At 46.4% G+C, this 576,716-nt stretch overlaps 7 protein-coding genes across 22 annotated transcripts; 4 read left to right on the forward strand and 3 right to left on the reverse strand.

The window, feature by feature from the left end:
- The first annotated feature begins 22,074 nt into the window (after positions 1-22,074).
- On the forward strand, positions 22,075-66,778 carry ADSL (adenylosuccinate lyase). 3 transcript variants are annotated; one of them, XM_030546915.1, is made up of 13 exons: positions 22,077-22,293; positions 38,844-39,047; positions 40,395-40,439; positions 41,226-41,305; positions 58,376-58,547; positions 58,880-58,926; positions 59,786-59,876; positions 60,850-60,919; positions 62,104-62,251; positions 62,880-62,970; positions 63,537-63,626; positions 66,083-66,259; positions 66,635-66,778. In XM_030546915.1, exons 1-13 carry the CDS (start codon positions 22,138-22,140, stop codon positions 66,719-66,721), a joined length of 1,458 nt encoding a protein of 485 aa, XP_030402775.1. In that variant the 5' UTR covers positions 22,077-22,137; the 3' UTR covers positions 66,722-66,778. The 3 variants fall into 3 exon arrangements, with proteins under 3 accessions (XP_030402785.1, XP_030402775.1, XP_030402792.1); XM_030546932.1 differs by lacking the exon at positions 22,077-22,293 and adding an exon at positions 22,340-22,396; XM_030546925.1 differs by lacking the exon at positions 63,537-63,626 and having other exon boundaries at positions 22,075-22,293.
- A 4,172-nt stretch (positions 66,779-70,950) lies between these two features.
- On the forward strand, positions 70,951-142,361 carry SGSM3 (small G protein signaling modulator 3). 4 transcript variants are annotated; one of them, XR_003998280.1, is made up of 23 exons: positions 70,951-71,020; positions 102,048-102,137; positions 111,384-111,469; positions 113,424-113,490; positions 115,511-115,719; positions 115,864-115,971; positions 117,857-118,000; positions 118,508-118,703; positions 119,650-119,795; positions 120,697-120,924; positions 121,649-121,703; positions 128,111-128,238; positions 128,549-128,704; positions 129,934-129,988; positions 130,658-130,707; positions 131,738-131,890; positions 132,119-132,189; positions 132,640-132,688; positions 133,095-133,180; positions 133,945-134,067; positions 136,916-136,977; positions 137,664-142,096; positions 142,178-142,361. XR_003998280.1 is itself a non-coding variant. In XM_030546889.1 (23 exons), exons 3-23 carry the CDS (start codon positions 102,131-102,133, stop codon positions 137,744-137,746), a joined length of 2,262 nt encoding a protein of 753 aa, XP_030402749.1. In that variant the 5' UTR covers positions 90,234-90,252; positions 93,099-93,262; positions 102,048-102,130; the 3' UTR covers positions 137,747-138,843. The 4 variants fall into 4 exon arrangements, 3 of the variants coding, with proteins under 3 accessions (XP_030402764.1, XP_030402755.1, XP_030402749.1); XM_030546889.1 differs by lacking the exons at positions 70,951-71,020; positions 142,178-142,361 and adding exons at positions 90,234-90,252; positions 93,099-93,262 and having other exon boundaries at positions 137,664-138,843; XM_030546904.1 differs by lacking the exon at positions 142,178-142,361 and having other exon boundaries at positions 136,916-136,976; positions 137,666-138,843.
- On the reverse strand, positions 142,310-311,379 carry MRTFA (myocardin related transcription factor A). 6 transcript variants are annotated; one of them, XM_030546863.1, is made up of 18 exons: positions 311,242-311,379; positions 299,645-299,706; positions 296,585-296,653; positions 289,803-290,064; positions 193,902-193,967; positions 163,056-163,111; positions 159,817-159,892; positions 158,825-158,986; positions 156,792-156,967; positions 155,773-155,928; positions 154,888-155,141; positions 154,187-154,358; positions 152,791-153,891; positions 151,296-151,403; positions 149,614-149,778; positions 148,498-148,680; positions 147,695-147,755; positions 142,310-147,155 (listed from the first exon to the last, which is right to left on the reverse strand). In XM_030546863.1, exons 3-18 carry the CDS (start codon positions 296,606-296,608, stop codon positions 146,641-146,643), a joined length of 3,537 nt encoding a protein of 1,178 aa, XP_030402723.1. In that variant the 5' UTR covers positions 296,609-296,653; positions 299,645-299,706; positions 311,242-311,379; the 3' UTR covers positions 142,310-146,640. The 6 variants fall into 6 exon arrangements, with proteins under 6 accessions (XP_030402723.1, XP_030402719.1, XP_030402728.1 ...); XM_030546859.1 differs by having other exon boundaries at positions 289,803-290,067; XM_030546868.1 differs by lacking the exon at positions 151,296-151,403 and having other exon boundaries at positions 289,803-290,067.
- Positions 311,380-376,652: 65,273 nt separating this feature from the next.
- On the reverse strand, positions 376,653-429,904 carry SLC25A17 (solute carrier family 25 member 17). Of its 5 annotated transcripts, none has more exons than XM_030546959.1 (10): positions 429,735-429,811; positions 407,998-408,166; positions 406,852-406,912; positions 404,125-404,191; positions 395,184-395,335; positions 393,918-394,034; positions 392,411-392,556; positions 380,919-381,014; positions 378,032-378,114; positions 376,653-377,285 (listed from the first exon to the last, which is right to left on the reverse strand). In XM_030546959.1, the coding sequence occupies exons 3-10, from the start codon at positions 406,895-406,897 to the stop codon at positions 377,138-377,140; spliced, it is 855 nt and encodes a 284-aa protein (XP_030402819.1). In that variant the 5' UTR covers positions 406,898-406,912; positions 407,998-408,166; positions 429,735-429,811; the 3' UTR covers positions 376,653-377,137. The 5 variants fall into 5 exon arrangements, with proteins under 5 accessions (XP_030402819.1, XP_030402829.1, XP_030402804.1 ...); XM_030546969.1 differs by lacking the exon at positions 429,735-429,811 and adding an exon at positions 420,989-421,012; XM_030546944.1 differs by lacking the exon at positions 407,998-408,166 and having other exon boundaries at positions 429,735-429,904.
- Positions 429,905-445,881: 15,977 nt separating this feature from the next.
- Positions 445,882-489,306, reverse strand: ST13 (ST13 Hsp70 interacting protein). Its single transcript, XM_030547004.1, has 12 exons — positions 489,133-489,306; positions 478,365-478,419; positions 476,915-476,984; positions 476,711-476,781; positions 476,023-476,089; positions 474,572-474,656; positions 469,956-470,066; positions 467,395-467,497; positions 461,614-461,730; positions 460,520-460,571; positions 459,815-459,903; positions 445,882-447,741 (listed from the first exon to the last, which is right to left on the reverse strand). The coding sequence occupies exons 1-12, from the start codon at positions 489,240-489,242 to the stop codon at positions 447,613-447,615; spliced, it is 1,059 nt and encodes a 352-aa protein (XP_030402864.1). The 5' UTR covers positions 489,243-489,306; the 3' UTR covers positions 445,882-447,612.
- Positions 489,307-489,736: 430 nt separating this feature from the next.
- XPNPEP3 (X-prolyl aminopeptidase 3) lies at positions 489,737-513,649 on the forward strand. 2 transcript variants are annotated; one of them, XM_030546996.1, is made up of 10 exons: positions 489,737-489,963; positions 493,205-493,321; positions 495,856-496,263; positions 499,378-499,580; positions 500,148-500,210; positions 503,024-503,137; positions 508,097-508,182; positions 508,918-509,101; positions 510,345-510,465; positions 511,140-513,649. In XM_030546996.1, the coding sequence occupies exons 1-10, from the start codon at positions 489,903-489,905 to the stop codon at positions 511,304-511,306; spliced, it is 1,524 nt and encodes a 507-aa protein (XP_030402856.1). In that variant the 5' UTR covers positions 489,737-489,902; the 3' UTR covers positions 511,307-513,649. The 2 variants fall into 2 exon arrangements, with proteins under 2 accessions (XP_030402856.1, XP_030402850.1); XM_030546990.1 differs by lacking the exon at positions 503,024-503,137 and having other exon boundaries at positions 489,802-489,963.
- A 25,236-nt stretch (positions 513,650-538,885) lies between these two features.
- Positions 538,886-550,517, forward strand: RBX1 (ring-box 1). The gene is made up of 5 exons (XM_030547015.1): positions 538,886-539,083; positions 541,666-541,744; positions 547,104-547,174; positions 548,849-548,934; positions 550,335-550,517. The coding sequence occupies exons 1-5, from the start codon at positions 539,006-539,008 to the stop codon at positions 550,345-550,347; spliced, it is 327 nt and encodes a 108-aa protein (XP_030402875.1). The 5' UTR covers positions 538,886-539,005; the 3' UTR covers positions 550,348-550,517.
- Positions 550,518-576,716: the final 26,199 nt, after the last annotated feature.

Raw genomic sequence — 576,716 nt, forward strand, 5'->3', positions numbered from 1 at the left:
AGTATTGTGACAGCGAGCAATGTACAAAGGTACACTGAGTTACTCCTGGGGGGCTTCTGTGCCAACAAATTTAAAATTATTGGGACAATATTTTAAAATTCTGTATATTTTATTTGTCAAAATAACACTATGTAATCACACCAGTTTCAATTATGTTGGTAATTTATTACAAAATATCTGTAAGCAACTATGTAACAAGAAGATAAGGAAACAGATCAACAGAGCCAGAAGCCTCCTACTACAAGACAAACCCAAGAAAGAAACCAACAGGACTCCACTGGCCATCACATACAGTCCCCAGCTAAAACTCCTCCAACACATCACCAGGGATCTACAACCCATCCTGGACAATGATCCCACATTTTCACAGGCCTTGGGTGGCAGGCCAGTCCTCGCCCACAGACAACCTGAAACATATTCTCACCAGTAACTGCACACCACACCATAATAACTCTAGCTCAGGAACCAATCCATGCAACAAACCTCAATGCCAACTCTGCCCACATATCTACACCAGCGACACCATCACAGGACCTAACCAGATCAGCCACACCATCACCGGTTCATTCACCTGCACCTCCACCAATGTAATATACGCCATCATATGCCAGCAATGCCCCTCTGCTATGTACATCAGCCAAACTGGACAGTCTCTACGGAAAAGGATAAATGGACACAAATCAGATATTAGGAATGGCAATATACAAAAACCTGTAGGAGAACACTTAACCTCCCTGGCCACACTATAGCAGATCTTAAGGTGGCCATCCTGCAGCAAAAAAACTTCAGTACCAGACTTCACAGAGAAACTGCTGAGCTTCAGTTCATCTGTAAATTTGACACCATCAGCTCAGGATTAAACAAAGACTGTGAATGGCTTGCCAACTACAAAACCAGTTTCTCCTCCCTTGGTTTTCACACTTCAACTGCTAGAACAGGGCCTCATCCTTCCTGATTGAACTAACCTCATTATCTCTAGCTTGCTTGCATATATATACCTGCCTCTGGACATTTCCACTACATGCATCTGACGAAGCTCATGCTCCAAAACGTCTGTTAGTCTATAAGGTGCCACAGGATTCTTTGCTGCTTTTATGTAACAATACAGACACAACATTTTCCACCAGGAGTAGAGTTAAAGAAACCACTAAAGCAACCCAGTTCCTGTTTCTCTGCCTCATCCCCTTCCCAGAGCCCAGCTGGGGCAGATAACCACACCTCCTCACCCCAGAGCCCAGCCATGGGGCACCCCCCCCCCCAACCCAGACACTCGCATCCCTTCCCCCACAGACCCCAGCTGCAGGACAGCCCCTGACCCCAGAACCCAGCTGCGGGGGCCCCTTACACCCCCTCCCTGTCCCAGAGCACAGCTCCAGCCCTCCCAGCCCTGACACTCACACCCTTACCCCCAGAGTCAGTCACAGAGCACCCAGCCCAGACACTTGCACTCCCCCACCAGAGCCCAGGGATCCAGAGGGAAAAACAGCCTGATGCTGGCTCCCAGGCTTGTGTGGAGTTTCTTGCACACCACCTCCTTCCCTCAGGACATGCCAGGAACTGCAGCTGCCCAGAACCCTCCAGCTTTGATTCCCCTTCCCACAGTATTTCCTATTTGCTAGCTGGGCTTTTCCTGGTCTTCTGCAGCCCATTTCTGTGGGGGGAACAATTCTGCGCAGAACGTTAATTTCTGCATAAATTCTGCATTGCACAATGGCACAGAATTCCCCCAGGAGTCATTCAGTGGAGGAGAGTATGTTGCCAGCATTTTAAAAGGAACAGGGAAAAGTGGGTAGAAGTATATGCACATTGACACCAAGCTGCTATGGTATCCATTCTTTAGATTTGAGAACAAGGAGGCTGCCAGTCCTATTATGTGGTCTGTTGGAAAGAGTAGAACTAATTTGTTTTTAAATCAGGGCATCAGATATGCTGCCCCTCTACTCAGTCTGATCCTGTCAAGCATTGGTTGGTATTAAAGGGACATCAATTTAAAAGTGACAGCTTTATATACAAATTTGTAGTTTGAGGCTATTTAGCACTGCAGTAGCGAACCCCCCCTCACTTCCTTCTGTGCTGCCTTTGGCCTCTGATTGAAGGAGCAGTCAGCAGTCGTCCCTTCCTTATCTGTGTTATTAGCATAAGCAGTGTTTGTTTTGTTACCGTTGTTATCCTTAAAAGTGGCTAGGTTGGTGTTCCTTTATTTTATTCCTTTGGGGTTAAAAAAGAGAGAGGAAAAGGAAAAGAACTTCAGTCTTCTGCCCTGTCTGGGGGCATTCCTCCCCCTCCCCCCAGCATCTAGTGGACGCATAACTTTTTTTTTTCCCAGTAAAAAAAAAATAAAAGTAAAGATGAGGTTCTTCTGCATTACCCCCAGCTAGTGGATGACAACCCTCTGCCCAGGGGCTGGCCGGGCGCGCTCTGCTCCAAGCAGTGCCTCTCCTGCCAGGAGTCAGTTCCTGTAATGGGCAGACACTTTCTCTGTGCCTGTGCCTGGGGGAGCCTCGCAGAAGTGCTTTACCTGCCACACCTAAAACGGCAGCCTCACAGGAGCTGAAGTTAAAATTCCTCCCTCTGGAGAAAATGCTTCAGTCTGCAGGGGACTCTGGTGGGTGCTGACCCTGTATCACCCCCGAGCCTTCACTTCCAAAGGGGTCGAGGAGTGAAGGGGGGAGAGAAGAAAAAGTGTAAAAAAAAAAAAAAAAAAGTCACCGGCAGACTCCCCCCAGAAAGGCTCCTAAGAAGAGCTTCTCCGAGTAGCTGGCCAGCCAGCGGGGTGCCCCAGAGCGGCCACCCCAATAGGTCCATAGGAACAGAAGGAGGGAGCTCCTGTTTTGAGCTCTGCTGGCAGGCACCGGTCTCTGAGGCAAGTGTACTGTCCCCTAAGGAGAGGGGACAATTACCGTAAAAGAGCGGCACAGAGAAACCCTTTGGTACCAGGTGCAACAAAACTCCAGTCTAGGAAGTGTTCTACACCTTCCCAACCCTTGATACTGACAGCATTCTACAGACACTCCCGAGCCCATGGTAACACAGGTGCTTTGATACTCTGGAGACCTCTGGCCTCAGGGAGAGACAATTACTGCTCCATCTCTAAAATAGTGGCACCAACAAACTTTCTGTACTGGGCACAACAGAACTCTCATTTAGGGAGTGCTCTGCCCAACTATCAGTACTGACCATGTACCACGAACACTCCTCTGTGGTACCAAATAAACCCATGGTGCTGCATGAGCTCTGGTACCTTGGAGACCTGATGATTGGGGAAGAAGCACAATCCCCATTATTTGGTACCCGGCACCCAGAATCGCTCTTGGCACCGGGCTGTATACTGCCAATACCCCAATCAAGGGCATCCTTACCCACTGATGAATCTGCACTGGCCAGGAGGAGATCATTCCCTGGCCCCTCATCCTGGCCCCCCCATCACACTGCAAGGGTCCTCCCCAATTCCATCATGCCAACCTACAATCATGGTACAGGCTCCCTGAGGAAAGGCCACCGTCCGGGCCCGCCTTCCTCCGTCTCCCCCCCAAGACACACATGTCACGGCCATCCCTGGTGTCTCTCAGGGAGAGTCTACCAAGATGCTTTGCTGCAGCCTGGCTGTCCAGAGCACCTGAACCAGGGCAGGAGAATGTTTTTTCAGAACAGGGAAAAAAAGACGACGAGGAAGCTACCTTTCCAGCACACTTCTCTCCATCTCTCACAGATGAGGCTGTGCTACCCACCCCTCATCAGTAGGTGAAGATTTTAAGAACTTTCTGGATCTTACCAAGAGGATGGCAGATGAGCTAGAGATTCCCCTACAGGAGGTGGCAGATACACATCACAAGTTGGTGGAAATTCTGCACACCATCCTCATCTCATCTAGAATTGTCCTCCCAATTAATTAGGTTATTCTAGACTGGCAAACACCAGCTTCCATCGCACCAACCTCCAACAGAGTGTAAACAGAAACAACCCTACATCTCTACACGAAGATGCAGACTTTGTTTTCAACATCTGCAACCCAGCTCCATCACAGTGCATGTGGTTAATGCATGAAATAAGCAACATAATGCCAAGTCAACTTCATACGATCAGGCTTGGCAAGATGGGGTACTCATTGACAACATTACTCTTTAGAGTCATAAATTACCAAACTGTCATTGCCAAACAGGGCTGTCATAAACAGATAGCTAAGGGTTAATGTCTCTTTCACCTGAAACACCTGACCAGAAAACCAATCAGGAAACCGGATTTTTTCAACTTTGGGTGGAGGGAAGTGGGTGTCTGAGTCTTTTGTCTGTCTGCCTGTTTCCTCTGAGCTTTGGAGAAGTAGTTCTATTTTCTAGTCTTCTGTTTCTAAGTGTAAGGACAAAGAGATCAGATAGTAAGTTCTATGGTTTCTTTTCTTTGGTATTTGCATGAATATCAGTGCTGGAGTGCTTTGATTTGTATTCTTTTTGAATAAGGCTGTTTATTCAATATTCTTTTAAGCAATTGACCCTGTGTTGTATCATCTAATACAGAGAGCGCATTTGTTTGTATTTTTCTTTCTTTTTTATATAAAGCTTTCTTTTAAGACCTGTTGGAGTTTTTCTTTACTTCAGGGAAATTGAGTCTGTACTCACCAGGGAATTGGTGGGAGGAAGAAATCAGGGGAGTTCTGTGTGTTGGATTGCTAGCCTGATTTTGCATTCCCTCTGGGGGAATAGGAAAGTACTTTTGTTCCAGGATTGGGAACGGAGAGGGGGAATCACTCTGCGTAGTTTCACAGAGCTTGTGTCTGTGTATCTCTCCAGGAGCATCTGGAGGGGGGAAGGGAAAAAGGATTATTTCCCTTTGTTGTGAGACTCAAGGGATTTGGGTCTTGGGGTCCCCAGGGAAGGTTTTTCAGTGGGACCAGAGTGCCCCAAAACACTCTAATTTTTTGGGTGGTGGCAGCAGTACCAGGTCCAAGCTGGTAACTAAGCTTGGAGGTTTTCATGCTAACCCCCATATTTTGGACGCTAAGGTCCAAAATCTGGGACTAAGGTTATGTCATGGTGTAGCAGCGGTGGGATCTAGACAGAATCCAGAAGCCAGTAGGAATATTATATTTTTCTTTTCTCTGCTAAGGGCTTTTTAGCAGAGAGAAACAGTTTGGTTTTAAAAGGGAACCAGAGAGAATTTTTTTTCTGCTCTCTCTAGCAGTTTGTGGTTTGCATGTTAAGCGAGAAGACTGTTGAGGGTCTTTTGTCATGCAATAGCCCTCCCATTAGGTGGCAAGTACCAGCACTTATATGCATGCAAATAAAGTGGTTTTTCTGGTTTCCCTTAATTGAACATTAGCTAGAGAGAGAAAGGGAAAAAAAACACTGTTGCTAGGCAGACTTCAGGAGGCAACAGAGCCTGCAGTTCAAAAGAGAAACACCGGAGGGCACCCCAACACAAGAAAACAGGAACCATGTCTACCAGGACAAAAATGGAGGCCGAAGACCAATTCAAAGAAGCTGAACACAGGCGAGAGATGGAAAAACACAAACAGGAACTAGAAATAAAACAAAAAGAGATGGAGATAAAAGAAAAGGAAGAAAACATGAAACTGGCAGCCTTCCAAAGAGAACAGGCAGCCCAAGAGGCAGCACACAAAAGAAAACTAGAAGAAGAAGAGGTGGCCTACCGAAGGAAACAAGCAGAAGATGAGGCGGCCCACCGCCGAGACATGGAAAAACAACAAAAACAAATGGAAAAAGAAAATGAAGAGAAGGAAAAACAGAGGAAACATGAACTGGAGTTGGCAAAAGCTGGGCTGCATGTGCCAGCCACCCCTAACAACCCGGCGCCAATTATTGCTCCACAGCACAGAAAATTTCCCACCTACAAGGCAGGTGATGACACCGAGGCCTTCTTGGAAAATTTTGAAAGAGCCTGTCTTGGGTACAGCATCCCCGAAGACCAGTACATGGTAGAATTAAGGCCACACCTCAGTGGACCTTTAGCAGAGGTGGCAGCTGAAATGCCCAAGCCGCAAATGAATGACTATAAACTTTTTCAAACCAAGGCCAGATACAGGATGGGGATAACCCCAGATCATGCCCGTCGGCGCTTCAGAACCCAAAAGTGGAAACCAGAGGTGTCATTTCCCAAACACGCCTACTACATTGCAAAAAACTATGAGGCCTGGTTAACAGGAAACAACATTCAAACCTTGGAAGAAGTGAACCTCCTCATACAAATGGAGCAGTTCTTGGATGGTGTTCCTGAAGACATCACACGGTACATACAAGATAGAAATCCCAAAACTATCGCTGAGGCGGGGGAGATTGGAGCCAAATGGATGGAACTGGCAGAAAGCAAAAAAGCTACTGTCAAGGGGAACGATTACCCCAGGGGGCACACAGACCATAAACCCTACAACCGAGGACAGCCAAAGACCCTACATACCACCCAAGTAAAGCCACAGATACCCTACTCTTCAACCTCACCAGTCTCCAGTAACTCACCTCGGCCCAGTGACCCATCAGATGGAAGATGCTTTAAGTGTAATGAACTGGGACATATCAAGGCCAACTGTCCCAAGAACACCATGCGAGTGCAATTCATTACACCTCCATCACACCAAAGATCCCCAGGCCCAGATGCCTCTCAAATACCCTTAGAGCGAAGGGAAAATTTGAGAGTGGGCGGAAAGAAGGTTACTGCGTGGAGAGACACGGGGGCACAAGTGTCAGCTATCCACCAATCCTTCGTTGACCCCAAATTCATCAACCCAAAGGCCAAAGTTACAATTTACCCCTTCATGTCACAAGCTGTAGACTTGCCTACAGCTCAACTGCCTGTCCAGTACAAAGGCTGGTCAGGAATGTGGACTTTGCAGTCTATGACAATTATCCTATCCCCATGCTACTGGGGGAAGACTTGGCCAACCAGGTGAGGCGGGCCAAGAAAGTGGGAATGGTTACCCGTAGCCAAACCAGGCAAGCTTCCAGACCCATTCCTGTTCCTGAGCCGTCCACAGAAGCCCCGTCTGTGTTACCAGAGACCCAGACAGAGGCAGTGGACCCGGATTCCATGCCTACCACTGAAACAGCCACAGCATCTCCAGTCCCAGGCCCGGAACTGGAACCGCAACCAGCACCAGCAAGTGCAACCACATCTTCAAACTCAACGCCAGAGGGCGCCAGCAAGCCAGAACTGGCAGAAGCAAAAGACAGCCATACCCAAAAGGCTCAGCCAGAGCCTGAAATACCCTCAGGTGCACCAGCGGAGAGCGGTTCACCAGCAACGGAAACAACCCCATCACCTACATCGCTTCCAGAGGGACCAAGCCCGAGTCCCCAGTCTGAGAAAGAACTGGTGACCCCAGCCTCAAGGGAACAGTTCCAGGCTGAGCAGGAAGCAGATGACAGCCTTCAGAAAGCGTGGGCGGCGGCACGGAGCACCCCACCGCCTCTCAGCTCTTCTAATCGATCCCGGTTTGTTATAGACCAAGGACTTTTATACAAGGAAATTCTTTCTGGTGGACACCGGGAAGAATGGCAGCCGCAAAAACAGTTGGTGGTTCCCACTAAGTACCGGGAGAAGCTCTTAAGCTTAGCCCATGATCATCCCAGTGGCCATGCTGGGGTGAACAGAACCAAGGACCGGTTGGGGAAGTCCTTCCACTGGGAGGGGATGGGCAAGGACGTTGCCAAGTATGTCCGGTCTTGTGAGGTATGCCAAAAAGTGGGAAAGCCTCAAGACCAGGTCAAGGCCCCTCTCCAGCCACTCCCCATAATTGAGGTCCCATTTCAGCGAGTAGCTGTGGATATTCTGGGCCCTTTCCCAAAAAAGACGCCCAGAGGAAAGCAGTACGTACTGACTTTAGTGGACTTTGCTACCCGATGGCCAGAAGCAGTAGCTCTAGGCAACACCAGGGCTAACACTGTGTGCCTGGCCCTAACAGACATCTTTGCCAGGGTAGGTTGGCCCTCTGACATCCTTACAGATTCAGGGTCTAATTCCTGGCAGGGACCATGGAAAAACTGTGGGAAACTCATGGGGTGAATCACTTGGTTGCCACCCCGTACCACCATCAAACCAATGGCCTGGTGGAAAGGTTCAATGGAACTTTGGGGGCCATGATAAGAAAATTCATCAACGAATTCTCCAATAATTGGGACCTAGTGTTGCAGCAGTTGCTGTTTGCCTACAGGGCTGTACCACATCCCAGTTTAGGGTTTTCACCATTTGAACTTGTGTATGGTCACGAGGTTAAGGGGCCATTACAGTTGGTGAAGCAGCAATGGGAGGGGTTTACGCCTTCTCCAGGAACTAACATTCTGGACTTTGTAAGCAACCTACAAAGCACCCTCCGACACTCTTTAGCCCTTGCTAGAGAGAACCTAAAGGATGCTCAAGAAGAGCAAAAGGCCTGGTATGACAGACATGCCAGAGAACGTTCCTTCAAGGTAGGAGACCAGGTTATGGTCTTGAAGGCGCAACAGGCCCATAAGATGGAAGCATCATGGGAAGGGCCATTCACGGTCCAAGAGCGCCTGGGAGCTGTGAACTACCTCATAGCATTTCCCAATTCCTCACTAAAGCCTAAAGTGTACCATGTTAATTCTCTCAAGCCTTTCTATTCCAGAGACTTACAGGTTTGTCAGTTTACAGTCCAGGGAGATGAGGCTGAGTGGCCTGACGGTGTCTACTACGACGGAAAAAAAGACGGTGGCGTGGAAGAGGTGAACCTCTCAACCACCCTGGAACGTCTGCAGCGGCAACAAATCAAGGAGCTGTGCACTAGCTTCGCCCCATTGTTCTCAGCCACCCCAGGACGGACTGAACGGGCATACCACTCCATTGATACAGGTAATGCTCACCCAATCAGAACCCCACCCTACCGGGTGTCTCCTCATGCCCAAGCTGCTATACAACGGGAGATCCAGAACATGCTACAGATGGGTATAATCCGCCCATCTACCAGTGCATGGGCATCTCCAGTGGTTCTGGTACCCAAACCAGATGGGGAAATACGCTTTTGCGTGGACTACCGTAAGCTAAATGCTGTAACTCGTCCGGACAACTATCCAATGCCACGTACTGATGAGCTATTGGAAAAGTTGGGACGTGCCCAGTTCATCTCTACCATAGACTTAACCAAGGGGTACTGGCAAGTACCGCTAGATGAACCTGCCAAGGAGAGGTCAGCATTCGTCACCCATACGGGGGTGTATGAATTCAATGTCCTTCCTTTCGGCCTTCGAAATGCACCCGCCACCTTCCAGAGGCTGGTAGACGGTCTACTAGCTGGACTGGGAGAATTTGCAGTTGCCTACCTCGATGATGTGGCCATTTTTTTCAGACTCCTGGCCCGAACACCTACTCCACCTGGAAAAGGTCTTTGAGCGCATCAGGCAGGCAGGACTAACTGTTAAGGCCAAAAAGTGTCAAATAGGCCAAAACAGAGTGACTTACCTGGGGCACCAGGTGGGTCGAGGAACCATAAACCCCCTACAGGCCAAGGTGGATGCTATCCAAAAGTGGCCTGTCCCAAGGTCAAAGAAACAGGTCCAATCCTTCTTAGGCTTGGCCGGATACTACAGGCGATTTGTACCACACTACAGCCAAATCGCTGCCCCATTGACCGACCTAACCAAAAAGACCCAGCCAAATGCCGTTAAGTGGACTAATGAGTGTCAAAAAGCCTTTACCCAGCTTAAGGCAACGCTCATGTCTGACCCTGTACTCAGGGCCCCGGATTTTGACAAACCATTCCTAGTAACCACAGATGCATCTGAGCGTGGTATAGGAGCAGTGCTCATGCAGGAAGCAACAGATCACAACTTCCATCCTGTCGTGTTTCTCAGCAAGAAACTGTCTGAGAGGGAAAGTCACTGGTCAGTCAGTGAAAAGGAATGCTATGCCATTGTGTACGCCCTGGAAAAGCTACGCCCATATGTTTGGGGACGGCGGTTCCAACTACAAACTGACCATGCTGCACTAAAGTGGCTTCATACTGCCAAGGGGAACAACAAGAAACTTCTTCGGTGGAGTTTAGCTCTCCAAGATTTTGATTTTGAAATTCAACACATCACAGGAGCTTCTAACAAAGTTGCTGATGCACTCTCCCGTGAGAGTTTCCCAGAATCCAGTAGTTAAAAAGTGTTCTTAAAATGTAAAAGTCTGTTAGTTATATACTTAGTAGTATATGTAAAGGTGCATGTGTTGTATTAATCTGTTTATTTTCAAGTTCTAGAAGGAAATTGCCGCCAGTGAGCTTCCCCACTGTCTGCAATTTGGGGGGCGTGTCATAAACAGATAGCTAAGGGTTAATGTCTCTTTCACCTGAAACACCTGACCAGAAAACCAATCAGGAAACCGGATTTTTTCAACTTTGGGTGGAGGGAAGTGGGTGTCTGAGTCTTTTGTCTGTCTGCCTGTTTCCTCTGAGCTTTGGAGAAGTAGTTCTATTTTCTAGTCTTCTGTTTCTAAGTGTAAGGACAAAGAGATCAGATAGTAAGTTCTATGGTTTCTTTTCTTTGGTATTTGCATGAATATCAGTGCTGGAGTGCTTTGATTTGTATTCTTTTGAATAAGGCTGTTTATTCAATATTCTTTTAAGCAATTGACCCTGTGTTGTATCATCTAATACAGAGAGCGCATTTGTTTGTATTTTTCTTTCTTTTTTATATAAAGCTTTCTTTTAAGACCTGTTGGAGTTTTTCTTTACTTCAGGGAAATTGAGTCTGTACTCACCAGGGAATTGGTGGGAGGAAGAAATCAGGGGAGTTCTGTGTGTTGGATTGCTAGCCTGATTTTGCATTCCCTCTGGGGGAATAGGAAAGTACTTTTGTTCCAGGATTGGGAACAGAGAGGGGGAATCACTCTGCGTAGTTTCACAGAGCTTGTGTCTGTGTATCTCTCCAGGAGCATCTGGAGGGGGGAAGGGAAAAAGGATTATTTCCCTTTGTTGTGAGACTCAAGGGATTTGGGTCTTGGGGTCCCCAGGGAAGGTTTTTCAGTGGGACCAGAGTGCCCCAAATTACCAAACTGTCATTGCCAAACAGGGCTTTGGAGTGGAGCTCAAAGTTGGAGTGTGGAGCCAGAGCACATCTCCAAAGCCCTGTGGCCAAATATAATTTTATTAACCATGGGAAACCCAGTATGTTTCTGGAACATTACTGGAAACACAAAAACAACAGATTCAGACCATTCTTAGAGATGGTCAGTTAATAGCCAGACTGGTCCTAGAGACACCACTGGATGTAGCTGTTACAGCTGCCTGCCCAGTCTCCATGACAGTAGTACTGAGGCGGATTGTGGGTTTGTTTGGTTTTTTTGGCTTCACCTCTCTAGATTGACCAAAGAGCTACAGACTTCCAGTTTGAAAGGCCAAACTCTTTGCTGAGAAGACAGATTTGCTGTTCACATCCTGAAGGATTCTTGGACCATGTTACACTCCTTAGGAATCTACACTGTGGGACAGAAGAGAAGATATACCTCTCAGCCACACCACAGGTCACAATCTTCTCAATGCCCACCATCTCAGTGCTGCTATGAGCCACAGTGTAAGAGGCCCAGGGCTCAAAAGTGGGAACGTCTGCACCCCAGTCTGTGACCTCTCAAACTGCCTTTTATAAGCACTTTTGATGAGCTGGTCGAGGGCCTGAACAATTATACCTTACAGCATCAGCTGCCATCTATACATCTGTCACGCCGCTCAGAAGTCACCTTACCCTACTTCACAGCAGTTAGGACCAGCTCTAGAGCAAAGAGATTTATTTCTAGCTCTGAATCAAAAGGGTGCCTACTCCCATATCTCAATACAACCACCGTACAGGAGATTTCCTACTGCTTACTTTTGGGGCAGGATCATTATCAGTACAGACTGCTCCACACAGGGTATTCTCCAAGATTCTCTTCATTGTAGTGGCATACTAACCCCGGTATAGTGACTGGACTTTATCAGCACCAACATGATGCAGTATGAGCAAGAGCGCTCCTCTGACTACTCACATTCACTACCCTGGGACACATGTCTCCCTAATATGCTGGGGAGCTCACCTACACAACAAGGTTCAGGACAAATGGCCTTCCACAAAAATGACCTTCCATTTCACTCTTTTGGGGATAAGGGCTGCTAGAAGTGCTGTGCACATACTCTGCCTTTCATCAAAAACAACACACAAAGGTCAGGATGGACTTAACGTGACCTATATGTTTTGTATAAACTGCCAAGGAGCTGCCAGATCTCCCTCTCTCTACAAAACAGCACTCAAACTTTGGAATTGATGCACCCATCACAATGCGCTCATCTCAGCTGTCTATCTACCAGGGATACAGAACGTGACAACCAACAGTCTCAGTTGGAATTTTCTCACGACATTGAGTGTGTACTGAATTCAGAGGTGTTTCAAGATATCCACCCTTTGAGGAACTCTACCTATGTAGCTCTGCTATTTAACGGAACAAGAAAGGTCCTTGTTACTGCTCCAGGGCTGGTAAGGGGAAACATTCACTGGCAGTTGTCCTCATCTTCCCATGGGACAGGTCCCACTTCCATGTCTTTTCCCAGTTTCCCACTCCATCCAAGGTTTTGTTGAAAATTCAACAAGACAGATAATTATTCTGATTTCCCCTCTTCACCACAAGTCTGGCTCCCTTACCTGACATAGATATGCCCTCCTGTTTCTCTTCACCCCATCTTCACCCGCTCTATCAAAACAATGGTCTGACCCTTCACCCCAACCCGTGGGTCCTCCGCCTCCAGGCTTGGCTCCTTCTTAGTTCCAAGGCTTAGCGGCAGAATGCTCTGACAAGCTGAAAGACGTGTAACACAACCACGAGGTGACCAATCGACATACTTGTCTACAAAATGGAAGTGACTCCAAGTTTGTCATTCCAAACACACGGACCCAACCTCATCTTTCCTCCCTCTGATTGCACTACATTTTAAACTCTCACTCAGCTCCCTTAAGGTACATCTTGTGGTGAAAACGGGTGTTTGCTCACTCACTAATGCGCAGATTCTTTAAGGGCATTGGGAATCTCTTTCCCAGTGTGACACCACCTGCTCCAGCCTGGGACTTTAACCTAGTTCTCAGGGCTTTGACTAGACCTCCCTCTGAGTCCAGGGCAATTTGTTCTCTCTTACACCTGTCCATGAAGACACCATTTCTAATTGCCATCACCTCAGCTAGGCACATAGGAGATGTAGCAGCCTTGATGGCACATCCATCATGTGACAGGTTGGATCACAGAAACCCTCTTGGGAGCTGCCACCTGATGTGCCAAGACTACTACTACCCCAGTCTCCCCTGCCAACTCGGGACCTCAGCATCTTGTCTTGCTGAGCCAGACACTCCCGTTCCTGCTCCAACAAAGACCCAGGGTCTGAATTACTTGCCCCAAAGCTGCAGGTTTACCTGAAAGCAGCTAACAGAAGTGTTCCTGTCTTTAACACTCAGATGCCCAATTCCCAGTGGAGTCTAAACCCAAATAAATCAGTTTTACCGTGTATAAAGCTTATGCAGGGTAAACTCATAAATTGTTTGCACTCTATAACACTGATAGCAAAAAAACTTCAGGACCAGACTTCAAAGAGAAACTGCTGAGCTTCAGTTCATCTGCAAATTTGACACCATCAGCTCAGGATTGAACAAAGACTGTGAATGGCTTGCCAATTACAGAACCAGTTTCTCCTCTCTTGGTTTTCACACCTCAACTGCTAGAACAGGGCCTCATCCTCCCTGATTGAACTGACCTCGTTATCTCTAGCTTGCTTGCTAGCACACATATATATACCTGCCCCTGGATATTTCCATTACATGCATCTGAGGAAGTGGGTATTCACCCACGAAAGCTCATGCTCCAAAACATCTGTTAGTCTATAAGGTGCCACAGGATTCTTTGCTGCTTTTAGTGATAGAGAGAGATGCACAGTTGCTCCCCCATGTATTAATACATACTCTGAGTTAATTAATAAGTAAAAAGTGATTTTATTAAATACAGAAAGTAGGATTTAAGTGGTTCCAAGTAGTAAACGACAGAAAAAAGTAAGTCACCAAGCAAAATAAAATAAAATGCCCATATCTATGTCTAATCAAACTGAATACAAAGAACATCCTCCCCAGTTCCAGAAGCTCCCTTTTACAGGCTAATCTTCTTTTAGCCTGGGCCCAGCAATCACTCACATCCCTTGCAGTTAGTGTCCTTTGTTCCAGTTTCTTTCAAGTATCCTGCGGGGTGGAAAGGTTCCTTCTTTAGCCAGCTGAAGACAAAATGGAGGGGTCTCCCAGAGGTTTAAATAGACTTTCTTTTGTGGGTGAAGACTCACTCCTATACAAAGTCCAGCTCTAAGATGGAGTTTAGGAGTCAACTGGGCAAGTCACATGTCCATGCATGACAAAGGCCTTGGCTACACTGGCACTTTACAGCGCTGCACCTTTTGCACTCGGGTGTGAAAAAACACCCCCCTGAGCGCTGCAAGATACAGCGCTGTAAAGCCTCAGTCCAATCAGTGCTGCAGCGCTGGGAGCTACACCTGTAAGGGATGTGGTTTATGTGCAGCGCTGGGAGAACTCTCTCCCAGCGCTGGTGCTCCGACCACACACACACTTCAAAGCACTGCCGCAGCAGCGCTTTGAAATTTCAAGTGTAGCCATACCCTCAGTTTTTACAGGTGGCATCCTGTCCTCAAATAGACTTCTTATGTGGATTGGAGTATTCCAAGATCCATTGTCCTTTAAGTGTTTCTTGATTAGGTACTTAATTTCAACATTCCTTTCTCCAGGAACTGACCAATGCTCTACTAATGTTATTTAGAAGTCAAGCCAGTACACAGCCAACATTCATAACACTGAATACAAAAATTATACATGTATGCAAATAGGATTAATACATTCAGTAGATCATAACCTTTATGGAGATATGTTACATGGCATATGTAGCACACTCTAACAAGAGTGATCAGTTAAGGTGAGCTATTACCAGCAGGAGAGAGAAAAACCAAAAAAAATTTAGTGGTTATCAAAATGGCCCATTTCCAGCAGTTGACAAGAAGGTGTGAGGAACAGTGTGTGTGTGTGTGGGGGGGCGGAATAAACATGGGGAAATAGTTTTACTTTGTGTAATATATAGAATATGCCCCTACTGTTCCTCATATATATATATATATATATATATATATATATATATATATTATATATATATATATATATATATATATATATGTGATCATGTCCCTCTGCCATGTACATTGGCCAAACAGGACAGTCTCTACGTAAAAGAATAAATGGACACAAATCAAAGGTCAAGAATTACAACATTAAAAAACCAGTCAGAGAACACTTCAACCTCCCTGATCACTCGATTACACACCTAAAAGTCATAATATTACCTCCCAAAAAATCAAAACCAGACTGAGAGACTGCTGAATTGGAATTAATTTGCAAAATGGACACCATTAAATTAGGCTTGAATAAAGACTGGGAGTGGATGAATCATTACACAAAGTAAAACTATTTCCCCATGTTTATTCTCCCCCACTGTTTCTCACACCTTCTTGTCAACTGCTGGAAATGGGACATTTTGATTACCTGTACCAAATGTTTTTTTTCCCCCCTCTCCTGGTAATAGCTCACCTTAACTGGTCCTCTCTTTACAGTATGGTAACACCCATTGTTTCATGTTCTCTGTGTGTGTGTATATACATATATCTTCCTACTGTATTTCCCACTGCATGAATCCAGTGGAGTGGGTTTTAGCCACGAAATCTTATGCTGAAATAAAGTTGTTAGTCTCTAAGGTGCCACAAGTACTCCTGTTCTTTTTGCCGATACAGACTAACACGGCTGCTGCTCTGAAACCTGTGGTAGAGAAGGATGTGAGGGGGGTTCACCTTTGCAGTGGTAAATAGCCTCCTGGGAGACCAGGAGGGAGGGAGAGCACATGCCTGGGCTCAACAGGGCACTGCTACCAAAAATCTCCAATTAGAGGTGCAGGGGCACACAGACACGTAAAGTGAAGCACCCATAGGGACACACATCTTGAAGAACCATTGTTACTGCACAAGGTGAGTAACTTCCTCTTGTCGTTACTAACAACACCCAAGAGTAATATAACAGAGATCAGAAAGGAAGGAGGAGATTTTCCCTCATTTTTATGGGTTGCACAGCATCTCTTGTGTAATCAGTTCACTGTTTCCCCTGGCTTTTGTGTGTGTGTGTGGGGGGGGTGTGCTTGGGCTAGATCAGTTACATATCAGTGGGGAGTTAAAAGCATTTCAGGAGATTTGTAATATCACAAACATTAGGAAGCTGCTTTTTAACTCAGTTTTTCAAAGAATTGATTGGATGTCTTGTGTCCCCCAGTGGGAACCTACCTGTTTAAAGTCTTAGTAAAACTGAGGGTATGGCTACATTTGGAATTTCAAAGCGGGCAGCGCTTCGAAGTGTGAGTGTAGTCAGAGCGGCAGCGCTGGGAGGGAGCTCTCCCAGTGCTGCATGTAAACCACATCCCTTACGGGTGTAGCGTGCAGCGCTGGGAGCTGTGCTCCCCGCGCTGCTGCCCTGATTACACTGACGCTTTACAGCGCTGTATCTTGCAGCGCTCAGGGGGGTGTTTTTTCACACCCCAGTTGCAGCGCTGTAAAGTGTGAGTGTAGCCAAGCCCTTAGTTTCTGGGAGGCAGATTTTTTCCATGAGCCTGTCGGCCAGGCTTCAGCACACTTCCTTTAGCTGTTGTGGTAGGATTTTTTAAACAATTCCTGCCCTTAGGAGCAATCTCATAATTTGCATGTAGACAGTGCCTAGTACAATGAGACCCAAATCTCAGTTAAGGCTTCAGGGTTGCTATCACAATACAAATATTTACATAACATGGGTATGTCTGTTGTACTTAAAGTACTGCACAGAATCTTTTCAGGGGGGATAAGGCAAAGCACCACAACAACACTGTATCATATGTATATGATATATATTACACTCATGCACTCACACACACTATGTCACAATCCGTCTTTTTGTTGTTACCAGCTAGTTGCTCCCCTTAACTTCACTGGCCAGGTGAGTTAGATGGGGGAGGGGTGAACCCAGGCTTCTGTCAATCCGTATTGATGCTCTGATGTTGACAAGATGAGACCGGGGTCCTCTGCAAGACACCTCACATTTATAGCAGCTTCCCTCTCATGCCAATCTCCATCAGATTCTGGGTCAGTTGGTCATCTGTGGCACTTCCTTCTGGGTGTTCTCTTAATGTTGCCATGTTTATTTTCAAAGAGGGTGTTTTCAAAAGAAGGTGCTCACTTCTAACTCTCAAGGCCGTCAATATGTCTGATCTTCAATGAGCCCACTTGACAAGTTTTATTGTTTTTAGGTCTGGCTTCCATCCCCTCTCCAACTGTTGTAGCTGTCTGGAGGTGCTTGCCTTTCAGGCTTGACTCATTAATTCAACAGGGCAATTGATTAAAAGGGGGGAGATCTTGTTCTGCTCCTAGGGAAAAGACATTTTTCTTCTACTTTAACTATCCTTAGGGGCTATAATATTATACCAAGGCTCAATACAAAGTTTCTGTATAAGGATTTGATACAAAGTTCCCATATCAAAGGACTTGACACAAAGTTGCATGAAAACAGCAGTCACACGGATAGACCCAATACAAGGTTATATGAAGAGGCATAATACAAAGTCCTATGAAAGTTATGTGAAGATGCTTAAGGCAGAGATTTATCTACATGTGTCTCATCTCGGCAACACACTGAGGGGCTTACACAAAGCACCTCACTGGCTGATCAGCTTCTTGGTATTGCAGCCCCACACCGTACCCTGGAGATTTGCCATTGCTCCATGGACTCTTCTTGCTCCAGTGTCATGGCCACATCTGTTTCTAATAAAGAGCTGCTGCCCAAGATCCTACAAACCCCAGCTGAGTCCTCAGGTTATGCTCTCTAGGACTGCAGTAAGCCAGCAGGTCAGCCCCCGCGTTTGCTGCTTCACATCAGTGTGATACTGTGCTCCAGCACAGTGTGTTTGTCCTTACTCTGTAGGTTTCTAGATCCTCTGAGCTGAATTGCCAGTCCCTCCCACTGGCATTTGGGGAGGTGGAAGTTACATTTATAGAGGTGGGAAGCCTAACTGCATTTGTCCCCACCTTGAATTCCCTTTTCCCACTGTGATAAATCTTCAAAATGTGTATTAACCAAATGTGCTATAACAGCTGAAGACTGGTAGAGAAATTACTGTGCTTATCTGAATGTCAGGATTAACTCTCACGATAAGTGATTTAATTTCCTGGATGCCATTTTGGAAAGGCTTGAGACTCAAATTCAAGCTGACTTGGGTTGTAATTGCTCTCCTTGTCTGCAAGGGCCTTCCCAACTTTACATAATCCATCTATGACAACAGAAATTAGAAATGGAAAAAAAAAATCTCAATTGATCCAGTCACTGCCCTGACTAGTACAGTGCCTCTTCAGTCTAATTTGTTTCCTGAAGTTCTGTACTCCTCCTCTTCTGCTAATTGAGGCTCTCTCTCCTGCTGGAGGAGATCCATCTTAACTATGCCTCTTACTCTAGCACTCAAGGGAATCTCTCCATCCTGCTTAGAAACATAGCTCACACTCTGCCTCTGTGCCCATTGCTTCCTCTAACTAGTAAGTCAGTGGACAGGTCCCTACAATGTGTACTGCTGTTGATTTTTCACACTTGTTTGCACATCCTCTCCCCCTGTAAGAATCCCATTGCTGTAACTGCTCTTGTATTGTGGAAAATTGTATGAACATGTAACATTACATTGTGGTTTTATTCCATGGTGAGATTTAAAGTATTCTTCTCCATTTCTCACTTACTGCTTTTATACTGTCTGACTCCAAGAGCAAAATAATTATTGCCAAGCAGCCATACAGAGTAGTATATCATACACATTATTTTTTGCATAGAAGATAGGAGCTTTGCCTAAACTAGGGAATCTTACCAAAATTTCTAGTTTAGTTCTACCAGTGTTAACGTTGCTAGGAACGAGAAGCTGCTGTCAACTTTTTATAGTTTTATCTATAACTAAGCTTGGTAGGATTCAACTTACATGTTTATCAATGATTAACAATTTATCACTTCACACACATCAATAGCAGTCTGTGAACGCCTGCTTCCTCATTTATTCTAACCATGAAAAGTCAATAGATAAACAAAGAAAGCTCAAAACCCATAATTTCATGTAACTGATTAAAAAAAAAGTCACACTTAAAAAAGAAATTGCTAAGGGTACATCTACACTACGGGATAATTCTGATTTTACATAAACCGGTTTTATAAAACAGATTGTATAAAGTCGAGTGCACGCGGCCACACTAAGCACATTAATTCAGCGGTGTGCGTCCATGGTCCGAGGCTAGCGTCGAATTCCGGAGCGTTGCACTGTGGATAGCTATTCCATCACTATCCCATAGTTCCTGTAGTCTCCCCCGCCCCTTAGAATTCTGGGTTGAGAGCCCAGTGGCTGATGAGGCAAAAATCATTGTTGCGGGTGGTTCTGGGTAAATGTCATCAGTCATTCCTTCCTCTGGGAAAGCAACGGCAGACAATAATTTCGTGCCCTTTTTCCCTGGATTGTCCTGGCAGACGCCGTAGCATGGCAAACACGGAGCCCGTTCAGCCTTTTTTTTTTTTACAATCACTGTATGTGTACTGGATGCCGCGGACAGAGGCAATACTCCAGCGCTACACAGCAGCATTCATTTGCTTTTACATACTAACAGAGATGGTTGCCAGTCATTCTGTACCATCTACTGCCAAGGTAATTTGGCAATGAGATGATGGTTATCTGTCCTTCTGTGTTGTCTGCTGCTATCATGGGTGCCCCTGGCTGAGGTTGGCCGGGGGCGCAAAAGCAAAACTGGGAATGACTCCCTGAGTCAATCCCTCCTTTATGGTTTCTAAAAATAGAGTCAGTCCTGCCTAGAATTTGGGGCAAGTGTACTAGAGAAGCAGTGTACCAGAGAGTACAGCTGCTCCGTGTCAGATCCCGCAGAAATGATGAGCTACATGCCATTCACAGGAGGTGTCCCTGCAACAACCCTACCCGTTGCTTCCCTCCTCCCCCAACCTTCCTGGGCTACCATGACCATTTGTGTCATGAAGTTATAAAGAATGCAGGAATAAGAAACAGTGACTTGTTAGTGAGATAAAATGAAGGGGAGGCAGCCTCCCGGTGCTATGACAGTCCAGGCAGGACATTAAGCAGTGCAGAGCGGAGGAGCCCAGCATCCCACTGCTATGATAGTCCAGGCAGTACAGAATCTTTTCTTTACACAGGAAAGGGAGGAGACTGATGGAGCTCAGCCCCCAGTTGCTATGATGAGGATGGTTACCAGCCGTTCTGTCCCATCTACTGGGAATGACCAGGAATCATTCCTATTTTTACCCAGGCGCCCCCAGTCGACCTCACCTGAGGCAAGCCAGGAGCACTCACGGGCTGATGGTGACAACGGATATCAGTCATATTGTACCGTCTGCCACCAGGGAGGGGAGAGGAGCAGATACTGCTCTTCACTGCTGCAGCATTGCGTCTACCAGCAGCATTCAGTAGACATAGGGTGACACTGAAAAAAGTCAAGAAACGACTTCTTTCCCTTTTCTTTCACGGGGGGGGGGAGGGAGGGAGTAAACTGATGAGCTATTCCCTGAACCACACTGGACAATGTGTTTGACCCTACAGGCATTGGGAGCTCAGCCAAGAATGCAAATACTTTTCGGAGACTGCTGGGGACTGTGGGATAGCTGGAGTCCTCAGTACCCCCTTCCTCCCTGAGCATCTGTTTGAGTCTCTGGCTTCCCGTTACGCTTGTCACGCAGCACTGTGTAGCCTGTAGATTTTTTTTTCAAACGCTTTGGCATTTCGTCTTCTGTAATAGAGCTCTGATAGAACAGATTTGTTTCCCCATACAGCGATCAGATTCAGTATCTCCCGTACGGTCCATGCTGGAGCTCTTTTTGGATTTGGGACTGCATTGCCACCCGTGCTGATCAGAGCTCCACGCTGGGCAAACAGGAAATGAAAATCAAAATTTCGCTGGGCTTTTCCTGTTTACCTGACCACTACATCCGAGCTGAGATTGCTGTCCATAGTGCTCACAGTGCTGCACTGTGGGATACCGTCCGGAGGCCAATACCATCGATTTGCGGCCACACTAACCCTAATCCGATATGGTAATACCAATTTTAGCACTACTCCTCTCGGGGAGGAGTACAGAAACCGATATAAAGAGCCTCGTAGTGTGGATGGGTATAGCGTTAAATCAGTTTAACGCTGCTAAAATTGGTTTAAACGCATAGTGTAGACCAGACCTAAGTGTGTCTGTAACCTGGTTCTGAGCAGCTCTCACTGACGCTATAGGCAGCTCAATACCAATGAATGCACTAAAGCTGAGTTATAAGAGCAGAATCTTTCAACTGCTGGTGTTGGAGGGATGAATGGAATTCAATGTTAAGATATGATTGTTCAGGGCTGTCCATGTTAGTGGCACTGGGCATAATGCGCCAGCTGTGGAAAGGGAGAACTGGTTCGCTAGCAAGTTGTTTTCTTCCAGGCCTTGGGCCATTTAGCTCAAGATGCATAGGCTGCAGCCACCCAGTCTGCAGTGCCTGGGTAAAGTGGAGATGGGGAGGAATGGGCAGATCTAGCTCAGGAATTAGGGGGTGCCCAGAAGCCCTCGGTGCTGACTAGAGCAGCCAGGAGGCGGATGTGAGCGAGCAGTAATAAGGGGAGACGAAGTGAGAGGCTCTGGAAATCGGATTTAACACCACGTCCCGTGTAGACAGGCCGTTGCGGGGCGGGACCCCTCGCTGGCAGCTGTTACCGGGCAGGGAGAGGAGCCGCTGCTGGGGGCGGGCAAAGCCCAGCAGGAGCCTCCAGGGAAAGCTGTAGGGAGCAGAGGCAGCGGGGCCTCGCTCCCGTCTCTGGCCGCGCACCGGGACTCTCCCTCGAGGACGGGGCACTGCGCCGTCCCCTGCCGCACTCACCTCCTGCCGTATTTCACGCTCGGAGGAGGACGAGGCTGTTTTACGACAGTCAGCGCGGCCACACTCTGCCCTTTCGACCTCCTGCCGAATTCCACACGGGGCGGGGGCCTCTCGCGCTCTTTCACGAGCCTGAGGTGCAGCCGGCGCATGCGGTTCCCGCGCTGTTAGCTGGGCCATGGCGGCGCTCGGCGCTGAGGAGGACGCGTTCGGCCGCTACCGCTCGCCGCTGGTGTCGCGCTACGCCAGCCCCGAGATGGGCTTCAACTTCAGCGAGAGGCGGAAGTTCGGCACGTGGCGGCGGCTCTGGCTCTACCTGGCCCAGGCGGAGAAGGTACCGGTGGGACCGAGCCCGGCCCCGGGACCTCTGCCCCGCGCGCTGTGGGGGGATCCCACGGGCCCAGCCCCACGGCCGGGGGTGCAGAAGCAGCTGCCAGGTCCGCCCCCGGGGGAGGGATGCGCGTTTGACAGAGGGGAAACTGAGGCACGCGGCGGTCCGGGGGCCCCGTGGCGGAGCCGGCGCTGCTGGCTGCTCGCCCGTGGCGCTGATCGCCGGACCCTGCTGCCGGGGGCGATGCGGCACGTGGAGGGGTTTTTTGGCCGCCCTTTAGCAACAGCGCGGTTGGAGTTCCCTGACTGGGGGGGCGAGGAAGGGGGAAAGCCCAGCCACGCTCCTGACCCGGGTGGGGGGGGGTGTCCGCTTGCCCCAGACTTTGGAGTCGGGTTAGAGGCCGAGAGCAGAATCTCCTAATCTCGCGGGATGGGATTAAGAGGAAACCAGCCTGTGGACTGGGAGGCGGGGTTGCTAACGCTGTAGCTGATTTTGGCAAGAGGGGGAAGTGGGATCCCAACCTGAGGAAAAGAGAAGGTGCCACAAAGGAGACCTTGGCTGACTGGGAAGGTGCAAGGAGAGAGAAGACAGATTCTGGTTTCCAGAGGTGGCTTTCTTCACCTTCACGCAACTTTGCAGCTAGGTCTGATTGTATACAAAACTCATGCAGGGAGCTAGTGGCTGAAGTTCAAATCCTTCTTTGTCATAATAAACTACAGAGGTATTGGCAAATGTAGTACATCATATGTGTCACAGTTAAAGTACATTGCCCACCCAGATTAAAACCCAAGATTGATCCTTACATTTCTCCGTTCTTTTGCTCTTCACTGTACAATCTGCTGCTAAGGTGATCTGCAAAGTGAGAAGGGGGAGAAATGGATTTATGCCCCGTTTTGCGTCTGTGTGCTGTATAAAGAAGGCCTGAATATTTTTTTTATGCTGATATTTTTAATTAGAAATCTAGGCAGGGAGAGTCTTTGATAACTGAAGAGCTAGTGAACAATGACTTGGCAAGGGAGAAGAAATTTTTATTTGGACTGTTTAACATATTTTTAACGTTATTTAATTTTGATGACTAGCATTTTAGTTTAAAGGAAGCCTTTATCAAAGATGCAGCACCTTCACCGTATCAGTTATTATGTTAGAGCTCACAATAAACATCCTTGCTGCCTCTCCTGGGTTCTCCAGCAAAAGCAGGAAGTCTTGATTATTCTTGACGTTTTTAAGCTAAGCAGAGAAAAACATAAACAAAAAACTCCTCTTTCAGGCCACCTGTGTACATCATTTAAAAAAAAAAGCAAAAAACGGCACAAGCCTAACTTCATATGTAGTTCTGTCCAGGTCATCCTCTGTAATGCAGCATGGTACCTTTCAGAAAAGAGGTTATTGACCAGACTACAAAGCTGTAACTTTTTGTTTTACCTACACTCCCCCTGAACTCTCCATTCCTCAGTGAAGTGAGTTTCATAAAGCTACTGTAAACAGTCCTTATGGAAGGAAAGAAGGGTTTTATCTTTTGAGCCCTTCTTCCATTAGTGATCTGCTTGCCTGCGAGGAGACTTGGAATATTCTAATGTTTAAAGTGTCCTCACCTTGGTGTAAATCTGTTCCATATGCAATCATTAAAGCAGTGGTCCCCAACATGGTGCCCGCGGGCGCCGTGGCGCCTGCCAGGGCATTTATGTGTGCCTGCCTAGTGCCCAGCAGGGGAGAGAAGCTGCAGCACCATGCCTGCTGGGGACAAAGAACTCAGGGGCTGCAGGCTGCGGGCACCCTCTGTCCTCCCAGCTTCTCTCCAGCTTCTCTCTGCACTGCCCAGAACTGGCGCAGAAAACCCGCAAAACAAAACAAAAAAAAATGCTCTGATTCTGCAGAATGGACAGAATGATGCCCCGTAGCATGTGCTGCCCCAGGCACGTGCTTGCTCCGCTGGTGCCTGGAGCCGACCCTGTAGGTGAGTAATTGTTGGCACCCGCCAAACTCTTCTGAAAACATGAATGTGCTAGTGGCCCAAAAAGTTTGGGGACCACTGCATTAAAGTGATCCTCAACCAATGGCTCTCATGGAGCCCATATTTCTGGGATTAGATGAGTCTTGGGCAGAGTGAACAGAATGCTTATCCCAGGAGCGCTTGCTACATTGCCCGATACAGACACGGAAGTACAGTGAAATTGAAAGAACAAAATGTTGATGCTAGGACCTGATCTTATCAGTTCAGGCATTTAGAACGTGGAAATTGAAGGAAGAGGAGACTTACTTCAGGCTTTTTGCTAGTAACCGTGAGGGGGAGTGGTTGGAAAAGACAGACTGTGCTGAATGGATTTGCAGAGAGCCAAGACATTAAATAATCATAAAAATGTAGGACCGAAAGGGACTTTAGTAGGTCACCTATTCCAGTTCTCTGCACTGAGGCAGGACTAAGTATTATCTGGACCAGCGGTTCTCAAACTTCATTGCATTATGCCCCCCTTCTGACAAAAATTACTACATGATTCCAGGATGGGGGACTGGAACCCAAGCCCACCCTATCCCTGCCACCCTGGGTGGGAGAGGGGACAAAGCTGAAGCCCAAGAGCATCTGTCCTGGACAGGGGGCATGTAACCTTAGCCCCCCTCCCAGGGTGGTGGAGCTCGGGCTTTGGCTTCGGCCCTAGGCCCCAGCAAATCTAACACCAGCCTTGGCAACCCCATTTAAATGGGGTTCCGACTCCAGTTTGGGGTCCTGACCCACAGTTTAAGAACCCCTGATCTAGACCATCCCTGACAGATACTTGTTTAAGCAGTTCTTAAAAACTTTAAATGACTGAGATTCTACAGTTTCCCTACATAATTTGTTCCAGTGCTTAACTACCCTTACAATTAGGAAGTGTTTCCTAATGTCTAACCTAAATCTCCCTTGCCTCAGTTTAAGCCCATTGCTTCTTGACTTGTCCTCAGTGGTTGAGGAGAACAATTTATCTCCTTCCTCTCTATAACAGCCTTTTATGTACTTTAAGACTGTTTTCATGCCCCCTCTGCCCCCAGTCTTCTCTTCTTTAGACTACACAAACCCAATTTTTTCAGTCTCCTCACAGGTAATGTTTTCTAGACTTTTAACCATTTTTGTCGCTCTCCTCTGGACTTTCTCCAGTTTATTCATATCTTTCCTGAAGTGTGGCGCCCAGAACTGGACACAGTGCTCCAGCGGAAGCCTTATCTATGCTGAGTAGAGTGGAAGAATTACTTCTCTTGTCTTGCTTGCAACAATCCTGCTAATACATCCCAAAATGATGTTTTTGGTTTTTTTGCAACATTATTTCATTGTTGGCTCATATTTAGTTTGTGATCCACTATAACCCCCAGATCTCTTTCTGCAGTACTCCCTCCTAGACAGTCATTGTCTGTTAGTCTATAAGGTGCCACAGGATTCTTTGCTGCCCTCCTACACAGTCATTTCCCAATTTGTATTTGTGCAATTGATTATTTCTGCCTAAGTGTAGTAACTTTGAATTTGTCCTTATTGAATTTCATCCTATTTAATTCAGACCATTTCTCCAGTTTTTCAAGATAATTTTGAATTCTAATCCTGTCCTCCAAACTGCTTGCAACTCCTCCCAGCTTGGTATAATCTGCAGACTTTATAAGAGTACTTTCTATACCATTATCCAAATCCTTTATGAAGGTATTAAATAGAACTGGACCCAGGACAGATCCCTGTGGAACTCTACTCGATATGCCCTTCCAACTTGATTGTGAACCTTTGATAACTATTCTCTGAGTACAGTTTTCCAGTCATTTTTGCACTTACCATATAGTAGGTTCACCCACCTTTTACCATCATGACCTAGCAAGCATATTTGTATTGATACATGACAAACACACTGGAACACAAAATTTGCAGTGGAGTTTTAGGTCAACACTCAAATCCTGTGGCTGTCTGTTGTTTTGTTCACTGTTATGGTGGCTCTCTAGTTTTGCAGGGCAGAGGATCGTTGCTCTAGAGCGGGGTAGTACATTATTTTTTTGTCAAGGTTCGAATTTCTTGGCCAAGGTATATCCAAGGTCCAGACTCCAGGGAGAGATTTTTCACACTCAATAACAATAATGACAATAATAACTAAATAAAAAAGATTTCATGGGCCATTCAAAAGTATCTGATGGTTTGGATTTGGCCTGCAGTCCACCTATTCACTACCCCTGTACTAGAGTGTGAACAGGCAATACACAGTCTCATTATCGTGGCCGCTTCTGCTCCTGGGACCGTGGCACTGCTTTATTGCCTCATCACCCCTTGAGGAGAGGGTGCCTACATCAAAATACATATGCATTAAAGGGGCACCTGAAGTGTCAGGTACTGGACATTGTCAAAGGTGAGATCCTAACGTCGACTGAATGAGCCAGTGGCTAGGGCCCTGTGAAATCCACGTTAATGAGAACACAGATGGAATCATGGAATCAAAACAATAGCACAGACTCCAGCGCTATATAAAAAATAGATGTTTGGCAGTAGAAAATGAAATAGGATATATGGAAGCTACCTACACAAATTTTATACAGTGTGAGAAGTTTCAAAGGCTCACATGTACACACACAATGAGAATGCTTTTTCGCCCTTCCCCACCACTGTAGATTAACTGACTTCCTTCAACACATGGTCTGCTGCTACTAGTGCGGTTTCTACTCCCCCTCCTTCCTGTGGTTCAGTACACGATTTAGCATGTCTAAAAGGCATTCTACAACTGGAAAACGCTCATCCAAAAAGCTAAGTAACAACATGCTGACACTAAAGGGAAGAGCTAGTCAGTCCCCTAATGACATCTATGAATCGGGCAGTATGATGTTCTGAAAATGCTGTCAACATACAATAGACTGGACCCAAAAAGATACCTGCAATGATCATCTAATTTCAAAGAAAATCTGAAGAATTGTTCCACATATGACTAGAATCATTGAGGTTCTCACTCTCTACAGAGAACAATTGCAGATTACGAAATTTGCAGATGCCAGATGGGAGTTCGTTGAAGTTTTTGTTGTGGTCTGTGCTGAGGCTGATATCCCGTTGGAAGAAATGATGACGCTTCAGTGTTTCCTCTTAAAATACTGCCGGAGGGATAGGGGAGAGGGAATTGCCTGAAAATGAGGTGGCACATTTGCAGATTAACCTGCTGTGTGTTTATCAGGAGCACATGATGGCATTGCTGGCCAAATCCATGGGGGAAAGATTTCTGTGGTGATCAACGAGACAACAAATATCCGAGAATGCAATGTGCTAAATATAGTCATAAGTTTTGTTTTTTTTTTTAAAGTATAATGACAGATCCTTTAAGTAGATGCTTTTTTATAATGTGTGTATTGACCTTTAGGAGAATGTATGTTATATTTTGAAAAGATTAACCACTTCTGTGATTTAAAGTACAGATAATTTAAGAAAAAACATTTAGGTTGCTATCACCCCTTAAAATTGTCCTAAAGAAAAGAAGTATCACATTAGAATTTCAGAGCTATTCTATAAAAATACTTATTTAATAATTTTATCAAGTACTTCATATTTATATGCATTTGGAAATTAAATTCTGTATTGCAGTGCACCTGTAATATTATGCCTATATAATATAATTAAAAAAACCCACCTTTTTAACATTAAATGATACTATAGTGGTTTTGAAGCTGGATTTTTTTCCATTACTGAATTTTAAGTTTAATGAAATCCTCCAGTAACAAACAAGTAGAAAAACAGAATACATCTTTTTTTCAGGTATTGAAGATCAGTACTATTTGATTGATGTTATAGTCGTGGAGAGCTGCAAGCATTCCACATTCTCGCAGGCTGTCCTGGTGTCAGTGAATAAGATCAGTTCACCCGCACTGATGTTTGGGCAGTTGTAACTGACAATGCAGTGTACTACATCAAAGCATACAGAGAAGCACTGACATGCATCATGCCCAACAGTGTACATGTGACACATCTGTGTCAGATAATCAATCTGATAAGTGAGACATGGTGCATTGTCACTTCTTTAGCAATGTGGCATCTTTCATTACTTGGATGAAATTTGCCTTCTTCAAAGAGTCAGCCAGAAAGTGAAGATGGGTTGCTTTTCTTAAGTCCAAAGATGATGTGCACACCATGAAGGTCCCCCCCGAAGCAGTACATATAAGATGGAATAGCTGGTTTCAGGCAGTAAAATATCATGCAGATCACATTGATCTCTACAAGAACTTTTGAAAAAAGAGATGTCACAGCGCAGGCTGATACAAACCTTTTGGCATTACTTAGCAGTCAGGAGAAATCAGACTTGCTGAAACTTAAGATGGCTTTCATATCTGAAGCTTTCCCCAAACTGATAACAGCCCTCACCGTCTTTGATAGTACCCACTTCCCACAGCTTTCAATGTTATGGAAGACATGGAGGTCTTACTTGTTTTCTGGAACTGAAAGACTCTTGGATGACTTCTCCATAAGAGAGAAGAGAAATAGCTTGGACAACTGGCATGAAACTTATCAGCTTGCTTTAACCAAATTCCAAACACTGGGATGTCCATCCAGCAAAAGATGTGTATCAACAGGCAGATTCCAGCCATGCAACAAAACACTGATCAGTACAGTAAGCTACCACCTTTTGCCCACTCCTCACCAGAACCATGTGAACCAATGGCTAGTGTTTCTGTGCAACACTCAGAATGAGCCCATCCCAGATCCACTGGATCTTTGTGCTCACTGGAAGGGTATGAAGGGACAAGTGCCTGGAGTAGCAGAGGTTGCCCTGCCTTACATCTTCCTCCCTGTCAGCTCTCTAGACGCAGCAAGAAGCTATAGTAAATGTAAAAATCTACTTACAGACAAGAGGGAATCGCTTTCTGAGGAAAACACTAAAAAGATAACAATAATGTACCACAGTGGAGATGTCTGCCGGAGATGGCAAAAATGTTATTTAAGTTTGTCCATTTATAATGCTACTCAGCGATAAACAGTTGATTGTGAAATTATCTAATCCAATTTGGAATTAATTTAAGCATTCTTTCAGACTATAGGAAGCTTGAAAGTAGCGAGTTTAATTTAGAATGGCAGCAGTGACTGCTGCAAGGATAGATTGTTTAGTGCATTATTTTTATTTTTTAATCAAATGTGATTTTAGTTAAATTGACACTGTTAAAGGCTCTTCTGTTGACTTCTTGTGTTACTGTACAGCAATGTCAGTTTGGTCATATGATCGAGTGCTACTTTTAAAAAGTGATTTAAAATGTTATTTTTACTGTGTAGTGTATATCTGCAGGATGTTTTGTTTAAATTGGAGGACTCCCAAACCTTGTACTTATGGGTTTCCCGGTCTTCCTTTCTCTCTGCCAGCTCTCCCTTTTTCTTCTGCCCTCTCAAAATAGAATTTTGTTTCCAGTGAGTAGGAGTTGTGTCCTGTGATATCTTGAGTACTCTGGCCCCACTGGGAGGAGGGAGACTGTTATTTTTATCCATGTGTTCACATTCCTGAGGAGTTACAGCCTTATGATGTCAGTCCTGGACTGGAAATGGAGTGGGAGTCAGCCACACTCAGCACTTGTTAGCTTGGTCATTGGTCAGTCGCAGACTGTTAGACACAATCACAAGCAATTTCCTCTGCACTTCATCGTGGGAGATGTATAGTATTTCTAGTTAGGTGCCTATAACAGAAGACACCTGATGGGGAAATGAAATGTGGGAAACGCAGATCTTTAAGAACACAGGACTGTTCAGAAAGCTCCAAGCAAGGACTTTCCCCACCAGCAGACTACTGTTGGGAATGTTAAAATGCCAATAATGATCCCAGGGACCCAGCCTGCCCTTTGTTAACATGGCTCATGAAACCGTACACCAGCCACCTCAACAGCACCTAGGAGTGCTTCAGCTTCAGGCTCAGGCTCAGTAGCTGCAGAAGACAGTTGAATGTGCCTTTAGTCGTTTGAAGGGTCGCAGGCATTATCTGCTTACAAGATTAGACTTCAGTGGAAAAAAATATCCCAATGGTTATAGCTTCCAGCTATGTGCTGCATGATATCAGTGAAGCAAAGGGGGAAAAGTTTACCCCAGGGTGGAGGGCAGAGATGGAGTGAATGGCTGTCTGCTGAATATGAACGGCCAGATACAAGGGCTATAAGAAGAGCTCAGCACGGTGCTGTATGGCTCAGGGAGGCTTTGAAAGACCATTTTAAGGGGGGCCAGAGTAGTGTGCGTTGCTCTACCTGGCCTTGCTCTTTTGCAGCCTGGTATGAATCTTGTAGTGAGTGCTGTGTGTGCAGTAATACAACACTGCCAGTGTACCTATTAATATTGTCTGAGAATGATGATGTAGGTTCTGTGACAAAATGAAGTAAAGGAAATTGGTGGGTGTCAGACATGCTCAGCAAAAGCCAGCATATGTTGTGAACTAATAAAGTTGATTTATGTTCCAGAAAACAGAATTTTATTCTACAGCACGAATCAGGGAAAAAAAAGTAGAACTTTATAGAACTTAATAAATTAAGGTAGTACAACTTATGAAGGGGAAAGAACAGTCAGGTACACATACACCAGCCATGTCTTTCACAATTGGTAGTGCTGTGTCCCTGATGCCATGTGGAATCTTGAGGGATGGTGTAAGGTGGTCTCAACATTGAGTTGTGTATGGGTTGCAGATGGTGGCGAGCCTGGGATTCTTGGACCTGCAGGTCTGCCAGAGTCTGCAGCATCTCTCTTTGTTGTCTGAGAAGCCCCATTATGTCCCGATGCATCTCCTTCTCCTTGTCCTGCTTGGGCTCCTGGGCCTTCCTCCTCTCCACTCTTTCCTTCTCCATGCTGTCATCCTTCAGGCCCTGGTCTCATTCTCTGATGCAGCACAGGCTTGCAGCAACTTCTGGAACATGTCATCCTGACTCGTTGTCTTTTTCCTCCTTATCTGGCCTAGATGTTTTACGGGTATGGAGGCTTTGTCTACACTACTTCACTTTTAGCGACACGGTTGTGCCACTGCAGCCATGCTTCTAAAAGGCGCGCAGTGCAGCTGCTGTTTGTCGGCAGGAGAAAGCTCTCATGCCAACAAAAAAGTCTGTCCCCCACGAGCAGCAGCAGCTTTGTCGCTCTCCTGCCAACAAAGCGCTGTTCACAGCGGCACCTTCCATCGGTAAAACTTTTGTCGTTCGGGAGGGTGTTGTTTTTTAACACCCTAAACAACAAAAGTTTTGTCGATGAAGTTCCAATGTAGACAAAGCCTCTGAAGGCTACAATACTAGCAGCTGCAGACACAACACACAGGGGTACCATTGTCAGTGTATTCACAACAGAAATCAAACCTTAGGATACTGAACTCACTCCCTTTGATCCACACAAGTTGTAAGTACTGCATTCTCACTTTTCCAGTCACAGCACCAGCCATTTTGAGTATGGTCTTCAGGAGGGAGGGGGTGGGGTTGTATAGGGCAATGGAACTGAATACTGACGCCATTTTCCACCAGCGGGGTGATTTTAGCTGATATCTCATTCCTGAAGATAACAGAGGCAGAGAGAGCAACAGCTGCTGCTGGAGTCTCAGTGCCCCCTGGGCCTATATGATGGTAACCTGTGTACTTCAGTGGTGCCTGCTGAAGTAATCACTGAGTGGGTGGAAAAGAGTCCTACCTCAGTGGAAGAAATAAGTTGTCCCTCCCCGGAAACCTTCAGTATTGGATTGTAGAGTACTTCCATGAAAGTTTCATCGAGATACCTACATAGGATTCATGGAACATCCCAGGGCACATAAAAAATCTGCTCTGTGTGCCCCCTCTTCCCTCAACTCTCGAGGGGAATGAAAAGCAGATGATAACACAACTCTCTTGGTTGTTTCACTAACTGTTCTACCACAAGTGAAAAAGTAAATCAACAGTTGTGTCCTGCTGTTTTGCGGGTTCCATCCCTGTAATTTCAAAGCAAATTGCATACTTAGCAGAGGCTCCTTCCCCTGCATCAATGTTGCCCATGCTCAACTGTTGGGACTAGCTGGAATCGAAACATGTCCTGGCTTGCTGGGCAGTTGGGACCTCCAGTTGCTTGTCCCCCAGACTCCTCCTCTTCTTCGACCACGTCCTCCTCCTCCTCTCTGTTCATAGCTGGGGCGCCTCTGATGTAGGCTCCTCCAGAGTATCCATGGAGCTCTTGGTGTTATACCAATTATATTAGACCAGTAAAAACCAGCAGGATCTTATTAAAGGCTACAAGACAAAGATGCCACATTTATTATGATAATTTGATTTATGACTAATAACTAATATCTTAATTCTTATATATATACACACACACACACACACATTCATCAGGTGTTCTGCAGCTGCTGCATAGTTACCAGTCCTGAAGATAGCTTAAGTTCATGGCTTGATTTTGCAGCTTGGGTTCGTAGTTTGTGGCGGCTAACTGGCCAGGAAAGCCGGGCACAAGGCCGAGCTGGATCTCTGTTAGGCAGGCACCGATGTTCTTCCATGTTGGCAGCAGAATGTTACCCAGGGCTTGTCTACATCAGAAAGTTGCAGCGCTGGTGAGGGAGTTACAGCGCTGCAACTTTGAAGGTGTACACATCTGCAGGGCATCACCAGCGCTGCAACTCCCTGTTTGCAGCGCTGGCCGTACTCCCGTTTTGTCTGGGGTGTAGAGGATCCAGCGCTGGTGATCCAGCGCTGGTAATCCAATGTAGACACTTACCAGCGCTTTTCTTGACCTCCGTGGAACGAGGAAGCCTCTGGTAATCAAGCTGGTCTCCTTTCCCGGTTTGCTCTCTCGTTCCCGGAACCCCGAGCAAGCAGGTCTCCTTCCCTGCGGTTTGCAGGGTGGCTCCGGGAACGCGAGAGCAAACCGCGGCGAAGCTGGTCTCCTTTCCCGGTTTGCTCTCTCGTTCCCCGAAGCGCCGAGCAAGCGGTTCTCCTTCCCTGCGGTTTGCAGGGTGGCTCCGGGAACGCGAGAGCAAACCGCGGCGAAGCTGGTCTCCTTTCCCGGTTTGCTCTCTCGTTCCCGGAGCTACCCTGCAAACCGCAGGGAAGGAGAACCGCTTGCTCGGCGGTTCGGGGAACGAGAGAGCAAACCGGGAAAGGAGACCAGCTTCGCCGCGGTTTGCTCTCTCGTTCCCGGAGCCACCCTGCAAACCGCAGGGAAGGAGAACCGCTTGCTCGGCGGTTCGGGGAACGAGAGTGCAAACCGGGAAAGGAGACCAGCTTCGCCGCGGTTTGCTCTCGCGTTCCCGGAGCCACCCTGCAAACCGCAAACCGCGGCTAAGCTGGTCTCCTTCCCCGGCTTGCTCTCTCGTTCCCGGAACCCCGAGCAAGCAGGTCTCCTTCCCTGCGGTTTGCAGGGTGGCTCCGGGAACGCGAGAGCAAGCCGCGGCGAAGCTGGTCTCCTTCCCCGGCTTGCTCTCTCGTTCCCGGAACCCCGAGCAAGCAGGTCTCCTTCCCTGCGGTTTGCAGGGTGGCTCCGGGAACGCGAGAGCAAGCCGCGGCGAAGCTGGTCTCCTTCCCCGGCTTGCTCTCTCGTTCCCGGAACCCCGAGCAAGCAGGTCTCCTTCCCTGCGGTTTGCAGGGTGGCTCCGGGAACGCGAGAGCAAACCGCGGCGAAGCTGGTCTCCTTCCCCGGTTTGCTCTCGCGTTCCCGGAGCCCCCCTTGAAGCCGCCCAACAGCGCTGCAGTGTGGCCACATCTAACACCACTTGCAGCGCTGGTTGCTGTAAGTGTGGCCACTCTGCAGCGCTGGCCCTATACAGCTGTACTAATACAGCTGTAACAACCAGCGCTGCAAAATTTTAGATGTAGACATGGCCCCAGAGTCTCTCATCTCACCCTTCTTTTTTATAGGCTTTTAGTCTGGATTCAAAGTCTATAGGTCTTGCTGTGTCACGCTGCCTCTGGGTTTAGATTGATCACCCATCAGTTGCAGGCGTGACTTTCAGCCTTGAACCTGGCTTTGATCTTCCTTCTGTTGTTCTGTTGTCCTTTTCTTTTTAGGGTGGATGCTTCTTACTTTGTTTAGGGCTGTTGTCTAGGTCTTCAGCCGTTGGTATTTGAACTTTATCTCATCAGGACAGGCTGGGGCTGGAGGTTGATTCCGTCATTCATACATACCTCATTCACACATCTAAACTAAACTAATAAGATTACAGCAGGGTTTGCAAAAATGAAGGTTGGAGGAAGCTTTTACAGAATGGCGTGAGTGTTTTAAAATGGCGTTTGAATTACAATATGGAACAGAAGTTACAGTGTAGGCAGGTGTAGTGAATGGTGAACAGAAGTTACATTAATAAAGTAAACAATTAAAAACAATTTCATTTATCAGTTCTACATTGGGGTCTCCTCCGAGGAAGGCGTGCAGCTCTTTGTAGAAGAGTCAGCTCTGTGACTCTGCACCTGATCAATTGTTAGCCTTCTTTGTCTTCTGGTATGCCTGCTGTAGCTCCTTGGCTTTCATGCAGCACTACTGGTGGTCCCTCTTGTAGGCTTTCTCCATGCCTTGAGCAATCTGCTTGTAGATGTCGACATTTCTACAGCTAGATCAGAGCTGTGTTTGCACAGCCTCTTCTCCCCACAGACCCAGGAGATCCAATACCACCTGTGTACTCCAGCCAGGAGCGCATCTGCAGCATATAGCCAGCATGTGTGGTTGCACACAACAATGGAGAGCTGCTTGGTGTGCTCACCAAGCCAGGCAACCAGTAAAAGGAATTTCAAAAATTGGCAGGGCTTTAAACGTCATGGGTGGCTTCCTGTCCATTGAGCCCCTGGGCAGCGGAGTTCACAACAGTGACCAGAGCAGTCATTGTGGGGCAGCTCCGGGAGGCAAGTAACAGTTGCTGTAAGTAATACAGTGTCTACATTGACACTGCATTGACTGAACTACATTGATCTTGACTCTACACTGGTTGGAGAGGTGGTGTTAAGTTGGCATAGCAGAGCAGTTAAGCTAGTGGGAACAAAATTTAAGTATATAGACATGCACAGCTAGGTTGATGTAAGCTGCCATGTGTCCACCTCCCCATGACACCATCTGTACTGCTGCAGAGCCATGGAGGAGAAGTATCATGATGTTTGTGGTTGTGCAACAGCAGTGTTTGACATGGCACTGCCCTTATCTTGAGTGCTTTTTTGTAGCAATTGTAACTGTTTCCTGAGGTTTGGTTCTCTCCTCTCTGTGGGGCTGTCTCTGCTCTCATACCATGACTGGCTTTTCCACATGGGTCAGATATTTAAGAGCACAAGAATCTGTTGGATGGATCTTTCCTATAACTATTTCTGGAGATGGGACTTGAATAGCAGTGTTCCCTAGTAGAGTAAAATATACCAGTGATATTAGCTTATTATTGCATCATATTGCTTACAGAATTATCTCTGTGCTATGGTGCAGAGTTATGGCCATGTAGCCATATGTCTTGGTGACAGCACTGTGGGGCCAAGTGCCTTTCTTGTTGGGTCTGGATACTCAAGATTCTATTGCCCTTCCTGAAGCATATTGTTTTTAGTTTCATTTTGGTAGTAATTAGCTAATGGGTTCTCCAGGAAATCCCTCTGTCTCTCCAGCTCTCCTGTCTGAGTGCAATAATACTAGATCCCCATATCTCAAAACGCTTCAGCCAATTGGTTTCCTTCTCCTGGAAAGAAAAACGCTTTTAAAATGCTGTCGTCTTGTATGATATTCTGGTCCTTCTCCGTATTGGCAATTCCTTCAAACTTTGTGTCATCTGCAAATTTTATTAGCACACTTCCATTTTTTGTGCCAATGTTATTAATAAAAATGTTAAATAAGATTGTTCCCAAGAGTGATCCCTGAAGAGCTCCACTCCAGCCTGACAGTTCACCTTTCATATGACTTGTTGTAGTTCCCTATTTAGCTAGTTCCTTATCCACCTTTCAATTCTCATATTAATCCCCATCTTCTCCAGTTTAACTAATAATTTCCCAGGAAAAAATTTACTGAAATCCAGATAGATTAGAACTATTGCATTTCCTTTGTTGAAAAAAAATAATCAGTTATCTTCTTAGAAATCAGATTGGGCTGGCATGATCTACCTTTTGTAAAACCATGTTGTATTTTATCCCAACTGCCATTTACCTCTATGTCCTTAGCTACTTTGTCTTTCAAAATTTGTTCCAAAACCTTGCATACAATTGAGGCCAAACTAACAGGCCAGTAGTTTCCTTGTCATATTTTCCCCCTTTCTTAAAAATGGGTACTTTTTATTAGGAGTTCTCCAGTCACAGGGTACAACTCCTGAGTTTATAGATTCGTTAAAAAATCTTGCTATTGGGTTTAATTTTGTGTGCCAGTTCCTTAAATATTCTTGGATGGAGATTATCTGGGCCCCCGAGTTTAGTCCCATTAAATTGTTTGAATTTGACTTCCACCTCAGATGTGTCAATTTCTACTTCCATGTCCTCATTTTCATTAGTCACCCAGCTACTATTCCTAAGATCCTCATTACCCTTATTAAAAACTGAGGCAAAGTATTGTGTTGGGCCATGCCTAGATTATCTTTAATCTCCACCCCATCCTCAGTGTTTAGCAGTCCCACTTCTTTGTTTTCTTTTTATTTATATGGCTATAGAACCTCTTACTGTAGGTTGAATTTCCTTTACAAGGTCCAACTCTGCTTGTCTTTGGTAGTTCTCACTTTTTCTCTGTACTTTCTGACCTCCAGCAGGTATCTTTCCCTGCTGATCCATCCCATCTTTCATTCTTGTAGGCTTCTGCTTTCTCCTAATCTGTTTGAGATCCTTGCTCATCCATCTTGGTTTGCATCCCTTCCTTACGAATTTTGTTCCTTTTTTGGGATGCAGGCTTCAGTTTCCGCAACTTTGACTTAAAGTAATTCCAAGTTATTTCCTTCCTTCCCTCCCTGCTGCTGCCCTGCCACAGATCCATTTCTGTCCTGTCCCAGCTCTCCCACTGCAGTCCTTTCCTTCCTCTCAGTCCTTCACCAGGAGCAGAGCTTGATGCATCCTCAGGCAGAGCATCATCCACTATCAGCAGCTCCTCCTAACACTTCAAACTTCTCTGTTTAGTGCCTCCATGCAAACCAGTTGTGAGTTCTTGTTGTGACTCCAGGTCCACAATCTTTTGCTGCCCCAAAGTGTTGTGGGATTTGGATGAGTCCCAATCTGTGGATGGATTTTGGGTCCCAGATGGGAAAGGTTGAAAACCATTGAACTCAAAATACAGTGTCTGAGCAGTGAGGCTGAGTTATTGTTGGTCTCAAATCCTTATCTTTTGATTATCCTGAGATGTGTTTAATCCAGCACTGGCATTGAGAATTTAGTGTATTTTGTTGCATTAATTCTCTCACCAAAAGGAGAGAGCTGCAGGACAGTGCCAGCAGGTGCCATTTTGCATAAAAATGGAAGTACTGTTAAATTAGGAGAAACTATCTTCTTGACCTTGATAACTTGCACAATTCCATGTTTATGAGATTTGTACAAAAGCATAATTGTGTAGACCAGACAATAAGGAATATAGCAAAATACTGTCTGCCAGCTCAGACTGTGGGAATTGCACTTTTGCACAATTGAAACACACTGTTATTTGTGCACATGTGCAAACACCTAGCTTTAAACCTTTAACTTTAAAGGAATGGTATCCCATTGCCAATTAGTCAGTTTTGTGGATTCCTGCTAACTCTTGTGGTTTATTACATTTTCCCATTTTAATTTTCGCCTGTTGCTGTATGGAAGATGCTCACAAACAGAATGGGAATCTAACTGCCTAATTGTACCTCTTTAAATTATAATAATCTAAGGTATTACTTGTAAAACATAGTAGGTAAAATAACTTTTCAAACAAGTGTAATTTTTTTCAGTAGCTGTCCCTCTAAAATGACTTCCATATTTTTTTTAAGCACAGCCTAGTGGCTGTTCCACATGGAATACTAACTGTTTGCGTCTTAAATCTGCTACTCCAGTTTTATATAAATTAAATGTGGGGGGAGGAAAGTGTAGCAATATTTTTTTTCAAGTGGCAAATGTGTGCTGTTTACCTCACTTGTCTAAGTCAAGTGACTGAATTGATTTACCCCAACTTCTGCGACATTTTAATTTTGAGCTAAGATGAGGTCTATGAAGGAAAAAAATTCAGAAAGTTACAAGCAACAGAAAATAGAGGGCTTGGTACTTACATAAAGCAAAGGTTCCCAAACTGTGGACAACTGATGATCTGCAGAGTTTTGCTGGCAGGTTCACATGGTAGTGCTTCTCCTTTCCAGCCACTAAACTGCGTCAGGAGAAGCTCTAATACATTACTTTCCTGAAAGTGCTTTTCCATGGACACAATTTCTGCTGTTGTCACAAGGATGTTAGTGTAATTGTAGCTCAGAGGGGAATGATGATCAAGAGACGCTAATATATAGGCTACCCTATTGAAAAAGTTAGTTCAGGGGTTCTCAAAATCATTTGCTACTACAGTCCCATCACCTGGCCTTTCACGCACAGGAATCTCTAATTGGCAGTAATCCAAGAGGAGTTATATGGGGCTAAAGTGTGTGTTGCTTCTGTCTCCACCTGTCTGGGCTCTTTCTGTCAGAAGGAGATAGCTTTTTTGTGTTCGTGGTTTTTTTTTTTTTTCCCTTCAGTCACTGGGACTGCCTATCACAGATGAGCAAATCCAAGAGATGGAAGCAAACCTGGATAACATAGACTTCAAGATGGCAGCTGAGGAGGAGAAGAGGTTGCGTCATGATGTGATGGCTCACGTGCATACCTTTGCCCACTGTTGTCCAAAAGCTGCTGCTATCATTCATCTTGGAGCCACTTCCTGCTATGTGGGCGATAACACGGTAAAATAATACCGCGTTTGTTCTCTAGAGAGCTGCACCGAACTCACCAAATGCTGCTCTCTTGATAGTTTAAAATAAACTTACTTTTACAAATAAAATCTCCAAATAGAATTTTTTTAAAGTTTATTTAATTTTACTTCTGAAGTTAATTCCCCCTGTCCCAGTCTCGCTACAGACTATTTTAGTCAGTGCTGGCTGGAGTTCTAGTTCTCCTAAACACACTGACAGCTGCAGAGCAATGCTGCACTCTTTTTGGCATGAAGCAAGATCCATCCTCAAACAGCAGCACTTACTAAGCCCTGCTTGTGTGTCATCTGTTGCTTTAAACTAGGGAAACTCACAATCATGTGAGTTGCGCAAAGAAAAAAAGTGCGTGACCTGTTGGTCATGCCAGTTGGTCACCAGTTCACTGATTTGAGAAATCAAGGCCACTTTTAACATATGCAGATCATGAGCTTTCAATTGTTGTATGGAAAATCTGGATTGTTTCAGTAGGAGAAAAGCTATTCAGGGTCAATAGAATGGATAAGAATCTTGTATAACCCCCCCCACCCCCCACACAAACACACAATGTCCTGCTCTTCAGTATTTGCTTCTGTCAAGGGTTGGGGAATGGCCTGTACAAAACTAATACAAAATAGTGTTATTCCCCAGCATGTTGCTGTCTTCCCCAACCCCTCCCAAACTCATCATGCCCACTGTTGTTCCTTTTGTTCGACGAAACCTGGTAGTGTACTTTTGCTCTTCTCCTATGGCAGTCCTGCATTTTGCCAGGACTTGAGCAGGTTGGCCGCTGCTTTTCCCATGCCATTTGGACTCAGCTATATTTGATTGGACCAGAAAGGGGTAAAGGAAAGCTCTGCCAGGCCTGCCAGTCTTTTTGAAGTGAAGTCTTGAAACAGCCCTATAGATCTGTGGCAAACAGTGCCTGCACTTCCATGTGGGGCCATTAGGATTTAGTCCCATCCCCTTGGCGCACTGGGAACTCTACAGAAGCATGATTCCCACCCAAGAGGATTTGAACAGGTTTCATGTTGCTCTTCAGGACCCCTTCTGGCTGATATAGAATCAATGACATTGATGGGCCCTGACAAATATCCAGTCCTTCTTGGCTTAAAGAAGGTCCCCCTGTTACAGCATTTTGATTCAGGAAAGAGAGAGTTTTAGGATGAGAAATGGAGAGGCTCTTTCTTAGAGATTCCTTGGGAGGGAAGAGCAGTTTAATTATCCATGGCAGCTGTGTGTTCAGAGAAGCTAGAACCTCTCCCTCCCACAAATGAGAAAGAGGAGTGAGCAGATGGCTCTCAAGCAGAGTTGAACTGAGATTTCTTTACTCATTCCTTCCAGGACCTGATTGTTCTCCGTGATGGTTTTAACCTGCTGCTACCCAAGGTGAGAGAGAGGTTGTGTGTGCAGCATCTTGCAGGTGGACACAGCTGATGGCCTCTGGGTGAATGATGTTTATCTTAGTTGGTCTCTGGGTAGATGCTGGTAGGGTGACCAGACAGCAAGTGTGAAAAATCTGGACAGGGAGTTGGGGGTAATAGGAGCCTAGATAAGAAGAAGACCCAAAAATTGGGACTGTCCCTGTAAAATCAGGACATCTGGTCACCCTAGATGCTGGTGAGGTGGAGTTCCTCTGGGACCTGGATACCCAGGATAAAGTGGCTGACTACTGTGGAGCGGGTGAGCAGTCCTTAACTCCACGTGATGTCTTGCCTCTCCCCAGCTTACCCCAAGGCCTCTTGCTTCCTGAGGGGCTGTATGGAAGTGGGAGGGTCTGTTGTGCCAGAAGTGGCTTTGTTTTACTTGTCCCAGTCCTGAAAGGAGAGAACTAAATGATTAACTGCTCACCCAGCAGGTGCTAGTGGAGGTGGTAAACAGACTAGACTGGCTAGTGATCCGATCTGGTGTGACCATTCCTGCATGTCTAAGTTTTATAGGGAGCAAAACTTGTGCATACAACCTCAAGTGACAAATAAACATGAAGCCTCCTAGTGGCTGTAGAAATTGATGCAGTTAAGGTGTTACGTGCTTTTAAATCCATTTTCCACAGCTATCATGCTTAAGCATGTGTCAGCACTATACCAAGACAGTTCAAGGTTAGCTTGTAACTTCTGTCTACACTGCAATTCCTTTTCTGACTGCCTGTTTTCTCCCATCCCCCACTCTCATCAGCTCGCCACGGTGATTAGCCGGTTGGCTGATTTTGCTGAGCAGTACGCTGACTTACCTACCCTGGGTTTCACTCACTACCAGTAAGTAGCCCAAGAGCTTTTCCTTTAATTTCAGAGTCTACTTATCAGATGGAGGGTGCTGCTGCTGGCAGCTCTATCTCACATTTTCTCCCCTTCTGATCAGTTGAGCTCAGTATCCTGTCTCAAGATCCAGCAGCAGTGAGTTTGAAAAAAAGGATAAATGCTGAAGTCTCCTTTTACACGAGGCAACTGAACCGCATCTGTCAGCGATTGCTCCCTTTGAACCTGTGCTAAAAACAATGTAATTGCTAACGTAAATGGTACAAAACCACTGTTACCAAAAGCATGGTTGGGACTTATACCAAACTTGTGCTTGAATGCCAAGTTCCTGTGACCTTTTCTGTCTATACTGTTACTTAATCTGTTTTCAACAGCAGTTCAGAAAAACCTATTGCTGGCAGCTGTTCAATTCCTTAATGTAGAGAGGACTTCATATGAACGAGGCTTTCTTCTGCAGTTATAACTACAAGACCTGTCAGTTCTCATGTTTCAAGGCAGGGTGGATAAAAATCAATTTTTTAAAAATGTTTTTTAAATTTAAATAGTAATTTTTTATTTTTGTTTACATTATTTTTAATATAAAAGATTTAATATGCTGAATCCATGAGCTTCTATCAAAAACTTTTGAGTTAAAGACTGCTTCTCTGTATAAGGAAAGAATCGGGAGGGAGATATAACTTTTGAGGTTTTAATAATTATGGCAAAGTAGGTCATGTATTGTACATGTACTGTATTAAGGGCTTGATCCTGTGGGTGATCTGGGGGCTGTGCTACTGGCTCCAGGAGGCACCATCATGTATCTCATTAGGCTCATCCACTGAACCCATCTGGGTGGTTTCAAGCTCCTACTTTATAGCTTCTCCCGACTTGAACTCTGGCTCATTTCTCAGACTATGAATATTTATACTCCAACCACCAGCTCATGGAGAAACACTGATCTGCCCAATAACTACCAACCTTGCTTCTGAATGGTTTTGGGCACTTCAGATAAATGGCCTTGCTCTCTCTTCGTACATGTGCACATGGACAGATACAAACAGAAATCCATTAACTTCTCAACTGCCTCCCTCTCTCTCTCTCTCTAAACGAAATACTGCAGTACAACAGGCACATGTGTTATGTTACCGGAAGTCTTGGATTGTTGTTAGTTCTTTTGTTTTTTCTGGGGTAGGAGTGGGGTAGGGGAGATATGTAACAAGAGAGAAAGAGCATAGTATGCAGCCAGAAAGGTGCAACACTTGTCAAATCAGGACACTGGGAAGAAGGAGCAACATTCTTTAGAATGTAGCTTCTAGTGTTGATTTCAACACCTAGGAACTGGAGGGGAAAAAGCTGCCATGGCTGCAAGTTGTGAAAAAGAACCTGTTTGGGAATATATTCAAGAAATTCCTGTACTTCTGGGTTACTTTTTAACATGGCAACTGTGAATGGTGAAACAGAGATGCAAGGCCTGGGTTGCCAGAATGACACAACATTATGAAAATTGTTTCTCAGAAGACAGTGATTTGAAGATGATGTGCCTGAACAATCTGGATCAGCTGGTTAGTAAACTTATTTTTGCACCATTTTTATGGGCTGCCTTCCATGTCTCACTATGCTAATAATGATAACTTAGATTATTGTCATAAATTTGTGGTTTTGGTGGATTACTTATGAATTTCAAAATGTTTGTTCAAAATGTAATTGATTTGTTAGTTTGTTGTGGGAGTGTTTGTCAATTACATTTTTACTATTACTACTGGACTTTCGAATGATTTTTATTGCTCCGTATAATCAAATATCATAGGTGAAGATTTCCTCTTTAAAAGTAAAGTTTTATTAGGCATTTATGAATTTTAACATTTAAAAAGGTTTTTTCCCCAAGTTGTTTGTTATGTTGCTACAGATAAGGGTTTAAATAGATTAGGATTATCCTTATAATTTACTAATTGTTTGCCCTATAAAACTGAGTTTAGAAATAAATACCATTTAAACGGTGGTACAGTCAGCTGCAACAGGAGAAAATCTTTCATTTACAATCTTTTTAAAGCAGTGCCCTGAGTAATAACCAGTGACTGAGGGGGACTTTTTTTTACCTTTTGTTGCAGGGTGCCTGCTTAGACATAAGGAGTTGTGAATGTCCATCATCTGCAATGTCCACAACGTCAGAGTCATCTGCTAATACCACCAGCAGTACTGCAACTAAACATAGTTCAGACAGTAAATTAACTGCATCAAAACAAGCTTTCTTCATCATAATCCAATTAAGAAAGGCATGAATTGCAATCAGGACCAGCAAATTCCAGGAAAACTCCATAAATTTCAGAACAAATATTTCACTGACGTGGTTCAATCATTATAAATATGGAGCACTCCATCTGTAGAGCAGACATTGCTGAAACATTGTTGTGAGAAGGAAATTGAACAGTGTGCAAAGCACATTGATGGGGAAATTCATTAATCTGAGTCCTGACGTGTGGAACAGAATTCACAGTGCTCCAATAATATGTGCTTGTGTGATAACAGAGATGAGGTTGTCTCTTAGAGAAACAATTGATACAACAGGAAATGCCCATGCAGCAGAATACTTAAAAGAACTGGCAGTAGAAGGTATAACAAACTTTAAACAAAAATTCAACTGTCAGGTATGTAGCTTTGTCACAGGCAGTGAGGCAAATGTAGCAAAGATGAGAAGAAATCTAGAAGATAGTGATTGGAATCTGAAACTTATAACATATGGGTGTACAGTGCTCTTTTGATGCATCTTTTAGCTAAAGAGTTGAGTACAACTGAAGGAATAAAGGAAAAAGTAGTTAAAGTTGCAAAATGCTTCCATAACAACCAGTTTCCTCCAGCTTCACTGAAGAGAATAGAAGCATTTAAACTAATTCTCCCTCAAGAGGTGTGATGGAAATCAATGGTTGACTGTTTTGAGCTGTTTATTTAGAACTAGCTATTCTGAAGATAATTTGTGAAGAAAATTGAGACAAAATAAATGGAACTCTCACAGCCAGAGTATTCAACATCGGACTAAAAGGAAATGTAGAAGATATGGTAAATATACTGAAACCTATTTTCATAGCCTTGGACAAACTACAGAAAGATTGCTGCTGAATTGCTAATGCTGTTAAAATTAGAAAGAACTTTGAGATGCTGAAAAAAGAAATACCCAGCACCAAAATTAAATTTTAGGCAGTAAATAATTGGATGAATCAAGCATTTACTCTACCTCATTTTCTTGCCAGTATTCTCACCAAAAGGACCAGGTAGATGCCAAGCTGCTGAAGAAGATGCTGCTGCTATGACATGAGCATTGAATAATCACCCATCAATCTTGCCAACCATAATAAATTTCAGGGCTGGAAGTGAACCATTCAAGCAGTACACGTTTGATGATGTTTTAAAGACAGTCACACAACTGAACTGGTGGGAGGCACTAGCTAAGCACCTGGAACCAGAGTTTGCTGAAGTGCTAAACCAGCTTTTGACACCAGTAGCCTCTTTTGCAGGCACAGACAGAATATGTTCTTCATTTGGACTGATTCTTTCAAAGTTGAAATTGATTGGGAGTTGAAAAAGCAGAAAAAAATGGTCTTTCTCTTCCTGTCTAGGAATAAAAATGAGGAGGAAGGGCATAAAATTTACTAGTTTTAAAAAAAAGCTTGAAGGACTTAGCAGATTCTCATTTTCAAGAGACTTTGGTCGACTTATCTTTGTAGTGTAGACATAGCCTATGTTAGGTTGACATACAGCCACCGCATTAATTATTGTGATGGCTGATGTCCACACTACCCTTCTTGGATCGGTGATGCGCGTCTTCACAGGTGCACTTCCACCAATGTAAGAGGGCCAGTGTGGGGATCTGAGAGCCTGGTCTCTCATCTCCACTAGCAGCTCCGTGCAGGGAGCCTGGCTACACCACAGGCTCCAGACAGGCTGCCGCCTCCCCGTTCCTCACCAGGAATGGAAGGGAAGTTGCTGGAAACTTCTCACCTCCCCATTCCCCACTGGGAGTAAGGGGAAAGCCGCCTGGGACTCCACAGTGAAATTGACAAGAAAGATCAGCTGTTAGCTGTCAAAGGAATGCAAACACTGCATCACCTTAACTGCACAGACTTAACTACATCTACATAACCCTCTAGTTGAGGTGGTTTTATGATGTCAGCATAGCAGGGGAGTTACACTGGTGGGAGGAGCATTTTGGTGTGTACACATCCACTGTTTTGTCAACAAAAGCTGACTTTTCTCAACAAAACTGTGTAGTGTAGACAAGGCCTAAGGTGAGAATTAATTTAAGCTCCAGTCACTTATACTTCAGTATATTTGAAAACTTTCCCAGGCTGACTTGAAATACTTGTCTTAATTCACTGGCTACAGTTAATCCCTCTATTCCTTTAATACCTCATTTGGTTGTAATAAGAGATAAGAGAAGTTTATGTATTCAAAATGTTTAAAGTTTTATTTATTTAAATTTTGTATGCTGTTTGTTTAATTAAACCAGTTACCATCCTAATGCAGCTTGACACAAATCATGAGCAAAAAGTTAAACATTAGTAAATAAGCAATATATCATTTACTATTTTCTAACATACTAAAAATGTATAATAAGAATCTGAAAATGTTTGTTTTGCTTAAATAAACATATATAGTTATAGTGTACACTTCTAGGTAGCAAAAAGACATACTGAACATAGTGTAAAGGCTCTATTTAGTTGTAAATCAACATGTTTTAATAGTTATACCAACCAGTGAGAATGCACCTTTCTTTAGAAAATAACAGAAGTACAAACGAAAAAGTTGATTAAAGTTGATAATTTAAATTAAGGCTTTCTACTTGGTGACTTAAACTGCTGATTTAAATCAGTGCACCCTGTTTTAGGGTGTAAAGAGATCACTAGCAGGAATCAGGAAATATTTCTCCCGTGATATAAGTTTGCACAACATTCTGTATCCTGGAAGGCTTATCCCTTTTCTGTGGTTCATCTGTCATTGGCTACGGTCAGGAGACTGGATTGTTCTATAGTGGCAGTATCTCTCTGTTGCTCTTGAGAATATGGTTCATTGAAAAGGAATCAAGACCTGGACAAGAATGTTTCTGGAGATGTGAGTTAATCTGCTGCTGCCAGGGATGGCAGTTGTTAACTCTCAGGACTTTACACTATGGACCTTGATTTAAATCTTATTTTTCCACTAGTGAAAGTGGTGTGGGACAGCTGAGACTGGGAAGGTTATGACACTTTGTACTCAGATCTAATATCTTTGTTGCATAGGAAATCACTCCGTAAGAAGAGTGAAGAAAGCATCTATCCAAGTGTGACCCTAAGAGCCCCTTTATGCTAACTGACAAAGGACACACTCAACACACTGTGGTCAGAATATTTAGCCACAGTGTCTTTTAAGGTATCATGTAAAAACTGGTGACACCCTGGTCATGAATATAATTGTGCAACGTACGTACGGTTTGTGCATAGAGAGTTATGTATGTATGCTGGAAATAAGTTATTGAAATATGTTTTGGAAGCAGTAAATAAACAAACCTGCCTTAGACAAAAGAATGTGGTTCTGCCTGGCTTGATTACAGGCAGATGACAAAGCAGGTACATTTACATATAAGGTAAACAAAGCAATCAAGCTAACAAGTGATGGAGGACACAGTGTGGTGAGCACATCAAGGGACACATGAATCTGAACCCCTTGGAAGGTTTCTTGGCTCTTCAGGCAACAACCATAGACTTTGGGAAATATAAGAAGAGCAAAAAGACATTTATCCATCAATAGGGAACAAAGGGGATAATAGTCTCTGATTCTGTTAACTTTGCTTCCTCCTGTCTAAAGGGCTGGAGATGCTGGTAGCTTGATGTAAGTGAGAAAGCTGTTTAGACAAAGATTATAGCTTGCTAAAATTGAGTCTTGGGAACTGAAAAGCATGTTTTGTTTTGTTTGTAACCATTTCCTTGTTTTCTCGGCTTAGCATCACTTAAATCTCTTCTATTTTTTAATAAACTTAGTTTATAGTAAAACTAAGAATATCTCAGTGCTGTCATATTAAGGTAAAGAGTGTGTGTTTAGTGAGTGCTAGTGTGTAAGCTATCTCTTTGAAGAAGGCAAACTAAATCATTTCTGTGAGTGACTAGTGAGAATGGACTGGACACTGAAGAGACAGATCTCTGGGGAACTGAGGTTTACTGAATGTTACTGCGAAGAGATTAAGACTGGCAGAGTCTCCTGGAGTCTGCTGGTAAGGGGGCAGAGTAGTGTGGCCGGGAGCTGACACAGTTTAAACTGCCATTGTGTTATTTCTCTGCCTCAGTAAGGGAGAGGTTTAGGATGCCCTGAGGAGAACCTCTCACACCAAGTCTTAATCAGGGTATATAGGTGGAAATAAACAAGCCAGTGAGGCCAGTCAGCAGAATTTATTTAACTAAAATCCTAGTGCCGCCTCTTTCTGCCTTGCGTATTGTCAGAGGAGCATGAAAAGCTGTGTATTCTTTACTGCTGCAGAGGAAATGGGTGACTGAATATATGTCTCAGATGCTGCAATAGGAAATCTGATCTTTTCAGACTGAGTTCTGTTTTTGTTCTTGATTATGACAGATCTAAAACTTTGATTATTTTTTTCCCCCAAGCTGTTGTGAAAGAGCTGTTGCCTGGAAAAAATGTGACTGAAGGATGCATATACTTAGCTTATTTCATGGGAATCTTAATGTTAGCGCTAGTTAACAAGAGATGTGGATTACTTAAATATTGTATATGTGCTCAGAGATTGAGTGTGTTTTTATATACACATTAAACAAGTATTTAATCATGGTAATCCATTCCAACCCAAATTTTGTGTGTACCCTGACCCTTCTTCATTAAAAGAAGCTAATCATCTAATTGCTCTGTTTGGAAGATCACTGAGCTCTGCAGTAGCCTGTATGTCATCGCTGTCCTTGAACATCAGAACTAGGAAAGTGCCAGTGTGACTTCATCCCCCTCTCCTATCAACTCCCGGTCTCTTGGTTTTGCTCAGCTTAAGTTGTGTTTGTGATGTTGATAGTCCTGGGAATAGTTGCTGAACCATTGCCACAGATCCAGCAGGGGGAGCGATCAATTTATTTATTTATTTATTTTTTAAATCTTCTGGAAATTGTCACAAGAAATGGAGAATTCACTGGATAGAAGTATATATCACCATCAGTACAACAGTATTTAAAAGTAGATCAAATTTCTGTGTTCAAATAACTTATTGTGAATGGAAGACAGAATCATGGAACTGAGAAGATTCCTGGGAGGGCTAGGAAGGAAACCTATTAAGTTACATCTTGTCTTCCCTCTTCCTCAGCTAATGCAAGATTACTCCATACAGTTTATTCTCCATACCACTACCTTGGCTAGTTTTAAATGTCACAAGCAGTGGAGTTTCAGTAATTTCCAAAGAGTGATCTAATAGGCCTTGCAGTTAGGAAATGTCTCCTCATAGCCATCCTGAATTTCCTCTTGGGTCAGTTGAATTCAATTAATCCAATTCATGCCCTCTTCTGCTGCAGTGAACCATTCTTCTTCCTTGCTGTCTGCTCCCTTCAAATTCCTGTTGGCAGTGATCATATTCTTAGTTGTCACTTAGTCAAGATGTACATTTTAAGTTGTTTTCTATTAACTGTTTGTTAAATTTTAAAAATATCCACACACAGAAAAACATACTATAAAAATAACTTGTCATAATATATTAACCATTTGCTACCTAATCTTAACTATTACCTGAAATATTTAATTGTATATAATCCGAACAATTAAATTATTAATAATTTGTATTACACAATTTACAAAAACAACTTTGTTTATAAAAATCCAACTAGTTAAAGTAAAATTATTAAAATAAGGTGAAGAATAGAATCAAAATTCAGAAGAAGGGGATAGAGATGGTGAGGAGGGGGCCCATGTAGTTAATAGGATCATTCAGATACAGGAAAGCATCCCATATCTGAGAATTTTTTCTTGGGTATTTCTGTTACAGTATACAATTTTTTTCGGGGTCGCCAAGCATGTTATTTCTGTGCTCTAGTCTTTAATTATTGGATGCTTTTTGGATTTCCATTTTTGTAGTGCTACATGTTTCGTTTGTAACACAATTGTATTTAATAGGAAAAAATTTAGCTCTGCAGTTCAGTTCTCCCAAACCATACAGGGATAGGAGCATTCCCAGAGTATATGGGTGAAGTTAGTATCTGATGAATTACAGTGCCAACATTTGTCTGATTTAGCAGCACCTGTTTTGAACAGTGAGAGAGAGGTCCAATGCTGCCACCATTTTCTGCTGGATTAATTTTATATGGCAGTTCAAAGAGCAGTTGAGAGCACTGGCTAAAGTTTGTTTCCATTAGCAGAGACTAATTGGTATAGTTCCTCCTTCCATTTCTTTTGTAGGGAATCCATGTTTAGTTCAAATTTACTAGCCAAGTGTATATATAGTGTTGCCATAGGTCTTGGCAATCTGGATAATATTTGGAGAAATTAAAGCAGTTCAGGTGGGTCAGGGTAGCTCAGGCATTGGGGCCAAACAGGTGGGAGATGGCATTTTTGAATTGGCTACATTGCCACGTCTTAATCTCTAGACCGAACTTCCTTTTTAATATTGTAAAATGGAGGAAAGTTATCATTTTCAATAAATTGAATGATGATCAAAATCCCTTTCCTAATCCTATCTGGCCAAATTTATGGAATTGCTTTTCTATACAGAGTTTCAAGTTACTTCAGCTAGAGGCCTTGGTATATAGAAGGCGGGGGGGGGGTGTGTCTTTAAATTTTGAAATAGCATGCCAAGTATTTCTGGCTGCCACAACAGTTGGTAATTGCTCTTTAGGGAATCTGTACTAATCCAAGTGCACCGCATTGGAAGGAGGTAAAGGAACAACCAATTCTGCCTCCAGCTGGAGCTAGTCTGGGGCTGTACAGTGCGAAGAACGAGCCACTGTGCTGCTTGGCTAAAAATTACTGCCTTATCATAAAGTGTGAAGTTGGGAAATCTAAACCAACCTGTACTGACAGGGGGTTGTAATCTTTGTAAGAATATTCTGGGCTTGTTACCAGCACCTACAAGAAAGACTTGCACATGTTGTTGATTTCAGTAAAATAAAAAGAATATGGAGGGAGCGGGGAATTCAGAATAAAAAGTATCCTGGGAAAGGCATTCATTCTCCCCTCCCCCCACACACACACACTCACCACCCACCCAAAGGGAGAGGGATAGTGCCTTCCATTTGTTTAAATCATTTGCTGACTGCATGATTAATGGGCTAGGTTAACCTTGACTATGTTTTTAATTTCCTTAGGGAACAAGATGCCAAGCTATCTGAGGTTTGTCTGATGCCATCTAAATGTCCCTATAGGAGAGCTACTTCCAGCTAGATCTAATGAGATCTTCATTGCTTCTGACTTACCCAATTAATCCTGTAGCCAGAGAATTTACCACAGTTATCTATTGTTTGTAATACACCTCTGCCCCAATATAATGTGACCCGATATAACATGAATTTGGATATAATGCGGTAAAGCAGCACTCCGGGGGGGCGGGGCTGTGCACTCTGGCGGATCAAAGCAAGTTTGATATAATGCAGTTTCACCTATAATGCAGTAAGATTTTTTTTGGCTCCCGAGGACAGCATTATATCGGGGTAGAGGTGTATTTGGAATAGATTGACCTGGGTTTTTAATAAGTAGGAGGATGTCGTCTGCATACAAACAGATTTTTGTCATCAGAGTTCCTGATTTGATCCCTTGAATATCTTGTTATTCCCTAATTAGTACTGCAAGTGGTTCTAATGCTAGATTGAATGGGAGTGGGGAAAGAGGGCATCTCTGTCTACTTCCCTGAAAGAGATCAAAGGTGGGAAATATTACACTGTTCGTTAGGGTACGAGAGTTGGGATTGAAACATAACAGCTATATCCATGAAATAAAGGATTTTCCCAAGCCAAATTTATCCTGGGTAAGAAACAGATATTGCTAGTTCATTCTGTCAAAGGCTTTCTCTGCATTGAGTGGAATGATTGCATGGGAATTTCTAGTGTGTTGATGGAATGCCATAATATAAATCACTGATGTGTTATCTGAACCATGCCTTTTTTAATAAATCACACCTGATTTGGGGTGAACCTTATCACTTGTTACTTTTTCAAGCCTCTTGGGCAATATTTTTGAAAGTATTTTTATATATCAGTATTGACTAAAGAGATGAGCTTTTGCGCATCCTTACCTGGTTTAATTAGTACAGTATTTAGTGCTTCCCTCATAATAGAAGGTAATGTACATTTCTTTAAGGCATCTTTGTAAATGTAGAACAGCTTAGGGACCAGAATTTCTTTGAGACTTTGATCGAATTCTGTCAGTAGACAATCAGGGCTCAGAGTCTTGCCGAGATCCATTTCTTTCTTGGCCTTGATTTATTTCCTCTGATTGCAAGGGAGAGGCCAGCCTGGCCTGCTGCTCTTCTGAGATTTGTGGGATGTTAAGAGTTCGAACAAAATTATTCAGTTCTTCTGGGTCAGGTGGTAAATCATTATTGTAAAGAGCCTGGTGAAATTTCAAAAATTGATCATTGATCTCTTTGTGATTAGCAATAACCCGTCTTTCTCTGATTTGATTGATACTATTTGGGACTTTGACCTCTCACTTTTAATCTCTATGTAAGAATTTTCCCTGCTCTCTCCCCCCAATTCTTGGTATGCTTGAGTCTAAAAAGAGCAAATTTGGCCTGTGCTGAAGTCATTCTATTTACTTTATGCTAGGGCTGCCAAGTGATTAAAAAAAAATTGTGATGAATTGCACTGTTTAATAATAGAATATAATTTATTTAAATATTTTTTGATGTTTTCTACATTTTCAACTATATTTGATTTCAATTACAACACAGAATACCAAGTGTATAGAGTTCATAGATTCATAGACTCTAGGACTGGAAGGGACCTCGAGAGGTCATCGAGTCCAGGGCCTGCCCTCATGGCAGGACCAAATACTGTCTAGACCATCCCTGATAGACATTTATCTAACCTACTCTTAAATATCTCCAGAGATGGAGATTCCACAACCTCCCTAGGCAATTTATTCCAGTGTTTAACTACCCTGACAGTTAGGAACTTTTTCCTAATGTCCAACCGAAACCTCTCTTGCTGCAGTTTAAGCCCATTGCTTCTTGTTCTATCATTAGAGGCTAAGGTGAACAAGTTTTCTCCCTCCTCCTGATGACACCCTTTTAGATACCTGAAAACTGCTATCATGTCCCCTCTCAGTCTTCTCTTTTCCAAACTCAATAAACCCAATTCCTTCAGCCTTCCTTCATAGGTCATGTTCTCAAGACCTTTAATCATTCTTGTTGCTCTTCTCTGGACCCTCTCCAATTTCTCCACATCTTTCTTGAAATGCGGTGCCCAGAACTGGACACAATACTCCAGTTGAGGCCTAACCAGCGCAGAGTAGAGCGGAAGAATGACTTCTCGTGTCTTGTTTACAACACACCTGTTAATGCATCCCAGAATCACGTTTGCTTTTTTTGCAACAGTATCACACTGTTGACTCATATTTAGCTTGTGGTCCACTATGACCCCTAGATCTCTTTCTGCCATACTCCTTCCTAGACAATCTCTTCCCATTCTGTATGTGTGAAACTGATTGTTCCTTCCTAAGTGGAGCACTTTGCATTTGTCTTTATTGAGCTTCATCCGGTTTACCTCAGACCATTTCTCCAATTTGTCCAGATCATTTTGAATTTTGACCCTGTCCTCCAAAGCAGTTGCAATCCCTCCCAGTTTGGTATCGTCTGCAAACTTAATAATTTATTTTTATTTATATTTATTTTTTACAAATATTTGCACTGTAAAAAAACAAAAGAAATAGTATTTTTCAATTCACCTAATACAAGTACTGTAGTGCAGTCACTTTATCATGAAAATTGAACTTTCAAAAGTAGAATTATTTAACCAAAAAAACCTGCATTCAAAAATAAAACAATGTCAAACTTTAGCGCCTATAAGTCCACTTAGTCCTATTGCTTGTTCAGCCAATCGCTCATACAAACAAGTTTGTTTACATTTGCAGGAGATAATGCTGCCTGCTTCTTGTTCTCACTTTCAGGTGAATTGTGAACAGGTGTTCGCATGGCATTATTGCAGCCAGTGTCACAAGATATTTACATGCCAGATGCACTAAAGATTCACATGTCCGTTCATGCTTTATCCACCGTTCCAGAGGACATGTGTCCATGCTAATTATAACAACCCAAAGCAGTGCGGACCGACACATGTTCATTTTCATCATCTGAGTCCGATACCACTAGCAGAAGGTTGATTTTCTTTTTTGGTGGTTTGGGTTCTGTAGTTTCTGCATCGGAGTATTACACCTTTAAGACTTCTGAAAGTATGCTCCACACCTCATCCCTCTCAGATTTTGGAAGGCACTTCAGATTCTTAAACCTTGGGTCAAGTGCTGTAAAGCTGTCCTTAAAAATCTCACATTGGTACCTTCTTTGAGTTTTGTCAAATTTGCGAAAGTGTTCTTAAAATGTGGTGGGTCATCATCCTAGACTAGCATAACACAAAATATATGACAGAATGCGGATAAAACGGAGCCAGAGACTTACGATTCGCCCCCAAGGAGTTCAGTCATAAATTTAATTAATGCATTATTTGTTTAACCAGCGTCATCAGTATGGAAGCCTGTCCTCTGGAATGGTGGCTGAAGCATGAAGAGGCATATGAATGTTTAGCACATCTGGAACATAAATACCTTGCAGTGCTGGTTACAAAAGTGCCATGCAAACGCCCATTCTCACTTTCTGGTGATGTAAATAAGAAGTGGGCAGCATTGTCTCCGGTAAATGTAAACAAACTTATTTGTCTAGTGACTGGCTGAACAAGAAGTAGGACTGAATGAACTTACAGACTCTGAAGTTTTGCATTGTTTTGTTTTTCGAGTGCAATTTTATGTAAAAAAAAAAATAAAAAAAAATCTACATTTGTAAGTTGCATTTTCATGATAAAGATGTTGCACTACTGTACTTGAATGAAGTGAATTGAAAAATACTATTTTTTATCATTTTTACAGTGCAAATATTTGTAATAAAAAGTAATAGAAAGTGAGCAGGGGTACACTTTGTATTCTGTGTTGTAAATGAAATCAGTATATTTGAAAATGTAGAAAAACTACGAACTGAAATTTATTAAATATTTTTGGATTTCTGTTGTTTAACAGTACAATTAAAACTGCAGTTAATTGTGATTAATTTTTTTGAGCTAATCGCTTGAGTTAACCGTGATTTATTGGCAGCCCTACTTGGCTCCTTTTTAAGAAAATTTTGTCTGTCTTATTTAAAATGAACTGCAGTCACCCCTCTCAGGCAGAGGCCTTCTTTTTAGAAAATTTTTCCTTATCTTATTAATTATTTTTTGAACCAGACTTCCTCCCTACTCCTCTCTGGCCTTACCACTCAGTACTTTCAGGGCCTCTCTTTTACTTGCTAGTTATTTCTTTAACCAAACTTAAGCCAACTTTAAGTCTCTAATTTTATATTTGTTCTACAGAGGAATAGTTTGCGCATTCTAATTCCATAGCTGTAAATCATTCAGTTAATTCAAGGGGCTAAGCCTGGCTAGCTGTCTTCCTACCTGCTGAGTAGGAAATGATCCTGCCCCTAATGAAAACTTAGCCTATCCCTTAGGGTGGATCATTTGTTTTGAAGAATAAAAATTTTTCAGTGACACAGTTTTGAAAATGTTTATCTTTCAAAAGAAAAAAGCACAGTCTCCATCTTCTACAAGTCCCGTTTGTGTTGGGAGGGGAAGATTGTAGTAACCCTGGTGGCATGATCAGAGATCATGATAGACTTGATTTTGTTATTAAGCAGTGAGTATACCAGAATCATAGACATTATTAAGAAATCTGTGTGTGAATATGTGGAATGTGGGGAGGGAAAATAAGCAAAATCCGTCATTTTGGCGTTCTGCAACCAACATACATTTTTTAACCCCAGTTCTTCCATATAATCTTCTGTAATGTTTCTAGCATGTGATTGTATATGCTGGGGCGGGCCTCCCTTATCTAAAAAATGTCCAACAGCTCATTAAAATCTCCTGCTATGATGATTGAGTCTAGTGGGATATTAATTAATTTTGGAAAAAACTTATTTAAAAACATTTGGATCATCTTTATTTGGTCCATATAAATAATCATACAATAATTAGGATATATACAGAGAGTCAGAGATCATAGTCTTCACCACCAAAAATCTACCTCCCTCATCTTTATTTACATCTAGAATTTGTAAATTGAGTCTTTTGTGAAACACTATTGTTAGACCTTTGACTGTGGAGAAGAAATTGTTAAACATCCATTCTCTCCTAAATTTCTCTGCCCCCAAGTCATTCGGGTGGGTTTTCTATAGGAAGATAATATCTGCTTTCATTGTTTTTGGATGAATGATCATTCTTTTTCTTTTTTTGACCCTTTTGATGTTCCAAGAAACACAATCTATAACATTGGCCACAAAGAATGCTTTTAGGTCAAATATCTCTCTATCAGGGGCCCGAATAGTGTCAGTGCTTGAGCTATTGTTAATTCCAGATCTAGGAAAGTTATATCTGAGTTCCCCCTCACTGTACCAGGGACGTGAAAGGGAATGGAAAAGGGACAGGGTAAGACAGATCAGGAAAGCTAAAAGATAGAAAAACTGAGAAAAAGAAATGAAGTGATCAGCGTTTTCCAAGTTTCACTTAAAAAATACGTAATGTGGGTCCTGTTTCAGTTTGAATAAATCCAGGACATTTACAAGGGGTGGCCTTGTCACTCACTTAACCTCCCTTCCCCCAACAAAAAAACAACAACAAAACACTCAGGATATAACTGGATTCTCTCTAACTCTTTAAAGAAGAAATATTTCATCTCAAGGGAAGGCATGGTTTCTGGGGGAAGAAGGTTAGCATCTAAACCTATCAAATCTATAGTAGATATATAAGAAAGTTATACAAATTGTTTAAATAATCATATTCTGACATATCTGGATTATCTGCAAATGAGTTCATTAGCAGGACAGTTCTGCTTAAACTTTTCCTGCTAGAACTTTGTCCACGTTGGATTATAGTGTGAATTCCATTGCCCAATAGTTTATTACATCAGCAAGGTAAATCAGCATAACATATATTTCAACTCATTTTCCAAAAATAAAAACTAAAGAAAAGAACCTGAACTAATATTACTGAAAAAATTGGCACTCATACTAACACATCAAATATTTGGTAAATCATACCTAGCAATAATAACTATTCTTGGATAGCATTTTAGAAGATCACATTTCTTTACAGTTGGGGAATTGATAAGATTCATCATTAAACTGAAATCTTCATTACATTGTTTGTTTAGATCTGGAATCTCTCACAAGTGTAGGTTTAGGGGAAATGGTTTGAATATTTCCAGATTTACTATAAACCTGAAATACAGAAAATTAGATGGGGATGAAAGAAAGTAAAATTGTTGAGGGAAGTGGGGGTTGGAAAAGGTGCCTCTAATAGAAAGTGGAAAGTGCCTCTAATAGAAAACAAAAAGGGTATGGCTACACTTGAAATTTCAAAGCGCTGCCGCGGCTGCGCTTTGAAGTGTGAGTGTGGTCGAAGCGCCAGCGCTGGGAGAGAGCTCTCCCAGCGCTGCACGTACTCCACATCCTCTACGGTGTAGCTTGCAGCGCTGGGAGCTGAGCTCCCAGCGCTGCAGCACTGATTACACTGAGGCTTTACAGCGCTGTATCTTGCAGCACTCAGGGGGGTGTTTTTTCACACCCCTGAGCGCAAAAGTTGCTGCGCTGTAAAGTGCCAGTGTAGCCAAGGCCAAAATCACATGTCTCTGTTGAGCCTTGCCAATCCACGAGTATAAAGAGTTCCTGCATCTGGATGAAGTTGTTTACTTGTAGTCAGGGTCTCAAAGGTGGGTGTACCCCAGTGCACTGGAGTCATGAGGGACAGGGGGTAGGGTAGATGCAGGCAAAACAGGTGTGTCCCTATTGTAGCACTCCAACTTCCCAAGAGCAGCAGCTGGAACCCACCTGCTTCCTTAATCCAGCTGGAGGGCCAGCAGGGGCATAATTCAGTCAAAGGATGAGATCCTTGTTCCCACTATCTTGCTCCCCAGCTGTTTCCCTGTGAAACCAGGGAACTTCAAAGAAGTGACACCAGGGAAGGAGGAGATAATTAACCTGACATGCAGTGTGTTAATAGTTTTTTCCTGTTGCTTTGGGTTATAGTGGTAATATAGACTGTGTCTTCTAGCAAGGAGATTCTAGCTTCCTCTAGTCTTAATTCCAAGCTTTGCAAATTAGCTTGACGTGTGCTAGTAATATATTTGATCTCGCTTATACACCTCTACCTTGATATAATGCTGTCCTCAGGAGACAAAAAATCTTACCACATCATAGGTGAAACTGCATTATATAGAACTTAATTTAATCCGCCGGAGTGCCCCCCCAAGTGCTGCTTTACCACGTTATATCTGAATTTGTGTTATATCAGGTGGCGTTATATCGGGGTAGAGGTGTATCTTCAGATAGGTTTCTTAAAATAGTCTGTTCACTCGATTTGTTTTAGCTAGTCCATAATTTAATCTTGTCTTAGAGGGGTTGCCTCTCCCTGGTCAGCCATTTTGGCTGCAAGAGGACTGTCTGCTGCTGCTTTTTAGGATGTTACAGGAAGTCTGGAGATGGACCAGCATCCATAATGGTATTAAATTTAAAGAGTTTTGGAATAAGATCTGATGAATATTAGATTTAAAGAAGGTATTCGCTTACTGATGGTTGTGTATTTCAGGAGGTGGAGGATAGTGTGGCATAGCTTTGCAGCTCCTTTCCCCTAGTGGCTCCCAGATGTCCGTATATTTAGCTTTTAAATATCTTCTCCATAAACTGGGCCTTTCAGCTCCTTAATTACTATTTCTTCTCTCGGACCCTTCAGATTCGAAAGGAAAGAGTCGTGATGGTTCTCGTTACAGTGGTATCTGAGTGCCTGCCTTCCTAGCGAGGCTGTGCAAAGTCTGTGTGCAAGTGGTGACACAATGACAGTCTGCCTTGTTTACTTTCAGGCCTGCACAGCTAACCACAGTAGGGAAGCGCTGCTGCCTGTGGATCCAGGACCTGTGCATGGACCTGCAGAACCTAGAGCGGGCTCGAAATGACTTGCGATTTCGTGGTGTGAAAGGCACCACTGGCACCCAGGCCAGCTTCTTGCAGCTGTTTGAGGGAGATCATGATAAAGTGAGTACTGAATCCAGTGATCAAAATTCCCAGTAAGCGGGTTTAGAAGATGACTTGTGAGGGAGGAGAGGGTCTAGGGTCAAATAAGCATGGACACTGGGGGTCACTATGAAGGTTCTTTGGCAGAGCTCTGGGAGAGCAGAATTGTAATAGTGGGGGTGCTTCAGGACAGGGTTGAGGTGTGCTGGCAGAGCTCTTAGTGTGTTCAGAAGGGAGGGCGAGTTGAAGCCTTTACATTTTTGTCCTCTGTCAGTATCCCTTAGCCCTGCATGTTTGACACTTCAGTCACTATGTTCTGAGGTTCCTCTCTGTGTGTCTGTTTTTCTCCTGAGGTGGAGGAGCTGGACAGGCTGGTGACTGTGAAGGCAGGATTTAAGCGGTATGTAAAAAGCTTGCTTACCTTGAACTCTAAAATATGCTGAGGAGAATTAATAGCCTGACACCTCCTGGTGTCCACAACAGCACAGGTTCTTCTATCCAACTAACTAATTTCCCCTCTGTTGGGCTCACATTTAGAGAGCACTTTCACCTGGTTCTGTTCCTTTCCAACCCACATTCCACAATGTAGCTCTGTGAAGGAAACTCCACCTCCCGGCTAGGTCTCTGTTTCTACTTCTCTCCCTTACTCTTTTTTCACCCTGTCAAAGTGTGGGCTACTGTTCTTCCTCCCCTGTCTTTACACGCCTGCATGAACCAAGTGTCCCACTAGTGTAAATGAGAAACCAGGAAGTCAAGTGAAGTATTGCAGGTCAAGTCACCTGTGACACGTTCTCTGTCATGCCCCTCTTGCAGAGCAGCTTTCAGTTATGTAGCACCTGTGGCTTTGTTTACACATGCACAGTTCTCCCACCACCAATGGGAGCTATATACAAGGCTTACAGGGTTAGTTCCCTCTTTTCCTGCAGTCAGCCCACAGCTAGGAGTCTGACCTTTCCCTGGCTGGCTTTTCTTCAGGCTCCCAGCTCTTGTAACTGCTGACTTGTCAGACCCGCAGGTGGAGCTAGTCCCCAGGCCAGGCATCAGATCTGTTTCGCCAGGCATCAGATCTGTTTCCCTTAATTGGAACTGGCTGAGGAGGGGTAATTAACGTGCTTTTGCACCAGCACCCTGCTGCACCACCCATTGGTGTTAGCCAGGCAGAGCTCTGCAGCATGGTGCCCCTGCAGAGCGCATACTCACTCAGTCCTATTTTAATGGTGCTTGTGTCTGGAGAGCTTTATCTTTCTTTTTATTTCCAGAGCTTATCTCGTCACAGGGCAGACCTACAGCCGCAAAGTGGATGTTGAAGTTCTATCTGTGCTAGCCAGTCTAGGGGCTTCCATACACAAGGTGAGGTCCCTGTCTCCAAACTCAGTATGGAAGGGGAAGGGAAATGTCAATCTGAGAGGGTTGGGGAGGGAGATCCTGGTGCAGAACACTTTCCGCAGGAAACATGAGTTGGAGTTGAGTGCTTAACTGTTCTCTGCTCTACCAGACTAATTCTTCACTGGATGTTTTGTCTCAGATATCAGAGCACCAGGAGAGATCCCATACCTGATTTCTTACTTGAGGGTGGTGCAAAGGGCAATTAAAATGAATTCACTTAGAAAGACTCTATGGAGGGAGATCCCAAGCAAGATGGCCATCAAATTTGTGTTAAAGCTAATTCAGTTAGAATAAATGCCCTCCCTAATGGAACATGTTTTAAAATCTCACCATTTCCTCTCCCAGTACATTCCTCATGGAGATAAGTCCTTGTGGGATTTTTCCTCTCTTTGATTATCCCACACCCTCCCTTGCCTGCACTTCTGACCTGTGGTGGTTTATCCTCTTATTTAGACTGTATGTTCTCTGGTCAGTGAACATTTCAGTGTTTAAGCACAACGTAGACTTTAAATGGTGTATCAATGTTTACTAATTTATCTTCTCTCCCTTGACTGTTCATAGAGTCCCGTCCCTTCCCTCTTCCCCATTCTTTTGGCTTGAGCTCTTTAAGTATAAATTAGAAGGTTTCAGGAAAAATTGCAACCCCTGTGGAAACTGGCCTCTATCTTCTCTGAGGTGCTACCCTGTCAGGAAACCTGATTGCAGCTTTCTGGTTGTGTAATGTGGATACAGATGTGATTCATTTGTAATATAGATTGAACCTTAATTTTTTCATAAGAAGACTAAAGCCTTAATTTTGGAATTGCTCACTTTTTGAAGGGAATTATTCTCTCTCCCCCAAGCTGCTCCATGGACATAGATACAGAGTGTCCCCAGACACACTACCTAGTACCTGTGAGAACAGCTTCGTTCATTTGCTCTTGTTGCTTTTTCTTAGATCTGTACTGACATCCGCCTCCTGGCCAACCTCAAGGAGATAGAGGAGCCTTTTGAGACAGACCAGATTGGTGAGGGTGACAGACATTGGTTTGTGATTCGTGTTCCAGTTATCTTATCTTTTCCTTCGCCGTGGTGATCTCCTCACCAGCACCTTCTTCCCAGCAACAATAGTGATGTCACTGGCATAAATTGCTTTTAATTAAAAAGTTTATTTTTTTAATCTGTCTGTGCCTGCAGCTTTAGATCTAAATTTTTTAACAGACAAAATCCAATTTTGTGCCCAAATAAGTCAAAGTGCAGAAATAATAATGCCATTGCTCCCCACCCCAGCACAGAGGAGGGCTTGATTCTGAGAGCAGCTGAGCACTCTCCACTCCCATTAAAGTTAGTTGGCTGAGTATTGCTATCATTTGTATATTAACAAACTTGGAAAAGTAAAACCAGGCTGGAGCCTGCTACTGAAAATGGTTCCTGATGTAGCTGTGATGTATATAGAGAAGAGGAGAGAATTCCAGAGCTGTGAAACTGGAACTGAAAAGGCCCAGCCACCTAAGTTGGTGTTGTAGAGTGAGTCAGCATTTTTGACCTCACCCACGTCAGTTACCTCAGCCATACTAGAGTGACAGACTTATAAAATATTGATAGGTCACTTTTTAAATATTGAACCCTCAGACTTTCAGTCACTGTCGCTGCAGGTTGCTGACTTTCATGGGTAGGCCATTGAGCAGAAGTGCGAAATATAGCACACTAAAGTAGCTCAGAATCATTTCTTTCTTTTATATTGATAAAGTAATCTTGCACAGTTAGGAGTTAAGGCCCCCACATTCTCCCCTGCAAGTACAGATACAGTTCTGGTTCGGTGGGCGGGGCAGGGGAAGGTGGTTTAAAAAAGACCTGCATAGTATGATGCAGTGTTAGTCCCAGAATATTAGAGACACAAGGTGGGTGAGTCAATATCTTCTATTGGACCAACTTCTGTTGGTGAGAGAAACAAGTTTTGGAGCTTGAAGAGCTCAATATAAGCTTGAAAGCTTCTCTTTCACCACAGAAGTTGGTCCAATAAAAGATATTACCTCTCCCACCTTGTGTCTCTGCATAGTATGAATCAGACTTAAAAGTGAACGATGGATTTTTTTTCTCTTGAGAAGGCCAGTGCCTTTGATCTCTCCTCTCCTGTGTGTTTCATCTCCTGCCCTCTTATTATCATCCTCTCTTTCACCAACCCCTCTCCTCATATTTTTCTGGCCTGCAGGTTCCAGCGCCATGCCTTACAAGAGGAATCCAATGCGTTCAGAGCGCTGCTGCAGCCTGGCTCGCCACCTGATGACTCTGGTCCTGAATCCACTACATACAGCCTCCGTGCAGTGGTTTGAGCGCACCTTGGATGACAGCGCAAACAGGTCCATCCACGTGCTCCACGGCTGGCTGGGGGAGGGTAGTGAGCAGAAAAACCCTAGTTATTGATGAAATAAAGGAAGAGGCTGGCTTTAGAGGGTTAAACTGGTTTGGGGTCAATGTTCTCCTCTCACTCAATGCACTGCTTAGAAAGTGCTTGTAGGGAACAGCACACTGACATGTTTAAAATATGGTGTTTTCAATCTACACCCCTCAATTCTGAATCTCATGCTGGCAGACACCACTTTATGAAAAGCAACATCATTAGAGGACATTGGGAGCCCAGCAACAGAGGCTGTAAACTGGCTTCTCTCTTTGAGTGAGGTAATAATGTTTTACACAGTAAAGATCTTCTGAAAAGGAGAACAGGAGTACCAGGGAATGGTGCAGTAGCCGAGGGTAAGGGTAACACACTGCTCTTTTTGTCCTGGCCTGTCCCAGCAGCGGGTGCTGTAGGTTGCTCCTAGCTTCCCCAGTTCTGGCCTATCCCAGCAGAAAGTGCCTATAAGGAATAGTTCTGGCTGTTGGAAGGGGGAGTTGCCATCTAGAGAGACGTGCAGGTACTAGGGGTTGAGTTAGGCTGCCTCATCCTTTTTTGCTAACCCAGACACCCTGGTTACATGTGTTTCACAGGCGTGTGTGTCTGGCTGAGGCTTTCCTCACAGCTGACATCATACTGAGCACGCTGCAGAATATCTCCGAAGGATTAGTGGTGTACCCCAAGGTAAAGTAACTTACATGCAGAACTTACATGCAGTCCTGAAGCTCCGTTAGCACTGCGGGCCTGCAGAAGAAGCCATCCCACTCAGAGCACTGAATGCTTACCTGCTGGCTCAGTGAATATTCCTAAGGGCTGCCCAGTCAAGCTGTCCAGTTTCTCACCATGGCACTTTTCTGTGCAATACAATAATCAGAGGACACTTGAAGAAATTAAAATGCAAAAAACTTAAAACATCATAGAAAATACTGTTTTCTGAGGTATACGACTAACTTGTGGACCTTGCTGCCACAGGATATGGTTGAACGAGCCCTTACTAAGATTCAAGAAAGTGTGGGCAATTACATGAATGTGACTCTCACCTGCGGTAATATTAGCTAGGATAAAATTTCAACATTTCAGTCTTACTATCTTTATTTCTAGACTGGGTCTGGAAAAGGTGGCTTTTGTTTTGTTTTTCCCTGTTGTACAATTTGGGGCATCATGGGGCAGGGGTACAGCAGGAAATACCTGATCAGATCTACTGATAGTCGACTCCAGTGTGATAGTGCCTGTTTCTTTGGGTTTTTTAGGTGATTGAGAGGCGGATACAACAGGAGCTGCCCTTCATGGCCACAGAAAATATCATCATGGCCATGGTGAAAGCAGGGGGTAATCGCCAGGTATATACCCAGTTAGGAGGGTCTGATGCTCACTGCCACGCATCATACTCTTGAGGAATGGGGGTATATAAAAGTTTGGAATTATTTTCCCTCTCTCCCTTGGTGACACCTTGGTCTACCAGAGCTGTTAATCTTAGGATTATGCTGCAGGGCCAGTCTTCTTCCAGTCATTTGGGAAGGGAGCAGCTTGGGGGAATTCTTATTCGTTGTTAGAAGCTCTGTGGGGGGGGATCTCTATCAACTTACGATGTAACGAGTTGTCTGTTATTTATTACATTAGATTATGAGAGCAGATTGTAATTCTTAATTGTTTGTTGAAAAGGCACCTAGTGCAGGATGGGTAGCTACCTGCCCCACAAAATCAATATAGTGCTTTTTTCATTACTCTTTATGATCCTTCAGCCAGTTTTTAATCTGGGAGACAGGCTTCATAGCAGACCCATTTGATTTGAGTCTCTGTCTTACAGCAAATGTTACTGAATATTCTAATACAATCTAAACACCAGGACTGTATGTTCCCATCATCACTAGCTTTGTAGTTCAGTCTAAATCAGGTAATCAGCTTGCTTGGCAGGATTCATTCTTAATAAATTCATGCTGCTTATACTTCCACTTGCCTCTATACAGTAATTTCCCCCTAAATATTAGTTTCATCATTTTATTATTGACAGAAATTAGACTTGCAGGTTGGTAACAGTGGGCGGGATTTTCAGATTGTTTGAGTTAGGAGCTTTCAGTGGGACTTGTGTTCCTAACTCATTTAGACACTCCTGAACACTCCTCCCCTCCAGTAGCTTAGGCCAGTGTACTTGCTTTTTGTAACTTAAGTTTGGTAACTTAATTCCCTTAAGGGTCTGTCTAATTGCAGTGTAGACATCTGGGCTCTGGCTGGAACCCAGGCTCTGGGACTCTCCCTCCCAGCAGGGTCCTAGAACCCAGGTTCCAGGTGAAGTCTAAACATCTACGCTGCAATTAGACAACCCCACAAGGCCGAGTCAGCTGACATGGGCCAGCCCTGAGTTTTTAATTGCAGTGTAGACATACCCTTGGAGTTAACTTCAATTCTTATTTATTAGTGAGCCTACCTTCTCTCTAATACTATTTAGTTAGATACAGTTATTATAAAATCTCCTGTTGTTCCCATTAACACCTTTGACTAACTTTTTTACTTGTTCTGCTTTTGCACTATGTTTAATCCAAAGAGTCTCCCACAGATCCTACCGGGGTGATCTCTTTCCAAGATAGGAGCTGGGGACTCATTTGTTTACATGTTGCTGGCACCATCACCCTCACGTCTGGACCCCGTAGAGTGTGCTCTATAGATCTGCATTGGGGAACTGAGCAGTCCACTGGAGGAGCGAGTGAGCCATTGGCAGCATGGGGGTGGGAAGGGCATTAATAAAAAATAATGCATCTTAGGGTTCTGGGAAAGCACAGCCGGTGGAGTCTCTGTTGACATGGCTCCATGGAGCTACATGGATGGGAATCAGGGCCAGTGTGGAGGCACAGGGTCTTTGTGCAGACACCTCTGCCTGCCATTGGTTTCCCTAGGTTTGGAGACTGACTGGCACAGCCTTTTCCATTCAGGGGCATCTCTTTAAGGGAATCCTTATGGATGTTACATCCCCCAATGCCCCATCCTGTATGATTTTCCTTGGGAGGGGATATTTTTTTTCCCCAAATAAACCTTAACTCACCTCAGGTAACTACGTTCTTCTTGCTTGCTAAGTGGGACGGTTTTCTTCTCTTCCTTTCCAAACTTGTGAATGTTTTGTGCTATTAAACTCCTGCAATGTACCCTGCACCTCAGGGGCAATTAGTGGTGGATAAGGAATTCCTGCATACCCAGTTTATAGAATGCTTTGGGAACAGTCATGATGATTTTCCAGCAACAGACCATAGATGGGCTAGAATTACTAAAAGTATCTCACAGTGTGTCCACAAGGAAGGGCTTGAGGAAGTGGAAAGAATTCCACCATCTTATTTTGTGGGTGTAGTGCAGTAGCTCTCAAATTTTTTTTATTGGCGACCCCTTTCACATTGCAAGCCTCTGAGTGCAACCCCCCTAATAAATTAAACACATTATTTAATATATTTAACGCCATTATAAATGCTGGAGGCAAATGGGGTTGGGGTGGAGGTTGACAGCCTGCAAACCCCCCCGCCCCCCACGTAATGACCTTGTGACCGCTTGAGGGTCCCGAACACTTGTTGTGGTGTAATTAAACAAGGACTATATTTATAATACAGACCCTTAACCTCAGGGGAAACAATGTAAAGGATGCAGCAGTGATATGGTGATTGGTCTCAAATAGCTATGATACAAACTTTTTCTCTTTCATTCCTATGCTATGCAATACAACAGCCTTTGACCCACCTCTACCCTCCATGCACCAGTGAGTCAGCTGGCTTGAAGTGTGCTGTCAGTAACGTGATGATGGCTCTCTTCCCCCTAGGATTGCCATGAGAAGATACGCATTCTTTCCCAGCAGGCAGCTGCTGTTGTGAAACAGGAAGGGGGAGATAATGACCTCATTGCTCGGATCCGTGCTGATCCCTACTTCAGCCCCATCCATGGACAACTGGAAAGCCTCTTGGAGTCCACCTCCTTCACTGGACGTGCTTCCCAGCAGGTGAGGTTATGGGAAGCAGCTTAAGATGTTATGGGGCATCATGCCATAAATTATCCAAACCACGTCCCTTTATGTGTCTGAGACATTCCGCTTTCTATATCTCTGCCCCTTCCATTACAGGATTGGCTCTCTTCCCATTCTTCTAAAGGAAGGAAGGGTTACCATATTCTTAGCTACATAAGGGCATTCCTTCCCTTTTCTGTCCATCTCAGTTGCCTTCTATCTCCCCCATAGTCTTTGATTCTTGATGTGCTGGGTGACTAGGTGCATCTGTGAGACTGAGACCCTGGGACCACAAACTGGAGCTGAATGAAGCACAGAGAGGAACTCTTTTTTTCTTTTTCTAACCTTCTCTTCCTCTTTCCCTTTGAGCAGGTGGCGAGATTCCTGAAGGAGGAAGCTCGCCCAATGCTGACCCCGTACCAAAGCAAGATGGGTGTGAAAATGGAGCTGGCACTTTAGGCTGGGCTTGTGGATGTATAGGGATCTGGGTGATATTAAAAGCCTTAATAAACCAAATGTATTTACTGTGTCTATACTTGTGTACCCTGGGAGTGACAGCCATCCCAGGGCTCACACTCACGCTCCCCAGATGTGTGGTGGTACTGCTTGTTCTGGGTCTGCCGTATAGCCAGCCAGCCTCCCTCTCCTTTGTGTTGGGATTGTTGGGAGGAGGTTGGCATAATGCCCACATTTGTTCTGGTTTTGCAATGACCAAACTAAAGTGACAACTCTATCACACACACTTTCCTCTCCTCGTATGGTATGTTCAAGCGGATTAAGTAGGCAGCACTAGGGACTTGATTGCATCTACAAATTGACCATCAGTTGAAGGGCATGGGCAAAGGGAAACCAGTTTTGTCGCCTCATTTGTCTGCTATTAAACTATTGTCCACAGCGGTGCCAAAGAGTTGGTGGGGGTTGTTTCCTTGAAAGTGGCTGTGGGAGGACTATGATTATGATTTAATCACACTTAACCCCTGCTTTGGCCAGATGAGTAGGAGTAGTAAAGGGAGAAAGCTTGAGCCTGATTGCTTTTCATCATAGTAGTGGTCCTCGACAATACCTGTGACACAACCCAGTCATAACATGTCTGTGCTGTACCAGAATCTCTGGCTGTAGTGCACGATAATCATACATGAAAGATGTGGAGTGGGACCAACCAAGGTGACTCTTACTTCCAGGCCCAGTGGCTATTGGCTTAAGGATGAGCAGCGCTGCTCAGAATCACTGGTTATAGGTAGAAGTTGTTGTTGAAATGTAGCCAAGGGAACATACAAGGGTACAAAAATCATTTTGTCTACCAAGAATGTGTTCCCTTATGGTGAGGAAAGAGAGGGTAGGGACTCTCATAGAGTTCATAGATGCAAAAGAATTTCAGGGGTTTGTTGGTTTTTTCCTAAGTCTGTATGTTTTCCTGTTTATAACATGTTTTTTATAGACTAAATTCTCCTTGATTTCAGAAAAGCTGTCTGACCCTCCACCAATTCCTGAAAGATCATTGTGCAGCCCTCTCCTTTCTCTGCCACTTCATTCCTAGGCTTATCTTTCAGCACAGAGAAAGCCTCCCCTTTTTCTCTAATATATGCAGTCCCACAGAAGATGTGATCAGGAGAACTCAGGGTTTTTTTGTTTTTATTTGGGAATCTGATTGTGTCCTGACAGTCTCATGTGAGAGGTGGAGGCATGGCTATTTTAAGAAACTACCTGTTCTCCTGGAGGTCATTGTGATTTGAAGGACTTTCTAGGCTTCCCAACCTAAGATTTGGTGTTTAATGGGATACTACTATATTATGTATTCCGGGAAATTGGAAATCTCAGGCCATGACCCCATCACTCCTGCAATTACTTTGCCGCTGGGCTAAGAAATGCAGAATCTCTCTCAAACAGTTGTGATTTTGTGGTGATATATATTTTTCCCGCTCCTTCTATATTAAACTTTAATTGACCATCTGTTTAGAAAAAGTTTAATTTGAACATCAGTAACCTTCAGACTATTTATTCAAAAAGATGCCTAAGAGCACATGTAGATTAGATTTGGCGTTTTTAAATGTATTTCCTCCAGAGATGAGGGGGAGCGTGTTAGTGGAAAGAATCCCTCTGAGGGAAAGGGAAGAGACGGTGCACAGATTTGTTGTTATCTAGAAACTAGCTTTGATGCCAGTTGGGGGAACCCAGCTGTGGGATGTTTGAATGGGTCTCAGATTAAATCTGATTGTATTTTTTCTGGAAAACAAATACAACACAAGGAACAAAGCCACCCTATTGGCAGCTTTGTGTGATACACACAAATCTTTTTCTGGCTCTCATCTGGGGCTTCTACTTGAGTCTATTACAGAGTTTAGAAGAACTTGGTTCATGTTTTTTACCTAAGTAAATTAACAGAGTCCTCTGCATTATGTGGCTCTGCTATACGTGTCAGGGAATTATACCCCTTGCCCATTATAGCAGTAGGTCCAATACAGTGCTGCAGAAGCAGCTCTTCCAACAGGTCATAAAATGAATTATATTTTGGAGGATTTATCCTGTTACATCTTGATAATCTACATTCTGCAGATATCCCAAGCTAAGCAGCGATGGGTCTGATCACTATATGTAACAGAAATAATCACAGAAACAAAAGGTAGAAAAGACTTATTAGCTCAACTGATGTTACTGTAGTAATGTGTGTAAATGCACATTGCTACAATAAGGAAAATCTGTTGGAGCTTTGCTCTTTCAAACAAAAAATAGAAATTATAGAAATGCAAAACTTAACACACCCTTAATTCTGCCTTCCTATCCTTGCCAATTTACCTTTCAAAATTAAGCCACTTTATGCCTATGCACCATGGACTTGGCAGGGGAGAGGGGCATGAGGCTTATAGAGTGAATACCAGATTGTCCAATCCAGTACTAGAAATGTACCACTTATCCATTGTGTAGTTGACTTTGACATAACTACAGGCTGTCCTTCAATTCACATCTGCTTGCTTGAACCCCCCCATCTTACACTTTATAAACACATGCAAGACTAGTCGACACACAGCCAGCTCTCCAGTATAGTTCTTTTGTCAGATATTGGATACTGTTATCTTTTAGTGATTTTCAGTAGTCAGACTCCTTGCAGCTGTATACCTTGAAAATACTGTATACTGTTGTGTTTCATCTAGATAGACTGTTTAAATGATGGACCTAAATGTAAGATGGCCAGTTACAGTCATCTGAAGTCTGTATGTGAATGGACAAAATATACCATGTTTTAAGAGGTCTCAGTTCCATAGTCCAAGCAATAGGGGGTGAAAGTCAATATATTTGAGGTTTAAGATAACTCCGTGATACTTAACAAAATCATGTATCTTCAGATGATGCATAAAGCCAGGGGCCTGACATCTTTTAGAGAGACAATGCTGTGCATGTAGGACTGGTACCAGGAAATCATGTGTTTTAATCCTGGTTCTGCCACGTTCTGTGTGACCCTGTCCAGGTCTTGTTAACTATGTTCCTCAGTTTACTCACCTGTAAAAACTGGGTTAATATGTACCTTACAAGTGCTATGAGACTTTAGTATTTCTGCAGTGCTTGGAAGATTAAAGTGCTAAGTTGTGTTATGGGGGCCATTAAAGGAGTCATGGTACTTTTCACAATAGCTCAGGGTAGGAATGGAGAGGACATATTAGCCTCAATTTCCAATGTGGGTAAATTACATGCTGCAAACCTAAAACGGGCTAGTGTTCAGTTTCACATTGTTTGGTACTATTGTGTAGAGGAGGTGAAGGCTGCATTTCGGTAGTGGGTAAAGCGACTGTTGTGTGTCAAACACAAGATTAAAAGGATTTTCAGATGGAAGGTGCTGTATAAATGTAAAATGTTCGTTCTCAGTGCATCCTGTTCACTATTCTCTCTCCATATGATCTTCATAGTAGAGAGCGATTTATCTCTCATCACCATGCTCTGGAGCACTGACCTCATGCAAATGACCACCATTGACTCCTGAAAAGGAGTGTGTGTTCCTGCAACTTTGCTGCTCTCTGGCTCCTCTCTATATTCTTGTTCTTCACTTGATTATCATTCAATCTCTATGTCTGGGTCCCCCCCCCCTTTGTAAGGCTGTCTTTGCATATGTATAATTTGTTGACAGTAGCTATACCAGGATGGACAACATTTTTTCCAAGATCTACCTCTTAGCTATGCAAAGAAACAGAACTAGTACAATGTGCCTAATTACTGTCAAGCAGAGGGGAGAGGGAACCACCTGTCTCCCAAAACATCTGTTTACCAGTGGGTGAAGATTCAGTAGGGGGGTTTACATTCACATGCCCGAGTGACCCAGGTCGGTAGGGGGCGAATCGGGCCCTAGTTTCCAGTCATGTGGGGTACCCTGCGTTTGGGGGCTGGGGATAGGGGGTACAGGCACGTATGCTAAGGGGGGGTTCCGGTGCCACCCTCAGGAAGCTCAGCAGCAAAGTGCGCTGCAGGGACAGGTTCTGCAGTATCGCGCGTGCCAGCCGTGGGGCTGTGGCGGGCGCGAGGCAGGCCTAGGGAGCCATGATACGCACCGTGGGGAGAGCTGTGCCGCGCCGCGCCACCGTCAAAGACTACATTCCCCATAATGCTCCATGGCGCCGCCCGGATGCTGCGCATGCGCAGAGGCGGGGAGACGGCGCTGCTGACGGCGATTGAAGCGGTCGGTCTCCGGCGGCTGCAGCAGGGAGGGGGCTGAGGCGGCTGCGGACTCGGGGGCGCCCCCCTCCCGGCCGGGGGGAGCGGCGCGCGCAGCAGGTGAGCCGAAGGGGGGGCAGATGGACAGACCGACCGAGACAGACGTGTCCGGGGGGCAGCAGGCGAGGGACCGGCCGCGGGGCAGGGCGGGCTGGAGCCCGAGAACAGCCCAGCCAGGGGCGGGGGCAGCGCATGAGGGACTGAGACCAGCCGCGGGCCCGGTGGGGCTGCCTGGCTGAGGGCGGCCAGACGCACGGAAAGCGGGTCTCTCTGGAGTGGGCCGGGGGACGCAGCCTCCATAAGGAGCCCTCTGGGCACGCGGCACGTAGCCTCCCCTCCAGGCCCCCTGCTGCTGCTCCGCAGCGTGTCCACTACTGCCTGTAACCCTGAGGGCTGGACAGGGGCAGAGACACCCCCTTATCTGGGACCCCGCCGCAGAGGTGGCTCATTCACAGAGAGAGACCTGTGTGTCTGTTGGCTCAGATGGGCACCCTTCATCTACATGGGTGTTTTCCCTTTGTACACACCCACGTTCCACTTTGGTAGGCTTCCTCCGGATTTCAGCTGTGGCTTGCAGTTAAGAGACTTGGGCCCGGAAGGTACGATTCCTGCCAAACGTGAAACCAGATGGGTCTGTTCGGATACAGCCACCTTGCCAGGAGCTGAAATGTTAACGAAAAAGCTCCCTTCCTGTGTTTCTGGATGACCAAAACCATACTTATAATTGCCAGCAGCAAGGGGAGGGCTGGACCCTGGTCTGCTGGTAGGGTAAGCTCCTGTCCCGCCTCTGTATTCATATCCCTTCCCTCGCCACTGAGGTGACTTCAGGGTGGTCCCTTCTCTACAGCTCCTAGGAAGGTTCCATTTCACCTGATCTGGTGACTCAGGGGCTGCACTGCAACTTTCTGACTCATTTTATACAATGATTCATGACTGGATTTAATTAGATTTAATGGGGCATCTTCTCCTGCCTTGTCTCTGTCCATCTTTTCTTTTGGTCCATTCTTGCTCCATCTCTCTCTCTGCCCTTGTCCCTCCTCTATTTGACTTTATTCAGACTTGCCATGGGGCTGCTCATTAATTACAGGCTTGGTTGTCGCGAATTCCCATTGGCCAATTTCGTGACCTTTTTGCCACTAGTCAGAGCTTGCCTGCCTTATATTTCTGCTTGTTCTCAGTTTCTGTTCAGATATCCTGAGAGGAGAGACTGACTCCTGTTTGGTCTGGTGTAAAGCTGGGGGGGTGAGGGAAGAGGAACATCTGTAAGATGACCAACAACATGGCAATAGCCTCCAGGTTTTGGGCATGAATGGGTGTAATGCAAACCCTCTAACGTTGTGTGTCTGCTCATTCTAAATGGAAACACAACAGTTGATGTTGCTAATGAAGCAGTCTGGCTATTTAGAGAGTAGGATTTGCTAACAATGCCCCATAGGAAAGGTGAAAATAGACTTGACTTCTGAGACTTGTGAACAAAGGAGATACCGTGAGTATAACTGGTCTGGTTCGGTTCATCACTTCCTATGACAGCACTACTGGGTCAGTCAGTCCCAAGTCTTCTCCTTGACAGCGTCTAGTTTCTGATGCTTGAAAAATGAGTGGAGAAAACAATGAAAATGTAGCAGGCCAAATGTACAAAGTTATAGTAGGGAAAAAGAAATCCTTCCTCATTCCCACAGGCATGAAATAAGAATGATGTAAGAGTGATCATATCTCAAACCACAGTAGCTGTTAATAGTCCTAATATAGTCTCAAAGGAGCTGGACTATGCACATAAAGTTACTAGTGTATAATAAGTTGCAGGTTCTGGGCCTAAGTAGTTTAACATATGGCATGTATTATAAAGGAGCATTTCTAGCAGATCCTGGACAGTGGTCTGGGTGGGAGTAACCTTATAGTGAGGGATGTCATGTTTTTAGATTTTAGGCGTTGGCTACACTGGCACTTTACAGCGCTGCAACTTTCTCGCTCAGGGGTGTGAAAAAAACACCCCCCTGAGCGCTGCAAGATACAGCGCTGTAAAGCGCCAGTGTAAACAGTGCCACAGCGCTGGGAGCGCAGCAGGCTAAACCACATCAGGATATGGAGTACATGCAGTGCTGGGAGAGCTCTCTCCCAGCGCTGGCGCTGTGACCGCACTCGCACCTCAAAGCGCTGCCGCGGCAGCACTTTGAAGTTTCAAGTGTAGCCATACCCTTAGAGAAGCAGAGTTCTGAAAGGAGTTGTCTGACTGTGGCCCTGAATACATCTCTTAAATTGCAGCTCCGCTCAGCAGAGTGATGTTCAGCAGATCTGCTGCCTGGGTTTATTCAGAGTCACATCTGCTGAATCTAGTGCTGCCATTTGCTCTTGTTAGCCCCGCAGAGCCAACAAAGCTATGAGAGAGTGAACTGGAATCTCTTCTTCCTTGTGCATTGTCAACAGATTTACAGGTCCAGTCAGTTAAATCTGTGCAAACCCGTCGGAGGCCTTGGAAGGTACAAGTATCACTAAGGTCGTAATTTGACTTACAGGGCTTTTTATTACTGGTGATGTTGGGTGAGCAAAATAAAACACAGCTTGACCCTGGTGTCTCAGGGTGAGTTTGTAGGGCTGGCAGAAAAAAAAATCATGTAGTCTACAAATCTCTGGCCTGAGGTTTCCCTTCACAGACCTGTCATTGTGATGTATGGGTGGGCTTTGCAATCTCCAGGTTTAGGGTGTGATAAATGATTTAGGCAGATGCTAGAGCCTCTCATGATTCTACCTGGCTAACATATCTCTCCTGCACAGAGTCATTTGTCTACTTTGGAGCCTGGTAGATAAAATATCACTCCTTTTTTTGTGTTTTAAAATGAATGTTAAAGTGCAGTTCTGCTCTGTGTTGGCATCTTGGACTTCCACGTTCATTGTATCTCAATCATAATCAGATGTGCACAGTATATATATTTTTTTTTTTTCTGTGCCAGCCCTACCATGTCAAACTGTGATCTGAAAGTCAAGCTTGGTTCTTCCTGGCTTATTCATTATCACCAGGCAACAAGATTCTGTCCTCTCATACATTATCTTCAAAGTGAATCGGAAGTTTGAATGTGGCCTTGCAATTGGAAATTTAATTATTCTGTTGCTCTTGCATGAGCCAGGATGGGCTGAGTGATGAGCCTGCAGGGCTCATAAAACCTTTTTTTTTTTTCTCACTGTTAATGATGAGACAACTGCTGCACATAGGGAGCAGATCTGTTGCATAAGAAGATGGTTTTTTAAATTAATTACATTTCTGACCACAGTTACACTTTCAAAGCGGTGCAAAGAAGTCTCTTGCAAACTTCTATAGTAGACTCGAGCTGGGAGGAGACGGAGTTCCAGTTTGCTTTTCTTTGGTTATTAATTCTAGATCTTGATTCATTTTACCAGCTATAGAGCTCTGGATTTTTGTGATAGGAGGCAAAGGAGAGAGATCTTGTCTTCTCTCCACTTTCCTCCTGCTGCAAACATACAATCAGTCTCCTTAATTCACAGTGATTTAAGTTATTGGGGACCATTTAAGTACTGAGTGTTCTCCCTACATTCTAGATCCTGGCAAACATCATCCTGCTGTGTCCACTCACCCCCATAGCTCTGCCATGAAACCCCAATTTTGATGTGGCACACCTCCTGCTATTCCAGTCCAAGGATCCCTTTGGAGCAGTGACTACCCAATCATCAGTAGACTTTTGTGAGGTCTGATGTGATGCGTAGGGGGAACAAGGATGAAGCCATTTAAACTCCTTTAACTGTTGCTCTAAATCACGTGGTCACTTTAGAGATGAAGTCAGAGGGTTAATCCATTGTTATTGCATCATTCCTGTCCTTATACTGTATTTACAGGAACCCAAAACGCTGTTAGACTAGTAGGTTATAAACCTTGCAGAGTTTCCTGGAATGAATCAGATCTACAAGTATAATAGAAACTGTTTAGTCTGGATGTGTTAAGGGACGAGATCCACGTGGAATTGTGCTTAGGTGTAAAAACTTAACTGGGTGTCACACTGCGAGGGTAAGGCAGCACTTTTCGTTGTCTTTTACAGGCCCTTATGGACCTTGTGTTTCCTTTCTCCCAGGTGATTGTTCCGCCTTCAATTGCTAGCTTAATTATGGTTGGGAGCTAAACTCCGGTTCCACAGGCACTCACAGCAAATATTGACTTGAGGAGCAAATGACACTTGTAGATTCAGGATATGCTACCACCTGACCTGAGTGGGAAGGGGAAATGCAAGGGTGAGGATGGGAGTTGCTGTAGTGGATTTGATTTGGGAAATCCTGATTCAAATTCTAAAACAAAAACTTTTTGTGAGGGCTGAGGAGATGGACTGGAACAAATACAGATTTTTTTCATCTCTCATTCCTGTGACTGGGAGGTTCAGTCTGGATGTTTGAAGTTCACACTCTCAACATGCAGTTTTACAATACGTACTGAGAGTACGTCTACACTACGGGATTATTCTGATTTTACATAAACCGGTTTTATAAAACAGATTGTATAAAGTCGAGTGCACGCGGCCACACTAAGCACATTAATTCGGCGGTGTGCGTCCATGGTCCGAGGCTAGCGTCGATTTCCAGAGCGTTGCACTGTGGGTAGCTATTCCATAGCTATCCCATAGTTCCCACAGTCTCCCCCACCCCTTAGAATTCTGGGTTGAGAGCCCAGTGGCTGATGAGGCAAAAACCATTGTCCCTGGTGGTTCCGGGTAAATGTCGTCAGTCATTCCTTCCTCCGGGAAAGCAACGGCAGACAATCATTTCGCGCACTTTTTCCCTGTATTGCCCTGGCAGACACCATAGCACGGCAACCATGGAGCCCGTTCAGCTTTTTTTTTTTACAGTCACCGTATATGTACTGGATGCCGCGGACAGCGGCGATACTCCAGCGCTCACAGCAGCATACATTTGCTTTTGCATGATAGCAGAGATGGTTACCAGTTGTTCTGTACTGTCTGCTGCCAGTGTAATTTGGCAATGAGATGACGGTTATCTGTCCTTCTGTGCTGTCGTCGGCTATCATGGGTGCCCCTGGCTAAGATCAGCCAGGGGCGCAGAAGCAAAACTGGGAATGACTCCCCGAGTCAATCCCTCCTTTATGGTTTCTAAAAATAGAGTCAGTCCTGCCTAGAATATGGGGCAAATGTATTAGAGAAGCGTATCAGAGAGTACAGCTGCTCTGTGTCAGATCCCGCAGAAATGATGAGCTACATGCCATTCATGGGGGGTGCCCCTGCAACAACCCCAGCCCTTGCTTCCCTCCTCCCCCAACCTTCCTGGGCTACCGTGGCAGTGTCCCCCCCATTTGTGTCATGAAGTAATAAAGAATGCAGGAAAAAGAAACACTGAGTTTTTAGTGACATAAAATGAGGGGGAGGCAGCCTCCTGGTGCTATGATAATCCAGGCAGGACATTAAGCAGTGTGGGGGAGAGGAGCCCAGCATCCCACTGCTATGATAGTCCGGGCTGTACAGCATCTTTTCTTTTCACATGAAAGGGAGGGGGCTGATTGAAGCTCAGCCCCCAGTTGCTATGATGAAGACTGTTACCAGCCGTTCTGTACCATCTACTGAGAATGACTGGGAGTCATTCCTATTTGCACCCAGGCGCCCCCGGCCAGCCTCACCTGAAGCCAGCCAGGAGCACTCACGGGTTGATAAAAAGGACAGTTCTTCTTCGAGTGATTGCTCATATCCATTCCAGTTAGGTGTACGCGCCGCGCGTGCACATTCGTCGGAAAACTTTTACCCTAGCAACTCAGTGGGCCGGCAGGTCGCCCCCTAGAGTGGCGCCACCATGGCGCTCCATATATACTCCTGCCGGCCCACCCGCTCCTCAGTTCCTTCTTACCGCCCGTGTCGGTCGTTGGAACAGTGGAGCGCGGCTTAGCTGACCTCCACTTCCCTAGCTACTCGTTTTCTCGTATATAATTATGCAGTTATAACACTTTTATATATATATTTGTATGGTTATACGTGTTTCTTTGCTAACATGGTTAGTTTAGTTAGCGGGGTTCAGGAAGTAGCCCCTTCCATGAGCCCAGTGCCGGAGCCATGCATGGCTCACCGGGTTTTAAAAGGGGCCCGGCTTGCCAGAAGCCGCGGCCGAAGAGAGATCTACATGACTCCTGTTTGAAGTCACACTTGACAGATAAGTGCCCCATTTGCAAGGCTTTTAAGCCGAGAACAAAAAGGTGCGGGACTTTCACTTACCCCTCCACCTTGGGCGCCGAGCGATGTTCAAGCGGCGGGCAGAAGCGCCTCCTCGGCACCGGACCCCGCCGGTACCACCAAGGCCTTTCGGCACCGACCGTCGCCGGCACCGATGTCGACTCGGCACCGCTCCCTTCTTCCGAGGTCGAGAGAGTCCACGATTCCTGCTGGTGCCTGGCGGCTCCCCGGCACGCGCCGTGGTTGAGCCCCCTGCTCCCGCTACTTCCGTGCCACCTGCACCGCAGCCAGAGAGCTCGCCTAAGTTGCGTTATCCGGCACCGTCACCTGCAGAGGCACCGATGACTTCGGCTCCGTCGATTCCAGTCCCCCAGGACCATGGAATCCGGTGCCTGGCAGCTCCCCGGCTCGCGCCGTGGTAGAGCTTACTGCTCCTGCTGCTTCTGTGCCAGCTGCACCACAGCTAGACAGCTCGTCTAAGATGGCTCGCCCGGCACCGACGACGTCGGCACCGTCGATCCCGGTCCCACGAGGGCCGTAGAATCCGGTGCCTGACGGCTCCCCGGCGCGCGCCGTGGTTGAGCTACTGCTCCTGCTGCTTCCGTGCCAGCGGCACCGCAGCCAGAGAGCTCGTCTAAGTCGGATCGCCCGGCGCCGACACCTGCTACGGCACCGATGACGTCGTCACCGTCGATCCCGGTCCCACAAGGGCCGTAGAATCCGGTGCCTGACGGCTCCCCGGCACGCGCCGTGGTTGAGCGTATTGCTCCTGCTGCTTCCGTGCCAGCGGCACCGCAGCCAGAGAGCTCGTCTAAGTCGGATCGCCCGGCGCCGACACCTGCTACGGCACCGATGACGTCGTCACCGTCGATCCCGGTCCCACAAGGGCCGTAGAATCCGGTGCCTGACGGCTCCCCGGCACGCGCCGTGGTTGAGCGTATTGCTCCTGCTGCTTCCGTGCCAGCGGCACCGCAGCCAGAGGGCTCGTCTAAGTCGGATCGCCCAGCACCGGCACCTGCTGCGGCACCAATGACGTCGGCTCCGTCGATTCCGGTCCCACAAGGGCCGTAGAATCCGGTGCCTGACGGCTCCCCGGCGCGCGCCGTGGTTGAGCTACTGCTCCTGCTGCTTCCGTGCCAACGGCACCGCAGCCAGAGAGCTCGTCTACGTCGGATCGCCCGGCACCGACACCTGTTGCGGCACCGATGACGTCGGCACCGTCGATCCCCGGTCCCGCAAGGGCCGTAGGATCCGGTGCCTGGCGGCTCCCCGGCACGCGCCGTGGTCGAGCTAAGGCTCCGGCTGCTTCCGTGCCAACGGCACCGCAGCCAGAGGGCTAGTCTAAGTCGGAGCGCCCGGCACCGACACCTGCTGCGGCACCGATGACGTCGGCACCGTCGATCCCGGTCCCGCGAGGGCCGTAGAATCCGGTGCCTGACGGCTCCCCGGCGCGCGCCGTGGTTGAGCTCCTGCTCCGGCTGCTTCCATGCCAACGGCACCGCAGCCAGAGGGCTAGTCTATGTCGGATTGCCCGGCACCGAAGCCTCTGAGGCACCGACAACATCGGCACCGTCGATTCCAGTCCCACGAGGGCTATCGAATCCGGTGCCCGACGGCTCCCCGGCACGCGCCGTGGTTGAGCGTATTACTCCCGCTGCTTCAGTGCTGACGGCACCGCAGCCAGACAGCTTATCTAACTCGGTTCGCCCGGCACCGGCACCTACCGAAGCTCTGATGACCTCGGTACCGTGGATCCCGGTCCCACGAGGGCCGTCGAATCCGGTGCCTGACAGCTCCCCAGTACGCACTGTGGTTGAGCCTGCTGTTCCCTTCACGCCGGAGATGTTACCAACGGCGAGGGCTCTCAGTGCCATGACAGAGTCAGTGCTGCCTGACCCGGGCACCGCCGGTACGGGTAATACAGTCTCTTCAGGGGACTGTCCCCTGTCAGTACAGCAGAGCGGCACCGTTCATGATCACGGTCCCGCAGGCACTCCAAGTCCTGTCGGCACGCCGGACACCACTGGCAGTCCCGGTGCTGTTTTCCCTCGGTACTGGTCACGCTCGCTGCACCGGTCGGTATCCCGTTCGCCGACCCGCTATCGGCACCGTTCCGACATCTGGCACCGGGGCAGGTACCTTGACTCCTGTAGCTCTTCTCCGAGCCTCGAGACCTCGGTCGACCTCCCGACACCGTTCTGGTTGCGGGTCTGGATCTCGTTCCAGGTACCGATACGCCTCCCGATGCCGGTCCCCGGTGCTGAGTTGGGCAAGGTCCGAGTGAGTCAGAGACTCGGCCCGTGCCTTCTTTTAGTACCTCCATGGCCGTCCGGACACGCATCCGTGTCATCCCATATGCGCAGATTTTATGCTCAGGACCACGATCCTGATATGATGGCCAGTGGGCGCCAGCCCCGAAGCAGAAAGAGCCTTGGCGAATGCAAGGTGTACTCTGCAGGGGCCCCTGCAGCTCTGGGTAGCAAAGCAACAAGCCTTGCTTAGCTGCGATAATTATAGCACCTGGGTGAAGGAGTTTCTCCCTCAAAACTCCCACCTGGAGTTCGCTGCCGTCTTGGAGGACGGGGGAAAGAATTTACCCTTTGTTGGTAAAGGCATCTTCGCGGCAGAGACAGCCCCAGACTGCGAAGCCTGCTGGACAATAGGGTCCTAATGCGTCTCAGCATGTATATGCCAGCGACCAAACGCAGGCCTTTATGGCCCCAGCCGCCATACTCTGTGCCTAGCCAGAGGCAGAACTCTGGAAAACGGCAAGGCCAAGGTGGTCGCAGACAAACGTCAGGCCCCCTAAAAAGCCAAAGTCAAGGTCCCTCGCAATTACCACTGGGACCAAAGACGGACCTTCCAAGGTTCGCCGGAGGGCGGTGTACCAGTCGCAGGACGGGATCCCGATCCGCTTTCTCCTGGCATGGCCCCAGTTACTTTTAGATCGCTGGGTCCTGCGCACGATGGAGCATAGGTACCACCTTTAAATTGCTCCAGCCCTGTCCCCCTTCAGCGGACGAAAGGGGCAAAGGGTTTTACTCCCGTTATGCCCTAGTCCCCCACTCGACCACAGGTCTCAGACCTTCCTGGTCCTGCATGGACTCAACCGGTTTGGGATAAGGTTGAAGTTCTGCATGGTATCCCTGGGAACCATTATTCCATCCTTGCCTCCTGGGGGCTACTATGCCGCCCTGGATATGAAGGACGCGTACTTTCGCAATGCCATCTTCCCTCCGCACGGGAGATGCCTCCGCTTTATAGCCAGCGGTGAATACTCCTGGTTTACGGCCATAGTCGCCGCCTACCGTCGCTGATGTCGGATATGCGTTTTTCCGTATTTGGACGATTCGCTTATCCGAGGAGACTCTGAGACACAAACCACTCAGCCCGTGGGCATCGTCACGGTCTTATTCACAGATCAAGGCCTGATGATTACTATAGAGCAATCCACTCTGGTTCCCACGCAGAGGTTGGGCTTCCTAGGGGCTATCCTGGTCTCCTACCTAGCCGGAGCCTGCTTATCGCAACTGCGGTTTTAGGCGATGGCAACAATCATCTGAGGTCTGAAGGCTTTCCCAACGACCTCAGCTCGTTCTTGTCTCAGTCTCCTGGGTCCATGGTTGCCCGCAAGTTTGTAACCAAACACGCCAAGCTCCGCCTCCGTCCTTTCCAAGTCCGGCCCACCTCGGCGTACCGCTTGGACAGGGAGCCAATGGTCATGGTAGTCACCGTTCCCTCGAACGCCTTAGGCTCCCTAGAGTGGTGGCTAACTCCCTCCTTGGTGTGGACAGGGATGCGGTTTCATCCGCCCCAGCCCTCACTGCCCCTGACGGCGGACGCATCATCTCTCTGCTCGAGTGCTCGTGGTCACCTCCGAGCTTAAGGCCTTCGGTCTTCTAGGGAGCTGGCATTCCTCATTAATGCCCCAAAAATGAGAGTAGTCCGCCTGGCATGCCAGGGGTTCCAGCGGCAGCTGCGAGGCCGTTGTATCTCGGTGTTTACAGCCAACACAATGGCCAGGTGCTTCATAAGTATTCAGGGGGGACATAGTCCTCCCCCCTTTTTTGTCAGGAGGCCATCCATTTCCGGGTCTTTTGCATGGCCCACTCGATGGAGCTGGCGACGTCCTTTCTCCCAGGCGTTCGGAACGTCTTAACTCTTTGTCTCAGCAGGTCTTTCCTGTCTTACGAGTGATCACTCTGCCCCATGTGAGGCGTCCCGCTTTCCGGAAGTGGAGATGGTTCCTCACACAGACCTGTTCGCTCTCCGCGAGAGCAGGAAATGCCAGGTGTTCTGCTCCTTCCAAGGTCTCTCCTCGGAATCGATCTTGGACGCATTCCTGATGCCGTGGAACGGCCAACTGCATTATGCCTTCCCACTGTTCCCACTGGTTCGTTAGGTCCTGCTCAAACTCCGCAGGGGCAGAGCGCGCATCATCATGATCACTCCAGAGTGGTCCAGGCAGCATTGACATGCCACGTTGCTCGGCCTGTCAGCCCAGACCTCATCACTCAGGGCAATGACAGGCTTCGTCACTCGGACCTGCAGCCTCTTCGCCTCACGGTGGCTCCTGCGTACCTGAGTCGGGGTGTCAGGCAGCCTTCCACCTGGTCAACGTACCGGGCCAGGTGGAAGCGTTTCCTTTACAGCTGCAGTACGCTCGATCTTGCTCCTGCTGAGGTCTCAATCCCCTCTATTTGGCCTGCCTCTGGCCTTCAGCGGCAGGATCTGGCGGTATCATCGCTGAGGATACTCTCAGCAGCCATCCCTACCTTCCAGCAGGCTAAGATGGACGTTCAGTGTCCCACGCTCTATGGGTTCGAGGTCCCTCAAGGGCTTGGAGCGCTTGCACCCTCGGGTGCGCCGCCCAGCCCCGCCCTGGGTCCTCAACCTAGTCTTGGCCAGACGGGTCTCTGAGATCAGAGCTCTTACGAAGGTTCCACAAAGACAAGGTGCAGTTATGACCGCACCCGGCTTTCCTCCCTAAGGTGTTTTGGCCTTTCATGTTACCCACAGCTCAACGCAATGGGCATAACCGTTGCACTCCTTGGACATCTGTGGAGTGCTCGCATTATATTGTGCTGACAGAATCATTTCCTAAGGTGCCCCAGCTCTGCCCCGGTAGCGGGCCAAAGGGAGGGCTTGCTTGTTTTCCTCTCAGAGGATCTCATCTTGGGTGATGGCGGACATCCCCACTTGTTATGATTTGGCTCATATTTTCCCCAAGCCACATCACCGTGCATTCTACCAGGGCTCAGGCTTCATCTGCCGCCTTGCTGACTCGTGTTTCTACCCACGAGATCTGTCGCGAAGCTCCATTGGTCCTCGGTCCTTACCTTTGCTTCGCAGTATGCCCTGGTTCAGCAGTCAAGAGAGGCTGTAGCCTCTGGCTCAGCAGTTTTATTCTGCCACATTTCACTCCGACCCCACCGCCTTTGTAAGGCTTGGGATTCACCTAACTGGAATGGATATGAGCAATCACTCGAAGAAGAAAAGACGGTTACTCACCTTTGTAACTGTTGTTCTTCGAGATGTGTTGCTCATATCCATTCCGCACCCGCCCTCCTTCCCCACTGTCGGAGTAGCCGGCAAGAAGGAACTGAGGAGCGGGTGGGCCGGCAGGAGTATATATGGAGCGCCATGGTGGCGCCACTCTAGGGGGCGACCTGCCGGCCCACTGAGTTGCTAGGGTAAAAGTTTTCCGACGAATGTGCACGCGCGGCGCGTACACCTAACTGGAATGGATATGAGCAACACATCTCGAAGAACAACAGTTACAAAGGTGAGTAACCGTCTTTTACCAGTCCTACTGCACCATCTGCCACTGGGGAGGGGAGAGGAGCGGATACTGCTCTTCACTGCTGCAGCATCGCGTCTACCAGCAGCATTCAGTAGACATAGGGTGACATTGAAAAAGTCAAGAAACGATTTCTTTCCCTTTTCTTTCACGTGGGGGGGAGGGAGTAAATTGACGAGCTATTCGCTGAACCACACTGGACAATGTGTTTGAACCTACAGGCACTGGGAGCTCAGCCAAGAATGCAAATACTTTTCGGAGACTGCTGGGCACTGTGGAATAGCTGGAGTCCTCAGTACCCCGTCCCTCCCTCCATGAGCGTCCGTTTGAGTCTCTGGCTTCCCGTTATGCTTGTCACGCAGCACTGTGTAGCCTGTAGATTTTTTTTTCAAACGCTTTGGCATTTCGTCTTCTGTAATGGAGCTCTGATAGAACAGATTTGTTTCCCCATACAGCGATCAGATTCACTATCTCCCATACGGTCCATGCTGGAGCTCTTTTTGGATTTGGGACTGCATTGCCACCCGTGCTGATTAGAGCTCCACGCTGGGCAAACAGGAAATGAAAATCAAAATTTCGCGGGGCTTTTCCTGTTTACCTGGCCACTACATCCGAGCTGAAATTGCTGTCCAGAGTGGTCACAGTGCTGCACTGTGGGATACTGCCCGGAGGCCAATACCGTTGATTTGCGGCTACACTAACCCTAATCCGATATGGTAATACCGATTTTCGCACTACTCCTCTCGTTGGGGAGGAGTACAGAAACCGATTTAAAGAGCCCTTTATATCGATATAAAGGGCCTCGTAGTATGGACGGGTACAGCGTTAAATCGGTTTAACGCTGCTAAAATTGGTTTAAACTCATAGTGTAGACCAGACCTGAGAGAGCTTTCTGGTGCCACATCTGTCTCAGCGTCCCCAGGCTAATGTTTGTGTCTTTACAGTCACACTTTCCTCTTTCCTAAAATGTTTCTCTCTGTCCTGTTGCTGTATGAAAGACTCACAAAGAACAGGAGAAACAATGGAACTAACTATATGCAAAGTGCTGTCAAATGCACAAATTAAGTGGGGAGGGGTGGGGGGGACATTTTTCCCTTTCTAACTTCTTTCAGCGATAGTGATAGTAGATATTACTCTTGACAAAAGCAGGTAAAAATTAATTCCAGTGAGAGATGTAACTTCTCAGCTGATCGTGTCGCTTTAACGATTTCCATTGATTGCTCTCTTTATATTGTTACTGAAAACCTAGGTTTATTGGCTTTTGTCTTGCGGAAGACTTGTTGGGAAACTTGCTAGATGGGATGCTGGTTTGTTAGTCCTTTCTAAATGGATTCTTATTGTTCTTCTTGTTTCATATATATATATATATATATATATATATATATATATATATATATAAATATAAAATATAAAATCAATTGAGGAAGGGCACTCCTGGGTGGAAGTTTCCCTTCTTGTGCTAAAGACCCTGGGCAGCCAGTGCTGGAAAGGAGCACGTATCTGACTCTAGACCACCAGTCTGCTTCACATCCAACACTGAGCTGCTGTCATGTGAGAGTTAATTGGAGATCATATGGCAAAGGGGGTGACCAGGTAAAACAAATACACAATAGGAGACTTATCTGGGTGTTTGCATAAAACCAGATAATTGAAAGCTATTTCCTATTGCAACTGTGAGAGAGAGCAGGAATATTAACAGCTGGCTCAGCAACATGAAGCGGAAGTTCAAGTGAATTTGCAGCTGTCTTTTCCACACCTCCATTTTTAAAGGAAAACTGCACTATTAAATAATAAAAAATATTAACTGTATATCTAGTAAAAGCTGTGTTATCCGGCACTTTACCAACCAGAAAGCCCTAGAAACCGGCATTTCTGATCTCTCCCAATAGAAATCTTCAGTCTAGTAACCGGAACCAATGCCAAAGCTATTCGGGACCCAAGTATTTCCGAGAGCAGTCGGATTACATTCGAGTTAGCTAAGAAGAGCTGAATGCTGTTCTTTCTGTTTGTATCTGCCATTGTGATCGGTCGGTTTGTTACTCTGTGTATTGTCCAGTGTTTATCGTAAAATATCAATGCCACCCTACCATCATGGCATCCAAAATACCAGCGAAAAGCAAAGGAAAGACGCGTAAGAGAGTTGTGTTGACGTTAAAACAGAAAATAGATATTTGTACACGTCTTGAAAAGGGTGAGAATAGGAATGTTTTGATGCAAGAGTACAATGTTGGCTCGTCCACAATATATGACATCAAGGCTCAGAAAGGACAATTGCTCAAATTTTTTGCTAGTTGTGAGTCAAGTAAAGCTGTTGAACAACGCCATACTCTGCATATGCCTAAATTAGAGCAGCTAGACAGTGTTTTATATGAATGGTTTTCATTTAAACGATCGGAGGGTGCCTCTATATCTGGCCCAATGCTCATTGAAAAGGCAAAAAATGTTTATAAGCAAATGCAATTGACTGAGCCATGTGCATTTTCTGATGGATGGCTTTCATGTTTTAAACTTCGTCACGGCATTAGAAAGCTAGATGTATCCAGCGAACAAAAATCAGCTGACCGTGAAGCTGCAGAAAAATATTGTGAATTTTTTAGAAATTTAATTGCTGAACATGATCTATCCCCTGAACAAATTTATAATGCTGATGAAACGTGCCTATTTTGGCGATGCTTGCCAAATTCTACCCTAGCAGGTGCAAGTGAATCTAGAGCTACTGGTTTTAAGCAGAACAAAGACAGACTAACTGTTCTTACATGTGCTAATGCTGCAGGCTCACATAAAATAAAACTTTTGGTGATTGGGAAATACAATCATCCTAGAGCTTTCAAAGGTGTTGCACATTTACCTGTTGTTTACAAAGCACAAGATAATTCATGGATGAACAAAGAAATTTTTTATGATTGGTTTCATCATGTTTTTGTACCTGCAGTGAAAGAACATTTTAGAAAAATAAGCTTACCTGAAGATAGCAAAGCTATTCTATTGCTAGACAATTGTAGAGCTCACCCTCATGAAACAGAATTAGTGTCTGTTAATATTTTTGCCATCTTCCTGCCTGCTAGTGTTACTTCATTGATTCAACCTATGGACCAGGGCATCATCCAGAATATGAAATATTATTACAGAAGAGATTTCCTGAGAAAGTTGGTCAATCATGAAGGCACTGTACAGGACTTTCAATCTCGTTATAATATAAAAGATGCAATTTTTAATGTTGCTTGTGCCTGGAATTCTGTTAAAAGTGAAACATTAAGGAGAGCTTGGATAAAATTGTGGCCTAGTGTTATGTTTGCAGAAGTGTCTGCTGATGAAGATGAATGTGAAGGCTTTAAAGTTAAGAGTTAGAAAAAATACATTAGCACAAATTCTTGAAATGGTGAAGGATACTCCTTCACACCCCATCAACAAACTTCATGAAAGTGAGCTAGAAGAGTGGGTTGAAGCTGACAAGGAGGTTGAAATGACACATACTTGTTATTGATACAGAAATAATAGAGAATGTTTTGAATACTGAAAAGTCAAAGGACACTGATAAAGACAGTGAAGAAGATGATTTTAGTGAAGAGGACATAATAACTTGGGGAAAGGCTGCTTCAGCTTTTGATACAATAATTACATTTGCAGAAAGGCAGCCATGTTCTACTGCCCAGGAGGTTATGCAATTGCACATTCTGCACTCTACTTTTATGCAAAAGAGCCAGAAGACAAGTAAGCAAGCTGATATAAGGGATTTAGTCAAAAAAACAGCTTCCAGGGTGTGTCATGGGGCCAGTACAGATTCAGCCCAATCTCCTACACCTTCTACATCTTCAATGATAATTGATGTTGATAATGATGACCCTGAGGCACTGCAAGATCCTGAAGTACCTTCTGAATCGTCAAAGAAAGAATAATTTTTATTCACTATAGTTTTAGTTTGTGGTGTTTTTTGTTATCTGGGTGTACGTCATGTGCTGCCCATAGTGATATGTAGTGTCATAAGATAACCTACTGTATAGAAAACTTCACCTGTATACACCTAAGTGCTTCAAAAAACCAACCACTCTGCAGTGCAGTACTACTACTGGATTGGTGAGTACCTGTATACTATTTTATACTTCATTAATTTTATTGTATTCTAATTCTTTGAAAATTGGTATTCCATTGGTAAGTATAACTCTTAGGGTATGTCTATACTACCCGCTGGACTGGCAGGCAGTGATCGATCCAGCAGGGGTTGATTTATCAAGATGCGATAAATCAACCCCCAAGCGCTCTCCCGTTGACTACTGTAATCCACCACCGCGAGAGGCACAGGCAGAGTCAACGAGGGAGCGGCAGCAGTCAACTCACCGCAATGAAGACACCGCGGTGAATAGACCTAAGTACCTTGACTTCAGCTACATGAATAATGTAGCTGAAGTTGCATAACTTAGATCATTCCTCGCCCCCAGGGTAGACCAGGCCTTAATTAACCGGAATTTTTGACTAACTGGCATCCCCATTCCCCCAACATGTCTGATAACAAAGCTTTTACTGTATGTCGTTGTATAGTGAATAGTTACACACCTGACAAAGGTACTGTAGTTGGAACTCTGCTGTCAGCTGTAGCTGAGGAGGTTTGTTTCCAGTTACAACTTTATTTGTCAAACATATATATGTCCATACTTTCACTTGACAAGTTGAAATTTTCTCTACACAGAGATGACTTTTTGTGTGTGTATGTGGAAGTTTGAACAGAATGGGTTCAACTGTTTTCAAGTGGCTGGGGTCTGTTAGGGTCTGGACACCCCCAGAGGAGAATAGGGGGTGAAATCTCCCAAAATAATCAGTTGAATAAACAGATTATATACAATGTCATTGTGCTGTAAACTGTAAACTATGTTGAGTAAGATCTTTTGTGAAAGCTTGTAATGTTCTGAATATGGACGTCATTATGATACACAGACAGACAGACTGTGGCTATGAATGTATTTGTGTGTATATAAAACTGTTTTCATAATTTGTGTTGCAACATTCAGCTCCATCTCACAGTGGGACAGTCAGGCAGAGAAGGGGCTGCCTCCCCAACCAGACGAGACTAGCTCCAAGCACCTAGAATTGTACAACCCAGGAAAAGACAAATGATGGACCATTAAAGTTAATGGGAAAACGTTGAAACAACCTGAAACTGAAAAGAAAACGCCAGTCTTGGAAAACTACGGGCTAGTCACACAGCCAACGGTAAAGCGTTGTCACAGCGGTGCTTTAATGTGGCTGTGTAGTTGCACTTTACAGCTCTGAAACTTGCATCGCTCAGGGGGATGTTCTTTCACATCCCTGAGCGACGAAAGGTTCAGCGCTGTAAGTGGCAGTGTAGACAAGGCCTAAGAAACGAGGGAGTTTTTCTCACTTCGAATAACTATAGTGACTAAAGAAGAAAAGAAACCTGAAAACTTCACTTTTAAAGAAGGGGTTTGAAGTGAGGGACAGTCACTTGGCAGGTATTGTCCATGAAATCTTGATCCTCTGGGACGGGGTATGCTGGGAAACAGTTGAGGCAATAGGTAACTTGTATTAGAAAAGGAATTTTTATCTAATTCAAAAGTATAAAGCCTGAAGTGGCACCTTTGTTTGTTTTCAGTGTAATTTGTGTATGTTTGGTCTCCCGCACTAGTTCCATTTCTTGAATGTGATATTTCTATTAAATACACCTTTTGTTTGTTTTTTGCCTCAAGCATGTCTCTGATGTGCAAACTGTGTGGAGAGTATATGCCAAAGCAAGCTGCCAGCTGGGGATTAGTCACACCTCCGAGGGTGATGAACCAGAGAGTAAAAAGTCCCAAATGTCTGGTAGTTAAGACCTAGGATGGCTGGATTTGGGGAGACACAGGACTGGAAGTGCTATTGGCATCACCCTGCAAGGTGTAAGTAGGCTGGTGGAAGCCAGGGTGAGAATTTGAGTCCGTCTCCGCTGCAAAATATTCCCGCATCAGTGAGTCTCAGAGCCCAGGTCAACTGATTTATGCTCTCGCTGTGGGACTCACAATAGTAGTGTAGGTGTTCCCACTGGGCTGTGAGAACCACCCATCTCACCAGGTTTCAGAGCCCAGGCTCCAACCCAAGAACTGTGAGCCCTGCAAGTCAGTTGACCTGGGCACTGAGACTTGCTGCTACAGGTGTGGGGGTATTGGGGTTTTTTTTGTAATGTAGATGTACCTTTTTTGCATGTGGGCAGGCTACTGGTGTCAGGGCTCTGAACCAAACCTGGACAGCATAAAGGCACTCAAGGTTGCAGGGCAGGTTGTGACAGAACACTACTGGTGTGGATGTTCCCCAAAACATCACAGGGGACTTCCATATTATTTAACTATATCTGCTGATATTTTTGCCATACATTGTGGTTTTTTGTGTTTGACTTTTGGTGATGATAGCTGTAGCACCAGAATGTCTAGACACTGGAAGTTGACATTTGGGATAGAAATTGTTCCCTAATGGGACAGTGAGTGTTAGGTAAAAACAGGGTTTTATTTCATCGAATATCATTGTTGGAAGATACCTCTGGAGGTCATCTAGTCCAACCCCTGCTCAAAGCAGAACCAATCCCCAGACAGATTTTTTTCCCCAGATCCTTAAGTGGCCACCTCAAGGACTGAACTCTCAACCCTTGGTTTAGAGGACCAATGCTCAGACCACTGAGCTATCCCTACCTGTATGCTTAGATTGTGTCTATTTGGTGAATAAACAGTTCTGAGCCACCCATGAAGGCAGCGCATTCAGAGTCTTGCATGATCTATGAAGAAGTTGCTGGCTGCTGTGATTTGAAAGAGTTCTGAGGGTTTGAAAGCTTGCACTTCCACGGATATAATTTCTTAGTGCTCCTTGCCGTGTTGTGGCTGTGGGAAGAGTGCATTGTGCTAATTGCGTGGCTAACTTATGTGTGTATCTTGAACAAGTGCTGCAAGAGCTCTTGCTTTGTTCACTACCTGTTGTGTATAGAAATTATTTTGTGGGCCTGGTATACAGAGCAGTGGTGTCACTACAAGAGGAAACGTGTGTTTGGAGTAATAGAAAAAATTATATGGGACAGATTTTCAGACGTGTTAATCACCTACCGTTCCCACTGGCTGCAGTTAGAATTGTGGGTGTTCAGTACTACTGACAGTCAAGCCTACATGAGAAATAGTGTGCAGTCATGTAAGGACTATCATAACGCAGACTCTTAGGGGGCAGAGTTAAGGTTATACAGACAATACCCTGACTTTGGGATGCTGACCTTGCAGCCATAACATTTTCCCTTTTTTTTTTTTTTTTTTTAAGGTAATTCATCACAGCACTTTTCCTGTGACTGGAATTTTCCAGTAAGACCCTCTGTATTTTCAGTATCCCATTATTTCTCTCTAAAATGCAGGGGGCTACACAGTGCTCAAATTGCATAATGCTCTTGCTCTTGGAAACGAGGACCCTCATCGTGTGTTATCTTAACTGGCTTATTAACAGTCTGTCTCACGACTCATCCACTGTCATTCTAACGGGTTCATCCTGTCCCCTTCCTTGGCTTTCTGTCCATCTCTGAAATCCATGTAAAATTGCACCTCCTGGTTTTGTATCAGCTGGAAGTTCCCTGGGGGCGGGGAGTACAGACTGTCTCCTCGGAAGAGGTGAGGGCTGCTTTGGCCCGACATCGGTCGGTCAAGGGAGTGCAGTTGTGGTATGGGGCCACAGGGAATGTGTAGAGCACATTGACCTTGACCTTTCTCCTCCAGCATGTACCCACTCAGCCCTTGATGTGCCCCAGAATCCTTTGCCCCAGTTCCCTGTGACATTTTACTGGATCTGGGGCAGGGAATGAACTGAATTCATGTTTTAATCTCTAAAGCAGCTTCATGCTATGAATTTTTTTTTTATAATAATACTATTGCTAGGGTTCATCAAGATCAGGCAAATAGTTTAAGGGTGCCCCTAGCAGCTACTTGAGATGGATCAGCTGAGCAGCTGTACTTAGGGAGTGGAGTTGTCCTCCCAAGACAATTGCTGGATGCCCCCTTTGAGATCCACTGGTGTGGAGAAATCTTTGCCCCACCGAGGTGGGGAGTCAGAGGGCTATTGTGGTATGACTTTGGCACTGTCACAGTGAGCCGCTTGGATCCTTGGACAGGTTCCAATTCATTGTCTCCCTGTGCAGCAGCTCATGGCACCTTCCTGCTTTCCTGGCATGATTCATCCACCTCCACTCTGGCCTCTCACGCCCCTGGCAATGACAGGCCAGCAGCAGGGCTGTCTCTCTCTCTCTCACGCAGGTTCCAGATGACTGCTTTCGGGAAGATTTCCATAGCAACTGAAGTCAGGAAAAACCTGCCCACCAAGTTCAGTGCCTTACTGTCCGGCCCATGTTAAGGGAGGGGTGCAGGCACCATGAGCGGGTGTGGTGATCAAGCAATTGGCTTGGGGAGGGGACACTGTTAGAAGGGGCGGTTGTGACCAAGTGGGCAAGGAAAGGTACTGTGTTCCTGTGTGGTGGCTGCACTGTAATGAGGAAGGAACCCACAGCAGCAGGCCTCTCCCTCCTCCCTTCATTCCCTAGCAGGCTGGATAATTAACTTGGCTTCAGTTCACTTTCTCCTCCACAGCTGTGCCCAACCCACTGGGCTTGCCCCTTGTTAACATGCAGCTGAGGGGCTGTGTGCACTGGTTGGGCTGTGCAGAGTCTGGGACAGAGAACAGCAGCATAGTAAAATGCTCCCCACTCAGGTGCTTGAGGAACTGGTCAGTGATTCAGAGTGAATGTAACATAAACCACAATGTAATACCAGGGAGCCTAAAGGGGCTCAGAAAAACAAGTAGGGCAAGGAGCCAAATTCCACCATGACCTAACGCCCCGCAACTCTAACTGGCTTCAGTGAAGCTGCCTGGGCCAAGGGTAAGGTGACCATATGTCCCGTTTTGGCTGGGATAGGTCCCTTTAAAAAAAAAAAAAAAAAGCTCTGTCCTGGCCGTCCCAGTTTTTTTACCCCCAAAAGTGGGCATTTCTCCCGTTTGCTCTTGCTGACTTGATCAGTTGGCAAGACTAAACAGAACAAGTGCCCACTTTTTGGGGAAAAATAAGTATGGGATGCAGTGCAGAGTGGGTGAGTGCAGAGATGCCAGGCCCTGCAGGGGGAGGTGGGACTGGGGGAGGGGGCAGTGTTCCAGCATGTGGACCCCCACAGACTTCCAGCGATCAGGCAATAGCCTTTCATGGGGGGAGAGGGAGAAGTGCAGGGTTCCAGCGATGGGAACAGCATGGGGCAGGGGCCCCTCGGGCGAGCAGCTGGAGGTGTCCCGTTTTCTCTTTGGGAAATATGGTCACCTTAGCAAAGGGTAGGATGTGTCCCAAGCACTCTACACTCGGGACCCAATTACTTAAGTCACGGTGGTAGCAACCTTTAAAAGGCAGTGTCAAAATGTGGCATGAGAGGGGAAGAAGTAACCCCTATGGAAAGCTCCTAACCAAACCTATCTGCCAGGTTTCGATGCTGCTAAAGCTAATGAGTAAAATGAGTTTGGAGGTTCCAAGCTCAGTTTTTGGTGGTGGCTTATTCACATTGCATAGTTACTTCATAGTTTTCCTTTTAGCTGCTAAGGAAAGACCCAGCACTGAAAGGGGAAGAGGGATGCAAGGCAGAATTCAGGGGGATTAACAACTACATGTGGGAAGCAGTTGAGGACAGCATGGACAAGTGCTGTGCATAGGTTCAAAACAAGTTCTGCTCCTGAGGGAGAAGTTTATAGGTTTTTCTCACTACAGGTGGTGGAAATAGGTATAGGTAGGGTTCAGTAGGTGAAGTTTTGCAGCTACATTTGATTCTGAGCTACTCACTGGTTATGCCATCTGATCCTATTTAGACAGATGTTCAGATAAGGAGGGAAGGAACATTGTCATATATGTTCTCAAACAGCTGTTTTCCACTCTGTATCAATGACCTACATGCTGCCCGGCTAGGGATCCTGCACCACTATCGTTCCAGTGACTTGCCGTTGGAGTTCAGCAGGTGCTGAAGACATGAGTCTTAATGGACCAAGTCTGTGTTTGGGAGTCTGGTATAACCTGGGATGCTTTTAAACAATGTAAAGTTCCCAAATCTAGATTTTAGTGGCTTTTATACAAAGAAGTTTTATAGAACCTGACAACTAATGGCATGACTTTTTTTTTTTTTTTTAAATTCAGTGTAACAAGTCTGTTTCTGGATTGAAATCTTTCCTGCAGTCCTCGTAAACCCTCTACAAACCTGCACGTGCTAGAGAGCTGAGAAATGAAGCCAAATAGTCTGGTTTCACTGTCTGAGCTGATAGAAGAGACCATCTTCCAGCCAATCAGGATTGTTCACTATGGTGTGTTCTCCTGTGCAGGGCCCAGTTCAGCTTAGGCCATGGCTACGCTATAAAGTTTTGCTGACCCAAGTTATATTGGCTTACAGCCGCTGCAGTCAGTATATCACTTGTGCACATGAATGCTTGGCTGCATGCATCAGTGCTGATTGTATGCACCAGGAGAGGTTGTGTCCAAGCACAGTGCAGTGCACCAGAGATAGGGATCCCAGTATGCATCCTGCCACCATTCAGCACGCTGTCTTTTGGGTAGTTTTGGCAACACATGGTGGGGCGGAAATAAGTTGCGCAGGGGTGACTGGGAGCAAAGGGTCAATTTCCCATAATGTGGTGATCTCCATTCCATAAGAGCTCTATCCTGTAGTGTTTGCAGCTATTTTAAATTTCCCATGAACCTGCGCAGAACTTGTCACTGTCCACCATCTCTGACAGAAGCATGGAGCCTGCACAGTTCTGCGCTATTGTCATGAGCATTGCAAGCACAAGACACGCAATCCTCTGGTATTTGCAGAGCAAGAAAACTGTGGGAAACATTATGATTTCCTCATGGTCAGTTTGCTGTGGGACATAGTGAGAACCAGTTTGGTGGCATTCATGGAGCAGCTGCTTCTGAACCTAAGAAACACGCCATGCCTGGTGGGATTCATAGACTCAAGGTCAGAAGGGACCATTATGGTCATCTAGTCTGACCTCTTGCACAACGCAGGCCACAGAATCTCACCTACCCACTCTTATAACAAACCCCTAACCTATGTCTGAGTTACTGAAGTCCTCAAATCGTGGTTTAAAGACCTCAAGGTGCAGAGAATCCTCCAGCAAGTGACCCATGCCCTATCCTGCAGAGGAAGGCGAAAAACCTTCAGGGCCTCTGCCAATCTTCCCTGGAGGAAAATTCCTTCCCGAGCCCAAATATGGTGATCAGTTAAACCCTGAGCATGTGGGCAAGACTCACCAGTCAAAGGGATTGCTTTGTAATGCAGGTTTGGGCTGATGAGCAGTGCCTGCAGAACTTTTGGATGCACAAGACCACTTTTCTGGATCTATATGCCGAGCCACTCCAGCCATCCAACACAGGAATACCAAACTGAGAGCTGTACTGACAGTGAAGAGGCAAGTGGCGGTCATGCTATAGAAACTTGCAATGCTAGATTACTACGAGTCAGTGGGAAGTAATTTTGGTGTGGGAAAATCCACTGTGGGGGCTTTTGTCATGCAAGTGTGTAGGGCTATTAATCGTCTCCTGCTACACAGGGCTGTAACTCTTGGTAATGTGCAGGACATAGTGGATGGCTTTGCAGCTATGGGGTTCCTGAACTGCGGTGGAGCAATAGATGGCATGGACATCCCTATTTTGATCCCAGAGCACCTTGCTGCAGAGTACATTGATAGAAAGGGCTGTGTTTCCATGGTTATGCAAGCGCTGGTGGATTACTGAGGATGCTTCACTGACATCAGTGTTGGCAGCTCTGGATAGGTGCATGATGCTTGCATCTTTAAGAACACAAGACTGTTCTGAAAGCTACAAGCAGGACCCTTCTTTTCCGACTGACAGATTACCATTGGTGACATTGAAATGCCAATAGTGATCCTGTGGGTTCCAGCCTACACATTATTCAGAAGTCAGAAGCCGTACACTGGCCACCTCGACAACACCAAGGAAACATTCAGCTACTGGCTCAGCAGGTGGAGAATGATAGTTGAATGTGCTTTTGGTAGATTGAAAGGGCGCTGGCACTGTTTACTTATCAGATTGGCTTTTAGTGCAAAAAGTATCCTAATGATTATAGCTACCTTTTGTGTCTTTATGAAGCCAAGTGGGAAAAGTAGCCACGGGGTGGAGTGGCTGTCTGCCAAGTTTGAACAGTCACACACAAGGGCTAGCCGAAAAACTCAAGGAGGAGCTGTGTGGGATGGGGAGGCTTTGAAAGAGCACTTAAACAGTGAGCCACAATAATGTGCTGTGATGTATTTTGTTCAATGTGACATTGCAGTTTGGGGGCCTTTTCAGGATTGTTTGATTACTGCTGGGGGAGTCCTGCGCCTAAAAATTCTGTGCACCATATTTTAAAATTCCGCATATTTTATTTGTCAAAATAACACAATATAATCATTCCAGTTTCAATTATTTTGGTAATTTATTTCAAAACACCTGTCAGCAAGTATGTCAACAATACAGACAACAGCAAAAAAGATTCCCCCAGGAGTAGAGTTAAAGAAACCTTATAACAACCCAGTTCCAGTTGGAGGGTGCTTAAGGGGGCTGAGTGGGGCTGCCAAAACCCTGACACCTGCACTCCCATCCTCACAGAGCCCAGCTGTGGGGCACTCCCTGGCCCAGACATTAGCACCTCCTGCCCCACAGAGCCCAGGTGCGGGGCACCCCCCAGCCCAGACATCAGCACCCACAGAGCCTTTATTCCCCCCCCAGCCAACTTATTTACTTTCCTGCTGGGGGATATGGTGAGCTGTGGCCCTGCCCTTCATCATCCTTTGCCAGAGCTGGCTGGGTCTCCTAGGCCCTCTCCTGTCCCCAGGAGAATGAGGATCAAAGAGCATGCAGCCTCCAGCCCCACCAGGCTGGTTGCTCCACTCACTGAGAGTGGCAGCCGGAAATTCCTGCACCTTTCTCCTGTTTACTCTTTCCTTCTCCATGCATCTGCCATATTCACCCTGCAGGCTGTCTGTTCAAGGTCTGATGCAGCACTGGCTTTCAGGATCTCGCAGAACATGTCTTCCCACATCATGTCTTTTCTCTCTTCCTTATTTGGGTCAGTCCTTCCGCTGCTGTGGAGGGGGTACCCCTCAAGGGCGCAATGGCTGCACCGACAGATAAAACACGCTGGTACCATTCTCGGTATTGTAGGTACGGAAAGTGAAACTTAAGATTCAGAACTTCCCCCTTTCCTTTCTCCCCTAAAATGTTAAATAAGACATACTTATTGACACTTCTGCTTTGGAGTGCTTGTGCCTGGTGCCCCTCTCAGCTCAATCTGTAATGAGTCTGACCTGCTGGGGTGAGGGAAACAATGAGGGAATTGCTTGCTTGCATGAAAGTGAGTATAGGGTGCTGGCATTGTGGTGGTGGTATTAATTGATGTCTCACTCATGAAGGTAACAAAAGCAGAGAGAGCACAGCTGCTGCTGGCATCCTGAAGTTGCCCTGGCCTGTATGCTGTTAACTAGTGCACTGCAGTGGTGCCTGCTGAGGTTATCATGGACAGGTGTGGAAAAGTGTCCTAACATGGAGAAGAAATAAAGTTGCCATCCCTAGAAACCTTCAGGAGAGGATTTGCAATGTATGTGCATGGAAGCTTCACTGCAATCTCTCAGAGGATTCGAGGGACATCCCAATGTACATAAACAAACTGCTCCGCATGGTCCACCACCTCCTAACTCTAGAGGGGAATGAAAAGCAGATAGCAACACTACTGCTCTTTGTTGCTACTTTGTGTAGTGTGAGTACATTAATGAAAAGTCAATGGCCATGTCCTGCTAAGTTGAGGTTGCCATCACTGCAATGGGACATTTATTTACACACTTACTCAAGGCTCCCTCCCCTGCATCGAGCTCGCCTGTGCTCGAGTGGAGGGACTAACTGTACTGCGATGGAGTCAAAAACAGATCCTGGACTCTTGGTCGTCTGTCCCTCATACTCTTCCTCCTCTTACTTGCCCATCTCCTCCTCCTTGCTGTTCACATTAGGGGCTTGTTACTCAGGCACTTCAGAGGCATCCACTGTGGTGTGGTGGGTCTCTGCTAAGTATGGCATGCAGCTCTTTGTAAAAGCAGCGGGTCTGGGGCTTAGCACCAGATTGACTGTTGGCGTCCCTGGCTTTCTGATATGTCTGCTGGTCCCTGTCGTACCCCTTCTGCATCTCCTGAGCAAACTGCTTGTAGATGTGAATGTTTCTTCATCTGGATCGGAGCTGTGCCTGCACAGCCTCTTCTCCCCACTGGCTCAGGAAATCCAGTATTCCCTGTCTACTCAGGCAGGAGCACATCTGGAGCGTGTAGTTGACATAGGCAGTTGCACTCAACAGTGGAGAGCTGCTGAGTGTGCTCATCAAGCTAGGCAATCAGGAAAAGGCTTTTCCAAAATTCTCTGGGTTTTAAGTGGGGGTGAGGGACCTTCCAGTCAATGTAACCTCTGGGCAGTGGAGTTAACAATTGTGACCAGAGCGGTCAGCATTGGGCATTGTGGACAGCTGCAAGAGGACTGTTAGGGCTTGGCTACACTGGAGAGTTGCAGTGCTGGTGGTGGCTTTACAGCGCTGGAACTCGCTCACAGTCCACACTTGCAAGGCACATACAGTGCTGTATCTCCCTGGCTACAGCACTGGCTGTACTCCACCTCGGCCTGGGGAATAACGACTGCAGCGCTGATGATGCAGCGCTGCTCCGCCAGTGTGGCCACCAAAAGCGCTGTTGTTGGCCTCCAGAGATATTTGGAGGTATCCCAGAATGCCTGTTCAGCCACTCTGCTCATCAGTTCGAACTCTACTGCCCTGGCCTCAGGTGACCCGCCCTTTAAATGCCCCAGGAATTTTTAAAATCTCCTTCCTGTTTGCTCAGCCAGGTGTGGAGTGCAATCAGTGAATCTTTCCAGGTGACCATGGCTCCACGCGCCAAACCAGCCCCAGCATGGAGCAATGGCGAGTTGCTGGACCTCATCAGTGTTTGTGGGGGAGGAAGCTATGCAGTCCCAGCTGCGCTCCAGCCGTAGGAATTACGATACCTTTGGGCAGATATCGAGGGCCATGCTGAAAAGGGGCCATGACTGGGATGTGCTGCAGTGCAGGGTTAAAGTGAAGGAGCTGCGGAGTGCCTATTGCAAAGCCCACGAGGGAAACGGCCGCTTCAGCGCTGCTCCCACGGCCTGCTGTTTTTACAAGGAGCTAGACGTGATACTTGGTGGTGACCTCACCACCAATCCGAGGACCACGATGGACACTTCAGAGCGGGGGGGGGGGGGAGGAGGAAACCGAGAGTGAGGATACTGGGGTGGGGGGAGACACCCTGGAGTCCCAGGAAGCATGCAGCCAGAAGCTCTTCTCAAGCCAGGAGGAAGGTAGCCAGTCGCAGCAGCCGGTACTTGGTGGAGGACAAACAGAGGAGTGGGTTCCCGGTAAGCGGCTTTTATTTTCAGGATGGAAATTTTTCTGGAGAGGAGGGAGGGTTCTGCATGCATGCATGCCTAGATGTGGAATAGTGAGAGGTGGGGGGACCATTGCTGCACACAGGCAAGCTGCATAGGGGCCAGGGCGGAATCTGCATTGCTGTAGAAGACCCTCCTGCTCTTCCCAGGTGACCCGCAGAAGCGAGATATCTTCCAGGATAAACTCCTGTGGAGAATATTGGGAGAGTGTTCAGTGTAGGTGCCCCCTGAAGCTGTTTGCTTTCCCCAATGCACAGAAACCCCAAGGACAGTACGGTCCTGAAGCAATCAGTCCCCCTTACTCACCATTTCGGGGCTCCTGGGGTTATGTGCGCTGTCTTTGGTATGGGAAAATTATGCTGTTGTAAAGAATGTTACTCCTTCACTGTGTAGGAATAACTGTCTGTCTGAGATATAAACAATGCTGCCTCTGCTAAGTGTTGCCTTTTTTGCCTTTCCACATGCAACCTTCAGTTCTCAGCTGCCCATGTTATCAACAGTCCAAAGACTCCAAAACATCCGGAAGAAGCCGCGAAAAAGCAAAGAAGACCTGCTGCATGCAGTTATGGATCACTCTGCCACAGAGAATCAAAAAGTGCAGGACTGGAGGGAAAGGGAAAGCAAGATCCACCAGAAAAACGGAGCGGCCAGGAAGAAAAGCGCAAAGCAGCTGATAAGCATCCTGGCACGCCAAGCGGACTCTATCCAGGTGCTCGTAGCCATGCAGGCAGAGCACTACTGCACCGGTCCCCCCCAAAAGCTCTTTCCGTTGTGCCCCAATGTCAGCTCAAAACCCCCTTCCCCAGCATCCAGGTTCTTACCACCACCAGCTGCCTCCAACACATGTACGTTCACCAACCAGCCCTGAGAACTATGACCCTTACCCTCTGCACTCAACCCCCATCACCATGCAGTATAGCCATCCTGAAGTGCAGCAGTCATTGCACAGCACTCCAGACAAGACATATTCAAACCTGTGACTGTACAGTTCCCCACCTCACCCCCCTGCCCTTTTAGGTTCCCAAAATGTTGTGTCTCTGTCAAGAAAGTTATTTTCTTTTCAATAAATGAATTCTTGGCTTTGAAAACAGTCTTTATTATTGCAGAAAGTCAAAGATACCTTAGCCCAGGAAAGAAACAAGCACTGCAAATCAGCTTAGGAAAAACAGATACCTACTAACATTGTAACCACTGCACTTCACTCCCGTGTAAGGCACCAAACATTACTGTTGGTTTTCAGCCTCAAATTCCTCCCTCAAGGCATCCCTAATCCTTGAAGCCCTGTGCTGGGCCTCTCTAGTAGCCCTGCTCTCTGGCTGTGCAAATTCAGCCTCCAGGCGTTGAACCTCGGAGGTCCATTCCTGACTGAATGTTTCACCCTTCCCTTCACAAATATTATGGAGGGTACAGCATGCGGATATAACTGCAGGGATGCTGCTTTCCTCCAAGTCTAGCTTCCCATACAGAGATCTCCAGCGCCCCTTTAAACGGCCAAAAGCACACTCCATAGTCATTTGGCACCAGCTCAGCCTGTAGTTGAACCAGTCCTTGCTCCTGTCAGGCTTCCCTGTATACGGTTTCATGAGCCAAGGCATTAACGGGTAAGCGGGGTTTCTAAGGATCATAATGGGCATTTCAACGTCCCCTACTGTGATCTTCCGGTCTGGGAAAAAAGTCCCTGCAGCTTCCTGAACAGGCCAGTGTTCCGAAAGATGCGTGCATCATGCACCTTTCCAGGCCAACCTGTCTTAATGTCAATGAAATGCCCATGATGATCCACAAGCATCTGGAGAACCATAGAGAAATACCCCTTCCGATGAATGTACTCAGATGCTAGGTGCAGTGGTTCCAGAATAGGAATATGTGTCCCATCTATCGCCCCTCTACAGTTAGGGAAACCCATTTTTGCAAAGCCATCCAGAATGTCCTGCATGTTCCCCAGAGTCACAGTTCTTCTTAGCAAGATGTGATTAATGGCCGTGCAAACTTGCATCAACACGATTCCAGCGGTTGACTTTTCCACTCCAAACTGGTTCGTGACCGATCGGTAGCTGTCTGGAGTTGCCAGCTTCTAGATTGCAATAGCCACCCGCTTCTCCACTGGCAGGGCAGCACTCAATCTTGTGTCCTTGCACTGCAGGGTGAGAGCGAGCTCAGCACACAGTTCCATGAAAGTGGCTTTTCTCATCCAAAAGTTCTGCAGCCACAGCTCGTCATCCCAGACTTCCATGATGATATGATCCCACCACTCAGTGCTTGTTTCCCAAGCCCAGAAGCGGCGTTCCACGGTGCTGAGCATTTCCGTGAATGCCAGAAGCGATTGTGTTGTACGCGTCAGGCGACTCACTATCATCGTCAGACTCCTCATCACTTTGTATCTTAAGGAATAGCTCAACTGCCAAGCGTGATGTGCTGGCGAGACTTGTCAGCGTACTCCTCTGCAGTTCAGGCTCCATCTCCCACAGAAATCGCGCTGCACAGAAACCGTTGAGAGAGTCAAGATGACGCCAAACGTGGATGGAAAAACAGGGATTGCTGGGATGTGAAGTGATGCATCACGGGGCATTGGGACAAGAAGCAGAATGACCCGCACCCTCCGCACCCTTCCCACAGTCCACGGCGCCAAAATGGGACGAGGTGCTCCGTGGGATAGCTGCCCATAATGCACCACTCCCAAAACCGCTGCAAATGTGGCCACACTGCAGTGCTGGTAGCTGTCAGTGTGGCCACACTCCAGCGCTTTCCCTACACAGCTGTATGAAGACAGCTGTAACTCCCAGCGCTGCACACCTGAAAGTGTAGCCAAACTCTTAGGGTCAACATAGGTAATGTGGTGTCTACATTAGTGCTGCATTGACCTCAACTCTGAGAGCTGGTGTTACTGTGTTGGCATAACAGAGCATTTAGATAGGTGGGAGACAGATTTTAAGTGTAGAAACATGCATGATTAGGTCAACAGAAGGCAGCTCACATCAACCTAACTTTGTGATGTAGACCAGGCCTCAGACTATGCTGAGTGGTGAGACTCCCACTTCATCCCTTGGGAGACTATTCCACAGCTTAATAGACGTCACTCTTATGAAATGTTTCTCTCTCTCTCTCTCTTATTACTCCTAGTTATATCTCCTTGTACCACTCAGAACAATTCCTCTACAGCCTCTGTATTGTGCAGATATTCTAAAGCTTTCCCTGTAATTCCTGGTATACTGTTAGTGGTGTTCCCTCCAGTCTTGAGTCATGCTCTGAATTCCTTCCAGGTCATGTTTTCCTATTGCTCCCCATTAAATGCAGGATCGTGAGTGTGTTGTAAAATTAAACACACAGCTTCTGTGGTGAGAGGCAACTTGATTTTTGATGTTCTTTTCCCTTTAAATCTGACATGATTTTAGTATCACAAGGATGGTGTAAAGAGATCCATTTTACCCTTGGTTTTGTCCCTTTGTCACTCAGATCAGAAAGGAATTTCCCCCAGGCCATGTGGATAGGTCTTGGGTTGAGGGGATTACATGTTCCTGTGGAAAATTGGTGGGGGGTTGTTCATTAGGAGCAGCTGGGACACAGTTGACCCCAGATGTTGAATGAATACTCTCATGATCACTTCTGTTTTATCTACCTTATTTTTTGTTCTTGTAGCAGAGCAGTGACCTAAGACTTTTTGGAGGGCAGCACGCCTAGAGATACACGCCGCCCTCCATCACGCACACTCCTCCAGCACCATGTCAGGTAAGCAGAGGATGCCAGGCCTTGGGACATATTTTCCTGACTATGTCTGAGGGCAGGGCCAGCAACAATAAAGCTCTATTGAAAGAGCCTGTTTATTCTTTTCACATGAACTGCTGCTGGTAAGTTACTCTCTCAAGGAACCATTTCTCCTTTGACTGATGGTCCCTATTGTATTCCACTGTGGGTTTATGCATGCGCCTGGAGTCAGAGAATCTGAAAGTAGTGTCCGTTGGTGCGTGCGTGCACCCTGGCTAACCTCATGCCTCCAACCAATGGGATAAAGAGTGTGGCAGACCAACCACGCCTCCTGTTCCTTCTCGCCGCCACATGGTCTGGATCAGAACCTCCCTGTGTTCATAGCTTTGGCATCAGCCTACAAAATAAGATTAAGATCTAGCATTGTTAATAGTTTTTAGCAGCTTATACAGTTTTATAATTTAGTGTTTTTATAGATGTTGGTGTTAGACTCTTTTTGAGGGGGAAATGTCCATCTCCCTGTAGCCCATATGGGTGGTAAAGTGTGCCCAAGACTCTGGGCTTCAAACTCTGCGCTTCCCGCCTGTGATCCTTCTCAGTCAGCAGTGCCCACCAGCACTGCCTGTACTGCCTTGGGGAAGCTCACGTTGCACTGAGTTGGAGTGTCTGCTGGTCATTCCTCAGTCATATCTGAGAAAGGTGGGAACTTTGTCTTTGGAAACACCTCATGGAGAAGACCATGCGTCCTCAATCAAAATGAGGGTAAGGAACCTTCCCATACATCAGCCTTATTCAGCAAGGAGTATGCCTCCTGCTACAAAGTCCAAATCTGGTAGAAGCTTGTCAGGAATCAAAGAAACACTCTCATAAGCATGAGAGTAAGTATTCTAAATCCACTTCAAAGATATCGAATTTGGCTCGGTGTAAGCCCATCAGCTTAGCCTAAGGGAACTTAGCTTGTCCTAAGATCCAGATGCACAACAAGAAAGCCCACAAACAGTGGGCTACATCAGTAGTGGACCGCGATCAGTCAGTACCATCATCCTGGGCATCTTCCAAGCCCTAGGTTCTGCTGGCACTGACGAAGACTGATCATCACCAGCTTTGCCTGTCCATGGCACCATCTTCCTCAACGGTAAAAACAATCTCCTCTGGCTCCAGCAGCTTGGACAGATAGAACCCCTTTTACACTAGGAAGAATGGAGTCCCTTGCTGCTCCACAGAATGTTTTTGTTCTCCCAAATCCAGAATCTCTTACTCCAATGGGTCCCTCTATCTCCAGAGAGATACCACAAGGAGAGTTGACCAGTGGATGGAGTTTGTTGCCCACTCCATACTTGGTTTACAACTCCCCTCCAGCAGCACTGACAGTACCCCACTGGAAACAGAATTGGACTCCTATTCATCAGGAGACTCCAAACAACCTGATGAACCTTTGTTCCTCCATCCTACATATCCTCTGCTGCCCAAAAGACTTGCACCAGTTTGGGACCAATCTCCACCTTATCTCACTCAGAGCTGCTAATACTCTATGCCATGAGGGCATCCATGACCCCCATCAACACCTTCTATGGGCCATATTAGGGGTCTTTGGACCAGTAACCCCTGCAGAGTTGGTCCAATCTGCTAAGGGAGTCACCCCTTGCCTCCCCTCAAAGGGGACACTCAGATCTGCCCCTGGATCCTACAGAGGAGGAGGATCAATACATGCCAGACCTGGTCGTTCAGCTGGAACCAGTAAGACTGTCATATTCATCTCCGGACGAAGTCGTGAATACTGTCTCCTTCTCCCCATAGTGACTTCAAACAGTTCCAGGACCTTCTTTACAGAGTTGCTACAGAACTACAGATTTCTCTTGAAGTCCAGGACTCCCACCACAAACTCCTAGACGTCCTCCAGTCATCCAGATCCAACAGAACAGCACGACCTATTAATGAAGCCATGCTGGAGCCAGCTAAGATGGTTTGGCACATACCTGTCACGTGTGCTCCCATCCCAAACAGGTCAGAGAAGTGTTTTTTACGTGCCAGCCAAAGGGACAGAATTTTTGTTTTCTCATCCCACTGCCAACTCACTGGTTGTCAGGCCGCTTCTGAAAGGGCTAAATCGCAATGCAGCTAGTCTGGACCTGTTGAGGAGAAAGTTATTTTCTTTTCATCATTTAGTCTCCAGTTCAGGCTAGCCAATTACCAGGCACTAATGGTGAAGTACGACTTCCTGAACTACTCCAGATTTGCAGAGTTTACTCACAGTCTTCCACAACAGGACAGAGCTCGTTGCAGGCTCTGATAGACGAAGGCAAATTGATAGCCAAGACCACTCTCTAATCCGCAGTTGATACAGCTGACATCTCTGCTAGAGCTATGGGCTACTGCCATTGTTATGTGTAGAGAGTCATGGATCTGTGCATCAGGATTCCTTAGGGTGGTCCAGAATAATGTCAAGGACCTTTGATGAATCGCAGCTCGTCTGATGCAAGACAGACAAGTCCCTCCATACCTTGAAGAACTTTAGCATTACTCTTCACTCCATGGGGATATACATGCTTACCCCTAACAGGAAGTTTCACTGCCAGTCATCTAGACCTAGGCCTGCAGCTCAACAATTTTTCCACCAGAGGGCCCTATGAACCACCACACAAGAGACAGAGAATTCAAAAGACCTGCTTTCCCCCACCCTCTGCACCTTATCTTAGCCTACAGCTAAACATTATTTTTGATGGAAGGTGTTGGGCTTAGTGGTTCGCAGCTCTTGAGCTTCCAGCCACGTCCTCCCCACTATTTGGGGGTTATCTAGCACTCTTTCAACACCTGGAGTGCAATAACTGACAAGTGGGTGCTGAACATCACTCACTTAGGCTATACAATAGAGTTTACATCGCTGCCTCTCCAAAGCACCCCCATCCCCACCCTCCTTCAGGGGCCACACTCATGAGAGTACTCTCAAACAGGATGTAGACTCCCTATTGGAGCAAGGAGTGATAGAACATGTCCCTCCTCAAAACCAAGTGAGCAGGTTTTACTCGACTTCCTGGTACCTAAAAAGAAGGGCAACTGGAGACCACTCCTCAATATCCACTGTCTCAACCACTTAATTCACAAATTCAGGTTTTGCATGGTCATGTTGGCATCTATAATCCCATCTTTAGAAAAGGACATTGTTTATGGCTCTCAGCATGGAGGACAGCTACTTTCATGTAGACAGTCACCCTGCTCACAGATGCTTCAGATTCATAGGGGCTCTGACCATTTTCAATAGAGTGCTCCCTTTCTGCATAGCGACTGCCCCCAGAGTCTTTACCAAAGTATTTGCAGCAGTGGCAGCTCATGTCAGATGTCTCAGTCTCATTGTCTTCCCCCATCTCAATGGGTGGCTCCTTGTTGCTAAATCAGGCCAGGAGGCGTTTGTTCATCAACTTCTATGATGCTGCACCCCTTCTCCTCGCTGGGGGTCAGCATAAATGCCAAAAAATGTGTTCTTACCCCTATACAATTTCTGTACTTCCCTGGGGCCACCTTGAATTCTATCACTGCAGAGTGTACTTGCCCAAGGGCAGGTTCTAGACCATGAACAATATTATAGCCCAGGTACCAGTCAAGACATGTCTGCCTCTTAGGTCATATGGCCTCATGCACTTATGTCACCCCGTTTGCAGGATTCCACTTTCATTGCCTTCAAACATGGCTGTAGTCGGTATATTTGCCAAACCGCCTTCCCATGAACTTAATGGTAACCCTTCCCGCCAAGGTGCTATCTTCCCTTCTGTGGTGGACAAATCCTCATCAGGTATGCATGCATGTCCCCTTTCTGCCTGCCTCCCTGGACAGGACCATTATTACAGATGCATCCTTATTAGGTTGGGGAGTCTACATGAGTACGCCCAACACAAGGTACCTGGACATTTCGCAAGTTCAGAATGCACATCAATATCCTGGAATTGCAAGCAGTCCTTTCTTCCATTCATCCACACTCTTCCTGTCCTCATTATGTCAGACAACATTATGACTCTTCTACATCATGAAGCAGGGAGGAGCGAGATCCATCCCCCTGTGTGCAGAAGTGGTCAGCTATGGAACTGACGTGTCAGCAATCAAATCATCCTATCAGCAGCCCACCTTCTAGAGAAACCAGATGTGCTTAGACTCCCTTAGCAGACATTTTGCAGTCGACCACAAGTGGGAGCTCCATGACTTGGTACCACATAATATATTCGCTCTATAGGTAACCCTAACCAGGGATCCATTTGCCTCTCAAACAAACAGGAAATGCATCACATATTGCTCCAGAAGAGGCCTAGGTCACCACTCCCAATGTGATGCTCTACTTCTTTCTTGATCGGACCAATTGAACTATGCCTTCCCTCTGCTACTGCTCCTGCCATGAGTCCTACGCAAAGTCCAGCAAGACAGGGCACAGATTATCCTGGTCACTCCCTACTGGCCCAGACGGTTTTAGTTTCCCAACCTCCTATGCAAGTCATACCAAGTACCAGTCATCCTCCCAGTGTTTCCATAGCCCCTGACCCAGTAAGATCAAGCACCCTGACCAGTGTCCACTTCACCTGAGCACTTGATATTTGGATGTGCATCGTCCTTGGAACGTTCATGTTCCACAGCTGTACAAGATATGCTTCTAACAGTAGGAAGGACTCTACTAGAAGATGTTACTTAGCTGCATGGAGGCATTTTTCTTCTTGGGCCCACCAGAAGTGCAGAAATCTGCAGAAACTGTAGATATTCCTCTCATCTTAGTCTATATCCTTTCTCTAAAGATATCAGGCCTGTCCATTAGCTCCTTGTGGGTCCATTTGGCAGGGACCAGTGAATTTCATCCATCTTCTCAGGGCTACTTGGTCTTCGCATACCTACTGACCACCAGATTCTGGAAAGGCCTAATCAAAACATTCCTACCTATTCAGAAGCCTACTCTTCACTGGGACCTGAAACTTATTCTCTCAGCTCTTACAGGGCCGCCCTTTGAACCTTTACCTTCTTGCTGCATGTCTCTCCTTTCCATGAAGGTTGCATTCCTTGTCACCATCACCTCAGTCAGAAGCGTTGGCTAGCTTGGAGCAATGATGATGGATACTCCTTACACTGTATTCCATAAAGATAAGGTTTCTTTGCATTTATACCCGAATTTCTCCTCCAAAAGTAATTTCAAAATTTCATCTAAACCAGTGGATTCATTTAACTGTGTTCTTTCCAAAACTGCATGCTTCCTGAGAAGAACGGAGACTCCACTCCCTCAACACTCGTCAAGGCTTTGAAGTTAACCTGAAAAGAACAAAAGCAATCAGGAAGTCCCTGAGGCTGTTGGTTGCTATAGCAGAAAGCATGAGGGGAGACTGCGTCACCACCGAGAGAATTTCTGAATGGATCTCTGGCTGCATTCTACTCTATTGTCTATCTAACTTTCCTCTCCTGTCAGGGTAAGAACTCATTCCACAAGAGCACAAGCAACGGCTATGGCATCACTTCAGGAGGTATCCCTCCTTGGCATCTGTAAGAGGCGACTTGGGGCTCTGTTCACACATTTGTGAGACGTTACACCCTGGGTACAGGACTCCTTTGCTGATGCTTCCTTTGGGACAGTGATCCTTTGCTCAGCCCTACTGTCTACCTCCTTACACCAGTCACCCACAATGGAAAACAATAGGGACCATCACTCAAAGAAGAAGGGGAGGTTACTTACCAGTAACTGGAGGTTCTTTGAGGTGTGTGGTCCCTATCTGTATTCCACAGCCTGTCATCCTTCTCCTCTGCTTCGGATCTTCTCTGATTTGCGCTAGAGAAGAAACTGGACAGATGCTGCCCCACGCTTTAGTCCCTTGGTCGGAGGCACAAGGTGAGCCATGGTGCATGCATGGACCAATGGACACTGCTTTCAAGTTCTCTGGCTCCGAGCGCATGATGTGCATGTGTAAACCCACAGTGGAATACAAATAGGGACCGCTCATCTCGAAGAACCTCCAGTTAGAGGTCAGTAACCAGAGACATTAGTTTATTTTAATGTGCTGCTTTGGTTGGGAGACCAACTGTAAAAATGTCGCTTCCTTCTGCCCAAATGATCCTGCCCATGTTCAGTTGGTATTAATCCAGTTCTCCCCACCACGCGACACGGAGCCCTACAGAAGCTGCCCCAGCCATGGGACATAGAGGGAGAGAGGCTGAGATCTGTTCTGCTTCATGAATCATCATCACCACTTTGCTCAGCTATGCTTCCATCCAGGATCTTTCCCTCATGGTGGATTTGATGTTGTATGAAGCCAAAAAGAGGAAAAAGCTTTGTTCGGATATGTGTACTGGAAGTTCTTTCCTGCTTTGCTCCAGCTACCAGCTGATCAGCCTGGGGTGGGAAGGAGGCTGAGAGGTGGTGAAGCCTTGGTCGTCCGAGCCTTTCAGTCCAAGCCTTAATAAACTATGACCATGTCTACACTACAGTCATAACAATGGCACACCCACACTGCTATAGTGTAAACTCTTTCCACACCGACTGAAGGGTTTTTTTTGTTGCAGTAAGTAATCATAGAAGATTAGGGTTGGAAGAGACCTTAGGAGGTCATCTAGTCTAACCCCCTGCTCAAGGCAGGACCAACACAACTAAATCATCTCAGCCAGGGCTTTGTCAAGCTGAGCCTTAAAAACCTCTAAGGATGGACATTCCACCACCTCCCTAGGTAACCCATTCCTGTGCTTCACCACTCTCCTAGTGAAATAGTTTTTCCTAATATCCAACCTAGACCTTCCCCACTGCGACTTGAGACCACTGCTCCTTGTTCTGTCATCTGCCACCCCTGAGAACAGCTGATCTCCATCTTCTTTGGAACCCCCCCCTTCAAGTGGTTGAAGGCTGCTATCAAATCCCCCCCTCTTCTCTTCTGCAGACTAAATAAGCCCAGTTCCCTCAGCCTCTCCTCATAAGTCATGTGCCCTAGCCCCCTAATCATTTTTGTTGCCCTCTGCTGGACTCTCTCCAATTTGTCCTCATCGTTTCTCATAGACTCGTAGACTTTATGATCAGAAGTGACCATTATGATCATCTAGTCTGACCTCCTGCACAATGCAGGCCACAGAATCTCACCCATCTTCTCCTGTTACAAACCCCTAACCTATGTCTGAGTTATTGAAGTCCTCAAATCATGGTTTAAAGACCTCAAGGTGCAGAGACTCCTCCAGCAAGTGACCCTTGCCCCACGCTGCAGAAGAAGGTGAAAAACCTCCAGGGCCTCTGCCAATCTTCCCTGGAGGAAAATTCCTTCCCGACCCCAAATGTGGTGATCAGCTAAACCCTGAGCATGTGGGCAAGACTCACCAGCCAACACCTAGGAAAGAATTCTTTGTAGTAACTCAGATCCCACCCCATCTAACATCCCATCACAGACCATTGGGCATATTTACCTGCTAATAATCAAAGATCAATTAATTGCCAAAATCCCCTTCATAAACTTATCAAGCTTAATCTTGAAGCCAGATATGGCTTTTGCCCCCACTACGCACCTTGGAAGGCTGTTCCAGAACTTCACTCCTCTCTCCGATGGTTAGAAACATTCGTCTAATTTCAAGCGTAAACTTACTAATGTCCAGTTTATATCCATTTGTTCTTGTGTCCACATTGGTACTGAGCTTAAAAAATTCTTCTCCCTTCCTGATATTTATCCCTGTGATATATTTATAAAGAGTAATCATATTTCCTCTCAGCCTTTTTTTGGTTAGGCTAAACAAGCCAAGCTCTTTGAGTCTCCTTTCTGTAGGGGGGTCCCCAAAAGTGGACACAATACTCCTGGTGTGACCTCACCAGTGCTGAATAGAGGGGAAATTATCATTTCCCTCAATCTACTAATGTAGCCCAATATGCCATTAACCTTCTTGGCAACAAGGGCACACTGTTGACTCATATGTAGCTTCTTGTCCACTGTAATCTTCTTGTCCTTTTCTGCAGAACTGCCGCTTAGCCGGTTGATCCCCAGCCTGTAGCAGTGCATGGGAGTCTTCCATCCTCAGTGCTGGACTCTGCACTTGTCCTTGTTGAACCTCATCCGATTTCTTTTGGTGCAGTCCTCCAATTTGGTCACTCTGGACCCTATCCCTACCCTCCAGCGTATCTACCTCTCCCCCCAGCTTAGTGCCATCCGTGAAAATCCACCTCTCCGAGCAGAAGTAGCTAGATCAACAGAAGAATTCTTCCATGGACCTAGCTGTGTCAGCACAGAGACAGCACTCAGGGGTGTGCATTCTGAGCACCATAGCTATGTTGACCTAACTTTTAGGGTAGACCAGGCCTGTATCCAGCAGGGACAGTCTTAGATTCTCTCACCCCACATTCACAGCCCTTCCCCATCTCACTTTTACTCTCTTCACAACAGTTCCTTTGGTGCCATCCATCCATGGTGGAGGTGCTACTGGACGACTGCAGCAGTGCAAACCACTTTCCCAGAGCTGTGATGGTCCCGACTGAACAGAGCAGGGGGTTGAGTCTGATTAGTAAACTTGGCTCCTTTTTCTTTTAAATGAGGAGCTGTGGAATGGGACTAAATCTGAGTTCAGGCTTTTTGTTTTTACCGTAACCACAGTTTCAGCCACCGCTGTTTGAAATTTCACTACAAACTCTGACAGGAGGGTAGATTTATCCCAACCCCTCAGTTCTACTGGAGCTGCCGCCTCTTGGAGGAGACAGATTTGGGGGCTGTGTAGATGCCATCAGCTCACAAGTTAAACTGGGTCTGGATGGCAAAGCTCCGGGAAACCCCAGTTGCAGTGGGAATTGGGACTGGTGACTCAGCAGGTGATAGTCGTTGCTCCATGAAGATTGAATGAATGCTCCGATGTGGCACATCGGGATGCTGTTTTGTTATGTTTCAGATGAGCCCTAAAATCACAATGAGACGTGATCATTTGACTTCCTGAATACTCTCCATTATCCCTAGAGAACCTGATTTTGCCCTTGTGTGCCTTTACTTGTTCATTACAGTTTCTGAAATGCTGGTATAAAAAGTTTGCTTCAAGTTCCATTCTAGTGGGAATGACACTTACTACTTTGAGTTCCCGAGGCATGAAAGATGTTGCAGAAACATAAGCTGATCCTGTTTGCTTCCTTGGGCATGGTAGCACAGTTACTAAGATGATGAGAGCTGTATAAATACCTAGATGCCATTGTAGCCACCTGACATCTCACTGAATTTGTTAGCTGTCAGTATTAAGTGTTAGTTTATATCTGCTAAGCTGCTCCTTGTTCTTAATTATTGTGTGTGTTGATCCCTTTGTATTTAGGAAACTACACCCCCTCTTCTGGGGGCCCCTTCTCGGCTCTCACCCCCAGCATCTGGCCACAGGAGATCCTGGCAAAGTATACCCAGGTACAGTGGGGAGAGGGGACAGAACACAGCTTGTGTCTGCTTTTTTTCTCTTAATTGGTAGAGTAATAAATGTGAAGTGCTGCTGCTGGTTTACTAGACTCAGTGGTGCAGGGAAGGTGCAAACTTTCTCTTTCCCCCCAAAAATGTTCTAAGCAATGAGCTGACATTTAAATTCTGTGCATTTGCAGCTGCAAACAGCTGGGACTTGCTGGTTAAACTAAGTTTTGGGTAATGAGTGCAGCCTCCGCTGAACAGAGCTAAGGGGACACCCAGAGCCTGAAGAAACTTCTGTGGATCCTTTCCTTGCTCTTTTGTACTCTCGCACAATTGCAAACGTGGCGGCATTTTACAATGCAGAGAAGGGTCTTCTAACTATCCTCCAGTCAGTCATGGGTTCCACAGCCCTGTGTGGACTAATGCATTGTAGGAGAAGCTAACTCCTCTCTCTTCCCCCCCCCCCACCCCCACGACATGCTCTGGTTTAAGGGATGAGTGTAGAGCTTTGTAAACTGCCAGTAATGTTTGTTAAAGGCAAGTGAATCCCAGAGCCTAGTGGGATGGGCCTCTGAGCCTGTTTCTCAGAGACTCGTGCAGTGAAAGAGCATGTATATATGTGGGGCTACCTGTGTGCCTTGGGGAGAACATACATGGGGAGTTTTGTTAGGGGTGCACTGACTGACTGATGCCAGTTTGTGCTGTGGGAGGATGCAGGAGTGGCAGTGTTATGAGTGTACATGTGGACAGTTGTTAGGAGTCGGTTGGGTTTGGCTTTGTCTACACATAGGATTAGCCCTGATTTCAGCCACCAGCATAACTGCACCTGTGCTGACCCCTGGAGCAAGGGTTTCCAAACGGTGGTACGCATACCCTTGGTGGTACACGCAACATCTCTGGGGGTACGTGGGAGAAATTGTGTAATGGTGGATTTTATTTATTGCATTTTCAAAATAGGATACTCAGATGAAGCTTTAAAACTCTATGTGAATTTGTTCTATAAAATACGATAGTTAATTTACTTCAAGATCTACCCATAAGAACACAGATACAGAGATGCTGATGTACAGAGCCCTCACCTCCAATAACCATACAGCGTGGGCTCACTTGCCCAGCAAGTGTCCAGTCTAACTGAGCTCAGAACTTAGGGGGTGGGGGGGGTTTGTTGTATATGTCGCACTGTAGCTATATCTGTATGTAACAGTGAAATATGGACAAATGGCTAAGGATGGGTAGTGTTAAGAAGAACTCTCAAAGTATCAGGGATGAGAAGGGTAGAGGCGCATGGGCAGCTGGTAGATCTGGAAGCGGACACGCAATAAGAAAAGTTTGGGAACTTCTGCTCCAGAATAAGCAAGGAAAGCTGGTGTTTGTGCTATGGAGCTGAAAGAACCTCTGACTGAAACCAGAGCAGGCTCCACCAGCTTAGCCTGCCTACCCCAACTGTTTGCACTGGTGGCTGGAATGTGGACAGGGTCTTGGAGGAGCAGTGCTCGTGGTGCACACACAGGGTAATGAAAGACTAGCTATGTCTTAGAGGACCACCCATGTGGGGGCTGTGTTAGGGTGCATTCCCAGGAGTTCCCATACCTGTGGGGATTGTCTGAGTAGTGATTCAGATCCACTGCCTCTCCCAAGCAGATGGTATGCCTCCTTTCAATAATGAGAAGCCAGGGGAGAGCGACATGGGTGGGGAATCAAGGCAGAATCTATTGAAGAGAAGCCAAAGCCCTTTCCTCACTGTGTAGTGGGGCTAGACTGGCGTATTTTGCCTGTTGAACAGAGCAGTGTTCAGGAGGGGGATGAAGGTCTGAGTGTGCATCCCAGGAGCTGGGAGTGCTCCTCCCTTACTGGGGCCTAGGCAGAGTGACACAGCTTGGCAGTCTAAGCAAGTGCCCCACTTAGTGGCCAAATGATGGAAATCAATGCTACCTCTACTTTCTACTTCTCACACCCCCAGAAAGAAGAGTTGGTGGAGCAGCCGGAATTCCGGTATGATGAATTTGGCTTCCGAGTGGATAAGGAAGGTAAGGCTGCCCCCACCCTCTTTCTGGGACCATTCTGTCCCTATGGTACCTCATGTGATAGGGTCTCCCTTCCGCTCTTTGTGATGTTTTCAGTTCCCAGCACTATCCTGACTCCAGTTTTTTTAGGGGTGTGCTTTAAAAGTGCTGGCCCTCTTGGAAAGTGAGATCTAAAATGCTGGAGCACTGGCCCAGTGCAGTCTGTGACCCCATTGTAACTTTGCCATCATGAGGTGGAGAAGGCGTGTTTCACTGGTGCATTGTTGCTGCAGGAGGGGGAGGTACAGCTGTTATGATTCACTGAGCAATTGTGCTGCGGTAAATAGCACTGTAGCTTTTCAGCAGTGTACCTACAGCAGATGCAATGAAACCCAGTGACCTTTCAAACCTTCTATCAAGGCACCTCTGGTTCTCATCCCAAAGTGGGAAACTGCAGTAGGTTATTCTGCCTGTCCAAGTGAGGGGAAATCCCCCAGCAGCTTGGCCAACGGTGCCTGAGTAGGGGCAGAACCAACAGCCCACTTCAGCTGCACACCTTGCAGGAAGGGAGGACCAAACAGAAAGGGGTTAAAATGGCTGGAGAACCCATGCAGCTAGCTGGGCATTAATTATGGGGCCAACTGCCGTGGCTAAAGAGGAGGAAAAGAAAAGGAGTGTCTGGCAATGTGAAGATTCCTGGTTGCGATCTGAGGAGTCGTCACATTGCATTGCTGTACCCTGAAAAGGGGAAAATTGATTTGGACAAGTTTAGCCCTCTGGAAAAGAGGCAGTGTTCTCTACGTCAGTGGTTCTCAACCTTTCTAGACTACTGTGCCCCTTTCAGGAGTCAGGTTTGTCTTGTGTACCCCAAGTTTCACCTCACTTAAAAATTACTTGCTTACGAAATCAGACATAAAAATATGAAAGTGTCACAGCCATACTAGTACTGACAATTGCTGACTTTCATTTTTACCACGTAATTATAAAATAAATCAACTGGAATACAAATCTTGTACTTACATTTCAGTGTATAGCATATAGAGCAGTATAAACAAGTTGTATGAAATTTTTTGTTTGTACTGACTTCACTGGTGCCTTTTATGTAGCCTGTTGTAAAACTAGGCAAATATCTAGATGAGTTGATGTACCCCCTGGAAGACCTCTGCGTACTCCCAGGGGTATACGTGTCCCTGCTTTATGTGCGTGTGTGTGTGTGCACACTCTTGCGCTGAGTGCCACACTGAGCACTGTGGGAGGCACCCCAGGGACAGTGACACGAGTATAGGGTGTAGCAAAGGGAGTGCCTGTTCCTCCAGAGCATATTATAGATACATGGATATTAATGCCAGAGGGACCATTCTGATCATCTAGTCTAACCTCCTGCATAACACAGGCCACTGACCCTCACCCCTGCAATTCCTCCATCAAGTTCAGTCCTGTGGCTGAGCCAGAAGATATATTTTAGAAAGCCAGTCTTGAGTGAAGAATGCCAAGAACAGTGAATCCTCCACTTCCCTTATTAAGTTTCTTCAATGGTTAATTTACCTCGTTGTTAAAATTTTGCACCTTATTTCTAGCCTGAACTTGTCTAGCTTCAGCTTCCAGCCATTGGCTCTCGCTGTGCCTTTGTCTATTAGATTAAAGAGCCTTATTAAATACATAGTTACAAAATCCAGTAGGGGAGCTGCTGCCAGGCTCTCATTTAACTTCGATGACCTGCTGTTTGGCTGGCTCACATTTTGAATAGGCACACGAGTCCCAGCCTCCTATATCTTGGGGTTCTAGTGTTGTTTGCTTGTGACCACACAAGCGGTGCTGGGTGGCGAGCACAGTTTGAACCCAGGCTGTCATTGCTGTGATGCAGGGTGCATGCAGCTGACTCCCCAGCGCTGCCACCAGTGCAGAGGCTCAGATATTTTTGTCTGGCTTTTTCAGATACAGAAGACAGATCTCTCCATTTCTCTTTGTCACTGGTCCCCGCCCTAGTCCCTTTCTTACTTGTCTGTTTCTTTCCCGCCTCTGCCGTCCCCATCTCCTGATGCAGATGGCGCTGAGCCGAACTCCAGCAAGCTGCTTGGGATTCCACTGACGGAGGAGCCACAGCAGAGGCTGAAGTGGCAGGCCCACCTGGAATTCACGCACAACCACGATGTGGGGGACCTCACCTGGGACAAAATCGAAGTCACACTGCCAGGTTCGGACAAGCTGCGCTCACTGGTGCTGGCTGGCATCCCACACAGCATGAGGCCTCAGGTGAGGCCCTGGGGCGCAGTCATGAGGAAGGGAAGCAGGGAGTATGAAATGAGAGACCAGTTTCTGTTGGTTTCACTTCTCGATTTGTTGTGGTTGTGTTTTGACCATTCTTCACCCTTTCTTTTCATGTCCCCGATTCTCCAGCTGTGGATGCGTCTCTCTGGGGCCTTGCAGAAGAAGAGGAATTCAGAGATGTCCTATCGAGATATTGTGAAAAACAGCTCCAATGACGAAACTGTCTCTGCCAAACAGGTCGGGAGCCTGCCTGATGCCCACGCTCCAGTGCCTGGGGTGGAAACATGGGTGATCTGTTGCACTGTGGGGATGAAGAATTTGCTTAATGCCTGCAGGGACAGATGAGGGGGAGGGGAGAGGTTAATTTTTCTCATCCTTTATTTATTATTATTCTCATCCTTTATTGGTTTGAGGGGCTCACTTCACTTTCCCAAGAGAGGAGGGGAAAAGATTTAATCCGTACCCACATTGTCCGCAGGCTGTGGTGGTTTCTGTGTACGTGGGGCAGACAGCTCTGCTCTGAATATATGTATATGAATCATGCCTCGGTACAAACACTGACCAAGATACTAAGGAGTAGGTCCCTACTACTACAAATTCCTGGCTATGAAAAATGCATCAGCGACCGTGAAGTCTGGTCTTTTGTGTGCTTTTACCCTATACTATACAGATTTCACAGGGGAGACCAGCGTTTCTCAAATTGGGGGTCCTGACCCAAAAGAGTTGTAGGGGGGTCATGGTATTGCCACCCTTACTACTTCGCTGCCTACAGAGCTGGGCAGCCGGAGAGCGGCAGCTGTAGGCTGGGTGTCCAGCTCTGAAGGCAGCGCCCTGCCAGCAGTAGTGCAGATGTAAGGGTGGCAATACCATACCATGCCACCCTTCCTTCTGCGCTGCTGCCTTGAGAGTGGCAGCTGCTGACTGAGGGCCCAGCCCTGTAGGCAGCAGTACAGAAGGAAGGGTGGCAATACCATACCAGGCCATTCTTAATTCTGTGCTACTGCTGGCAGTAGCTCTGCCTTCAGAACTGGGCTCCTGGCCAGCAGCCTCCAGTCTCCAGCTGACCAGCTCTGAAGGCAGCACTGCCATCAGCAGCAGCGCAGGATTAATGGTAGCAATACCGCAATCCCCCTACAATAACTTTGAGACCGCCACCCCCAACTGCTTTTTGGGTCAGGATCCCTATAATTACAACACCATGAAATCTCAGATTTAAATAGCTGAAATCATGAAATTTACTGTTTTTAAAATCCTATGACTGTGAAATTTACCATAATGGACCATGAAGTTGGTAGGGCCCTACTGATGGGGAAAGGGAACTGATATACCACCAGCAGGTGAATGCCCTATTCAAGGGGCAGCAGCTATCTCCTAGGGTTTTGTCTTTCCTCCTGAATCCTGAGGGCTCAAGGTGCCAGCAAGGCTGGGACAGGGAATTTCTCCCTCCCTCCCCTCCCCCTCCTCTCTTTTCTGTAACGCCGTCATGGCCAAACTCTGTCTCTGACCCAAACTCACCAAGCTCCTGGGGTAACAAACCAAAATCAATTGATGGAGGGAGGGACTGAACTGTTCAGGGGATTTGGCCTGTGGTATGGAGCCTTTATGCTCACAGTCACAAACTGCAGTCAAGCCCAGGCCCTTGCCATCTGATCGTGGTTTGGTGGCCTGCCTGAAATGGACGGGGTGGGGTGGCCTCACTCCAGATCCCGGTGGATAAATGTTCACTTTGCAAACCCCAGAAGCACAGACTGTACTAATTGGCCACCTTGCTGCCATTCTCAGGAGTGACACCAAGGACTGAATGGGTCAAGAAGTATGAAATCTCCTCTCATCCCTCAGGGCAGTTCCCTGAGGCAGAGTTTAGGTACCTTGGCGAGTTTAGGTACCTGAGAAGTTGCTCTGTCCCTGGCTGTGCTGTCCTGAGGGTAAACGGGCCTTCGGGCTCCAGATGGTGCCAGTCCAGTACCTTGCACTGGCACCAAATGTACTTTAAAAGGGTGCGGGGAAGGTAAGGGAGTGTTTGGCCAGGGTCGGGCATCAGGGAGGCCAAGGGAGCAGGAGGCTGTTAAGCAGATTACAGTATCTGAGTCTGAAGCAATTGTTTGTGACGGGTGCTTGCCAGATCGAGAAGGACCTGCTCCGCACCATGCCCAGCAACGCCTGCTTTTCCAACATGAACAGCATCGGGGTGCCACGACTGCGCAGGATACTCCGGGGACTAGCCTGGCTTTACCCAGAGATCGGATACTGCCAAGGCACCGGCATGGTAATTCCGCTTGCCCCTGCTTTGTGTTACTTCATTAGGAATTGTTCTTTCTGCAGTAGGTGAGTCAGCACAGCTGATTTCAGGCAGCTGCAGTGCAGCTGGGCACCATGCGAACCAAATTAGGTCAGAGGAACAGACAAAATGGAGCCATTTTGCGCGGCAGGAGAAATGGAAGGAATAATTCTGCACGTGGACTAAACTAATCTGTTTGTGGCAGGAGAGGGATATTGTTTATTTGATTGACATGGCTGATGTCACGAGACTTGGCTGATGTGACTGAAATAGCAAAGAATCTCTTCAGGTGGAGTGTGAAAGAAATTCCACCAATAGGAGAAAGCAAAGCAGAGCTCCTGGGTGTGGAAGTGAGGGCTGTTTCCATCTCCTAAACTCTGGACTTTGTCCATCTCCTACACAGACCAATGGAAATGTTCCACTCCACCTAAGCACAGTGAATGTCCCATTTAGTGCAGGCTTGGAATGAACATCTCTTCTTCCCCTTCTCACTAGGTGGCGGCTTCCCTGTTGCTCTTCTTGGAGGAGGAAGACGCCTTCTGGATGATGTGTGCCATCATCGAGGACCTGGTACCTGCCTCCTACTTCAGCACCACGCTGATGGGAGTGCAGACCGACCAGCGCGTCCTACGCCACCTCATCGTGCAGTACCTGCCACGGTTGGACAAGCTCCTGCAAGAGCATGACATTGGTAATGGGACCTCTAAGGCCATTGAATCTTCCCATCCAGGGTGCTGCTTTCAGCCTGCAGGCATGACCCAGGCTCATTCATATGTACATGCGAGTGTGTGTATAGATAAGGGAGGCCTATGTACTGCACAGCACCTTAAACTGAAATGGTGTGGTAGGAACCCACAATTGTGAGGCTGCTCCCACAGTACCCTGCTCCCTCTCCAGCCAAATACTCTCAGTAAAGTGTCTCTTGGTTCACGTGGCAGCGATGAATTCAGTGTATTCCTGTTGCTCCATACTCTGTTTGATATACTGTAGGGCTTGACGATGCAGAGCTGCAGCATTGTGGTTGTGTTTTGGGGAGAAGCTGTAGGTTTTAGGGTTGGACTGCACTTTCTTGGGGGATTTTCTCACCCAGGAATACCTGGCAGTCTTGTGTTTGGGGTTTTTTGACAACCCAGGAGGTCATGGAGGCTTTGGCACTGGGACGGGGAGATGCAACGTGTCTCCCCCTCTCCTGTTTGGGAGCCACAGGGAGTGGGGAGTGACGTTAAACTTTTAAGGAGGGGAAGGTTTGAATTCCTGGTGTATGGCTGTGGCTGTACGTATGCGAGTGCAATGTCACATGTGGTTTTGGACATTCTGATTGAGTCTTGTTTAAATGGGGCACTGTCATACCTTAGATCCCAAGAAAATGGCCGTATTCTATGACTGTTTTATTTTACTAAACGCAACGCATGTGAGCCTCTCCCTGCCCCCTCACCTCTCCTGGAGCTGTTCATGCGCTGACTGATGTCATCAGAGTTGTCCTCCTTCATAGTTATAGTGGCCGGAGAATTCCCTGGGACTGAGGAGTAGTTGAGGGTGTCTCTTTCAGGCTGAGAGGGTGGTTCTGTGCGGGCTCTCTTTCTCTCTGGTCACCTGATCACCTGTGTCACATTCCCTTTCTGTCTCTTCATACACAGAGCTGTCCCTGATCACCCTGCACTGGTTCCTCACGTGCTTCGCTAGCGTTGTGCATATCAAACTGCTGCTGCGCATATGGGACTTCTTCTTCTACCAGGGTTCGCTGGTGCTCTTCCAGGTCACACTGGGCATGCTCAGTATGAAGGTAACAACCACTTCCTGTGACCTGATTTCTAGCACCCTGCCTTTCTCTTCAGAAAGGAGGAGGAGTCTAGGGGTGGGGCCCTCCTGTACCCCCTGGTTGTATCTGGTTCAGGTGTTAACTTTGGGGAGAGCGAGAGCTGCCATCTTGGTTTCCACAGAGTCTGAGGGATGTGAAGGGCATCCTGGCAGAAGGCCAGTCAGCAATCCATTGTTTGAGATTTGGGAGACTCAGTCAAGAAGATGGCTTCCCTTTCCTGCTCTTTTTCCCCTCACCTCCACTCCCCATGTCTCACCATCACCCTCCCTCATTTGCAACACCCCTCTGATCCTGAGCCCAGAGTAACACAGACTGGAGACTTGTCCTGCCATCCCTGGCTCTGGAGAATTCTTGTTTTTTTACTATCTTTGTATGGAGACGTAAAACCAAGTTGCTGACCATTTGGGGATGTTAAAAGATCCTTTGGTTCTGTTCATATAAGCCCCAGGGTGTTTGCCCTGTTGTCCTGGCCATATTTAATTTGGGTGTTTACCCTAAACTTTCTCCCATTCAGAATTCAGGGGAAGTTATTCTGTGACTGTCTTGTGTAGCATTGCTGGTGCAGGATGGCGATAGTGTAGCACCTTGAGGTGGCTGCATTTCTGTGGTGGATTAAGTGATTTCTGTATAATGGATCCTTTGGTATGAAAGTGCTAGAGCAGTGTCAGATGCTGCTGATATCTCCTGACCAAACAGATTGGACTTTTTCTTATTGAAACTTTTAAGAAATAATCTAGTTGCTCCTGCGTTAAATTTCATGCCTAACCTGCATTCTGAGGTGTAAGCAGGGCTTTTAGTTGTCCTAGTGAGTGTCACTGACATCCTCAGCGTATTGTGTGTGCGTGGTTTCTCCCCATTCCCACAGGAAGATGAGCTAATCCAGTCGGAGAATTCTGCCTCCATCTTCAACACTCTCTCGGACATCCCGTCTCAGATCGAGGATGCGGAGGTGCTGCTGCGGGAGGCCATGCGCGTCGCTGGCTCACTGACAGACATGGCAGTGGAGACCCAGCGCCGCAAGCACCTGGCTTACCTCATTGCTGACCAAGGGCAACTGCTCAACCCCAGCGCTGCTGTCAATAATCTATCCAAGGTGGGTGCATGGAGCCCTGCAAATCTGGGCTGTTAGGGGCTGTGGATTCCCTTCATGACACTGCCTTATGGGCTAGCTGGCCATCCACTCATATTACACTCTGTTAGCATGAGGCCACCCTGCGTTAGCAGGCTTCAGCTCCATGTTAAACTTCCCTTCTCTCATCTCCCCAGGGAAGGGGGAGTGAGTGCTAGGACTGTGATGGGAATGTGACCACATGTACAGTTCTCACTGCCAGGAGGCCATGCTACCAGACCTCCCACACCTGCCACAGCCAGCCCACGCAAGAGGAATCTCAGCAGCTGGCTAAGCACTAAACACTGCCTTTCACTCTTTCCATGGAATGAATGAATTTTGTGTTGCAATAGATCCATGGTCATCTCCTGTTCTCCCCCTCACTAGCCAGTGCTTGGCTGTTTTTGTGCTTTGTTCAATCCTGTTCTGAGTGTTCCTGATGGTGACCATCCACCCTTAGGTTAATCCACAGCCTGATAGATTCCACTGCTGGTCCTCTTGCTCAGAGTGGTTTGGTTACTGCCCATTCTGTCTGGGGCCACTCCGAACAGTTCCCCTCTCTCCTTGCGGTGTACACCCCTCAGAAACTTGCTGATGGTCTCTGCATCTCCTTTCCCTACTCTAGCCCCTATATGCCAATCTATACATGTTTAGTTCTTCTAATGTCTCCTTATGAGTCCGCTTTGTCTCACTCTCACCCCCCCTTCAGATTGTGCGGCGCAGGACCCAGCGCAGGAAATCTGGCATCACCTCATTGCTTTTCGGTGAGGACAAGTGTGTTCCTTGCATGTTGTGATGGTGCTATCAGGGTGGAGGGTGAAAGAAGAGTCTGGAGGCAGAGGAGTGGTTGGGCATGGGGAAATGGAGTGTGTGCACGTTCCTTCAGCAACAAGAGAAGGTAAAGCAAGGGAAGAGATTAATGAGGAGGAGAGAAGGGAGTTTGAACTTGCTGAGTCTGCACTCCCCAAAACTGAGGGAAGAAGCAGACTTTTCGTGATAGCCCAGGAAGTAGCGTGCTTTGGTCTTTAGCCTTTAACCTTCTTGCTGCAGGTCCTGCCACCCCGAAAATATGAAGCCATTTAGGACAGGAATATTCAAAGTCCCTTTTTTTTACTCTTGGGGGAATTCTGTGCCACTGCGCATGTGCAGAATTTGTCCCCTGCAGATTTCTTTGCTTCCCTACAGAAAAATGACTTTCTGATGGGGAAGCAAAAGGAAGCCACAAGAGTGGTCGTACAACCTTCCGCAGCTTTATGCTTCAGGTGCCCAGGGTAGCCAGCAGAGAGGTAAATCATTGTGGGGCAGGAGGCAGGACTGGGGAAGACTTGGCTGGGCTGGGGAGGATGGGACTTCCCCTTCCCCTGCGTGGCATCTGGGGCTGTCGGACCCCCCCAGATTTCTCCCCCAGCTGTAGGAAGCTCTGCAAACTGCCCCCCTCCTCCCCCATGCATGCTTTCTGCACCCATCGCTCCTGAGCTGCAGGGGGAGGGATCATTACAAGGAGCTGCTCCCCCATCTGCCCAACCCCCATGCATCCAGACCCTCCCACCAAGCCTCACTCCCCCCACAGCCAGAACCCCACCTGAGAAGCCCCACTCCCCCTGCACCTGGACCACCCCGACAAGCCACCCTACCAAGTCCCAACCAGCTGCACCTGGATCCCTGCCCCACTCCCCCAGTATCTAGACCCCTCCACTGAGCTCTAACCTCCCCTACGGAGCCCCAGCCCCCCTCACTCCCATGTAGAGTCCCATTAATGTTGCACCCAGAACCCTCCCACAAGACCCTGTGCATCCAGATCCCCCCCACACCCAGGTCCCCCATGGAGCGGCCTGCACCCAGATTGCCCCACACAGAACCCTCTCAACTCACACCTGGATCCCCCCCACGCTAAGCCCTCCACACTTGGATCCTGCTTTGCTGAGTCTGCCTGTCCACACCTGGTGCACCTGGCATGGAGGGGCAGGGCGTTGGGGTGTTTCTCGGACAGGCCTGGTCTTGCACTGTGTCAGGGCTAGGTGCAGCCTCACCACTGAGTCTGGCGGAAGGAGTGGGGGGAGCTGCACAGTGATCTCCCACCTCTGTGCAGCCAGTGGCCTGTGCTCCCCAATGCCATGCTGGAGCCTCCACATTTATTTGACAAATAAAATTTGCAGAATTTTAAAATACTGTGCACAGAATTTTTAATTTTTTGGCACAGAATGCCGTTAGGAGTATCCTTTGGAGACTTACAGTGCAACCCATGACTGTCCATACCCCCATCCACATCTGTGATCTCTACTCTGGACACTTTCACGTTTTCATTTTCATTGCGGGTGAGCTCACCCAATCTGTAACATTGAGGAAACTATTGGCACAAATAGAGGGTAGCATTATGCATGCATTTCAAAATACATACCGTATGGGGGAGCAGAAGCTGACTTCCCTCATAAGAAATAGATCCTCCAGAAAGTACAATATCTTATCCCAGGGCAGATTTTTAGGTGGGACGAAGATTGAAAAAAAATTAGGAATGATGTTTTTAGGGCCAAAACGTTTCCCCCTGTCATTAATTTAGTGAAAGTTTTCCTGACTTTTCTCCTGGCTCATCATGTCTCCAGAATGGCCTGGCTGTGAAACTCTGAACTCATGTTGTGTTGGCCTTGCTGAGGAAAGTGCCTTTAGTATTTTGTCAGGTTAATGGGGAACTACAAGCTTGTACAGTCTTACATTTAAAAAAAAAATACAGTGAAGGCTGTTAAGTTTGCGAAGACAAGCACTTACTGGTTAGGAAATGGCAGAATGAATGTTACCTGTGCAACTTAAATCTGGGCCCCTTGTGCATATGCATTATGATACAGTTTTGAATTATAGGTTCATGTACAATCATCACAGGACCCTGCCTTATTCAGTGCACAGAAGGGATGGTGCTCACTTTGATTGAGGGGATACTCAATATTTTGTTTTCTCCTCATTGGTGTGTGTGTGGTCCTGGGTTTTATTTACTGCACACTGTTCAAACCCTGCTCTGAAGATAGACTATTAATTTCCTTACAGGCTTTTCTCTGGTGTTGATCGCTTTAGCATCTGAGTATTTCACAAGCTCTAACGAACTTATCTCCACAGCACCCTTGTGAGAGCAGCAGGTGTTATCCTCATGTTACAGATGGAGAACTCAGGCACAAAGACATTAATGTCAAAAGTATCCACTAATTGGGTGCCCAGTTTGAGATGTCTGTGGCCTAATCCTTCAGAGTGATTAGCATAATAGTGCTTTATATGTTCAAAGCACAACTCCCATTGACTTCAGTGGCAGCTGGGGAGTGCTCAGCACTTTTCAATTCAGAATACACTTGCAAGTTAGAACGCATTAAAGCAGCCCCAGGCGCCCTAACTCCTAGATGTCCACACTGGCAAGGCACTTAGAGCACCTGGACTCTGCAGCTGGAGCATGCCTGGTAATCCATCTCCATGAGAAACATAAAGCTTGCTGCACCCTGGCTGAAACGTCCAGGTGTTACATTACTGCGCTGTGATTGGCCTCCAGAAAAGTCCCATAATCCCCTGAAGTCAAGTGGCCACTCTTCTCATTGTTTTGGAATTGGCTGTAGGATTGCGGATATCCCCTTTCAAAGCTCCGTTTCTGACAGCCGGCTGCTTATCTGCTCTGGGACAAAGCAAACCATTACTGTGAAATGCTGCTCTTGTGAGTTTGTGTGGGTGTGGCAGGGGAAGGGGGGATCTGCTGCTGTCTGAACTTACAAGACAACATGCTGACATGCTCTCAGCCGCCCAAAACACACTATCTCTCCCCCCACATGCATGCAACACACTCCCTGTCACACTCTCCCCCAATCCCCCATTTGAAAAGTACATAGCCACTTGCACACTGGGATAGCTACCACAATGCACTGCTCTTTGTGGCGTTGCAAGAGCTGCTAATGTGGCCACGCCAGTGTGCATTCAGCTGACAGTGTAAACACACTGCAACGTTTTCCCTGCTGCAGTCTCTGAAGGCTGGTTTAACTCCCGGCTCTCTACATCTGCAAGTGTAGCCAAGCCCCAAGAGTCTCAGGTCAAGCACCCAGAAAAGGAGGAACACACAGTTAGTGAAAAGTTATTGTTTTTAAGGTGAGATTCACAAAGGAACCTAGGTCCCAGTTCATGTTCTGCTGCAATTCACAAAACTCCTACCCAACTCAGGCAGTGTTTACATTTTCAGAGTAAAAGTTTCCTTGGTGCCTATGTTCCTTTCTCTGGGCGTGTGTGCTGCTGCCTCCCGCTAGGCGTCTGGATGCATATCTTGTAGTTCAGCCCCAGAACGATTCACAAACTAGGGGAGATAGGTATTCAGCCACCTAAGTTGTGTGCCGGGCCTGATCCAGTAGGCATGCTCAGAGGCCACCTACCAGATCAGGTCCCATTCGAAATAAAAGAGGAGCCTGATGATGCTGGTGCCAGTGCCCACCTTATAACTTACAGTGCAGTGGTTAGACCACTTGCCTAGGAGGTAGGAGACCCAAGTCCAATTTCCCCCCCTTCGCCAGAGGGGGAGAGAGGATTTGAACAGGTGCCTCCTACTTCTCAGAAGAGCCCTTTAACAACTGAGCTAAGGGGCATTCTGATGTGGGCTCCCTCCATCTCTCCTGCAGAAGCTCTTTCAGTTTGGAAAATTAATGAAAGAGAGGCTGGAGCAGGGAGCCTGGCCCCTCAGTCTCCCATTTCCCAGGTGGGTGCCCTGACCACTGGACTAAAAAGCCGTTCTCTCTCTCTCTCTCTCTCTCTCTCTCTCTCTCTCTCTCGCCTATGACTGTTTACGTATTTATGCATCACTACATTGGCAGGGGCAGGGTTTAGTACACACCTTTCTTGTTGGCATCTCCCATTGCCTAGCTTTGGTGGCTTCCCACCGAGTGTGCTGGTTTGTGTGGATCACATTCTTCGGTGCCTATCTATCTCCATTCATGGTATAGACAGCCCTGGCTTGGCTTGATGGGTCGCAATGCTGTTCTTGTGATTTTCCAGCACCTGAAAGGTAGGCATCGTGAAGCTTAGCATCTCAATGCCTACGGCCCTTCATGGATCCCATCCTAAGTGACTTGCCCAGCATCACATAGGAACTCTGCGGTAGAGGCAAGGAGAGAATCCAGTTCCCCAGATCAGCATTTAAACTGCCTAAATCACAGGTCTTTTGCTGCAGTTCCCCACCTCATTCACTACTCACCTTTCAACAACCTCAAAAAATGAGGCAGAGAACCTACAGATAATAGCCTCCTTTCACTACACAACCCTGATTAATTTCCTGAGCACTGTGTCCATTCAGTGCATTGAATGGAGCAGAGGTCTGTGGAAATAAGAGTAATGATCATGAGATTAAAGACTGAATCATGGTGCATATGCACAATGGGGCCAAATTAAGGTTGCACAAGAATCCTTAATTCTGGCATTTCCTATCTTGAGTGCTTGATTTTGCAAACTTATCTTTCTTTTAATGTAATTTTTTGTATGTAATTTCATATGCTTTTTTAAAAAAGCAAACTGAAAAACCAGAAATTTTATCTTGTGAAACCACATTGGCACCCACATGGTTCTTCAGCCGTGTTAGAGTCTTTTGATCCACCAGACAGACCTGTCACTTGAGCTAACAGTACCTTATAGCAGTAGTATGCTGTTATCCTGGGTGGGGCAGCACTGCAGGTGGATGAGGTGCATATTTTGCCAGTGGGTTTCACAGCTGTTTTCTGACAACAGAGAAATGTTGAGACTCAGGATTCCTGGATTTTATTCTGGGTTCTGAGGTAAGTGTAATCTAGTGTTTACAGACACTCCTGTCCCAGTCACAGTTCCTCCCCCCAAGTTCCTAGTACCAGTCCCATCACCCACAAGTCCAGAACCTCTGTCCTTTGCATTCCTGTCAGACTGCATCCTAGATCCCACCAGGGGGAGCACTGAGAGCACAGGACAGAGGCTCCCTGCTTTTGGTTCCTGTGCTCAGTGCCAGGTTGGTCCCCAGCAGTTGGAGTCCTGCTCAGCCCTGGTATCCCAGTGATAGGAGCATGCTCAGTGCAGAGAGAGTCTTTGGAGAATTTAGCTACCAAATTCTAACACGTCTCAGCTGCGCATGTGTGAACTGAGACTTTCAGAGGCCAAATTTGAGAAGATTTTCATGGGGATGGCAAGAGGCACATTCCTGGCACCAGGGCAACCCCCAGCCAAATTTCAAATCCCTGCTCCAGAGCAGGGAGGTGCCTCAGCTTCTCAACAAAATAGTGGTATGGGTTTGGGTTTTTTAACATGGACAAAAATGTGTTTTCCCATGTCTTGTTCTCAAAATGGCTAAACCAATTTTGCTGAAATTTTCCAAAAAAATTCAACACGAGGCAGACCCTCAGCATGTGGAAAATTTCAGCCTGATTGAACGGTTAAAGTTTAGCAAAGTTATAACCAACTCAGAACAAGGCTGTGTGACACTCCCATTATAAGACCCTACTATAGGCTCTGCTACCTGTGCTGCCTATAATATAGGGCCTTCGGTGGGGTGTGTACATGCCCCACATTAAGGCAGGCAGGGAAATGGTTGATGAAGGCTCATTTAGGGCCTGGTCCTGCTCCCTCAGAGTCAGTGGGATATTAACAGTGACTTGGATGGGAGCAGGGCCAAACCTTTCGTGCAGGGGGATAGAGAGGAGGCAGTGGAAGGGCCCTGAGGGGCAAAGGAAGTGCACACAGTCCCTGTCTTTTCCCTGCCCAGGAAGCGCATAGACAGCGAGAGGAAGGTGAGCAACTGGCCCTCTTCAGATGGGGTCAGACAGCTTACAAGCATCTGTCTCAGCTAAGAACGGTCTGTTTTCTCCTGTCTCCTACTGTCTTCCCCTTTGTTGGCAGGGGGAAAAGGAGGCTGAATCCAGCCCCCATCCTGGTCCTCTGTGTGCTTGGTGTAGAGGTGCCTGGGCTTAGGGTGACAGGATGCAGTATTTTGTTTCTCTCCCTCCCCTCATACTGTCCCCTTTCCTGTTAGCCATGAGTGGGGCCCAGATGTTCAGGTGGGGTCAGAGCAACGGTTACAATTTTGACCAGAGGGAGCTGTTGTAATTGTCTCTGTTCAGGCTGAGGGAGGAGACAGCAGCCTTTTTTCCCAGCATGGGATTGGGCGTTTCCTTTCTCTTCACCCCCGTGTGTCCCGCATTCCCAGGTGAGGATGATTTAGAGGCACTGAAGGCCAAGAACATCAAGCAGACAGAGCTGGTGGCTGATCTTCGTGAGGCGATCCTGCAGGTGGCACGGCACTTCCAGTGCGTGGATCCAAAGAACTGCAGCATTGTGAGTGGGGACGCACTGCACAAGGCTAAACCTGGGTCCCTCATGCTGCATGGCCAAGGCTGGGTCCCCCTACTCCTAGCCCTGGAGGAGCTGCTGGATTTCAGGGAGATCCCCCATGGTCAGGATCTGTTTGTTGCACATTGCCTGTCCCAGGTGGAGGGAAGGGAGCCATGCTTGATTCTGGAGCTAGCAGAGCTAATCTGTCCACTGGGTGAGGGAGCAGAGAGTGGTACTGAACATGGGGGAGCATCCCAGCACATCTAGTCACCTTCTTACTGCTCCTCTGTGCTTCTCTTCTGCACAAACTCAGGACCTGACTCCGGATTACACCATGGAGAGCCACCAGCGGGACCATGAAAACTATGTGGCATGTTCCCAGAACCGCCGGCGCCGAGCCAAGGCACTGCTGGATTTCGAGCGCCATGACGACGATGAGCTGGGCTTCCGCAAGAACGACATCATCACAGTATGAGGGCTGCGAGGGGGAGGAGAATCCCACGGTGTGATACACCCTCTCTGCCCCTTTTCAGAGAGGGCATGTTACAGGCGCCCACTTCGAGCCACCACGTGGGGCGAGTGTTTCATCCCCCTTAGAGCCCTCTCCCTGGGGAGTCGGGCTGGGGTGTCCATCCCAGAGCCCTGTGCTGGGTTGCTGGTTATGCAGTCTGTGGCTGGGGTTCTGGCTAATCCAGGCAGGACACAGAATTCCTTTGGGAACGCTTGCTGCCTCCTGCTGTAACTGGTTAGTGGGTCACCTTGGCTGTCAGAAAGCCCCCACTCCCCCAGAGTGAAAGGCAGATAAGATTTGAACTCTGAGTTAGCTCAGTGCTCTGTGCCATCAGGGTGCTGGGCCAGCCCAGCGATCATCTCAGGGCACCCAATAGCATGGAAACCTGGCACCACCTCCTTACACCCCAGGGTGGGTGAGGGAAGAAGGAAAGGGAAACCCGCTGCCCATCAAAGCACGAGAAGCTGCTGCTCTGAATAGCTGTCAGATGTGGGGTGTGTTGTGTTGGCAGCATCATCCTGCGCCTGCATGGTGGGTAGAACTAGGCTTTCACCCCCATGTATTGTGGGGCCAACAGAACCACCACTGGGGAAGAAAAAGGGAGGAGGGGTTGGCACAGTGGCTGATCATCATTTAACTCCTCTTCTCCCACCCTCAGGATCTCCTGCCTCTTGCCCAGGGTCCCTGCGTAACCCATAGCAGCCCTAGAGCCCCATCTAGTGGCTGAACCACATAAAGAGACTGCTACAGCCGCTGAGCTCATGGGCTTGGTCCTGTAGCTCAGATGGGAGAGGCTTACGCTTTTAGATTCAGGGTTCCAGGTTCAGTCCTCACAAAGAACCCAGCTACGGGTGTTGTTACTCCTGTCTCTAGTGTCTGGGCAGCACGTGCCTGTAATGAAAGTTGGTTGGTGACTTGAATTTCAGTCAGTCAGTCCCCCTGTCGACCTCTGATGGTTGATAAAAAAAGTGATTCCTTGCCCCACGTGCACATACTCACTCTCTCTGAGGTGACACTGTTTCCATGGCAATACATCCCAGCTGTCCTGGGTGGGATATGAGGAGAGGGAAAGCCTGACACTGCACCGGTTCCAGCCCCGTTTTGCCTCCTTGCTCCCGTTCCATGGCCCTTGTGAGTTAGGGTTTGTGTCTCTCTCCAATCGCTTGCTCTCCTCTTCGTTCTTTCAGATCATATCCCAAAAGGATGAGCACTGTTGGGTGGGGGAGCTGAATGGACTGAGAGGTGAGAACGGACAAGGCTGGTGGGTGAGGGTGGGCTGTGGGAAAAGTGGGGGGAGGGGCTCCAGAGACAGGGGGAGGAGAGTTGAATTGCTAATGTTCCACAGATGCTGCTGCCCTCAGCGATGGCTCTGGCATCTCTGCCCTCCCTGTCTCGGAGCTGTGTGGGTTTGCCTTTCATTTGAGTTCCTGCCCATATAGCCAAAGGCTCTGCTGAGCCCCATTGGGGAGCTGCCTGGGAATGCACATCTCACACTGTGCATGGCTAGCAGGAGAGAGGGGTGTGGAGGTGGGGTGGGGGCTCAGCTCCTTGCTAGGTTTGCTCATTATTCCCAGCAGATGCAGTAACTAAAGTGCACTTTCACAGTCAGGGTGAGGATGGGTAGGGGGCTGCTCTGAAGCATGGGAGCTGGTGCTGTCTGTGGTGCTTGTAGGGAGAATGCCCCTCAATGACATCAGGCTTGCAGCTGTTTGGATTTCCTGACATACACTGAGAGGCTCCAGTGCTGCTTGTCGTCTTCTTCAGGTTGGGCCCACAGGCCCCTCCAGGGCACAGAGGAACCCGCCTCTTTTCTCCTCCTCCCCCAGGACTTGCAGCCAGTCTGGGTTTTCATTCATGTCCATGTGAGGGTTTCCTGGTGTCTCAGGCTCACGCTTTGTCTCTTCTTTCTAGGTTGGTTTCCTGCAAAATTTGTGGAGGTCTTGGATGAACGGAGTAAAGAGGTAAAAATTCCTGTATTTTGTAGGTCACCTTGCAAACCCCACTGACCTTCTTACCAACACCCATGCGTGTCTTCCCTGCTGCCATCACTCCTCCTGGCTATCCATGTTTATATGCCACTTTTCCTCTGCCCCACTGGCAGGATGTAGCGTAATAGTGTGGTCAGATGGTGGTAGTTTCCTTGGGCATTTGCTGAATGTTTACCCACAAGATGGTGGGGAGATAGAGATCCACAGGGTGGGATGGGAGGTAGTCTTGTGCAGTGACTGAGGTCCCTACAGCCACAGTCTGGCTCAAGGAGAGCCCAAGAGGTGACATCCTGCAAATGTTGCAAAATATGAATCTTTCTGTAGCCCATCCCACCCCAGAGTCTGTGTTTCAAAGCCCTGAGGGAATGAGACACACACACCCTGTGAGATAGAGAAGTCTCTTCTCCTTCCCCATTACAGATAGGAGTCTGAGGCACAGAGTGATGGATTGACTTGTCAAAGGTCACACAGGCAGTCTGTGCAGAGCCAGAAATAAGTCCCACATCTTCTGACCCAAAGTCAATGGTGTTAACCCCATGAGTATCCTTTCAGGGGCCCTGCGGATGTCTGGCTTCCCACAGTTTAAAGTCCCTGCCTGGAGAGAGATGTATGGGCTGCATTGGGCCCTGAGTGTGGCCGGGGTAGGAATTAGCTCTGTGAGTGTGAGAGAGCCCTCAGCTGTGGTCACTGAGAGCATGGGGAGGGGGCCCTGCCAAGAGCTAAGTCTTGATGGAACCAGCCTCGCTCCCCACAGACCTGCTAGCCTGGAGGTCGGTACAACCCAGCAAACCAAGTTCTGCGCTCAGGCACCAACTTTCAGTCCCTGAGGCTGTGGGGTAGGGGAGTATCTAGATTGGGTGATGAAAGGAGATAGAGGAGGCTGGGTGGGAGGTCTGTCTGGAGAAGAGGTATGGCTCTGTGTTCCCACCCCACAGCTCTCTGCTCTGGGGGGGGGCTGTCTCCCTTTCTAAGAGGCTAAGAGCTAATTCCTTTCATTCCTCAGTACTCTGTTGCTGGTGACGACTCGGTCACAGAGGGGGTGACAGACTTGGTCCGAGGGACGCTCTGTCCAGCACTGAAGTCTATATTTGAGCATGGGTTAAAGAAGCCGTCCCTGCTGGGGGGGCCCTGCCACCCCTGGCTGTTTATCGAAGAGGTGAGAATGGCACTCGGGGACAGGGGAACAACGGGGAGGGGATGTAGGGATAGCGGGGCTGTGGTCCAGCAGGACTACAGGAACACAGCCTTCTCTCAGCTTTCTTCCCTGCTGGGCATCTTGGAGTCTGTCCTGCTTCTGCTGCAGGGAGGAGAGGGGGTGCTGCTGCTGGAGGGCGGGGGGTGCTATCAATGGCCTGTAGCTCTGACTGCATCCTCTTCCCCTCAGGCTGCTGGACGGGAGGTGGAACGAGACTTCGACTCGGTGTACTCCCGCCTCGTGCTCTGTAAGACTTACAGGTGAGGCTGCTCTAGTCGTACTGACAGGTTTGCATCCTCCTGCCCAAGTCCTCCTTGTCAAACCTGCGCTCCTCTCTCCTGCCTGGAAAGGTCGTTCTTTCCGTCTGAGTCATGACACGTTCCCTCTTCTGAATGGGCAGGGCCCTGCACTGCCCTGCCTGAGACTGCTAGTGAAGCCATGCTGACATAGACCGCACATTGGACTGACAGGTGGTTCTTGTCCCTGAAAACCCCCGTTCCTGTGTGGTATAGCTGTGGCTGTATCTCAGCCCCTAGCAGTAGCCAGCATCGGGACCCCCAGCCCCAGTCCCCTGGTGGCAGTAGCTGAGCTGGGTGTTTCTCCGAGCAGCGTGGGTCCCATCTCTGGGGTGCGCTTCTGCCTGGCAGTGTCTTGCCCCAGTCAGCAGATAGCTCTGTGGGGTAAGCTGGGTTTCTGCTTTGGTTTTCTAGGCTGGATGAAGATGGAAAAGTTCTAACTCCAGAGGAACTGCTTTACCGGGTGAGCACCTTGCCCTGCCCACACAGGGGCTAGATTAGGGTTGCCAGTTTTGGTTGGATGTATTCTTGGAGATTTCATCACATGACATAATCTTTAATTCCTGGAGTCTCCAGGCCAGATCTGCCAGACCCACCTCTACACCTTTGTCTGGTCTGTGCAGCCCGTTCAACTGCAATCAGCCTCTCCCAGCAAGAGCCCAGAGCTGCTCCCAGCAGGTGGCGCTGTAGGGAAGGCTACTGGAGCTGTGGCCCAGGTGACCCCTGCAGGGAGTGGTAAAGAGAGCTCTGAGATGGCACTGAGCAAAGGGGAACTGCAGGGAGAGCGTGCACTAGGCTGTGTAGCTGTAGTGACTGTCCATGTGGGAGGCCCCTGTGGAACGTAGTAACAGCCTCCTCCCGCCCAGCAGGCAGTGCAGTCCGTGAACATGACGCATGACGCTGCGCACGCTCAGATGGACGTGAAGCTTCGCTCCCTCATCTGCATTGGACTCAAGTGAGTCATTCAGCTCGTTTCCTTGAGTGTTGCTTCGGTGATGAACTTGTGGTGGGATGGGAGTGAGTAGGAGGCGGGACGGTGAAGGGCTGGGGCCAGGTTGAGTGGGCGGGGGGATCTGGGGAGGCGGGCGGGGGGATCTGGGGAGGCAGCCAGGGGGCTGCAGGGTGCTTGGAGCCAGCTGGGTCAAGCTGGGAAGCAGTAGTTATTTTAGTATCCTCCCCGACACAGCTTGAGTCAGCAAGCTCTGTCCTCCCCCAGGGGGCTACTAGGGATATAAATATTGGTTAAAAACGTTAACCAGTTAAACAATTAAAATTATATTGTTTAACCGGTTAACTGTTAACTGTTGTTCCAGCAGCGGGGCAGCAGGGGCTGGGGCCCAGCATGGCCGGGGCTGCTCCAGCCCACCCAGCACGGCTGGGGGCAGTGTCCTGCCGGCACAGCGTGGCCGGGGCCAGCCATGGGGGTTAATGGTTAAGTTCTGGTTAACAGTCAGCCTAATGCTTACAGGTTAACTGTTTAACCTTTTACATCCCTAGTGGCCACCACCAGGAGCCAGTGTTTTATTTTCAGGTACACTTGACCCAAACTCTCCCCTGAGGGAACAATTCCCTGGTGTCCTCCCTGTTGCTGTAGAGGAAGAGACTGATGGGTTGTGGTCAGGAACTGGATGGGAATCACTTTGTCCCAGAGGGAGAGGCCACCCAGCCCTCTGATAACGGCCCTGGCTCCTAGTGACTCTTCCTCCTCCCTTCGTGCAGTGAGCAGGTCCTGCACCTGTGGCTGGAGGTGCTGTGCTCGAGCCTGCAGACAGTGGAGAAATGGTTCCATCCCTGGTCCTTCCTGCGCAGTCCTGGATGGGTGCAGATCAAGTGTGAGCTCAGGTGAGTACGGCCCCCCTCGCGTACTCAACCACGTGCTGCAGTGCCCTCCTGGCCTTTGCAGACCCCTCGCTATTGAGCATTCGGCTGGTTGTCGTGCTGCAGCAGCCAGGTGGGCTGCCGTTTGTGTAACCTGCCACAATAACCATTCGTGTCACACCCACCTCCTCACACACTCGTGGGGATTTCCTCCTAAACGCCCCACAGCAGCAGCTGCTGTTTACAGTGTTTGACATAAATGGGACTCTCTCTCTCACTTTCTGATCAAGAACAGGGCCTGGTGAGGGTATGTGTGGGAAGCAGCATCTACACACAGGGCTGCTGCTCTCAGGCCTCTAGCTGCTTTGTACTGAGCCTGCTGTAATAGAGCAACTCCCAAAGCCCTTCCCTGCTCTGAGGACCCACACTCCCCAGAGTCTAGCACAGGGGTGGGCAAACTACAGCCCGCAGGCCTTATCTGGCCCATCAGACCATATAATCTGGCCCTCAGCTCCAACCAGGGAGTGGGGTCGGGGGCTTGCCCCACTCCACGCAGCTCCCAGGAAGCAACTGGCATGACCCCCCATCAGCTCCTATGTAGTACATGGAGGTATGGCCAGGCAGTTCTGTGCACTGTCCCGTCGGCAGGCACCGCCCTATAGCTCCCATTGGCTGCAGTTCCCAGCCAATAGGAGCTGCAGGGGTGGTGCCTGCAGATGGGGCAGCGTGCAGAGCCGCCTGGCCATGCCTCAGAACTGGAGAGGGGGGACATGCTTCCAGGAGCTGCTTGCGGTAAGTGCCATGTGGAGCCTGCACCCCTGACATCCCCCCTCCAACCCTCTGAACCCATTGCTCCCAGTCTGGAGCCCCCTCCCACATCCCAAACCCCTCATTCTCAGTCCCACCCCAGAGCCCTCTCTTGCACTCCGAACTCATTTCTGGCTCCACCCCAGAGCCCGCAACCCCAGGCAGAGCCCTCAACCCCTCCTGCACCCTTACCCCAATTCTATGAGCATTCATGGCCCACCATACAATTTCCATACCCCAATGTGGCCCACGCTTGGTCTAGCACCCCGTGGGGCTGGGCAATGTGAATCCAGCAGGGAGGAGAAGCTGCTGACAGTGCCTGTACTGGGATCTGGTAGTGATATGATTCGTTCCCCAAAGGCTCAGCCAGGAGGGGTTACCGGCCGCAGGCTCAGCGACTGGAGGCCTAGATGAGGGTCAACCATCAAGCCAGCCAGAGGACCAAGACCCAGTTTAAATGGCGAGATGGTGGGGGAACTTGGCTTCAGTCTAGTGGCAGAGCTGAAGCAAACTGAATAGCTTCTCTCCTTCCCCATCCACACCTGCCCTGCTGGGGGAGCAGCAGGTGGGTTTGGACTTCCCCACCCACAGCACTCCTGTTCCCTCCAACACTGCATGGGAGGAGGGGAAATGAACCAGTTCCTGGGTGCTCTGCTGCTGGCTCAGGGACCAGCTCCAGGCCAAGCCTGGGTCAGGGACACACCTTCCATCACTGCCTCTACCACTGCTGCCACCTCCCATCTTCCTGCTGGAAATGGCTTTTGCCCTTCACCGACCTGTTCCATCCCCCTTCACCCAGGCTGGACTGCAACAGGATCCCATCCTAGGAGCTGGCAGCCGGCCTGGAGCAGCTGTGGTGTTACTATGGCTGCAGCTCAGGGTCCCACATTCTCCTTGGGAAGTTCTTGAAGCAGGGGGAGTGGATTCCCTTGTAGAAGCAGCAGTTGTCTGCATGTAGCTGCTGCTTTGCCCCTAATACCACCCCCCTGCATCCCACCCTGCTCACTGTCAGGACGTGAGAGCAGGTTCCATTGTAAACTCCAACCGTGCAACAGAACGGCCCAGCTGATGGGACACTTTTTGAGGAGAACTTTCCAGCCCTGACTGGGGCTCAGCTGGCCAAGTGCCGAGAGGCCCTGTGTGAACAAGGAGAGTCCTCACCGGGTGAGGCTGAGCCTGCTGGGGCACCGGTGGGATGCACTGTGGGGAGCTGTTGCCCTGTAATGAAGGATTTGTCATGAACACCTTTACCGGCCCCCTGGGTTTGGTACAGACTGGGTGGGGAGGGGGCAAAGCAAGCTCAGGGAGAGGGCCCTGAGGAGCAATGAGTGAGCACCTGCAAAACTCTAGTCCCAGCGCTGCTGCACCTTGGCCACCTCACTGACGCTCAGTTTCTCCATCGGGACCGGGGGGTGGGGGAGAAGGCTCAGTGCTCTCCAGCCTCCCCTCGCTTGCCCCCAGCTGCCTGCAGAAGGGTTTGAGGATCAGCTCCCAGGCTTCTGTTTGACACTAGGGTGAGCTCAGCTGCCTCTGTTTCTCTCAAGGTCTGTGTGTGGTGAGAATCCCGGCCCTGGGGGGTAAGGGCAGGGCCCAATGAAGGTATTCCGGTGCTTGAGAGTTCCCCCTTGCTCTGGGCGCACTCACCATCTAGAGTGGCAATGGTGAGCGGGGGTCCCCACTTCCTGTCCCAGAGAGGTGGAGGGAAGCAGTCATAGAAGCCCACAGTGTATATTATGTTGGTCTGGGCCTGCTACACCCTCCTCCTCCTGTCACATGTAGTCCTCTGCTGGGTGGTAGGGGCAGGGCCCCAGAGCAGTGGATGTTGTTAACTTCCCATTGAGATGCATGGGGCAGCTCACACCTCTCTGAACTGTTGTTTCAGGCTGCCTGCGGACTCAGGCAGACATCTCTGCATCAGTTGCAATTAGGTCGTGTTTTCAAGCTTTTTTCCACAGTCTGAGGGCTAGAAATGTCTCTTTTTTTCTAATAAAAGCTGCAAGTCTGCTACAGTCACATGGCAGGGATGATTTTGTAAGGGCATAACCATTGCCTTGTTGTATTGCAGGGTCCTCTCCAGATTTGCATTCAGTCTCTCTCAGGACTGGGAACTTCCTATTAAGAGAGAGGTGAGTGACCAGGCTGAGAGTGGGCCTGGACCCCCCCTTGCCCCAAGAGTAGCATGCCCTCCCCATTTCCTGGCACGTTGAACAGCCCTCATGCTGCAGACAGCACTTTATTCAAGGCGCCTTGATGCAAATTGACATTGAACTTGATGCCTGGTTGTCTCCCTGCCCTGTGAGCCAAGGAACACTCCCTTCCCAGTGGAGCAGCCTCCGCCTGGGTCTGAGTCTAGCAGAGTCAGGGCGAGGCCCCTCAGCTGCGTGGAGTCCTGCAGTGTGGTGGGTTGCCGCTCTCCTGAGAATCGCCAAATCAACCTCTGCCCTCCTGGTGGGATTAGTGGCGGTGGAGTAAACTGCAGGCTCTTCCCACACCAGTTCTTATTCATACCCCAAAGGGCATGGCTTCTCAGCCAAGAGAGGAGGAAGCAAGCAAAGAGAGTGAGCACTGGACCCCTGGAGAACAAGGTTCTGACTCATTCAGCTGCACCAGCAGTGAAGGGCTAGGGGCAGGTGGTCTCCATACCTCCAGACTGCAGCATTGAGATGTTGGGCCTGGTAGGGGAGAGAGCAAGTGGTAGGGGACAGCAGCTGCCTACAGAAGTCACTTCCCTTCTCCCCCACCTGCAGTGGTAGAATCTGATGGCACCTGCATATGGCTACTTAGTGACTCTTGGCCCTTTCCTGTCCTCCTGCAGGAGGAGAAGAAACCGCTGAAGGAAGGAGTGCAGGACATGCTGGTGAAGCACCATCTCTTCAGCTGGGACATAGATGGCTGACCCCGCCGACTGCGGGCCTTCTAGACTGCCACACTCAACACACACTCTCCTCCCCCTGCCCCTCCCCCCTCCGACCCATGGCTGCTCTCAGCCCAGCTGAAGCGACAGCCTCTCCAGCTCAGCTGGGCACTTTCCCCTAGGCACTGGGTGGCTGGAGGGCTGTGTGTGTGGTCTTGCAGGCAGAAATCCTTCGCCTAGCCTGTGCAGCACACCCTGCACCAGCTGCCCAGCTCTCAGTCCCATGTGTTCCCTTGTCCCCAACTGTAAGCCCTGCTCAGAGGGGGAGGCGGGGACTCTACCGGCCAGATCTCTAGCTTCCTTTTTGGCCCACCCTGCTGCTCCTCTGGGAGAGGATTTTAACCTGCCTCATAGCCACTCTCCCTACTGTCCTAGGGATAGTGAGCAGATCTGTGTGTCTGTTCAACGTCTCCAAGTGCCGCTGGAGCCCAGAATGTGAGGGCAGCAGGTGAAGAGACAGCCTCCCTCTTCAATGGACCCTGCAGTTATCAAGCACCCAGGGGGAGCTGAGGAATGCACAGAACCATTGGCTGACCTGAGCTTCCCTGACTCTTGTGCTTTAGAAGCCTCCCTCGGTGAAAGATTTTTTTGTCTTGTTGCTCTAGCAGTGTAAGGGATGGATGGGGGTGCTGACAAGATGTGCCTAAGGGAGCAGCCAGTTACCAACTATAACTGCCTTTGGGGATGGGGCTTTTTCTCAAGTGTGGAGGCAAGCCCCAGTTCTCCCTTAGCTGGCGGGAGTATCATACTGTTGTTTTAGCCTCTAACCGTGTTACTTTAAATTAACCAAAAAGATCTCTAGACATATCTGTATATTTTGGCATCATCTTAGCTCAGGAAGTGGGTTCAGGCCTGAGCTGGCTCAGGGAGACTAACTCAGCCCCTGCCCTGTGGGAAGAGGCTGAGGCCTGTAAGCTAGGAGTGGAGCATCACTACTGCTGTAGGGTAGCTTTGCTCCATGGCATCTGTGACTTTAGCAATGAAAGCACTTGTTTGTGAGCACAAACTACTCATGAAATAACACTAGATTCTTACTTTCCTTTAGTCTTTGGGTTGTAAATAAAGTGCATCTTGGGAGAGCTTTGGTGGTTTTCTCCAGTAGGGTTGGGGATGGTGGGTGAACCTTCCTTTGCTTTGCTGTTACAGGTCTCTGTGGGGTTTAAGATGGATGCCTGCTCTCTGAGCACCTGGAGGGAAAGAGGAATCCTTTACAGGAGCAGAGAATTGGTCTTTATCTCACTCAGTGACTCTAAAATCACCTCACCTCTTGTCCCTGTTTCCAGCTGAAATGGGTCTTAATCCTTATGGCTTGGTTTGGAATTTAGCTAATAGAAGAAGGCTGCACTGTGCAGTGGGATTTAGAGGCAACCAGAATTGCATCCCCACCCCTGCAGGGAAGGGTGCCCCTGTGTTGCAGAACAGAATATTCAATTGTGGCATTAGTGCCAATTCTACAGTGCAACAGTAGGGCTAGGAAAGACTAGGTCAAGCCTGGCTTCCTGACTAAGGCAGCTGTCAGAGACAGCAGCACACTGCCCCAGTGAGAGCATGGTGGGATAGAATATTCAGGACACTTCTAATGGTGACACAAGTCAACAACAGCGTTTTAAACTGTACAACTAAAAATCACATCCCGGACTTATCAGTGTAAAAAGACACAGCAGGAAGAGCCATTCTGCACTTTTTTGTCTTGTCATGCAGTTAAAAAAAAAGGTTCTTCGCAAGGCAACCACGTGCCTCACTGTAGGGGAGGGGGGAAGAGCTGTCTCAAAACAGAGTTCAGGACTGAACACAGTTAAGAGGTAAGGTGCCCTTTATACTTCCATGACGGAAGCAAAGAAAACAGGAGAGCCTTGCTTGATAGCTCTTTAGGAATTGTGCTGTCCTAAACCCAACCGGTGGCAAACTTGAGAAGGCTGGAGACAAATTGGAGCAGGTATGGGTGAGCACAGGGCCTGCAGGCCTGTTTCTATTCAAGTGCTACTCTAACAGGAATGGCTCCATTTGCAGGATACCTGCTCTTTGGGGAAGTTCCAGTGGAGGAGGTGCATGCACCAGAGACTGTAAACAGTGTTGCAGTGCCACACCTGGAGCTCGAGGTGAGGGCACACAGGGAGGTGTAGACCCACTGCTGCTCCAGTTCCTTCTCAACTAAGAAACCTGGCAGACTCTTTCCCTGAGGGGAAGAAGAGCAGGAGATAAAACATCCTGTGACACAAAACATCTTGAAGAACTCTCATTACTGTACAGCTAGGTAGCCTCTCTATGACCGGAGGGGTGCTCCAGTGTAGGAGCTTCCCAAGGAGTAGGTCAACATGGAGGTGGGTGGTGAATTGAAGAGCTGTCACTAATGTCATGTCAGCTCTGGATGCAGGTCTGATGGTGTAATGTTTGACAAATGTGTGAAACAAGGAGCAGGTTGCAGCCCTGCAGCTTTCTGAGATGGCAATGGCTATAGCAGTGGACTGAACCTTCACTTGCTGAGGGGTATATTTCACAGCAAATCAATCAAACCCTCTTGGACAGGCTTAGGAGAAATCAGCTGACCTCTTATCCTTTTTGCCAAGGATACAAATAGCCTTAATGCTGGCAGGGTAAATGGCAAGGGCCCTACTTACAGCTAATGTTTGGAGACAAGCTTCCTCCCTCAAGGTGCGGGCTTAGCCATTTGCTGGTATTTTATCTTATCTATCTGGGTTGGTGTGACATTCCAACAAGTCTTTAGGGAGGAATCAAGGATTGGGGGGATGCAGGGGGGGGCGCAGCATGACCTTGTCACGCTAGCACATAGTGGATCTGCCATGAACCCTGAGTTCTCGCATTCTGATGTCTATCAGAAGTAAGTCTTGAGGATGAAACAGCAGGGAGTTTGCAACTGCTGGTAAACCACTGTAGTATCTCTGTGAGGGGAGATGTACCAGTACCACAGTCATGCTGCACAGTTTACATAATACATACATAGTTGTGCAGTTGTCCAGCATTACTCTGCCAGAGGGACCCTTTCGGTCATAAAGTGAGTGCTGACATGGGTAGTGGCCTTTCCTTAGTTCCAGGATGTTGATTTGGAGTGATGGCTCGTGTGAGGACCATTTTCCCTGTGCTGTGGCACCTCACCCAAAAAAGGCATCCAGTGTGAAGATTTTTTTGAGGGTGGCAGACTGGGATTGCCACACCAACCTTCAGAGGCTCTTTCCACCTAAGAGGCTAGTACTCAGGGAGCCAGAGGCATACATAATCCTTAGCAAGGCCTGACCAATGCAGCCTTGCATCTGGCACAATGAATGTGGAGGCCGACGTGGCCTGGGAGTTGTATGGTGGTAAGTCCTTGCAGTTGGTTGGGGGCTGTCTAAGTGGTCTCTGTGGCTTTCAGTGCCCTTGAGATGGTCATCTTGGTCTTAGATGCATCTGCTAGAGGTGTCAAATAGTACCAAGCAAGGTACTTCTTGAGAAGGTGGTGGTAGACTATGCCAGAGTCTCTGGCAGAAGAAAGTGGCTTTCTTCTTTCAGAGGCCTTCAGCATGAACCTGCGTCTGGAGGGCACTGGTATGGCCTGAGAGGTTGAGGCCGATGTTAAGGGGAGTGTTCCTTGAGGAGGCGCTTCAGTCGTGCCTCTCTATCCTTGTGAGACCCACCATTAAGCCCCTGTGCAGACTTTACACTTGGATGGGACATGAGATTTTCTGAGGCACCACAGACACCTATAGGTGCTATCACTATAAGGAAAAGACCTGTGGCAGCTCTGTTAGGACTGGAACCTTGGGGTTTTAAGCATAATCTGGGTAAGTGCCATAGACCACAAAGGCTGAAGGGGCAAGAATCTCAGAGTGCTCCCCCCCCCCCCAGTTGTGCAGCAACTAAGAGGAAAAACCCAAAATTAATAGGCTAGGAAGCAGCTGTCAATGCAGTTGCTCCAGCTTGAGCTGCAGCAGTTAAGTGGAGTGGTGATGGGTCATCTGGGAGTACAAGACCCTGCACTTCAAGAGCACTCACCCACCAACTCTGTTACAATCGCTGGTCAAGAGTGCAGAGCCCCCATAAGGGCACATACTAAATAACTGGATCTCCAACTCCCATCCAGAGGGCAGCACCCTTCCCTCTACATTGGTAAAATGTCTTCCCCTTGGTTCAGTCTTGGAGAAATGGAGGTGGGTTAAAATCTGTCCTGTCTGGGCAGAGAGAAACTTGCTGTTTGTGGGCACGTGGCTAGTCCTCCCTCTCTGTATGGAAATATCCCAGCAGCGCCACTCATCATGTTTACCCACTTACCAAGAACAAAATGCTACAGCATTTGAAAGCAAGACAGAGCATGCTGGGAAGGGGACACTGCTGTAGGTGCAAAGAACGCACCCAGAACAAAATGCTACAGCATTTGAAAGCAAGACAGAGCATGCTGGGAAGGGGACACTGCTGTAGGTGCAAAGAACGCACCAGGAGAGTTAGGATTCTTCCTCCTCACTGCCTGTGCCTCCATGTCAAAGACAAAAGGTGAAAGGCTCTCAGTGCGAGGGCCAGGATGTCCTTGTATCACTGCCTACAAGACAGACCTTTTGATCATGTTTTTTCTTTATTTTTTTAATAAAATGTTTCTTTCCAAGTATTTATAACTGAAAAAATAATTCAATGTAAGGATTCATTCTCTCTCCCGTTAACTCTTCACTCTTGTCCTTTTCCAGTTGAGTGTTCATGCTGGAGCCCATTGCCTCAGACTGTGCTGATCACCCCTTGTTGGTGCTGCATAGTGGAAGGGAGAGTGCATGCTACTCAAATACATTATCAACAAGTAGTGGTTACAGCAGAAAGATTCAGGGTTACATTCAAGGTAGAGGCAGAACATCGGGCTTTTGTTTTTCCCTGTGAGATGCAACAGGGTCTCTCAGGAAAATCTCCAGGAGTACAGAGAAGTGGATGATCCTGCTTCTCAGCAAGGACCTAGGAGTTCTACCAGGTCACCTCCCCACCGAGAAGCACCGCCAGCAATGGGAACCTAGCTCTAGTATTGTTTCAGTACCAGCTACCGCACCGTAGAAGCCTCACTTTACTGAGGGGCTTAGGCCTTTTCCTATGCAGCAATAGCCCTCTGTGGATTTTACAGTCCCCTAGTTGGGGGGGCAGGGGGCAGTGACCTGGTTTACCCACCCTTTCCCCCACCCCACTTTCCTGCACTATTTCATTGCACTTTGATAATTTGTTTTCTGCTTGATCTTAACTCTTTTGTATTTAGGTTCTTATTTGTACAAAATCCAAAAAAAAGTAGCCCATCCTCTGCTCCAGTGGGGCCGGGGAGCACTGTGGTACAAGTAAAAGCAGCCTCCAAAGCCATATTGACAGCCTGGTTTTCACACAATACTGGAGCAGTTTAGGTCAGGATGGAAGCCCCTCTAGCCCAGGTCCCAAGGGTTACAGGACATGGGTTTGTTCTGCCTCAGGCACAATTTCTTTAACCCCAGGAGCACTGAGTAAGTGATTTGCATGGGTGCAGGTACACAGACACCTCGCTCAGACTCCCGAAGGTGACGTGATATGTAGAGTTCTGGGCAGAACATATGCAGCAGCCATGGTGGTGTGAGCCCCCTATGAAAAAACTGATTATTTTGTATCAGAGCAGGAGAAATAGGCAGCCCAGCTAGTGCAGAAAGCTAGGGCTAGGGCTAGGCCAGGCCATAAGAGAGAAGCCCGGTTCCAGCCTCTGATTCAGCAGTCCAGTCCTGCCTGGAGGGGGAGGAAGGGAACAAGGAAAGTTATAGCTGAGGACACCTGGCTTCTCCAGCACACCACTGGAGTAGGGAAGGATGCACAGCTTTGCACCATGGGAGACGGGCACAGCTTCAGCTCTGACTTGTGTGCACAACAGCTAAACACAGAATAGAAAAAAGCAATCTCCTTCGAAGGGCACGTGCAATAAGATGAGAACAGCTAAGCCATGGCCTGAATCCATCACCTCCCCACAGAATTAAAATACCAGCGCTGCTCCCAGAACAAGCAGAAGGGGCTCCGACACTCCCCCACTGTGATTCGGGTACACCATACCCAGCTGCCACTTATGCCTTGACATAGGGTAGGAAGGTGGACGCATCTCTGCCCCCCTTTCCCTCCAAGAACAGCTAGAGAGGTATATACACGTACAGAGCTTCTTCATTAGCTACTAATGAATGGCAGGTACCAAGAAAGCAGCATGATCCCCACCCAGCCACCCACCGAGGCATGGCTCTTCCCAGGTATGACAGGGACAGACTCCAGACAGGGTGATACACTGACATTATATTCAGCTAATGGGGCAGCATATGCAAAGGGAATTGAAATCTCTTACCCCAGCCCATGTCTGTCCTACTATCACACAAGCTGAAGGAGAGGAATTCACTTTTTCCTATTAAATTTTGTTTCAAAGCCAGTACCTCCAGCCTTGTGCCTCTGAAGGCAGCACCACCAGCCAGCTTCTCCACAGGAGTCCTGTTGGCTATGCTGCCTTCTGCCCACAGCCATGCACAGCAGACCCTCCCCGCTTCGAACAGGACCAGCACCTGTCCAGGGCAGAAGAGGGGAGGATCCAAACAGCATGGCTGGTTCACTTTTCACACAAGGTGGTAAATAACCATCACTGACCAGAGACAGAACAAGCTTAGAAGGGGACTAGGACAAGTAAGAAGTGTGAAGGCTTTAAAGCAGCCACCTCCAAACTCAGCCATAATTACCAAAGCCACTTGGCTGCCATTTCTAGGTCACATAAACTAAGCTAAAATCCCCACCCTGCTGAAGCATAGGGAGCTCACTGGAGTAGGTCAAAAACGGGGTGGGAGGGAGACTGGTGGTTAAATTTCTAGTAAGAAAATTGATTCAATTCCCCGCCCCCCTTTTACTCCTCTGGGACTGGGGAGAACATGGCACAGCCCAGCAGAGAACGTCCTGCCATCGCATCTGCTTTAGAGCTACCTGAGAATAGCTTCCACCCCTCTCCCGCCTCCCAGAGAGGGGCCTGTGCCAGAGCACTGCCATGCAAGGAAACATCTGCCACTGCTGCACAGCAACATGAGCATGAGGCTTGCCCACTCCCTTTCATTTCTGTGAAGCTCTGCGTCAGCTCTTTCTCCACCCCTTCCCCTGGGCAGCAGGAAAGTCTCCCTGTCCCTGCAGGGGCTCATGGCACAGGCGAGAAGTGAAAAGTTGTTCAGCTGAAGCCAGGAAACAAATCTCTCACCTGAAAATAGTGTCACCCTATGTTGCTTTTCTCTAATAGGCCACAGCACAGAAGGCTGCTTCACACACTGAGGAGACATCAATAGCTGCCTCACCCCTGGCTCCAGCCACCCAACAGCTCTTCTCCAGCACCCAGCCTCTTCTGGCCCTCAGCAGCCATTAGACCCAGACAGCCCAGCTGTGCCTAGTGAGCCACAGGTGTAGCAGGGCTTGAGCAGGCTGGTGCTAATGACCTGCCAAGAGAGAGCTTGGGCTGCAGGCTGAGTAGGAACCCCAGGGGGGCAGAATGAGCAAAGGGCCTGATGCAGCCTGAGTGCTGGGATTCTTGGCCCACCCCAGCTCTGCGAGAGCCTGGGGCCCCACTAGAAAGAGCAGAATTTTAGCACCGTAATGCAGTTTGGGACAGTCTCCTTTTGTGCAATATGAACCCAGGAGCAGGCTTACCCTTTCCTGTGCTGCAGCCATGACGATTATACCTGCTGCAGGGAACACACCTACCCCTCCTCCCACCCAAAACCCCATCCAGGATCAGCAGCTTGCAAAAGTCACACAAAGCTGAAGCCCGACTCTGCGGGATTCTAGGCAGGTACCTGCTCTATTGAGACTAACAGCACCTCCGAGCTGGGAAATGGAGGCCATGTAGTCTCCATCCAGCTGAGTGGCAGGAAGTCCATAAGCCCCTTTGACTGGCTCTCAGCATAGCCTGAGTTTTGCACTGCAGTGCCCTGCGCACTCCAGTAGCAATAATTACTCCACTTCGCTCATGGCCTTGGCCCAGAGCAGGATGGGAGGGCTGGGTTTCCAGTCATGATCCCCTTCTCCCTGTTCTGGTTTCTCATCCTGGGTTGTGTGAAGGGTTAATACAGGGCCCCTAACAAGCAACCACCTGACCTGCCTGAGGGAGGGTATTTCTTTGGGCACTAGCATCCGTGGCTATGGAGCTCCCCAGAGTGAAGGGTGCGCTGCCTGGTCATTCCTCATTTACCTCTCCCCCTCCAGCCACACGACAGATCCTAACCTATCGCATCCCTTCTACTGCCGCTGGTGGAAGGTGGCTTATTGCGTGAGCATCCCTTTGGCCTGAAGCCTCTCCTATAACTGAGACCGGCGTGACAGCTCTGGTCTGCAGGAGGAGCGGGGCCATGGCTAACTCAGTGCTCCCCCTTCCTTAAACAGCTGCTGGGAGGAATAGCTGAGCTGCTGCCTAACACAAGGAGTCCCCATCAATGACCGTTCACCCTTCAGCCCCCCCAAAACAGCATGAACCCCTTTGGTTCCCAACTGCTTTTACATTGCCCCATACCCCTTCCCTCTCCTGGCTCCCAGGTGAGCTGTTCCCAGTTGAGCCAAAGGAGCAGAGGAGGCCCCCCTGCCCTGCAGTGGTGTTATTTCAGCTTTAGAGCAGGGGTATAGGCAGGGAACCAGCCAGATTCAAAAGCCTGCAGCCCCTGTCCCCTGACAGCTATGGTTACTGCTCTGGTCTGACCTGCTGATTGTAGCCCCCATGAGTACAATGACCGACCAACAGCTATGCCAGTCCTTGCCAATGGTACAAGTTTCACTACAGGAGGTCACGACTGGGGGAAGAGTTTACACGCAAGGGGCTCATTTTTGGTTGATTGGCCTCCTCTCGCCCCATGCCTGTGCCCTCCCCCCCCCATTCCCTTCAGTCTCCATTCAGAGAGCTACAAGCAAGAATCCCACTGCAGCTGCAGATCATGTCCATCAAGGAAGTCTGTGGAGAAGAGGCTGGGGACTGCAGTGCTTAGGGGAGCAAGGCTCATGACAGGGCCCCCCGAAAGCTCCAGCCAATCCATGCTGTCCAAGTTACCCTCAGCTAGGTCCAGGACTAGTCCCCCAGTAGGCTCATGGGCAAAGTGCAATTCTGAGGTGTCCATGGGTGAAGGCGGGTGGTCCAGAATGGCTGAGCTGCTCAGCATCTCGCTATGGAGGTCATCTATCAGGGACAAGGGCTCAGGCCCATCGTGGCCTGCTGGCAGAAGTGGGAGGCCAGTGCTGCTCTCCAGGAAGTCCTCCAGCCGGCCTGCTATGACAGGATTAATGCAGCTAGTGTGGCCAAGGGACACGTGCAGGGGAAGCTCAGAGGAATGGTGGCTGTTGGACGGTGAGGCGCATGCTGGAGACACTGATGTCTCCTTCCCAGCTGGAGATGGCTGCTCCTTGAAATCAGCTGAAATCTCTGTAAAGAAAGAACACAGAATCCCAGGGTGATGAAAGGCTCCAGTTAGTGGAGGTCAGACCCCTCAGATCCCTGAGCTAGACCATCATCAATCCTGACACCATGAGCCATACGCTGATCACCAACAGAGGTCAAGAAACCTCTGCCAGCTACACAGTAGGCTGGCTTAGGGGAGTTTTAAACCTGTCTTATCGGGAACCATCATGGGCCAGGGCCATGTGAGGGAGGCCAACCCAGAGCAACCACAGGTCTGATGCAACACAGCAGCTACAGGAGTTTTATGATACGTTATACCAGTGCCTGACAAGTCTGTTTCATAGCGCCACACCATACCCTGCTTATGTTAAGGGCAGCATCAAATGAAGAATAAGCAAGGGCCAGGGTATACGTACACTAGTGGCAAGACCGAGCTCACTAACGCTGCTCCCTGTTGGGGAGCCAAAGGGTGGGAGTCACACTAGCACATGAGCTCAGTGCTACACAAACCATAGACAAACCCAGAGGTGACCAGCCAGCAACCTCACTGATTTTCTCCTCACCTCCACTCTCTATGAGGATGTCAAACAGGTCATCCATCTGTTGGCTTGAACAGCCATTCTCCTGGGAAGAGAGAGTGATGAATTAGACCCACACTTACAAGACACACAGTAACCACCAATCTGCTGGTCTAGTCCTTCTCCTTCTCCTTCCCGCACTGATCTGGTAGGATGGTGCCTATAGCAGGATGGAACCAATGACCTCTGTCACCCCAAGGTGTTACTGGAAGAAGAGTGTTTATAGCAGTGTGGGGTCCTACAGCCCCACCATGTCCCTGTATTATGGGTATGTCTACACTGCAGCTGGGATGGGTAATTCCCAGTTTGGGCAGACATGCTCCTTACTAGCTGTGATCAAGTTAGTGTGCTAAAAGTATCGGTGGGGCCACAATTGCATGGGCGGCAGGATCTTGGATGGGATTGTCCTCGGCAGTTAACCAAATCCCTTGCAGCCACACTAGCATGTGTACCTCTACCCAAGCTCAGAAATACACCTCCATCCGCAGTGTAGACAAACTCTAAGAAGGAGGTAATCTTATCTCAATCTCAGCGGGCATATGGACCAAAGAGTGAAATGGAAGGTGACTCCATTTCCACTGAAACTCCACAAAGGTAATTCACCTTGACTCCTTGTGTGCAGCTCAAGGTCAGTTAGAAAAGGCCCCTTGTGTTGCAGTCTCTGCATTTCCTAAGCACCTGCCCCTGAATTCAGGGAGCAACATGGGTCTTGGATTTGCAGAGGGCAGCCAACCCACACGCTCCCCAAGACGTTCCTCGTGGAAGCACAAGGAAGTGGCTGCTCTTACCTCATGGTGTTTTGGCTGTTGCTTCATGGCCTCTTCATAGCCTGGTGGTTCTTTCATCAGCACCGAGGAGCCAGAGAGAGGAGGTGAAGGGGTCCCAAAAAGGGATGGGTGCTGCTTTTGCTGCTGCTCAAGGTCCATCTGGGATGGTGAAGTGGCAGCAGGAGAACCTGGCTGTGAGGACGACTGTTTAGAATGAAGGAGAATGGAGTGAGTAGGTAGAAAGCCCATTTCATCTCCCACATCATGGCTGCTCCCACATATCCTGGAGAGATCATTCCTTCTGTCTCCGCCAACGCTGGCAGAAACCACACTGTTTCTGCTCTTCTCTCAGTATCTCTGCTCCTTCTTGTACTGTGTGTGTAGGACGTCCCCCGTCCAGATCACAAATGAAAAGCCTCTGCTGGAGCACGCCCATGCCACGCACCACCACAGGGCTGCACCAGGGTGAGGAGCAGCTCATCTGTTTGGGTGGGTGGATTCCCCCAGCACTTCACAGAGACACAGGAGGACTATCCCCACAATATCAATGTAATCTGTGTGCGACTGCCTAGAACCGTTATTTTACCCTTTCCTCTCCATAATGAGTCTGCTTTGGAAACACAAAACTATTCACAAAACACGGGCTGTGGAGAAGTCCGCAGGCTCAGATAGTGTCAGATCTCACAAACTTAGCAGAGGGGGTGGGGACAGACCTCAGAAGAGAGCTCTCCAAAGGAAACCCAAGGTATTACAGGAAGTGGTGGTGGTGACTCAGCACTGAAGCAGTGCTCCAGAGATGTGCTAAAAATACTGTGTTAAGGCCTTAGACTTTACTATGATCATTAAAGAGCCATTCCACAGTTTATGTTAAAGTAGGAATAATGGTCCAAGTACCCTGGAGGAACTCTGGCTCAGATAGTTATACATGCTGCCTCTCTAAACCTCTCTGGGAGTTTCATCTGGGAAGGTATTTTTCACTTTCCTTCACGGTAACACTGTGGGCAGCAATGCTAGTGCACAGAAGTGATCCCTGTATATCCAGCCTCCAAAGTCCCTTACAAATCTGGTCTATCAAAGTGAAAGGGCCTGAAACCTGGCACGGTGACCTGGACTCCATGGGATATGCAGGGAAGCTACCTTTTTCAGCACACTGGGTTGGCTGGCTTTACTAGGAGCACCAGTTTTCAGAGATCCTTTGTGGAAGCCGTTGAGGAAAAAGGGCTGCAGGTTTGGAGGCGCTGAGAAAGACAAAATTGTGTGGGGCAGCTGCCCAGTGACCACCTGCAGACCTGGCTTCTGAGCCTGCATGGAGACAGAAAGATTAAGAGAGCTACAAACCCCTGCATGGCATGTGAGTGAAGATCAATCACAGATTCTGGCTGGCCTAAGGAATTTAGCTTTTCAATGGAGAAAGGTGCCTTTGGTTAAAAAACATTCACCTCTGTATTAAAGGTCCTATCAAATCCACGCACTGACCCTCTTCAAAGATGGTCCCACAGCACATGGGTAAGAGCAACAGAACAAAGAAGTTTGATCACATCACTCAGACAAGGCCACTGCCTCCCCATTCATTTCAGGATCCAGTTCAAAAGTTACCCTCCTAATCCTTAAATCCCTTCACAGACTTGCTCTAACCTAACTGATGCACTAGGGAACACACTGAATTATCCCCTGATCTAGAAGGGAGAAGATGCAGATCAGGAACTCCTGAGAGGTCACTGAGAAGGGTTATAACCTCCTCAGACCTTGTTTCTTTACAGCATTACATCTTTGACAGCCAGACGCAATCCGTAACCAAAGGAAGTTTGGGGGGGGGGGCGAGGAGGGCATCTCAACACAGATAATCAGGACCCAAGTTTTAACATGACACCTACTACTCTGGAAGGAGATTTCTCAGAGTGCATACCCCACCCTAGGGTGCAGAGAAGCCCTGCCAACCCCAGTGCAGTAATTGCCTTTTGATTTCAGTGGGACTCCTCAAAGGGTAAGGAACTACAACATGAACAAGGAGGACACACTCCTGCCCTTTATTTGTTTACAATCACTTTGTAAGGACACTTTCACACAGTACTAGGTTGTTCAACTGCTTTGTGATTAAGGGTACATCTACACAGCAAAGAAAAATCTGCAGCTGGCCCTAGGGTGACCAGACAACAAGTGTGAAAAATTGGGGGGAGGAGGGGAGAGTCTATATAAGAAAAAGCCCAAATATCGCAGCTGTCTCTATAAAATCGGGATCTCTGGTCACCCTAGCTGGCCTGCAACTCGAGCCCTGCAAGCCTGAGTTGGCTGGCACAGGCCAGCCCAGGTTTTTCTTTGCTGTGTAGACATATCCGAAGGGCCAGAGCTAATACATTGTTAGGGATTCTCATCTATTCTTCATGCCATAAATCCCATGTTCAACGTCCTCAGAGGCATCCCAGGATCCTTTGCCCCAGTGCCTACAGCTCTTCTGTGGGAGTCACCATGGGAAATTGGCTCAAAGCTGTATGGCATGTCTGACACTCCGAGGAGGCCTGGTTATAAGAGGCTGAGCAAAGCTGCTTCAGCAGAAGGCTGGAGATATGAAATGGGAGCATTGTGCAATCTCCATTCATTCCCCCCCATGCTGCTGGCAGCTCCCAGGCCAAGAACCGATGCACTATGCAATTGCAACCTGTGATGGGGAAGGAAAGTGCAGTGCAGTGCAGTGTGGGGTCTCCCTCTGTAGTGATGGTCTCAGAACTGATTCGTCCATGTGCTCCCTTTCCCCTCTGCGACTCAGCCAACCACCAGGCAAAGGCAAAACAAGGAAGGAATGCAAGCATGTGGTCAGCTACCTTCCTGATGGGCTGGTTCAGTAGCCTGGGAGGCTGCTGCTGCGAGTTGCTTGCAGGTAGCTGACACTGTGGTTGGTTGGATATTTTAGTGGGTGACGACTGCACTCTCTGAGAAGAAAAAGATGAATGAGAACAAAGCTATTCACTGTACTATTTGAGGGGGTTGTAGAGGCTGAAGAGAGAAACAGGGTTTAGTTTTCCTGAAGCTAAAATGAAGTTAAATGTATTTCCCAACCCTTACATCTTTAGAAAATTCACTTGTTAGTTTCTCCCACCAACAAAATTGGAACACTGCCTACTATTAGGTACACAGGAATTGCCAGGCCGAATCAGGACCCTGTCTCTGAGAGTGACCATTACTAACAGCTTCTGAGGAAGTGCAAGAAATGCTGCAGTAATCAGTTATGGGAAGAACTACTCCTATTTCTTCCTAACCCCAAATAGTTAGAGGTTGGCTTATACTCTGAAGCTTGAGGGTTTCTGTCCCTGACTAGACTTCTGGAGTCGATGTTCAAGATACTTTTGTTAAATGCTGAATTATCTCCCACCAAAATCAAAGGGAAAAATTATTTGGGCTGGGCTCGTCTCTATCCTCATCATTGAAAGGCTTTGCTTTCTGTCAGCCCCACTACAGAGTGGCACATGGAAGAACAAAACAAAAGATCATTTAACAAGACACACACTCCTGTTCCCAGGGCTCTGATTTCAGCATTCAAACCTCAATTAGACAAGGTCATCTACTGGAAAACTCGAGCTACAATCTCTTTTCTCTCCACAGTGATGAGTGGTGGAATTCCCACTGCCTTTTACTATAGCGTAGTAAAAACCTGTATGCAGTGTTGTAGCTGCACTGGTCCCAGGATATTAGAAAAACAAGGTGGGTGAGGTAATATCTTTTATTGGACCAACTTCTGTTGGTGAGAGACACAAGCTTTTGAGCTTACACAGAATTCTTCTCCTGGGGACCTGAATAGGACCTCCGTGTAAGCTTGAAAGCTCCTCTTTCTAACCAATAGAAGTTGGTCCAATAAAAGATATTACCTCACCCACCTTGTCTCTATAGTAAAGACTTGTTCCTTCACACTTTTTTGGACCAGGAATCAGTGTGCCGCATCAGATCATTGGTCTGCCTAGCCCAGTGTCCTACCTGTAACTGTAACCAGAACCTGATGATTTGGGGAAGGCTAAGAAACCTCTAATGTACCTAGTTAATTATGCAACACTGTACATGAGGTTTGTGTGCCTGGAATTCCGTCCCATCCCCTGGCACTGATCTGTTTTTGCCCTGAAGCAGAGGACTGGATTATGCTCATCTTGGTTTCCATAGCTACAAATTTTACAGCCAGTCATAATATCATCCAGCCATTTTAATTTGTAAAATTAATTTCCAAATTCTGATGTCACTCTGTGGTAAAATGAGCCCCCCATAATAATGACCAGGGACTTGCAGAGCAGGACTAGACTGCCTAGTATGGGAGGGACAGTGCAAGCCTACCTGCAGTGGTGTGCAGCTATTCCCCTGTGGTGAGAGGCCCCGCCTCTCAGCATTCTGATTGGTCACTGTAAGGACAATGTGGGTCCCTGTGGAATCTGTGATGAGGGTAGGGGGAGGGGCCCCCTTGATAAGGTCACTCAGGGGACCCCCTTGTTGACCAAGGATGAGCTGCGGGGTGTGGGACTGGCATGGTGGCTCTGTTTCTGCTGTCGGCACCTCCTGCTTCACCATCACTGCTTTCTTTGGCACTGAGCTTGGATCTGAAGTGTCCATTTGGCTAGCGGTGGACACAGGGTTGAACTGATCCGTTTGGCCATCAGGCGGCCCTGCAGACTGGCAACTTGGGAAACCGTTTTCACTCTTAATCTGGGTGCCAAAAGCCACTGGACTAGAGGCAGGGACTACTCCTCCCACTCCGGTTTCCATGGCTAGTAGTGGCTGCTGAGACCGTTTCTCCTGTTCTAGTTGCAGCCTCAGCATCTCCACCAGCTGCTGCTTCTGTTTCAGCATTCGGGTGAGTTCCTCAATCTGCCTGTCCTTCTCCTGCAACATCTGATCTTTATCCTGGACCTCCATATCCTTGCTGCTGCTGATGCTGCACCGCTCCAACCTGGGTGCTGGATTTAGGCTGCAGGAGGTAGCCTTAGAGCTCTCTTCCTTCATCAGGAACTGCACTGGAGATGCCTGCAGGGTGAGCTGGGTCAGAGGCGAAGTCACCGTCTCTCCAAAGGCATCTCCAGTGGCAGAGTTCTCATCCCCAGTACTCATCTGTGAACGCTCTGAGGGGGTGGGCGAAACAGGTGGTGTTGAGCCTGTGCTCCCAAACTTCATCATGCCATTGCTGGTGACAGTGGCCACAACTACCTCTGCTGGTGCAATGCCAGCAGTGACCAGGGCCGGCCCAGTGCTCAGCCTAGCAGCTGGGAAGGCTACCACCACCTCAGCAGCTTTTGGGAGGATGGCTGTTGCACTGGGCTTGGGAATGCTGGCTGTTTGGCTGCCATTCTGCTCCTGGTAAGCTCTGAGTCGCTCAATCAGGTCCGTCTTGGTGCCTGAGACAGGCAGCGCCCTCATCTTCAATTCTTGCTTCAGCTCTGCCACCTAGGAAGGAGAAAACTGTGTTACAACTAAAAGAAAACCCACCGCAACCGGACCTGCATTTAACACATATGAGAGTCATGAGACAAGGGACTGAACTGACAGCCCAGCAGACTCGGGGTCCTTTATTCCCATACCCCAGGTACAGCAGCAATGCCAGCTGCCACTACATACTGCCCTCCCAGTGTGCCTCAGCCCAGCTCCGGAGCGGCCATCTCATTCAGTCCTTGCCTTCTCAGCTGGCAATGCCAATAAAGGACCAATTAGTTTTCGTGCTGATGGCGGCATGAACATTTACCTTCATTTCATCTAGGTTGGTGGGGAGAGATCCCAGTTTGCCCACTGTGGCATTACTGTTTTGTCGCATCAGCCCACTAGAACTGGAGGACACAGAAGATGCGCTGCTGACGGTAGTAGAGACACTACGCATGGCAGGGGCACTGGTGCCACTCTGCTGCTCTCCTGGAGGCCTGCAGGAAGAAAAAGTGTAGATATCAGAATCAAGGTGGAAGGGATCCTCATAGCTCACCAGCTGTGCTGAGAAGCCCAACAAGGACATTTGCAGCACTGTGTGCCTGTGGAAGCATCTAGGGCATCAGCACCCCCAGTGTTAAAGCATGCCAATAAATACCTTCTGCCTGTACCAAGATACTCCACTCTGGCCACTGAAAAACCAACTAACTTCAGCTGCTCTTGCCTGACAGATTTACCCAACACAGACCACTTCTTGAGGGTGACAGTAACTTGACAGGATTTACAACTCCTATGCCTCACACCTTCAGAGCTCAATGTGCTTGGAATCTGATGAACTTACTAAGGGAGCAAGTCCCTCACGAGCGATGGGGAGAGGCAGGAGAGGATCGTGGGCAGTGCAGTAAGTCCCATCCTTTGGCAGGGCAGATAGGATGGTCTGGTAGCTAGTGCAGCTCATGGAGACCATGATTAGGGATGGGAGGGCAGGGGCTTCCATATGGATGAGTAGTGTTGTGGGACCCGTACTTTGGTGGGGCTGGCAGGATGGTCTGATAGTTGTAGTGCTGCTGCTGCTGCTGGTTGAGGATCTGGAGCTGCAAGAAGAGCTGTTGCTGCTGCAGTATTTTGGCATAGGATGAGTCCATAGGGGGAGCCCCTTTGTCCTGCTTTTGGTCCGGGGGTATGTACTGGTGGTATTTAAGCTTCTTGACTTTCGGCTTCAATTCCTTGGCTTTTTTACTGCGCTGAGACTTCTCGCTGGCAGACTTGGGCTGGCTTTGCTATTCAATGAGAGAGGGAGGGGAGGAAGAAAATAAAAATAGATGTAGCAGATGCACTGGGATAGCGTTAACATCTAACTGAAACCTGCAGGCAAACCAGGCTTTTTACTTCAAAACTCTCTCCAGATTTGACTCCAGGGCCTTTCCACACTCTTAATGCAGAGATAGTAGTACACACTCAGCAGTTTGGCTAGCTCCAGGACCTTACACAGCACCAGAACAAGGGTACAGAGACAAGAACACAAGAAGGATTACCACAGGCAACAGACCATTGAACAATTAGCCCAGACTCCTTCTCCCTGACCATGGTCAATGTTAGGTGCTTCAGAGGAAAATTTTTATATATAGGACCCTTGGCAACTGCACTATAATATGTTTGGAAGGGGAGGCGACACCTTTCTGACCTAATCCCTGTCTCAACGTCCTCCTGTAACTGATGAAGATATAGACATTGATCCATCTCAAGCCCGGGAAGGTCCTTTAAGTAGAAACCAGGGGGAGACAGTGAATGATGCCAGATGTTCTTCCAGCACCTCAGCATCTCTTAATCTAGTACTCCCACTCTCTACCATCCCCAGAGCAGCCACATTAACGTCTATAAAAATGGAGTGACATCTGCCACTCCCCATACCTTAATGAGCGTTGGTGGGGGCTTGGCAGCAGGAACAGTGGTTCTGTTGGCGAAGCTAGGAGGCAGCAGAGGTGGCGGTGGAAGAGGAGGGAGTGGCTGTTCAGGTAGGAAAGGTGTTTCATTGGAGTCTGCATTGATTTGTAACTGGGACACAACCTGCAAGGGAAGAAAGAGCACCACTCAGACACAGACACACAGCTAAAAGTTTTCTCTCCACTGTTACAATGTTGCCCTCATTTCAGAGAGCAGGGGGCTGTAGGAACATTCCACTAAAGTTGCTATGCACAGGTTACCAACCATTAAATGGCCACCTGGTTTCTTAATTCACTCACTGAGATCCTCTTGTCCAGCATGGGAGAAGTACGCTTCAGTGGGATCAAAGCATCCTAGAACAAGGAAGGAATCAAAGCCCACTTCTAACTCTATGCCCCTCCTACTTTTGTCTCCCAGGAACAGTCACATACACTTAATACACATGGCATTATCAAACAACTATTCCCACTACCAATCCCCAACAGGACACAACTAGGTGCCCTCTCCTATCGCTTCTAGGGAATCACTGGAGGCCCATTCTCACTGCAGCTACCCACAGAGGCACCAGACACATGGTTTTGCTGGTACACCTCTACCTTGATATAACGCGGTCCTTGGGAGACAAAAAAAATCTTACCCTGTTATAGGTGAAACCGCGTTATACTGAACTTGCTTTGATCCACCAGAGTGCGCAGCCCCACGGCCCCGGAGCACTGCTTTACTGTGTTATATCCAAATTTGTGTTATATCGGGTGGCGTTATATCGAGGTAGCTGTGTACCACTTAGAACCTAGACATCTCATGTGATTTCAGTGATATCTCACTGATGTATTACTGAGGAACAAATCAGTTTCTTGGCAGTGACACCTTGTAGATGTCTCTATGGCTCATCCCTCATTCAGGGATCCAGGCATTTGCACTGCCCCAATCTAATAAGGGTTCTGAGGTCCCAGTGAGCAGCAAGAGTTAATACTCAGCATTGTTACCTGAGCTGTTGATGACACAGTGGTGCTGGGAAGCGGCTCACCAATCCGCGCATCCATTGGTGACGGTACAGATCCCTGGGATTCATGGCTGGCTGGCTGCTCTGGGGACAGGGCATCACTGCTATCCTCGTCAAAAGAGGAATTGTCTGCAACCTTTGGGTAGTTCACCTGCCCAACTGAAAACAAAAGGTAATTTCAAACACTGAATGTATAACAGTCACCATTGGCCAGCGGGGGGTGAGCTGGGCTGTCCACGTTAGCTTAAATCCCAAACCCAAGAGATAAGAGAATAAAGCACAGACCTGAGCCTTTCCAGGGTGCTTCCATTCTCTCTGCAGAGTCAATACTATTGGTCAACAGTATCAAGTGTAACAGAGTAGTCCGCAGGAGTATGGAAACACTTCCCTTACCTATGGATTGGGTCATCCACTAGAACAACTGTTGCTGCTTCTACTATACCCTGAGGCCTAAAGGCTGACTGAGAAGGATCCGGGCAATGGCACCTGACAAGGGGCACTGAGGACTTGGTTTGGTGGCTTCTCAATTAGGAAGGTTAGGTGTTAGTTTGCATTGTCTAGTCTCAAGTAATGATTTCTTTAGTGTTGGCCAGCTGCATGCTATAGGATAGGATGGGGCGGGCAAACTTTTTGACCTGAGGGCTGCATCGGGTTTCGTAAATTGTATGGAGGGCCGGTTAGGGAGGGAGTCGTGGCTCGTCCCCCACCTATCTGCCCCCACCCCCGGGACTCCTGCCCATCCAACTCCCCTGTTCCCTGACGGCCCCTCTGGGACCCCTGCCCCATCCAACCACCCCTTCTCCCTGTCCCCTGACTGCCCCCAGAACCCCTTCCCCTGACTGCCCCCTGCCACCCCATCCAACCTTCTCCCTCCTTCCTGACTGCCCCCTGGGACCCCTGCCCCCATTCAACCCCGTTTCCCCCCCGCAACCACCATCCACACCCCTGCCCCCGACCAACCACCCCTGGGAAAGGAAGAAGGATCTTCCTCCTCAAAGGAGGTGTTGACAGTTTCTGTTAGTTGGGATCCCAGATGTTCTCTACTCTCTTTTTCTAGACACAAAAGGGTCAATCACAAGAGGTGGCCCTAACTGTTCCTTGGACCTCTATCTGTACATATACGGCCCCCTCCAACAATAGTATCTGTCTGTCCCACAAACATTAATTTATCCCCAAGACACCCCGTGAAGCAGGGGAGTAAGATCACTCCCATTTTAAAGATGACCAGATGAGGCAGAGAGAAAATAAGTGATGTGTCCAAAGAACCAGGAACCGAGCCCAGATCTCTCAAGCCCCAGCTCAGTTTCTTAACCACAAGATAATTCTTCCTCTCTTCCTTGATAGTGAAGCCAGGCTTGCTCCTACCACAGCCCTGCACCTCTCAGTGAAACATATGCATCCTTGCTCACGAGCATGCCTCCACTGGCCTCTGAAGGAGGTAGCAATTCCTGCAGCGACTGCCCAGGCTTCAGAAGGGTACGGCTATGTTTCATACAGCCTGCCCAATAAGAAGTGGGGTGATATTCCTCAGCATTCCTTTTCTCCCCTGCCATGGCACTGGAATGATTTACATCTGTTCCTATTTATTTTCAAAGGAGTTGAATCCTCTGAAGATTTTAAACCAACAGAAAGCTTTTGTTTTCACACACCTGCTCACTCATGTGCCCTGTCTCCCCTCCCTGATCTGACTCAGTCATTGGGTTCTCTCTGATGAAGGGTTAAAGACATTTGTTATACAGATAGAGGGAATGCACAAGTTAGGAAACACAATAGCACAACAATTCTTCAGTCCTGGGGTTTGGGGATCAATCTCATTTTATTCTGGGAGCCCAGCATTCCTTATAATCTAGAGTCTCTCCACTGCTATCCAGGCTGGGAAGGGAGCTTTGCATTCCAGAATCCCGCGACTGGAGAGGCTGAAGTTTTGGCATGGGAATGAAATCTCCTGGTATTTTTCCCATAGGGCAAAAGGACCTGAGAGCCTCCCCAGAAATACACATCCCCTACCACACTCACCAATGATGGCTTCTTTCAGGCTGGACTCCACAGGAAGGATGTTCTTCTCCACCAGCTCCATGGGACCTGGCCTCTGGGCTATCTTCTCGTTGAGGTCGTCTGCCAGTCTGGCTCTCTTCAGCTTCAGCTGCTTGGCCTGCAGGGAGGGCTCAGCTGAGGTCTCTGGACAGAAAAGAAGTAAATAAGATGGGATCAATCCTGGGATGCCCAGTGTGAGCATGCTGGCATTACTATGCTTCCATTCAGGAAGAAAAGAGCCTTGCTCTCTGACACTGGATGGGAGATGCTCCCTCCACTCAAATTGGTGTCATTCAATTCACATTCATCTTTTCTTACTTGCCTTGTACCCTTCATATATGGAGTACGCTATTCCCTCCCTGACCCTGAAATTGGCCCCCCACTCGCTAGCTGAACCTTCCATTGCCCCCAATCCTTTGAGCATTTTAAATAAATTTTTCTCTGGTCAGCAGAACAGTCAGCACTCAACCCATTTCTCCATCCTTCAGCCCCAACTAATGGTTGTGAACAGTTGGGGTTCACATGGCATCCCTCTCTGTAGACTAAATAAGCCATGTGAGAAGCAGATGAGTCCTTCCTAAACAGCCATAGAACTAAGGCAGCTTTAAACATAGCAGACCTGATTAGATACTTTTCTGGACTCATTACTGGGGAGTCCTAGACAGGTTACCTGCAGCTCAGCCTCTGGACTGACACAAAAAGCACGCTTGAGAAGCTGGCTACAATAGAGGTTCCCCATTCTGGAAGATGGTTGCCAATTCTCACATCCCTGATCTCATATGCCTCCCTCCCCCAATGCATTCACCCACTCCAGAACTACGCAACTGGCATGATCATCTGCCCACTCCCAGCTGAATAAGAGTTTGGGTGGGGGAAGACAGTAACTGTCTCAAGCTAATAACTCTCTGGAGGAAGTCAGTGCTTGTTGTAGATCATGTCACATTTGGAGTTTGTTCCTTCAACATGTGCCATACCTTCCAGAATGTGCATTCTGACCAGCTCCGATCTCTCTGGCCGGGACCGGATCTTCCGTTTCAGATAGTCCTCTGTCTGCAGCAAAGACAGACAAGAATGCAGTGATATCAAGTGATCAGATATAGCCTAGGACAGGCCTGCGAAGCACTGGGTATTTGGCTTTTTAAAATTAATCTTTTGTTGTTACTGAGATGTGAATGAACTGCACATAGAAGGGGATATATTCCTATCAAGATCTTCCAGTATTTAGAGCCTCAAACACAGGATCAGTTTATCTAAGGGACTGCCTGCTGCTCTTCATCCCCAAAAGTAAGAAGAGCAAGGATGCAGCTGCTGCCAGTCCCTCAACAGAATGGCAGGAAGCAGGAACTTCAAAGACCTAAACCCCTTTCTTTCCACACACAGCAATGCCAGATCAAGTCAGTGTCAGCCTTCAAGGTGAGAGACTCAAGACAACGGGTTTCTGTTTATAATGCTGATCACTGGGTCAATTGTTTGCAGAGTAATGCACACAAAAGTAATGTTGGGATTTCCACAGTCAACTTGTGGTACTCCTTACCTGAGGAAGTTGTGAAGACTAGGATTATAACAGCATTTAAAAGAGAACTGGATAAATTCATGGAGGTTAAGTCCATTAATGGCTATTAGCCATGATGGGTAAGGAATGGTGTTCCTAGACTCTGTTCGTCAGAGGATGGAGATGGATGGCAGGAGAGAGATCACTTGATCATTGCCTGTTAGGTTCACTCCCTCTGGGGCAACTGGCATTGGTCACTGTCGGTAGACAGAATACTGGGCTAAATGAACCTTTGGTCTGACTCAGTACGGCCGTTCTTATGAAGCTGGGTCATGATTCGGGCACACAGCTGAACCGACAACAAATGGAGCAGTTAAACTGAAGACGCTGTCTAGTTCTCTGACCAGCTGGACCTAACTTCTGTGGCAAACTCCACTACAAGCTCTGCATGCTTCCTACAGAGCACTCCCAGACAGCCCAGGGAAAGGGAGACTAGGGTCAGTGGGTAGCAGAACGATAAGTGCTGACCACAGGAATGGACCCATTGGCAGCCTTATAACAAATTTTTTTTCAAATATAAAAATGCACTCACCCACTACCAAGACCCAAAAAGTAATTTAACAATTAATTTTTAGAAGAAATAGGAGGCAGAATCTACAGCCAGGAGGATGCTGCTCTCCAAGCAAAACAAATCTAAGATAGTGGCACTTGTTTCAGTTTTGTCAGAAAGTCTGCAGTGGTGGTGTTGTCTGGGATGTTCCATCAGAGATGTCATTTCTCTAATTTTGCATTGCTTTCACTTTTGAAATAAAACTCAACCTAACTGTCAGAGTAGGCGCCATTCCCCTGTGGGCTGCTCTGAAGAACACTCCCCAGAGGCCTTTTGGGGAACTGAAATCATCAAGAAATCCCACTCTATCAGCAGCTACAACATGAAGTATGGTGCCTGTTTCTCACTCTTGGCTTCCTCTTTCTCAAGAGCCACAGGTTTGTGATTTTTAGTCTCTAACCAAGACTATTTGGGATCTCCTCCATCAAGCTGCTGGTTTTAAAGGGAAGATCACCCAGGGTTTGGAAGCACTCCAGACTAACAAAAATGCATACATTGCACAGAAGTAACATCCTTTGGCTCAAAGGAAGCAAAACATACTTAGGCTATTGCCATCCAAGGGTAGAAAATATGTCACAAAAATAGCTGCATCAGGAGTGCATGGGGTTATGAATACTGGTGATCTCCAGAAAGAAGAGTGTGGGGAAACCTGAAGCATTGTCCTCAACTGGCATTTACTCCTGAGGGAATTCTGCATCACTGCATATGTGCACAATTCATGTCCCCCCAGATTTCTGTGCTTCCCTGTCAGAAAGTCATTTTTCTGTGGGGAAGCAGACCTTCTGATGGGGAAGCAAAGGGAAGCTGCAAAAGTGGTCACGCATCCCTGCCCAGCAGCACAAGCATGTCATTTTTCTATGATTCTAGGCAGCTGGTGGAGAGCTAAATCACTGAGGAGGGGACGGAGGATAGGGCACAGTTGGGACGGCCCAGCTGGTGGCTCCTACCCTGCGCTGGGCTCAGCTACTAGTCCCAGCTGGGCTGGGCTGGGCTGGGCAGAAATGGGACTTGCCCTTCCACTGCAAGATGGGGCTGGGGCAGACCCACACCCAGAAACCTCCCCTGGACAGAGGAAGCTCCACGCCTCCCATCTCTGTTTTCTGCCCCCATTGCTCCTCAGCTGCAGGGGGCGGGGTCACTGTGTGGGCAGGTGCTCCCCCGTCCACCCAACCCCTGTGCATCTGGACTCCCCCACCAAGCCTCACCCTCCTGCATCCAGAACCCCCCACACTGAGCCCCCCCCACCTGAAAACCCCCTCCTCCACACCTCACCCCTTGCATCTGGAGCCCTCTGCACCTAGACCCCCTGCCAAGCCCCACCACCTAACACCTGGATCCCCACCCCTTCACCCACACCACCCCTTGCTGAGTCCCCTGCACTTGACCCCCCACCTCAATGAGCATCACCTCCTGCACCAGGACCACCCTGATGAGCCCCCCACACCTGGACTTCCACCCCACTGAACCCCAACCAGTTGCCCCCTGCCAAGCCCCAAGGACCTTCACCTGGAACTCCCTGCAGAGTTCCATTACCACTGCACCCAGAACCCCCCAATGAACCCCTGTGCATCCAGATCCCCCTGCACCCGGTCCCCCACTGAGCCGCCTGCTGCCAAGTTGCCCCACACAGAATCCTCTCATCTCACACCTGGATCCACCCACACTTAGATCCTGCAAAGCAGAGCCAGGGGAGGCCTGGTTCTTGCGCTGTGTCAGGATTGGGTGAAGACACACTGCCAAGTCCATGTTCTGGAGTGGGAGGAGCACCTGCAGAGTGATCTCCCACCTTCACACAGCCTGTGTTCCCCCCTGCCATGCCAGAGCCTCCACATTTATTTATTGACAAATTAAGTTTGTAGAATTTTAAAATATTGTGTGCAGATTTTTTTATTTTTTGGTGCAGAATCTAGTCAGGATCAGGCAGAATGGGGGAGAAGTCAGCACCTCATACAAAAATGCATAGATGTGGGTGCATGTGCGATAGAGTGCTTCCAGAATGTGGCTGTATCCTTTGCGGTCTCATTTAGAGACATGGGGTTTCCAGAGTAATAAACAGAAAATACCTTCCCACTCCCAATTTCCCTTAAACTTGAAAGAGTAAACTCTCTTACCCTGGCACGCTCCAAGCTCCTTCTCTGTTCATGAAATGCAGCTGGACTTTTCAGAGCTGTGGGAGGACAACATTTAAAGAATGAATTTAAATGGTGGAGCCCCCACCCTCTCAACTCCCATGCCACTTAGGGCTAGCAAACTAAAGTTACAAGAAATGCTCACACCAGCTGCCTTATGCCTATATTCAACACACTGGACAAAATTCTCACAGGTATAAATCAATGCAGCTCTACTGACCTCAAAGGGCATTATGTCAGTTTATACCAGCTGAAGATTTGATCCTTTTTGATTTTGCTCAAATTCATAGTGTGGGTTAGATGTTCATTTGGATTTACCTCTGAACTACCACATGTAAACTTCATCTGTTCATCTGCTGGGCCATAGGAATGAGGGTCAAAAATCAGATATGGGGTTACAAAATAGCCTCAGCCTGCTCTCCCATGGCAGTAAAATACTCCAGTGGTAGGCATCAGCATACCTGAAGAGGCATGTGAGAATGGAATGATGGGGAGGAGTCTCATGAATTGTAAAACCTCTCCATTGCCATTCAACACTACAGAAAGTCAGTTTCACCATCCATAAAATGAGGATGGTACTGACCTCCTCTGTAAAGCGCTCTGGGATCAAGAGGAAAAGCACTATATATGAGCTACGTACTACCATTAGAAGTACGTAGCTCATAAACTTCAAAGATGAATAACTCCAAAATGTTGTATCCAAGCCATACCCATGCACTAGATTTCATTCAAGAATACGAATAAGACTAATTTTAATGTTTATAGGTTAGGTTGTTTGGGAGATATGGTTTAATAATGAAACATTAGAAGATTGTTCAAAATATGAAAATCTTTGCTTAAATTGAATGTACAAAGGAGTTACTCTCAATGTGTGTGGTGCACTAAGCTTTTGCCCAGGGGAAGGAGGAGTGGATGAGGTCTGGTGAGTAAAGATCAGAAGCTGAGGACGCTTTGTCTGTTGTGGAATGTGATGGAGTTACTTCAGATTTACATCAGTGTAAGTCCATATACTGGGAACCTGAGGGGCAGTAGCCAATAACAGAAGAGATTTATACTGTAGTAGCCAGAGTAGAACAATTTGTACAATAACTGCAGTTATTGAGAAATAACCACAGTGAGTATAAAAATACCTGCACTCTGATGGGCTAATAATGGCTCTGGGCCAGGCTAATGGGATTTTCAAGCTATCCGGTTATTGAGAAATAACCAAAAGGCATTGTGCAAGCTGGCAAGGGGAGTGCATGGAATGTGTATAGAATTGTGGCCCAATAACTGTACAAAATCTCTACATTCTGATTGGCTGAGACAATTAAATTTCAGGGTAATTTATGACAGTCATTGACGAACAGCAAGAGACCAAGGTTGTTGGGAAAAGTTATTTTCAAGCCACAGAGAGGTGTTTGTGAACCCACATCCATCCCCCTTAACAAACACTAACCTTAACTTCTATTTTGTGCATGGCACATATGAATAAATAAGAGGGATAGCTCAGTGGTTTGAACATTGGCTTGCTAAACCCAGGGTTGTGAGTTCAATCCTTGAGGGGGGCCACTTAGGGATCTGGGGTAAAAATCTGTCTGGGGATTGGTCCTGCTTTGAGCAGGGGGTTGGACTATATGACCTCCTGAGGTCCCTTCCAACCCTGATAGTCTGTGATTCTATCTTAACATAGGTTTGTGTGTCTTCCCCAACATATAATGATACTGTGCATCAGGCAACCAACTGAGGAGCCATTTGGGAGAGGACGCCAAAGCAGGACTTATCCTGAGTTTTCAGTAGCACTCTATGATTAATACTTATGTTCTGTAGTAGCTCTGCCAACTTTCCTTTCTGCATAGTTCTGCCATCATACTGGAGGCAGCACATCTCTGTGCATGTTGTGGGAGTTAAATGTAATTTTCTTGACACAGTTACAACCATCTTTATGATGCAACCTATCTCAGATTGTAGTTCAGGGAGCATTCTGAATATAGACAAACCAAACAAGAGGGAAGAGACTTTCCTCATAAAACAAAACAAAACAAAACAAAAGTATGGCAGGATGGCTAAACAGTTACCCTAAAGGACAAGTTTAATCTCTCGTGGGTATTCCTTTGGAAACAAACACTGGTTCGTAGTTTGCTCTATCCTGGCAGCGAGACAGACAACTTCATATTTGACCTCTGAAAATGTCAAGTGGGCACACATCCTTCCCTGCTTTCCTCACTGCTCTATCAGGGGGCTCGCATATCAGAAAAGGGTGATTGTTGTATAATCTTACTCCATCCAAAATTAACCAAACCCTGTACATTTTTCTTGGTCTTAAAACAACTGCATAACAAACAGCCTGGATCTGTGCAACAATTCTGCTAACTAGCCAGTGAGACGGCAAATGACCAAAGAGGAAGATGTTTTCCAGGTTAGCGCTATGAGATGCAGGCTAGCTGTTCAGGGATCCGGTTTATAGACATCAGTAAAACACTTATTTATTGGAACTGTTATCCTTCGAGCTGTGAGGAAGAGGTGTATTCCAGGTAGGTGTGTGCACGTCCAACGCACTCTGAGCCAGAGAACTTCGCCAAGCAGTACATATAGGGGCACTCTCTGCATCTCATGGCCTTAGCCCCTCCCCTGACATATAAGGGGGGCACTGCCCTGATCCCCGTCAGTTCCTTCACGCCGAATGTCAGAAGCAAAGACTGATGCAGAGGTGATGGAGGGCGGGTTGTGAAATAAACATCTGTATCACATCTCAAAGAATAACAGTTACAGTAAGTAACTGTTTTCTTCTTCTCATAGATGCAGTCATGTATTCCATGCAGGTGACTCACAAGCACTAACCGCTGGAGGTAGGGCTCGGAGTCTATTTAAACAAGGACTGCAGGACTGCCTTCCCAAAGTCTGCATCTGAGCAGAATGCAGTTGTAATGGCATAGTGGTTCGTAAATGTATGTACAGAGGACCAAGTGGCAGCCCTGCAAATGTCCAGAATGGGAACGTCACTTAGAAATGCAATCAATGTTGCTTGGGCTCTCATAAAATGAGCTCGCACCCTCGGGAGGTCGGAGGGAGGAGGCATAGTCTAAGCTACTTCGTATGCAGGAAGTTATCCACCTGGAGATCATCTGGAAAGACTGCTCAACCCTTCATTCAGTTTGTACATGACACAAACAGATGATGTGAGGAATGAAAGGGCTTAGTTCTATGTGAGTAGAAAGTTAGATGTCACCTGACATCCAACATGTGAAAATTCTGCTTCTTGGGGGTTAAATGCAGTGTAGGGGAAAACACTGGTAGATATATGACTTGGTTCAAGTGAAATGTAGGTAAAAACTTAGGGTGCTGCTGCAGGGTCACTTTGTCTTTGGAAAACTTTGTGTAAGGAGGTTCTGCCATCAAGGCCTGCAATTTACATACTTCACTTGCAGATGATATCACAGAAGGGAGAGAGAGGCTCAAACAGGGGCTCAAGACAGACCTAAGTGAAGCACAGTGTACTGACAGTGCTGGTCTGTCACAACTGGAGAAAAACCTCCTGCGACTCAGGAGAATTGCTATATGAAAATAAGCATCCTGAAGGTCCAGGGCAGCAAACCAGTCACTGGGTTTTAAGGCAGGGAAGATAGTTGCTAGAGTGACCATCTGGAATCTCAAATATCTGACTGTTGACGTCACAGAGATCGAGAATAGGTCTCACCGTCCCTTGGGTTTGGAAACAGGAAATACCGAGAGTAGAATCCATGACCCTGACAAAGTAGGAGAATCTCCTAAAACTAGTAAGGACTGAACCTACTTGAGAATCAGAATCTCATAAGACCGGTCCCTGAAGAGGGATGTGGTAGGGGGTTGGAGAGGAGGGATGGAGAGGGACTGTATAGCATAACCCGATCTGACGGTGTGTAGGACCCAGTTGTCCATGGTAGTTGAGTCCCAAACACTTCATAAACAAGTAAGCCTGTCCCTAAACAGGGTGGATGGGGATGGAAAGGGCCCCATCGATACAGAGAAGTCAAAATGGGTCCTTGCCAGATGCGGGGGGTGGGGTATAGGGGATTAGGCTGACTGGGTGAACCCTGAATCAGAGGATCTCCTCTTATGGTATCTAAGACTCTTCCTTGAGTAATCCCACTGCATCACAGAAAAGGACAACTGGGCAAAAAAGCCCTGCAAGTGGTATTGCTGCTGCTGCTGCCTGTTATAGTGGTGTGTCTATACTGCTGGAGCACAAACTCCCAAGGAGTGCAAAGTGGTCAGGAAATCCCTGTTGGAGTCTTGCCTGAGAACAAAACCTGACCATCAAAAGTTAGGTCCTCAGTGATCTGCTGCACACTGGACACAATGCTCGATTTCTGCAGCCTCATAATTACAGCACAAGCCATAATTCTGGCCAAGGCATCCAGCACATCCAGAGCTGACTGCAGTGAAGTCTTGGTTATCAGTCTTCTGTAACAAACGCCCTGAACTCCTCTCTGGAGGCTTCTGGTAACTTCACCACAAATTTAGACATGGCAGCTCAATTTACAAAATCATCTTAGACAGTAGCACCTGTTGGTTTGCAATGGACATCCACCTATGGGAGGTGAGAAGGAACTGACATAGGTCGGGCTGATGCTACTCTTAGATGGCCAGGGGAGAGGTTAAGGCCACAAGACACAAATGCTGTACCTCTGGGTACTGTTAGGCAAAGTTTTCTGGCTCCAATGTACTGGGTGCGCACACACCTATCTGGAATACACAGCTGCATCTACTCAAAGAAGAACCTATGCTCCACTTTAATAGGTGCATGAGAGAATCTCATCCACCTAAGGTTGTACTATATCTTCAGACCACACAGGTACATTTTATGTGAATATCTCCTTCCTTAAAAGGGAGGGAAACACCCAACTCCTAACATTAATAAAAGAACATGTACAAAAAGGTAGCTGCCAAAGGCCCTGAAAACAATATGTAATAAGATTTCATGCTTCTACCAGGCCTTTCATATAAGATCTCTCAGTGGTTACAGATATTCATTAATTAAGCTTCAAACCTCTGTAAAGTATTAGGCTCATTTTACAGACCGCAAAATTGAGGCACAGAGATTAAGTGACATTTGCTCAGCATCAATCATACAGACAGAGTCCATGGTACACTTAATAATAGAACCCAAAAGTTCCAACTGTCTTCTACACCACATTGCAGTTATGCTCTTGTCAGTTGGTTGGTGACTGAAACACTTCTCTGACTATCCCAACTTGTATGGAGTTGGGACACATGACTGCAAGGAGCCAATTAGGAGCTTCAGGAAAGACCTAATGATTGAGTCTCTCTCTAGCCATTAGGACTCTCTTTACAAGTTTTACATTAGAAAAGTGAACTGCTACTGGCAGCCCCGTTCCACAATTTGCCCTCTGGACCCATGTCCTTTCTGGCTGGTGAAGGCCAAGAGGGAAGACTTGATGTCACTGCTGGAAATGGTCAGTGCCATCTTTAAGGAGAGCAGCTTATCAAACTCTCTTAAGGAAGCTGTTGTATAGCATTTGCTCAAGGAATCATCTCTTGAGGCTGACAACCTATTATCAAGAATCTAACCTTTTTGATTAAGCTTAAGAAGGTTGTGGTGAGAACTCTAGGTGGACCAGATGCTTCTGATTTCCTTGTCCCATGTCAATCTGGGTTCAGACTTTGGTACAGCACACTAACTGCACTGATGATGTTAATTTGTCTTCTCTGGTGGCAGAAAAAGATTAGGTATTCACAGTTAAAGTGTTAGATCTATCAGTTGTCTTTGATACTATTGATCATGAGGAGATGATGACTTGCCTATAGACTGTAACAGATGTGCATGAGACTTCTTTTGGGCAGCTCTGTCCCTTCCGTACTGAGCATAGAGGGAGGTAGTGGATAGTTCTTGGTCATCCCCAAGGGTTCTTCTGTGTAGTGTCCTATAGGTTCCATTGTACCTCCCCACCTACTTAATGTATATATGAGGCCAGTGAAAGAGGTAATGAGGAGACCTGGGCGGCAGTGTTTTCTTTATGCTGAAGACAACCAGCTTTCTATTTCACCTGAGCCTACAAGTTATGTCAATTGCTTTACCCAGTGTTCGGTTAAGACTGGGGCATAGAAGTGAGTTATCTTACTGAAGCTCCAACTGGAAAACATTAATGTTGGTGGGTAGGAGTAAGTAACTAGGAGATATGGCTGAAATTGTCCCCCCCATATTGAGAAGATGTGTCTACCATTCATCAATACAGTTTGCAATCCAGGTGGTGTTACTGGATCCCCAACTGCTGGTAAAGGATCATACAGAAGTAGTTTCTAGGATGGTCTTTCTCCCCAGTCTTCATCTGAACAAGAGAATAGTTTTTTTTTCTACCCCCATCCATGTCTAAGATTAAAAAGTGTAATGCTCCCTACATGGAGCTACACCTTAAATCAAACCAGAAACTGAAGCTAGTGCAGAATATGGCAGCCTACTTAATAAGAAATGTATCTTGCTAAGAGTAAATGATTTGTTCTCTACAATCTGCACTGGCTGTCTGAGAGTGTACAAGTGAAGTTTAAGGTATTGATTTTGACCTTTAAAGCCCTAAACTGGCTAGCGTATTGGTTACTTGAGAGACTGCCTCTCTGTCCATATATTACTGTCACAGTTGCAATCAGTAATGGTACTCAAGTTGGCACTCTCCTCCTATAAAGAGAGGGAGTTGTTGGCAGAGCATACACTAGCAGATGATCTCCACTGTGTCCCTTTGCTCTGAAACAGCCCAAATCATCTGACCATCAGGACATGCCTCAGGCTCTATTTCTTCACCTAGGGTTTTGGAGACAGAGGCCTGATCTACACTGCCGCTTAAATTGATGTAAGGTGTGAAAAAAATCACCTCCCTGAGCAACATAGCTTACATCGACCTAACACAGTGTCTACACCGCACTATGTTGGCAGGAGACTCTACCCCGCTGACTTACCTTCCGCCTCTCAAGGAGGTGGAGTACTGAAGTTGATGGGAGAGCGCTCTCCCATTGACTCATCGTGTCTTCACCAGACCCACCAAATTGACGACGCTGCATCAGTCGCAGAAGTGCCAATTTAGCGTGCAGTATAGACAAGCCCAGAGAGTCATGATAAGGGCTGGTACTTATAAGGGAGGTATTATTTCTTGGATTTTATTTCATCTATGGTTCATTATTTTCTGAGTTTGGGGTAAGGAACCACTGCTTATCCAATCCTTTTATATGACTATAATTTAAGTTTTTATGGCAACAGTCTCTAGAACCTGGGATAACTGCAATTTTAATGAATTATACATCAAAATAAATAATTGTGATGATTCGTGAATGTCTATGTACAGCTTATGTTGCCTGCAGTATTGGTATAGTTGTGCTGGTCCCAGGATATTAGAGAAACAAGGTGGGTGAGGTAAAAATCTTTTACTAGACAAACTTCTGTTGGTGAAATACAAGTTTTGAGCTACACAGAGCTCTGCTACACAGACACCTGAAGAAGAGTTCTATTTAGCTTGAAAGCTTGTTTCTTTCTCCGACAGAAGGTGGTCCAATAAAAGATATTACCTCACCCACCTTGTCTCTCTATGTACATCTTTTGAACTCCAATCTGATTTTGTTAACTGTCTATATCCTTATGTTTTTGGCTGTCTCTTAGTATATTCTTACATCAAAGCCCTTTTGCTGAGGAGGAAGGAAGGAATGCTGGTGAGTCTGACTTTGAACAGAACAATCATTAAAGGTTATCAGCACCTGAATAGATCACTCCTAACAAAACAAGGGATAGCTAGAGCCTGGATGGAGCTCTGCCCAGCTTGTCTAGACAGTGCTAGGATTCTGAGAACTCAGATGTAGATACTAGGGAACTCAGAGGGACTCAGAGCCATAGGAAGCTTAGGCAGGACAGCACTGACTGCAAAGGTCAGAGAGAGACTGACTAGGATTCAAAGGAGAAGCCATATGCTGAAGCGGGGATTCTGGACTCCTCATAGGTCTCTGACCTAAGCCAAATAACATTCCAGAGGCATGAGGAAACTGAGGCAGGTTAATGCAAGTATGCATTTGTTATTTTGTGTAGATCTGTGTATTTCTTGTGCTAGCTAAAGCAATGAGTGATTGTTTTTTGGAATCCTTACAAAGCCTGCATGTCCACTTGCTTTCATTATCATCTGTCCCTGCACAGATGAAATGCAAACGCAGAGCACCCATGATGTTGGAGCTCTGAGAAAGGGAGTGCATAGCTATTGGGGAGTCAGAGTGTGAGGGGTGGCTATACTGGTGTATGTGGGGGGAGGGCACCTGGGCTGCAAGGTCCCATTTCTACAAATGTGTGAGAGAACCTGTGCCCAGGAAGCAGGCCGATGTTGCCAAGGAAAGAGACAGTGCTGCAGCCTACTCAGAGCAAGGGAAGTTTAATGCCACATAGATCTAGCATGTTGGGACCCAAACACAACAGCTTGGTGAGCTACAACAGGGTTGTGTGACAACAATACACACCAGAACCTTGTCATGGAGAGTCAAACCCATTCTATTACCTCCACTAAGAACATTCTTTTTGGTTCTGAAGTTTTCTGGTGCAGTGTTGCTCTAGATGAGGGAGAAGTTCATGGTAAGCCAAAAAACACAAGTTGTCTCTCTCATCCTGGACTTGCTCAACCTAGAGTGTTTGCTTCCTTTTGGAGCCCAATAAAAAATAAGCTACAAAAGCTACAAAATTTCAGTGCCCTATCCCAACATGGAGTAGGTATACAGAGCTGGTCTGTGTAATCATGTTTTCTATTCATCCTTCCTCCCATGTTCCTTCCGTTTGTTAAACTCACTCACTACATCTTGTCTTATGTTAGATTGAGAGCCATTCGATGAAAGGGATGTCTATTACTGGGTCTCCGCGGTGCCCAGCACAAGTCTTGATTCCGGGCTGTGAAAAAATTAAAAGCATAAGGCATCACTGTTTGTGAAGAAGCAGTGGAAAGCTCAGCAAATGAGAGGTAGGAGAGGAGTAACTCATGCTGCAAGTCCCCAAGAACCAGCAGAACCAAGATTTTTCCAAAGGGTACAGTACATAAATGTAAAAGAGATGTCCCCCCAAAGGAGTCTCACTACCTGTACACTCAGTGGAACTATCCTATCAGGAAGAGATATGAACTCCCAAGTCCTTTCTTCATGGCACCCAATAGCCCTTAGGATCTGAAACTCAGTGGCTGCAGATTGCCACATTTACACTCTAACCTCATTAGGAAAATGCCCTGATGTTACCAATGATTGTCAGTAATGGGTCCCATTGAACTGGTATTAAATGTGGTTTAACTGGTGGAATAGAGGAGATAAATCACTGTCAACACTGTTATAGAAAACATGTTAGACAGCACATTCCACCAGGTTCCACTTTCTGCAACAGAGTTGTAAATAGTTTTGTCCTGTTCCCTCTAGTAAGTAACCTTTTTTAATATCTGTTGAGGGGAGTCACGACAAATCCTTTGCTGACTACCACTAACAACAAGTCATTTTCCTGCTATATACTAACTGGTGAGGACCTCAAGAAATCCTATACACAGACTTAGAGGTTTTCTTTCGCCTTTCAGTAGATGGGAGGGATGTTGGTTGTGGACAATTCTGATGCTTCCTTACCAATTCCTAGAGTTGAGATTTTAATTAAAAGCATTAGCCTCTCCATTCTTATACCATTAGCTCGCAGGGGAAATCCATTCAGGAGATACAGAAGCGCTCCAAGCCTTATTGCTTTCCAATCCCTCCCTCCTTCTTCCACCCTTGAGGCTATGCATCGCAGCTACTATCCTGACAGACTGACCTTCAAAAGTCCTCAGTCCTGCTCCTCAATTATCTGTAGTAATGCACAGATCTCCCCTCCCTGCAACCTAGAGAAGAAAATCCATTTAGCCCTCACTGTCTATCATGTGTGACAGTCTGTACCATTATGTTCACCACTTTTACAAGACTATGATAAATTTTGTACAAAGTATGCCTTGTGAGGTATCATTTGAAAATCCATAATCTGCTGATTAAATGGTAAAATGTGTGTGGAGACATTTTATGTAAAGTCATAGAATTCTACTGTATGATGTTTCTAAGATACTGCTGTATCTAAATAGGTGTGTGTTTGGATTGAAGTCTTTGGGATAACAGGATTTGTGCATATATTTTCTATTAATGAAATAATGGACTTGATATGAGCATGTGCTGTCCAGAAAAGGGCTGGGAGTACAAGATGCACATTTCTGGGTACAAGTCTGGGACTGGGAATTTGCTGGTGTCACTCTGCAATATAATAAATCAGGAGTGACTGGCTAGAGCACTAATCACTCAGCTGGAAGTAATTTACATGCTAGATGCTGTGTGAGAGCAGGCCAGGAGTGGTTGCTCTCACAGCAAAGCAGTGTAAAGGGTACCCCCAGTTGGAGAACTGAGGTGACACAGTTGTTCAACAGCCCAGTCTGTACCCTGGGTAATGTCACATCGTGTTCCTATGGCATCATACTAGGCTACTATAGCACTCCTGACCTAGGGGATCAGGAATCAAATCTTTGTCTCCCATACAGCAGAGCAGACAGTGAAAGTCATGCATATCAGCTCAGACTCCATTTTCATTTGTGTCTTACTCTGCAGCACCTGAAAGTAAAATTCGGACTTGAAGAGGGGTCAAGGCCATGAAACTGAAAGTCATAAAAAAATAGCCAAGTTCCCGTTACCTACTGTGAGAAATAAGTAGAACTGTGAACCAAGTTCATTCTAAGAATGAAACAGTGGGGGAAGGAGTAGACCTGATCTAAGAAATGGAAGTCAAAAGTAATAGACAAAACATTTCTGTACACATCCTGTGTTTGCATCTGGGGCTCACAGAGAGGCACCAAAAGCCAATGCAGGCAAACAGAGAATAACGAAGGGTGTCAAGGTCTTGGATGGTACTCTGCACCCCGCCTGTCCAAGGAAATAGATATCCTGCAGCACCCCTCCACGCCTCACATTGATGTGAGTGAAAACAACAGATGAAAGCCACAACTGGTTTCTAGTCATGCAGCTCTGCAGCAGTGGAGAGGCACTGAATGCACATGCCCATAATCCCAAAATCATGCTTGGGAGGGTGGGGGGCATCAGGGGGTATGTAGTAAGATCTGAATCCAAAATCAGCTGCCAGACAACTGCAGAGTAAGAAGGAATTAAATACTACAACTCGACTAAAAAATCTTGAAGTGGGAGTTTGAAATTCCGTTTTGCTGTCAAATCAATATGCGGGGGAGGGAAAGATTCAATCTCCCTTTGCTCTGACAAACAAGGCTCCCCACTAACCATTTCCTAACACACGTATCTTGCTCGTGTCACACCCAAAACCAAACCTCAGACTTGCTGACTTAATTCAAAGCTTTCGGAGGACTAGTAAAGAGCGGCCAGCTGTTTACTTATCTCCTCCTCTAGGTATGTCTTGAATTTTTCTCTTCTGTTTATTACCCTCTTGTAAAAAAAATGAGATAAGAGCCACAAACATGTTTGATGGTTTCCTTTGTTAGCTCAGGGTGGGGTTCTCCAAGTGCCATTTGATCAGAAACAGAAATCTCAAACCGACGCTTGGGCAGCTGGCTCCTTCTCCTCAACCTCCATCCCACAAGGCATCTTACGTCAACCTAACTATGTAAGAGTATGTCTACACTGCACAGTTGTCTCCAAAACTTTTGTCTATCCTGGTACTTCAAAAAATGCCCCCACGAAAAACAAAGTTTTGCTGATGCGAGTGGCAGTATGAACGCAGCTTTGTCGACAAGAGCACGCTCCTGCCGATAAAGCTTATGCTACTCGTGGGACTAGAAGTTTGTCAGAAAAAGTGCCAATGAAATACCACAAAAGGCATTCACACAGCCTTGTGGCTAAAAGCTGCATAGTGTAGACAGGCCCTAGAGTGTCTGCACTAAAATTTTGCTCCCATCAATGTAACTGTCCTGCTGTGCTGACTTAACTTCACCTCCCCAAGAGCTGTAGAGTCAATGTAGTTATGTTGACTCAGTGTAAACACTGCATTGCTTTCTACTGTTACTGGCTTTCAGAAGCTGCCCTACAATGTCTCACACTGATGGAACAGTCGGTACAAGCAAATCCTGGTGAGGACACGTACCACTGACACAAGGACCACAGTGTGGACAAGCAAGCGATTTAATTACTGCAGCAGCTGTATGCCGACATAGCTTAGGTCAACATAATTTTGGAGTGTAGACATGCCCTTACAAACACTTTTTCTCACATTGCGGGAGCTTCAGCACATTAAGGACAGTGATCACAAAGTAACTCCCAAATCATCTTCACGGCTCATTTCCAAATACAAAGTTAGAAAAAGACACTGGATAGCAACATGCATTAAAAACACCAAGACAGTGGGGGAAAAACCAGGAGAGCTGGAAATGACAGAGAGGTCTACCATCAGTATCCTATTTCATCCCATTCCTGTCCCCTACACAACTGCAGGGATATCACATAGACAGGACACATACAGTTGATCTTAATGGATAATTCCCACTCAGGACCTGATCTAAGGGCCACTGAAGTCAATGGAAAAAACAATGAGGAGTCCCTGTGGCACATCAGAGTCTTGATGAAATGGGGTTTAGCCCACGAAAGCTTATGCCCAAATAAATTTGTTAGACTCTAAGGTGTCACAAGAACTCCTTGTTGTTTTTGCTGATACAGACTAACACGGCTACCCCTCTGAAACCTGAAGTCAATGGGAATCTTTGGATCACTGCTCTAGAAGAAGCTGAAACCTCCTGGGCCCACAGTGTATGTGGCAGGGGTGGGGAGAAGAGGGATCTCTTCACAACCAAGGATATAAGCAACTAATAAATCTATACATATTATACACAAAAACTGTTAAAATGAAGTTAAGGTTGAGAATATGTATCAGTATTTTAAGGGTAAAAACGATTTACAGGGATGTTGCTATTATTCCAAAACCAAGCATTATAAACTCAGGAAATTCAGAGTTATGGTTATACTTAAAAGAAATCCAAACATGTTAAGGTGAGAAACACACAATTAAGGCACCCAAACAGCCTTAACACTGCCCTTTAGAGTTGCCATTCAATAATCCTATGATTATTATTAGTGCATAACAGTATTTGTAGCCTCTGATTAAATTTAAAGAGTTGTTCTTCCCAGCACATTTTTCCTTTGGTGGCATCACTACAGGACCAAGTTAACATTACAGTAGAACCTGAGTTACAAACACCTTGGGAATGGAGGTTGTTTATAACTGAAATGTTTGTAACTCTGAACAAAACATTATGTTTGTTCTTTTCAAAGTTTACAACTGAACACTGGCTTAATACAGCTTTGAAACTTTACTATGCAAAAGAAAAACGCTGCTTTTAACCATCTTAATTTAAATGAAACAAACACAGAAGTAGTTTCCTTACCTTTTCAGAAAATTTTCCTTTTTTTTTTTTATAGTAGTTTATGTTTAACCCAGTACTGTCCTGTATTTGTTCCCCCCCCAACCCCCCCCCCCCCCGTCTCTGCTGCTGCCTGACTAAGTACTTCTGGTTCCAAATGATGTGTGTGGTTGACCGATCAGTTTATAACTAGTTTTCATAACTCTGAAGTCCTACTGTATTTGGATACCTTAACTGTGCATTTCTTAGCTTAACATGTTTGGATACCTTAAGTGTAGCCTCAACTATGCATTTTCTGGGTTTATAATAATTGGCTTTGGAATAACTCCGACATCTCCATAATACTTTTTTATCTTTAAGTTACTGATATGTACTCTCAAATTTAACTCCATCTTATCAGTTTTTTGTCTGGGAATGTACTTAGTTTTTTTTTAAATGTCACACATAAACGCTAACTGATAAACGCAAAGAAAACATTACCATGAAATATTTTCAAAGATTTGAAGATGTGCAGTACAAACTTTAAATCTTTACTTTTAATGTTAGGAGCAGATTCATCAACACACCAAAGCAGCACAAACCAGTCAGAGAGCACCAACCAGTTAAGCTGGGTTTATAGCTGCTCTGCATTACCTGAGCAGCACGAAGCAGGTAAAGCATATGAGTGAATCTGGCCCTTAATTAGCAACTATTTTACTGGTTCAGAGGGCTGGGTTAGTGAGACAGGCATTACATGAAGGGAAGACGAGGGCTTGGGGGGAATCCACTGCAGAAGTCTCAATGTCTGTGTGCTTTAGGTGTTCCCCCTTCATTTCTCAGTTCCCCCAGCAATGCTGCCTCAATGTATAGTGAAGCCAAGCCAAGACAAGTGGCATCAGGAGCCAGGGCTGCCCAGAGGGGTGGGCAAGTGGGGCAATTTGCCCCAGGCCCCACAAGGGCCCTGCAAGCCCTGGCCCAACAGTGGTCTGGGCTTTCAGTGGAATTTTGGCAGCGGGGAGCCCTTCATTCGCTCCAGGTCTTTGGCAGCATTTCAGCAGCGGGGAGCCCTTCAGTGCTGCCGAAGATGCGGAGCGACTGCAGGGCCCTCTGTCGCCAAAATGCCAGTGAAGACCTGGACCGCCACTGGGTGAGTACAAGCACCGCAGCTCCCCCTCTTTGTCCCAGACCCCCTGAATCCTCTGGGCAGCCCCGTCAGAAGCTGCTCCAGCACTAATATCCAAAGCTAGAATGTAGCCACGGAATCTTTAGACAGCAGTGACACTTGGGCCCAGTATTCTACTAATGAGAACTCGACACATTGTGTCTAGCTTCCCTTTATACCATACTATATCTACACTGAAAGCACTACAGGCAGGGGCGGCTCTAGGCACCAACGCTCCAAGCATGTGCTTGGGGTGACAAGCAGCGGGGGGCCCTCTGCCGGTCGCCGCGAGGGCAGCAGGCAGGATGCTTTCGGTGGCTTGCCTGCGAAGGGTCCGCTGGTCCCACGGCTTCAGCAGACCCTTCGTGCTTGGGGCAGCAAAATGTCTAGAGCCGCCCCTAACTACAGCAGCAGATAATCTGCTGTAGGGTGGACACTTGCTACAACGATGGAAGAGTTTTTTCTGTCACTGTAGTTAATCCAGCCCCTTAAGAGGCAGTGCCAAGGTCAGTGAAGGAATTGACCTATGCAGGGGTTAGGTTGGCTTAACTATATATCTCAGTCATATACGTAGGTCAACCTAAATGTCAGGTGTAGGCCAGGCCCAAGTAATTTCAACCAACAGAACTGTAACATGCAAGTTAGCTGTAGAGGAACGGTGGTACAGTAACTCCTTGCTTAACGTTGTAGTTATGTTCCTGAAAAATGTGACTTTAAGCGAAACGATGTTAAGCTAATCCAATTTCCCCATAGGAATTAATGTAAATGGGGGGATTAGGTTCCAGGGAAATTTTTTTCATCAGACAAAAACTATATATTATATAGATATACACACAGTATACATTTTAAACAAACAATTTAATACTGTTCACAGCCATGATGACTGTGAAACTTGCTGAGGTGGTGAAGTTAGACGGTGGAAGAGGGAGGGATATTTCCCAAGGAATGCCTTGCTGCTAAATGATGAACTAGCACTCGGCTGAGCCCTCAAGGGTTAACACATTGTTGTTAATGTAGCCTCTCACACACAAGGGAGCAGAAACATGAGAGAGGGGAGAAAGCATAGCAGACAGAGACGAACACACACCTTGTGCGTGGGAGAGAGCGAGAGATGCACACTGTCCCTTTAAATAAGGTTTCAGAATAGCAGCCGTATTAGTCTGTATCCACAAAAAGAACAGGAGTACTTATGGCACATTAGAGACTAACAAATTTATCTGGGCATAAGCTTTCGTGGGCTACAGCCCACTTCATCAGGTGCATAGAATGGAACATATAGTAAGAACTATATATACATACAGAGAACATGAAAAGGTGGAGGCAGCCATACCAACTATATGGCTGGAAAGATTAACAATATTATTGGGTGGGTTAAGTATAGCTGGAAAGATTAACAAATGACCCACTCTTAAGTGCACTGTCTTTTTAAGTGGATCAGGAAGTTGAGACAGCAGCTGTTGCCTCAAGCTCTCTCCGTCCGTGTCCCCTCCCTGCTCTATATGGAGAAGGGGTAAGCGGGGTGCAGGAGCAGGGGGAGGGGGACACCTTGACGTTACCCCCCCCTTTTCCCCTCTGCACAGCAAGCAGGAGTTTCTGGGAGCAGCTCCAAGGCAGAGGGTAGGGGCAGCAAATGGCAATGGGGAGGAGGGAGGCAACTGATAGCCTGCTGGGTGACTGCAGTACAGGGAACTTAGGGGAGCAGGGAGCTGATAGGAGGGCTACTGGTCCACCCTGGTTCCAAGCTCCCACCAGCTAGCTGCAACGGGCTGCTCTTCCTGCAAGCAGTGCAAAAGCAGGCGGCTGCCAAACAACCTTAGAAGGGAGCATTGCACAACTTTAAATAAGCATGCTCCCTAATTATCAGCAACGGAACAACGAAACAACGTTAATTGGGACAACTTTAAGTGAGGAGTTACTGTAGATGGCTGAGATAAGTCTGATATCAATTACTTTAGTTGTTGATCTGAACCAGTCTTCAGCATACACAACAGCAAATAGGTAAAATAATAATTAAAAGCTTAATTACAACTTAGTTGCTTTAAAAGATAGCCTACACAGATTTCAATTCATTTCAACTATATGAAAAGTTTGATGTGTGTATGTTATTCCACTGTTAACCTGATTAGGAACAATGAAAAACCTGACACGGTGCTAAGTTTCTTAAAAAACCTCAGCTTTTAGTTAATTTGAACACAAATCAATTAACAAATCTATTCGTCAGTTCCCAGAAAATTCACTCTGTACTTTAAGAGTGCTGTAATTTGTTAAGAATATGCTGTATTTTTCCATTCAAAACAAAGAGGTTGAATCCATATTTAAGTGCAAAACAGAAAACATTACCTATGACCACAACCAGATCCTCTAAAATGAGTAAGCATCACTTTAAACATTTCATTTCATTTCCAGAAGAGATACAGATTTGTAAATAAATGTCTGCTTCCATTAACTATTGGTATGCAGCGTGTATTACCAAAAACCCTCAGAGTTTAAAAAATTAAGAAAGGGTCAGGAAGGACACCTATAGCTTTTCAATCTCCAAAGGAGGAGAGAAGTTTGAGGAGGACCTCTGACAGGAATTCTTTGATTCATCCATTCTTGGACCAGACTTCATGTCTGTCTCTTTGATGAATAATCTCTCCTCTGCCTAAGCAAATTTCTGCCAACTTGGCAAAATGCCTGGGCCAAAAAATTAAAAAGACCATCCCCAGCCTCTGTCACAAAAAGCAAAGATCTGAACAAGCAACAAGAAAAAGTTTTGCTTACAAAAGGACTGTTCAGGGGAGGAGAGGGCTGCATTACCCTGGGACGGGGACCCCAGAGAATTCTGTCCAGTCCCTCGCAAAGATAATTGCCATATATGATTTCATTGCCCTGGACTACGCCTCTTTGGAAAGCAGCCTGTATTTGTACGTTTATTGCTTTGTTACAGGAACATCTAAGAGACAAATGCCGCCTATGGAATCCTTGAATTCATCCTCCCCTTCCTACAACTCCAGAGAGGGGAAAGCTGAGGAAGTTGCAGGTTTCACTGGCAGCAAACTAAATCAGCAAGCATGTTTTATTAATCAAGGAAGATACAAACACAACCAAACATTAGAGTTGTATGCATTTGTTTAAAATGGAAATGAACAGGCACACCAGATACAGCCCTTAGGCTCCTGGCAGGTTGTCAATGTAGCTCTCAATGAATGTACAGATTCCCCCCACATACCCAAGGTCAGACTCAGAGGCAGGATGCAGCATGTTTTAAGAGATGTGATCAGAGTCAGAGATACGGCAAAACTCCCCACCCTGCTCCTCAAGAAGCAGACAAGCTGAAAGTGAACCACAGCACAAAAATTAAAAATGAGTTAATTCCAAATTTCTCTGCTATATGCTGCTAACATGGTGAGGGAAGGGGGATTTCGGAATAAATCTGAACTAGCCATTAAAAAAATCTTTTATTGGGTCTAGTACTTCTTGATTCTTGCAGCACTCTCAAAATATGACATCACAAATACCAGCAATATCACTGCAACCTCTAGTATTTGTAATTCTGAGATACAATAAGTGAACCAGGAAGTGCCAAGAGGATTTCATAGAGTAAATAAAGCATTTTGAAAGGTTAAAACGTACATACCATAGGTTCCCCACAGCCTGGTTACTAACAACATTCAGTGGATAAATCTGGGATTAACTCAGTTTTCATTTTTTGCTTTATACTAGAAAAGAAAGTATAAAGGAAAAGAAAGATACCAGCTTGCAGATCTTTACATCTCACCTATTTAGTGAGGAATGAAAGAAAAACTAGGTGCAACACTTAGACGACTGATAAATTTTCAGTGTGGCTCCCAGTGTAACATACAGATTCCCGCCACAGTCTTTTTGATCAGGAGAGTCATAAATGGGGCAATATGGTAGATACTTGTTTATTATCAAAATGCGTTTGATTTATATCTAATGTACTGGGTGTGATCAGAGCATACTGGTTAGCATATGTTTCTAACACAGGGATAAACCACTTTCAGGGGATTAAAGCAGTTAATAATTCCTTTGGAATTTAAACTATAGAATCTTAGACTACAATCCTGCAATGAGAGATACAGTGCCCTCATTGCAAAATCTCCTGTCTCTGAGAATCTGGAATGGAGCTTGAGAACACCCATGGATCCATCCCCATATTCCAGAATGTAGATGGAAACTGGAAACAACACCACCAAAGCCCCATCAACGTTAACCTGTAAACTAGATCAGAGTGGTGATGTTATAAATTACATATAGAGAGCCAAGGTGCAGAAGTGTAATAAAGTGAGTGGAGTGACCCAGAACACACACTCCTTTCCATTCCGGATAAAAGAAACCCAACACTCAGTTTAGGGACTAGTGGGGACAGGGCTCCATTCTCAGTCAGTTTCCATAATCTGTGCAGACAGTTTGAGGAGAACAGAAGGTGAGCCAGTACGCATCAGGATTAAGCCTGGTGGATGGAGAGGAAACTGATGTCAGACAAACTCCTGCATAAACTGTCAGAGAAGAGCAAGAGCTGGTAAATCCCATGAATCTCTATCCACTCACCCAGTTGCCAGCAGTAGCTAGAGGGGGCATTAAACAGACACGGACGGATTATTTCCTTTGGGCTGGCCTGTCCTTACAGCCTTTCTATCCACTTAGACATTTAAAACACACCAGTACACTAGTGGAACAGCCAGACTCTGGTGTCAAAGTTCGATGAAATAAGACCCCTATTAAGGAGAAGGGAAAAAGAAAACTCCCCCCTCAGGCTCTGCATTGCAGCTGTCAACCAGGGTCATGCCCTCTCTGATACTAGGATATGTCTACACTGGCAGAGTTACAGTGCCGGCAGTTACAGTGCCTCTCAGAGAGCGCTGAAGGGAAACCACGGTTGTGTGTTCACAGTCAGCTGCCTGTGCAATAGCATCTCCACACTTGCAGTGCTATTCAGAGTGGTGCACTCTGGACAGCTATCCCATAGAGCACCTCTTTCTCTTCTGCCGCTAAGAGTTGTGGGAATGTGGAGGGGGTTGCAGGGCATCCTGAGTCCTGTCCCAATACCCTGTGATGTATTGCTTCACATCCCGGCAATCCCTGTGCTTCCATCCACATTTGGCGCCATTTTTCAGTGGTTTGTGTACTGTACGTTCAGCCCACTTCGGTCTGCAGAAACGGTTCCTGAACTGCTGACCAGTATGCTGCTCGCTCTGACTAACACGTCATAAGCGGCAGTGGAGTTATTCCTTAAACTACAAAGGCAAGAGGAGTGTGACATTGATCTCACCACACGTACTAGCTACAACATGAGACTGCTTGCAGCATTCACAGAGGTGCTCATCACAGTGTAACGCCGCTTTTGGGCTTGGGAAACAAGCACTGAGTCGTGGGATCACATCGTCATGCACGTCTGGGATGACGAGCAGTAGCTGCAGAACTTTTGGATGAGGAAAGCCACATTCATGGGACTGTGACGAGCTAGCCCCAACCCTGCAACGCAAGGACACGAGAATGAGAGCTCCCCTGTCACTAGAGAAGCAGGTGGCAATTGCACTGTGGAAGCTGGCTATTCCAGACTGCTATTGATAGGTCGCTAACCTGGTCTGAGTGGGCAAGTCGACTATTGGATTCGTGTTGTTGGAAGTGTGCAGGGCCATTAATCACATCCTACTCCAAAAAAAGTGACTCTGGGCAACATGTGTGACATTGTGTATGGCTTTGCACAAATGGGCTTCCCTAACTGCGGAGGGGAGACAGATGGCACGAATATTCCAATTCTGGCACCAGACCATCTAGCATATTAATTACAAGGGGTATTTCTCTATGGATCTCCAGGCACTTGTGGATCACCTGACATTAACACAGGCTGGTCCAGAAAGGTGCACGACGCATGCATCTTTCGGAACACTGGCCTGCTCAGGAAGATGCAAGCAGGGACTTTCTTCCCAGATGAGAAGATCACCATAGGGGAATTCAAAAAGCCTATTGTGATCCTAGGAAACCCCGCCTACCCCTTAATGCTGTGGCTCATGAAGCCATACATGGGGCACCTTGACAGCAGCAAGGAGCGGTTCAACAACAGGCTGAGCAAGTGCAGAACGACTGTTAAGTGTGCTTTTCGCCATTTAAAGGCTCGCTGGTGCTGCCTATATGGGAAGCTGGACCTGGCCAATAATAATACTCCTATGCTTATAGCCACGTGCTGTACACTAAATAATATTTGTGAAGGGAAGGGTGAAAGCTTCACCCAGGGCTGGATTGCTGAGGCTCAGCACCTAGAGGCTGAATTTGAACAGCCAGAGACCAGGGCTATTAGAGGGGCGCAGCGCGGGTCCATAAGGATCAGGGATGCCTTGAGGCAGCAATCTGAAGCTGAAAGCCACTAGTATTTGTTGCTATGCTCGGGAGTGCAGTCCTTGTAATGCTAGGAGATGATTACGATTGGTGCAGACGATGCAATATGAAGGTTTAAGATAACTGACTGCTGCTTTGCAGGGTTCTGTTTGCTTTCAATTTATAATAAGAATAAAGCAAGAATAAAGATTGCTTTCAAACCAACACAATTCTTCTATTAAAAACCAACAACTGGAGGAGAGAGAACAAAAAACACATCAGCACTGAGTGGGATGGGGAAGTCCCAGAAGGAGGAGGGGTCCCAAGAAGGTTAAAGATTTGTTTAGGTCCAGGGATCATATCCAACCTTCTCCTTTGGAGTACATTGCAGTGGGTAGTGTACTTCAACAGGGGTCAAACTGCAGAGGGATGGATGTTGAGTGCAGTGGGTACTGGGAGTCCGCAGGGCTGAACTGTGACAGGGCAGGAGTGGAATGCCACGGGTACAGACTGGAGCCAGGAGGTTGATAAGAGAGTGTGCTGGCAGCATCCAGGGCGCACATGGGAAAGAGTTTTGCGACAGCGACTGCAGGGAAGGGCAGGCATGTAGCTGCTCGGTTTGCAGTGCTAGTATTGCCTGGAGCGTGTCTGCTTGGTGCTCCATAACTTTAGAGAGCCGCTCTGTGACATCATTCTGGCATGTCATGTTCTCCTTTTGGTCCCTCTTTTTGCTGTCCTGCCACTCCCTCAATTCCTGTTTTTCGGCCGCAGAGTGCATCATAACCTCACACAGAAAGTCCTCCTTAGTTCTTCATGGCTGCTTTCTAATTCTGCGCAGCCGTTCAGCCGGCGATAACAAAGAGGGAGGCTGGGCTAGGCTTCCAAGGTCATCTCCGTGAAGCCAAAACTCAACATTTTACAGAAGCAGTATTGTTTGCAACACAGAGAACACTGATTCAGTGATTCAAAACACAGTCAGTACTCACACATCTGTCACTAACTGGCTGACCCCAAGCAAACACACGAGCCACAAAACCCCCAAAATGGTGAGTAGCAGCAGCGGCAGGGTAAATCAGTGTTCCTGGTCCCTACAGTACACTGGGCACGTAGCTCTTGGGGAGAGTCAGCACTGCAGTGGGGCCTGATAATCATTCCTGTCCCCATATTTTCCACCTGCTGTGTTCATTATGGAAGATATCTCGCTGCTGAGGGTGAACAGGGAATCAAGGGAGGGTCTTCTCCAAGACTGCAGCTTCCGCCCTGGCCCTTATGCAGCTCGCCTATGTGCAGCAATGGTGTTTCTTCCCCTGACCCCTCCCAACAACGGCAGACTGGCATGGGAAAGTTACCATTAGACAGGCAAGAAACAAAGCAGCTCTGCCAAAGAACCTGTGGCAGCGGATTGCACAATATCTCCATGAGAGTTTCCTGGAGATCTCTGAGGCAGATTCCCGTGAAGTGAGGGAGTCAAACAACAACCTGTTCTGCCGGTCAGACTAGGCACGTGGTGGTACACACATCATACAGACACAAGCCTGCTTTTTGCAACTCTCCTGCCCCCAACAACTCGCTTCAGCGATTCCCAAAATCATATCCACTTACCGGGGCCTCTTCTCCTGTTTGTGCTTTGCCAAGATCCGACTGTTGTGACTGGCTAGCCTCCTCCAGGGAAGAAAAGAGCGCTGGGCTGCATGCATCTCTGACCTCCAGTCATCCTCAGCCTCTGGGTCTGTCCACTTTCGGCTGGCATACGAGCCACTGACATATCCACAGTGGCCTTTGCAGTGGAGGTGGAGTCACCACCGAGTATCATGTCCAGCTCTTTGTAGAACCGGCAACTCTTGGGCACAGCACCGGAGCAGCGGTTTGCCTCCCACACCTTGTGGTAGGTGTTAAGCGGCTCCTTCACTTTGACCCTGCACTGCAGTGTGTCCAGGTCATGCCCCCTTTCTGCATGCATCATGAAAACTGTCTGTAGGTATCATAATTCCTATGGCTGGACTGCAGCTGGGACTGGACAGCCTCCTCTCCCCAAATGCTGATGAGGTCCAGCAGCTCGGCATTGCTCCAAGCGGAGGATCACCTGGTGCATGGAGCAGGCATGGCCACCTGGAAAAATGTGCTGAGACCATTGTCTTCACCACCAAGCAAACAGGAAGGGAACTTTCAAAATTACAAAGAATTGTACGGGGTGGGGATGATGGTTGGTCACCTGAGGGCAGGGCGGTTGACTTCAAACCACTGACGAGAGAGGCAACAACAGGCATTGTGGGACACCTCCTGGAGGCCAACTGCAGCGCTGTAATCGACCAGGGTGTCTACACTGGCACTGTACCCCAAGCGCAGAAAGCTGTACACCTCTCATTGGGATGGGTTTTTTTACAGCGCTGCAACTGCACAGTTTCTGTGGCTTGGCATGTGCACACTTCAGGAGTTACAACGCAGAAAGCTGCTTTACTGCGCAGAAACTTACCAGTGTGGACAAGGCCTCAGTCACAGAGGGGCTACAGAGAAGCATGAAACACTCGCCCAGAGAAGGTGGTCTTCCTCTGCAGCATTGCTGGCTCTTTAATGCCTGTCCTTAGAGAGGACAACAAACTGGTTTTCTTGAAGGATTGTGCAAGGCACTAACCACAAGGCAACTGGTCCTGCTCTGGCTATAGTTTACAACTGGTTTGTACATGTTACTAGGAGCCAGAGATCAAAATCCACACTAATATAAATCCATGGTACGCCCACATCTTGAATACTGCATACAGATGTGGTCTCATCTCAAAAAAGATATACTGGCATTAGAAAAGGTTCAGAGAAGGGCAACTGAAATGATTAGAGGTTTGGAACAAGTCCCATATGAGAAGAGATTAAAGAGGCTAGGACTTTTCAGCTTGGAAAAGGGGAGACTAAGGGGGGATATGATAGGAGTATATAAAATCATGAGTGATGTGGAGAAAGTGAATAAGGAAAAGTTATTTACTTGTTCCCATAATATAAGAACTAGGGGCCACCAACTGAAATTAATGGGCAGCAGGTTTAAAACAAATGAAGTTCCTCTTCACACAGTGCACAGTCCACCTGTGGAACTATTTGCCCGAGGAGGTTGTGAAGGCTAGGACTATAACAGGGTTTAAAAGAGAACTAGATAAATTCATGGAGGTAAAGTCCATTAATGGCTATTAGCCAGGATGGGTAAGGAACAGTGTCCCTGGCCTCTGTTTATCAGAGGGTGGAGATGGATGGCAGGAGAGAGATCACTGCCGACAAAAAATTTCCATCCCCCATGAGTGGCAGCGGCTTTGTCAGCAGGAGAGCGCTCCTGCCAACAAAGCGGTAAGTTCACACCAGTGCTTTTCGTTGGTAACACTTTTGTCATTCGGTGGGGTGGGTTTTCTAACACCCCTGAACGACAAAAGTTTTGCCGACGAAGTGCCAGTGTAGACAAACCCTGAGACAGAGAAGTCTAGTCTATAAAGAGAAATACCTGGAAATCTAAGCTCAGAAACGCTGCATCCTGCCTAAAGTTAACATTTAGGATGAGAAATTATGTTTTGTAACCTATTTCTTTAGTGAGTCAGGCTTAGTCTGCGTGTTTTATTTTATTTATTTAGTAATCTGATTTGTTCTGTTTGCTATCTCTTACAATCACTTAAAATTTACCTTTCATAGCTAATAAACTTATTTCTTTTTATAACATAACCCGGTTTGTGCAATTTATAACGGGGGAGGAAGCGGGGTGAGAGAAAGAAGTTGTGCTTATCTTTCTTAATATTGAGGGAGAGGGTGAATTTTTATGAGACTGCGCTGTGCAGATCATTCTATACAGCAGAAGACATCATCATCTTGGGTGTACTTTCCAGAGGGAAGCTGCACTTGAGTGCTGGGCAATTTCCTAGCTGAATCATCTCAGAGAGCTGTTTACAGACTCTGTGATTCTACAGCTGGTGCTCCCTACCTGTGTGTGTGCTGCCAGAGGCCAAAGAGCCTGATTCAGCAAAACAGGAAGAGGGAGCTCAGGCTAGTGGAGCAGGCGGGCTCCGTGAAATCCCAGTACATCAGGAGGCATCCCAGAAGGGGGTGGTGGGGCGTCTAACCCATCACCCCAGAAGTGGCTGCACAGCTGTGGCGCAAGTGGTCATTTCAGGATGGAGGGAGACAGACAGCTATCTTATAATGTGTTTAATATTCCAATGCCATGAAAAAATAAGTCATCTACACTAAGAATACGTCTTTGAACTCCAGAATTGTTAATTGGCAACATCTTCCTATTCCTTTTACAGTACACCAGCTTAGAAAAAGGGCTGAATAGGGAGCTATTTTGTGTTCAATTTATATGTCAAGGGGAAAGGCTGATTCATCCTGTTCACACAATAATAATTTTTTTTTAAAATGCAAGTACCCAAAAACTTGACTCTGGCACTAAGTAATCTCCAATAACAGCAAGGCCAAGAACAGAACAGACCATGAACACTGAATTCCCCTCATTGCTAGCAGAGATCCCACTTGGTCAAGGCTCAGGTATACAAACTGCAGCCACAGTGTACTACTCATTCCCCCTGCTATACATGCTCTGGGGGCAACAGAAGATTTTGATCTCCAACTCTGACCTTGCACCAGTGGTAACTAAGTGAAAACAAAACTGAAAAAAACAAAGAAACAAGAAGGAATTTGAGCCTCTGGTGCCAAAAGAATTAATGAAGGCACACCACCCAGTTATTTTAAATCCTCTCTTCATGTACTAAAAGCTTTAGCTCTAACCGTGAGACATTTACATCACATAGTAAAACGCATCCCTCCAACAGTAGGTAGGCAACCTTGAGAGGGCATTCAAGTGAGTTTGAGTGTACTTCATAACAAATGTTAAAATATGCCACTTTACTCTCCCTCACTCCCCAAACAAAATTCCAGTTGGGAACAAGATGCTCTACTCCCAACTCTGTTCTTCTGAGAACTTCATCTCACAAATGCACACCCACGGAACAACATGACACATGCTAGCACTTTAACTTGAGTAGTAGCACCTTGACCTCCTCCAGGACATGGAGCCTAAGCAGTCTTTAGATAGAGGAAGCATGGGGTGTGGAATATGTAATCCTATGTCTGGAGCTCTCTGCACAGTCGAGGCTTTTAGTTAAATGGTGTTAGATCTGAGACTCATGTTTCAGACAATGGAATGAAGGGTACCGGAATATGAGCCTGCACTACAGGCACTAAACAGCTGCTTCTATGCCCGGCACAAACAGCTTCTCCAATTCACATCACTGTTCAGCTGGAGGAACCAGGAACTGGAAAGTATTTCAGTTACCACATTTCTTTCATGCACTGCCAAGGCCCTCCAGATGGCAAACAGGGGCTAGAAGCAAATCAGAGTCTCAAGCAGCGAGAAGACACGAGATCACCTAATCCAGCTCCAAGCCTCCTTCTGGCTTCTGTGACTAAAAAGCATAATCTAGGATGTCTGATGCCTGTCTGTCTCCTGGCTAAAGGCTTTAGGTGGGAGACATGATTGAGAGTATGGGCTTCTGCAGTAGCAGGAGGTAGGGAATAAGACTGAGTACCTGAGCATCTTCAGAAAAGGTGCATGGGGGAGAGGTATAGAGAACCTGGACATTCCCAGCGTTAAGGCAGAGATTTCGGTACTACAGAGCTGAAAGTAGACAAACGGAGCTGCCCTAAGTGTGAGCTCCCTATAGGAGCAGTGGCTGGCTATATGGCATGTTCCATTTCCAGAGCTAAAAAGGGAATTTTGTTCTGAACATCTTGGCTTCTCATTTCACATTTGAACTTCTCATTATCATGCAACCCAGCCTAGAAACACTTTAAACACTACTTTAAAACAGTTGTGCCTGATTCACAGAGGACAGACAAACCATGTTGGCACTATGATAAGAAGAAACTGGTTTTAAATCATATTTAAGAACAGTTCTGCTCTGATGGTTTCTCTTCAGTAGACAGGACGTTTCAGCATCCTGCCAATATTTTAACAAGGGGCCTCTAGAAGAGAGTTCTTTTAGTTCGTGATAAAAGCCGTCAAGTGTGGGTGCTGCAAAGAGAACACGTTTCTGCAAAATTCTCTTGTTTTACCATTTAGAAAACACAGTCAAGATTTCAAAACTGACTATAGAGGTGGTAATCATTGTACATTATCTGGCGCTCTCAGTATATTTGTCAGGTTCAAAGCACATACCTATTAGAAGTTTGTTTGTCCCATAGAGTTGCATCTTTCCTTGTCTGCAGTTGTGAGACAGCATTAAGTCTACATTTTCAAAAGTGACTAGTGATTTGGGGTGATCTGGAGACACCTCCCCCAAAGGGACATGATTTTCAAAGAGTTGAGTACCCATCCTCTGCACATCAGGTCTCTTAAGGTATCTCAAAAGTTGGACACCCAAAATCTGAAGAACCCTAAATCACTAGTCACTTTTGAAAATGTAGACTCAGTGCTGTCTCACAACTGCAGACAAGGAAATATGCAACCACATGGGGAAAACAAACTTCTGATAGGTATGTGCTTTGAACCTGACAAATATACTGAGAATACTGATAGCACCAGACAGCATTCATGTACACAGCTGAACTGGTGAGGTGAAGGCCCTGTATGGAGTATGGGAATGTTTTCTCCTGCGAAAAACTGTTGAAAATATCTGACTATTGGGACAATCTGGCTCCTCCTAAAGGCAACCAACTTGCTCTGTAGAATTATTCGTACGTGCCACATGGATAAAAATAGGTCTGTCAAGTGATTAAAAAAAATTGTGATTAATTGCATGATTAAAAAATTAATCGTGATAAATCGCACTGTTAATAGAATACCATTTATTTAAATATTTTGGATGTCTTCTACATTTTCAAATATATTGATTTCAGTAACAACACAGAATATAAAGTGTACAGTGTTCACTTTATTACTGTACAAATATTTGTAATCAAAAACAAATTGTATATTTCAATTCACCTAATACAAGTACCATAGTGCAATCTCTTTATCATGAAAGTTGACCTTACAAATGTACAATTATGTACAAAAAAAGCTTGCATTCAAAAATAAAACAATGTAAAACTTAGAGCCTACCAGTCCAATCAGTCCTACTTCTTGTTCAGCCAATTACTCAGACAAACAAGTTTGTTTACATTTGCAGGAGATAATGCTGCCTGCTTCTTGTTTACAATATCACCTGAAAGTGAGAACAGGTGTTTGCTTGCATTGCAGTTGTAGCTAGTGTAGCAAGATATTTACATGCCAGATGCACTAAAGATTCTAATGTCCCTTCATGCTTCAATCACCATTCCAGGGGACATGCGTCCATGCTGATGACAGGTTCTGCTTGAAATCATCCAAAGCAGTGTAGACCAACACATGTTCATTTTCATCATTATGAGTCAGATGCCCCTAGCAGAGAGTTGATTTTTGTTTTTGGTGGTTCAGGTTCTATAGTTTCCGCATCAGAGTTTTGCTCTTTTAAGACTTCTGAAAGCATGCTCCACACATCACCTCTCTCAGATTTTGGAAAGCACTTCAGATTCTTAAATCTTGGGTCAAGTCCTGTAGCCATCTTTAGAAATTTCACATTCATATGTTCTATGCATTTTGTCAAATTTGCACTGAAAGTGTTCTTAAAACGAACAACACGTGTTGGGTCATCATTCAAGACTGCTACAACATGAAATATATGGCAGAATGCAGGTAAAAGAGAGCAGGAGACATACTATTCTCCCCCAAGAAGTTCAGTCAAAATTTAATTAATTCATTTTTTTTTTTAATAAGCATCATCAGCATGGAAGCATGTCCTCTGTATTAGTAGCCGAAGCATGAAGGGGCATATCAATGTTTAGCATATCTGGCACATAAATACATTGCAATGCCAGCTTCAAAAGTGCCATGTGAACGCCTGTTCTCAATTTCAAATGACATTGTAAATAAGAGGGCAGCATTATCTCCCGTAAATGTAAACAAACTTGTTTGTCTGAGCGATTGGCTGACTAAGAAGTAGGACTGAGTAGACTTGTAGGCTCTAACACTTCACATTGTTTTGTTTTTGAGTGCAGTTATGTAACAAAAAAAATCTACATTTGTAGGCTGCACTTTCATGATAAAGAGATTGTATTATGTTACTTGGATGAGGTGAATTGAAAAATACTGTTTATTTTATCATTTTTACAGTGCAAATATTCGTAATAAAAATAGTATAAAGTGAGCACTGTACACTATGTATTTTGTGTTGTAACTGAAATAGATATATTTGAAAATGTAGAAAAACATCCAAAATATTTAACAAATTTCAGTTAGTATTCTATTGTTTAACAGTGCGATTAATCACGATTGATTCTTTTAATCGTGATTAATTTGTTTGAGTTAACTGCGATTAATAGACAGACCTAGATAAAAGTAATCACAGGTAGGCATGAGTTACTATTATCCAAGAAAAGAGCAAAATCCATCAAATCAACCCAATCTTCCCTTTAAAATTTGGTGGTGGAATTTTAAAAAGGAGGTTTTAAAAAGGGGGTCTTTCAAGCTGCCAGGAGCAGATCACTGCCTTATACTGAAGTACTCCAGCTGACAAAGTGATATTGACAGGTTTTCATTACAGAAAGTTAGAGCTGACAAACTGCCTTATTATTTTAGAAGGGGAAGGCACTATCATTTCAGTGTACACCCCAGGAAAACTCCTTCCCTACCTCCCCTGTCCAAAGAGATACTGTAGCTCCTTTTGGTTTTAGCTGACATTAAAGAGGTGTGTGCGCTAGGGGAGGTTTCTTAAAGAAGGAAACATAGTTTGACTGACCCTAAGGCATCCGGGGAAATGCAGAGAACACCAAAAATAACTCACATCTACTCTTTGGTGCTCCCTTGTTTGCTTGCTGCTCATGCACACGGAAAATGTTACCCAGTTCAGAGATTTTAACCAAATTTTTCAGCCCCATTTTCTACCAGGCATCTTTCAGTATGTTCAAAAAGCTGTTTTCCATTACTGGTAAGGAGAAAGTAAATAAAGAAGTGTTCTTTACTCCTCCTCCTAACACAAGAACTAGGAGTCACCAAATGAAATTAATGGGCAGCAGGTTTAAAACAAACAAAAGGAAGTATTTCTTCCTAGAATGCAGTCAACCTGTGGAACTCTTTGACAGAAGATGTTGCGAAGGCCAAGACTACAACAGGGTTTAAAGAAGAACTAGAAATGTCCATCAATGGCTATTAGCCAGGATGGTGTCTCTAGTCTGTTTGCCGGAAGCTGGGAATGGGCAACAGGGGATGGATCACTTGATGATTACATGTTCTGTTTATTCCCTCTGAAGCACCTGGTTGGCCACTGTTGGAAGACAGGATACTGGGCTAGATGGACCTTTGGTCTGACCCAGTATGGCCGTTCTTATGTTCTCCAAATCTGATTTAGTCATGCACACATTAAGTTCAGTGTTGCAGTATACTTACCCCACCCATTAATATTATCATGTTACAGTGTCTGCAGATCTTTTCTCCCTGCAACAGAATCTGCTGTTCCCCACAGATTCCTACTAAATGTGTTTCAAACAATCCAGCAAAGGTAGGAACAGAGCTGCCTTGCCGTCCTGACATCTTGTATGCATGACTAGAAATCTTACCACGTGTGTGGATATGGACAGACTAATTCACAACAGCCAAACAAAAGTTATGGGGAGCTGACAGACAAGAATGGAAGCTCTGAAGGCAGGAAGCCTGCTAAGAGTGATTACCAGCATGTGCCGAGTATGTAAAGCACTTCTAATAGGGGACACACTCTCCAAGCAATATAGCCATTGTATTTTGAGTACACTTAAAGAAACTTGTTGCCAACACTGCTTCTCGGTATTACAGGTAGCCCTAATACTTTAGAAGGCGGTCTGGTGAATGGGGTGGGGCTCTCATATCTAGCGTTTTTTTATGCAGCAACAGAGGATCAGGTGTTTCAACCCACACATAAACCACCTCCCCTCATTCACAAGCAGGTGACAGACATGCCCAGAGAGAAGAAAAAAAGTTTAAATGGTACTTACGCGGCATGATCCCCTGGCTCACCAGTTCCTCCCGTGTCCGTCGCTGCTGGAGCTTCAACTGCAGCACTGCAGGATGGCAGAGAGAGAGGAGAGAGGGAAACAGGTCAGTTGGAGACACCACAACATGGGGCACATTTTCAAATATGACACTGTATTTTCCTCTTCTGACTCCAAAATAAGTGAGAACAGAAGAGAAAGCCCCTTCCTCCCACCTCACTCGTCTGCACTCCTGCAATTGCAGAAGTGGCCTTAAGCAGCAAGGTTTCCGTATTCGCTGTGGGTGACGAGGAGAGGAAGTTGCACAGGGTCTTGGCAGGACGATAAAAATCCGCAAAGCAGAAAAGTCAGGCCTGTTTCTCAAGAAGCTGTAGAGCACCAAGTTCTCTCTCCAAACCATGAACATTTAAAAACAAACAAAATATGGACTGACTGTGCTCCAGTAGGAAAGATCCAACATTAAAATCCCAAACAGCTCCTAAAATTCTTATTGCCCATGTGCCTGTTATTTGTATACAATATCTTGGTCACTGAAGTGTATTTGAAGTGCAAGATATATGCCTGATTCTCCCCTCCACCTGCAAATTCTGTAGCATCCTCACATCATGTCCTCAAGGTGACATCTAAGGAATATCTAGAGACGTTCCTACCCCAGATTCACCATTACTAGGATTTTATTTTATTTTTTGGTGACACATTAAAATGTTTAATACAAATAAAACTGCTTCAGTGTTTCAAACACAAACCTTCAACATATTTATTACAACTGCAGCATGTAGGATACAGAGGGTGTGGTTCGTCCATTAAAACTATTCATTCAGGAGACAAGTTGTGAAGGTGTCCATCTCACATCAAAGTACGGCTCCAACAGTAAGATGGCCCTTGGAAACCAGAGCTAATACTAGTAAGTAATGGGTCCCACCCCTCTTCAAATTCATGCCTTTGTCAGGGTACTTGTATCATCTACATCCTTACAGTAGACAAACTCTTCCCATTTAAGAAAAGAGCTTTTGCAATTGTTCAAAATAGTTGATACACAGTGTCACATGCTGAATGCCGCAGCTCTTTGCTTGGACCCAGAGAAATTGGAAGGCAAAGAAACTGACTTTTTCAGCATTGTCTGTGAGAAGACAGATGATAAAACCCCAAAACAAATACAGTGCAACCACTAGCATATGTATATGGCTTACAGACTCATTCATTATTTTATCATAGCCCTTATCCTTCCTCTTTCAATTGCCTCTTTTTTGTCCATCTATCTGAATTTAACCTGTGTAATCTTCAAAGCAAGGATTCATGGATTTTAAGGCCAGAAGAGACCATTAGATCACCTAATCGGACCTCCTGTATATTAAAGATCATGGAATTTCACCCAGTTACCCCAGTATTAAACCCAATAACTTGTGTTTGGCTAAAGCACATCTTCCAGAAAGGCATCCAGTCTTGATCTAAAGACTTCAAGAGATGAAGAATCTACCAGTTTCATTAGGCTAACTGATAAAAATCTGTGCTCTGTTTCTATTTCAGTTTGTCTGGCTTCAGCTTCCAGCCACTGGTTCTTGTTACACCTTCCTTCATTCGTTTAAAGAGCCCTTTAGTATCCAGTATTTTCTCCCTGCAAAGATATTTATACACAAAACAGGTAACCTTTTAATTTTTTTTGATAGGCTAAACAGATTGAGCTCTTTACGTTTCTCAGTGTAAGGCATCTTCTCCAACCCATTAATCATTTTTGTAGCTGTTTTCTCCATGCCCTCCAATCTTTCACCATCCTATTTAAAAGGTTGACACCAAAACAGTATGCAGTATTCCAGTACTGTCTCATCAATTATATATGCAGAGGTAAAAATCACCTCCCTATTCCTACTCATTGCTCCTGTTTATACATCCAATGATTGGCATAGCCCTATTAGCCACAGCATCACAATGGGAGCTCATGTTGAGATGCTGGTCCACTATGACCATAGATCCTTTTCAGGATATAATCCTCTTTACATTCAATTGTATTACACATTGTGTAGTACACATTTGTTTTGAATGGGCCCAACTTAACAAGTGATCCAGATCACTCTGTAGCACTAGCCTATCAAAATTTACCCCTCTACTAATCTTGGTATCATTCCCACATTTTATTTTAAATCAGCAGTGATTTTATATTTACTTCCAGATAACTGAAGAAATATTGACTAGCATTGGGCCGATTCCTACAGAACTCCACTAGAATAACCCAGATCGATATCTGTCAGAGAACCGGTTAATCCATTTAGCATGTGCTTTATTGATATTATATACTTTTTTTTTTAAATTCAGAATATCATGAGGTATTAAATCAAATGCCTTACACATGTCTAAGTACATCTATGCAGTTATCTTTGCCAACCAAACTGGTAATCCCAAGGAATGAAATAAGGGTTTTTTTGACAAGACCTATTTTTCATAAAACTATGCTGACTGGCATTAATTATACTCCTATCCTTTATTCTTGAATGGTGGAATTCTGTATCAGCTTTTCCATTATTTTGCCCAGGAATTATGCCAGGTTAACCAGCCTACAGTTAACCAGATCATCCCACTTGCACTTTTTGAATATTGGCACATTAGCCCTCTTCTAGTCTTCTGGAATTTCCAGAGTACTCCAAGATTTATTAAAAATTAACATCAGTGGAACAGAGATCTCCTCAGCCAACTCTTTTAGGCCTCTTAGGTGCAAGTTATTGGGGCCTGCTGATTTAAAAGTGTGTATATCTAGTAGATACTGTTTAACATCCTCCTTAGTTATTAATGGATTGCAAAGTACTTCATCATGCTCATATGATGAGAGTACACAATCCTGCTTCCTGCCAAATCTGCAACTAAAATATTTATTTTACACTTCAGCCTTCTCTGCATTATCACCCTCACCAAGTAATGGGCCTATACAATTTCTATGATTTCTTTTGTTCCTAATATACTTAAAAAAAAAACTTCCTTATTGTCCTTAGTTCTGCTAGCCAGGAATTTTTCCCTGACATCTGACGCCTCCCCTATCAATTTTCTACACTTCATAAATTCTAATTTATATCGATTGCTATTTCCCCTTTTCTCCATTAGTTATATATTGATTTTTAATCTCTAATTGCTGCCTTTATTTTGCCACTGAACCCAGATGGACTTTTAGTCACAGTCATCCTGTTCCTTGGGCATGGAATTGTGACTTTTTGTCCATCTAATAATCTCTTCTTAAAGAGGATCCAATCTTCATTCCTATTGGTCTATGTTTTTCCCCCCAATCAATTTTGCTTATACTTTTCTTTATTTTGGGGGAAATTAGCCCTTTTGAAGAAGTGAATGTGGGTGTGAGAGAGTAACTGTATTGGTTACATCTAGTCCATCTTTCTTCCATCTCCATGCTCTAGTCAATGCAGAATATTCCCAACAGTATGCCTTCCAGTGCCTTATCCCACTCTGTTTTAAAATATTCAAGTGATAAAACTTTTAACAATATCTTTGGGACACTACTCCACAGTTCAACAATGGCTCTCACTAACAAGAAATATTTTCAGATATTCATTCTAAATTTTCCTTTGCTCAAATCTCATTCCATTATTCCTATTAACAAAACCTTGGATTCAACTGAAGAATTCTTCTCTCTCATTTGTTTACTGTATTCAAAAGGCATCATTTTACAGTAAGAAAATGAATATGCCAATATGGTTGAATAGAAGGAAGAGAGAAGGAACAAAGGGCCAGATTTTTAAAGGTACTTTGGCACTTAACTCCCAATAATTCCATTGTGACATAAGTCCTGAGATATCTTTTAAAATCCAGGCCAAATTCATTTACAAAGGAAAAAATATCCTAAGAGGTACATCCCTTATCAAGTGATATCAACAGGACAGAATACTTTGTGCATGCACACAAAAGATTTCAAGGGTAAAACACTGCCAGCATAGAATGCACTTTTTCAAGAGTTGTTCCACAGTTCATTATTTGAGGGGGGATCGCAGAGGGAAGGACCCCATCCCCAGACTCCTTGGGCTTAAATAAGTATTCTGGATTCTACGTGTTATTGAATTCCATATATTTAGGAGATCACCTCATATATATATATATATATATATATATATATATATATATATATATATATATATATAGGGTAACAGATGTCTCTAGAGCCAATTCAAGGCTGCCATTCACAGAGGTCTGTCAAGAACGAGAAGAGTTTTATAAAAGCAATTTATGGCCATGGACTAGTTCACTCAGTTTTCTTTAATATTCAGAAAACGGCACTTCCCTCTCTCCCCCACATATTTAAAATCAAACATAACAGGGACTAATCTTATTCTCTGTTAAAGAAGAAAGTACATCTAGTGGTTAGAACAGGGGTTTAGGAATCAAAGCTCCAGTGTTCTATTCCTAGCTGTGCCAAAGACTGTACAACACTGAGCATGTCACTTAGCCTGTATGTCTCATTGTCCCTTTCTGTAAATTGGGAATAATGTTGCTTCCTTATCTCACAAGGAGATGAAGTGAGGCTTAATTAAAGTTTGTAAAGGTGTCTGAAAGTCTCTGATGAACCAAGTACAAAGTATTATTAAAAAGCTCCAGAGAGAGGGTGGGAGATGGCACACTACTCTAGTGGAAGCAATAGGTATGAGTGTGTCTATACTAACAAAACTCAGAGACAATTACAGTACAGCTACTACCTGTGGCACTACACTGATGGTAAAACACAGCACTTATGTTTTTACTACTATTAATCTAACTGTAGAACTGCACCAGTGGAGAATTATACAAACACACCCTATTAGGCCAGAGCTCAGTAACTCACCTACCAATGGTTGGTAGGACCTAGGACCTTAACTCACTGGGCGGCGTCTATTTAGGGAACTCTCCTATTGTTATTCTAGCATTAATGCAGAGCTGCATCAGCACTTACAATGGTGGGAACACTAGCAAAGGCTGAGCTCAGTTGCTTTTAGCACCATGTCATCTAACCTGGCTGTAGTGTTTTTCAAATGTGCACATGTGAGTGCAAACTGTCCATTTGTAAACTATATTTAGTCTTTAAAAGTGTGACCAGAATGAGAAAGACAGTACGTCCCCCAGTGTTCCACAAGGTGAAACCACCAAAAAAAAGATGCTTTCGTCACAGGAGATGTTAGACACAATGTCAAAAGTTTAAAAAAAAAAAAAACTCGGCTCTGAATTATATTTTTCATTACAAGAACCAAAGAAATATGTAAATTAAAAGTGAGAGACATTTAGTGGAGAGGTGCCGAGATACCTTGGATATAGGATTTATTGCTGAAATGATCACATTTCTATACTGCCTTGCATTCTGAAGGATCCCAAAACTATAAAAATGTCACTCATCAAGCACTGCAATGAAACTTAAGCCACCTGTAAAGTGAATCAAAAATGAAGGTTACGTACCTTACCTTATATTAACTGGAGTTCAAGAAGTATGGTCCCTAAGGGTATTCACTGTGGTTGCATATGTATTTCACCTGAGGCTGGAAGACTCTTCAATAGCAGCATCCATTGGTCTGCACCTGCATCCTATACGTCCTCATGCGCTGAATCAAGAGTATAAGGGGTGGTGCAGACCATCTGGCTCTCCAGTTCCTACTCTACCGTGAATCAAACAAAGATCTGAGCAGAGGGGAAGGAGGGCTGGTCGTGGACTATCCATAGGGATCAAACATCTTGAAGAAGTCCATTTACTATAAGGTAAGTAAACCTTTTCTTCGTTGAGTACTGGTCCCTAGGTGTATTAGTTATGCTCACCAAGGAGGCGAGTGTGAGGAAGTGTTCTGCATCACAGGTCTTAGGATTGCTGATCCAAAGGAAGCATCCTCAGCAGACACTTGAACCAGGGCATAATGCCTCCTAGTAAAGTTGTGAATGGAGACTCAAGTCACTGCTCTACAGATCTCAGGTCCAGTGAGTCCCTGCTCGGAGCATAGACCATCTTTAACAATGCCTGGAGGTACCATAGGTGAAGCCTTGTGAAGGGGATCGTGCAGGTGCATGAAGCCATATGGTCTAGAATTACCAGGCAGGATCAGACTGTTATCTGAGGTCTGAGTCAAAGTTGGGTGATGAGGTCTTTTAACAAGAGGACTCTGTCCTGAGGTAAGCAAGCACTGGCCACAGTTGAGTTCAGACTTATTCCAATAAATTCTATAACCTGTATGGGGGTTAAAGTAGCATATCTGGCATGTAAATACTTTGCAATGCCAGCTACAAAAGTGCCAGGTTCTCAATTTCAAATGACATTGTAAATAAGAGGGCAGCATTATCTCCCGTAAATGTAAACAAACTTGTTTGTCTGAGCAATTGGCTGAATAAGGAGGAGGACTGAGTGGACTTGTAGGCTCTAAAGTTTTATATTGTTTTGTTTTTGAGTGGTTATGTAACCAAAAAAATCTACATTTGTAAGTTGCACTTTCACAATAAAGAGATTGCATTACAGTACTTGTATGAGGTAAACTGAAAAATACTATTTTTTTGTTGATCATTTTTACAGTGGAAATATGTGTAATAAAAATAATAATATAAAGTGAGCACTGCACACTTTGCATTCTATGTTGTAATTGAAATAAATATATTTGAAAATATAAAAAACATCCAAAAAAGTTATTAAATTTAAACTGGTATTCTATTGTTTAACAGTGCGATTAGAACTGCAATTAATCACAATTAATTTTTTTAATCGTGATTACTTTTTTTGACTTCGTCTGCGATTAATCAACAGACCTACTAATTATCTAAAATAAGCTATTAATAATTCTATTTATAAAGCTGAAGTTCAATCGGGAGTACTGGAAAGGCTATGGATACAGACAGGTTCCATCCTAGACCATGAGCAGTAGAAAAGAACTGGTCTGTGCCACCCCTTATATACTCAGCGCAGAGCACATGGAGGTGTTGGAAACAAACAGATTCTGCTACTGAAGAGTCTGCTAGTCTGAGGCACACAGAGTGAATGCCCAGAGGGACCAGTAATAAGATGAAGTTATTTAAATAGCACAAACAACAGTTTAGAACAGGAAGTGAAGAAAAGTATTGTAGCCAATTGAAACTACACGGAGAAACAGGGTAAGCAGAAGGCAATCACCCAAACTGGAATTTGGTCAGGATATCGACATTAAAGGCACACTGTCACATAATTTAGACAAAGAATTGTGCAAGCGCATGATGGGTTGGGGGATGAGTGTGTGTTGCATGTTAAATTTCCAGAACCTAATGTAAATAGAAATGATTTCATGATTTTGTAATATTTCAATCAAAACGGTTTGGATTTAAAAACTTGCCCTTGCAAGGGTATATTGGGAAAGATAGCCAGAAAGAGACATTAGCATGAAACAACAAAAAGTGAAATTAAAGTCTATTTTTACTGTCCAAGCTGAGAAGAGTGCAAAGAAAAGTATAAAAAGTGAAAAGGAACTTAGATGTTTAACAGTCCGTTTTAATTACTTACAATGCTAAGTCTTCTTTTAACTACCTTACTCTTGAAAAAAGTAACCAGGGACCTTTAGTGACTACAGGTGCTCAATACCTCTGACATCAGATCTGCAAGTCAGGAACTTCAGCAGCACAGCATCCTCTACGACAGGCCTGTACAACATGCGGCCGGGGGCCACATGCAGCCCGCATAGATTCACTATGCGGCCCGCGGGGGGTAAGTAGGCAAGCGGCGGGTGAGGGAAGGGGGATGAAGAGGCGGGTGGGTGAGCAGTGGCAGGGGTGAGGAGGCGAGCGGGCGGGCAGTGGTGGGGGGCGAGTAGGCGAGCCAGGGAGGTGTGGGGCTGAGGAGGCGAGCCAGGAGTCAGTGGCTGTCCTGTTCTACTGATCTGGTCTGGCTCCCGTCTCCTCTCCAAGGGTTGCAGCTGTCTGGAGGTGCCTGCCTTCCCCGGCTTCCTCATTCACACCTCATTCATTCAACAGGGCAATTGATTACAAAGTGGGGGGAAGATCTTATTCTACTTCTAGCAAAAAAAAGACATTTTTCTTTTACCTTAATTACACTATCTTAGGGGCCTGCTATAACATATTAACAAGGTTCAATACTGCTGTTTTGGTGTGACAGCGCTGGGGAAGAAGTGTTTGTTTCTGCGGGGCGAGCAGTGCTGGGGGGTAGGAAGGAGTATTTCGGGGGGATGGGCGGCGCTGGGGGGGTGTTGTGTTTCGGGGGGGCTTGGCAGAACTGGGGGGGTGGGTTGGTGGGGCCAGGGGGTTTGGCCCTCAGCTGTTTTCTTTGGAGTAATATGGCCCTCGTCGCTTTATGAGTTGTGCAGGCCTGCTCTACGATTATGATACCATGTTAACGCAGCATGGACTCAGTCAGAAAGCATCACCTAACTCAGCACCTCATTTCACGTAAGAATTGTAAGTTTTTCCTGGAAATGTGATATGATCAAAGCAGTGACCTGATCTGATTCTGATTAATTTGAGAGTTTCTTTAAAATCACAGTCTAAGGTGATCTGGCATCAGGGCACATTGCAGCAGTGTGTGTTTTGCTAACACATTTTATAAAAATGAAAAAAGCAGTACCCTCTACATACAGCCATCAGACTACTCCAAGGACATGTATATGACCAAGTTCATTGTATAACGCATGAACACAGTCTCTAACAGCATAAACAATTTTATTTAACTACATTTGTTACTGTTTTTATACTTAGGCCTATCACTCTAATTAACTGAAACTACTGAAGCTAGCAACTGACTGATAAAAATCTGAGTGCTATGTAAACAATGATCTGAAAGGTGATGTCAACTGCATGCTCTTACCACTCACTTGCCTGGAATAATTCTAATATTAAGATGACAATATGCTTTTGAATTTCGTATGTATTATACAGTAAGTCAGTCTAGTTAACGCACTCAATGCCAAAGATAGCCTTAGTTGCATCCATTTATTCACATTCACTCCAGTGGATGTTGGTTGCACCCTCTTAATATAGGGCTGAATTTATTCTTTAAAATGCAGATGTAGTCTAATAAGTTTCCTGCTTACTCCAGACATCTGCTCCTTGTGGATCTTTAAGTTATACCTGTTTATAAAAGCTAATTTCGACTCCTATTAGCCCTGGAGTGCCAAAACTGCTTTAGCAGAGGGAGACTGTGATACAACAGGGCCAGGGAGCAGTGGAAGAGTCATCTTATTGGGTGCTGGGACCTGCACAGGCATAAGCCCTATGCTAATTAAGGTGTGGTTCCCTGTAAACTAGGGAAAGTTACTACAGGTTAATTGGACTGCCTGTAGCCAATTAAGGCCCTGTCAGGAACCTAATTAAAAAAAACTTCAGGCAGACAGGTGAAGCGAGGAGGGAGAGAGGATTGGAGTTTGGAGGTGTGTGGCTGAGAAAAGACGGTTACTCACCGTTGTAACTGTTGTTCTTCGAGATGTGTTGCTCATATCCATTCCAGGTAGGTGTGCGCGCCGTGCGTGCACGTTTGCCGGAAACTTTTTACCCTAGCAACTCCAGTGGGCCAGCAGGTCGCCCCCTAGAGTGGCGCCACTATGGCACTAGATATATACCCCTGCCGCCCGCCCGCTCCTCAGTTCCTTCTTGCTGGCTACTCCGACAGTGGGGAAGGAGGGTGGGTGTGGAATGGATATGAGCAACACATCTCGAAGAACAACAGTTACAACGGTGAGTAACCGTCTTTTCTTCGAGTGATTGCTCATATCCATTCCAGGTAGGTGAATCCCAAGCCTTACCTAGGCGGTGGGGTCGGAGTGAGAAGTTGCGGCCTGGAGCACTGCAGAGCCAAAGGCCGCATCATCTCTGGACTGCTGAACCAGGGCGTAATGGGAAGCGAATGTGTGGACCGATGACCAGGTCGCCGCCCTACAGATCTCTTGGATTGGCACACGGGCAAGGAAAGCCAGCGATGATGCCTGTGCTCTGGTGGAGTGAGCAGTCACACGGCGCGTCGGAATGTGGGCCAGGTCGTAGCAGGTCCTGATGCAGGAGGTAACCCAGGAAGATATCCTCTGCAAGGAAATCGGTAGCCCCTTGACCCGGTCCGCTACCGCCACGAATAACTGGGGGGACTGGCGGAACAGTTTGGTCCTGTCCACATAAAATGCTAGCGCTCGACGGACATCTAGCGAGTGGAGCTGTTGCTCCCTGCGGGACGAATGGGGCTTTGGGAAAAAGACGGGGAGGAAGATCTCCTGGTTAATGTGGAAAGCTGAGACCACCTTGGGAAGAAAGGCAGGGTGTGGTCTCAGCTGCACCTTGTCTTTATGGAAGACCGTATATGGGGGATCTACTGTGAGGGCCCGTAGTTCTGACACCCGTCTAGCTGAGGTGATGGCCACTAGGAAGGCGGTCTTCCACGAGAGATAGAGCAGGGAGCAAGTGGCTAATGGCTCGAATGGAGGACCCATGAGCCGAGTTAGGACCAGGTTGAGGTCCCGTGAAGGGGCAGGAGGGCGGATCTGTGGATAGAGACGCTCCAGTCCCTTCAGGAATCTCGCCACCATAGGGTGGGAGAAGACGGAACACCCGACCACTCCAGGATGAAATGCGGAGATGGCCGCTAGGTGGACCCAGAGGGACGACAACGCCAGACCCTGGGCCTTGACGGACCAGATGTAGTCTAGAATAGTGGTGATGGGAGTCTCCATAGGGAGAAGACCTTTCTCCGAACACCAACAGGAAAAACGCTTCCACTTAGCCGAGTAAGTAGCCCTGGTGGAAGGCTTTCTACTGCCCATGAGAACCTCGCGAACCGGGGTGGAACATCGCAACTCGGAGTCTGTCAACCACACAGGAGCCATGCTGTAAGGTGTAGAGACGGAAGGTCCTGGTGACAGAGCCTGCGTGGTCCTGAGTGATCAGGTCCCGATGAAGGGGCAGGGTAACTGGGTTGGCTACTGAGAGGTCCAGCAACATGGGGTACCAGTGCTGTCTGGCCCATGCTGGAGCTATGAGAATCACCCGGGCTCTGTCTCTGCGCACCTTGATGAGAACTCTGTGAATCAGCGGAATGGGCGGGAAAGCATAAAACAGGTGGGCTGTCCATGGGATCAGGAATGCATCCGCTAGAGACCCTGGCTCCCGACCCTGGAAGGAGCAGAATGTTCGACACTTCCTGTTCACTCTGGACGCGAAGAGGTCCATCCGGACGACCCCACCTCTGGAAGAGTGAGAGGGCGACGTCCGGACGGAGGGACCACTCGTGCGAGCTGAAGGATCTGCTCAGTCGATCTGCTAGAGTGTTCCACACTCCCGGGAGATAGGGGGCGGAAAGGTGAACGGCATGGGCTATGCAAAACTCCCAGAGACGCATCGCCTCGAGACATAGGGGAGAGGACCTGGTGCCGCCCTGCTTGTTGATGTAAAACATGGTCGTTGTGTTGTCGGTGAACACCGCGACACAACGACCTTGGAGGAGATGGACAAACGCTTGACAAGCAAGACGGACCGCCCTCAACTCTCGTATGTTGATGTGGAGATCCATCTCCTGAGAGGTCCACAAGCCCTGAGTTCTCTGGGCACTGCAGTGCGCCCCCCAGCCCAGATCTGAGGCGTCCGTAGTCAGGGATGCCGAGGGCTGGGGCGGATGAAATGGGAGCCCCGCACAGACTACGGACTGGTCCAACCACCACCGAAGGGAGTCCAGTACCCTCTGAGGAACGGTGAGGACTGTGTCCAATGAATGTCTGGCCAGCCGATACTGCGCAATGAGCCAAGATTGAAGAGGCCTCATGCGGAGTCAGGCATACGCCGTTACGAACGTACAGGCTGCCATATGGCCCAGGAGGGCCAGATATGTTCGTAGAGAGGTCAGCGGGGCCGCCTGCAAGCACAGAATGATGGCCGACAGCGACTGGAACCTGGGCAAGGGGAGCAAGGCCCTGGCCAGGGTAGAGTCCAGAACGGTCCCGATGAACTCTATCCGCTGCGTGGGGAGCAGAGTGGGGAGAGACTTGTCCACGTTGATCACGAGGCCCAAGGCAGCAAAGAGGCTGCTGATCCTGCGGACGTGGTCGCAGACCTGCAGCTCCGATGTGCCCGGATCAGCCAGTCGTCGAGATATGGAAACACGTGAATGCAGCAACGCCGAAGGTATGCGACGACAACTGCCATGCATTTCGTGAACACCCTCGGGGCCGTGGAGAGGCCAAATGGGAGGACCGCAAATTGATAATGTCGGCGGTCGACCACAAAGCGGAGGAAACGCCTGTGCTGGGGGGATATGGAGATATGGAAGTAAGCGTCCTGCATGTCGAGGGCGGCGTACCAGTCTCCGGGATCCAGGGATGGGATGATGGTTCCAAGGGATACCATACGGAACTTCAACTTCACCATATACTTGTTGAGTTCCCGCAGGTCGAGGATGGGCCTGAGGCCGCCCTTGGACTTGGGGATTAGAAAGTAGCGGGAATAAAACCCCTTGCCCTTCTCGCACTCTGGAACCTCCTCTATGGCTCCCTTGACGAGGAGCGTGTGCACCTCCTGACGGAGGAATTGCTCGTGAGAGGGGTCCCTGAAGAGGGATGAGGGTGGGGGGGGGGGTGAAGAAAACTGCAGGCGATAACCGGCCTGCACCGTACGCAAGAGCCAACGGTCCGATGTTATTTGGGTCCACGCCGGCAGGAAAAAAGAAAGACGGTTGGAAAACTGCGGGGAAGGATCCGGAGGGGAAACTGGTACTGCGCCCTCGGGCGCACCTTCAAAATGAAGGCTTCGGTCCAGGAGGGGCCTTTGCGGAGCCTTGGTTCTGCCCCGTTTGGCCACCTGACTGTCTGCGTCGGTTGTTCCTACCGCGGCGCCTAGTGAGGTCCTGCCGCGGACGGAACTGAGGATACGGCCGACTCTGCTGCTGTTGGTTCTGCTGCCGGAATGGCCTGCGCTGTGTCGCAGGCGTATGCATCCCCAGCGACCGTATTATGACCCTATTATCCTTAAGGTCCTTTAGTCTGGGGTCTGTTTTAGTGGAAAACAGGCCCTGGCCTTCGAAGGGGAGGTCCTGGATAGTATGTTGGGAGCTCCGGTGGAAGGCCAGAGACCTGCAGCCAGGAAATTCGGCGCATCGTGAGCCCCGAGGCCAGGGTCCGAGCGGCCGAGTCCGCAGCACCTAAAGAGGCTTGTAGCGATGTCCTCGCTACTTTCTTGCCCTCATCCAGGATGGTGGTAAACTCCTGGCGGGCATCCTGTGGTAAGAGCTCTGCGAATTTCCCCGCCGCTACCCACGAGTTGAAGGAGTAGCGGCTAAGGAGGGCCTGCTGATTCGAGACCCTAAGCTGTAGCGCCCCCGCCAAATAGACCTTGCGGCCCAGGAGGTCCATTCGTCTCGTCTCCTTCGACTTGGGCGCTGGGGCCTCTTGACCGTGGCGCTCCCTGTCGTTCACCGACTGGACCACCAACGAGCAGGGTGTCAGGTGAACGTACAGGTATTCATAGCCCTTCGAGGGGGCCATGTACTTCCTTTCCACCCCTCGAGCAGTCGGAGGGATGGAGGCCGGTGACTGCCAGATATTAGCTGCGTTGGCCTGGATTGTTTTGATAAAGGGCAGGGCCACTCTGGTGGGCGCATCGGCGGAGAGGATGCTCACCACTGGGTCCTCGATTTCAGAGACCTCCTCTGCCTGCAAGTCCAGGTTCTGTGCCACACGTCGGAGGAAGTCCTGGTGTGCCCTAAGATCTAGCGGGGGGGAGGGCTGGAGGATGAGGTACCCGCCACTGCCTCATCTGGTGAAGACGACGAGGAAACCCCCGGCAACAGAGTGTCCACAGGGTGTTCTATCTGGGGCTGCAGCTCCGTCACTGGAGGGAGCTCTGGGTCCTGGTGGCTGGACCTGCCGTCTGCTTCTGGGGAGGGAGGAGGTCTAGACACCGTCGCCTCCGGTGGCCTGTGTTCCGCCGCAGGGCGGGGGGCAACGTGTTGTGGACCCTGGGCTTGGGAATACGCCCATGGGGTCCAAAACCCCCACTGTTGAAGCCCTCGTTCCTGTGGTGAAGGGTCCTGGAACAGGGCCGAGTGTCTGTCCTGGCCCAAGGCATAGGCGCTGTCCGCCTGAGAGGACACAGATGGTTCCCTGGAAGGCCACGGAGGCGCTGAGCCTGTTTGATAGGCGCCTCTGTACGCCGACTCCGACGCTCCCCTCGGTGCCGAGGGTCGGTGCCGCGACCCATATCGGTGCCGGGATTGGGACCGGGAACGGCGTGGTAGCCGGTGCTGGGATCCGGAGCGGGATCTGCATCGAGGTCGGTGCCGGGAGCGGGACCGCGACCTTCGATCAGCGCGGTGCTGGGATGGCAGTGGGGACCGGGACCTGCCACCGACGCGGTGCCGGGAGGTCGACCGGGATCAGGACCTACCACCGGCTCGGTGCCGGGAGGTCGACCGAGGAGCCGAATGTCGAGGTGAACGGCTCCTTGAGTCTCGGTGCCGGCGGTGAGAGGAGACAGACCGGGACCGTGCCGATACTGATAGGTGCCGCGAGTACGACCGGTACTGCCTGGGAGAACGGTGCCGGGACTGCGAGAGGCGCCCCAAGCATGAGTGTTCACGTCTCCGGGGTGATCGGTGCCGGGACTCTGGAGACAGCGCTCTTAGCATCGGTTTGCCTCTGGAGGTTACCCGTCCCGGGGGTGCCGTCTGAGGCTGCGATGGCTCTGTTAGCGCGATCAAGTCCCGTGCCGAGGCAAAGGTCTCCAGCGTCGATGGTACTAACAGCTCGACCCCTGATCTCAAGGGGGAGCTACGAGGGGCTGGACTCGACGGACCTTCCGGACCCGGAGTCGACAGCAGCCCTGCAGGCGGTGCTGCAGCCAAGGTAGGTGCCGGACGCTCCACTCAGGCCTGCCTCGATGGTGTTGCAGACGCCAAGGGTTGTGGATCTGCTCCCGGTGCCGGGGACGGTCGGTGCCGGGGAGTCTTGCCGGTGCCAGCGCGGTCCGGTGCCGGAGTAGACGTGGCCGACTGCGCCGCCGGTGCCGGAGTCAGTGCCACTTCCATGAGGAGAGCGCGGAGTCTTTGATCCCTCTCTTTCTTTGTGCGAGGCTTAAAGGCCTTGCATATACGGCACTTTTCACTTACGTGCGATTCCCCCAGGCACTTGAGGCACGCGTCGTGGGGATCACTAGTAGGCATTGGCTTCTTGCATGCCAAGCACTGCTTGATGCCCAGCGAGCCAGGCATGAGCCCGGTGCCGGGTGCCGGGGAGGGCAACGGCCCACCTGCGAGCAAGTTAAACAACTATATATAATACACAACTAACTAATATACTATCAAACTATCTATGAACTATCTATGAACTATTTACAACTATGACTACGAACAGAGTACAGGAGAGCTAGGTACGTGGAGGTCAGCAAGCCGCACTCCAGAGTTCCAGCAACCGACACGGCGGTAAGAAGGAACTGAGGAGCGGGCAGGCCGGCAGGGGTATATATCTAGTGCCATAGTGGCGCCACTCTAGGGGGCGACCTGCCGGCCCACTGGAGTTGCTAGGGTAAAAAGTTTCCGGCAAACGTGAACGCGCAGCGCGCACACCTACCTGGAATGGATATGAGCAATCACACGAAGAAGACCTGAAAGACCAGAGAACCAGAGGAAGGAAGGGAGACCCTGCCCCAACAGAGCAGGGAGACTCCCTCCCCCAGCGTCAAGGACTGAGGGTAACCCTACCCAAGGGGGAAGAGGGTAAGAAACCCACTGGGGTTGAGAGGGGCTGGGGCTCAGAGGAGCAAACCCAGACCCCTTCCCTGATTCCCTCCTGTACCACCTTCCCAGGCCAGTAGCAGGGCCCTCGGTGCCCCAAGAGCAGGGGCAAGGGGTGGCATCGTAGCCCCCTCCCTCCCACGAAGAAAAGCATGGGACCCACCATATCAACATCTGCTATTTAGTCACAGAGACAAATATGATTCTGGCTCATGCATCAGCCTGGTCTGGTAAGTTCCAACTACAGAATCTTTATGGATGGTGAAGACATCAGGGGCAGAGAGTTCAACCTGATCCAAAGGTTTTGTTTACATTAAAAAAAAAATTGCTAAGAAACCATTTTTTAAAAATGCTCACAGCTAGCAGGTGTTGCTCCAATATGAGTAGGCAAAATGGTTTTGAAAACAATGTTCGGTTACTGCCTAATGCTGAAGTCATCCATTTAAATTATTTTTTCCAGCACAAACTTTTCTTGTAGAGTAGACAGGGCCTCAGATCCCAGGTGGAGTTTCCCGCAGCAGTGGTTAGGGGAAAAACATAATTTGCCTTAAACTGAGCAGTGTCACTTTTTCAAAGTGACTTTTCTGAGCATAACATCACTTTAATCCACTGATACTGATGCAGGATGCACATTGGCTATGCACCTCAGCGGATTGTGCAGTTAATTGAAAAGCATTTAAGTGAAGCAAACTGTAAATGACAACTGAACAGCAGGGATTACATGGCTGAGTTTTCTATCTGGGAAATAGAACCTCCGATAACTCATATTTCCATGTGGGGACAACAGGAAGCAGACTGATCACGCTGTCAATGCTCAGCATTTGTGGCTTTCCATTTCTACTGTTGTGAACAGTGTCCACATACTAACTCTACATAAACTTGTAAACTGAAAAAGAGTGGCCTGTAATGAGCCTGAGCAAATAACCGGTAACACAGGAGCTCACCTCTTTTTACAATTTGAGACAATCATACATTCCACTACCGCTTTTTTCAGTGTGGCAGCAACGGCTTCTGTTAAAATGCAAGTGGTTTCCTCATCTCTTCCTTAGCAACCACACTAAGAAGATATGGGGAATTTGCTGTGTTAGTCTGTAAAATCATTAGGAGGAGGAACCTTTCACACCAGAGGCAAGTCACCCTTATTTATATTCATGCCATGGGCTCTTCTCATTGCAGAAGCGTTGGGGGAAATTGGCTTGTGAGCAGCTTCCCTTTGTCCACAGAAAAGGCCTACAAAGCAAGAACCCATCAAGAAACAGAACTTGGATCACCAGTGGTTCCTTGTGAATGATAAAAGTTAATTTCTTGCCAGCCAGCACTGTGGAAATCGGCACGTTCAGCCCCAGTGCAAGGGAGAGGACAGGCACTCCTCCCATTACTCCTACGCCATTTCCTACAGCTCTGCTCATCCAACACACATGGAAGATCACTGACACACATGACCAAACAGGAGAGAGACCTAGGGAATCCACAGCCAGGGGAAGCCCCAATAGCACAGCAGCACTGGAGCAATGCCACCTGGGAGGAGACATCAGGGTCTTTATGCAGAGAGTCCTTGCCTCCAAGGGATCAACAGAGCTTGGGATCCGAATCACAACCTCATTCCAAACCCTTTCCACCCTCAACCTTGAATGCTCTGGGGAAAATTCCACAAGCTGGTCCTCAGAGTTCCTTTCCTGGGCTCCTTTACTTGGTTTTTCCATGCCAGGGGACAAACTAAGGCCAGGTTAGAAACCACAAGGCAGTGGTTTTTCAAAGGGAAGGGAAAAAAAAGTTTTTCACGTTTCTGATTTATAAAAATGTATTTGAGATCCCCTTCTACCTTTCCCTCTCCTATAAAAAGGAAGGCAGCTTTTAGCAAAGAGAGTGGTTTGGCAGAAGATACATCCTATAGTCATGTCTACACTACAAACTTTGGTTGACGCAAGTTACATTGGTATACAGCCACCTAAGTTAGTATATCATGTGCGTGTGTATATACCTGGCTGCTTGGGTCAGCGCTGCACACACCAGAAGCATTTGTGTCAATGAAAAATGCAGTGCATCATGGATAGGTATCCCGGTGTGCCACACGCTGCCATCTGGCGCAACACCTTTTGGGAAATTTTCACAGTGTGTTGCAGGGTAGAATTGAGTCATGCAGGGATCTTTGAGAGCTAGGGATCAAGTTCCCAGCATTCAACTTTCTTCATCCACAGTGCCAACCTAGGTCCCATAATTTGTGTCTCTTATTTAAGATCGTACAAACCCCCAGAGAACCTTTCACTGTCTGACATCAGAAGGATGGAGCCTGCAGAGCTGTGCACTGTCCTCATGAATGTTGCAAATACAGGACATACGATCCTACTGGATATGCAGACCTGCAAGAACTACCGCAACATGACAATTTCTTCTAGGACAGGGTGCTGAGGAATATAGTGAAAAACAACTGAAGGTAGTTGGTGGTGCTACTAGAGCAGCCTGGGATGCTGGAGTGCTACCTCTGGGCCCAAGAAACAAGTGCTGCCTGGTGGGATAATGTCATAATGTGGGTTTAGGATGATGAGCAGTGGCTGCAGAACTTTCGGATGCAAAAAGCCAAATTCCTGGATGTGTGCACCTAGCTCATTATAGGCCTTCAGCATGGGGACATCCCAATAAGAGCTGTGTTTACAGTGGAGAAGTGACTAGCGATTGCACTCTGAAAGCTTGCACTGCCAGATTGCTACCAGTCAGTGCCAAGTCATTTTGGAGTGGGAAAATCCACAGTGGGGGGCACTGTCATGCAAGTGTGTAGGGCCATTAATCATCTCCAGCTACGCAGGACTTTGATTCTCGAAAATGTGCAGGACATAGTTGAATTTGCAGCAGTAGGTTCCCAAATTGTGGTGGGATAATAGACAGCATTTTGGCAGCAGGTCACTTTGCCACAGAATGCATCAACAGAAAGGGCTACTGTTCCATGGTTATGCAGGCAATGGTGGATCACCAGGGGATGCTTCAACAACATCAATATAGGCTGGTCAGAGAAGGTGAATGTCATTCACATCTTTAAGAACACGGAGACGACATTTCCTGTCCAGCAGGTTATCACTGTCAATATGGAAATGACAACAGTGATTCTGGGGGACCCTCTCTCAGGAAGCTGTACACTGACAGCACCAAGGAAAGATTCAGCTACCAGCTCAGCAGATGCAGAATGACAATTAAATGTCCTTTTGGTTGACTGAAGGGATGCTAGCACTGTTTACTTACTTTATTTGATCTCAGTGACAGAAACATCCCAATAATTATAAGCGACATGTTGTATACAGCATAATCTGTGAGACCTGGAGGGGCGGGGGGATGCTGCAAGGGAGGAGGTGGAGTGGCTGTCTGCCGAGTTTGAGCAGCCGGACACAAAGGCCCTCAGAAGAGCTCAACACAGAGCTATTGGGTTAGGGGAGGCTTTGAAAGAGCACTTCAGTGATCAGCCACAGTAGTGTTCTTTGCAGGACTGTTCTCTGTCCTTGAAGCTTTGGGTGCTGTTAGGAATTATGCATGCTTGCTATTATTTATAATTATGACTGTGTTTTACTGAAGCTATGAATTATGTGGTGCTTGCTGTATATTTATAAATACTGTCTTTTACTGAAGCTATAAGTTCTGTAGTGCTGTTCATTTACGAATACTGGGTGCTTTGAGTACTACAATGCATTCTGCAATGTGTTGTTTTCAAAAATCAGAAATTGAGTGGCAAAAGCAGTGAAGAGAAACAATGCGCAAAAAATAGTCAATGCAATATAAACCTTTAACGTAATTGAACAGAACGGAACTTGAAAATTGGAAAGATAATTAACATTTCTGTTCATTGCAGTGCACATATGTAGTCTATTTTGGCTACACATACACCAAGCAGGGCTCTCACAGCTCAGTGGTATGTGAAGCTGTGGTCTTCCTTGCTGTCTGTCCCCAGGCATGGAATGGTAGGGTAAGGATGCGGCCTATGGTGCCATGTGGTGTGCTGGGTGGTGTAGAGCTTACACCATGGAATTCTCCAAGGACTTACGTCCAGGATTTTTGGACCCATAGATCAGCCAGGATCTGCAACATTTGGGTTTGCTGCTTGAGAAGATCCATTATGTCCTGATGCATCTCTCTCTCCTTTTCCTGGGTCTTTCTCCTATCTGCTCTTTCTCCAGGCTGTCTGCCATGTCAGCTCCCTAGACTTTTGTTTGCAATCTGTTGCAGCCCTGGCTTGCAGACTCTTGCTGAACATGGCCTCCCTTGTTCTATTCTTTATCCTCATCAGGGTCAGATATTCTGCCGGTATTTGAGATACCCCTCAAGGTCAAAACAGCAGCAGCTGCTGATAAAAACAGACAAACGTACCGCTGGATTTACAATCACAGCAGAAAGGGAAAGTTCCAAAACTCCCTTCCCTTATTCACATAAAAAAATTTAATACGCTTAGTGACAATTTGGCTTTGGAGTGCCTTTTCCTAGCACTGCTCTCCAGCCCCAGTTCTGGTGAATATGGTCCACCAAGAACAGGAGGGGAAGAAGTGGTGTTAGATGCATGAAACAATAAAATTTTGGTCCCTATTCCATGGGCCTGAGTATAGGGCAATGATACTGAATACTGGCACTGTTTTCCACAGGCAGTGGTGATTTTAGCCAACATCTCACTCCCACAGGTAACAAAGGCACAGAGCTCAGCTACTACTGGAGTGCAAAAGTCATGTGAGCCCATAAGCTACTAGCCTGTTAATTGCAATAGTGTCAACCAAACTCATCATGCAATGACGTGGAAAAGTGTCCTGCTGCGGAGGAAGAAATAAGGCTGCTTGCCTCGAAGCCTTCAGGAGAGCATTGTGGTTTCATTGAGATCTCAGGAGGATTCAAGTGACATCCCCATGTATATAAACAAACTGCTCCATAAGGGCTTTTCTTCTTTTTTCCTACCTAACCCCACAAAGGAATGAAAAGTAGATACCAACTCTACCTCCATTTCTTTTCTTCTGCTACCTCTTCTCTTACAAGTAAAGCAATGAAAAGTCAATACTTGTGTCTTGTTAACTTGGGGCTGGGCTCGGCCCCACCTTTTAATTTACACTTGTAAGGGAAAATGCATGTACACCGTTTACCCAAGGAGGTCCCTTCCTATTAGTCAAGCTACACTGTGATAGAGTCTCGAGCAGAACCTGGATCAGCACATAGCTGTTCACAGCATGGATCTCTGGCACACTGGCTTCTCCGAAGTACCCACAGCGGTTGGTGGGATGTTGGATGGGTCTCCACCAAGTACAGCACCAGATCATTGTAAAAGTGGCAAGTCCACATCTCAGCATGAGATTACACCAGGCATACCAATCAGTTCCTTCTCTTTCACGCAGTACTTATGATGATCGCTGTTGTAACTCTTTGCCTGTATTCCCCACGTAATTTTTTGTAGACATCTGTGTTTGTATGGCTGGTCTGTAGCTGTAAGTGCACAGCCTCTTTTCCCCACAGGCCCAGGAGATCCAATAACCTCCTGTCTACTGCAGGCAGGAGCGTATGTAGTCCCTGGAGCTGGCTTGAGCAGCCAGGCCATTGAACACAACAAGAGAAAGCTACTAGGTGTGCTCACTGAGCTGGGCAATCAGGAAGAGGCATTTCAAAATTACACAGTGTTTTAAGGGGAGAGGGAAGTAGCTTCTTGTCTCTGACATCCCCAGTGGAGTTCACAATAACCAGCATGGTTACTGTCACCGGGCATGGGGCATTGTGGGACAGCTGCTGGAGGACTGTTAGGGCCAACACAAATCCTGTATTGTCTACATTTACACTACCTCGACAGCAACAGGTCGACCATGGCTCACTGCCATTAGGGGATGTGGTTTTACTACACCACCATAACTGGGCACTTATGTCAGCCAGAGACAGATTTAAATAGATTGATGCAGTGACACTTACATCGACCCAACTTTGTAATGTAAACCAGGCCTATGAAATACAAGGTAACCAGAGCATTTATTAGCACCTATTAGCTCAGATCCTCATCCTCAGAGCAGCAGGTCCCAAACTGTGGTTCATGGTACACGTTGCTGTTGATCCACGGAAGCCTGGATGACCACATGGTAATAGCTCTCCTCTTTTCCAGCTGTTTCTACAAGCCTCCAGGCTCTCCAACAGTAGAAACCTGCAAAGCAGTTGGAAACCAAGGAGCTACCAGTCTAGCTACTTCGGCAGTATTTGTCATTTCAAGTATGGAGGAGGAGGAGGAGGAGGAAGGGAGAAAACAGGAGCTGCCAGCCATTATCGGGAGAGAAACATCTAAGGACTGGTCTATCCTACAGGGGAAGATAGATATAAGTATGTCAAGTTCAGCTACATTATTCATGTAGCTGAAGTTGCGAAACTTAGCTCGGCCTCCCCCCACTTACCACAGTGTCTTCACTGTGATGTGTTGACGGGAGATGATCTCCCGTCAATTCCCCTTGCACTTCTCATTGAGGTGGAGTACCGGAGTCAAAGCTAGAGCAATCAGTGGTTGATTTATCACATCTATACTAGACACAGTATATCAACCCCGGGTGGATCAATCACTGCCTGTCAATCCAGACGGTAGTGTAGACATGCCCTTAGATAGCAGGAGAGAAGAGGACCAGGTGTCTGGCAACATATAGGGGTGGGAAGGGCAATAAGGAGAGAAAATCTGCGTATGGAAGTGCAGACAAAATGAAGAGCAAAAGTAGACAGCATAAGTAACTGTTTTCAGAGGACAAAGCAATTATTATAGACAGCTAAATACACACACACACACACACTTCCCCAATGCTACTTTTCCACACAAGCAATTGCTGCGCTTGCTGCAGGGATGCAAATAGAAATGGGAGGGGAGGTGGTCCTTATGATCACAAATATGAGCTGGTACATCAGACAACCTCTATTAACATGGGATCTACACCATGACAAGGTTTGGGGATTCTTCCCTAAAGTATCAGAAATATAGCAGAGCCTATTTTGTTATTCAGGTGAAGCTGCTTGTTTCTTGATAAAATACCCCTCCTCAAAGTTGCTACAGTTGTGGCTCTCAAAATATAATGCTTGGAGGTCATTCAAGGTCACTGATGTCTTGTGACAGAGCTGTATGAGCACGCAAGAGTCATGAAGTTGTGATCTTAAAACACACCTGACATTTTATGTAGATGATTTTGTTCTAAAGAACTGGCTCACTTTTGAGATTGGAAGAGTTCCATAATTTTTGTTCAGTTGATCCAGAAAGGACCAGTCAATCAACACCTGGCACAGAAAAGGCCCATCCTTAAAGTAAAATTTAAGACTGATGGATGTGTGCACTATAGTGAAAGTGAGGTACAGATACTGGGCAATTACACTAAGTGCTGTACATACACACACAAAGAAGGCGCAATCTGTCTGAAAAGCTTACAACTAAGTTCCCAATTCTGAAAATAGTTGTGTGTGTCTAATTTTGCATACATGAGTAGTCCCATTGATGTCAGGGGAACCACTCACATGCATAAAGCTAAGCATGTATGCAACTGCTCATGGACTGAGACCTATAACAGCAAAACCCAACTGTTACCCTTGACTAATTTTTTTTATCTTTTTTTAAATGTCTAATTTCTGTATTTTTCCCCCTATTTAATCACAGTTCTGGATGTGTTTTTTTAAACCCTTGCCTTTTTTAGATATACTTCAAATTAATTTACATTTTTGCTATTTTTGTTATATAGTTAACATTTTCAATTTTTAAAAAAAAAAATGTTCACATTTGCCATTTTCATTTCTATTCCTAGCCTTTGCCCTTTAAGATTAAGTCTTGCCTTTTACTCTTGTGTACCAAAAGGATCTTCCTATTGATCCCATTGTAATCTACTCTATGTGTTCCAGTTTTGGTATGGGTAACAATCAACTTTTTAATACTCACTGGGACTGTAATCAGCATTCCCAGATGCAATCCCATAAATGTAATTTCATACACTTTGCAGCATATCAGACATGGAAACATCTGCAAAAATCCTGTCAATTGAAATACAACTGAACATAAGAACATACGAACTGCTGTACTGGGTCAGACCAAAGGTTATCTAGCCCAGTATCCTGTCTACTGACAGTGGCCAATGCCAGGTGCCCCAGAGGGAGTGAACCTAACAGGTAATGATCAAGTGACCTCTCTCCTGCCATCCATCTTCACTCTCTGACAAACAGAAGCTAGGGACACCATTCCTTACCCATCATGGCTAATAGCCATTAACGGACTTAACCTCCATGAATTTATCTAGTTCTCTTTTAAACCCTGTTATAGTCCTAGCCTTCACAACCTCCTCAGGCAAGGAGTTCCACAAGTTGACTGTGCACTGTGTGAAGAAGAACTTCCTTTTATTTGTTTTAAGCCTGCTGCCTATTAATTTCATTTGGTGACCCCTAGTTCTTGTATTATGGGAATAAGTAAATAACTTTTCCTTATCTATTTTCTCCACATCACCTATAATTTTATATACCTCTACCATATGCCCCCTTAGTCTTCTCTTTTCCAAGATGAAAAGTCCTAGCCTCTTTAATCTCTCCTCATATGGGACCCTCTCCAAACCCCTAATCATTTTAGTTGCCCTTCTCTGAACCTTTTCTAGTGCCAGTATGTCTTTTTTGAGATGAGGCAATCACATCTGTACACAGAATTCAAGATGTGGACGTATCATGGATTCATATAATGGCAATAATATATTCTCTGTCTTATTCCCTGTCCCCTTTTAAATTATTCCTAACATCCTGTTTGCTTTTTTGACCGCCTCTACACACTGCGTGGACATATTTAGAGAACTATCCACGATGACTCAAAGATCTTTTTCCTGATTTGTTGTAGCTAAATTAGCCCACATCATATTGTATGTATAGTTGGGGTTACTTTTTCCAATGTGCATTACTTTACATTTATCCACATTATATTTCATTTGCCATTTTATTGCCCAATCACTTAGTTTTCTGAGATCTTTTTGAAGTTCTTCACAGTCTGCTTTGGTCTTAACTATCTTGAGCAGTTTAATATCATCTGCAAACTTTGACACCTCACTTTTTACTCCTTTCTCCAAATCATTTATGAATAAGTTGAATAGGATTGGTCCTAGGATTGACCCTTGGGGAACAGCACTAGTTACCTCTCTCCATTCTGAGAATTTGCCATTAATTCCTACCCTTTGTTCCCTGTCTTTTAACCAGTTCTCAGACCATGAAAGGACCTTCACTTTTATCCCATGACAACTTAATTTATGTAAGAGCCTTTGTGAGGGACCTTGTCAAAGTCTTTTTGGAAATCTAAGTACACTATGTCCACTGGATCCCCCTTGTCCACATGTTTGTTGACCCCTTCAAAGAACTCTAATAGATTAGTAAGACACAATTTCCCTTTAGATAAACCATTTTGACTTTTGCCCAACAATTTATGTTCTTGTGTGTGTCTGACAATTTTATTGTTTCAACTAATTTGCCCAGTACTGACATTAGACTTTCTGGTCTGTAATTGCCGGTGTCACCTCTAGAGCCCTTTTAAAATATTGGTGTTACATCAACGACTGGAAGATAGCTATGTACAGAAGCCGATTTGAAGGACAGGTTACAAACCCTAGTTAATAGTTCCGCAATTTCACATTTGAGTTCTTTCAGAACTCTTGGGTGAATGCCATCTGGTCCTGGTGACTTGTTAAGTTTATCAATTAATTCCAACTGCTTTCAATCACTGTAACTGATTTGGATTAGAATCCCTATGGCGCATGAAATCATTTATAGTCTCAAAATAGAGGTTAGATGAAAAGTATGGCTATAAATAACTATGTATGAACTCTATCTGTGGAACCTTGCTGATGTTCACAGTCCACTAAGGTGACATGTAAAAAGTTATCTAGAAACAAGGCCTAAGAAAAATGACACAGCAAGGTCACAAGACTACAAACAACCTACTCCTTGATGTCTATATTTCTGTTGCCACAAAATTCTTTGAACACAAGTTTTTATCCTCCTTCAGCTAAAGAAATTGACCTCACACAGAAGAAGTCAACTTCATAGACTCACAGACTCTAGGACTGGAATGGACCTCGAGAGGTCATCGAGTCCAGTCCCCTGTCCTCATGGCAGGACCAAATATTGTCTAGACCATCCCTGATAGACATTTATCTAACTTACTCTTAAATATCTCCAGAGATGGAGATTCCACAACTTCCCTAGGCAATCTATTCCAGTGTTTAACTACCCTGACAGTTAGGAACTTGTTCCTAATGTCCAACCTAAATCTCCCTTGCTGCAGTTTAAGCCCATTGCCTCTTGTTCTATCATTGGAGGCTAAGGTGAACAAGTTTTCTCCCTCCTCCTGATGACACCCTTTCAGATACCTGAAAACTGCTATCATGTCCCCTCTCAGTCTTCTCTTTTCCAAACTAAACAAACCCAATTCCTTCAGCCTTCCTTCATAGGTATGTTCTCAAGACCTTTAATCATTCTTGTTGCTCTTCTCTGGACCCTCTCCAATTTCTCCACATCTTTCTTGAAATGCGGTGCCCAGAACTGGACACAATACTCCAGTTGAGGCCTAACCAGCACAGAGTAAAGCGGAAGAATGACTTCTTGTGTCTTGTTTACAACACACCTGTTAATGCATCCCAGAATCACGTTTGCTTTTTTTGCAACAGTATCACACTGTTGACTCATATTAAGCTTGTGGCCCACTATGACCCCTAGATCTCTTTCTGTCATACTCCTTCCTAGACAGTCTCTTCCCATTCTGTATGTGTGAAACTGATTGTTCCTTCCTAAGTGGAGCACTTTGCATTTGTCTTTATTGAACTTCATCCTGTTTACCTCAGACCATTTCTCCAATTTGTCCAGATCATTTTGAATTTTGACCCTGTCCTCCAAAGCAGTTGCAATCCCTCCCAGTTTGGTATCGTCCGCAAACTTAATAAGCGTACTTTCTATGCCAACATCTAAATCGTTGATGAAGATATTGAACAGAGCCGGTCCCAAAACAGACCCCTATGGAACCCATCTTGTTATACCTTTCCAGTAGAATTGGGAGCCATTAATAACTACTCTCTGAGTACGGTTATCCAGCCAGTTATGCACCCACCTTATAGTAGCCCCATCTAAATTGTACTTTCCTAGTTTATCTATAAGAATATCATGCGAGACCGTATCAAATGCCTTACTAAAGTCTAGGTATATCACATCCACCACTTCTCCCTTATCCACAAGGCTCGTTATCCTATCAAAGAATGCTATCAGATTAGTTTGACATGATTTGTTCTTTACAAATCCATGCTGGCTATTCCCTATCACCTTACCACCTTCCAAGTGTTTGCAGATGATTTCTTTAAATTACTTGCTCCATTATCTTCCCTGGCACAGAAGTTAAACTAACTGGTCTATAGTTTCCTGGGTTGTTTTTATTTCCCTTTTTATAGATGGGCACTATATTTGCCCTTTTCCAGTCTTCTGGAATCTCCCCCGTCTCCCATGATTTCCCAAAAATAATAGCTAGAGGCTCAGATACCTCCTCTATTAACTCCTTGAGTATTCTAGAATGCATTTCCACTGATAGGCTCCCTGCAGCAGCTTGTGTTACAGTCTGCATTAAGCGATGAGTATCTATATGCCTCTATGAAGAGCCACACAGGGAAGGACTAATGTTACCTTGTACAACCTTAGAAAGAAGAACTGCCAAGAAGTTCACCAAGACAAGCTATGTCAGACGAATGTGTAAGATGGTGAGTTGGAATCATGTACGACTTAGAAGAAATTTGTTGTAGCAGGTAGTAGAAAAGCTGTAACTGAGTGCTTCTAAGTACAGTAGAACCTCAGAGTTATGAACACATGGGAAATGGAGGCTTTTCATAACTCTGAACAAAACATTGTGGCTGTTCTTTCAAAAGTTTACAACTGAACATTGACTTAATACAGCTTTGAAACTTTTCTATGCAGAAGAAAAATGCTTTCCCTTTATTTCTTCTTGTATCTGCTGCTGCCTGATTGCATACTTCCGGTTCCAAATGAGGTGTGTGGTTAACTGGTCAGTTCATAACTCTGGTGTTTGTAACTGAGGTTCTACTGTATGTGGATATAAGCATAAAATGACAGTGTTTAGGGATGAAGAAATCAGCTTTTAGAAATCACATCACAGCACCTTTAAACTAGCTGGCTATAGGCTTTCATTTCTAGGTAATGTCTGTTAGATTAGTTGCACTGGCTGTTGTTCCATAGGATCTCTGACATAGGCAGTTTTGACCTCCTCTAAACATCCACATTACAGGAAAATAAATGACACAGGGCTTCCTTATCTCATTGGCACTTCTGCCACTGGCTGCCATCCTATATCCTAGTTCTCTCAAAGAAGGAAGACTTCAGGCTGCATGAAGGGAATCACTCTGCACTCTTCATCCTGGCAGTGAGCTAACTTTCCTTATTGCATTTCTGGAGGTTGCAGAGCGCACAGCCTGCAGCCATCACTTCAGAAGTTTAAAGGTCACTGTTGTTGTGCTGCAGCAGAACATCTTCCTTACAGTCTCCCAAAAGCAAATTCCACCACCATTCAGGCCCTGCTCAGGAAAAAGTTCTAAGTTTCTAAACCATGCTCATGACCGTGTGATGTGATCTGAAGCATGCATCTCTATCCCAGGATTAATGAGGCTTCCACACACAGAGCAACAGTAGACAGGATGGATCCCCCAAATTCACATATACACAACAAGCATATCAACTTCCCTGATGTGTGATGGGGGAAAAGTATTCTATTCTTCACATCATGTTCAGCCTGGAATTCTTGAAAATGTATACTAACACATCTGTTTCTACTATTACCATGTGCTTGAGTACACACATTCTATATCCTAGGATGAGAGCTCTCTGTGGCAGCGACTGTTTTGTTTGTTTGTACAGTGCCGAGTACAACGGGGCATTGATCCATACATTTAAAAAACAACAATCAGTGATGAAAGAATTGTATTAACATCAGCAAACCAAACTCAGCAATTAAGGATAGCCTGCATGACCACAGATCAAGTTAAGACAAGGTCCCTGCTCTAAAAAGTTTACAATCTACATAACACAAAAGTGAGGGTCAACAAAAGACATCAGCAACAATACACTCACATGGTTACTCGGAGAGCCAAAAGAGTTCCATTCACTTGGAGTTTTGTTTTGTTTTTCAGTCCCCTACTGCCCTAAGGCAAGATGGCAAAAGTAGGTTTAAGAGGGATTTGGATGAGGTGAGGGAGATGGCTTGGCAAATGGGTTTTGGAAGGATGTTGGTGCACAGGAACAGCACAGAAGGATGCATGGAGGCTTTCAAGTGAGAGAAATGAAGAAAGAAGCATGAACCTTGGTATCATTTGTGAAACAGGGGGACACAGGGGATGCAGAGTTAAAAAGAGACAAGATCAGAGATAGAGATGGGGCTGGATAGTGTAGAGCCTTGAATGCTGTTTGTAATGGTGATCAAATGATACAGTGGAAGTGTGTATTTCTAAGCACCCTTCCGGCATCTACTGCGGGCTTTCCACTGACAAACAGCCAAGGAACAATACTCCATTTGTAGCCAGACTTTACAAAATTATACTAATTATTTTGTCCAGAGAGATATTAGCCCTATGCAAACATCATATTGTCATTGTAAAGTTAGGGCAAACTCAACACAGAGAGAGCTGAAAGTGGGTCTCCTCCGCTGAAAGGTGGTCAGCCAATCAGCATCATTCACTTCCCACACAACAGCATGGTTGTGTAACATAAGAAGTTAGGCCATCAACAGCTGCTGAATAAATGTGTTAATGCAGGGGTCAGCAACCTTTCAGAAGTGGTGTGCCGAGTCTTCATTTATTCACTCTAATTTAAGGTTTTGCGTGCCAGTCACACATTTTAACATTTTTAGAAGGTCTCTTTCTCTAGGTCTATAATATATAACTAAACTATTGTTGTATGTAAAGTAAATAAGATTTTTAAAATGTTTAAGCAGCTTCATTTAAAATTACATTAAAATGCAGAGTCCCACGGACCGGTGGCCAGGACCCGGGCAGTGAGTGCCACTGAAAATCAGCTTGCATGCTGCCTTCAGCGCAGATGCCATAGTTTGCCTACCCCTGTGTTAATGGATAGTAGATGTATCATTGTCAGGTGAGCACATCAGAACTAGTTCATTAATATGTCCATATATGGAATGTGGATAACCCTTCGACTGTGAATAATCTGAGTTCTAATAGTTTGACTAGCCAATAGAGATGCAAACCATAGGGTGAGATCTTCAGACTCACAGACTATAAGGTCAGAAGGGACCATCATGATCATCTAGTCTGACCTCCTGCACATCGCAGGCCACAGAACCTCACCCCACCCACTCCTATAATAGACTGACCCTTAACCTCTGGCTGAGTTACTGAAGTCCTCAAATCATGATTTAAAAAGACTTCAAGTTATCAAGAATCCATTATTTACACTATCTTAAACCTGTAAGTGATTCCTGCCCTATGCTGCAGAGGAAGGTAAAAAAAAACCCAGGGTCTTTGTCAATCTGACCTGGGGGAAATTCCTTCCCAAGCTCAAATACTGTGATCAGTTAGACCCTGAGCATGTGGGCAACACCCACCAACCAGACATCTGGGCAAGAATTCTCTGTAGTAACTCGGAGCCTTCCGCATACAGTGTCCCATCACCAACCACTGGAGACATTTGCTGCTAGCGGTCACAGATTGGCTACATGCCATTGTATGTAGGCTACATACCATTCCCTCCATAAACTTAACAAGCTCATTCTTGATGCCTGTTAGGTTTTTTGCCCCCACTGCTCCCCTCAGATGCCTGTTCCAGAACATCACTCCTCTGATGGTTAAAAACCTTAATATAATTTCAAGCCTAAACTTGGTGATGGCCACTTTATATCTATTTGTCCTTGTGTCAACATTGGCGCTTAACTTAAAAAACTCTCTCTCCCTGGTATTTATCCCTCTGATGTATTCAGAGAGACCAATCATATCTCCCTTCAGTCTTCCTTTGGTTAGGCTAAATAAGCCAAGCTGAGTCTCCTCTCATAAGGCAGGTTCTCCATTCCTTGGATCATCCTGTTAGTCCTTCTCTGCATCTGTTCCAGTTTGAATTAATCTTAAACATAGCAGACCAGAACTGTATACAGTATTCCAGATGAGGTCTCACTAGTGCCTTGTATAATGGTACTAACACTTCCCAGTCTGTACTGGAAATACCTCACCTGATGCATCCTAGGACTGCATTATCTTTTTTTAAGGCTGCATCACACTGGTGATTGAATATGAAGTGAGTTCTAGCCCACGAACGCTTATATCCAAATAAATTTGTTAGTCTCTCAGGTGCCACAAGGACTCCTTGCTGTTTTTGCTAATACAGACTAACACGGATACCACTCTGAAATTGGTTGCTCAGTCATCCTGTGATCAGTCAATACACCCAGGTCTTCCTCCTCCTTTGTCAATTCTAACTGATAAGTCCCCAGCTTATACCAAAAATTCTTGTTGTTAGTCTCTAAATACATGGCTTTATCCTTTGTACTATTAAATTTCATCTCAATTTCTATTACTCCAGTTTATAAGGTCATCCAGATCTTCTTGTATGATATTCCAGTCCTCCACTATATTGGCAATACCACCCAACTTTGTGTCATCCACAAATTTTATTAGCACGCTCCCTTTTTGTGCCAAGGTCATTAATAAAAATGTTTTAAAAGATTGATCCCAAGTCCAATCCCTGAGGAACTCCACTGGTAAGCTCCCACCAGCTTTACAGTTCACCTTTCAGTAAGCATTTTGTCTCTGTCCACTCAATGCAAGAATCCACTCTGGCCACTTCAGTTTAAACTCTTCCACAAACCCTAACTCCTGAGGAACACCATCCCTTTGAGTTATTAAACTTGAAGGATTTTATTAAAAAGAGGTTTGAAGGGATAAATGAAAGACTATCCAGAAAGCTATAATGCCACCAGTTTTCACCTCACCCTTGGAGGAAAGCTATGCCCCAAGAGGACTCCGTCTCCTCCTGTTATTAACACTGTCCTCCCTACACCTGCAAGTCAGTTGACTTGTGTTAAGTGTTTGGTCCCATTTTAGACTTCAAAACGGCAGATCAGGGAGCTCACCAGTATATTTATTCGCTTGTAAAGGCACTTATTGCATTATATGGACAATAAAACCGTGGTTAAGCATGAGTGTTAAATTTTGTTCTATGATGTGTGCGATAGGATTGTAGGTTTATAACAGTTTGATTAGCATAATTTTTATCAGTAAAAAATCCCTGCCCATAAGAGTCAGGGAAAATGTTATTGTCTTTGCTAGCAACCATCACATTTAAACACATTTGTAACTAGCAGTTCTGTTCTTGGTGTGAACAGAGCTATTTTCTACTACAGTTGGGCTAAAGATACTCCCACACAGGGAATGAATATTGTCTCTCTCATTCTCCATTGGTCTTAGTGAAGAAAGAGGAAACTGGAAGTCTGGTTCACAGTACCCTAACAAGTTAACATGGCATCCACCCACAATCCCTATCAGAGATAGGGCATCAGGAACAGAGTCTTCATCCCACAGATTAGTAATGCCACCTCATTCTTTACTACAGGTTGGCAGAGAGATTGCTCTTGCCAAGAGAAGTACTGCTTTGACATTCTGAACTGAAATTTATCGATGTAGCAGGTGACAGGATCAGTAATTCAATGCTCAGGGAAGGCTGGATAGATGGAGTTTTCTGAGCAGGTCTCTTATTTTTGGCATGTATTTAACATTGATCAATGACTTAAAACATATGAGAATGCTGAAGAACTTGAGGTGAGGGAAATGACAGACATCTTACATTACAGTATAAATACAGAGATTAGATTTATGCAAACAGTCTGTGAGCTGGCTTTGAAGACATTGTGAGCGGAGACTATTGACCATCTTTGGCACCTAGCTATGCTGGATAGGGGAACTATGATAGAATCTTCTAGCAAGAACTGTGCTGAAGCATGTTTCACCAGAAAAGTAGTTCCTCTATGAAGTGCAGGCAGAGCCTCAGAGTTCAAGTATTAAAATGTGTTATATATGAAGAGCTCCTGCTTTTTCAGCACTTACCAGGCCATCTGAAGCATCAGGCAGTTAGTTATCTGCCATTTGAAGTGTATACATATACTGAATATATTTTTAGACAGTAAATAAATGCAGAGCCACACAAATGGTTTGCCAGGCAATACTCACAGGGGTCTCTGATTCATAAATAGATCACTTTCCCAGCCTCTTCAACCCTGGTGAATTTGCTTGATTAAACTGTGAAGGAGATTCAGTTGATAGGTGGGGGTGTTTCTACTGTAAATTTTACATGGTATCATTACTAGTACAAAGGTTGTTTTGGATATACACTATTGATGCCTGCACAGAGTGCACCACACCCATTCTATTCTGTCACTTTATATATGTATCTGCTTCCCCTGCCTCTCTCTCTCTTACATGTGGGAGCCCTACCATGCTTTCATTTTAGTGTTACTTCCTGCTAAGAGGGTTTCACACTAGACTTTGAGAGCTCAACTAGATCAGTTTGGTAAACAAGCCTTCCCTCCCTCTCCTCCTCCATTCCTAGCATGAAAATAGCTAGGGCTAAAGCAACAGCTGGGAATCATTATACTGACAGGAATAGTTCACTAGACTCCAATGAGAGAAAGAATGTCACATTAAAAAAACATTAGGGCAACAGGACAGAAAAAGAAGAGAGCCCAGCTTTAAATGTCTATGGCCTGCTCTACACTACAATTTTAAGTCGACATAAGACTCCTTTCATCGACCTACTTGTGTATGTGTCTACATTTAAATTTGTCTCCCACCTATGTAAGGACCCTATTATGCCAGTATAGCAACACCAGCTCCCTGACAGCACAGAGCCATGGTCAATGCAGCGTAGACGCTGTTACTTATGTTGACCCTAACAGTCCTCCATCAGCTGTCCTACAGTGCCCAAAAATGATCACTCTGACCAAAACCGTTAACTCCACTGCCCAGGGTTCACACATACCAAAAGTTCCCCCCTCCCTTTAAAAACATACACAAATTTTTGAAATGCCCTCCTCTGGTTGTCCAGCTTGGTGAGCAAATCACTATCTGCTCTTCATGGTTGTTGTCATAAACAGATAGTTAAGGGTTAATGTCTCTTTTACCTGTAAAGGGTTAAGAAGCTCATTGAACCTGGCTGACACCTGACCAGAGTACCAATGGGGGGACAAGATACTTTCAAATCTTGATGGAGGGAAGTCTTTGTGTTGTTTGTTTTGTTCGCTGTTCGCTCTTAGGACAAAGAGGGACCAGAGGTACAACCAGGCTCTCCAAATCTTTCTGAATCAGTCTTTCATGTTTCAAAATTGTAAGTATAGCCAGGTAAGGCGGATTAGTCTTATGTTTGTTTTCTTTCAACTTGTGAATGCATTTCCCTTTGCTGGAAGGATTTTTACCTCTGTTTGCTGTAACTTTGAATCTAAGGCTGGGGCGGGGAGGTCCCTCTAGTCTATATGAATCTGAATACACTGTAAAGCATTTTCCATCCTGATTTTACGGAGATAATTTTTACTTTTTCTTTCTTTAATTAAAAGCTTTCTTTTTTAAGAACCTGATTGATTTTTTCCTTGTTTTAAGACCCAAGGGGATTGGGTCTGAACTCACCAGGGATTGGTGGAGGGGGAAGAAGGGGGAAGGTTAATCCCTCTTTGTTTTAAGATCCAAGCAGTTTGGATCTGTGTGAAGCCTCTCAAGGCAACCCAGGGAGGGGAAGATCTGGGAGGAAAGTAGGGGGGATAGTAAATTTCTCCTTGTTATAAGATCCAAGGGGTTCGGATTTGTGTTCCCCCAAGGAAGGTTATGGGGGAACAGGAAGTGTGCCAAACACTATATTTTTGGCTGGTGGCAGCGTTACCAGATCTAAGCTAAGAATTAAGCTTAGAAGGGTCCATGCAGGTCCCCACTTTTTGGACGCTAAAGTTCAAAGTGGGGGAAAAAACCTTGACAGTTGCATGCAACTGCGCAGCTGACCACGGTTGATTCATGTTCCAGACCTGTTCCTGCCTGGAGCAGACAAAAGATATTGGATTTCCTAAGCCTGCGAGAAGAGGCTGTGCAGGCACAGCTTTGAACCAGCTGTAGAAACACTGACACCTATGAGCAGATTGCTCAGGGGATTCAGGAGAAGGGGTACAACAGGGACCAGCAGCAGTGCCATGTGAAAGCCAAGGAACTGCAGCTGGCATACCAGAAAGCCAGGGAGATCAAAAATCTATCTGGTGCCAAGCCGCAGATGGCCACTTTTACAAAGAGATGCATTCCATACTTGAAGGCAAGCCCACCACCACAGCACACACCACAGTCAATACCTCTGGGGAGCCCAGGTAACAGGCCCCTGCTGTAAACAGAGAGAACGAGGGGGTGCATGAGGAAGAGGAATATGGGGGACAGGCGACCAGAGCCGTGCTGTAAGCCAGGACATATTTTTGACTCCACCACAGCCTGTCTCTGCAGTCAAGCATGGGTGAATACCAATGCAGGGAGAAGGAATCTTGAGTAAGTGTGGAACTAAATTTCCCGTTACACTGATGGTACCTTCAACTTGGCAGGACTCAGCCGTTGACTCTTCATTAATTTATTTGTACTAAAATAGGTAGTGGTATAACACAGAGGTTGAGTTGCTAGAGGCTTTTCATTCCCCTCTGAGTTAGGTGGGCAGAGGGGAATGTGGAGTAGTTTGTTTATGTAAACTAGAATGTCCCTTGAAGCCTTCTGAGAGATTTTGATGAAAGGTACTCTGTAATCCTCTCCCAACAGTTTCTAGGGATTGCAGCCTTAACTTCTTCTTTTGCAATAGGACACTTTCCCACACCAGTCATTGATAACTTCAACAGGAACCACTGCTGTAAACTGGCTAACGGCATACAGGAAAAGGCAACTTTGGGACACCAGCAGCAGCTGTGCTCTTTCTGTATCAGCTAACACCACCATCACATGTAGAAAATGGTGCCAGTATTCAGGATGAGTGCCCTATACTCACTTTCATGAAAGCTAGCAATTCCCTCATTGTTTCTCTCACCCCTGGCAGGTCATACTCATCCTGGCTTGAGCTGAGAGGGGCACCAGACACAAGCACTCCAAAGCAGAAGTGTCAATAAGTATGTCTTGTTTAACATTTTAGGAGAGCAAGGAAAGGGGGAAGTTCTGAATCTCAAGTTTTGCTTTCTGTTCCTACTAGATTGAGAATGGTACCGGTATATTTTTATCTGTTGCTGCAGTCATTGCACCTTTAAGAGGTACCCCCTCCACTGCAGCGGAACAACTGACCCAAAAAAGGGAGAGAAAAAAAAGATTATGTAGGAGGACATCTTCTGCAACATCCTGCAAGCCAGTGCTCCATCAGCCCTTGAGCAGCGGGCCTGGAGGGTGAATATGTCAGACTGCATGGAGAAGGAAAGAACACACAGGAGAAAGGGGAAGGCAGATGCATCAGGACAGAATGAGCTTCTCCATCAGCAAACTCAGATGCTGCAGACTGTTGTGGACCTCCAGGTTCAACAATCCTGAGCTTGATTCCCATTGCAGTCTGTAGAAAACTGCAGCACAGCATCTCCCTACACCTCACTCAGCATTCCACATGGCTCAGGGCCTGCACACCTACCCCACCACTCCACACTGGGGAAAGGCATGGATAACCACAGCTTCATATACATGACCTGTGAGAGCCACAATTGATATATGTGTAGCTACAATGGACATGAATGTTCGTTCCTATTTGTTTATTGAGGTTCCTAAAAAAAAATAAGTTAAAATGTGTTTAAAGTTCTTCAGATTTTTTTTAGCTGTTTTTGTAAAAGAAAAACTTTTGTTTTGAAAGTTATTCATCTTTATTGGTTTAAAACACATGGTGCATAATTCCTGCTGGCTGTGAGTAGTGGTCTTGTACACTCATAATCAGTCCTAAACAGTGTAATCATTAAATGTACAGCAAGCACCCCCACATTAATGGGTGCACAGCTGTGCAGCAGCACCTCACAATTTCTAATAGGTCCCTGAACTACAACCTAGGCTGAGCAAAGTACAGCACAGCACATTAACAGCAAGTCACAGTAAAGTGTTCTTTCAAAGCCTCTCTAAGCCATATAGCTCCTCACTGAGTTTATCTGATAGCTCTTGTGTCTGGCTGTTCAAACTCAGCAGACAGCCATTCCTCCTCTGCCCTGACCACAACCTTTCTCCTTTTGCTTCACAAATATTATGCAAGACACAACAGGCAACTATACCCAGTCGGATATTTTTCACACTGAGATCCAATTTAGCGAGTAAACAATGCTAGAAACCTTTCAAAAGCATGTTCAACTGACATCTTACTCCTGGGGGAATTCTGCACCACTGGGCACATGCAGAGTGGCACTGCAGTTACACCTTTCACCCACCAGGGGCTGTTGTGGTGCCAGAAATGAGGCCAGCCAGCTCACAGGCTTAGCCGTCAGCAGCTGATAGGGAGGAGGAGAGGCTGCACTCCTCACAGAGCCCTGCCCCTGGGGCCAGGTGAGGAGGCATGGGATGGGGCAGGAGCTGAATGGAAGTGGGAGAGCAGACACATAGGGGGTGGGGGTGCCAGGGCACATAGGGACAGGAGCAGATGTGCCTGACTGAACGGAAGAGACTAGGGTCAGCCAGAGTCTGCACAGGGGAGGCTCCCTAACAATCCTTCCCTCCCCCCCCAAAAAAAGTTCACAGACACGTAGATTGCAACACAGCTCTGCCAAACCCTGCATTGTCTGGCCTGCTGCATGATGGCAGAGTGGGCTGTGAACATGTGTATCAACGACCAGCTTTACAGATGTCCTGGATCGGAACATGTTCCAGGAATGTGCTCTGGTCAAGCGGGCTCTGACGATCGGCAGCAGAGGGACTCCTGCTGACTTGTAGCAGGTCCGAATGCAAGAGGTGATCCAATTAGAAATCCTTTGTGTGGATACTAGCAGGCCCTTTATCCTGTTAGCTGTAGAGATGAAAAGTTGAGTTGACTCACAAAGTTTTTGTCTGATTTAGGTAGAAAGTCAGAGCCCTTCTTATGTTCAAAGCATGAAGGCGCCTCTCTTCACTAGTCTCATGGGGCTTACGGCAGAAAATCGGAAGAAAGATGTCCTGGCTCATGATGTGGAAAGCGGACATCACCTTAGGAAGGAAGGCCGGATGGAGCCAGGACTGGACCTTGTCCTTACAGAAGACTGTGTATGGCGGTTCTGAGGTCAGGGCTTGCAGTTCGGAGACTTGCCTTGCGAACCTCACCGCCACCAGGAAAGCTACCTTCCATGATAAGTGAAAGGGAGCATGAGGCCAAAGGCTCAAAGGGTGGACACATGAACTTGGACAGAACCAAGCTGAGATCGCACTGAGGGGCCGGGGACCAAACTTGAGGAAAGAGCCTCTCGAGGCCTCTAAGGAACCTGACAGTCATGTCATGGGAGAACACCATCTGCCCCTGGATTGGCAGATGAAAGGCCGAAATGGTTGCTAGGTGCCCCCTGATAGAGGAGTGCACCAGGCCCTGGTTCCTTAAATGAAGCAGGTAGCCCAAGATCGACTGCACCAAAGAATGCAAAGGGGAGATATCCTGTTCAGCCGCGCAACAGGGGAACCTCGTCCACTTTGCCAGGTAGGCCTGCCTAGTTGAGGGTTTTCTAGTCACGAGGATGACATTCTGGACCCCATCTGAACAGGCCCGTTCATCCGGGTACAGCCATGCAACGTCCACACTGTGAGGTGGAGGGATGCGAGGTTGCAGTGCAAGAGTTGGCCATGATCCTGTGACAGCAGGTCCAGTCAGTTTGGCAGTGGCCAGGGAGGGATCACTGACAAGCTTGATAGCGTCCCGAAGCAGTGCTGGTGAGGCCTTGCCAGGGCGATCATGATAACCCGCACCTTGTCGCTCTTGATTTTCGCTAGGACCTTGCTGATGAGTGGAATTGGAGGGAACACATACATCAGGCTTCCTTCCCACAGCAGGAGGAAGGCATCAGAGAGGGAACCCTTGCCGAGACCCTTCTGGAGCAAAACCTGTGGTACCTCCTGCTCTGCCTGGTGGCAAACAAATCCACTTGGGAAGTTCCCCACCTCTGGAAGATCATGCCAGATACTTCTGGGTGGAGCACCTACTCATGGTGAGAGGAGAAGTCCTTGTTTAGGTGATCTGCTAGGGTGTTCCTTGCCTCCAGGTGACATGCTTCTAGATGGATTCCGTGGTCAATGCAGAAGTCCCAGAGACTGAGTGCCTCCACCTTGCCTGTTGATGTAGAACATAGAGGTTGTGTTGTCCGTGAGGACTCTGACCACTCAGCCCCAGACATGAGGTAGGATGAATGCACATGCTCTGGGCACCACCCTGAACTCTTTGATGTTTATATGTAGCATTGACTCCACAGGGGACCACATACCTTGGGTCTGGAGGGTGCAGAGGTGTGCCCCACCCCCAACCAAGGCATCCAAAACCAACTCAACTGAATGAGGAGTGCTGACGAAGGGAAATCCTTCCAGGATTTTACCAGGGTCAGTCCACCATCACAGCGAGGTAAATACTGTCATGGGGATGGTGACAACCTTCTCCAAATAGTCCCTGGACTAAGAGTAGACCATCGTTAGCCATTGTTGCAGGGGTCACATCTGGAGTCTAGAGTGGCACACCACATATGTACATGCTACCATTAGACCTAGTATGTGTAGGCAAATCCTGGCCATGGTCAGGGGAAAGGCAGAGACTTCCGCTATGAGGTCCATCGGTATCCTAAATCTCTCAAGAGGCAGGAACACACTGCTGCAGGTTGAGTTGAGCACCACCCTGATGAAATCCATCCTCTGTACTGGAACTAACGTGGATTTTGTGTCATTCACCAACAGGCCGAGGGGACTGCACGCAGCTAGCAGCACCACGACGTCCCCTTGGACCTGGAGTTGCCCTTGACAAGCCAGTCATCGAGGTACGGGTAGATCTGGATACCCTGACCTTTGAGGTAAGCCACCACCACTGATATGCACTTGGTAAATACCCAGGGTGCAGTCGCTAGTCCAAATGGGAGGACCACAAACAGATACTGGTCAGGACCTACCATGAACTGCAGGAATCGTCTGTGTTCCTTGAAGATGGTGATGTGGAAGTACACATCCTTCAGATCGAGGGTGGCGTGCCAGTCTCCTGGATCCAGGGAGGGGATGCTGGAAGCCAGGGAGACCATACGCAACTTTAGTTTCGCTAAGCAGCGGTTCAAGCCCCGCAGGTCAGTATGGGCTGCAGACCGCCCTTGGCTTTGGGGATTAAAAAGTATTGGGAATAGAACCCCTTGTTCCTGTATTCCACAGGAACTACCTCCACCGCACCCAGCTGTAGTAGACCCTCTACCTCTTGTACAAGAAGATTCTCATGAAAGGAGTCCCTGAAGAGGGATGGGGAGGAGGGGTGGGAAGGGAGGGTAGAAAGTAACTGAAGGATATAACCCTGCACCACCATATTGAGGATCCATTGGCCCGATGTTATAGATGCCCACGCAAGGGGGAAGGAAGAAAGACAGTTGGCAAACAGAGGGGAGGAAGGATCCAGGGAACAGTCCAGTAGGTTGCCCTCGGGCGTACCCTCAAAATCGGCGCTTGCCCGTCTGCTTACTGAAGGTTGAACCCACCTGGAATGTAGATGGGGGCTGGTGGCCAGGGCACTTCCTGTAGCCCCTGGATCTTTTGTGGGGAGGCTCCTGGTGAGGGTGGCTCCACTGGCTCTGAGGCTGCTGTGGCTTTAACTGCTTGCAGGCAGGGCTGGGGACATACAGGCCCAGTGTTTTTAGGATTGTATGGGAATCTTTCAGGCCATGGAGCTTAATGTCTGTCTGTTCTGCAAATAAGACATGCCCATCGAAAGGGAGGTCTTGTATTGACTGCTGAGCCTTCGAAGACAGACCAGAGAGGGGCAGCCACGAAGCCCTGAGCAACGAGATTGACGATGCCAGGGTACTGGTGGTGTGTCCACCCTGTCCAGTGCCACATGGAGGGCTGCTCAGACTGCAGTTGAGCTCATCCAGGATCACCCGGAATGCCTTCCTAGAAGCCTCAGGAAGGGCACTCTCAAACTTGGTCATGACCTGCCACATATTAAAATCATAGTGGCCTAGTAAGGCCTGATGGTTGGCCACCTGCAACTGTAAACTGGAGGTCGAATAAACTTTACACTCAAAAAAGTCCAGTCTCCTTGAGTCTTTATTCTTAGGGGTAGCCCCCATTTGATCTTGTTTCTCCCTGTGGTTGACCACCTCTACCACCAGGGAATTGGGAACAGGGTGGATATAAAGGTACTTGTTGCCCTTATATGACACAAAGTACTTGCACTCCACCTTTTTGGAGATCGAAGGCAAGGAGGAGGGGGTCTGCCAGAGGGCATTTGTAATTTTAGTGACCTTGTCATGCAGGGGCAAAGCTACCCTAGTTAAAGTCATGGGGCAGAGAACATTCAAGAGAGAGTGTGCAGGTTCCTCTAACTCCTCCACCTGGAAGCCCAGGTTGGCGGCAACCCTCTTCAACAGCTCCTGATGCATCTTAGCATCATCCTAGGGCATTGGTAGAGGGAGCCCTATTATGGCCTTGTCCGGCGACTATGAGGAAGAAGCTGGTACCAAGGGGTCCTCTGCAACCATAGGTGGTCTGGTGGCTTGCTCGCCCACTTCCTACTTCCCACGGAGTCTGGCAGCATTGCCACAGACGTAGTCTGCACCATAGGTGCCAGAGCCTGTCCTGCCACTAGGGAACCTTGCTCAGAACTTGATCAGTTACTCTCCTGCAACTGAGACGAGGCTGATTGGTGGATCTGAACCAAATCAGTACCGGTCACCCCTCCCGGAGCTGGATTTGGCTGACTTCAATGAGCGTCTGGATTGGGGCCTCGGCAACTAGCGGCGCTCGGCAGATCCGCAATGGTCCCGGGCTGGCAATCTGCACCTCACACTTAATGAGCAGTACCAGGATGTGGAGCGCGAATGGGTACTACAATAGGCTAGGCGTTGTGACGATGTAGCCGGACGCAGTGATGCCGCCCTGGGGGATCGGCGATGGTCTGAGGAACGGTACTGTCGATCCCTCGACCTGTCCCTGGAGTGGTACTGGTGCTGTGGAGATTCTGGGCACCAACTCAAACTCCTGCTGGGGGGGGGGGGCAGGAGGGGCATGTGCCTACAGAGGTCTACACCTGGTTATGGGTGAGCCACACCTTGAGCCTCTCTGCGCTTGTCCTGGGTCCAGAGACTGAATGGTGCTATGAAGCGTCTGCCTATCATGGTCAGAAGCATGTCGGCTGTGAGAAGGAGACCGCTGGTCGATGTCCCCTGTGACAGGGAGCGCTGCCGGGAAAGTGGAGACTGTGGTGGTCCCAACACAGGTTTACCCTAGGACTGGGACCCTGCAAGGGTTGGAGAGGGCAGCACCAAGAAGGACAATATCTAGCACCACTTGGAGGGCCTCCAGCGTGGACACCCGGAGCTGACAAGGACTTCTGCCGCTATCTGGGGTAGCCAGTGGGGAGTGGGCTGGGCTATACCGCTCAACCTGAGCTGAGGCCTGGGATCCCCAAGGGGGTAAAGAGGCACCCAAGACAAAGGCTTGGTCCACCCCAGACTTGTCCTTTCCCTTGTGGGAAGCTGGAGACCTTCCTTCCCCGTCTTCCTGGGCTTCTTGGCTGGAGCTCATAGATGGTACCGGCAGGGCGCTGCACACTGAGATCATGGTGCTCAGCGCTGGATCGGAGCGCTGCTCTGGCATAGGGGTAAGGGCAGACTCCATCAGCAACACCTTCAAGCGAATGTCACACTCCTCCTTTGGCCTGGCCTTGAAGGACTTGCAGATTTTGCACTCATCACTAATGTGACCTTCACTCAAGCACCACAAACAACTATAATATGGATAGTTAATGGGCACAGAGATTGCAGAGATTGCAGTGTTTAAAGCCTGGGGCCCAGGACATGCCCCACCCTGATGCGAAGTCCCTTTCGGGACCTACTACATCTCTAACTTAACAAATAGGTTGAACTAAACTAGAGGGAAACTATACACAGTAATATTTGCAAGAGGCAAAAGAGTTCGAACGAATGAAAAGCAACAGCTCTAGCTGAAGCAGCACCAGTTTCATGCACCGTCACTGGTAGCAAGAAGGAACTGAGGGTGGATGGAGCTGGCAGTGCCCTATATGCCCCGGCAAATGCGTGCCACTCCAGGGGGCGCCAGAACCGGTCTCCTATGGATACTGGTGAGGGAAAAACTTCCAGCACCAGTGCATGTGGTGAGCACACACACCTAAGTTGAATGGACATGTGCAATCACTCGAAGAAGAACTTGCAAACTATAGAAAAGTAGCCACTTCTGTTGACGTACTCTGTGGCAAGGTGCTCTGGGGCCAAAATAGCAATGTGCATGCCATCTGTTCCTCCACTGCAGTTCAGGAACCCCATTGCTTCAAAGCCATCCACTAAGTTCCAAACATTACCAAGAATCACATTCCTGAATAGCAGGAGACTATAAATAATCCTGCACACCCATATGACATAGGCCCCCACAGTGGATTTTCCCACTCCAAAATGACTTTGCACTGCCTGGTAGCAATCCAACATTACAAGTTTAAATAGTGTGACCACCACTAGCTTCTCCATTGTCAGTGTAGCTTAATCTGGTGTCCCTGTATTGGAGGGCTTGGGCGAGCTTGGCACACAAATCCAGGAATGTGGTCTTGCACATCTGAAAGTTCTGCAGCCATTTCTTGTCATCTCAGGCCTGCATTACAAAGTGATTTCATCAGTCAGTGCTCATTTCTTGAGCCCAGACAAAGTGCTCCATCTGAAGCTCCTTAATGAACACCAACAGCTACCTCAAATTGTTTCTCACTATATTCCACAGCAAACTGACCACTAGGAAATCATCATGTTCCTCACAGTTCTTCTGGCTTTGCAAATACTCTAGAGGCCAGTGCTTCCTGTGCTTGCAATGCTCATGACTGTGGTGCAGAGCTGTGCAGGCTTCATGTTTCTGTCAGAGATGGCAGGCAGCAACATGCACAGGTTTGTGGGAAACTGAAAACAGGGATGAAAACTATGAGATAGATATGGTATTATGGGATGAAGAACATTGCATTATGGGAGGTTGACGCCTTGCTCCTAGTCTGTATGACTCATTTTTGCCCCACTATGAGTTGCCAAAACTACCTATAAGACAGTGTGCTGAATGGTGACGCGTGGCACACTGGGATACCTACCCATGGTGAACCACACTGTGCATCAACACTCACTCCTGGTGAGTATGTGCAGTACCGACGCAAGGAACCAAGCATGCACACACGCAAGTGATAGCATACAGTTGCTGTTCTAAGTGTGACAACTTGCATTGGCAAAATTTGTTGGGTAGACATGGCCTTGGGTACGACTTTCCTACTTGACATATGAAAACCTCTCACACAGCTGCCCTTCTCACACAACTTCCAGTCCAACATCTTCATGTCCACCAGTTACCAGCCTCCTTTGCAACTTCTCCAATCTGTATGGCCAAGGATGGCATGCTGAGGATTAAGAGAAAAAGCCTAAACTGCCAGTTTGCCTTTGAGCCACCTCACACTAGCACATGATTATCACAGTTTGTTCACTGGATAAGGTGGAAGCTGTGTCCACTGTACACCCCACCCCTTTGGAGTAGTCTAATCAGTCATTCTGTCAGCAATATTCTTCAGAAGTGTTTACTAGTATTGTAGTTACAAAGATTCCAGCTGCCTACATTGGATGTGCATTGTGATCTGCCACAAGAGGCTCCAGCCTATTTGCTCCTGGTGTAAAAGATACTCCAAACAGCAGCCACTTCAAGATCGAGAAGCACTAACTCCAACGAGCAGTTCATTCAATATAGTGGTAATATCAGGTCATATTTCAGACACATACCTGTTACATCTTGTAAACTCAAGACAATAATACTGCCTAATTTCTCATATTATCTATCCATGCATTTATATCACCCATCATAGTGATATCCTTCACAGCCTCCTCAGGTCCATTTGTAGTCCATTCTGAACTCGACGACACATACAATAGTTACAGAAAACATTCAACTCCAAGGCTGTGCTGTCAGACAAATCAAGGAACAAATATCCAGAAACAAACTTCTTGTTAGAAATCTGTACATTTTGCTTAGACCTTCCAATATTGTTAACATACCATATTTGTGTTGTATGTGCTCTTCTGCTCTCTACTGGATATTAAAAATGTTAAGACTACCAGTTTGTAATACTTTTGCCCTCTGGTGGCTGGAGGTGTTATGACAACAAATGGAGACTTTCTTTACCTCATGAGTTGACCTGTGCATTAATAAACACACGTTTGCAGATTTTTACCTCTTCAAAGGACTGTACAGATTATTAACTGTTAATCTCCCTACCTCTGTGAGGTTCTTCCTATTTTTATAAATAGGGAAAGAGATTAAATTATTAGGTCACAAAATGGATCATTGACAGAGTCTGTAAAAAAGGTCAAGAGTTCTTATTTACAGTCCCATGGTTAATCCCCCACATAATGTTAGCCCTCTCAATTATGGAAAGACTGTCTGCATAATAAAGGTTGTAACAAGGTTTCTATGATAAGGCACATTTTCACAAGCACTAACACTCCTCAAAAAGAGTCCCAAACACATCAACTTTTCGTACATGGTTTGTGACCAGGGAAGTTACGACAAAAACGGAGGTAAACTGCTTGTACAGTTTGAGATACAGGTCTTAGAAAAGAGATATAATTCACTATTGGAAGAGACTAAACCATTTTTGGAAAGTCTTCTCTCAAAAATTAGTCCAAACAAAGTTTGTTTCATTCAAGAGCTCTTGGTAAGAGCTGTTGCACAGTTTTGGAGAACTTGAGAAGTTTGTTTTTGGAGCTGTTCTCCTCAGAAATAGGATCTCATGAATATTATCAGCCATTGACTGGCTTCATGAAGTTTGTCAAAGCTAATAATGTTCTCCTCCCACACTATGTAAGGGCTTGGCCCGCTTTGCAGTGCTCAGAGGTCAAGGAGAACTTCTGCAGATGTTACAAGATGAATAGACATTCCTATAATACTCTGAAGCCCCACTCATTCCCAAGGAATCTTGAATGGAAAACATTGCTTGTAGACTTTTGAAATTTGCAAAGCTTTCAGCCCCAACACCCACATCTCTTACAAAATATGAATATGCCATCACCCTTCACCAGGTTTATAAGCAGGGCTGCCTCAAGTAGGTCTGGGATACTTTGGCTGCCAAGTCTGAAGTTCACTGAGGGACCTCCTCCACCATACCTGTCCCAAACTCTTATCTTCTCCCATATGAGAGCAGAGATTCAGACCTACAGAGTCAGGAAGAGGGAATGTGTCCAGAACAGTGTTCTTGTGGAGAATGTGAGTGACAGTAAAGGGGGATATGTAAAATACTCAAATTTACTACTGACATGGAGTACATCATTGGTCCAGCAGAATTCTGAAAGTTAATGGAAAAGGTCCTAATGCAAGGACTGAGTATCAGGAGTCTGATGTGAGTGGAAATAAACTTTCAAGCACTGCTAAACATTGCTGATTTAGTTTCTCCTCCTCCCCCACTTACTTTATCTTTAGGTCACTGTTTTCGCCTGTCCCTCTGTTTAAAACACCTACTTGTCCCTGCTTCACTTTCCTGCCTCAAACTCAAAAGTTTATTGGTTCACACACTGCCTTCACATCAACTTAAGAAATGAACTGACGAAGTTCTGGCTGTCATACTACCAGTGGTTCTGGGGAAGGAAAGGGTATGAGGTCTACCCCAGAGGCAGCTGCTTCTGAGCAGGGGTGAGGGGCTTTCAAAGAAGGATGGCATGAATATTTACTAGATATGAACACTTCTTATTTTCAGGAATTTGCACCCACAGATTTCAATACAGCCTAGCTTGGTGTGGGGGGAGACACTGACACCAACTCTCCCACTGCAGATGCAGTGGAAGCAAGGAACAGAAATACCATAGTTTCCTGCTTTTGGTGGTAGCAGAATGCTGTAGATCACATTCCAGCAGGAGCTAGTACAATGTAGTCCACATGGTATTGCAACTCCATTCTACATCCCTAAGCTTCAGAATTTCCATTAAGAGCTTGCCTACACTTGAAATGCTGCAACTGTGCCGCTGTAACACTTCAGCGTAAGACACTACCTACGCCAACGAGAGGGGTTCACCCTTGGTGTAGGTAATCCACCTCCCCCTCGAGAGGCGATGGCTGTGTCAACAGAAAAATTCTTCCATCCATCCAGGGCTGTCTACACTGGAGGTTAGGTCAGTTTAACTACACTGCTTAGGGATGTAGATTTTTCACATCCCTGAGCAACGTAGCTGGGTAAACCCAATTTTTTAGTGTAGACTAGTCTTAAACTTTATTGCCTAGAGTGCAGTGTGCCTCCCCAGAACTCATGACATTTGGCTCCGCAAATACAAAAATACAGTGCATGCTGGGGCATAAATAAAGCTGGCATCCTGAGAACGCAGGAGAATGAATGGAGTAGCACTTAGGTTACTGGGTCATGCCCCACTTTTGCTATGGTAACAGCAATTTCTTTCCTTTCCTTGACAGGAAGAAAGGAGTAAGCAGCATCCATTTCTCCTTCTTCCTGCCCCTACTAGAGGGTAGTTAGTTAAAACAATCTCTTCCCATTGCATATGGTATTTGTATCCAATAGTCATTGATTACTGAGAAGTGGTCAGCTAAACTATTGCTATCATCCTATACCTACACAATCTGTATATACAGTCCGCAACACAATTTAAAGAATTAGAATTGCCCAGGAATTCGGCATTCTTAATTCACTCCACTACAGATACATCTCTCAGTTGGGACAGTACCAGACTGAGCAAGAGATTACAGAATTCCACCTTCACTCCATCTGAGCAATGATCACCAAGAGATCTATAACAGGACAGAATACACAACTGTTGTCTGGCTGTCTCCTAACAGAAATTCAAGATGTTCACCCAAGCCTCTCAGATTCCCTGAGGAATCCCCTCATAGAAACTAATGCCTTGGGAACAAAGAGAAAACTATGAGTCTTTTTGTAGATTAAACACCTTTTGTTAACTGGAAATGGAGGAAGAGGAAAGGGAATTAGTCACAGATTAGTTGAAATTAAAATCTCTGATCAGTGAGTGATTGAAACTAGAGTGGCGGCATGTCACAGTTATCTCCTCTGCCTCAGAGTGCCCAACACATCTGCATTGCAGAAAAGTTTTACACTTGCTTTTTTTACACTTAATATAGGGGTTTGGGTAGGTGCTTTATTCACTTTGTGCTGGCAGCCTCTGCAGTCCTGAAGCTGGGGGGCGGGGAAGGAGGTGGAAGGGTGAAGGAAATCTAAATCCAGCTGCTAAAATCTTTTTCTATGCACTGGCCATCTCTCTCTCCTTAATTACTGTAACCTTCTCCCATCTGGCTCCTTGCCTCTCAACTCTTCCTCACCTCATCTGTCCAAAATGTCACTGCTAAACTCATCCTCCTCTCCTCTCACTCAGATCATATCACTCCCCTTTTTGAATCCATCCACTGGCTTCCCACTCAGCATGTTATATTAAAGATCCTGGTCTTCATCAACAAGGCTCTATTATAATCTTGCTCCTACCTAAGTGTTCCCACTACTCATTCTGATCAACGTAATCCGTGTTTTCTTCATCCCGTGTCCCAACTTTTGTTTGTTGCCTTCTATCATACTGCGTATTATGCCTGGAAAACTCTTCTTGCCCTCATCCATCAATCATCTTCCTCCCACGCCTTCAAACCCACACCTTCAAGCAATCCCCCCCAGCACCACTCCTCTTCATCCATAGTCTCCCTGCATACTTTTTCTCTTCTGAATGTTGTTCTGTGCCTTGTGTTTAGGTTGTAAGCTCTTTGGCATAGAGAATGTGGCTAATCTGTTTGTTAAAGTATCAAGTACATTTATAGTACAATAAAAATGTTTAAAATAAAATTGTATTAGATATTTACAGAAAAGCTCCGTCTCAGACCTCCTTCAAATGTTAAGTTACCTTGTGCCTAAATCATTTCCTGTGAAAGAGAGGGGGTCTCCCCTACTCCCGAAGGTGTGGCACACCTTCCCACTCCAAGGCCAAGGGGCTTCCATGAAAGCCAAGCCTTTACATTCCTCACTAAAAAGTCCCATCTCCTGATTACAAGAGCCCTCCACGCACATACAGTAATGAATTAGAACCTTAAAAGAAGACTGAAGCCATCCCCAGCAACTAAGCACTGGTAAAACACGCTATACTAGGGGTTCTCAACTGGGGGTCGTGAGATTATTACATGGGGAGTCACAAGCGGTCAGTCTCCACCCCCAAACCCTGTTTCGGCTCCAGCATTTATAATAGTGTTAAATATAAAAAAGTGTTTTTAATTTATAAGGGGGGGGGGTCCACACTCAGAGGCTTGCTGTGTGAAAGGGGTCACCAATACAGAAGTCTGAGAACCACTGCGCTATACATGTACCAATACAGCTCTGTAAGCATGGCTTTAGGTCTTCTTGGGTGGCAGAGCACAGGAGCCATCAGGAAACACCTGAGTCCGGATGACTGCCGAGAAATGTGAAGGGAAGACCAGAGAGATTCAATATACAAACAAAAAAGGCAAACAGGGCAGAGACCGCTAACCTTCCCGCAAGCTGTGGTATGAATCCTGACAAGTGTTTAAACAGCTCTTCCCCTGCTTCGACACAGTCTCTGCGAGTGGCACAATCCCGACATAGGCAGGTTGGAGAGTCTTGGCTTTATCCAACATGTTTGAGGACGTCCCAGGATTAGAAGGCAGACGCAGTAACAAAGATGATGTCCCTTAGGCCAGAGGAAGGGCTGTTTAATCCTCAGAGAAGGCCCCAAACACAATCTATCAATGCACTGAGAAGGCTGCTTAATGATAGACTAAGAAGCTGAGCCTGCACAGGGACAGATAGACAATGGAGGCAGTGACAAATCCCGATTAGAATCAACGAGTCCCAGCAAAAAAAAAAAAAAATTTCCTTCCCGTCAACACCAAGCTCAGAGATAAAAATCTCCCTGCTTCAATAGGCAGAATGTGCATGCAGCGGGATGGATCTCAATTTGCAGTCTGCATAACAGAGGGGTGGGCTTCTTCATGAAACCACTTGCAGTGACATCCAACCTCATTCACCCAAAATAGTACACAGTTGGTTTCTCTACTCAGAACCCTAACACTTGCCAGACAAGCACCATCACGTGACCTTGTCCCATTCCTCTCCTCTCTCTTCTCTCTCCCCTCCCCCATCCCATCCCCACTATAAGCACAAAACTAGGAGACAAGGCTCTGGGAAAGTATCCTCTATTTAGGCACAGAAAATGTGAATTCAGACAGTGATAATGCAGGCTTCCAAACACACACTGCCCCCATTAATATACCTGCACTCTGACCTGGAAGAACCACCTCTCAGCAGATGGTGATTAGCCGACTTCAGTCTATGGCTCCTCTACTGGGAGTGAAAGAGAGGCTTGGAATAAGTGCCAATTTGGTGGTGGGGTTTGTAATATGGACATTTGTGACACAAATCATCAAATGGCTGTCTGATGGTTAATGACCTTTGGTCACTACATACCAGTGCATGGCGAAATGGCAACATGCAGAGGAAGACCCCGGATGGCTTAGGTGACTGGGATATGCAATGCCCACCCTCAATGTTTTTTACCGTTGGCAGAGAATGCCTGTCAAGACAGATGGGACTGAGGGTGGGGAGGGCAAAGACACTCCAATGACTAAAATGGGTTGATTGAGACACACACACCAACTACAAGGACACTCCAATATCTTTCCAAATAGAAATATGTCACTAGAAATAGCTGTTATCCTAAAGGGCTGAGGCACTGTATCGACAGCCATATAGTGCTGCCCAAAAAAAAAAAAAAAGTGAATAACCACTTGTAATCACCTGAAGGATAATTAAATGCAAGGCTGGAACAGTTCAGTCTAAGCTTTCCATTTCCCAAAACCAAAACAAGAATTTCTCACCTCCAGGTAGTCTGGGGGTCATCGTATCACTGTGCTGAGCAAATGGAGTAAAAACCATAAGGAAAAAATCCATGTAATATTAAAACTAAATTCACTTAACAGCATGAGAAGCACTAAAGAAAAAAAATTAAGGTATGCCTGCATTAATGACCAAGGAACTTGACTTTTTTTTTTTTTTAAATTGGTCACAATTCTCACTGATTTCAACTTGACTTTCAGACACATTCAAGCAAATGATGCTCTGTGCTGGCAGAAATAGTTTTGCACAAAAGCAGAATCACAACAAAATTGACAGGAAGAATAGAGGATTCTCTTACTGATTTGGATTAGGTCATTGCATTTGCTACCATTAGATTGTTGTGTAATTTAAATTAGGCTGCTGCAATTGTATCTTCCTGCACATGCTGTGGGGCTCATGCAATTCAAGAAGGTAACAAAAAAATTAGTACAGTGCATGTAATATCACTTATTTTTAAGCCTAATTTTAATTACTATAAGTCAGTTTCTTCCTATGCATTTCTAATGCTTCGATCTGCATGATGTCTAGACAGGTAGATCATAAAGACCATGAACTGGAAGGTAAAAAGATAGTAAAACATAAAAACAAAGATATAGAAAAAAAAACTCAAACTCTACATCTACCTCTATCCCCCTAAAAAATTCTGCACTTCTAATTTAGATAAAATAGGTCCTCATTTAACTCTTCATTAATTGGAGAACTTTATGATGCCACATGAGGGTATAACCTTAGTTGCAGCTCTCCCCATTCCAAAACTCAACTGAAAGGTGATATTATCAGCTTTTCATTCCCCAGCAGAGAGGTGAGCCGGGGAGGCAGGGGCCATGCAGAGCAGTTTATGAACACAGGCATGCCCCTGAATCCACTTGAGAGATCTCGATGAAATTTTCATAGAGGCATTCTGCAATCCTCTCCCCTAAGTTTCTAGGGACGGCAGCCTTATTTCTTCCTCCATGGTAGGATATTTTCTCAGGACAGTCCGTGATAATTTCAGCAGGTACCACTGCAGTACCCAGGCTAGCAGCATACGGGCCCAGGAGGCTTCGGGACACCTACAACAGCAGTGCTCTCTCTGTTACCCTAAGGCGTGAGATATCAACTACAACCACTACCACCTCTGGAAAATGGTGTCAGTATTCAGTGTCAGTGCTCTATACTCAGTTTCATGCAACACAGAATTCCCTCCTCATTTTCCTCACCCCTGACAGGTCATACTCACCACGGATGGTGTTGTGAGTGGCACCATACACAAGCAAAAGCAGAATAAGAAGAAGCATGTCTTCTTTAAAACATCAGGGGAGTGAGGAAAGGGTGTTTTGAATCTTAACTTTTGCTTTCCATTGTGACTATATTGACTATGAAACCTGTGTGCGTTATCTGCAGCTGCTGTGGTTGCTGCCTTGAGGGGTTCCCCCTTCACACCCAAACCAGACGGGGAGGAGAAAGGAGAGGATTTGACTCACATGTTCAGTGCAATCCTGCAACCCAGTGCTGCATCTGACCATGAGCAAACGGCCTGGAGGGTGAACACTAAAGACAGCCTGGAGAAGGAAAGGGCATACACGAAAATGGTCCAGAAGTCCAAGCAGGAAAAGAAGAAGAAGCTGCACCAGAACATAATGGGGCTTCTCTGACAACAAATAGATGCTGCAGACTTTTCTGAATCTACAGGTTCAAGAATTACAGGCTTGCCTCCCTTTCCAGTCAATGAACTTCATTACAACATCTACCTGCGCCAGACATGCCAAACCCATGGTGGGGGAAGCACAGAAATTGGGCTTGTTTTTGGTTTAATTGGCTTGTAGCTTGTTGCTTTTTTTTTTTGATGGGCTCGTGGCAAGCAGGGGTGGGGGGGACAAAAGGGGAAGAGAGTCAAGGGTGCACAGCGGGCCCACCACAGTCCCAGACTGCACGCCAGGGGGATCTAGTCACAGAGTCTTGGGGTTCTCAGGGATTGGCTTGTTTTGAAATAAGATTAGTTTGATTTTTGACTTATTGTGAAAGTCGGGGTGCTTATTTACCATGTGAAAGTTGGCAACTGTGCTCTGCGCCCGCCCTTAATATTCCATGTGGCATCAGGGGCCGCATCCCTCCCTGTATCACTCCACCTTGGGGGACATTAAGGACAAGCACAGCTTCAGCTACACTGACCTGTGAAAACCATGGTTGCTGTATGTGTAGCTAAAATGGACAAGCATGTTCTTTTCCCTTGTTAAGTTTTGTTCCATTCATTTAATTTTTGTATGTATCTGCTTTTAAGTTGCATGGATTTTTCTTTGCACTGAATTTGCTACTGAATAAAATTCTATTATTTGGAAAATAATTCATCTTTATCAGTTCACAATACAGGCTGCAAAGTTCCTGGCATCCATATACTTGTTACTGTACAGTGTGACAACTCACAGGATCAGTGACAGTGTAATAATCATAAATGTATAGTAAGCACCCCAACGTTAATAGGTGCACTGACAGTGTTCTATTCACATATGTACTCCAAGCACCACACAATTATTAACAGGCACCAAAGCAGCAAGGTCAGGCACAGCATAGTACATCACAATGCATTACTGCAACTCACTGTTACAGTGCTCTTTCAAAGCCTCTGAGCCATACTGCTCTGCATTGAGCTCTTCTAATAGTCCCTTGTGTCTGTTTGTCCAACTCAGCAGAAAGCTACTCCACCTCCGCCCCAGCGGCAACTCTTCCGCCTTTGCTTCACAGATATTCTGCATGACACAGCAGGCACCTATAACTATTGGGGTTTTTCTTCACTGGGATGCAATCTTGTGAGTAAACACAGTCAGCATCCCTTCAAGCCACGAAAGATATTCAACCGTCATCTGACCTGCTCAGCTGGGTAGCTGAATCTTTCCTTGGTGCTGTCACGGTGACTGGCATACAGCTTCATGATCCAGGGGACGAACAGGTAGGTTGGATCCCCCAGGATCACTATTGGCATTTCAATATTGCCAATGGTATATTTCTGTATAAAAATCTCCTTAAACAAAAGCTCATTATTCTAATGACAATTGGTTTGTTTCTAATATTTACATGACAAGGATTTGTAAACCTGTTAATACTTCCTAAATAAATAGTGGGAAAAACTCCCATCCTGGTGGTTTGTGATCCTTACGTCCTTTTAACTGATAAGGATTGCATTACATAAATCACAGTTAACTGTGGATGTTCCCAGGATTCTATCTTCCACTAATAAAGACCTTCAGAGAGAATTAAAGAGACTAAGTCGGGAACACTGTCAAAAGCTTGCCTCTTTAGTTCTCAGGAGAAGCCTGCAGTTCATATACACTAAACCTTTCAATCATCTAGTCACAGCTGCTACTGCCAGCTCAGAATACTCCTATCCATGAGAGACAGGTGGCCAAAGGTAAAGCACAGTTGTGAATTCTCTGTAAGAGCAGGCAGGCCTGGGAATCTGGATCCCTGCCCAGTTGCAGAACTGCTCTGCAGCCCCTCAAGTCCACCCTGGGATATACCACCAACCCCACTTTTGGCAAGTTGGCTTTCACTGCCTGACAAACTGAGTTCTAAATGTTGTGAGCTAGAGATGTAAAAATAGCTGCTGAGCAGGCTGGAAAACCTATTAGATGATGTCAAAGTACACTGAGCCCTTCCCACTCCCCACCACTTCCTCTCTATGTCATTTTCTCATTACATCACTGTCTCCAACTCTGAGTGCTGCCCTCCGCCTCTTTCAGCTGCTAAAGTATATTTTACAAAACAGCAAAAGTTAAACAACCCTCACCATATACACAAACTCTCTCACCTTTGGAACACATCCAAGGTTTGCAAGTTTGCCTTTCCTTGCAAACAAGCACAACAAATCCACAAGCCTGTTCTGTGAAATATACATGCAGGGGACAGCAATCCAGTCCAAGGAATGGATGTCTAACTCCACTTTGATTTGAGTTTGATTAACTCTCCAGGTCATGCCAAAGCAGAAGTATTCTGCAACAGAGTTTTCTAGGCACTGCTAGGATGAAATACTACATCAGTTCAGCACATGCTGAGGAGTCTATGCAGTTCAAGAATTTAATGTAAACTTAAAAAAAAAAAAAAAAACCAAGCCAACTAAACATTTACATTATTTAAAATAAAACTCCAGAAACTTTTTTTTTAAATCCAGTCCAAGACAGTTTTAATAGGTGGCCCAAGCAGGCTGTACATCCAAAGGGATCACTCCAGGTGCTGGTTGGGCAGAGGATGGTGGCCACAATAGAGAACTGAGTCGAATTAACTTACTCTGCTTTTTCTTAAAGGAAAAAGATATACTCTGGCTATGTCCCTTAATGCCTTTCCTGAGCTGGCTCATTCAGAAATAACTCCCGGTGTATGCTATTTCAACAGTGCTCCCTCTCCCCTTCCCACTCCACAGCCTACATTCTTAACTGCATGAACCAAACTGAACATTCATTTTTCTTTGAGCTATTCAAGGCGATGCTGGAAAGTGGGACTTTAATCCAAATGTGAAGCTTTGCCCCTCCCACTATATACTCCATTCATATCTTTCACCAGTATGATCATAAGCCTTCCAGCCAACAAGCCTGAGCATAGCATTTTCCCCAGGTAACCTGAAATGACCAAAAAGCATATACAATATGTATCCCTCTCACTGAAAAATTCAACGTTTTCCAACTAAACATGGAAAACCATTCATTTTATGGAAAAAGCACACAAAATAAAGCTCAAGCGAGAGATGTTGGGAAATCACGCACAGGCGGAGTCAAAAACGGTTACTCGCCTTCTCATAACTGTTGTTCTTCAAGATGTGTTCTTATATCCATTCCAAGTAGGTGTGTGTGCACCACATGCACAGTCGTTGGAAAGTTTTTCCCCTAGCAGCACCCGTCGGGTCGGCTGTGGAGCTCCCTAGAGTGGCGCCTTCATGGCACTCAATATATGACTCTGCTGACACGGCTCCTCCTCAGTTCCTCCTTGGCGGCTACTCCGACAGAGAGGAAGGCGGGTGGGTTTGGAATGTGTATGAGCAACACATCTCGAAGAACACCACTTACAAGAAGGTGAGTAACTGTTTTTTCTTCTTTGAGTGCTTGCTTATATCAATTCCAATTAGGTGACTCCCACCTAGGCAGTGGGATCGGAGTTATGGAATCGCTGATTGGAGCACCGCTCTTCCGAAAGCTGCATCATCTCTGGCCTGCTGGATGATAGTGTAATGAGATGTGAACGTATGTACTAAGGACCAAGTTGCCCGGCAGATTTCTTGAATTGGGACCTGGTCCAGGAACGCCGCTGATGAGGCCTGAGCCCTCATGGAGTGTGCCGTAAGAGCTGGGGTTGGTATTTTGGCCAGCTCATAGCATGTGCGGATGCATGACACGATCCAGGAAGATAATCTCTGAGATGAAAGCGGGAGTTCTTTCATCCAGTCTGCCACCGCTATGAACTGGTTCGACTTTCTGAACGGCTTAGTGCACTCAGCGTAAAAGGCCAATGCTTGCCCAACATCCAGAGAGTGAAGCCTCTGCTCATGGCTAATGGCATGAGGCTTAGGATAAAAAACAGACAGGACAATGTCCTCACTAGTGTGGAAGTGTGACACACCCTTAGGGAAAAAAGGCCAGGTTAGGTCTGAGTTGCACCTTATCCCTGTGGAACACCATATAAGGTAGGTCTGAAGTAAGGGCCTCTAACTCAGACATCCTCCTTGCTGACGTAATGGCAACTACAAAGGCTACCTTCCACTACATATAGAGAAGGGAGCAAGTCACTAGCGGTTCAAATGGGGGCCCCCATTAGCCTGGAGAGGACCAGGTTAAAGTCCCATGCAGGGACAGGCTGTCTGATCTGGGGATGCAGCCGTTCCAGACCCTTGAGGAAGCGACCAACCATAGGATTGGCGAAGACTGAGCAACCAGATGCTCCCAGGTGAAAAGCCAAGAAAGTAGGAGAAAGTTACTCACCTTGCAGTAACTGAAGTTCTTCGAGATGTGTATCCCTGTGGGTGCTCCACTCTAGGTGACAGTGCGTCCCGGCGCTATTGATCGGAGATTTTCGGTAGCAGTGCCTGGTTGGGGCGCACACACCCAGATGGTATCTCCCGTCTAGTTGGAATCTTCCTGAGTGCGTGCGCCCCACCCCCTCCTCAGTTCCTTCTCTACTGTGGAGCATCATACTAGTACTCCAAAGTAGAGGGGAGGAGGGTGGAGAGTGGAGCACCCACAGGGACACACATCTCTAAGAACTTCAGTTACTGCAAGGTGAGTAACTTTCTCTTCTTCTTCGAGTGCTGTCCCTGTGGGTGCTCCACTCTAGGTGAATGTGTAGCAGTACCCACTAAGGTTGGTGGGACTTTGGAGATGCAGCAGGGAGTACTGAAGACAGTACTGTATGGCCTACTATTGCGTCTGCCGTGGTGTTTTGCATGAGAGCATAGTGTTTTGCAAACGTGTGTTCAGATGACCATGTAGCTGCCTTGCGGATGTCAGGAATGGGAACATTGTGTAAGAAGGCAATGGATGCCGACATGGCTCTAGTGGAATGAGTTCTAATGTTATTGGGCGGCTGAAGATTCTTCGCACGGTAACAGGATCGGATGCAGTCAGAGATCCACTTGGACAGACGTTGTTTAGAGATAGCCGTGCCCCTTGATCTTTCGGCAATGGAAACGAAGAGTCGTGGAGACTTGCGAAATGGTTTAGTCCGTTCTAAATAAAAGGCAATTGCTCTCCTCACGTCGAGAGTATGCAGGGTTGCTTCCTGCGGAGTTTTGTGAGGTTTGGGATAGAAAGTAGGTAAGTATATAGGTTGGTTGAGGTGGAAGGTTGACACCACCTTAGGAAGAAATTTAGGATGTGGTCTCAAAGTGACTTTATCTTTGGAGAAGATTGTATAGGGAGGGTGGGCCATGAGGGCACTCATTTCACCAACTCTCCTCGCTGATGTTATGGCGACTAGGAAAGCCACCTTCATGGACATATGGAGGTGAGAGGAGGTAGCTAACGGCTCAAATGGAGGTTTCATGAGGGCATGAAGTATGAGGTGAAGATTCCATGTAGCCACAGTTGGGTGAATCTCAGGGTAAAGATTTTACAGGCCAGCGAGAAAGCGTTTAATGGTGGGGTGTGTAAAGAGTGAGTACCCATCCAATAGGTCATGGAAGGTGGTAAGCGCCGCCAGGTGCACCTTGATAGAGCTGATCGAGAGTCCGTCTTGTTTTAGTTTCAGGAGGTAGTCTAGAATGTTAGGGAGGGTCACATTATTGGGTGCTAAATGGTTATGTGAGCACCAAAGAGCGAAACGTCTCCACTTCTGAAGGTAGGTTTTACGAGTTGAATCTCTCCTACTGTGCAAGAGGACATGTTGGACCTGCTCGGAACAGGCTAGTTCATGGGTTTGGAACCATGAAGGAACCAGGCTGTGAGGTGGAGCTTTTGGAGCTGGGGGTGAAGGACTTGTCTGTTGTCCTGGTAAAGGAGGTCTGGTCTGTTGGGGAGCGCCCATGGGTGACGGGATGACATGCGGAGAAGGTAGGGGTACCACGTCTGTCTTGGCCAAGCCAGGGCAATAAGGATGACCTGGGCCTTGTCGTCCGTGATCTTCCGAAGAACCCTGTGTAGTAGAGGGATAGGTGGGAAGGCGTACAGGAGGCAGTTGTTCCATGGGATGAGGAATGCATTCCCTAAGGATGCAATCCCGAGTCCCGCCCTGGAGCAAAACAGAGGGCATTTCCGGTTTCGAGTCGTGGCGAAGAGATCTATGGATGGCGTGCCCCAGTGGGAGAAGAGCTGTTGGAGTACTGCGGGGTGCAGTTCCCATTTGTGTTCCATCGAGAAGTGTCTGCTGAGTGCGTCGGCAGTCGTGTTGTGACAGCCTGGTAGATAGGAAGCGATGATCTGCATTTGATGTCGTATGCACCAATTCCATAGTCGAATGGCTTCCATGCAGAGGGAATGTGATCATGCTCCCCCTTGTCTGTTTATGTAATACATACATGCTATGTTGTCTGTTAAGACTCGCAGGTATTTGTTCTTTATGAGGGGAAGAAAGTGAAGGCATGCTCTCCTCACTGCTCTGAGCTCTAAGAGATTTATGTGTAGATGTGTCTATGATGCAGACCACCGGCCTTGTGCCCTGTGTTCCCCTAGATTCGCTCCCAAACCAATCAGGGAAGCGTCCGCAGTGAGCATGAGCGTTGGGGATCGTTGCTGGAAGCAAACCCCTGTGCAAAGGTTTTCTGGACTTGTTCACCATTGTAGGGAAGCTATAACATGAGGTGGAGGAGTTAGCAGCATCCCTAAGGGATGTCTGCTGGGTTTGAAACTGGAGTTGAGCCAGCCCTGGAGGCATCGCATATGTAGCCTGGCGTGTTGAACCATGAAGGTGGTAGCTGCCATGTGACCAAGGAGCTGTAGGCAGATTCTTGCTTGCGTCCTGGGACGAATAGAGAGTGTACGTATGAGCCGTGTGATATTGAGGAATCTGTTGTATGGGAGCGAGGCCCTGCTCTGGGTTGAGTCGAGATGAGCTCCAATTAATTCGATCTGTTGCGTAGGTATCAAGGTAGATTTTTGAATGTTTATTTGGAGGCCTAGGTTGTGAAAAATGGAGATGGCGAAGCACGTGGCTTGAATTGTCTCGCCAAAGGAGTCGCCTCTGATGAGGCAATCGTCCAGGTAGGGGAAAAGTGTGACCCCGTGTTTGCGGAGGTGAGCCACAACCACGGCTAGGGTCTTGGAAAAAACTCTTGGAGCTGTGGAGAGTCCGAAAGGGAGAACTCTGTATTGGAAGTGATCCTGACCGATTGTGAATCGTAGGAAGCATCTGTGAGCTGGATGTATTGATATATGGAAGTAAGCATCTTGTAGGTCGAGGGCTGTGAACCAGTCCCCTTGATCCAATGCAGATATTATTGTGCCCAATGTGACCATCTTGAATCTTTGTATCCTCACAAATTTGTTCAGTCGGCGTAGGTCTAGTATAGGCCTCCATCCCCCGGTTTTCTTCTGCGTTAGAAAGTAATGGGAGTAGAACCCTGTCCCTTGATGTTGCGGCGGTACGGGTTCCAGTGCGCCTAGTTGCAGAAGGTGTGCCACTTCTGTGCGAAGTAACTGTTTGTGAGAGGGGTCCCTGAAGATGGACGGGGAAGGGGAAAGGGTAGGAGGGTAGGATATGAATGGGATGGAGTAACCGGTCTGAACTATTTCGAGGACCCAACGGTCCTGTGTAATCCGCTGCCAAGCATGTTGGAAATACTGGAGGCGGTGGCCAAATGGACAGGTAAGTGGTGGAATCAAGGGGTGGTCATGCAGACCCTCGACCAAAGCTTCAAAACTGTTTATTGCCTGGTGGACAGAAGGTGGTAGCTTGATTTTGATTTTGTGTGCGTTTGGGAGGTCTAGTACGATTCCTAGTTGCATCATATGGTCTGGATTGGGAGCGATAGTACTGATGTGTGCGTGGTCTTTGGTATGGTTGGTATCGTTGTCTCCTGGGAAGTGATGGGTGAATGCCCAGGGTGCGCAGTGTCGCTCTCGAATCTTTCATGGTGTGGAGGAGTTCATCAGTTTTTTTCAAAAAGAGTTTGTCCTTATCAAAGGAGAGGTCCTCCACTTTGGTCTGGAGCTCTTTAGGAATGCCTGACGCAGAGAGCCATGAGAATCTATGCATAACCACAGCAGTTGCAGTGGTACGGGCTGCTGTATCCGCTGTGTCTAAGGATGCTTGTAGGGCCATTCTGGAGATCAGTTGTCCCTCAGACAGGATCGATTTGAAGTCTGCTCTTCTGTCCTCTGGGATGTATGAGGCAAATTCGAGAAGCTTATTATAATTATCAAAATCATAGCTGGGGAGGAGAGCAGAATGGTTTGCAACCCTGAACTGTAGAGTAGAGGATGTATAAACCTTGCGGCCCAGGACATCAAGGCATCTAAGGTCCTTGTCTTGTGGGGTTGGTCGATATTGTGACTGTTTAGTTCGCTGTGTAACTGCATCAATGACAAGAGAGTTCGGTGGAGGATGAGAAAATAGGAAGTCTGCGTCCTTTGCAGGAACGTAGTATTTACGTTCAATCTTCTTACAAGTTGGTACTAGAGAAGCTGGGGTTTGCCAGAGGGTGTCAGCTGGCTCCATAAGTGCTTCATTTATAGGGAGCGCGATTTTTGAGGGCGCAGACGGTTGAAGAATTTTGAGGAGTTTGTGCTGATTCTCCTGAACCTCTTCTAAGGGGATATCCTGACTGATTGCAACTCTCTTGAAAAGATCTTGAAATTGTTTGCAGTTGTCCACGGACTGTGGAGGTGGAGGGAGGATGGCTTCATCTGAGGCTAATGGAGAGTTAGGGTTAGGCGAGTCAGTATATGGTGCATAGCTCCCAGACTCTGGAGAGGGCTCAGGCAACCTGGAAGTGGATGGAGCAGGAGACTGAAGCACCAAAGGAAGATGATTGGTAGGAGGATTCTGCCACGGGTACCACTGAGCCCAAGGCATGGGGTAGGAGAACCCAGGCATCGCCCATGGGGGGGCGACGTAGGGAAACTGAGGCTGCTGGGCTTGAGCCGTGACCTGAGGTGGTAAAGGTGCCTGTGGAGGAGAAGCAGGAGGGGAGAACTCCACTTGCTGCTGTAGCTCAAGGTCACTGTCGGTGAAAGCCAGTTCAGGTGGAGAAAGTGGCAGGTCAAGAAAGGAGTCCTCTGCGTCTAGGAGAGGAGAGTGAGGCTCAGGTGGCACTAGAAGGTCACTTTGAGTGAGAAGCTGTTGCTCCTGCTCTCTAGGCCGATCTAAGCCTGCTCTCTGCTCTGGTTCCTTAGTAGGAGAGACTGGCAGAGAGTGTCCTGCTGTGTTGAGCCTAGAGGTGCCCTGCAGGGGGTCTGTTGCTGGTGCGCAGGCAGAAGAGTGGCTGGGTGCCGAACCTCTTCGCAGTGCCGAGATTGATTGCGCTGTCGGCACCGCAGCTATTTTCGTCGCTGAGGCAGAGCGCGCGGGAGGCACCGCGGCCGCTTTTAGCGCTGAAATTGACCAGGCTGTAAGTGCCACAGCCGTTCTGGGTGTCGGAGCTGAACGCGCTGCCGGCACCGCGGCCGGTGCCGGTGCCAGTGCCGAGGAGGAACGTGGTGCCGGTGCTGTAGCCTTCCTCGGTGCCGAAGAGGAGTGAGGTGTCGGTGCCACAGTCGTTTGCGGCGCTGAGGGGACCGAGTCAGTAGGTGCCTTCCCCGCGTGGGAGGTCTGGTCCCTGCCTCTAAGCTCTGTCAGAGCGGTTCCTGAGGCATTAGGAGAGGCTGAAACAGCTGTCGTTCGGGCTGTCAGCACAGGGGGTAGGGATCTCGCCGGAGACCGCCTACCCTTGTTAGCGTCTCGCTTGTGAGACTGATGAGCTTCTTGCCTCCGCTCCAGGGAGGGTGAAGCAACACTCCCCACCGGTTCCGATCTGGCTGGGGAGCATGTGGGAGCGGGTTCTACCTTTCCCGTCTCCGACAGCGGCTGCAGGGATTTTTCCATCATGATGATCTTGAGGTGCAGATCCCTGTCACAACAAGCTCTCGACTTGAGGCTCGCACAATGGAGGCACTTTGCGGGGATGTGGGTATCCCCGAGGCACTTCACACAACGAGAGTGGCCATCTGAGCGTGGCATGGAGTCCTGACAGGAGATGCATCTTTTGAAACCTGAAGGTCCTGGCATTATGAGTTAGAGAAGAGAGTCTCAATGGGAGACAAGACTGAGGTTTTTTTTTAAACAAAATAACTAACTATGTAACTATACTAAAGGAAGGGAAACAACTGGGAAGTAATTAATAATTATTTCTATGTTCTTTGTTACTGTTTCCTATAGAGATCAGGGAAGAGAAGGTAGCACTGCCCCAAGTCCCGTCTTCAGCCAAGGACGGTTGAGAAGGAACTGGAAGGTGTGGGGCGCACGCACTCAGGAAGATTCCAACTAGACGGGAGATACAGGGGGTCTATGACACTGGTCACACCAACAAGTAAATGTTTTCCACTTTGCCGGAAATGTGGCTCTAGCGGAGGGCTTCCTGCTGCCGAGTAGGACCTCCCTTACCTGTTCTGAGCACAGAAGCGGCATGGGGTTCAGACAACAAGCTTCCAAGCTGTGAGGTGGAGGGACTGCAGTTTGGAGTGATGAAGACGACTGTGGTCCTGAATGATCAGGTCAGGAAGGAGAGGAAACGTGACCAGGGCGTCCACTGACAGTTCTAGTAGTGTGGTGTACCAATTTTGTCGAGGCCATGCTGGGGCTACCAGAATTATCTCTGCCCCGTCCCTGCAGACCTTGAGTAGGACCTTGTGCACGAGTGGGAACAGGGAAAAGGCATAAAGCAGGCGGCCTCCCCAGGATAGCAGGAATGTGTCCAAGACTGAGCCTGGGCTGTGTCTCTGGAAGGAGCAGAACATTGGGCAGATGAAGTGTATGACATCCAGCCAGATGGACCACTTGTGATTGCAGAAGGATCTGCTGAGGTGGTCCGCCAGTGCGTTCTGAACTCCTGGTAGAAGGATGCTTCCAGGTGAATGGAGCAGGCTATGCAGAACTCCTACAGCCAGAGGGCTTCCTGAAATAGGGGAGAGGACCAGGCTCCACCCTGCTTGTTAATGTAAAACATGGCAGTTTTTCCATTAGGGACAAGGAGGGCTGAGATCTGTTGAAGGAAACTCCTTCGCACACTGTCCAAGGGTCAAGCCACCACTGAAGGGACTTTAGCACCTGCCCCGGCACCGTGATCACTGAATTCAAGTTGTCACATCCCTGGTGACTGGCCGAAGCAAGCCATGCCTGTAGAGGCCTGAATCTCAGTATAGCATGCCAGGTCACATATGTGCAGGCCATGTGGCTGAGGAGACTCAGGCATCCCCTTGCTGTAGTGGTCGGGTATTGCGTGAGGCCTTGAACAATGTCTATGATGGCTTGGAATTGGGACTCTGGCAAAAATGCTCTTGCCTGAACCGAGTCCAACAACAACCCGATGAATTCTATTATTTGGGTCGGTAACAAGGTTGACTTGTTCAAGTTGAGGAGGAAACCCAGTCTCTCAAATGTGGATCTGACCAGTCGGATTTAAGACTCCACCTGCCCCCTGGTGCAGCCCCTGAGGAGCCAGTCGTTGAGGTAGGGGTATACCTGCACCTGCCTCCAACAGAGGAAAGCGGCCACGAAGACATGCAATTGGTGAATACCCAGGGAGATGTTGAGAGGCTGAATGGCAGGACCATAAATTGATCATGTCTGTGGTCAACCACCAACCGTAGGAATCACCTGTGTGCAAGCCGAATAGCTTTATGGAAGTACACGTCTTTCATGTCAGATCCAGAGAAGAGATAATTGTACTCAGGGAGACCGTGCTGAACTTCAACTTTACCCCAGCCCCCTCCATTTCTAATCAAAGATTCTTGCCACTGCTTGGACAGGGTAACTATAAGATGAGATTGTGGATAACATCTTAGAAAAAGTCTCATGGACCATGCTTTGAAGCTGCCTGGCCTATCTCCTCACACATTCACAGTTGCATAACATTGTTGGGACAAATGCCCCAAATGCTAACATGAAAAAGTAGTATTAGGAAATTCTTTGTATTTGTAGTCTTCTTTAATGAGGCATGTAGTCTCTCTTTTTAAAAAACTGTCTACTAGATAGCTCTCCATTTCATATTTCCCTTCTCTCTATTCCTCTTTCTCCCTGCACATAAATAGAATCATAGAAACGGAGAACTGGAAAAGACCTCAAAAGGTCATCAAGTACAGCTCTGTGTGCTAAGGGAGGACCAAATAAACCTAGACCATTTGTGACTGGTGTTTGTCCAACCTGTTCTTAAATGTTGGGGATTTCACAACCTCCCTTGAAAGCCCATTCCAGAATTTAACTACCTTTATAGTTGGAAAGTTTTTCCTAATATCTAAGCTAAATTTCCCTTGTTGCAGATTAAGCCCATTGCTTCTGGTCCTCCCTACAGTGGACATGGAGAACAATTGATCACAGTCCTCTTTATAAACAGCCTTTAACATATTTGAAAGACTTCTCGGATCTATACTTGGCCTTCTTTTCTGAAGAAACATGCTCAGCTTATGTAACCTTTTTTCAGACCTCAAGTTCTTTCATCATTTGTGCTGCTCTCTTCTGAAGTCTCCTCAATTTTTCCACATTTCCTACAAAAAAAACTGGGTGTAGTACTCCACCTGAGGCCTAACCAGTGCCAAAGAGAACAAGACAATTACCTCCCAGAGGCATCTTACATATGACACTTATTAATACACCCTAGAATTATAATAGCCTTTTTCACAACTGCATCATATTGTTGACTCATTCAATTTGTGGTCCACTATAACTGCCAGATCCTTTTCAGCAGTACTAACACACACCCAGTTATTCTCCTTTTGTAATCAGGAAGGAAAAATTCAAATGCACAAGTGTAGTACTTTACACTTGTATTTATTCAGTTTCATTTTGTTCATTTCTGACCAATTCTCCGATATGCCAACGTCATTTTGAATCCTAATGCTGTCCTCCAAAGTGCCTGCAACCCCTCCCAACTTGGTGTCATCCTCAAACTTTCTAAGCATACTCTCCACTCCATTATCTAAGTCATTAATGAAAATATTGACTAGTACTGAACCCAGGACTGATCCCTGTGAAACCCAACTACATATACCCTCTCAGTTTCACTCTGAGCGACTGAGAACTACTCTGAATAGTCTTTCATCCATAGAGCACCCACCCTACAGTAATTTCATTCAGACCACATTTCCCTAGTTTGCTTAGGAGAATGTCATATGGGACTGTGCCAAAAAACCTTAATAAAAAAATCAAGGTATACCATGTCTACTGCTTTCCCCTTCATTCATACTTCTCTGATTTCTTCTCCTCTCCTTCTGAGCACAGTTCCCTGATCTGCTGAACATACTGCCCAGCCACTTGGTCCTGTGGACAATTGTCCAGTACATACTGCCCAGACACTAGTGGGAGACATGTCAAGTCCCTGAAGGTGGTTTCTATCCTTTCAAATAGCATCAGTGTCTAGTAGAGGCAGTTAGACTGTCTCCTTCTCATTTCTAGATATTTTCACAGGCCTCCAGACTCTTCTTTACCAGGTACAGTTTGGATATCTATAGTCACAGCTGGAAAAAAAGGAGAAGAGCTAGCGCACGATGAACCACTAGCTTTCCACAAACCACCAGTGCCCCCAGGACCATAGTCTAGGAACTTCAGCTCTAAAATGGTCTGACAGGCTGTGCTGTATTGCATTGCATCGTGAAACCATTAACATTGAACTCCATTAATAATATTATACACAGCCAGCCCCTTACACAAAATCAAAGGAGGAAAGCTTTAGGAAGTTATTGTGTGTTTAAAACAAAAGCAACAATGCTAGAGTCTGCTCTTGAGTAAGCCACCCTCTTCCCTGAAAAAAACCATCCCTAGCTGTTGTTCATCTAGCACTGAACAGCCACTATTCTCCACAAAAAAATTGTGGCTGCTCGAACCACAAACCAAACTTTTCTCTCACTGGAATCTCCTTCCTAATCAAATCAAGGGAGAGGGCAGGCTGGATAAGGAATGTTTTCAGACTCTAGTTCAAGCTTCTAGTTCTTGTTAGCAAAGTTTCCAGCCTCACTTCAAGGCCAGAAGGTTAAACATTTCTCAATGACGCAGGCTCCCTTTGCAAGGGAGCGATTCCCAGACACTAAATCAAAAACTGAAGCAAACACAAGTCACTGCCTCTCTCTGTGGAAGAGTGGGAGGAGTACAGCACTATACCACTCACCCTGCCAATGTAAGACAGACCCAGAATGAAAGACAAAAGGAGAGAGGGATGAGAAGTGCAGTGCAGGAAGCTTAGCTTGATGTGGAATTTAAGTGTCTCAAACAAATATAAGCTGCTGGAAAATGCTGCAGCTAATTTTTAAGCAGTGTTTCTCAGTGCTCCATGATCTGTGCTGGCTGCCTATTTTGTTTCCAGGTGAAGTTTGAGTTAGTGGCTTCAACTGCTAAAGCCCTAAATGGCTTGACATTTTCCTAGTTCAGAGACCACCTTTCTCTACATGTCAGACTGCTACAGATGCAGTTAGCGGAGGCAAACTGGAGGCCTTTAGATTTAAGAGCAGTGGCTGGCAGGAGAGCTTTCTCTGAGTATTTGGAATCTGCTCCCCCTTGATTTGAAATAGCTTGCGGCCCAGTCCGTTAACTTTCAAGACAAGCTGAAAAATGTATCTATTTGCTTGGGGGTTTGGAGAGGTAGGGGCTGAGGCTAGAGAGAGTTCTGTTGTAGGTCAAGCTTTAAGAGCGTTGTTAACGGGATTTGTAATTTATGTTCAAAGGCACTTACTTTGTGCATACTTTTATAAACAAAATTATAATCAGAATTTAAAGGGTAAAATTTACCAGGGATGACACAGGTGAAAGTAAAATCCAAATCTAAAATATTGAGCAAGAGTTGAAATGATAGATCTAAAAGTGGGGAACCTGTAACAGAAATGGAAGCAATCAGCATCAGTCCTTTCCCCAATCTCTGGGTGTTCAATGACTTTTCATTACGGACTGGAAACAAAAGCTTGTACCATCTGTTTCAGAATGGACAACAGCTTCTTCAAAGATGATGAATGTGCCAAGAACACATTTTAATCCAGCCCTCGAGCTCCCACTGGGAAGCAGGGTCCGGGGCTTGTCCTGCTCCAGCATTACAGTCAGGGAGTGGGGTCTGGGGCTTGCACCGCTCTGCGCAGCTTCTGAAAGCAGTGGCATGTTCCCTCTCCGGCTCCTACATGCAAGGGCAGTCAAGGGACTCCTCATGCTGCCCCCGCCCGAAGTGCCGCCCCCGCAGCTCCCACTAGCCGGGAACCACAGCCAGTGGGAGCTGTTGGGGGGGCCCCTTCAGACAGGGCAGCGTGCAGAGCTGCCTGGCCGCACCTCTGTGTAGGAGTTGGAAAAGGGACATGCCGCTGCTTCTGGGAGCTGCTTGAGGTAAGCACCACCTGGAGCCTGCATCCCGACCCCCCTCCCACGCCCCAACTCCCTGCCCCAGCCCTGATCCCCCTCCTGCCATCCGAACCCCTTGGTCCCAGCCCGGAGCACTCTCCTGCACCCCCCAACCTTTATCTCCAGCCCCACCTCAGACGCTGCACCTCCAGCCAGAACTTTCACTGCCCCCCACACTCCCTTCTGGATCCACCACAGAGCTCGCACCACCAGCTGGAGCCCTCACCCCCACCTGCACTCCAACTCCCAATTTCATGAGCATTCATAGCCTGCCATACAATTTCCATACCCAGATGTGGCGCTCGGGCCAAAAAGTTTGCCCACCCCTGCTGTGATGGAACTCTCGAAAACTAAAAAGGTACCATTTATACTGCATAGGAAGTCTTATTTGCAGTTATTTAAAACAAACTTCATGCCAAAAAGATCTAACAAGTGTCCCCCAGACAATAGGAGACTGCACACAAATTTAGGGCTCACCTACATAAGAAATTTGTTAAATTGGTGCAAGCCCCTTGTGTGAACACTTACTCTGGTTTAAGAATGCCTCATGTTCATTCAACTTCATTCCTTGCCAATTAAATCTAGATCAATGAGCCATGCTTAAATCGAAATAAGATTGTTCACAGAAGGGGGCTATTCCAATTTAATTAAATCAGTTTCTGAACCAATTTAGTTAAATAAGATGTGGGAAGTCTGAATGGAAGCAGGAAACAATTTTAGCTTCACCTCCAAGGATTTAGGTTTAAATCTAGCATGGTCACACATGAAGAAAGTGTTAGGCTTATCTCACAACGACCAGCTGAGATTTGTCCAGATAAAAACAACATAATTCGGCATGACTGGCAGTCTGCCTGAGAGCACCAAAACTGGAACAGCAGAGGGTTCTGGGAACTGATGAGGTTCATCAGCAATGCAACACGGGGGCGTGGGGGTGTCAGAGTGCTGTAGATTATGACTGAGGTACATGAAAAAAATTTCTGAGGAGCTTAAGACTGGAATAAGCAGAGAGTGCTAACGGTCAAGATTAAGATCTATGCTGGCGCTTTTACTGCAACAACCATGGTAGCTGAAACAACAACAGAGCTGTAAGACCCTCACACAGTTCCTGACTCCACTATAACTGGCTTCTGACAAGTACTAATAGTCACCTGTGATCACCAAGACCTTGCATATACTAGGCAAATTTATATTTTTATGTATCTCTGCCTGTGGCAGCAATGGTAAATTTGGCGTATACAGGGCACAGACATTTTTACTGTATAATTTAAAAAATAAAAGCTTCCATTGTAACTATCATGGGTGTAGCTACACGTGCCTACTTGACCTGAAAAATGAAGGGGATTTCTAACCAAACACTGGGCAGAGACAAGTTGCTAGGTATCCAGGGAGGGAAAATGTAAAATGTCAAACAGCCTTTTCAGAAAGGAGTTATTTATCCAGACACAGACATTCAACATAATGTACGTTCATATTGCGATCCACAGCCAAAAGCTAGAAGCATACCTCAAAAAGGTGACAGTTTCAGTATAATCCCAAATCCTCCAGTTTGGCTAACACCAAAGTACAGAATTTTCTGACTACTCAAGGGTTACTCACAAGGATAAAGACACCAAAAGATTATTTTCAGTTCTCTCATTAATGGAATGACTTAGTACCTTTGTGGTTCATGGGTGGCTTCCCCCGACTCCATTTCCTACAAGAGCCAAAACATACCCTCATTCAGCAAATGGCTCTGGCATAAAGATTTTCGTATCTAAAGATTTCCTTCTAGAAAGTCCAATTTTCTGCTTCATCACTGCATATTGATGATGATGATGCTCACATGGCTTGGTTCATTCTTCTGATCTCATTCAGAATACTGGTTATAGGCCCAGGGAAGGGGCTATGGTCTCATTTTACCACAACTCAAAAACACAGATCCATCCACACACACAGCCCTCAGGAAAGTCCATTGCCATCCTGTAAATTCTTATCCATTCCCACAAGCTTGCTATCAGGTGCAAAAGCATTGCCTTATGGAGGGCGCTGGCACCAAGCCCAAAACATAGATTCTGTTTTAAGAGGGGGCAGCTATTGGACCTGTACCAGCCAGCAATGTTTTCAGAATATTTTTACATTCAAATGAAATCAGGGAGTTTTTAGATTTAAGGGTCCCTGGCACCATTGCAACCCAAACACTCAATTAGAATCATGAGACCCAGAAAGTGAAACCAATCAATCTAGTTTCACTGCTGATAACAAGTGAGATGCAAAAAACAAACAAAATCCACTAGCAAGAAGTTGTATAACTTTAAAAAAAATCCATGTATTAGTACCATAGGTAAAGAAACACTTTTCCTATCTAGAATTATGATTTCTAATTTGACTGTGTCTTTCATTTTGGTGCAAGCAGAAGTGGTTATTTTTATAAAAAAATAAAACCACCATTTATTTACAAGGGGAGAAGAAAACGGCATTTCTAAGCATAGAAACCACAGTACTGAGGTTGTCGCCTAAGAGGAAAGTGGGGGAAGACGGGACTTTCCTTCTTTGAGTACTCAGTCCCAGATGACACACTGTTCCCTTTTCACAGGGCATGAAGAACATTTAGCAGCATCGGACACTCCACAGAGCAGCTTTATTTTACTTGTTTTATAATGAGAGAAGGTTTTTATTTTGTTTGGTTTGTTTTTTGGGACGGGGAGAGGAGGAGCAAGAGAATTGGATCAGCATCTTTCACTAGTATGACAGATTGGTATTTAATATATGCCCCTTTAGGCCAAAAACAGTCTTCCATGGCAGTGTAATAAACTGTTATGCTCAGTTCAAGATGTCAGCATCAAGTAGTTCTTCAGTGAACATTCCACTCCTTCCTCCTGAGATGCTCAGACAGAGGATTAAACAAGGGAATTAACTTTTTTTTAAATATAGTTTAAAAATATATATATTTACTCTACACTGAGTTTAAAACACTCTTCCATAGCCATTTTATCCTCCAACTATATGGGCAAATGCTACCTCTGTTTACCTAAATCAGTGGTTCTGAAACTTTTGTACTGGTGACCCCTTTCACATAGCAAACCTCTTAATGTGACGCCTCCCCTTATAAATTAAAAACTTTTTTATATATATTTATAAATGCTGAGGCATAGCAGGATCTGGGGTGGGGGCTGACAGCTTGCAACCCCCCCATGTAATAACCTCGTGATCCCCTGAGGGGTCCCGACCCCAAGTTTGAAAACCCCTGTGCTAAATTATATTTATAACAAAGTTTAGAATAATCCATTTCTGGTCTGTGCAACAGCCTCAATAACAGTAGCATATCTCAGGGTAAGTAGAGAGGGAAGGGCCAAGTAGAGAAGTATAACAGTCTCTATTTCCTAAACACCTTTTTAGGTGGTTTTCCTTAAATATCTCAGCAAATGAACAGGGAAAAGTATTAAAATCCAAAGGACATTGTTCATTTGGTTCAGGGGTAGGCAACCTGAGGCACGCAAGCGGATTTTCAGTGGCACTCACACTACCTGGGTCCTGGCCACCAGTCCGGGGGGACTCTGCATTTTAATTTAATTTTAAATGAAGCTTCTTAAACATTTTAAAAACTTTCCTTACTTTACATACAACAATAGTTTAGTTATATATTATAGACTTATAGAAAGAGACCTTCTAAAAACGTTAAAATGTATTACTGACATGCAAGACCTTAAATTAGAGTGAATAAATTAAGACTCAGCACACCACTTCTGTAAGGTTGCCAACCCCTGATTTGGTTATTCTGTGATAAAGTTAACTTTTATTTATTTAGCACTTTTCTTCTTAAAGATTAAAAAGATTAGAATTTGTTTAGAGGGATCACTCACTCTCACTAACAAATAGTCAGCTCTGGTGTGAAGCTAGCCACTTAGCGGACAGGAACAATATAAAACAGCTTAGGAGACAAACTGAAGAATACTACACTAACTCCTCACTTAACATTGTAGTTATGTTCCTGAAAAATGCTACTTTAAGCGAAACAATGTTAAGCTAAGCTAATTTCCCCATAAGAATTAATGTAAATGAGGGGGTTAAGTTCCAGGGAAATTTTTTCACCAGACAAAAGACTATATATTATAGACATACACATATACATACACACAATAAGTTTTAAACAAACAATTTAATACTGTTACACAGTGATGATGATTGTGAAGCTTGGTTGAGGTGGAGGAGTCAGAGGGTGGGATATTTCCCTTACTGCTAAATGGTGAACTAGCAATTGGCTGAGCCCTCAAGGGTTAACTCTCTCTCTACACAAGGCACTAGGAATGGAGGGAGATATGCGCATTTCCCTTAAGTACACTGCCTTGTTAATTAGATCAGCTTGCTGAGACACAGCTCCCTCTGTCCTGAGTCCTGGTCTGTCCCCCTTGCTCTATGGAAGATGGGGTAAATGGGGTGCAGGAGAAGGGGGGAAGGGGAACACCCTGACATTAGCCCCCCTCTTCCTTCCTTCCCCCCCACACAGCAAGCAGAAGTCTTGGGGAGCAGCTCCAAGGCAGAGGGCAGGAGCAGCACATGGCAGTGGGGGGAGGGACACAGCTGAACTGCAAGCAGCTGCTGCACAGGGAATTTAGGGGAGCGGGGAGCTGATATGGGGCTGCTGGTCCACCCTGATTCCAAGCCCCCACCAGCTAGCTGCAACGGGCTGCTCTTCCTGCAAGCAGTAGACAAAGCAGGTGGTTGCCAAAAGACGTTAGAAGAAAGCATTATACAACTTTAAATAAGCATGTTCCCTAATTGATCAGCAATGAAACAACGTTAACTGGGACGACTAAGTGAGGCGTTACTGTATATCCAACTGCAAGCACAGAAGAAAATGTAGGGAAGCAAAGTGTAATAACCAGAGTTGGACTTGGCCAAGACATTAGCACTAATGTCTATTCATTCTTGCAAATAATGCTATGAGGATCTCTAAGTTACCATGCGTCATCATATCTTACATCTCTAGTTCTGAAGAAAAAAGTCTGCAAACGTGGATCAATTTGGGCCTGTACTACTAGTCTGAATGTATCTTTAAACACTACTCCCCCTACTATCCCAACAGATGGCTAGAAATAACTTTATAGAAATAAGCTTTTTTGAACTTTTTTTGAACTTTTTAAAAATAATTTCACTTTCATTTGTTAAACAGCTTGTGTCCATCTTATAAAAAGTTCCCAGAGATTGAGTCAATTAAGACAGAATTTGCATGCGTTAAAAGATCTCAATCTTCGAAGAATGCAGAACAACAAAAACACTGAAGATAAAGTTTAATACATCTTCCAGAAAATAAATGTGAAAGGCATTTAAATAAATCAGGCTGTTCTCAGGGAGTATTATTACATGGCTAAGCACCTCCTCCTTTTTAAACATTCTTAAGGAAAGTAAGATTTGAAGAACCCTGAAGTAAAGAAAACCTCCCTGACTCCCAATCAACAGAAATAATATACCAGGAGCTGCTACAATAGCCGGGAGTGCTCTTAAATAGGGAGGATGTCATAAGTACATTCAAATATCCAAAAATGTTCGATTTTACCCATCTTCCCTGTCTCAATTGCTGGACATAACTGTTATCTCACAGGAGTCATTTCACTATTGAGCAGGAGAAACTGCCAAAAGTAACCTGTAGAAGGCAACACAAGACTTATTGCCCAGCCACATTTGCTGGGCACAGTCACATTTTTATGGAATTGTCTGGATTTGCAAGCCAGACTGACAGGGCATACAATGGGTATGTCTACACTGCAATTAGAAACTTGCGGCTAGCCCATGTCAGCTGACTCAGTCTTGGGCTAATGGGCTGTTTAACTGCAGTGTAGAAATTCAGGCTCAGGCTGCAGCCCAGGCACAAGGACCCTGCAAGATTATGTCCCAGAGATTGGGCAGCCCAAGCCCAAATGAATTAAACAGCCCCTTAGGCCAAACTCTCCAGCCTGAGTCAGCTGGCATAGGCCAGCTATGAGTGTCCAGCTGCAGTGTAGACATACCCTATGTGAGTGCCAGGAGACTGTGAATTATGAATCCACTGGGTATTTAAATTTTAACAAGTTTACGGGGAGGATAGAAATGAGCTAAGATGGCAGTGGTAACCCTAACATCACTGACAGACAAAACTGAATTGCCTAATAAGTCACCAGGACCAGATGGCATTCATCCAAGAGTTCTGAAGGAACTCAAATATGAAATTGCAGAATTACTAAATGGTATATAACTTATCATTTAATATCCGTTTCTGTATCAGATGACTGGAGTGTAGCTAATGTGATACCAGTTTTAAAAGTCTCCAGAGGCAATCCAGACAATTACAAGCCGGTGAGCCTAACTTCAGTACCAGAAAAATTGGCTAAAATTATAGCAAAGAACAGAATTATCAGACACACAGATGAACACAATTTGTTGGGGAAGAGTCAATGCGGCTTTTATAAAGGGAAATCATGCCTCACCAATCTATTAAAATTCTTTGATGGGGTGAACAAACGTGGACAAGGGTAATCCAGTGAATATAATGTACTTGGACTTTCAGAAAGCCTAAACAAGGTTCCTTATAAAAGGCTCTTAAGCAAAGTAAGTAGTCATGGGATAAGATGGAAAGTCCTCTCATGGATCAGCAACTGGTTAAAAGACAAAAAGAGAGTAGGAATAAATGGTCAGTTTTCAAAATGGAGAAAGGTAAATAGTGGTGTTCCCCAAGGACTGTGTTCCATCTAAGCTGCATGGCCACCCAGGAGTGATTCAAGTGTGGTGCACTGATTCGCAGAGCCACACAGCATGTGTTCACGTGCCCCTCCTCCTGCTGCTTTGCAGCCACGTTGCTCCTGCTCTCTGCCTTGGAGCCCCTGGCCAGTTGCTCCTGGTACTCTTCTGCTGGCTGTGCAGAGTGAGGGAGTGGGAGCGTGTGACAGGTTGAATCACAGAAACCCCCTTGGGAACTGCCAACTGATGTACCGAGACTACTCCTGCCCCTGCTTTCCCTGCCAGCTCGGGACACCAGCACTCTGTCTTGCTGAGCCAGACATGCCTATCTGCTCCAACACAGACCCAAAGTCTGCATTACTTGCCCCAAAGCTGCAGACTTAACTGAAAGCAGCTTACAGAAGTGTTCTTGTCTTTAACACATAGATGCCCAACTCCCAATGGAGTCTAAACCCAAATAAATCCGTTTTACCCTATATAAAATTCGCCCTGTATAACACTGATAGAGCCATCTGCACAGCTGTTTGTCCCCCGCAGGTATTAACACAGAATGTTAGGAACCATTAGAAAAGGGACAGATAACAAAACAGAAAATATCGTAATGCCTCTATAAGTCTATGATATGCTCATCTTGAACACTTTGTGCAGATTTGGTTGCCCCATCTCAAAAAAAGGATATACTGGAATTGGAAAGGGTACAAGAAAGGAGGCAAAAATTATTCGGGGTATCTAACTGCTTTTGTGGGGGAGAGATTAAAAAGACTGGGACTTTTCAGCTTGAAAGACAGACTACTATGGGGGGATATGATAGAGGTCTATAAAATCATGAATGGTGTGGGGAAATGTGAAGGAGTAAATAACACTAACACAAGAACCAGGAGTTACCCAATGAAATTAATAGGCAGCAGGTTTCAAACAAACAAAAGGAAGTATTTCTTCACACAGTGCACAAGTCAAACTGTACAACTCATTGCTGGGGCTGTTGTGAAGGCCAAAACAATAACAGGGTTCAAATATGAACTACTGTAGATAAGTTCATGCAAGAAAGGTCCTTTAAGGGCGATTAGCCTAAATAGTCAGGATACAACCCCACGGCTCTGTTTGCCACAAGTTGGGAATTGGCAACAGGCGATGGATCACTCAATGCTTGCCTGTTCTGTTCATTCCCTCTGAAACAACTGGGACTGGCCACTGTCAGAAGACAGCATACTGTGCTAGATGGACCACTGGTCTGAGCCAGTATGGCCATTCTTATGTTCTTTGGTAATTGTTTTCTTTTCTCTTGCAAATTTGCAGGCATTCTTCAGAAGACAATTTTCATAACACAAAAACAGATATTAATACATGTATAGTTGTAGAGTGCACTGAAGTCTAGTGACTAGAAACCCCCTCCCCCTTTACCAGAGAGGGGCAGAAAACAAAAGGAGACAGGATCGTTGTGTCATGAATATTCACAGTGAACTAAACTGAGACTGTCAAAAGAACAGCCATACCAAATCAGACCATCCAGTTCGTACCCTGTCTCAGAGAGTGGCCACTAGCAGAGGAAGATGCTAGACCTACTAAAATGGAGAGTTATGCATTAATATGCCCATGTTGATGAGGAATGGGAAAAGGGCCAATAGGGAGACAGAGACAGGACCAGACAGTGAGAGGGAGGCAGGGAGACTTTGAGGTCAGCAAGTAGATATAAGGAACTGGAGACTTAAGAGAAAATGTGAGGGAGTGAGAAACTGGGAGGCAGAAGAATTATCATGGGTGGTGAGAAGGTAAGTAAGAAGCCCTGCTCACAGGAACTAGCAGGTATGCCTGCATTTCCAACTGAATTTTCAACCTGCAATGATCACATGTAAATTAGCAGCAGGAGCCTCTTACAAGACTCTCAAAAAATCAGAAGGCAGATCAAAAACAATTTTATTTTATTTAACATCATGATTTTGTATCTGGACTAATTATTTTTACATGACTGGGGTTGACAATGCTGTATCTCTCTCCAATTGGCCTGTAAGAAAAGACCAGTACAAAACTAATTTACCTTCTCTTCCTGTATACTTCTGTATTTACCTACCACTTCTGTCACAGGCTGCTGATATACACTATACTTATGTCTTTGGCTAATTGCTCTTCAAACTTTTTAACCTCTTTATATTTCATCTCACATTTTACCTGCCTGAATTTACGTTCCTTTCCACAGCCAACACTTGAGATGGATTTCCACTCTGTGAAGGAAACTTTTTTGGTTTGAACAAGCTCTCGTAACTTACCCTTTAATCCTTAACGTTTTTGCTTCTCTTACTGCTTCCTTTTCTGTTTAGAGTAAGCATAATCTCTCTGAATATGCTTAAGCAGCCTCCACACTGAACCTAGGAAGTTCAATTCTTAGCTTCTTGGTTAACGGGTTTTTTTGGTTTTTTTCCAAGCGCTCGCTAAAAAAATAAAAGAAATCCTCTCTTGTATGTAATATCACAATTGAAAATTTTGGTATGATCGCTGCCATATGGATGAAATTATATTACTCTTATTTATGAGCTCAAGTAGTTACTTCTTGAATAGACTCGTGTTTGCCTCTCAGCACTAAATAAGCACTACCCTAATGGGTACTGCTTCACTTTCAGTAAAGCGAGGTGCCTCTGTGGTCTCCCTCAGCACTGAAGTATCATTCCATGGCCTAGAAGCTGGTAGTAGATTCCTATTATTCTATCTGTATTTTTTTGATTTAGACTATGTCTACACTGGCATAGTTTTTTCACCAAAAGTTTGGTCAATGATCAAAAATCGCTAGAAGAAAATCGTAGTTGCTTGTTCACACTGTCTTCGTCAGCATAGCACACCCACACTTGGGGCAGTTGCATGAACAGTGAGAGCAATGCATTGTGGGAAGCTATCACAGTTCAGCTCTCCACCTTCTGCCGATAGGTCTTGAGGGAAGGTGGAGTGGATCGCAGTGCATCATGGGTCTGGGATCAATGTCCCATGATGCATTGCTTTCCGTCCCAGCATTCCATGTGCTTCCAAATTCGATTTGCAACATCTCCTTTTCTGCTTGCCCCATCCTCTGTCTGAAAGAATGGATCCCACACTGCTCTCCAGTGCTCTGCGAGCTATCAGTATCACATCTCGAATGGTAGTGCAATTAATCTTGAAGTTCTGAACTCAACGGGATTCACAATTGCCTGATGTGCTATCCAACATGGATAGGATCAACATTCGATTACTTTTGCCTTTCACAAAACAGCTGCACACGGTGGACTATCGCTTTTGGGCTCGGGAATCTGGCAGTGAGTGGTGGGATCACATCATTCTGCACATCTGGGATGATGAGCAGTGGCTGCAGAACTTTTGGATGAAGAAAGTCACCTTCCTGGAACTGTGTGCTGAGCTCGCCCCAGCCCTGCAGCACAAGGATACCCAAATGAGAGCTGCCCTCTCACTGGAGAAGTGCATGGCAATCACAGTGTGGAACCTGGCAACTCCGGACTGCTACCAGTCAGTCGCAAATCAGTTTGGAGTTGGGAAAGTTAAACTTTGGAACTGGGTTAACGCAAGTGTGCAAGGCCATTAATCGCATCCTGCTGTGAAGGACCGTGACTCTTGGCAATGTGCGTGAAATAGTGGCTTTGCAGAAATGGGGATCCCTAACAGCAGAGGAGCGATAGATGGTGCACATATTCCAATTTAGGCCAGACCACCTTGTGACGGAGTACATCAATAGGAAGGGGTATTTCTCCATGGTGTTGCAGGCGCTTTTGGATCACCATGGGCGTTTCACTGACACCAAGGCAGGGTGGTCCAGAAAGGTGCATGACATATGTATCTTCAGGAACACCGGCCTGTACAGAAAGCTGAAAGCGGGGGCTTTCTTTTCAGACCAGAAGATGTTCCAGACCAAGAGCAGGGGATGTTGAAATGCCCATAGTGATCCTGGGAGACTCAGCCTACCAGTACTTATAAAGCCTTACACAGGAAACCTGGATAGTAGTAAGGAGAGGTTCAACAACAGGTTAAGTAGATGCAGGATGATCGTGGAATGTGCCTTTGGCAGATTAAAGGTGCACTGGCGATGTCTTTATGGCAGATTAGACCTCACTGAGGATAATATTCCCATGGCCATGTGTTGCATGTTGCACAATATTTGTGAAGGTAAGGGTGAAAAGTTTGCTCAGGGCTGGACTGCTCAGGCAGAATGTCTGGTAGCTGATTTTTAGCAGCTAGCTACCAGGGCTATTAGACGGCCACAACAGGGGGCTATTTGAATCAAGGAGGCTTTGAGACACTTTGAAGATGAGAACCAATAGTGTACGTTGCTATGCTCTGGACTACAATGCTTAATGAAATCAAGTTTTGCAAGGAAGCATATGTGTTTTTTATGACCTAGGATTCAATGTAAGCAAATGATTTAACTGATGGTGTATTTGTTGCTGCTATCTGCTATCACAATTTGCAGGAGACAAATAACTTATAATTCCAAAAACTTTGCTTCTATTGCACACAAAAAAATACAGCACCACACACACACACACCCCTTTTCTTTTGGGGGCGGGTACGAGGGGAGGACTGACTTTCAAAGTTGTGCTTAAGTCCAACTATCATCTGAAAAGGTGTCCATGGGGGTGGAGTGAACGGAATAGCAAGAAGTTCCACATAGCGTGAAGGAACTCGCGGGTGGAGTTGGGGGAGGGCATGGGAAAGAATTCTGAATGTGCTGAAGGGGAGAGTGAGCATGCCTCTACTCAATCTGGAGCATTATGTGGGACTGTCGCATTTCAACTTGCTTCTCCATAACTTTAATCATCCTCTCCATTGCATGCCTAGCATAGGTCTGATTTTCTTGTCCGTCTTGCCTTTTGATTTCCCTTCAGTGCTTGTGTTCTCTGTTTTCGATATCTGAGCACTGCATCACCTCCTGGAACACGTCTTCCTTGCTCCGTCACGGGCGCTTTCTTATCTGGCAGAGGTGTTCCACCAGTGTGGGGGGTGCCTCTCAGGGCCACATCTGCAGAAACACAAGGAACAATACACATAAGCACACACACAGCACTGAAACAGTGCAGTAAAATACACCTCTAGTAACATACCAATCACTTTCTCACTGACCCTTGACAAGCACACGATGGCAAACACCCCATACATGGTGAGTTTACCCTGGGGTGGGGAGCATTGTACATGGGGAGAGAATCAATATGAAAAAGAGTCGTGGTGCAGTTGACTAGGGATAATATTCTAAATTTTCCAACCCTTTTCCACAGGTGAGTATCATTCTGCCTGATCTCTCATTCTTGAGGGTAAGCAGGGAAGCAACAGTGCATCTACTACATTCTTGCAGCTTCCACACTGGTCCCTATGTTGCTCACCTATGTGCTGCCTTGGTCCCTGCAGAAGTGACTGCAGAAAGGCACAGGAAAGTTTCCTTTCAATGGGGGAAGGAACAAAGCAGCTCCGCCAAGGAACCTTCAAGCAGAGGATTGCCAAGTATTTGCAGGAAAGTTTCAAAGTCTTTCTGAAAGATTCCTGTGAAGTCTCTGTGTGCATCAACACCCTGTTCCTTGTACTGCTTAGCTGCACAGGGAAATGTTGAGCACACAGAAACATAGCCAGCCTTGTACATGTCTATGCCCTTAACCCACCTCCACACTTCACAAAGCAAAACCACTTACCAGGGATCTGTTCTCCTGCTTCTTGCTCGCCGGACTGCAACTGTCAAGTCATCTCCGGAGCGCAGAACAGCTCCTGAGTGGACAAATCACTGGGCGATCCTGCTGTGGGCCGTATAACGTCGTCTGTTTTCACCTCTTCGCCAATGAATTTGTCCTCAGGGCTAGGCCCACTTTCCACTGGCTCCAGTCCCACCAAAATATCCAGGGGACTCTTGGCAGTGAAGGTGTGGTCGCAGCAAAGGACAGTGTCCAACTCCTTATAAAAACAGCGGGTCTGGGACACAGCACCAGAGTGATGGTTTGCTTCCCTTGCCTTCTGGTATGCATGCCTCAGCCCCTTGATCTTTGCTCTGCACTGTAGCATGCCCCAGTCATAGCCCTTTTCATGCAAGCTTTGCGATATCTGCCCATAGGTATTGAAATTCCTACACTGGAGCGCAGCTGGGACTGCACAGTCTCCTCTCTCCAAATACTGAGCAGACCCAGAGTGGTCCAAGCAGGAAAGCATTTGCAGCATGGAGCCGCCATGGTCAAGTGGGAAGATGCAATGTAAGCTCTCCAGGAGCAAACAGGAAGTAGATTTTCAAAAATTCACAGCGCTTTAAAAGGAGGAGGGGCGGACAGTTGGTTACCTGGCTGCAGGGCAACGGAGTTGTAACTGCTGACCAGAGTGGTCATGAGGGGCATTCTGGGACACCTTCCAGAGGCCAATTACAGTGATAATAATCAAGCATGGTGTCTAAACTGGCACTGTGAAAACAAAACTTTTGCATAAAAAGCCTTATGACTCTCGTCAAGGTGGTTTCATTTTGTTGATGAAATTGAGGAGTTTTGTCACTGAAAGTAGCATTGCAGCAAGTATACCTCCCACTGTTTTGTCACCAAAAGCTGCCTTTTGGAGAAAAAATTTGGCAGTGTAGACAAGGCCTTAGTCTTCATATCCCTCCAGATTTTACTCACATTGTCCCCTCTCAGACATTTCATTTCTATCAGTGGCTTTTATGCATAGTGGTAGTTTCTCTTCTGCACCTTATCTTAGGCCTAGGCTTTAGCAAGGGCTACACTACAGTAAGCACTGAAGTTTATCTATACTCTACCCATCTGAACCCTTCATCCTTTTGTCATTTATCTGGCTCACTTCCACGACCCTTGTTTGTATGAACTCACCCCACTTCCCTATTTCCTGCTTATCATTTTTAAGCAGTGGTTGGTTGACTTAGCCAAAGCAAGAACTGCAATTTCAAATAGAGTGGTGATCAGTGTGTTTCCCTCATTCCATGGGTTAAAGAACACCAAGGAATTGCCTCATCACTGCATGATTCTTTCGGGTGTCCCAGGGGCATCAGTAGTAGACTCTGGCTTATGCCACATCCAAGCACTCTTTAGATGAAGGAAGAATCATCATAGGAACTGAGAAAGAACAAAATATCCCAGAAGATTCTCATCATTTGGAACAATAGGAAGAAGAGCCATCGTTAAAGTTTTAGAAAAAGGGATCATTTCATCTGCACACAGGGGACTTTCCTCATTTTAGGAAGCTTTGCTTTATTCTGTGGATTTCCCTACAATGCTGATGCCGTGCACAGATCCAGTTAGATAGGCTTTTCGATTGTAAATTATCATAGCCCTTTGTCTTAACTACAAAAAAGAATGTAAAATCCTAGTGGAAAAAAGGCACAGAGTATTTACTTCAGTGTAACAAGCTGAGTGTCTTGTCTCCACTAGGATTTTACATCGAGTTAGCTTGCTTGATGTAAACGCTCATTTTTTTGCAGTGCCAGAACTGTCTTGCTATGTGTATCCTGTATAGAACCAAGCATGTTATATTAGGGCTTAAATACCGATTCTAAGAATGGCAAATTACAAGTATATCACTAGAGAACGGCCAAACAAGTATAGGGCCTAAAGCCACTTTTGTACATTTAAGAATAAGAATAGTACCAACTATCTCCCTTAAGGCAGCTCTCATAATTCCACCAACCCAGAGGGCTCCTGCTGTCTCTCCATCTCCCAAGGACAGTGCTGTAGAATCAAATCCCCTTGCTGAAGTGCCAGAACTGAAAAATTCTTCCTGCTTTGGGAGGAAGGCCATCAGATTAAGGAAGATCACTCAATACCACTTACTCTTTAGAGAAGCTCTAAAAAACAGGAAGAGCACAAACTATGATAGAAAACTAAAGCAACATGAGCTATTTCAGAAATTGCTTTGTATGTTTGTTTTCTAAAGTGTTTAACCAAAAAAAGCATGAAGTAAAACCGATCCATCTAGGTGTGACCTTAGATTGCACTCTAAGTTACCATGCCCACCAGAAGACGACAACAGCTCAAGTTAAGACGGGCAACAATCTTCTTAGCAAACTGGCAGGTTTGTCATGGGGTGCTCGTGCTCTAACTTTGTGGACATCATTCTTGCAACCTTGTATTCGGTGGCAGAGTACCTGTTTGCAGTCAACCGTCACACACCAAACTGGTGGATACACAGTTACATGCCACCATGCGTTATCATCCCTGGCAGCCTACATCCGACTCCACTCCCATGGCTTCCAGTTCTGAGCAATATTGCTCCTCCTCCTATCAGGCAAGAGGTTGCCACTGGCAGATTACTGCAGAAAATGTGTACCAGCTCAAGCCTGTCATTGCACAATGATCTTTTTAAACACCAGCTGCATGTCTACCATCACATCGCCCATTATGGTCTCATCCGCCACGCCAGGATGTTAGGGTGGAAACACTCTGGCGAGAGGAATGGAATGTGTTATAATCCCCAACACCAGTCCCTCATTGCAGATCCCACAATTTGTCCACTTGGTTTTGATCTGCCCTGTTGCCAATGGTCCCTGTTGAACAGGTTCCAGACTGGGCAAGGTGTCTGTGCAGCCAACCACTTTCACTGGGGCCTTCATGACAGTCCCTTGTCAAGTCCCAGCTGCAGCTCAACACAGACAATGACGCACGTTGTCGATGAATACCTGCTGACAGTGTTCAGCAGTGGCCTAAAAGAACTGAACCACACCACTGAAGATGACATCGCTTGGCTAGACGACTATGCACAAGCTAAATAAATAACCAAAAGATATATTTAGAGCCACTGCCAGACCAGAGAGTGGAAAAGGACTAAGTTTTACAAAACATATTTAGAAGAGACCATTCTGTGTGTGACTTATTTTTTTAAAATTATCTCTTCCCTCCTTTATTAGGGGCACTGCCTAAAAATGACTGTGAATCAAGACTTCTAGACTGTTCTTAACTGCCACTGATTCAGTATATGACCTGCCAAAGGTCATCATCTCCATGTCAGTTTCTCCAACTCTAAAGTGAAGGAAATTTACCTGACAGGTGTTCTGCGAGACTTCAGATTTGCAAAGTGTTTTGAGATCCTCAAAAAAAGGTGCAGAAGTGCACCATATTATTATAGATAGGTATCAAATCTCATCTATCTTGATGACTAATCCTCATCCCTGGAGTCACAGTTCTGTACAACATCTGAAGGATTTCTAGCAGCCAACTGTGATATCACAAAAGGAAGATATCAACTTGGAGAAAATGCTACAAGAACCCATTAACTCTTAAGGAAACTAGAGATCCTGTAAACTATTAAAGAAAGGCAAGGAGCAGTGCAAGACACAACCAGAGTTTTTCCAAAACAATGTGATTCAAAGTTTCCCAAGATTATCAACAGAACTTTCTATATTTGTCATTAAAACCAAGTAAAAAGTGACTGAAATAACTATCAGCTAACAGCTAAACAGAGTGGGTGGGCTTACCTCAAATGGAGTCTCTTTACTACAGAGTCCTAGGCTTGTCAGGCATTTGCTGATTCTCAAGAGCCAAAGAGCTTAATTTATTCAAATACGAAGTGGGGGAAGAGGAAGGAAAGATATCAGTTTCTTCATATTAAAATCTTGAACTGATCAAAACGTAACATTCCATTTGCACTATCTTCAACAACACAAAGTCATCCCAATTCTATCTCTAGGTCTGTTTTTCATGCAGCATCATGCACGCTCTTCATACTCCCTAACTGACTGCCCAGCACACTAGCAATGTTTAACAAATGAGATATGTTTGGAGTGTTACCCGATTGGACTGCCATCATCAGCTTTTCTGGTTCTAGCAGAGTCATGTTGGTCCCCTTCTCAACAGCAACAATGGATTAAAAATATAAATTAAAAAAATAGACAGAGGAATCTTGATGTCAGGCTTGTCCAAAGGTTCTACAAAGCACCCTTGAATGCTGTCAGCTCTGGTGACTGAGAACTCAATCCTTTCCCTGAGCAGTTCTTGGCTTATTCACTCTACAGACAAGTTGGGACAGCCCAAAATCAATTAACTGCTAAGAGGAAAATGAATACTCAAGCTGGAACTTAAGATGTGTGGTTTGCAACAATAAGCTCCACCCTATGCTGCAGTTTGAGGGATGGGGGGAGAAAAGAAGTTGAGATTTTATATGAACTTTGAATCCCCTAAAGGGCTGTGATGATGAAGCAGTTTCGTTCCAAGAACAAGGAGACCCTGTATTAACATAAACACAGACATTCTTAACTTGGAAACAGCAAAGCTAAAAATAATACAATAGGCTGCCCAAGTCTGCCACATTATGTCTGGTGATACTACAAATAGGAAGACAAATCAATGAAGGAAGTTGGCAATGTTCCCCCCCCCACTCCACCTTGCTGGCTGCTATGCCCAAGGCACTAAAACAACAGGGTTAGAACTTTTTAAAATAGATTTTAAAGTCAATTTTTTAAAATGTGCTCTTTCTTCCCCCCACCTCCAATATTTTCCATTCCAGACTATGGCCTCCCTTCAACTCTCATTTCCGCTGAAGAAGTAGAAAATTAAACCATGTTTCCCATGCTCAGATGACGCATTATAAATGGTCAGGGGGAGGGGAGGGTTAGGGCTTTTATAGTTGAATATTTCCTGATAATTAGGACAGTAGATTGGATAATTCTCACTCAGTGGGCAACTCTGGCTCCCAACCAGAAGTGAACTTCAAATTTGATTCCTGAACATTGTCACGAGTAACTTGATAGATTGCTAATTAAATTATCTTAATCAACCAACTCCAACTCTTCTGTCCCCAAAACAGCTCTCCCTTGCTTCCCATCTTCATTATTCCTCCATAGCTTGTGGCGTTTCTCATTAGGTCATCTGCCAGTAAGTAATTATATTTATTTTTTATACCAGGATCAAAAACATGTTAGACACCACATAGACAATGGCATGGTCTCACCTTTAGACTTCAAGTTCTTTGGGTTAGGCCAGAGTGTCTATTCTGGCAGAGTTTTTTTCAGCAGAGGAATACCTGGATTTGCAAAGGTGCCTTTGCACCTCCTACATTTTGGCCTCTTATACCTGTTGAACTGCAAGTCTACTTTGCCCTGCATTTTGACCTAATACTAATACACACCACAGTGATGTGCTGTAACTCCTCCATGTGGACATGTGGGTACAAACTAAAAGGCTCGCACATTAACGTAGTCCCCTTCAAACAGGACTATATTAATGCAAAGTAGGATCCTTGTAGTTGGTGCCCCCAAAATCCACATGGGGGAGGTACAGCACAGCACTTTGGTACCCACTGCTATTCACCCCCACCTCTATAAACTGAACTGCAGGGCAGTGTAGACATGCCTAAACTGACCTCAAAGCTGCTCTTACTCGCATGTGCAGCCATTACGAAGTCATGACAACATCTTAGAAGAGCCAAGTGCAGAAGGTTGTAGCAACATCTCCTCTCCTCCCCCCACCCCCCCAACACTTCTGTGTCTCTGAAGGACTCAACAGAGTCTCATTATGACAGATTAAAACTATCCAGGGAATACCTTTCTGCAGGTGACATTCCAGCAGGGCTGTTTCTGTTGGTTTTCCGTCCTTCTTACACCAAGAGAGTGTCAAACAGACCAAATCACAACATATAATTTGGGCCTTTTGACTTCAAGGCATCATGCTCACCTAAATACCATCTATGCAGTCCTAGCTTCAAGACTTATATTCTCTCTCACATGCACACCCTTAAAAGACCATTAAGGTTGCAAAGTCAAGCATTCAAAAGTTAGGAAATACCAAAATGAAGTTTGCCTATGCAAACTTAATTTAGCCTCCTGGTGTATGATAATGCTTATGCAGTCCTTTGTTACATGATCTCACACTATTATTTCCAGAGGATCCTGTCTTATTCAGTACACAGAATGGACAATGCTCTGGGAATGAATCCGGGTTAGGTACTGAAAGAAGAAGTTGTCTGTAAGACCTTATCTTGTGTGTTGCAGAAGTTTGAAGGAAAGTAGTGAACAAGGTAGAACATCACAGGAAGAGAAAGGACAATCTCACAGTTATGGCAGTTGAATGCTGCTCTGGGAAACTGGGTTCTGACCTTGCCACAGAGTTCCTGTATGATGCCAGGCAAGTCACAAACCACATTTTTCACAGATGTTCCTCATTTTCCAGGTGCCTGACTTGAGACTCTGGGGTCCAATTTGCTGAAGTACTGCGCAGTCAGAGCTGCAATCAAATTCAATAGGAGCTGTGCTTTGAATATATGAAATGCTATATGAAGCCAGCTACTACGCAAAATCAGTTCACAGGCATTTCAAACTGGGCACCCAAAGTCAGTGGACACTTGATCTTAATTTCTCTATGCCTCAGTTCTCCACGTATAAAACTGAGATAATACCACCCCCTCATCGCACAGGGGTTGTGAAAATAAATTCATTAATGTATGTGAAGCACTCATTTACTGTCATGATAAGAATCACAGAAAAGCTATGAGGAAATTAATAATTCTGTCTTCAAAACAAGGTTTGAACAGTGTACAGTAAGGCAGCCTTGGACTACACATTAACCAATGAGGAGAACAAAATATTGAACAGCTTCTAATTTAATGAGCATCCATTCTGAGCCCTGACGGAGGCAGGGTCCAGTGGAAAACACTGTATGTAATTCTGCAATTAAATACTGTATCATAATGCATGTGGACATGGGTTCAGGATTAAGACTGCCTCATTTTCTAGCCTTTGAGTGTTTGACTTTGCAATCTTATTAATGTTCTTTTAACAGCTTTGTGTGTAACTTCCTATATTTTTATAAGAGCAAACTGAAAAAACATGTCATTTTACACATGTACATGACTGACTTGCAAGGTTGAAACATTTATATACACCATGCAAATCTCTGCCACTTGAGCTAATGGAGTAACTGCTAGCAGTAGTAGGCTATCCTCCATGTGGCTCAGCACTACAGAGGATGGACACTGCCAATGGGTTCCACAGATATTTGCTGACAGCAGAGTAAAAAAAGACACTCAAGGATTTTGGATTTGATTCCAGTCTTTTTAGAGCAGAGTTCTCTAGTTGGCCAAACTCTTCTGCCCATCCCCCAAGCTTGACCTCTTTGCCACATCCCTACCAACCTGAGCCTGTCCTATCTGTACCCCATCATTGACTCATCTATTCAGTCCCAGTCTCCACTCAAGTTGCTGATCCCAGAACCCTTGTCGCTATAAGATCACTCAAGTACCAGCTTTATGGCTCAGAGGTGTGTTTTTTTCACATCTCTGAGCGACATCAGTTTTGCTGCCATAAGTGGTAGCATAGTCACCCGGAGGGACTGGTGTATGTATAGTCTCATCACACACAGAAGCTGTGAGAGAGGCTCAAACATGCTCAGTGAGGAGTATATTAGCTGTTAAACTCCAGCAAACCTTTACTGAGCACATGAAAATTGTAATTTTTCAAAGGCTTATAATTTAGTCATATTAGGGCAGATTTTCATGGAAATGGCAAAAAGGCACACACTTAACACACAAGCCGCACTTTGCCAAATTTCAAGTCCCTGATCCAAAGCATGGGAGCACTACAGCTTCCCAAAGGAAAGGTAACCAAGAATTTTTTTTAAAACTTTGAAAAAACAAACATTTTTCTCTAGCCTCATTGACAGAAAATGGTGAACATTCCAAAGTCAGCCTGTGGAAGACACCTAGCATGGAAAATTTCAGCCTGGTTCAAATTTGGCAAAGTTACAGCAACTGAAAACAGTGTCTTATAATGGGAAGCACTGAGCAACCTTAATAGGCAGTGCTACCAGTCCATAAATAACAATGCAGGCCTTAAGGCTAGGATTTTACATAATAAGCATACATAGTGAGGAGCTGAAGTATGGAACTGAACTCTGACAATCTGTCCAGGGCCCACTCCTAGAAGAACATCTTAAACTTGAGCACCCTGTGACGGACTCAGGCCAGACGGATATAAGAGGGTAGTGGAAGGCAGGTATATAAGCCTCAGAATGAGCAGGTCCCTCTTCCCTGGATAGCCAAACAAGGGCTACTCCAGGCCAGTCAAGACACCTGAGGCCAATTTAACCAGTTAAGGCTAATGTCGGCACCTGACCTCAATTAACTGACAAAGGGTCAGTAAAGGCTGTTAGGCTAATGGAAACAGCTGGAACCAATTAAAGTCCCACCTATACTGCTTTAAAAGCTCTCCTTGCCATTTCTCTTGTGGATAAATGTAAAGTAATGCACATTGGAAAAAATAACCCCAACTATACATACAATATGAGGGGGGCTAATTTAGCTACAACGAGTCAGGAAAAAGATCTTGGAGTCATCGTGGATAATTCTCTAAAGATGTCCACGCAGTGTGCAGAGGCGGTCAAAGAGCAAACAGGATGTTAGGAATCATTAAAAAGGGGATAGGGAATAAGACTGAGAATATATTATTGCCCTTATATAAATCCATGGTACGCCCACATCTCGAATACTGTGTACAGATGTGGTCTCCTCACCTCAAAAACAAGATATTCTAGCACTAGAAAAGGTTCAGAAAAGGGCAACTAAAATGATTAGGGGTTTGGAGAGGGTCCCATATGAGGAAAGATGAAAGAGGCTAGGCCTCTTCAGCTTGGAAAAGAGGAGACTAACGGGGGATATGATAGAGGTATATAAAATCATGAATGATGTTGAGAAAGTGGATAAGGAAAAGTTATTTACTTATTCCCATAATACAAGAACTAGGGGTCACCAAATGAAATTAATAGGCAGCAAGTGTAAAACAGATAAAAGGAAGTTCTTCACACAGTGCACAGTCAGCTTGTGGAACTCCTTGCCTGAGGAGGTTGTGAAGGCTGGGACTATAACAGTGTTTAAAAGAGAACTGGATAAATTCATGATGGTTAAGTCCAGAAATGGCTATTAGCCAGGATGGGTAAAGAATAGTGTCCCTAGCCTCTGTTCGTCAGAGGATGGAGATGGATGACAGGACAGAAATCACTTGATCATTGCCTGTTAGGTTCACTCCCTCTGGGGCACCTGGCATTGGTCACCGTCGGTAGACAAATACTGAGCTAGATGGACCTTTGGTCTGACCCGATATGGCCGTTCTTATGTTAAAGGGGAGCATGGGGAAGTGGCCCAAGGAATCAAAGCAGCGTCAGTGGAAGAGGGAAGCTGCTAAAAGCTGCTATCATTAGAGTCCCTTGGCTGGAACCTGGAGTAGAGGGCAGGCTCGGGTTCCCCTCTTCCTCCCTGCATGATCTACAGAGATCCATTCGAGAGAGGAAACAGACTTTGGTCCAGGCAGGAGACCAAATGGTGCCGATGGAGCTCTAAGGAGCGACAGAGACTGTGGGTGTTCCACCTTCCCACCTCCCGTACTGGCCTGTGATGAAAATAGCTCAATAAACTGTAACCTTTGCCGCCATACTGGGAAAGGGAGGTCATATTGAGGGCTTTAGTGAGCTTCTGAGACCACTGAATCCACCAGGACGCACGGGACCCACCAATACAGACATGAAGCTTTGTCACAATCCACAACAAGCAAAGGGAGAGACACCTAGTTTGTCAACAAAAATGCTCTGTTTCCCCTTCTTTTTTGAGAAAAACGAGGGTAGAATGAGAGAAACAGTTCCCTTTCCCCCTTCAGAAAGTCCTGCCCTCCAATATCTAGGAAAAGCATTATTTTTCACCCTAGAAGTGACTCCACACTCAGGCGCCATTACTGGTGTTCACATACCCACACCATACTAACACAAATAAGTAGTTGCAGGGTGGACCGATTTAAAATCAAAGCGATTTAAATCACTAATTTCAATCAAGATTTAAAATAAGTAAGCAGGAAACTCAGATTTAAATTGTTGATTTTAATTATGTTTCGCATTTGTAATTTTTATTCTACTAAGGAAAGGCTGACACTCATTCGTTGGTAACCACTGAAAAATTTTATTAGCACTTAATATAGCCTTTAGCAAAAAGAAACTCTTAAGTGTATTGTAACTAGGGAAATAAACTACGTCTATACACATTTAGACAAGCAATTATAAATCCATGATTAACATGATGACTATGACGAAGAAATGCCCAAAACAACCAATTACCAGCTCTAGGCCTAACTTATTCAGAAAGCCATTTCCATGTATTAACAAGGACTGTTTTAAATAACCACAGGGTTATATACAGTGTCACCTTGATACCTCGGAAAAAGTAGAGAGAAATAACAAACGTGGGGAGTGTGGAGGGTACAAAAAAATCATGCTGTCTTCAGTAGAAACAAACAAAACCTGATGTTGAGAGTAAGCTTGATAAAGAAGACAGCACATGGTAAAGACAGCCTTCACATAACTAACTTTAACTACTTATTTACTTTCCCTTATCACTATTAGACAGTATTTTTTAACCTTGATTTATTACAAAAGACTAATTTCTGTGCTGTATGGTAATCCCCATCAATACTACTCCAACTTTTCCAGCAAGATCTGGGCCTCAAAGCAGCATGAGAAATCTTTGGGCGAGGCATAATCTTTTAGGACATGTAACTGACAATTCCTCTGTTAAATCTATCCAAGGCAGACTGGTTGTTCTTATATCAACATACCATTCCTTTTACTCACACAACTGTGAGGGAACTATAAGTCCACTTGGAATGTGTGTGAAGGACAAATCAGACAGAGCTATGAACTTCCTGCCTTTTGTGTGTGAATGTTACAACATCTTCAGTGTACTTTCCACATTTAAGTACAAAATAAGGCAACAAATATTGCCTGATGACCAAATGCAGGGATTGAGGGCAACCCCCAAAGCACTATCGACCCTGGAACAAATAAACGTGGAGAGACTGTTTTACAAAGACCATGTCCCCTGTAATATCATGATAGTTTTCAGTGTTAATCCCAATTGCTGTTGGCATACACAAACTCCACCTTCTTAAATATGTTCACAAGCCACATGCAAACTTGTTAAAGGGGACAGTTTATAGCATGATTGTCCTGAAGAAAATAATATCCATGTTGCATACTAAATCTGTGCTAGCTAAAAGTAGGTTGCAAAGCTTAACAAGGTGTTTGCAAACTATGCTTGACAACCATTTCTGAATCTGTTTGTAACAAATATTGCTCTGATTGGGGGTAGGGAGAATGTTAATACAGGAACATCCACCAGCACCATTCCTTAAATGAAGTTGAACGCTATGCGTGACATCTAAGATATTAACACCTGTAATTTAAAAACTGTGTAAGTGTAGGAAAAAATGTGTTATGAGTTCCTTAAAACCATTTAGAGTGCTTGTGCTGCAATGCCTGAGAGAGTCCAGTCTGCATTAGCCAGTGTGGCAAAAATTTAATTCCACGTTCTGTAAACTATTCACTATACTGCACAGTGAAAGCTCTCAGATACCTGAGGCAAATGCCTGTTACAAGAATTGTAGTGACCACACTGAAACTCCACACATTCCAACCAGTAGAGTCTTTCCCCCAAGATGCCCCAGGCATTCTGTAGAGTGTAAGCAACCCAAACTCAAACTAAAAATATGACAAGCAGCTGCAAATTCTGTCCGAACCTGTAACGCCAGTGTTCTTCTGAATGACAAAACTGAATGCAAAGCTATTCAAACAATGAGAGAAGAAACCAAGACAGCCTCAGACTTATCAGAACACTTTACATGGCCCCAGGACAGAGAGATGACTTTCTAGTGACAAGACTGGTCAATGGGTAGAGCCCAAGGATAGGGTGAGGTAATCCTCCTCATGTGACTGAAATTAAAAGCTAAACAGGGAGTTCACTTAAAGTGACCGACTTGCATGAAATTCTTAAATCTGATCTCTTGCCTTTAGGGTTGGAAAAGGCACTCAGATACCATGATTATGGGTGCAAAGACATTCAGGATCATCTCACTGTGAGATTCACAAATATCATTTGTAATTGTAATAAAGTCCAGGGAAATCTAGAGAGGAACCCCTGGTTTAGAAAAAGTGGACACAAACTGATAGTCTCTTGCATTTCAGTTCTGCAGCAGTAAGAACATAGAATCTGCCACACTAGAACAGACTGATCATGCATTTAGTCCAGGATTCTCTGTTCCAAGAACAGAGAATGCCAAATGCTTCAGTGAAAAGTGTGAAGTTCCATTATGCATTTAAACTGTGCAGTACTCTAGCTCAGCTCTGAGTCAGCAGTGCCTGTCTGCAACTGCAAATGGAATACCCTTTAACACACACAGGTACCTCCAATCTTGCTCTGTCATGTTAAGGTCTCTCCTCCACACTCTACCCACTGCTCAATATCTTGGGTTTGGTCAGCTGTCACAGAAGCAGTTCCATTGGACAAGGCATTTTTCCCTAGTCAATTTGATAAAGCTAAAGAATGTTCAGGCAATCAAATGTCAACCCAACTGGCATAACAGCTGAGATTTTTGGATCAGTGTTTAAAATAAAAGATAACTGGAAATATAATCACACCTACATAACAAACAACTAACTACAGTGGTCAATATCTGTTAAGTTACCCAACTTCTGTCCTCATCAATGTCACTAAGAACTCCATTTTAAATATCTTCTATAAAGAAATTTTTAAAGAACAAATTTATTGATCTAAGATGCATTAATATATTATGTCACAAACAAAATCATTCATTGCAGAGACTCATGAACCATTAAACAGGGTGTCCTTTTACATTGAAACAGTTTGTAGATAGTTGTATTTACGTAACAGCTTTCATCCTACGGTATCTTATAGACAAGAATGGGTGTGTGTATACATTAGTGTTAAATACACACCCAAATTACTTTGCCCACAAATAAAACACAGCAGCTGTTCAGAAGCACACAGCAACAAACCACAGCTTTAGGAGTGAAGAATACTCTATACATTTGAAATTATGAGGGGAATTTAAGTATTTAGGCTACCCAACTTGGGAATCTGACCTGTCACCAGGACTAATATTTGTAGTTCTTTGGAAAATATTACAAGTTATCTTTAGTGACCATGACCATCTATGGACACTGGATTTTATCTTGTCTGAAAGATAGCACCCTCCGGCAAAATAATTCCCCCTATCATGCTGGATATTGTTTCAGTATCAACCCTACATAGAACCACATAATCGATCACTAACCCCATTTCCTGCAGTACCCTTAGCTTCCCCTTGAGGAAAGATGAATGGGAGCACTTTTCCACCCACAAGTACTTTCCAGACCCAACCCTGTTTAACTTGTTCGTGCTAAGTACATGACAGCCCACAGTGGTATGGCTACAGATTAAATCCTTAAGCACTACTGTAACTCAAGGAGATGTGTCTCAAGAAATAGAACAGGGGTAGGCAACCTATGGCACACGTGCCGAAGGCGGCACACAAGCTGATTTTCATTGGCACTCACACACCCGGGTCCTGGCCACCAGCCCAGGAGGCTCTGCATTTTAATTTTAAATGAAGTTTCTTCAACATTTTAAAAACCTTCTTTACTTTACATACAACGATAGTTTAGTTATAGACTTATAGAAAGAGACCTTCTAAAAACATTAAAATGTGTTACAGGCACGCAAAACCTTAAATTAGAGTGAATAAATGAAGACTCGGCACAGCACTTCCGAAAGGTTGCCGACCCCTGAAATAGAACATAACCTCCATAAGAATATATTCAGCTGTGGACATTGTAACCACAGCATAAGGGGAAAGGGCTGAGAAGAATAATTCCCATTGCCTTCCTTCCTGTCCCATCTAAAAGATTTACTTTTGTTACCAGGGAAAACCCCTCTAGGTGATACAAGTAATTGGGTTAGCCTCCAGGGAAAGGCATTCCCAGCTTTCCTGAGTCACAAAAATGGATAAGCCCAAAAAGCAGAGTACATTGACTTAAATCATCAATTTTAATCATTATTTAAATAATTGGTTTTAATCACGTTCTGCATTTGTAGATTTTAGTTGTTTTTCTAAAGAAAGACTGATTATAACTGGTTGGTATCCATTAAAACATGTTGATTTGCAACTAAATAAAACCTTTACACTAAAGTTGGTGGTTCTTTTTGCTAACCAGGCAGATCTAGTGTATCTATACAAATTTATTTAAGATATTACATAGCTTAATTTACATTTATTCAGATTCTTAAATTTTACATTTTTATTACCTTAGAAAATGGTGAGTGATGCACATTTTCTCTCTTACTTGATGATTAATTTATAACTTGTGATTTGGGCCAAATTCTACTCACACTAAGTTAGAATTCAATTTAAAAATGCATAAAAACATCATCTAAATATTTGTATTAAATAAAACAACTTTAAATGTGATAGATACATAAAAATGTTTATCAAAAAGTTTATTAAAACATTTTGTATTAAAACAAAGTGATTTATTCAACAAAGGAAGTATTTATAGTTAGAGAATTGTAAACTGTTTCTGGTTTAAGATCCTTGAAGATTTTAAAACTAGTGATCTCATCTTCACATTTAGATTTTTAATTTATAGATTGGAAGAAGAAAACAAGCCTTCCTACTGTTCAACGTCCAATCAGTTTCGTAACTTTGGATGAACCAGTCATTGAATTGAACTAGTCCAATAAACTGAAATAACGAAAATACTCTCTTGGCACTGGCAAAAAAGACTACTGCTCTCAAAAGTTGATTTAGCAATTCAACAAACTGGCTCCATGTGCTTAGCCAGTAAGTTCTTTAAAACTTTGAAGCAAATCGTATTATTTTTTGTATTTAAATTAAATTTTAATAGATAAGCACCTTAGATATTTAAATATAAGGTTGAAAACCTATGTAATCTTAAATATGTTTTTAAATAAACCCTGTATTTAATTTAAACCAAAAAATCCAATTTTTTCTTAAATCAATTTTTTTATCCATCCTGATGAAAAAGTCTCCCTGCCCCAAATTAAGCCGTCACAGTTAATTATTAGTCATTTTCCCCAAATACCGAGCAATGGCCTCCACAGCCATTTCAAGTTTCCCAATTTGAGATTTGTTGGGTTGCAATTATAAACATGAGGTGCCAAATGCTCAACCCTCACTGGCATCAACTGTACCTTGCAGGATCATGCTGTAGGTGATGTCTGTCCTCACATAAAATCAGGCTTAGCTCACCTGCTCTTTCTGAATTCAGGATCCTTCGCAACTTTAATAAACCTAACTGGCCATTTTAGCCAGTCATGGCAAGAAAGATTTCTAACTGACTGAACATAGGCAAACACGACTCATAGAAGAGTCACCAGCTCCAAGAGGATAGCCTGAAGATGAGATGACACTTCCTTTGCTTTTATCTTTTGGTTTTGCACAACTCTTAATCACCACACAGCATATGATGGTTATTCTGCCAATTACACAGGCCAATAACCCACAAGCATTCATTGTTAGTCCTCTGAGACTTCAAAAGCCAACACGAGTCACCAACCCTTCTCCTCAGAAGTCAATCTTCTTCTGCTCTGCATCAGTTTCCCACAGCTATACTTGCGCTGGATTACAAACTGTTCATATTAATTATGTATTATAAATGTAAGTGGCACTGTATTCAAAGCATGTGCCATGTCAACTTGCTGTATCTGCTGAAGCTTGGTTACCAGGAACAAGGACATCACAGAACTGTGCCACTTACCATTCTTCCTCTCACTTAGTGGAGGGAGATTGGGGTTTCGGCCACGGTGAAGATTCAGGGTCAACTCGGGCTGCAGGGAGAGCTCCTGCAGCTCATTGGCAACAGCTTCGCTCTGGGGACTTGGCGCCGCAGAAAGCGACACCAACACCGGTTCCTCATCATTTTCGCCAGCCCCTCCTCCGTCCAGCCCATTTCCAGCAATGGCGGAAGGGGGCAGGCACACCACACCGGAGAAATCCACTTTGGCTTTCGTGATGGTAACCTGCTGAAGGGACAGAGAACACAAGTTTGGTACTTATTATACAGTGAACTATCCCACCTCCCTTGCTGAAGATGGTATCTCTACATTTAAAACCAATGTTATTTCTAGATACTTGTTAGAATTCATTTTCAACTGAGTTCAATTCAAACCCAACACTAGTCACTTAAACCCAGTATACCCACTGGATTAAAAACTCACAATCAATGCTGAGTCTGCTTGCTAGCCATGCTATTGAGCATGGTCACTCTCCTCTTGCTCTCTACCGATCTACAAGGTCAGCATCCTCAACCTACTGGTAATTCAAATTCCCATACTTCACAAGTTGGATTCTGCTTACCTTTTCTAATCTCCCAGTTAGTCACATTTACTCAGCTTCCCTGCTAATTTTTTAAGGGATCTCCTTGTTTTATAGCAATATATTGTCTTAAAAGGTTAATTATCAACTTGAAATCTAGTCAGTTTCTTAAAATGAGTAAAGTAATTTCAGGGACTACATGCATGTGTTCACCTGCCTTCTTTTACACACACATTTTCACACCTAAAAAGTTGCCATCTTCCCCCATTATGCAAAAAATCCATGTAAAACAGTGAAAAGTTTACTACGGAGAAAATCTTCAAGTGTTGTCAACTACACCGAGTAGTTGCTCTTTAATCTCTGAGCAATAGCAATGTAAACAACAAGATTAAGAGCCTCAATTATCCAAATAATTAACAGAATCAGATTGAATGTGAATATTTAAAACTCACAGCTGTACTTTCATGCAACTCCCTTTCAAATGACTAGAGCATCCAAGACCCAAGCAGTAGTATATCCAGCTCCACAGACTAGAGCACACTGGATGACTGGATGGCTTCCATATGAGAATCATCAGTAAAATGGTTACCAACATCGATATTTACATGGTAATTGCAATTACGCTGGACCATTCACATTCAGTTGATAGGGATGGCTGTGCTTCAATCTGAAGGCTTTTCAGATGCTAAACTTCCATTTTAAAGAGTTGTGAGCTAGCTATGAAGAAAAGGTAAGGATTTCCTGATGATTTTATCTAGTCCAGAAAACCCTCCAAATAAGAGTAAAAGCCTAAATCTGGTGCAGAACTTTTTTTTTCTTGACTGAACAGTAACTTTTTTAGTTGAAGATTTCCACAGCCTTCCTCCACTCTTGGCATGTATATTGAGCCAAATGGCCAGCACATAAACTGTTAACCTGAATCAGTTTGAAATTGGTTCAAACTGTTTTCCCATTCCCCTTTTGTAGGCAAGGCTTCAATTACTTTGCTTCCATTTCCCTTTCTTTCCCCATCTCAGAGATGCTTAATGTTTGCAGAGCACTTTGAAAACTAACACCGAAGAGCTAAGTGATAGTAACTTTTTCTCCGAAGAATGCTCAGTAACTTGTCCACCTTGTGTCTCTCCTATCTTTGGACCAACATGGCTACAACACTGCAAATACAGCACATGCACTAACAAATATTGAGAACTGGTGGCACGCTGCATACTGAGTTATTTCAGATATGTTGTCATATATTCATCCCTAGGATCCCAGCTCATGGTCTAATCAAGACAAGCAAGGGGAAGGAGGTGGAAGAAGAAAAAACTACAAAGAAGTCAAAGGAAATCAGTACTTGCTCTGACAAGACTCTAGTGAAATGAAACAAGTCTGCTGCAATATGAAGTATTTGGTTTTACATCACACTTTAGTCAGAATATGCCTACGCCTTCCTAAGTACATTTCCTCTAACAGAAACAGAAGTGTTACTTTCAAACGGATATGAGCAATGAGGGCAAATGTGTTACTCTAAATTTGTCTGCATTGTATTTAATTCTTATATAGGGTGTCTCCCTTTTGGAGGGGTTCTGTTCCACATTGTGGACCACTTTACAAATGGTAACTGCAAAGGAAAAATAGCAGTCTGACACAAATGCAGCAACCCTGGCTCAATGCATCATGAGTGCCCCAAACAGTCATTCTGTCCCTACAAGTCTCAGATATTTTGTGAATACTAGGATGCAAAGACTGCTGAGATTCAACCATCACCTAGGGAAGAAGCAGGTGTGGTGTTTTGTTAAAATTTAGTTTTGTTTGACAGAATTTGGTATGGTGCTTCAAATGCTGTATGCGAAAGATGCTGAATCTTGACTTCTGTAGTCAGAAGCTTGATCTTTTCAGTAGGCTTCCAATATTGCAATCCATCATGCCACATGCACAAGAATGACATTTTACAGGGAGCTGTAAGTTACACACATTATTATTTAGAAGATAATTAAATATTTAAACTGTTTGTTGTGCTGTCACACTTTTTTAAAAAATGAGTATTTTGCACAAACAAATATACTGTATCATGAGGAAGATATATCTATACACAGAGAAAATGAAAAAATGGGAGTTACCATACACACTATAACGGGAGTGATCAGTTAAGGTGAGCTATTACCAGCAGGAGAGAAAAAAAATGTTTGTAGTGATAATCACAATAGCCCATTTCCAGTAGTCAAAAAAGTTTCTCTCTCCTGCTAGTAATAGCTCACCTTAACTGATCACTCTCATTATAATGTGTATGGTAACACCCATTGTTTCATGTTTTCTGTGTGTATATACATCTTCCTACTGTATTTTCCACTGCATGCATCTGATGAAGTGGGTTTTAGTCCATGAAATCTTATGCTTAAATAAATGTGTTAGTCTCTAAGGTGCCACAAGTACTCTTGTTCTTTTTGCAGATACAGACAGAGGCCTTGGCTACACTGGGGCTTTACAGCGCTGCAACTTTCTCGCTCAGGGGTGTGAAAAAAACACCGGAGCACAGCAAGTTACAGCGCTGCAAAGTGCCAGTGTAAACAGTGCCTCAGCGCTGTAAGCTAATCCCCACAAGGAGGTGGAGTACCTGCAGCGCTGGGAGAGCTCTCTCCCAGCGTTGGCGCCACGACACACTCGCACTTCAAAGCGCTGCCGCGGGAGCGCTCCCGCAGCACCTCTTTGAAGTTTTGAGTGTAGCCAAGCCCTAAGACGGCTGCTACTCTAAAACCTGAGAAATAAGACACTCCTCTTCCCCCAGGCATTAATTATGCCCCATTTTCTCCTGGGTTTTGAATGCATCAGACCACTCTAAATTCAAGAGAGACTTAGCCTCTACTATAGGCTGCACAAACAAATTTCAAGATTTAGGATCGTTACATAGATATCAATAATATTTTTTGATAAATTTGCTGGAGACTAACATACTGCCAGAGAGAAGTCAACTACTTACCAGGGAAGTGGGAGAGAGATCAAGTGTTCCTACAGTCTCTCTAGTAAAATATACACACACATTCATTAGAGTCCCAGTGCTGTAGATGCTCAATGCATGTACCTCCCACGGGCTTCAGTGAGAGTTTCACATAGTAGGGAAGGAATTCAGCCCTTAACACTGAATATTTTAAATTAAATAAAAAAAACAGCAATAGCTTCCTCAATATGAAATGCAAGTAAATACTAACAGAAACCCTCCAGGACAAAACAGATTTAAAAATGAGGGGAGGGGAAAAGAGAAAGAAAGAGGAAAAAACCACGTTTTCCCAGTCAAGTGACAACACTGCTATGAACAGCATTTCCCATTCTTCTCTCCTTGAAATCTGTTTGCATTTGCAGTGTTGCCAGAGTAATAGCAATTTCAACCAATTTAAGAATTGCTAAGCAACCTGGAGCAGCTAACAGCAACAACATGCATGCTCAGCTAGGCTATTTTAGGAAGAAGAAGTCACTTTCTAAAAGAAAAAAAAACAACAACTTAAGAACACCCTTTTGTTAAATGATTGTGCCAGCTGTGATCAGCCAGCCAGAAGAAGAGGTAATCTTGGATCAGAGTGGCTTTCAGTGGATCAGGCTTTGAGATGAATGAACAGAGAAGGAAGAGACAGAGTCATGTTGTGCCCAGAGGCATCAGTGCCTCCAGGTCATCACAACTCAGCAGAATAATCCAGGAGAAGGGAAATCTGAAGCAGATGGCAGCATCAGCAATATGTTAAATTGAGATGCTGCTAAATACAATCTCGTGTGTGTTCTGCTTATTATCCACAAATATCAGTGTCTAATCATAGTAAATTTACTGGTCTATGGTTACTCAGCTGCTGCGCTACTGAGTTCTGAAATGTCCGTGTCCCCTTCCCCATTAAAAAAATTGTACTTACATTGGTAATTAACTGGCTAATGGCTGTCAAAGCCACAAAGGAGCAAAGAAACTGGTGAAGCTGAAGGCTGCTGCGGCAAAGGGAGGGGTGGACTGAGCCACAGAGTCTAGAAGGTTTTGGAAAGATTATACAAATTCCATAAGCAACTGCCATTGAATATCTGATCACTTAGATTTCTCTAACTACACAGTCTTGTGCCAGATTGTTCAGGACTTCGGATAATCATAGTTACAAAGTAAAACGCCAGGAAGCAGTTATAAAACAAAGATCCAGGGCCGGCTTCAGCAAGTGCGGGGCCCGATTCGTACTCACTCAGCAGCGCTCTGGGTCTTCGGCAGCTCTCTGGCAGCGGGTCCTTCACTTGCTCCCGGTCTTCGGCGGCACTCAAGGGCTTGCTGCCTAAATGCCGCCGAAGACCCGGAGCACCAGTGGGTGAGTAAAAATTAAAAAGGCGCCAGCACAGGGCCCAACTCCAGGGAATTGGGCGAATAGGCCTAAAGCCGGCCCTGCAAAGATTATGTGTGCACTCTATAAGGAAGCACAGGCTTGTTCAGACACCACTGGAATCCCAGCCACAGAAGAACATGATGTTTACACAAAAACACAGAGCAAGAGTATATTATAGGAATTTAACACAATCAGTTCCTCAACTCCAAAAATGAGAGAGACAGAGAAGTAAGGAAATCCTCTTTGGTTAAGTTGGGTGGGAAGCAACATTTTTGTTCCCACTTGCCTCCCCAATGTGTACTATACACAAATGCCTTTAGTGGAGAGTTTTTCTAAAGACATACTGTGGTATCTTTCAGAGCTAACTGTCCCAGTTCCTGACTGCTTCTTGGAAAAAATACCCTCCCTTGCTCTGAAGCTGCTTGAAGACAGATATATGCATATTCATTTGAGTGAAACCAAATTCTGGTTTCCAAGATTTGTTAGCCCCAAAACACTGCTTTCTCCTTCAGATCATTAAATAATTAAATATACAAATTGTCTCCAAGAAAATCCTGACGGGACTTTTTGTGGCGGACAACAAATTCTGAATTTCAAACTCAGAGACAGCATCCCTTAAACCAGTGGTCACTAACTGTTCGATTGCAATCAACTGGTCGATCCTAAAGGACCTCCCAGTCGATCGCGATCTCCAGCGGCGCAGCAGGATTGCCACCAAGACAGGCTCCCTGCCTGCTCCGGCCCCACACCGCTCCCAGAAGTGGCCAGTGCACCCTGCGGCAGAGGGGACAAGGGTAACCCTCCATGCGCTGCTCCTGCCCTCAAGCACTGCCCCCGCAGCTCCCATTGGCCAATAGGAGTTGTGGGTGCAGTGCTTACAGAGAAGGGCAATATGAGGAGCCTGCACCCCCTCCCAAACCCCAACTCCAGCTAGGTGAAAGTGAGTGAGTGTGCGGGAGAGCAAGTGACTGAGAAGGGCGGGGATGGAGTGAGTGGGGCAGGCCTTTGGGGAAGGGGTGGGGTAGATCCTGGGTTGCTCTTAAATTCAAAAAGTGATCTTGGATGTAAAAAGGTTGGAGACCACAACCTTAAACAAATCAGATACAAGACTATCATAGAGGGATTGGATAATGTTAATTTGCTAGCTCACTCACTTCTTTCAATACGCCTCCTTCCACTTCACTTCATACTAGCCATACCAAGTCAACACCCATGTCAATCCATGGCTTGCCCTATAAGAGGTTCTCCAGGAATGAAGCAATTCTCAGTCTTTCCTTTTATCTTTGGATATCAAAGAAGTTACCTCCACAAGGGATATATTAAGAAAGGTATTCAGTATACTCCCACTTAGGTTGCAAGTAGGAAACACATGGAGGCAGGACTATTTTTCCAGTAAATTTAGATCCTGGCTGTTTGGCCTGAAGACTGACACCACAGCTGTCTATACTATAGCACAGGAAGCAGTAGTGCAAGCTCCTCACAAACTCCGCATCTTGACAGTGTACATCAGTTCTAACCTGGGGGAAATCACCTTAAGGTAAATGAGTTCAGCTGCTCCTGCTGAGAATGCCCATGACATGATCCATTAATTAGCACAATTTTTTTATTATTATATGTAAATATAAAATTCAGACACTGGTCCTCTGGGAACTGAACTGTGATCAACTCATTTCACAAAAGCAAATGAACCATTTTCAGTTACTATCAACCAAGGCTGGATTAGAACCAGTGACTCCAAGGTGAAAGGTTGTGTTTATGCCATCCCCGATTCCTTGAGTCACCATCCTCCAGGCCTTCATTTAAAAATAAAAAAAGAACATTCTTGCAACACATGCAGACAGAAAACAGAAAAGTTAAAGGGACAGATGGGTGTGGTGGCACGACTGTATCCTGCCCCAATTACCTTAACGAGTAGGGGACAGGCCATCTTTGAAGATCACCTGAAATCGTTTCACTGTTGCCTTGAGCAAATCTGCCAATATAAGATCCAAAACAAAACATGTTGGGGCCAGCAAGGAAATAGCAAGAAATTTTATCAGACTAAAGGGTCTGAACAGCTGTTTGTTAGGGCTTAGAAGGAGCAGCAAGAATGAGCATGTCTGTGTAATTACATCAAAAACAGCATCATCTGTACAATGGCTGATAAATCCATGTAGATAAAGGCAATTCCCCCATTAGCCTTAAAAAATCCACTCATCTAGAACCATATTTCTAATGCTCTACAGAAATTTTCCTAAAAAAAAAATTAATTCATTTTACTCAGTCCAGCAGTGATAAAGGTTTAAACAAAAGCTCATAAAAATCATTATCAAATTACCTTCATTTCTTGAATACATGAATAGCAGGTTCAGAAATACAGACCAGAATCCTACATATTTTCAAATACATTTCATAATCCAATGCTTATAACAGGCGTTCTGTGGTTTTCCAACTTTTTGAATATGGCAACAGAAGTCTGGGTGTGCATAAAAACAAAAAATACAAAGGACTGGGGTATCAGAAGTGTCACTCGTCACAGTTTTAGGAAACTCATGATGTGGTATTTACTAAATTAATCCTGCTCAAAAACATGAAAATAACCCCCTTTTCCCATCAAAGTCTGTACTAAAGCCCTGCAGTGGGTGTGAGGGGAAGAATTCCTTTCAATTTCAAGAGCTGCAACCTATTAAGCCTTGAACTGGTAAAAGTCACCAAATGAGCATCTAACCCCATTTATACTCTCCCCAAATATTGTTTGTGTACAATTTACTGTCCACTTTGTGCAATATTCCTTTAAAGGTTTCACACACAGTATAAAGTAATTTCCTCTGGCACTCTAGAGCAACCACTACCATCCAAGAGCAGAGCAAAGGGTTGGTTTTATTTTATTCACATAGACTAGTGAAGTTGATCCAGTAGTTCAAAAGCCATTAGAGTTATTAATACAAGACCTTTATTGCAGAAAACAGAGGGTTTGGAGGAAAACTAGTTTACAGGTACTGAAGAGGTATATTCCCTGAAGTGTTTCTCTCCCCCTCCCCCCATCTTATCAGACTAACCCATCTGTGTGGTCATGAGCAGAGACTGCCAGAAGTTTTCTAGGCCCATTCACCCTCTCCAGTCATGAGTATCTCACATGCTCTGAACCCCAAGAGTTACACCAATCTGAATTCAACTTCCCTACCTTCCCCCTCAATGGTCCCCAATTTGGAATCCCAGCTTCTTCAATGTGGTTTTCAGCTCTCTGAATACTAACATGACATCCATTTCAATGTCAAGGCCAGCAGAGAATTCCAAATTATCCAAGATCTTTTACTCCCTTTTTTTCATTGTGACACCTGCCTACATCAACCTATGGATTTCCAGCTGTTGCAAAGATCTAGGCAGTTTCATCTGCAGCAATGATCCTGGTATACTTTAAAACAGTGGTGGGCAACCTGCGGCCCGTTAGGGTAATCCGCTGGCAGGCTGCGAGACAGCTTGTTTACATTGTCTGTCCGCAGGCACGTCCGCCCGCAGCTCCCAGTGGCCGTGGTTTGCCATTCCTGGACAATGGAAGCTGCAGGAAGCGGCGGCCTGCACGTCCCTGCGGGCCGCTCTGCTGTTTCCGGCCAACAGGAGCTGCAGGAAGCAGAGCGGCCCGCAGGGACGTGCAGGCCACCACTTCCTGCAGCTTCCATTGGCCAGGAATGGCAAACCACGGCCACTGGGAGCTGCGGGCGGACGTGCCTGCGGACAGACAATGTAAACAAGCTGTCTCGCAGCCTGCCAGCTGGTTACCCGGATGGGCCACATGCGTCCCACGGGCTGCCCACCACTGCTTTAGAACATATTAACATTCCACCCAAGATGATTGGTTTGTTAGCCAAAGGTATTAAGGACAGAATAGGTAGAGAAATTTATTCTTTTCATCCCTAAATGTGGCCCTATCACTTGAGACCTAAGGCACACTGGTGGAGAATAAATGGGTAATAAATAATGTGGGAAAAGCTTGCACTGGTGTTGCCCATGCTTTACCAGTACTGTGGTAAAGGATTCAGCCTCCATTATGGTCAAATAGGCCGGCTCTTTTCCCCCCTCCAAAATAAAGAAGTAATATTGAACAGAACCAGTACATTGGAGAAATCTAAAACAAACCTTAAGCCTGGCTTTACAGCCTTTTTGTCAGTGCTACTAGAATTGAACTAATGCTTTTCTGTCTCTTTGGACTCCATTACAGTAAATTTTTACCAAGTTAGTAACCAGGCTGTAACAGATACAGGTGACTACGTTTAGCCTATGGCCAAAAACGATTGTTTAACACATGGCTCCTGATCCTGAGGTCTACCCTGTATCATCCCTTCTTTTGGGCAGGTTTACATCACAATTGCCAGGCCACAATTGAGTTCTAATATGGCAATAATTCTTCTCTGTAGACAGAATCGCCTGTTTGCGTATACCTGAGTGAGCCAGCCTACCTACCATAAAAGCGTTCAGATACAAGCATGGTATAAGAACTTATATAGAACAGTCTCAGTACAGGAAAACATCCCATATGAACATACTGTATTTAACACACTTCTCTGTACTGAGACCAGCAGCTGAGGCAGTATGAGTAGAAACAAGGTTGTTTCTACAAAATAATACAAACTGGGCTCTTCAGCAAGATACAAGCCAGCTCTGACTTTCTTATGACTAGAAAATGCTGCTACATGGATGCACTCAGTGTTGGATATAACTACAACAGCATGTCAACATCTGTTTACACTTGCAATGGTACTAGTATAGATGTGTCCTGTGTTTTTCTCTCTTCTGGGAAGCTGTCAGTTCTCTATAGGGGTTTCCAAAATTCCATCTTCAGTGGAGTATGGCAATGACAGTGACCATCACAGATAGTGCCAACAAGGCAACGGTAAATTTAAAGATACAGTACAAAAGAGCAAACAGGTTTGAAAACAAAGGTATGAGACTGCCCTCTCCAAAGGGGAAATACATTTATACATACCTTGCTTACAGTTCCCACAAACACACAGAGTTTGGTTCCATGCCAGCAGCTCCTTCTGATCACTGAAAAGGGGGGAAAAAAACAAATTCAAGGCTCTTCATACACAAAACAGCCCACATTCTGTTTCAGCATGAGACAGAGTTCCTCCCAGAGAGTTTTTTGTCACTAGCTTTAAGTATTTTGGTACACACAATGACAAAAGTAGGACTGCAACAGGTAAATACCAGCTACCATTTTGGCAGCTGCACCCTTAGCACTGCCAAGGTAGGCCTTCTAGTTCAGTGTTGTTGATCTTTCAGTTCCAAAAGGAACACACTGTCTTGAGACCTCGAGTGCCAACAATATTCAGTACATAAACTGCCCCTCTCCCAACCAGCCCAGCCCTAAACACAAAATGAGGAATCTGGGAGAACATTATGACTAGTTTATTTCTTATGTTACCCATCCAAACAGAAGAGCGGACAAGAAAAGGCAGCATACATCCCATGGCTTTGTCAAGGTTGCAGCAGGAATCTTAGATTTCTGCAGACTTTTTCTTGAAACCTTACGTGAAATGTTGAGTTAAACATGTAGCATTAAAAACCCCTATTTTTGCTTGGTGCCATAGCCTGAATATGAACATACGCCAGAAGCACTAACTAAGGTGGACCAGAAACTAAAGTTAGTCATTATTTCAGATCCTCCTTAAAGCCTGCTATCTTAATGAGAAGACAGCAAGGATGGACACAGGTTTCCAACCACTAACTGTGGGCTCTCCTCACTTACATCTATCCTCCATACAGATAACTTCTGATAAAATGATGAGTAGCCATACGAAGGACTCAGGCTACATCTATACTACAGCCAGGATCGACGCTCTGAGATTGATCCACCAGCAGTCAATTTAGCACGTCTATTGAAGACCCACCAAATCGACAGAAGATTGCTCTCCAGTCGACCCTTGTACTCTACCTCCCAACGAAAAGGGTAAGGTAAGTCAACGGGAGAGTTTCTCACATAGACCCCATGGTAACTTGAGCTAAAGTAAGTCAACTCCAGTTACATTATTCACGTTGCTAGAGTTGCGTACCATAGGTCGCTTGTACGCAGTAGTGCAGACATAGCCTCAGATACAAAACTTTATTCTGCTTTCTACTCCAAAATACATTTCTGTTTATATTAAGGGCTACAAAAACCATCATCAGAACCTCTCTAAAGAGGTGGAGGAAATAAATCAGTGCAGTCAGTGGCAGATTATCACATCATCTCTGGGAAAAAACAGCCTCTGCTTCCCACTGTATAGGCTTCAGCCCTGACAGTCCTGGAGACATTATGAAGTAACAAAGCAAGGCTGAAAAACGTTGGGGATGTGCAACAGAAAATATTATGAGCATCAGAAGGGAGGATAGGGTCAAGAGGACTGAAGAAACACGTGACCCACACTTAGGTGCTTGGACAGTTACGAAACAGGCACAAACTTTAAAAAAAAACCACAAAAAACAAAACACACACTCCACTTCCTAAAACCTGAGAAAGGAAAGACACATCCAAGGCAACTGCAAAAATATAAATTTGTTAGAAAGAATTCCACTTCTACCTGGGCAACCATTGTTCTGGAGGCAGCACACTGCAAGATGGTTAAACTATTACCACACTAATCTAAACTGATGCAAATATTAAACTTGAAGATCTTGCCATTTTAAGATCTTCCGACAGAATTTGAACTGTCATTGTGAAAAACATATTTCTATCCTTCTTCACATGAACTCAGTATGCTGCAGCACTGTCCAGCCTTGCCAGTCTCCAGCCAAATCAACCAAGATGGCCCCCACTCCTTACTAAATTCAGCTCAGTGAGTTATTAACTTTTAGACCTAGTTCTGACCATTTAAAATTCAACATAAAATGCCTGCTTATGAAAATGGACACTCAGAAGTCAAAACATCTTTTCAGAAAAGATTTTGCCGAATTCATGGGATTATACTTACTACCCGACAAAGGAGGTGGGGGATGTACATGCTTGTCTCACATCCACACTGCACCTCCACCATCGCTAGCACTGGTGAGGCTACACTGACGAACAAATCCTAATTTTCCTAGGCTAGGCAAGGCTAAAAAATTTATTCCTGAAGACTCAAAACAACTTGGACACACCTTTCCCAACTGGAGGCACCATGCAGATGTAACAATTGCTGGTATGATCTGTTGGCTCGTAAGCTTCGTTATGATTGCATCATCCATGACTTCTAGGAATAACATGATGCAATTCATATCATGTATGACGCAATATCAGCTTCAGATTGCATCATTCATTGTTTTGCCTAAAAAGCAAGTACTGTCCAAACCCAGTCATAGATTTATTCATAGATCCAGTCAAAGATGTATTTTAGTCATTTCTGGTTTAAATTGAGATCCCTTCCCTTTATAACTCACTTATCCTCCGCCATTCCCAAGTTAAGGGTCGTATATACTGACCCAATAGCATATCTGGAAAACTAGAGCCAATCAACAATTTTAAGCATCATTTTTGTTCTCAGTGACCCAGAATTAGTAAAGTTGGACTACACTTATTTCAGAAGCATTTTGGCTGTAGAGCAGTGTTATTGATGGAAAATATTTTAAATTACATTGCTTTATTGCCTGTCTCTACCAGGACATGATCAAAAAGTAAGTACTTTTCTACTCCTTTTTGCCTTTAACTATAAGAAATCACTGCAGGCAAAATTCTACCACCTAAGTTTTCCTGAAGAAAAAAGTAGTGTCATCATCGCTAAGAAATGCAGAAGTCTCATCTTGCTAATAAACTTCTCCATCCAATGGAAATGTTTATACATCACTGTTTACATGTTCAGGCCAAAACTGCTGCTATTCCAGTGATTGCAATGGGTTATTTGCCTTCGCTGGTGACTTGGAACTTGGGAGTGGCTGAACAGCATGGAAATTTACCAACTGGTACAAGTCTCTGATCTGAATGTGGCAACTGAGGTTCTGTACCCAATTGTTCCTGCAGCCAAACTGCCTTTCAGACTGAACCTATATTTTTTAAAAAGCCTTTAAGTGAATTGTACTGGTGATCAGTACCAGATGGACAGTCATAAAACATCTGACGAAGTGGGTATTCACCTACGAAAGCTCATGCTCCAAAACATCTGTTAGTCTATAAGGTGCCACAGGACTCTTTGCTGCTTTTCCAGTCATAAAACAGTTTCTCTATTTCTCCCCTGAAAAGGTAGAGTACAAGGACTCAGTACATACTCCTCCTCCTCTACTTCCAGCCACAAAAATGCAGGAACCCCAATTTAGGTATGTTTTCACTGCAGAGTTTACTTGAGTTATCTAAACTCAAGTTACTCCTCTTGAATTAGTCCACCTCAAGTGAGAGCAGACACCTCAAAACAACACTCAAGCTGCTGTGCTCACACAGGCACTGATGTATGTGGAACAGACTTCTGGGGGCATAGCCCAGGGTTCCATGTACCTGCAGTAAGCTTAGCCACTTGATAAATTCTTTCCCATTGCTCTCAGATGCAAATCTAATCCTTACTTGCTGCTTTTATAAACTAAACTGGAAAATGGAGCTGCTGGAGATTGCAAGATTTTAAAAACGGTGCCACTGAAGAGATTACAATCTGTTACACATCTGTGTAGGAATGAGATTTTATCCCAACATTTCTAAAGAAAACAAACCCTCCTGGTTTGCATTTATATAAAGTGGGTTAGGAAAATTAAGGCTAACAGTCCCAAGCAAGTCAGCAAATGGTGCAACTAAACCAACCTTAATTCTGGCAGACTACCAGAATTAGAGTCTTCATCCTCTTATACGGCTACTATTCTCGGTCATATTCTAACATACATAATATACACAGACTATCTTTGGGTCAATGCACTAATAGGGCACAAGACAAATAGTTTGTTATACTCACGCTCACACTGGCTCCTGCTGTGGGAAATCTCTCCACTAATACTACATCCCTGGAATTTATTTATTCGTAACAGATTAGGAACTGTTCCTAATATGTGACAGAAAATTGACTCCCCTTTGGATTGTGCACAGCAGAGGAAGAAAATACGGGAGACCAAGAGTCATGACAGAAAAGGAATACTTTTTGTCAATAAGAAAAAGAGTGAACTGTTTATTCGGTGGCCAAAACCACACTGGTATTAGGTCTCGGTCCATAATAATAAAATATTACTACTCTCATAGTGATTTTTATCTTTCAGGCACTTTAAAAGCATTCATCTTTAACAGACAATAGGAGGGAAAGAACTCTCCATTTAAGGAAACTGAGAATTAGAGGTTAAATAATTTTCCCAGTTCCATAAAGGTTGCTAGTGACAGAGCCAGGACCAGAAATCTGGAGCACCTGGCTCCCAGTCCAATGTTCAATACACACCTAAAAATTCACCGTATCAAAAATTCAAAAAATCACCACATTGGTGGTTTACTTAAGTGTGGTTTGACAACAGAGCTGACTTTGGGCTACCAAATCCATGCTACACATCCAGGTTACAAAGTGATACATTCCTTATCCTGCTCTTTGCCTGCCCAAGAAGAGAAGCCAAACGCATGTGACTTCTATATGCAGTTCAAAACAATCCGCTTGTATGTTTTGTTTCCTCCCTCTGATTAATTAATTGTGCACCTGAGGTCTCCTGACAAAAGGGTTTTCATGTACCACAATTATTTGAATGCTATGGGACAGGAATCTACATGCCTTTCCTATTACGAAAGGAGGACCAAACTGAAAGAGAAGGCTTGCCTCCGAACAAAACTAAATGAAACAGGACTAGAATTCCACCTGAGAGGCAGCACATAACAGTACTTTACAAACAGACCAAAAGGAAACCCCCAATAAGCAACTCATAATTCAGTGTCTAAGCTTTAAAGAGCATGTTAATTTTTAATAAATTAATTCCATTCTTAAATTTTTGTATAAATTTTTTAAAAATTAAATTAACTAATTAATCTAACCATGCCTGAAACTACAGAGGTGGTATAATGCTAGTATGAAGCACAGAACAGAGCCCAACAGAAAAGAGCATTATACAGATTATATCAATTACTTTTGATTTCTTAAATATAAAACTGACTCTAGGATACAAAATAGAAGATAACCAAATTTAAGATAAAATTTCCAAAGACAAACTAAGTGATCAAAAAAACATAAGTTTGTCTCAAAACATAAATTGATATGAATCAATAATGGGGCTGAAGAGGATGAACTACTGTTACTGCCATTGTTTCTCACTGCCAAAAACATGACATCATGGCAGAAGGAAGGCTCCCATATAAAGAATGCATGTCATTTATATCCTTCAAGGACACACTACTAATCCAACCTGCACTTAAACATCTCAGGAGCATCAACAGACCAGCACCTCAGACAGGAGGCCGAAAATTAAAACTGTTCTCATCCCACTCCCATTCATTTTCCCTAAAGGAGCTGCACTCCAAAGTGGATGGGGGAGGAGGGAAGGGGGACAGGAAATGTACATATGTAATTAACCACATGTTCTCTTCCTGAAGTGCAGAATGGTACTAGCTGAAGGTAGCCAGAAAAGAAAATTAACCAAAGTGGCTGGCTGAGCAGACAATCATTCATTTCATATGCCAGTTTTAGTTTACAGTTTCAGATCAGATACACTCATCAATGCACCTCAGCAGTGAGTTCAGCATGAAACAATTACATTTCACTTGCCTGGAGCAAGGATTTGGTAGTTCCAGACTGATGAACAGATTAATTTTCCTATCATGTAACACTACCTCTTCTTCAATGTCCCAGGAAAAGAGCTGACCATCACCCCAACTTTGCTAAAAAAGAATCCTATGTATTACATGGTATGCTTCCTTTAAAGAGACTTACTAAACACTAGATCTAGTTACAAGTAAAATCACCAAAAACAATGAGGAGTCCTTGTGGCTCCTTAGAAACTAACATGCATTTGGGCACAAGCTTTCATGGGCTAAAACCCAGTTCATCAGATGCATGGAGTGAAAATTACAGTAAGCAGAATATATATTCCAGAACATGAAAAGATGGGAGTTCCCTTACCAAGTGGGAAGTCAGTGCTAATGAGCCCATTTGCTTAAGGTGGAAGCAGCCTATTCTCAATAGTTGACAAGAAGGGGTGAACACCAAGGGAGGGAAAATTACTTTTATAGTGCTAATAAGGCCAATGTAATCAAAGTGGCCCAAGTAAATCAGTATGTTTCATAAGGCATCTTACACATAATAGTGAATTATTAGGAATGGAGCAGCTTGACAGCATGAGAGGCAGAAGACTCAAAGTTGTTATACCTTGTATTTGAGTATATTTGGGTAGAAAGCCTATATGAAACCACTTCATACACATCAGATTCACTGAAGTAAAGTAGAGATACATTTTAAACAGGTATAATGAAACCTTCTTATAGTGAAGCAATTTCTCCCCTTCTCTCTCTCAGCCCAGAATTTCAATTTAAGGAGCATTGAATTCCTCTCCAGAAAGAAAGGGGGCAGCAGAGTGGACATCCAGGCTATGCGCTGCCTCTCATTCTGGTGGCCCTGGCCAGGAGAGAATGAATACTCACCCGTAAGTTACAGGGCTTTGCTGATGCTTAAAGCCAGCCCTGGTGAAGGGTCACTGCAACTCAAACTGCAACTTATATAATTTTTCAAAACACTGAACAATGTGGAAATTTTGTTTTCCTATATTCACATACTTTAAGGCCAGACAGGACTATTAGGACTGTCTACTCTGACATCTCGCACAACACAGGCCCTAGAATTTCAACCAGTTTTGCATCACTATAGATTTATTAGATACAATTTAATTTTAAGCAGGTTCCACTGTATTTCTGAAAACATTTTAGGTATTTGTTTAATATAGTGAAACTTGTCTGAATCAATCACTCAAGGAACTGACAAATCCTTAACTTATTGAAGGTAATTTTCTATTATAGGTGTAGAAGAGTTGTATTCAGGGTATCAGTGAATATTCTGGGGTAGTCTCTTGATCGAATAGTCTCTTGTATAGGTGTTACTATAAAACAATTCTCAAATATTTTCATAGTGTAGACTACTTATTAGGATAGAGCCCCTCTGTTGCACACCTTCTCTCCCAGCCACCCAATTCAAACCGTCCCTGTAAAATTTAGAGACTTATGTAATGAAAACAATGTTAGTATAGTATTAATGAGATGGGATGGAAAAACTCTTTTTAATGAATGGGAACAGTTTCTGAGTTACATTTCCCACCCCCCAATCAATATTTGTGCTCCTTATTTCCTCTATCTGGATGTAGGACTTCACTTTTATTGGGGCCAGTCACCTTTTGTTGCTTACAGCTCCCATAACTCTAATCTCCATAACTGACTGTAGTCTGCTTCGGTTTTCCTGTACAGCTATTATCCCTGCAATTGAGGATAATCTGCAATATGATCAGAGATCAATGGTAAGAGAAATCAAGAAGTCATATTTTCTTTGCAAAGCAAGGATACTCTTAACTGGTGGAAGATGCAACATTCCTGTTAGGATTTAGGGATACAAGGGTCTGTGCAAAATACAGATTTTTATGGAATGAACACAAGCAAAATGCACTAAGAGCCAAAGCATCCCCCTGCTTTACAATCAAAAGAAAGTACCAAACTTTGAATCCAAGGATCTCCTGTTACTTCATATTTAAGGGGAGAAGCTGCCATATCTCTGTTATCATGATACTTTCAGACAACATTCACCCACACACACTTTCTGAATACCATTTCTTTCTGTAAAAAGAACAGTACTGTGGCACCTTAGAGACTAACATTTATTTGAGCATAAGCTTTCATGGGCTACAGGCCACTTCATCGGATGCAAGCAGTGGAAAATACAGTAGGAACACACACACACACCACGAAACAATGAGTGTTACCATACACACACTAATGAGAGTGATCAGTTAAGGTGAGCTATTACCAGCAGGAGAGAGAAAAACTTTTTGTAGTGGTAACCAAAATGGTCCATTTGCAGCAGTGGACAAGAATGTGAGAGAAACGGGGGGGGGGGGAGAGAAGAATAAACATGGGGAAATAATTTTACTTTGTGTAATGACCCATCCACTCCCAGTCTTTATTCAAGCCCAATTTAATGGTGTCCAGTTTGTAAAATAATTCCAATCCTGCATTCTCTTGTTGGAATCTGTTTTTGAAGTTTTTTTTGTAATATTGCGACTTTTGGGTCTGTAATTGAGTGACCTGAAGTGTTCTCTGACTGGTTTTTGAATGTTATAATTCTTACATCTGATTTGTGTCCATTTATTCTTTTACATAGAGACTGTCCTGTTTGGCCTATGATTCTGTGACCATATCAGCTAAAACTTGGCATGGTGCAGTAGGGAACACATGCACAGATGTAATGTACAAAGGTCTTTGCTATAGGTTTTGCTCACAAACATGATTTGCAATACTTGTTGCACCACCAGTATACACTAATAAAAAAATCAGTTTTCACATGTGTTCACTCTGCCTACATCAGGACATACAAGTATTTCTCATGCAAGGTTCTAGGGTTACCCAGGTGAAGAACTGGAGTCTTCTAGGTAGCTTCTGATCCACCATGGTGTTCGAGTTATTTTAAATATGCATTACCCACATAGCAAAAATCCTAGGCCCTGAGAAAACTAACCCAACGCAGGTGCAGACAGCATGGAGACTTTCTGATGCACACACCATATATATATATTTTATATGATATAAAAACAGCCCCCAAGACTCTAAATAATATGAGAAAAACAGCTGCTAAATATTAAGTGGGAGTACATAGGAGAAAAAGGAAAAGATACAGCAGGTCATTACAGGAGGGGTTATGAGCAGTGGGGGAATTCAGTACTTCAGGTGTCTCAGGGAGGGAATTCTGCAGCACACTGGAAGAGGGCTCATCCGGAGTGACATATTTGACGGGTAGACTCATAGGATGATGAGGTGTTTTGTTAGAGCGGAGAGGCAGGAGGAGGAAATGAGGTGTCTCAACTTTGGGGGGAGGGGGGCTCACGAGGATGAGGTAGTGAGAGATCAGATGTTACTGGGGGTCAGAAGAGGCATCTCTCTGGGGGGGCTCATAAGGGAATGAGGGGTCTCACTGGGGCCGTGACTAAGGAGGGGAAAACGAGGGGTCTCAACAAGCTGGGGGGCAGCAACAAAGCATCTCACTAGGGGGCTCATGAAGGGGCCTCTCCCTGCGCTGAGGGATATGGGATGTCTCCCCAGGGAGCTCGGGGGTGTCTCCCTACACTGGGGGATATGGAGGTCTCCCCAGGGAGCTCGGGGGTGTCTCCCTACACTGGGGGATATGGAGGTCTCCCCAGGGAGCTCGGGGGTGTCTCCCTACGCTGGGGGATATGGGAGTCTCCCTGCGCTGGGGGATAGGGGCGTCTCCCCAGGGAGCTCGGGGGTGTTTCCCTGCGCTGGGGGATAGGGGGGTCTCCCCAGGGAGCTTGGGGGTGTCTCCCTATGCTGGGGGATATGGGATGTCTCCCTGGGGAGCTCGGGGGTGTCACCCTACGCTGGAGAATATGGGGGTCTCCCCAGGGAGCTCAGAGGTGTCTCCCTACGCTGGGGGTATGAGGGTCTCCCTGTGCTGGGGAATAGGGAGGTCTCCCTGGGGAGCTCAGGGGTGTCTCCCTACGCTGGGGGATATGGGGGTCTCCCTGGGGAGATCGGGGGTGTCTCCCTATGCTGGGGGATATGGTGGTCTCCCCGGGGAGCTCGGGGGTGTCTCCCTATGCTGGGAGATAGGGGGGTCTCCCTGCGCTGCGGGATAGGGGGGGTCTCCCCGGGGCGCTCGGGGGTGTCTCCCTGCGCTGGGGGATAGGGGGGGTCTCCCCGGGGAGCTCGGGGGTGTCTCCCTGCGCTGGGGGATAGGGGGGGTCTCCCCGGGGAGCTCGGGGGTGTCTCCCTGCGCTGGGGGATAGGGGGGGTCTCCCCGGGGAGCTCGGGGGTGTCTCCCTGCGCTGGGGGATAGGGGGGGTCTCCCCGGGGAGCTCGGGGGGGTCTCCCTGCGCTGGGGGATAGGGGGGGTCTCCCCGGGGAGCTCGGGGGGGTCTCCCTGCGCTGGGGGATAGGGGGGGTCTCCCCGGGGAGCTCGGGGGGGTCTCCCTGCGCTGGGGGATAGGGGGGGTCTCCCCGGGGAGCTCGGGGGGGTCTCCCTGCGCTGGGGGATAGGGGGGGTCTCCCCGGGGAGCTCGGGGGGGTCTCCCTGCGCTGGGGGATAGGGGGGGTCTCCCCGGGGAGCTCGGGGGTGTCTCCCTGCGCTGGGGGATAGGGGGGTCTCCCTGCGCTGGGGGATAGGGGGGGTCTCCCCGGGGAGCTCGGGGGTGTCTCCCTGCGCTGGGGGATAGGGGGGTCTCCCTGCGCTGGGGGATAGGGGGGTCTCCCTGCGCTGGGGGATAGGGGGGTCTCCCTGCGCTGGGGGATAGGGGGGTCTCCCTGGGGAGCTCGGGGGTGTCTCCCTGCACTGGGGGATAAGGGGGTCTCCCCGGGGAGCTCGGGGGTGTCTCCGTGCGCTGGGGGATGGGGGGGGTCTCCCTGGGGAGCTCGGGGGTGTCTCCCTGCGCTGGGGGATGGGGGGGTCTCCCTGCGCTGGGGGATGGGGGGGTCTCCCCGGGGAGCTCGGGGGTGTCTCCCTGCGCTGGGGGATAGGGGGGTCTCCCTGGGGAGCTCGGGGGTGTCTCCCTGCACTGGGGGATAAGGGGGTCTCCCCGGGGAGCTCGGGGGTGTCTCCGTGCACTGGGGGATAAGGGGGTCTCCCCGGGGAGCTCGGGGGTGTCTCCGTGCACTGGGGGATGGGGGGGGTCTCCCTGGGGAGCTCGGGGGTGTCTCCCTGCGCTGGGGGATGGGGGGGTCTCCCTGCGCTGGGGGACGGGGGGGTCTCCCTGGGGAGCTCGGGGGGGTCTCCCTGCGCTGGAGGATGGGGGGGTCTCCCTGCGCTGGAGGATGGGGGGGTCTCCCTGGGGAGCTTGGAGGTGTCTCCGTGCGCTGGGGGATGGGGGGGTCTCCCCGGGGAGCTCGGGGGTGTCTCCCTATGCTGGGAGATAGGGGGGGTCTCCCCGGGGAGCTCGGGGGTGTCTCCCTGCGCTGGGGGATAGGGGGGGTCTCCCCGGGGAGCTCGGGGGTGTCTCCCTGCGCTGGGGGATAGGGGGGGTCTCCCTGCACTGGGGGATGGGGGGGTCTCCCCGGGGAGCTCGGGGGTGTCTCCCTGCGCTGGGGGATAGGGGGGTCTCCCTGCGCTGGGGGACGGGGGGGTCTCCCTGGGGAGCTCGGGGGTGTCTCCGTGCGCTGGGGGATAGGGGGGTCTCCCCGGGGAGCTCGGGGGTGTCTCCCTGCGCTGGGGGATGGGGGGGGGTCTCCCCGGGGAGCTCGGGGGTGTCTCCCTGCGCTGGGGGGGTCTCCCTGAGGCAGTGAGTGCGGAGGGAAAGGCGCCGCAGACAGCGAGCAGGGACCGGCCTCGGGGGACGGGGCAGAACCATCCGCGGCGCTAACAGGCGGGGAGCGGGCCCCAGTGTCTCCGAGGAGGGGCGGATCCCTCCCCACTACATGGAGGGACCCTGCAGCGGGGGGGGGGGGGGGCCTCGATTCTCTCAGAGGCCGGAGCTTACGCTCACCTGGTCACGACTCCATCCTGGCCTCAGCATCGCCTCGTCCCCTGCCGGAGCCGCCGCCGCCCCCCGAGAATAAACTTCCCCGAACTGGTGGCAACCCTCCCTCGCCGCCGCGGCCGGCTCCTCAGCCACGGAAACCGGCCCGCCCGGCCCGCCCCTAGGCTAGATGATTGACGGCTCGTGTTGCCAATCGGCATGCGCAGAGGCAGTTGAGTGTCACTAAAGCCAACCAGCGGCTGTCGAGCGGCCTGGGAAGCTAACGGACATGAATGGGAAGGGCAAGAGGGGATGGGACGAAATTACTTGTGACTGGCTTACAAAGCAGCCAATTAGAAGATAGAATTCATGACCTCGGCAGTAGGCGAGGTTAAACTGTCTAGCCCTCCGGGGAAGAGAGGCGTCTGGACTCTTAAAGGGATAGTACCCAGTGGGCCTCAAACTTCCCTCGCACTCCCTCCGTGTGTGCATGGGCTGCAGGGCACCGTCCGTGGGCGGCCTTACCAAAGGGAGGGAGGCACGATGAGTGCGGCAATGGAAATCTCGTTTCACCGACACTGCCGTACCCCCACACTGCAGAACCAAAAAAGAGACATCCCAAAATAATGGGTCAGCACCTGAACAGAGGGGGAGGGATAGCTCAGTGGTTTGAGCATTGGCCTGCTAAATCCAAGGTTGTGACCTCAATCCTTGAGGGGGCTATTTGGGGACCTGGAGTAAAAATCTGGGGATTGGTCCTGCTTTGAGCAGGGGGTTAGACTAGATGATCACCTGAGGTCCCCTAAATCTGCATGGGGAGCCTGGGACTGCAGGGCAGGGTGAGGTTCCATCTTTCCACCATTCTGTAGAAAGCATTTTTCAGCTGTCAAGTTTAGACTTGGAAAAATTCAAATTATTTTTAATAATTTCTATTTCAAATATCAATTTTATTTTTAATCTTTTTTAGTTTTATCCATTTAAATTTTCACAGTTGCAGGAATTTATGGGGGGTCAGACAATAATTATTTAATTACAGTAGAAATTTATATTTAAAAAGCAAAAGCTTTATAACCTAACATACAAGTTGTCAATATCATGTCAAAATTTACAAAATAAATACAGATACTCTCAGGGTTACGCAAACCCTACTTAAGCAAATCCGCACTTTCGGAAAAAGTTCCATACATACCATAAACTAGATTTTTATTTATTTATTTATTTATTTATTTATTTGCGTAATGGTCAGGTATATATTCCCAACTTATGCAAAATTCGAGTTCCGCAAGGCATTCCAGAATGAAACACTTGTGTAAGTCAGTGAGTGTCTGTAGCCTTAAATCAAACTCTGCTAAGTTCACAAGCTATGTTTTTCTTCTTTGCCTATTAGTAAATTACAATCATCATATGTGGAAATACTGTTTCATTATTTGTTGTGTGTTTGGAGAAATCGACATTTACCAATAAAAATGGAATCTTTCCAAACCTAACCATATGTATTGCAGACAGTCTATGACCTCTAGTGGTTAAAATTTACAACTGTCTCAGATGCAAATACAGCTACCAAGAAAAAAGAACGAGGAGTACTTATGGCACCTTAGAGACTAACAAATTTTTCTGAGCATAAGCTTTGTTGCAAGGATTGGTTCCTAGATTAGAGCTTTTGTTGCGTGGTTGCTGGTAAGTATTTGCTTCAGGTTGGGGAGCTGTCTGTAAGCCTGTCTCCCAAGATCTGTGAGAGTGAGGGATTGTCCTTCAGGATAGGTTGTAGATCCTGTAACAAGGTTAGTTAGTGAAAAGAGAAAAGTTTAGTGCATTGAAATATAACCAAGGATGAAAATATTCTTAGGGAGTTTAAGGTTTAATGACAATTTAGGAATAATACGTATTTTCCTGTCTTCCCATCTATTCTAAAAATCACACTGGGGCACTCAGAGCAGAGTTTCCAAGAGGAGGGAAGGTGATGATGTCCTGTTTTCCTTCATCTCATCATATAGTGATAATACTCTTCCTGTTCCACTAGTATCTCTGGGGGATGTTAAACAGATGCTACTAAAATTAGATATTTTAAAATCAGCAATTCCCAATAACTTGAATCTAACAGTCTTAAAACAGCTCACTGAAGAGCTCACTGGATCATTAATGCTGATTTTCAATAAGTCTTGAAGCACTGGGAAAGTTCCAGAAGACTGGAAGAAAATTATGTTGTGCCAATTTTTAAAAATAGTAAATGGGATGACCAGGTAATTATAGTCCTGTCAGCCTGACATAGATCCTGGGCAAAATAATGGAGCAGCTGATACGGGACTCAATTAATGAAGAATTAAAGGAAGCTAGGTAATTAATGCAAATCAATAGATCTCAAACTAACTTGTTTATTTTTTTTGGTTAATTTACTTTTATCAACCAAAATTGTAGTAGTGTTGACATAATATACTTAAGTATCTTTAAGGCATTTGACTTGATACCACACATTTTGATTACAAAACTAGAACAATATAAAATTAACATGGCACACGTGAAATGTATCCCACAGGGATCAATTCTTGACCCCATGCTATTAACCATTTTTGTCAATGACCTGGAAAAAAAAATCACTGATGAAACTTGCAGATGAGAAAAATTGGGAGAGTAATAAATAGTGGAGAGGACAGGTCACTGATTCAGAGAGATCTGGATCATGTAGAAAATGGACAAAGCAAACAATAATATGAACAATGAATGTAGGCCATATTTACAGGAGGCGCGATTCTATCCTGGGAAGCAGTATCTCTAAAAAAAGATTTTGGAGTCTGTGACAGAGCACAGTGGCCCCTCACTGGTAGCGCAGGGGTTAACCCTTCCTTCCTAGCAGAGGAAGCCATGCCCCTGGGGCTCTGCTAGGCATGCGCCAGCTGGAGAACAGGTACAAGAGCCTGCAGAGCTGCTCAGTCTGGGCTAACTGCTGGAGGGAAAGGAGGAATGCTGCTATCTCCTGAGGAGGGACAGCCTGTACTCCAGGATCTGGAGGCCAGACAAGCTGGGATGTGCCCTGATACCCAGATGGAGTATGTCACAGAAGGGGAACAGACCAGAGGACCCCCTGAAATAGAGGACCCAGAGGTTGAGTTAGGAAGTGACCCAGGGGAACTTTAGAGGAAAAAGGTGTAAAAGCTGCCCAGAAGTGTGGTGTGTTTTGGGTGGATCCCTGCCAAGCTGGTGGTGAGGGGAACTTGCCACTACCAGGGCCCTGGGTCAGGACCTGGTGGAGAAGGTGGGCCTGGGTCCCCCTACTGCTGACATGGGAATTGTCTAGACTCTGGTCACACTTCCTGGGTATTTGTGGTGAGTTACCTGGACTCTGGCTGCTAGGCTGAACTACCCTGCTTGTGAGGGGGATTGTATGGACTCTGGCCATTGGGCTGCACTGCTCTGATGCTGGGAGTGACTTATATGGACTCTGGCTGTTAGGACCCACTACCCTGACCAAGGGGTGATTATGTGAAGGGAGGCTATTAGGCTGCATCAGACTGCCCACAGAGAAGTAAGCATGTGAACTTGGGAGTGGTGAGGTTCTGACACCCCATTCTTGCCACCCCAAAGTGGTGGTGTGGTGCCAGGCCGGCTACAGGGTCATAGCAGATCATCAGATGAACATGAGCTCTAAGTGTGATGTTGTGTCCAAAACAACTAATAAGATCCTGGGAAGAATAAATAGAGGAAACTCAGGTAAGAGTAGAGAGGTTATTTTCCTGTATATTTGGTGCTGTTTCAACTGCTGATAGAATACTGTGTCCAGTTCTAGTGTTAACAATTCAAGAAGGATGTTAATAAACTGTAGCAGTTTCAGAGAAGAGTCACAAGAATTATTAAAAGATTAGAAAACATCCCTTATATAATGATAGTCTCAATCTATTTAGCTTAACAAAGAGATGTATCTACATGAGGAACAAAGAATTAACAATGGGCTTTTCTGTCTTGCAGAGAAAGGTATAATGTGATCTAATGACTAGAAGATGAAGCTAGACAAATTCAGACTTGAAATAAAGCATCAAATTTTAATGGTGAGAGCAATTAACCATTGGAACCACTAACCAAGGGTTGTGGTGAAGTCTCCTTGACTGACATTGTAAATCAAGATTGGAAGTTTCTCTAAAAGATCTGCTCTGGGAATGATTTTGGGTAAGTTCTCTGGCCTGGTTATACAGGAAGTCAGACTAGATTATCATATTTGTCCCTTCTAGTCTTGGAATCTACAAATCACCAGGGTTTTTAACATTTCACCAGTAGGTCTCAAAGCAATTTGCAAAGGAGACTAAATATTGTATCCATTTTATAGATGAGGACAAGGAAAGGCAAACTGACCCTCCCAAGATCATGCAGCACATCAGTGGCAGAGATGGAACTAAAGCCAGGTCTTCTAATTCCCAGTCCAGTGTCCTGTCCCTTAGGCTTACTATTCCTTGTTTACAGGAACAAGCACTCTTTGAGTGTTGAAGAGAAGGGGATTTTTACCTTTGTTTTTGACCTTTGCTCATGATAGTAAGATGGGAAAATTACTTTATGGGTGACTTGGGACAGTAAAGTTTTTTTTTAAAGTTTATGTATGCTGCCAGAGCACTGGATGAACATATTGTATAAAATGAAAACAACATAGTTCTACCACTTCGCTCAGTTATTGAGATACAACATCCCTGTTATTCAAGCTGTGAGCCTTTACTGGGCAGAGATGGCTAATTATATCTCATTGTGGCCCCAGTCATCCCACTTTCTGGTAAAATCTGTTGAACCAGAAGAAGTTTTAATGGAGGATAGTGATGAGGAGTCCTGCATTGGGATACACATGCATCATTCCATCTGGAGAACAGGCTCCAAAACTGGTGAATTACAAATGTACTGCAGGAAGTCAAAGCCATCCCCTCAGAGCCTCTATACTACTTCTACTGAGGCTCTGCTCCCTTGGCAGTGGCTTCCTTAGGGGACAGGTCCTCAAAAAGAATTTAGTCTCTGGAACTGACTTGACTTTTCTAGTGAAATTGCATTGGTCTGAAGGAGAGCATGATGTGTGTGTGTGTCCTCCTTGCCCTCGTCTACCATAACTCCATTCCTTCCTGACAGGCAGACCCAGGCACCCAAGGCCCCCTTCCATGTGGAGAAGGATAGAGCCACATATGAAGGACTCCTCCATGTTGATCTGTGGGAAGATGATCTGGATGTTTTTGTGATCTGGAGCGGTGACCACTAGGGTGAAGGCCGAGACCAAATAATTCAGAATGCTTAAGGCAGATTTGAGTCCATCTGGTCAGAGGAGAAATATATTAGACCCAGATCCACAAAATTATCAAGGTGTTTACCTCCTATTGAAACTTTATTGGGTATGTCTATACATCATTTTGGAGCAAGCCTCCCAGCCCAGAATAACAGACTTGGGCTAGCAGGGCTTGTGGGAGTGCTCTAAAAATAGTTGTATAGACAGTACATTGAAGTTGCAGCAAGGGCTGGAGCTAGGCAAGCTGCAACTTCAACATGGTCTCTATGGCTATTTTTGGAGCACTAGCGGGAGTCTGTCATCCCCCGCTAAGAAGCTTGCTCCAAAATGCTTGCTAGACATATCCACTGACTACTACAAACAGCCATCTAGACAGGTCTGGTTTCCCCTCCAAAACTGTGGTGTTTTTTTTTTGCATATCACATATATATAAAATACAAAGATCTGCACTGTTGATCTAAAGATTAGACCTTTCACTTGAGTATACCATTTTAATATGTACTGGATTATTTGTGTCTGATTCAGACTATAAAATATTGTTGTCAGGGATTGTTTTCTTACATGTTCATATAGTATCAAGCATATTGGGGCTGCTCAGTGAAAAGACAGTTACTCACCTTTGTAACTGTTGTTCTTCGAGATGTGTTGCTCATATCCATTCCAGTTAGGTGTGTACGCGCCACATGCACGTTCATCGGAGAAACTTTTACCCTAGCAACCCAGGCGGGTCGGCTGGGCGCCCCCTGGAGTGGCGCTGCTATGGCGCCCCATATATATCCCAGCCGACCCGGCCACCCTTCAGTTCCTTCTTGCCGGCTACTCCGACAGTGGGGAAGGAGGGTAGGTTTGGAATGAATATGAGCAACACATCTCGAAGAACAACAGTTACAAAGGTGAGTAACCGTCTTTTCTTCTTCGAGTGATTGCTCATATCCATTCCAGTTAGGTGATTCCCAAGCCTTACCTAGGCGGAGGGGTCGGAGTGAGATGTGGCGGTATTTAAAACTGCTACGCCAAAGGCCACATCATCTCTTGATTGACGGACTAGTGCATAGTGTGCGGTGAATGTGTGGACCGATGACCAGGTCGCTGCACGGCATATCTCCTGGATAGGCACGTGCGCCAGGAAGGCCACCGACAATGCTTGAGCTCTCGTGGAATGTGCCATGAGGTGGCCAGAGGGGACACGAGCTAGATCGTAGCATGCGCGAATGCATGCAGTCACCCAGGAGGAAATCCTCTGGGAGGAGATTGGTAGGCCCCTCATCCGTTCTGCGACCGCCACAAAGAGCTGAGGAGACTACCGGAACGGCTTTGTTCGCTCAATGTAGAAAGCGAGCGCTCTGCGTACGTCTAAGGAATGTAGCTGCTGGTCCCTCCGAGAGGAGTGGGGCTTCGGGAAGAAGACCGGGAGGAAGATGTCCTGGTTAGTGTGGAAGGCAGACACAACCTTAGGGAGGAACGCCAGGCGGGGTCGCAGGTGTACTTTGTCCTTATGGAAGACAGTGTAGGGTGGGTCCACTGTGAGAGCTCTCAGCTCGGAGACCCGCCTGGCCAATGTAATGGCCACCAAGAAGGCCGTCTTCCATGACAGGTACGTGAGCAAGCAAGTCGCCAGTGGCTCAAATGGTGGAAGCGTGAGTCTGTTTAGGACCAAGTTAAGGTCCCAGGTGGGAGCAGGGTGGCGTGCGGGGGGGGGTAGAGACGCTCCAGGCCTTTAACAAATCTAGCGACTAGGGGGTGGGAGAATACGGAGCGGCCACCCTCTCCTGGTCGAAAGGTGGATATGGCCACTAAGTGCACCTTTAAGGAGGATGTCGCCAGGCCCTGCTGCTTAAGGTACCAGAGGTAGACTAGGACAGTGGGAATCGGGGCCTACGTAGGGTTCACCCCCTGAGTAGCACACCAGCAAGAGAAGCGTTTCCACTTGGCCTTGTACGTTGAGCGAGTGGACGGCTTCCTGCTGTTAAGGAGGATATATTGGACCGGTGCGGAGCAGCTGAGCTCTGCCGCATTCAGCCATGCAGGAGCCACGCCGTGAGGTGGAGGGCTTGTAGGTCCGGGTGACGGAGCCTGCCATGATCCTGAGTGATCAGGTCTGGGTGGAGAGGGAGGGGGATTGGAGGGTTCACAGACAGGTCCAGCAAGGCAGTGAACCAGTGCTGTCTTGGCCACGCAGGAGCGATCAGGATTAGATGTGCCTTGTCCCTGTGTAGTTTCAACAGGATCTTGTGCATCAGAGGGAACAGAGGGAAGGCATACAATAGGTGGTGGGTCCATGGCAGGAGGAATGCGTCTGTGATTGACCCGGGAGAGAGACCTTGAAAGGAGCAAAACTCCTGGCACTTCCTGTTGGACTTGGTCATGAAGAGGTCTATGCGGGGAAATCCTCACTTCTGGAAGATGGAATGGATGACATCCGGTCTGATCGACCATTCGTGGCATATGAAGGATCAGCTGAGTCTGTCTGCCAGTGTGTTCCTGACTCCTGGGAGGAAGGATGCCACCAGATCTATCGACTGGGCTATGCAGAAGTCCCAGAGTCGAATGGCTTCCTGACATAGGGGAGACGAACGGGTTCCCCCCTGTTTGTTGATGTAGTACATGGCCGTTGTGTTGTCCGTGAGTACGGAAACACAACGGCCGTGCAGATGTCGGTGAAACGCCTGGCAGGCGAGGCGGACTGCCCTCAACTCCTGGACGTTTATGTGGAGTGACAGCTCTTGGGACGACCGGAGGCCCTGGGTACGTAGGTGCCCTAGGTGGGCCCCCCACTCCAGGGATGATGCATCGGTTGTTAGAGTCATTGACAGTGGCTCTGGATGGAACGGCATCCTCGCGCACACTAGGGATGGGGTCAGCCACCAGTCGAGGGAGCGGAGAGGGTCTGAGGGGACCGTCACCAATACATCTAGGTGGTCCCTGCCCGGCGGAATACGGAATGAAGCCATGTTTGGAAGGGCCTCATTCGGAGCCTGGCATACTTCGTTACGTAAGTACGTGCAGCCATATGCCCCAGTAGTGTGAGGCAGGTGTGGGCTGAGGTGACTGTGGAGGCCTGCAAGTTCCTTATGAGCAAGGCGATAGCCTGGAAGCGGGGCTGAGGTAAGTAAGCCCTGGCTTGAGTAGAGTCCAGGGTCGCGCCTATGAAGTCCAACCTCTGTGTGGGGACCAGGCTGGACTTCTCGGCATTGAGAAGCAGGCCTAGCTGGGAGAAGAGGTCCGTAACCACCTTGACATGTTGCTGCACCTGTGACTGGGAGGACCCCTTTAGGAGCCAGTCGTCGAGGTACAGAAACATGTGGATTTTCTGCCGACGGAGATGGGCGGCCACAACGGCCATGCACTTGGTAAACACCCTCGGGGCCATGGAGAGGCCGAAGGGTAGGACTGCGAATTGTAAGTGCTGATGTTTGACCGTGAAGCGAAGGTACTTCCTGTGGGGTGGAAAGATGGCAATATGGAAGTACGCGTCCTTCATGTCGAGGGCGGCATACCAGTCTCCAGGATCCAGGGATGGGATAATGGTTCCCAGGGAGATCATGCGGAACTTCAGCTTGAGCATCCATTTGTTGTGGCCCCGCAGGTCTAGGATGGGTCTGAGACCTCCCTTGGATTTGAGGATCAGAAAATATCGAGAGTAGAACCCCTTGCCTCTCTCATCTAGAGGTACCTCCTCTATAGCTTCTGCTGCAAGAAGAGAACGAACCTCCTGCAGGAGGGTTTGCTCGTGAGAGGGGTCCCTGAAGAGGGACTGGGAAGGGGGGCGGGAAGAGGGGGAGGAAGCAAATTGCAGGTGGTATCCTTGCTTCACCGTGCGTAGCACCCAGCGGTCTGAAGTTAAGCGGGACCACGCCGGGAGGAAGTGGGAGAGGCAGTTGGAGAAGGTAGGGGAAGGATCCTGTCTTGAGTCTGGTACGCCGTCCTCGGGCGCACCTTCAAAAGCCAGACTTGGGGCCCGGTGGTGCCTTGGAGAACCCTTGGTTTTGGCCTCCCTGGGAGCTGAATTGGCGTCTGCGGCCCCCCCCGGCCACGCCTTCTACTGAAGTCCTGCCTCTGGCGGGGTGGGAAGTATGTGCGTCTTGCTTGGGGCCTGAAGGGTCTACGCTGGGTGGAAAGTGTATGCATCCCCAGCGAGCGTATGATGACTCTATTGTCCTTAAGGTTCTGCAATTTGGAGTCCGTTTTGTCCGAGAACAAACCCTTCCCGTCAAAGGGCAAGTCCTGGACGGTATATTGTAGTTCCGGGGGTAGGGTGGAGGCCTGAAGCCAGGAAATGCGCCTCATGGTGATTCCCAAGGCCAAGGTTCTGGCTGCTGAGTCGGCCGCGTCAAGGGAGGCCTGTAGAGAGGTCCTGGCCACCTTCTTACCCTCCTCCAGGAACGCGTTAAATTCCGGGCGTGAGTCCTGGGGTAGAAGATCAGAGAACTTACCCACCTCCGCCCATATATTATAGTTATAAAGGCCCAATAGGGCCTGTTGGTTGGCCACACGGAGTTGCAAGGCCCCAGCTGAGTACACCTTGCGACCCATGATGTCCATTCGCCTAGCTTCCTTGGCTTTGGGGGCCGGTGCCTGTTGGCCGTGCTGTTCCCTGTCGTTGACAGACTGGACAACTAGGGAGGAGGGTGGATGTATAGGTACTCGTACCCCCGAGAGGGTACCATGTACTTCCTTTCCACTCCCTTAGTTGTCGGCGGGATGGAGGCTGGCGACTGCCACAGGTTATCGGTGGTGGACTGGATAGTCTTTATGAATGGGAGGGCTACTCGGGTAGGTGCATCCGCAGAGAGGATGCTCACTACCGGGTCCTCAACCTCTGGGACTTCCTCCACAGGTAGGTTGATGTTAAGGGCCACTCTACGGAGGAGGTCCTGGTGGGCCCTGAGGTCTATTGGCGGGGATCCTGACGCCGAAAACCCAGCCACGGCCTCATCTGGCGAGGAGGAGGAGAAGGATACTCTGGGGATGAGGGCATCCTGTGCAGTCTCCTGCTCCTGGACTGGTTCCTGCTCGAGTTGGCCCAGGGAGTCCGGTGGCGGCTGTTTATCTGACTCAACCACGGAGGGGCAGGAGACAGTGGCCTCTGGTACCCGATGTTCTGAGGCGGTAGAACGGGTCTGGGGCACGGGGCCAGCCTGGGTCTGATGATATGCCCAGGGTGTCCAAAAACCCCACTGTTGGGCACCCATGCCCTGCGGGCGGGGGTCCTGGAAAACTCCCAGCGGTACTTCGGGATCCTGGTCCCATTCGTAGTAGCTACCCGCCTGGGAGGATGCCAACGTGCCTCTAGACGGCCAAGGTGGAGTGGCAAAAGTTGGCGCCGAGGTACTGACAGACCTTACACCTCTGGGTTGTGGTGACCGGTATTGGTGACGATGTCGGGAGCGAGACCGGGACCTGCGACTGGCTCGGTGCCGGGAGGTCGACCGAGATCTCGAGTCCCTCTGTCTCGATCTGCTCCTGGAGGTGCGGCACCCACCGCGGTGCCGTGAGCTGGAGCAGTACCGCGAGTACCGAGTTGACGCTCGAGACGTTGACCGGTGCCTGGAGCCTGACCGGTGCCGGGAGCGTGAGTGGTACCGAGGTGATCGGTGCCGGGAGCCTGAACGGTGCCGAGGTGATCGGTGCCGAGAGTATGAGCGATGCCTCAATGCAGAGCGTCCGCGGGACCGCGATCTGGAGCAGTGCCGGTCTGCTACGCTGACCGAAGCTGGTCTGTCAGGGTCGGTTTGCCCATTGAGTGTAGTACCCGCACCGGCGGTGCCAGGGGTAAGGGCAGTGGTGCATCGATGATCGCGATCAGATCCCTCGCTGCGGCAAACGTTTCCGGGGTAGATGGTGAAGCAGGCTCTACCGCGGTGGGCACCGGAGAGCCGCCAGGTGCCGGACTCGACGGCCCTCGTGGGGTCGGAGTCAACGGTACCGGCTTAGACGGTGCCGTGGCAGGTATCGGTGCCGGGCGGTCCATCTTTGGCGCAGGCTCTGGCTGCGAGGCAGCTGCTATCGGGATGGTTTGCACCTTCGCCGTCTTCGACCTCGGGGAGAGGGAGCGGCTCGAAGCCGGTTTCGGTACCGGCGGAGGCCGGTGCCGTGAGTCCTTGTTGGCAGCGCTTGGTGCCGTGGCGGTGCCCTTGCTTACCGGCTGACTTGTGCTCGGTGCCGAGGGTGGAGGTGTCAGGGCCACTTCCATAAGGAGCTGTCTTAATCTAATGTCTCGCTCCTTCTTGGTTCTCGGCTTGAAAGACTTGCAGATCGAGCACTTAGCTGATAAGTGCGACTCCCCGAGGCACTTCAAGCAGGAGTCATGGGGGTCTCCAACTGGCATCGGCTTGTGACAAGCCGAGCACTGCTTGAAACCCGATGAGCCGGGCATGAGCCCTGGCTCCCGGTGCGGGGAAGGGGGGGGGTCCCCGATCCCCTCAAACTACGACTAATAACTACACTAATAACACTAACTAACTAACTGACTAATAATTATATATATATTTACAACAATTAACTATAACTACTATATACAACAAAGCAAAATGAGTTGCTAGGGAGTGTGGAGGTCAGCGAAGCTGCGCTCCACAGTTCCAACGACCGACACGGGCGGTAAGAAGGAACTGAAGGGTGGCCGGGTCGGCTGGGATATATATGGGGCGCCATAGCGGCGCCACTCCAGGGGGCGCCCAGCCGACCCGCCTGGGTTGCTAGGGTAAAAGTTTCTCCGACGAACGTGCACGCGGCGCGTACACACCTAACTGGAATGGATATGAGTAATCACTCGAAGAAGAATAACAGTATACATTATTTCACGATTAATAAAAATTAAATGCAAAAACTGATGTGAAAGTAACATTAAACCTGAGAAATAAAGAACACAAAAGTCAGGATATTCAAAGGTTAGTGTCTGATGCAATTTTAATTTGACCACACTGCTGATGTTAACTATCATTTCTACACTTCCAGAGAGATACATGGCACTTGACAGATACACATGGGAAAGTGCCTGCCCTGAGGAGCTTAGTCTTCATTAGGTGTAATACAAACAAGAGTGAGGAAGGTCTGATGTTGCACTCTATTATGAAAGGATGCTGATGAGTATGACTATAATGTAATTGGAATATGCTTCATGCAAAAGGTCTCTTGTAAAATATCCTTACAAAGCTTATCTACTGGGTGTGGTCATCCTATTTGTATAAATATATCACTCTTGTATCTGAAACTAGAAATATGAAATATAACTCTGAGGGCTTATTTGTAATTATGCAAAGTATGGGCCATTAATGGCGGTTTGGAATCTCGATGGCTTCCATTAACCAGGACAATTGTCTGTAGATGGCTCCGTTTTACTTGTGAAACGTACTGTATATGTGTGTGCTGACAAGTGGGTAAGAAAGTCTTACAGTGACATGTGATCATGTCATCTGAACTGGAATCCATCTTTAACCTGGTGCTTTTCTATTGAGAAGGGGGTGGGGGAACCTAGAGGGACAAAGGATTTCCACCTTATGCAAAAGATATATATAAGTGGGTGGAACAGAGAAAAGGAGGAGCCATCATGAGAAATCCCCTAGCTACCACCTGAGCTGGAACAAGGGCTGTACCCGGGGAAAGGATTGTGTCCAGACTAGGAAAGTGTCCAGTCTATGAAAGAAACTTATTGAAACATCTCTGAGGGTTAGATTTTTATCTGTATTCAGTTTTACTACTGTATTAGGCTTAGATATGCATGTTTTATTTTATTTTACTTGGTAATTCACTTTGTTTTGTCTGTTACTACTTTCTGTATTTAATCAAATCACATTTTACTTACTAATTAACCGAGAGTATATATTAATACTGGGTGTGGGGGGGGAGGGAAACGGAGAAACAGCTGTGCATATCTCTATCAGTGTTATAGAGGGCAAACAATTGGAGTTTACACTAAGCTTTATACAGGGTAGAATGGATTTATTTGGGGTTTAGACCCCATTGGGAACTGGGCATCTGAGTATTAAAAACAGTAACACTTCTGTAAGTTGCTTTGTTAAGTCTGCAGCTTTGAGGGATTTGGTTCAAACCCTTGGATCTGTGTTGGAGCAGACTGGTGTGTTTGGCTCAACAAGACAGGGTGCTGGTGTCCCGAGCTGGCAGGGAAAGCAAGGGCAGAAGTAGTCTTGGCACATCAGTTGGCAGTTCCCAAGGGGGTTTCTGTGAACCAACCCGTCACAGAAGAGATGATGCATACAAATCATATGGGGTGGAGGGTGCATATGCATATATGAATGTACAGTCTGACTTGTGAGGAGATATGACAAGTGACTGTGGCCAAACTATAGGAGATAAGAGAGGTGGTTAATGTACACATCTTAGTTCCAAATTATGTTAAAGCTTTTTCCTCTGACCTAGGCATCATTAGCTGGCTGATTTCCTGTAGTCAAAGCAGAAGTATGTCTTGAGGAGGAGAGGGTAGTGGCCTAATGGATTAGTTCAAAAAGGAATGTTCCAAGCATAAGGGGCAACTGGTTTTCTTTGTTCACTGAGGACTTTAGAGCTGAAACCAAGTTTGGAGTTCTTGGCTTCAGCTGTTAGGTGAACACCAATGTTTCAGTTAATGTAAGCTCTTCTGGGCAGGCACCATGTTTTCATGTGTGTTTGAACAGAGGACAGCATAGTAGGGTCCTGAGCTTGAAGCTTCTGGATGCTACTACAATACAAATAGGAAAAATGGGTTGTTTTGTTCACTTGCTTTTAACATGGACATAACTCAAGCAGCTCAAATCAGTTCAGCTCAAATCTTAAAAAAAAAACAAACACCTTTGGGCAGAGACCATGCCTAGCGAATTTGTTTTAGAAAGCTGAGTGCCTGAAAAAGCGTGGTTCATCTGGAAAGTACAGCATAGGCTTACTAACTACAGTTTTTACTACCAGTAAACAAACATACAAACTATTAATTTAAGAAATACTGTGGTTAGTGAATATTTTACTCCTGCCCCTAGACAGAGCCAAACTCATATTCCAGCTGAGTGGGCTTCCTGATGCCTGAACAAAGGCCTAGTGACTTCTAGACTGAGGAAAACAGGATTTTTGTTCTGCTGTAATTAATATCATCTGGCTTTCAGGAAATATTTCCTTCTCATTAGTACAATACCCTAATGTTGTCTCTTGGCTTCTTATTCTGCTCTCTCTATCCAATGGCAATAGGGAGGGCAAAGGGATGGTCCCATTCTGTTACTGATGTCCCCCACACAGCTTGAGAAGTTTTTCAGCTGATATAAAGATCGCCTGCCTTGATAAACGTGTTAAATCTAACCCTTGGTTTCCACTATGTCTTGCAACACAATAGTATGGTTCCAGTGGATAGGGCACTAGACTAGGACGAGAGAGCTGAGTTCTAGTCTTCTCTCTGCCACTTACCATAGTGTGGCAAATTTCTGCATCTAAAAGAGATAGAATACTTATCTTCCTTAGCAAGATGCTTTGAGATTTTTGTTCTCTGTTTGTACAGTACCTAGCACAACGGGGGTCCTGGTCCAGCTCCCAGGCACTATTCTATACAAATAACTAAATAAATAATAATGTGGTTCTGTTACGATTCTTGCAGGATTTCTGAAACTCCTATGTGCTGTTAAGAGCTAGGAATTACATATTTCAGGCTTAAGAGAGCAAGAGGGCAGGATCCCTCCCCTTCTCTCTGAGCATCTTCTGCCCATCAAACCATGCACACAACTGGTAACCCTAGGCGTGGAATGGGGTGTGGGCTCCAGGAGGGATTTGTGGTGTGAGAGGGGACTCAGGGCTGGGGAAGGGGTTGAGGTGCAGGAGGGAGTGGGCTCCAGGCAATACTCACCTTGGGCAGCTCCCCGCAAGCAGTGACATGTCCCTTGGCTCCTAGGTGGAGGCATAGCTAGGCATCTCTGCATGCTGCCTCTGCCCACAGGCATCACTCTCCCACCTCCCATTGAGCAGGAACTGTGGCCAATGGGAGCTGCAGAGCCGGCTCTCAAGGTGGGACAGGAGCAGCATATAGAGCCTCCACGGCTGCCCCTACACCTAAGAGCTGGAGGGACATACCAGTCACTTCCTGGGAGCTGTGCAGATCCAGGTAGGGATCCTGCCAGCCCTGTACCAACCAGACTTTTAATGGCCTGGTCAGCAGTGCTGACCAGAGCCACCAGGGTCCCTTTTTGACCAGGCATTCTGGTCAAAAACCAGACACTTGGCAATCCTACCCATGAATACATTCCAGAACAACATTTGCCTTCTGCACAAATGTCATATTGTTCATTCCTGTTCAATTTGTGATCCACTATAACCTCTAGATGCTTTTCTGCAGTACTGCTACTTAGCTAGTTATTCCCCTTTTTTTATTTTTGCATTTAATTTTTTGTCCTAAGTACTTACTTTACACTTGTTTTTATTCAAGTTAACCTTATTGATTTCAGGCCAGTTCATCTGTTCTTGGCAGCACTGGGGACTCTGCATCTACATGGATCTATCACTCAGGCATCCTGGCTTGCAGAGCGGCAACTAAACATGCAATAGCTCAGGCCTCCTGGGTGTGGGCTGGGCCAATCAACAGGCTGAGGCCCCTTGGCCCAGGGGTTAGCACTCATCCAACCCTAAATGCAGGGCCAAGGGGTCCCAGCCCAGGGGATGATTTCTTGGGTGCCCATTTTTGCATCTTGATGATAAATAAAAATGACCGGAAAAAGGTCCTCTCCCCTGCCCATGGGATTTTTTTTTCTTGCATGTCCTTTTACAGCAGATGTTCAGGCCTTGTCAAGCTTGTTTTTCTCGGAAGATTCTTCCGACAAATGGAGAAATAGTAGGCTCACAGATAGCTACAAGTGAAACCCGATGGAGAAGAGAACTGACTTTTATTCAGATCACTTGAAACTCTTCTAATTTGTTTGCTTTTGGTACAACTGTTTAATTCAAAACACTAGAAACATTTAGGAGAAACAAACATTGGTGGTGGTCATCCGTCGAGTCTGAAGATGACCATGACATCACTGGTTGGTTTGGTTTCTGAACATGTGAGTGACTGATCAGGCCAATTTGAGCTTTGAACGGTCTGTGGCACACAGAACAAGAGATGCCGCTATGGGTTATTTGATTAACAGCAGACATGTTGCTGTTATGAGATTTACGGTGCTAATGCTTTGCTCTGCCTCAGCAGTTCTCCTCTGCTCATAGACTGTAGCTCCAGGTAGAATGATCATGAGCGAGATCTTCCCAAAACTCTGGGTCAGTGTTGAAATGCCACATGTATAACTGGACAGACTCCTTGAAACATTTCTTCTGACCTCCTTGAGAGCACCTTGTGGAAGAAGGGAAAGAATTGACAAGGATTTGTAGGGGATCTTAATGCACGTCAGTCTGTTAGCAAGAGTTAGGCCAGCTGTAACCCTAATGACGTGAGATTTGTAGAAGCGACGATAGTGTGAGGCGAGTAGGAAAGAACTGTGTGAGAAGTTATCACGACCTTGCACTGATAATCAAATACATAGACTGGTGCCCAGAAGTGAGGAAAATAAGATAGCAGGATAGCCTATGTATAAACAAAATGCAGCTGTTGCTCATTGTCTGTATTATTGCTTGTTGTTGTCTGTAACAAAGGTATAAATGCTTGCTGTAATTGTTTACCTGTTGAGAGACCTGTCCGGGACTGGGGCGACCCAGTGTCCTAGGGCACTCCCTCCCTCTATTGCAATTGCTGGAGAAATAATAAAGTATTTGATTTTGCTGCACCCAAACAAAAAAAGCGCGAACTGCATTTTTCTCCGACAATTTTGGGGGCTCGTCCGGGATGGCAACGCCTACTGAGACAAAGCAGCTGCTACGGATCATTCCCCTTCAAACCCTATGGCGCCACAAGAGAGGTATGAGACCATTTGAAATCTCTTTTGGGGTGTCGTTGGAGGACTGTCCGTAGGGCCTTCTGTCTCTGTTGGGCTCACGCCATCTGAACTTATTGACTGTGCAGCAAGATCAGATGCAAAGTGGTATTGGGGAAAGGCCCCAATAAGGTTAGTTTATAGCAGTACTGGGAAACTGCTGGGTTGGCCAAAAAGGTAATGCATAGATAAATGCATTAGGTAATGCATAGTGAAATGCATTAGATATGCACCGGTGCTGAGGGGTTTTTACCGCCTCAAGAGGGGTTGTCATACCACCTCATGGTATTGGGTCCGTACATAAGGTACAGATGCATCGTGGTATTCGGAAATAAAGGCCTTGGTGTGTGTGTGTATATACACTGGTGTGAGTGACTGTTACTGGAAGACGCCAAGAGTACCCTATGAAGCGAAAGCTCGTGACCAGGTTATTTGACCAGCAATTGCAATAGAGGGAGGGAGTGCCCTAGGACACAGAGTTGGCCTAGTCCCGGACAGGTCTCTCAACAGTTAAACAATTACAGCAAGCATTTATACTTTTGTTATAGAGAACAACAAGCAATAATACAGACAATAATAAGCAACAGCTGCATTTTGTTTATACATAGGCTATCCTGCTATCTTATTTTTCTTACTTCTAGAAGATGCCAATCTACATATTTGGTTATTAGTGCAAGGTTGTGACAACTTTTCACACAATTCTTTTCCACTCGCCTCACAACATCCTCGCTTCTACAAGTCTCGCATCATTAGGGTTACAGCTGGCCTAACTCTTGTTAACTGCTAGCCTGACCCTTGCTAACAGACTGACATGCATTGAGATCCCCTACAAATCCTTGTCAATTCTTTCCCTACTTCCACAGTAGCTATGTGCCTTCTCTCTGGGTTAATTCTTTAATCATGGACACTTCTATCATTCTTTTCCGTATACCAACTGCCAGGATTAACCGGCTTTTCTTTCTTGTGGTGATCTCTTCCATTGTCAGACACTGGGACGAGTGGCAGATGTGACTCAGCAGTTAGGCAGCAGCATAGATGATTGGTTTTCTTTAGTAATACCGGTTTCTGAACCAAGACACCATTCATGAGATTAACACTTTCAACCTATCCAATAATATTCAGGTTTGTTTTACCATAAAATTTCCCTTTGCTTTTAGCCAAAATATCTCTATTTAAAATGCACTATGGCCATTATTAAGTATATGTACAGATTTCTAAACAGTATTCAACTTAATTTTTGTAAAGATCTGGTACATATTGTCCCCAACCCAGGATATTTATATAAAATGAATGATTAAATTCTAGCTATCAAAACTAGTCTTGCTCCTTTACATGTATATGTTGTCTCTTCACTGGATAACATTTACCAACTATAGTTCAGTTCAAGGGTAACTGGCTGTTGCTTGGTGTATAATTAAATATTTGTATTAGTATCTTGAAATTAATACAAACAGAAAATAATACAATGGAGGACAAGAAGACAGAATTAATGAGGTCATACATTCCCACCTCTGCTTGCAGTGACCTCCCTCTCCAAAAACCCTACATTATAATACTGAAAAGTAAAGTAGAAGGGCCTTGTGATGGGGTGTATGAGTCTCAGAGGCCCCCTGCAGGAGGCCTCACAGCTCTACCACTCCCCATCCCAAAAAGAACAGTGGAGATAGATCCTCCAAGCTGCCTAGCAGGGTTGTGTGGGATGCAGCCAATCAGGCTACCATAAGGCTTGTATAAAAGAGCTGCAGGGCCAGAGTGACGAATGGGTATAAACTGGATATTAGGAAGTTTAGACTTGAAATTAGACGAAGGTTTCTAACCATTAGGGGAGTGAAGTTCTGGAACAGCCTTCCGAGGGAAGTAGTGGGGGCAAGACTTTCCTGGCTTGGATTACCACCCAATAGGTCTGCTCAATGGTCTGCGGGGAGATGTTGGATGGAATGGGAACTGAGTTACTGCAGACAATTCCTTCTTGGGTGCTGGCTGGTGACTCTTGCCCACATGCTCAAGGTTTAGCTGATCGCCATATTTGGGGTCGGGAAGGAATTTTCCTCCAGGGCGGATTGGCAGGGGCCCTGGAGGTTTTTCGCCTTCCCCTGCAGCGTGGGGCACGGGTTGCTTGCTGGTGGTTTCTCTGCAGCTTGAGGTCTTCAAACCAATTTTGAGGATTTCAATAACTCCGTCCTGGGTTAGGGGTTGTTATAAAATTGGATTGGTGGGGTTCTGTGGCCTGCCTTGTGCAGGAGGTCAGACTAGATGATCAGATTGGTCCCTTCTGACCTATGAGTCTATGAGTCTATAAGACAAGGTCCCAGGTACTGAGGTTCTCATACGGGCGGATATTCCAAGCATCCGTACTCTGATGAATTCATAGCGAGATGGGCAGGCCACGTCACCAGAATGTCAGATGAGCAACTGCCAAAAATCTTTTACTGCAAGCTAACAGTGGGAAGGTTGTCTGAGAAAAACGCAGTTCTCACTTTTTTGTTTGGGTGCAGCAAAATCAAATACTTTATTATTTCTCCAGCAATTGCAATAGAGGGAGGGAGTGCCCTAGGACACTGGGTCGCCCCAGTCCCGGACAGGTCTCTCAACAGGTAAACAATTACAGCAAGCATTCTCGTTAGCCTCTCCTGTGTGAGTACCCTCTAGGGAGAGACCCTTAGTTTATGTGCCGCTAGTACGGACAGGACATCCCCCCCTGTGTGTGTGTGAGATTGGAAAATGGGTAGAGGTCAGTCTAAGCATTCCAGCTCACCCCCTAAGGGTACTCCATCTTATTTCATGTACGTACATTATCGTCCAACAACCTGCAGGTATTTAGAGAATTGGAATCTTTACACACGTGAAAATCCATCTAAACAATGCCCACTAGAAGGTACCTTCAATCTAGATAAGATCATACATCTAAGAGGAGCTTTTAATCACCAAAAAGCCTCTGACAGTGTGAGCAATTTGTCTATTGAGGAAAGGAACAGGTTAATTTGAAATTCAGCTTGGCCCAGAGATAAAGAGAAAGTTGCTCTGTGTTCAAGGTCAAGAATTAACACAGACTATGCTAAGTACAAAGAAAAACTGCTTTCGGCCCCAGCTGGTTGTGAAAAAAAATATAGAGAGAGGCAAACCAAAGGCACTACAAGTTACAGAACTGAGATTACATTTGCAAAGCTTAACTGTCCAGTGAGATCCAACAGTGTGCCTTTGTGACCCCGGAGCTGGTGTGGCTTGGTGACACCAAAGAAGCCACAGGCAGCCGACCTGGACTGGAATCTGAAAGAGACACCGCAGGAGATTCCAGGTGTAAAAGAACAGCCTTCCCAAGAGCAAAAGCATGTTGGAAATTCTGGACAAGCTGTATACAGGATAATCTTCCATCCACCTCTCTCCCTTCTCTGCACGATATACACAAACATGGCCAATCTGGACATGTGTGAGTATGAAAATGGCTTAGGGCTTGGGGCATTAATGTTTTTCCTGAGTGATGTGGGAGCGTTCCCAACACTCTCCATTGTTGTTTTATTATTTTATTAATGAAGCTTTAAAATTTAGTCATATGGTGTGTTTTCTTTATCTTCCCCAACGTCCTGCAGTGTCAGCCTGATCACCTGACACGAGGGATAGATTGGTAACAGAAATTTGTCACAGTTTGGTGAGCAATTGAGAAGAGGAAAGCCCTGCAGAATTTACACCATCTCTTTGTGTTACCCTTGTTATTTTTATGTTTGCTTTGCTTGGTATTGTTGATGTTATATGTTGAGGATTGCATGATTAAAGGAGTGCCCACTCTCAGCCTCAGTAAGTCTGAGAATTGGAGAGGGGTTTAGCATTCCTCTCTCCACCCTGGTTGACCGGGAAGGGTGGCAGGTGGATCTACCCCAGTTGTAGCAGGACTGGGCAATAGAGAAGTTGGAGAAAAGGGAAGAGATGTGTACTTGATAACTAGAATTGAGCAATTAAGAGCATAGATCATGAACCAGGCAGCAACTCAAACCTACGCCCAGGGCAAGTTGCAGGCCTTGAGACAGGACTTCCAGGTAGAAAAGGAAGCCCTGGCTAAGCAAGTACCGGTCCTTCAGGGACTTGTCAAAATTTAATCATATTTGCTCAGCATACGCCATAACAGCAGTGTGTTTGCTACAAGAGGAAATTGCATAGTTAAACGCCAATGGGCCATGCGTTTCTGCCCAGATGGCAAGCCTCACGAGGAAGGACTCGGATAGTCTTCTGAGTAAGAATGTTTAAGGGAAGAGACCAGGAATGGTGGGGGCTAGTTGAGAAGCCCACCCTCCAAGCTAAACTGGTAGTGGAACAAGTCGGTGCCCATGGAAGGGACGGTTCAGCAAGAAAAGCAGGATTGCGCCCAAGCGGGCAGGCAACAGACAGAGAGATTGGAAAACAGGCTGGAAAATTCTGAGGGCATAGAGGAAGGAAGGAGTAAGTAAGTATAAGCATGGGAATTTCAAATACCCAGGACAATACTTGAAATGGTGATTTGAGCTGATAAAAGTGGCTGTTGGGAGACAAGCAAGTGATTTAAGGAAGAAGTGAGAAGTTAACTCTGTAGCTGCTGGAGGGAACAGCAGTTGAACTTTGTAGAAATGCTAAAGAGGAAAGTTCTTGGTGTCATTAAAATGTTTGTAAATAAATTAATTATTTGCAATTATTTGGCTATGAACAATTTAGTTGACTTAGCTAAAGAATGGATACAGTGCTATGTAATTGAAATCCTATTAGGCTCTAAGGGGCACTATAAGAAGTGCTTTTCTTTCAGTGTTTGAAAGCAGGAGTTAGTAGTAAAAAGCCATCAAAATTCTGGTAAAGTTAATTATGTCCCTTTTAAGGTAAGAATCTTTAAGCTGTGAATGGCTTTGGATCCAGAAGCAAGCCAGAAAGCATCTGTATTAATGCAAATTATCTAACTGATAAGGTAGAAGCCACTGAAACCTGGGCTGCCTATGAAACAAATAAAAAAAAATATGGCGTAATTCCTCTGTTTTGCCTGAAATCAACAAGGGTATTTGTATATTTTAAGTGATGATTGACTGCCCAGAAGGGGTAGATCTCTGTTTTTTTGTCTTTCAGATAATCAGAGAAAACTGATGCCAGCTGAACAGCATTCAACGTATCATGCTTTTACTGGCACAATAGGAATTATGTGTTGTGTTCTATGTTCTGTCTTGTAGTGTTTGTCTTCTGGCCGGAATTGTTGTGTTTAATATTTTCATAGGATAGTCTGGTTAAAATCAAATAGAAGGGTAAATGCAGATACTTGTTTTATTCAACTTTGGAATACAAAGTGTTTGGATAAATCAGGAAAATGTGATATACTAAAGTCTAACACATTTGCTTAAGTAAGAAAAAGAAACTTCATTGGCCAGATTGTTAATTAAAAAAATTGTTGTTAAAATTTGCCTACAAACAGTCTTTGGAAGCAAGGACATGAAAAGTTAACCCACTCCCCATATTGTACATGGGATCCTTCTGGCTACCTTAGATTTCTAGCCAGAGGGCTGGGGATGGTGGGAAGCTATTGGACACCAGAGGCTGTATTGAGTGAACTCCTCAAAGTGGGTGTGCTTGTCCTGGCTTGTTGCTCCAAAGTCTGTAATAAAGTTATTTTAATGGAAGGGTATATGTGGCATACATTGAATAATAAGACTAATGTACGGTATAATGGCAATGTTTATGTGTTCATGGTTGGGGAAAAAGGTGTATGAGTGAAGAGTGGAAGTTTCCTTTGTAGGTTAAAAGAAGACAAGAAGGGAAGAAGAAAAAAGAACAGAATGAATTAACTGAAAAAAAATAGCTAGCACGTTCAGTCTAAAGATAAGACACTGGCCCCATTCAAGGACACTGCTCACAGCTAAGACTTGGCTGACAACCAAGAAAAAGGGGGGGCGGGGCTTGAATGTGCCAAAGCAGCTAAGAGATCTGCAAAACACTGCCAGGCACTAATGAAATGTGTTAGATTTCTTTTCTCACAGGTAAAGAAGCGCTACCCAAAGACCCTAGCAGCCCTGCCACTCGTTGGAGCCAGGAGACTGGATCTATGTAAACGTCCACCAATGAAAGACTGCTTTGGCTCCATGCTGGAAAGGCCCTTATTAAGTCCTGCTGACTACCAACACTGCTGTGAAGTACCAAAGACTGACTGCTTGGATCCATGATTCTCACTGCAAAAAGACCTCTCCACCTCCTGATGATTAGCCTATTTCTCCTTCTGTGACTTCTGGACAGCAGGGAAAAAGGACAAGGTGAAGTGCTCGTAATCTCTCCCTTGTCCACTGACAGACCTACTGTGCCTTTGCATTTTTCTAGAAGAATCAAAACCATTACATGGTGATGTGCTGGTAACCTCTCCCCTGTAGGATGCTGAACCAAGACTGTTTCGGGAAAGAAGAAGGAACACTCATTCCACTGAAATTGCCAAAGTCCAGGAATTCCTGACTAGAAAGGACATTAAGAACTGATCCTGGTGAAGAAACAAAGAATTATATACTGGCAGGAAGAAATTTGTGGGACCCTGCTTGGGAATGTGGTATTGATTGGATTTTGGGGTTTATTCTACAGGCTGCGCCCTGTGTTTTGGATAAATCCTTCAGCATGTATAACTCTGTCTAATTGGATTTTAAATGACAAGTACCAAAGGCACTTTGTTGCCACTGCCTCTGCCATCTCCTCCATTACACTATTACCCATGTAATACATCCAAATACAGACACTGCCATATATTTGATAAAACCAATGGCCAAGGCCTTCACACTTTAGTGATTTATTTAAAGATTGTTTGGGGGAAAAAAAGAAAAAAATATATAAGAAGTTCAGGATATCCCATATAAGTGAACAATTGAGTGGAGAATAAATGGATCAGTGGAAATAGAAATCTACAATATCACTACAAATAAACCACAAGAATCTGCAATTGAAATTGATGGGTTCTATAGTGAAGTAGATATGCTGACTATTCCTGGAATTTGTACTGTGTTACATGAAAGAAGCCCTTATTGTTATTTGGTTACCCAATTAGTAAATAATCAAACGAATACCCAAAGAGTTTGTTCTGCCACTGGAAATGTTACTTGTATTGAAGCCATTCCAGTGATTAATAATGTAACCTGTACCTTATTGCAATACACCCCCTCCTATGCTATTAATGTCAATGCTTCTTGAAAGTACCTGAGACTAGTTAAAGGTATACAACCAACAGAAGTGATATAGTACTACACCAGAGAGATATGTGTTAGGATATCAATGGACTGTGATAAATACATCACCAGGGACTGTCAAATTTACATTGCCCTTATCCAGTTTCCAGATCACCTCTGCATACCCAAATTGCTCACAAGGGGCTGCCATTAGATTAGCACAACAGAGGGCCTGGGTTATTTCCTCTGAAAGAAGAGGGACTTGACCGGATCCCTATGGGATGGGGCCAATAGCGCAGCAGCCATTTGGAATATTTTTAAAAGCCAAGAACATGATGAGAAATCAGGCCAACTAGAAAAGGTCACTAGCCTTCTTTCTGAAGCTCAGCTAACCCAAGTACAGGCTGGAGTTGGTGTGGCCTCCCACATACTGAATCCTGACGGGTCCATGGGGAGGATGCATATGGGACTGGATTATTCACCGAGACATCTAGGAAATTAGACCACCTGGTATACCTAATTGATTTATAGTCAGTGCCCCTAGAATAACACCTGAGAGTTTGGATAGGAATAGGGAGTCAATGGACATTTGGCTGTTAGAACCCATACAGCTTCAGTGTATCCATAAACTGAAGCCAGGGGAAGTTGTCACTGTTCATGATAACATTTGCTGGGAGGGTAAAGAACAGGAAACTATCCTGACTGGACACCTACTTTTTCAAGCTAATGACAGCTATGTGTATGTCAAAGCCACCACATTGCAAGATATACACATTCATCTTACCCCTGCTGCAGGCAATCATATCATTTACTGGCCTGCAGATAGAATGTTGCAAGTAGCTCTTAGATTTCAGGTATCTTTTAATTTGGACTAAAGTAGTGCCTGATCAATTTCAAAATTTGCTTTCATTGTTACCAGAGGTTCAAAGAATCTCTGAATTGCAAGGGCAAATTCACATGCTTCAGAATATATATCAAGCTGAAAAGAATGACTTTCATACAGCTTATAGAGTGTCTACTTTGTGTACTAAGTATGATATATTATGCTTTGTAACCAAAACTGTACAACAACCTCATCATATTATTGCTATGGGGATATTATTGCTTGCATTGCTGTTAGTTAGTTTAGGATTATGTTATTGTTGTTGTAAAAGACATAATAATATTAATACCTTTCATGTCCATGCTAATCATGCATTGTCATTACATCCAATGAAAATCCCTAAGGTTGAAACATCTGATGTAGAATCAGAAATCCATGGCTTAATGCAAATAGAGATTTGAAAATATCTGTTGTACTAGAAGTACAAAAGGGGAGAGTGTGGAAGTAGGGAAAGAATTGACAAGGATTTGTAGGAGATCTCAATGCATATCAGTCTGTTAGCAAGAGTCAGGCTAGCAGTTAACAAGAGTTAGGCCAGCTGTAACCCTAATGATGCGAGACTTGTAGAAGCGAGGATGGTGTGAGGTGAGTGGAAAAGAACTGGGTGAAAAGTTGTCACGACCTTGCACTAATAACCAAATATGTAGACTGGCATCTTCTAGAAGAAAAATAAGATAGCAGGATAGCCTATGTATAAACAAAATGCAGCTGTTGCTTATTATTGTCTGTATTATTGCTTGTTATTGTCTGTAACAAAGGTATAAATGCTTGCTGTAATTGTTTACCTGTTGAGAGACCTGTCCGGGACTGGGGCGACCCTGTGTCCTAGGGCACTCCCTCCCTCTATTGCAATTGCTGGAGAAATAATAAAGTATTTGGTTTTGCTGCACCCAAACAAAAAGCGAGAACTGAGTTTTTCTCCAACACTACTACTAAAGGAGAATTACCTTTGGCTATCTTGAGAGACAATGCTCAGCACATCAAACAATGAGACTGAAATTTTTGTGGCAGTACACATGCAACTCACAGAAATTAACTGTCATTCTTTGGTAGGGCACCAGTTCACGCTTAAAATAGAAAGATAGGAAAAGGAAGATTCCAATCTCATTGTTTGAGACAGGAGGAATGTCACCCTAAATATCCAAAACACTGTTTGGATTTACAACACTGTCATAGCATTCTTTCTCAGATCTGAACCTTAAAGTTCAGAAAATGAGATACTAGCACTTGAATCCTCTAAGCTTAATTATCAGCTTAGATCTGATAGCACTGCCACCACCCAAAAATATAGTTTTTTGGGGCACTCTGACCTCCCCAACTTTCCCTGGGGACCCCAAGAACCCAGATCCCTTGGGTTCTTAAAACAAGGAGAATTAAACCATTCCCCCCACCTTTCCCCCTCTCAGAATTTCCCTCCCTGGGCTATCCTGAGAGATACTGATCCAACCTCTAAATCACCATACAGAGAAGCATCTCTTTTCCCTTCCACAAAGAGGCAAACAGATTCAAGGAAAACAAAGAGAGATTCTATCTCTCCCCCTCCCATCTCCCCAACCCGTCCTGGTGAGTTATCCCAATCCCCTGGAATAAAACAAGGGAGACAAGAAAAAAAAATCAATCAGGTTCTCTAAAAAGAAACCTTTTAATAAAAGAAAGGAAAAAGTAAAGAATTATCTCTGTAACTTCAAGATGTAAATATTACAGGGTCCTATAGCTTACAGACACCAGAAAGAGACTTTCCCCCCAGTACCAATACAAATCAAAATATTCCCAGCAACTACACATATAAAAGTTAACCAGCCAGATCCACAATTGCAAATAGAGTAAAACAATCAAAAAACCTAAACCGCCTGTTTTTACTTACTATTAAAAAAGAAACTTAGAGAGCCTGTAGTAATGTCTGGTCTCTCTCAGACCCTCCGAGAGAAGAACACACAACGGACAAAGAACACACACAAAAGCTTCCCTCCGCCCAAATTTAAAAGTATCTTGCCTTCTGATTGGTCTTCTGGTCAGGTGTCCCGTTCCCTGCTTGTAACCCTTTACAGGTGCAAGAGACATTAACCCTTAACAATCTGTTTATGACAAACACCCTCTACCCAGAAGTCCCAGAAGTAAAGAGTAAGGGATTCTCACAAGCTGGCTATAGAGAGTAGAGGGCTTTTTGAAGACAGAACTCCAGAATCCACAAAGGATTCCCTCAGGACACACCTTGTAAACCATCTTTGGAGAAATACATGGTTTCTTATCATACACTATAAAAAATGCCAAAGAGAAACAGGGATTTTGGTCTGTTTTTTGAACAAATGTTCACTTCCCTTAGGTTACAGTCATTTCAAGATCAATGCACATTCAAAATACTTCAAAGGCAGATTGCAACAAAGCTGGCAATTTAAGAGCCACAGTTTTTAAAGACAAGCTCGCATGATTCTAAATTCATGGTACATAGGGAGGGTGAGAGAGAAATATGGAGTCTTACTGTTAGTTCTACATCCACCTCTTGATCAAAGTAGTGCTTGCTTGAGATCTATGCTTTATTACAGGAGGAGTTAAACTTGGCAGAGGGTGGGGCATCCATTCCTCTCCTCCGATATCAGTAAAGTGCCAGCAGCTTTATCTGCTTTAACACATCTGTGACTGGGATCTTAGCGGGGAGCCAGCTGTGATCACTCAATTAGGGTGAACTGCAAAGAATGGGGGCAATCCTCAAAAAGCTGGTGGATATTCCAATACTTAAGATTTATCAAGCCAGCATACAACAGCTTCTTTATTACCTTACTGGTTACTCAGAAGTCCAAACACAGTTCCCTTAAAGTGATCCAGTCTCAGGCCTCCATCTAGGTACCTAAGTCAAATATGACAACTGCTGAAAATCTTATTTCATCATATAAAAGAAAAGGTTCTACCAATCCCAAAGGATTGGGGACACTACCCACCAGATGATCGAATAATCCAGTTCTTACCCAAATACACACTGCAGCCAATTCTTATTAACTAAACTAAAATTTATTTTAAAAAAAGAGAGAGAGAATGGTTAAAAGATCATATACGTACAGACATGAGTTTAATTCATTTAGGTGCAGATTCATAGCAGAGATGGTGAGCTTTGTAGCTGCAAGGAGTTCTTTTAGAAATAGTTCATAGGTTACAATCCAATGTCCAAATATCATATTCAGGGAGTACCAGCATAACGGGGATCTCAGTCTTGCGACTCAAACTTCCCTGATGAAGCCTAGGCACATCTGAGGTGACAAAATCAGGACCCAATGATCTTTTATACAATTTCATGTCTTTTGAAAAGTTGGGAGTTCAAAAGGTAATTAGCATGATTTTGAAGGAGGTCCATCACCGGTACTTAGCTATAGAATTAACATCAGGCAATTTGTTTGTTCCTCTGCCATTCACAGATTATTTGCTACACATTTCAAAGAGAGATGAATACAGAGATATAAGATGGTTACTCACCTTTGTAACTGTTGTTCTTCGAGATGTGTTGCTCATATCCATTCCAGTTAGGTGTGCGCACCTGCGTGGACGATAGACTGAGGCGAGCCAAGTCTGAAGAGGATGCATGTGCAGTCTCGCATGCTTCGTAACGAAGGTGCATGCAGCCATGTGACCGAGGAGGCCGAGGCAGGTGCGGACAGAGGTTGTTGGGAAGCTTTGTAGTCGCTGTATAAGGGAGACTATAGCCTGAAACCGCTGTGGGGGCAAGCTGGCCGTTGCAAGATTGGAGTCCAGCATGGCCCCTATGAATTCTATCCTCTGCGTAGGTAGCAGAATGGATTTGTCCAGATTGATAATCAGGCCTAGACGGGTGAATAGGCCCTTGATGACGTTTAAATGAGCGGTGACCTGAGCCTTGGAGGTCCCTCGAATAAGCCAGTCATCGAGGTCTGCGAGAGGTATGACCTCGCCTTCTGGTGAAGTCTTGCCTTGGTCAAGGCGGGGGGTAGGGGCGCTGAGGTTGTGACCGGAAAGATCGTCTCTGAGTCTGGGGCATATGCATTCCCAGCGAATGCATAATTACGCAATTGTCCTTCAGACTCTGTAGCCGAGGGTCCGTCTTCTGGGAGAAGAGGCCCTAGCCATCAAAGAGTAGGTCCTGTATAGTGTACTGGAGTTCAGGCGGCAGGCCTAACACTTGCAGCCATGATATACGCTGCATGGCAATTCCAGAGGCGATGGTTCTAGCTGCCGAATCGGCGGCATCCAGCGAGGCCTGGAGAGAGGTCCGCACAACTTTTTTCCCTTCCTCCAGGAGAGCTGTGAATTCCTGGTGGGAGTCCTGCAGGACGAGCTCTACAAACTTCCCTACTGCCTCCCAGGTGTTATAGCTGTACCTACTCAGGAGGGCTTGCTGGTTGGTTACCCTGAGTTGGAGGCTTCCCGCGGAATAGATCTTTCTCCCCAACAAATCCATTTGCCTGGCCTCCCTTGATTTAGGAGCAGGGGCTTGCTGGCCATGGCGCTCCCATTCATTGACGGACTGTACCACCAATGAACAAGGAGGAGGGTGTATATACAGGTACTCGTACCCTTTGGAGTGCACCATGTATTTATGTTCAACCCCTCTGGCTGTGGGCGGTATGGATGCCGGTGATTGCCAGATGGTATCCGCTCTAGCCTGGATCGAGCGGATGAAGGGGAGGGCCACCCTGGTTGGAGCCTCCGCCGACAGTATACTGACAACCGGGTCATCCACCTCAGGAACTTCCTCTACGGACAAGTTGATATTGAGGGCAACGTGGCACAGAAGTCCTGGTGTGACCTGAGGTCGACTGGGGGCGGTCCAGATGTAGACGTCTCCGCCACCGCTTCATCCGGGGAAGAAGAGGATGAAACCCCGGGGACCAGCGGGTCTTGGATCGACTCTTGGTCTTGAGGGATGTCCTGAGGCGGGGGATCTTGTGGGTCTGGCACGTGGGTTGGAGATTCCTCCGTACCAGCCGGGGGAGGTCTGCTCACTGTGGTCTCTGGCGCCCGATGTTCAGAAGGGCCGGAGTGCGATGGTATATGCGGATCACCTTGGGTTTGGTGGTAGGCCCAAGGAGTCCAAAAGGGCCACTGATGAGGTCCCTGGTGGTTATCCGAATCCCCATATGATGCAGTGTCTGCATGGGAGATCGACGGATGACGAGATGGCCACAGGGCAGCGGAGACTGTTTGATGTGGGTCTCTGCGTCCACTCGAACCGTCCCTACACGGTGCTGGAGAACGGTACTGAGAGTCGTGACGGTGCCGGGAATGGGACCAGGACCTGCAACCAGCGTGGTGCCAGGAGGTCAACCGGTGCCTGGAATCGCCGTGCCGAGATCGGCTGCGAGAAGTACGGTGCCGCGAGTGGTGCCAAGATCTGGAGCGGTGCCAGTAGTATCTGGACGCCGACCGGAACCTTGAGCGGTGCTGCGAGTACGACCAGTACCCCGATGGGGAACGGTACCGGGACTGCGAGTGGCTGCGGGACCGGGATCGATGGCGGGACCGGGAATGCCTGTGGGACCTGGATCGGGACCGGCAACATTCCGTAGTACCGGGCAAAGAAGGTCTCATGAGGGCCGGCTTGCCTATGGACTGAGGAACTCGCATTGGCGGCGCCGGGGGTTGAGGCAGCTTAGGCTCCGTCAAGGCAATCAAGTCCCGTGCCGTGGAGAACGTCTCTGGAGTGGAGGGCACGATAAGCTCAACCACGGTGCGTGCCAGGGAGCTGGTAAGCACCGGACTCGACGGCTCTTGCAAGGCCAGAATCAACAGTGCAGAGGACGTTGGTGCTGCAGCAGTTGACGGTGCCGGGTGGTCCGATTTGGCTAAGTGCTCAGACTGCGGTGCAGATATAGCAGCCGCAGGAGGCTTGTGCTTCTTGCTCCGTGGTGAGAGTGAACAGTGCCGGGTGGAAGCTTGGGCCGGTGATGGCTGATGTCAAGGAGCCTTCACTGTTGGCATGCGCTCCGGTGCCGAGGAGGCACTTGTTCCCGGTGCCGCTGACAGTGTCGAGGACTGGGGAGTCAACGCTGCCTCCATCAGCAGTTGTTTTAGGCGAATGTCCCGCTCTTTTTTAGTCCGGGGCTTGAACGCCTTACAGATGCGGCACTTGTCCGTCAGATGGGATTCACCCAAGCACTTAAGACAGGAGTCGTGAGGGTCTCCTGTGGGCAACAGCCTATGACAGGCCGAGCACGGTTTGAAGCCCGGTGAACCGGGCATGGGTCCCAGTACCGGGGGAGGGGAAGGGGGTAACCCCCGATCCCTCTTAACTATCTAAAATAACTACTACAGAATAACTAAACACTAACTACTTGAAGAAATCGAACTATATACACAAATACAATAGAAAAGAGCGAATCGCTAGGGAGGTGGAGATCAGCTACGCTGCGCTCCACTGTTCCAACGACCGATACGGGCGGTAAGAAGGAACTGAGGAGAGGAGGGGCCGGCAGGGGTATATATCCGGCACCATAGCAGCGCCACTCCAGGGGGCGCCCTGCCGGCCCACCGAGTGTTGCTAGGGTAAAAATCTCCGATGAACGTCCATGCAGTGCACGCACACCTAACTGGAATGGATATGAGCAAGCACTCGAAGAAAAACCTATGCTTACAATTCATTTAAATGATAGGCTGTTCTTTTCACCTCTGAATTATGAGAATACAGCATAGACAGGGACTGTTGATTACATTGTCAGGACCCTACTCACATATATGTAAATACATAAAAAAACAAACATTATCTCCCCACATGTGCTTTGAGGGTTATTTATTTTGCAGGATGTTTAACCCTTTCTAGCCATGTAACACAACATCAGTTGCACTGGATGATGCAGTCTCAAAGTATATTTGGTGTGATTGTGTTTATATCCAATCTCTCTGCCTTGTGCCTGAATAGAGGCTATCTTTGGAGAACCCCAAATTGAGAGCACAGCACAGTGTGCCATCCATCCACATTATATTCCATAACCTCCTTCCCCACTCTGTATGGCATCAGGCATGAAACAAAGTTGCTTGATGCCGGTGCTGTGACAGTACCTTACCAAATTAGTAGCTGCCAGGGAAAGGTGGTAGCAGTGTGGCAGCAAACAGTATGAAGTGGAGACAGGGAGAAACTGACAGAACAAGGACCAGTAGGTGCAAAAAAACACATTGTAAGGGAAAGAGTAAAAGAGAAGGGACCTGCAGTAGGAAAACCTTCCTCACATCAAGCTGAAATGTGCAAGCCCAAAGGCTATTCTGAGAATGAAGGTGTCTGCCCAACCCCAAGGAAAAATAAGATGCATGAACAGAACTTACCACATGCCTGCATCTCTAGTCTCATCCTCCAGGCAGCATTCCTGCTATCCTGCACTTAAGTAGAGGAAACGGCCTCTCTCTCATTCTCCACTAAGGGCTTGGCTACCCTTGCAAGTTAGAGCGCATTAAATCAGCCTTGGGCACCCTAACTCCTGAGGTGTCCACACTGGCAGAGCACGAAGAGAGCCCAGACTCTGCGGCTGGAATGCTCCTGGTAATCCACCTCCATAAGAAGCATAACACTTGCTGCGCCCCAGCTGGAGCGCCGCAGTGCTAGTGTGGACGCCCTGGTCTATTAATGCACTCTGACTGCCCTCCAGGAAGTGTCCCACAATGCCTGTTCTAGCCACTCTGGTCATCACCTTGAAGTCTACTGCACTGCCCTCAGGTGACCAACTGTCAGACCCGCCCTTTACATTCTCTGGGAATTTTGGAAGTCCCCTTCCTGTTTGCTCAGCTAGGCATGGAGTGCTCTCAGCGCCTCTTTCCAGTTGACCATGCCTCCACGCGCCAGGCAATCCCTAGTATGGAGCAATGGCGAGGTGCTGGACCTCATCAGGGTTTGTGGGGAGGAAGCTGTCCAGTCTCAGCTGTACTCCAGCCATAGGAATTACGATATCTTTGGGCAGATATCAAGGCCATGATAGAAAGGAGCCATGACCGGGATGCACTGCAGTGCAGGGTTAAAGTGAAGGAGCTGTGGAACACCTACCACAAAGTGTGGGAGGCAAACAGTCACTCCGGTGCCGCCCCCATGACCTGCTGGTTCTACAAAGAACTGGATGAGATACTTGGGGGTGATCCCATCTCTACTCTGAAGACCACCATGGACACTTCAGAGGCCGTGGCACTCAAGAGAGCAAAAAGGCAGGAGGAGGAAAGTGGGAGCAAGGGTGCTGAGGAGTGGGGCCCAAAGCCAGAGGACAGCATGGTATCCCTAGATGCATGCAGCCAGGAGCTGTTTTCAAGCCAAGAGGAAGGTAGCCAGTCGCTCTGGATGGTGCTTGGGGAAGAACAAACAGCAGATGAGGTGCCCAGTATGTGGCTTTTATTTTGAAAAGGGAGTTGTTGGGTGCAGGCTGTTGAGGTGAGGAGGATTGCAGAAAGAAGGATTAGGGCTGTGTGCATGCCTAGATGCGGAATAGGGCATTGATGTGCTCTCTCACATCATGGTAATCAGCCTCAGTGATCTCATCAAAGATCTCATGCAGAAGCTGGGCAATTCGCTTGCACAGGTTCCTTGGCAGAACTACTGTGCTCCTTGTCCCAGTAAGGGTAACATATCCACGCCAATAGGGGACCATTACTCCATACAGGCAAGCTGCATAAGGGCCAGGTCAGAAGCTGCATTATTGCAAAAGACCCTCTCTTGCTTTCCAGGTCACCCTCAGCACCAAGATATCTTTCAGGATGAACCTATCCCGTGGAAAATGTGGGGACAGTGTTGAGTATAGAGGCCCCCTGCAGCTATTGGTTCTCCCCAAGGCACAGGACCCCAGAGGACAGTACGGTCCTGGAACAATCAGTCCCCCCTGCCCCTGTGGTTACTCACCATTTCGGGGCTCTTGTGGGTTATGTGCACTCGCCTTGGGACAGGCAGTTCGTGCTATTGTGTGCACTGTGCTTGTCTATAAGTTTGGCAGAATCATTGCTCTGTCTAGTATTAACAATGCTGCCTCTGTTAAATGTCGCATTTTGGCTTTACAGATGCAACCTTGAGATCCCAACTGTCCTCGTTATCAATGGCCGAAAGGCTGCAAAGACTCAGGAAGTGGCCATGAAGAAGCAAGGAGGACCGTCCGCATGAAGTCATGCAGCAGTCCCTTACTGAAAATAAAAAAGCACAGGAGTGGTGGGAGACCGAAAGGAGGGTCTGCCAGGAGAATGCTGATCGCCGGCAACAAACCACAGAGCGGCTCCTAAACATTATGGAGTGTCAAGTAGACTCGATGCAGGCACTCATAGCACTGCATACAGAGCAAATCCGTGCCTTCCCTCCTAACCTCCCCCACCCCCGCAGCCCTTGTCCCAAAACTCTTTCCCTTGTGCCTCCATGTCACTGCCAACCCACTTTCCCCAACATCCGGTTTCTTACCGCCCCCAATTGCCTCCAACACCTTTAGCTTCACATCCCAGCCCTGCAAACCATGACCCTTACCCACTGCACTCAGCCTCCATCACCATGCATTTTAGCCAGCCTGAAGTGCAGCACTCATTGAACGGCACTGCAGACAGGAAGGCTGAGTATAATAGGACATATGCAAATCTGTGATTGAACCGTTCCCTACTCCACCCCCTTCCCTCCTCCCACACAGCACAGACGTGTCATGCCATGTGTGTTTCTCCAGCTGTTGTGTTTCTTTTCAATAAATGAATTTTTTGCTTTTGGAAACATTAAGTAAAAGATAGCCTAGCCCAGTAAAGCAACAGGGACTGCCGGTCAGTGCATCATACATAGCAAACATAGATGCCTACTAGAATTGGAACCACTGCATTTTACTCCCATGCAGGGCACCCAACATTACTGGCGGCTTTCAGCATCAAATTGCTCCCTCAAGGCATCCCTAATCCTTACGGCCCTGCGCTGGACCCCTCTAATAACCCTGGTCTCTGGTTGTTCAAATTCAGCCTCCAGGCATTCAACCTCAGCGGCCCACGCCTAAGTGAAGCTTTCACCCTTCCCTTCACAAATGTTATGGAGGGTACAGCATGTTGTTATAACCGTAGAGATGTTGTCATCAACCAGGTCCAGCTTCCCATACAGATAGCGCCTGCAGCCCTTTAAACGGCCAAAAGCACACAAGTCATTCTGCACCAACTCAGTCTGTTGTTGAACCTCTCCTTGCTGCTGTCAAGGCTCCCTGTGTATGGTTTCATAAGCCACAGCATTAAAGGGTAGGCGGGATCTCCAAGGATCACAATGAGCATTTCGAATTCCCCTATGGTAATCTTCTGGTCCGGTAAGAAAGTCCTGGCTTGCAGCTTCCTGAACAGGCCTGTGTTCCAAAAGATGCGTGCGTCATGCACCTTTCCTGACCAGCCTGCTTTAATGTCTGTGAAATGTCTATGGTGATTCACAAGCGCCTGGAGAACCATCGAGATATACCCCTTCCGATTTATGTACTTGGAGGCTACGTGGTCTGGTGCCTGAATTGGAATATGCGTGCCATCTATCGCCCCTCTGCAGTTAGGGAAATCCATTTGTGCAAAGCCATCCACAATGTCACGCACGTTGCCCATAGTCACGGTTCTTCTGAGCAGGATGCAATTAATGGTCCTGCACATTTGCATCAACAGGATTCCAATGGTAAACTTGCCCACTCCAAACTGTTTAGTGACTGATCGGTAGCTGTCTGCAGTAGCCAGCTTCCAGATTGCAATGGCCACGCGCGTCTCCACTGGCAGGACAGCTCTCAATCTCGTGTCCTTCCGCCGCAGGGTGGGGGTGAGCTCAGCACACAGTCCCATAAGTCTTTCCTCATCCGGAAGTTCTGCAGCCACTGCTCATCATCCCAGACTTGCATGACGATGTGATCCCACCACTCAGTGCTTGTTTCCTGAGCCTAAAAGGAGCATTCCACTGTGGTCAGCACCTCTGTGAATGCCACAAGCAATCTTGTGTCGTATGCATTATGCGTGTCGACATCATCATTGGACTCCTCACTGTCACTTTGTAGCTGGAGTAATTAGACTTCAATTTTTGACGTGCTGGCAAGACCCATCAGCATATTCCTGAGCAGTTCTGAACCCATTCCTGCAGACCGAAAAGGAAGATAGAGCGCGCAGTACAAAAATTGTTGAAAGATGGTGCCAAATGTGGACGGAAGCACAGATATTGCTGGGATGCAAAGTGATGCATCACGGGGCATTGGGACAGGACCCAAGATGCCCCGCGTCCCCCGTTCCCGTTCTCACAAGCCTCAGCACCAGAATGGGAAGAGGTGCTCTGTAGGATAGCTGCCCATAATGCACTGCTCCTAATACCGCTGCAAGTGCCGTAAATGTGGCCACAGCACTGCGCATGCAGTTGACAGTGTGAACACATTGCAGCGCTTTCCCTGCTGCTGTCTCCAAGGGCTGGTTTAACTCCCGGTGCTCTACATCTGCAAGTGTGATGACGGGCAATCACTTGTTACCGAGTATGATCATCTTCCATTGGGTTTAAGGGTCCTCGGGTGGCTAATAAGGCCAATCCTTGAACCACAAGTTCTATTACAATGAGGACAGATGTTTTCAGGCTCAGCAGGAGGCTGATGACCATGACTAGAAGTCAGTCTCTCCTTCCTCCTGCGCCTCTTGTCCTCTTCAGCTTGTCAGTGAGCAAGTGGGGACCATCACATAGGACTTCACTCCATTTTAAGCGATCCTGGGCAAGTGTCTCCCAAGTGTCAATGTAAATATTACACTTTTTTAGGTCGTCCTTCAGCAAATCTTTATAACGCAGGGGGAGGCAGCGTATGGTATGCGTGCCAAAGACGGCACACGTGCTGATTTTCAGTGGCACTCACACTGCCTGGGTCCTGGCCACCGGTCTGAGGGGGTCTCTGCATTTTAATTTAATTTTAATTCAAGCTTCTTAAACATTTTTAAAACCTTCTTTACTTTACATACAACAATAATTTAGTTATATATTATAAACTTATAGAAAGAGACCTTCTAAAAATGTTAAAATGTATTACTGGCACGCAAAACCTTCGAGTGAATAAATGAAGACTTGACACACCACTTCTTAAAGGTTGCCGACCCCTGGCCTAAAGGGTGAGGAGCTGCTTCTGAGGTAACTGCTTCCAGGTGGGAGACAGGAGTTCTGCCTTATACACATGCTGAGAGACCAGACTTTATCAGTCTGTGTTTCCCCTTAAGTAGAGGGAAAAGCAGCCAATCTGGTGGGGATTTTGACCTGAAGTTGGGTCTGAAAACCCACAGTCTAAAGGAAAAACAGTTTGCAGGTCTAGGAGTGGGTTTAGGTGCCTAGGGAAGAGGTGGACCTAGCATTTGATTCTGCAGAATGGGTGGCTTATATATTCTGAATGGGTATGTATACATGTAAGCAGAGTTAGGATAAGCTCTACCCTGACATCTGGTGGAAAGAATTTCAGAGAGTGTATTTGCATAGGCACGCCTACCCCATCCCAGGCTGCCGAGCTGTGGGACTGCTTTGTGACAAATTACTCAACCTCAGTTGGGTGGTACTTGCTAGACAAGGGACATGGGTTCCAAAACCCAGTGAATTGAGAGAGGCTGGGGACAGGTATCTGTGTCTGGTGGTGCAGTCTCCTTGTGGAGCCAGAAGCACCAGTTCCACCCCCTCCCCTCTCCACTGTGGAATGTCAGAGTTGATTTTTTTATTCCCTTAAGAATCCAGATACAGGTTACTGAGCTGAACTCACTTTGGGCTAATGGTGCACTAGCACTGGGGCTCCCCTGCTATGAGCTGAAATCACTAAAGAGCTGAAATTACTGAGCTGAGAGCACTGAGTACAGTGCTAACTAGTGGGGGAGCCTGAAGCTATACGTGGAACAGAGCAGCTGGCGGAGTGGAGCAGTTTGTGGGGACGGCTGGAGCGGATCACGGGATAGCTGGTGGAGCAGAGCGGCTGGCAGAGTGGAGTAGCTGTGGGACAGGTGGAGTGGCCCACAGAGCGAGCGGAGCCGAGCAGTTTGCAGGGACAACTGGAGCAGCTCACGGGACAACTGGTGGAGCAAAGCAGCTGGTGGAGCAGAACAGTTTGTGAGGACAGCTGGAGGAGCAGAGTGGAGCGGCTGGTAAAGTGGAGCAGTTCGTGGAGAAGGCGGAAGCAGAACCCACAGAGAGGCAGGGCAGTTGGCCCCGGACCACATAAGGTGCCCCTTTCTATCCAGGCTGGGGGAAGGGACCTCTGCAGATAGACTCTCGAACTTTGGGGCTGCACTGACCCAGGACAGAGACTTCTGGATTGTGGGACTTTTGGGACTGTGGGTGATTTGGGGGTTGCTGGACTCAAGAGCCCAGGAAAACGGACACAGCCCAATTTCCTGGGGTGGGTCTTTGCTCACGGTTTGGTCTAGGAACTCTAGTTAAGGTGTTTTCCCAATTTAGTGTTTGTTGTTTATCTCATGTAATTAAACCTTTTCTGCTACACCGAGACTCTGTGCTTGCGAGAGGGGAAGCATTGCCTCTTTGAGGCGCCTAGGGGTGTGTGTAAGATTTTCCCAGGTCACTGGGTGGGGGCTCGAGCTGGTTTGGCATTGGGTTATTGAAACGGAACCCCTGGATACTGAACCCGGCCTTTGTTGCTGCCAACTCAGAGGGGCAGAAGGGTTACATACAAATACAAAATGAGTGGGTGAATAAATATAAAATCAACTGGGATAGGAATGCAGTGATTTCTTTCTGGGGAATGGGTGGAAAGACAGAGGGGAGTGAAAGTGTGCAAAACGATTGGGTATGAAATGTAAGTGTTGAATTTATAGAGTGGGGGAAAAGGACAGTGACAAATTCCTATGCAAATTTATGAAAATCTGTGTAAATTTGTTAATGAGAATGTATTGTTTTAGGGTTTTTTTTGTTTCACATGCTGACAGATATGCCATTTTCCCCTTTGCATACTTAAAATAATATGGAGATACTCCATAGTTGGTCTGTCTTGGCCAAAACTATTCTTAGTGCATCCCAGTTTGACCACAAGACGACAATATGCAGTACTTTAGGCCTCCTGAATTTTAGAGTGTTTGGAAGGTCAGATTTAGGAAAACTTCAAGGAAGGCAGGAAGTAGTATTTCAACTAGCAGCCCTTTCCTCCTCAACTCTCTGCAAGAAAATAACATGGGAAAAACTTACCCAGAGAACTTTTCTTTCAGCAGGAACCCTAATTCAACCCATTAATTTTTTCCCTTCATTTCTGAAAGAAAGAAAATGCTATCCAAGATTAAAAGAAAGAGAAAAATAAAACCTGTGTTCTACACAAAGCAAGCCACACACCAAAAAGTAGTAAAGCAGTTTAAAAAAATTCTTTTTTTTTTCTTCTAGCCTGAGAAGTGCCAGTTCTAGCAAAATATAAGAGAAAATAATACAGGAACATCAAAATTATTTTACATATGAAGGTTTAAAGTTCAAAATTTCTATCAACTATCATGGTGCAAAGTGAACCATACGTCAAGAAAGGGAAAGTAGTTTTTCCTTCCTTTTGTCTTTACTTTTATTTTAGGTGCCAGATTAATAGCCCAATAGAAACTGAAATTCTCCATTTATCACAGCAGGCACAGCCTGGGTTGCAAATTTACCATAATCTGTTGGACCAATATGCTTCAGCCATTCTTGGAGGGACAATCTCAAAGAGAGAAGGAGGAAATTCAACTTCTAAAGTCCATTTAATTTGTGACCCTGAACTGAGACTCCCAGCAGTGGGTGGTAGGATGCAATTAATGTCAATTGTAATGATGGTCTGTGTGATGTGGACAGTTGTGTAGCTTGGACCTTGATTGCTTCTGCCAATCATTTCACACAGGTCACTAAAATGGCCATCAGAGAGGAACTACTTTGGTTACTACTAAGCTAGGCAGAATTATAATTTTATATGTTATTTCCGAAACTTGTCAAACTCCTCCAAATGGAAGTGGCATTCTAGCTGAAAAAATAAAAAAATGCCCCTAAGTGCCACCAAGAATTATTAAAAACTTTTCCTGGAGGAAAAAGCACAGGTGTGTAGGACTTTCCTAAATACCATTATGTGCTATTAGAAAAACAGTAGATGCATTCAGTCACAGCGTTACAGTAAATGTTTGGTGGGGGGGAGAGAATTATGGGGACACTACTACAGCTTCTCCCTCCTTTAAAATGTATCTAGGATTTGGATGAAGGGGTTAATAATGTGTGTCAACTATCATTCTCTTCTAGTATTAGATGCTGAGTAATAACATGAGAACACTCCGTATTTCTAAAACCAAACTGTCTCTTTATTAAGAGAAGTATTTACAGAGGAGTTGCAAGTGCAGCTAGCATTCAAGCCATATCCATACAGATTAACTTCCTGGTGCCTCCTCTAAACTCTTCCCTCCTGCAAACTGTGCTCCTCACACCAAGTTCTATGCAGATTGCTACACTTCTTATCTTCTCAAGAGTAGCCACAAGTGTAGACATGGTCAACACACATTATGGAAAGTGTAGCTGAACCCTGGCTCTGTCAGAAGCTGAGAACGCTTTCTGTAACTTGTACTGAACCTAATTTGCCCAAGTCTGCACTAGGAGTCAAATGATGTTCAAGCATGGTTGGCATTATAAAGGGTTAACCGTTGCTCCAAACGTCAGTGTCAACACAATCCTACAGTTTCAATTTGAAAATAATATACTTCACACCTATACAGCACGTTCCAGTGATCTCAAAGCACTTTATGAACAATTAAGTAAGTTTCATAACATCCCTAGGGGATAAGCATTATCCCCATTTTACACATCACGAAACAGACATGAGGACCGAATTAAGACCTGGTATTATGCACAGGCTACTCCTTATACATCAGCACTGAATTCACTCCGCAGTGATTAAATGATTTGATCAAGGCCATACTGGATATCCATGGCAGAGCTGAAAACAGAACCCAGAAATTCACATGCCTCCCAGTCCTGTACCTTAACCACAAGGCAATCCTTCCTCTTCTGAAAACAAACTCTTGATTTTAGCAGTGTGATTAACTATCAATTCCCCAGCTCTATTTAAGTTGCTTCAATCAAAGGGTTCTATTGTTCCTGTTCCAGGCTGCTATTTTGATAGCTATTGAAGCGGTCTTATTGCATGCAGCCTTACTATCCACTGCTCCCCAGAGTTAAAGATCCCCTGTTAGCATTAGAGAAGTGGCAGACGTTTATGAGATGCTTACTCTGGACTGGGATAACAAGAGATGCCTTAGGACACACTCGAGGTACATTGGCAGAGTTGTGGATTTGGAGAGTTTGGACAAAGTTGGTCCACATTATGTTGGCTCCAACTGGTGCTACAGCTCTATCGCTTGTCAGGAATAGTATAATGTTCTGCTGTGTAGCATTTCAATACTGAATGTCACACTAAGGCCTGGTCTACACTATGGTTTAGGTCAAATTTAGCTGTGTTAGGTTGATTTAAAAATGACTGCATCCACACAACCAACCCCATTCCATCAGCTATGTTGGCAGGACATAGTGCTTAGGTCATTATAACTTATGTTCCTCAGTGTGGGGTGTCATGGGGCCAGTACACCCCATCACCCTGGGGGTGGGGCAAGGGTGTGTTATCCTCCTTTTTCCCCTTTTGAAGCCAATGGGGTTGCACCCAGTCTCAGAGTTGCTTTGACCAATGGCCAGAGTCAATATGACCACCCTCAGATGCAGGGTAGTGCAGCCTCACAGCGGGAGTCAATATAATCACCTTCCAATGCAGGGTAGTGTGGCCTAGTGGCCAGCACTTGGGGGCCATCACCAGGGAGGTGGCAGCCCCGGTAAGGACACCGGGACCCACCCAACTCCACTGGGCCCTGACCCAGGGCCCTAACAGTGGCAGAGTGGTCCGCCGCTGGGTCAGTGGGGAATCCCACGGAAACACGCTGACCTCATGAGGGTGGGAGGTACCACTCACCCACCCTCCGTGGGTGGCTTCCTACCTGCTTGCCTTTAGCAACAATCCATAGGGCCCTCCAGGCTCCTCAGTGCAGTACGCTCCTTGGGGTTCTGCTGGCCATAGGCCTCCGGTCCAGGTCTTGGGCTTTTCAGCTCCCGTAGTCTAGGGCTGGAGCCTCTACCAAGTGTCCTTCCTCCTTGGCAGTCAGCCCAGACTGAGCTAGGATGCTCCCTATTATACTGCAGCAGCCGTCGGAGCATGCTCAGCAGTCAGGGGCATGGCTTCTGCTGCTAAGAGTGATGCCTCAACCCCTTCTGCTCCAGTGCGGGGCCAGTACACCCCTGTCACAGTGGGCCTTATTCACACCCCTAAGTGGTAGTGTAGACACAGGCCTAGTTTAAAGTCATACTTGCCCTACATCCTTGCAGGACCATGTGAATTGAAAGTTCTATGCCAGTGGCCAACAGTTGAGTCATTCAAATTTGATGGCCCCAAATTGCAGTTTTGATGGTTCTCATTGATGGTCCTTCAACAAGGTGCCAAATGCCTTTCCAGGGCAGGGCAGGGCTAGAGAAGGTGGCTGTCTGGAATGCAGCATAAGAGGCTGCCCCTGGGCAAGTTAAAACTAGCACAGCTTCTTTACCAATATTTCAAAACAGATACAAACTAGATTTCACAATCAGATAGTCATACACTTCTTTATCATCATCTCAACCCATCTCAGCATTGCATCCACTATCTCTTCAGTTGAGGTGGACTGAATAAAGCTCCCTCTAAAACCAGTCAGTACTACTCTGGGTTGGTAGTTTACTATACAGTTGTGGAAGTGCTCTCTGCCATCATGTCTTTTCTACACTAGAAAAAATATTACCCATATTATAATTGTCCACAATAGCGCAGCTGCACTAGAGGTAGCAATGTTGTAAACACAAGTTTAGACAAAGCTCACCTGTTTTAGCAGCATCATGAAAACCTTGTCTGAGGCAATTGTGCACTAATATGCTGCCCCAGAATGCCCAGTCCTACCCTCCTTCTCCTAACACTGGAAGCGAGTTTGCTGATACAGAATGCAGCAGAGCTGTTTTTTCCAGTTTTCTGCTTGCAGAGTTCTCTTTAGCAAGGGGAGTCTTCCAGCAACATTCTTTGTCTATTTTAAAGTCATTCTGCACCACTTTATGGAGGGGAAAATGACCTTAACGGATTATAGAATTCAGACCATTAGGTTTATCATGTATTGTCATTAAATAGTTACTTCTTACATCATGAGAAAGAAAAAACAGTTACCTTTTGGCAACTGTTGTTCTTCAAGATATGTTGTTCATGTCCATTCCAAGCAGGAGTGTGTGCACTGTGTGCAGGCCAGCCAGAAGATTTTTCCTTGGCAGCGTCCGTAGGGTCTGCCTTGGCGCTCCTTGGAGTGGCACCTCCATGGCGCCCTATATAGGGACCTGCCGACTCTCCATCCCCTCAGTTCCTTCATGCGAGCACTCCAACAGAGGGGCAGGAGGGAGGGTATTTGAATGGACATGAACAACACATCTCAAAGAACAACAGTTACAAAAAGGTGAGTAAACGTTTTTTCTTCTTCGAGTGATTGTTCATTTGCATTGCAAGCAGGTGACTCACAAACCTGAGTTTAGGTGGCGGGGTCAGACTTCACTGCAGATTGGAGCAGCACCCTGCCAAAGGTTGCATCATTTCTGGCCTGGTGCGTGATGGCATAGTGCGACGTAAATGTGTGGATTGAGGACCACGTGGAAACCCTGCATATCTCCTGAGTCGGGACCTGAGCCAGGAACGCTGTGGAGGAGGCCTGTGCCCTTATGGAGTGAGCTGTGATTGGTGGGGCAGGCACCTTGGCCTGACTGTAGCATATGCAGATGCAAGCTGTGATCCATGAGGAGATACTCTGTGAAGAGACGGGGAGCCCCTTCATCCTGTCGGCCACAGCTACAAAGAGTTGGGTTGATTTCCTGAACGGTTTAGTTCGTTCACTATAGAATACCAGGGCCCTGCGAATGTCCAGGGAATGCAGCCTGTGTTCTGTGTTGGAGTTTGGCTTAGGGTAGAATACAGGGAGAAAAATGTCCTGCCCCATGTGGAATTGGGAGACCACCTTAGGAAGGAATGCCAGGTGTGGCCTGAGTTGGACTTTGTCTTTGTGGAAGACAGTGTAGGGAGCTCTGAGCTCCAATACCCTCCTGGCTGAGGTGATAGCCATGAGGAATGCGACCTTATAGGAGAAATATTGCAAAGAGCACATATCCAGTGGCTCAAAGGGGGGCCCCGTGATTGCAGAGAGGACCAAATTAAGGTCCCAAGCCGGGACTGGTTGTTGAGTATGCGGGAACAGCCTATCCAGGCCCTTGAGGAAGTGACAAACCAATGGGTATGCAAAGACTAAACCACCTCAGCTCTTGGTTGGAACGCGGAGATGGCCACCAAGTGGACCGGAACCGAAGAGAGGGAAAGTCCCCGCTGTCTCAACTGGGGTAGGTAATCAAGAATGAGAGGGATCAGGGCAAGCAATGGAGCCTGTCCATTGCTGTTCAGCTGTCCACTGTAGGAGGGGATGATGGAGGACAGGGACACCATATGGAACTTGAGCTTCTTTACAAACTTATTCAGACGCCGCAAGTCCAGAATGGGTCTGAGGCCCCCTAGATCCATGGAGGGGATGATGGAGGACAGGGACACCATATGGAACTTGAGCTTCTTTACAAACTTGTTCAGACGCCGCAAGTCCAGAATGGGTCTGAGGCCCCCTTTCGCCTTTGGTATTAGGAAATACCTGGAGTAAAAACCCCTGCCCCTAAGTTCCTGAGGAACTTCCTCCACTGCTCCTACAGTGGACAGCTGTTTAGCCCAGATGGAAAAACGTTTCCACTTGGCCATGTATGTGGCCCTGGTGGAGGGTTTTCTGCTACCGAGGAGGACTTGTCTGACCTGCTGTGAGCATTGCATTTCCACCGGGTTTAGCCATGGAGCTCAGGGTCCGAGTGTGGCCATAAAGCCGCCTCCATCAGGAGCACTCTGAGTATCTACTCTCTGTCCTTAAGAGTCCTGGGACGGAATCTTCTGCAGATACTGCGCCGGTCTCTTTGGTGGCTCTCCCAGAGGTACCTCAAGCAGGACGAATGCGGGTCACTCTTTGGCATAAACTTCCCTCAGTCTGTGCAGAGTTTAAACCATGAGAACCCGGGCATGCCCCCCAACAGCTATTAACTATCTACAACTAATACTAACTCTAAACTATGAGAGGAAACAACTATATACACTTAGACGAGAGACTGTTAGGCTTGCTGCAAGAGCGAGCAAAGTTCCAGGTAGCTGTCACCAGCAGTAAGAAGGAACTGAGGGGGTGGAGGGTCAGCAGGCCCCTATATAGTGTGCCAGGGAGGCGCCACTCCAGGGGGCATCCAGGCTGTGAGCTGGAGCGACTCCAGGTTGGGTGGCGGAGGTGGCCCCAATCCTGGTGATCAGGTCCAGGAGCAGGGGCAACGTGAGGGGTGCCTGTATGGACATGTGCAGCATTGACATGTACCAATGCTGGCGCAATCACGCCAGTGCAATCAGTAAGACGCGAGCATGATCCCTGCATATCTTGAGGAGTACCCCGGAAGTACGCGACCCAAGTCAAGGGCGGCGTACCAGTCTCCTAGATCCATGGAGGGGATGATGGAGGACAGGGACACCATATGGAACTTGAGCTTCTTCTTCGAGTGATTGCTCACATCCATTCCAGTTAGGTGTGCGCGCCGCGCGTGCACGTTCGTCGGAAACTTTTTACCCTAGCAACTCCAGTGGGCCGGCAGGTCGCCCCCTGGAGTGGCGCCGCCATGGCGCCCAATATATATCCCTGCCGGCCCGCCCGCTCCTCAGTTCCTTCTTACCGCCGTGTCGGTCGTTGGAACTGTGGAGCGCGGCATAGCTGTCCTCCACGTCCCTAGCTCTCCTAGTTATCTATCGTTATCTATCGTTATCTCTAGTTTCATTATAGTTGTTAATTAGTTTGTTAAGTTGATAGTTAAGTTAATTAGTTGTAAAGTACTTCTTCGCCGGGGGCTTAGCCCTTCCCGGCACCCCGGCACCGGGCTCATGCCTGGTTCGCCGGGCTTCAAGCAGTGTGCGGCCTGCAAGAAGCCCATGCCTACCAGCGATCCCCACGAAGCGTGCCTGAAGTGCCTCGGGGAATCGCACAGATCCGACAAGTGCCGCATCTGTAAGGCCTTTAAGCCGAGGACAAAGAAGGAGAGGGATCAAAGGCTCCGAACTCTCCTAATGGAGGCGGCACTTGACCCGACGGCTTCGCAGGCCGTGGTATCGGCACCGGCACCGGATCGCTCCGGCACCGAGAAGACTCCTCGGCACCGACCCTCTCCGGCACTGGAGCCAGAGCCAAGGCCGTCGAAGTCTAATACTCCGGCCAGGCAGACCCGGCTAGAGCGCCCGGCCTCGACATCGGCCGCGGCGCCGCCGGCACCGTCAGCACCGTTGACTCCGGGCCCGGCGGGTCCGTTGAGTCCGGTGCCGCCGAGCTCCCCCATGAGATCTGGGGTTGAGATAGTGGTCCCGTCCACACCGGAGACCTTCGCCTCGGCTCGGGACCTTATTGCCCTGACTGAGCCTACTCGGCTGCCACCCCCGGTACCTCCGGTGCGGGTCGTGTCCAGAGGCAAGCCCATGATGTCGGCACCGCCCAGAGACAGTCGTTCCCGATCCAGGTCCCGACGTCTTGGGCGCTCCAGATCCCGACGCCGCTCGCAGTCCCGGCACCGCTCCCCTCAGCGGTACCGGTCGCACTCGCGGCACCGGTCGGCATCGAGAAGGTCGCGGTCAGGCTCCAGTCGACACCGGCACCGCGACTCCAGGAGCAGGTCCCGACGCTACTCGCCGCACCGGTCGACCTCCCGGCACCGAGCTGGTGGCAGGTCCCGGTCCCGGTCCCGGTCTCGCTCGACCTCCCGGCACTGAGCTGGTGGCAGGTCCCGGTCGACCTCCCGGCACCGAGCTGGTAGCAGGTCCCGGCACCGAAGCGGCGCCCGGCACCGAAGCGGCGCCCGGCACCGATCAGGATCACGGCACCGATCAGGATCACGGCACCGTGACAGATCCCGGTCCCGATCCCGGCACCGGTATGACTCCCGGTACCGGTCCCCGGCACCGCGACGATCCTCCGTGCCGGCCCGCGCAGACCCGTACCATCCAGGGTCGGCCCCACCGTGGCCCTCGAGACAGCCGTCCGTATCCTCCCAGACGGACAGCGGCTATGCGCTGGGCACCGACCGGCAGGCGGCGCTGTTTGGTGATCCGCCGCTGCAGGACCAAGGCCCACAACAGTGGGGATTCTGGACACCCTGGGCGTACCATCAGGCCCAGGGCCCCCAGCAGCTCCCTCCTAGGCCGGCGACTGCGGAACGTAGGGCCCCGGAAGCCTCGTTGTCTCGCCCCCCTCCCTCCCCGGAAGGGGAGGAAGGGTCCAAGCAGCAGGACTCCGCTGTGGCTCCGGAGGCAGAGGCGAGGGCTGAGGAAGACCCTCAGTTAGTCACTCTCGTGCCGGGGGTCTCATCATCCTCCTCCCCGGATGAGGCGGTGGCGGGTACCTCCTCCAACAGTCCCCCCCCGCTGGATCTCAGGGCGCACCAAGACCTCCTCAGGCGATTGGCTCAAAATCTGAGTCTGCAGGCGGAGGAGGTCTCGGAGATAGAGGATCCAATTGTAACCATCATCTCCTCTGATGCTCCCACCAGGGTCGCCCTGCCCTTTATACGAACCATCCAGGCCAACGCCAACACCATCTGGCAGTCTCCGGCCTCCATCCCTCCGACAGCAAAAGGCGTCGAGAGGAAGTACATGGCCCCTTCCAGGGGATACGAATATCTCCATGTACACCCGACCCCGTGTTCACTGGTGGTTCAATCGGTAAACGATAGGGAGCGTCATGGCCAGGAGGCTCCGGCCCCCAAATCAAGAGAGGCCAGGCGGATGGACCTCCTTGGCCGTAAGGTGTATTCGGCTGGGGCGCTGCAGCTCAGGGTCTCCAACCAGCAGGCCCTGCTGAGCAGATATGCCTTTGATTCCTGGGTGGCAGTGGACAAATTTAAGGAGCTGCTGCCACAGGATGCTCGCCAAGAGTTTACGGCCATCTTGGACGAAGGCAAGAAGGTCGCACGCACGGCCTTGCAAGCCTCCTTGGACGCTGCGGACTCGGCTGCCCGTACCCTTGCGTCAGGTGTTACGATGCGTCGCATCTCCTGGCTGCAGGTTTCCGGCCTTCCGCCGGAGCTCCAGCATACTATACAGGACCTTCCTTTCGAAGGCCAGGGCCTATTTTCTGACAAAACAGACCCCAGACTCAAGAGTCTGAAGGATAACCGAGTCGTTATGCGGTCCCTCGGGATGCACACTCCCGTGACGCAGCGTAGACCCTTCCGGCCGCAACAACAACAACAACAACGCAGGCCGTTTTCCCAGTTCCGCCAGCGGCAGGACCTTTACAGGCGCCGCGGCAGGAACGGGAGACGCAGGCAGTCGGGGAACCAAGGGGGGCAGAACCAAGGCTCCTCAAAACCCCCGCCTGGTCCTAAGCCTTCATTTTGAAGGTGCGCTCGAGGGCGCAGTAACAGTTTCCCCTATGGATCCTTCCCCCCCGTTTTCCAACCGCCTTTCGTTTTTCTTCCCGGCGTGGTCCCAAATAACATCGGACCGCTGGGTCTTAAGCGTGGTGCAGACGGGATACCGCCTGCAGTTTGTTTCGTTTCCTCCTTCCCGCCCTCCTTCCTCGTCCCTCTTCAGGGACCCCTCTCACGAGCAATTCCTTCGGCAGGAGGTGCAGACGCTCCTCAGCAAAGGAGCTATAGAGGCGGTTCCGGAAAACGAGAAAGGTAAGGGGTTTTATTCCCGCTACTTCCTGATCCCCAAGGCCAAGGGGGGCCTCAGGCCTATCCTCGACCTGCGAGAGCTCAACAAATACCTCGTGAAGTTGAAGTTCCGCATGGTATCCCTGGGGACCATTATTCCATCCCTGGATCCGGGAGACTGGTACGCCGCCCTCGACATGCAGGACGCGTATTTCCACATTGCCATTTGGCCGCGCCACAGACGCTTTCTCCGCTTCGTTGTAGGGGCTCTTCATTATCAATTTGCAGTCCTCCCGTTCGGCCTGTCCCCGGCCCCGAGGGTGTTTACAAAATGCATGGCAGTTGTCGTGGCGCATTATCATAACCTTATTCCCAGATTTTGGACCTTAGCGTCCAAAATATGGGGGTTAGCATGAAAACCTCCAAGCTTAGTCACCAGCTTGGACCTGGTACCTGCTGCCACCACCCAAAAAATTAGAGTGTTTTGGGGCACTCTGGTCCCCCTGAAAAACCTTCCCTGGGGACCCCAAGACCCAAATCCCTTGAGTCTCACAACAAAGGGAAATAATCCTTTTCCCCTTCCCCCCTCCAGGTGCTCCTGGAGAGATACACAGACACAAGCTCTGTGAAACTACACCGAGACTCCCCCCTCTCTGTTCCCGATCCTGGAAACAGAAAGTACTTTCCTATTCCCCCCAGAGGGAATGCAAAATCAGGCTAGCAATCCAACACACAGCTCTCCCCTGATTTCTTCCTCCCACCAATTCCCTGGTGAGTACAGACTCAATTTCCCTGAAGTAAAGAAAAACTCCAACAGGTCTTAAAAGAAAGCTTTATATAAAAAGAAAGAAAAATACATACAAATGCGCTCTCTGTATTAAGATGATACAACACAGGGTCAATTGCTTAAAAGAATATTGAATAAACAGCCTTATTCAAAAAGAATACAAATCAAAGCACTTCAGCACTTATATTCATGCAAATACCAAAGAAAAGAAACCATAGAACTTACTATCTGATCTCTTTGTCCTTACACTTAGAAACAGAAGACTAGAAAATAGAACTACTTCTCCAAAGCTCAGAGAAAACAGGCAGACAGACAAAAGACCTCTTACACAAACTTCCCTCCACCCAAAGTTGAAAAAATCCGGTTTCCTGATTGGTTCTCTGGTCAGGTGTTTCAGGTGAAAGAGACATTAACCCTTAGCTATCTGTTTATGACACGCCCCCCAAATTGCAGACAGTGGGGAAGCTCACTGGCGGCAATTTCCTTCTAGAACTTGAAAATAAACAGATTAATACAACACATGCACCTTTACATATACTACTAAGTATATAACTAACAGACTTTTACATTTTAAGAACACTTTTTAACTACTGGATTCTGGGAAACTCTCACGGGAGAGTGCATCAGCAACTTTGTTAGAAGCTCCTGTGATGTGTTGAATTTCAAAATCAAAATCTTGGAGAGCTAAACTCCAACGAAGAAGTTTCTTGTTGTTCCCCTTGGCAGTATGAAGCCACTTGAGTGCAGCATGGTCAGTTTGTAGTTGGAACCGCCGTCCCCAAACATATGGGCGTAGCTTTTCCAGGGCGTACACAATGGCATAGCATTCCTTTTCACTGACTGACCAGTGACTTTCCCTCTCAGACAGTTTCTTGCTGAGAAACACGACAGGATGGAAGTTGTGATCTGTTGCTTCCTGCATGAGCACTGCTCCTATACCACGCTCAGATGCATCTGTGGTTACTAGGAATGGTTTGTCAAAATCCGGGGCCCTGAGTACAGGGTCAGACATGAGCGTTGCCTTAAGCTGGGTAAAGGCTTTTTGACACTCATTAGTCCACTTAACGGCATTTGGCTGGGTCTTTTTGGTTAGGTCGGTCAATGGGGCAGCGATTTGGCTGTAGTGTGGTACGAATCGCCTGTAGTATCCGGCCAAGCCTAAGAAGGATTGGACCTGTTTCTTTGACCTTGGGACAGGCCACTTTTGGATAGCATCCACCTTGGCCTGTAGGGGGTTTATGGTTCCTCGACCCACCTGGTGCCCCAGGTAAGTCACTCTGTTTTGGCCTATTTGACACTTTTTGGCCTTAACAGTTAGTCCTGTCTGCCTGATGCGCTCAAAGACCTTTTCCAGGTGGAGTAGGTGTTCGGGCCAGGAGTCTGAAAAAATGGCCACATCATCGAGGTAGGCAACTGCAAATTCTCCCAGTCCAGCTAGTAGACCGTCTACCAGCCTCTGGAAGGTGGCGGGTGCATTTCGAAGGCCGAAAGGAAGGACATTGAATTCATACACCCCCGTATAGGTGACGAATGCTGACCTCTCCTTGGCAGGTTCATCTAGCGGTACTTGCCAGTACCCCTTGGTTAAGTCTATGGTAGAGATGAACTGGGCACGTCCCAACTTTTCCAATAGCTCATCAGTACGTGGCATTGGATAGTTGTCCGGACGAGTTACAGCATTTAGCTTACGGTAGTCCACGCAGAAGCGTATTTCCCCATCTGGTTTGGGTACCAGAACCACTGGAGATGCCCATGCACTGGTAGATGGGCGGATTATACCCATCTGTAGCATGTTCTGGATCTCCCGTTCTATAGCAGCTTGGGCATGAGGAGACACCCGGTAGGGTGGGGTTCTGATTGGGTGAGCATTACCTGTATCAATGGAGTGGTATGCCCGTTCAGTCCATCCTGGGGTGGCTGAGAACAATTGGGCAAAGCTAGTGCACAGCTCCTTGATTTGTTGCCGCTGCAGACGTTCCAGGGTGGTTGAGAGGTTCACCTCTTCCACGCCACCGTCTTTTTTTCCGTCGTAGTAGACACCGTCAGGCCACTCAGCATCATCTCCCTGGACTGTAAACTGACAAACCTGTAAGTCTCTGGAATAGAAAGGCTTGAGAGAATTAACATGGTACACTTTAGGCTTTAGTGAGGAATTGGGAAATGCTATGAGGTAGTTTACAGCTCCCAGGCGCTCTTGGACCGTGAATGGCCCTTCCCATGATGCTTCCATCTTATGGGCCTGTTGCGCCTTCAAGACCATAACCTGGTCTCCTACCTTGAAGGAACGTTCTCTGGCATGTCTGTCATACCAGGCCTTTTGCTCTTCTTGAGCATCCTTTAGGTTCTCTCTAGCAAGGGCTAAAGAGTGTCGGAGGGTGCTTTGTAGGTTGCTTACAAAGTCCAGAATGTTAGTTCCTGGAGAAGGCGTAAACCCCTCCCATTGCTGCTTCACCAACTGTAATGGCCCCTTAACCTCATGACCATACACAAGTTCAAATGGTGAAAACCCTAAACTGGGATGTGGTACAGCCCTGTAGGCAAACAGCAACTGCTGCAACACTAGGTCCCAATTATTGGAGAATTCGTTGATGAATTTTCGTATCATGGCCCCCAAAGTTCCATTGAACCTTTCCACCAGGCCATTGGTTTGATGGTGGTACGGGGTGGCAACCAAGTGATTCACCCCATGAGTTTCCCACAGTTTTTCCATGGTCCCTGCCAGGAAATTAGACCCTGAATCTGTAAGGATGTCGGAGGGCCAACCTACCCTGGCAAAGATGTCTGTTAGGGCCAGGCACACAGTGTTAGCCCTGGTGTTGCCTAGCGCTACTGCTTCTGGCCATCGGGTAGCAAAGTCCACTAAAGTCAGTACGTACTGTTTTCCTCTGGGCGTCTTTTTTGGAAAAGGGCCCAGAATATCCACAGCTACTCGCTGAAAGGGGACCTCAATTATGGGGAGTGGCTGGAGAGGGGCCTTGACCTGATCTTGAGGCTTACCCACTCTTTGGCATACCTCACAAGACCGGACATACTTGGCAACATCCTTGCCCATCCCCTCCCAGTGGAAGGACTTCCCCAACCGGTCCTTGGTTCGGTTCACCCCAGCATGGCCACTGGGATGATCATGGGCTAAGCTTAAGAGCTTCCCCCGGTACTTAGTTGGAACCACCAACTGTTTTTGCGGCTGCCATTCCTCCCGGTGTCCACCAGAAAGAATTTCCTTGTATAAAAGTCCTTGGTCTATAACAAACCGGGATCGATTAGAAGAGCTGAGAGGCGGTGGGGTGCTCCGTGCCGCCGCCCACGCTTTCTGAAGGCTGTCATCTGCTTCCTGCTCAGCCTGGAACTGTTCCCTTGAGGCTGGGGTCACCAGTTCTTCCTCAGACTGTGGACTTGGGCTTGGTCCCTCTGGAAGCGATGTAGGTGATGGGGTTGTTTCCGTTGCTGGTGAACCGCTCTCCGCTGGTGCACCTGAGGGTATTTCAGGCTCTGGCTGAGCCTTTTGGGTATGGCTGTCGTGTGCTTCTGCCAGTTTTGGCTCGCTGGCACCCTCTGGCGTTGAGTTTGAAGATGTGGTTGCACTTGCTGGTGCTGGTTGCTGTTCCAGTTCCGGGCCTGGGACTGGAGATGCTGTGGCTGTTTCAGTGGTAGGCATGGAATCCGGGTCCACTACCTCTGTCTGGGTCTCTGGTAACACAGACGGGGCCTCTGTGGACGGCTCAGGAACAGGAATGGGTCTGGAAGCTTGCCTGGTTTGGCTACGGGTAACCATTCCCACTCTCTTGGCCCGCCTCACCTGGTTGGCCAAGTCTTCCCCCAGTAGCATGGGGATAGGATAATTGTCATAGACTGCAAAAGTCCACATTCCTGACCAGCCTTTGTACTGGACAGGCAGTTGAGCAGTAGGCAAGTCTACAGCTTGTGACATGAAGGGGTAAATTGTAACTTTGGCCTTTGGGTTGATGAATTTGGGGTCAACGAAGGATTGGTGGATAGCTGACACTTGTGCCCCCGTGTCTCTCCACGCAGTAACCTTCTTTCCGCCCACTCTCAAATTTTCCCTTCGCTCCAAGGGTATTTGAGAGGCATCTGGGCCTGGGGATCTTTGGGGTGATGGTGGTGTAATGAATTGCACTCGCATGGTGTTCTTGGGACAGTTGGCCTTGATATGTCCCAGTTCATTACACTTAAAGCATCTTCCATCTGATGGGTCACTGGGCCGAGGTGAGTTACTGGAGACTGGTGAGGTTGAAGAGTAGGGTATCTGTGGCTTTACTTGGGTGGTATGTAGGGTCTTTGGCTGTCCTCGGTTGTAGGGTTTATGGTCTGTGTGCCCCCTGGGGTAATCGTTCCCCTTGACAGTAGCTTTTTTGCTTTCTGCCAGTTCCATCCATTTGGCTCCAATCTCCCCCGCCTCAGCGATAGTTTTGGGATTTCTATCTTGTATGTACCGTGTGATGTCTTCAGGAACACCATCCAAGAACTGCTCCATTTGTATGAGGAGGTTCACTTCTTCCAAGGTTTGAATGTTGTTTCCTGTTAACCAGGCCTCATAGTTTTTTGCAATGTAGTAGGCGTGTTTGGGAAATGACACCTCTGGTTTCCACTTTTGGGTTCTGAAGCGCCGACGGGCATGATCTGGGGTTATCCCCATCCGGTATCTGGCCTTGGTTTGAAAAAGTTTATAGTCATTCATTTGCGGCTTGGGCATTTCAGCTGCCACCTCTGCTAAAGGCCCACTGAGTTGTGGCCTTAATTCTACCATGTACTGGTCTTCGGGGATGCTGTACACAAGACAGGCTCTTTCAAAATTTTCCAAGAAGGCCTCGGTGTCATCACCTGCCTTGTAGGTGGGAAATTTCCTGTGCTGTGGAGCAATAATTGGCGCCGGGTTGTTAGGGTTGGCTGGCACATGCAGCCCAGCTTTTGCCAACTCCAGTTCATGTTTTCTCTGTTTTTCCTTCTCTTCATTCTCTTTTTGTTGTTTTTCCATTTCTTTTTGTTGTTTTTCCATTTCTCGGCGGTGGGCCACCTCTTCTTCTTCTAGTTTTCTTTTGTGTGCTACCTCTTGGGCTGCCTGTTCTCTTTGGAAGGCTGCCAGTTTGAGGCTTTCTTCCTTTTCTTTTATCTCCATCTCTTTTTGTTTTATTTCTAGTTCCTGTTTGTGTTTTTCCATCTCTCGCCTGTGTTCAGCTTCTTTGAATTGGTCTTCGGCCTCCATTTTTGTCCTGGTAGACATGGTTCCTGTTTTCTTGTGTTGGGGTGCCCTCCGGTGTTTCTCTTTTGAACTGCAGGCTCTGTTCCCTCCTGGAGTCTGCCTAGCAACAGTACTTTTTTTCCCTTTCTCTCTCTAGCTAATGTTCAATGAAGGGAAACCAGAAAAACCACTTTATTTGCATGCATATAAGTGCTGGTACTTGCCACCTAATGGGAGGGCTATTGCATGACAAAAGACCCTTAACAGTTTGGTAATGGCTTCTCGCTTAACATGCAAACCACAAACTGCTAGAGAGTAGAAAAAAAAATTCTCTCTGGTTCCCTTTTAAAACCAAACTGTTTCTCTCTGCTAAAAAGCCCCTAGCAGAGAAAAGAAAAATATAATATTCCTACTGGCTTCTGGATTGTATCTTTCCCACAACGCTGCACACCATATCATAACCTTATTCCCAGATTTTGGACCTTAGCGTCCAAAATATGGGGGTTAGCATGAAAACCTCCAAGCTTAGTCACCAGCTTGGACCTGGTACCTGCTGCCACCACCCAAAAAATTAGAGTGTTTTGGGGCACTCTGGTCCCCCTGAAAAACCTTCCCTGGGGACCCCAAGACCCAAATCCCTTGAGTCTCACAACAAAGGGAAATAATCCTTTTCCCCTTCCCCCCTCCAGGTGCTCCTGGAGAGATACACAGACACAAGCTCTGTGAAACTACACCGAGACTCCCCCCTCTCTGTTCCCGATCCTGGAAACAGAAAGTACTTTCCTATTCCCCCCAGAGGGAATGCAAAATCAGGCTAGCAATCCAACACACAGCTCTCCCCTGATTTCTTCCTCCCACCAATTCCCTGGTGAGTACAGACTCAATTTCCCTGAAGTAAAGAAAAACTCCAACAGGTCTTAAAAGAAAGCTTTATATAAAAAGAAAGAAAAATACATACAAATGCGCTCTCTGTATTAAGATGATACAACACAGGGTCAATTGCTTAAAAGAATATTGAATAAACAGCCTTATTCAAAAAGAATACAAATCAAAGCACTTCAGCACTTATATTCATGCAAATACCAAAGAAAAGAAACCATAGAACTTACTATCTGATCTCTTTGTCCTTACACTTAGAAACAGAAGACTAGAAAATAGAACTACTTCTCCAAAGCTCAGAGGAAACAGGCAGACAGACAAAAGACCTCTTACACAAACTTCCCTCCACCCAAAGTTGAAAAAATCCGGTTTCCTGATTGGTTCTCTGGTCAGGTGTTTCAGGTGAAAGAGACATTAACCCTTAGCTATCTGTTTATGACACGCATCTTCGGCGCAACCGTGTCCACGTGTTCCCTTATCTGGACGATTGGTTGATTCGGGGCACGTCGGAACAGCAGGTGACCAGCCATGTCCGCGTGATCACCGGCATGTTTGCGAGTCTGGGCCTGTTGATAAACACAGACAAGTCCACCCTGAGGCCCACTCAGAAGGTGGAATTTATCGGGGCCGTCCTGGACGCCACTGTGGGCAGGGCCTCGCTGCCTCTGCAGTGGTTCCAGACCATGGCGGCGATCGTTCAACGCTTGCGGTCAGCCCCGTTGACGTCAGTGAGGACATGTCTAACCCTGTTAGGCCACATGGCGGCGTGCACCTTTGTGACCGACTACGCTCGGCTCCGCATGAGGCCTCTCCAGCTGTGGCTTATCAGTCATTACAGGCCGGCAAGGCAACCGTTAGACATGTTACTCACAATCCCCCAGAAGGTCTTAGATTCCCTCGGCTGGTGGTTGGACCAGTCCGTATTGTGTGCGGGTCTTCCCTTTCACCCGTCTCAGCCCTCGGTATCCCTGACAACGGATGCCTCAGATCTAGGCTGGGGGGCCCACCTAGGGACCCTGCGGACGCAGGGCCTGTGGTCTCAGGAGGAGGTGGGGCTACACATCAACATGAGGGAGTTGAGAGCGGTCCGCCTTGCTTGCCAAACGTTTTGTCATCAGCTTCAGGGTCGTTGTGTAGCCGTGTTCACGGACAACACGACGACCATGTATTATATCAACAAGCAGGGCGGCACCAGGTCCTCCTCCCTGTGCCTCGAGGCGATACGACTCTGGGACTTTTGCGTAGCCCACTCCATTCACCTCAGGGCTTCCTTCCTTCCCGGAGTACGGAACACGCTGGCGGATCGATTGAGCAGATCCTTCCTGTCACACGAGTGGTCCCTTCGCCCGGACATCGCTCTCTCCATTTTCCGGAGGTGGGGTTATCCCCGGGTGGACCTCTTTGCGTCCAAGGGGAACAGGAAGTGCCAAGCGTTCTGCTCCTTTCAGGGCAGGGAGCCGGGGTCGATAGCGGATGCCTTCCTCATCCAGTGGTCGACCCACCTGTACTATGCGTTTCCTCCGTTCCCTCTGGTTCACAAGGTCCTCCTGAAGGTGCGCAGAGACAGGGCTCGTGTGATCATGGTGGCCCCGGCATGGCCCAGACAGCACTGGTATACCATGCTGCTGGACTTGGCCGTAGCCGACCCAGTTCCCCTGCCCCTTCATCCGGACCTGATTACCCAGGACCACGGGTCTCTCTGTCACCCAGACCTGCAGTCGCTGCACCTAGCGGCGTGGCTCCTGCGTGGCTAACTGGTTCCGAGCTGCGCTGCTCCACGCCCGTGAGAGAGGTGCTCTTGAGCAGCAGGAAACCGTCCACAAGAGCCATGTATTCGGCGAAATGGAAACGCTTCTCCTGTTGGTGCGTAGAGAGAAATCTCCGCCCTATGGAAGTTTCGGTAACCGAAATCTTAGACTATGTTTGGTCCCTCAAAGAGCAAGGTCTGGCCTTATCGTCGTTGCGAGTCCATCTAGCAGCTATCTCCACCTTTCACCCGGGTGCGGACGGTCGCTCCGTTTTTTCTCACCCGACGGTGTCGAGATTCCTTAAAGGGCTGGAACGGTTATTCCCTAACGTCCGTCCCCCTGCTCCAACCTGGGATCTTAACCTGGTGTTGTCCCGGCTCATGGGGCCCCCCTTTGAGCCGTTAGCTACTTGCTCCCTGCTTTACCTCTCTTGGAAGGCTGCCTTTCTAGTAGCTATCACCTCAGCTAGACGGGTGTCGGAACTCCGAGCCCTTGTGGTAGACCCCCCATACACGGTCTTCCACAAAGACAAGGTGCAGCTTAGACCGCACCCTGCCTTTCTACCCAAGGTGGTCTCAGCCTTCCACGTCAGCCAAGAGATTTTCCTCCCGGTTTTTTTCCCAAAACCTCACTCCTCAGGCAGGGAGCAGCAGCTCCACTCGCTGGATGTCCGTAGAGCTCTCGCGTTCTACATAGAGAGGACCAAACCCTTCCGCAAATCCCCCCAGCTTTTCGTGGCGGTAGCGGACCGTATGAAAGGGCTTCCTATCTCCTCCCAGAGGTTATCCTCGTGGGTTACGTCCTGTATCAGGACCTGTTATGACTTGGCCCATGTCCCTACGGGCCGTGTGACTGCGCATTCTACCAGGGCGCAGGCGTCGTCGCTGGCTTTCCTTGCCCGTGTGCCCATCCAGGAAATCTGTCGGGCAGCGACCTGGTCATCGGTCCACACCTTTGCTTCCCACTACGCCCTGGTACAGCAGTCGAGAGAGGATGCGGCCTTCGGAACTGCAGTGCTCCATGCCGCGACTTCTCACTCCGACCCCACCGCCTAGGTATGGCTTGGGAGTCACCTAACTGGAATGGATGTGAGCAATCACTTGAAGAAGAAAAGACGGTTACTCACCTTTGTAACTGTTGTTCTTCGAGATGTGTTGCTCACATCCATTCCACACCCGCCCTCCTTCCCCACTGTCGGAGTAGCCGGCAAGAAGGAACTGAGGAGCGGGCGGGCCGGCAGGGATATATATTGGGCGCCATGGCGGCGCCACTCCAGGGGGCGACCTGCCGGCCCACTGGAGTTGCTAGGGTAAAAAGTTTCCGACGAACGTGCACGCGCAGCGCGCACACCTAACTGGAATGGATGTGAGCAACACATCTCGAAGAACAACAGTTACAAAGGTGAGTAACCGTCTTTTCTTTACAAACTTGTTCAGATGCCGCAAATCCAGAATGGGTCTGAGGCCCCCTTTCGCCTTTGGTATTAGGAAATACCTGGAGTGAAAACCCCTGCCCCTAAGTTCCTGAGGAACTTCCTCCACTGCTCCTACTATGAGGAGGGACTGCACTTCCTGAATTAGAAGTTGCTCGTGAGAGGGGTCCGGTGGGGCAGGAAGGAGGAGAATTGGATAGAATATCCCCTCTCTACAGTGCGGCGCACCCAACTGTCCGATGTGATTCGGGACCAGGCACGATAGAAGGAGGACAGACATGATGAAAAGGTAGGGTTGGTAGGATCCGGAGTCCTGACTGGTAGGTCGTCCTCGACCGCACCCTCAAATTTGTGGTCTAGGTCCTGATGGAGGCCGCGGCTGGCTGGACGATTGGCCGGAGGGCTGTTGTTGCCTCCTTCTGACGTTTCTGCTTCACCTATGCAAGGGCTCCGGGCAGGTCTGGGGCTGGTACTTCCGCGAAGTTGGCTGTGGCCTGACTTGGCTGCACTGGGTGGCTGGGGCGTGCAGGCCTAGCAAGCGTAAGGTAGCCCTTGAGTCCTTTAGGCCACTGAGCCTCTTGTCCATCTTCTCAGAGAAGAGCATCAAAGGGGAGGGCCTGGATGGTCTGTTGGACCTCATATGGAAGGCCCGAGACCTGAAGCCAGGCTCCCCACCTCATGACCAGCCCAGTTGCCAGCGTGCGGGAGGCTGCATCTGCCACATCCAGGGCCGCTTGGAGGGATGTCTGGGAAATTAGCTTCCCCTGCTCCACCAGAGCAGAAAATTCTGTTTGCGATTCCTGGGGAAAGAGTTCAGCGAACCTGGACATGGCTGAGCACGTATTATGGTCATACCGGCTCACTATAGCCTCTTCGTTGGCTATATGTAGTTGCAGACCCCCCGTTGAGTACACCTGTCTACCAAACAGGTTCAACTTCTTGGCCTCCCTGTTCTTCGGTGTAGACCCTTGGAACCCCTGAAACTCCCTTTGGTTGGCCACATCCACAACCAGCAAGTCCGGGGGAGGGTGGGTATATAGGTGTTCATGGCCCTTGGAGGGTACAAAGTAGCACCTCTCTGTCTTTTTGGCCATACGGGCCAACAAGGTGCGGGACGTATTAGCTATCATTTTGATCGACGGTAGGCCAACCCTAGATGGGCCCAAAGGGGCCACTACCAGATCTACATCCACCTCGATCTCCTCCACTTGGATCACCAGACTCTGAATGGCACGCTTAAGTAGCTGCTGAAGCACCCTGTTGTCCTCTAGGGCCGGTGCCACTGAAGTTCCCACAACTGCCTCATCTGGCGAAGAAGAAGAAATCACCTGCAAAGGATCTTCCTCTGAACCCTCCGCCTCTGCAGGGTTCTGCAGCACATGGTACTCTGGTTGAGTGGCCGGTGCGGATGTAGGATGCAGCATTGCGGCTAGTACCGGCGTCGATGCCGAATAATGAAGCATGCTAGGCACTGCCTGCAGCGTTGGAAACATGGTCCCTCTCAGTGCTGGTGTCTGACTAGGTGGTGCCGGGTTCTGTTGCAGCACACTTCTGTCAGACAGGAGGCATTTGCCCCGGAGCCACCGACTCTGAGGAGACTAACAGAGACCTGGAGCGCGGGCCGTGCGTCCCAGGGACTGATGGTAGGCCCAGGGAGTCCAGAACGGCCACTGGAAGGGCAGTTGCCACTGTTGCTGCCACTGCACCGGGTAAGGACGTTGGCTTGCCTGAGAAGCCGATCTCCTGCCCCTCGAACTACTGGATCTACTGGAGCGGGGCAGGGACTGGGGCGACATTATGTCCGGCTTGCCCCTTGATTGGATTGGGGGTCCGTCCGTGTCTGGCAGCTCTTTTCACTGGCGCGGGGAGGCCGGCACTGGGAGGCTTAATAAGTCAGATGCTGCCTTGAACGCCTCTGGCATTGATGGGAGATGCACACCCTCACTGAGGTCCGGGGATCTAGACTGGTCCAGACTCGACCGCACCACTACAGGGGTGGGAGTCAATGGGACCTTGGGAAGATGCGGATGTGGCTCAGCGTGCCCACCACAGTCAGTTTGCCCACCGGCCTTTTAAGGTGGGGTGAAAGGTCCTTCACTGGTCTCTTGGTGATGGTGATCGGTGCTGCATGGAGGCTGATTTTCTATGTCCTGATTCTCTCCGGTGCCAGGATTTAGAGGTCTTAGACTGGGCCTCCTGTCTTGTTAGTGGTGCCGGAGTACTGCGTACCTAGGATGAGGTACTGGGCACCAGATCAGCAGGCTCAGGGTCCGAGTGTGGCCATAAAGCCGCCTCCATCAGGAGCACTCTGAGTATCTACTCTCTGTCCTTAAGAGTCCTGGGACGGAATCTTCTGCAGATACTGCGCCGGTCTCTTTGGTGGCTCTCCCAGAGGTACCTCAAGCAGGACGAATGCGGGTCACTCTTTGGCATAAACTTCCCTCAGTCCGTGCAGAGTTTAAACCATGAGAACCCGGGCATGCCCCCCAACAGCTATTAACTATCTACAACTAATACTAACTCTAAACTATGAGAGGAAACAACTATATACACTTAGACGAGAGACTGTTAGGCTTGCTGCAAGAGCGAGCAAAGTTCCAGGTAGCTGTCACCAGCGGTAAGAAGGAACTGAGGGGGTGGAGGGTCGGCAGGCCCCTATATAGTGTGCCAGGGAGGCGCCACTCCAGGGGGCGCCAAGGCTGACCCTACGGACGCTGCTAAGGGAAAATCTTCCAGCTGGCATGCACGTGGCGAGCACACACCTGCTTGGAATGCACATGAACAATCACTCAAAGAACTCTGAAGTATTTTTGCACTAGCCATTGGGTGCATTAAATAACACGTGATTAACTCATAATCCTTGATAGTTTCTTTTCTCATAACCATATTGCTCCACCTGGAACCTTTAGCAGAAAAAGGAAAGTGATGTAGTGGCTTGTAACAATTCTGAGAGTGACGTTCAAAATAGAACTCCCCTTGCTGTGCTGACACTTGTTCAGAGTAAACCTTATTTCAATTAAAATGTTTGTGAATGATCGTACAGTAACTCCTCACTTAATGTCCTAGCTATGTTCTTGAAAAATGCTACTTTAAGCGAAACGATGTTAAGTTAATCCAATTTCCCCATAAGAATTAATGTAAATGGGGGGGTTAGGTTCTAGGGAAATTTTTTTTGTCAGACAAAAGACATTCGATACATATACAGTGTAAGTTTTCAATAATTTTAAACAAAAAATTTAATACTGTACTCACCAATGATGATTGTGAAGCTTGGTTGAGGGGTGTAGTGGGCTTGGGACACGGGTGCTTGCCCCATTCTGCCCACACAAGGTTCCTGCTGGGGAGTGAGGTCAGGGCACAGCTCACTCCGTTCCGCCTGCCTGGGGCTCTCCGCCCACCTGGCATTCCACCCAGGGAGCAGGGTCAGGGTGCAGGGATGCCAGGTGGGCAGAACAGGGCAAGCCCCCGTACTCCGACCCGGTACCCAGCAGGTGGCTGGAACCAAACAACATTATAAGGGAACATTGCAGGACTTGAAAGGAGTATGTTCTCTAATAGGTCAGCGACCTAATAGCGAAACAACATTAACCAGGAGGATGTTAAGTGAGGAGTTATTGTAAAATAAAAATTAAGAAGAGAAGAATTCACAAAATGTATAAGTAACATAAGCATCTCTCCGGGAATGTCTGCACTGCAGAACGAGTCCCATGACAGTGAGTCTCAGAGCCAGGGTTAACTAACCTGGGCTCACATGGTTCACGCTACAGGGCTAAAAATAGCAGTGTAAATGTTTGGGCTTGGGCTGAAGAACCATGCTCAGAAACCCAGGAAGAGGGGTGGATCTCAGAGTCCAGGCTCCAGCTCGAGGGTCTACATTGCTATTTTTAGCATTTATCTGCAGACGCATGTGTTGGGGTGAATATACAATGAAAAAGGTTCATCTGGTTTACTATAAATGGATCAGAGGTGCTAGCCTTTACTGCAGGAATCAGCAAGGAAGTAGAGTGGGATCAGCAACTGACTGCAGTTGCCTTCAAAAGGAAGAAATGAGACATACTCCTATGCTAGCAGCCCTCAAATGGAGGAAGCCATTTTGCAATTGGGCAGGCTGAAGTAAACCTAGCTCCTTTTCCCTTGCAGTATGTGCACAAGACTGAAGAGTTCAGTTGGTTTACTTGACTTAGCTGTTAGGAAAATGAAAGCAGTGTCCTGTTGTTAGGTATGTTATTGGAGTTATTGACTGGAAAGCACTATCTGGTTTTAATTTTATTACCTGCAGCTTTCAGCTAAGTGAATTCCAAAGCACTATACAAACTCACTGACTGTACAAATACTGAATATATGAATGTCTCTGTATACCACTAAAGTACAGCCAGTTCTGGGTTGTGCCTCGACAACTGTTTAGCAATGTACAGCAATACTACACCATCATTTAATGCAGGAAGTGAAGATAGTGTCACAACCCAGTGCCCGCCTCCCTCACGGGGTCCCCTGGGGAGGCAGATCAGCATTGTATGTTGCTAATGCTGTTGCAAGTGTTGCAAGGCATTTTGGGAAGTGTTAAAGGTTTAAGTGTGAAACGAAAGGTTTCTTTACAGGTGACGAAAGGCTGGAGAGCGATGAAAGGAGAAAAGAACAGGTTAACTTGATGTTCCAGCTACACCAGAAGATAAGGAGCTGACTCCAGCCCAAGGCCATTGCACGCACTCTGCTACCTGCCAAGAAAGAAGTGGGGGGAGTCCACCCCCTCCCCTGACCAGCCATGGGAAAGGAAAGTGGTTGAATAAATTGCAGGGGCCGCGAAAAGGAGTGAGACAACAAGGTCAATGAGGGAAAAATTACCATCTCACAGCCGCCGGTGTGTTTTGGGGAAAGCTGAGAAGGCCACAGAAAGTCGGTTTGGACTGGTACAAAGAGCACCAGGGACAGAAGGCCCTGAACGAAAACACCCCCAAAAGAACCCAGGTCTTAAAAGCCCTCCTGAGAGCCAAAGCACGTTGGAGATCACAGTGGACCCCAGACGACTTGGGCCCAGGACAAGAACTCCCCCCAGCCCCTTCTTCTTAAGTTAAACCCAGGCTTGGCCAGCCTCAGGTACTGCAGGTGTGAGTATGAAAGTGGGTTAGGGCTTGGGGCACTAATGCTTTCTTTCTTCCCCTGAGTGATGCGGGGAACCCCTCCCCCAGCACTCTCTGCTGTTATTTTATTATTTTATTAATAAAGCTTTAAAACTCAGACACTTGGAGTGTTCTGTCATCTCCTCCCCAAACGATCCTGTGGCCTCAGCCTCATCACTTGATGCCTCACGCAGATTGGTAACAGAAATCTGTCACAATAGCAGTTCTCAAACTCTAACCTGTGGATCACTAGTGGTCCGTGGTCTACAGGGAGTAACAGATCACAGGGTGCTGGTTCTTCTCCTTGATTCCAGCAACTAAATTGTATTGAAAGACGCTTAAAAAAGTAAATACCCCACTAATATCACCTGCCTATGTAAGCAATTGCTGTAATTGTCAGAGGGATGTACTATAAATGCAAACTGGAGTGGAAGCGGTCCCTGCAATCATGAATGGAAGGAAGGCAGTTCATGAGACAATCTTTATTAAGATGTTGTCCCACTGAAAAATTATCCACTTATAATTGAAGGGGGAATTTAAATAGGCAGAATCGAATTATCCATGTCAGAATTTGGGCTGGATTTACTCTACTACTCTCACAAAGAGTGCTAGGCAGTCAAGGCCTCAATTTTCACTCTCATCCATAAAATGGCAGATCAGCATTCCCCTAACACTCCAGGGATGGGATCAGTACTGCCTCAAGAGTGTGCCATTTACTAAATGCTACCTCCTGCAGTACCTGACTTTTCCCCAGAGGTCTTTGCTATTCAACTGCTGACACAGCATGATTTTACCTGGATTATGAGATCACATATTAAAATACTATTGCTGCAAGCATTGCAAAGGTTATAATAGGACTTAAAAGAATTTCATGAACTAAGACAACACAACAATACAAATAAGTAAGAAGAGCATGTGCAGTTACCCTAGCTGGGACAACAATTACCTCATCTCATGCTTAATGGCACAAACTGACCACCTGCAGAGGCCAGGAAGAAAAACAACATTTACAATTAGGTGTGCTACAGGAATGATTTACTCTCCTCTCCAAAGTACCTAGCATTGGTTCCTGTTTGAGGCACAGTACTGGATTAGATGAACCAATAATTAGTTTCAAGAGGAAAGGAGCTGGAGTACCAGACTAGACAGAATACATGCCTGCTACAGTATGGAAATCCCTATATTCAGTTACTGGCCAACCTAGTGGCTTGAGAAAGCCAAGTGCATTGCCATTCATACAGAATCAGTGTTTGGGTTCCAACTTCACTGTGGGGGAGAGGGTGTTCCAAGGGACAGCACACTCAGCCCTCTGAAATGAGCTTCTAGTTTCTCACAAGTCTCACCTTCTGACAGTTATTTGGAATAACATCCAGTCATGCTCCACCAGAAAAAAAAATCAGAAATTAAACGGAAACTATGCCAGAAACCCAGTTCTGCATGAATTATTTTAATGAACGAACACCAGGTGAGATGAACACCTGACAGGGAGCTGCTGACAGCCAGTACAGGGAGGACAATGGCTGATAGCAAGTTGAAAAGAAAGGAAAATTAAGTGCAATAAAAGTACTCCCTCCCCCTAAAAGAGCCAACCAAACCACTCCAGTAATTAACATATCTTAATTTTAGGTGCTAAAATAATCTTTTCCATTTAATTTCTTAACACTATCGGGTTGCGAAATGTCAACACAGTGAACATGCCACCACAAAGAGGACTGACAGCAAATCCTACTGGACTTCACTTTAAATTTCTCCTCATGCAGCTTCCGAGACGGAGACAATAAGAATGGAAAGTAATGGAGAAGGAAGTGACCTTAGAGAGAGAATTCTTTGCTACCCAGCCTGTCCTCAGATATTGGACCTCCCTCTCCAGATCCCTAGTTTATTTCCATGCTCATTGTGCTGCAGAGATCACTTTCTCAGTGCTTCTGTGAATGCTTTAATCCCATGACTGTGAAGGTAGCAGCAGTCAGTTTTTCATAGACTAGGAACATGAGTGCGGCAGTGAGGACCGTCTGCAGGAGCTTTGCTTCAAGGCCTTTGTAGAGTCCCACCAATCCAAAACGCCTAAGAAGAAACAGGTTTGACAAATGTGAAGTTTTCTCTAAGCAAACTATAGCACTAATGAGAACTGCTGCATTGATAGCTCTGCATGCTGAAGCTCTTCCGCTATCCCTAGAAGAGGGATAATGCATAGGAAACTGAACAAGCCTCTCACACACTCTACCCCACCAAAATACTTTGTATTTTGTTGAGGAGAGTCAGTCAGTTTCTGTGGCATAGTCAACTTTTGGCCTCTATGCAGAGATTGTCAGCAAAGCAGCCAGTTAGGATGCAGACACTTGCCTGGCAGACTTATTGGCCAGCTAACTAACAGCCTTAGAACAGCACTGGCCTACAGTGACTACTGACCTATTACTAATTAATGTTAGAAGTTAAATTACAGACACAGAATTAAGATTCCTTATCCTATTCCCACTCTCCTCAGCTACTTAGATTTGAACCATATGGGTTCAATAAAGAGGGGTAAGCATTCTTTACAGGAAACTTAACTCTTTTCCAGAGGAGAGGCTGACTGAGTTGCTATCTACAGAATTACCTCACTCTGAACAACATACAGATATTTAATTTGAAACTAGTTACTTGCTCTCCTATCCCTGTTTTGCAATAGTCAACAAGTGGAACTGGGTTATTAGTTCAAGTGGGTGAAAATAAATAATGGTCAGGCCCAGCAATATTAACTGCCAATATGTTAAAAATCTATTCTTTTGTGGGATTGTACGCGTCATTAAGACAGAAACTAGAAAGCTCACCTTACTCTCTGTCGAAGAAGATAGAGAACATTCTTAAGACTACCTAGTGTCCGGTTTTCGGGGTTCAATCTGTGACGTCCAAACTGAAAGGGAAAGGAAAGAAACAGCGTTAACAATTTATTGGGATTATTTCCTTCCAACCATACCCCTCACTGCCAGACCGAGAACCCTAATGAACAGGTAAAATGTGCAAAGGATACTAAATTCTATGGTAATTTCTAAGATTGATTATCCTATATCTATTTTCACATATTCCAGCTTGTGCTGTTGTCAATAGTTTGCAATCAGTGCAGAAGAGTGTAGCCAAAGCTTTTACTGCCCTGAGTTTTATTGCCCTGAGTTTATACTGAACTGATATCATACCTCCAGCATTAAATCTTTGTTTGCTACAAGTGAAATCTTATTGATTTTAAACTCCAGTTCCATTCCAATCATAAACACGGAACTACACAATGCTATTATGTTTCACTGACTCCCTGTAAAACAATTCTCATTTTCAAGATTATTTTTCTAATTACCAGTCCTGCAAAAATCAATCTGGGATCCAAAATTCAAGCTCAGTTCTTTCTGACTTGTGCATCACTGAGTTAAAGATTCAACAGGGCAGCTAATGCCCTCCCGTCTATGCAAAGCCGTTAACTTCAGTGAAATTACACAGGTGTAAGCACGGGCAGAATTTAGTGCTGGCACTGGAACTTCATTTACAACTGTATTGATGATTAAGGCTAAGATTTAATCACGGGTATTTTTAGTAAAAGTCATGGACAGGTCACCGGCAAGAAACAAAAAGTCATGGCCCGTGACTTGTCCATGATTTATACCATAAATACCTCTGACTGAATTTTTTTGGGGGAGGGGGCAGCACGGGGGGGGGGAAGAGCCTGCAGTATCAGCCGTGAGGGGGGTTGGGGGGCCCTTACTGCTGCTCCGGCCACAAGTGGGGGGGAAGGGAGGGAAGAAAGGAACCCCACTGCTCTGGCCACCCTGGGATCGAAACGGCTGCTCCCGCTGCCCCTGGAACTGCTGCTCAGGCAGTCCGCAGGGCCAGCCACATTGGCCGCTGCTCGAGTGGTCCCTGGGGCCAGCTGCCCAGGTCGTCAGAGCAGCAGTTATGGTTGGCTGTGAGCCTGCCTGAGGGGCTGGCTGCAAAGCCACTTCATCAGTGGCAAGTATAGCTGTCCCCAGGGCCGCCAGAGCAGCTGGCCCCAGGTCCAGCTGCTTGGGCGACCCTGGAGTCAGCCACACCGGCCGCTGCAGAAGTCATGGAGGTCAGAGGAAGTCACAGAATCCGTGACTTCTGCGACCTCTGTAACACAGCGCATATTGATGATCCATGCAAACATCCAGCTAATTCTACCACACTTGGCTCTGCAGTGCTAACTACTTAGTATTAAAGTAAGTAGATATGACTTTCAATAGTTACTAAAATTTTTATCTCTGTTATAATACTACACCAATGTCAACATGTATAGTTACCCAAGCTAAAATAAATGTATTCATATTACATGCTGCAAGATGTACTGACTGCTTCCAAGGATCAGGACTGAGAGATTCCCTCACCACTCCAATTAGTGTACAACACTGGGCAACTGGCTAGGTGCATTATTTATGAGTTCACTTTCCTCTGATGCATCAAATATTGGCCACCGCTGAAAGCAAGTAGTGGTCTGACTAAGTAAAGCAAACCTTATGTATATTATTTGCTTTTTTAGTTTACCTTCAATCTTTTGCTCTTTAGTATTTAGTCTTTAAAATGTATTTTCCATGGTTATGGAAAAGATGGTTACTCACCCTTGTAACTGTTGTTCTTCGAGATGTGTTGCTCATATCCATTCCAGTTAGGTGTGTGCGCGCCGCGTGCACGTTCGTCAGAGAAACTTTTACCCTAGCAACCCAGATGGGTCAGCTGGGCGCCCACTGGAGTGGCGTCGCTATGGCGCCCAATATATATCCCAGCCGACCCGGCAACCCTTCAGTTCCTTGCAGGAGTAATGGGGGTCTCCAACTGGCATAGGCTTGTGACAAGCCGAGCACTGCTTGAAACCCGATGAGCCGGGCATGAGCTCCAGCTCCCGGTGCGGGGAAGGGGGGGGTGTCCCCCGATCCCCTCAAACTGCAACTAATAACTACACTAATAACACTAACTAACTGACGGACTAAATAATTATATATATATATATATATATATATATATACACACACAACAATTAACTATGACTACTATATACAACGATGGCGAAATGAGCTGCTAGGGAGTGTGGAGGTCAGCGAAGCCGCGCTCCACAGTTCCAATGACCAACACGGGCGGTAAGAAGGAACTGAAGGGTGGCCGGGTCGGCTGGGATATATATTGGGCGCCATAGCGGCACCACTCCAGGGGGCACCCAGCCGACCCGTCTGGGTTGCTAGGGTAAAAGTTTCTCCGACGAACGTGCACGCGGCGCGCACACATCTAACTGGAATGGATATGAGCAATCACTCGAAGAAGAACCTATTTTTTATTTATATTCACTATCCACATTTTATGCAGCCTTTAAATCCACATTTTATGCAGCATTTAAATTGTACGGTGCCTCAAGAGTTTTTGTGAAAGACACAACACACATGCCTTATATTGTAATTACTATTAGCTGCTTATGAGACTGCCCTATGCCTACTGAAGTTCCAGCAGGCTCCATTGGCACAGGAACAAAAAAGCCCAAGTCTAGGCCCTTACAAATGGTGAGACCTGACAATGGCCTTCAACATAATCAGCAAGATAAGAGAAGTCCGTCTAGCAAAGACTCATGAATAGACAGGTCTTCGGTTGTACAGCAGTGGCCTCCAGAGGCAGAGCTGCCTTCGTCTGGAGTTAGATTGACCTATTTTCAGTGTAACTAATACTCACCCGCAAAATTGATTGTACTGTCTGCATGGGGTAGGTGACGGTGGTGGCAACTGCCTTAGCTACTGCACCAATGACGAATGCATCCAAAGAGGTAAGCTGTTCAATAGTGTAAGGAAAATATTACTTGCATGAAGAAACAGATCAGATGTTACAGTTTTATACCTATCACCATAATGTCTGAGTGCTTTCCACATAAAATCAATAGCAAAATCCCTAGCAGACTTCATGGAATTTCTAAAAGCAGCAAAGAATCCTGTGGCACCTTATAAACTAACAGACGTTTTGGAGCATGAGCTTTTGTGGGTGAATACCCACTTCGTCGGATGCATGGAATTTCTGACACTTCTCCCTTTTTAGGGTCAAAACTATAAATAAACCCGCATAGTTAGAGAGAGGATTTACAACCACCTCTTGCATATCTCATACCTCCATTACTGAAATCCAGTGGGAGGCGCCACATGACTGGAATGTTTTAAAGTCACTGGATACACCTTATTTAGCATAAAAAGAGCAGGTAGAAAGGGAGGGGGATGGCACTCTACATGAAAGATACCATTACAAACTTTAAAATTATTGACAATTGAGAGGAACAGGATCTGAACTGCTTATGGTTCGATGTTCTGATAAATCACAAGATGAAGTACTGGTGGAGATCTGATATAAGCCATTAAAGCAGATAAGGGAATAGGATGAGCTGATTCATAAACATCTATCTGGAATCATGGAAGATTAGGTTTGGAAGAGACCTCAGGAGATCATCTAGTCCAATCCCCTGCTCAAAGCAGGACCAACACCAATTAAATCATCCCAGCCAAGGCTTTGTCAAGCCAGGCCTTAATGTCCAGAAACACTGAGTTATCAAGGGTTATTTCCACCATAGAAACGTATGTTAGAGATCTCACGCTGCTATTAGTAAAGCATCCTTGAGTTCTAAAATTTATAGATGATAATTTTCTAGCTCAAAAAATAAACCAGTGCGGCAAACATGCAGAATTACCCCAGTTGGTTGCACTATTAGACCTCAGTCTAAGCAATAAAGATGAACTGATCATTGACGTAAAAACTTATGGCTGCTCAGGTGCATGGGATCAAACACTAATTTCATTCGTTGTGTGCAAACAGAATGTAGTCCTGACCAGTAACATATATGTACTTGGTGCTTTAAAAATGAACAAATTCCTGGTGCTAAAAACAAACATAAGAAAAATTGAGTGGGAGGAAACATTTAAACATAAAAATACAAGTGATAATGAGGAGTTATTTAAGAATGCTTTTTTAAATGCCCAGGAAACCGACAAATCTACAATCACATTGTGACCTTTTATGCTTTCTGGGAGAGTCCTATAACCCCCATATTCCTCACTGATATATAATTGTGATCTTGCATATAAAGCTTGCCATGTAAGATATCAGGGAAAGGTTATGATCTGCTGGAAGCCACTGTTCTATCTAAATATGTATATCATCAATGCATATGAAATTATAAGAATTGTGTAATATGGTTTTCACTAAAATATGCTGTGGGTTTGGGAAGTGCCCAGATACTAGCTCAAAGGAGACAATGATGAGGGAAGAGGTAACCAACAGATGCTGAACAGATATCACCACCCATTGTCCAGCAGAGGAGTTACAATTTAATGACTCACTCACAGGAGACACACCAGGGGTATTGCTTCACCTTGTGACTCAGCAATGCCCACCAGACATGCCTGGACTTGTATTTTCCAAGTACATGAACTAAGGGTATAAAATAGAACACAGTGGCCACCTGCTTTGCCTTTCTCCTGCCCCCATCTATGCTGCAGGCAACAAAGACACTCAGAAGACTGCAGACTCCAACAGAGGAGACTGGCCCAGGTTTAAGGGACAAACCTATATATTAAGGACTGCAATATCCAGTAGGGTCAGAAAAACTGCTAAATCTAGATGCTGCACAGTCTAATAAGGTTGAGAGTTTAGACTGCATGCTTATATTTTCTTTTCTTTTGGTAACTAACTCTGACTTTTTGCCGATCACTTAATATCACTTAAAATCTATCTTTTGCAGTCAATACATTTGTTTAACTGTTTATCTTTACCAGTGAATTTCCCTGAAGTGTATGGTAAATCTGCTCAGGTTTGCAAAGGCTAGTGTATATCCACTTTCCATTGATGAAGTGGTGAACCAATTAATAAATTTGCACTGCTCATCTTTAGCAGTGCAAGACAGTATATTCCTGAGGTATAAGGCTGGGAGCTGGGGAGATTTGGCTGGTGCCTTTCTTTATGTGATTCATGAGTGACTCTAGGAGCGCTCATGCAAACTAGCTGGGTGTGGGGCTGCACATGCGGTTGTGCTGAGTGATAATGGTGCCTGGAGGCACTAGTAAAACATTGTGAATGACAGCCTAAGCTGGAGAATTAAGGGGGCACAGCAGTCCCACAGTTCCAGGCTGCATCCCGGGAATCCCATTACACACATAAGAAGGCTTCTTGTGTGAAAAGAAATCCTAGTTAAAAGAGGAAATGAAAGTATCAATCAAAAGAAAAAAGAATACATATAACAAATGCAAACGTAGGCAAGTGGATAGCAATGAGTATAAATCAGCAGTTAGGAAATGCAGACAGTTGACAAAGGAAAATAAAGGTATAAAAAAAAGTAAAAAAAATAACTCTGGTCAGTAGGATTAGGGACAATAAAGAATTCTTTAAATATATCAGGAATAAATGAAATCCTAACAATGGTATAGATCCAATAGTAGATAAGGATGGTAAAATTGTCAATAGCATACAGAAAAGGCAGAAATAGTCAATAAATATTTCTGTTCTGTATTTGGAATAAAGCAGGCTGACGTATTCGCATCTTACAGATATAAGGAAATACCTTCTGTTCCATCAATACTTATGGCAAATATTAAAGGGTAACTATTAAAGTTAAGCATTTTAAAACTGGAAGGACCAGATAATTTGCATCCAGGGGTATTGAAAGAATTGGACCAAGGAGCACTCTAAACCACTGATGTTGATTTTTAACAAATCTTGGAATACTGGGGAAGCTCCAGAGAACTGGGAAAACAGGAAATGTTCTGCCAATATTTTAAAAAGAGTAAATGTGATGACCCAAGTATAGGCTGGTTAGTCTGACATCACTCCCAGGCAAAACCATGAGAAGGCTGATATGGATATGATCTGTAGATAATTTAAAAAAGGAAGCACAGTGAATGCCAATCAACAGGGTTTTATGGAAAATAGGTCTTGGCAAACAAATTTGGTACTGTTTGTTGATGAACTTACAAGTTTGGTTGATAAAGATAATTGTGCTGACATAATATACTTGAACTTCTGTAAGGCACTGATTCACTGGATGACATTCTGATAAAAAAGTAGCTCTATACAAAAATCATTGTAGCCTATATTAAACTAATTAAATAAGTCATAAAAAGTAATTGCAAATGGGGAATCATCCTCCTCAGGGGATTTCTAGTGGGGCCTTGGTGGAATCTGTTCTTGGTTCAAAGCTATTCAATATCTTTGTCAACGATCTGGAAGGAAATATAAAATCAATGCTGGTAAAATTTGCAGATGACACAAAATTGATGGGAGTAGTAAATAATTATGGAAATAGGTGAGTCATGCAGATGAGTCTGGATTGCTTAGTAAGTTGGGCTGGTTTGAACAACATGCATTTGGCTATATTAAAATGCAAGGTTGCAATGTTGTAGCCATACTGGTGCCAAGATATGAAATAGATAAATTATCTTTTATTGGACCAAAATCTGTTGGTGAAACAGACAAGTTTTGGGGCTTCACATTTGATGTGCCAGGAACAACTACACTGGTGAAACCATATAATCACTGTGCTGTTGAATGAACTCACAAAGAAAAATGATAACAGCCAAAAAAAACCCTATCACCTATGGGTGAACACTTTTCACAACGCAATCACTCTGTATCTAACCTATCAGACCTCATACTCAAAGGAAACCTGCACAACAGCTTCAAAAGACAAGCACAAGAATTTAAATGTATAACTCTGCTAGACACTAAAACTCATGGTTTCAGCAGAGACTAGTTTTATTGTTCATTACAACAGTTTGTAATCTACTAATTCTCCTCAGTCCTATGACTGCAGAGGTGTTAATTGCCCACTTTGTTTTAAGTGGTTTCTTGCAACATGTGTTAACCTCTTATACTTCATCTGTCCTATTTTGTATTTATTTATGACCTGGCTATCTATTTCAGACCTGAAGAAGAGCTCTGGGAAGCTTAAACACTTGTCTCTTTCACCAACAGAACTTAGTCCAATAAAAGATTATCTCATCCACCTTGTCGCTCCTAAAATGCAAGGACAGATATCTAAGAACAACAAATGTAGTTTGCACTTACAACATGTGAGACAGTATCCTGGGATGCAGTGACAGTGAAAAGGGCTTAGCTGTAATTGTAGATAACCAAATGAACATGAGCTCCCAGGGCAATGTAGTCAGTAAGAGGGCAAATACGATCCTTGGATGCATAAGAAGGGAAATATCAAGTAGGAGTAGAAAGGTGACATCATACACAGCATTGGTGAGACTATTCCTGGAATACTCTGTCCATTTCTGGTGTCCACACTTCAAAAAGGATGTTGAAAAATTGAAAAGGATTCAGAAAAAAGCTACAAGAATGATTTGAGGTCTTGAATATATGCCTCATAGTAATGTTATATATGCCTTTAAGAAGCTCAATATATTTAATTTATCCAAGAGAAGGGTATGACAGATATGGCAATTTCCAGTGATATCCTGGACAAACCATACTGAAAAAAGCTAAACCTTATTAAATTAAGTATCTTAGGAGTTCATTGTATTAAAAATACAAATGTTTATGTAATGTGGAATTGTATTAACATCTCTAGAGGGAGAGACATGACTAATGTAAACCCTAGAAATTGTTATGAGCTTCAAAAGTCAGATAAGTGAACTTTTAAAATTAAGTGGGTTTCCCAGGAAATTTCTGGGGAAGGCAAATACATAAGAACAGAAGAATGACCATAAGTCAGACTAATGATCCATCTACTCCAGTAGCTTGTCTCTCTCAGTGGCCAGTGCCAGATGCTTCTGGCAAGTTTGAGGTTCAGGGACACCTGGAGCATGGGGTTATATCCCTGATCATCTTGGCTAATAGCCATTGATGGACCTATCCTCCATGAATTTACTAATCCTTTTTTTGAACCCAATTATATTTTTGGTGTTCAAAACATCAGATGGCAAGGAATTCTACAGATTGACTGTGCTTTGTGTGAAAAAGTACAGTATTTCCTTTTGTTTGTTTTAAATCTGCTATTAATTAATTGGGTGACCCCCTAAGTTCTTGTGTTATGTGAACAGGTAGGTAGCACTTCCCTACTCATTTTCTCTACACCCTTCATGATTTTATAGACCTCTATCATGTCCTCTCATAGTGATCTCTTTTCCAAGCTGAAAAGTCACACTCCTCATATGGAAGCTGTTCCATACCCCTAATCATTTTTGTTGCCCATTTCTATACTTTTTCCAATTCTAATATACCTTTTTGAAATGGGCTGAAAACTGCACACAATATTCAGTGTGGGTGTACCATGGATTTGTACGGTGGCATTATGATATTTTCTGTTTTATTATTTATCCCTCTCCTAATGGTTCTTAACATTCTGTTAGCTTTTTTTGACCACCGCTGCGTATTGAGTGAATGATTCCAGAGAACTATTCACAATGACACCGAGATTTCTTTCACGAGTGATAACAGCTACACCGCTACCTTGATATAACGTGACCAGATATAACACGAATTCGGATATAACTCGGTAAAGCAGTGCTCTGGGGGGGTGGGGCTGCGCACTCCAGTGGATCAAAGCAAGTTCAATATAACGAGGTTTCACCTATAACACGATAAGATTTTTTGGCTCCCAAGGACAGCGTTATATCAAGGTAGAAGTGTAATACAGCCCCCATCAGTTTTTTAGGTATAGTTTGGATTATGTTTTCCAATGTGCATTACAGTAACTCCTCACTTAAAGTCATCCCAGTTAACACTGTTTCGTTGTTACATTGCTGATCAATTAGGGAACATGCTCGTTTAAAATTGTGATGCTCCTTTCTAATGTTGTTTGGCAACCGCCTGCTTTGTCCACTGCTTGCAGGAAGAGCAGCCTGTTGCAGCTAGCTGGTGTGAGCTTGGAACCAGGGTGGACCAGCAGCCCCCCTATCAGCTCCCCGCTCCCCTAAGTTCCCTGTGCAGCAGCTGCCAGCAGGCTAGCAATTGCAGCTATCTCTACCCCCACTGCTATGTGCTTCTCCTGCTCTCTGCCTTGGAGCTGCTCCCCGAGCCTCCTGCTTGCTGTGCGAAGTGTGGGGGGGGGGCTGTTAATGTCAGAGTGTCCCCCTCCCCCCTGCTCCTACACCCCTTACCCCTTCTCCTCCATATACAGCAGGGTGAGGTCAAGGAGGAAGAGAGACAGAGAGAGCCTGGAGCAGCAGCTGCTATCTCAACTTCCTGATCCACTTAAAGACAATGCACTTAAGAGTGGGTCAGCTTACTTAAAGGGGCAGTGTGTATTTCTCTCTCTCCCACACACAAGGTGTGTGTCTGTTTCTGTCTGTTATGCTATCTCCCCTCCTCTCCATTCCTGCTGCCTTGTAGAGTGTCAGGCTACATTAACAACGTGTTAATGCTTGAGGGCTCAGCCAAGTGCTAGTTCATCATTTAGCATGGGCTCTCAAACTGGGGGTCGGGACCCGTCCGGGGGTCAAGAAGTTATTACATGGGGCGGTCGCGAGCTGTCAGCCTCCACCCCAAACCCCGCTTTGCCTCCAGCATTTATAATGGTGTTAAATATATACAAAAAGTATTTTTAATTTATATGGGGGATCACACTCAGAGGCTTGCTATGTGAAAGGGTCACCAGTACAAAAGTTTGAGAATCACTGATTTAGCAGCAAGGCATTCCCTGAGAAACATCCCTCCCTCTTCCACCCTCTAACCTCACCATGTCAACCAAGCTTCACAATCATCATAACAGTGAACAGAATTGTTTGTTTAAAACGTATACTGTGTGTATATCTATGTAGTTTTTTGTCTGGTGAAAAAAATTTCCCCAGAACCTAACCCCCACATTTACATTAATTCTTATGGGGAAATTGGATTCGCTTAACATTGTTTTGCTTATAGTCGCATTTTTCAGGAACATAACTACAATGTTAAGTGAAGAGTTACTGCACTTTGCACTTAACACGGAATTTCATCTGCTATTTTGTCATCTGGTCAAGAGAGATCCCTTTGTAAGTATTCACAGTCAGTTTTGGACTTAAGTACCTTGAGTAATTTCATAGTCCGTAAATTTTGTCACTTCACTGTTTACCCCTTTTTCCAGATAATTTATGAATGCTGAACAGCAAAGGTCCCAGTACAGATCCTTTGGGGACCGCAGACTGTTGGGGGGAATGTCCCCTCCCCTTCTGGGTCTGTGGGTGGCCAATTCGCCTCACTATGTCTCTGGGAGGTCGCTTGGAGTGGGGAATGAGCGGGGCAACAGGAGACGTGAGCGTGGGTCTGTGATCAGGGCTGAACGACAAACACGGTTACAGAGCCCGGCCCCTGGCCAGGGCAGGGCAACAAGGAGTCTGAGAGCTCAGGCCTGCAGTCAGGCTGAGCCGCAAAACAGTCGGGCCTCCTAACTCTAGTGGAGGGCTGACAAGCACAGGCTTCTTGCCTAAGAGAGGGGGAGACTGCCACTTACAGACTGGGGTGGCAGGGGGGACGCAGGCCCACCCACTCCACTGCATCCCGGTCCAAGGCCCTAGCAGTGGCAGAGTGGTCTGCTACTGGGTCAGCAGAGATCCTGACTGCAACACAGTGACTCACTTGCTGGCAGCGTTGCAGCCAGACAGGGGTCAGCTACCCCTGGGCCACTTCCTAACTCCCCCTCGGGGCGCACTTGGCTCTGTAGAGGGTCAACCAGGAAGAGGGCCTCTGTCAGGGCTTGGAGTTCCTCTGTGTTCAGGTCTGTAAATGGCCCTGGCTAGTCCTCAGCTTCTTTGGGGGCTGTGGCAGCCTCCCAGCTCGGGAACTCGCAGGAGGCATCCGACTCCTCCGGCCGCTGAGCCCCAACTGAGTTCTCCAGCCCGCCTTTTGTACTTCCTGTCCCGCCCTCTGAACATCTGGTGGGGGGGCTGAGCATAGAGTGGCTCCGCTCACCAGGGTTCAAAGAGAGGGGCCCCTCCCCCTCCGGGTCTGTGGGCAGCCAATCCACCTCACTATGGGGACCCTGCTATTTACCCCACTCTGTTGTAAAAACTGACCATTTCTTCCTACCCTTTGTTTCCTATCTTTTAACCAGTACTGAACCATAAGATGACCTTCCCTCTTAGACCATGACTGCTTACTTTGCTTAAGAACCTTTGGTGTGGGACCTGTCAAAGACTTTCTGAAAGTCCAAGCACACTATATCAACTGGATCGCCTTTGTCCACATGCTTGCTGACTCCTTCAAAGAATTCAGAGATTGGTGAAACATGATTTTTCCCTTTACAAAAGCCATGTTGACTATTCCGCAACATATCGTGTTCACATGTGTGTCTTGACAATTTTGTTTTTTACAATAGTTTCAACCAATTTGCCAGATACTTACTGGCCTGTAATTGCCAGGATAATCTCTTGAGCCTTTTTAAAAAATAGGTAAAAGCAGCAAAGAGTCCTGTGGCATCTTATAGACTAACAGATGTATTGGAGCATGAGCTTCCGTGGGTGAATACCCACTTGGTCGGATGCATGCAACAAAGTGAGTATTCATCCATGAAAGCTCATGCTCCAATACGTCTGTTAGTCTATAAGGTGCCACAGGACTCTTTGCTGCTTTTACAGATCCAGACTAACATGGTTACCCCTCTGATACTTAAAAATACGTATTACATTACTTACCTTCCAGTCATCTGGTACACAGGCTGATTTAGCAATAGGTACATACCAGAGTCAGTAGTTCTGCAATTTCATATCTGAGTTCTTTCAGAGCTTTTAGGTGAATACCTCTGATCCTGGTGACATATTACTGTTTATCAATTTGTTCTGAAACCTCTACTGACACCTCAATATGGGACAGTTTCCTCAGATCTGTCATCTAAAAAGAATGGCTCAGGTGTGTGGATCTCCCCCACATCCTCTGCAGTGAAGACCTATGCAAAGATTCATTTAGTTTCTCCACAATGGCCTTCTCTTCCTTGAGTGCTCCTTGAGCACATCATCTGAAAGTCCCCAACTATAGGACAGTTTCCCTCCGCTCTAGTCTGAAGCTCTCCTTATCTGAGACTTTCATCCTCCATCATCCAGCACAGATGCTGTCAAACTGGGGTGAGACCACTCTATTGTGTCCCTGAAAGTCTCCTCTATGTACCTCTCTGTCTCTCTTAGCTCCTCAAGTTCAGTCACTTCGGCCTTAAGAGTCTGTTTTACATAGTGTGTGTGTGTATATATGTATATACTGTGACAGAGTCAGGACAGATGGCTACAGGAGAGTATTCGAAGGCAGATATATTAGTCCCAAATTAAGTAGATCCCTTTTCCCTGTGTAAGGTAACAGGGGCAGTTCCAGAACAAGCAGGAACTTGCTGGAACCAATTAAGACAGGTGGGCTAATTAGGATACCTGAAGCCAGTTAAGAAGAAACTGCTAGAATTAATTGGGACAGGCCGGCTAATCAAGGCACCTGAGTTTAAAAAGGACCTCACTTCAGTTTGTAGCGTGCATGCGAGGAGCTGGGAGCAAGAGGCACTAGGAACTGAGAGTGGGAAGGTGTATTGCTGGAGGATTGAAGAGTACAAGCATTATCAGACACCAGGAGAAAGGTCCTATGGTGAGGATAAAGAAGGTGTTGGGAGGAGGCCATGGGGAAGTAGCCCAGGGAGTTGTAGCTGTTGTGCAACTGTACCAGGAAGCACTCTAGACAGCTGCAGTCCACAGGGCCCTGGGTTGGAACCTGGAGTAGAGGGTGGACCCAGGTTCCCCCCAAACCTCCCAACTCCTGATCAGACACTGGAGGAATTGACCTGAACTGTGGGTTCTACCAGGGGGGAAGGTCTGAGCTGTTCCCTGATCCACATGGGTGATTCTCTGAGGCAAACAACTCTGCCAGTAAGCGCAGGACCTACCAAGATAGAGGAGGAACTTTGTCACAATACATACACACGCTATGTTTGCATATACAGACACAGATTATGCAAGAACTCATCCTTTTGAAGTTTCACCATGAGGAAGGACCATCTGCTGATTACCCGTTACTTGGGGACAATATCAGAGGCCCAAACTGTATAAAGGAATGATTCACAGATTCATGGGGATTCTTGTTCTGAACTAACAGCTGTTATGAACACGTCACCACAGAAAACCCCTTGGTGAGATGTGAAAGACTGATCACTTGCCAGAGCCCTGTTGGAATTGAGGTTCTCTCTGGTAAGCTTATTAGCATAAGCACGTTTTTCTATTGTTTTTAATTTGTTTTCTCTCTAATGCTTTCACCTTAAGAATAAATGTGCTTGCTTAGGACAAGCTGTGTAGTACACTATGACTATAGGCAATTCTGCTCCTTATAGCCTCAGGTGAGAAAGCAAAGCAGGCTTGCTTAGGCAGTCTGACTTCCTGGGAAACTCAAACTGTAGGCAAGGAATTGTGCAACCTGCAAAAACCTGGTCATGAGGGAGAGAGACATGGGTCTCCATCCAAGAGAGGTGATGGCTGGGGAGCCAGGATCCTAATAGAGGGTGCCCTTCATGGACCACAGAGGGGGAATACACAAAGTATTCCTCTGACGCAAAGTAAGAGGTGACTTGATTATGGTCTACAAGTACCCACAAAGGGAAAAGATTTCTGATAACAGAACTTAAATCTAGCAGAGAAAGGCATACTAAGATCAATAGCTGGAAGCTAAAGCAAGACAAATTCAGACTAGAAATAAGTATTACTTTTTTTTAAACTGAGGGGAATGAGTCACTGGAACAATTTCTTTAGGGATGCAGTTGATTCTCCATCATTTGAAATCAGGAATGAAGCTCTCTCTAAAAGATAAACTATAACTCCAACAGAAGTTATGGGTTTCATCAATCAGCTACTAGTTGAGGTTGTATGGTCTGCGATATACAGGCGGTCACACTAGATCAGGGTTTCTCAAACGTCATTGCACCCTGACCCCCTTCTGACAACAAAAATTACTACATGACCCCAGGAAGGGGGACTGAAGCCTAAGCCCCACAACCCCAGGTTGGGAGGCCAAAGCAAAAGCCCAAGCCCTGCCATCCTAGGGGGCGCCGAGGCTTGAGGCTTCAGCCCTTGGGGATGGTGCTCAGATTTTGGTTTCAGCCCTGAGACCCAGCAAGTCTAATGCCAGCACTGGCAACCCGATTAAAACAGGGTTGTGACCCACCCTGCGATCCTGACCAACAGTTGGAGAACCGCTGCACTAGATAATCATAACAGTTTCTTCTGATCTCAAAAATTTATTACTCTCACCTGCAGTCGTGTCTTCAAAAGCTTTCGTTTAAACCCTTCATAGAACATAAACTGTATGGCAGGATTGAAAACCAGCAGCAAGGAGGGAAAAGTGCCATTCCACAAAGCCAAGACTCCTTCATCCCGTATTATCTGATGAAAGGCATCTGATGTGGAAAGTGGAGAAAAGCAACAGGAATTCTTAACATACAGAGTGACACTCTGATTGCAAAGGCTATGATTAATTCTACATTTTGAATATCATCCTCCATTGTGTATGGGTCATCTCAGCAGCCTAGACCCACTGCTCCCTGTGATACACTTCTTCTTTTGCCTTTTAAACTAATGAACAAATTTAGGGACTATGATGGACAGAGCGGAGGCAGAGGTATTTCTTGGTCAAACTGGCACTTGTCAGAAAGCTTATATTTACCTCCTTGTGTAGCTGTTCCCCTCTTTTCCAGAGGCCCAATGTCACCCTGAGATTCTTCTAGCTAAAATGGCTCTCTTCAGAGCTTTATTTAGTTATGTTTCATTTTAGCAAAAAGCAGCATAGCTGATCACAAAGTTAACCCTCTGTTCCATTTAACTGGAAGTTGCCTAAGAATGTCATCTCCCAATCACCACCTGCTAACACTAAAATCAAGAGGCTGAATTGAAACTTGAACACCTTTGGTTTTCATTTTAAGCATGAGCCATTTTTCACTTACAAAAACAAGGTACACAGCACCAAAATTAATTCCCTATGTTTCAAACGGTTCAAGTTTGAAATGTCTGTAATAAAGAATTGTGTTTAGAGAAGCTGGCTACCACAAAGTTTAAATATTTGACTTCTTCCCCCACTCAAAAGCATGGATCAGGGCAATGAGATAAATATACAAGATCTTCATGGAGAAACCATTGCTAGTCAGTCAGCAGCACTGACTCATGTTCATAAGGTCACTCTCTGGAGTTCTCAGGCAGCAAGACACGCCCCTAGGAATCATGGGATGTATATCCTACCTCCACTAACAGAATATTTGCTATATAGGAGCTACACAGGAATAGAGCAATGAGGCACATTTCAAAAAATGGAGACAGTTTAGAAGACTGGATAGCTCAGGAGAGTAATGATGGTAAATAAAGTCTTATTTCTAGACTGACAGTTCAAACTTTAGTCCAATTCAGTGATGACTGGAAGCCACTGTTACCTCATTGGCTATTCAATAACCTACATGAAATTAGTTTGTGGGCCTAGCAGAATAAGTGTCCACACCCCTAACAGCTACAACCAGAACTGGCAAAAGTTGGCTTCCTTGTCAGTTTCAACAAAAAAGTTCAAGAACTGAATGGGTCAGGAAGACTGTACAACCCTCCTCCCTTACGTGGGGCCCTTTTCAGGATCAACAATAGGCACCGTGCACACATACAAGGAGGGTGGGAGACTTATGCTACTGTGGATAAGGGACTTTGGTCTTCAGAGCCATCAATCCAATCTTTTTCACAAACATGAAATTCACTGAGAAAAATGACTGCACCAGGTGCTTACCCACAATGCCCTTGTAGTTGGTTGGTACAATATCTTCATTTCTAAACTTTGCTCCTTGCAGTTTCAGTCGTGTGTTCACTACCCAGAGTGGAGTGGTCAAGAGTACGTTCACAACACCTAATACAAAAGCACCCCACAAGGAGAAGAAAATACATCTTAACAAAAGTAAAACAGAAAAAATGGGTCTGCCTTTCTACGGTTTTTCCTTCTTTAATTTCAATGTACAAACTAACTCAGTAGTAATTCACATAGTACAGAAAACTACATAGCAGGAATTTAAAAAAAGACCAACACACAGCAAAGCTAACTATACAACTTCTAACTAAAATGATATCTGTAGTTTCCCCAATGAGTCCACAGAGGCCAAAACAATGGGTTTTTCAACAACTAATTAAAGGTTCCTTAGGTCAAGCAAATTCCAAGACAGTCTTCAATGGAGTTACTTCAGGGATTAATTTGGCCCAACATGTTGAAAAGCATATCTACTAGTCACCATCCAGCTAGACTCAGTTATAAGAGAAGTCATGTTGTTTTACATCTTTGGGAATTTTTGACAAGTTTTGTTAAAGCTCCTCCAATCTAGTTTTGTTGCCTGCAAAGGAAGGTGGGATAGGTGGGAAACAGACCTCTCACCCATTAGATATCTGCTGGAAGTTCTACTCCAAATGATTCAATGGTGGTGGTAAAAGCTACTGATTCACACCAAGTTAAAGAAGATTTAGGTGGGGTTCTGTGGCCTGCCTTGTGCAGGAGGTCAGACTGGATGATCAGATTGGTCCCTTCTGACCTATGAGTCTATCAGTTATTCAAAATATTGCAAAGTTGCAAAAATCTTCTTTAACAAAGAACCCTAATATCAGTAGGAAATCTACTCCCACTTTGATCAGTCCTGGAAGAAAATGGCATCTAGGCACCATGGTAATGGATACATTACATAGAGATAATGGCTCAATATTGGATACCCTTTTTGTCCAAGCATTCAACAGAAATAATTTTATAAGTGTGTGAGTATATATACACCCAAACCCACGCATACAGAGAATGTCGGGTGGTAGAAGACCTAGAGTAAATATGCATGACAAATAAAGAGAGCCATAATATGAAGCGATTCTCTATAAGATACAAAATACAAAACACCCAGGCAGCATGACCTCCAATGGGCTTCATAAAGCAAGGAGGTCATTATGTAATTTGGTTAAAAATCTGAGTTTCACAGAATCTCATGTTATGACATACTACGTCATCATGCCTTGAAGGTTCCATTACCTGCAACAAACCCCAGGACCAAATCTTTTCCTGTGGTTGAACGCTGGCCTTTGACCCAGAGAGCTCTGAGACTGTTAAACGTATAAAAATAGACAAAATTGGAGCAGCAGAGGCTGGAAATAACAGGGAACCACCCTCGATATGGTGCCAGGCTGTGGAGAAAAAACAACAGGCAAAGTAAGGGTCAGAAAACTACCATTATAAATTGAAAGAATCTGGGATCTAACCCAAATCTCACTGAAGTCAATGTGAATTTTTCCATTGGTTTCAATGGACTTTGGATCAGGCCTCCAATGAGAAAAAACGCTCTGGAAGCCATTGGTTAAACAGATTCGCAGAGAACAGAGTTGTGGACCCAAGAAAGAGTTATACAGTGTCTTTCATCCACAGGGATCCCAAAGTGCTTTGCAGATCCATCAATAGAGGAATTTTTATATGCTACTGAAATACTGTACCTTTGGGATAGAAAACATCTCCTCTTTGCCAGGGACAGCACAAAAGTTTTAAACATTTTGTGTGTGTGTGTGTGTGTGTGTGTGTGTGTGTGTGTGTGTGTGTGTGTGTGTGTGTGTGTGTGTGTGGAGTCACACACCTGGCACTATATATAGTACCATTATATTGAGACAATTTCCAACCAGTAACAATCACACTGACTCAATATAAATCTTCTCTATTACTGGTTAAAATAAAAATCTCAATTATTTGCTTATACTGATAACACTCATGAGTAACACCACTGAAATAAGCAGAGTTACAAAGGCTGGTATAAGTGAAAAGAGAAACAGACTCAGGAAATGTATAGTTGGGGTATCTTCAAATTGTACGTATCAATATTCCTCCACTTAGCTGGGAAAGTATGAAGAATTAAGTTCCAAAAGTTACAGGCTTCCTTGATAAACTATCAGTAGTACAGTTACTGGTGAGGAGAAAAAAAAGATGGAGAAGGAAAAAACAACTCTTGCATGTTTCTGGTCCCTTCTATCTCAGGAAAAATATACATACGCCTTATATGAACCATATACTCTATTTAAAAACAAAAGAAACCCGCAAAGTCTTCATAAAAATCAGAGCTGCTTCTGATAATCTGATTACAAATATTTTTTCAGAAGAAACCTCCAGAAGCGCAAAACAGCAAACATCGAAGATAAGAAAAATCAGTTTATTTTAGTGGCTCAAGGTACCAGTACCCTCAATCCAAACCTGTTCTAGTGATAAGAGTAAAGTCCAAGTGACTGTCCTGAATTTTATCCAGGTGTTGAACTTGTCTCATCTAGTTCATACCAGCAGGATGAATTAGACCACACCAGCAGAAAACTGTCTTCAACGTCATTTAAGAAAGAAAGGTGGGAATGAGAGGAAATGGATAAAACAGTTTTTGACAAGTAAGAACACTGTTCTCCTGGTGCAGACAAGGGCCTAAGAAGAAAACCTGTGTTAGCGAAACTGATTTTTAAAAAATAAATTCCATTATCATGCTATTTGTATAGCATGAAAGGAGCCATTGCCAAATGACACCCACAGTATGTTTGGGATCTTGCACCTTTTATTGTTTTTCCAGTTGTCCCATCCATTTCTTCAAAACTATGTTTGCTTTATCTAGGGCTCTTAAGTGTCCTGAGGGAAATCAATCAGTTTCCCATTGCCAGGAAAAAAATGGTTACGTACTTGTTTGGTAACTGTTGTTCTTCAACATGTGAAGCATATAGCCATTCCACTTCAGGTGGTGCATACCAGAGTCGGAGATTTTTTTCTCCCACAGCAGTACCCATTAGGGCAATGTACGTGCCCTCTTGTGCTTGTGGTGCCAACTAAGGGTATAGTGGGCGGAGCCCACCCCAAATTCCTTCACACCAGCAGCCATATTTTTGACTCCGATGTAAGAGGGAAGGAGGATGCGTCATGGAATGGACACATGCAATCTATCTTGAAGAACAAGTTACAGAACAAATATATAATTTTTTTCTTCAAGTGTTTACACGTGTCCATTCCAGGTGACTCACAAACAGCATGAGATCAAGGAGGTTATCAGAGTCTAGCTGAACAAGGACAGCAACACAACTCTCACAAACCTAGCTTCATCTTTTGAGGCTTGGGAGACAGCATAATGACTAGTGAAGATATGAACAGATGACCTAGTTGCAACCTTGCAAATGTCACTGATGGCTAAGAAAGCAGCTGATGCTGCTTGCAGTGTGATGAAACTCTCAGGTGTAGAAAACGTAGTGATATCATAGCACAACAGAATACAGGAAGAAAACCAGGAGGAAATTCTCAAGAGGAGAAATGAGTTGACCCATCATCGGTTACAAAGGAGATGAATAATTGACAAGACATCTAAACTGCTTAGTCCTGTCCAGATAACAAATTAATGCCCTGTGGACATCCAAAGTATGGAGTTTTTCCTCATCTTTATGAGAGTGAGGCTTTGAAAAAAAGGTTGGTAAGTATATAGACTGATTTCAGTGAAAATCTGACACCACTTTAGTTAGAAATGTAGGGTGTGGATGTAAGCAGACCTTACCTTTATAGAACATCATATGGAAGATGGAGGATCAGCAACTAAAGCCTGAAATTCTTTTTTGCTACTATCCAAAGTAATAGCCCCCAGGAACACTACCTTAATTGAGAGATGAGAAAAGAGCAACTGGTCATAGGCTTAAAAGGGGGAAGATCCCATTAAAACTGACAAAATCAATTTTAGATCCTATGATGGTGTGGGATCTCTTACAGATGGGAAAAGCCCAAATCTAACAGTAGTAAGGTTAGAAAAAACAGATCTTCCTTCTATAGAAGAATGGAATATGGAAACAGCCACCAACTGAACTTTCAGGGAACCAACACAGCAGCGTAGCTAGCAGGTTGCAGGGGAAGCAGCTGCTTCCCTTCAGCACATTTTCCAAAAGCGGCGCCTGCTGGGCCGGTGCTGGGGGCAGCATGGCTGGACGAGCCTTGGGGGGGGGGCAGCAGGTGCGGCCGGACGAACTAGAGGGCCAGTTCCTCGGCCATCGCGCCCCACACTCAACGCAGCCCCAACATTGCTGCAGCCACCTCTTGCGGCAGCTCAGGGCTTGGCAGCCAAGCACTCCCCGCCCCTTGCTAATGCGGCGGCAGCAGCAGCATCTCCCAGCGAGGGGCTCACAGCCCAGTGAAATATTCCGCGGCCCCAGCATCCCATCACAGCAGGCGGGGGGAGGCGAAAGGACCCCTGAGCCTTTAAGGTCGCCTGGCTGGCAAGCCCCACGTGGAGCGCACTGAGTACCGGGAGCGGGGTGAGCTTGTGGATCTGGGCTGGTGTTTACCCCTGACAATGACAGGAGGGTCAGGGCCCAGCTTGGCCCAGCAGCGCCATGGAGCAAGGCTCGGCCAACGACTAACGAGCCGGAGCTGGGATCCGCCCGCGGCGTGGGACCGGGATCAGGCGGCGGCGCAGGACGGAACGTGAGCGGTGGGGGTCCAGTGCCTTGCACTGGGGTGTCTGGGCGAGGGGCTCCTTGGAGCCGGGTCCACAGGGCAGGGGCGCAGGCCACATTGTCTGGATGGGGGCCCTGGCGCGGCGCAGGAGCCTGGAGTCCAGGGTGGGGGGGGATGAGACCCTGCAGGTGGGGCTGGGCGGCGCAGCCCAGCGGGGGACACCTGCAGAACAGGCTGGGCAGGAGAAACTCTCCTGGGACCACAGGGGGATGGGGGTATCTGCACTCCCAGGAAGCCCGCAGGAGTCCTGAGCTGGGCCCCGGAGTTAATCCGGGGGGGAAATGGGAGAAGCCAAGGGGGGCGTGGCCAGAGGAGGAGCCAGGGGGCACCTGGTTTATATTTGCTCCCCCTACACTTAGAACCTAGCTACGCCACTGAACCAACAGAGTTCTTTTCTGTTAGGTGAAAAGCAGATAATCCAGAAGAAAATACACCTCTACCTTGATATAACGCGACCCGATATAACACGAATTTGGATATAACGCTGGAAAGCAGTGCTCCGGGGGGAGGAGCTGCGCACTCTGGTGGATCAAAGCAATTTCGATATAACGCTGTTTCACCTATAACGCGGTAAGATTTTTTGGCTCCCAAGGACAGCGTTATATCAAGGTAGAGGTGTATATGGAAGCCTGCAAGGGAGGGGTGCATTCTGCTGGGACAACATAGAGAATCTTCTCCATTTCATGAGCAGGGTCCTGTGAAAATTCAATTTCATGAACTGTGCAGAAAATGCTAAATTAGTCCAATACCACTATTTTTCCAACAGCAGAGAGGTAGAAGTGGGCATTCATGCAAGCCAGTCTTGTGATTGGTGTGGCTTGTAGTGTGTTCTGGGTAGTAGCGGCACTAGCTACTGTATGTCACATAAACCAGCTCCTGAGTCCCTCCCACAAACTATTGTTCTGACATGATGATGCTGCCATATGCTAGGAGCCACACAGAGCACAAGACTGGTGCCCATGGATGCTCGTTTCCAACTCCCTGCTGTTGGAAAAATCACAGCAGTTTGGAGGGGACTTGACAGTCATGCATAGTCCACAAATTCCATATTTTACCATTACACTACCATGAATTTAAAAAAAAAAGTCATGATTTTCTCAGGGTCTATTCATGAGATAAGTGCATTTGGTGGATGGCTTTCTGCTATTTAAAAGCATGTTTTGAATTTAAAGGAACAGTCCATTTCTTGGAGAGTTAACCAAGGACGATCCTTATACATCTACTAATTGTCAGGAAGCAGGGAGGACAAGTCAGAGACAATGGCTTCATCAGGAGAAGGTAAGGAAGTGTTCAGTGAGGACATCACAGTATCAACCTGTTCTGATGCCTGCTGAACCTCCTTATCACATGGGCCAGACACTGGATATTTAAGTTCCACCACTTAACGAGTACTGGGATTGGCACTAGATAGAGCGCTTGGACAGAGACTTAGTAGTAGCAGGTGCAGGAGATGAGGACCTAGTGTCTGGAGGGACACCCTGAGGATTCCAAAAAAGCTATTACTGGATCTGATTTGGTATCAGAGACCAACCCCAAAGCATCCTATACCTGGACCTAGTCCAGTGAGAATGCCAGTGCCAAGACCTCAACCAGTAGAAAGGGAAATCTAAGACCTCCTGTAATGAGTGTGTATGATCCCACCTCCGACTCCAGGGAGGAGTAAGCATAATCAGAAAGCCAAGATGGTGCAGTATCAGGCAGTACAGCAGGACATTGGGACCAGAAAGCACAAGAAGTAGATGGTAACATGGGAAGCATGAGCAGCTTTCTTGATGATGGTGCTATTTGTCTTCCTTGCTAAACAGCACAGCTTTTGGCTACCATCAGTATCGACTGGAAGGCAGAAGCTTGCTGTGAATTGGGGAGCAGCGAGGGATAGGAGGGGAAGCAAAGGGAGTTACTAAGACTCAGAGAGAGGAAGAAGCCAGCTCCAGGATGAGAAGGGGCATCCCAACAATTCTTATGCCAGTTCCTCAGTGGCTGGCAAATACACACCTGCCCTCCCTGAACTGGGTATCTCTATCAGCAATGGCTGGACAGTCAGACTGGGCTGGACAAGGGACTATATGAGTGACCATCTCTCCCCGCCAGCCCTGTGTGGTCCCTGCACACTAACCCCAACCAATGTAAAAGAAGAAAAGGAGAGAAGAGTTGTTGCTACCTGCTCCCTGGTGGCAAACCTGATACCATGCACCAATACAACCATTCCAGACCCCTCTTCCAGATCCTACTCCAGCCTTCACAAGATAGTATGGGGGCAGAAAACATTGGGGGCCAGAAACATACATCAATCCTTGTAATATTTCCATTATGTAGGTGCTAGCCCTCACCACCTCCCAGTTCCACCACAATGGTACCAAAAACTGCGTAGCCCCTCATGGTGCCAAAGATGAAACAGGTACCAAAGCTTGCACTGCATGAATGGGCAATGCCATACCTCAATGTCTTGCAGCAACGGTGAGTATGGAACCAAGAAGCAAAGGAGGTCCCTCAGGTGTCATCTGTACCGAGAGGGAGAGATGCCCAAAGCATTCACTGAAAATTAAGTCAATGCTGCAGAAGATCCTAACAACTCAGTCAGTCTCCATGGTACCAAAGGTGGTGCCAGATACAACAACTCTACATTGCTAGTCAAGTCTGTGATACCAGGGAGTTGCCTAGCTGGGCCTGGAGATCTAACCTCAATACCCACCTTTTTCCTGTGTGATGTCGTTGCGGTCCTAGCCCTCATGAACGAAGAGGACTTTTCTAGCTAGAAGAATGTGAACTGCCTGATTTTTCCTGCCACTTGTGCAGTACCAGAGAAGGAGAGTGGCATCTTTTCTCTGGTGAAGTGATACTGCCAAGTCTAGTAGTGCAGTCCTGGGTGGATTAAGTCTGAACTCCTGTGTACTGAGTGGCTGGGTTCCAAGTGGAGGCATAAAGCAGTTTCCATGAAGAGGTGTCTAAATCTTACTTCCTGTAGAGAGGTGGGCCGGGGCTCATCTCTCTCTGGGGCGGTGGGGACCCACAAAGCCTCATTAAATTGGGTAATAGGTCTTGTGGGGAATTAGTGCGGCTGCAGGAGTTGTCCTCTGCGGCCACAGTAAGCCCAGGCCCTAGGTCAGGGTGGGGCACTGGTAAGTCAGGCGCTCAGGCCCTCAGGCAGAGGCTGAGCAATAACAGTATACAATAGCAAGCCCAAGTCCTAGGTCAGGGCAGGGCAATGGTGAGTCAGGTACTCAGGCCCTCAGGTAGAGTCTGAGCAACAACAGTATATCAACAGTAGGCACAGGCCCTAGGTTCCAAAGCGCCTGTGAGAGGGGGAGACTGCCACCCAACTTGTGGGACAGGGGGGACACAGGCCCTGACACTCCACTGCATCCCAGCCCTAGACCCGCTGCTGTGTTAGTGGAGATCCTGTCCGCAACACACCGACATGGGTTCTGGCAGTGCTGCAGCCAGAGCAGGGTCGGCTGCCCCCGGGCTACTTCTAGATTCCCCTTCTTGAGGTACCTGGGTCAGGGTGGTGTACTCAGGGGCATCCAGCACCATGGGCTCCTTGGAATAGCTGGCAAAGGGTAGACTCGGCAACTCTTTCTGGTAGCTGGCACAGGGCAGGCTCGGCAACTCCTCCAGGTAGCTGTGCAGGGCAGCGCAGGCCAGTCCTTGGGTTTACTGCAGGTCACTGGGGTTTCCCAATCACGAACTAGGACAGAGGCATCTGGCATCCCCGGCAGCTGCTCTCTCGGTGAGCCCTGAGGCCAGGCCTTTATACTTCCGGGGCAATGCCTGACTCTCTGGGGGGCGGCTCAGAGTTCCCTGGCCCCGCCCACTCTGGTGACCAGAGGAACTCGTCTCTCTCCAGGGCAGCAGGGAACTACACTGCCTCACCACACTTCACAAGACTCAAACCCTTGCAGAAAGAGTACCTATACCTAATAGGTCCTCCCCTCAAAACCTAAACAATGAGAGCGAGGATTTCTGACTAGCATAGACTTGTTACAGCCAGAAAAGCACTTAAACCCTGGGGACTTAGGCATGCCACAGGACAGAGCTTGAAAAGCTCCAACAAAAACAAACAAAAATTTGCCAGAAGCAAGTACGCTAACTAAAACTATATACAATAATAATTTTTAGAAAACATTATCTCATAAGAGAAAGAGAAAGGTGTGATAAGCACACACATTCCAATTACCATGGTGAGAAGGAACTGAGGAGGATTGAGGCAGCCCTGCCCTTTGTACCTTAGGCTAACAGTGAAGCTTGCTGAGAGCACATGCACCATCCTGACAGATATCAATATGGGGAAAAAATTTACTGCCTTCGGTGCACTGGCACACACACACACTTGAAGTGAAATGAACACGTGTAAGCATTCGAAGAACTTGGATTTTCAATTTTGCTGTAAGTGTACAAAGTCTCATTTTTACAGTCTTTCAAATCCAACTATTACATCCTCAAATCTCTCTCTTATTGTGGACTCCTTGATTTCTGTAGCGGTTTATACGTTCTATAAATTCCTCAGAGTAGATAATGGAAATACAGAACTATGAGCCAAAGATGGTATCAACTGGTTTACAAGTGTTTTTTCCTCCCCATGCTCACTCTTACTTTTTGGCATTTGCTTTCCCAGAGCCTTACACACATTTTATTGTTGATCCTGCATGATTCTCAGGACACAAAAATCATGCCATCCATGTCAGTGTATTCCTCTTTCACTCCTCTTCTATTTCTAAGGGATAAGGAAAGTGTTTAACCTAGGCCTGGTCTACACTGGAAAAATAAGTCTGCCAGAGATGTGAAAAGTCCACACCCATAAGCCGTGTAGACAGTGCTAGGTTGACAGAATTCTTCAGTCAATCTAACTACTGCCTCTTGGGGAGGTAGATTACCTATGTCAGTGGGAGTTTTAAGTGTAGACAAATTCCTAGTTTCACCAATTGTAACTGCATGGTAAAGTCTGAAAAAGGCAAAATGTTATTAGGCAAACTGGAACCTGGCTAGGATTGACAACTCTACTCTAGTGTAAAATACAAGGAATTCTTGGAGTAAGCACTCCAAGGGAGGGTTACATACACATCTACTTGTCAGTACTCTTCAACAAGGTTCTGCGGTCAGGAATGCAACTCCTACAGCATAGCTCTGTGCAAGGTCATGAAGGTTAACTTCTGCTACACATGATCCTAATTCTCCATCCTGGGTCCAAACAGCCATTTGTGGGGTTCTCCAGGTGGTGGGGGAGAAGAAAGAATGAACCTTTGACTGGAAAGCGTATCCCAAAACAACCTATTATTAAAGGTGGCTAGGTTATCTAAAAGGACACTGCACCTGTATGATTAGAAACTGATGCCCCAGAGAATCCAGACAAATGAAGAGACTGATATATGGAAATTAATATATGCAGATATATGGAGGCTCACTGGATGCACATGCATAGCACTTCTGAAGGTTTACTTTTACCAAGATAATTGTGAACATCTGTACTTACAGGCCTTCTTCTTTGATAATCTCCAGTAGCACTGTGTGTGTTGTCTTGGACTTGCGTTTCTCATCAACTGGAAGACAAAAGACAGATCTAATTTTTGGCACTTTAAAAGGTGAAAGTACTCATCATCAACTTCTTATTCCTCTATTCCTCTAAAACTGCCAATTTTGCCTTCCCCACAAATAACTCAGTTTTCTCCCAGCTCCTTAGACACCCCTGAAAGCATCCCTCTCTTTCCACTTGATATTTAAGGTTTCCTGCCTCCATATTTGTTCACTCCCCAACAACACTAAGGGCAGGTCTACACTACAGGGCTCAGTCAACCTACGTTACGTAACTCCAGTTACGTGAATAACACAGATCTAGTCAACATAGCTTAAGTCGACCTTTTGCAGTGTCTACTTCGCATTGGGTCGATGGGAGAAATGCTCCTGCCAACTTACCTTAGGCTTCTTGTTCCGGTGGAGTACCGGAATCAACAGGAGAGCAATCAGCAGTCGATTTAGCGGGTCTTCACTAGACTCGCTAAATCAACCCTCACGGATTGATCACTGCATGTTGATCCCCCGGTAAGTGGAGAGAAGCCCTGAGATGTGCCCCCTGGGCAGCTGCCCCTTAACTTTTGTTAATTCTTGATCTGATAATTGGACCATGAATCAGAGATGGGGCTCACTTCCCTGTTTCATTGTCATAAACATTCCCTGACCCCCAGACCCTAATAAACCTGCTTCTTACAGCTAGTTTACAGGTGACCATGCATTGGGAAAAAGCCTCATTTTCTAAGAGCTGAGGATTGCTGTACAGTATTATGGGGCTAATTCAAGCATACATACCTGAAGATTTGTCAAATGATCTCATCCCAGTTCTTAATAAAGCTTTAGCCACAATATCAGATGTATTCTGGTTCTGTAGTTTATAAGTAGGAAATACCCAGCTTGACTACGCAGGGCTGTTCAGAAGCTTAAAGTTTAATTTTGGGAAACATGAGATATTTGTACTCCCAATTACGCTCTCACTCTGTGCTTTTAAATTCCCCTGTAGCACAATGCCTAAATTAGGCAAGAACATATTGGTTTTACTCCTGCAAATACTGTTGTTCCCATGGGCTGGCAAGACCAGTCGCACAAAACTAATGCAGTCCTGAGCAGTTTCACTCTAACTCTCAATTTTGATCACCTCTTTTAAATCTGAGAATATTCCTAGAGAGAGGTACTTAGGACAAGTCTACACTTAAAATGCTGCATCAGCGCAGCTGCTATACCACTTTAATGAAGATGCTCTAAGCTGACAGCAGAGACTATTCTCCCAGTGGTGTAGTTAATCCACTTCCCTGAGAGGTGGTAGTTACATCGGTGAGAGAAGCAGTGCTGGCTACATGGAGGGTTAGGTCGTTATAACTAGGTCACTCAGGGGTGTGGATTTTTCACACTCCTGAGCAACAAAATTATTCCAATATAGGTCTGTAATGTAGACCAGACTTTAGACATTCAAATCTGAGCCGTAAATCACACAGCAATGACTTTTCAGCTAATTAAAGAGTCAGCCAGTCCTGTTCCTAAAGGGAGAATGAGCCTCAGTTAGAAGAATGTTGCTCGTGGTGAGGAAGGAACAAAAGGAAAGATCCTTGTTTACACTGAGGAGATCCCTATCATGGGGGTGTGACAGGCCCTTTGAGGCTCCCTGCTGGAGGTCTTGCAGTCCTAACACACCCTGCCTCAGGAAAGGAGCAGTGAAAGTGGGTCCCCCTGGGCTGCCTAGAAAGGCTGCAGGGCCTGAGCAGGACAGTTGCTAGCAGGGACCAGAAGGGTGAGGAAGAACTGGAAGACAAAGTGACTCTCTAGGAAGGCGGCCTGGGAAAGACCCTGCTCAAGCAGGGATAAGACAGATAGAACCCAAAGACTGTAACCCTAAGGTAATGGGCGAAGGTGATGGGACTCAGTGGGAAGCAGCCCAGGGAATACAGCAGCAGCAACTATTAATGGAAGCAGTACAAGGCTGCTGTTTATAGGGTTCCTGGCTTGGGACCTGGAGTAGTGGACAGGCCTGGGTCCCTGGGGAAATGGCCTAAGCCCTGAGAAGGGCTCAGAGAAGCTGGGAACGAATCACTTGATAACTACCTGCTTTGTTCATTCCCTATGGGGCACATAGCATTGGCGACTATCAGAAGACAGGATACTGGGCTAGATGGACCTCTGGCATAGCTGTTCTTATGAGATAGGGCTGAAGACCCTGGACAGAGCCAACCATTAGTGAAACTTTGTTACTCCTGAAGGGGACTGAATTTAAGAGATGATCTGACTGGACAGCTAGGGCAGCAAGAACACAAAGTCAAAGTTTTGAGGGCGAAAGCCCTGGGGGCAATGCTCTACAACAGGGCAGGGATGAACTTAAAGCCAGCCAAGAAGGGGGATGAGTACACAGCAAAGAGGCAGGGCTAAAGACACTAACAAGAGCACTGTGATATGCCCTTGATACCCCAGAAAGTGTTCATCCATTTTAGACTGTGATATGAACTGAGGGCTGAGGCACTGAAGACCTGCCCTGCAACAGCTGACAGGGCACCAGGAGCAGAAAAAGAGTGCAGGATCATACCCAGGTGACAGGAGGCACTCACAAGAGGTGAATGCACCCCATCACAATCCTCATGCAACTACTCCCAGAAGTGCCAAGGCTAAAAGAAAATGGAAACAAAGACAAGAGCCACAAAAACACCGGTGTTTACACACTTACCCTGAAGTCTAAGTCTAGCTGTATCCAAAGGAAAAAATACTGTCATTGCAGTCACACTGCCCTGAAAAATGACAGAACAGCTAATTAGCAATTTTTTTTATATCTGTCTTTAATGAGTTACATACACAATCATTACAAGTTTCTCAGCAAAATTACTCCACATAATCAAGAACTAAACTATATTCTTTGTTAAAAACTGCTTAACAATGACCTTTTGTTTACCCCTCTAAATTCTGTTCCCACCCCAAATCGAAATTTGCTGAATAAAGGTAAATATGCATATCAAAATTTAACAGAAAAAGAAAATGAACCCCACAGACACCAATGACTACTGGAAACTTTTGGTCACAGGGTTAGAGAAAAGGCTTTCAAATGTGATTAAACAAATTATAAATAAATTGAAATGATTGCGAAACTCTCCTTTAGCGTACGTTTTTAGAAGTCTGATGTCAGTAAGCAGATAAAAGAGCACCAGTTTGTTTCTCCATTCTCACCTCTGCCCTACCTATACAAGACTGATAAAAGCTTATGAAGGAGGAATGTTAAAATTACGTGGCATCCATCCCTCTAAATTAGTATCAAAACAGTGCCCTAGAGCATGATACAAGAGACCATTGTGTTATGGGAGTTGCTGCCTTCTAAATAAGACAAAATAGCAGTTCTCATGCTCATTAAAAATTCAGATGCAGTTTTTGCAAGTCAATCCCAGTGCTTAGCCAAATTCCAATTTAGGAAATTACAGTCTGCTTCCATAAAGTTCACCATGTAGTTTTAATTAGATATAGAGGGTGAAATCTTGGCCAATATTCTCTACTTCTTGTGCAGCACATTCGTTGGATCTTGTAAACACAGGCGCCGGTTTCTAATTTTCCACAGGGGCGCTAAACCCCAGCTCAGCCCAGACCCTGCCCCTAACTCCACATCTTCCCCCAAGCCTCCACCCCCGCCCTGGGAGGGAGGGGAGGAGTTGATTGGCAGGGGGCAGCTGGTGGGCGGGAAGAGGCAGGCTTGGCTGCTGCTGGGTGCTAAGCACCTGCTAATTTTTCTGTTAATTTTTCATCCATGCTTGTAAATATGGCAATGTGTAAATATGTCTCCTCCCTCCACAACCTCCACTATTTGCCTCATCACCCTGTTGAATCTTACTTTTAAGACTGTAAGCTCTTTAGAATGGAGCAGTCTTTTACTGTTCAGTGCCTAGCACAACGGGGCCCCAACTCGGTTGAGCCTCCAGGCACTATTGTAACACCGAGACTCATAAAGTGGCCTGTAAGTATCTTCTTCTCCAGCTCCAGACTCATAGCTCACAGATGATCTGTAAACAATGAAGCAACAAGGAAGAAAGCAGAAATTCCCACTTGAATCCAAGTGATAGCAACGGTGATTTTTTTTTTTTAATTTTATTTCTATAATGTGGCTCTGTGGTAAGCCAAGAAAATGTTTTTTGCCTGTGTGAAAGAGAGTTGTTATGTCTGGGTTATTCTGTGCACTCAATTTTGTATTATGTGCTGAACTCATATCTAACCTTGCCCATGGCAAAGTTATGTATTCCAGTCAGCTATCCTGCTCAGGGAAGGTGCTTGACACTTAGCTGAAGGACTATCAAGAGATAGAGTCATCAATTTTAAATTCTCTCTCAACTGCTAGCCCAACTCTGCAGAACAGATTATCCACATCATCAGCATGATTGGTGGACCTGCAGCTTTCCAGGAGATGTCTACACTACAGGTGCTACAGCAGCACAGCTGCAGCGCTGCTGCTATGCTGTGGTAATGTAGACAATAATACAGCAACAGAAGGAATTTTTCTGTTGCTGTAGTAAATCCATCCCCTCAAGAGACGGTAACTATGTCAATGGAAGAATTCTTCTGTCAGCCTAGCTGCATCTACAGTGGGAGTTACATGAATCTAACTATGTTGCATGAAGAAGTATTTCACAGCCCTGAGCAACGAAGCTAGGTTGACCTGCATTTAAGGTGAAGGCCAGGGCTTACTCTGGACACAATGGCAAAAGTAGAAAGGGACTGTATTTTAAGGGGGTTCCTTCTCTGAGCAGGGGCATGTATCACTGTCACATGTAAGCTGGAGGTGCAGAGGAGGGGGGGGGGCAGAGAGAGAGAGAAGGAGGGACTCTGCCCAGCCTGAACACTAGCAGACCTCACTTCTCGATAGGGTGAGATTAGACTAGGACGGGGGTTAATCTCAGAACTTTTGTTATACTGTAAATTTCTGTAACTCTGCACTTTCTTAAGAGTAAAATGACTATGGTTAAGAGATTACTTTAACTAAAAGTCTATGTTCCTTGCTTTCATAACACATTGTCCAAAAAGGGGTTAAACAAAAAGCTAGGGTTTCCCAGAGCTGGGTGGAATTCTGTCTGTGTGTATATGCCATTGGGGGTGGGAGACACTTAAGAGGTCTGGGACACCGATTTGGGGATTTAGAGTAACTAGACTGCAAGTCCCAAGGAAGTATTCAGACAAGAGGCCTGATCCTGGGAGTGCACCCTAGAAACCCAAAGCTAGACTCTGTGACTAGACTCTACCCAGACCCAGTTGGCTTAGAAGCACATGGGACCTGGCAGCTGGGTCCACTTACAATAGACTGGTGACTGTACAGAGGAGGCACTAAGCCAGCTGCAACATCTTCCTTCACAGCAATTGCAAAATCTTGACTAGCAAGTCTGTTTCTGTAGATGGACAGCTTGGTCAATCTGAGTTGCTTCCAGTCAGTTGCTGAGTAGAGTGCCTCCTGGTGTGAGGAAGTTTTTTTTTTCTGATTTGTGCAAACAAAACTGAACAAATTCAATTGGAATTGTCTAATTCCATGGAACAGAGCAGGTTATTAAAGGGAAGAAATGCCCTGTCTTCTCCGCTTCAAATTCCAGCTAATGTAGCTCTGTGGTACTGAAAGCATGAGAGCACTGGGCTAGAGTCTTTTGTTGTTAGAGATTGTTTAAAGCCCTCTTGGGGAAGGGCAAGTGACCAGGACATGTGCGGTCAGAGCAGGAGTCAGACCGAGTCAGGTACTGGGAAGTCAGAGTCCATTACAGGCCAGAAGGCAAAGAGAATCAAGTATCAGGAGGCAGGCAGGGTCAGAAGCCAGAGTATAGTGTCTCTTGAGAGCAGGGTCTGGGGCAGAGGTAGACAGGAAGTCTATATTATTGCTCACACAGCTCCCCTTCAGGGCTACCTGTTTTATACATTGATATTGGCCAATCAAGGAGTTGTCTGAGACCGCCACTCTGGTCCTGCTGGGTGGAACTTCCTGCCAAGCTGAGCCCCACGGGGTCCTCAAGTAGGAGCACAGTGTGGTGATTGTGGAGTAATCAGTAGCCCTGAACCCCCACAGATACCAGCCTTGCAGATTGTAACATCATCCCTGCCTATAGGCCCCCCCTTCGAGGTGATGTCAGTCCAGGCTTGTCAGGGTGAGTTTTGTGGAATTTCTGCATCAGGTCAGGGGCATGGACATGGGAGGCAGGCTCCCAAGCACATTCTTCAGAGTCGTAGCCTTCCCAATCCAATGGATAGCACAGGCAGCCATGTATCTGTCGGGATCTGAGGATGCCATGCACTATCGTATTCATCGTGACCCTGGATTTCGAGTGGTTGAGATAGCAGTATGGTTTGATTGGAGAGGGGGTGTTCATTATAGGACTTTAGAAAGGAGACATGGAAAACTGGGTGTATTTTGAGAGACTGGGGAAACTGGAGTTTTGAAGATAAATTGGTTAATCTGATGGCATATCAGGAAGGGTCCCAGGAACTGGTGGTCCAATTTGCAAGAGAATCATCTGGTCTGGAGGTGTTTGATGGCAAGCCACAACTTTTGGTCTACTATAAATACTGGAGCTTCTTGTCATCAACAATCTGCATGCTGCTTGTATACCTCCTTCGCCTATTCAAGGTGGTTCTTAAGCTTTTCCTGAATGAAATGGATTTGTTGGACCCCATCAGTGGCAGTGGGATTCGGAGAGATTGCTGGTAACACCAGATGGAAATGGGGATAATATAATTAAGAGAGGAAGGCACTCTGACCCTTAGAGGCATAGTCAGCATTGTTGTAAGACAACTGCATATGGCAGGAACATGGACTTAGTTCACCCATTTAGTTTGTCCATCTGTTTGGGAGTGATATGCAGGAAAAGTGGATATACAGACCTCCAGTAATCTGAAAACTTCACACGAGAAGCAAGAGGTGAACTATGAGCCTCAATCAAAAACTATGTGGTCTGGGAGTCCATGGAGCTGGATCACATTGTGCAGTAGCCTCAGCAGAGGGCAGCCAGTTACAGGGGATGAAGCGGGCTATTTTGGAAAGGCAGTCAACAACTGTTAGGACTAAGGTGTGGTCATCAGACGGTGGGAGTTCTGTGGACCAAAGCCTAGTCAGTCTCCAGGAGTACTAAGATGCCATGAGGCCTGGTTTGGGGTATCTTGGTACAAAGCAGTTGCAGGAGTCTACATATGCTTGGACCTTTGCCTGCATACAGGACCTCCAGAAAAAGTGGGTGACCATGCAGGAGATCTTCTGGTAGCCAAAGTGACTCACCGTTGGAACATCATGGTACAATTGTAGCAGCTCCAGAGTCACCCTGAGGGCATATACATGTGCTTGCAGAAGTACATTACGCCATCCAACACAGAATGGTGCAACTTAGCCCCTAATGGTATGGGCAATGTCCCTTGGGCAACTAGATCTTCTTTCTAGGCGGGTCAGATAAGAAAGCAGGTCTTGCTGAATTGTGGCATTAGCAAAATTACCAGGCCTGAGGAGGTGGAGGGCTTGGAAATTGGTTCTTTTCTTCCCTGGTTGTAATCTCTGTTTCCATAGAGCAGTGGTTCTCAGCCAGCAGGCCACATGCAGCCCAGTTAGCACACAGCTGCAGCCCATAATGATAAATGAGTTGAGAACCAGTGCTATAGAGCACCAGCCTTCCCATTTCACTTTCCTGGGAACTAGATAACAGTAAACTCAAACAGAGAAAAGAACAAGGTCCACCTTAACTGCTTCCGGTTCAACACTTGGGCCTTGCGGAGGTACCTGAAGCTCTTATGGTCACTGAAGACCTATAGTGGGTGCCAAGCTCCCTTGAGATGGTGATGGCATTCTTCAAATACAATTTTTATGGCACGTAGCTCTTTGTCCAGAATTGCATAGTTCACCTCGACATGGGTAAGATCCCAAGAATAGAATGCAAAAGGGTGCAGAACTGACTGGGGTCCAAATCATTGCAACACTAAAGCCCCTACGGTCATGTTTGACACATCTGCTTCTACTATATATGGGCAGGTCAGGTCAGGGTGTGCCAGGATTGGGGCCATGGTGAAGGAAGTCTTTAGCTGGTCAAAAGCAAGCTGGGCTTCAGGCAACCAAGCGAATGTCACACCTTTGCAAAGAAGTGAAGTCAAGGGAGTTATTATTTCAGAGATGTTGGCAATGAGTCTCCTATAAAAATTCACAAAGCTCATAGAGGGCTTGGCTGCTGTCCAGCTGTGAATGGCTTCCAACTTCTGCAGATCCATTTGGATTCCCTCCAGAGCAACGATATACCCCAAAAATTCAATGGTGGCCCTGTCAAAAATGCACTTTTCCAGTTTGGAACCCATGCTTCTGTAGGTCCCCAGGACAGACCAGACATGATGGTAGTGCTCCTCTGGGTTCTCTGAGAATATCAGTATATTGTCAAGATAGATAATCACATACTGGTCCAAACATATTGTTCACAAAATGCTGAAATGTTACAGGGGCAGTGGTTAAGCCAAACAATCACCAAGTATTCAAAGTTCCCATATTGGGTACCAAAAGCAGTCTTCTATTCATCCCCAGGCCTTATGCACACTAGATTGTATGGCCCTGGAAGATCTAATTTCATGAAGATCCTGGCAGGCCTCAAGCAATCCAGCAATTCCAGAAAGAGGGATGGGGGTAAAGGTTATGAATAGTTACTTGGTCCAGAGTGTGATAGTCTATGCAGAGGCCTAGTGAACCATCCTCTTTCAGGAAGGGGACTGGTATCCCCTGCTGTAAATGTAGATTGCCAAATGAAGCTCTTTGTAAGGTTTTCAGACATAGAATATATCTGTCTGTAGGGCACCTTTGCCTCAAGCTGTAGGTCTATCGGATGGTCATAGTCTCTGTATGGGGGTAGCAAGTCTGCATTTTTCTTTTCAAACACACCGAGATAGTCATGGTACAGTACAATTTCAAAGTCACAAAGGGAATGGAGGTTGTTTGTAACTCTGAACAAAACATTATGGTTGTTTTTTCAAAAGTTTACAACTGAATATTGACTAAATACAGCTTTGAAACTTTACTATGCAGAAGAAAAATGCTGCTTTCCTTTTTTTTAGTAGTTTACATTTAATACAGTACTGTACTTGCTTTTTTTTTCTCTCTCTGCTGCTGCCTGATTGCATACTTCCAATTCCAAATGAGATGTGTGGTTGACTGGTCAGTTCGTAACCCTGGTGTTCGTAACTCTGAGGTTCTACTGTATTTGTCAAGGAGGCTGAGGTTCTTGCCCGGGGCCACTCCTGTCTGGCTACCCCACACTGTAAAGAGTTCTGCTTCCAAGAGTTTCCTTCCATCCTGGTGCAGATCAGCTGAGGGTTGGTTGCTTTGTTGGAAGCACGCTTTCTGAAAGTATTCAGGGAAGCTAATTTTCCCCTGCCACCTGGAGATACATGGGTCATATTGCTCCAACCAAGAAATGCCAAAGAATGGGGTCTGAATCACATCCAGGCATACTGTTTCTTGGTGCTTCTCTACTACAGCCTCCAGTGGGACAGCCTCTTGAGTTACTGGTCCCGATGATAGGGGTAACCAAACAATCATCTCCAAAAGCTCCAGTGTGGGTTTCAGCCAGAAGGGGGTCTGGAGGGTATGGGCTTCCTCAGCATCTATAAAGTTGGCAGCGACCCCAGAGTCTATCATTGCTAACATGGGGGTATTTGCTGTGCCTGCTCCAAGACCTGCAACTGCAGTAGCAACTGGAAGTGTGGGGAGGGGCCATGGTTCTCAGGTCGGGTTCTACTTGAGGGTAGGGTAAGGAGAGGGTAGTGGTTACGGAGCTCTGGTGCTACGCAGGCTGTGCCCTTGTACTGGGCCTGGGCTGGTCCATTTCCCAAGTTGTTCTATTCTGGGCAGGAGGCAAGGTCATGGACTGATCCCCTGCACTAAAAACAGAGGTTCAACTGTCAATGACACTCTGTCTCTCTCTTCAGGGTCAGATGTTGGCATCCCAGGTTGACCTGCATGGGTTCAAGACTCTATTCTACAAGCCCTGGCATGGAGGGCAGGTGGGGGCAGGGCCGGCTCCAGGCCCCAGCGTGCCAAGTGTGTGGTTGGGGCGGCATGCCGCTGGGGGCGCTCTGCCGGTTGCTGGGAGGGCGGCAGACGGCTCCGATAGACCTCCCGCAGGCATGCCTGCGGAGGGTCCGCTGGTCCCGCAGCTCCAGTGGAGCATCCACAGGCACACCTGCGAGAGGTCCACAGGCACGCCTGCAGGAGGTCCACCGGAGCCGCAGGACCGGCAAGCGGCAGAGCGCTCCCCACGGTGGGGCGGCGAAATGGCTAGAGCCAGCCCTGGGTGGGGGGGACTGTTGGGACACCCTTCCTTGCCTCGTTCCATTCATGCAGCCAAGAGTCAATCTTCAGGGCAAGGTCTACAAAGGTGCCTCGGTAGGTGGGGCTTTCGATGCAGGTTAGTTCATCTTTTACCTTGTCATTGAGTCCCCAGCAGAACTGATAAAATTGGGCTGCTTCATTCCATTCAACATAGGCCACAAGTCATCGGAAATGGGTAGGGTATGAGGTGGCTGGCCATTGTCATGGTGAAGTTTCCGGAGGACAGTCCCTGCTGCACGGATGTGAAGCAGGTCTTCAAAGACAGTCACAAAGATTTGTAGGCATCCCAGTCACAGAGCACAAGGCTGTTCTGCTCCAACACTGGGGAGACCCAATTAAGTGCTTCACTGTTGAGTAGGCTGACTACTGTCCCCACCTTAGTCCAGTCTAGTCTATGGGGTACACTTGGAGGCAGAGCAGGATGAGCAGACTGCACTGCTTCAGGAAGCCCCAGAATTCCCAATGATCCTCACTGAACCATTCAGGCAATGGCACTGCGGGAGCTGGTTCAGGCAATGCATGGTCTGTCTGGGCACATAGGGTCACTGCTTCTCCCTTGCGAGCTGCTTGTGTAGGGTTTCTGCTTCGGCAGTGAGCTGCACCACATGAGCCTGTGATTGGCCTACTTGCTTGTGCAGGACCTGTGCTTTGAGTGCACACTGTGTAGCATGGGACTGTAGTGCAAGGGTCTCCGCCTGCAGATAGGCCACTGGGCCCTCAGGGACCCATGGTTGGATGGCATCCCCTTCTATCATCTCTGGAGGAGATAGATGCATTTGGGGGGGCGGCGAAGAGGATCTGAGCAAACTGTCATGATCAGGATGTGGGTGGTCAGACCTAGTGGTCAGAGCAGGAGTCAGGCCGAGTCAGGCATCAGGAGGTCACAGTCCTGGATAGGCCAGAAGGGAAACCAAGAGTCAGGTGTCAGGAGGCAGGCAGGGTCATGCGTAGGTATGGACCAGAAACAGACGAGCAGTCTGTGTCTCACACAGCACCTCGTCATAGTTTCCTGGTTTACATACTGGTTCTGGACAATCAGGGAACTGTCTAAGGCCACCACTCCGGTCCTGCTAGGGCAGGTCTTCCTACCAAGCCTAGCCACACAGGGTCCTCCCATGGAGCCCAGCCTAAGCCTCCTCCTGTAATGCAGGGGCATCAGTGGCCCCAAAACCCCACGGTTCCAGTCCTGCAGGTTCTAACAGCCTGATTTTAAAAAAAAGCTTGTGTATGACTTATGCTCACGAAACTATTTAATGGAACTTGTGCCTTAAGAATTTGCCAGCCTGTTTATCATGCAGGGTGAGAATTTGCTAATTTATACCTTACCTATCTAGTATGTTAAGCTCAGTTTGTGATTTTTGTTTATTTACTAAGGTAATCTGCTTGCTATCACTTATAATTTACCTTTTGTACTTGTTAAGCTTATTTCTTGTTTATAACACAACCCAGTTTGCACAATTCATATCGGGGGGGGGGGGTCAAGAAGCTATGCACATCTCTCTCACATTGAGAGAGAGAGGGCAAATTTTTGAGCTTGTGCTGTGCAGATCTTCCTATATAGTGCAAGACAGTATTATTTTGGGCTTATCTCCAAAAAGGTATGTGCACTTGAGTGCTGGGTGAGTCCTCTCATACAGAGCTGACCTCAATCTGTGTCTGCAACTGGGTATGGCCCTACCTGTCTGTGTGTGCTGCAAGAGGCCGGAAAGCTTAATTCAGCAAAACGGGGAAAGGGAATCCAGGCTGGTGGAACAGGTGAGGCTCCATGAAACCTGAGTACATCAGGTGGCATCTTGGATAGGGGGTCTAACCCATCACACTTGGTTTTCAGAATTTTAAGTTTTGCTGAACTGGATGTTCTGGAAGAGCACAAGTTACCACTTTAACTTTGCATGAATTAAGTTTTTTGCCAGTTAATTTCCTAGTTTTTTAAAGAGAAAAAATGTTTGTTGGTAGGAGTTAGTGGTCATTCAGGCAGTTGTAGTTCTCATCCAAGTTTGCAGTTGATATGCTGCAGTGGGTAAGTAATAATCAAAAGACAAAGTTTTTTATATAGTGATTTTCAGCAAGGGGAGGGGAGGAGAGGAATAGCTCAGCGGTTTGAGCGTTGGCCTGCTAAACCCAGAGTTGTGAGTTCAATCTTTGAGGGGGGCTACATAGGGATCTGGGGCAAAATCAGTACTTGGTCCCACTACTGAAGGCAGGGGCCTGGACTTGATGACCTTTCAGGGTCCCTTCCAGCTCTATGAGATAGGTATATCTCCATATATTATTATTAAAATTATATCATTATTCCCATTTTACAGATGCAAAAGTGAGGCACAGAGAGGTGAAGTGACTTGCCCAAGGTCACTGTTACCCTGGATTTGAGAGGTATGTATAACACAGATTTTGATCAAGCTAACTGCAACCATGCTATGTGCCTTCAGCCACCACAAATAAATAAAATAGACCACCACCTAGTTAAGAATTAATTTGAACAAACAGGGCTTCTGGAAGCAAGGTCAAACCCTTGCAGGCTCACAATTTCTGCTAATCAGAATGGGAGGAGGGGAGAAAGTCAATCTGAGACTGAAAGAAAACAAGTGGATGGGAACCTTGAGTTTTGGGCACCTTTGATATAGAAGCTTAACCATAATAAGATTGTTAGGAATATTTGTTAATAAGATTATTGAAGTTAGTAGAAGTAATGACCCAATAGGGGTGACTATGAGCAGTGTTTTGTAAAAGTTAGTTATAAAAGACTGGAGAATAGAGTGTATTTTGGAACAGTCTTCTGATGCTATCCTAAGAGAGTTTCCCCTCCCCCCCCTGCCATCTTAGCCCCCAATGGGGAAGACACCAGCCATTGCAGAACTGCTGAAAATTACTCAATACCCTCCCAGTTTCTAAGTAATGATTTGGGATGTTCTAAACCTATTGCTTATGTCCATGTGTGCTTAAGTCTGATAAATTGTAGTTTTAGATAAGACCATGATTACTTGTATTAATCTTTCATCAAACAGAATTGCTGTGTTCTCATTGGATTTATTCCTTACACCACCTGGAGTGAAATAGTTAAGTTACCACTGCCTTGGGTTCTGAAAACCCTGAGTAAGAACTGAGCATACCCATGGCAGAACTAAGCATAATTCCAGTCCAGTGGTCTTTCCACTAGGCCATACACAATCCTCCATGCTCTTCCCCGCTGCCCACCCCAAAAATTTGTTACAGTGGAATGGGGATAATGATTGTGCTTTGAAAAGTTTGCAAGTTGCTAACAGGGCCAGTGAGAAGTCTCATCCATGGTCTATGTCCCAAAATCATGACAGTTTTAACACATGGTTGTTTCAGTAACTTTAGGCATGAGAGAAAAGATGGTGACTTTCTCCTTCTCCACACCCTGCTCCATCCCCCACCATTTCCAGCCCCCCCCCCATCTGATCAAGCCATTAGTTGGCACTGTAGAAGCTATTAACATGTAAGAAGTTGCACTTTGCTGTCTCTTATCTTATGCAATTGCATACATATAATCACAGCCAGCAGCTTATCAATGGGCTGCATGCTACTTTGGTTATGTAGCCCAAGATACATATTGCCCTCACTCCCACTACCTACCTCCAGGTGGGACACCTACCCCTGCTTCAGCCAGGCTTCCATAGCCAAACTTCAGGTTCACCCAGGCACTTCTCCTCCAAACCAGGCTGTTCCTCCACACATTCTGGCTAGCCCCTCCAAAGGGGTGATGTGCATCTAAACTATTCATTTTCTGGATTTCAGCTGTTTCAATTTGTTACCTTCTGACATAGAAACCCCTTGGCAGAGTCCCTTGCTCTTTGTAAACAGCTCTCACATCAGACCTGTCAAACCCATTACATCAAATACACACAGCAGGTACTGAGAGGGGTTCAGACCCTGCAGAAAGGTAGGGCTCCCCTATATCCCAGCACATAGGTGAAAAGAGAAAATTCAGGACCAATATGCCTTCCCAGCCCTAAACGCTGTCTGCTACCCCTCATTCTTTAACCTTCCCCATGTTAGCCCCTTCCCTGAGTCCCCCCCCGCCCCTCGAAACCCTCTCTCCTACCACTCATTCCTAATTATCCCCTAGGCCCCTCACCATAAGACCCCCAACCCTCACTGGAGCCTCACACTCTTCTGCTCCTATTACCACCTAGTTTTGCACCCCTAATCCCAGGTGTGTAGGAATGAGGCAGGGGATGGCAGAAAGAGAAAGGAAAGTCTCATGATCAAGGCAGCTGAATGCTACCCTGGACAATTGGATAATATCCATGCCTCTGGGATGCTGGGCAAATCACAAATGATATGTTGTACACATGGTCACTAATTGTGTGTTGTTCATTTTCTGGATGCCTAACTTGAGACTCCAGGCTTGGCTTTACAGAAGTGCTGAGCAATCACAGCTGCAGCTGAATCAGTAAAAGCCCTGCTTTAAAACATGCAAAATGTTATATAAAGCTAAGTACTGTGAAAAATCAGGTCCTAGACATCTCATATTGGACAAGGGTGGACTTGATCAAATTGATTTAAAATCACTAGGCAGGAAAACTTGATTTAATCATGGATTTCTACATAAAATTGCATTCTTGCTGATTGTTATAGATGTAGGTTTCATTTTTTGAAGGTATACACTATACATTTTTAAAGTGATTTATTTTGAAAACTTTTCAGATTAGTTTTACAGCTATATCAGAAAATGAATGATTGTTTGGTTATTTCATTTACCAACTGTAATTGAAGCAGATATTTATATCATAGTTCACCTCCCAATCTCCAATTCAATAAGTTAACCATTAATATTTGGAGGATTTTCTTGCCATGCTGCATTAGGAGGAGAACATCACCAGACAGAAATTTAAATTGTTTTATTTAACTAAAACAACATTATGTATTAAGGATTTTTTTCTTCAACAGCAAACATAATATTTTAACAAAACAAGCATATGAATTTTTTAATTTACTTAAACATTCACTTTTTAAAAAATCTGGTTTGTTTTAGTTAAAATTGTCTAACTAAAACAGTTACATAGCATATTTTTTTTTAAATAAAAATTAAATTGATTGTCAGCCAGGTGAACATGAGAAACTTAAAATATTGGCTTCTGCAGCTAACTCAGTTGTCTTCATCTTCATTTTCCTGTTTGTTCATAATCTGGAAAAGAAAAACAAGCTTTCCTGCTTTTTCAGGTCCCAAATGATTTTGCAATTTGGAATTAATTAGTCCAAAAGGAAGAAAATATTCTTTCTACACCAGAAGAAGAAGCTACTGCTGTTAAAAGTGAGATTAACACGTCAACAGTCTCTGAATCCAAGTTACTTCCACTCCTTCACTAGTGTGACTTTCTTTAAAGCATCATCAACAAACATATTTCTTGAATGGTTCACCCTTAGTGCTGAAGTTTATTATAGTTGGCATTATGGAGGGATGATTGCTTAGTGTCCATGTCATAGCCAACTCCTCTTCTTCAGCAGTTAAGGTTTGACCCTGGTACAGAGAATTGAGAATATCTGCAAGAAAATGAGCTGGAGATAGAGTTAAATTACAAACATTAAAAAAATCAAATGGGACAAGTACTATCATTGCATATTGCTCTTTTTAAGATCTCACTCAGTTCCTTCCAAATTTCAACAGCATCAGCAATAAAACAGCTATTTCCCCGCATTTTGTTCAAGGCTACAGAAATAGGCTTCAGGGTACTCAGCATGTGTTCAACATTTCCCTTAAGCCCAGTGTTGAGAACTTTGACTGTGACGGTGCCATCTATTTTTTCACGATTCTGTTCACAAACTCATCAGATTAGCCCAGTTCTTGATATAGTGCTCAAAACAGTCTACTACTGAGTTCCACCGCACATCCTGTAGGAGAGTGACCTTGGTTCCTCCCACTTTTTTCAGAGCAACTGCTGCAAAGTGGTTGTTATGAAAGTATTTTGCAATTTCAACATTAGCCTTTATTTCTGGAACACCGAAGTCTTCGGCTAGGTGGTGCATAAAATGAGCACTGCAACCGTATGTTATTAGCTTGGGACCCTCTTTACTCTCTTCTAAATAATTTCTTCTCATCTTGGATACATTTGCAGAATTGTCTGTGACCAAGCTGCATTCTAGACATTTGAATTTTTTTTTTCAGAGTCTGTTATAGCTTTTACTGCTACTTCTTGTAAGTATTCTGCTGTGTGTGCGCATTTCCTGATTATCAATTGTTTCTGTAAGGAAGACATTCCCTTCTTCTGTTGTCACACAAGCACATACAACAGGATCATTGTGGGCCATTGCTCCACCCATCGAGACTCAGGTTAACAATTTTACACTCTAGACTTTTTGCACACTGCTCAATTTCTCTTTCACACACTTTATCCAGCAATTTGCCTGTGACATCTGCTCTGTTGGGTGGACTGTATCCTGGTCTTAATCATTGAACCATGTTAATGAAGTGTGGGTTCTCAATAATACAGAAAGGAGAGTTTGTTTCATAAACAAACCGGGCAATTTTTTCATAAATTACCTCTTTTTGTAATCTGCTGGTTCTTATCACAAACTTATCTATGGTTGTTTCTGGATGATGGAGATTTTTTCTTTCTTTTTGCTACCGGTGATATACTGCATACATGATGTGACTGAAACACTATCATTGGCAGATAACTCTGAAACTATAGAAAATGATGGTGATCTTGAAGGAGGATAGTCTTCAGAATCCTGTACATTGAGGATGGGTTCTCCTAAACAAAATAAATCAATGCAGTTAATTAATTATTATCATACCTCTCATTTAGCATTACTCATTGCATTCACTGATACCCAGTACTACTTTAAAGGTGAAATTGTAAAAGGAAGATCTGCCTATTTCAGCTATTTATTATCACAACTGCATCTAAAATAATAGTACCATACAGTAACAACTATATTTTTTGCTCAAACATGAGAATTCAAGAATAGTCCAGAAGGAAGGCAGGCAGTCCTTAAGAAAGAAGTATGAAAAAAACGTTTACCAACCTGAAGATCCTGCATATTCAGACCTGTTCCTTTCACCATCTTCAACGCAGCTTCCTCCTGAGAAGGAACACTTCACACAATGTTGTTTCATTTGGGCGATCAGGCCTTGCATTTCTTTGTTGCACCATTTGCATTTTGCATGCATGCCTGTCTTACCCACAGGTAGAGGAACTTCATTAAAATATTCCCAAACTTGGTCTCTTTTATGGCCTGCTGCCATTATAGGCTTTCCCCTCTAGTGAGAGAATGGTATGGTAGATCTCAAATCAATGAAGGCTACACTCAGAAAGACCTCAAGATGTCTGGAATATAGTGCTCAAACAGTTTCACTTTTGTTTCTACTCCGTCTTTCCCATCTCACGTTTATCTCCAGACTTCTTCTCCTTGTCCAGATCTATTCCGCCCCCAACAATCTTCTATTCAATGAACTTTCTGAAACTCTGCACTTTTAGAGAGAGGTAAGGGATTGACTGAGTACAGAAATTTACAGAGAGACAATAGGGTTGAGGTCTGTTATTTCTCACCTCTATATATTTATTTATTTAAAAACATTTTTTGCTGTTATCTCTAGAGACACAAATCCACAGTTTGAGAACTGCAAAACTAAGCATTTCTGATGGTATCTTCTAGACTGAGCACTGAGGCCTTGGCTACACTGGCGCTTTACAGCGCTGCAACTTTCTCGCTCAGGGGTGTGAAAAAAACACCCCCCTGAGCGCTGCAAGATATAGCGCTGTAAAGCGCCAGTGTAAACAGTGCTGCAGCGCTGGGAGCACGGCTCCCAGCGCTGCAAGCTAATCCCCATGGGGAGGTGGAGTACGTGCTGGCGCTGCGACCACACTCACACTTCAAAGCGCTGCGAAGTTTCGAGTGTAGCCAAGCCCATAGTCCCATTGGGGAGACAGAAAGATAAACCTAAATAATCTATACAGAAGCCCCTGGAACCCAGTAAGATTGGGTCTCTAATCCATGAACTACTGGTACTCATTTACAAAAGTTTTCTTAAATATTACATGAATATATTGTCTCATACTATAGAGTTAGAATTTACAATCTCTATTCCATGATGAGATATCTTTGAGCTATAATGTAGCTTAATTAAAACTATCTTTGGATAGGTTTCTTCCTCAAAGCATTTTATCAAAAAAAATTGATTTAAAATAAAAAAAATCTGATTTTTTTTTTTTAATTTATTTTTATCCACCCTGCTGGGCACCAAAAATTAGTCGACACTTTTGACTTCTCTCTCTATGCCTCAGTTCCCCATCTCTAAAATGGTTATAATACCACCTCATCAGTGTGTTCAGAAAATAAATCTGTTGATGTCTGTGAAGAACTCATACTATAGTGATGAGTACCACAGAAAAACAAACTAAGAAGTTGATAATTCTGTACTGAAAGCAGGATTTAAACAGCATGCAGTAAAGCTCTAAAACCATACATTTTTCAGTGAGGAGGAAAAAAAATAGGAATAGCTACTTATTCAAGCCATCTTGTGTACAAAATGAAGGAGAATGTGGATTACACACTTCTACCCCGATATAACATGACAAGAATTCAGATATAACGCAGTAAAGCAGCGCTCTGCGGGGGGTGGGGGGGGGCTGCACACTCTGGTGGATAAAAGCAAGTTCAATATAACACAGTGCAGCCTGGATCCCAGACACCCTGGATGCCAAAGTGGGTGGAGCCAGTGGAGCTTGCGCCCGCCCCCCAGAGGTCAAGGCACAGGACAGGAAGTACAAAAGCCCAACCCGAGCTCACCAGAGGCCCGGCCACCAGAGAAGCCAGACACCTGTGGCCTAGCTCCCCCTTGGGAGACTCCTCCAGCTTGCGGCTGACCCGACGCCGACCAGACCCCGGAGAAGCTGGTAAACCTGCCGCTGGCAAGTTACCCAGAGGAGCTGCCAAGCTTACCGCTCGCTGGGTACCCAGAGGAGACCAAGGTGCTTGACTCATTGGAAGACTCTGTCCAGATGCAGGTTCCTATGGAGGGGGAGGTAGGAAGTAGCCCAGGGGCAGTCAACCCTAGTCTGGCTGCAGCATACCCAAAGCCAATGTCAGTGTGTTGTGGTCCGGATCCCCACTGATGCAGCAGTGGGTCATCTAATGCTGCTAGGGCCCCGGGCTGGGATGTAGTGGAATGGGAGGGCCTGCGTCCCCCCCTGCCACTCAAAGTGTGGGTGGCAGTCTCCCCCTCTCTCTGGTCCTTCGGAGCTAGAACCTGGGCCTACTATTGAACTGTTTGCTCAGCCCCTGCCAGAGGGCCTGAAACACTGACTGTTTGTTGACCTGCCCTGATCCAAGGCTGGGGCCTTGCTAATATTAAACTGTACACCCAGCCCCTACCTGAGGTCCTGAGCTGGTGACTGTTTGCCACCCAGCCCGGCTAATTCCCCTGATTCACTGGACCTAAGTAGTGAGGCGGCCTGCTTCCCAGCTGCCCTAGGGAGAGCCCCAGACAAACCCCTACACGTGGTTTCACCTATAAAACGGTAAGATTTTTTGGCTCCCGAGGACAGCATTATATCGGGGTAGAGGTGTATAATTAAAGATCATAATGCATATGCACAATGCAGCTGAGGGTTGCATACACCATCCTTATGCCTTAATAGTCTTTTAACACAGGTTGTGTGTATTATTTTATATTTATGTTGCTACAACAGTAATGTTCTTCCATGGTCAATTATTGAGTCTACATATAAAAATTGTTTGTAAACAACTAGTCAAGGATGCTAAGAGCCAAGGAAGTATGTTCTCTCTTCCTCCCTCTCCAGCATGAGTATAAATATCAATGAAATAATGAGAGTTACATCTTATTTTAGCTAGAAGTATTTCATGGTTTCATGTACAAAGATCCTATGTCTGCTGAGGAAGCAACAAGATATGCTGTGAGAAATGAATCCATATCCCTCATGACTAATGAAAGCCAGGAGCAATGTCTCAGGTCATTATTAATGAGACCTTTAATGAATAGGCCTTCCTTAAGAGGAAAACACACTTGACGATGATCTTATCAATTGATACCTGGTCTTGAACTTTAGGCTTTAAGGGTATATCTTCCCTGCAGAATTAACTTATATGATCAGTACTTGTGTATAACCACTAGAATTGGCCTGGCCCATATAAAAGCTGTCACATTGCAACCCCTAATTCCAGGTCTGTGTCCACACTGCTGATGCCTTCACCCAGGTGTAGCATTGCAACATTTGCAAGTGCATCCCATGGGTCTTACACAGCACCAAAGCTAAGCCCCTCTGAGTTCTGTGACGGTGTTAACTAAGACAACTTGTCAGTCCTTCTGGCATACCTACACAGAAGTGGCCTTAACTTACAAACTTAGTAAGTAAGGTACTTGCAGTTTGGTGCACACTAGCTTTTGGTCTATGGCCTTCATTTAAACAAGCAGCAAGGCATGAATTCAACTGAGAAGAAAGATCTGTTCCAATTGTTGGCATTAATACAACTCATTTCAGGAACAGGAAGCAGATGTAGGACAAGAAATGCAGTGGTGGGTAATTAATCATCAGTTTTTTGCCAGAAGGCAAGGGCAGGTTGTTGTTGAGAGATTGCAACAGAAGACTATATGCAAATATAGCAGAGCAAAGATGGCTGATGCAAGCTTCAGTTATGTAACCTGATCTGGTAACTCCTGTGAAGACAAAACTACCTTGTCTCCACTACAATTTTATCTTTACTCAAGTTAACACTTTTTTCCCCATAGCAGAGACAAGGCCTTATTCATCTATTCTGTTGCTGAACTATTGCAATGCACTCTATTGAAGGGGAAGGCTACCGTTGAAGGCACTTCAGAATGGAGATGTGTTGGGGTAAGCACATTAAACTTGTATTACATGAACTGCAAGGGGCTTTTGTCGGTTGCTTCTGCATTAATTCAAGATATTTGTTCTAATCTATAAAAACCCTCTCATTTCTTCCCAAGTACTAAAAATTCTATGCACTCTACAGTCACTGAAATTATATGAGAGGCAGTTGTTAAACACCCGCTGTGAATGCTTGAGAACTAGTGGGTAGGCCATTTTTGGTGGAGTTATAGGCTATGACATAAGGTTCTTGAAAAGCACAAGGAAAAGATGAATTTTTATAGCTTTCACATTCCCATGCAGTGTCATAATTTTGGGCTTTTGTTGACTATACTTTTTTTTTTTAAACAGCTGTATTACACATATGGAGGCTAGTGAGTTTCATATGAGTAAATATTTATAGGATGGTAGTGCACATAGGCCCAAGAGGGATAAGGTCCGCATTGTAGTGGATGCTGTATAACAGAAGAGAGAATCTTTGCCATGGGAAGCTTCAAACCTACAAGGGTTATGGTTTTACCCAGCAATGGCTTATTATGAATACTTTTGTTGAATAGTCTACTAAGGAACATTTCTAACCTATGAAGCTGAATGGATTAAATCAATTTACTGTTAAATTATCACACAGTTTATTTAAAGTATGCTAACAGATCTCTCAAAAAATGAAATGCTAATTCATTGTTCCAGATCAGGTGAGGTTAAAAAAAACTCACTAACAGCTTTCAAAGCCTAGACCCACCCTTAGATGATCAACTTTTAAAGTCAAGAGAGAAAACACTTTCTTAAAATGACTAGATAGTATTTTAATCCAGTATAAATGAGGTTACTCCCACATAGGGTGACCTGATGTCCCGATTTTATAAGGACAGTCTTCATTTTTAGGTCTCTCTTATTACCCCCCCCCCCCACCCCAGTCCCAATTTTTCACAGTTGCTGTCTGGCCACCCTTCTCATAAGTTGTTTTCATGCCAACAACCCCCTAGTGCCTATTGCACACGTCCTCATTTTCCAGTGACAGTACCCAAGCAAACAAACCGAACAGCCTGAGAGACAGACAGACAGACAGACACACACACACACACACACACACACACAGGTACACATCAAAGTTTATGATTTTTCTATTTACAAATATTTCAGCAAAGGAAGTTGAGAAAACTGCCAATTATGGCTGCAATGAGACATTCAGATATATATTAACACTGTAGGCCAAAGTAAAAAACTACAATTTAATTTCCTGGTGCTAAGTATGTCCTGCTTCCTCTGGGCCTTCATTCTGCACACTGCTAGAACTCAAGCAGAACCCTTGTGGTACAGTAGAATGTAACAGCAGTTCTGTGTTGGAAGACTTCAGGCAAATAGGGCAGTTCCATAGAAGTCAGAGAACACAAATTTTCAAAGTGTTAACTATACTCCAGCAGGAGACAGGTATTCCTGTAAAAGGAGGAATACAGAATTCAATGCCATGCCACTCCACTCTCCCCCTCTTTGCTTTCATTAAGCCAACTCTTTCTATCGGGGAAGGAAGGTAGTCTCCCTGGAGCTCATCAAGGCTACTTAGCAAAATAAGAGTACAAGAATAGCCTTAAACTTCATTGTGCTGGCTCAACATTGGAACTCAAAACTTTGTTTACGCTGAGTCTCAAAACAAACACTTGTTACTGTAGCCAGAGATAATTTGGCATCTAAATTATACAAACCAAGCAGTTAACTCCCAAAGTCTCAAGTGTCTATCAGGGAATATACTAATACATATATAGTAAGTTCTTAGCCTTAGAGGGTCTTATCAGTGTTAGTTAACAAGACACATTTAATGAGTTTGGACTACACTATTCTGTACATGAAGTAAATGGGAGAAGCCCCACTGCTTAAGGCAGTGGTTCTCAACCTATTTACCATTGTGGGGGACACACATGCAGCTCTATGTGCACACTATATATTATACACACACACTTTACTTGTATGGCCCTGAGGATGTCACATGGGCCACAGCTGTGTGCTGACTGAGCCACAAGTGGCCTGCAGGTTGAGAACCAGTGGCTTAAAGTGCTGTGAACTCCTCAAACCCTTTAATATTGAAAAGAACTCTCATATATTTGTCAAGGATGATGAAGTTGAACAAGATGACTTTAAAAATTTATTCCAGATATAGTTTCTGTGACAGATGATCTGGAACTGTATCATTTAATAAGCATCAGTGTCTCAACTGTAAGACAAGACTGAGGAAGCTTATTGCATTAGTTATCTGAGGACTCATTAATTAGACCAGAAAGTTTTGCCAGAATGTCAGAGCAGTATAGGTTACTAACACAGGGATTACACATGTTTGAGTCTGTTTTTGATCCTGGGGACTGGCAGGCAACTCCCACACCTTGAGCAACCTTACAAGGAAACGTAAGGGGAACATCAGTTTGCTTGATGGGGAGGATTAACTGATAAGATGTTGCAACAAGATGCTGCTGCTTACTTATAAAAAGTAGTTGTCTTCCACCCAGGGCAGGCTCCAACAAGTTTATACCAATTTTCTTCCAAACCTCATTTAGCTGCAGTGCACTTGTTTGATATATTTTCCGCTTTCATTTTCACAAATACGACAAGGCTAATTCTGAATGCATAACTTGGAGGTAAATATTCTGATCCCCATTTACAGAATCTAAGATACATCTCAACTTAAGGCCCAAAATTTCTTCTAATTTTGGGTGCTCAAATCAAGACATATAGGGTACACTGCAATATAAGCTCAAGATCATGCCCAAATCTGTAGAGGCTAAATTTTACAGGTGCTGAGAACCAGCAGCTCTCACTGGCTCTGGTGGGAGCTTCAGGTGCTCAGCCTGGAAGTCATCCCCTAAGTATCTCAAGTTGATCACTCAAAAAGAGAGGCAAGCAAAATTAGTGGGCATTTTGAAAATGAATGATTTGCTCAAAAGGAATGAGTGATACAATTGAAACTATGAGGAGTCTGGTGGCACCTTAAAGACTAGCATTTATCTGAGCGTGAGCTTTTGTGGGTAAAAATCCCACTTCAGAAGAAGTTCTTCAAAAGAAGTTTTTTACCCAGGAAAGCTTATGCCCAAATAAGTCTGTTAGCCTTTAAAGTGCCACCGGATTCCTAATTGTTTTTGTGGATACAGACTAACAGGCTACCCTTCTGAGAACTGAGTCTGGAGTTCTTGGCTTCAAGACCTCTGCTAAGACCACAGAGACATTGGTGTCCATATTACAAGTGCTGTCTTTATAACCAGCCAGCTCTCACCAAATTCAGAGTAGGTAAAGCTCAATCTGACATCACAACGTGCAGCTGTGGCAGCGTTACTCTCCTCACACATAGGTGAAGGTGACAAATCAGGGAGGAGGGCAGCAGAGAGGAGACGCCTTGTGTTTACCCCCCTCCACGTTTTGCTGTTCCAACAGGGCAGGAAGGGGAAGAAACCGCAAGGCACAGGCGGTGGGTGTGTTGGTGTCACTAGGCATAACCCTAGGTAACTCGGGAGGGTGGTAGACCGCAAGTGTCAATGAAGCCCTCCCGTTGTAGGCCTCAATGAACCAATGTTCCTCCATGTTAAACACTTTGTGTAACCTAATATGTTAAGAGCTGTAAAATGTAATGTCAGCAGTTAGTTTTCTAATTGTAACAGCCAGTTCCCTGCTATAACACACTGGAGCTAAATTGAAGCAAGTTTCAAGGTCGCTTTTAGATACAGTACACATGTCTCAGCAGCGGAGAGGGGGGAGGAAGGGGGAAGACAAAAGACTGAGTGAGAAAAGATACTGCAGCTGGATGGGAAAGAATGGGGGAGCGAGAGATCAGCTAGACACCAAGAAATAGTTCTCAGAAAGCAACGGGGACACAAAAGGAGGAAGCTGCTTGTGTAGGGGTGCTGGATCTGAGGCATGCTAAGTCTCCTAGCACCGCTTTGAGATCTCAAATAAACTTTGCTTGCTTCTCCACCCTGGTGTGTTTATTGGTGCTAGGCACTCTGGGCAACGAACCACTGTTGCTTGCCTCCGGCACCCTCTGTGCCTGCAACAGGTGCATCAGTTGGGCAAAAACGCAGCCCTGACTCCTCTTTAGATGAGATGCCAGAGCAGCGGCGGCCCGCAAGGCAGTGACGGCGTCTGGCACCTGGGCCCCCTGCAGGGTTTCCGCCGGGAAAGCCCCCGCCCCACAGCGCCAGGAGCCAGAGACGTGGAGCCCAATCCGGGGCGTTCAGGACCTCAGGATCGGGCCCACAGAGCAACTTCTTGTGGCCCTGGGAAGCCGGAGCCGCTCTCCGCCACCAGCCCTGTCCTGCTGGGCTGCCAGAACCCCTCCCCCGCCACGTCCGCCCCCGGCGAGACCCATTCAGTACAGGGGGCGTGACGGGCCGCTGCGCAGGACCCGGAGCCCGCTCCCCCCCCGACCCTGGGCGCCTCGCCCCGGGCCGCACTCACCACAGCCCCGGCCACGGCATGGACCAAGCTCTCGTAAGAGGACACCGCCGCCATGGCTGCTGCTCCTGCGGGGCCAGCCGGCGACCGAGCGGGGCGAGAGGCAGCAGCAGGCGAGCAGGGAAACCGCGCTCCCGGCGCCTCAGCCTCCCGCTCCATGGCTTCCTCCTGCGCACGTGATCTCCGACCCTCCCCCTCCAGCCGCCCCCAAGCCCCGCCCACTGCAATCGCCGCGCCCAGCCTCTCACCTGCTCGGGCGGCGCTCGCTGTGCTCCCAGCCTTGGACTCCCGCGCCCCTGAGCGCGAGGAGCAGCTGAAGCGCCGGTTAAGGCTTCGCCTTCCCGCTCGTTGGCTCCCCGGGGGCCGCGCGGGCTTTCAAACAGGGTTGCAACCGTTGGGCTCAACGGCCAGAGGGGGCGCAGGGAAAGCCCGGGGGGTGGGGGCAGCGGAGTTTCCCCATGGGCCCGACTGTACGGGGCCATCAGGGACATCGCCCCGCCTCTCACTGCGGTACCCGCAGCAGCCGTTCTGGGGGACCGGCTCTCCCACAACTGCTGTGAGTCGCTTGTGCTCAGCGCCTGACTGTCCCCAGGGCAAGGCTCCCCCGACTTCGTTCACTCGCTGAACGGGCTGCCCTCAGCAGCCACGTACACAAACCACGCTCAAAACAAATGTTTGTGCCCTCTGAGCGACGCGTGCCCCAACTCGAGGTGCAACCAGCCCCAGAACTGCACCCCCCAAAAAGTTACCAGTTCTCAATTTTATGAACCGCCGCAATATTAAGTGCTTCTTAAAAGCCCTGAACTTGGAAGCTTATAGTTAGGTGGTATCTCAAGCTTTCCTTTTAATTCTTGTGGTTGCAGAGAAGAGCTTGAAAAGATGATGCAGGTGTGCCTCACTAGCTCAAAAAACAAGGCAAATAAGAGTATTAAATACAAAATGTTGGGGGGGGAGAGGGGCTTAAGCCTATTCTTGTGGGAGAAAGGGCAGACTTGTGATTTTTAAGCATTTAGTGTTGGCAATGATGAAAAAACCCTCCTGCCTGCAAGATCAGAAATTAGCTTGACCAGATTTACAGCGACAAAGAACAGTCCACTTGTTAGAGAGACAGGTGGGAGCAGCAGTTTGGGGGATCCCTGTATAGGAGAGAGTTGTGGTATCAGTAAATGGGGAAGAAAGAGGAGGAAAAGGGTGCCAACTCCAGGTGTTCAAGTCATGAGTCAGGCCCAAAACAGATTTAAAAACAGTAGATATAGGGTGTCTTATTTTGCTTTCTGATTTTTAAACCTTTAGGATGCATGTGGTTCAGATTTTCTAGCTTTTCTCTGCAACCATGAAGACTAGATTTTTTTAAATTAAGCTGAGGTTTCATCTAATCACAAGCCTCCAGGAGCTGGAGCTTTAAGAGAAGCAACAATAAATTAGTTGGCAATAACAACTGGGTGCCTAGTCCTCCTTACTTTCAAGCCAGACAATATTCCTTTTTGCCCATGACCACCTTCTCCATTTAAAACAGTTATGCTTCTGTATTCCCTTTTGTGCTTTGTCCCTGTCCAACAACTTTTTCATATTTTCTAGGCTGTATTTGCAAGCCCAGCTTGTTTATTTAAAAAAAATATTTACAGTTTTGAGTCCTAAAATATTTCTTACTCTTGTAGTTTTGGTTCTCTCCTCTTGTTGCCTTCCGCCTTTATCTGTACTGTCTGGTCTCATGTTCCTATTTATATTTTTCACACTCTCTCTTTTGTCTATTCCTCCCCTCTTCTCTCCTACTCCCTTTTCCATTCCCTCCTTATCTTGCTCACTCTTACTTTTCCAGGGTGGAAAAACAACAATCTCCTTTTTGTCCTCCTTACCCTGCCATGATCCAATACTCACCTCTGATATGGAAAAAAGAAGCTTAGCCACTGGCCCAGGCTGGATCAACAGACACAAATTACAAACAGATTTACCATTTGCAGCAACATCTGGAGACAGAACAAATACTATTTCAAAGACATGACTATACTTATTTGGTGAGAATCAGTTTCTTGAGGACTTGTGCAGTGCAGGGTTCACAGGGAGGGCTTGGAGGAGACATAGCAGCAGGACTGCAGTATTGAACAGGCAATTTGGGAGCTGGTCCTTGAGGCTTTCATGCCTTTATCTGTTCCACTAGCTAGCAGCTTCCTCCAGTAAACTAATCTTGTAAAATGGGAGAGGAAATAAAAAAGTAGGACAAATTACCTTTTGTAGAATCAGCTAAACTGGTTGTACATTTCTATTATCTCATGACCACCAACACTCCTCCAGGTTACATGGTCACTCACTATTCTACAATTGACTTGAAGTTTCTCAGGACAATCGGTCTTTCCCCTCTTCTACCAAGGAAATGTCATTAAGGAACTTTAATCAAAGTTACTTACCTTATTTTTGTATGACATTGCTTCTATTTTTATTTCCCATTTCTTTTTAGTCCATTTTCACTCTTCCCATCTCCCACTTTCATTCTCTCACATGAATAACACTCTTCCTCACCCACTCCATTTTCTTTCCATCTCCATATTTCTTAATGCTTGAACCAAAACTCAAAAATTCCCCTTGCTTGAGGGCTCATCGTAACACTGCTGCTTCATCACTTAGAACCGGGTCCAGGGTCACCTTTTAACCAAGAATAGAAAAGAAAACCAAAACACACTCACAAAACAACTTCCTGTACCAAGTTGCCTTCTGACAACTTGACAAGGTGGTTTAATCAGTCAGTCAACCAAGATTTCCCCTCTTGGCAGAGTGACCCCAAACCTCCTTTGTCTAGCGGAATAAAGAGAAAGCTCTAATCTGTCCCCAGCCTATGATAATTCCTGACTGGAAAGGAGCTCTACTCTTTCCTAGTCCACTGCACTCCTAAACATTTTATAACCTCACTCATGAGGTACAGCTGTTGGATCCAGCATCTAGACCTCTAATAGACCACAAGTGTTCGCTCCAACCTCTTAAGTCTGACTCCTCAGGCAGTCCCAATAAGAAGGGCTTTTCTCAGCCCAGTAAAGGGGTTTAAATCCTCTTAGGGTTAAGTTATAGATAGAATGGGCTTCACAAAAGGACTTAGATATCATGATGATCGGCATTACAACACCTAACTTTTAGAAACCTAGAAAAATCACAGAAACAACACTGTAGTTGTCATGGTATAATTCCCCACTCTGAACCTTAGCGTCCAAAAGATGGGGTACCAGCTTAGTACCTGTAGCGCTGCCACCAACCAGGAATTCCAGTGCCTGGTACACTCTGGTCCCCCCAAAACCTTGCCCAGGGACCCCCAAGACCCAGACCCTCTGGATCTTAACACAAGGAAAGTAAAGGCTTTCCATCACCCTTGCCTCCCCCAGGCTTCCCCTCCCTGGGTTACCCTAGAAGATCACTGTGATTCAAACTCCTTGAATCTTAAAACAGAGAGGAAAATCCACCTTCCCCCTCCTTCTCTCTCCCCCTCCCAGACTTTCCCTGAGAGAGAAAGTAATCCTAACACAGAGAGAAAATTAACCTCTCTCTCTCCCTTCCCTCCTTTCTCCCCACCAATTCCCTGGTGAATCCAGACCCAGTCCCCTGGGGTATCACCAGAATAAAAAAACAATCAGGTTCTTAAACAAGAAAAGCTTTTGATTAAAGAAGGAAAAACAGTACAAATTATCTTTGTAAATTTAAGATGGAATATGTTACAGGGTCTTTCAGCTATAGACACTGGGAATACCTTCCCAGCCTAAGTATTCAAGTACAAATTAAAATCCTTTCAGCAAAATACAAATTTGAACTCCTTCCAGCCAAATACACATTTGCAAATAAAGAAAACAAACACAAGCCTAACTCGCCTTATCACCTAGTACTTACTATTTTGAATCTATATGAACCTGTATTAGAGAGATTGGAGAGAAACCTAGTTGCACCTCTGGTCACTCTCAGAACCCAGAGAGAACAACAACCAAAAACTAACAGCACACACAAAAACTTCCCTCCCTCAAGATTTGAAAGTATCCTGTCCCCTGATTGGTCCTCTGGTCAGGTGACAGCCAGGCTCACTGAACTTGTAAACCCTTTACAGTCAAAAGAAACATGAAGTACTTCTGTTCTATTAACTCTTAACTATCTGTTTATGTCAGTTGTTCTCAAAGCTGAGTTAGGGGCCTAAGCTTCCTATATGAAAGGAGAGAGATAGGTGCCTAAGAATATGATCCACAAAAGCAAGCACTTTTGGCAGGGAGCTGCCTAAACTAGCCAGTGGGAGATGCTAAGGAGAGGGGTATGTGCTAAACCCCACCATTCTCTCAGAGATAGGCACCTGAGTCCAGACTGCAGACAGGAAACATAGCTCAGCTTGGCATTCCACCAATGGAAACCCACTTCTTGGAGTCAGGAGGCTTAGATGCCTATGCTGTTTTTTGTGGGAATAGGTTAGGAACTTGCCTCATGCCACACAAAACAGAGGGAAGAGGAGGTGATGCTTTTGACCACCTTAACACTTTTAGCCTAGTGGTTAGAGTACTTGCCTGGTATGTGGGGAGACAGAGGATGAATTTCCCCTTCTCTATCAGACCAGTCAAAAGGATATGAACAGGCCAGGCCGGCTTCAGCGTTTTTGCCACTCCAAGCGGGGAAAAAAGAAGAAGCCGTGATCGGTGGCAGCTCTACTGCTGCCGCTTCATTCTTTGATAGCAATTCGGCAGCAGGCCCTTCCCTCCAAGAGGGACTGAGGGACATGCCGCCCCTTTCAGTTGGCCGCCCCAAGCACCTGCTTGCTGCACTGGTGCCTGGAGCCGGCCCTGTGAACAGGGCTCACCTACCTATCACTGAGGCTTTGTCTACAAAAGTTTTGTCAGCAAAATCTGCGACCAAACAGGGAAGGGGTACACACTATGAAGCTACTTTTGGCAGCAAAACTCTGCTGTTTTGCTGACAAAATAAAACCATTTCAACAAGAGGCATAAAGCTTTTGTGGCAAAGTTAAAGCAACAAAGCATCAGTATGACTGCTGTTTTGTCAACATACTGTCTTCCACCAGTATCCCACAATCCCTGTTTTGACCACTATGCTCACCAGGGGCGCGTGCTTGGGGCGGCAAGCCACTGGGGGAGCTCTGCGGTTGCCACGAGGGGCAGCAGTCAGGCTGCCTTGGGCAGCATGCCTGCGGAGGGTCCGCTGGTACCGCCCCTGATGCTCACTGTTTTGATCTCCGCTGCCCTGTAGGTTTTCACCACTCCCCTTTCAAAGCTCTGAGAAGTATGAGACAGCTGAGCATGCTGCTCTGCTCCAGGAACAAAGAGCAAATCATTAACGTGGAATGCTCCTTGTCTGACCTGTTCTAGGAACAGGGTGGCTTGCTGAGGGACAGGGGATAGACACGACTGCTGTGCTGCTTTGACATTCCTCAGCACAGAGAGCTCACAGACCTGCTCAGGATGCCGCTCCCGGAACTCAGAAGGAAGCACAGTACCACAGGCTGAGCCGGCTGATTAGGGAGAGACGGCTGTGCCGAGCAGAGCTTGGGGCTGACACGGGGGGGGGGTGTCCCCCCCCGCTTCAGGATAGGTCACTCAGCCTGCTGTCTCCCCCACCCCAGATACACCACTCACCTCTCCCTCCCACACACCCCTCCTCAGTTGAAAAAGCAGCTGATAATCTACTAGGATGCCCCTAGAATGAGAGATTAAGAAACCTGCATCATGTGATGCTGTACCTGCCCCATGAGGCATTGCAAACCTTCCCAAAGCACCCTGTGGCCAGCAGCACAGTGGGCTAGTTACCTCACAGTGCACTGCTCTGTGTCAATGCAAGAGTTGCTAGTGTGGATGCACTCTGCTGACATGAGCTAGTGTGGACATGCAACAGCGGTTTTAATTAAAGTGCTTTTAATAAAGTGACATAACTTTTGCTGACAAAACTTTGTAGTGTAGACAAGGCCTGATTTAAGGGATATTCTGATGTAGGACTCCCTCAATCTCTCCTATTGAAGCCTATCCACAGTTAGGGTTGCCAGGTATCCGGTTTTCAACAGGAACACCCAGTTGAAAAGTGACCTTGGTGGCTCCAGTCAGCACCACTGACTGGGCCATTAAAAGTACAGGTGGCAGCACAGCAGGGCTAAGGCAGGTTGGCTAAGACTGGGAATCACAGACAATGGAAGTTGCGGGGATGGTGCCTGCGGGTGGGGACAGTGTGCAGAGCCCCCTGGTTTCTCCTCGGCCTGGGAGCTGGAGGAACATGTCGCCGCTTCCTGGGAGCTGCCTGAGGTCAGCACTGCCCAAAGCCTGCACTCCTCACCTCCTCTCGCACCTCAATCCCCTGCCTAAGGTGACCATATTTTCCAAAGAGAAAATGGGTCACTGTGTGGGGCTAGCCCTCGCTCCCCCTCACCTTCCCCCCATGCGGGGCTGGCCCAAGTCCACTTGTCTGAGCCCGCCCTCTTTTCCCCCACTCTGAGAAGCTGGGGTCGCTGCTCGTCCAACCCCTGCATACCCCTGACGTGCAAGACTGGGTCTGATATCACTGTTCACTCAAGCTGTCTGCCTCCCCACCCAAGCCCTGCCTTTGCTCCCTGCAGGGGGCTGGCATTGCCGCTCACCCCTCGCACCTGACTTTTTTGACAAAAGTGGGCATTTGTCCTATTTGTTCTTGCTAACTGATCAAGGACAAATGCCTACTTTTGCCAAAAAAGTCAGAACAGCCAGAACACTGCTTAAAAAAGGGACTGTCCTTGCCAAAACAGGACATATGGTCACCCTATCCCTGCCCCAGCATGGAGCCCTCTCCACACCCCGCCCAAACCCTTCATGTCTGGCCCCACCCTGGAGCCCGCATCCCCAGCCCAGAGCCTAGGGTGACCAAACAGCAAGTGTGAAAAATTGGGACAGAGGGTGGAGGGTAATAGGAGCCTATATAAGAAAAAGACCCAAAAATCAGGACTATCCCTATAAAATAGGGGCATCTGGTCACCCTACCAGAGCCCCTCCAACACCCCAACCCTCTGCCCCAGGTTGGAACCTCCTTCCACACATAAACTCCCTCCCAGAGCCCATACCCCACACCACCTCCTCCAAGCCCCACAGCCCCACCTCCCAGCCAGGACCCTCCTCCTGCACCCCAAACCCTTCATCCTGGCTCACCCCAGAGCCTACACCCCCAACTGGAACCCTTCCTCCCTCCCACCTCCAACCTCCTGCCCCAGCCCAGTGAAATGAGCGAGTGAGGGTGGGTGAGGGGACCGCAAAGGACAAGAGAAGGGGGGATGGAGTGAGTAGGAGCAGGACCTTGGAGAAAGGGCAGGGCAAGGGTGTTCAGTTTTCTGTAATTAGAAAGTTGACAAACCCTACATGAGAAGTTTCCTCTGCTGACACACCTTGCTGACTGTTTGAAGCTCCTATATCATGAGAAGTTTTCTTGCATCATTATCCAGAAGTGGAATAAAATTCAGGCTGCCATAAACAGGATGCTGAACTAGAATGCAGCCATATAGAACCTCCCAGATGTGTCTTTGCAACCCCAATCCCTTCTATCCCTAGCAGCTGGACCTGTATTTCCAGGAGACTTTATAGATACACTCAGAACTTAATATCAAACACATGCCATCCAGTGGATTTGTTTCTCTAAACAAGTCTTTAAGTGCTGACTGCCACTAAATGCTATCTTGCTTGAGAAAAGCAGTTACATGCGAGTCACAACTGTGCTGTCCCACTCCTGCAGCGCTTGGTTGGGAGTATTGTAACAATCTCTATTTTGCACACATGCAGCAGTATACACCACTATAAGTCACCACTTGCACATTTAAAACATTTTCTTCCCTGGTTGGAATCTGTATTGGACAACATGTGCATGAGGGGAAAAGAACAGAATGGGGCAACTCTTTTGCCCTCAAAGTGAAGCAACAATATGCATAAAAAGCCCAGTCTCCAGCACGCAACATCTCCCAGTCCAGCAAGAGTGGTCCCAAACAGGTAAAGACAGCCCCCTTTCTCATATTCCTCCATCCATAACACTGATGAGTCACTTTACTCAGCTGAGTTGATGCTGATTCCTCTGCTGTATTCTTTCACGTGTTCTTCTATCTCCTTCCTGAAGAGGGCTGGGTGAGGTCAGACAGGCTATACCTAGAAGTGGTAATCTACCCTCAGCTGAGATTGTCCCCCAGTTCCTCTGACTCAGCCCTTGATCACCCATGTACATTGCTCAGGACCCTTGAGATATCAAGGGGTATTCAGGAGCTCCTTGCTTGAGGTACTGTTAATCTCCTGGTCCAACTCCTCATAGAACAGTGGTGTTCTAGGTGAGTTACCAGAACAAGAGTTGCAGTCCTTTGCCCAGTAGTACAGACTCTTCAGAGATTTTATCTTTCCTTGGCAGAGGTCTAATGTGGTGGATCCCTTTGTCAGCTTGCTTCCTGGAGATATCATTGAAACTTATTTCTGGCTCCACACCCAGAATCTTAGGTCTTGCTGGCCTCACACCACAGGCTCACAAAAACTTTGATGTCTGCCTCAGGCCAGCTAGTCACCCACTGGGAGTATGCTCTCTCAGAATACAAGGGTAGATTATTTTAATCAAGCCCATTTAAAACACTGATTATAATATTTATTTAAATCAGCAAACAGAACCTTGACTTAAATATTTGATTTTTATCTTGTTTGCTTTGTGCTTATTTCCCTTAAGAAAAGTTGATTCTCACTGGGTGGTATCTATTAAAATGTTTTTTTGCCATTAAGTATCGCCTTCACACTAACTTTATGTGTAGGTCATCAAAAGAAACACCAAACTATATAACTGCTTAAATATGTATGTAACATGCATTTATCCAGATTTTTAATTTATATTTAGTATATTAGAAAATGGTGAAAAGACGGTTACTCACCTTTGTAACTGTTGTTCTTCGAGATGTGTTGCTCACATCCATTCCAAGGTAGGTGTGCGCGCCGCGCGTGCACGTTCGTCGGAAACTTTTTTTACCCTAGCAACTCCAGTGGGCCGGCAGGTCGCCCCCTAGAGTGGCGCCGCCATGGCGCTCTATATATACCCCTGCCGGCCCGCCCGCTCCTCAGTTCCTTCTTGCCGGCTACTCCGACAGTGGGGAAGGAGGGCGGGTGTGGAATGGATGTGAGCAACACATCTCGAAGAACAACAGTTACAAAGGTGAGTAACCGTCTTTTCTTCTTCGAGTGATTGCTCACATCCATTCCAGGTAGGTGACTCCCAAGCCATACCTAGGCGGTGGGGTCGGAGTGAGAAGTCGCGGCACGGAGCACTGCAGTTCCGAAGGCCGCATCCCTCTCTCGACTGCTGGACCAGGGCGTAGTGGGAAGCAAAGGTGTGGACCGATGACCAGGTCGCTGCCCGACAGATTTCCTGATGGGCACACGGGCTGAGGAAAGCTAGCGACGACGCCTGCGCCCTGGTAGAATGCGCAGTCACACGGCCCGTAGGGACATGGGCCAAGTCATAACAGGTCCTGATACAGGACGTAACCCAAGAGGATACCCTCTGGGAGGAGATAGGAAGCCCTTTCATACGATCTGCTACCGCCACGAAAAGCTGGGGGGATTTTCGGAAGGGCTTAGTCCTCTCTATGCAGAACGCGAGAGCCCTACGGACATCCAGCGAGTGGAGCTGCTGCTCCCTGCCTGAGGAGTGAGGTTTTGGGAAAAAAACCGGAAGGAAAAACTCTTGGTTGACGTGGAAGGCTGAGACCACCTTGGGCAGAAAAGCAGGGTGTGGTCTCAGCTGCACCTTGTCCTTGTGGAAGACCGTATATGGGGGGTCTACCACAAGAGCTCGGAGCTCCGACACCCGTCTAGCTGAGGTGATAGCCACTAGAAAGGCAGTTTTCCAAGAGAGGTAGAGCAGGGAGCAAGTAGCTAACGGCTCAAAGGGGGGCCCCATGAGCCGGGACAACACCAGGTTAAGATCCCAGGTGGAGCAGGGGGACGGACGTTAGGGAATAAACGTTCCAGCCCTTTAAGGAATCTCGACACCGTCGGGTGAGAAAAAACGGAGCGACCGTCCGCACCCGGGTGAAAGGTGGAGATAGCTGCTAGGTGGACTAGCAACGACGATAAGGCCAGACCTTGCCCCTTTGAGGGACCAAACGTAGTCTAAGATTTCGGTTACCGAAACTTCCATAGGGCGGAGATTTCTCTCTACGCACCAACAGGAGAAGCGCTTCCATTTCGCCGAATATGTGGCTCTTGTGGACGGTTTCCTGCTGCTCAAGAGCACCTCTCTCACAGGCGTGGAGCAGCGCAGCTCGGAACCAGTCAGCCACGCAGGAGCCACGCCGCTAGGTGCAGCGACTGCAGGTCTGGGTGACAGAGGGTCCCGTGGTCCTGGGTAATCAGGTCCGGATGAAGGGGCAGGGGAACTGGGTCGGCTATGGCCAAGTCCAGCAGCATGGTGTACCAGTGCTGCCTGGGCCATGCCGGGGCCACCATGATCACGAGAGCCCTGTCCCTGCGCACCTTCAGGAGGACCTTGTGGACCAGAGGGGAACGGGGGAAATGCATAGTACAGGTGGGTTGACCACTGGATGAGGAAGGCATCCGCTATCGACCCCGGCTCCCTGCCCTGAAAGGAGCAGAACGCTTGGCACTTCCTGTTCCCTTTGGACGCGAAGAGGTCCACCCGGGGATAACCCCACCTCCGGAAAATGGAGAGAGCGACGTCCGGGCGAAGTGACCACTCGTGTGACAGGAAGGATCTGCTCAATCGATCTGCCAGAGTGTTCCGTACTCCAGGGAGGAAGGAAGCCCTGAGGTGAATGGAGTGGGCTACGCAAAAGTCCCAGAGTCGTATCGCCTCGTGGCACAGGGAGGAGGACCTGGTGCCTCCCTGCTTGTTGATATAGTACATGGTCGTCATGTTGTCCGTGAACACGGCGACACAACGACCCTGAAGCTGATGACAAAACGCTTGACAAGCAAGGCGGACCGCTCTCAACTCCCGCATGTTGATGTGGAGCCCCACCTCCTCCTGGGACCACAGGCCCTGTGTCCGCAGGGTCCCTAGGTGGGCCCCCCAGCCTAGATCTGAGGCATCCGTTGTCAGGGATACCGAGGGCTGAGAGGGGTGAAAGGGAAGACCCGCACATAATACGGACTGGTCTAACCACCAGCCGAGAGAATCTAAGACCTTCTGGGGGATTGTGACTAACATGTCTAAAGGTTGCCTTGCCGGCCTGTAATGACTGATAAGCCACAGCTGGAGAGGCCTCATGTGGAGCCGAGCGTAGTCGGTCACAAAAGTGCACGCCGCCATGTGGCCTAACAGGGTTAGACATGTCCTCACCGACGTCAATGGGGCTGACCGCAAACGTTGAACGATCGCCGCCATGGTCTGGAACCGTTGCAGAGGCAGCGAGGCCCTGCCCACAGTGGCATCCAGGACGGCCCCGATAATTCCACCTTCTGCGTGGGCCTCAGAGTGGACTTGTCTGTGTTTATCAAGAGGCCCAGACTTGCAAATATGGCGGTGATCATGCGGACATGGCTGTTGACCTGCTGTTCCGACGTGCCCCGAATCAACCAGTCGTCCAGATAAGGAACACGTGGACACGGTTGCGCCGAAGATGCGCCACGACAACTGCCATGCATTTTGTAAACACCCTCGGGGCCGTGGACAGGCCGAATGGGAGGACTGCAAATTGATAATGAAGAGCCCCCACAACGAAGCGGAGAAAGCGTCTGTGGCGCGGCCAAATGGCAATGTGGAAATACGCGTCCTGCATGTCGAGGGCGGCGTACCAGTCTCCCGGATCCAGGGATGGAATAATGGTCCCCAGGGATACCATGCGGAACTTCAACTTCACGAGGTATTTGTTGAGTTCTCGCAGGTCGAGGATAGGCCTGAGGCCCCCCTTGGCCTTGGGGATCAGAAAGTAGCGGGAATAAAACCCCTTGCCTTTCTCGTTTTCCGGAACCGCCTCTATAGCTCCTTTGCTGAGGAGCGTCTGCACCTCCTGCCGAAGGAATTGCTCGTGAGAGGGGTCCCTGAAGAGGGACGAGGAAGGAGGGCGGGAAGGAGGAAATGAAACAAACTGCAGGCGGTATCCCGTCTGCACCATGCTTAAGACCCAGCGGTCCGATGTTATTTGGGACCACGCCGGGAGGAAAACGAAAGGCGGTTGGAAAACGGGGGGGGAAGGATCCATAGGGGAAACTGTTACTGCGCCCTCGGGCGCACCTTCAAAATGAAGGCTTAGGACCAGGCGGGGGTTTTGAGGAGCCTTGGTTCTGCCCCCCTTGGTTCCCAGACTGCCTGCGCCTGCCGTTCCTGCCGCGGCACCTGTAAAGGTCCTGCCGCTGGCGGAACTGGGAAAACGGCCTACGTTGTTGCTGTTGTTGCGACCTAAAGGGTCTACGCTGCGTCACGGGGGTGTGCATCCCGAGGGACCGCATAATGACCCGGTTGTCTTTTAGACTCTTGAGTCTGGGGTCTGTCTTATCAGAAAACAGGCCCTGGCCTTCGAAAGGAAGGTCCTGTATAGTGTGCTGGAGCTCCGGCGGAAGGCCGGAAACCTGCAGCCAGGAGATGCGACGCATCGTAACTCCTGACGCGAGGGTACGGGCAGCCGAGTCCGCAGCGTCCAAGGAGGCTTGTAAGGCCGTGCGTGCGACCTTCTTGCCTTCGTCCAAGATGGCCGTAAACTCTTGGCGAGCATCCTGTGGCAGCAGCTCCTTAAATTTGTCCACTGCCACCCAGGAGTTAAAGGCGTATCTGCTCAGCAGGGCCTGCTGGTTAGAGACCCTGAGCTGCAGCGCCCCAGCCGAATACACCTTACGGCCAAGGAGGTCCATCCGCCTGGCTTCTCTGGATTTGGGGGCCGGAGCCTCCTGGCCGTGACGCTCCCTATCATTCACCGATTGCACCACCAGTGAACCGGGAGTCGGGTGAACATGTAGATATTCGTATCCCCTAGAAGGGGCCATGTACTTTCTCTCGACTCCTTTCGCTGTCGGAGGGATGGAGGCCGGGGACTGCCAGATAGTATTGGCGTTGGCCTGGATGGTCCGTATGAAGGGCAGGGCGACCCTGGTGGGAGCATCAGAAGAGAGGATGGTGACAATTGGATCCTCTATCTCCGAGACCTCCTCTGCCTGCAGACTCAGATTTTGAGCCAATCGCCTGAGGAGGTCCTGGTGCGCCCTGAGATCCAGCGGGGGGGGACTGTTGGAGGAGGTACCCGCCACCGCCTCATCCGGGGAGGAGGATGATGAGACCCCAGGCACGAGAGTGTCTAACTGAGGGTCTTCCTCAGCCCTCGCCTCTGCCTCCGGAGCCGCAGCGGAGTCCTGCTGTTTGGACCCTTCCTCCCCTTCCGGGGAGGGAGGGGGGCGAGACAAGGAGGCTTCAGGGGCCCTACGTTCCGCAGTCGCCGGTCTAGCAGGGAGCTGCTGGGGGCCCTGGGCCTGATGGTATGCCCAGGGTGTCCAGAATCCCCACTGTTGTGGGCCTTGGTCTTGCAGCGGCGGATCACCGAACAGCGCCGCCTGCCGGTCGGTGCCCAGCGCATACCCGCTGTCCGTCTGGGAGGATACGGACGGCTGTCTCGAGGGCCACTGGTGGGGCCGACCCCGGATGGTAAGGGTCTGCGCGGGCCGGCACGGAGGATCGTCTCGGTGCCGGGGACCGGTGCCGGGAGTCATATCGGTGCCGGGACCGGGATCGGGACCGGGATCTGTCACGGTGCCGGGATCCTGATCGGTACCGGGCGCCGCTTCGGTGCCGGGACCTGCCACCAGCTCGGTGCTGGGAGGTCGACCGGGACCTACCACCAGCTCGGCGCCGGGAGGTCGACCGAGACCGGGACCTGCCACCAGCTCGGTGCCGGGAGGTCGACCGGTGCGGCGAGTAGCGTCGGGACCTGCTCCTGGAGTCGCGGTGCCGGTGTCGCCGACTGGAGCCTGACCGCGACCGCCTCGATGCCGACCGGTGCCGCGAGTGCGACCGGTACCGCTGAGGGGAGCGGTGCCGGGACTGCGAGCGGCGTCGGGATCTGGAGCGCCCAAGACGTCGGGACCTGGATGGCGAACGACTGTCTCTGGGCGGCGCCGACATCATGGGCTTGCCTCTGGACACAACCCGCACCGGAGGTACCGGGGTGGCAGCCGAGTGGGCTCAGTCAGGGCAATAAGGTCCCGAGCCGAGGCGAAGGTCTCCGGTGTGGATGGGACCACTACCTCAACCCCAGATCTCATGGGGGAGCTCGGCGGCACCGGACTCAACGGACCCGCCGGGCCCGAGTCAACGGTGCTGACGGTGCCGGCGCGCCGCGGCCGATGTCGAGGCCGGGCGCTCAAGCCGGGTCTGCCTGGCCGGAGTATCAGACTTCGACGGCCTTGGCTCTGATTCCAGTGCCGGAGAGGGTCGGTGCCGAGGAGTCTTCTCGGTGCGGAGCGATCCGGTGCCGGTGCCGATACCACGGCCTGCGAAGCCGACGGGTCAAGTGCCGCCTCCATTAGGAGAGTTCGGAGCCTCTGATCCCTCTCCTTCTTTGTCCTCGGCTTAAAAGCCTTACAGATGCGGCACTTGTCGGATCTGTGCGATTCCCCGAGGCACTTCAGGCACGCTTCGTGGGATCGCTGGTAGGCATGGGCTTCTTGCAGGCCGCACACTGCTTGAAGCCCGGCGAAACAGGCATGAGCCTGACGCCGGGTGCCGGGAAGGGCTAAGCCCCCGGCGAAGAACTACTTAACAACTATTTAATGGAACTAGAGATAAACGATAGATAAACGATAGAGAACTAGGAGAGCTAGGGACGTGGAGGACAGCTAAGCCGCGCTCCACAGTTCCAACGACCGACACGGCGGTAAGAAGGAACTGAGGAGCGGGCGGGCCGGCAGGGGTATATATAGAGCGCCATGGCGGCGCCACTCTAGGGGGCGACCTGCCGGCCCACTGGAGTTGCTAGGGTAAAAAAGTTTCCGACGAACGTGCACGCGCGGCGCGCACACCTACCTGGAATGGATGTGAGCAATCACTCGAAGAAGAATGATGCATTTCTTATTTACTAGGTTTTTTCACTCATAATTTGCATTAAGCTGTACCTGGATGGAAATTGAAATTAAAATTCACAGACAGCATTTTAAAAAATTGTTGGTTTAAAACTTATTAAATAAAAAGCAAGCATCTGGGATTAGCTAGTTCAATTAATGTTTCTGGTCCCCCTATCCTTCAGATTTTAGGAACTAGATCTCATCCTCCTTTATTTTTATTCACAAATTGAGAGAAAAAAAGTTTTCCTGTTTTTTCAACTCCCAATTAGTTTCTTAACTGGAATGAGCTAGTCACTGACCTAAATTAGTTGAATAAACTGAAATGAAGAAAATATTCTGTCTGCAGAAGAGGCTACTGCTCTCAAATGTTGTTTTAGCACTTCAGCAAGTTCTGGTTCCAGGTGCTTAGCACAGTGACTTCCACTAATTCAGTAGTTTGACTTTCAAAGAAAGGTCAGAAGCTACACGTACTCTTAATATTGACTTAAACATTATAATTCAGGCTTTAACATAGGTTGTCATAATTTCAATTTTAAAGAGGTTTCTCTTAAAAACAAAATATAATTTAAAATTAGTCAGGTTTAAATAAACATTTTTAAAGTCAATTTTTATCCACACTGCCCAGTTGTACTTGTTCAGATCAGGAAGGCAATAGTACTATATAATATTACTAGTACAGAAAACTTCATGCTGAGGTGGGGTCTGAACACCAAAGCAGGCTATTTATACTGTCTGGAAGTAAGTTCCGGTCCAAAACTAGGGAGTAAGTAGGTAGACAAAGGCCCTGGGGACTTTTGGGAAGACAGCTACGGGGGGAAAAAGGGAGGCAGACTGTACTCAAGTAGACTCAATATGCATTCACGCAGCATAGTAGGTTGAGCATCAACAGCACCTGAGCTCAACCTATACTCCCTAGCTTGCTTGATTTAAAGCACCATCACTCATGCCAGAAATTTTTGTATATGGACAGGAGCTGGGTTAGGGGCAACACTTGTGAGATAATTTGAGTTAACTTTGCAGGGAAGACAAGCCCTTAGTCAGGCATTTAGTCCAGGTTGTATGCAGTTTAATCAAACTGTGTGCTTACATTAGGGTTTTCACTTAAGGAACAAGTGTTCAGTTACAAAGCCAAGCTAAGAAACTTATTTTCAAAACCATACTTTATTTTTTTTTTTTAAAGGCAACTAGAAGTATTTCAGAACTATATTTCTTAAGCAAAAAAAGAATTCACATCTTTTCATTTTGCAGGGTTATTAGTATGAGAAAAAGCATTTGGTGTGTGTGTGATTTTTGCATCTGTTGTTGAGTTCCTAAACAAGTCCAGATTTAATTAAAAACAGTGACATCCATTATGGCTTAAGACACAGAATTACAAGATCACTGAACAGAAAAGCTTTCAGAAGACCCAAACGTAACCAAAAGCTAGTTATGATAAACTTTCCAACATGAGCAGAAGGCAATGTTTATTTAAGACAAAAAACAAATGGAAGCATCAAGAACATACCAGCAAAGACACACTGTTCCAAGGATACCCATGCTGTAAATTCACAAAGTGTTAAAAAGTATGCACCATCTGTGCCAAATAATCCACCTTCTCATATTTATCCCAAACTCCAAGAACCATGGATTGAATTGAAGTGTTGACCACTGGGACAGCATCATATTAAAAAAGAAAGTTAAAAGATGGAAGACTGGGGTGTGTGATAGTAGGAAAGGACTCAACTGCTCTGATAAGAGGACAAAAGACAAAAGTTGAAGACTTAGGCCAAGAGATTTCATCTGTAAGCATATTAGGACTCAGACTCCCTCAAAACCCAGAGTTGCTCTATTGTGGGGTTTATTCTGCCTTTAACTGATAGTAATAGCATTTTACACCCTATGTTCAGGATAGCTTGCCCACTTAAGGGGACAGAGTGGTGGTAGGGATAAGTTTCCTTCCTTCTAATTTTCAAATGGATGAAGCCTGGCAAGAGTTGCCTCATCAGAAAGAGTACAACTAGTTAAAGACCTGCCAATCAGGGAAGGAAAGGAGTGCACTGCTACAGACAATAAGAGTGCTCTCCCTTATCCACCTGGACAGAGAATAACAGTATTACATAAATACGAAGGACAAGAATATAGCAAGTAACCTACCTAACCTCAGTGCTATCTGCAATAAAATGTGTTTCATGCCAGAACAAGCAAAGGATAGCCACAGAGCAGGGGGCAATCCTAAGTTTTAAACATTGTGGGCAGTACTGCCAGAAGTTCCAGTGTATAAGTAGTTAGAATATTGGTGACCCTTATTGGTTTTGCTCTAACCATCATCTAAAATCAGCCACACATCAAAACATAAAGCAAATAAAAGGGTGTGTAACAGTACCTGCAGACACCTCCTTCATCCAGTTAATACTTTAAAATGATTGTCCCCACCATACCCCCTCCTACAATTAGACCAATTTTCCTGTCCCAGATGGATAATACAGGACCCTGGTGTTATAATTCCTGCTTCTTTACTAGCTGGGGAAGTGAAAGCCAGAATGACAGTTTGATTTAAAACTGCTTTTTGTTAAATCAGACTACCTATTGAAAGATTACTATCTATTACAAGTCTTAATTCAAAGGAGACAGCATTACTTGTACTTGTAACAAATGGTTGCAACTCTGGGGTAGAGAGGGAGGATTGAAAGTATGTTTTGAGTATAATTTGAGTAACAAAATCAATCTTTGCAAAAAGTTTGATGCATGGGGGCAAGAGGTGGACTCTCTTTAGAGCACCCCAGTTCTCTTCATGAGAAGATTAGAGGTACAATGGTTTGTGTTATTGCAACATCTGCATTTGTTAAGTAATCAATTCTTTTTTCCATACACTTATGATTTTATTAAAAGGGAATTTATGGTTGACTTCCAAATTTGGCTGACAGTTTGCTGATGAGGTTCATGACCTTGGGGTTGTTCTGGTACTTGGACATGTTTGCTGGGTTCTGGGCAACATCTTGGAATGCGACCATAACTTCCGGATCCTGAAAAAGCAGAGGAAAGATGTTATTGTAGCTTTATTTCAATACAAAAAGCCTTACAACATTTCAAGTAAATTTAGCACTAGACTGACAGCTCTGGAGATTAAAGCCAAAGGTGATGACACTCCTTAAGTCTACCTAGTTGGGTCTTGGATGAGAGACCTCTAAAGAAAAATCCAGGTGATACAGGATGTGAAGCTGGCAATTCATTAGGTAGCATGTGAGTTAGTAATGAGCTAATGCCACAACAATGTGCAAGAAATACTACATTCTGGATGAGAGGAAACGGAGTCTGACTTGAAGATATTACTGACACCATGTCACTTGACATGGGTAAGGATGTCAAGTTTGACAGTATTTGAATTTTGGTGACTATGTCTGACTGAATGTTCCCTCTGCAGTTTTATTTAGGTACACAGAATATCTCACTTTCTTTGCTGAAAAGTTCTTTAAGTATGCTATTAGACAAAATAAAACTCTTAGAAATGGGAAAAGCAAAACTTTCCATGTACATTAAGATTGCAAATACCACACTTGTGTTTATGTAAAGGTGTACTTCATAAAGGCACTAGTGCAGTACAAGAATCACACTGGAGGCCTCAATGAAGCCAGCACAGGAGCAGAGATTTTGGACCTTAACCTTGACTAGGAAATGAAAGCCATCTATTTTAATGTCCTAATGACTCAGGTACTCTGGGGTGTAAAACCCAGAGCACAAGGAGTTTGAAATAAATGTGCAATCTAATGTCTTCATATTCCAAGGAGTTTGGAGTTAAAACACCCATATGAAGATGGCAAAGTTGGACAAAGTCGCTCTGCTTTCTCAGCCTATTCAAGAGGTGTGCAGACTTTCCCAGGGCACGTCTCCCGATCTCTCCCCCCAACTTCCCTCTGGTAGGGCATCAATGTGGAAGTGCAATTTAAAACTTATGGGATGTTTCATAGTGCAATGATTCTACAGAAAAGACGGTTACTCACCTTTGTAACTGTTGTTCTTCGAGATGTGTTGCTCATATCCATTCCAGTTAGGTGTACGCGCCGCGCGTGCACATTCGTCGGAAAACTTTTACCCTAGCAACTCAGTGGGCCGGCAGGTCGCCCCCTAGAGTGGCGCCACCATGGCGCTCCATATATACTCCTGCCGGCCCACCCGCTCCTCAGTTCCTTCTTGCCGGCCACTCCGACAGTGGGGAAGGAGGGCGGGTGCGGAATGGATATGAGCAACACATCTCGAAGAACAACAGTTACAAAGGTGAGTAACCGTCTTTTCTTCTTCGAGTGATTGCTCATATCCATTCCAGTTAGGTGAATCCCAAGCCTTACAAAGGCGGTGGGGTCGGAGTGAAATATGGCAGAATAAAACTGCTGAGCCAGAGGCTACAGCCTCTCTTGACTGCTGAACCAGGGCATACTGCGAAGCAAGGTATGGACCGAGGACCAATGGAGCTTCGCGACAGATCTCGTGGGTAGAAACACGAGCCAGCAAGGCGGCAGATGAAGCCTGAGCCCTGGTAGAATGCACAGTGATGTGGCTTAGGGAAATATGAGCCAAATCATAACAAGTGGGGATGTCCGCCATCACCCAAGATGAGATCCTCTGAGAGGAAAACAAGTAAGCCCTCCCTTTGGCCCGCTACCGGGGCAGAGCTGGGGCACCTTAGGAAATGATTCTGTCAATATAATGCGAGCACTCCACAGATGCCCAAGGAGTGCAACGGTTATGCCCATTGCGTTGAGCTGTGGGTAACATAAAAGGCCAAAACACCTTAGGGAGGAAAGCCGGGTGCGGTCATAACTGCACCTTGTCTTTGTGGAACCTTCGTAAGAGCTCTGATCTCAGAGACCCGTCTGGCCAAGACTAGGTTGAGGCCCCAGGGCGGGGCTGGGCGGCGCACCCGAGGGTGCAAGCGCTCCAAGCCCTTGAGGGACCTCGAACCCATAGTGGGACACTGAACGTCCATCTTAGCCTGCTGGAAGGTAGGGATGGCTGCTGAGAGTATCCACAGCGATGATACCGCCAGATCCTGCCGCTGAAGGCCAGAGGCAGGCCAAATAGAGGGGATCGAGACCTCAGCAGGAGCAAGATCGAGCGTACTGCAGCTGTAAAGGAAACGCTTCCACCTGGCTCGGTACGTTGACCAGGCTGAAGGCTGCCTGTCACCCCGACTCAGGTACGTGAGGCGAAGAGGCTGCAGGTCCAAGTGACGAAGCCTGTCATTGCCCTGAGTGATGAGGTCTGGGCTGACAGGCCGAGCAACGTGGTATGTCAGTGCTGCCTGGACCACTCTGGAGTGATCATGATGATGATGCACGCTCCGCCCCTGCGGAATTTGAGCAGGACATAACGAACCAGTGGGAACAGCGGGAAGGCATAATGCAGTTGGCCGTTCCACGGCATCAGGAATGCGACCAAGATCGATTCCGAGGAGAGACCTTGGAAGGAGCAGAACATCTGGCATTTCCTGCACTCGCGGTGAGCGAACAGGTCTGTGCGAGGAACCATTTCCATTTCCGGAAAGCGGGACGCCTCACATGGGGCAGAGTGATGACTCGTAAGACAGGAAAGACCTGCTGAGTCAAAGAGATAAGACGTTCCGAACGCCTGGGAGAAAGGACGTCGCCAGCTCCATCGAGCGGGCCATGCAAAAGACCCGGAAATGGATGGCCTCCTGACAAAAAAGGGGGGAGGACTATGTCCCCCCTGAATGCTTATGAAGCACCTGGCCATTGTGTTGGCTGTAAACACCGAGATACAACGGCCTCGCAGCTGCCGATGGAACCCCTGGCATGCCAGGCGGACTACTCTCATTCTTGGGGCATTAATGAGGAATGCCAGCTCCCTAGAAGACCGAAGGCCTTAAGCTCGGAGGTGACCATGAGCACTCGAGCAGAGAGATGATGCGTCCGCCGTCAGGGGCAGTGAGGGCTGGGGCGGATGAAACCGCATCCTGTCCACACCAAGGAGGGAGTTAGCCACCACTCTAGGGAGCCTAAGGCGTTCGAGGGAACGGTGACTACCATGACCATTGGCTCCCTGTCCAAGCGGTACGCCGAGGTGGGCCGGACTTGGAGAGGACGGAGGCGGAGCTTGGCGCGTTTGGTTACAAACTTGCGGGCAACCATGGACCCAGGAGACTGAGACAAGAACGAGCTGAGGTCGTTGGGAAAGCCTTCAGACCTCAGATGATTGATGCCATCGCCTAAAAACCGCAGTTGCGATAAGCAGGCTCCGGCTAGGTAGGAGACCAAGATAGCCCCTAGGAAGCCCAACCTCTGCGTGGGAACCAGAGCGGATTGCTCTATTAGTAATCATCAGGCCTTGATCTGTGAATAAGACCGTGACGATGCCCACGGGCTGAGTGGTTTGTGTGTCAGAGTCTCCTCGGATAAGCGAATCGTCCCAATACGGAAAAACGCATATCCGACATAGCTACGGTAGGCGGCGACTATGGCCGTAAACCGGGAGTATTCACCGCTGGCTATAAAGCGGAGGCATCTCCCATGCGGAGGGAAGATGGCATTGCAAAAGTACGCGTCCTTCCTATCCAGGGCGGCATAGTCGCCCCCCGGAGGCAAGGACGGAACAATGGTCCCCAGGGATACCATGCAGAACCCCAACCTTATCCCAAACCGGTTGAGTCCATGCAGGACCCGGAAGGTCTGACCTGTGGTCGAGTGGGGGACTAGGGCATAACGGGAGTAAAACCCCTAGCCCCTTTCGTCCGCTGAAGGGGGACAGGGCTGGAGCAATTTTGAGGTGGTACCTATGCTCCATCGTGCGCAGGACCCAGCGACCTAAAAGTAACTGGGGCCATGCCAGGAGAAAGCGGGATCAGGATCCCGTCCTGCGACTGGTACACCGCCCTCCGGTGAACCTTGGAAGGTCCGTCTTTGGTCCCAGTGGTAATTGCGAGGGACCTCGACTTTGGCTTTTTAGGGGGCCTGACGTTTGTCTGCGACCACCTTGGCCTTGCCGTTTTCCAGAGATCTGCCTCTGGCTAGGCACAGAGTATGGCGGCTGGGGCCATAAAGGCCTGCGTTTGGTCGCAGGCGTATACATGCTGCATTAGGACCCTATTGTCCAGCAGGCTTCGCAGTCTGGGGCTGTCTCTGCCGCGAAGATGCCTTTACCAACAAAGGGTAAATTCTTTCCCCCGCCCTCCAAGACGGCAGCGAACTCTAGGTGGGAGGTTCGAGGGAGAAACTCCTCCACCCAGGTGCTATAATTATCGCAGCTAAGCAAGGCTTGTTGCTTTGCTACCCAGAGGTGCCGGGCCCCTGCAGAGTACACCTTGCATTCGCCAAGGCTCTTTCCGCTTCGGGGCTGGCGCCCGCTGGCCATGATATCAGGATCGTGGTCCTGAGCATAAAATCCGCGCATATGGGGTGACACGGATGCGTGTCCGGACGGCCATGGAGGTACTAAAAGAGGGCACGGGCCGAGTCCCTGACTCACTCGGACCTTGCCCAATTCGGCACCGGGGACCGGCATCAGGAGGCGTATTGGTACCTGGAACGAGATCCAGACCCGCAACCAGAACGGTGTCGGGAGGTCGACCGAGATCTCGAGGCTCGGAGAAGAGCTACAGGAGTCAAGGTACCTGCCCCGGTGCCAGATGTCGGAACGGTGCCGATAGCGGGTCGGCGAACGGGATACCGACCGGTGCAGTGAGTGTGACCAGTACCGAGGAAAACAGTACCGGGACTGCCAGTGGTGTCCGGCGTGCCGACAGGACCTGGAGTGTCTGCGGGACCGTGATCATAGACGGTGCCGCTCTGCTGTACTGACAGGGGACAGTCCCTTGAAGAGACTGTATTACCCGTACCGGCGGTGCCCGGGTCAGGCAGCACTGACTCCGTCATGGCCCTGAGAGCCCTCGCCGTTGGTAACATCTCCGGCGCGCAGGGAACAGCAGGCTCAACCACAGTGCATACTGGGGAGCTGTCAGGCACCGGATTCGACGGCCCTCGTGGGGCCGGGATCCATGGTACCGAGGTCATCAGAGCTTCGGTAGGTGCCGGTGCCGGGAGAACCGAGTTAGATAAGCCGTCTGGCTGGGGTGCCGTCAGCACTGAAGCAGCGGGAGTAATACGCTCAACCACGGCGCGTGCCGGGGAGCCGTCGGGCACCGGATTCTACGGCCCTTGCGGGACCGGGATCGACGGTGCCGAAGCATGGTGTCGGTGCCGGGCGTCCGACTTAGACTATCCCTCTGGCCGCGGTGCCGTGGGCACGGAAGCAGCCGGAGAAGTAGCTCGACCACGGCGCGTGCCGGGGAGCCGTCAGGCACCGGATACTATGGCCCTTGCGGGACCGGGATCGACGGTGCCGCGTCATCCGTGCCGGCAGCAGGTGTCGGTGCAGGGCGATCCGACGTAGACGAGCTCTCTGGCTGCGGTGGCCGTTGGCACGGAAGCAGCCGAGCAATACGCTCAACCACGGCGCGTGCCGGGGAGGCCCGTCAGGCACCGGATTCTACGGCCCGGTGTGGACCGGGGATCCGACGGTGCCGCAGCCATCGGTGCCGCAGCAGATGTCGGTGCCGGGCGATCCGACGTAGACGAGCCCTCAGGCTGCGGTGCCGTTGGCACGGAAGCAGCCGAGCAAAACGCTCAACCCGGCGCGTGCCGGGGAGCCGTCAGGCACCGTATTCTACGGCCGTGTGGGACCGGGATCGACGGTGCCGACGCCATCGGTACCGTCAGCAGGTGTCGGTGCAGGGCGATCCGACGTAGACGAGCCCTCTGGCTGCGGTGCCGCTGGCACGAAAGCAGCAGGAGACAATACGCTCAACCACGGCGCGTGCCGGGAGCCGTCAGGCACCGGATTCCACGGCCCATGTGGGACCGGGATCGACGGTGCCGACGCCATCGGTGCCGCAGCAGGTGTCGGGTGCCGGGCGATCCGACGTAGACGAGCCCTCTGGCTGCGGTGCCGCTGGCACGGAAGCAGCAGGAGCAATACGCTCAAACCACGGCGCGTGCCGGGGAGCCGTCAGGCACCGGATTCTACGGCCCTTATGGGACCGGGATCGACGGTGACGACGTCATCGGTGCCGTAGTAGGTGTCAGCGCCGGGGCGATCCGACTAGACGAGCTCTCTGGCTGCGGTGCCGCTGGCACGGGAAGCAGCAGGAGCAATCGCTCAACCACGGCGCGTGCCGGGGGAGCCGTCAGGCACCGGATTCTACGGCCCTCGTGGGACCGGTATCGACGGTGCCGCCGTCGTCGGCGCCGGGCGAGCCATCTTAGACGAGCTTGTCTAGCTGTGGTGCAGCTGGCACAGAAGCAGCAGGAGCAGTAAGCTCTACCACGGCGCGAGCCGGGGAGCTGCCAGGCACCGGATTCCCTGGTCCTGGGGGACTGGAATCGACGGAGCCGAAGTCATCGGTGCCTCTGCAGGCCGGATAACGCAACTGAGGCGAGCTCTCTGGCTGCGATGCAGGTGGCACGGAAGTAGCGGGAGCAGGGGGCTCAACCACGGCGCGTGCCGGGGAGCCGCCAGGCACCAGCAGGAATCGCAGACTCTCTCGACCTCGGAAGAAAGGACGGTGCCGAGTCGACATCGGTGCCGGCGACGGTCGGTGCCGGAAGGCCTTGGTGGTACCGGCGGGGTCCGGTGCCGAGGAGGCGCTTCTGCCCGCCGCTTGAACATCGCTCCGCGCCCAAGGTGGAGGGGCAAGTGAAAGTCCCGCACCTTTTTGTTCTCGGCTTAAAAGCCTTGCAAATGGGGCACTTAACTGTCAAGTGTGATTCTTCAAACAGGAGTCATGTAGATCTCTCTTCGGCCGCGGCTTCTGGTAAGCCGGGCCCCTTTTGAAAATCCAGTGAGCCATGCATGGCTCCGGCACTGGGCTCATGGAAGGGGCTACTTCCTGAACCCCGCTAACTAAACTAACCATGTTAGCAAGAAAACACGTATAACCATACACATATTATATATAAAAGTGTTATAACTGCATAATTATATACGAGAAAAACGAGTAGCTAGGGAAGTGGAGGTCAGCTAAAGCCGCGCTCCACTGTTCCAACGACCGACACGGGCGGTAAGAAGGAACTAGGATCGGTGGGCCGGCAGGAGTATATATGGAGCGCCATGGTGGCGCCACTCTAGGGGGCGACCTGCCGGCCCACTGAGTTGCTAGGGTAAAAGTTTTCCGACGAATGTGCACGCGCGGCGCGTACACCTAACTGGAATGGATATGAGCAATCACTCGAAGAAGAACTTTCATATGCTAAACAGATTTTAGACCAATCTGTTCTGAGGGCTACCTGCATGCTCAGTGTGACATTTCAAAGTCTGCCTTAGATTTTTCCCTTACAACTGCAGGGATTTCCCTCAGACTTTCACCTCTGGGCTTGAGATTGAGCAGAGATTGTTTCAGCCCATGAACAATGAGATAAAGTTATGGAAAAAAGAAAAACACCAGGGAATTTTATTATAGCTACTTTGCTATTTTACTAGTCTGTTCTGCTGAACAACAAAGATTTTATCTACACCATTTTAGCTTCACTGCTTAGCATGGAGGAGTCATAACTAAGATATGTGTATTTTTCTCTACTGTGTGGTGCAACACTGACATTTGCACTATTGGTTAAGAAGCTTTCACATCTAACTCTATGGTGGTGCTTCTGAATGATCTTACTGAGCACTGGGCATGCACATATTGCAGTCTGTGTGGCCATCATGCTAATGTGTTGGAAGGCATGTCCATGATAAACCTCTTACACTTCAGCCATATCTCACTAGTCAACTGAACGGTTCTTAATTGAACTATGGAACACACAGCCTTAAATTCAAAAGCAGGAAGTGGCAATGCCCAGACCAAGACAGTTATAAATACAAGAAAATAATAATGCGATAGTCACTCAAATGTAGCTTCAGAAAACAACCATTAGGCAAGCCACTTTCCTCCCTTTCCCTCAACATCCATCTCCGCTGATTCTTTCAGAGACTAAAAGCGCAACAGATGTTGGCTAAAATAAAGTTTATTAGAAACATATTTCAAAGGGTTGTAACAGCAGACAAAAGGAAGGCTAACAAAGGTCTTGAAAAGATGAACACAGTAACAAGTCTGTGGTTTTGAGAGAGTGTGTGTGTGTGTGTGTGTGTGTAATTAAGGCTATCAACACTCATTACAAAACTCAGAAGAGGACAACTTCAACGGAGACCACCCTAAACAGGGTTGGACTTTAGGGGCAATTAAAGTTTATGATTTAAGAAACAGCTTCTATAAACATAGACTAAACTCCTATCTAGGTGTGAATATTAAGTGTTACCATTTGCAGAGCTAGTCATTCCAGCTACTTTTCAAGTCACCTATACATTAGGGAAAGGCAGCCAAAGGCCTGCTATGTGGTACCACTCAAAAGCCTAGGATTCTTTTCCCATTAACTTGCAGAGAATGACCTCAAAAAAATCAGCATGTGAAAGATGACCATCACCAGTAACTAAGGACATCAGGGTAAAAGCTTTGCCCTATTAAAGGCAGTGCACATTAGGAACTTAGCCATTTTCAGCAATATAATCTACAGCACTGACAACTGTTTCATTCTGTCCACACTGGCAGTTAAGGCACTTTTATCAGAGTGAAAGACTCCTAGGATTGAGCCAATCTTAGGACTTTTTTTAAAAACAAACAGTCTTCTCTTCCAACAGTTTCCCCATTTTCGATTACACTGGAGTTGTGCCAATGCTAAGTTGATCACTGCTACTAGCATTTTAACCACTATTATATGCTTGTCCTGGGGCAGAATTAAGCCACTATGGAACACACCCATGGCCACTGGTGCCCTGTCTAAACCAGAGCTTCCCCTGTTACTACCAGTGGAGTTACACTGGTATTAGCAACAGGTGGAAATTTAGGGAAAAGGCTAGTTCAGACAAAGCCCTAGTATAGTCAGGGCTTTAAAATGCACTAACAAAAATCTGAAACCATGTTAGCGTTTTCTAGCAAGAACAAAGGTTTAAGACTCCTCTAGAAGGAAAAGTCCAAAAGTTCCACACTGTAAAGCCGGTCTACCAAGTGGTATCAATTCAGATATTTTCTTGCTGGGAGGGGGACACAAATCCCTCCCCGCATCCCAGGCAACAGCCCTGTTCATCTCCCACTCGGAAGAACCCCAGATCTCCCTTGGCCAGGAAGTCTTCAATTTCTCTTATGCCATAGGGCACCAGCCGGTACTGCCAGGAATTGTGGACTACCCCATTGTTCTGCCATACAGAGACAGAATCCTACGCACCAGGTTGCAACACCATTTGGCCCAGCTACCCCCATCTGGATGGAGGGGCAGCTGGGCCAAATTTGAGTGTCACTGTGATCCTGTTGGTGTCACTAAGCATAACCCTAAGTAACTCGGGAGGGTGGAAGGCCACAAGGGTATGGAGCCTTCCTGGTTTTAGGCCTCAGCAGACAAGAGTCCCTCCGTGTCTGAACTTTAATCGACCTAAAAGGCCAGGTGTAACAGCCGTTATCAGTTGCAACAGTTCTAACTGGTCTAAAGCAGAAATAATGAGGCCTGTGCACCTTTAGCAGAAGGATAAGATAACTTGCAGAAGGAAAACTTACTAACGAGCTGCCGCGGCTAAGATTACTTAATGCACCTGCGCTTACGTAATTGCTACAGGGGGAGGAAGGGGGGGGAGAAGAAAGAAGAAAAAAAAAAACCTAAAAGGCCAGGTGTAACAGCCGTTATCAGTTGCAACAGTTCTAACTGGTCTAAAGCAGAAATAATGAGGCCTGTGCACCTTTAGCAGAAGGATAAGATAACTTGCAGAAGGAAAACTTACTAACGAGCTGCCGCGGCTAAGATTACTTAATGCACCTGCGCTTACGTAATTGCTACAGGGGGAGGAAGGGGGGGGAGAAGAAAGAAGAAAAAAAAAAAAAACTTATAAAAAGGGAAAAGCCGCTTGTGTAGGGGTGCTGGATCTGAGGCATGCTAAGTCTCCCAGCACAGCTTTGAGATCTTGAATAAACTTTGCTTGCTTCTCCACCCTGGTGTGTTTATTGGCGCTAAGCACTCCGGGCACGAACCACTGTTGCTTGCCTCCGGCACCCTCTGTGCCTGCAACAATCCCATGCATCAGGTCACTATGCCACTCACTGATTTGGCCCAGTCACATTATCTGTATGAATGGTGGCTGGGACAAATTTCAGTGGCATTACAATCGGAACACTGCTCTGGCAGCAACCATACCGATTTATTACAGGACCACTGCTTAAGCGTGGTTGAGCCATGCTCCCTCCTTGACTCCTCATGATCAATGGAACACTAAGTAAATCCTCCCTCCACCCCGATGTGTCACCACTACTGTCTACAATAAAAAAAGAATGCTGTCCACATGACATATTTCTGCAATAGTTTAGAAGAAAGATCAACACTGGCAGAATCTCAGAACTTATACCAAGTGTGTCCAGGCTCTAAAATGCACTATCATTAATACCAGCACAGCTGCTGAGAACAGAGCTTCTGTGTGATTTTAAAGCACTGGTTGGCAGGGTGAATTATGACAAGTAGATGAACCAGTGAAGCTGAAATTCTTGTCTCTCATGCAAAGCTGTGTCAATCACTGATTTTTTGGTTTGCTGGCCATTAAAAAAAGGAAATAAAAAAAAATGTTTTTGAGTTGACCTGAAACAAAGTTTCTCAGCAAGCCAAGAAGTTGAAATTTTTTGTTTCAGATCAAACTAAACCAAATATTTTTATTCAAGATTCTTTTAATTTTTTTTAAAAGGACAATGAAACAAGTTTTTAAGCAAAGTAGTTTTGAATCAGAAAATTGAAATGTTTCATATTTCCAAAATATCAAAATGAAATGTTTTAATTTTTAATATTTGGAGATTTTTGTTTTTTCGAACACTACAAATTTGACAAATTTATTAAACTTTTTGGTTGACCCAAAGCTGAATTTTTTGGCAAAGGAAGTTTTGACCTAAAAAATTTCTTCCAGTATTATTCATGCATGCCCTGGAAGCCATTACGGCAGATCTCACCAGTTCAGGTAAAGATTTGCTCCCATGTATTGCTGTCATTAAGATTAATGATGCCTGCATGGGCCAAAAGCATTGTACACATTTTGCAAGCTTAAGACATTCCAAACAATGATTTCTTGCTATGCTTTTGCTTAGCATAGAAGGCTTCAAAACAACTATGAAAAGCTGTTTCAGCAGGTCAGTGTGCCCAGGGTATTAAATATTTCACATCTGAAAGCCATCCAGGACTAAAGTCCAATTTACTTGTTTAAACAAGATCAATAAGACACCTTTATAGCTGCCCATGTAGATTTTTCAGAGTCTCTCAGTTTTGTTTCTGCCCCACCCATAATTTTTCTTCAACAACTGCCAACAGATTTGCCCTAGGGCCTGCTAGTGGAATGCTTCTCCTCTGAACTTCAACTCCATAACTGGTTTAACAGGGTATGGAATATTCTTAGCATGGGAAAAATGGGCTTTCATATATGGTGATATGGAATTTGCCAAATCAGTTCATCCAGCCCAGTGTTCCGCCTTTCAATTAGCCCTATGACCTCACTCCTGTCCCTGTTTTATTTTTAGTTGTCCTCCGTTCTCACTTGGAATCCCAGACATGTGGATACTCCCCTTAGGCTGGGGGGAGGTCCTTTAGTAGAGGGCGGGCTTCCGCCCGCTCACTTCCTGGAGCCCAATAGGAACAACAAAATTTATCCATACACATTCAAGAGACAACAAGCCTTCCCATTCACAGTAGGATCAGATCTAGAAATTGTAGTGTAACGAGAGTCCCAAAGAACCATGCAAAAAGAGAGTGAGAAAATTGCTCCAAAAACCTAGAGTGCATGCTGTATTGTACAATTCTAGTTTTGTCTAGAATGCCTTGGGGCAGTGGAAGGTCAGGAGTATTAATTAGCCACAACCAGCTAGACAAATAACCGATATGTTCATCCCACAAAGAGTGATGCCACCCACACTGTCAGAGAGGGTTTCACCAACTCCTTGGATAAGAAAAAGATTTCTCCTCCCCCTGTAAGTGACAAGAGGACATATGTTGTGTCCTCAATTTTGCATGTTTATGTTTTATCACTGCAAGTCCTCACCTGCATGGCTGCAAGAACCTCTGGGTCACTGAGAATTTCATTGAGACCAGGCATCCCTGCCATGCCTGGCATACCTCCAGGAAACCCACCTGCAAAAAGAAAATAAAAAGACAAGAATACACAAAGGAAAAGGTTCAGTCATCTATATACAAGCACACGTACATAGCCCAGGACAGTCCCAGCCAGGAAGGTGAACAAACAGGTCTTCCACAAGGCTACTGTTGTTCCACCAACTAGAAAGTAGGAGCTTAATCACCTTCTCTTCTGTGAATATATGCATCTCATTTCATCCATATTTTTGGAATCTAAGGCAATAAGACGCTTGTAAGAAAGGCAGCAGTTATTTCGAGTTAACTCACCAAACCAGGTAAAGCCTTCCCCACTCCTAGTTGGCTAAGCAATACATCATTTTTAATTTTCTTCTCACACACAAAACTCTCTTCAACCCAACAATCTTCACTGTTGAGCTCTGAATCCCCTCATGTTTATTTACTACATACCATGAGTCACACTCAGTAGTTGGTAGGAAGAGTCCCTCTCCCTTTTATCCCTCCAAAATTAAAGCCTTCTCAAGTTTCTGCTCTCACAGCCTAGTCCTTTTGCTGAAGGATATTGAGAATAAATGAAAGCTATTGCCCTGCCTCACATGGAAAAGCCAAGCTCCTTTTGCACCTAATTGATTATGATTCCCAAAAAACGAGGTACCTGGAAAGCCACCAAACTGAGCTCCTCCTGCCTGTTGCCGAGCTTCCTCCTCCTGCAAATGAAAGCACATCATTCCAGAAAGAGCAGTGAAATGGAAGACAGCCTCCTACTACCCAAGTGGCCTTTTGGGGAAAAAAACAGCATCAGCTAGATTCTAGACACTGAAGAGCAGGGGTAATCAATAGGCAGGACCGCAGAATGGACCTCAATCTTTTATTTACTCATTATAGTTTTTTGGTTTTTTTCCCAAAATGTTCTCTGGACTCTGACTATGCCTTGATCAAGAAATTTTGACTACTCCTGCTTAAGAGACTAGTGATGAGGGCCACGTAAGTACCTACATACAACAGAAGTGAGAGAGGAAAACCAGATGGCAAGGTGGGGAGGAAGGTACGCAAGAAACGAGACAGAGAGAAAAAAGGGAGGGGGAAATCAGAATCATGTTCGGCAAAAAAAACCCTTTGCGCTGAGATTCAACATACTGCAGCTCAGCTGTGAATACAGGCAATTCATATGCTTTAGTTACTGTTAAAAGATATTTTTTTAAGAAAGCCCTTGCACTGTTGTGTGGTCAAAAAGGAAGTGAAAAGTTAAGCAGTGGTGAAACTGGTAACTGGATATTCCAGATTCACTAGACTCTGAGGATGTAGAATCCACCTTTGATTTTACTTCTCAGCTAGTCAAGTAACCAAGACACACAGCACCTAGCACAACTGGGTCCTGGTCCATGATTAAGACTCCTAGAGGTGTATTTGTATTACGATAATGCCTACCTCAATATAACACTGTCCTCAGGAGCCAAAAAAATCTTACCACATTATAGGTGAAACCACGTTATATTGAACTTGCTTTGATCCACTGGAGTGTGCAGCCCCGCCCCCCCCAGGAGCACTGCTTACCGTGTTATATCCGAATTCATATTATATCGGGGTCACGTTATATTGAGGTAGCGGTGTACTATAATTCCATTTTTAAAAATACACACACATGAAAGGGGTTGCATACAATAGAATTTCTACCAAAAAAGTTAACCTTGCACTACTCCCAAGATTATGCAGCGCTTTTTAAAAAATGGTTTTGCACCAAAAGCTCACCCTCTGTGCTCTCTCATGTTCCTCTCGGGCCTTCTTTACTCTTTCCAGCCTTTCCTTGATTTCTTTTTCTTCACGCTTTCGCTCATACTTCCTGCGATGTTCAGCAATCTTCTGAGCCTGAGGCAGGAAGAAACAGTGAGTATTCTTGTGCATTCCCAATAGAGCCATCATAATATGGATGTTTTCCTTTGAGATACAGCATAAATTTAGCCATTGAACTAGTTTCAGTGAGTTTTTAAAACACGTGTTGATGACTTCATTATGTAGTATTAACTGACTTTAGAGATTACATTTGCCACACATACCTTACAAATACTGTCAGCAGTATTGGGGCGTAACAACATGATTGGACTAGCCAAAATATGCACTTCCCCAACATACTCCTTTTTTACATGAAGCTCTGGGATTTACCATTCCCCTTATAAATGTCATCCACATCATCGAGTTCCCCAACCTAATACCTTTGGCCAGCAAGAGCAGACAGAGAAAAGCCTGGACTCCTCCACAGTCAGTCAATACCAGTTGTTTGCCATACAAACAGGGAACTTCCACAAGAACAATACAAAGAACATTTTTGTTGCTTCAAAAAACACCATTGCTGTGCATGTAAATTTTGACAATTAGGGCAAAAGAACACTTCCTGATTCCACTTTTGTAAAACGTTGGGCTTTGTCTTGTAGAGTGTATATGTAAAATACTTACACGTAAGTTCCTTATTAAACCAGAGCTTCCCTGAATTCAAGCAGAGAAGGAGAGATGGAAAAGAAGTTGCTTCTCACAAGTGGCTTGTTCTCCAAATGTATTTCCTCCACAGAGTCCCACTGCAGAAGACTACCCACCATTGATCTCCTTAAGGAAGGGAGCCAAGTGAGGACCCCCACAAGTGGAAAATAACTGAAGCACTGCCCTCCTGAAACCAGGTTCTGCTTTCGATAGCGTTGGGAAAATGGTTCATGTCTTAAGTCACTGAATTCCACAAAGCAACCCTGCAGATTTCAGATATTGGAATGTATCTATAATTTCCTTGAGGCTCTCATTCCTCTGGCTGAAAGCTCACGCTCTGAGACTCATGCACAAGAACACTACCTAGTGCATATATGACTGGATATACTCTTAGTTTTAGAAAGCCTTTGAATTGAGATGGCTTGACCCTTATCTCTCTCTCTAGAGGCCACACATGGTCAGCCTTTCTACACAGCTTAGTTTTAAGTAGTAATCATTCCCTCAGAATCCAGAGTACACAGCCGTGCCTCTCCAGGGGTTTCTGGGGCTTTGACAAGTATACAGGCAGTAATAGATTGATGTGGAATATGGGAATAAGTGTTTGCTACTGAGGTCTGCTACACCTAGACTCTCCTGCCATGGTAATTACCACTAAAAACAAGGGATAAGTTTTCAGCAGAACCTAAGTTTCATTTTAAAAAATGACAGACACTTAGAGCCTAAATCTCACACCTTCAGCCAGAAGTATTACTGAATGCAAGAATCCACAGGCTCCAAAGGGCCTTTTCATGAATCTAGCAAATACCAAATTAGAGTCGGAAAGATCAATAGTCTTTTAGATGGGAGAGTATAAATTTATAAAATGTTTTAAAAGTCTTACGATTGACAGACGTGGTCTCTTTCACAGAGACAAAGTAAGCAGATCACCAGACAGGGCTCCGGGCTGCCGACATCCTCACTCCTGAAGCAGCAGTGGCAGGACCCTGCCCCTTGACCCACAAGCAGTAGCAGCACCCCAAAGCCCCCCAGATTTAGTCACAGGTATTTATAGCACAAATCATGGACAGGTCACGGGCCGTAATTTTTTGTTTATTGCCTGTGACCTGTCCATGACCTATACTAAAAATACCAGTGATTAAATCATAGCCTTAATCATAACCATGTTATCTGTAGGAATCTACATCCATTACCCTTCAAACTCTGGAAGTAAAGATTTATGAAAGAGAGTCTGTTGGCTCCCAATTCGAGGAAAAACATGTGGAGCTTCACTCCTGAGGCTTCCACACACCATGGTAAGTTTGAGAAGTGCTTTTAGGATCTCTATTGAGACAAGTCAACCAAGACTATCATCTGATTAATCATCCAATTAAACTCTTGAAGATACTCTTTGGCAATATTTGCTCACAGCAGAGTACTGGACTTTCTGAAATGGAAACACTCACGTCCAGTGGCAGTTTGTTTTTTACACCAGATTCAGCCACCCTTGCAAGGGTTGTGCACCTGAAACCTTGCAGAGCTGGAGACAAAAATGCAGTAGACATCAGGCTCATTCAGATAATGTAACTGGGTCTTCTAATCTAGACTTTGCTACCACCACTCTCTGGATGAGTTCTTGGATCATTTCCCAAGGCAGTCAAGCTAGAGTTCTTGCAGAATCTAAGGGGGTCTTCTGTGAAGACTAGCCCTTGAGCTGTAGCCAAGATATATTCAGTTTACTGTAGAGATCTGAAGCAGCAGCAAGGCAAAGCATGGTAACTCTTGCCTTGCAGGAAAGACTCATCTTTTAGCAGTCAGCCAGATATGGACACACCTAAGGCCCCCCATACAAATTAACTGTAAACACTGCCAAGCATTTGGTGAATACGTTAGGGGTGCTGCCTGTCCAAAAAGAAGAACCTTATATTAGTTATTGTCAAAGATACTTCCTGTGCTTTTGCCTTATCAAGGCGTTGGAAGTGGAAGTCTTCAGAGCTATGGTTCCATACCAGTCATGAAGACTGAGAGGATTATGCTCCCCAGAACAGATGGGCAGGATTTTATTTTCCTTAAGTAATTCTTTCAATTTGCAGAGGTCTGGAACAGAGCCTTTCCCAACATGGTTGCCAAGACCTCCTTTTGCAGCAGTTTCTGAGAAGGATGCTTGAAAAAGTTAAGGAAGTTGAGATGTGGTATGGCTTGTAACTGGAAGGAATACTCATTTACGGGATCTAGGACCCACTGATTCAGAGAAACTTCACCATGCCTAAAAAATACTGGGACAAAGACCCAAATGGAGAGGCAGGCAAAGAGAAGATGTTCTGATTTTTTTGGAACTGGTTCAGGATCCCTCTACCACACCCTTGCTTTTGAAATGCAACATATGTTTAATGGAGGTAGTCTTCTCCCTTTCCCTTGACCTTGCCTCCCAACGTGTATGGAGAGATTCATAGACTGCCTGGGTCTGTATTGGAGACCAATCCAGAAGCCGTCTGTTGAAATTCCTTTTTGAGGAACCTAGAAGACGACTTTATGAGGAACAGATTGACCCAGCCCCAGAGATCTGGCCATGGACCTCCTGGTTTAATTTTTAAGGCTTCATCGGTCTTAAAACAGAAAAATGGTCAGATCCTTTCAAAGAGGTAAATCCATTATTTGATCTGAGTCACTAAGACCTGAATTTCTGAACCAAGAGAGAGTGTCTTGAGAAATAGCTGTGGACAAAAGCCTGTCAGTTGTATTCAATGTATCTTAAGAAGCCCTTAATTATTAGAGACCTCTTAGCATTCAAAACCTTTAGTAATTCCTGCTTTTTTGCCTTAGGGGATGATTTAGGCTCATTAGGACCATCCTAGGCTATAAGCTATGTCAGGTCATATAACCAGAGGCCTGCAGAATCAAGATGAAGAAATAAGCCTTCATGCCAATGTATTACTTTCTGGATTTTTGTTCTTAGGGTAAATTTTACTTTTTCAGCTTTTAATTGATCACTTCCGTCTCAACTAAATCTAAAAGTACAACTCAGCCCTTCCTCACAACATGACATGGGAACCTAATTCCTGTAAGTGAACCTCAAAGGCAGGGTGGCACCTAACCAATTTTAACAGACACTTTTAGCTTCCTGGGCACAACCACTACCATGTCCTGAAATCACTTGAGACCAGGAGAAAGCATTTGAGACAGCCTCACCTAGGGAACGACGTAGAAAGGAGGGTATCGAATCACTGATTACCCTACACACCAGCCAGAATCAGTACAGAAGGCAGTAAAGTAAAGTAAAGAAGGCAGATGGCAAAGGATCATGTGGGAAGCCTTCTCTGGAATATCACAGCTACCACTTTTCAAAAGAGCATTGATGCAGGAAGACCACCATAATGCCAAAGTGCCAACTTCCCCTCACACCCTCCACATGGATGAAAGCAAATTAGCTAAGTCTGAAGTTGCCCAAGCTGACATCTGAAGCGCCAAGAATGTTCTATGCCTGCACTAGCTTCTCCTCGAGCTGGAGAGGTTGTAGACTGGCATGGAACCTTTGTAACAAGAGAGAAGTAGTCCATGGCACTGAGCTTAGGTCTGGAAAGAACCATGCATAGCAAGGATGATAGCATCAGCTTTCTTCAGCAACAATCTCACCTGAACCAATCCAGCAGACCTAAGGGGGAGTAGTTAGTGCAAAACCCCCTTCCACATCAGAGCCTTCAAAAGATGCTTTTGGCAGACCAATCCAATTGATGTCTTGATGCAAACAAGCCCAGATCTGAAGAGGCCCTATCCTTCCTTAGGATCAAGGAAAGCTAAATTTGACAATGAGATCCGTGAAGCACTGTTGTCTTACCAGAACTGGTCTCGGCACCACTGGCACTGTAAGGGGTGTTTTCCTTTGTCCCAACTTAAGAACTCAAAGCCAAAGAAACTGCCTTCTTGGTTCCGATGGCTTAAAGGGCACCTTTATTAGAGAATGACTTAGCACAGACTTCTACTCCAAGAATGGCTCACCAGACACACTACTTATACCTGGGGAGACTTCTTTGGAAAGTTCTCACACTTGAGCTACCAGCCCCTCTGAAGCAGAGATGTCAGGACCTTTTTGGATAAAGCCTTGTAGACATTTCAGCATTTGGCAGTGTCCCTCTCTGAGGCATTTCAGGTCTATCTGAAGCAAGGAACAGTGTGCAGGGTCAGAGGAACCTATCCTACAGGATTCATAAGTGGCTCCGTGATCTTGAGCAAGACCCAAGGGAACTAAAATGTTTAAAAACCACTTGATCCTGTTCCATACCTATTAAAACTGCACACAAACTATCCACCACTATGTAAGAATAACAAAACAGAAAGGGATAGATTGGTTCTGTGACCAGTCTAACAGGTGAATGAAAAGAAACAGAGGAACCATTAGACAAGATATTTATACCATTAATTTATGCAATGTCTAACTTGGAGAAATATTACACACCTTCCAACTGTTAACTACTGCTCACATGGCTCAGCATGCGATGTCTGCAGTGGTGTTCTGCAGAGGCAAATTCATAAAGAAGAATGATAGCTGCTTTTAAGGAAAGCTATGCTGCCCCCCAGTGGTAGAGTAGTGGAAGAAATTTACTATAGAAATCATGGGTTGAGAACATTGCTTCTGCATATTCACACTATGAGTGGAGTCCTCAGTGTCTCTGAGCCTCAGGAACTTTCTGGAATGCAGTATCCATTGCAGTTATTGAGTGTCTTCCATTCTGACTACTCAGAGCTGGGGTTACAAAGGGATGCATGACCCCAACTGTCTCAGCTCCTTCTGCTAAACTCAGATTATAACTCGAAATAACAAGAGGGAAAGGGGCAGGTAATTATAAATATGCAGAAGCATCACACTCAAAGATCCAGTTAACCACAACTGGAAATGGAAAGAAAAATCAACTCAGTTTAAGTCACAGAATTGTTTTATAACCTCATCTCTTAATGTTTGATACCGCAAGAGCACTTATGTATCCCCAAAGGAAAATGTCTGCAGCCTTCAGAAGCTTCCAGAAGTCTCTCTAACAAGCAAGAATAGGCAGAAGCCAATTTATTCCAACATCCCACCCCACTTACTCTTGGTTGCACCTCCTTCAGCATGGCACTAGCCTCTTCATCATAATCCAGTTTACATGCCAATGCAAGGTCATGTGCTGCCTCCTCCCAGTGACCCAGGAGTCTGGAATTGAAGACAGCAATATGGGGTTAGTAGCGCTCTCTCTTCCCATCCTTTAATTCACAACAGACAAATTGGCAGTCAGTGTCCCTTTACCTGGATCCACATGAACCTTTTATAAGTGGACACACAAATGAGCAACTGAATGGTTACAGAAAAGTCTAAGACCTGGGGCTTTTTTTCCCATGACCTACAGTCATTACCAAGAGCATGAAGCCCTTAGGGGATACCTCCCTGCTGCTTTATACTCCTACAACCCAACTACCACTTTTGCTGGCAGAGAAGCCAAATGAGTGCTGTGAAGCCAATTAGTGCCATTCCTCTGAACAGCGGAAAAGAGGTTGCTGTTATGAAAAACAAGGTACTTCCTACCCAAAGTGGCAAGGTGTACCTCAGTAACAGGTATTGCACAGTCAATTAAAATTTTTAAGTGACTAGTAGTATCTATTGCCAAAGAGTTTGTTACTTCCGTAGGCTGAGCTGTACACCCAGCCAGGCCCCTGTCCACTCATTCTGGTCAGAACACCTTGTTGATTTTGGCAAGTCAGAAATCCAAAAAAGCTTGCTTTTCCAGTTTTCACCAAAATCAATATGGTTATGACCAAAGTGGAGAGGGGGCCTAATGAGCCCTGCTTGAGTGGTTTTCAGTAGCCTGATTTCCACTAAAATCAGACCCACACAGTATCCATTTGGTGGTGGAGGCAGAAGCAGCTCCCTAACCACTATTTTCTAGCCCCGAGACCACAGCCTCACCACTATATCATGAGTAACCAAATGGCGATTTTAGTAGAAGTCAGGCTTTTTCAATTCCCCCAAAATCAATATGGTTCCACCCACTGGTATACAGAGAATTTCCTACAAACTTTGGAACCTATCAGATGCAATTTTGAAAAGTTATCACGTTACATACAGACAGAAAAAGATAGAGACATGCCAGTTTGAGTGCAGAGTTTTGCTTCACTTGGTCAATGAGTGTTGAGTCTCATTTTGCTTGGCCAGTTATATTAAGGATAATAGCACCTGACTCTTACACAGCACTTTTTTCCTATAGATCTTAAAGTGCTACACAAAGGAGACAAATATCATCCCCATTTTATGGATGGTGAAAATGGAAGTAAAGGTGCAATGACTTAACCAGCAGGCTAGCGGCACAGCCAGGAATAGAATCATAAAGCATGGACTTTCCCCTACTCTATCAGGCCCTCTATCACTACTTCAGGGTGTATCAGAGTCAACCACACCAAGGAAAGTTTTAATATCATTCTGATATGTTAAGATGAGAGCCTCCATGGTCTGGTAAATAGTTCAAGTTAAAACATTGCAGATTGTGATCTGACCAGATCTCATAATTTAGCACAGGGTGCACTGGTAATGAACCAATGCCCCGACATTATTCAAGGGAACACTGAAATCATGAGGTTGCTAGAGGTGCAATTTTTAGGATGATGCAAAACTCTGGTTCTGATTTCCAAAAATCCTTAGTGTACTATAGTATCTGTCTCAAGAGCAGAGTTCCTGAATGTTCACTAAATGAGAATACATGTTAGACATTTTCAAAGTCCTTTAAAAAACGTTGCTAATGTTTCATTACCAGTTCTGAGAATAGGATTGTTATCCTAGTGATGGTCTGCTATCTTAAGCGGATACCACCCATCATGGACCCTGTTAGGGGATGTATATAGAAAAAATAAGCTTGCCCAAAAAAAGGCAGCAAAAATTGATTTTCAATGTTGTTTAAGTAGCTTTTTTACTAACAGTTTAGTTTGTTCCTCCTTAACTGTTATGTGCCTCCAAAACAAGTTTAAAAACTTTAGATCATCATTCTTGAGATGTGTGGGTGCGGAGAGAGGAATAAGACAGTTAACCAAGACAACACCATAGACAGTAAATACAGAATTTACTAAACTTTGCTTAAAAAGTCCAATTTTCACTACTTTAATAGCAAAACTCATTCTATCCTATTCATAAGAAGGATGTCAAAACCACCTACCCATTTTATTGTTAATTCCTTATTACATTTAATACTTTATTACAAAAAGTAAATTAATTTACAAAAATGATAGTATTTCATTACAGGTTTTTGGACATTTTAGATAGGAGCTTTCACTACTAGTCTTAAACAATTTACTGTTACCAGTATAAAGTGTGTAGGGATTCTTTGGCATGAAAGACTAGCAAAATTCAAGTTATACCAGTTCACAATTCCAAACCATACAAATAAAAATCATAACCCTACAATTAAGAATGTTCAATGACCAATTAGAAGATTTCGGTGATGGCTAATAAAAGGACATTTACTACGAGAAATGTTTCCCCTTTCATTAAATCATCTCCTCCTTCCCACAAAACATCAGATAGATAAACAATTCACAAGTCATAATGGATTAGAGTAGAAAAAACAAAAATTGCCTCCCTCACTAATGAGTGAAGGGGGAGGTGAAACATGGCTGCAATTCTTTACCTGTGAGCTTTCCCTCGCCACTTGTAGGTCTGTGCTGAATCTGGGTTTATTTGAATGGCTCTGTCACAGTCTCTAATGGCAGCATTTGGCTTCTGTAGTTTCACAAAGACACTGACAAAAAGGACAAGATTTTATTGTACATATTTAAAATCCAATCTCCAACCAATGTTTTCCATTGCCAACTCTCACAGGCAAGAAAACTAAAAGGCACTGTAGTGAGGTGGTGTGGTTCCCCACTGCCCCGGAGAGGGAAGAGCCTCTCCGGACACCAAAGTGGGTGGAGCCAGTGAATCCTGTGCCCACACCCCAGAGGTCAAGGTGCAGGACAGGAAGTATAAAAGCCCAACCCCAAAAGCTCACTAGAACAGCCGCCAGAGATGCTGGATGACTGTGGCCTAGCTCCCGCTTGGAAGACCCCAGCAACTGGCGGCTGACCAGAAGACTGGCTGGACCGTGATGACCACAGCCTGGAGGAGCTGCCAAGCCTACCCCTTGCCAGTTACCCTGAGGAGCCCATGGTGCTTGACCCTTTGGAGGACGCAGTCTGGACCCAGGTACCTCTAGACGGGGAGTTAGGAAGTAGCTCGGGGGCAGTCTACCCTAGTCTGGCTGCAGCACTGCCAGAGCCTATGTCACTGTGTTGTGGCCAAGATCCACCCTGACACAGCAGCAGGCCTTCTGCTGCTGCTAGGGTCCAGGGCTGGAATGCAGTGGAGTGGGTGGCAGTCCCCCCCTCTCCCAGGCCCTTCGGAGCCAGGAGTCTGGACTTGCTGTTTACCCATTTGCTCAACACTTGCCTGAGGGCCTGAGCCATTGACTCTTTGCGGCTCCGCCCCAACCCAGGGCCTGGGCCTGCTCGTTATATAACAGTTGCTCTGCTCCTGTCTGAGGACCTGAGCCCGTGACTCACTACTGCTTGTGGACCATGTGTGAATAACTTATGTTTGCCTCTACTGCTGCCATGGCATGAGACCCCCATGGCCAGGCAAATTCCCCATCACACCAGGAAGCAGCGAGGCAGTATGGTTCCCTGCTGCTCCAGAGGGATGAGCCCTGGCCAAACCCTCTGGAGGCATGTATTTAAAGAATTCTAAAGACAAAAGATTTTGCACTGGTGAGAGTTCGGTCTTAGTTACTGAAGTTTGCCACATAGCCCTGGACAGGTGGATCATAAGCAGAGACAGTGCAAGCTTTCATCAGTGTGCCTCAGTCTTGATCAGCAAGAACCATTTGAGGGTAGAAGGAAGACAAGGAAAGACAAGGCTCAAGTTCTATGCAGAGTTCAAGATCTATGGCCTGCGTTAAAAAGGTTTACTGAGTCCTAAACACACAACTCAGATGCACTGGAAAGTTGGGATCAGCAAGGGAAAAGAATTTCTCAATTTGTGGTAGGAACCAGGCAGAGCTGATGCTAAGGGTCAATTCATAAAACAGTGAACTGAGAGATTAACAGGGATGCTAGGTTTGAGGGTAGATTACATGGAGCATTGGCCAATGACTCAGACTGGAAAGAAATCTGGGCTTGGATGAATTTATGTTAAATCAGTGTCCTTAAACTACTCATGTTTTCTGTGATTTTTATTCAGAGGGTAATTTCAGTATTCAAGAAATACCCTGCATTTTGTTCACTCTGATTTTTCTTCAAAAAGAAACCAGACCAAAAAAAACTTTTGGCAGGCCTATTCCAAATAGGCAGAAAACCATTAGTAACAGAAACAGCAGGTATTTAAGGAATAAAGGCCTAATCCAGGTTGACTTTCACATTGGTTTTATTATGGTCTAGTTTCAGAACATGATATAACTTATAGTTTGTCATGTCAGTTATAACCAGATGGCTGCAGATAAATGAAGGGCTTTATTACCAGTACTGTATGTGAAAAGATGTTTTTGGCTAAATGGACATACCATGGGACCAAATAGAAACCTTGAAGACCATTAACATTTTGGGACTCCAACATGGAAAGCTGGGACAGAAACCTTTAGGCTATATGTATACAGGATATTTTTGGCTATATACCATACAATATTGAAATGTTACCTATAAACTTTAGCTTTGGGACTGCTCAGCAAAGCTTTTTGTAATATTCATATAGAGAGCATGTTTTATTTCACAATTTCTTCTGTTTCAATAGTTGCAATTTTGTTCTGGACACTGCTAGATAAGTACTATGACTGAAAGGTACCTTGGACTAAAAATGATCTTGGGGAAGGGAGAATCACAAACATATCAATAGCTACAAAATCCTTCCTTAGTGTCATAAGGAGGCTGTTAAGAACCAGTGCAGGCAGGGGCAGAGCCAATCATGAAAAGTAATAAGTTCTCAACTGCTGTTAACCGAAAAGTCATTTTCAAAAGCAGCAGCTTCTCCCTGTAGTCCATGCATCACCTACAGTTTTAACTTTTATACTGCAGCTAGCTCCTATCCCTCCTCGAAATTCACCAACTCCTGCTAGTCTACTGCTACACCATGTAAATAACTATGTTTTATTAATTTAAGTTTTGTTATCAAATTAATTAGTGATTAATTAGCAAGGAAATAAGTTATGTGGTTATGAGCCACTTCAGCATTTCCACCCCTTACACCATTTTATCCAAAGTGTTGCAGGAAAATTTTTAAAGGCGTTGAAGAATTAAGAGCGTGTCTGAAGCTATACAATTCTGTGACATACTGCAAGACTCCCACATTTTCATAAGCTAGGTTGGAAATACAGTGCAAGCCAGATAGAAAAGGGGAGTTGCATCTGCACGATCAAGATCTGGTCTTAAGCAACAAATTATGGAGGTCCCTGATAACCACTCCAGAGTTAGGGACTGTATTCTAAAACAGGGCATAAATCCCTTTATTTCTCCAGAAGTGGGCAACCAAGTAGTGTTAAGTTTCACATAGTTTTTACGCCTCTTTATATTTTCTGTGCATTTTTGTCTCGTTTCGCTCCATAAATTTATAATATGAATCTGGGCACTGGTTGAAATTTTTCCTTGTTTCTTACTTTTCATTGTTAACCAATCCAGACAAAGCTTGACAGAGGTGGATCCTAAGGATATTTAGTGCAGCAAGTAGCTTAAAAAAACCCCAAATGTTGTACTTGGGGTCATCTTTAGCAGCTCCTCCTGTTATAACTGGAAGTTTGTGGGCTACACATACAAACTTGATTGATACAGAAGTGTACAAAGGTGATTTTCTGAAGTAGAGGAGACTGGGTGCACAGAAGCCTGATCACTGAGGCTATGTCTATCTAAAACCTTCTGTCGGGAAGTACACTTTTCTGTCAAGTTTTACCTTAGAGCAGAAAAAAAAAAAAGAGTTCACATGCCACTACTGACACAATGGTTAATACACACCTTTTGACAGAAAGTGTTTTTCATCTTTACCCACCACAGGTCTGCCCCCCATGTTGTAGAACCCCACCCGCATTAAAAAAAAAAATACAAAAACTTCATTGAGTAGTTAGGGTTGATACATCCACCATACCAGACAAAACCACCAGGGTTGTGTGTTGTGTGGTCTATAACATATTATAATGGCAAGACGTGCTGATGAATGGAGGATATGTACAGTTAAGTAATTTAACTTTTAATGTATTGGTTTTGTATAGCAATCTCAACCATTTCACAAAGAAGGGCCACACACATAGCTGTACACACGCACACAGAACAATGCTCAATTGGCCAGAACAGAAAGTGGAGGTTAGCTGGACTGGATGACACAGGAAGTAATTTCCATATCTAGGTGAGAAAAAAATCTAAAAGTTAATTGCAGATGGTCTTCTTGCTAACTGTAACACAAGAAACTTTAGATTTTCCTTATAAGTAGGGCACTACCAAATTCACAGTCCATTTTGGTCAATTTCATGGTCACAGGATTTAAAAAATAGTACATTTCATGATTTCAGCTATTTAAATTTGAAATTTTAGTGTTGTAATTGTAGGGATCCTGACTAAAAAAGGAGTTGGGGGAGGGGTTCACAAGGTTATTGGCAGGGAGGGGAAGGCTTGAGTTACTGCTACCCTTACTTCTACACTGCTGCTGGTAGGGAGCCCAGCTCTAAAGGTAGAGCCACTGCCAGCAGCAGGACAGAAGAATGGCATGGTATGGCAATGCTACCATTACTTTCGTGCTGCCGGCAGAACTGGCCCTCAGCAGCCATCACTCTCCAGCTCCCCAGCTCTGAAAGCAGCAGTGCAGAAGGGTGGCATGGTATGGTGATGCCACCCTTACTTCTGTGCTGCTGCTGGCAAGGTACTGTCTTCAGCGTTGGCTGTTTGGCCAATAGCCACCGCTCTCCAGCCACCCAGCTCTGAAGGCAGCACAGAAGTAAGGGTGGCAATACAGCAACCCCCCATAAAATAACCTTGTGATAGAGACTGAACCGTGTAATAGGAGACAGTCTATCACATCTGATTTGCAGTCCAATAACTCCCAAGAATTAAGTGAAACTAAAAGCAATTTTGGTTTTTTTCCAATCTTTACACAGATTCAGAATGTCCTTTCCTCCTTAAACCTACCCCCAAATTATATACGAGCTGGAATCTCAGCATTCCAGTCGACCATGGCCCCTTTAAAGAGATGAGGTTACGTATAGGAAAACAAATCACTGGTCTATATATCACTCACCTGGCCCGCTTAGCATACAAGATGGCTAAATGAGGATTCAACTTGATTGCTTCAGTGAACAAGTTAATGGCTTTCTGAAGTTCACCTGAAAGGCAAGTACCAGTAAAGCTTCAATTACGCTGCAGTGAGATAGAATCCAGATTTCCATTCATCTACTGGATGTTGTGACTTTCTTCTTATGTTGATGGTACACATTTGTCTTAAAGTTTATCAGTATTGTTGAAAACCAACACCACCCAAAGTTACTATAAGATAATCTGTTTCAATGTACTTTGCACATCTGACTTTTTTTGACTAGTCATTTATGCAGTTTCCGCTTTTATTTATGTGGGTCTTCCACATAGCAACAGGGGAAAGAAAAACCACTTCAAAATAGGAAGTGCACTGATAAAACAAACATGCACAGGAACTCATGGATAGATGTACTACCCAAAACCAACTTGAAATTTAGTCAATTTAAAAATAAAAAGTTAAATGTCCATTTACAATTCCTACAGAAAATATAACGGCAGATATTTTGGACCAAAATTAGTAATACCTAGAAAGACTGCCCAAATGTACTTTTAACCGCTATTAAAATGGAGAATTTTAAATTTAATGTGTTTTTAGTAAGAAAAAATACCTCCTAAAATACTTTTCCTTATCTTCAAAGGGTCCCTTTAAATAAGACTATTTGCATGCACGGCAACAGAGATTAGCAACAAAAACATTCCAAAACAGTGGAAGGCAGCAGAGCAAGGAAATCATAAAGACATCAAGATTTAGAGCTAAAGCATGTGGACTGCCTAGGACACAACACATGCTGCTGTTAAAACAGACTAGGGCAAGATGGACACGTTTTTTAAAATGAATGTCCATACAGTCACCTCAGGTTCCCCATCAGTACACAACCAGGCTGCAGAAATAGCGTTCTATTCATCAGTTTGATGAGTGGCAACCTTACCAGTGTTTATTTAAGAGCTTTGTTCTCTGCTGGTTCCTCTCCATCTCTTCTTTTCCTGGACTATTCCTTTATTTATTTAACTAAGGTGTTTCAGAACACAATTTATATAGAATCTTATATACAAAATGAAGTTGTGTTGTGCCAGGATACCAATGAGGGAGCGGAGGGTGTAAAACACCAAGCTTTGGCAGGCAAGAAGAGTGGTATCCATAACCAAAAAGCAGGGTGTGCAGACCAGGGCTTCCCCACTGAACTTCAGTATTACCATGCTTCTAGGCATCTCTTGTTAAGACAACAAATTATATCTGGAACTCAATACAGGGAATGAATTCCACCAGCAGAAGCTTTTAAACAGTCCACTCTCTAGCCCCACTCCTTCCTGCAGACTGGAAGAATTCCAGGATGCTTTAAGTCAGATTTTAACAGACTTGTAAGTGAAAGCACTGGCCACAACAGCAGATAACAGCTACACCCTCCAAGGTATGTGCTAAGGTACAGAACCCCTCACCTTCACCTAGGGCATGAATGCCCTCCATCTTCTTCTCATCGGCCTCATCCATCATCTCTTCAGTTACCTATGAAACAAAGGAAACAAAGTGGAAACCAAAAGCAGCAGACTTAGATGAGGGTCAGGAAAGGGAACTCTAACTCTAGGATTCTGCCTAATTTGAGCTAAAGACTCAGTTAAGCAAGCAAAGACTCCCAAGAGTATTTAAGTTCAATTTCAAAAAGGAAGAGAGGAGAGCAGCACACTGCTCATAAGGAATAGGAGGACACCCAAATAATATTTTTCATTTGTTAGTGTGGGATTTCTATATTTAGTTTTCAATCAGATATTTTAAAAAATTGTAGTTGCTCATTTTTATGTCCAGCCATGATTCTCAAAGTTAATGGAAGTTTTGCTACTGTCTCTGATGGAAGCAGGCTTTTAGTTAGGAGAGATCTTAATTTTCAATTGATGAGTTTCCTGTTCAGAAGAAGGGAAGGGTAGCGGTGGGAGGGGGGAGAAGAGGGAGAACTGAAGGCATTAAAAGCAATGACTGTCTGTCTAACCAATATGTTTCCTTTGAGTTTAATCCCGGCCCCCCCCAAAAAAAACAAAACCAAAACCCATAAATCAAAACAAACCACCACCAAAAACTATACTGAAGCAGCAACTCCTCCAATGCAATGGAAGTTGAAGATGTTGTCTTTACCTCCACATTTTCATCTCCCATTTCTTGGGGATCATCCTTGTCTGGTTCAATCACTCCCTCATTGTCAATTTCTGCAAAGACAAAAGTTAAAGATTTGAACACTAATGTGGAAAATTACATTCTTCCACCTACAAATACAATAGATAGTGCTACATTCATGTTCAAATTGATCAACAGTTGCAGTAACAACAGTTACTTCCTCACCCAAGTCACTCTCCTCACTCTCAGGCTCTGGTGGCTTAACTGGCTCCTCTGGCTGCTTCTCTGTTTTGTCCTAATAAAGGGAGGACAGAAATATGTAGGTATGTGTCATCTATGGTCAAGTACTCCATTTCCAGGTCAACAATCCCAAGATATCAGAAAACTCCACTACAAAGTCTTCAGCAGCTAAAGGATATCCCACATATAGCTAAGGAGTTTTATTTGTAGCTTTAAAAGTAGGACATAAAACCCCTTTTCCTCACTTTCCTGCACCGATGCCAATTTCTGACCCATAAATTGCAGTTTGTCAGACTTTCCTTCAGGGTTCATGCTTTATTAACTTTGAAGTTGGCATATCATCATCCACATCGCTAAAGCCAACATTACAACGAACACTATTTTGCCCCTTACTTCCCGTCTCAGCAGAACCAAGGTTTGAATGAACCACAGAAACTGGATTTCCCTTGCCCACAGATGTGGTAATCTGTGATCAGAGATCCTCTTTGCATAGTATCTAAGAAACAGCTTTTCCTATCCATCCATACAGCTAAAACTCAGCTTGTGTCTCAATTATGCAGCACCCTTTTCTATGCCCTTGACAACTTAATTGTGCTCCACTCATATCCATTCAGAATGCTGATGCAGAGATAATTTTCTTAGTTTGTTGCTTAGGCCATAACACCTTTTTTAGCATCCCTCCCCTGGCTTCCCCCCCAATCTCTTATGCATCAAACTTAAGTTGCTTGACTTCACTTTCAAGGCCCTTCATGGCCAATTCCCAACCCTATCATCTCTCATACAATGTCCAGATGTTTATTCCAGCCTCCACTGAGTACCTGTTACGTTTTCCAACAAGCACTTTTGTGCTTTCTCCCATGCTAACACTCACATTTGGGAAAAGCTCCCAATAAAAATCTAAAGCTACCTCATCATGCGCCAGCTCTCCTTTGCCATGATGCCTACAAAAAAACTTGACAGTAGGTAAGCCACTGGTACACTGATACCACTGTATCAAGCTGACCAACATTGTCTCATTGTGTCCTTACATTCCTGTATGTACCCATCTGTTGTCTCATCTCTTATACTTAGATTGTAAGCTATTTGGGGCAGGGACCATCTTTTTGTTTGTACTGCGCTAGCATACTGGGGTCCTGGACCATGACTAGAACACCTAGGCACTATAGTAATACAAATAATAAGAGCTCAGGTACATTAGACAGAATGGTGTGTGGCCAGTCTGCAGGCATTATTAACAAAAGGCACCCTTCAGTCTCTGAAACTGTCACAATCCAGCACCAAATATACAAGATTCCTTGATGTTTCCAGTCACTTTCTTTGGAAGTTTTAAACAAACACACTTGTCCCATTCTTCATGCAAATTCTGACAGCAAGTTTTTTAAATTTTTTTTGGCACAGTTCTAATGTTTATAACGATAAATATCCCATCTCTTACCTTCACTGTTTCTGCAGAGGCATTGTGAGGAGCAGGTGGTATCGTACCTCCCATGCTTTTTAAAAAAAGAGGGGAAACAAAAGTTATTGAAGTGCAGCCTTTTCAACAGGGTTTCAGTTAAAGCGAATGAGAAAGGACTGTCCCAAGAAAAGCTGACATGGAACCAACCCACCACGTAACATCTGTCAAAGGGAAAACATCAAACAGCAAAAAGCAGATGCACACCAGTGCTTTTATCTGGCATAATGCAGCAATAGTTAGTTCTGACTCAGTTGGCCCCTGCATCCTAAGCTCTCTATTGTAAGACATTTTAAAAAAGAAATGCTGCTTTTTTTTAAAGCATAAATTGGTCATGCTACTCTCTGACCTATAGATAAGTTTTGGAGAAAGTTGGATACAATTTTGTTAGATACTTTTCCATCTTTCCATAATGCAGCATTAAAAAATATTAGCAGTTTTCACTCACTAAGAACAGACTTTCTGATGGAAGGAACCAGGTAATGAAAAACGAGCCATTTGAAAATGGTTTATGCTATGCCCATTCATGATCTGCTATATAAAAAAACTCAAAGTCGTATGTGAAAAGTCTGCACAAATAAAAGGCAAACTAACTACCCAACAGAAATGGTCTGCCATGCACAACACTATCAAATGCAAATGAAACACTAGATAGATATGTTAGAATACTCAAGTGTTTCTTTAACACTAGATTAGTAGCATTTACTCCGACAATACCCTTTTAATGCACCATAAACATGCTGCATTAAGCCTTTGGATGAGCAGCCGGGAAGGAGAACCAGTGTGTGAATAGTCTAGCTCTGTGTTTCTCAACCTTTTTGTGCTGGTAACCCCTTTATACTTAGTTTTATTTTTTTGTTTTGACTCCCACCTCCCCAAAAAAACTGCCACCCTTTACCTTAAGTTCAAGGTGCAGGGCTTCCACCCTGATGGGGGGGTCCAGGGCTCTAACGTGTAAATTAGCTTTGCGGGGTCCCCTGTGACATGGGGATCCAGGCAATTGCCCTACTTCCTACTCCCTAACGCTGGCCCTGCTTGCCACCCCAACCTCAATCCCTCCCATGACCAACCTTGGGGTCACAACCTCCAGCTTGAGAAACACTGGTTTAGCTCAATAAGAAGTAATAGGGTAAGTAAGTATATTCTATAACAAACAGTACTGCATACAGGGCTGGCTTTAGGGAAAATGGCACCGTGGGCAAACTTGCATTTTGGTTCCCCTGGCCCCCATGGGTGTGGTGCCCCCAGAGGCTCCCCTTCTTCTTCGAGTGATTGCTCATATCCATTCCAGGTAGGTGTACGCGCCGCGCGTGCACGTCTGCCGGAAACTTTTTACCCTAGCAACTCCAGTGGGCCAGCAGGTCGCCCCCTAGAGTGGCGCCAGTATGGCACCAGATATATACCCCTGCTGGCCCGCCCGCTCCTCAGTTCCTTCTTACCGCCGTGTCGATTGCTGGAACTGTGGAGGGCGGCTTGCTGACCTCCACGTCCCTAGCTCTCCTGTTCCTGTTCGTCGTTTGACTTGTAAATAATTCTTAGTTAAGTAGTAGATAGTCTTTTAGTATAGAAATAGTTAGTTAGAATCTTGTAAATAGTTATCGAGCATTGCCTGCGGGTGGGCCGCTGCCCTCCCCGGCACCCGGCACCGGGCCCATGCCTGGCTCGCCGGGTTTCAAGCAGTGCTCGGCGTGCAAGAAGCCGATGCCCACGAGCGATCCCCACGATGCGTGCCTTAAGTGCCTAGGGGAATCGCACATTAGCGACAAGTGCCGCATTTGCAAGGCTTTTAAGCCTCGCACTAAAAAGGAGAGAGATCAAAGACTCCGCGCTCTCCTTATGGAAACGGCTCTGTCTCCGGCACCGGCGGCGCAGTCAGCCAGTTCTACTCCGGCACCGGACCGCGCCGGCACCGGCAAGACTCCCCAGCACCGGGACCAGATCTACGTCCCTCGGCGTCTGCGACACCATCAAGGCAGGCCCGAGTGGACCGCCCGGCACCTACCTTAGCCGCGGCATTGCCTGCAGGACTGCTGTCGACTCCGGGCCCGGAAGGTCCGTCGAGTCCAGCCCCACCTAGCTCCCCCATAAGATCAGGGGTCGAGCTAAGGGTCCCGTCGACGCCGGAGACTTTTGCCTCGGCTCGGGACTTAATTGCACTGACGGAGCCATCTCAGCCTCAGCCGGCACCCCCGGGACGCATAACTTCCAGGGGTAAGCCGATGCTTCGAGCGCTGTCTCCCGAGTCCCGGCACCGATCACCCCGGAGGCGCGAACGCTCACGCTCGGGGCGCCGCTCGGAGTCCCGGCACCGGTCGCCCAGACGGTACCGGTCGTACTCGCGGCACCGATCACCATCCGCACGGTCCCGGTCGGGCTCATCTCACCGCCGGCACAGACTCCAGGAGCCGTTCACCTCGGCGTTCGGCCCCACGGTCGACCTCCCGGCACTGAACCAGTGGCAGGTCCCGAACCCGGTCAACCTCCTGGCACCGCGCTGATGGTAGGTCCCAGTCTCCGCTGCCGTCCCAGCACCGTGTTCTCAGAAGGTCGCGGTCCCGCTCCCGGCACCGCTCCCGATCCCAGTACCGAGTCGGGATCTCGGCACAGATCATCACGCCGTTCTCGGTCCCGATCCCGGTACCGATGTGGGTCGCAGCACCGAGCCTCAGCACCAAGGGGAGCGTCAGTCACGGCGCATAGAGCTGCATACCAACCAAGCTCAGCACCCCCCTGGCCTTCTAGGGAGCCGTCAGTCTCCTCCCACATTGACAATGTCTATGCCATGGCACAGGACGTGGCCCTGTTCCAAGACCCTCCACCACAAGAACGAGGGCCTCCACAGTGGGGGTTTTGGACCCCATGGGCATACTCTCAGGCCCAGGGTCCGCAACACATTACCCCCCGCCCTGTGGCGGAGCGCAGACCACCGGAGGCGACGGCGTCTAGACCCCCTCACTCCCCGGAAACAGACGGTACTCACCGGGACCCAGAGCTCCCTCCAGAAACGGAGGTGCAGCCCCTCATGGAACCCCCCCGTGGACACTTTGTTGCCGGGGGTCTCCTCGTCCTCGTCTCCGGATGAGGCAGTGGCGGGTACCTCGTCCTCCAGTCCCCCCCCCACTGGATTTGAGGGCACACCAAGACCTCCTCCGCCGAGTGGCACAGAACCTGAACTTGCAGGCGGAGGAGGTGTCGGAAATTGAGGACCCACTGGTGAGCATCCTTTCAGCCGAAGCGCCCACCAGAGTGGCCCTAGCCTTCATAAAAACGATCCAGACTAATGCCACTAACATCTGGCAGTCACCGGCCTCCATCCCTCCGACCGCTCGAGGGGTGGAGCGAAAGTACATGGCCCCCTCAAAGGGCTATGAATACTTATATGTTCACCCGACCCCCTGCTCGTTGGTGGTCCAGTCAGTGAACGATAGGGAGCACCACGGGCAAGAGGCCCCAGCGCCCAAGTCGAAGGAGGTGAGGCGGATGGACCTCCTGGGCCGCAAGGTCTATTCGGCGGGGGCGCTGCAGCTCCGGGTATCAAACCAACAGACCCTCCTCAGCCGCTACTCCTTCAATTCCTGGGTAGCGGCAGGGAAGTTTGCGGAGCTCTTGCCCCAGGATGCACGCCAGGAATTTTCCACCATCCTGGACGAGGGCAAGAAAGTAGCAAGAACATCGCTACAGGCCTCCCTTGATGCTGCCGACTCGGCCGCTCGGATCCTAGCTTCGGGGCTCACGATGTGCCGGATCTCTTGGCTGCAGGTCTCTGGCCTTCCGCCGGAGCTCCAGCACACAATCCAGGACTTCCGCTTCGAAGGCCAGGGCCTGTTTTCGGATAAAACAGACCCTAGACTGAAAGATCTTAAAGATAACAGGGTCATAATAAGGTCGCTGGGCATGCATACGCCGGCAACACAACGCAGGCCATTCAGGCAGCAAAACCAGCAGCAGCAGCGGCGGCCATACCCTCAGTTCCGCCCGTGGCAGGACCCTTCGAGGTGCCGAGGCAGGAACACCCGCCGCAGGCAGTCTGGTGGGCAAACGGGGCAGAACCAAGGCTCCACCAAGGCCCCTCCAGGGCCTAAGCCTTCATTTTGAAGGTGCACCCGAGGGCGCAGTACCAGTTTCCCCTCCGGATCCTTCCCCGCGGTTTTCCAACCCCCTTTCCTTTTTCCTCCCGGCGTGGACCCAAATAACGTCGGACCGTTGGGTCTTGCGTACGGTGCAGGCCGGTTATCGCCTGCAGTTTTCTTCGCCCCCACCCTCCCACCCACCATCCCCATCCCTCTTCAGGGACCCCTCTCATGAGCAAGTCCTCCGTCAGGAAGTGCACGTGCTCCTTGCCAAGGGAGCCATAGAGGTGGTTCCGGAAAACGAGAAGGGCAAGGGGTTTTATTCCCGTTACTTTCTAATCCCCAAATCCAAGGGCGGCCTCAGGCCCATCCTCGACCTGCGGGAACTCAACAAGTATATCGTGAAGTTGAAGTTCTGCATGGTATCCCTTGGAACCATCATCCCATCCCTGGATCCCGGAGACTGGTACGCCGCCCTCGATATGCAGGACGCCTACTTTCACATCTCTATTGCTCCCCAACACAGGCGTTTCCTCTGCTTTGTGGCCGACCGCCAACATTACCAATTTGCGGTCCTTCCGTTTGGCCTCTCTACGGCCCCGAGAGTGTTTACAAAACGCATGGCAGTCGTCGTTGCGCACCTTCGACGTTGCCGCATCCACGTCTTCCCCTACTTGGACGACTGGCTGATCCGAGGCACGTCGGAACTGCAGGTCCGTGACCATGTCGACAGGATCAGCACCCTCTTTGCGGCCTTGGGCCTCGTAATCAATGTGGACAAGTCTACTCTACTCCCCACGCAGCGGATAGAGTTTATTGGGGCCGTTCTAGACTCTGCCCTGGCCAGGGCCTTGTTACCCTTGCCCAGGTTCCAGTCGTTGTCGGACATCATTCTACGGCTGCGAGCGGCCCCGCTACCTCAATACGAACATGTCTGGCCCTCCTAGGCCACATGGCAGCCTGCACATTTGTAACGGCATATGCCCGACTCCGCATGAGACCTCTTCAATCATGGCTCATTGCGCAGTATCGGCCGGCCAGACAGTCGTTGGACACGGTCGTCACCGTCCCTCAGAGGGTGCTGGACTCTCTTCGCTGGTGGCTGGACCAATCCGTAGTCTGTGCGGGGCTCCTGTTCCATCTGCCCCAACCTTCGGCATCCCTGATCACGGACGCCTCCGATCTGGGCTGGGGGGCTCACTGCGGCACCCAGAGAACTCAGGGCTTGTGGACGCCACAAGAGATCAACCTCCATATCAACGTACAAGAGTTGAGAGAGGTCCGCCTTGCTTGTCAAGCGTTTGTCCATCTCCTTCAAGGTCGTTGTGTCGCGGTGTTCATCGACAACACGACGACCATGTTTTACATCAACAAGCAGGGCGGCACCAGGTCCTCTCCCCTCTGTCTCGAGGCAATATGTCTCTGGGAGTTTTGCCCATTCGATTCACCTTTCCGCCTCCTATCTCCTGGGAGTGCGGAACACCCTAGCGGATCGGCTGAGCAGATCCTTCCGCTCGCACGAGTGGTCCCTCCGTCCAGACGTCGCCCTCTCACTCTTCCAGAGGTGGGGTCGTCCCCGGATGGACCTCTTCACGTCCAGGGTGAACAGGAAGTGTCGAACATTCTGCTCCTTCCAGGGTCGGGAGCCAGGGTCTCTAGTGGATGCATTCCTGATCCCATGGACAGCCCACCTGTGTTATGCTTTCCCGCCCATTCCGCTGATTCACAGAGTTCTCATCAAGGTGCGCAGAGACAGAGTCCGGGTGATTCTCATAGCTCCAGCATGGGCCAGACAGCACTGGTACCCCATGTTGCTGGACCTCTCAGTAGCCAACCCAGTTACCCTGCCCCTTCATCGGGACCTGATCACTCAGGACCACGGCAGGCTCTGTCACCAGGACCTTCCGTCTCTACACCTTACGGCATGGCTCCTGCGTGGTTGACAGACTCCGAGTTGCGATGTTCCACCCCGGTTCGCGAGGTTCTCATGGGCAGCAGAAAGCCTTCCACCAGAGCGACTTACACAGCTAAGTGGAAGCGTTTCTCCTGCTGGTGTTCAGAGAAAGCTCTTCGCCCTATGGAGACTCCCGTCACCCTCTTTTGGACTACATCTGGTCCCTTAAGACCCAGGGTCTGGCATTGTCGTCCCTCCAAGTCCACCTAGCCGCCATCTCCGCGTTTCATCCTGGAGTGGACGGATGTTCTGTCTTCTCTCACCCTATGGTGGCGAGATTCCTGAAGGGGCTGGAGCGGCTTTATCCACAAATTCGCCCTCCGGCCCCTTCATGGGACCTCAACCTGGTCCTGACTTGGCTCATGGGCCCTCCATTCGAGCCATTAGCTACTTGCTCCCTGCTCTACCTCTCGTGGAAGACCGCCTTCCTTGTGGCCATTACCTCAGCTAGACGAGTGTCAGAGCTGAGGGCCCTCACGGTGGACCTACCGTATACCGTCTTCCATAGAGACAAGGTACAGCTGAGGCCTCACCCTGCCTTTCTTCCCAAGATGGTCTCAACGTTCCATGTGAACCAAGAGATTTTCCTCCCAGTCTTCTTCCCCAAGCCCCATTCGTCCCGCAGGGAGCAGCAGCTCCACTCGCTAGATGTCCGACGGGCACTAGCATTTTATGTGGACAGGACCAAACACTTCCGCAAGTCCCCTCAGTTATTTGTGGCAGTAGCGGACCGGGTCAAGGGGCTGCCGATTTCCTCCCAAAGGTTATCTTCATGGGTTACCTCCTGCATCAGGACCTGCTACGACCTGGCCCAAGTTCCGACGGGCCGTGTGACTGGTCACTCCACCAGAGCACAGGCATCATTGCTGGCTTTCCTCGCCCGCGTGCCAATACAAGAGATCTGTAGGGTGGCGACCTGGTCATCGCTCCATACATTCGCTTCCCATTACGCCCTGGTCCAGCAGTCCAGAGATGATGCAGCCTTTGGTTCTGCAGTGCTCCAGGCCGCGACTTCTCACTCCGACCCCACCGCCTAGGTAAGGCTTGGGAATCACCTATCTGGAATGGATATGAGCAATCACTCGAAGAAGAAAAGACGGTTACTCACCTTTGTAACTGTTGTTCTTCGAGATGTGTTGCTCATATCCATTCCACACCCGCCCTCCTTCCCCACTGTCGGACTAGCCAGCAAGAAGGAACTGAGGAGCGGGCGGGCCAGCAGGGGTATATATCTGGTGCCATACTGGCGCCACTCTAGGGGGCGACCTGCCGGCCCACTGGAGTTGCTAGGGTAAAAAGTTTCCGGCAGACATGCACACGCGGCACGTACACCTACCTGGAATGGATATGAGCAACACATCTCGAAGAACAACAGTTACAAAGGTGAGTAACCGTCTTTTCTTCCCTTTGCCCCAAAGGCCAGTTCCCCCTCCTATGCCCCTAATCCCTACATCTCCCTCCTACACCCACATGGGCAAACCAACCTGGATGCACAAAGTAGCTAGCATTGCTGCTTGCCGACGCCCGACTGCTACTCCTCTGCTCCGCGCACATGTGTGTGTAGCAATATCAGGGCTCCTTGCATCCAGGTCACTTTCCACTTGGGCTGCATATGGAGGGCACAAGAGAAGCAGCTCCTGATACCTCACAGCACAGCCTGGGAAAGTGACCTGGATGTAGGGAGTCCTGGTGTCGGTGGGGCGGGGAAGAGACTGTGTGCGTGAGAGAGAGAGAGAGCATGCAGGGGTAAAAAACAGCTAACAAAAGCCAAAGCTGACCAAAACACCAGCCATGTGCTGCTCCCACTAAAAGGAAACTATCACACTATCTCATCCTTCACATTTCTCTCATGAACTACCACAGCTTGAATTAAATTTTTGTATGAAATTGGGATGAATTTAAAAACTGTTTGAAGCGTTTCAAAAATAACAAATATGAAAAACTTTAATACATTTTATTTACAATATCTTTATTCATACTAGTCTTGCTAGTCCTTCCCTTCTAGGCAGAGAAGCACAAAGACTACGATCAGGACCAGCTGTGCCCCCAAAAGATTGGACCCAACCCACATCCCTCCCCAGACCAAACTGGACCCAACCTACTTCCCACACTAGACCTGGGGCGCTGGTGGGGGGATGGGGCAAAGGGACTCCAATTGCTCCATGGGGCCTGGGCTGAGATGGCTCCTCTGGAGCAAGGAGCACCCACTGGGAGCTGGTGCTGCCTCCTGCCCAGAATGGTCTGGGACCCCCAGGCTCCCCAGCCTCCACATTCAAATAATGGTGAGGCAGAGCTGCATGTGCAGCACCCTCCCACCAGTACTGCCCCAGGCCCAGCAGGGGCCCCAGAGCCCAGGGAGAAGGGGCCATGCCACTCAGGGAGCCCACCTGCCTGCAGCTTGCAGCAGCCAGAAACTACCAGGCCTATTGCTGAGCCCCGCCCCTGGGGGCAGAGCAGAGCTGCAGAACCTGAGAGCTCCCCCACTGGCAGGAGCCCTCAGCTGGCAGCCAGAGGAGCAAGTGGGAGCGGGGGAGAAGACAACCCTGGGCCCACTGGCTGAGAGGAGCAGTGGGGAGGGGCTGGGTGGAGAGGAACAGTAGCCCCAGCGCAGGGCACCCTCTTTGGTGGGCCACTGCCTACGTCAAAGGCTTGCCCTGACTGCAAATACTCTTGGGTATAATTACTTGGCTCATTTTATGTTACAAGTGGGAATGCAGTGCACTTGGCAACAGTTCCTTCTAAAATTTTGCCCTTAACAGGCTCTTCGACTTCAGGTGCAACTTCTAAGCATTTCTTTAAGCCAACCCAAAGAGATTTCACTGTAACCCCCCTAACAGCCAGCAGCTCAGCAAAGTGAGCAACACTAATGACTAGTTGAGGCTACAATGCATGTGCTTACAGCCCACAGGGATGCTTGCTCTTCTGCACAATCCATGAAAGGAAGCCATTAGTTGAGTTCTAAATAGTTTGAATATTTAATAGTTACAGCGCCAAGATGGCTCTACCAAGAAATTAAAATTCACATGCATCCATCTAATGCTTTTAACAACATTTTAATGTCACTATGACAATGAAAAGTGGAAATATGTTAGGAACATTTTCAACAACTGGTTCATTTGCTCAACATATGCACAAAGGGGGGAAGGCGTGACCATATTCATTTTTGGTTTTTACTCACAATTATTTCAATTTCTTAACCCTAAGAAGCCAATAAATGCTGGGATAGACACTTGTTTAGGGGTATTAGTTGCAGATCTCAGAATAATACAGGTGCTAAATCAAAGTGTCTGAAGGATGAGTGAGTTTTAAGTTCTGATACTTGGAATCATCTCAACCTGAAAAAAATACAATATACTATACTGTTGATTGTGTGTGGAATTTATTTCTAGCTCTTGTGATTCAGAAAGTTCTGGACTCTAAGGTACAGGTAAAATGTGATATGCCTGAATTCAAGAAAAAGCTGTAGAACTACCTAGACTTCAACACACTCTCAATACATAAATAGGGATTTGATATTCAATTCAAAAGATTCCTGGTCTCTCACACAGTTGAAAAGAATATTCAACCTGAAGCAGTCAGTTTGAAAAATTAATAGTTTTAAGGACTACATCAGCCCCAGGCCCCTGTCAGTTTTTGTTGTCTTGCAACATTTTGGGAGCTTTATTTCCACCCCCGCCCAAATGTTTCTCTCCCATTTGAGACACCCAAATAGGGGAACCATGTGAAATGCTGTAGAATGTAATTAGTATACTAAAAAAATGTTTTTTTTCATTTAGTCTTTTACATGTGGTATCTCAGATGTTGCCTATAATAGTGGGCAAAATATTCTCAGAAAAGGGTGTGCTTTTTTAAACAGTGTCTTTTTTACTTACTGCCAGATTTCAAATTAATAATGATTTCCTTCCTCTCTGAGGAAAATATCAGCAAGGACTTATTTTCTTCTTCCTAAGTTCTTCTGGAACAACAAGAGTGAACTAGCTGCTGGAACCAAATGGGTGCGTTCCATAGACAGATTTTATCTGGATGGTAGAAGTCATTAAACTTTGGTAAACCTTATATTTCTTTTCTTCTGTTTCCAAACAACCAGCACTTGTATTTTCACTGGGAGAAGCACCTGTCTCAGATCCATGTTATTTCCAGCCAGAGCTACAGTGCACACATACTGCAAATGCCTTGCTATGTGGAGTCTAGATTGATGGTTGCTGAGGAATAAATCTACATCTTGCAAGAGACAGTTTGGACAGGTTGTATTGCAAGGCACCACACACTCTTCTGGACTGTAAAGTCGGATCACTTGGGCTTTCTGACCCAGCAGGTTGACCTGTTCGGATGGTGGGGGGCAGGTAACGTCCTGGCAGCAGGGCCTTGCCTGAAGGCGTTTAACATGTGCTATACGGGGCATGCCCCCTGCTGCTAGTTACTTCTGTGGCTCTAAAGTACAGAGTTTTCGAGCAGATTTTCTGAGACCGACGGACAATTGTTGCAACTACGCGGGACAGGACATGGGTCGTCCCGCTACCTGGTTTAGGCGCTAAACTGAGCGCCCCGTGTCTGCAGGGAGCGGTGCCTCCGCCGCACGCCAGGCTACGCCCGACACTGCTCCAGGTCCAGAGCCAACCCGGACAGCGCGGATCGCGGTCCCGGCGCTCCCCGAACACTGCTCCGCACCCGGGCCAGGGTCCGACCGCCGCGCCCTGCACCCCCCCGGCACGCAGCGCCGACTCACCTCTCCACCCACTCGCGCAGGAAGCGCAGCTCCTCGCTGTGCAGCAGGCCCGGGCTCTCCTTGCAGAGCTTCACGAAGGCCCGCAGCTCGCTCACCTTCCGCGGATCCATGGCCGGCCGGGCCCCCTCCGCGCCGCGCTGGAACGTCCCAGCCCCCGCGCCCCGCTCCGCTCCGCCTCCGGGCTCCCGTCCCCTGCTGCTGCGGCCGCCCTACCCCGCGCGCAGGCCTGGCAGCGCCTCCGCCCCCCCGCCGCCACGCGGCTCCGCCTCCGGAGTCCGCAGCCCCCCGCCCCTGCTGAAGCCCCGCCTCTCGGCCCCTCCGCTACGCGGCTGCCGGAACCTTCTAGAAGACGAACGTGTGTGTTTCCGTTACACGCCCTGCCGCCGCGCAACCCACGCGCCACTCGCCCCCCCCACTCTGTTACGTCATCAGCCACCTCCTCGATTCACGCAAGACCCTGCTCGGCCGTGGCCGGGCAGCCCCAGGCACTCCCCTGACGCACCTCCTTTATAGGCGGCGGTTTGTGTGGCCACCTAAGGCTTGGAACACGCCGGGGAATGGGCGCTTATAGATGACGTAATCAGCAAGTGTAGCCTGCTCAGAAGGCCCCGCGATGTGCAAGTGGTGTATGCGAGGCCGCTGGGGGCTGGGAGCGCTGCCATGCGTGGGGGTGGGGATGGCAGCCGCAGCAGAGCAGGGGATGTGGGACGCTGGTTTCCGTGCAGAGCGAGGCGCCCTGCAGTAGCGCGGGCCCTGCGGGGGGCGCAGCCATGCTCTGGCTCCCAGCTCAGAGGCTTATCCCGGCTGTGAAGGGCTTGTGCAGCTTATCAGGTCAGAGACTTTAATTACTTCTAATGGCGAATCTCTCCCCCTCCTGGGGGCCCGCCACTCACTGCTGCGAGGTGCCCCCTTCCTCGCTCTGTGGCCTGTGTCTGTCTTCCCACTTCCCCCACCTGTGTACTCCATGCATTTAAGGACCCAGAGACTATTTGGCCTTTCCACTGTATCTTTAATAACCAAGTTCAACACATTTGATTGTCATGATAAAGTGTAAAATAGACCCTTAGGGGGAATCTAACTACAGTTAACTGTAAGGGCTGTGAGGCAGGGATCCTGTGTATGTATATGTGTAGTGCTGTATAGAAACAGTAATCATCAGATGTTCAAGATGTCGTTAATGTACACATTAATTCCCTTTTTGTGACAAATAATGTGAGTCAAATATCTGTTTTCTTTTTATTGGTGAAATTGATGTTAAGAAAATACATGTACCTCACTCCTGCTTTCAATGTTGAAAATTCCAAGGTTTGGAAAACTAGGATATCCACTGCAATACAAAACAAAGTATTGCTGAAAGCTTTTTAAAAATGTGTTTTACTTCCCGTTTTAGAAGATGGTTAAAACCAGGTATCAGTTTTTGGCATACTCCTGCAGCTGCGCAGAGATCTTTGAGGGATCCGGGCCTTACTTATACAGCACATGCATAAAAGGTGTCAAAGCACATTACAAGCACTAAGAGGCTGCTAGCAGGGCAAGAATCATATTTTTGACCTTTTATGCTTTATATTTATGTACATTTAGGTCCAGATCCTCAAAGTATTTAGGAGCCTAACTCCCATTGAAACCTTTGAGAATCTGGGCCTTTGTGCCTAGCTTGGAGAATGAATAAAGACTAGTTAGCTTTTCTTCCTGGTATTCCCACTTGCACAGTGAAGCAGTATTTAGTTTGCAAAGACTGAAGGAATAAGTCCAATCAAATAACCAAAAGTTTTTCTTCCAGGGTGCAGCGCAGTGTCAGAACAGGTAGGGATTAGCTTAGCCAGGCAGCACCGCTGGCAGGACTTTTAATGGCCCACTCAGCAGTGCTGACCAGAGCTGCTGCAACCCAGTGCTTTACACCCCGTGACCCAGTACTGCACTAAGGGGCTATTCCAGCATAGCTATATTAAGGTAGAATCTGTAGTGTAGACATAGGCCACATTTATGCTATGAAGAGTGTAGTGTAGCTGCAATGCTGTAACTATGATGATATAACCCCATAGTGTAGACACAGCTTACTGTGAGGGAAGGGGTTAATCTCATTACTGTAGGAACGCCCCCACGAGCAATGGTAATTAGGTTGATGGAAACATTCTTCTGTTCACTTAGCTACATCTACATGAGGGATTCGGTCAGCATAGCTATGGTGCTTGGGTCTGGATTTTTCAGGCCCCTGAGCGCCGTAGTTTTGTGAACCTAATTTTAAGTAGACCAGGCCATAACCAGGTTCCTTAATACTATTCTAGCGGTATAATAGGACCTTATAATGGGCACTGCCTGAGAGCATGTCTACATTAGAAACTTACATCCGCCTATGTTAGGTCGACTTACAACCACCAGTCATTACTGCAGTGGTTCATGTCCACACTACCCTCCTTCTCTCAGTAGTGCACTTCCCTGACTTAAGAGGGGCAGTGTGGGTGGCTGAGAGCCTGGGCTCTCAGCTCTGCAGGCAGCTCCCTGCTAGGAGCCTCTTCCCCATTCTCTCCCCCGGGCTCTGAGCTCCTTCCCTCCCCTCCCCCCTGGGCTCTCCGCTCCCTACTGCTAGGATTCTGGCTGCCCCCTGGGCTCCTGGTGGGGAGCTCTGCACCCAGAATCCAGGTGGCTTCTGGGCTCTCTGCGGGTAGCTGCCAGGTGTGGAGTCAGAAACAGGGTGCATGCAACCTGGCTGCGAGTGGGGAGTCTGGGGGGCAACTGGCCTCTAGCTGGACCTCCCACATGCCCCATGATGACAGCCCGGCTTTCTTGTCAATTTCACTGTTCCATGGAGTTGTAAAATTGACAAGGATGACAGCCAACAGTCGATATAAGTAACCCGCAGTGTCTATGTAGACACTAACTAAGCCCTGCGTCTCTCGTGGAGGTGGCATTATGATGTCTGTGTAGTAGGGCACTTACATCTGCAGGATCAAGGCTGTAGTGTAGACACTGACATAATTAGGTCATTGTAAGATGCCTTACATCGACTCTGGTGTAGATCAAGCCTGAGTGGTGTAAAGAATTAAGGTCAGAGGGTCTAGCTGCTGAGTGCAGGAGGTGACTGTGACTGGGGAGCTCAATTATTTAGTTAAGTCTCCACTAGCACTGGGCAGTCTTGTAGCCAGGCACCACAGTAGTTTATCCAGTAGTGAAAGACTGTGATACAGACTTGCTAAAATAATAATTAAAAATCCAAATCTAGGAAGTTGTTTTGAGGATAAATAGATGATGAGGGATATTCAATGATATTAAAGTTATCATGTTCTTATTTCTCTTTACCTATGCAGTTCCCCAACCTCTCTGCACACTGCTAGTTCTTATTGTAGTTGTCTGTTTTGCCAGTGTGACTGGCTCTTGGGATTGGGAATAGGCTATGGAGACGTTCACTTCTGAATGACTAGTTCCAGTTCAGTTTAGGATGATAGTAAATAACTTAGTTAAGTACTAACTGGAGACTCTGAGGCAGCCTCCATATGAATATGCTGGTCCTTTTGTTGGCAGTCTCAGTACAAAGACTGATTGCAAAGGCCGTAAAAACTGAACTACCCTTTCCCTTATAAGATGGGCCTTTGAGGACATGATCAAAGCATATTGCCAGGATGGTGGGGGAGGTTGGTTGACAGTGCTGGAGCTAGTGCAATCTCTATTTTTCCATGGGTAAATTAAACATTTCATTTTTCCTGCATGCCCATCATACACAGATAGAGGAGATTAATCACACACAAACCAGCACAACTCTCCTCTTTCAAGCATGCAGTCAACTGGTTTGTCAATTCCAATGTACCTTAATTTTATGTAATTTATTCATCCTAGTCCATGCTTATAACTTTGCTATATTTATTTCATCTGTAAATCAATCATTATTTGAGTTCGTATTTTAATGGTTTTATAGTCAACTATGCAAGTAACAAGTTGAAAAGTTGAGGAGAGAGATCATTGCAAGAAAAGTGGGATGAACAGTGCTAAGAGTGAGATCTTTAGAGGGTATATAAATTTGCTGTATGATACCTGGAAAGGTCTTTCATCTTTATACCGTGCATTTCTTCTTCTTTAGGCTGCAAGTCCTGTTTCCTTCGGAGATTTTCCATCCAGCCTGCCCAGCAGAGGAAGATTCCAAACAGGTACCTGGGCCAGCCCAGCTCCTTCACACATCCGCACCTTCTCAAACCAGGTAAGGATCTTGAGCCATTGGTAGTTAACTAGTGGCACCTGTCATGCGTTTCTCTGAGGAAGTACCTTAGTTGCCTGCATCATATAAAAGGGTCTGTAGCTTGGCACTATCATTTATATTTATTTTATTCCAGTAATTTTATTCCTTGTGGAATTCTCTGTTCTAGGACAGCATCTGGTTCTGAAGAGAGGCTGAATGCCTATACCCTAAACCATAGATTGACACATTCCAGAGTTATTTTCCTTTCTGATGCAATCTTTCTCTTGCCACAGACACAAATACTATAGACTTTTTCTGTCAGTGGCACTTCCTTAGCTGGCTATCCTGCCAATATAATCTAATTCATTTTTAGAGTCCTTTGTACACTCTGTATCACAAAAATGTTTCATAGACAATACTGTGTGAATCAAAGAGAAAAGGAAGGTTTTAAGAAGTGAGATTTAAAGAGGGGATATGGTTCAGAAGAAGGGGTTGGGAAGCAGAATTCCAGATAAACAGGACAGCACACATTTAAAGAGCACTTTCCTCCTCTCCCCCAGCTATAGAGGGGTGTGTAGAAGGAAGAAAAGAAGACACCGGCATAGGTGACTCTAAACCTGGAGAAGTACAGTAGGGAACAGGAGAGTAGATTAAGTTGGTGCACCATTGTGAGGTCAGAAAGGTGTGCTGGAGATCTGTGAAAGTGAGTATGTCAAAGAAGTGAGGCATTAAGCAGATTTATGAGTAAAAATATAGTTTTCATTTATTACAATCTAGAAAAGACATGAAGTATAAAGCTAAGAATTCTGTTATTGGTTAACAGTTCCCTCATAATCAAGGCTGTTATTGGGGAAAAAATAAGTTTATTGAAGAGTTAAGAATTCACAAAACTTAATAAAACAGCTAGGATTGTAAATGGGTATTGATTTATTTAACACTTGCAGTCATTCTGAAAGCCTAAAAATGAATAATTAAGGCTAAAGGAGTTTACAAACTCCGTTGGTACAGCTGTAATGCCAGTGGAATTCCCAATTTGCATCAGCCTCTACAAACAACTTTTAAACGTCACCGGACTTGCAGTGATGTGTATGAAGCCCACTGGAATGAGAGAGAGCATTCAGAATTTCAAAATTCCATAGTGGATCACTCCAGAATTCAGTATCTGACCATAGAAGAAATAGATCTGTGCACGTTACCTCTTCTAGGAATAGAAGAGAATAAAACAAAATTGAAGTTTCTTAGACCAAAGAGGTTTTAAGATATGTTTTTTTTCCCCCTAAAACTTAGAATTTAATGAAAGTGAAACACTAATTTTTCAAAGTCCGTTTCCTCAGAAAAATTATTTCCCTCAAATTCTCCTCTGGCTAGAAACCACAAATGCAATTTAAAAAAAAAAACAACAGTTGTTGAAGGAGACTGCCGAGTGAGTTAATACCTCACAGTGAGTTGCAATTATTCCATAGTATAGCAAACAGGAAAAGAAGTATAAAAATAAACATTAGAATATAAAATATATATTAAAAAAAAAAATAGGAAGGACATTAGCCAAAGTATCCTTTAAGACTTGCATAATATTAGTTTAAATCATAGTTAAACTAGTCTCTGGTATTTTTAAAATACTTAGGCTGTTCTTGTATCCTCTGGTTTCAGGTTTCCGTGACAGTCTCTTGTTCTGTGTAGAGTACTTCTTATTCTTTGCTAGTGAAGGATGGTAAAATGTGAAGTTCTCAGAGAGAATTTGTATCCTTGGGATCATTGGAAGTGTAGCTCTTTTTCATGTTCAACAGATCCCACCTTATTAATCACTGGGAGAGATTAGGTCTTTTATGGAGGAGTTTTCTTTACTCAGTCAAATACTCTAACATCATCCTGGAAGGCTTGGCTTGTTTCTAAATTGAGCCTCTTGATTGGGTAAATATTCAAGGACAATCTCTCTGTCTCTGATTGATCTCATGTGGTGCCTGTAAAACTGACTTTGCCTTTTACACTTTAGAACTAATATATGACTTCACGTGGCACCAGAACGTCTGTCCAAATACAACTTTATCTGATGAAATTAACACTAGACTTAGCACCACAGTGTTCTGTTCAATGTCCAGATGCCATAAAAGCTGATGGTTTCCAACAGGGTTAAAGTTTAGCTTGCTTTGCCACCACTCCCCACCCCCCCCCCCCCCCCCCCCCCCCCGCCCCATAGATGTTGTCTGGCTTTAGTTTGCTCCCAGAATGCTTTGAGTTTTGTCTAAGGCTGCTTGATCAAAACCTTTGCCCAGAAGTTTAGGGCAGTAAAGTTAATTGGTTTAAAACAGTCTTTTTCCCTGCACAGTGTAGGAACAGAGTGAATCAAGGATGTGGATCTGAGGTCAAAGAGGCAGGATGGAGAGCAGTGGAAAGTGGGCTCTGAGGTCAGAATGATCAGAGGAATGAAAAAGCAGTGGAGTGGGGTGTATGAGATTAGCAAGATAGTATGGATTTGTAAGGAAAGCCCTGAGCAGGGGGTGAAGGTGATTATGAGATCAGAATGTTACTTCATCCATTTTGTTTTTCATTGATAGGGGAGGTAACACCAGGATTGTCACAGGTGGAATATGCTCTACGCCGACACAAGCTAATGACTTTGATCAATAAAGAGGCACAAGAATGGGGTGGGGTAGACCACACAGTGATTCTGCTATCCAACCCCACCTACTACATGAGCAACGACATCCCATACACCTTCCACCAGGACACCAACTTCCTGTACCTGTGTGGCTTCCAGGAGCCTGACAGCATCCTGGTGCTGCAGAGTTTGCCTGGCAAGGCACTGCCATCCCACAAGGCCATGCTCTTTGTACCACGGCGAGATCCAAGCCGAGAGCTCTGGGATGGGCCACGATCGGGCACAGATGGGGCAGTAGCTTTGACAGGAGTGGATGAAGCTTACCCCATAGAGGAGATTAGACACCTGGTGACCAAACTGAAAGGTAATGGAAACGAGATGAGATGGAACCGAAGTTATAGGGACTGGATTACGCAAGATTGGGAAGTGTTCTCTGTCACTGGTTCCAACCAGACCCCATACTGGAAGGCTCATGACACTGGGAATGGGAGGAGATTTTCATGTCTAAGCTACTGGTTGTAATCTGACCCCAGTTCGGTAGTGACAGAAAAAAACCCTGTGTATGTGGCTCTTTAATGGCTTGTGGGTTAGTGGTCTGTATCCAGGTACTAATGAACTGATATCACTGAACACAGAAGGGGCTCTAATTGGTCTTTTGTTGTCAGTGTCATGAGAAATTAAATAATCATTGGGCCACAGAGACTGACCTTTCTCCTCTCTCCTTAATATGGCCCTTCCATGTTACAGGTGCGGTACGTTAGCACAGACGTTGCCTGTGGGATGCTTGCACTGCTGCTGCCCATACTATTTTGGTTTTTTACTAGAGGACTCCAGTCTCTAAAGGCTCTCAGCCCAGCATCTTCACCTGCATTAAATTCACTTTAAAAACCATATGTGGTGATACACAAACCCACTTTCACAACTCTTCATTTCCTGGGTTGTGTGTGGTATATTTGCTGCATCATACCAGATTCTATTACACAGTGACGCTTATAAAAGATCACTCTTGTTAGACAACCTCCTGTCTTAACCTCCCCAAAATGTGCCCAAATAGATTAAGTATAATTCTGCTCCATCTTTATGAGATCATCGGTTCTCATTGGGGGGTCCGTGGCCCCCTGGCAGTCTGTGAGCCCTTTCAGGGGTACTGCAGGGCCCCATGGCTGAAACCCAGTGCCCTGATCCCCGGCCCTTCCCTCCCTCGAGCCTGAAGCCAGGAGTGGTGGGGTTGTAGCTGGGAGCTCCACCCCAGGGCTGAAGCCCTAAGCTCTCTTCCTCCCTTGGCTGAATCTGGGAGCAATGGGGCTGAAGCCCTAATGTAGGCAAAAGCCCTGAGCCCATGGGCAGAGTTCGGAGGGCACAAGGTTTTTGCCCTCCCAAACTGCAGTGCCTTACCCAGAGTGGGGTGCGCACACACACTACCTCCTCTACCCCAGCCCTTCCCATGCCCTGCCTTCTGGCCAGGTAGTAGGTGGTAAGCTGGAGCTAGGCAGTGTGGGGTAGCTGCTCTCTAGCTGGTGATGGCATGGAGTGGGCAGCTGTGGTATTTCCCCTTCTGGTGCTGGTGCCTGAGGTTGCGGCTGCTCTTCAGCTCCCAGCCCTCTTTGATTGCTCGTGCAGCTGGTGAGAGCCGTCGGAGTCCAGGGGGCCAGTTCTGGGGCCAGCAGAGCCCTCAGGGAGCAGCCACTGCAGGGGGAGCAGCTAATACAGGGAGAACCCTCCTGGCACACATCCCCTAGCTACCCTTGTTCCTGCACCCTGAGCTACCCCCTGGCTGCACATAGCCCCTAGCTACTCCCTGCCTGCACACAGCCCCTAGCTACCCTTATTCCTGCACCTTGAGCTACTCTTCTGCCTGCGCACAGCCCCTAGCTACCCCCTGCCTGCACCCTGAGCTACTCCCTGCCCGCACACAGCCCCTAACTACCCCTGCCTGCATCCTGAGCTACTCTTCTGCCTGCACACAGCCCTTAGCTACCTCCCGCCTGCACCCTGATTCCACCCTGCCTGCACATAGTCCCTAGCTATCCCCTGCCTGCACCCTGAGCTACTCCTCTGCCCGCACACAGCCCCCAAGCTGTCTCCTGCCTGCATCACCACCCTGCCTGCACTCTGAGCTACCTCCTGCCTGCACTCTGAGCTACCACCCTGCCTGCACCCTGAGCTACTGCCCCACCCATACACAGTCTCTAGCTACCCTCATCCCAGCAACCTAAGCTATTCTCTTACCCACCTGTAGTCTGTAGCTACCCCCTACCTGAACCCTTAGCTACCTCCTCTCCGTACATAGCCCCTGGCTGCCCCCCTGCCTGCACTCTGAGCTACCCCCTGCCTGAACCCTGAGTGCTTTTCAAACTTTGACCCGAGTTCCCTTTTTGAATTATATTTTTTGGTTGTGTCCCTTCCACATCCCAGACAGGTGGGTGGCCTGCTGAGGTGAGTCAGGAAGTGGACATGGTGCTTCCTCCCTGGACCCTGCTATGCGGAAATGGCCCAAGCCCCACCAGCCCTTGCCCCTCCAAAATAGAAGTCCAGCTATGCCTATGCCCAATGATACTGCCCCTGGCCTGGAGCCCCAAGTCCTCCCCACTGGGCCCTGGAGTTTTTATAGTATGTTGAGGACGGGCCTCAGAAAGAAGAAGGTTGAAACCCTCTGTATTAGATGACTATCTCTGTTCAGCAAATGGTTTTTGTTAGTGTCTTCTGGGGTCTCCATAGAAATGTTTGGATGAAGGTAAGGGGTGTTCCACCCCGTCGTAACCTCTCATCTTTCTTTTTCTCTGTCTATAAAATTATCTTTAAAAAACCCTGAAAAAACTTGAGTGCTGCTGATCCCAATGTTCTAGGCAGATTTCAGTGTGGATAATTACATTCCTCCCGAGGAACTTCACTTCAGTGGGAGGCTGGAGACAGGGCATTTCCTAACAATCCATCCCGAAACATCATTGCTACTGACTGCTGCCCCAGCTGGTCATGGACAAGAGATGGATTTGTCTTCATGGATTCTCCTTTGTGATCAAACAGGGCATCTAAGCTCAGGAATCTAAATTCTCATTATGCAGTCTTGCAAGATTATGTTTTTGTCACGAAACATTTCCCCCCAGTTTACTTTTTCCCACTAGTGCAGCTTTCTCTCGGAAGACAAAATGTATATGGGGAAAATAACTTAATATTTATAGAAATGGATATTTACTTATTGAGTAAATCTTTTAAATTCATAAACTATTATTAAATCTACAAAACCCAGATAGACTTGATTACTTGCGTGTTACTTACCTGCTAAGATATAAAGAGATCTTTAATACCGTGTTACACTGAGATCACATGTCAAGTATGAGGCCATATTACAAATCTAGGGGAAATTACCTCTGAGATGACATGTCACATTTTCAGCTTTTTCTAGTCTAGGAGGAGTTCACTCATACAGTGACCACAAAACATCTTTAATCTTAATCTGTGTCTGTTTTGTGTGTCTCAGGTGAATCAAACATGGTTTGGTATGATTCTGAAAAGCCAGTGCACACACAGTTCCACTCTGACTACCTGCAGCCTCTGGCCAAGATCAAAGCTGGGAGCAAAAACTGCGTCCGAGCTATTCATCACCTAGTACAACAACTCCGACTGATCAAATCCCCTGCAGAGATCGAGAGGATGAAGTTTGCTGGAAAGGTGACATCACAGGTATGGGATGTGACCCCATCAAGTTAACAAAGGCCGCATTTCTTGAGCGTGGGGTAGAATGGACTGGTACACTCATGTAAAAGGAAACTGGGTCAAATTCAGCTGGGCTGGAGTGGTAACTTTAGTCTTGCCTGATCTCCCTTCGTGGAGGCACAATTTCTTGATCTCCCTGTTAACCATACTCTACTTCCCTCCCCCATATCACAAGGGGTACGAGGCCTGCTCTTGAACTGCTGGAGTGCTCGACCTTGATGTAATTCCAGTCAAGACAACCAATGAGTTGTTACATGTTTGATGTCCTTTAAAAATGGTATCCACTCCAGAACAAGGATATTTTCTTGTGCTCCCAACGTCTCCCCTGCTTCCTCATGCTATTCTTTCCCCCTTCTTTTGCTATTTTCCTCCAGTTCCTGTGTTACAGACCAGGGTGAGAAAGAGGGACTGTCCAGTTTTCTTTACATCCTTCATAACCTTGAGTATTAATGTCAAGGAAAGTGAAGTCAAAGGAGACTCTTCCCTCCCCTTCAGATCCTATGCTAATGAAAGATCTGTTTTGTTGTTTGACAGGCTTTTATAGAGACAATGTTTGCCAGCAAATTCCCAGTGGATGAAGCATTTCTGTATGCTAAGGTCAGTACCCTGCTGGGCTGTGGAGGTAGAGAGGGCTGCGTATTCTTTATTTCTCCAGGAAGAGTAAAAGGATCTGAGAGCTGCCTGTGGCTGATAGGGGTGCAGAGCTGTGAGTAGAATCCAAGCCCCTTCTCGCCTAACTTTTCTGGTTACTCTGACATGCCTATGATATTCCCCAACAGCTGCAGCTCTGTCAAGTCTACGCCTTTGAATTATAGCAACAGAACAGCAGAACCTGGGCACCCAGCGGACTTTCAACCTGGGACCTTTGATACTGAAAGCTGGATTTTTTTACCCATTGAGCTAAAGGAGTAACTCCCTAAGCTGAGAGCTATAGTAAACTCTTAACGTTTTATGTGGACTAACCACTTGAAAGTGACTGACACTGCCGGTGTGGGTTACACATCTTTCTCAGAAGGTTCTTTGTATCAGTGCCTTTGCTTCAGAAGAGCAAGATGAGTGGGGCTGTAGCTTCTGGAAGGGTCACTGCAAATCTAAAGGGTGCTTTAAAAATCCTAGTGTAAGGAAGTGCCGGACATTCTATAAACTGGATCATGCATTTTTTTCAGAACCTCCCATACGTTTCATAAAAATTGTCTGTGCAGCTATAGCAGTCTATCCTGTTCCTTTTAAAGTGCAACAAGTGCTGTAGCAGAGCAGAGAGTATTCCTGGGGGTGACTTTCTCACCTGGGGGGGGGTTGGGGTGGAATGCTAGTCAGTATGGTAGCGAGGGAAGCAGCAGTAAGGGGGGGAAAAGGACAAAAAGATTCAATGAATAAAGAAATAGAAACAAAGGAGACAGAACGAGAGAAGAAACAAAACAAAATAAAAAATGGGGGCTGAATCCAGAGTCTGTGGTGTGTGCTGTAGAGAAGAGAACTCGCAGTGCATGTGGGTGTAAGTGAATTGGCAGTGTGCATGATGAGGAGAATGTCATAATACACTTCAAGTAATGTGAGACTGGAGGAAAGTCAGCATAAGCGGAGAATTGTTGATGTGATGAACAGGGAAATCTGGGTTTGTCTCTGAAGCTTTAGTGAAGATCCACAGGCTCTTCCATTCTCTCTCCCTTGTGCAAGGTATGAAAAGCAAATGATACATCACTGCCATCTGACTTTTGTCAATTATGTGGAACTACTAATGGGGTTAGTACAGTATAGTACAGAGACAAGGCATAAGTGTTCTTTAAGGTATTGTTAACTATTAATGTCAGATATAATCTGTATCCTAATGCTTGTAATATAGGGTATCACTAAGAGGGAAAGGTTAGAGAAGAGCCAGGATTGTGTAGGAGAAGGCGGGAGAGAGTTTTCCAGTGAGGAATAAGGCTTTCCCGTTTAGGATTTCATTGCTCTCCACACTGATGTACTTCCTGTTGTTTCAGCTAAGAACTAAATTTCTTTGCCTGTACAGCTCTCTCTTTGCATGTCTGGAGAGATTAATATTGGATGTATGCTACCCAGCAGTGCCAAGATCCAACCTTCATGAACTTCTGCTTTTACACTAGATTCAGTCCTGGGGGTTTCTGAATATTTACGCTCCCCCTCTTCCCCCTTGCAAGATGTAGTGAATATCCAGTTTGTCCACTGGTAATGCCTTTTCTCTAGCGTTTGAACCCGGAATATACCCAGATAGCAAGTGATGTGATCTTAAATCTTTTTACAGTTTAGTTTATTACCCCTTCTACATATGTACAAAATTAATCCCAAAATAATTACAATTACAAACTGCCTGCACAGTTCTATGCAAAATTACAATATCTTCTCCTCTGAAATAACCCTCTAACATACAAACATGCAAAAAAATTAGACCTTTCCCTGAAACAAATGCTTCCCAAAAGGATTTTCAGAATACCTATACATTACAAATTGAGGACCGAATCCTGATTACTTTTCTCATCCAAATAGTCTTAGAGATTTTAGCAGGACTGCCTCTTTGAGCAAGACAAGCAGGATGTGGCCTTTGATGTCTGAGTTGAGAGGGGTCTGTCTGTGCTGATCAGTAGTACAGACTTCTCCTAGAGATGCTGATTTAATTTAAGATGCAATTTTAAAAACTACTCTCCACCTAGATCTGTACTATACAATTTGCTACCCAAAGCATTTATATTGTGGGTATCGTGGAGCATTTTGTCCCACACAATCTGGCAAATTTTAAAAGATGTTTGGCAATGGTACTTTCTGTACTTATATCTGAGTACATTAATTCAGACTCGCTGTATTACCTACTTCAACATTGGAGGAAGGTGAGGAGCAGGGATTTCTTTCATCATTGTGGCACAATAGTTGGGCATAACCTGTCTGAATCTGCTGAAGTCTTCTGCTCTGATGTAAGATAGGGGACTCTCTTAATCAGGTAGTGAGACAGGGTCACAAAAATAGATATTGATCTAAAAGTTAGCTGGTATTTTGGAATTAAAACACCTTCCAAAGCTAGATAAAGAAGAGCTTCAAAAATTTGTTAGTTGTATGGGAAGTGAGAGCAATGCTTTAAAAATGCACAGATCCCCAAAAAAATGTATTAAAACATCACTGCTGTAGCATTTACGAACTCAGACGGAGAGCTCTTCTATGAGACCAAACACTGGGTTCCAGACACTTCTGTGAAAAATGACTGTTCTGCATCATCATCTGCTGTTCTGTGGAACCCTGGGCTGTTTTCATTCAGGAAATGCTGTTCTCGGTTTCATTTTCTTCTGGGTTACTGCCTTCTGCATAGACAGACAGAATGGCTGTAGGGACAGGAGCTATGGTTGCCCAGCACAGTTACTTACTGTGCCAGAAATAATGGGCTTCTCTCTGAATTGTTCCAGTTTGAATTTGAATGCCGGGCACGAGGGGCTGAGATCTTGGCTTACCCACCTGTGGTCGCTGGTGGCAACAGGTCCAACACCTTGCACTATATAAAAAACAACCAGCTTATCAAGGTAAATCAAATGTCTTCCAGGTGTAATCCTTCTGCCCCTCTGAGTTGGCAGCAACAAGGGCCGGGTTCAGTATCCAGGGGTTCCGTTTTAATAACACCATGCATAACTGGCTCGTGCCCCCACCCAGTGACCTGGAACACTTACATACCACACCCTCCTGGGCGCCTCTAGGAGGCAATACTTCCCCCCTCGCAAGCACGGAGTCTGAGTGTAGCAAAATCCTTTTAATAAAGGAAACAATGCGGCATCCCATTGGAGAAACACCACAAACAGGATTATAACACAAACCATAAACAAAACCCACCTCCAAGTACATTTGTCCTTTCTGCTTTAGGGTCTTAAGTCCAATTACCCCAAAGTCCAACAACCCAAAAGTCTCTGGTCAGTGGCACCCCAGAATTCAAGAGTTTATCTGCCGAGTTTTACCCCCCCAGCCTGGGTGGAAAGGGGTGGGGGAGTCCACACAGGGTGTTAAGGGGCACCTTACGTGGGCCAGGGCCAACTGCTCCACCTCTCCGTGAAGTTCTGCTACAGCCTTCACCACAACCTGCTCCACCACACCAGCTGTGCCACTCCTCCAGCTGTCCCTGCAAACCACTTCACTCTGCTCACTGCTCTATGGGCTGCTCCAGCACGCTGCAAACCACTCTGCTCTGCCAGCCGCTTAACAATAGGTCTTCAGGCTCCCCCACAGGTTAACGCAGCACTCAGTGATCTCAGCTCAGCACCTTTAGTGATTTCAGGTCTTAGTAGGGGAGCCCTGGTGTTGGTGCACCATTGGCTCAATGTGAATTCAGCTTGGACTCCTAATGGAATCAAAATTAGCTCTACTCTTTAACAGTGGGGAGAGGAGGATGTGCAATTGGTGTTCCAGGCCCTCAAAAGGGGCCCATACCATCAGGTACACACACTAGTCCCCAACCTCTCCCTCTCTTCATGGGGTTTTGGAACCCATGTCCCATGTTCAGCAAGTACCACTCAACTGAGGTTGAGTCATCTCTGTCACAAAGCAGTCCCACAGCTCCCCATTCACACAATCAGGGTGACAAACTTTTTTTTCTTCTTGCCCCAATAACAAAGAAATTGGGGATCCCAGAGCTGTTAAAATAACCATCCCAGTCTGCTGTGGGCTTATGCTAAGTGGGGGGTGGATGCCAATGCAAATCTTTCCCCACTCTTTGAAATTCTTGGAATTCTTTCCACATTCCCTACAATTCACCACCAGATGTCAGGGTAGCGCTCATCCTGACTCTGCTTACACATGTGTTTAAACTTCAGTGTACTGATATTGTGTCCATTTACCAGCCCCTGACCATTGGTTACACCAAGTCCAGCTGTACCGTCGGTGCCTCTTTTGTGACAAGAAGTGCTGAAACAAGTGGGGTGGAATGAAAGAACATTTACATAGCAATGGGAGATGAGAACCTAATATGGTTATCTGATGTTGCCAGTAAGGCCAACTTAAAATCCATCCTTACCTTTTCACTATCTATCTTTTAATGCACTTGTTGCTTTATTTTCTAAAGGATGCTGAGCTTCTCTCCTAGGATTGCAAATCTGCTCCTGTATCATGCATTTCTGTAGTTCCTGTGCAGCAGTCTAGAAAGCTGGGTGGGTTTCTGACATTGTAAAAGTGAGAGAGTAGCGCCAGTCACACTGAAGACAAAGTTGTGGTAACAAGGATGCTAGGGCCTCTCCTCTCTCACCTGAATTCTTCAGTCTTGCTTTACTTTGGTGCACAGTAAGCTGCAGCAGCAAATTTCTGCTCTTTTTATGACAGAAAGAAGTCCAATTAAATCCATTTACTGTGGCTGAGGAGGGAGGGGAAATGTTTTGGAGTCTTTTTAACTTGCTGTTGGTGAATCTGTCTGCCTTGTTTTCCGGATGCCAAACCATTGATTCCTTCTCCAGCAATTCTGACAAAACAGTCTTAGCTTCACGCAACTTTCTGGAGGAGGTTACTACATTATACTATATCTAGGACTCACTTTTCAGTAGAGCCTATTATCTTGCTTCCTCATTTATGTAGGAGTGAGCTTCCTTCCTGGCTTAATCTTTTGTTGGAGAGAGTGCTAGTTGGGTCCTTGAAATATTCTTCTCACACACATGCATCCATGATAAGACCAATCATTGTGGCAAAAAAGGCTTCTATTGTTACACTGCCAGTCAAGGTCAGGCTTGCGAGCATAACTCAAACGGTTTGTGATAAAAGTCAGTTCGGAGCATTTTTATTAGCTTTATGAGGAATTGATTATCATGAGGATACAATCATTAGCAAGAACTTTGCTTTGCTTTTCCTCTGAGATGTACCTTTCTGCCAACTGGCATGACAGTGTGTCTAGTTTGGAAGGCATCCCCAAGGAAAATCCTAACTCCTCTTGACACTTCCTTCTAGAGAACTTGCATTTCCTATGTGGAAATGTGATTGAATCACTCTATAATTAAGTCTCCAGAATTGCTGGAGAAGGAGTCAATTAAGATGGCAGACTTAATTCTAGAGTGATCAATCACATGTATGCTCACCTACAATTTTGGAGAAGGTTTTCCCTTACAATGGAGGAAGAAGGAGGTGGCAGTGTCAGGTAGCACTGTTAACAGCTTGGCAACCACGCATGCAAAGCATGCCATTCCCACCAATTCCGGTGAACTCAAAAATTGCCACTGATAATGTTAAAGTGTGGGTGGCTGCTCCCAAGCTAGACCCCATAGTTACCTCTTGTTCCAGAGAAACTTCCCTTCCCATAGAATGAAAATTGAGTCCATAAAAATATCCTATCATCTCAGACTGCTAGGTTCTCTTTTTAGTGTTTTGGAGTTACTTCACAGAATAATTAAGTAGAGTCATCACTATTTCAGTCTCTACAGGAACAGGACGTTTGACATAGAATGTCAGTGGGTGGCCCTGCCTGGAGCATCCTCCAGCAGCCAAACAGGTGCACCTGCCTCAGTTTCACCTCTTCAGAATCCCCAGTAACTCTGCCATGACACTCTCACCTCATTCTCCTCCTCCTTAGGGCTGGCTTATTACAAAAATAGTGCAAATATTCCAAAACAAAAGTCCCAAAACATCATCCATTTCTCACATGGCATGTATATCATCCTTCAAATCCCAAGCTCTTCTTCAATCCTCTACTGTCCTTTTACCAGGACAGCCACCCACTGTTCCCAGTGGGAATTCCCACACCCTCTCTGCTAGGAGTTCATCCTTACCAGAGGAACATCCCTGACTCCCTCTGGTTCCAGCTGTTCAGTGTGGAGACATTTGTGGGTGAGCCCACCAGTGCTCCCCGCCTTCAGTTGTCTCTGGCTCTCTCCTTCTCTCCAGGTTAAAAGTCAGCAGACAATTCCCTGTGCTGCTTTCAGCTCTGTGACCCTGGATCTCTAGCTCGGGGAGATCAGCCAGCAAACCGTTCTTGCTGCTCTTCTGCTTTCAGCCTTCCCCCAGGAGCCTCCTACAGTTTCCTCCAGGGATCTCTTGCTGTTCGGTCCTGCCAAGCTCTCCCTACCAGGCAGCTCTTGCCTGCCTTTTTTCATAACTGAGTCTTCCACCCTCTCAGTTTCTCCCTATTGATATGGCCGAGGTACCTTCTCTTAATCCCAACGGGGAAGCAGCAGATGAGTCACAGAGCTTAAGGGGCCAGTGTCACCCTTTGACAGTGACATGAGATATTCAAACCCTGGTCTTGAGTGTCTTCAGCAAAAAAATTCTCTGTCATTTACTCAGTTTATTATTCCCAAGAAAAAAAGCAGGAGATCATTCCACATTGAACTAAAATAATTTACCAATTGTTTACAGGAAGTTTTTAATGGAGTCCAAGTGGAAAGTCAGACTAACACTGAGTCCAAACTCCAATGTAAATGTTCATAATATTTATCTACCTATACTGACAGCAGCTAAACACCAGGAATATCTAAGATTCTGCTTCATGGATTTCCCCCCAGTGCAGAGAACTATACCCTCCCATTGACTCTGAGATCAGTGGTCAGGGGGTCAAGTTATGTGCTGGCTGCCATGCTGTGGAATGCCAGTAAAATCACTGGGATGGCACTTTTGTAAATCCGTGCGCAATTTGGCCCAAAGTTTTTACAGAACTGACTGCATGGTTGGCAGCCCGTTTAAGGAAGGGGAGGGCATGGCAGTTTCTCCAATACTTGGACCCTGAGCTTGCACATGGTCACTTTCTGTGAGAGGCACAGAGAGCTATTTGATGGGCACTGGAGCTATTTGGCTGAATTTGACTAAAGTGAATAGAAGGTAAAGTGGATGTGAATGTGTCCTTAATATCTTGGCTTCCCATGACCTGATGCACCTCAGAATCTCTCTCTGCACTGCTGTGGGCAGTCCCTGTCCCAGGAGACAGCAGTGAAGATAACAGAAATGGTTTTAAGGTTTCAGTCCCAAAATGCTGTCCTGTCCAAGAGGGAGTACACCTGTTGAGTCTCCTGATATCCTGTAACAAAGATGATTCCCTGGGCTAGATCTCTTCAGCTGTCCCTTTTCCTCTCTGGAGCCCATGCACGAGAGGCACTGGACAAATCCTTTCTCATCTCCTCTGTAAAACCCTTTCAGTCCTGATTATTATCACAGAATTCCTGTTAAAAGAGATCTCTCAGTTGGAGACTGTCCGATGTAAAGTGATGACCACAGACGCCAGCCTGTTTGGATAAAGGTGGCTCCTTCTGGGTGCAGAATAGTTCAGGGGAATGGAGCTCAGGCTTTTTAGGTATTGGCACCATTCAAGACTACCTGGCAGGGTAACTCAACAATGCAGCCATTGTAGCGTATCTGAACATGGGGGACCTGAAATGCTTTTCTGTGAGAGGAGTCCAGTCTCCACTCCATCTTTGGAGAAAAGAATCCCCTCGTCCCAGGGGTCAGCCTCTCACAGAGAGAGCCCCTTTCACACAGGAAGCTTAGCAGCTGGCCTGAGCCATGGTATATTTCTTCTTCTTCTCCAGGATGGAGAAATGGTCTTACTGGATGGTGGATGTGAGTCTTCCTGCTATGTAAGTGACATCACTCGCACCTGGCCCATCAATGGCAGGTAGGATGCCCACAGATGGAAATGTGCTATGCGTTACCTTTGAGAGAGTGTGAGGATTGTGGTTGAGTGTGGGCATAGGTGCATTAATCTGTGAGTAGCCATAAGTGTGTGTGTGTGTGTACATTGTCTGTCTATGTAAGTATTTTAGTGTATCCATCACTGTGGTATCTCAGAGTAACCAAGAGTACATAAAACAAACATTCAGGGTGAGGACCTGTATTCCTCAGTCTTTCCTTATCAGTCATTGTAAGAATATACGTGGTTATTGTTATTTTTTTATTTCCCCCCTTAGTGCATCTACCAAGACAAATCTAAGGTTACAGAGATGGGTCTTGCCTTTCCTTGTGCAGGGGCTGACTCTGGGCATGTGAGTGAGGCATAAGGGAGCAGGTGTTTAGTCCACGCGTGAGTGGCTGCCTGTCTAAGGTCAGGAACGTTCCATTAAATGTCCCTGTGACGGTTGGGTTGGTTCCAGTGTGTCTTTGCTCACATCCTTCCCTTGAAACTGCAGCTTTGCCCTACTCGGCTTCAGGCCAAGGATTCTGACCAAGAGTCCCCTCTCCACAGCGGGGAAGGAGGTGACCTCAGTAGTACCTTGTGAACCCTTTCATATTGACAGCCATTGTATTCTCTTCTCAGTGTTTCAGCACTGAGCTGCACCTGACTCAGAACTGCCCTTGACCTGGGAACTTCCCATTTGAGATGTGACCTCCTTCACTTTCCCCGGGCTTTCAGGTTCACTGATCCTCAAGCAGAGCTGTACCAGGCTGTCCTGGAGATCCAGAAGTCCTGCCTGAGCCTCTGCTCTCCAGGTGTGAGCCTGGAGAACATCTACAGCCTCATGTTGAGCCTTATGGGACAGAAGCTGAAAGAGCTGGGGATCCTAAAGAAAAGCACCATTGAGAACCACTTCTTCAAGGTACTTTAATTCTCTTCACTCTGGGATCCACAAACCAGATCTGGTCCTTATCTCCTTGCAGGAAAGACCACCTGTATGGCAATCCATGCACAAGCCCTGGCAACCTGGGTTCGGGGCTCACTTCAGTATATGGCTATCTCAGTTGTTACAGCCCTGACAGGAACAAGTCCAATAAAAAAGTGAAGCAAGTGGAGACGTTGCCTGTTTCTCTCAGCAGGTGGCAGCACAGCCAGATCATATTGCATCAGCAGTTCTTAAGAAATGTAAAGGGGATGGGGTGGGGAACGGGAGGTGGGATTAGATGTTTGGATTCCTTCTTACAATGAGATCCTTGGCTGGGGGAGGAGATTAGGGTGATGCAGTGGGGTTAAGCACTGTAGGGAGGAATGAAGTGAAAACTATGCAGCATTCTAAGCCTAGATCTTAGAGAACATTTTGTCCACATCACAAAATCACTGCAGTTTGCTGCAAATTGGCAGACTCTGTTGATGAGAGTGGTCTAGGCCTGGAGTCTCCAAGGGATGTGGAAGGTCAGAGCGGAACTATATTGGCAGAGCTGTTTGGGGGGGCCTAAGACTGAAGTATGTGGTATGTGCAGGAGTGAAGAGATTTGGCTACTCTGTTGAGGACAGACAGCAGTGAAGCTGCCTGCTGTAGGCTTGGCTCAAACCAGTGATCTTCATTTGTTTTCATGAGCACCCAGTTCCCCTGCAAGCTAACATGAAATGGAGGAAAGCCCCCAGTGATCCTTTGGGCATGAGACTGATGAGCACAGACCCTATGACAAGCACAAGCTATCCTGTTCCTGTACATTCCTCCCTCCCTCTCTTTTCTTCATGATAATAGTCTTCAAGTATGTAAAAGGTTGTTGTAAAGAGGAGGGTATTAAATTCTTCTCTTTAGCCACTGAGGACGCGACAAGAAGTCCTTAAATTGAAGCAGGGGAGATTCAGGTTAGACATAAGAAAACCTTCCTTGCTGTAAGGATATCTAAGCACTGGAACAAATTACTTAGGGAACTTGGGAAATCTCTGTCACTGGAGGTTTTTAAGAACAGGTTAGACAAACACCTGTCAGGGATGGTCTAGAATAGAAAATACTTAGTCCTGCCTCAGTGCAGGGGACTGGACTAGATGACCTATTGAGGTCCCTTCCAGTCCTACATTTGTATGATTCTGTGTTGGGATGGAGGATCAGGGGCCAGGTTCAGTGGCTGTAGTAACAGTGTTTTCCTTCCTGCTAGGTTGTTCGGAAGTACTGCCCGCATCATGTGGGCCATTACCTGGGTATGGATGTTCATGACACACCAGACATGTCCCGATCGCTCCCACTCCAGCCGGGCATGGTGATAACCATCGAGCCAGGTAAAGGGACATACTTTCAACCCTTATTCTGTAACAAGTCACATTGATGATATAATATACTTTTACATAGCTCCCTGCACATTCAGACCAAAATGCTTGAGGTGCTTTGCAATGGAGTTAAACACATAGTGTACTAAGAAAGCACAGTGAATTATTACCCTCCCAGCATATAACCAGAACTAGCCAGTTGCAAGGGTGAGCTCTCAATGCGTGTTCCTTAATTTTTACAAAGTAAGCATTCTACTGGGATGCTTTCCTTCAGATCATTACAGTTGAGCTTGCAGCCCTCAAATAGAAACTGGTCTCTGACGCTGACTTTCTTTTCTCTGCCCTTCTCCCCCATTGCCCAGAGCACTGTCAGTGTCTCTTCTCATCTAGGCAGCACTGACATCGAGAAAGGCTGAATGGAAGCGTTAGGGTTTATATTTTTATACAGGGGGTCTATACGCAGCGGGGAAGTGCTCTCAACCCTCCCCTTCCGCGAGAAGCTGCCCCAAATAGAGATAAATGAGAGAAACTTTCCTTGACAAAGCTCTTCCGGTTTGACCCTCTCCAGTATCACTCAGTGAACAGCCCCGCCCTCGTCACCATGTGAGCCAGTGAAGGGGGGGAGCATTCTGTAGGGTCTTCTAATCCGGCTCTTCTGAGGGGTTTTATTCCCTCCTTTCCCTCAGGCATCTACATCCCCGAGGATGACATGGCCGCCCCAGAGAGGTTACGTGGCCTCGGTGTGCGCATCGAGGATGATGTTGTGGTGACAGAGGACTCACCGCTGATCTTATCTGCAGACTGCCCCAAGGAGATCTATCATGTCGAGCAGATCTGTGGCCGCAGCCTGTGATCTCTCTCCTTTGCCTTATACACTCTGCTTGGGTTCCTCAGGAAACGTGCTCCCACACACACATGCAGTGATCTATATTTCTGTGAATGGACCTGTTGTAGGGGAGGTGGTGGTTGGGATGGAAGTTGTTACTGGTATGGGGACTCTGTAGTTAGAACAGGAATTGGATAATTAATGGCTCAGGTAACGTCACTGTTAGAAAGTGAAGAAACCATTTATTTACATAGTTAACGTCTGTTCTAGGTAGTGCTGATTGAAAGATCTAGAATGCAGGAGGTGGATCTCTCCAATCCTGCTCTCATGCACATGATCTTTTTCAGTTCTGTCAGCAGGTCCTTGAACAGGATGCAGCGGCTGAGGGCCAGGTCCCACACGTTGCCCTTTGTTGTCAGTTTCACACCAGCCCAGTCAGACACCGATTTAAGTGAAAACGTTCAAAAGTTTGTTTGGGAGAGGGGGCAAGTGGGTTGGTTTGGACTTCTGTGCAACAATGACATGAGGAGGCTGGGAGACTGGAAGATCGGGTCGGGTTGTGGGAAGTTTGTATCGATGCAGAAGGGTTTTGGTATCTAGGGAAGAGAATATGTTAGGCTTTCTTTCTAGGAGATTTGAGAAATATTGGCAATAGTAAGAAGGCATCATCTGAAGGCATACAGCAGGGTTTGGTAGTTGGGAGGGGGACTGACTGGGTTCAGTGCACTTGGTATGTGTTTGGATTGCCCGTTCATCCGCCTTCTGGTCTCTTCCCCCTACCCATTCTTAGCTCCAGACTTCCACTCTACCCCCAATTCTTCTTCCTGAGATCAACTTGACTGTACTGGTCTGCACTGATGAGCTGCTGTTTCTCCAGTTCAAATATGTGTACATTAGTGTACAATTGTGTCTGGGACAAAATCCCATCCAGTGCTTGAATGGCAGGTGCAGGCAACCACACCAATGCCCCTCAAGCAGTCCAGAATGTATTTTGTAGCTTGTTGAGAGAGAGAAGAATAACCTCCAGTAGGGGGTTCCAATAGTCTTCCTTTTGAAAGTTTTTTAACATATAGAGCACCTACCTTTTGGTGATTTCCAAGTTTTTTTTTTCTTTTTTTAAAAGTCTTTGACGATATCTCTGAGCCAGGGATAAATGTGACCCCTTTCCTTCAAGGGTAGATGAATGAATTTGCAGGTTCTAGAAAAGAGGATGAATCCTAATTCTCTATTCCCTTCCAACATTCAGTCCATTTCAAACCATGGTAAATGTATCTATAATACATATATATGGTATTTGGTTATTTATTGGTCATATTTTGTCAATTAGCTTTATATTTAATACATTGTGAAAAATATCACTTACTACGATGTATATCCCTGGTTTTATTTATACATTCTTTTGCTTCACTCCATTCTTTATTCCTCTTCTAAGGTAGAGCTCCCTGTATTTTCTCCTCTGTTGTTTTCAGTGTATGTTGTTTCTTTTTTATTTTGTTCTCTCCTTTCCCTATGCTTACTTTCTGTCTTTCTTTCTTCTAAAATTTAACTTCCTAATCCCCAGGCTTCTCTTTTCTGATCTATTCCTCAGTCTCTCCACCAACTCAGATGGATGAGTCTAGTAATTAACATAGGAATAGGACTCCTGAATTCTGTTTCTGGCTCTCTGCTAATTTTGTCTGACCTTTGCCAAACCTTTTATACCTCTCTGTGCTTCGTTTTCCTCTTCTGCAAAATTTGCTTACCTCTTTTAGGTGGGTGTTGCAAGACTTGCTTAATTAGGGCCAAATTTTGCACCCTAGTGGACATGTGCATCTCCCATCGCCTTCAAGGGGAGATGGGTACATGCATCCAAGGGATGAACTTGACCCTTTAAAGGCAGCTAACCTACCTGACCTGTTCAAAAAAAAAAAAAAAAAAAAAAAAAAGCGGGGAGGGCAAGGGAAAAAAAGGTGAGGCTTTTAGTGAGTTTTACAGATCAGTCTATGCCTATTAAAAAGAATCTGCTATATTTTGATTGTGATAATTTTGTTAGATCACAGCTACTACAGTGACAAGTACAATATAAATTATTAGAAAGAAGGTGCACTAAAGATATATGGAGATGCATAACATTGCTGCTAATGTGCTAACTGATAATCATTTAGCCTGTACTCTAAATCTGTTACACATAACATTGTTATTCCAGACATGCCTTTGGTGCTGTGCCAACCAATACCTATAGTAGTAACTTTAGATTTTGAATCTACGTGACTAGCTGTGAATAGCATTCACCTGTAAAGCTGTATTTTCCCATGTTCCTAACTGCAGAGTTGATGATTGTGTATCTATCTGTAAATAAAACTTTGAAATACAAAGTTATTTTTGAAAAAAGGATAATTTGTATTAAGTCGTTTCTCTGACCATTAAGTTACATAAGATCTAAGAACTTCCTCTTTCAGGGAGATACAAGTCAGCTGTAAATTAACTCAGAATGAATTAATATTGTTGTTGTTTTCTGTTACTGTAGCACCTATGAGTCCTAGTCTTGGACCAGGACCCCATTATGCTACTGCCTGTACAAACACAGTACAAAAAGATGGCCCCTGCCCCAGGGATTTATAATCCCTGTAAGACAAGAGACAACAGATGGATATTGACAAACAAGGGAATACAAATAAACAGTAACCCAGCATTGCTCATCATGATAGGCAGTGGTCTTTTATTGAATATTTTTGAATGGAGGCACATAGTAAATAGTTATCCAAGTAAATGGAGTATGATTTTCCTTACAGAAGTGGGTTCTGGGAATGTTGGAGTTTAATTTGTGTTTTGGTACAGAATCTAAATTGTTCATAGTTCTACTGAGTGAAGAGTAATGGATTGCCTGGAGCAGGGGTGGGCAAACTTTTTGGCTTGAGGGCCACATCTGGATATGGAAATTGTATGGCGGGCCATGAATGCTCACAAAATTGGAGGCTGGGGTGCAGGAGCAGGTGAGGGCTCCGGCTGGAGGTGTGGGATGGGGTTGGGGATGAGGGGTTTGGGGGTACAGGAAGGTGTTCCAGACTGGAACTGAGGGGTTTGGGGGTGGGAGGGGGATCAGGGCTGAGGCAGGGGGTCAGGGCATGGGTGGGGGCACATACCTCAAGCAGTTCCCAGAAGTAGCAGCATGGTCCCCTTTCCGGCTCCTATGTGGAGGTGCAGCCAGGAGGCTCTGCTGTGCACTGCCACATCAGCAGGTGCTTCCCCTGCAACTCCCATTGTCTGCGGTTCTTGGCCAATGGGAGCAGTGGGGGCTGTGCTTCGGATAGGGGCAGCTTGCAGAGTCCCCTGGCTGCCCCTGTGTATAGGAGCTGGAGAGGAAACATGCTGCTGCTGGGAGCCGAGTGAAGCGGGGCAAGCCCCTGACCCCACTCCCCGGCAGGAGCTCGAGGACTGGATTAAAACATCTGGAGGGCCGGATGCGGCCCTTGGGCCATAGTTTGCCCACCCCATCCTAGACCTGTGTCTCCTCAAGACAGTTGTAAGATTGTCAGATTCAAGTTGATTTGCTCTGGATTCTATATTTCTTCCATTTTGTTTAGCCATTTCTTCAGTATAGGAATTTCTTTAGGAGCCATAGACCAGTAGTGCATTTGTATGCGGCTGCAATTAATTTTTTGAATAAGTTGCTCGTTGTTGTTCTGAATGATTAAGGAGGGTGTATCGCCCAGAACAGTGGTTCTTAACCAGGGGTACTTGTACCCCTGGGTATACACAAAGGTCTTCCGGGGGTACAATAACTCTTCTAGATATTTGCCTAGCTTTACAACAGGCTACATAAAAAGCACTAGTGAAGTCAGTACAAACTAAAATGTCATACAGACAATGACTTGTTTATACTGCTCTATATACTATACACTGAAATGTAAGTACAAGATTTGTATTCAGTTTGATTTATTTTATAATTATAGGGTAAAAAGAGAAAGTGAGCAATTTGTCAGTACTAGTGTGGCTGTGACACTTTTGTATTCTTATGTCTGATTTTGTAGGCAAGTTGTTTTAAGTGAGGTGAAATTTGGGATACACAAGATGAATCAGACTCCTGAAAGGGGTACAGTAGTCTGGAAAGGTTGAGAGCCAGAGGACTGGGAAAAGGCAAATACAGTACCTAGTTATAAAAACAGGGAATTATAGTCCAGACAGCTTAATTTTTGTACCCGGAAAGATAATGGAGCAAATAATTACACAATCAATTTGTAAGCACCTAGAACAGGGGTGGGCAAACTTTTTGGCCTAAGGGCCTCATCTGGATATGGAAATTGTATGTTGGGCCATGAATGCTCAGGAAATTGGGGTTGTGGTGCGGAGGGGGTGAGGGCTTGGGGGTGGGGCAAAAACGAAGCGTTCCAGGTGTGGGAGGGGGCTCTGGGCTGGGGTGGGGGAGTGGGGTGGTGAGGGCTCCAGCTGGGGTGTGGACTCTGGGGTGGGGCTGGGGATGAGGAGTTTGGGGTACAGGGTGTTCCAGGCTGGGACTGAGGGATGAGGAGGGTGGGAGGGGGGTCAAGGTTAGGGCAGGGGGTTGGGGTGTGGGGAGAGGCTTATGGGTTTAGGCTCTGGGCAGCACTTACCTCAAGTGGCTCCCAGAAGCAGCAGCATGTCCCTTCTCTGTTGGAGCGCTGGAGGGGAATATTGGAGCGCATAGGAGCCGGAGGGGGGCCATGCTGCTGCTTCTGGGAGCCATGTGGAGCGGCCCCTGACCCTGCTCCCCGACTGGAGCACCAGAGCAGGGCCATGCAGCTTCTTCTGTGTGAAACAGGTCCCAACCCTGCTCCCCAGCTGGAGTGCCGGATCGGGGCAGGCCCCAGACCCTGCTCCCCAGGCTAGTGGGCTGGATCTGGCTCATGGGCTGTAGTTTGCCCACCCTTGACCTAGAAGATGATAAAGTGATAAGTAACCATTAACATGGATTTGTCAAGAAGAAATCATGTCAAACCAACCGAATATATGTCTCTGACAGGATAACAAGGCATGTGGATAGGGGAGAAGCAGTAGATGTGATATCTGGACTTTAATACGACTTTTGGTATTGTCTCACATGCCCGTCTCATAAGCAAACTAGGGAAATACAGCCTAGATGAACCTGCTATATGGTGGGTGCACAACAGATTGGAAAACCATACTCAGAGTAGTTATCAATGGTTCACAGCCAAGTTGGAAGGGCATATTGAGTGGGGTCCCACAAGGATCTGTCTTAGGTCTGGTTCTGTTCAATGTCTTTATCCATGATATGAATAATGACACAGAGAATACACTTATAAAGTTTGCGGACAGTACCAAGCTGGGAGGGGTTGCAAGTGCTTTGGAGGACAGGATTAGAATTCAAAATGACTTGGACAAATGAGAAATGATCTGAAGTAAATAGGATGAAATTCAATAAGGACAAGTGTGAAGTACCCCACTTAGGAAGCAATAATCCACTGCACAAATACAAAATGGGAAATGAGCATCTAGGGAGGAATATTGCAGAAAAGGATCTGGGGGTTACAGTGGATCACAAACTAAATAAAAACCAACAGTATAATACTGTTGCAAAAAAACAAACATCATTCTGGGATTTATTAGCAGGAGTGTTGTAAGCAAGACATGAGAGGTAATTCTTCTGCTCTACTCAGCACTTATAAGGCCTCGACTGGAGTATTGTGTCCATGTTTGTGCACTCCACTTTGGGGAAGATGTGGACAAATTGGAGAAAGACTAGTGGAGAGAAACAATGATTAAAGGTCTAGAAAACATAACCTATGAGGAAATATAGGAAAAATTGGGTTTGTTTAGTCTGAAGAGAAGAAGACTGAGGGAGGACGTAACAGAGTTCAAGTACATAAAAGGTGGTTATAAAGATGGGGGTGATAAAGTGTTGTCCTTATCCACTGAAGACAGGACAAGAAGTATTGGGCTCAAATTGTAGCAAGGGAGATTTAGGTTAGGCATTAGGTAAAGCTTCTTAACTGTCAGGATGGCTAAGCACTAGAACAAATTACCTAGGGAGGTTGTGGAATTGCCATCATTGCAGGTTTTTAAGAGCAGGTCAGGCAAGCATCTGTCAGTGATGATCTAGATAATACTTAGTCCTTCCATGAGTGCAAGGGACTAGACTAGACGTTCCAGTCCTATATTTCTATGATTCTATTATAGGGGACTCTGGCTATCTGTAAGATGCCTCTCACCAAGCATTACGATGGCTGATGAGATCCGCTGAGGCACTCAAGCTAACAGTCCTGATATGTAAACATCAGGGAATTCTGATGGTCCTCAGAGAGTTAACTGTAGAATTCACTTCTCCTGTTGATTTATAGGAGCCTGAGTTTGATGACCCCAACTTTAAGATATCTTTGCTCAGGATTTTGGTTGAGGGAGGACTAGGGAACAGGTGCAAGTGTATTTGGAAGAGAGTTTTTTGTTGAAATAACGTAACAAGTCTTAAAAGAAGCCAAGGTATAGATGAAGATTCTTAAACCACACAGGCAATCGCAGAGAAGCTTTCTGAATGCCACAGTCCTGAAGAAGGCTTACCTTCACATTCCCATTCTACTTTCCCCCAGAGCAGTCCTCTGATTGACAAATGGATGGCAGCTATTTCAAATCCAATAGTTACCATACAGTCTGGCCTGTGCTCCCAGCCTCTTTTCCAGGATTGTGTTAGTATTATGCTGGCACTGGTCACAGCTCCATTTTTAAGGTTGAGGTGAATTTTGCACTTATCTATGAAATATACAGCATATCGTCCCCAAAATTACAGCATATATTCTGAGAAGAATGCAGGGGGTGCAAATTGGAGATGCAAATTGAGGGAGAGGCAAATTGTGATCTGTGCATGCAAGGGAGAGCAGAGAATAGGAGAAAGAGAAATTGTGGTGTATTTGTGCAGAGGAACATGAAGGCCAGGTGTGTTCTCTGGCTGTTTGTGGTGGTCTAGTGACATAAAGCAGTTTATAACCTGCACCATTTGGCCAATACACTCTGGCGTGTTTATGCTGCTCCAGAGTGGCAGAAAGCAACCAGAATGTATCAATGAATCTAGCCCTAAAAGTTAAAATTAAAAAAAATTATTTAAGGCTCATATTTATCTTCCAATCATTAGAGATGTCATGGTGCAGTTCTCCGTAATTGTTGTTCAGTATGTTCATGTATGACATTTTAAATAATTTTAAAATAAGGAAATTCCCTACAAAACCTACATAAGGGTGGAGATAAGGTTGTGAGTATGTATCGGTAATACATTATAGGGATCATAGAAGTGTAGGATTGGAAGGGACCTCAATAGGTCATCTAGTCCAGTCCCCTGCACTCAAGGCAGTACTAATTAATAACTTGAGCATTTCTGACAGGTGTTTGTCTAACCTGTTCTTAAAAACCTCCAGTGATGGCAATTCCACAACTTCCCTAGACAATGTGGATGTTGTAATTGTATCAGAAACTAGCAGTATAAAGCCAGGAGATGAAAAGTGAAAATTACACTTAGAAGATATCCAAATATGTTAAGTTATAGAAATGTTACCTGTATAATATATATAAATACTGTGTGTGTGTGTGTGTGTGTGTGTGTGTGTCTCTCTCTCTCTGTCTTATATCCACAAACACTCAAATGCTTTAATCATACTCTGATTGCAGTGTCACTACGGGTCAGAGTTAAGGTTGTTTGGCTGCCGTAACTGTTCATTTCTATACCTTAAAATATTTGGATTTATTTTAAACTGTGATTTTATTGTATTATGGTTGTGTCTAGAACCTTTATATAGGTGTCTTATTGTTATGTACATCTACATTAAATTAACTTGAGTTTATAATGCTTCTTTTTAAATAATTACATCATATATGTAATGTATTTTGCCTTAAGTTACTGATCTGACTTTCATTCTTAACCCAATCTTAATATTGTTTTGTTTGGGAATTCATAATAGCTTTCAGTAAGAAGGGAATTAATTCCTATCTGGATAATTCTGCTAACCAGAGCTTTGTGCAGAGAGAAAGCTGAAATAAGCAGGCAGTAAGATACAGTTTTTGGACCTTCTCAGATTCATGATAAACACAGAAGAAAGCCATACAGAGCCGGGGAAGACAATCAGAGACCGGGGTGTGTGTGGTGGGGAGTGACACTTCCTGGGGATATCTAGGGTTGTGAAGCACCTCGCTACCACCTGACCTTAGCATGAGGAAGCCTTGTCTGGCTGGCATGGGTCAGCTTCCCTACTCCACTAGCCAAGGGCAACACAAGCACTTCCCTCTGAGCCTGCATAGGCTCCTCTGTGTCTCTACAGGTTAGTGAAAGGCACACTCCAAACCCTGAGCTCTCTGAGCCTGCATAGGCTCCTCTGTGTCTCTACAGGTTAGTGAAAGGCACACTCCAAACCCTGAGCTCTCTGAGAGTCCCACTGGAGTGTCCAGCCCCTGGTCCACTGGATGTTCACAGTATTGATAGATCTGCTGCTTCCAAAGAAACAGTACAGCCGCAGCTTACTAGTTACACCTCAGATCACTGCTCCGTTCACTGTTTATAGTGAAATCTGGAATAGGTTTAACAAAATATAGCAATTCAAAGTCATAGCAAGTAGAAGTATTGGAAAAAAATGGTTATGTATAAATTTATAATACATTCTAGAGTGTAGACTTAATTAACAATATACTCTCTTGTCTAATAAAGTAGTGCTTACCAAAGCTTTACAGCCAGGCAGGCTGTGACCCCTCTTTCATGAGGCATAACATGCTATTAGCTTGCCTCCTTGGTAAAGTGTCCAGGGGTTAATTGGTACTCTAGGTACATCAGAACAATCCTTTGTCCTTATTCATAAACAGGACCTCACCCCCACTGATTGTTTCTTCCTGTGACTTTCCTCTCTTGTGGATTTCTCAATCTCTCAAATGGCATCGGGGTCACTATGCAGATAGGTGTACTCTGTGAGGCAGACAAGGCACATATCAGACTAGGAGAGAAGCACCTGTTAGCACCTGCCTGAAAAGAACATTCCTGGGGTATGTTACCTCCTGGTGATCTGCCTTAATCCCAAGTCTTTTTAAGAACATACTTTTCAGTATAGATTCATCACTTCTTAATAATTATCTGTACAGGCATTTCCCACCCTTTGGTGAACTAATGTGCATATAAACCCTGTACACCTCGTGTGCTCTCCACTAATTGCCTCCACGGGGCCCTGGGTCACACGGAGGTGATAAGGTTACTATCAGGTACAAAGTGTTCTTTTCACAGGAACGTTAATGAAAGATGAAGATTGCCATAAAAAGAACAAGAAGGTACCGCAGAAGAGTGGTAGAAGTGGAGAATCAAACTTGTGGCTACGATAGCATGGCTGCTACAGTTTGGATAAATAAAGCGGGGCAATATGAACAACCCTACACCAGAGAAAGGCTTAGAGCAGTGCAAGATTCCCTCTCTATGTACTGCACATCAACGAGAAGATGAACCCCAACGTTCACTGGTTTACAGGCAGAAGTTAGATTAAGCAGAGTAGACCCCAGCAAGTAAGTGTGGTAAGTTTGGGGAGGATATGCTGTATTCTTCATATATAATACAAAATGTTGAATCCCAGCTTTAAGTGCAAGGCTCAGCTACACCATATCTATTGAGCTATGACCAGCACCTCCATAATTAGTAGGGTTACATCCTAATCTTGGATGTGCGCATGTTACTGTGTATGCTCAGAGAAACAATAACTGGAAACATCTGTGGACTCAGAGGGGCAGGTTTTTGAGGCATGGTTAGTGTATGCCAGATTCAAGACTCAGTTTATAAAAACAGATATTTTTGAAAAGCTCCTGAACACCTTTTTATCTCTTCCTGACAAAGTCTGGCCATTTAGCATTTGGTTTAATTCTCAGACTTAAGTCACTGATTTACACTGTGCTACACAGTTACCCTGATGTGCTATCAGGTTCCTGGTTGTCCCCGTTGGTGAATATTTATATATTGTTGCCCATGGGCAAGAGAGTGGTTGATTCTAGGGCCTTGCAAGAGGTGGAAGGAAACTGATGTAAAGGAGTCAGTTCTGGCATAACCAGTCTGTTTACAACATATTCTTACTGACACAATGCATGGGAGCCCTCTTACTATTAATCTGAGAGAGACCCAGCTACACATATGCAGCTCCAGAATTCTCAGCTTAGTCATCCTGAGCTGCCACCAGAAACAGCTGCCTCCATCACTGACTCTTCAGGTCTCCAACCATCTTCTCAACTACCTCAGACCTTCCCCACGTGGCTGCCCTGAAGCCTCCCAAGCAGGATCCAGAATAGCAGCAGCAGTTTCATCCTCGGCAGATTCATCACACTGATCTATTCCTGGCTGGAAGATTCATTATAATATCACTGAGGCTCCTATTGTGCTGCTCTCTGGTATGTATATTGTTTTGTATTTTCTTTTTTTTTTTTTAATCCAGGAGATGTGCTGTGGGTTTTGTGTGGGGGTTTTTGTTTTGTTTTGTTTTTTTTGGGGGTGGGGGGGGAGGGCTGGGGTGGCAGGGTGTTCGTGGTTGTATGAGTGTGACCATGCTGAGTATAGCCACGCAAAACACGTGTAATTACCATTGAGGTATTTTAAAGTTTGTGGACCAAAGTTAGATTAAACTGATTTTTAAAGGCACTCCTCCCTTCCCCTTCTCTCTCTGTCCCCCTGGACCTCCTATGGTGTCACTACAGGGCCGAGTTAAAGTTTTTGCTAAGGATAAACTTTTAGTTATGAAGACTAATAATGGGGAAATGTATCATTAATTTTAAAAACTATCTATTCAAAGATTGCCTATGCAATGAGTTTCAGTTATTAGGAAATTTTGAAGACTCTCTGACAGAGCAGAGTTAAGGTTGCTTTGGTGTCCTGTATGCATTTTTATTCCTGATCATCTTTGGATTTTTCTTAAGTTTAACCTGATCTCTGAATTTCCTGGATTTATAATGCTTAGTTTTTGGATAATTACAACACCCCTGTGTTTACCCTAAATTACTGCTAAGTATTCTAAACTTTAACTCCATCATAAGGTAATTTTTCTCAAAGAATTTTACTAAATAATGCGTGTACGTTTGAGGAGTCTGCTTGCAATGATTTTTAACCAAAAGGTTGCCCCAAAAAGTTGAGACATGCTGTCTGAAAAAATGTGATTTTTTTTAAAATGCTGTAATTTAAAAACTATAACTTTTGAACCCAAAAGTATTTTTGAAAATATAAGCACGCTAAGATTTATATTTCCAAATATTTTTTAAAAATGATTGAGGTGATTGAAATGATTGAAGACTGAACAAAAGTCCGATTAAAAGGAAAATTATGGGGCAACCTTAATTATGAATTTACACTCATGTCTCCAAAATAATCATAGCAGTGAGATACAATTACTAATTTTCTTCCAGTGTAACCTGTGCCCAAGATTTTAATGAGTAACTTGGAAAACCGTTTTTGTTTTATTCCATCATTAATTTTAGGACAAGAAATGGTCTGGCACCGAATGCAAAATTTCTTAAAGCACCCATTTTGAATGAATGTGAACTCTTAAACTAATAAATTCTCAGACAATTCATTCTATACTCTGGCCATCCCCTTCCTTCCACGTGCACTCCTTGCTGCAGCATAGGTGTGAACTGGGCGTCACTCGCTGCAGTGCTTTTACTGATGGGGCAGCGCTCCGGGTCTTCAGCGGCAGGACCTTCACTCGCTTCAGGTGTCTTTGGCGGCACTGAAGCTTCATCATCGAAGTGCTGCCGAAGACCTGCAGAGTGAGTGAAGGGCCCTCCGCCGAGGCGCCGCCGAAGATCTGGAGCACTGCCCCATCAGTAAGCACTGCAACAGGTGGCGCTTTTTTTTTCCCCCGCTCCCCCTCTTCCCTCCACCTGGCTACACCAATGCTTCCATAGAGCAGGACTCAGAACAGAGGGAGCTCGCAGCAGCTGTGTCTCAGCAAGCTGATCTAATTAACAAGGCAATGTACTTAAGGGAAATGCACATATCTCCCTCCGTTCCTGCTGCCTTGCAGAGTGAGAGAGTTAACCCTTGAGGGCTCAGCCAACTGCTAGTTCATCCTTTAGCAGTAAGGGAAATATCCCACCCTCTGACTCCTCCACCTCAACCAAGCTTCACAATCATCACTGTGTACCAGTATTAAAATGTTTGTTTAAAACATATTTATACACACACACAGAGTATAATATAGTATTTTGTTTGGTGAAAAAAATTCCCTGGAACCTAACCCCCTCATTTACATTAATTCTTATGCGGAAATTGGATTCGCTTAACATTGTTTTGCTTAAAGTCGCATTTTTCAGGAACATAACTACAATGTTCAGTGAGGAGTTACTGGACCTTCTAAGGTCCAGAGTTCCAAATTTGTCCATGTTTGGAATACAGGATCAATTAGTCTTTGTGAGAAACACAGATCTCCTAATACTGACAGCACCCATGAAGTTTTATATCTTATTCAGAGGCCTTTCTCATCTTGTGCCACATTTTGATTGTACCTTGTACCTGTATATGGGGATGGTTCACAGCTGGAACATACAAATAATCACTTTTACAAAATCCAGCCTTTACTGAAGCAGCTAGTGGAGGTGTAAATTATTTTATTTCCAGTCAAGTGCTATCCTTTGGCTCTGAAGTCTAATGTGCAATGTATTCTAGAAGGATCACCTAAAAGTACTCTTTGAAATCAGCCCAATATCACCCTTCTCTTTTGGGCAACTGAATTTATTTAAAGCAACATGTGGTTCTTATCCCTCCATTAGAAATCAGCGACAATTTATAAAGGTTAACAAAAAGATTATTTAAATTAAAGGGATATGTCTGGATGGGATATAATATCTTGGACAGGATATTACAACTATTCTACCCAATGACAATACAGGGAGTTTTTCCCCATTTAATAAGGGTAAAATATCAATAGTTATTCTGTGTAATTTTATATGAAAAATTGGCACTATCAAAACCCTCTGTATAGCCTATTTGGAAATGTAAAGCTTGGGCTTGCATGAGTTTTATGAAGAAAGTGTATTCTATTTTGTGCACTATTATGTCACATTTAAATTCCTGAAAAGTTATTCAACTATGGTTTACCATACCTATACGATGATTCCTCACCTATTAAGTCATTCAAAAAGCTCCTGATTAAAATGTACATGTTAAATATATTGTGAATATCTGCACCTGTTAAACATTGAAATAAACTCCCTGTAATCTGGTACAACCAATATTTTCATACTTTTATATATCTGGTCGAAAAAAAGTTTCCACCTTTCAGCTATTCTAAAAAATACCCTGATGCAAGAAAAGCCCTGAAGTCAAATTTGGAACTTTCCCCCATGCTCAATGAGAAAAATGAATATGATTTTGAACTAAAACAATTCCCTGTGGAAAGATTAAATGTTGGGGAAGGAAGTGAAATATATGAAAGCTACTGAATTTAAATATTTGCTTTCTAAGTAATGCTAAAAATCAACCACTGGGTCTGACAAGAGGAGAATTCTTCCACCCCATCTCCCTCTTCTACTGGAGAATGGACCCACTAATTTTGAGTCAGAAATGTATCTCCCTTTTACAGTCCACATAACACTGCCTATGTTTAAATATGCTTTAAAAGTTCTCTGTAAACCAGTTTAAAACTTAATTAGTCCAGAACAAAGAGAAAAGATTAGCACAAAACTTTTAAACATGATTCCAGTTAAACCAACTGGAATGGAAAGGTAGATTTTTAAACATCTTGTTTACTGTCTGATGGAGAGACCTTAATTTTCCTGGAAACTCAAACTACAATGAACAAGAAAACTGGACTCCAGAGGAATGACACACTAACTAGATGAATGGCGGGGGCGGGTGGGGGGTGGGGAGAGAGACAAAGTTGGGGCATCCCCAAAGTTCTCCTTTGGCTAAGAATATCTAAAAGTGAGTTTTGTGGAACTGAGCACCAGAACTGTTTTGTGGACTTGGACTGAAAGTGAATGTGTGCTGAAGTCTTGGCTTCCCATGACCTGGTGCAGCTCAGAATCCATCTCAGCACTGCTGAGGGCAGTGTCTTAATCCCAGGAGAGAGCAGGGAATAGAAATAATAGAAATTGTTTTTAAGGTTTCAGTACGAACAATGCTGTCAGAAAGGGAGTACACCCATTGGGTTTTCTGATGTCCTGAAAACAAGGATAGACCCCTGGGCTAGAGCTCTTTAGCTGTCCCTTTTCCTCGCTGGAGCCCACCAGAAGCATTGGACAAATCCCTTCCCATTTCCCTCTCTGTAAAACCCTTTCTGTCCTGTTAATTTTCACTGTCCTCATTAAAAGGGATCTCTGTTGGAGCCTGACTGATGTAGAGTCATGATCACAGATGCCAGCCTATTTGGATGGGGCTGGCTCTTCCAGGGTGCACAAAGTTAAGAAGAAATGATGTCTCTGCTCCTGTTGCTATTGGGAGGAGATTATCAGGGCACTTAGTAACTGGAAAGCCGCTTACTGCTATTTTTTAAAAGGAATGTGCCAGTTATAAGAGCCCAGGTAGACACATTGCTCTCACCTGGAGACTCTGGTCCATTCACCAATCCTTTGATCCTCTGAGCTCCATATCTATGTGACTGTCAATCTACAGATCTTACCTTGGTTGCCATAGTTTCCATGAGGAGGGCTCTGGAGGTGGCTGTTGTATCTATATAGTTTTTTCACTCATGAACTTGGTATCTGGGCCTTCTAATGTCTCCTCCTCACTTCCTTGGTGTTTCACCAAGACAACGTGGTTTTAAGAATGATTCCTTCCTGTGACGGGGTGCTTGATGCACCTCTAGGATGGCACCTCCTCCTGGTCACTCTGGGGATAGCTTGCCTGCCGTCTCTCCTCCTCTCTCTCTGGGTCTGCAGTCCCTCTCTCACTCCACGAGCCGCAGTCTCCTCTTCGTGACTCAGCTCTCCAGGCAGCTTACTATCCATTTCCTCCTTTGGAAGTATCAAAATCTTCCTTCAGCGATCCTGGGTAGTAGCCTTTCCTAACCAGGATTCTCAGTCTTCCCAGACACTGCTGCATAGCACCACGCCCTCAGTGGCTGGCAGGGGAACCCGGGACTACCCTCTGCTCTGGGTTCCAGCTCAGGGACCCTCTAACCACCAGGCCAGACCTATTCTCCCCTGGACCTTACTGCCTTTCCCTGAGCCCTTTCCTCACCATCTGACTTCCCTACCCCAGTTTGCTAGCTTCATCACTCCCTCCTCCCTGGCCGCTCCTTCCAGGGGAAGAGGAAATCCCATCCTCCCCGGCGCAGCTGAGACTAGCAGCTGAGCCCAGCGCGCAGGGTATTAGCCACTAGATGGGGCGTCTCCAGCTCTGCCCCCCACTGACATGATTTACTTCTCTGGTGGTTACTCCAGGCACCAGAAACAACATGCCTGAACTGCTGGGGAGGAATGCATGATCACTCTTGCAGCTTTCCTTTTCTTCCCCATCAGAAGTTATTTTTCTGTGGGGAAGCAAAGAAATCTGTGGGGAACATGAATTCTGTGCATATGCAGTGGTGCAGAATTCCCCCAGGAGTAACTGAAAAACAACAGTGCATGGACCTGAGTCACAGTGGGACTCTGGCTCTGACCCACCCTCCTAGAAGGGTACTAGGACCTGAGTCCTGAGTATTTGCTGACCCAAGTCAGACTAACTTATGTGTGGACAGGAGCAGGGCTCAGGCTCAAACCTGAGTCAGAGCCCGAGCTTAGTGAGCAGTGTAGATGTACCCTGTGAGTATAGTGCTGACAATAGTCTTCTTCACTAATTTCCAACCTCTGTTCTCTCAGTGTGAGACTGCTGGAGAGAATGCTGTATTCCAGACCAGCATATAGGAGTTGTAGGTATTAGAATATCTCTAAACAGCTTTTTAGAATCTCCCACGCACCAGTCTGGAACGGCCTCCTCTTGTGTTACTGAACAGACATGGATTTCTGGAATCAGTAGGAGTTCATTGATTTTAGTATGCAGAAGCATTTGTGTTACTACTTTTGGTAGCTTCTGCAATTTTTACAGTGAACCTATTGTTCGCAGATTATCCATAGTCATTCAGGGACCAGAGTACAAAACATGCTTTTTATTAATTTAACTGAATCTTTTCAACACTCTCCCTATTAATATTCTTCATGAGGGCCATGAAAACTTCCTCTAAGCATTATGGGAGACACATGTTGGGAACTAGAGTCCTTGGCACCAAAATATTCCTTAAATGTGATTAGTGATACTGTGTCTTAGTCCTGTGATGTCACAAGACCCCTCATCATTCCATACTGGTGCATTGGAGATGCAGAAATAGCATTTTTACCCAAAAATAGTAACTTCCCAGATTTTTGTCTTCCTGGTATTCTTGACTCCAGATCTATTCTGTCCACACTAAAATCTCGGGGCTTGTCTACATCAGAAAGTTGCAGCGCTGGTGAGGGAGTTACAGCGCTGCAACTTTGAAGGTGTACACATCTGCAGGGCATCACCAGCGCTGCAACTCCCTGTTTGCAGCGCTGGCCGTACTCCCGTTTTGTCTCGGGTGTAGAGGATCCAGCGCTGGTGATCCAGCGCTGGTAATCCAATGTAGACACTTACCAGCGCTTTTCTTGACCTCCGTGGAAGGAGGAAGCCTCTGGTAATCAAGCTGGTCTCCTTTCCCGGTTTGCTCTCTCGTTCCCGGAACCCCGAGCAAGCAGGTCTCCTTCCCTGCGGTTTGCAGGGTGGCTCCGGGAACGCGAGAGCAAACCGCGGCGAAGCTGGTCTCCTTTCCCGGTTTGCTCTCTCGTTCCCGGAACCCCGAGCAAGCAGGTCTCCTTCCCTGCGGTTTGCTGGGTGGCTCCGGGAACGCGAGAGCAAACCGCGGCGAAGCTGGTCTCCTTTCCCGGTTTGCTCTCTCGTTCCCGGAACCCCGAGCAAGCAGGTCTCCTTCCCTGCGGTTTGCTGGGTGGCTCCGGGAACGTGAGAGCAAACCACGGCGAAGCTGGTCTCCTTTCCCGGTTTGCTCTCTCGTTCCCGGAACCCCGAGCAAGCAGGTCTCCTTCCCTGCGGTTTGCAGGGTGGTTCAGGGAACGCGAGAGCAAACCGCGGCGAAGCTGGTCTCCTTTCCCGGTTTGCTCTCGCGTTCCCGGAACCCCCCTTGAAGCCGCCCAACAACGCTGCAGTGTGGCCACATCTAACACCACTTGCAGCGCTGGTTGCTGTAAGTGTGGCCACTCTGCAGCGCTGGCCCTATACAGCTGTACTAATACAGCTGTAACAACCAGCGCTGCAAAATTTTAGATGTAGACATGGCCTCAGCCTGTCTCTCTGACATCTCTTGGATGTCTAGCTATCAGCTCAAGTTCAATATGGCTAAAACCAAGCTCATAATCTCTCATCTGGTGTCCTTTCTTGATCACAACACTACCTTCCTGTCACTCAGGCCCATAACCTGGCACCATCTTCAACCCAGACACCTCTCTGTCCTCACATTTAAACTATATTTAAATATTGCAGATTCTTTAAGAAAAACATTTTCCTATTTACCCAAGCAGCTAAAACTCTCATCCAGGCTCTCATCATCTCACTTTGTGATTACTGCAATATCCTTGTCTCTGACCTTGACAAATGCAATCCTACCCTGCTTCTAACCATTGAGAATGCTGCTGCAAAGATCGTTCTCCTAGCCTATCACTTTGACCAAGTAACCCCTCTTTTTGTATCCCTCCACTAGCTCCCCCTTTTCTATTGCATCAAATGTAAGATACTTGTATTCACTTTCAAGGCCCTTCGTGGCCTTTCCCCACTCTGTCACCTCTCATTCAGTACTGAGCTATCAACCTCTGCCTCCGATCAGCTGCTTGTTAAATTTTCAGAAAATCATCTTTGTACTTTCTCCCATGCTGCCCCTCACACTTGAGGAGCTTCCTGCAAATAGCCACAAAACTAATGCACTATTCTCCTCCAAATACCTTTTTAAAATTCCCCTTTGCCATGATGACTACAAAAAAATTGACAACATTCAAGTCACTAGTGCTCTGTCTGTCATGTTGGTCAATATTGTCTCCTTGTTTCCAGGTACTCCCTGTCTAGCTGCCTGTGTCCATTTGTTGTCTCTTGGCTTATACTCACTTGTAAGTGCTTTGTGGCAGGGACTGTCTTTTTCTTCTGTATCTGTACAGCACTTGGCACAATGGGATCTTGGTTCGTGACTGGAGTTTCTAGAAGCTTATTATAATAAAAATAATAAATTATTACGGAAGGGTATTTGCGTAATGACACAACCTCTTGTGCTCTGGCTGCTTATTTCGCTGCATGATGTCACAAGTTTCAGCTCATGACATGGCACGTGGTTGCTGTAGAGGTGTTTGTAATCTCTAAATGAAAGACTGCAGCATCATGACTTGGTATTCAAATTGGTAGTCAAGGTTTAATGACCCTTGCAGACAATCAAACCACTGACCCCTCTACCCCTGAACACATGCTAGCTTGGCCCTGAGAGTAAAAAATGAAAGAGGAGGATTTGGAGAGTGGTACACAAAAGTACCCCCAGCCTGGTTAAAAGGGGCATAGAAAGGCTGTCATCATGACCCCTGGTTGTAATGTACTGCTCTGTTGCACGTTATGGGGCCGATGTTTGAATCCCACTGTGTTTTTCTTCTCTAGCACCATCCCCCAGACCTGTAACGGCAGAATGCTATAGCACTGGCATTAGTGGTGGTCCAAATTATACAAGGGAAGGAAGGAGGAAATGTGCGCTTGCAGTATGTCGACTCCCTACTAATTTGGGGAAGGGGTCTGAAATACTGGGACCATATGTGGGAGGTCTGGGTCCCCTCCTTGCCTAGGGGAGACTGGCAGAGCATGGAGAGGATTTGAAGGGAGTCAGCCTCCAACAGGAGCCAATAAGCAATGACAACACATCCTGGGGAAAAGTTACTTTAGACAATTTTACGCTTTACTTGCTGTCCCTATATATGCATGTGAGATTCTGTACACACACACACTATCTCACGTGTACACACACACACACCATCTCAAAGATAATGCTGGAAAAGAGGTCGGTAGGAGACAATCTCTGACCCTTCTGCTTTTGCTCATGGAGAAATGGTCTTATTTGTTGGTAGAGATGAGCATGCTCCTGCTACTTGAGTGAAATCACTTGCATCTGATCCAGAGGAGGCAGGCAGGATGCCATAGTAATACACCACACACAAGCTTGCAGGGAAGGTGAGGAATGTGTAACTGTGTTCATTTCTGATTAGCTGTGTGTGCACGTGCAGACTTGCTGTCCAGGTAGTTTTAATGTATATAGATAGACTTTAAGATTTCTGCAATTATTGTTCTTTTTTATCTCCCCCCCTTAGTGTAACTGTTGGGGATAAATCTAAAGTTACAGAGATGGGTCTTGCTTTTCCTTGTGCAGGTGCTGACTCTGGGCATGTGTGTCAGGTGTACGGGAACAGGTGTTTAGTCCATGTGTGAGTGGCTGCCAGTTTCAGGTCAGGAATTTTCCAGTAAAAGTGTCCCTGTGATGGTTGGCTTGGTTCCAGTGTCTCTTTGCTCACACCCTTAACGTCAAACTGCAGCTTTGCCCTACTCGGCTTCAAGCCAAGGATTCCGACCAAGGGTCCCTTCTCCACAGCAGAAAGGGGGTAACCTCAGTAGTACCTTGTGAACCCTTTCATATTGACAGCCATTGTATTCTCTTCCCAGTGCTTCAGCACTGAGCTGTGCCTGACTCAGAAGTGCGCCTGACCTGGGAACTTCCCATTTGAGATGTGATCTCCTTCACTTTCCCCGGGCTTTCAGGTTCACTGATCCCCATGCAGAGCTGTACCAGGCTGTCCTGGAGATCCAGAAGCCCTGTCTGAGCCTCTGCTCTCCAGGTGTGAGCCTAGAGAACATCTGTCCCATAAGGCTCAGCATGATGCTGTAGAAGTTGATTCTAAAGAAAAGTAACACTGAGAACCACGTACTTTAATTCTCTTCACCCCAGCATCCCCAAACTAGATCTGGTAATTATCTCCTTGCAGGAAAGACCATCTGTACGGCAATCCATGCACAAGCCCTGGTGACCTGGGTTCAGGGCTCACTTCGGTATATGGCTCTCTCATGTTGTTACAGCCCTGACAGGAACGTGGCCAATAAAAATGTGAAGCAAGGTGAGGCAATGCCTGTTTCTCTCAGCAGGTGGCAGCACAGCCAGATCAGATTGCATCAGCAGTTCTCAAGAAATGTACAGGGGATGGGGTGGGGAACGGGAGGTGGGATTAGATGTTTTGATTCCTTCTTACAATGAGATCCGTGGATGGGGGAGGAGATTAGGATGATGCAGTGGGGTTAAGCATTGTAGGGAGGGATGAAATGAAACCTGTGCAGCATTCTAAGCCTAGTTCTTAAGAGAACATTTTATCCACATCACAAAATCACTGCAGTTTGCTGCAAATTGGCAGGCTCTGTTAATGAGGGTGGTCTAGGCCTGGAGTATCCAAGGGATGCAGAAGGTCAGAGCAGAACTATATTGGTAGAGGTGCTTGGGGGCCCTAAGACTGAAGTATGTGGTGTGTGCAGGCCAGTAGTGAAGAGATTTGGCTACTTTATTGAGAAGAGCAGGGAAGCTGCCTAGTTGCTCCACAATTTATTATGAAATGGAGGAAAGCCCTCAGTGATCCTTTAGGCATGAGACTGACAGTCACTCCTTTACCAATAGACATAGCAATTAATGCAGGTGTAATATTGGCTCATATCAGCAACAAGGCAGAGAAGCCTTACCTGGGACACTACTGACCATTGTCACCCCTCTTCTGTAATGATCCCTACAATGGTGCAGCCTGCTCCCTTCTCTGTGTCCCCCCTGCTTTTGTGGCTGGAGGAAAAAAAAAAAGGGCCCATCTCTTTCTTCACCTTTTTGTGATTGGATTGCAATCCCAGTGGCATTAGGAGGAATAGCAAACATGCCCACCTGCTACATAACATGCATGATGGGAAGAAGAAGAGATGTTTGCAGAGACTGAAGCACAGTGTGGCCTATAACCTATTGAGCAACATATTCCATAAAATCTATGTCTACCTCTTTAGTACTGTGGTTAGAACTCTGCCTTCCAATGCAAGAGACATTGAGTGAATGGCTCATTCCCTGGGCGGGGGGAAGGCTCTTTCGCTTATTGCTTCAAAACACAGCAGTTTTGTGGATACAAATAACTGCTGACACTATTTTGACCCAATTATTATTTGTGAGTTTAATGTGTAGTGCTTCGGCATCCAAATAGTAGAGTGTACCTGCAAATCAGGTACTAGTATCTATAGCTGGCCTCAGCTGCACTGACATTTTATGAGTGTGCAAATTGGAGGGGGAACCCTCAAAATATTACACTTAATGTTTACAAATTAAACATGTTCCTTAAACAGTGAAAATTTCTGATTGTTACTGCTGGGTTTGCATCCATGAAGTGAAAACTGATCTTCAACACTGGCATCTTTCCACCTTTCACTGCCCAGAGTACCATCAAAGTCACTTCTCAAGCCCAGCCACCAGCAGCAAGACAGCCAGCTGGAATAGTGAGGGTTTATATACAGCGGGGAAGTCCTCTCCTCCCTCCCTTTCCTCTATAAGCTGCCCCAAACAGAGGTGAATGAGAGCAACTTTCCTTGACAAGGCTCTTCCGGTTTGACCCCCTCCGGTATCACTCAGCGCACAGCCCCGCCCTCATCACCATGTGAGCCAGTGAAGGGGGGGGAGCATTCTGTAGTGTCTTCTCATCCTGCTTTTCTGAGGGGCTTTATTCCCTCCCTTCCCTCAGGCATTCATATCCCCCAGGATGACATGCCACCCCAGAGAGGCTCTTCAGTCTCAGTGCATTGAGGATGCCATGGTGGTGATGGAAGATGTGTCGCTGATCCTGTCTGCAGACTACCTCAAAGAGATCTCTCGTGTCAAGCAGATCTGTGGCCGCAGCCTGTGATTTCTCTCCTCCGCCTTATATACCCTGCTTGGGTTCCTCAGGAAACGTGCTCCCACACGCACATGCAGTGAGGTACATTTCTGTGTATGGACCTGGTTGTAGGGCAGTGAGGGTGAGGGGTTGGGATGGAAGTTGTTGCTGATGTGGGGACACTGTAGTTTGGACAGGGAATTGGATAGTTAATGGATCAGGTAATGTCACTGTTAGAAAGTGAAGTACCATTTATTTACATAGTTAATGTCTGTTCTAGGTAGCGCTGATTTAACAATCTAAAATTCGGGAAGTGGATCCCTCCTGCCACACGTTTACCCTCACTTCTACTCTCATGCCCATGGTATAACACTCCTGTTCAGTTCTGTCAGCAGGACATTAGCCTCCTGGCTTGTTCTTCCTTGCGGGTCCTTGAACAGGATGCAGCAGCTGAGGGCCAGGTCCCACATGTTGCCCTTTGTTAACCAGCCTAGTGAGAAGCGCAAAGGTGCAATCGTTTTGCCAGCAGCAGAGGAGGTGATTAGAGGGGGGTCAGGCTGGAAGGAACTTGTCTCTATTGGGTGTTGAAAAGGTTTCAGCATTTAGGGCTAGTGTGCTGGGGTCTTGTTTTAGAAGGTATGGGAGGGTTCAGCAATTGCTGGGGAAGTCAACTTGTGTTGAGGCCTGGGAGAGGTTAGCAATTGGGTGTGGGAACTAATTTGGTTCAGGGCACCTGCCATGGGGTTTGGATTGCTCAGTATTTTTGTGTCCCCATCTCCTTTCCTTTCCATCTCTCTCCCCAGCTTTGCCACCTCCTCATCTCCCTGGTGATTTGAAAAATGATCCAATCTTAAAAGCATCAGTGGTACCTTGGACTAACAATGTTTTATTTCTTCTTGGACTGATGCTTTGTGCAGCAGCCAGTGCCACCTTCCTCCCTCTTCTGATAAAATAATAAACAACCTTAAGGAGGGGACTGGGCTTCTTCACAGAAGGAAGGAAATTAGATGGGGCACCAAAATGAACTGAAAGTAAAGTTGAATCATTTTTAAGTAAATCAAGATTGATCATCTACTCTCTCAGCATTTTACAAAGTGAAGGATGGTTAGAAAAAAAACACCAATTAAACTTTGTCTGTAAAGCACTTTGGGATCTTTAAATGACAGATGCTATCCTGGGTCTGTCTATGTATATATGTAGATATACAGATTATATATATCACACATTCCGTTCAGCACTAAGAGAAATGATGCACATCTCTATTTAGTATCTCTATATTGCAATGCCTTTTAATAAAGAGATCTTTTTAAAAATTACCTTTTTAGTACAGCAGGATTCAGTTAAAGATTTTTATTGCCACATCTTTCCCTTCACTGCCAGACACTGGATCATAAAACCAGACAGACAAGACTGTTGATTGTATGACTTTTACCCATCAGCGGCCACCTCCCTGTAATGACAGCAGCTGAGAATGGAGGGTTATAGTTTTCCATGGAAATAGTAATTTTAAATGAATTTAAAAATTGCTCCAATGTGTGCACCCTAGTGTATGTTTTCATGTCTCAGATGTGCAGGAGTCTCATTTAATATACAGAGACTTGTTATTTTAAAGGGACATTTGTCAACTAGATTTAGGATGGTATTCAGGTTGAGTAAAAAGAAGGGATTTGACAAACTTAATATAATAGAGTTTTCATACAGGGAAAATGTGTTTCTCAAAAATGTCCCCCCTTTTCTCTAAATGATTCCCTTGTGATGCCAAACACAGCACAGCATTAGGTTAGTAGTATGAGAATAAAGTGAAAGTGACCATCTAGTTTTACTATTCACACTGCATGATGTGCACATAAATTAATAGCAACATGGAAAAGCAAATTAGATTAAATATTTTCCATGTTGATAATTTGAGCTGTTAGTGTTAATAACATAGATAAGGCATTTTCATTTATTACAACTTTTGTCTTGACAGCCTTCTTGTAACTTGTAGACTTAGGCCCTGATCCTGCAAACACTTATGCATGTGCCTAACTGTAGACATAATGATAAGTCCTCTTGCTTTCCAACCCTTGTTCCATTGAAAGCAATGGTAAAACTCCAATCTGTTCAATAGGACCAGGATCTTGCCTTTAACTGGAAGTTTATGTATACCTGACTAAACACTTCCAAACATACTGTCCCAGCAAGCACTGAGTCTCAGTTAAAACCTGACATCAATGCTGTAGGGAATGGGGGAGCATATATTTTTAATTTTGGTTGTTCCACAGTCCTGGTCAGGAGCTTTTAGAGGGGATATTTTCCAGGACACTACATGTATATGAGGAAAAGCTTCCTCTATTCCTTCACTGTGCCCTACTGCTTCCTGCATCCAGGCAGAAACCCACTGTAGATTCCCTGAAGGACTCTTGGCCTTTGGTGTCATGGTGGACATGAAATGGCAATGTGACAAAGTGAGTAGAGCATTGGCCTGGGATTCATACAATATCAGGATTGGAAGGGATCTCAGCAGATCATCTAGTCCAACCCCCTGCTCAAAGCAGGACAAATCCCCAGTTTTTTTTTTTCCCCTTTTACCCCCGTTCCCTAATTGGCTCCCTCAAGGATTGAACTCACAACCCTGGGTTTAGCAGGCCAATGCTCAGAAGACCTAGGTTCTATGCTCAGCTCTGTCACCAGTCTGCTGGGTGACCTTGGGCATGTTGCATCACCGTTCTATGCCTCAGTTTCCCCAACTGTAAAATGTAGATAATGATGCTGACCCTCTTGGTAAGGTGACTGGAGATCTATGGATGAAAAGTGCTACATAAGAGCGAGGTGGTGTTATTTTTAGTGCCGGCCCTTATGCCTGCCATTCTCATATTTTTGACTGAAAGTGGGGCAAAAGTTTTTGTGCAATGCTGACAACTTAAAATCGATGCTGGTTCTAACTATATTTTTCACCTAACTGTTGTGTGTTAATATTATGATATTGTATATTCAAGACTAACACATTGTGAGCTCCTGTCCACCAATTACATTATTACAGTTAGAAGTTAGTTTTAACTGCTAATAAAGGAATAAATTGCAACACTGTGTATAAGCCCAAGCCTGTCTGGAGGTAGACGGGGGTAAGAAGAGGTTACGATTAAGGAGTTAGGTCCCAATTCTGCCCTTGGATTTACACAGGCAAACCTCAGCTGACTTCAGCGGGGTTCCACACAGGCCTGAGGGTTCACCTGTTCAGAGCAACTTGCAGGATCAGGGTCTAATTTGGTAGTGATTCCATAGCTAAGGTTTCTAACTTTCCATTAAAAACACAAGTTCCTTTGGCTCTTCTATTTCCCATATTTAGTCTCCGGGCAGAAGTGAACCTTATCTACAATTAAATGATTGATTAAAAAGAAGGAAATTCCTACAATGAAAAGTCCAAGGTTAAGGCTGAGAATTTTAAACACAAAAAGGTCAGGACATTCTCAGTTAATATTTCAACACCACGCTTACATCTGCCAGTTTCTATAGCTGCCCACCTCTCCTGACATGGACCAGTGCCCCCTCCACATTACGTTGCCATCCAGCCTTCAGGTATAGACATGAGATCTCTTCATACCACCACCTCCACTTCACATATAAGCTGAAGAATCCTACGTACTGCCATTCATCCTGCATCTATACGTGTCAGCATCATTTCCTTGCCATCCACTGTATACCCTCTAAATATCCCATCATCCCCCTCTTCTTTTGATAACTTTCACTGCTTTCTCAATTCTTATAAATATTAATGAAATCCCATCTGCTCTCCCTCTATGAAGTGGGTGATTTGAGTTTTCTTATGTAATAAAAACAGTAGCTATGCGTAAATGTAAGACAACTAAGGCTTGTGGTAATAGTGTGTAGGATATGGTCTAGCCGTGGCCTATATGCAAAGACTTAGATTAAGGTTAGCAGCCTGCTTTGGGAAGATGAGCCTCTGGTTCTTATCAGGAAAACAGGTTGCAAGAATCCAAGGGAGAGAAGGGAGATGAGTCAAAATTGGCACTGAAATCTTAATTGAATAGAATTTTTGCTTAAAATTTTCAGTCTTTACTTTGTGTTAAAGTTGACTTTGCTGATTTTCTGTGTCTGCTATCACCCTAATTTTATTATTTATATACAGTTTTCTTACCATAATAATGGAGCTTCCTTCCCCTGCAATCAACAGCTGGAGGTAAGGTTGATTGGTCATGGAATGGCCGCAGGATCTGAGTTCATGTTGGCAAATAACTGATGGCAAACAGTACACAGGACTAGGATTATCCTCTCCAGAGGCAATTACTTATATCACCAAGGGTGACCCTCTTTTTTGCATCCTACCCCCCAACTCTTCCTTCACTATCTCTTCCCACAAGACCAGTGTGACTGAAATCCATACACTTGCTACATAAGCACATCCCTCTGCTGTCAGCACAAGGAGAGGAAGGATGCCATGTTGATTTATTCCCCTCTCCTTACCTGTATACATCCAAAGGCATTCTCTGCATTCTTGACAGTCCCGATGTCTCTCCTCTGCTAAGTATCATACCAGTCCCTGGTCTTCAAGGTTTGCCAGCCACTGCTGATTTTTTTTAATGGATCTGTGTCAGCAGCCTTAGCTTTTTAAAAGATGATCATCCAATTTATTTCAAGAGCCACAATGCTACAGCATATGAGATACAATATACCAGAACAGTAGGATAGCATTTGTGCTTTCAGATCATAACAGTGAGCTTGGACATAGCATTGTGATGTGATGCAAACTACTGGCAGCTCTTTAGCTTCCCAGCTAAAGAGATGCAGCTGGGGTGTCATTCAACACTGCTCCTTAATCAGTGAGCGAAGTCATTGCTAAGCTACATGAGGTGCAATGCATCGTTCCTGGTGGATTTAAACATGTTGCCTCCCACAGCATTCCTAACACTCACTTAGCAAGGGAACAGGAACTGAACAGTTTTCCTGGGCCCAGGAGCAGGAGGCAATAGCCTCAGGTCACGGCTGTGGGATTTATCCTGTTGAAAAATATGCTTTGCAAATGCTTGTTAGGGGCAGGTCAACACTAACTGGTGGAGGCATCGCAACTGATTCTTGTCCAACTTATTTTCCAACCATCTAGTTTCATGCGTGGCAGCACAGAGCGCCGGCCACCCCGCATTGTCCCCTGCTGTCCTGACCACTGGCACCTTGAAAGCCCCTGTCACGCTACATGTTTGGAAGGAGACACTTGGTTTGAATTTCTGTAGGTGGAGGCAGCGGGCCAAATCCTGCCTGTGGCTGCCCCCGTGCAAGCTCCTGTCGGTCCCTGGGGTCACCGCCATGGAGCTGAGAGCAGCAAACAGACTCCCCGTATGCGGCCGGCCCAGCCCGAGTCTAGCGGCGCGGGGCAGCCACGCGGGGCCCTGCCCTATGAAGCCCGCGCCGCTTCCAGCCGGAGACACTGGGGCGAGCGAGGCCTGCAGCGCGCCCGGGCGTCGCGCACCTCGCGGCCTCAGGCCAAAGCTGCGGACGAGGCGCTGCGCGCGCCCGGACGGACAGGGCCGCGCAGACTAGCGGGTGGGCGGGGCTGGAGCCGCTCGGGAGAGAAGTCTCGCGTCTCCCTTTAAATGCTGCAGCTGCCGGGCCCAGTCCCTCCCCCCACTGGGTTGCGCAATTCTGCCATGAGGGCGGGGGAGGCTGACACTGGGTTCCGCCCTGGCCCGCGCCTTTAAGAGACCAGTGTCACGTGACACTTCGCCGCTCTTATCCCCTTCCCTCCCCTTTCCGCACGCACCTGTTTGCGTGAGGGGAAGGGCGAAGGGAGGCTGTCGCGAGTCTTCGTCCCCAGCCCCGCGCACGCGCACTAAGGGGACGTGGAATCGTGTATTCAAAATGGCGGCGGCGATGGATGTGGACAGCCCGAGCGGCGGCAACAGCAGCGCCAGCAAGAAGCGTTTCGAAGTGAAGAAGGTCCGGTCTCGGGGCGCGCCACCCTAACTGCTGCGGGGCCGGGGAGCGGGGCGAACGGGCCCGTCACCCCGGGGCGAGGAGAGGGCGGGTTTTGTTCTTCTCAGGGGCCGGGTCTCCGGTTCCGCACTACTCGGGCGGGGGCGGGACGCTGGGTTTCTGGCGAAGTTTGGGGCCAATGGGTGAGGCGAGATCGCTGTACGTGGGGGATGGAGGAGCCAATCAGCCGCGCTGTTGTTGCCGGGTGACAGCGGCGTGCGGGGAGGGGCGGGACTGTGTCGGGGAGGTGCCCGCTCTCTTACAGGGGCCTGGGCGGTGGCAAGTGGGGACGGATGGGGCGGGGCGACGCTTCGGCTCAGCTACCTCTGTCAGGGCGATGCTGCGAGGCCCGGCCGGGGGGACAAGGCTGCGTGCCGGCTGCCTGGGGTCTCTGGTGTGACCCTGCCCCAACATGGAGCCACCCGTGACGGGGCCTCGCTGCCGCTGAATTTGATGATGTCAGGACGTGGGAGCCCTCGCCTGGGTGGGTCTGCTGACTGGCTGATCCAGTCTAAGGGGTGGTGCAGGGGTCACCGGACAGCGCTCCTGCTCCTCTGTCAGTGGCCTTGGCTCCTTTTTCCCGCCCCCGGACTCTGCCTCGAAGCTGGCTGGGGCCCATCCAGGAGGAAGGACGTCTTGTCTCATTTCCTCCTGTCATTCAAACCCCAAAACGAAGGGTCAGGGAGCCAGAGGTGGGCTGGCAGCCCAGGAGCCGGCCCTGCGAGATGAGGCTTCTGCTGTCAACCCAGTGAGACGTTTGCCCATGGAGACCTCCACTAGGCAAAAGTGAAAAGGGTGATCAGGACCTCTCATAATCTCCCTTTGAGCACCTGAGTGACAGCAATAGGGGCTGCCACATGCCAGCAGCATATGTGAGAGTTTCATTGTGGGTCAGACTGGCTCATGCTGAGTGAAGCTTGTCCTACATGCCCTCCTCCTGACTCCAGTCAGAGCTCCTAGTCACAGGCCTGTTGGTTACTCCAGCCTTGCCAGTGGGCATGGATACAACATCACCAGAACTGAAGACTCTCTAACTATAGCATAGTTGATTGGATCATCATCTTCCTTCCCCTGTAGCTAATTAGCTTTACTGACCTAACGGGTGTAAAATAAGCAATAAAATCCTGACTTTTATCTCTAAGTTTAATAGCTGTGACTTGGATACGTCAGCTCTCCTGAGTTAGAAAGCTTTTATAAGCTTACATTGTTACTTCTCAGTTTAGAAAAACATTCTAATGGTAGCTGTGGTCAAAAATCTGGGCCTGCTGTTTATGCAGCATGAAAACACTGAGAGGGGAAGGAAAGTATGTTGTACAAAGAGATGTAAATGAGCAAGTAAGGAGAAATTTAGGACAAGTATCAGGAAACACTTCCTAATGGTGACATTTGTTGGTAGGATGGACTCTGAGGAAGTGCTGGAAACATCACTTGATTTGCTTATATACAGGAAAATATATACTGTGAACAGTCACTTACTGGAAAGGGAGTTAGACAATAATCTCTAGACTGATTATATTGCAGTAATATAAGTTAGAGTTGCTCCCCACAATGTCAGGTAAGCAAGTTCTGGTATCCTGTGTAATTACGAAGTGTCTTCTAATTTAATCTTTTTGGGGGGCAGAGAAGGGGATGGGATGCACTTTCTGTTATAATTATGTATCATTTGGCTAAGAGTTCCAATCCTGTGTTGATTTTTTTTCCCAAATATTGTCACTTTAAATGCATAGCAGATCCTCTTCTTGTAGACTTTTGTGATCATGGAAGCCAGAGTCCCTTTTTTTTTTTTTTTTTTTTTTGGGGGGGGGGTTTCGACACTTCTTAAAAGGTGAGATTTGAAGGATTCTCATTGCCCCTCGCCCCCCAAACCATGTATTCAGACACCCATATTGGATCCTCAGATGTGCCCTGCAGTCCTTTGTGCTAGCTCCCATTGTGTTTGAAATAATGGACTTCAGTGCAGGGTGGCATGTAAACTGTCTAAAGTAATTGGTTCCGTTCCTCAGTGGTCACTTATTGGTAGGGCTACTGCCAATAGTGGTGGTGGTGATTTTGTGAAGGTCATCTGGATTGGACTTCCAGTAAGGTGCACACTTTCCATCCATTCCACCAGTTCTAAGGATATGGCTCAGGGAGCAAAAGACCCACCTGAATATGTGATTCAGGTCTCTTGAAAAGAAATACGAACAGGTGCATTTGTCTTAGTAAAAATAAGAGACTTCTGTTTAAGAGTGACTGGCTTATGCAGGTAAATAAACCTCTTTCCTAACTAAGAGTCTGTTTTATATTTCTATTCTATAATAAATTCCTTTTGTTTCCTGGGTTGCCAGGAAGTGCTTGGGTCTTGGGGTGGATTCAGTAGTGTCTGATTACTCCTAAACAACTTTACCTGTTCCAGAGTGGTGGTGATGGGTTTTCAAGGATATCTCCTCAGCTGTCCTCTGAAGAGCTGGGATCTCAGGAATAGTGCAACAGGGAAGGAGGGCCAAGGAATCATCTGACAGATACTGTAAATTCAACAGAAAATGTGGTGTTCTTTCTCTTTGTAGTGGAATGCAGTAGCTCTCTGGGCCTGGGACATTGTGGTTGATAACTGTGCCATTTGCAGGAACCATATCATGGATCTGTGTAAGTAAATGGAGTGGGGGGGAAATTACAGGTGCTTTGGCTATTCAGACATGGCAGTTCCCTCACAGATGTGATGCACAGCCAAAATCACCTCTTAAAGTGAGATTCTTTTCAAAGCCTGAAATTGTAAGCCTGTGTTTTGGTAATGTCTGAAGGCTAGGATTCAATCTCTTACCTTCTTCATCACCACATTTCCCTTTCCCCACTTTAAGAGGGACAAATTGAGGAATTAAATTGGTATCAGACTGTTACACAGGAGCCAATGTTGGCTGGGCAGGGATTTGGAAAGAAGTGTGGCAAGTGGAGTAATGATGAGGGGCCAAAGGAGAGGTGAGATTATTTGGGGGCAGGAATCATGCATAAACTGAACTAATTAGAAAACCCAAATTGACTATTGATTGTTTCATTAAACCAGTGAAGATTGTGACACACAATACTTCTACAATTACTGACACACCAAGCGTCCAATCAGACCACTAACTTCAGTTGATATCACTCCACAGAAGATAGCATTAGCTACCTAATGCTGGGTATTATAATCTGGAATTGTGTGGTGGCTCTCCAGAGGCACATTGTTTGGTTTGTCTATTCTATAACAAAACAATCCATCATAAATACTTGAACAATACAAACTTTACCCTTAAATGTCTGCTCTGCTTTATCTGGGACAATAAACTTAATTTTACAAATAAACATCAAAACACTTACTCCATATAAAGGGTATTAAACTGGACTTCAGTTTTGAAAATTTCAAACTTGAAGTGTACATGCACGCACAGATCAGTCACTGATATCAATTCTGCGAAGAGTTACAAAATGGGTACAAAAATAGATTCTCAAAATTGAGAGTGGTACCAGAGGCACAAAATCTAACTTCCCACCCTTGCCTTAGTATAGATGGACAAAGAAATATTTGGCATACTCTAGGTGAATGTATGGGAACAATTTTCCGAGGCTGGTTTTGCTTTCTTCATTATCTTTAATCTCGTAATATAAAAAGTAGCCCCCTCCTTCCCCCAGGGGGAGAGAAATCACCCTGAGGTAGACACCTGCCATGTAAAATTTCAGCTTAAATAGTAGGGTTTGGCAAAGTTTATAGGCAACTGAAAATATAATAAGAAATGTCAGGCAATATGAATGATATGTAGTATTACCAGCTTCCTCCTATAACGAATTTGCAGTGTAATATACTAGCAAAAAAGACTAGTGCAGTCTTGGGCTGCATATATTGAGCTATTAAAGAAGCCTCTCTCTGTGCAGCTCTGATGACGGTGCACCTGCAATACTGTATTGGGTTTGGCCATCTCATAACCACAAATGTATATACAAACAGGATCGAGTCCAGAGAAGAGAGAGACAATGATTAAGGCATTGAAGGGATTAATTTGAGAAGACTAAAAACTAATTGTGAATATCTTGACTATGTCATAACTAAGCTGGGAACATAACTGTTTACAAATATATTTGGAGGGTGTAAACATTAATGGAGGAAGGAAATATAGTAGAAAGGATTAGAACTAGAAGTGATCATATGACATTGAGCAGAAGAATGAGGCTAAGTACACCGCTGCCTCAATATAACACCACTCGATAGAACACGAATTTGGATATAATGCAGTAAAGCAGTGCTCTGGGGGGTGGGGCTGTGCACTCTGGTGAATCAAAGCAAGTTCAATATAACACAGTTTCACCTAAAACAGCGTTATATCGAGGTAGAGGTGTATTGAGAAAATCCAATAGAAATCTATAAAGTACTGGAATAGTCTTCCAAAGAGCATAGTGGAATCCCTTCCTGTGCCAAATTTAAAAAACTGGACTGGGGAAGCCCTAGAAAACTTTGTAGGAAACACATCTGCACTAGCAGTAAGGTGATTAGTTGACTTGATTGTTTCTTCCATGTCTGACTTCTGATACAGTACAGTAGCTGAAGTCATGAATAGTTCTAGAGGTCAACTTTGCAGGGAGGAAAGAGAATACCATATAGTGTGTATTTTCACAATACTGTTGCTCAGAAAGAAGCCACTTTTTTTTTTTAAAGTCTCCTGGGTAGCCACACCTTAACACGTATTTATTTGGAGGCCCATTAATATAGCTGCAAATAAAGGAGAACCATGCCTTATTTTCTGTCAGCTACTATTAGGGAGAAAATTGAATCTTGGGTTACTTCTCTATCCATATTAAAATACTGAAGGCTGCCAAAATAGTGTGGAAAACAAAAGCAGGGCTCTTAATGGAGAAATGCTGAAATACATGTTTACTGTGGGATCCTGACCACTGTCCTAGTGGAAGACATTTGGGCTGCATTTTCAAATACTACAGATAGCTCATGCTTGTCCACAAGACTCCAGGTCTCTGCCACACCTCTTCTGCCTTCACTTCATATTCTCTGCCACTAGCAGAGAGACATGGTTAAGCACTCCCAGGTTATCTACTATAATCTCTGCTTTTATAGTTTAATTTGGGGCAGCAGCCAGCAAATATCTCCCCTGCTTTTTTTTTTTTTTGGCGGGGAGTGGGGCAGAATTTTCAGGATTCATTCCCTGAATTAAGCCACCCATGGAGTGCCTTCTCTCCCTTAACTCCATGTCTGTCCATGGTGGAGCGGAATACGTGGAGAAGCAGAAGGTCAAGAGGTGATCCAAGGACGCTGCCTTGGGAGCTAAAGAATGGGAGTATGTCTATGATTGTCTCCAGCCTGCCAACACTTGCCCTATTAGGGAAGGAATTCAGTCTGGATGGCCAGTTTAAGGGCCTTTCCATCCACCAACACCAGCTTGGGCTCCTCCAGAGAGGTCTCTTCAAGCGGTCTGCCCTCTTAAGTGTTTGGGACTCTGCAATATGGACCATACTTGCTGATCAACAGTTCTTCAGGAATAAGTCCAAAACTCCTTTCAACATGAGTCTCCCTCTAAAGGAAAAAGCGCCAGGATCCTACTTCCGTTTTTTAAAGTGAGTAATTTTATTTGCCAAGGAATCTGATGTCCTGTTTGGCTCATCTTATTTCCAAGAGGAAGATCTGGACACTCAGGGAAGCTTTCCTATATGCTTCCTCTCCAATTCTAATACTGAATAATGCGAACCACCAGAGCTCAAAACATACACATCCCTACAGATTAACCTGAGCCAGAGCACCAGCTGAGACAGAACTTTGTAGATGACCATGATCACCTCAAAATGGCAAAAGTGTTCTAGATCCTCATCACCTTCCACAAGTTCTGACTTCTCCTCAGGAGCAAAAGATCATAACCCCAAGCCAGAGAAGCAGGATAGATTCTTTCCCCTAGAAATATTTGAAATGGCAAAGAGGAAGAAAGAGGCCATCAAGATCAAGCCTGTAAAACAAGACAAACAGGCTAAAACCAAGGATAAATATCTCCTATCCAACACTAAGGAAGAGTTTGCCACAAATGACAACAAATAAAATAAATCTTTATACTGTGTTTGTGTCGATGGAACTATGGACTCGGGCTGGGGAGGGACACACAGAGCTATGATAGCTAATTTTAGTGGGCAGGTGCCAACTTTGGTTTAAGTCCTGGACAAATGGATAACTATTCAAATTTGTGCCTCAGAATTATCAGGTGGAATATGTTGAGAGAGAAGCTTGATGGGTTATACCCAATACTATGGACATACCAAAACATTTTCTCCTTGCTTTTCAAAGTCTAGGAAGGAGCAGAAGTTCTTTTAATCCTTCCCCTAGCAAAGGTAGCAGAGAAGGGATGACTCGTGTTCTGGGTCTAGGTATTACCTCTGGAATGTCTGAGGGAAGCTAGTACAGATCAAACAGTAAATATGACTAGAGCCATCTTACCTCCATACAAAAATAGGGTTAGGGCAAGAATCCTACTTCTCACAGCGTAGGTTCCAGTTGATTTTGGAGAGATGTGTGGGTGATTGTGCAATTCAGATGCTCTGTGGAGCATCAGACTCTTCCATATACCTTCACTTCATTTTTCAGGCTGGAGAAATCGCCATACGCTTATCCTGAAGGTAATTTCTCACCTCCTATAACTATGGGTGATTGAGCTTTTTCTCTTGAGATGAAAGGTATTCGGAGATCTATTCAGTATCCATAGTAAGAAAAAGATCTTGTGGAATCTCAGCCATCTTAGACCTTGAGAGACTAAACAGTTCCACTAAGAAGATAAAATTCAGGATGGATTCTGTCAGATTCCCCAACATAAGGAGATCTTATGGAGACTCTGCATCAACAGGCTATCTGGAATGGTCCCCAACCCCCAAGAAGTAGGTGCTTGGATATCAGCAAGTCTACATTATCCCTAGGTTGACTTATTAGTATCAAGCAGGAATGCAAAGGCAGGACTCTTCTGCATTAAGAAAGCAGGCCAGAGATTACTAGGAATGGACACTGGCTCATAGATGACTGAATAAAGTCTGTGATTCCCCCTTCTGCTACTAGGAAGAGTGACTTTGATTAAAATACTGTTTTTTAAATGTGCCCCCCACCATATTGGCCAAGGAAAGTTGTTGCAGCTGTCTCTGTTCCTGTCCTAGGATGTCCTGCTTCCCAGTCCAAACTATATAAGACAATCTGGGCATTGAAATGACAAATTCCAAACCAGTGGGCCATTCTCCAAAGTAACAGAAGCTCTGTAAGCTACCTGAACACCTTCCACCTTCTTGAGCTACTAAAGAATTTGGACACAGTTCCATTGGTGTCAAGATTGAAAGGTCAGCGACAAGAAGCCAGGTGTTTGGTTCTTCTGAATTTCTCATGAGATGGCCTAGATTTTGAACCTAAGGCTTTCCACAGTCCCATCTTTTTCATGAAAGATGTGGCCAAGGTCTGTGCTACATGAATAAGTTTGCAGAAGTACTGATTGTTACAAACCAAATACCTTGAACAAGGGGGAGAGGGCAGTCCTAGATGGAGAATCTTGAATAGCAGATCTTTCTCTTAACTAAGTCTTTCCTCACAATTTTGATACAATAACTAATAATAATGATAAAAACCCTTCAAAAGTCAAACAGACTTTGGTATGACCAAATTAGAAATATTTATCTTTACAATTTGGCAAGCAGGCACATTTCACTGGCAGATGATATAGGTACTCCTACACAGTCTTCTCCCCCACGCCCCCTGCTCCAAAAAATCTAAAAGTGGACAGAAAAAACTGTCTTCACTAATAAAGACTGACCCTCTTCTTCCCCCCCCCCCCAATTTGGAAAAAATCTTACTTAAACCCAGTGATTTCCGACACTTTGTTTCTTTGTAATAAGTCCAACAAAACAACAAACTTGGGTATTTTTTCACATTTACTATAGTAAAGAGGACTGTTTGATGTTAGAAGTAGAAAGGGTCCCGCTTCTGAATGTGTTTAATCTTTTTCTACAGGTATAGAATGTCAAGCTAACCAGGCGTCGGCTACCTCTGAAGAGTGTACAGTCGCATGGGGTGTCTGCAATGTAAGGCAAACTGCTTTCACTAACCAGCTATTACAAAAAAATTAGGTCCCCTCTTTTTTATTACTCGAAATCAGAATAGACAAAGTCAGCTAATCCATTAAGACAGTCTCATAGTTATTTACTAGGAAAGAATTTTCAAACCCTGGATGCTTACTGGGACATTGAGAGATGACTAGAAGAAGGGAAGAGGAAAATGGAAAAAATGAGGGATGGGAATGTGTACAAGACAGGTTGGGGAGAAGAGAATACAGAAAAGGAAGAGGTGAAGGATAGAGATACCTCTGTACCTTGTTGCTTGGCAATATTGTAGGAATTTAATTTTGAGATGTGAGTATCTCTGAATATTCAAGGGACAGGGTCATAGCTGGGAGTTGTCCCACCATCAGAAAACAAAGTGTTACTTGGATGCCCGCACATGGATTTCTCTTGATGTGGAAGCCTATGTGAAGGGTCAGTTTTTGTTGACCAAAGGGTTTGTTTCTGTATTGAAAAGAGAGACCCAAATTGTTGGATCTAGTGAACTTCAGATTTTCCCATTTTGCTGAGGCATCACTGTCCCTCAGACAGGGTACCAGCCATGTGTCTAGATTCAAGCATGCAAATCAGCATTTCCCCACCACCTCATGTCCTGGCAAGGGCATACTGTGTATGTATGCAAGCATGCATTGTATGCCCGAGGACTGGTTTTGCCTGCAGAACAGTTCTGTCCAGCCCCCAAACATGCATGAAGGATGCATTTTTGTAGAACAAAATGGCATCCTGCACACAGTGTGACGACGTGTGAGGTCACAACACCTGCAGGATGCCATTTTGCCTGGAGGTGTGGCACTGTTTGCCTGACTAAAAGTGTCATGGCATGCCACTGTATCCAGGGTAATAGTTAAAGGATTGCATGAAGAAACGACTCTTGCCAGACTTGGACTTGGCTCCATTACAAAAACTACTATGTGGTGGAGCCATGTTACAACAAGATAGTGCCTCAAGAAGGCTAAAAACAAAGTTGTATCTGTCTACAGAGGCGAGATCAAATGATGGCTTTTAAGCACGTTGAGGAACTTGAGTATTGGAACTGGGATTTCCAACATAAGCCTTTAATCATACAGACAAATGGGATGCTAATTTTTAAGGAGCTGTATGGGGAAAGCAGGACAGTGTCTGCAGCAAATATGTAATAGAGCTTTCTCTCTGGCCTCCCAAAGTCACTTGTACTCAAACCGCATTTGGTTCAGAGTACTTGCAGAACTCTTCCTTCAGCCTGTACCTTCATCATTCCTGCCCTTCAGGACGTCCTCTGGTTCTTCATATATTTGTCCACTATGAAATTCCTCTTCTTTGCTCCATAGGCATGTCTCTAACAGCCTCTGCTCTGCTAGTACTGACAGCTTCTGAACCGTCCTCTCCTCCTTTGTCAGAAATCAATCATTTGCCGTGGCATCAACTGTGAAACAGCCTCTCTGCTACTACTTCATAGATATTTCCCTTCCTTTTCTAAACAGATCAAAACCATCCTCTTCCTTGCCATTTATCAGTGAGCTCAGTCAGGTCCCCACATCTTTGTTTACAAACACTGTGTACCTTTTTTATAGTGACACTTTCATTGCTTTAATTTCTCTGTATTAAGAGATTCATGAACAGCGCCTTATGAAACTATGTAACTTGGACCTTCCCTTTCAGCATGCTTTCCACTTTCACTGCATCTCTCGTTGGCTTAAGACTCGCCAGGTGTGTCCGCTGGACAACAGAGAATGGGAGTTCCAAAAGTAGGTATCCTATGCCTTTCCCAACATGAAACATGTTATGGCAATCCATTGGCTCTCATGATGAGTGCTAGGTATTGTTAATCTCTGTTAGATCTTGCTAATAGAGTACCCATGTATCTTTCTCATTTCTGGGTCTGGGAGCATACTCTGTTCCTATTGGGAGGAGTTTTCTGTGGCACTGTACAGCGATCTTTGCTAACAGAGTTGATGGGCTCTGAAGGGTGTCCAGATAGTCCTGGTGTAAGTGAAAGCAGTTATAGATTGGAGCCCTACATCAACATTTTCTCTAGAGAGCATAGAGAAGTGAAATTCACTGATAGCAGAGCCCCACATGAGTGACTTGGGTTCAGAAACTAACCTGGGTTAAATCCATTGCTCCAAAACCTGGGTATTGCGTTTGTCAAGATGCCAAAAATTGCATCAGGTCACTCTGACCTTGCATTGCTGAGTTTTGTTTTAAAACCCTAATAAGGTTACAGATGAGGAAAACTAACTTAGCTGTCTTGGCTTGGTGGATGTTTGCTTGCAGTGCAGAACCACCAAGTAAATGAGCCAGACTGATAGCCTTGCCTAAAGACCCATCATCAGAATAGCCAGAGAAGCTGCTGATTAGGATTGAGGGGCATTGACCTATTTATGTGGGGGTACGGATTGGGTTTGAGATGAAGTAAGCTGAAAATGGTAACAAGAAACTTACTTAGCACCTGCCCCACTCTGTGCCTGGTTTAACTGAATCCTTTATCCATTAACCACTTACTTTGCTAGCTACAGATTCACACTGATTTTTTTAAAAAGAGCATTCTCTTTAAACTGAGTCCTGACTTCTAAAGCAGGAGTGTTAAAATTTCTCAGTCCCATATTTGGGCATTAATTGGCGCTCAGTTGTGTAAATGGCTGCTTCTGTGACAACTTCAGTACCAAAGTGCAGGATCTGAACATCTTAAGGCAGCCATAATTGAAAGCTGGACCCATGGGGCAGCTGTTCTGTTTGGCTAGTGACTAAGATGCCTAAGTACCAGTATGAGACATGAACTGGCTTACATTTTACACACGCCTAGTAATGTATAAGGGGTAGTGACATGCTCCAGCCTCTCTACACCAAGGACAGACCTGAGAAGTGGAGTTTGGGCAGACGATTAGGATGATAGGGTCACAAGTCCATGAAATGATGAGCTGTTTTGTCTCCCCCAGTTAATCACTAATGTCTGGAGATTTAAGGAAAAAGTTAAATAGGTACCTTTTGCTTTTTGCTATTTCTGCGGAGGTTGACATATATATTTGTATGTTGCATGTTAATTGGATTAAAGGTTATCATGAGAGTAAAGCTGGTGCCAAAAAATCAACATTGGTATTCAATATAAAAATAACAAGCATCGTAACAACAAATTTTGTATTTTCAGGTATGGGCACTAAAGAAAGATGGTCATCAAGTTTACCATTCTGTCACCAACATAATTGGCTCCTCTTGTTAGTGGGTCTGTTTTAGGAATTATGTAAATCAGTTATACATATGTCTTGTTTTTTGCTTTAATCTTAATGCTGCCATATTGTATACTCTTAAATAAAATATTGTTGGAACATCCCATCTGACTTTCTCTTGTATTCATGAATGATTGTGAACGGGGTGTGATCCTCTTCAAAGGGAAGTCAACTGGGCTTTTATTAGTCAATTTAGTGTTAGTGACAGTTCTGGGGACTACCATCCTGTGTTCCACAAGACAGAACTTCCCATGCAACCTGCCTTGTCAGTGTGCCTGATTTCTCACCAAGCAATTTAAAACCACATCTTTGCACCTACTAAATTCTATGAGAGGTCAGTTGGAGCAGGACCTGGCCCTTAATTCTGAGCCAGCAGAGGGGTGTTAGTTGTGCTGATGGTATTTTTTAGATGGACACTTTTCTGCTAGAAGGCAAGACCGTGAGATCACTTGCTCATTTCATACAAATGCCCTGTTGTCATCAGATGGAAATTACTTTCCATTGCTTCTGATATGGAACTCAAGTAGAACAGGTGACTTACAAGGAGAAAACCTCGTTAGCTGTTCCCAGTTCCTTGAATCCATTCAGTTTGGTGGCGGTGAGCTGGGTGGAGGTTCTCAAATGTTGCTAGTCATAAAATACTTCTAAATAAAAGGTGCAAATAAGGTCCCTGCCTCAAGTAGCTCACATTCTAAATTGTTTTCAAACCCACAAATGGGGCAGTGAATGAGCAGATTAAAACTGAATGACCTTCACTTCTAGATCCCCAACTGAAATCAAGCCTGGGGTCATATGACCAAAGTCATTATTGTCTGATCACTACATAGTGGTCTATGTTAAACTTGGGCTGTCTAGTTCCCAGTTGACAGCCATCCATATAATCATCATAATGTGGCATCTGTATTTACAGTCTCAGCAGAAGGGCCAGGGACTCAAAGGACCATAGAGATAAAATCTTACCACAAAATATGGTCCTACCACATTAGAGTTAAGGCATATTGTGGTACTTCAGGAAAATTAACATTCCTATGCTGTACTAGATCTATATATGAATGACTTTGGTTTCCAGGGCTGTTGGCTTCATACCTTTCCCAAAGTACTAAATTCCCACCAAATCTCTTCTTTTAAATTGACATTTTTTAGTCTCTCAATGCCACTTTAAAAAAATCCACTGCAGATCATTGGCTTCTCTCTGATTTCTCATTCTAGTATACTAAAATTGAACTATTGAGTCTCTGATAACAAGTAGCTTTGGAATGAGATGTTAGTTTAGTAAGTGGAAGTAACCATGTGCATAGTAGATCTATTCCACTTGTGCTACCTTGGGATCTCTACACATGCTCTCTGGCCAGTTGTTGAGGATGGTAAAGCTTAGTAACTAATGTGCTGCTAAGCAGTTGTTCTCAACCAAGGGTACATCAACTCATCTAGATAGTTGCCTAGTTTTACAATGAGTTACATAAAAAACACTAGCAAAGTCAGTACAAACTAAAATTTCATTCAGACAATGACTTGTTTATACTGCTCTATGTACACTGAAATGTAAGTACAATATTTATATTCCAATTGATTTCTTTTATAATTATATGGTAAAAATGAGATCAGCAATAGTGTGCTGTGACATTTGTATTTATTTTATAAGCAAGTAGTTTTTAAGTGAGGTGAAACTTGGGGGTACCCAAGACCAATCAGACTCCTGAAAGGGGCACAATAGTTTGGAAAGATTGAGAGCCACTGCTCTAGAGCACTATAGTGCTAACGAGCAGAAGGTTGCAAATGCAGGTCCTGGCAGTGACAGGTTTTTCAGTGTCGGGGGCCTCTTTTGAATCAGAGCTGAGTGCAGATGTGCTGAATTGTTTGTCAGCAGGTGTTGATTCCTTACAAAGGAAGAGGTTACTTACTGCTGACCTACTGGGGCAGGTATGGCACACTAGATTGATTCCATCCTGGAAGAAAGGGAGAGAGGGGGAGTTAAGGTTTGAGACAGAGAGGTCCTAGAAAAGGAACCCTAAGAGCAGCCACATCACAGAATTCATATACTGTTTTGGAAATATTTTTTCTCTTAATTGGACTGCAGTCTTTGAGAGGGTAGATTTTTGTTTGCTCTGTATAAAGATTCATTTGATTTCATTCTCATCAACACCACACGCTCCCACCCCCAGATGGAGCAGTGTTCTAGGGCCAGTTCAAACTACTAGCCCCAGGAGAAGCAGAGCTTTCGCACCGAGGTCATTGTGGTAGGATAGCAGAAATAGCATTATGGGCCCTGCCATTGCAGAGGAATCTTCATGATCCCTGTGGATTAGTTCTCTGGTTCCTCTATTATACTGTTCTTCACTTGCATCTTATGGAGTAAGAAGTTTGTTCCCCCATTTCCCCTTCAAGGTTGATTAATTTCAACCTTGAGGAGAAGAGAATCGAGTCTCATATTTCAGTACTGTAGATGAAAGAAGTCTAGCTATCATTGTTCTTGGATTAACAGATAATTGTTGTTGACCAACCCATATTGGACAAGCCTGCCAATTCCAGCCATTGCTGCTACAATAGCTGCATTTCCTCATCTTGAAGAGGCCTGTTTTGCCACCTTGACACTGTGAGTGTCTGTGTTTTCTTGTGCAGAATCCTTCACTGGCTGAGATTGCTAGGAGTCTCCTGCCTTGAAATAATTAAGCAACTGTCAATTATTTAATTGAATACATACATGGCTCTCTACCAACCATTAACTAATCAGTCTCTTCTCCCTGCACTACCCATGAGGCCCATGTTATCCCCACATTACAGGTGGTGAAATTGAGGAATTGTTGACTGTCAGAAGAATTGAGCTTGTGGGATTTCAGGAGCTGGATTTGTGAAGGATCCTGACAAGATGGAGAAGCTCTATTTTGTTTTAAAAGCCAGAGGAGGAGAGTATGGAAAACTTGAAAGCAATTTTACAGACAGATTGAGGTTAATAGAGTTCTTTAAAAAACAAAACCTTTGAAGCACATCAGTAACAGTCAAAGCCCATTTATGGAATAAATGACTTATGGTGAATACAAGGTGGGATTTGGGCTGGATGCTGGCATGAAGATATAAAAGGAAAACCGAAGGACCTTGGGACTAGGAGAGAAACCAAATATATGAAGTACATGGCTGTTCTTAATAGGCCGGCTTATCAGAAGGTCAAGGCTCCCGATTACTTGGGAACCTGGCTGAAAGGCATACCTTTAGAGACAATGGTGAGTATCTAAGCTTCCTTACTGGCACTACACTAATTAGGGGAAGCATTTAGTGGTGATCACTATCAAGGACCCAACATCTAGACACTTGTACAGAAGACTACACTAGGTGAATGGAGTTTCCAGGGCCCAGAGCCACAAAGATATAACTTTGATTGAAATCAGTGACAGCTAGGAGCCTAAATACCTTTGTGGCTCGGCCTAAGTGAATATCTCCTTTAATTCTTTGGATGTAGTTTGAGCACTTGGTAGGCACCCTGGAATTTCTACGTTCCACCCTATCAGCCTTAGTCACCAGCATTCTTCTGATCTAGGTGGAGCGGGTGGCTGTCCATCTCGTGATTCTTCCTCCTATGTCCCCTTCCAATATCTGCTGTTCTGCCAGCTAGCCAGCCAGTAGGAGAGAGTGGTTGCCTCGAACAACCATAAATCATGTTCCTCCATGGTGCTCCCACAGGAGGCCAACAAAAGAGGAGGACAGCACTGACAGACTTGTCTGTGAGCATATGGATCCTCCAGTAGCCTCCTGATGGCCTAAAAATCTCCCTGCATCAATCGATACTAACGGTAGTCCAGATTTTTTCTCCTATACGGTTTGTCTCAATTCTGTTGTCTCTTGCAAGGTGATGGGGATGGAATAAAAGGAGATGCTCCTCCACCTAGGTGAGGATGATGATGCACCAAATCACCCTTCCACTTTCGGCACATCGGAATACAGTTGAAGAGACTTTGTTCAGGCAATTTACCAATGCAAAGGTAGAATTAACATCCATGGGAACGTTCAGGAGTCTGTAGCTTCCCTGCAGGAAGACTAAACAAGCCAAAGTAAATGTGAATCAGTCAGTCAACTGAGTTGTAAGGCTTTGCTTCAGGAGGTTTCATCTTCCATGTCCACTGTGGTATTGGCTCCCATTTTGCAGACAGCCACCAACAGGGGATGTTGTGCAATAGCCTCCTTGTCCCCTTTCAGTCTTGATTCCGCCATCCTGAGACTGAAGATCCAGAGATGCAAATGTATCCTATGTGTACACTTGACTTACTCCCCCATGACACCCTTGTCTTCTCCCCAGAGCATACTTTAAGCATCTCTGCTCTTGGCTCCTAGTGCAGAGACACTGACTCACCCACATGGCATGTGCCATCCAGTTTATATCTGGGAAACACGGGCAGTGTTGAAACCTCTCAAGTGGAATGGGTACTCACAGAAGCAGAAGATATCAAAGTCCTTAGACAATGACATTATTGTAGCATCTCACAAATAACAGCAAAAATGTTTGTTGTGAGCTCTTTTTGAGCCTTTACTCTTTCTCAATTGTGTTGATTTCCATAGCTGTTTATGTATTTTTGTTTGTACATGTAACTAACAGTGTTGTTGGCAGCCTCTTGTGTCCCTGGGGTTGGGCCCATTGGTTGATGACCCTTCTCCCTAAGGATGAAAACCACCTGCTGGGGACTTGAGCACACTCCCTCTGTCTCTCCCCTCAGTAGCTCTATCTCCTTGTGCTGCTCTGAAAAATTGTAATGTTTGGTTGTCTTTCAATAGTGTGTTATGGTGTCTTTTTTTGAGTGCTGCATCTTTGAGAGAGAGATTAAGTTATTTCTTCCTGAAGCACAAATAGAGCAGAAAAGTCCCTATTTTTGTGTGATCACTGTTAGAAAAGTTTTTGAAAATGCCAGATGAGCGCCCATGTGGGAGTGAAGAACAAAGAGGAAGGACAGAGGTGTGGGAAAGGCCATGGACACTCAGGGACCCTGGTGGTCACTTTCTGAAAATGCTACCTGTGCTCAGAAGAGTCAAAATCCTTTTTATACACTCAAACAATCATTTTTGTCTGCACGGTCTTTTGAAAATGTTATCCTTAGCTTCTGTCTCACCTGTCTCATTTATACAGGGAGGAAACTAATACATACAATCTCATCCGAGTGCTGTTAGAATTAGTCAATGTTTTGTGACAGGGTCAGCCCAAATGGCTACAGGAGAGTATTCGAAGGCAGATATATTAGTTCCAGATTAAGTAGATCCCTTTTCCCTGGGTAAGGTAACAGGAGCAGTTCCAGAACAAGCAGGAACTTGCTGGAACCAATTAAGGCAGGCAGGCTAATTAGGACACCTGGAGCCAATTGAGAAGAAACTGCTAGAATCAATTAGGACAGGCTGGCTAATCAGGGCATCTGAGTTTAAAAAGGACCTCACTTCAGTTTGTAGTGTGCATGTGAGGAGTTGAGAGCAAGAGGCACTAGGAACTGGGAGTGGGAAGGCGTATTGCTGGAGGATTGAAGAGTACAAGCATTATCAGGCACCAGGAGAAAGGTCCTGTGGTGAGGATAAAGAAGGTGTTGGGAGGAGGCCATGAGGAAGTAGCTCAGGGAGTTGTAGCTGTCATGGGGCTGTTCCAGGAGGCACTCTAGACAGCTGCAGTCCACAGGGCCCTGGGCTGGAACCCGGAGTAAAGGCAGGCCCGGGTTCCCCCCAAACCTCCCAACTTCTGATCAGACACAGGAGAAATTGACCTGGACTGTGGGTTCTACCAGAGGGGAAGGTCTCTGGGCTGTTCCCTGACCAACATGGTGAATCTCATTGGCAGATTTGTTTGCCTCAAAGCGCAGGACCCACCAAGATAGAGGAGGAACTCTGTCACAGTTTGTATAGTGCTTTGACAATGAAAAGTGCAATGTAAATATTTATTTATGGGGTAAAAAGTGCTTTTTGTAAGTTTTTTGTTTTTAAAAAAAATCAATGTGTAATGAAAATGGCTTAAGAAGATGAGACTGCTGAACTGCGAAGTTCCTGTGGTGAGTTATAAAGAGATCAAACATAATCTGTCTGTAACTTCCTGTCCTCCAGTTGTCCATCCTGCACAGCCACTTCCTGTCCCACTGGCCTGATTCCAAGCAACAGCAAGCCCTGTGTGGCAACATTTAGCATCTTCAGGGCAGATTTGCATGCGATTTCACTTGCTTTCCAGAAGTCAGGAAGATTTTTTTTAAACATGTCTATTCCCTTTTTTAAATTTATTTATTTATTTATTTGGTGTTCAAGAGAGATTTATCCTGGATCTAAACTTTATGCTCTTCCATGAACAACTTGTACCTTTTGAGATTTCAAATTAATCTCCACAAGAAAAACAAAATGCAAGTAGCCACCATGTCACATTTGCTGCCATGTACTCTGTCTCATACAATGTTAGAAACAAATTACAGGAATATTTGGCACCACAGAAAATAGCTAAAATATCTATGATCCATACAAACCAATGCTAGAGGCTACATGGTATAATGGGAACTTTGTTTAATGTTTTCTGGGATTATCCACTCATAGTAATTCTGCATAAAGATATTAGTGATGCAAAATATTACATATTGAGCAGGTATGCAAAAATATGGTCTCAATCCACCACTGTTCTTGGATTCTTAGGCAGCAATGTGGTCCTGAAGTGCTTTCCATCTATGGTTGATTTAAGAAGTTGCAATCTTTCTTCCTTAGAGTTGGATTAAGGCATAGGCGTTATAGGGAGTGTCAAGGATCCAGCTCCTGGAATCGTGATGAATTCAGAATCTTTGCTCTTTTTTTTTTTTAAATAAATGTCAGTCCTTATGGTTTTAAAGAAAACCTTGAAAACACAACCCAAGTGTGAGTAATGTAGAGATGTCTGCATGAGTCTGCAGCTAGCCTGAAACAAGAGCTTGGAGAGGTATGAGCTGTGCCATGCATCTCAAAGGAGACTGAGCATAAACTACAAGATCCACTGCTCTACAGGCCTCCTGCAAACACTGTGCCAGCAGAGGATGCCATGTGGCAGGAGGAGCACAGTAAGGATGCCTGTCTTGCCCATCAAGCAGATAACATCTAGCTGTTGGGGTAAGAACACAGGCAGCTGTTCTGATTCCCTGCTCCATCATACAGACCTTGACACAATTATCAAAGTCCTTGTCATCTCCAAACTGGTCTACTGCGAAGCACATTATGTAAGACTTCCCTTGAAGACCACCTGGAAGCTTTAGCTGAATCCAGAATGCAACGGTATCTGCCTGCTTAATGGGGTAAGTCCCAGGAAGCATATAACAAAAGGACTGGATTCTGAATGCTAGTCCACTCGAACATAAATCGTGAGGTTGGCTGAAAAAATCATTAGGGGTGTTTGTGTTTGTTTGTTAAACCTGTTCATGTTTTGTAGTCTATCTCTAAATCCCCTCTATTCCTCTGCCCGTGTGTGTGTGGGGGGGTAATTTCAGGGTGGTAAGTCAATCTTTAATGCACACACATGCATGCCTCTCCCTGCCTGCTCAGGTGGAGACTCCACTTACCCTCTTCTCACCTCCTAATATTGGGAAACTGCCATCTATTTCTTATTGCTATCTTGGCCCAGCAGCAACTTTTCTCTTCCTGGGAGCCAGTGGCATCGTTTCCCCAGCTCCCTAGCTCTGGGACTTCTCATCTGCCTGGGCCCCAGCAGCACCACTTCCCCTACTCCTCCCCTGCCTCCTGTTGCCCCAGGATCCGTTCACTCTTATAACTCCAACTTGCAACTTCAGGTACCTAAGTACCTTTACAAATCTGGTCCTGGGTGTTCTCAGAAGTTTCCTCTCGCTGTGGAATTCACTTCCTCTAACTGGATGTCAGAGCCTGGGTTCTTCAGCCTTCAGGGCACGGTGAAGGAGCAGCCATTCAAATGGCAATCATTAGGGAAGTGCGGGGTGCTCATTTTGACAGAACCATGTACTCAGAGAGCAATGGCCATGGTGATTCACTGAGTTACCCAGGTGGGATCTGTCTGGTATTAATGTCCTGGCACCCAGGTGCTTGAATGGAAGGTGATTCAAACATTTCTCAAATAAACTAACCCCTTTTTGACACCACTTACATTTTCTTCTTCGCTTCCTCTTCTTGCTCTTTTTTGACTAAGTGAAAGTAATGTATATGCTGTGGTGAGATGTATTTTGCCTATCATTTCCTCATGAACGACACACTGGAGTTGGATCACGAGCCAGTTGTGGACTGGGCCACATGTGAATGTGACATAGTACCCCATGCAGAGTTATCTAGTTGAAGAATGTGGAGTGATAAACACAGTGAGCTAGATTCTGTGTTACAGCTCTTGGGAAGCAATGCACAGAAGATGCAGCCGAGAAAGGGGATAAAGATGGCTTTAAACCTTCTGCATGCCTCCTGGATTCTGCCAGCCTTGGGAGTTGATATGACTCCTAGTGCAAGTTGGAACAGCCCTGGGGACCGCTGTAATTTGTGGCAGCCTTCCCACTGCTGCATATGGGCTGATCTGCAACCCAAAATTAGCTCTGTTGCAAAGTACTCTTCCTCCATGCCTGGGTGGCCCACTCTTACCCTTGGCAGGCCTTTATGCTGGGAACAGCAGGGAAAGGGGTACCATAGGGCCACTTTCTCCCTGGTGCTGCTGCAGCTCCTTTACAGCCCTTATATATGCTGGAGTAGAGGCCAGAATCTGTCTCGGTGACTCCATCTGTCATAGAGTGGAAATGACACACTGCATGAGGTGACTGTACAGTAAGGGGCTTTTTAGACTACAGTGGTTTACTAAATTACCCTTTTTAACATCTGGGAAACCTTGCAACAAGTTTGGTGGCTTCTCAGTCTAGTTCAGGGGTGGCCAGACCATGGCTCAGGAGCCACATGTAGTTCTTTTATAGTTTAAAATGCGGCTCTTGGAGTCCTCCCCCCCACCCCCTTCTTTGCCTACCAGCCTGTTTGGGGGGGCTCAGGGATTCTGCCCTGCAGTGGAGCGGTGTGGCTAGAAGCTTCTGCCCAGCAGGTAGGGCCAGGGGGGTCTTGTGGCTTCAGCTCCGCAGGAGGTGCCTGCCAGGGCTTGAAGCTCCAGCAGGAGATGGGTGAAGTCTTGTGCCTGGCAGGTGTGCCCCACTGAAGCCCCTTGCCCCATCACCTCACCACAGGGCTGAAGCCCTGAGCCCCGGCAGGTGCGCCCCAGACTTCTGAAGATAGTATGTGGCTCGAAGGGTCAGTAAGTTTTCCCCTGCCTTCCCCCCCAGCTGTATTTAATGGTAAAAGTGTATCCACATAACTAAATCACAGTATAATCTTTCATTTTGGAAAGTGTTGCTCTGAAGAGGCTGCAGACTGGAAGAGCATTATGAATGGAAGGCTGGGATTAAAGGACCCTAACAGAATTGCACGGAGATCTCCCCCCTCCCCCAAAATGGAATGAAAGGGGCAATACTGCAGGGCTTGACGGAAGTAATAACACAGAGCGACACTGTTTTTCCTCTAGTGCTGTTCAAACAGCAAACAAAACAGAGTGTTTTGAGTTGTCCTTTCTAGGGGCAGGGAAGGAATATTGGACTCGGAAGGTTTAATGGCGGCTGGAAGCAGGGCCGGTTCCAGGCACCAGCTTATCAAACAGGTGCTTGGGGCGGCCACTCTGGAGCGAGACGGCACTTTCAAGTATTCGGCAATTCGGCGGAGGGTCCCTCACTCCTGCTCGGAGCGAAGGACCTCCCGCTGAATTGCCGCAGATCGCGATTGTGGCTTTGTTTTGTTTTTTTTGTTTTGGCTGCTTGGGGCAGCAAAACCCCTGGAGCCGGCCCTGGCTGGCAGTGGGCAGTTCAGGGAGAGCAGAAGATAACTGAAGTGTAATGAGGGCAGCAGGACCCCGTTCAGGAGGAGAGAGGCAGGGAACTGCCAGGGAGAGCGAATTAGGAGGAAGATGGCAAAAATGTCTGAGAACAGCAGTGTAGGAGTAGGGAATGGGAAATGAAGCACTTGTCTCTAGCCAGCACTATTGGTCTGTAACTTTGGGCCTATCTACAGCTACAAAAACTGCCATCTTGAGGGCTCATTTACAATGTGCTTGTCTGTCAACATGACTAAATGGTGGCTCTGTAGTGGTGGAGATGGAGCATAACAACATTGTATTTGGATCCTCGAGCCATGGTATGTAACCATCCCTGGTTGGTTTTGTAGTGGCAGACGGGCTCTTTGTTTTCTTTTTCTTTGTTAAAATCGATTGTTCAGTAATTAATTATTTGGCCCTGGCACTAAGTGTTGCCCTTTCATTGCCTTAAGATGGAAAATAAGTGTAAACAGGTATTTCCAGACACACATCTCCTTTTATTTTTTTAACTGGTTCAACCATAATAGTGACGATGTTAGCAGTGCTGGCCACTATACACTCAGCTCTGTCACATAATCATCTCAAATTTTTCTTGATCAATAATTCCAACATAAAATGAAGGATTGTAGAGCTGCCTGCCTTACCAAGAGATGTTATGACGTGCAGTGGCAAATTCACACACAGGCCTGGTCTATGCTACACGTTTATACCGAATTGAGCAGCGTTAAACCGAATTAACCCTGCACCCGTCCACACAACGAAGCCTTTTATATCGATATAAAGGGCTCTTAATACCGGTATCTGTAATCCTCCCCGACGAGGGGAGTAGCACTGAAATCGGTATTACCATGTTGGATTAGGGTTAGTGTGGCCGCAAATCAACGGTATTGGCCTCCGGGCACTATCCCACAGTGCACCATTGTGACCGCTCTAGACAGCAATCTGAACTTGGATGCACTGGCCAGGTAGACAGGAAAAGCCCTGCGAACTTTTGAATTTCATTTCCTGTTTGCCCAGCGTGGAGAGCTGATCAGTGCAGGTAACCATGCAGTCTGAGAATCAAAAAAGAGCTCCAGCACGGACTGTACGGGAGGTACTGGATCTGATCACTATATGGGGAGATGATAGTTCTGTTAGCACACAATGTTCCAAAAGACGAAATGAAAAAACATTTGAAAAAATCTCTAAGGCCATGATGGAGAGAGGCCACACCAGGGACTCAGTACAGTGCCGTGTGAAAGTTAAGGAGCTCAGAAAACCAAAGAAGCGAACGGAAGGTCCAAGGCAGAGCCACAAACATGCCGCTTCTACGCTGAGCTGCATGCAATTCTAGGGGGGTCTGCCACTGCCACCACCAACCCACCCCTGTCCGTGGATTCCGAGGCAGGGGTAATCTCAGCCATGCCTGAAGATTCTGCGGACGGGGAAGATGAGGAGGAAGAGGAGGACAAGCCTGCAGAGAGCACACAGCACTCCGTTCTCCCCAACAGCCAGGAGCTTTTTCTCAGCCTGATGGAATTACCCTCCCAAGCCACCATCCCAGACAATGAAGCCATGGAAGGGACCTCTGGTGAGTGTACCTTTGTAAATATAAAACATGGTTTAAAACCAAGCATTTTTTAATGATTAATTTGCCCTGAGGACTTGAGATGCATTTGCGACCAGTACAGTTAACATGTCTGGGGTTGGAGCAGAAATCCTCCAGGGACATCTCCATGAAGCTCTCCTGGAGGTACTCCAAAAGCCTTTGCAGAAGGTTTCTGGGCAGCGCAGCCTTATTTCATCCTCCATGGTAGGACACTTGACCACGCCATGCATGTAGCAAGTAATCTGGTATCATTGCATGTCAAAGCCTAGTAGCATATTGTCCTAGTATTTGCTGGCATTCAAGCAACATCCATTCTTTATCTCGCTGTCATCCTCAGGAGAGTGATATCGTTCATGGTAACCTGGTTGAAATACAGGAATGTAATTAAGGGGACAGTGGTGGCCATTCCTACTGGGCTGTTTGCCTGTGGCTGAAAAAAAAAAATCCTTCCTTGCAGTTAGCCAAGCAGGGGGAGGAGAGGGGTGGGTGATTAGTGCTGAGTGTTTTCGTGTTTGGCTAGCAGGGATCTTTCCTGCTACCAGCCACGCGGTGGGGGGAGAGCTAAAGTGATCATCCCAGATAATTGGTTGGGGTGGGGGGAATCTGGTTTCTGCTGCTGCACGTTAGCAGGAAAGACGCAGCACTCAATAGGCTTTGCTTGGTATTTGGGAAAGGTGGGCGCTGGATATATGAAGGCTGCAGAAGCCGAAAGACAATGGGTTACCATGGCCACATGCAAGCCGAATTGTGTTGCCCGGACATGCGTCTGTGATTTCTAACACCAAAGCCACAGGCACTCAATATTGAGATGCAAAATGTGACCTTGTATTGAAATCACATATGCAATGTAATGTGAATAGTGGTGTTCACCGTGAAAGAGTGTAACCATTGTTTTGTTAAATGTATCTTTTTAAATACTTCTCTCCTTTTTTTTCCCCCTCCCTCCTGCAGCTGCAAATTTTTCAAGCCTCCCTACGCTGTCCCGAAGTCTATCTCAGATAAGGCAGAGGAAAAAAAAGACATGAGACGAAATGTTCTCGGAAATCATGGAAGTGACCTGCAACGAAAGAGCTCATCTGAATGAGTGGAAGGACATGGTATCAAAGTACAGGAAAGATGCCAGTGACCGTGAGGCCAGGAGGGATGAACATGAGACCAGGAGGGACGAACGTGAGGAGATGTGGTGACAGGAAGATCAATGGTGGCGGGATGCAACACTGGGGCTGCTGCTGATCAAACTGACATGCTCCGGCATCTGGTGGAGCTTCAGGAAAGGCAGCAGGATCACAAAGTGCCGCTGCAGCCCCTGTATAATCACCCTCCCCCCTCACCATGTTCCTTAGCCTCCTCACCCACCAGACGTGTAAGAATGTTGGGGGGGTAGGCTCTGTGCACCCACCCACTCCATCTCAGTGGACAGCCCAACAAAAAGGCTGGCATTATTTTGAAATTTTTTTAGTGGCCTTTTTTTTCCCTCCTATCCTCCTCCCAAACCCCATCCGGGCTACCTTGTCAGTTCTCTCCCTCTTTTTATAATCAATAAAGACTACATGATTTTTAAATTATAGTGACTTTATTTCCTTAGAAAGCAAGCTGTAATCAAAGGGGGAGGGTGGGTTGCTTACAGGGAATGAGTCAATCAAGGGGGCGGGTTTTCATCAAGGAGAAACAAACACAACAGTCACACTGTACCCTGGCCAGTGATTAAACTGGTTTTCAAAGCTTCTCTGATGCGCACCACTTCCTGGTGTGCTCTTCTAATCGCCCTGGTGTCTGGCTGCGCATAATCAGCGGCCAGGTGATTTGCCTCAGTCTCCCCCTTACTCTCACAGAGATTGTGGAGCACACAGCAAGCAGCAATAACAATGGGGATATTGGTTTGGCTGAGGTCTGAGCAAGTCAGTAATGTGCACCCGTGTCCCTTTAAACGTCCAAATGCACATTCTACCACTATTCTGCACTTGCTCAGCCTGTAGTTGAACAGCTCCTGACTACTGTCCAGGCTGCCTGTGTATGGCTTCATGAGCCATGGCATCAAGGGGTAGGCTGGTCCCCCAGGATAACTACAGGCATGTCAACATCCCCAACTGTTATTTTCTGATCTGGGAAGTAATTCCCTTACTGCAGCCGTTTAAACAGAGTAGCGTTCCTGAAGACGCGAGCATCATGAACCCTTCCTGGCCATCCCACGTTGATGTTGGTGAAACGTCCCTTGTGATCTACCAGTGCTTGCAGCACCATTGAAAAGTCCCCCTTGCGGTTTATGTACTGGGTGCCCTGGTGCTCCAGTGCCAAGATAGGGATATGGGTTCCATCTATTGCCCCACCACAGTTAGAGAATCCCATTGCAGCAAAGCCATCCACTATGACCTGCACATTTCCCAGAGTCACTACCTTTCGTAGCAGCAGCTTAGTGATTGCTTTGGCTACTTGCATCACAGCAGCCCCCACAGTAGATTTGCCCACTCCAAATTGATTCCCGATTGACCGGTAGCTGTCTGGCGTTGCAAGCTTCCAGAGAGCTATCACCACTCTCTTCTCAACTGTGAGGGCTGATCTCATCTTGGTATTCTGGCGCTTCAGGGCAGGGGAAAGCAAGTCACAAAGTTCCATGAAAGTGCCCTTACGCATGCGAAAGTTTCGCAGCCACTGAGAATCGTCCCACACCTGCAACGCTATGTGGTCCCACCAGTCTGTGCTTGTTTCCCAGACCCAAAATCGGCATTCAATGTCTAGAACCTGCCCCATTATCAGCATGATCTCCAACGCGCCTGGGCCCATGGTTTGAGAGAATTCTGTGTCCATGTCCTCATCACTCTCGTTGCCGCTCTGCCGTAGCCGCTGCCGCCGCCTCCTGGTTTTGCAGGTCCTGGTTCAGCATAGACTGCACAAGAATGCATGAGGTGTTTACAATGTCCATGATGGCTGTCTTGAGCTGAGCAGGCTCCATGCTTGCCATGATATGGCATCTGCACAGTTCACCCAGGAAAAAAGGTGTGAAACGGTTGTCTGCCTCTGCTTTCACAGAGGGAGGGGTGAGGCTGTACCCTGAACCACCAGTGACAATGTTTTTTGCCCCATCAGGCACTGGGATCTCAACCCAGAATTTCAATGGGCAGGGGAGACTGCGGGAACTATAGGATAGCTACCCATAGTGCAACGCTCCGTAAATTGACGCTAGCCTCGGTACATGGACGCACAACACCGAATTAATGTGCTTAGTGTGGCTGCGTGCACTCAACTTTATATAATCTGTTTCCAAATACCGGTTTCTGTAAAATTGGAATAATCCCGTAGTGTAGACATACCCACATTGTCTTTGTACTTCAATTGCTCTAACAGTTTTAAAGGTGTCCAAAAATCAATCTTGGTCACAATGAGAGACCTCTAGTCTTATCTGGATAAATGTCCCTTGCAAAACTTTTGTAAAAGTGGACAGCTATGCACAGATTCCCAGTGCTTCTGCAGCCAGGGGCTGGATTGGGGATAGCCTGAAAAATACCCACACCCCCTTTGCTTAGGAATGTGGTCATGGTGGAAAGGAGTCAGTTTTGTTGGGGATGCCCTAAGTGGATTTTTGTTGCTGAATGAAACTGCCTTTTGTGATGAGCAGTCGTTTAAGTTCTTTGTACCAAAAGCTGGAATTTCTCCTGATGCTAGTAACCTTGTCACTAATCCCTACAGTCAGCTGAAATGTGTGGAATGGGTTTTGCTTTTCATGACACGTGTGTCCGCTCCAAATGTTTCTGGGATGTTTGTAAGTTTCAGGAATACCTGCCCTGCCTCCCCAAAAATCAGGATTGTAGCACAAAAATTGGGGAGAGGTAATCCATCACTAGATGTCTACATGTACAGTGATGCAGTGGCACTGCTGTACCGACACAGCTGTGCTGCTGCAGTGTCTCGTGAAGACGCCCTATGGAGTGATCTCCTGTCAGCATTAAAAAAACCACCCCTGCGAGCAGCATAAGCTGTGTTAGCAGGAGAAGCTCTCCTGACAACTTAGCGCTGTGCTTAGCACTTATATTGGTGTAACTCAGGTCATTCATGGGGGTGGAATGTTCACACCCCGAGCGACATAAGTTTTGCTGACATAGGTGGTAGTGTAGACATAGCCATAGGGTTTTCTTATCAGGACAGGCCCAGTGTTATGCAGAGGCCTCTGGAATCATCAGACCAAGAGAGATACTTTGCACCCTCTTTGAGATTGTGAAAACTACCCTCACTTGAAATGCTTCTTCTGGTGATGGCCCTTGAGACGTAGAGGACTTCTATAGTTAAAGGTTCCAACAAATGTGCTTGGCCAGTCCTATCTCTGAGAGGTGCCTAGTCAGTACTGTCACATTTATGTCTGTAACATCAAGTAACTTGCAGGCAGTGTTTTCTGTCACCTTAGATTTTATTCATTGCTACAATGAAAGTATGTCATTTCAGGAACAATTTTATTCTCAGGTAGTCACTGGCCTTAGTGTGAGGTGTGCTATAATCTCCCAAAAATGTTTGACTATTCCTTGTTTTATTGCTGAAATGTACAATCTCTTTTCCTGTCAAATTCCAAAAGCGCATGAGGTAAGATCAATGTAATTTTGGTTTGTTTCTATTTCCAGGTGAGTTTTCTTCTGTACGTGCACAGACTAAAGGGCTAGCTTCCACTGAATATTTCTTCATTGGTATAAAGAACCAACAGCTTGTTTTATTAGAGGAGCAGGTCTTGGCAGCCACTAACGTGCAATTAACCAGCTCCCTTTGGGAGTGTAATTGGAGCTCCAAAGAAAGAGCTGGATTGGCTGAGACTGAAATCACCAGTGAGCCAATTGTCTGGGAGTGAAATTGCTTGTAAATGGATTGGCTGTGATGAAAAGTGGTAAATTACACTACCCTCTTGTTTCTTCCTGCCTTTCAGAAAAAGCCACTGGGAAACATAAGCGCATCTGCTTCCCCCTAATAATCCATGTAAGCATGATATGCCTCTTACCGCATACACATGCAGCACTGGGAGGGAAGTGTGTGAACAAGGTGAGTTCACCAGATTTTGCACAGAAAAACAATGATGCAGGTTGACTGAACAGAGCTTTCTGATTCACTGGGTGCTGACTGCAGCTTCCCCCACATGCACATGCCCTTCGTGATTACATAGAAGACAGGAGTGTCCATTTTTTTAAAAGGGACACTGTCAAATAGCTTCCCTACATGGTGGTTTCGCAAATAAAAGGAAAGGGTTTGACAAAACCTGATATTAAGAGGTATGTTTCTGCTAGGATGTACTTTTAAATGTTGACAGGTTTATGTAAAAAATCCACCACCCTTTAGAACACCCAAATCCAGAGTACAGTGTGAGTGACTGTAAATGCAAATATTTAGAAACAGAAAGTGAAACAAATTAGATGTAATTGCCCAGCTTCAGTGAAGCCCAAAAAATAAACACAGTATAAATTAATGGTAAAAAATCAATTAGATTTAAAAAAAAGACTTGTTTTTTAAGCTGAGTGTTAATGTAGTTCAGGATAATTTTCACTCTTGATCACATCTCTTTACGTGTTTATTATAAGTTAGTTGGTAGCTGTTTTAATTACTTGTTGCCATCTTTTATTATAATGCAAGCTCATATTGCTACACCGTATGTTTTGTTAGTCGTTGCTATGTAAAAGAATTCATACCTCAGCCACAAAGACTTAACTCCTTGGTGTGACATGTTGCATTCAGGTCTCATGTTCAACAGCCATTTACTATAATAACAATTACATATAAAAGCATAGTTCTGCTCTAACATGAACATTCTGGGGCTACATGTTTACTGTACCTCAGCTTCTGTCTCTCACCTGTTCTGTTTACTCCCTACTAGCCCTGCAAATGCATCCTGGGCTTTGGGGCCAGACCATTCAACAGAGCTCAGTGCCCACAATCCTGCCTAAATTTTCAAAAAGTTCAACACATAATGTGTATTTTGAGTGCTGAGAATGTTTGGAAAATGGCCCCCAGTAGTCGAACTGAGTTCTTTTCACCTTATCCAGTCTTCAGTAATAAGGGGACAATGTCACTTGTGTTCCCTCATTCTCTTCAGTGGGTTTGCATGGCTGTCACAGATTGGAAGATAGCGAGCAATTCTGTTGATGAACAAGACTCCAGCTCACGCTTCCTAACTGTGTTTGACTCTGTAGTCAGGGTTAACAGAAGTAAAAAAACCAATGAAATCTTAGGCCTTGTCTACACTAAGTCTTCTCACTAAAAACTGCCTTTTGTAGACCAAACAGTATGCACGTACACACCACAATGTGACTTTTGGCAGGAAAGATGCCTGGTTTTGGCGACTAAATATGTCTACCCTGACAAGAGACTCGTGTCATTTTCCTCTACATTTTTCTCGACAAAGGGCCAGTGTAGACCTAAGTTCCCTGTAAGCTTTGTGGCCTCGCAGCAGCAGCCTATTAAGCGCTGCCAGGCGCTCAGGGCTATGGCGGGGAGAGATGCCTCTCCCCCAGCCCCAGACCTGCTGGGGTTTGGAGAGGCGCCCCTCCCCCAGCCCCAGCCTAGCCCCAGACCTGCCATGGCTGGGGGAGAGGTGCCCCAGCCCCAGCCTAGCCTGGCCAGTATCAGGTTTATAATGGCAGCAGGCCTATGCTCAGCAGGGACCCTGCTGGCTCTCAGCTCCACTTCACTGGCTCCCCTCTTCTCCTCTCCCGTCCTTCCCCAGCGCTACTCTAAGCCTGCGGGCTCAGGACTTCTCCCTGAGTCTCTCCCACCCCCACTTGCTCCTCTCAGCTGGCCAGCTGAGGGCTCCTCTCTCCGCCCCCACCCTCTGTCACTGGCAGGCAGCAGCTGCTGGCTGCCTGCCAGTGACTGGGGGTTGGAGGGGCGGAAAGGAGCCCACAGCCGCTGCCACTCCTCTGGGCCCCCAGTGACAGATGGTCTGTTGCTTCAGACTCCCTAGGAGAGCCTGAAGCTGCGGACCGTCACCAGGGGCCTGGACTGCAGACGGATGTGCCACGACCGGGGAGAGGCGCCCCTCCCCTGGCACCAATCCAGCCTGGCCTGGACCTCCTGCAGCTGCAGGAGAGGCATCTATCCCACGTCCTCAGCCCCTGAACTGCCATGGTAGGGAGAGGTGCCTCTCTTCCTCAGTCCAGGTGCTGCTGCGGGGAGAGAGCAGGGGGGAGTCTCTCTCCCCACTGTAGCCCCAGGGCACCCTGCACCCCGCACCCCAAACCCCTCATTCTTGGCCCCACTCTACAGCCTGCACCTCCAGCCACAGCCCTCACCCCCTCTCACACCCCAACCCTCTGCCCTGACCCTCAGCCCCCTCCTACACTCCAACCCCCTCGGCCCAACCCTGCCACATGAATTTTATATGCATCGATATGAAAGTGATATGTGACACATCACCTCCATACTGGTGCACATAACAAAATTCATTCCACACATGCATGGGAAAAATTAGAGGGAACACTGATGTAGACACCACCCTTGATTTCATCGTTTTAATTGGCCTCTAGGAGCTAGGAGGTGTCCCACAATGCCCATCGTGATCGCTCTGGTCAGCAGTTCGAACTCCACTGTCCTGCAGCCAGGTAAACGACCATCCACTCCTGCCCCTTAGAAGGCCTGGGAATTTCTGAAATTCCATTTCCTGGTGGCTCGGCATGGAGAGCTCATATCGCATCTTCCCAGGTGACTATGGTTCATAGGCACACCAAACGCTGTCCTGCTTGGACCACTGTGGAGCTGTTGGTTCTTCTCCGAGTGCTTGTTCATGTCAGTTCCAATTTTTCCCCTAGTCACAACCGTAGGGTCGGCCTGGGTGCCCCCTGGAGTTGCACCTTCATGGGGCCCAATATAGAGCCTTGCTGACCTCCCTCAGTTCTTTCTTACCACCAGTGACGGTAACTGGAACTTAATCTTGCTCTTCTCTTGCTTCAGCAAGTGGTTTAGCAGTGCTTCAACTGTACACTGTACATAGTTAGTTTTCAGTAGTTAGTACAGTTTAGTAGTTCTTTATAAGTTTCAGATATGGGGGATTCGCTCTCCATTCCATCCCCATTTCTCCCCTCTATTCATTACTGTGGCATGCCGTGATCCCTGGGCTTTGACTTGCCAGATTTGCGCAAAGCGCATGCCAAAAGATGACCCCCACACCTCCTGCTTATGGTCACCATGATGAGGATCACCAGAAAGACTGCTGCAAGATCTGTCGGGAATTCTGACCAAGAACCATTAAGGACAGGGAGTAGCATCTCAAAATTCTTCTTATGGAGGCATCTCTTTGACCTCAGTCGGACCCAGGCGCCGGGGATCCTTCTCCCAGCATGTAATCTTCAGCGCGAAGTGGTATGGAGCCATCTTTGAAGGATCCTGCGCCGAAGAAAGATGCTGGCAAGGAAGCTTGGCACCAGCATGGAGCCTCCTGGGGACTTTCCAGCCTTTGGCACCAGTCCTAATCACCGGCGCAGAAGAAAAAGGTCAGAGAGAGGCCGTCTCCCTCAGCAAGACCCAGGGAACAGCCACCAGTGACACCTCAGTTGGGCGACGGCTCAGAGACTCAGAGTGGGGCCACGTTGACTCCTGCCCAAGGAAGGCAGTTGAGTCCAGGCCCGTCTTGCTCCCCCCACCCATCAAAGCATCTACCACTCCCATCCACTCCAGAGGTTTTCGAGGCGGTGCAGGACCTATCGAGGCTCATGGTGCCATTCTTGCCGCTGAGACAGCAGAGCGTCCCAGCACCGCAGGTTCCATCCCAGCACCCCATGTAGTCAAAGGGAAAGCCAGCAATGATGGCATGTCGATCCTCATCATGTCGGCACCCTTCTACTCCAGCACCACCATCCAGGGAGCGCAGTCGGTCCCCTGCTTCTCAATGCTCTACTTCGAGAGGAGCAGTGCCACCCTGGTTCTCCGAGTCAGAGTCGGACTCATACTACTCTGACTATAGCAGGAGCAGAAGATCCTCCTCGCGACACCATAGGTGGTCCCGCCTGAAGCAGTGGACCTCTCAATGGCAAAATCCACTGCAGTGGCCCTTTTGGACTCGGTGGGCTTTCCATCAAGACCAGTGTTGGAGCAAGGAATCCCACTCAGGTGCAGCATCAGTGGCATCCATGATGTTCGTTCTGCCACAATTGGCACCGGAGCCAGTGCTTGGTCATCAAAAATGGCACCACAGGTGCCTGTGTTAGAACCGACTGCAGCACCGACATTGATCACTTCAGCACTAGAGGCATCGGTGGCCTCAATTGTGGCCAAGGCACACGACGCACCCTCGGCACTGACAACGGCAATGGCAGCGACACCACCGCTGTCATCGGCAACAGTGTCTGCAGGAACCCCAGTGCACATGCTGCACCAGGCACCAGCGTGGGGCACAATGTCGGCACCAACACCCGTGCCTTTCACAGCACCAGGACCAAGCCAATCTAAGGCAGTTCCCACGGGGACGGTAGGGAGCAACCACCTCCCCTGATGGTCTCCTCCTCCTTCTCACCAGATGAGGCCCTAGCGGACACTTTAGTAGCCCCAGCTCTGGAAGACTCCAGAGTGTTGGAGCAGCTACTGTGCTGGGTCACCCAGAGTCTGGGCATTAAGGCAGAGGAAGTTGTGGATGATGCGGGCCCTGTGGTGGACATCCTGCCTCCCTCCAGTCCTGCCCGTATCACCTTACCGCTGATAAAGATAATCACAGACATGACCAAGGCCCTTTGGCAGACCCTGGCCTCGCTTCCACCTTTGGCCAAGTGCAATGAGCGCCAGTACTTTGTGCCCTCCAAGTGCTATGAACACCTCTATTCCCACCCTCAACCTGATTCCCTGGTGATGGACACTGCTAACCAGTGACAGAGGCAAAAATTTCAAGGCCCTTCACCCAAGAATAGGGACACCAAAAAACTAGACCTTTTTGGGCTAAAGGTCTACTCCACAGGGGGGACTGCAACTCTGAATATCTAACCAGCAGGCCATTGTCAGCAGGTACTCCTACAATACCTGCTAGGTTATAGCTACATTTACAGAGTTGCTCCTCCAGACTTCCATGCCGAATTTTCAGTCAGGTGAGCATTACCTCATCACAGTCCCAACCTGCCAAAGGAAGGGGGTGACTCCCTCAAGGGTCTAACAGATTCTTTTGTTGCTGCCTAAGACAGTGTCTATTGTTCCTGTGAAGCTGGGCTGGTTTTGTCCCATCCATGTGTAACCCTTCTGCCCCTCTGAGTTGGCAGCAACAAGGGCCAGGTTCAGTATCCAGGGGTTCCATTTCAATAACCCAATGCCAAACCAGCTCGAGCCCCCACCCAGTGACCTGGGAAAATCTTACACACACCCCTAGGCGCCTCAAAGAGGCAATGCTTCCCCTCTCGCAAGCACAGAGTCTCAGTGTAGCAGAAAAGATTTAATACATGAGATAAACAACAAACACTAAATTGGGAAAAACACCTCAACTAGAGTTCATAGACCAAACCGTGAGCAAAGACCCACGCCAGGAAACTGGGCTGTGTCCTCTTTCCTGGGCTCTTGAGTCCAGCAACCCCAAAATCACCCACAGTCCCAAAAAGTCTCTGTCCTGGGTCAGTGCAGCCCCAAAGTTCGAGAGTCTATCTGCAGAGGTCTCCTCCCCCCAGCCTGGTAGAAAGGGGCACCTTACGTGGTCCGGGGCCAACTGCCCTGCCTCTCCGTGGGTTCTGCTCCCGCCTTCTCCACGAACTGCTCCGCTTTACCAGCCGCTCCACTCTGCTCCTCCAGCCGTCCTCAGAAACTGCTCCGCTCCGCCAGCTGCTCTGCTCCACCAGCTGTCCTGTGAGCTGCTCCAGTTGTCCCTGCAAACTGCTCGGCTCTGCTCGTTCTGTGGGCCGCTCCACCCATCTCACAGCTACTCCGCTCTGCCAGCCGCTCCGCTGCCACCAGCTGTCCCGTGATCCGCTCCAGCCGTCCCCACAACTGCTCCACTCCGCCAGCAGCTCTGTTCCACAGTATAGCTTCAGGCTCCCCCACTAGTTAGCACAGTACTCAGTGCTCTCAGCTCAGTGATTTTAGCTTTTTAGTGATTTTCAGCTCTTAGTGATTCCAGCTCATAGTAGGGGAGCCCCAGTGCTAGTGCACCATTAGCCCAAAGTGATTTCAGCTCAGTAACCTGTATTTAAATTCTTAAGGGAATAAAAAAATCAACTCTGACATTCCACAGTGGAGAGAGGAAGGGCTAGAACTGGTGCTTCTGGCTCCACAAGGAGACTGCACCACCAGGCACAGATACCTCTCTCAATTCTCCGGGTTTTGGAACCCATGTCCCTTGTCTAGCAAGTACCACCCAACTGAGAGTGAGCAATTTGTCACCAAGCAGTCCCACAGCTTGGCAGTCTGGGATAGGGTAGGCGTGCCTATGCAAATACACTCTCTGAAATTCTTTCCACCAGATGTCAGTGTAGAGCTTACCCTGACTCTGCTTACACATGCCCTGACGAGGTGTGAACTGCCTCTCGGTTCCTGGAGAGTTTTTGCATGGGCTTGCTTTAAGCCATGAGGATACATTTTCAGCCTCATAACTATATACATGAAATTATAACCTATAACCTTACTATAACATTACCGTAACAATTACTATAACATCACTATAACAATCATGCTCAGTGCATTATGAGCCTTCCGAAGACACCCAACATGACAAACTTTGCATTGGATATCACACAATCATTTTATAAGAATGAACATGAGGTGCAAGGTGTTCCCTCGAGTACAGAGCATCACAGGCTAAACAGCCCTAAAGATTCCAGAGCCACCCCCGGGTCCCTGGGCCTCTATACTCTTTCAACTCTATACTTCCATCCGCAGCCCCAGCAATGGTTTGGTCAGCAGAACCACAAAGACGAGTCCAGAAGGAGGAATCGGAATGGCAGGAGAAGGCCGCACCAACCCTCTGGCCAGGGCTTGGGACAAACCAAGCCATCTTCAGGGGCCAAGCCAGCCTTTTGAAGGCATGGTCGAGGACGGTGTACCACACCTGACAATGGATCCACTCCGCCTTACCTTCTCATCCTGACTATCCCCTTTCCACTGTGCATGGTCCTGTATCATCTCAGACCACTGAGTGCTTTGCACGGTAGAGAAGGGATACTCCATCTAATTCTGTGCCCTCCCACCCTTCCACCCCCCTTCCCTGTCCCTCTTCAGGGACCCTTTTCATGAGCAGCTCCTTATCCAGGAGGTGCAGTCACTCCTTTAGGGGCAGTGGAGGAGGTTCCTCAGGAGCACAGGGGCCAGGGCTTTTATTCCTGGTATTTCCTAATACCAAAAGCCAAAGGTGGCCTCAGGCCCATCCTCGACCTGCGAGAACTCAACAAGTTTGTGAAGAAAGTTTGTGAAGTTCCATATGGTTTCTCTGGCTTCTATCATTCCCTCATTGGTGAACAATACCCACTACCTGTTTACAGTCCTCCCATTCGGCCTGTGTTTCCACCATGCATAGCAGTCATCACTGCATTTCTGTGCAGGCACTGGGTACAGGTGTTTCCTTACGTCGACGACTGGCTGATCAAGGGCCACTCCAAGACCCAGGTGGAAGCTCGGGTCAGATTCATCAGAGCCACCTTTGACAACCTGGATCTCCTTCTAAACAAAGTGAAATTGACTCTGTCCCTCATCCAGAGGATAGAATTTATAGAAGCAATATTGGACTCAACCCAGGCCAAGGCATAACTGCTGCAAGTGAGGTTTCAGGCACTGACCGATATCACTGAAGGCATCAGATAGTTTCCCTCAACCACAGCAAGAAACTGCCTGAAGCTTCTTGGACACATGGCTGCCTGTACCTACGTGGTGCAGCATGCCTGACTTAGGCTTTGACCTCTTCAGTCATGGCTTGCGTCAGTGTACCGCTTGGACAAGATAGTGACTCTGCCTCGCCTGCTCCTCGACTCCCTCCTGTGGTGGCTCAACACTCAGGGGAGATATGCTAAAGGGATCCCCTTCGCCAGTCTGCAGCTGTCTGTCGCTAGCGATGGATGCATCGGACTTGGCCTGGGGAGCACATCTAGGAGAACACAGGACTCAAGGTCTCTGGTCTCGGGCGGATCTGGCTCTCCACATCAATGTCTGAGAGCTGAGAGTGGTGCGCCTGGTGTCCCAGACCTTCTGGGCATACACATTGTCCTGTTAAGTATCGGTCATGATGGACAACACCACGACAATGTTCTATATCAACAAATGGGGGCACACGTTCCACTCCCCTCTGCCAGGAAGCCCTCATGCTGTAGGACTTCTATGTAGAACATTCAACCCACCTGTAAGCCTCATACAGAATGAGCTGGCAGACCACCTCAGCTGGTTGTTCCAGAGGTGAGGCTTTCCCCAGATAGACCTGTTCACCATCCGACACATCAGGAAGTGCCAGCAGTTCTGCTCCTTCCAAAATCACAAACTGGGCTCCTGTGCCAGACAGAAGTGGCACTTTGAAGGGGAAAGCACCGTTTCTCTCCAGCCGCTGCCTGCGCAGCTGCCCTGCTCCTCCTGAGTCCTCCGGCCTGTGCTTGCAGGGCCGCATTCCGAAATGGGCTTTAAAGCTGCAGGCCAGGGCCCCAGGGCCCCCTTAGCCCAGGGCCCTGCAGCCCTTAAAGCCCCTGCATTCTGGGTGGCACATACATTTCCCAGTCACAGTCCATCATAGCAGATGTGATTTATTGCCCTGCACACTTGCATTAATGCAGCTCCAATTGTCGACTTCCCCACTCCAAATTGATTCATGACTGATCATAGCAGTCTGGAGTCACCAGCTTCCAAACAGCGATTGCCACATGGTTCTCTACCAAGAGGGTAGCTCTCATTCTGGTGTCCTTGCACTGCAGGTCTGAGGCAAGCACTGCACACAGTTCCAGGAAAGTGGCTTTCTTCATCCAAAAGTTCTGTAGCCACTGCACTTCATCCCACATCTGCATGACGATACAATCCCATCATTCAGTGCTTGTTTCCCAAGCTCAAAAGCGATGGTCTACCCTATGCAGATGCTCTGTGAATGCCAAAAGCAATCTAAAGTTGCTCCTATCCATGTCACTCAGAATGTCGGTGCCTGCGAGTCTTCTTTAGTTAGGAACTTGACGATTAACTGCACTGCCATCCATGATGTCTTTGTGAGAGTTAACAGAGTATAGGAGAGCAGTGTGGGATCCATCCCTTCTCACAAAGATGCCACGGTGCACAGCAGAGAATGGCCGTTGCAAAAATGCCACGAAAGAAAGCTGGAAGCCCGTGGAGTGCTGGGACACAAAGCAATGCATCCCGGGACATTTAGTCACATCCCAAGATGTGCCGCACCCACTCCGCCTTCCCACAACACCTAGTGACAGAAGGTGTCGAGCTGGACAGTGGGATAGGTAGCCACAGTGCAATGCTCATACTGTCGATGATGGTGCCCTCATCTGTCCCACGATCTGCTGACAGAGGGAACAAGTATGAACATGAAATTCTGATTTTGATTATGTTGCCTTTTGGGTATTGACATCACTTTTTTTGACAAAAATTGGTAGTGTAAATATGGCCTTATTTTTGTCAGTAGATGATATAGTGACTACACACAGGAAGCAGGTCTGTTTGGTCAAAAGATGTCACTTTTACATATGTATGCAGTGGTGTTGGTCCTAGGGTATTAGAGAGAGAAGGCGGGTGAGTTAAAGTATTTTATTGAACCAACTTTTGTTTGTGATGTTCTCACCAACAAAAGTTGGTCCAATAAAAGATATTACCTCCCCCAGCTTGTCTCTCTGTTGTCAGTTAGCCGAGCAAAAACAATCCAAAGTGCATTGAGCACGTAAAAGGTACTGGCCTATTTGACCTCTGTGGAGGCTGAGGGGTTCCACCATAGAAACACCAGTGGCCAGCCCCCCTTTTGTGGGGGTCGGGGGATGGGGAGCACAAAAGAACTGAGGTTTA

The sequence above is a fragment of the Gopherus evgoodei genome, chromosome 1 (genome assembly GCF_007399415.2).
Source record: "Gopherus evgoodei ecotype Sinaloan lineage chromosome 1, rGopEvg1_v1.p, whole genome shotgun sequence".
In the NCBI taxonomy this organism is placed as follows: domain Eukaryota; kingdom Metazoa; phylum Chordata; order Testudines; family Testudinidae; genus Gopherus; species Gopherus evgoodei.

Excerpts from the sequence above, each read along its gene's own strand:
- ADSL (XM_030546915.1), top strand. The coding sequence starts at position 22,138 with ATGGCGGCGCTCGGCGCTGAGGAGGACGCGTTCGGCCGCTACCGCTCG. Across the intron at positions 62,252-62,879 it reads TTGGATGACAGCGCAAACAG|GCGTGTGTGTCTGGCTGAGG; the intron begins GTCCATCCACGT and ends TGTGTTTCACAG. Across the intron at positions 62,971-63,536 it reads GATTAGTGGTGTACCCCAAG|GTGATTGAGAGGCGGATACA; the intron begins GTAAAGTAACTT and ends TGGGTTTTTTAG.
- SGSM3 (XM_030546895.1), top strand. Across the intron at positions 119,796-120,696 it reads TGGGCATGCTCAGTATGAAG|GAAGATGAGCTAATCCAGTC; the intron begins GTAACAACCACT and ends CCATTCCCACAG. Across the intron at positions 130,708-131,737 it reads TGGATGAACGGAGTAAAGAG|TACTCTGTTGCTGGTGACGA; the intron begins GTAAAAATTCCT and ends TTCATTCCTCAG.
- MRTFA (XM_030546859.1), bottom strand. The coding sequence starts at position 296,608 with ATGGCCTGTCCCCTACTCGTTAAG. Across the intron at positions 158,987-159,816 it reads CAGAATGCACATTCTGGAAG|AGACCTCAGCTGAGCCCTCC; the intron begins GTATGGCACATG and ends TTTTCTGTCCAG. Across the intron at positions 153,892-154,186 it reads CCAACCTAGATGAAATGAAG|GTGGCAGAGCTGAAGCAAGA; the intron begins GTAAATGTTCAT and ends TCTCCTTCCTAG.
- SLC25A17 (XM_030546944.1), bottom strand. The coding sequence starts at position 429,890 with ATGGAGCGGGAGGCTGAGGCGCCGGGAGCGCGGTTTCCCTGCTCGCCT. Across the intron at positions 406,913-429,734 it reads ATGCCGTGGCCGGGGCTGTG|GGCAGTGTGACTGCAATGAC; the intron begins GTGAGTGCGGCC and ends GTCATTTTTCAG. Across the intron at positions 378,115-380,918 it reads CAGTACAATCAATTTTGCGG|TTTGGACGTCACAGATTGAA; the intron begins GTGAGTATTAGT and ends TTTCCCTTTCAG.
- ST13 (XM_030547004.1), bottom strand. The coding sequence starts at position 489,242 with ATGGATCCGCGGAAGGTGAGCGAGCTGCGGGCCTTCGTGAAGCTCTGC. Across the intron at positions 476,985-478,364 it reads CCTCTGCAGAAACAGTGAAG|GACAAAACAGAGAAGCAGCC; the intron begins GTAAGAGATGGG and ends TCCCTTTATTAG. Across the intron at positions 467,498-469,955 it reads TGGCGAGGGAAAGCTCACAG|ACTCCTGGGTCACTGGGAGG; the intron begins GTAAAGAATTGC and ends CTTCAATTCCAG.
- XPNPEP3 (XM_030546996.1), top strand. The coding sequence starts at position 489,903 with ATGCTCTGGCTCCCAGCTCAGAGGCTTATCCCGGCTGTGAAGGGCTTG. Across the intron at positions 496,264-499,377 it reads CCTGGTGACCAAACTGAAAG|GTGAATCAAACATGGTTTGG; the intron begins GTAATGGAAACG and ends TGTGTGTCTCAG. Across the intron at positions 500,211-503,023 it reads AAGCATTTCTGTATGCTAAG|TTTGAATTTGAATGCCGGGC; the intron begins GTCAGTACCCTG and ends GAATTGTTCCAG.
- RBX1 (XM_030547015.1), top strand. The coding sequence starts at position 539,006 with ATGGCGGCGGCGATGGATGTGGACAGCCCGAGCGGCGGCAACAGCAGC. Across the intron at positions 539,084-541,665 it reads AGCGTTTCGAAGTGAAGAAG|TGGAATGCAGTAGCTCTCTG; the intron begins GTCCGGTCTCGG and ends TTCTCTTTGTAG. Across the intron at positions 547,175-548,848 it reads TCGCATGGGGTGTCTGCAAT|CATGCTTTCCACTTTCACTG; the intron begins GTAAGGCAAACT and ends CTTCCCTTTCAG.